The 430,760-nt window shown below is 42.3% G+C and overlaps 5 protein-coding genes and 1 pseudogene across 10 annotated transcripts; 2 read left to right on the forward strand and 4 right to left on the reverse strand.

The window, feature by feature from the left end:
- Positions 1-12,353: 12,353 nt before the first annotated feature.
- On the reverse strand, positions 12,354-254,894 carry UVRAG (UV radiation resistance associated). The gene is made up of 15 exons (XM_087821652.1): positions 254,658-254,894; positions 234,124-234,241; positions 227,095-227,129; positions 217,584-217,745; positions 212,162-212,236; positions 192,611-192,696; positions 156,344-156,449; positions 143,953-144,079; positions 128,871-128,955; positions 127,147-127,234; positions 125,917-125,977; positions 118,400-118,565; positions 82,144-82,222; positions 39,615-39,706; positions 12,354-15,854 (listed from the first exon to the last, which is right to left on the reverse strand). Exons 1-15 carry the CDS (start codon positions 254,772-254,774, stop codon positions 15,158-15,160), a joined length of 2,094 nt encoding a protein of 697 aa, XP_087677778.1. The 5' UTR covers positions 254,775-254,894; the 3' UTR covers positions 12,354-15,157.
- LOC148091971 (protein FAM204A pseudogene) lies at positions 144,377-145,807 on the forward strand (annotated as a pseudogene).
- Positions 254,895-262,135: 7,241 nt separating the features above from the next.
- Positions 262,136-293,176, reverse strand: DGAT2 (diacylglycerol O-acyltransferase 2). Its single transcript, XM_016196374.2, has 8 exons — positions 293,110-293,176; positions 278,950-279,078; positions 273,489-273,596; positions 273,024-273,094; positions 267,599-267,803; positions 266,803-266,977; positions 265,317-265,519; positions 262,136-263,328 (listed from the first exon to the last, which is right to left on the reverse strand). The coding sequence occupies exons 1-8, from the start codon at positions 293,147-293,149 to the stop codon at positions 263,174-263,176; spliced, it is 1,086 nt and encodes a 361-aa protein (XP_016051860.1). The 5' UTR covers positions 293,150-293,176; the 3' UTR covers positions 262,136-263,173.
- Positions 293,177-315,922: 22,746 nt separating this feature from the next.
- Positions 315,923-331,449, reverse strand: MOGAT2 (monoacylglycerol O-acyltransferase 2). 2 transcript variants are annotated; one of them, XM_016196409.2, is made up of 6 exons: positions 331,359-331,449; positions 326,406-326,584; positions 318,869-319,073; positions 318,344-318,518; positions 317,506-317,705; positions 315,923-316,077 (listed from the first exon to the last, which is right to left on the reverse strand). In XM_016196409.2, exons 1-6 carry the CDS (start codon positions 331,447-331,449, stop codon positions 315,923-315,925), a joined length of 1,005 nt encoding a protein of 334 aa, XP_016051895.2. The 2 variants fall into 2 exon arrangements, with proteins under 2 accessions (XP_016051895.2, XP_087678329.1); XM_087822203.1 differs by having other exon boundaries at positions 326,406-326,579; positions 331,354-331,449.
- Positions 331,450-348,295: 16,846 nt separating this feature from the next.
- On the forward strand, positions 348,296-413,889 carry MAP6 (microtubule associated protein 6). Of its 5 annotated transcripts, none has more exons than XM_087822208.1 (5): positions 348,296-349,247; positions 393,913-394,126; positions 396,458-396,654; positions 412,371-412,977; positions 413,398-413,889. In XM_087822208.1, exons 1-5 carry the CDS (start codon positions 348,328-348,330, stop codon positions 413,887-413,889), a joined length of 2,430 nt encoding a protein of 809 aa, XP_087678334.1. In that variant the 5' UTR covers positions 348,296-348,327. The 5 variants fall into 5 exon arrangements, with proteins under 5 accessions (XP_087678334.1, XP_087678331.1, XP_087678332.1 ...); XM_087822205.1 differs by having other exon boundaries at positions 412,371-412,683; positions 412,834-413,889; XM_087822206.1 differs by having other exon boundaries at positions 412,371-412,683; positions 412,900-413,889.
- Positions 413,890-418,574: 4,685 nt separating this feature from the next.
- Positions 418,575-429,505, reverse strand: SERPINH1 (serpin family H member 1). The gene is made up of 5 exons (XM_016196375.2): positions 429,307-429,505; positions 425,162-425,826; positions 423,949-424,047; positions 423,608-423,840; positions 418,575-421,413 (listed from the first exon to the last, which is right to left on the reverse strand). Exons 2-5 carry the CDS (start codon positions 425,781-425,783, stop codon positions 421,111-421,113), a joined length of 1,257 nt encoding a protein of 418 aa, XP_016051861.1. The 5' UTR covers positions 425,784-425,826; positions 429,307-429,505; the 3' UTR covers positions 418,575-421,110.
- Between the last annotated feature and the right edge of the window lie 1,255 nt (positions 429,506-430,760).

A 430,760-nucleotide genomic window follows, 5' to 3' on the forward strand; every position in this document is an offset into this window, starting at 1 on the left:
GCCAAGCTGGCCCAGGGTGAGGTCAGAGGTCAACCTGGGGAGGGGGAGGAAGAGTTGAGGCTGAGGTCTGGAACGGGTCAGGTCATCCCAGGGTTCCCTCCAGCCTCTCTCGGGACCTCAGTTTCCACATTTGGGAAGTAGAGCGGGGAACCCAGGGCATCTTTAAGGGTATGTAAGTACTTGTAGGACCTGTACTGGGTGGGGGCATGAGGCCGGATCTGGATCATGCTGTCCAGGCTTTAGCTGCAGCTCCTGGGGCAGGAGTTGGTGGCTGCTGGATGGAGAGATGGATGGATGAGTGACTGAGCAAGAAACAGCCAGGATCTAGAAAGCCTTCCATCCAAGCATGACTGGAGGCCGTCCAGAGACATGCATTTCTCTTTCCCTGCTCAGTTATGATAGCCCGTGAGTCCCACAGCTCTCAGTTAACAAAGAGCCTCTGTGCTCACTCCCTGGGCTCATGGAGGAAGGACAGAGAGAATCTCTGCCCACTGCGGCAGATGAGGAAACTTGGAAAGGCCCAGCGGAGCTTGGCACCAAGCTGTCTCCCCCAAGGCCATGTCCTCTGTCCCTGAGCTCCCAGGAGCCCAGAATGCTAACAGGGCAGGAAATGTCACCCTATTCAATTGACAAGACACCCAGGTCTAGGAAGGTCAACACTGGGACTAAAGGCTCAGCCAGGGGCAGAACTTGGGTGTCTATCTCCCAGCCTGGCCCTGCCCCAGCCCAGCCTGAGCTTGTTCTGTGCCTGTCACCGGAGACATGGGCACAGCCACTACCCTGAGGTCAGGGCCTCTGCCCAGTCGGTGCTCTCAGGAATGTCTGCTGTGGACACCAGGCCCAGGTCTCTCTCCGGCTTAAAATCCTTCCTGCTCAGGCCCTATGCTCAGCTCCTCCCCCAGCATTTGAAGCCCCTCATGCCCGGACCTCTGCCAATCTCTGCGGTGCGCCCGCCACTGCCCCTGACCGGCTGCCTGGCAGTAGAGGGGGGCCTTTTCCACAATCAAGAACAATCCCACGCCTGTAGCCTGAGCTACTCCAGCCTGCAGCCCCTACCTCCCCTCAACACATATCTGCTCTGGACCTGAAAACGTGTCATTGAAGAATGGCCCTGTCCACTCATTTCCACTCTTATCAACAACCCAAATCCTCAACTCAAATGTTGTTACCTGCCAGGGCCCAGGCCCCTGCCAGGGCCCGTGAGGGTGGGGTGAGGCCAGGCTTTGGTTTTACGTTGAGTGGACTATGCTCCTTGCTACTTGGGTAACCGTGGCCCAACCACCACCTTTCTCTGAGCCTTGGTTCCTTCATCTGTAAAATGGGGTGATGGTTCATACCTGAGAGGATGCAGAATTGCAAGACTCAAAGGAAAGGAGAGATGTGAATGCACAGTGCAAATTGGAAAATGCTGTTCAAAAATACAGGAACCTAGGGGACTGCCCAGAGTCACAGAGGTGGGAGTGGACAGTCCTAGCAAACACCTGGAGGGTGACAACCTCAGGGTGGGTCCTGGGACCAGCCATCCCACACTGGGTGGGCCTGAGCATGGGGGCACCTTATTCTGAAAGGCGTGGGAGCCTCTGTAGGGGCCAAGCACCTCCTCAGGGTGATCTTCCTGGCTTGGTCAGAGGACCCTCCTCTGAGAGCAGGGATAGGCCCTTTCCTGTGAACTTCTCAGCAAACCCACTTAACCTCCTAGGAAACAGGTCAGCAAAGGAAGAGACCTACCTGGAGCCACATAGCCACTTGGAGGGGGCCCAGAGGCCAACCAGGCCAGGTGTCATCAGCTGGGTCAGCATCCCAGCTCTTTGGGGACCTTATGAGCACTCACTCCCACTCAGGCTTATGAACTCAAAACCTCCAGCCTCAGGCCACTTGTCAGACTCCCACCTTGAATAGCTGGCAAGGCCCAGGCAGGTGGCCAGGCAGGGTGCCTAGAGGCGTGCAGGGAGGTGAGGTGGGCAGAGTGCGTCTCCAGAGAAGAACCAGAAGTGGTGCTGAAAGGGATTTGGAAGAGGCTGGTTTGGAAGAACACAAGAGAGAACGGTAATGGGAACCAGAGGCCATGGGAGGGGCTGCTCTGGGCTCACCCCGGCCTGGTCGCCCCTCCCCTCCAGGCTCAGTCAGGGAGACTGAGGCCTGGCCTGCTGCAGAGCTCATCTTGGCTCCTTGGCCACTGCCCAGCGCCCTCCCCATACTAGATGGTCCCCACAGCCAAGGGCGACAGGGTTAGCTAGTGCTGGAAATCGGAGATTTTGTGGGGGTTTGGGATGGGGCCAAGTAACATCAGAAGAGTTTGTGAAGCTAATAAATAAAGTCAACATGATTGTTTAACCTACTGAGGAGGTTGAGGAATCACTCCGGATCAAGACAGACAAATGAGTCCAGTGTCCTCTGCCATCCAGGGCGTGGTGAGGCCCCACTGTGTGTCTCCATGTTTATGATACTTGTTCCTCACAGAGGCCCTGGCATGAAACAAGCATTTTCTGAGTTATAGATGAGGATGCTGTAAGTCAGAGATGTTAAGTCACTTGCCCAAGGTCACACAGCCAACAAAGGATAGAGAAGGCACTTGAACTCAGGTTTATGGACTTCAGGTCCAGGGTCCTTTTCACTGCCCTCCTCCTACTTCACCCACGCTCCCCACCCCAGCCTGCATCTGTGGCTCAGAAAGGAATTTCCACAGGAGAACACAGCTCTGCCTTGGTGTCCCACTGGCTCAGCAGGGAGAGATGCTGGCGTCAGGAGTCTGGATGCTATTTTAACCCATGGGCCCTTGTCTCTCAAATGGGTGCTAGCGGATTTCTTGGAGATCAACAAAGCCCTCTCTCCAAGGTGCCCATGGGGTTACTGCCCCTTAGGCCTGTCATCCCTGCTGTCCTCAAAGTTTACCCATCAGCTCCCTACATTTTCTTTCTCCCCCAAAGCCTACCTCTCACAGCTCTTCAGAGAACAAAGGGGGCTAATGAAGCCCCCAGGGCCCACTGAGGACCTGAATGGCCAGCTTTTCCCTGAGGGTAATGGGGAGCCACAGAAGGGTGTTGAGCAGGGAGAGGCAGAGTAGAGCCAAACTAGAGTGAAACCTGAAGATTTCCTGAGAACCTGATGAAGCTTGAGCTTCAGGTCCTTCATTCATCTGAGTTCCTTTCAAGCCCAGAAGCAAGGTTAAGAGGGTGGGAACTAGCCACGTGTTCACATGATTATATGTTTTTGTGAAGTTTCCAAAAATACAGTGTTTTAACCCCAGTTGGTTAAGACCTCTGTTTCTCTCCACTTTGACTTGCATTATACAGCCTTCTCTGGAGCAGCTCTAGATATCTGTAGAATCTGAGGGGAAACTGAGTGAAGTCTGAGTTTCATTTGGGCTTAGGGGGTTGTGGATATGTGGTCACAGTGTATCCCAACTAACCCATCTCGTCCCCATGCAGTCTGGCTGTCCCGGGTGAAATGACAGGTGAAATTTGTTTCTCAACAGGGACTCCCCAGATTGTACAAGCTTCGGGCCCTCAAAACTTGATCTGCCCCTAGTCTGCCTCTACAATATGCTGTCTCCCCCAGATCCACGCACCCCTCGCCTTCCCAGGCCTCCCACACTGGGCTGTCTGCAGGTAGTGCCTCGGTGGCTGGGCCGGGGCCCGGAGAGCAGGGGCTCTGAGGAGACGTCGGGTCCCAACCCCGCCAGGCTCCTGCAGCTGGGCTGCGCGCGTCTGGTAAAATCCCCAGGAGCGCAGCCTGCATAGGGAATGAATCCTAAGCCTGGGCTTCCAGCGAGCTGTCTCTCAGGCCCGGGGTACCCGAGCCGGCCAGACCCTCCGCAGCCTTCCTCCTCGAGGCGCTCAGCCTCTGCTGGCTCCCCTTGCACACCTCCATGGTGCTCACCCCTCTCCAGGAGGCCCCTGTGAGAAACCCTGTGTGGAGTGAACACCTGCCTCCTTGTGACGTCCGCCACCCACAGGTCTTGGGTGTACCCCTTGGATCAAGCAGAACAAACTCAGCCTCCCTTTCACCATCTGGAAACTCTTTACTCCTGCTCATCCTTCACGCTCCCATCAAACGTTGCTTCTCTTTGAGGTAGGTTTTCCTTGCTCCCCATCTCGCCTCCCAAGTCCAGGAGCTCCCACACGGCGTGCAGTTCTCCACCTACATGGCGCAGGCTGGGAGCCCTTGGAGGGGGGCAGGGCTGCGTCAGGTGCTCTCTGCGCCCCAGGACCAAGCAGCAGAGGGAGGTGTGTGGGGCTGGGCTCAGCAGAGGTTTGCCAGCTGCCTGCCTGCCTCGCCCCAGCCTTCACTGCCCCCAGGTTTGCCCCACCAGCCCCTGGGGCAGACACCTGCTCCCGCCCTCTGCCTCTCCAAAGCACCGGCTCGGACCTGGCTTCTCAGTAGCATTTCTGCAGCTGGCCACACCCTTTTTCTTAAAACACCTTTCCCCTGGACACCCTGGTTCCCTCCCACCTTTCTGGCCATTTCTTCTTAGTCTCCAGTGAGGATTCCTTTCCTCCTCCTTCCCCTCTAAATGAACCCCAGAGCTCAGTTCTGAACCCACTCTTCCCACTCTCAGTCTCTAACTCCAATGACCTCTTGTCTGCACATGAAGCAGCCACCAGCACCTCTCACACTGAGCACTCTAGTCTGGAACCAGTATTTCTCCCAAGAAACCTGCCTTTTCTTTCTTTCATTTTTAAAAAAAATTTTGTTGTTGTTAATCCTCACCAGAGGATATTTTTGCCATTGCTTTTCAGGGAATAGAAAAGAGAGAGAGAAAGAGAGAAACAGATGTGAGAGAGACATATCCACGGGTTGCCTCCCACACTCGCCCCACCCCACACGCGCCCCGACCAGCGCCAGGGGGCCAACCTGCAACCCAGGTATGTGCCCTTGACCAGGAATCAAAGTTGCAACCCTTTGGTGCGTGGACGCTCTAACCACTGAGCAACACCTTCCAGGACAAACCTGCCTTTTCTTTTCTTTGCATTATAGCCCATCCTGCCTCCATTCCAGACTAAGTTAGCCTTCTATCCTTCCACCCCTCAGCATCCACTGGGCTTTTCTTTAAAACACACAGACACACACACAAAACCCCACCTTATTGAGTTATAATTACATACAATAAACTGTCCTCATTTAAAATATTTGTCAATGTATTGAGCGTTTTATTGTCATTATAAAATGCTCTCCTGTATGCCTGGAAATAGCCTCATTCTCCAGTCTCCTGTATCTGATACGAATGTAGCCACTCCCGCCGTCTCAAGCTCACATTTGCATGGTCTCTCTTTTCATCCTTTTTTCACCTGAGTATATATAGGTCATGTTTTCCGGTTTCTTTGCAGTCTAAAACTAGACATCGAAGTGATTCTGGGTTTTGTGGTGCTCTTCTGATGATTGTTGGTGCTCATTCTGGTGGGCAGCTAATTTGCCTAGATTCAAACTACAAACCCCGTCTCCTCCACAGTGTGCAGCCTCAGCTATCTCTGCTCAGTTCCTATAGGCCCTAGCTGTTACTTTTTAAAAGCCTGGCTCCCAGGGCTCTCCCTGCACATCTGTAATTGGGCAATCATCCAAAGATTTGGGCAGGTTATATTCAGATTTTTTGTGCTCACTTTTATGCTGTTCCCTTGTTTCTGTGGATTCTCCCCTAAATTTCCAATAGCTCTGTCAGTCTTGGGCTCTGTCCTCTGGCACCTCAAGCTGTCAATACTTTAGCTTTGTGCTATGTGCACTGCACACAGGGTGGGAAACTCACTCCTATTTATTTATTTATTTATTTATTTATTTATTTATTTTAGAGAGAGAGGAAAAGAGAGAAAGAAACACTGATTTGCTGTTCCACTCATTTATGCATTTATTTGTTGAGTCTTGTATGTACCCTGACCAGGGGTGGAACCCAAAACCTTGGCGTATCAGTATGAAGCTCTAACCAAGTGAGCTACCAGGCCAGGGCTCACTCAGTGTTTTTGAAGCAGCACACTCACATATCTTCCCAGTCTAGTACAGCTCTGTCTTTCAAGGGTAGCTTTTTCTCTGGTCCTTGCCTATTTTTTCACCAGGTCCTCTAGCATTTGGCTAAAGATAAGGACAGTTTATACTCAGATTGCGGGTCTTAGGCTTTCTATAATTCTCTTACTTCCAGAATTCCCCCTTAAATTTCTAGCTATTCTTATAGCTCCAACCCTACTTTCTGCAGCCTACGGTGGTGAGGCTGTGATTTCCCACCTGCCATAGCACTGGGAGTTTGTGAGTACCATCATAAATCTTACCTTTCAGTTGCAGTTTTTCAAGAGTAAAGAAACTCTCTTTCAGCTCCTGCCTGTTCTGAGACACTTCCCAGGGTCTTTAAATAATTGTTTTAAAAATTTTGTCCAGATTTCATAACCGTTATCTGCAGAAAGGTTCATGCAAGCCTCATGAAGTTTCTCCCACTGCATTCTTTTCAAAACAACTAGAGCATGTCACTCTCCATGCTTAAGACCTTCAAAGATTTCCCACTGCACTTAAGATAAAGTACGAAATCCCTAGTAAGACCTGTGACACCACACAGAGTAATGTATAGGCTCTTTTAAGGTTAAAATTTTCTGTAGATCCTCTAAGGTTGAAAACTTATTTTTATTTATAATATTGCCTAAAAAGTTCGTGCCAGCATAGGGCCTTTTCCCTCTCTGTCCCCTTCCTGGGGCCTGGCACACACTGAAGCCAGAAAACGGAGGGGGCATTTGGGAATGTGGCCAAGATAAAGTGAGAGACAGAAATTTTTTTTGGCAAAACAATGCTAAGAGGGGCCCCATCTGGGCACTGCAAATGGTCAGGCTGTCTGGTGGATGCTTTGCCATCAGGATTCAAAGCCCCCTTCCTCTCCCCAGACCCTCCAGAGGCTGAGGGGAAGAAAATGTATAACCCGAAGTGAGAGGGGAACCCAGGACTTAAAGGCATCCAGGAAATAATGGGGAGGGGAGAGGGCCTAGAAGCGAGGGCTGGCCACAGAGGACACGCAGGGATCTGGAGCAAAGGCCAAGGTTGGGGCAGGGGACTGTAGCCCCTCCGGGAAGGGCAGGTATGGTCCAACCCTGAAGTAAGGGGCTGTTTATACTTCCCCCAGATTCCTGTTTTTTTGTTTTGTTTTGTTTTTTATATTTTTGCAATTCTTCTGCAAGGAAAAAATGTTTCGTATTGACTGTTCCACCTTTCTATTTTTACTCTCAAGAACCTTTTGTGAACACAAGACTAAATATAAACTAGATATATTTATATCTCTCCCACAACCATAAAGCCAAAACAAGTTTATAAATTAAAACCACACAAACTACAAAGCCAGTGACATTCACATTAATAATATTAATCTAACGTGATGGATGACGTTTTGCTGAAACCGTATCACCCCTGACTCTGGCACCAGCTGCCACATTGCCAGTCCTTCAGCCTGTAAGATGCCCACACACCGCTGACGACTCACTCTCCCACCATTTCCTTCCCTCTGAACTTCTGGGCTCCCTTTGTTTGGGCCACACGCCCTGGCGTCGCTGGGACTTCACTCGGCAGGAATGCTGCGTTATTTGTCCAGCGGCCCTTTTGTCCCCGCTCGGTGGCAAGGAGAGCAGTGTAGCATTAAGCGAGGTGTTTTCCATTCCTTTGACCCTTTACTTGCCCCACCATTTACTGCCCCGGGGCAGCCTGGATACCGTCCAAAACAATAAAGGGGATTGTGGGGCTAAAAGTCTCAGGAGCTGGGCTTTCATTGCAAAGCAGGCGCTGTAGAGCGAGGAAAGGACCTGTGAGTCCTGACCAGACAGGGCCTGCAGCCCTGGGAACACCGAGCCTGCGGCCCTCAGAAAGAAGGCTGGAGAGGAGAGAAGCATGCAGGCCAGTGACATGTAGGAGCGTTTCCCACCTCTGAAAAATGGAGTGAAAGTTTGAAGAGCTGCAGGGGGTTATTTGGAAGGAGAAAAGCTAGACCTCAAAGCCAAAAGGCTGGTGAGCCTGAGAGGGCCAGTCCTCCCCCGTCCCTCCCCCAATCTGGGGTCTCAATAGGATGTATGTTTGGGCCAGTGGCAGACAAGGGACCCAACTGCCCAGGGTGTGCCAGGAAGATCTAGGCGAGTCTTCATAGGAGCTCCGTGTTCCTCAGGGGGGCCCAGGAGCCGGCTGGCGGGGGGGGGGGGGGCAGGGCGGGGGGGCCTGAGGGCAGCCTCAGAGCCCGGAGAGAAAGTGGGCCGGGGCTTAGGCCCGTCCCCATGGGAGCCAAGCAGATCTGAGAAGGTCTGGGTATGAAGAGTGACAGCGTGTGAGGACCTGGCGACCAGGACCACAGAAGGGCCTCGGCTGGAGGCCGGCGCCAGACACCAAATGAGCCACCCCAGGGGCAGGTCAGAGACACTCTCGGCAGAGCCCCGAACCTGGGGTCAGAGCGGCCGAAGGGTAGGGTCAGGGAAGGTTGGGAATTTGCCCACCAGTGACTGAGTTGTCCTGAAGTGGGAAGATCAAGAGTTTTCTGCAACCAGCTGAAGAGGGCAGCTGTGAGAGCGGTTTGAGGGCTGTTACGGGGAAATAAAGTTACATTTCTGCACATCTGGGCTGTGACTGTCTATCAAAACTCACTAATGATGGGAATATTCCTCATGCCAGTGAGAAGGTCCATATAAATGCAGGGCCAACGCTGAAGCTGAGTCCTAGGGGGCCGCTGGAGGGGTCAGGCTCTGCTTGTATTGAGTGTGTGTGTGTTTAAACAAACAGTACGTTGTAAAATACCATTGGAAGAAAACTGGACGGGGAGAGGGTGATGCCTGTGAACCCCAGCCTGAGAAAACCTGGCTACTGTCCACCTCTCCAGCCCCATCACTCGTCAACCCCCTCCAGCCCTTGGGTTCCCCGTGAGTCCTTCCCATGTGCCATGCTCCTTCCTACTCCAAGGTTTTGAATACCTGTTCCCTAGGGCTGGAATGGGCTTTCTACCTTCAAATGTGTTTAAATTTTACTTCCCAAAAGGAGGCTTGCCTGAGATCCCAGGGCAAAGTGGGCTCCTCACGTCACCCTCTCATGGTCACCCTGTGGACTTTCTTCATAGCACTGCCCCATTTTCAGCTAGTGCCCTGCCAACAGGGGGCGCCCAGTCAATGCTAAATGGATGAACGAATGAAGGGAACCGTGGCCTGCAGCTCAGATGTATTGAGAAGTGACTCTAAGGTTCTGGTTTCAAGTCCTAGCTCCATCACATTTTAGCTCTGTGGCCTTAGTGATGACACCGACTTATCTCAGCCTCAACTACTTCATCTATAAAAAGGGCACTGAGCCCACTGACACCAGTCGAGCAAACTCTCCCAAGCACCAGCTGTGCTTTAACACAGGTGCCTGCCAGCTGGGAGCTCATGGCTACTGGGGGTGACACCCAGGGAAACGTACACTTAGAGAAAGTGTACAAATATATAGTGGGCCACAAATGCAAGTCACATATGTAATTAAAATTTTTCTAGTAGTCACATTTTAAGAACTAAGAAGAAACTGATGAAATTAATGACATATTTTATTAAATTCAGTATATCCAAAATATTAACATTATAACATGTAATCAATATGGAAATTAACATAAAATTATTTACATCCTATTTTGGTAGTAGGTCTCTGAAATTCACTGTGTATTTTATACTTACTGCACATCTTACTTTGGCCACTTTTCAGTTACTAAGTCACCTGTGGCTGGGGTTTATTGCACTGGACATCACAGATAGGGCTGTGATCATATTTAGGGTCAAGGATTTGCCAAGAGTACTTCATTGGTGCTCTGTTCTTCCATCAGGAGGCATAAAGTGTGTGGTTTTTTCTCTTTTTGTGACACTAGCAGCCACTGATGGTCATTGTGGTAGAGGCATGAATTCACAGAAGGTGCCATGTGGTGATAGTCTAACTCTACCAGCCCTTCCAAATCTTTATACTTTAACTATTTCTGTAAGAAAAACTACCTTAAAACATATTATGCATTTCCTATTGAATTAAACTGATACTTTTTCTGATGACTGAGAGCTATCCTTAGGGACAGTAAGTCACATTCAAGCTGACTGTTTAAAGCTAGCTCCTTTATTCATTTTTGATATATTCACAAACCCTTGTGTCAAGGATCCGAGTAGATGGCAGGATGGTAGCTGTTCGGTTCTACATAAAACCCTGAGCGAAGCAGCTGTCGTTCTGTGGTTTAGCCCCGAGTTCTTCACAACTGGCAGCGACGGGAGGGGCCTCTCCGTTCCTGCCAGGCTCTGGGCCCCGAGGCAACCTGAGACAGGTTTTGAAGAAGGAATACAAATTTACCCCTAGAGCAAGAGGAGTCTCTGCCCAGGCCTAAGGAAAAACCTGAGCCAGGGGCCGAGGAGGAGCACACCGGCTCAGAGAAGTCAAGCGCCCTGCCCCGGCCACACAGCCAGTGAGCCACAGGGCTGGGCTCTGAATCCCGGGCTGGCTGTTGTCAGGGCTCCTCAGTCAAGCTGCCCACACGGCCTCCTTCCTCACGGCTCGTGGGTGCTTCTTAAAGGGAGGTTATTCATTGCCTCTGTCCACTCCGGCTCTCCATTCCTGTGACCTGCCGGCGACTACGAGAAACAGAAGGGCCCCGGGCCTGCTGCTCTCCCCTCGCAGCCCCAGGCCCGGGCCTGGCTGGCGGCAGCGATCACACACTGGCTGAATTTTTCATTTGTATCTCGATTCGTGACTGTTCTGTTTCTGGATTGCTGACACTGCCAGCCTCTAGAAAGCGTGGAATTATTTTATAGACATGTATTTTTTATTCATTTAAAATCCACAAGGCTGAGCTGTCTACCTACAAACTGTAATTAGATGCGCTGAGGAAAGAAAAAGCAAGCCTCCACCTGCCTGGAGCTAAATGAAGAGCCCGGCTCCGACTCGGCTTCAGCGAGGCGGCCGGAGCTGAGGGGTCGCTTTTGGATGAGGGGGGCCCAAATGAGTCCGTCTGCTGGGGGCAAGACACATGAAAATTAAGCTCATTAGCTGCTGGGCTGTGTCTCAACACTGTGTCCGTGCCACCCACCCAAACACCCGAAACACCTGACATTTGTTTAGAGCTCAGTTTTTCAAGTTACAGTGAGTCCCGACACATCCTTAATGTCCCCAGAACGAGGCCTTGTCCTGCCACAGCCCGAGATCCACGATGCAAGCGGCCCGTTGCACGAGCGACTCCTCCCCATGTGCGCGGTGCTTTGTAAAGACCAAGGGCTTTCTTAGAAATGGTTCTCTTTCACACTGTCCGACCCTGGGGGGGGGGTATTACCCCCACTTCACGGGTTAGGAGCGGGGTTCAGAGAGATTGAGTGGCTGTGCCCAAGCGCTGGAATAGGGACCCTCGGTCACTCCCCAGTGGCCTCCACAGGACACAGGAGAACCAACACTAATGGCTCAGGCCCCACACAAACAGGATGGCAGGGTAGACTTCTCTCCAAGTTTTTACAGGTTAAAAAATGGGGTCCTTAAAAGTACAATGACAGGAGTTTCAGAGTGGCCGAGCTGGGCAATTGGGAACTAAGCTTCTCAAGAGGAGATGCTGGCTGCACTCTGTACCACACAGCAAAACCCGTTTGCTATTCAGTACTTACCCTGAAACATGAGGGACACCAGGATGCACCCTCTTTTTCAGACACAGGTTTTGTTTGTTTTTTCTAAACAAACAAGAAAGATTAAAGAGATTCAAACAAATATCACGACAGTCCAGCCTCAACTTGGCTGCGTCGTCATTCAGATCTAACCAAGTCACTCTTCTGCCCTAAAGCCTGGAAAGGGCACCTAGGAGCTGCCCACAGCATGCATTCAAATCTCTCGACTTGGCACCGAAGTCCTTCCCACTGGCCTGCGATTCAGGTTCTCTCACCCTCTTCACATCCACTCAGACCCCAAGCACAGGGAACTCCTTGCTGTTCTGCAAACACACAAAACCCCGTCTTGCCTCTGAGCCTCTGCCACGTGGTTCCCTCCTTCTGTGATGTGAAATCTTACACAGCTTTTATCTGCATTACCCTCCATGAACCTCTCCTGATCCCTGAGTCAGAACAGCTTTCTCTGCACTCCACAGGACGGCTATATATCCCTTCATCATGTAATTAATCACACTGAATTATAATTGTTAATATAACAACCCCCCTTCCACTAGAGAATGTGGCAGAGGTCAAAGCTTATTAATCTTTCTATTAACCTTGTTTGGTGAGAGAGAGAGAGAGAGAGAGAGAGAGAACTAGCTCAATAAATGAACTAGCTGGCTGAGCAAGAACGAGGTTTTCCTACTTAACTCAGCTTCAATGTGAAATTCAAAACAATGAAGAAGACAGGACTCAAACATAGCAGGGAAATAACATACACTTTTACTCTCAAAATAAATACTAATCAATTTTATTTTATAAATACAGATGCTGAGTTTTCTTCCAATTACCAACAGATCAGTTTCACATGCCATTTATTATTGGTGGTGGTTTAAAAAATTATTTAAATAACCGGCTAGGTCAGGATAAATGGGCACCATTAGAACTGCTAAAAAAATATAGCTGGATACAATCTTCCAAAACTAATATTCTGAGGGGAGAAAAAATCTCTGGAATTTCTAAAGTGGGTAAGAGGAAGTGGAGAGAGAAAACACAATCAAATATTCATTTGATAACATTTGCTGGCTGTTAAAAGTGTCTCGGCTACATGAAAGCTGTAAGGGCTCTTAAGTCGTTCAGAAATGGATAGTAGTGAGTTTTCATTTCAACTTCTATCTCCAAAGCAAATTTGATTATTTTAGTGATTTACAAGACTGATTAAAAAGATTAGTAGGAGATGATAACTCATCCCATACTTTGGCCACGGCCACTTTAAACAGGCAAAACGAATTCTGCAGCATTGGAAAGCGTTGAACAGTTATTTCTGGAGACATGTAGGTTCTACTCCGGTCATGGCAGAAACTGCAGACATCAAAAATATTCAAATGAAAACAGAAAACGCAAACTAAACAAACCCAAACCTAAGTGGTGTTTTGAGGCATAACATCATTGGACCCTGCAGACCAAGCACATGTGTCAGTAACTACTGATCAGTTCTGGGCAATCTAATCACATTCACGCAGGGCTCCATTTTGAGGGGTGAAAAGCTGTGAACCCCAGAATCAGGTGGTCACGAGTGAGATGGGCAGATGGAGCCCCATAGCTCCATCTGGTTGTGTGGAACCTGAGATAATCGCTGTAACCACAGGTGATCTGAATGGGTCCCTCTGTTTGGCCAGGAGCCAGGCTGGAGGGCCTGCGGTTGATACACCTTGTCTTTGAGTTTGGCATGAAGTTTAAAGTCCACTCCCATATCTTGGGAAATCACAATTACATATGATTCACCTCCCATGGTTTAATACTCACACTCTCTTTCAAAAACCTTTTTTTTTGGGGGGGTATTGTTACTTCATTGGGAGGCCCCACAGACCAGTCTGACGTATATCCTAGACCATGTCTGTCTCCACCCTCTTTGATTCTAAAATGAATGACAGCATACTGAAAAGAGGCTGGGCCTCTACAGATGGCTTCTGCTCCAGCTCTGGAATAGTCCCACCTTTTTATGTGGAATTCATATGGATTTCTTCAGCTAAAGTTAAAGCTTTTAATTGCTTGCAGCTTGGGTCTGTCTGTCATGCAATGATTCTGTGAGTTCTCTTTACATGGGAAATAACAACAGGAACTATTCCATTTCAAATGTGGCTATAAATGAAAATTGAGCCCAGGAGTGCTGGAGCCATATATGAAAATGATTATGGAACCTATGAGTTAAGATGTTATGTAGGACAAATGCAGCTACTAGAGAGTACACTGTGAAGGTGTCTGTGTTGCTATAACAATCTGTAAATGCAAATGAAGTCAACAACATCATCTGAGACACAGCCCCCGGTTTTGTTCAGGCTGGTCTTGTCGTGACATAACACATGGAGATGTAGTTTCAGAATTCAAAGCTGAAAAAAAAATCAGGTCGAGTGAAGTACACTCAATTTTTATTCCTCTATACAATACATGGATACATGGATGAATTTTTCTTAAAGAGCTTGTACCCTGAGGCGAGGTCCTTGGGCATATAAAATATAAAGCAACAGCAAATGAAATATGAGCTCCAGGAATGACAACTGGACTTCAAAAACGTAATTTAATATTTATGCAACTGCACACATACCAGGAGTGTTCTATGCCTCATCTAGTCTCTTTGTCCAACAACCTCAACTGTCTTGCAGTTTGCACATTGGATGGCCTGAGTCCCTACATATATTTCATCACATACAATGTCTTCCTTTCCAACTGAAATTTAATAAATTAACATGGGATTTACACATATGGTTTCTGTCTGGTGAGTATATTGCCAGGAAGCATGCCTAGTTTCACTGCAGCATCTACCCACATAAAAAATCTGGTCCTCAAAGGGGACTGGATGCCACCCGACTACAGCAACCTTGGGGTCCTTGGGGTCCCTGGGATCCACCGAAGGTGAGGTTTTTCATCTAATTTGAGGGCTACCTCAAGGGTATGGCTGATTAGAGGTGGAAGGTCAGAGCTACTGCATTAAAGAACCTGCGAATCTGATGTTCCGTTTTCAGGACACAACCCATCCTCTGTGAAATGGGGCACAGTGAAGTCTCCAGGTTGCCTATGGGCCTGAGGGCAGGGGCGGGGCAGGTGGGCCTGGCTCTAAGGGGACTATTGTGCTTCCTATTCATCAGCCTAATGAATGGCCAAAGATCCTTCAGGAAATGGTAGCAATCTTTTTCTAAATATTCAATTTTCCCAAAGTTTTATAAACTGGTGAGGGCAAATGCTTGAGAAACTAAAGGTGAGTTCATTATATTATTTATATATTACCATCTTCCCTCTGGGGAAACATAGAAGTGTAAATAAAAAAGCAGACAAGTCCCTACGAGGCGACTCGAGCTAGAGAGTGGCTTCCGCCTTAGGGCCGGCAGCCTGGAGAGCCAATCCTGCAGGCAAAACCCGGCTGTGTGGCCCACCATCGCAACGATCCCGAGTCCCTCCTCCATTCAAAAGTCTGTTTTTCTGAGGAATATCCTCCATTAATATTTATTTTATGTCGTAATTGTTACAAAGGGTAACCAGTGCAGCTTTATCCTCACTTTAGGCAGCGGCCCTGCCCTGGTCCTACTGTCCGTCCGCCCCCTTCACTTATCCGAGCTCCTGCGCGGCCGGCGGAAGCTGGACACGTTTTCGTTCAGTGCGTAGATCCTTCGGGAGAACTCTTCAAACTCTCCCAGAACTTGTTCGTCACACTCCACGGCCACGGCGCTGTCCACCGGGATGCAGCTGAACGCCTCGAGCTGCTCGCTGGAGGTGAAGCCCGTGGCTTCCGTCCCGATGATCTCCTCCGCCTGCTCCACGGCGCAGCGGCGCCCCGCTTCCGAGCCGGGGCCGGGCTGGGGCTCGGCGCCCGCGGGCCCCGCCTGCTCGCCCGCCGGGAGGGCGCCGTTGACCTCGGCCGGGGGCCCGGCCAGGGCTTCTCCCTGTTCTCGGCTCGTGCTCCCGCTCACGGGGCCTCCACTGAAGCTGTCAACCAAACCTTCTCCCTTTTTCTGGGTTTCTCTGGAGAAGTCCAAGGAGGCATCCAAGGAGGACGACAGGGGTGTCGTCTTCCTCTCGGCCTCCCCCAGGGAGGGGCCGGGGGTCGCGGGCTGGGCTACTGCAGAGTTGTAGCTGGGGGGAGGGGTTTTGTAGTGCAGTCTCTCATTCTCCGAGCTGGCCCGTCTTCGGTGTCCTTTGTCCGGCAAAGGGATGTCCCCCGAGAAGCCCACATCTGCACCCCCAAATATGGAGCTTTGTCTTTTTGGAACAGGGATTGCACTGGAGGTGTGATGTCTATCGCTAGAAGACAAACAGAAACAAGAATTTAACTTTCAACTTCAGAACTCGGTTTAATCTTTCTAGATCCAGAGACGGGAAAGAGCATGTTCAGGTTTGAGATAATAAAAATTGATACTAATCATTCTTCGTATGAATTGTAGTGTCCCAATGAAAGAAACAACCCAGAGCATTCTGAGTTCAACTTTGGAAGCTCCCTTCAAGAAGGATATACAAGACAATGAAATATGCCCAGAGGAGAGCGCCCAGGGTAGGCTGGGGGTTGGAAACCACGCCATGTGGGGAAGAGTTGAAGTAACTGGAGGGATCGGATCTGGGAAGAAAAATACATAAGGGATGTAATCAACTTTCTATATCTGAAGGGCTACCCATAGTCTTGTTCCTGTTTTTCATATTCAACTTATTTTGTCTTCATAGAGCAGGCACCCTTATTTGGCTGAGAAGTTAAGTGACTTGCCCATGGTACCCCAGTGAAGCAGTGGCAATGCTAGACTCAAACTCATGACTCAGGACGTGCTAATCAATAGCTTTTCCAATACCCAAATGCTAATCTCCTTGGATTGGAGAACTGACAGAGAGAGGCCTGAGGATATACATACATACACATATATATATTAATGAAAACAATCTGGGAAATGACTTCTCTTCTTTACAAGGCCAGTCACACAAGTTTTGTAAGTTTGGTCTTAAGTGCCTTTTTTCAAACTTTAGTTACTTCTCAGGAAGATACTTCGGGCCAGCAATAATAATCATTATTAAGTGATACAAATTTTAGTTTCTAAAGTAATTTCATACACATCATTTCATTTGGTCCTCACAAAAACCCTGTCAAGAAGGTAGAGTATACATTACTACTCCAAAGTCTGAAATAATAAATAACAATTAGTTAATGGAAAGAGAGTATCCAGACCCTGGAAATAATGGTCGTGCTATACACTGCGCTAGTAAAACCACCCCTGGAGTATTGATCACAATTCTAGATATTATACTTGGATGAAGCTAGCCAGCTTCAATATAACTATAGGAACAGACTGGGTCCAGAGACAGAGGGAGGTAGAAACACAAGACCCATGAGACTCGTGTGTTCTTCAGGTGAGGAAACACCCACAGAGAAGTGGTTTGCACCAGGACAACTACTAGGCACGAGCAGAGGCTAGACCTGGGACTATACAAACAGCCACCACAGTGCCAGACCTCGGGGATGGGAAACAAGTGCAAGTCGGGCAGGCCCTGTCTCTGAGGAGCTTCCAGTCTTGCAGGAGAGACACCCACAATTATGGAAATAATACACATTCAACCACAACTGCGATGTGTCCTGAAAAAGGAAGGATCTAGGGCTCCTTCTACACGTGTCCACAGCCACAAGCTCTTGAACCAGCTCCCTGCTCCTTCTCTCGGGTTTTTTCCTGATGCTGGATTATCCCTGTGATCTCAGACGCCTAAGCAAGGCTGATTCTTCTTGAGAAAAGACAACCACAGGTTTCTAATCCAGGGGTCTGTCAGACAACCTTGCTTGGCTATAAGTGTTGGTGCCAGGAGAGATTCCATAATTAGGGGTGGTCAGGGGGGTGCACAGAACCGGCAAATACACCAGAAAATTACTGTTTTTAGTTCTCAAGAAAAACAAAACGAAACAGAGCAAAATCTGCTGGCCTTAATCTAGGTTTTCAGTTAATATGTTGTCAAAACTCGCAGTAACTGAGTAAGCTGCACATTTTTGCGAACCTTGTTGTTTTCACTCTACCACTTTCCGAAGGTGTCGGTCTCTAAATGGTTTTGCAGGGGGCCTAGGAAATCAAACCAAAACAGAGCATCAGCACTGCCCACAGCCTATTCTGGGCAGTTCCCACCCCAGCCAAGGAGGGTGGGAGGCACCAGGTGAACCACCTGGCACAGTGGAGGTGATATTGCTGGCATGGGACTAGGCGCCAGGTGCTCAACCACTCATGGCTACGAAGGGTGAATGCCATGACACCTCCCTTGCTGCCATCGCCTCCCTCGCCCCACCCTACCCTGCTCGGTTTCCCTACTGGGCTGATGAAAGGCAGAGCATGAGAAACAGAGGAAAGGGGTTTACATAGCCCTCTGTGGTTCTGAGACTCCCTGAAAGCTTTCCTCAGCTCTGCACAACAGGAAGGTACTGAAGTATGGCATCCCTCCCTGCAGCTGCGATGGGAAGGGTACTCCCATGCTCCTGAGCATCAATAATATTGACCCCTCACATCTACCACATCTACCCTGTGAAAAAGGCAGGCGGAGGAGTGGGTCCTGTGGTTTGTTTAAGGATGTAGAACCCACATCTGAACTAGACTCAGTCTGACTCTAGAGTCCACACAGTCTGTTGCACCCCACGTGGGAAAAATCATATTCAAATTCAATTAACATTTGCTAAGTGCCAATGATGTGCCAGACTTCAAGCTACATGCCATTCTACGGGCCTTTTCACTGAACTTGCCCGACCTATATCTAAGCTTCGGGGTATTACTCCTATTTTAAAGAGGGAATTCTTAGGCTTTTCAGAGGTAGAGACTGATATTTTCTGACATCCTGATTTTGTGACAGTCTTTTCCAGTTCCTTTAGATTTTTATGAGAATCCCAGTAATGACAGTCTAAAATACAATTTGGAAAACTCCAATAACAGTAAAATGTTTCCTTTTAAGGATGGTAAGAAAATGCATTATTAAGGATGGGCAATAAAGAAGTCTACATATCTAAAGTTTACCCTTTAATCACCATGTTTTGTTTTTCTTCCTCATTTTTAGCTATGTGCAATGAAACCTTTCAAAAATTTTTATTAAAGTCTTTCTTACAATCTTAAAAAGAGTAAGCTAAATAAAAAAGGTCTTTTTTAAAACTGATTTTTAGAGCGAGAGGAAGGGAGAGGAAGACAGAGAAACATCAATTTGAGAGCAATACATGGATAGGCTGCCTCTTGCACAACTGCCCCCTACTGGGGGTTGAGCCCACAGCCCAGGCATGTGCCCGACTGGGAATCAAACTGGCAACCTTTTGGTTCACTGGACGATGCCCAACCGAGCCACACCAGCCAGGGCCAATAAAGGCATTTTCACACCTCTGGTCCATCACTATGGACATGTATTACTAAACCATGACATAGTAAAGAGACTACAGGATTTTCAGTGGTGTGTTTCTTAGGGCATGAGCCTGAGAGTTAAGTCTGTACTAGAGCTTTCCTGTGCCCTCTCCCATGAGGCTGTGTTAACCTCTTGGCTGCAGGGGCTTCAAGCTTTCTAATGTTTTCTTCTAATTTGCTGTGTTCTTGTAAAGTATATGTCCTAAGAATTGTGTGCAAAGTAAGAGTAAATAGGATTTGAGTGATCGGCCAGCATGTCCTGGGCATAATTTGCTTTATTATGAGTTTTGTAACATTAGTTTTGGCTGCTCAGAATTAACTTTTTTCAGAATTAATTTTTTTTATTACTTCCAGGATCTTAGCAACGTTCCAGATTTTTAAGATAGCTGAGCTCCAAACTGCTGAAGTGTTGAATGATTACATTAAAATATATACAAACACACATGCATTTTTAATTATTGTAATAATTTTCCCTGGAAAATTCAAAAAATATGAACCATATGAAAAATAAATATCACTCATAAAACTATTACCCATCAAATAACCACTGTTAATTTTGAAAATTTTCCTTTCAGACTTTGATTTTATGTGTGTGTGTTTAATTTTAAAAGACCAAACAAACTTAAAGTTGTATTTGTGGTACATATATACAATTCTGTATCCTGCTGTTGGATATTATTAAAATCTCCTGGTAAACAATTCTAAATGGTTGCTCCACTGACTAATATCGTAATTTGCTTAATCATTCCCTTAGTTTTGTAGATTCAGAGTGTTTCTAAAATTTTACTATTAAGAAACTGCTGTGAGCATCTCTGTATAAAAACACAATGCATAGATTTTTAATTTTCATATTTAATAGGTTTCCAGAAGAAACCTTCATTTCACACTTCAGTAGATGCTAAATTCTTACAAGAAAAAGAGGAGCATTTTATTGACTAAAAAGGTAGTGATTAAAAAGGCAAATAATAGATCAAAAAAGAAGGCTCAGGAGGTTTCAAAATTCCTTTTGTCTGATTACAGTCTGATTTCATGCTTATTCCATCTAGAGGGAAGAAGTCAAAACGCACAGATTTCCTAATTACATGACCAGTTTTTAAAGGCTGCTGACAATTTATTTATCAGATGAAATTAGTGTGTTATTTAAGTTGTGATGACTAACTTATAGGGAATTTCTACTCTCAGAAACAACTGGAGTAAACGTGGGTGTTGGGGAGGAGTGGATGCAGCAGGAAATGTGGGAGCTTTGCTCTGCCTTCCACTCCTGCCTTAGATTAGAGATTCAGGGGCAGAGAGCCTGGGGTTTAAGCAAATGAACTGAGTGCCCAGTTTACTGCACACATGCTCCTCCTCAGCCATTTGCCTTGAGTGGATGTCTCTTCCAGCTTGGCTTAGGTCCAAACTAAAAACCTGGAAACATGACATCTGGGGTTTAATGCTGCAATTAAAAGGAATTTATTAAAAAACAACAACCCAAAGATATTGTAATTGCAAATTTACTAGGCCATGGTTTAGTGAAACACGGCATAGGCCATTGGATAACTGAACCACATCGGGCCTGTTAAATTACTTAGTAATAAACCTTTTGCTACAAGTAAAAAAGGATATCCTAGGGTCACAAACAATAGCACGATGGGGGAGAAGCCAAATGGTTTGGAGTTTAGAGGTCAAGGAGAACAGTCTGGTTTAAATTTGGCTTCTTTGGACCAAATCTTCTCTGCTTTCTGTAAATTAAGGTGATTAGTTTCTTTCTCGTTCCACCGGTAGGCCCTCGTTTACTGCCGTCAGCCACCTTCTGTTCCCCCTTTGCCGTATCTGGAGGGAGTGGTGGTGACAAGAAAGTGTGTTCCAGGACCTGGGTTCTACACCTAGCTCTGCCACCACCATGAGCCTAGTTGGAGCTGTGACTTAAGGCTGAACTTGCCACCTATTAGTTATATGACTCTAGGCAGTCACTCATCTCCTTTGAGCTCGTTTGCTCCTTTGTGAAACAGATGGTTGGACTACGGAAAGGAGTAAATAACGCAACGCGCTTCAAATCCTTGGCAGGATGCCTGGCATATAGTGATGGCAGTAGCAGCTGTAATTGTGGTTGCTGTCATTATTATTAGCTTCCATGCGCTTCAGATTCCAAAAGTATTATCCTCATTTTACAGAAGGGGTAACTGAGGCTCAAAGGTATGAATGCCTTGGGCAGAACACAGGATACGAGGTAGCAGAGGAAAGACCAGGATCTAGACCTTCCCTCTACTGTTTTCCCCTCAACAGAACACTGTTTAAAGCAGGAACAAACAGAACTCTCCCCACTCGCCCCCATCTCCACGCACAGCAGGGAGCTAGCTGCAAGAAGCAGATAAAGAATTAAGGGGAGTGTAAAAGGGTTTCGGAGAAAAGTACTAAATCAATCGCAAGAGTTATTCTGCCCAATGTGAAACTTCATTCCAATTTTTTTTTTTTCTTGAGGACCTGGGGTGGGAAAGGCGTTGAATAAAGTAGAAATGCTCAAACTGCCTCTATTTACATGATCTACCAAATGCTTAGGGACTATAAGAACTTCCCAGAATCCTTTGTGGTGCATTCCAATTGTTCCCAAACCCCCAATGCATCATTTTTTCTGTATGAATTTAGCTTCAGGGGGAGAGTTTTTGTAAGAGGCAGAATTTCTCTACTTCCCCAGCATAATTGAGGAGAAGCACGTTGAGATTTTTTACAGCCACTATACAAATAACTGCCATGAAGCCAACCTGGAGACAATGGAACCCAGCTCATTCCTCTCTACCATCCTGCCCCCAAACTGTCTCCTCTTTCTCTCTGCTGGTTTTGTAGCCTGAAGCTGTAGCCTCCTTTTCCAGAGAAGGGATTGGGAGAGAGAAAACAAGATAAGGAAGCACTGGTCCAAAATGTGTTCCCATTTCCACATCTCCCATAAATAATATCCCAGAACTCCACATGCAACTCCAGCACTATAAAGCACAGAAATCGGTGAAGCACACCATTACTCTGCACCCATGCTTCCGCTTCTTTAAAATGGGTATATCCTTCTAACAGTTGTTAGAGAAAAAATTAAATGAGATATACAAGTAAAATTCTTAGTACAATGAGAAGGTGCTCCGTAAATTATTAATAATAATAAAACAAAAATAAAAAATTTATGAAGTATTACGGTGTAAGAAAGTACTGTTAACAACTTCATACAGGGTCTCATATAATCCTCACATCTCTGTGAATTATTATGAACACCATCTTCATTTTACAGATGAGGAAACTGAGGCACAGAGGTAATTTAACAAAGGCAGTCTGACTAAAGAAATATTAGTTCCCTTCTCTCCCAACCCCTAGGGTTTGCCATCAAAATACCTACACTTGATCTCTATTTCTGTTTGAGGGAGGAGTGAGAGTCAGAATAATTTTTAGGTCAAGTGGCCTGGTATCTTTCCCTTTTCTTCTTGATTACATTATGTTTGTGGGGCTTTTCTGACTTCCTAAGACTTGTTAGGCTGTTACAGGAATGCTGATGCATTTTAAGCATCAATTATGAACAGAAATACATTCTGGCACAAAATGATATAAATGTGGAGACTTGAGGGGAAAATGAAATAAAGGAAAAAATAAAAACTTACCACATCAAGAAAGTTCCTGAAGCTGGGGTGAGTTTTTAGCTATGTGAAAAGATTTTTCCTGTTCTCTTTCAGAGTCACTTGCGCCTGTGTTATCTGTCTACAAGCAGGTCTCCCTCTGTAAAGTATTAGGAAAGAGCACAATTCGCAGTCCCAAGTATGTGTCTTTCCCTCCTACAAAATGTTTCCTCTGAGGAATGTTACTAGATCACAGCTGGTCAAAATGCTAAATCTTGATTGTCTGGATCCTGGCCAAAATCTACAACTACAACTCCTTGGAATAAGGATACTTAAAAAGAAAAAACACACAACAACCTTTGAAACAACATTTGATCTTCTTCTTTCTCCCCCTCGTAGCAAGCGGTGACCTCATGGCAGCGAGGCCTCTGCATGGAGGTGTTTAAGTTGGTTTAGCGCCATCAGAAATGTTTGAAGCCCTCAGTAGGACTCTGCGCCAATATCATGTCAACTGTGCTAAAAAGCAATAATAGTTTCTCACCTTCTTAAAGATTACTGCTTAAATAATGCAGAGCAACGACAGGGCTGCGCAGGCTGCCAAAAGCAGGTTGCCAAGGCAAAGCTGAGGTGGAATTACGTCTTTTGGCAGCTAAGAAATTATGACATAAAGTTAGTTTTTTCAAAAAACAACCTCCATAAATTAGGCTACTATCCTTTTTCAAAATCCAGCAAGGGCTGGGATTTATCTTTTTCCCTTCTCTCTCTCTCAGATCAAGTAGAAGCACAGAGCCTCCTATTGGGAAAGCCAAATTTAACGGTGAGATCTTATCTCCCAGGAGGTAGCTGGGGTTAACAGTTTTAAGCATGCAGTATCCTGGCCACATGCAAGCAGTCTAAAGACCTCTCACCATGACCAGATAAGTGAAAGTGCTTAATCTTTGCCCTGGATGTTAACAAAAACAAGAAACCAAATAAAAATAGAAACAATCTTGGGCCAAAAGCATTGGCTGAATTCTGTGCCAGTGGTCACTTTCCCCCTGGGCTCAGCTTGAAAGGTTTCCTGCCAAAGACTGACTAAATAAAAACAGAGAGTTTAAAAAGGTATAAGTGAACAAGGAAGCCTTTACATTTTCTTTAAACCAAGCACTGACGGAAAGATGAATTTCTAAAGGACAAAGTCCCAGAGGCAAAGGATAAAAGCAGCAAGCTGAAGAAATCCACTTCCCCGGGCCCACGGGTTCCTTCTGCCCAGCAGGCCTCCATGGCCCTGGGCAGCCGGGCCCAGCTTAGAGAAGAGAGGCCCGCCCAGCCCCAGCCCGGAGGCAGGCGGGGGTGCCCACAGCCAGGAGGCCCCTCAGGAAGGCAGTTCAGGCTCAGGCTGAGCTCCCTGTGATCAGGGAATAGAGACTGACCCTCCAAAGAGAAGTCCCAGGAGGGCGGGAAAGGCAACTACTTCACCAGAGAGCTTTCACTTTAAGAAATCATCATACAAATTAATCTACTGACACAGTCAGGCAACAAACAATATAAGGACTGTAAAATGCGCTAAAAAACAGAAAGAGATGCCAGGGATGATACCTGGGAATCCCTGGGAGTGTCTGGATGGCAACTTAAGACATGGGAGTAATAAAGAGTTTATGCTCTTTATTACTAGGAAAAAAATAATAATAACTTTGCCAGGGAAACCAGAGGACTAGTAATCTGACAGAGCCCAGCCCCAGAAAGAACTCTCCAGGGAAATGAAAACCTCAGTCAGAGAATGCTTTCAGAACTTAAAAAGGCAACTGCAAAGAGAGCTAAAGGAAGCTCTGTAAGAGCTTAGTAAGAGACTGTGGCACTCTCAGGGTAACGTCTTGGGAACCCTATCTTATGCAGTCCTCTGTATTACCAAAAGAGGTGCAATATAAAGCTGTATGCATATAATAGGCCATATTAACAAATAAATGATTTCCTTCCTTATTCAAATACATACTGAGTGTCTACTATGCATAAGGCACTGTGTACTGAACATATTGTATCTGGGAATTGTATCTGGACATTATTATTTCTGGGGACACAACAACAATTGAGGGAAAAAGCCATGGTTCCTGCTTTTATGGAGCTTACACCATAGTGGGAGAAGACAGACATTTGTCAACAAAATTACAAACATAAATGTACAATGACAACTTCTGACACGTCATACAGGAGAGGACATGGGTTAAGAAAACTTGTAACAGAACTGACCCAGAAAGGACAAGACTGGAAGGCTAGTGGAATCCTTCACCAGGTGAAGGATGAGTGGGTGGCTGGGAGCATCTTCCAGGCCAAAGGAACAGCATATGCCAAGGCCCATGTCACAGGACAGAACAATGTGAGAGGACCCAAAAGGCCATCACGGAAAGAAGAACATGGGGGAAAATAAAGCTGGAGAGGAAAACAAGGTCTGGACTATGCAGGAGCCACAGGCCATGTTTAGAGCTTCTTTCCTTCTCTAAGTCATTACATGTGTTAGGCTAGGTGTGGCCCGGGGAGAGGAAAAGAGAGAGAGGTTCATAATTGACTGATTTGTGTTTTGGAAAGTGTACTCTGGCTGCAGTTAGAGAACTGACTGGAGGAGGCCCAGAGTGGGTGCTGGGGCACCACGGCTGTGCAGTAGTTTGGTGAGAGAACCTGGCTGGACCAGAATGGAAATGCACAGATATGGCCAAATAGACATATTAGGGGAAATCAGCAGGGTTGCTAAGGTTCAATACGGGGGTGAGAGGAAAAGGAAGGATTATATCTGGCTTCCAAGCCAGTGTGAAAGAATAGACAGAGATTCCTTTGCTGAAAACAGAGCCCTGGAAGACCACAGGGCTTATGGTGCATGGAAGTCAGGATGAAAAAAAATGGACACAAAGAATGTGCTGTGAAAACATCCCGGAGGCCAATAAATCAACAAGCAACAAGTGCTGGCGAGGCTGTGGAGAAAAAGGAGCCCTGGTGCACTGCTGGTGGGAGTGCAGACTGGGGCAGCCACTATGGAAAACAGGATGAAGGGTCCTCAGAACATTAAAAATGGAGCTGCCATTTGACCCAGTGATCCCACTTCTAGGAATATACCCTAAGAATCCTGAAACACTAATCAGAAAGACCTTATGCACCCCTATGTCCATAGCATTGCAATTTACAATAGCTAAGATCTGGAAACAGCCCAAGTGCCCATCAGTAGGTGAGTGGATTAAAAAGCTGTGGGACATTTACACCATGGAATACTATGCAGGTGTAAAGAAGAAGGACCTTTGAGACAGCATGGAGGGACCGGAGAGTATTATGCTCCACGAAATAAGCCAGGCAGAGGAAGACAAGTATCATATGATCTCAGTTACATGAGGAATCTAATGAACAAAATAGATCCAGAGACATTCAAGCGTACAACAGGCTGACAAATTTCAGAGTGAAGGGGAAGGGCGTGGGAAGAGATTAATCAAAGAACTTACATGCATAACCCATGGACACACGATAGTTTGGTGAAGGCCTGGGGAGGGGGTGCATGTGGGGTGAAGGGGGGTTAATGGGGGAAAAGGGGGACATCTGTATTACTTTCAACAATAAAGATAAATTTTAAAAAAATCAAAAACCATCCAGGAGGCAATTCGAACAGAGCTCTGATATCAGAAAAGACATATAGGCTGAAGATTTACACTTGTGTTTGATTTCAATGTGGGGATAATTTAAATGATGGCTGTCACCTCAGGATGAAGAATAAAATGAGAGCCTAGAACTAAGCCTTGAGAGAGTAGTTTTTTATGATGAAGCAGAAAAAGAGGAGCCTGCAAATGAGATAAGCAGCAGCAGCAAAGAGAAATGAAGAAAACTAGGAGAGGGTTATAATAATAGGATTCCTTTTCTGGAACCAGAAGATGCTAAATGATCCCTTGTGTAAAACATTTTAATCTTAACATAATTATGAAAGGCTGTACAGAGCAAGTACAGAGCAAAAGTTAAAATAGGGGCCCTAAAACTAAAACTGTTCTGCCTGGGCTCAAAGCTTAGCTCCTCCCCTTGATGGCCGTGTCGCCTTTAAGTTACTTTAACCTCTCTGTGCCTCAGTTTCCTCATTTGTAAGATGACAGAGAAGAATGGGTCTTACTTCACAGGGTTGTTGTGAGGATTAAATGAGTTAACTAAATAATCAAATGTATCTGGTTTACAGTAACAGTCATCTAATTTAGCTGTAACGACATAACTTATACATTGTTATCCACAGCAGAAGAATCATGGAACAAGCATCATATAAAATGACCTTTCACAACACAGGGAATATATCTAAATTGAGCTTAAACTCAAAGGTCACACTGAGCAGCCAGTGGTCATTTCTAAAGTTGCAAACCCATGTCTGCTTTCTGTGGGCAAAGACCCTATCACTACAGCCCTCTTGAAACATAGAGTACAGTCCTTCAGACCTAGAAGGATGCTTATCTGCTGATAAAGAACCTCTTCCCAAAACACAGTACAGGATATATGTGGCTTTTCTGCTAATTCCTTCCCTCCATTCATTTAAGTATGCCGAACTTCCAACGCCAAATTCAAGTCCTACCTCCTTCACCAACCCTTCGAACATGCCCGTCTAAAGGGATCTCTCTGAACTCTAGACAGCTACAGTACTTGCAGTTATACCATCTGACCGACGCTTAATATAACCCCTTGGAGTTCACGCACATTCCAGTGGGCATCGCCGAAAGCCGCCCTCGCTGCCAGCAGCCTGAATAAAGCCGGGCAGAAACAGGCCTCTGCTGTTGAGGGCCCGCTCTGCTAGAGGCAGGCAGAGTTCATCAACAGCCGGCGCCAGGTGCTCTGTGTACAATATCCATTTTCAGATTATAACGGAGAAGGGAGCCAAGAATCTTCCGCAGGACTCATCAGAGGCGGCGATATTTAATTGGTGCCCTGAAGAGTAAGGGGGAACTGACCAGGCTGGGGGGCAGTGGAGAGCAAGGAATGAAGGAAGGGTATTTAAGGAGGAATAAACAGTGTGTGTGCAGGCCAACTGTGCAGCCACGTCTGTAAACACTGCTGGGGAGGGGCCCAGCCCTCCTTTATTTCTTACAATCCACGTTTCTACTTTCTAATCTAATGTAGCACAGAGCACACAGCAGATACTAAGTGAATATATCTGTTTTATGAATGAATGGACTTAATTAGTTACACTCAAAAGGAATAATTTATAGGGTTTTTTTTGTTTTGTTTTGTTTTTTGGGGCAATGTGTTGAGAAAGCATTCAGTTAATGTTTAAAGAAGGTAAAAACAACACTACAGGGTTACTTATAACAGGAAAGAAAAACTAAAGATGTAGTTATAGTAAATCTAAGTGAGGAAATATTATGCAGCCATTAAAATGATGTGAAAAAGTTTTTAATGGCATTGATCAATGTATACAACTGCAATACTGTGCTGTCCAATACCGCAGCTACCAGCCACAGGTTACTGAGCCCCTGCACTGTGGCCAGTTGGATTTGAGATGTGCTGTTGAGTGTAAAATATACCCTGGATTTAGAAGGCATAATATGAAAAAGGAATGTGAAGTGTTTTATTAATGGTTTTAAAAATATTCATTACATGTTGGCAATTTATTATTTTATTGGGATTCAATGAAATGTATTATTAAAATTAACTTACCTATTCCTTTTTTGCCTTTTACCAATGTGGCTGTCAGAAACTTAAATGTGCACGAGGCCCAGACTGTATTTCTACTGAACGGCACTGGTAGAGATGAGATCTCAGCTCTCTAAGAAACACACAGAAACTAACCTAACAGCGGCTTTCCCCCTGGATTATGGCTCCCCCTTTCCTATATATTTTTACACCCTCCACATTTTATTCATTGGGCACATACTACTTTATAATCAAAAGGAATGAAAAGAAATAAATACGACACACATAAAAACACAGAGAAAAAGATCTCGATTTGGCGCAAAGACTTGGTTGCTGGTGTTGAGGAAAGAAGCCCGGGGTACCCCAGTGACACTCTGTCACTGCTGAGGGTTAGCACACAAAGGATGCTGGCCAGCTGTTCTTCATCCTGACTGGAGACAGAAAAAAGCGGAAATGGGTGTTAACGGCAGGAGGGGGCCTGTAAGTTAAATACAGGGAAGAATTTCCTGAAGTGAGGGTGTTTAAACTCTGGAATGAGTTATGGAAGAAGCCTGGGCCCCCAAGGTCTTTTAAAAGACTACAGATACCCATATGCCTTGTGTGTTCCTGTCAAGAGGCAATGAGATGACTTGTCAAGGTTTCTTCTAAAATAGCTATCTTGGAGTAAATAACCCCAATAAAACTTTCTTTTTCATTTATTTTTGACCAGGCTTCGCTTTTCCTATTCTGGTGCCAGCCTGTAAGCAGCACTCTGAGAGGCAGGCGTATCTGCTGTAGCTACCTTAAGTAGGACTCTTGAGACTTCAAAGGCAGGGTCATTTGATCTAAATTTAAAAACCAACACCAGCTAGACAACATGTTTTTCAAGTCCCTCAGGGGTTACCTGCCAGAAATTAGCTCTGAATTCAGCATAAACATGGCAGAGAGGAGGAAGGAGGATCGATTTGTTTTTTAAAAGTGAGGCTTTTACAAACTTTTGATGCTGGACACCGCACACTGTCAAAGGTGAGTGGTTAGGCTTAAAAGCACAACTATTATATTGTCACCCTCTGTAGACTGGCTCACTTGCTGTAGGTTTTCATCATTCTCAGTTTACTCAAAAAACCATTTTCTTAAAATGTGCCAAAGTTCTTAGTTACTTGTTTATTTAAACATGCTGCTGAGCTTGATTCTACTTATAAGAAGGAATGGAAAACTAGGTCAGCAGAAGCATTATCTAGAGATTTTACCACTGAAGTGAGGTGACTGTACATAAAGCCGCTAGTTGCTTCTCCCAAAATCGCATCATTCAGCTCTAGAAGGAACCTGGAGATACCGTCCAGCAGGCTGAAGGACAGCCACGGACGCTTCTAACGTGTTCTGTCCTCAGGAAGCTCACTGGAACTGATGCAGTCTCTGTACAAACAGCACACTTGGTCCTAAAACATCAAATAAGTCAGCCCATGGTTAACCTCCCTCATTGTAACAGACTGTCCACGGAGGCTGGGTCTCAGGCTCTAAGTTCCCCGTGACAGCAAGAGTGAAACAATGCATAGGAATATTTTTGCAAGTTACAGCCTTCAAAATATTTAACTTGTCTTATCTACTCATTTAGATTATAAACTAAACAACTGTCAACTAGGCAAAGGCAGGGCAGATCTAACACTTTTGAATCTTCCTTTGTCCCTTGACTAGTGCTATATGCAGAGGAGACACTTAGTGAATTGTTAAATGCATGAATAATACTTAATAATACTTTATGTAGTCCTTTTTAGTTTATGAACCACTTAGACGTTATCTCATTTGCTCCATACAACTAGGCTTGGGAAATAGGGCTGGCGCTATTAACTCTATTTAAAAAATGGATACTCAAAATGATTTATGAAAATTAAATACAGAGCTGAAGTTGGAGCCTACACTTGCAGATTGCCAATCCAGCTCCTCCCACTGTCCCACACGGCCTTGCTGCTACACAGTTGAAACATCATAGTTGGGGAAAATTAAACTTAGAATAAAAAAAGTCCATGTATAAAACAGAACAGATGGCTCTGAAATCCTGCTTTTATCATGTCTTATTCTGAAAAAAGAACATGAAATTCAAGGGAGACAAACACTAAGGACAAACATGTTTTAGGACAACCCATGTGCTTCCTTTAGTTTTCTTGTTTCTTAACCAATGGAGTTAAAACATGTAATTATTTTTGTTTATTTTGGTCATGAAAGTTCTTAAATTCTTCACAAAGTTTAGGCCGCTTAGTTTCCTGCCTCTGAGGTAAATGGGGTAGGATACGCAACCAAAAATGTTTTCACCAGAACTGCTGCCTTGGTTCCGCAGCGTATGCTTCTGGCGCCGGGTTGGGCTCTGGTGGGTTTCCCTGCGGAAGGTAACAGGTGTTGATAGGAGGGCTGGGGAAGCGCCGAGAAAGGAAAGCATGACCACCACCTGATAAGGTGCAGCACGGTATGGGCAAAGGAACGTGGGACTAGGAGTCAGATAGTCTGGGTTTCTGGTCCCAGTTCCATCACTTGTTACCATGTGATCTTGGCAAGTCGCTTCACATTTCAAAGTCTCAGCCTTCTGATCTGTAAATCAGTGAGCATCGTCCTTGCCCTCCCTCACAGGGTTGCTGCATTCTTAAAACATGGAAAATTTTGCAAATAAGAGACTTTTATTATTCATAACTTCTAACTACAGTGAAGTTTACCTAAGAAGGTAGGTACCCAAAAAAGTACGCAGCCAGACTAATTTGTAGGGTACTTATCACTAAGGCTCTAATAGGGTCTTAAAATAACTAGGAGAAAGTGAAAGGGGAATGGTGAATATTTTGCGATCTCCTTACAAACAGATATAGAATATGGCACTTAGTTATTAAAAAATGTGAACCAAGAGCCATATTCTGTATCTATTTATAAGGAGATGACTGTGTATTTTAAAGGAAAAACAAAATACCTATAACAAAGAATGGATTTCATTCTTAAAACAGATTATAGCTATGATTCATTTACCCATTACATATTTATAATAATAGCTACCATGTATTCAGTACTACTATGCTCCAGGCAGTATGCCAGGTATTTACATATTTAATCTCTATGATTAAACTCTATCAGGTAGGCTCTATTTTAAGCTGATAGCTTAAACTTGCCTGAGGTCACAGACCAGTAAGTGATAGAGTTGGTATTTAAATCCATAGTCTTTACATGCTCTTTACACCTGGGTAACTGTAACCTTGGCCTACTCTGTCGGATACCCCAAGCTTCACATGTCCAAATCCAGGTCCACTCAAATGCCACCTCCTTAGTGAAGGCTTATCCACTTCTCACCCACACCCCTCACACCAGGAAGTAAATGACTTTCTCTGAATGGTCTAAATAACTTATCTACCTTTCTTATAGCACTTTCTTTGTTCTACTTTTCTTTTATATATTGTTTGTTCCTATTTCATTGCCTCAATTAGACTATAAGCTCCTTGAGTGTAAGTTCAAGGTGCACGTTCCATGAACAGAACAGGGTTCATTCACATGCCCATCGCTTACCAAGCACCTCCTTTCTCAGTGCCAGGCTGAGACCCCAGGAAGAGTAAGACAGCCCCAGCCACAAGCTGCTCAAAAGCTGAGTGGGTAAGACTTGGTGGCGAAAGTGAACCTAAGCTACTGAGGTTACGTATTTATCCCTGTATTTGCCCCTGTGCTTGTTGAGTGAATAAATGAGGTGGGATATGAGCTGGATCTTGAAGTGAGAGCGACATTTGGATAGGGTGAGGGCAAGGACAGGCTATTCTAGGTAGTGGGAAGTTGTCTGAGAGAAGAACTGAGGTCCCAATAAATAAATTTTAAAAAAGAGGGGGAGGGAGAAAACAACTGAGGTCAGAAATGAGAGTGATATGTCTGGGGGTCAGTTGAGACAGGGTGAGAGAGCCGTGGAGGGACACAATCGAGGGACTATTCCAGGACCTGGATGGTGGCCCCGGCACACAGCCCGTTTGCAGCAACCACAGCACGTAATCTCTTCCACCCGGTTCCAGACTCATCCTCTCACAGTGGCCATCAAGCAGCAGCCTGCACATACCTTCTTCCCTGACCATACTCAGCACCAGCATCAGCTGCACATGTGCATGTCTATTTGAATCTTGGACCACTTAGTATTTAGCAGTAAAAAAAAGAAAAATGGGATGCTTAAGTGCCATGCTGGTGGCTTTTAACCAAACTATTCAAGAGTACAACCCCTGAGCTGAAATTCTGCCTTTAGAAATTGTATTGCTCGAAAGTGACAACGGGGTTAGTCATCCTAGGATGAGAAAATGGGGACTTCTTCTGGAAAGAGTTGGCATAAAGCACCAAGCCCCGTGGAACTATATTCATGAGGAAGAGGGGTTAATTGTAGGATTAATCAGGTAGGTGCTCTTGGTGTTAGATAAGAATTCTGTAATGTGAAAGAAAAAGAGGAATTTTAATCATGTTGTCTTTTCTTTAAAAAACAAACAAAACAAGCTGTCACGTAACTTTGAAGCTTGCCACACAGAGGAATTCAGCCACTGCGCTGATCCTTAGCCAGTCTGAAATCCTTGACACTGAAAGAACATAGAACAACCGCTTCCACAGGGACCAATCTGTGAATGGTAACAACCCACAGAAAATGGCAATGTTTTCTTTTACAAAAGATGTAAGAGGCTCCCTCAGGAACTTCAGTTTTTTTACCCTTTGCCCTAAGGAGCACAGGCTGGGGAGGTAACTCCTCAGTCCATGGTTGCTCTCGGAAATTCTCAGATTTCCTCTGAGGCTAAAAGTGCTTGTTCCAGCTTTGTTTAGATTTGTAACTTCCAGCCTGGCTTCCTGCAGTGGTCTTTTCTTGGGGTCATTATGTAGCATTCATTTTGCAGGGCTTCGAATCTACCCTGGTAGCCCATTTTTCATGGAAGCACCATAAAGTGGTACCATGCCATTCATTCAGTGTTAATGTGCTTGGCACAACTGGCACAGAGGGGACTGCATAAATGTGTGAATTTGTGGCTTAATAGTTTTTTTACATCAGTGCCAGGAGACCTAGATTCTAGTTTTATTATTAGAGGCTCATGGGTCAACCATTCTTGGAAAGTCATTTCTCTGTACCTTAGAAATGCAAGTTGCTGGAAATCACAGTGGTCCAGGAGGGAAAGGGCACTCAGGTTGTTGCAATGAGGAAGCATTTCTGTGTAAGCATTTTGAGTAAATTGTCTAAAAAGATTTCAGAAGAAAGGGATCTAATCTCTAAAGTTCCAGTAATTTGCTGTGATTTAGTTTCTCATTTTAAATATTTACTTTCCCCCCTTAATTTTGCATTTGCAGTTTATATTTTTTCTTGAAAAGGGTTCGTAAACTATATAAGCTCTAAGTACCACAAAACCCAGATTCTCTCTGTTCCTAAAATGAATGTGCACTCCAGCCAAGGTGGTCTGTTCTTTGCCAATAAAGCTACTGAGCCTTTTCCAAAACTATTCCCTCTATGTGAGGGGTGGGGCTGCAGATCACCGTCAGAGAGAGGGAAGAGGGAGAGCACATTCTAGACAGAAGGACAGTGAGTGTCATGACCCTGAGTCAGGAAAGAACTTGCTCATGTAACTCAGGAGGTCAGTGTAGCGACCGTACGTGAGAGTAAGTGGAGCATGGCGTGAGATGCAGTGGAGAGGAAGGGGCCAGGCAGGCCATGAACAAGAGCTTGGATTTATTCTAGCCACCAAAGAGAGGGAGTGATTAAGATACAACGGTCACTTTGGCTGCTGTGGAGAATGAACAAAGGTGGGAAAGAGTAAAATCAGGGAAACAAACTGGATTAGTGCAGTGTCTGGGTAAGAGAAGGTGGTGACTTGGACTGGGGTGACAAAGATGGTGGGAAATGGTCAGATTTGATATATATTTTGTAGTTGAGATGACAGGGTTTGCTGATGATTAGATTGAATCTAGGAAGAGTAAAGAAAAGAAGGGCATCAAAGGATGATTCCCTTGGTCTGAGCAATGGGTAGACAGGGCCACTTGCTGAAAGAAAGAAGACTGTTGGCAGGGTAGCGTTAGATGTTGAGGCTGAGATGCCTTGATATTCCAAGGGGAGGTGTCAAGTAGGTCTTTGACTATACAGAATTTACAGGGAGATTTATACTGAAAACATAACTGTGAGAGCCATAAAGATATAGTTTTCAAAACTAAGGGAATGAATGAGACCACATGAGAAGAAAGTAGAGAGAGAAAAAGAGAGAATGACCTAAGACAGGACCACAGAGAATCCATATACAATGGTAGGAGGAATGTGAAAAACAGAAAAAGCCGAGGGATGGAGGAAATCCACGGGAGGGTAGTATTGTGGAAGCCAAGAAAGGACACTGTTTCTAGAATGTAGGAATGCTCCTGAGATGCAGAACAAGATGAGAAGTGACCTCTGGGCTTGGCAACATAGAGCTCAGTAAGCACCTACCTAGAAAAGAGGAATTTAGGTATCCTGATAGAACTAGAAGTCAGACTGGAATGCGTTAACTAGGAATTGGAAAAATAGAACATAAATAGACCTATAATCATTATAAAAATTAAATCAGTCATTAAAAATCTATACTTTTCCCCTCAACACTAGGCTTTTGCTAACTTCTATCAGACCTTCAACATACAGATAATTCCTATTGTGTACCAACTGTTCCAGAGAATAGAAAAGAAAGAATGAGGCTGTTACAGCTCTGTTACCAAAATCAGACAACAATTATTATATGAGAAAGAAAAATTATAGGCTAGTCTCATCTCAGTTCACGAATATAGATATTCTTTAAATATTAGCAAATTCAATCCAATAATATGGAAAAAAATAATATATCATATCTAGGTAGAGTTTATCCCAGGAGAATTAACATTAGAAAATATATTAGTATTTATTAGCACATTAACATAGTAAAGGAGAGCAAATATAGTACCGTCTCAACAGAATCAGAATAAGCATTTGATAAAATTCAATATACACACATTCAGTGAACTGGGAATCGGAAGACACTTCCTTTTGCTAATAAAGATTATCTATTTAAACCTGCAATAAATACATATAATACTTAATGGTGAAAAGTTAGAAGCATTCTCTTTAAAATCAATAATAAAACGAGGATATCCATGATCACTGTTCCTCTTCCATAATAAAACATAAGACAATAAAAAGTAATAAAAGATGTAAAAATAGAAAGGAAGAAACAAAACCATCACTCACAAAAACACCTTGTGTACAGAGAAAATCCAAGAAAATCTAAGACAACCTATTGTACTTAATGTTAGCAAAGCTGCTGAATTCTATCCAAAATACAAAAAAAAAAAATCTGTGGTATTCCTGTACATTAGCTACCAAAAAAGTTGGATGTTGTAATGAAAAATTTATAACAGCCATCAAAATGGTAAGCTACCTAGGACTAAGTATCTAATAAAAGATTTGTAAGACCTTTATGAAGGAAATGAAAAGACTTCATTGAGATATATCTAAAAAACAAAAAGAAAACAGATAGATGTCATGTTCACAGTTAAGACTCCATATCATAAAGCTGTCAGATCACTCAAATATAATTCATATGTCAAGAAAAGCTAAAAGAATTTTGAAAAAGAACCCTAAGTAGGAGCCTTACTCTACCAGACTATCAAGGAAGCTGGGGTGCCTTCCGGTTCCCTTGCTCTGAAGGAACATGACTTAGGAATACCATCCTGGCCCCTCTGCACCCTCTTACTCACTGGCTCTCAGAGAAGGAGGGCCTTTTCTGATTGGTAAATTTAGAGAGGAAAATAAAACCTGAGTGTTCTTGGCTTAGCCCCATCGGCAGAGTCATCTGACCACTCTCTGCAGTGTAGTCAAGGGCCTGCCTCTGCAGGGAAAGCCTAGGGTTCTCCAGTTCACACTGTGATTACGAGGGCAAGTTTAATTTTGAGTGACATCTTTGCAAGCCCTTCTTATTACAGATCTAAAGCCACATTTTCCTAGTAGCTCTATCGGTAACAAGAGTGACAATTTGATTTCTATTAGTTTGCTCTTGTATCCCCTGCCTCTAACTGTTCCAAATGTCAGGAGGAAGGGGGATGCTATTTATTGGGCATCTACAAACCTCAACAAGACTCACAGAAATTACATCCTGTAATAATTAAAAATGTGGTATTAGCCTATCTATAGATAAAACAACGAAGCAGAATAGGGAGCCTGGAAACACATCCACGCATATAAGTGAAGCTGGTATATGAAACAGATGACATATCAAACAGTGGACAAAGGACAGACTCTTCAATAAATGATACTGGGACTTCTTGCTGTTTGTGCAGAGAAAGATTCATTTAGTGATTAATCAGGTAGCGTTGTGGGTTACCTCTCCTTTTTTTTTATTATTTTACATTATTTACCATTTCTGTTATAAAGCCTTCCATGAATTATATACCCGTTTCCAGCTGGATCACAAGTCCCTTGAAGGCAGGCCTCGAGTCTTGTACTCCTGTCATGCTCCAGACTTTACAGAGTTGATGCTAACTAAAAACGCCTGCTGGCTTCCTCCTCCTCCTTCCTACCATTATTTTATTTTAGAACTCAATTCCTATCCATCATTCCTTAGGGCACTGCAACACCAAGCTTTTATAATTATTTTGATATTCTGACTAGAATTCTTTAAACATTTGTGTATTTGCTTAACAGGAGTCCTATCTAAAATGAGACATCTGGAACTTGCATCTTGAAGATCACGAGACAAAAATAAAAATGTCAAAGTAAAGGTTAATCATATGTATTGTTTTTTTATTATCCTCAAGACCTACCCTCACAGCACAGAAAAAAATGAAACCAATCTTGTACCTTCCTCCCCACAGATAGTTTTTCCGTCTAACACCGCATTTCATTCTCACCACAAACTGGTGAGATGAGCAGGGCAGGGATTACAGACGAGGAAATTACATTTCAGAGAGGCAGGCCTCTAAATTCACACAGCAGGTTAGACAAAAATCGGGGATCAGAAGCCAGTGCTCTTTAGAAGAAATCATACCATTCCCAGTTGTCTAACTTTCTAAAGCCTAATTTCCATTCATACGATTTTCTAAGTTACTGCCTATCATTCAAAGATTCAAACTTCAAGAATTACCACATGGCTAGAGCCAATAGCTTTCCATTTATTTAAGTCAAGTGAATCACTCTAATGTCTTGGCATCAGACTTTCCATTTCCCCTTCTCTTTTTGTTTAAATTTTATTTTTCAATTAAAGTTTACATTCATTATTCCGTATTAGTTTCAGATGTTCAACATGGTGGTTAGACAATCATATACTTACAAAGTGTGTCCCCCAATATTTCCAGTACCCACCTGGCCCATACATACTTATAATATTATTGATTATATTTCCTATGCTGTACCTTAGATTCCATGACTATTCTGTAACTAACAATTTGTACTTCTTAATCCCTTCACTTTTTTCACCCAACTCCCCAAACACCCTCCCCCTCTGGCAACTATCAGTCTGTTTTTTGTGTCTATGAGTCTATTTCAATTTTGTTTGTTTGTTTACTTTGTTCTTTAGATTCCACATGTAAATGAAATCATATGCTATTTGTCTTTCTCTGACTGACTTATTTCACTTAGCATAATACCCTCTAGGCCCATCCATGTGGTCCCAAATGGTAAGATTTCATTCTTTTTTATGGCCGAGTAATATTCCATTGTATATATGTACCACCACTTTTTTATCCAGTTGTCTATTGATGGGCACTTGGGTTGCTTCCATATTTTGACTATTATAAATAACGCTGCAATCAACATAAGGGTGGGTATATTCTTTGAATTAGTGTTTTTGGTTTCTTCAGATATATACCCAGAAGTGGAATCACTGGGCCATAAGGCAGTTGCATTTTTAATTTTTGAAGAATCCTCCATACTGTTTTCCATACTGGCCGCACAACATCAGTGCACAAAGGCTCCCTTTATTCCACATCCTCCCCAATACCGGGACTGAGGCAACTCAGCAAGTCTCAGGGTACACCAAGACAAGCCGCTACCCGCTGAGTGCCCGTGGACCTCTGTGGCGGTGTTGGGGTTCTCAGGAAGTTATCAGGGTAAGGCCAGCAGAGTTTCTCAGGGCCAAACAGACCAAGATTTGGCCATGTGAAGAGAGGGCTCTGCATAGGAAGGGTAGCACCAGTGGCCCTGACCCAGAGCCATACAACTCTGTCTCTGACATCCAGGCCCAGGCAGCTGACTCCTTAGCAGGGCATGAGCTCGGCAGGGCAGGGTGACAGGGATTGGGGGTAGAGGCTAGTGCTTTCCTCCAGGCTGATGCAGTATGGAGGGGAATGCTCTACCCAGGAAAGATGGCACCTGCAGGCCATCTCTGCAGTGTAGGAGAAGGACCCAGCACAGCGACCTCACAGCTGGTCCCTTCAGCTCTCTCCTTAAAGCCACACAACTCAGTCTGTCCTTGCACGACTCCACTTCGCTCTGAACCATGCTCTGTCTGCTGGAGCTTAAGGTGAGTGGCTGTGGAAGAGGTTTTGTGCGCTGGCCCTTTAAGAAGGTGCCTGGGTTACTATCAGACTCCCATATCTCCCTGGGGACTGAATCCCTGCTTTTTTCACAGCAAGATGTTATGTGGGCTCTTCTTCCTGGCTCTGGTGCTCCGGGCTGGGGAGCCTGGCATAAGGTTGAGACCCCACACTCCTCAGGGGGACCTTTGCAGCTGAGATATTCCTCTGGATTCTCTACTGCCTCACATGGGTGTGGGGCAGCCCTTTTCACGCCCCCACCCTTCCTACCAGTCTAGATGTGCTATCTTCTGTAAATCCTTGGTTATACGACTTCTGTTCAGCTAGTCGTCAGTTGGTTATTCAGGTTGACTGTTCTATAATTTAGTTTTGATTCCAGTTGGGACCTGGGAGGAGGTGAGTGTAACTTCTACCTACTCTGCTGCCTCTCGGATCTCCATTTCCCCTTTCTTTTTAAAAAAGTCATGTCTATCCTGACAAAGCACTTTTAAGTAGCAGCTTGCCCTCATGGTACAACAGGCATTGACACCAAACACAAGAAACACTCTAGTATGTGCCTCCTGGCCTCCTGACAAACCTAACCTATTCCTTGTGTGCTTTCTTCCTTTAACTCTCATAGCCACTGATCCTGCTGCTCATTCTATATTTATGACCTTTACTTGCTCTTTAGAAAAGTCTTAGGGGCTCCATGTCTCTCCCTTTTATGAATCACAGGGCTGTACTTCAGTCTCTGCCTCAGCAATGTACTCAACAATTGCTTGCCCAGCCAACCTCCCAATGTTCAAACAACACTCCCTCGAACCCTCTTCCCGAGGGTGCTTCACCCTCTTTTGCCAGATGGGAGCTTAGACCTACAAGAGTACAATGGCTGTCTTTCCTTTTCTTCAGATATCTTATTACAAAAGAAGACCCAGAAGGCAGGTGTGGAGTAGTGTGGAAGTCAGAAAAGTTTCTCAGGATTATTATGTGCATTACAGTTTCTGAGTATCAGAAATAAAGGTACTCACCACCTGACCAGTAGTCCATGTTCCATGAAGTTTTTCAGGTTAGGAAGGGTTTGCCTCAAGTCTGGAGTCCCAAGTCCATGTTGATATCTTAGCTACAAAGGTAGAAAAATAGAATTGAAAGAAATTCTGGCAGATACTAGACAATGCTTTAGAAACACGATGTAGTAAGCATGTCTTTTTTTTTTTTAACTCAAAAACAGGAAATATGAATGTATGATCCCAATATCATCAACTACACTTTTGGGATGGTGTTTCAAAGTAGTCTTTTCATTTCTTGCTCCCTCATCCCCTAAAGTTGGAAAAGATTAAGAATGACTGACTGTGGAATCAGGATATTTCAAAGACCCCTGTAGGATCTGCTAACATCCATTCCAGGGACATATACCATAAAACCAGTATTTCATTTGATATTATATACTCTGAGCACATTCAGCCTTTTTTTCGCTGATCCTTCCCTTTGTATAATTATGCGTAAGAATCATGTTGTGTTGACCTAATGTCCACCAGTGTCTGATACTGTGCTAGTGCTCAGTTAGTGCTTATTAAACAAATAAGCCACGTTTGACAGAGGCTGTGCTCTATATTTCTCTTGTATTTATAATTTCCCTCTGCATCCAGAGCAAGAGCACAGAGCTATAGGGCTAGCATGAGGAAATTATGGCCTATGGGCTCGATCTGCTCTTAGTTTTACTTATTTCTGCTAAAGGCTGATTTTCTAAAATCAAGTATCCTTCTATGTTCTTTGGATAACTTGCGAAATGGTTTTCATCTGTTTGTTCCTTGCCCCCTCTCGCTCTGTCTCTGAATCCCACTCCCTTCCTTAACTGACCATGATAAGATCTGAGATAGGTACATGTCCATATTCATATACATGCTCACACACAATATCAAATACACAGGAAGTGTGCAACACAGCCCTGCAGAAATGTAGTTTCCAAATGTCATGATATATATGAAAAAGGCACTTTGTAAATTGCATATTGTTGTATAAATGTGAAGGGTCATCAGTTCTGAATTTTTACTTTTCTAGCACCTAACTTTAAAAGTGACTAAGTCAAACTTTTAAATATTTTCCTCTTTTAAAAAATAAAACCACGACCAACAAAAAAATATTAAAGTAGGTTTTCTTTTGTTTCTATCTAGTAATCAATTGGTTTTTCACTTGTAGTGAGAAGTTCATTCTCACTACACTGAACTTTTAAAGGAAAACCCCGAAACCTAATTGGGTCTCTTGAACACTCACATAAACAAGGCGGTAGAAACATAGAATGTTAAAGCTAAAAGGAATCTTGAAAAATATTTAAGGCAATCCTTTCCTTTTGGGGAAACTGAAGCTCAGAAAAGGAAAGTAAATTCTCCAGGAACACATATTTCAATGGCAAATATATTATTAGTCAGAGCCTCCTTTTCATGACCATGCTACTCCACCCTTTACCCCAAAGTGAGAGGAAAATTGGTAAAAACACTCGAGAAGACAAAGGGAAAAATATTCTTTTCCTTTTCCAAAACTTAGCTTGGTGACCTGAATCACCTCCTGAGATTTGCTGACCTTGAGTTATAAGATCTACTCCATATTAAATGACATCATTTCTTATGTTAATATAAAAGCATTTTTTCCCATACATTGATAAAAGCAAAATGGCTGATATCCCAATATGACATTCCTGAATTCATTGTTTCAATAAAAAAGTGAAATTGTTTACACATGGCATGGCAATTTCACCTGTGATTCATACTGAAAAATATTAAATATCAAAAAACCATACTGAAATAACACTAAGCTATGCGTCCCTGAGCCAGTATACAGTCAATTGCCTGCCCCAGGTCCACAGTGGAAGGTGGGTGTTGAATTCTTTCAGAGACCACAAGGAAAATTTGTCTGCAAGTCTGATTTCAACCAAAAGAGGAAAATGTGGGCCTTGCAAGCCTCCACCCAGGCCTTAACTCTGCATTTGCTGTGCAGCACTACTATTTTTTATCACAGAATCTTAGGGTATTGTAACATAGAGACTCCGGAGATCATCTTTTCCAACCCCCTCCTTTCATACGTGAAGAAACTAAGACTCAATACAGCAAGTGTCCTGCCCCAGACCAGAGAGCTGATAAAGGACAAAGCCAAGGCCAGACCCTGGTAACAGCTCCAGTTCCTTCTACCATGCCGTCCTTTCAACATCGGAGGTTAGCCAAAGAACATAAATGCGACTATGCGGAGCCGGTGGACACAGACAACAATGTGATGAAGGGGGAGTGTGTGGGGGGGTTTAGGTGGAGGGGGCAAAGGGAGAGGATGGGGGACATCTGTCACACTGCCAACAATAAAAAAAAGAAATGAAATTCACACATAAAACAGACACATTAATATTTAAAATAAAGTACATGTATTGTTTAAAGTCGAAACTACTACAAGGCTTATGATGAGAAGGCAACAGCTCTCCGCTCTTCAGTAGCAACTGCTTTCAGCTGCTGCTTCTTTACCACCGTATCTCTGAATAATATGCTAATATTTCTTACTCCTTCCCTTCCAGTTTCAGCCATCATCTACTGGGTTCCTACTATGAAAAATGAAAGTTAGTGCTCCTGTATGTCTCCTCTTACACTAACATGTTAGCCCTAACCCACAAGCTATCTACTGACTTTATTAAAGAACACGAGGATTTCACTCTCTACCTCCCAACTTTACTTCTCATGTTCAAGATATTCAAAATCACAGTTTTTGTTAAATCAATATTTAGTGTTTACCTTACTATAGCTACAAAAATACTGTTCAGTGCTGAGTCATGTAATATACTATTCCTTTTTTTGCAGTTTTTTGGTCGTTTTTCTTGAAGTGCTAATTGCCATTTTCCCCCCCACTTGTTGAGTACTTATCACTCTTTTTTTTAATCCTCACCTGAGGATATTTTTTCCATTGCTTTTCAGAGAGAGTGGAAGGGGGGGAAGAGAGAGAGAGAAACATCGATGTGAGAGAGACACATCGACTGGTTGCTTCCCGCACACTTCCCGACCGGGAATCAAGCCTGCGACCAAGGTGCGTGCCCTTGGCCGGAATTGAACCTGGGACCCTTCAGTCCTCAGGCCGAGGCTCTAACCACTGAGCCAAACTGGCTAGGGCTTGAGTACTTATCTTGATAGTATCTTGTACTCAGTTAGATCACTAGATCCTCCCCGAATGACGACAAAACCCTAAAATCTTTCTCATTATGATTAGAAGCATCATATAACCTACCGAGTCCACTTCCCCCGCTTGGAGATATTTCGTGAAGCATCCCTCTCTGCGCTCCAATCTGAACTGGCTGCTCTCTAGGCCTGTTCCACTGTTATCTTCCCAGAACTTTCCTTCACCATCACCTTGGACATTTTGTTTACTTCTCTGTGTTAAAGCTGTTGTTCCCTAGGTCTTATGACTTCTTTATTTACTGCCCCTTCTTGGTGGAGCATCTCCTATAATAGCTTTCTGGGGAAGGGGAACACAGGAGGTATCTTTTTTGACACCTTGAATATTTAAAAATACCTTTATTCCATTCTCACACTTGAATGACAGTTTGCCTGGGTATAGAATGCAGGCTGAGAATAATTTCCTTCTGAATTTATAAAGTATTGTTTTACTGTCATTTCACTTTGCATATGGCAACTGAGAAACCTGATAACATTCTGATTCCTGGTCCTTTGTGAGCTGATTGTTCTCTCTAGAATCTTTTAGGATTTTATTCTTTAATCCTAGTTTTCTAAAATTTCACAGTGACTAGCCTTGTTTGGATTCTTTTTCATTCATTGTGCTGGGCACTTAGTGAGTTCTTTCAATATGAAAACTCTTAACCCCTAATTCTGATTATGTTCTTGTATTATTGTTATTATTATTATTTTATCTCCTTCATTTAGTTACTTCTGGATTTCTTTCTTCATTTTAGACTTAAAAATATATATTAGCTTTTCTTTAATGCCTACTAATCTGTGGTTGTCATTCATCTCTACAAATAAGACTTTAAAAAGCTGATCAGATAGTCTACACACTGGGGGATTACACTTCAAAATGAGTGGATGGAAATCTAGCTCTTTCTGTGGAGGACATGTCAGTCCCAGAAGCTCTCATTGTGGGAACTATATTTTTCTAGAGGGAGTCCTCCAATCTTAAGTACACTGTCTGCTTTTTAAAATGTTATTTCTTTAATTTTTAATTTTTTAATTTACTAGGCTTCTGACAACAAGCACTCCAGAGAGGTAGAAATAAATACATATACATGTAATATTTTTAAAATAATTACATAGTGAAACGGGAAGATTGATAACATGATGTGAGTGTCAGGAGACTTGGGTGACAGGCCCAGCTCTGCTGTACGGCCATGAGCAAGTCCCTTCCCTGCTTGGGCTAGCCAAATAATTTTCAAACTTTTTGGTAGCCCTGGAATCCTTTGTTCAGATAAAACATTATGTGGAAGCCCAAAGTATGAAACAAATAGGGAGCTGCTCTCATTGTAGGCTGTGGTGGTGGAGTCCGGTCAGAGACCTTGCAGGCATTCCCATTTGCAGTTCAGACTCCTCTGGACTTGATCATCTCTAAAAGGCTTTCAAAGTTCTATGAGTCCACTCTAAATTCTCTAAAAATTACAGGTTTGAATCATGCATCTAAGGATTTTAATATAAAAATATAGTCAAGGTAGTGCACATTCACAATGTGAGTAAGGAACGGCAGCCCATTCAGCCCCATTCTGGTTTTGCCCACCTCTGATGGCGTCAGAAATCAAACTTGGCTAAAAGGGTCAAATCTTTACCAATTCCCTTGAGAGGTACGTTGATGGAAGAAGATACCTCTCTGGACACCTCCGGGGAAGTTTATAAGGAACAGAAGGGGTAGGATGGGTTCCTTTTTATATAATACTAAGTCAGGTAGAACTAACCCATTATCAAAAATGTTCCTTCATGAGAAGAACACATCTAAATTTGTATTAATTAATTCTTTAACAAGTTAACTCTTTGATAAAATATTAGTGAAAAAGGAAGGAAAGAAGGAACGAGGTCAAGGAGGAAAGGGCAAGGACGAGAAGGAGCGGAAGAATTACATTTCCTAAGTTCCTACACACCCTGGTCATTCAGTTAACAAATATTTAATGTCCATTGTGAATCAGCTCTCTGTCTTTGGAATGACAGCCCTGGACTCACACTTTGTTCTCAAAACAGAATGTATATAACCTTGAGCAAGTTACACAACCTATCTGTGCCTGTCTATAAAACAGGACCAACAACATTTGTCTCATAAGTTTGTTGTAAGAGTTTAATTATTCAATTAGAATTTGTATAGAATATGGAAACTCCTGATGCCTGATTTTTAGAGGGTATTCATTAAAACTGTTGAGGGCCTACAGGGCCTAGAGCGCTAAGCCGAAGAGTTTGAACTTTATCTTCCTTGTCAGCAGTAAGAATCAACTGCAGGGTTTTGAACAGGAGAGTGAATGAGGAAAACAACTCCAGAGGCAACTGTGAAGGACAGGTTAAAAGACTGAAGTACCCCTTTCTTTAAGAAATCCTGCTGTGCTTTCCATCAGAAACCTGCCCTCACCAACTATTATCAGTCCCACACTTCCCTAAACGCAGCTCCTTCTGCTCTCACTTCTGATTGGGGAAAGCAGATGCCAAGAAACAGGCAAATAAAATATTGCTTTGGGTCTGTCTAACTGCCTCAAATTAGTCTCTGAAATAAACACCTTTTGTAACAACTTCCTACTGCACCACCACCCAAAGAGTGTAAGCAGTTTTAAGTAGAATTGGTTTCAATTAGCTGGAATTTCAGCTTTACTCTGATTGGTTTAGAGCTCCATGGGAGCAATTACATTTTTGTGCAACTCTTTAGTAAGCTACTAGGTGAAAACTACACATAGATGATAAATTAGATGGGAAGTGGGGAAAAGCAGTGTTCAGTGGTTTCCCTGGAAAAATGAACAAATGCTATTGTCTACTAGCGAAAGAAAATCCCTGTACTACAGTAACCAGGAAGATCTGGCTTTACAGTTACTGGAACAAGCAAAAAGAAAGAAACAAGAGCAAAGAATACACTTAGACTGCAACAGACAACTGTAGACAAGTAAATAACATTAACCATCTTCGCTTTGTTTTCCTCCCCATACCACCTTTCCGTAAAAAAATATAGTTTTTTTAGTATTTTTCCAAAGCCTCATGCTGGTTTCATCCCAAATCACTATATATTCACTGTGAGTTTCACCAAAAAGACGTATCTATTATGATGTTAAAGCTCTTGTAGTTGAAATTAACTAGTACACACAGCTTGATAAATGGTGCTCCATTGACTAGTAAAACCATTTGCAGCTTTGGAGATCACATTTAAAAATAAAGTGTGATTGCACTTCTGAGAAATAAAGGCTGAATTCTTATACTCAGTGAGCATCTTCCTATTGAGCTAAGAGGCCTAATTTAATATCAAAGTGCTCAATTTTATCTTTATTTTATAAACACACAATTTTTCCAGGCCAGGAAAGATTCTGGGGTTCAGGAATCATTTTGTCATTTAGGTTTTGGCAGAAGAAATTCAGTTTAGATGAAACACACACACACACACACACACACACTTCCAAACTACACAAGGCCACTTATTGCGTGGCTTATTAGTTCCATATGGGGCTTGAGCTAAGCTGCATGAAATGTTTGATACAAACCGTCTGTTACCGTGAGGGAATGTGGATTAATACAACGCTTCAATAAAGGTTACTAAAAGATCAACACTTTCGTGATGGGATTACAATGAATTTGACTACAAAGAGAACTGGACTAGGGGAACTCAGAAACTAAGAAATTAAAAACGCACATATGCATCAAAGACTTAACTTTACAGTTTTGGCTTATGTAGTCAAAGATCTCTATAGGAACAGTTACCAATATTTCAATTCATCTTTAAATGCTAAGGTTTCGCTGACACAAAAAGAACTAGATTAAGAGCTCACAAAATGGACACCACCATGTCAAAAATACAATCAGCCTTCCTAGAAGAAAATACAACTCTTTCAAAGATGTGGAAAAGCTACTTAAAGAATATTTAATATGAGCAATAATACTGTTTCTTACAGTGAGTCGATGCAATATATACCTCTAAGGAAAAGTATAAGAACCTGATTATGAGCCTCTAGTTGCAAGAACCACCTAAACACTTTTCCATTCCTATCTATAAACCATGCCAGTTCTTTCCCAAAATAGATATGTTATAATGTAAACACTGGACACAGCTGAGGCCTGCCATTCTGAGGTCTGAAAAGCCTTGAAAGTGAAGTCTAAAAGCTCTTAAATCTAAAAAATGGAGAACTTTCTTCCATTCCTCCTCCCAGTCATACTATCAACTAGTCTTAGAATTTCGGATTCATATTAGAGCTGAATGGCACCTCTGAGAGCACCAGCCCACCGGCTTCACTTACTTTATAAGGTGAGTGGGAGATTAAGTGGCCTATCTAAGGTTGAACAGGTTGAACCCAGGAACCAGAATCTACATTTACTGAGTTCTAACCACAGGCTCTTTTCTTTATATCACAAGTTGTATTTATGAGGCACAGGTTATATTTGAATCAAACTTATCATTATAAAATCTGTTCTATTAAAAACACTTCAATTAAGATGGTCCTTTGCTTCAGAATCTTACGTTTGCCAGAAAACAATCAGAAGCACTATTAGACATGCATCTCTGGGGTCAGCATGATCTTAAGTGTGGCCTCGATCACTGCCAATTTTTGTGAGTTGCAAAAGAGGGTCAGGTCAGTAAAGCAAATTGCAAATGGATAAGTAAAGTAGAATTGGAAATTTGTTAAAGGTAGGTAGATCATACCCTCAACAGCAACTGGAATCAACTTTAAATAATGAAGGTTATTTTCCTTTTGGCCTAAGGCTATGTGAATGGACAAACTTGTGTAGTAGGGTCCATTAGAGCAGATATTCATCTGTCAGGTCTAGCAAGCTCAACCTTGGCTCCCTGCCCTCATGTTACTAGTTCTGCACACCCTGATTTACCCCCAAACTACCTTGTATAGACCTGTGAGCCAACCTGGATTCCTGATTCCCTTGGTAGCTAAACTTTGCTCTCTAAACTGATCAAACTCAGCATTTCTGCTTCCAATGCACTTTTATGCAATCTTGATGTAAAGAACTATATCAGATAAAGATGATCATAGTCTAATAGGACAGAGACAGTTTTCTAGAATTTCTTATAAATGGAATCACAGAATATTTAGCCTCCTATGTCTGCCTTCTTTCATTTATACTTTTGAGATTCATCCATGTTGTTGCACGTATGAGTAGTTAATTCCTTTTCACTGCTGAGTAGTATTCCACTTTACACATATACCACACATTGCTTATCTATATGCCAGTTAATAAACATTTGGGTGGTTTCAAGTTTTGGCTCTTATGAATTAAGGTGCTATATGTAACATTTGGTTTACACCTGTGTATAGCACAGGGGTTTTTTTGGACTTGTATTTTTATTCTTCTTGGAGCAATACCTAGAAATGGAATTTCTAGATTGAATGGTAGGTATTTGTTTAACTTCATTTTTTTAAATGCCAAACTGTTTCCAAAGTGATTATACAATTTGGCATTCCCCTCAGCAATGTGTGTTTCAGTTGTTCTGCATCATCATCAGGACTTGATACTGTCAGTTTTTCAAATTTTAGTCATTCTAACAAGTATGTAGTAGTACCTCATTATAGTTATAATTTGCATGTCCCTAATGACTAATAATGTTAAGTATCTTTTCATGTGCTTTTTTTGTTGTTGTTAACCATCTGTATTTCTTCTTCGGGCCCTCCTGCGGTTTCTGTGAACTACCTCTGATGAATACCTAATACATCTGATTAATACCCTCTAATTAATCTTAATAATTCCTAATTAGTAACCCTCTAATTAATGCCATTTCTGCTTAATCTAGCTAGCGTAAATTCTGTTTACTGAAAAACACAATCTCATTTGTAATAAGGAGACACAGGTAATTATTTTGTATGTAAAAGACAAAAATGAAAATGCTATTCTAAATGCAGGGATTCTTTCACAGAAATTCAGGCAAATCTAAATATCGGTTTTATTGGAATAAAAAATGCACTTAAAAATCTGTTATCATAAATTTGATTACACAAGGAATACAGAAGCCCATTCTGGTCTTTCCCCAAGAATGTACAGTGACCACAAATACCTGGCACAATCACTGGAAAAAATTACTTTTCAATTCAACAAATGATTACTGAAGAGCTTGTATGTGTATGTATGTGGTGGTAGTGATAACAGTGACAATGTTGGTATGCACACGATATTATTTATAATACAGAAAATTGGGAAATAATTTGAATATATGCTAGGCCTTCGGCCAGGTTCTATGGTGGAATGATAATTGTGTTGATAACAAAAATAATGCTACAGCTGCTATGTTTACTGAGTAGTTTAATTACACCAGGCATTATGCTAAACATTTCACATTGTATTATTTCATTCAGTCCTCTATAGCTCTATTATGGTTGACGAAACTGAGTTAATAAATGGTAGAGCTTGAATCTGCAACCCTAGTTTTCTGACTCTAGCCCTTTAAACTACTACCACTTAAGAATGACGATGATAATGGGAATAGCAGCAGCAGCTACCGTTCTCAACCTGCAATCTGTGCAGGCATGGGACTTGGCTGTTCACTCACGTCATTTCATTTAATCTGCATAATAACCCCAGGAGGTAGGTCTTAAAATTCTCTCTATGCACTTGACTAAGTTTAAAAGTTTAAAGGAGTCCTTGAAATTTCACAGGTAAAGGGTCGAGGAGCTGAGATTTGAACGCAACTCTGATACTCTGCACTCCAGTACAGGCCAAATCCTGCTTACAAGGTGGTTAGAAAAGACTGTTTCCTCATTCCTCGTTTGACTCCAATGCTAAGGAGACCCTCAACTCCTGAAACACATTCCTTGTCTTGATATCAGACATTTGACAACAGTTACATCTCCACTTTGTTGTCCAGCTAAGCTACACATAGTCTTTTTAAGCCTTTGCTTGGAAATTAATCCCCACAGCCTCTTCATCATTCTTTACGTCTCTGAACTCTCTCCAGTTTCCCCTAAAGAATCCGGTAATGAGGTGCCCTAAATGGAACACAGTTTTCCAGAATGCTCTTTTCTCTCATTAATGGTTTTTTCCTTAAAATATTAATTTTACTATAATATCAACTTCATGCCTTTTAAGTTTTTTGGTGAAATTCTTCTGACTTTACTTGAATTACATTAGAGTCCAAGTCCATGTGCCCATTGTTTAGTCTCTCTGGTTGATCATAAATAAATGTAGTTTCAAATAAACAAAACAAAAACCCCAAGACATAGCCCCACCCCAACGACAATGAACTGTTGAGCGCACATTGCTCCTCCCACTGGATAGACACTCATACAATTTGGTCTGGAATAATTTTACTCATCTTTTGATCTCACAATTTATTTAACAAAAAGCAAACAATTCATTAGATATACCTACAACACTGAATACCTACAACAGGCAAGGTATGCAAGGTGTGACTGGCTGTTACAAAATGACCCAGCCATGGATGCCACCCTGCAGGAGGCTACCTTTTAAATGAATGATAACTAAGTGAACCTGGGGGGAAAATGCAACCTTCTGTGAGAGTTTGAAGGCTGGGGTCCAATGGGCAGAAATTTAAGATGGCTCTCATAACCGTCATTCCCTGTTGTCTCTCTGATTATTTTATGTTTATGGTAAAGGGAGATTATTTCCATGAGCCTAATCTAATCACAAGAGCCCTTTAAAAACAGAAAGTTTTCTCTGGTTGGCAGCAGAAGAAAAGTTCAGAGATCTGAACTGTGAGAAGGGTTTGATGGGACATTGCTGGAGATGGAGGGGCCATGTGAGAAGGAATGCAGGAGGCCTCTAGGAGCAAAGGGTGGCCCCTGGCTGCAAGCCAGCAAGTAAATGGGAACCTAAGACCTACAGCTGCAAGGAGTTGGAGTCTGCCACCAATTTACATGAGCTTGGAAGTAAATGATTTCCAAGACCCTCCAGATAAGAGCCCAGCCTGACTGACACCTTGATTTTGGCCTGGTGAGACCTGGAAGCAGAGAAACCAGATGAGTCCACCCAGACTTCTGACCTACAAAACTATGGGATAAAAATGGATGCTGTTTAAGCTGCTAAACTTATAGTAATTTGTTATGACGCAATAGAAAACTAATACAAGTGGAGAAGATTACGTCTACCTTTTACCTGAGATATCTGGAGTGAATTCATGAGGAAAATGTGACCTGAGCAGTTCCTTGATGGAAAGATAACATATATTTTATTTATTTATTTTAGAGAGAGAGAGAAAGATTTGTTGTCCTACTTATTTATGTATTCATTGGTTGATTCTTGTATGTGCTCTGACCGGGGATTGAACCCACAACCTTGGTGTATGGGAAGGACACTCTAAGCAACTGAGCTACCTGGCTAAGGTAGACAGATTACATTTTGTATATCTACTATATGTCAGGTACAATGGGGATAGCTCTATACAAGGCATGGGGGTTTTTAGTTAGCAAATAACATTTTGAACATTAAACACATGCTGGGACATACTCCTCCAACGGCTAATTTAAGTGTTCAGGGGGAAGGGGTTAGGGTCACTGAACAATCATCTCCAACTTTATCTATTTGGGGGAGTCTGAGTTTTTGCTCTCTAGAGATTATGGTTCTCCAAAATATTCTGGAAGATCTTGTCAGGCTAAGAGCCAAATGTGGATGTTCAAGTTTATGGAAGACAGAGTGAAAAACTAAAAAACACATGAATAACTAGTTCAGAATAGGACAAAATCTTTGGTTGTTAAAGCAAAGTACACAGCATTAAGTGACCTGTTTATCAAGCGGGGAAAGCACAGCACAGCTATCTAAACTAGCTATGGGAACACCACCAAGCCTGCCCTTCCTGTTCCGCCTCCAGTCTTACATAGGCACAAAGGAGACACGCAGCTGAAATCAGCTATTCACTCGGTCAACAGACACTGAACACCTTCCATGTGCTAGGCCATGGACTGAAGTTATAAAATGAAGAAGAGGCAGTTCCTGCACTTAAAGTAACCCTAATATAAGGAAAAAGATATTTAAAAAATGAGAACCATAATTAAAGAACAATGAGTACCACACATTAGAGGAAATTAGAGGAACACAGAGGAGGGACACCTAACCAAGCCTAGGGGAGACAGGGGCATCTGGAAAGGAAGTGATAAGCGACCTGAGCCATACAGTGCAAGCTGGGTTTTACTACATGAAAGGGGAGAGAGTTTTCCAAACAGAGGAAACTGCATGTGTAAAAGCCCAGAAGCAAGAGAGAACGTGGGAAACAGCGAGCAGTTCGAAATGGGAAAGACCACGGATGAGGCCAGAGGGATGCAGGGCTACCGCAGGACTGAGCAGCCTGGATAAGAAGACCTCACGCAAAGTTCCAAATCCTGAGCCCCAAAGAAATAACCAGAATGTCAGTTGACAGGTGACTAGGTGTGATGGAGAGTTTAACAGTTAGATGGCCTCGAAGAAGGATGATGGCTTTATACGAGGGAAAAATAATGGACTGGAGAAATGGACAAACTGCCCATCCCTCCCTCCACCTCCGTCACCTTCTTGCTCAGTGGAGAGTCAGAGTACAAGTCTCCAATGGGGAGGTTACAGGTTTCAGGTCAGCTAAAGAGACGGAGAGCGTTCTATGGCTACGAGGGGCTGCAAGGGCCTGGCAAGCCTCACGGCAAGGTGTCTGGATGGCCTTGAGGTCCACGGAGCTGCACCAAAGGCTTCATTTAGAGGAAGACTGCCTTACTGGGGTCAGCAGGGCCGTGGAGAAGTCCCTGGTTAAGGCACCTGCTCCGGTGACAAAGCTCCCGGAGGTCTCTGAGGTAGCTGAAACTGTTCACTCAAGGAAGGGTCTGCCCCAGGGTATTTGCAACAATCTTTAAGGCCCTAGTTTTCAAAACTAGGATGCAAGGTTTACACTTAGATGACAGCAAGAGCCCTGGGCAGACAGTTATCTCCTTTCCTTGGCTATACCCTTTACTTAAGTTTTGGACTTGTCTAGAATAACTGTATATTTAACACCCCCCCCCCCCCCCGTTTTATCAATAACTGTAATGGCACAATTTATCAATTGTCATGGTACTATCTGATCTCTATTGGATCAAGTTGTTCAAAGCCATATCAAGTAAGCTTCACCAGAGAAGGGGCCCTCGATCCCCAGCAGACCCGTTTTGGGGTCTCCGAGCGCTGCAGCACGTGAGGACTCCAGCCTCCCCGCCTCCTCGGTGAGCCGCTCCCTTCCGTGCGCTCCACGACGCAAACAGCTGGAGAGACTTGCCGTTCCTTACACAAGCCTCATACTTTGGTGCTTTGACACAGCTGTGCCTCTGTCATGCTTCTCCTTCGGTCTGGAAGATCTGTCCTAGTCCTTGCCTTTCCTGACTTTCTCTGTTAAAATACTGCACCGAAAAGCTTTCCCTGATTGAACCAGTAAGAAAAATAATAGATAACACTTAATGATCAGCTTCTATGTGCCAAGCTCTTTGCCAGGCTTTTTAATACTGTATCTTATTTAAAGTTTATAAATTCTCGAAGTACTATTATCTTTGCTTCACAGATGAAGACATGTTCAGAGGGTTAAGTAATTTTTAAAGGTTACACAACTAATAAAACAAAACTCTCGTCTATCTGATTTAAAGTCCACGGACACCAAATGGCGCTGCCCCTGTGATACTGCTCCCCTCTTTATAGCACGTAAATTACGGATAAACATTACAGAGACATACCAGCCCTCCAACCTCCCCCCGTCCCTCCCAAACAGTCTAACCGTATGAACTGTAACACATTTCTCGTCAATTCATTTTAAGAAGAAGCACAGTGAATATCTCTTAGGAATACTGTAGAAAGAGTTGGGAATTAGAGGAGATGTCTCTAATCTTTAAATTCTGGGACTCTGTGGACTTTAATTCTTGAGCAACATTAGACAAATACTCAGAAAAGCCTGGCTGTGGCTTTGGGACAGTCACCAGTTGTATTTGGACCTCATTCTTCTACTGTTAGAAATGCAATAAAATCAGGCTGAATTTGGTTAAAAGAAAGAGATTATTTTAATATTCATGGTTTTCTTAGACATTTTAAAAACCTTCTTCATTTTACAAACATATTTTGGGGACTCGTAGGTTTGGATGGCAGACTGAATGCGTACATTTACATTTGCAATCGTGAAACTCCAATACGTGTCAATAATGGGATTTTCTATCTTCACGTTTCCATTGTTTCTAATGAGAAGACGGTAATGTTTTACATTCTTCCCTATACGTATTGTGTTTATAAATAAAACAATGACAGAAAATAGGAAATTATATTATAACAACACAATTTTGGAAGCTGAAAAGCAAATGAACAAGTGCTCACTAACTTAGCAGACTTAAAAAAGTTGAATTCTAAGCCAGAAGAGGGGAGTTGAGATGCAATCTGAGTGACCCTTCAATTATCCCATTAAGGTTCAAGAACTGGTGGCTTCATGTACTTCTTGAAGAGGCAGTAAAGTTCAGTTAAGAACAGGAAGACGAGTTGAAAATCTCTAAGACAGATTTTCTATCTCTGGATCCCCTCCCAACTCCACAGAACCAGGTAACAACCCCTCTCACACCCTGGCAAATAAACTAGAATTTTATTTATTTATTTATTTATTTATTTATTTATTTATTTATTCATTCATTCATTCATTCATTCATTCATTTATTTATTTATTTATTTAAATTTTATTGATTTCAGAGACAGGAAGGGAGAGAGAGAGAAACATCAATGATGAGAGAAGGTCATTGATCAGCTGCCTCCTGCACACCCCCTACTGGGATCAAGCCCACAACCGGGCATGTGCCCTGACCAGGAATCAAACCTTGATCTCCTGGATCCTAGGTCAACGCTCAACCGCTGAGCCACGCCTGGCTGGGCTAGAATTTTATTCTTTGGAGAGATGAATATCAACACAATTAAGGGCAAAGGCAATGTACTGAAAACAGGTGATTTAAGTAAACATATGCATATTAAATGCTGAGCCCTCCAGTCCTCTTCCCCTACTGCTTCTAGAACACAGGCAGATTTTCTACAGGCAGGTAACTGAAAGATCCTCACAAGCCCAAGAGGAAAGACCTGAGCAGAGAGACATCAGGAGTTCCCTAAGGAAACGACCCCGGCCCAAGCCCCCTACAGTGAGCCCCACAGCTCACAGCCTCTATCCACACGCTAAGAGCGTCCAGTGTTTCCTAGTTCTCTCCTCTTAACAATAAACAGGCAATCAGGTGTCACCAAACTTCTAAGAAAAGCCAAAACAGTAAAAATTTTAAAAATCACTAATATGCTCAGATAGATAAAAGATACATCTATACACATAAAACAACAGATGCTATTCAGAGAAAAAGAACTCTTAGAAATTTAAAATGTGAAAGCAGGATGTTAAAAATGAGAAACAAAAGTGCAAGAAGATAAAGTTAAGGGAGGTAGAACAAAAAAAGACAGAGATGGAAAACAGAAGAGAAGAGAAAAGAATATTCGAGGATGAGTGCAGGAAATCAAACATTTACATAACAGGAGTCCAGAAAAAGAGATGAGAAAATAGGAGGAAATAATTAATGAAATACTTCAGAAGAAAAATCCCAAAACTTAATTACCTTAATTTTCAGACTGAAAGGATCCACTGAGTACCTAGCACAGTGGATAAAAATAAACCCATACAAATGTCCATTCGTCTGAAATTTCAAAAACACTGGGGACAAGAGGAGTTCCTACAAATTTCCAGAAAGGAAATAAAGCAAAGCAAACAAAATAAGTAAATACATAAAAGAGGGGCATGAAATGTGTTTAGGTTTCTCAAAAGTCACATTGGACGCTAAAATATAATTGAGCAATGATTTCAAACTTCTTAATTATTTCCAGCCTAAAATTCCATATCCAGCCAAAGAAAACTGTAAATATTTTCAGATTTATAAAGTCACTAAAATTCACCTCCATATACCCTCTCTTAGGAAGCTATAGGAAGATGTGCTCCAACAAGAAAGTAAACTGAGAAAGAGGAAGACCTGGGATCCATTCAGGAAACTGATTTCAACATAAGAGAAGTGATGAGAATCCCTGGGATTATGATAAAAGCATAGAGAGCAATCAGACAGATTGGAGCAGGTCAGAAGGCCCCAGGAGAGATTACTTCCAAAGATGAAATTGACTGAATACTTAATATGTAACTGAATTTTTATCTGACATATCTGAACATCTGGAGAGATTTATATAACTGGTAGAGAGTTTGGGTGGGACTAGTTAGAAAAACACTAAAAACTAACCCAATAAAAAAAAAATAAGAGAATCATAAACTCCAAAGAAAATAAAAACATTAAACAGGAAAAAAGTAATCACAGTGTACCGCACAGTTTATCTGTAAGTGGGATTTACATAGACATAGTAATTTAAATGCTAACCTATATTGTTAGGATATATATAGGTTACCAATAACCTGTATTGGTAGAATGTTTCTCTCTCACATCAATGTTTCTCTCTCTCTCTCTCTCTCTCTGAAAATCAATAAAAACATATCCTCAGGTGAGGATTAAAAAAACCAAACACACCCTATTGGTAGCAATATTATCAGGTTATTTAGTAATCTGGAGGCAAATACTAAGAGAATCTGTTTAAATTGTTGAAATGTTTGCCGCTGGAGAACAGGAGAATATTTTCACAATAAGCCTTAAGGAACTATCTGATTCTTTAAACTAATAGTATATATAATTTTCGTAAAACTAAAAACAAAAAAGGTGTTACTAAGCCAGAGCACTAGGGTTATCTAAAGACACAACCCCTTCCCCTCCAGTTTTAGATCTTCAAATGGCATCACATCATGCATCTTTATTGAATTGTTAACAATCTGTCCTATACAGCCATTATAAATACACTAGTTTAATGACACACAAGAGCAGTAATTTACTACTGCATCTGAAATAATTAAATAAATTTGTCAGTGAAAGACAAACTATCAGAAAATTCCGATAGTACCTTGAAAACGTTTGCCAGCTCTGTTGACTAGAAGAGAAAAAGGCACTCAAGATCTTCTAATAACTTATCAGCAAAGGCATATGTTTTGAGGAAAGGGCTCACTTACTGTGTGAAATCCTGGTCCACTTCTCAAAGCCCTGCATTATCTTGCTAGACACAGGCACAGCCAAGCACATTTATAAGGAAAAGAGCGATTTCGCCTGACACAAATGTTCACTCCCCCTCTCCTTTCAAACGGCAGGCTGTTCCTTCCAGTGCTGAATTCCTGTCCTTAGTCCAAATCGGAAGGTCACCGACGCAGTCTATCTTCCACGCACAAACCTTTTCTGAGACCATTTTATGTGCTGGGCACTGGGCTAGGATGAAGAGATGAGTAAGCTTCTATCTCTGGCCCTTCGAGAGCTTATCTGTCTAGTGGGAGACCGCCCCCCCCCCCAAATAACAACAGAAGGATAAGAACACGTATATATTTGATTGGTTATTTTAAAAAAGTTCAGCGGGGAGAACAGAAGATGAATGACAGCTCTGTTCAGGAGGCTAAAGAAAGACTTCAGAAGAGAAGATGGCCCAGCTGGACAGTGGAGAGCGAAGGACGGTTTAGCAGATGGCGGAGCCTTCAGGCAAAGGGAGGGCCGCACAGAGCGGGCGGAGCGGGTCCGCCCTCCTGCCATAGGGGGCAGTGGCTGGGGGGGGCAGGGGGGGACAACGGCGGCACGAGGCGAGGCTGAAGGGAGGAGAGATGGTGGTGTGAAGCCTCTGCCATGCTGGTTTTCTTCTTCCTTTCCTTGGGGGAAGGGTGGTGGGAAGGTATCCTACGGAAAACTATTAAGAAGGTTTTAAGCGAGGTTTGACATGGGCAGATTTGCAAGGTTCCCCCTTACGCCCTCCCCCCAGTGTTTTCGCTCATTATAAGAGTACTTACTTGAACGCCAAGTATTTGAGCAGGGACTCTACCTTGGAACAATGAAAAATCTCTTAACAAAAATCAGCCAATGGGAAGCCACAAGGACATTACAATGGTGTGACCAATGCCATTACTAGCCTATAAACTGTTACAAATGCCAAGTAATATCAGGGTTCAGAGGATAGCCCTGTACTGAACCAGTCTCACTGTAGTGACCATGGGTAAGGTACTATCTCTCTTTATTCTTTCTACCTAAGGGTATGTATCAAATAAAATAATGTACATAAAAATCTTTTGGTAAAGTATCTTGATCCTTCATTTATAAGCTGGATGACTTTCAGCAAGTTGTTTAATTTTTCTGAGCTTCCAAAGTCCTCATTTGTAAAGTGGGGATAATTCCATCTATCTTTTAGGATACTATGCCTGACAAGCAGTATTTGTGATAGTATCTTAGTTGTTTACATTGGCTTACGGAATATCGATTGGTCACTTATGCAGTCAACAAGTATTCACAGGGGATAAGAAGTGTACAGAGTCCTGATTAGTCAGAATTCATAGGAAAAACAAGCAAAACTAGATCAAAATTTAAGACTACCACCACACTGATCATGACCAGGTCAACGTAAGGAAATAGCAGTCACTATCCACCTCAAGATTTCTCCAGAATCTCGTGTAGGATTAACCAAGAATATGTTTAACTTTCTCACTGGCATTCCTATGTACCCGCACACATCCACAAGCATGTGTGCGTGTGTTGTGTGTGTGTATGCAGAAACATTAGGACTCACTAAGGAAAAATAAATCTCTCACACTTGAAAATTAAGGAACTGCAGAGGCAGCAAATCTCTGAGTGAGGGTGATGCAGTGGATTATACAAGCCAATAATTTATGGTAGGGTTTCACAAAATGTTAGACACTCGGAAAGGAACCAAAATAAGTCAAATTACATCAATAAAAAGGTATGACTAGCTGTGCTGCTTGGACTGGGATGCTATTTCTTGCTATAAACACAAATGGCTAGAATTTGGATGGCTAACTAAACAGTGCGATAATAAAAACAAAGCATGTTATAATAGCTGCTGCTAGATCCACAGCCTTAGGGATCAATGAAATAATGCCTGCTGCCATATATATACAATCTCGTGGGTTTTGTTTTGGGGGGGAAAATAAGTTCAGATCATTTCTAAACTAGCAATTTGTCTGCCTTGGTTCTGCTAAGTCTGGTGTGGTTACAATAAAATATAATCTTTCATATTAAATCACTTATGACCTTGGTAAAGTATTACTTTATATTAACTGACTCTTGGGATGCTTTAATTTTATGAAACATGCACTTTAGTTTTTAAAAGTATGAAAGCAAAACTAGATATTCCTAGTCTACTACATCATGTTAACAAGGCAGCCCAGATGTGGGAATACATAGGAAAATATACAGCAAATCTTCATCTAATTAGTTTCAAATATGAAAGGATACCTGCAATTAAAAACAATATATAACCTTAAGTCCTTAAAACACACAAGACACAGGTCTGACTGGCTTCCTGGATTCATGTCTTCCTGCCCAAGGTTACTCCATGGGAAAAGGTTACCAAACAAAGTAAAAAACTGTGGGAAAATCCAACACCCACCTTAGAGCAGAAGCCAGCAGCTTTATAGAGATGTGTGATGACAAGAATTTCTGGAATGCATGGTGAGAGGAACTAAAGAAAGATTCTAGCTCATGGATTAAACTGGGACATCCATAGTTCAAAAATACGTCAGAGTTCCATTAACTTTTAATTTTAACTTTGTAATTTTAAATTACAAATACAGAACTAGCAGGTAGGCCACCTCTGTATTGCTTATTTCAATCAGATTACTTTCCTCTTAATGACTCACCTATCTGCTTACTGAGGGGAGGGGACTGAGTGCTCTGGCCTGGGAGGGGCAGTGGATTTTGGTGGGGCACCACTACTCGGGGCTCAGGAAGGCTGTAAAAAGCAGCGGGAGAGCACCAGGTACCAGCAGCCATGTGGTATCTGGCAGGAAAGCAGGAGCTCACTAAATATATGCTGATAAATAAGTCGGGAGAAAGACACACAGAAAAGGACCTGGACATATGACAATGACAAACCTGCCTGCTTTGATATTTGATCACAGTTGACAAAAGCTTAAGGTGCCAGTGACTCCCACTGACATAGGTAACATGAATCGCCAACACCCTGTTTGGTTTCTTCTGCAGCAGAGAAACAGAAAGACATTATGAGAGAGCCCCGTATGTAGTGAAAAAGAAAATGGGATTTTTAAAAGAATATTATAGTTTGTTTTTTGTATTCAACTAAATTCTAATGCTACTCAAAGTACCAGCAGGCAACAAATATGGAGCTTGTGCTAGGATACAAATAAACGCACTCCTTCCTTCAGAGTGTCTTAATAAGAAAAAAAATTACATCTGAACTAAGCAGTGTTTTTTGACATAGCTGATTTACATCGGTGTGAGTTCCTTATCTTGCTGCAGACTGACAACAAGCAGCTCTGTGCACTGCAGCCTGCTGATCTGTGGTACAAACAACCTCAGCACAATTATACCTTAATGGTGATTTTCTAAGGAAAATAAGTTAGAAAATAGTCACATGCTAGTAGAACGGGGGCCATAAAGGGAACTAACATTTATTAAGTATTATTATTGTTCCAAGGTTTTTACATACATTATTTTATTTAGACTTTATAATAGCCCTGTGTTGGCAGTATTAGCCTTCTGAATTAAGGTCCAGAGAGGTGCTAAACTCATTTAAAGTCACGTAGCCAGTATAGAAGCCATGTGATGCGCCCCCCAGACCTCTTGGAGCAGGAGGCATAGCTGACTGATGGTTACAGCCCCTGCACCTCTGGGTCCTCACCGCATTGGCGCCCCCCTTCCTGCAGGCTGCTCCCGGCCAATGGCGGTGCACAGCAGCGGTGTGAAGGCAGGGCCACCTGGGTGAGACATGGGGCTCCAGTGGGCAACTCTGGCTTGAGGACGCCCCATCAACCTGGATGAACCTTTCTTGGAACTAGTAAAGTGGGTACTGATATTAACCATAAGATTACTTGGGAGGAATGTTAATACAGAATTACAGTGAGTCTAAGCCATTGCATTTCACTCACAGTAAAGGAAGTCTGATACGAGGAGCAAGTTCAAAAGGCTGCCCCGGCCTGACTTTCTTTCTGCACCTGGGATAACACATAAGAGTGAGCACCAAAGGTGGGAAGTAATGATGTTGACAGTGGGGCTGACAGAAGTGTGTGTGCTAGCAGATCTGCAAAACTACCGCTTCCTGGTATCATTAACTTCATATTAAATCACTATGACCTTGCTAAAGTATTACTTTATATTAACTGACTCTTGGGATGCTTTAATTTTATGAAACATGCACTTTTTATTACTGAAAAAGCAATAATAGCAAAAAGCCAAAGCAAAACAAAAGGGCACCATGCTGCCATGGTGTTGTCATAACCCCTGCGGGCAGTAATTTATGGATTCCTCAAATGGAAAGTCAGTTAGCAACTGTGCCAAATGTCTCAAATGGGTATGATAATGAATGGAATTGAGAGATATTTACTGAATATCTATTCTGGTTAAGGCGATGTGGTGGGGAATTCATCAGAATAATTAGATTTTATACATTTGTGAACTTTTATATTCCCTTACCCCCCAGGGCCTAGTTTAATACATTCAATTAATACTTTTTGGCTGGTATATCCAAAAGGTACACACAACTCTGTATATATTCTGTGTTTCAGATTAAAATTAGAAAACCAAGATAACATAAAGTACAGGGAACTAGGATGATGTATTTTGTTTAGAAAAGATCATATAAAAGATATTAATTAACTTTTAAAATAAATTATATTCTGTATATTTTAATGGCTATATTTTAGGGAGAGAAAGAGAATAAAAATGACAGCATAATAATGAATGTCTCTGCTTTTCACATCTTGCACGTCTTACCAGAATGAAAGATCTTAGACCACTGCTAAGAGCTTTGTATTCTCTTGGACTTTTAAATTCAGATATTAATAACTCCTTTATAGAAATAAATAAAAAAGCCCTGATGGAAGAAGTAAAGTGCATTAGTGTTCATGTTATCTCTCTCAAGTATGAATTTAATGGGTATCTTAATAAGGAGATATAAACTAATGTCACTGATTAGGAACTGTATCTACTCACATCTGTTAGAAGCCTTTCATGGGGCTTGATAGTGATGTCTGAATGGAATTACTATAAAGCAAATGATGAATTAGTGTTGGGGCAAAGGGACACATAAATGTGCCTTAGAGATGAAACAATTATGTTTTATATCACAAGTTAAAGGTCAACTCAAAAGACAGTGCAGTGAGTCCTTAAGCAGGGCTAACCAATTTGGCTAAGCCCACTGCTTGGAACTTGCTGAAGCTAAGCTGTTTTGATAGCTGGGCCACAGGCTGCCTTGGCTATAATAACCTAAAAGTAACATTTACGTGTTTTAAGTCTCTTTTAATCTCCTAAATACCATGAAGTGATGCTTATCAGACTTTAAGACAGGCGCATTCCGCTAGGATGATTTCATCCTCTGGGGACCTCATCACTAGGAAGGCTTATTAAAAGGAGGCGAAGGCTCACAAGCTTAAGAAGAATCCTAAGTGACATTACAAACGAAATCTAACAAACTTCTCTTTTTGGCTTGCCTATACAGAGTAATTTCCTTTTCTAGGTCATAGTTCAGCAAACTTTGGATAAGGTGACCACCACAATTAGTGTATCAAAAATACAGACGTCGTTTCTCTCACTTTCTCTTCTAATTAGGTTCGATTTCAACACTCAGTGCAAGGGCTTGACCTGCAAGTGGGAAATGCCCAAACACCCACAAACTCACTCACTTCTAGGCATTTGAGAAAGCATTTATTCTTTTAGACATATTTTAAGAAAAGATATCTATCCAAAACGCAGTCCATTCATTTATTCAGAGCTTATTTTTACATTACATGTACTTAAAAATGGTCCCAAAAGTTGTTTCCAAAAAATATTAAAAAAACCATACAGATTTGTTTCAGTGATTTATTTAAAATTCCTCCTCCACCACGGAGTTATTTAATCACCCTAAGGCTCATTTTACAAATGAGGACAACAAGGAAAACCTGAGAGGGTTATTGTGAAGCTCAGGGATAAAAAATAAGAATGTGTTTTGCATGTAGATAATAAAAGCAGACATTTGTATTTGTGAAACTAAATAAATGAACTTCCAAGTGCTCTAGTTCAAAATTCTTTTTCTCCTGGTATATGACAATGAGAGATTAAGTTCTTAGTAATGACACAAATTTCTCAGAAACTACAAGAATTCAATGAAATAGCATCACACATACTTTTTTATTGTTGTTACCCTATAGTTTTTAATGTTAAGATACATCATAATATAGGAAAATGTTTAAAACACATATATGCATTGCTACTGGTATAAAGTGAACCCCTGTGTAACCACCACTCAGTAAAAAAACAGAATGCTCCTGGTACCCCAGGAGGTCCCTATGAGCCCCCTTTCTCACTGCCACCCCTTCTCTCTCCCAAGGGAAGTCACTATTCTTGTTTCCTGTATAGGTTTCATACCTAGAACATAGTTTAATCTTCCCTATTTTTGAACCATACATAAACAGAATAACATTGTAGAGATCCTCTTTTGTTTTGCTTCTTTTATTCAACATTATTATGTTTATGAAATTTGTCCTTATTATTGCATACAGCTATGATTTCATGGCTGTATTCCATTACATAATCATGGATTACATAGCATGATTAATGATAAACATATTGCTGACAGATTTTAAGCTGTTTCCAGTCTTTGGCTATTATGAACAGCGTTGCCATAAACATTTTCATATGCATATCTTCCAGTTCACTGGATAATGCTAAACTGTTTTCTAAAATGATTTTTATCCATTTACACTTCTATCACCTCTACTGTAAGAGTAAGCAATTTATTAGATTTAAAATCATATATGTGCTCAAACAAGATGGGAAGGAAACACAGATTACTGCCAGAAAGGATGGGTCTAGGGCTTAGAAAGATTAAGAGACTTGCATCATGTCAAGGTAAGAGGCACACTGAGCTAGAGAACCCAAGAGTCACAGACAGCTCTGCAGCTAGGACACAATCTAGGGCTCAAAGACATTGAGCTGCCTGTGAGGCAGCCTGGAAACAAGATATAACTATTATCTCTAAATGTGAACACAAGGAGGACAAAGATAGAAACGCTTAGAGTAGTTTATTAAAAGCCTACAAAAGCCTGGCCAGCAGGGCTCGGCAGTTGAGCGTCAACCTGGGATCCAGGCGATCGGGGTTCGATTCCGGGTCAGGGCACAAGCCCGGGCTGTGGGCTCGATCCCCAGTACGGGGCGTGCAGGAGGCAGCCGATCAATGACTCTCATCATTGATATTTCTGTCTCTCTCTCTCCCTCTCCCTTGTTCTCTCTGAAATCAATAAAGACATAAAAAAAAAACACAAAACTACAAGAACATTATGTTACACAATAGAGATTTCTTATACGATGCCAGAGTTATCAAGTGGCAACACTGAACCAGGAATTGAGCCCATGTCCATCTGTGCCTGTGCTCCTAACCACACTGTACTGCCCTAAACCTGCTCATGGTAAGAGGCAGAGAGATTTTGATTTTGTTCATTTCATTAAGAACTAATGAGTATCAAAGGGGAACTATACGCTATTAAGGGGGGAAAATGTAGCTAGGCAACCTCTTTAAAGTTGGAACCTTTATATCTGCTGGCATGTTGTATAATTTGAAGGTAGAGGGCAAACACTAAGAAATAGATTAAGAAACCTGGTTTCTAGTGCCAGGTTCACCATGAAGCATTTGTGCCATCTTGAGAATGTCAAGAAACCTCACTAGACCTCATCTTTATCTGAAAAATACTATAATTTTATATACATATGTATTTTATTATAAAAGCAACATGTACTCAATAAAACAATCAGAAATAAAAAGTAGAAAGATTACCCAAAGTCCCACAAAACAAACATATAATCACAATTTTGGCATACATCTGGGTAGTATTTCTCCCCCTAATAAACAGTAAATGTTTGTTTGGTGCCTTTAAAATTTTTATTTTAGTAACTGTAATCATACTTTGTATTCAACTCCAAATCTTTCTTTCTCCACTAATAACAGATATATTTCTATGCTATTACCTAATCTTCATAAAAATTTTAATGGCTGTGGATGTTCCTCAGTTTATTTAACTTCCCCCTGGATAATAGCTATTTTCAGTTATGATAAAGCTCTTTTAACTGTTTTCAGGAAGTTAGAATTAGTTCCTTCTGATAGAGTTCCTAAGAAGAATTACTAAATTGAAGGTGAAAATTCTTATTAAATCTACTTTCGAGAAGAAACTGTGAGGATCAGTTTATGAGCTTTCTGTGTGAAAGCCTCACTATAAAGCAGTACATAGACGCATGCTGTTATCATCATTCCATATTAGTCCACACTGTGGGGGACTCGTTATTTACCAGATATGGTACTCCATAAATCTCTGCTTATTTCTATAAATAAAATCAACTTATAGAATACTGTTTGCAAGCAGTATCTTAGAGAATCTTAAAATCTTTTTGATGATGTTGTGGTAAGCAAAAAACTTGAAGGTCATGATTTTTACAAAAAAGGAACAGACAGATATGAAGCACGGATTTAAAGAATATTCGCACTGATACGGACCTCAGAGTACATAAAGCTCAACCCCTATACTCTTTACATGAAAAAAACTAGGCCCAGTAGAAAGAAACCACTTGTCCACAGTGTAAATCAACAAGTTAGAAGAGATGGAATAGAACACTGAAATTTCTAATTGTTGGTGTTAGTTTCTCTCCAGTAAACGTTTTTGGAGTCCATGGATGACAAAATTTCATTCCTTCCATTGTATCTACCCAAGTTATTTAAATGTAAAATGCTCATCTGAGTTTATAACCTATACATCTTTTAAACTAACAACGTATACAAATATCCAGAAAGCTATTATTGTAAATACAGGACTATAATTTGGGCCTATCAACAGATAACTGTGGTCCGGTTAGAGAGAATAACTGTCTTTTCTCTCTTTTTAACAGACGAATTAGCAAAATAGAGTATCATTAAAAGTTACAAAATCTAGAATTTCAAATCAACTATGCTAACCTCTCCTAAAAGCCAGAGACCCTGAGTCCTGAATCAGAACACCTACATTCAAGTTTTGGCTCTATTACTTAGCAGATCTGTGTAACCTTGAGGTTGTGCAATTAATTTCCTGAAAGCTTAGTTTCCCTAGTAGCAAGAGGACAACAGTAATTCTCTACCTCACAGGATTATGGGAGATAATTAGGAAAAGTGCCCTGGGACCTGTACAGTGCTAGGCTATAAACATTATTACTATCTGTGTAACTATTATGGTATGTAACAGAAAAGAGGGAAAAGTTTCATACTCAAAGCCCAATCTCCCATGCTTAATTCAGGAGTCAAAGCCTGACTGTTTCTGTTTTCATAGGATGAACAGAGTAAGAGGAGATTTGTATTTTTTGTACTAATATCTTGAAAATACAGCACAATTTATATACAGTTCTAAAATGGTCTCACTGTATTCCATAATGAGTTAAAAATATCAGTTTACTAACAGTGAAACAAAGAATACTGCTAAATTTGGGGGGAATGATCTAGGAATGCAATATTCCACCTGATTAAAAATGAAATCTCGCAGAAAAGAGTAACATGTCATAGCCTATAAATGCAGATGAGGTGACAGTGAGGGGAGGATTTTATTGCCCAGGAACATAAGTAAGTCATGTCATCAAGAGGCTTAGGCGAGAGACCCTGACTGATCCTAGTGTTTAAGTCACCTCCGAGCTCTGCTCACACTAGTACCTCCGCCAAGGATCCTACCTTCCCCTCTCCACTCCCCTCTGCAGGGAGCAAAGCAGGAAGCCCTAGAGGCCCAGCCTGCATTTTCCTTCAGGAATACTTCTCACAGAAGTCCCCGCATATCTGATTATTAGCTCACACCACACTGTAATGCCGCTGGCTAGAAGGGGAGCTACCAAGTTTAGGAACCAGGTCCTTTTCATTCTTGTCCCCTCACTGCCCCGCCAAGCACCTGTCATAGAGAATGTGATCAAGCAGGAGGTACAGAAACACCAAGAGAGTCAAGAGAAAGTCACACCAGTCACAGGATTCAGATGAAAGAAAAGAAACATTTTAGAGTAAGCGAATAGTGCCAAGCAGAGGGAAAGAATGAAGAGATGAGCCAGGCAGTGGGAGACGGGCGTTTAGAAACTTCTCCAAAAGCTGTCTTCAGTCCAGCCTTTGCTCTACTGCCATGGGCTGCTTTTACATAGCAAGGGAACTGACCGTGACAATCCTAGAGAGGACTGGGGGAAGAAAGGAGGTAAAAACAGAGAAGTAAAGCCTGGCACCAGTCCATGGCTTAGCAAACTGTTCACACTTAGTTGCAAAGCCTGTGCATTACTTCCTTAGATCATATATCATTTTGTGGATTCTACAGTTATTTTTTTAAAAAGGCATAAAAGTGTATTGGTTATTCACAAAAGAACTTAAAACAGCAAATAAACATATAAAATACATGAACTGACTCACTAGTAATCAAAGAGCTAGAAATGAACACGTGGAGATATTATGTTTCTTCCCTCACATATAAAAGGTTAATAACACAATATTGGCAAGAAGGCAGAGAAACAGATATGCCAAACTTTAAAATGTATATATTCTTTGACCCGGCAATTAGGTACTTATCCTAAGGAAACAACCGAAAACATGTACAAATATCGAAGAAGAAGAATGCCTATCCTGACAATGCTATTCATTAACAGGAAAATCTTGGAAACGACCTACATGTCCATCAACAAGGAAACTATTAAGTACAGTACACCCATAGAACAGAATGTAATGCAGACAACAAAATTTCATTCAACTAAAATCACCGATATGAAATTACCTTTACAATACAGCTAAATTTAAAAAGTAGCACAGTATGAAAACATTTATGTAAAATTTTACCTATTTAACTTCTCTATGTATATTTGCATAGATGTTTAGAAAGATGTGAACCAAAATGTTACAATGGTTATCTCTGAGTAGTGGAAACTCAAGTGGTTTTAATTTTTTTCTTTAACGTAATTCTGTATTTTAAAACAAATTTATACTGCAATTGAATCGTTTATATGATAAAAAAGTTAATCCTATTTTGAAAAAAGAAATAAAAGTTATTACCTTAACTTGAACCTAAAGGCTCACTGATAGTGAATCAGGTGTGTGCACAGTTTCCTTCTTGTACACAGTACTCTCACTGATGCAACTAGAAGGCAGCTTTCTCCCCATGACTTATCCTTAGCTTGCATTTAACTTATAAATCTATTTCCACAGATCTCCACCTCATTCTGTATTTGTGGAACATGGCATTCCCTTTTTAAAAAATCCTCACCCAAGTGTATGTTTTGTTTTTTTAATTGATTTTAGAGAGAGGAAGGGGAGGAGGGAGAGGGAGGGGGAGAGAGAGAAACATCAATCAGTTGCCTCCTGCACACTCCCTGACCGAGGATCAGACTCGCACGTAGGTATGTGCCAGGACTAGAAATCGAACCCACAACCTTTTGGTGTACCGGACAACACTCTACCCAACTGAGCCACCAGGTATTTCTTTATAACAATGATTACACTGTACTTTGCATTTTATTTATTCAGCAAACACTTATTTAGCACTTACTATGCTCCAGGCACTATTTTAAGTGCTTCACAAATATTATTTAATCCTCATAACAATAACTCTCATAAGAGATGGGAATTAATATATATAATAATAAGTATTATTATTATAATTATCCTCATTTTACAGATGAGGACACTGAGGTACAGAGAAATTAAGTAACTTATCCAAAACCATATAGCTAAAGTGACAGAACTGGCATTTGAATGCCTGTAGTCTAGATCCATAGCACTTATTCTTAAACACTCAGTTCTGTTGAATTTATTTCAGCTCATTTTATTCTAGGATTTTGGTTTTCACTTGATAAATTTACATTAATTAGGAAACTAATTTTATTTTCCCTGGAAACCCAAGTCTGCACATTTTTAAGTGTTTTTCTCTAATAGGTACCAAAATTTACATATAACAGTTTTTTGAAGTTCATGTCTTTAAGTAGCTTAAATCTAAGCTATGCTGGTCACTTTGATGCCAACTAAAATGAAACCAAATTCATTTTTCATATATATTGCTTCTCATAATTCATTTCATGAGGCTTAACCATAACAATATAGCTAGAATTTATAGTGGACCTTCTCTAAACTAAGCACTGTGTATTTCGTTTCAGTTGAGCTACATTCTTTAAATAATTTTCTCCAGCAAGATTCACACATGGCAGTGCTTTGGAAAAGGCTAACATCATTAGTGATAAGCAGTTTATTTCTTTAATTTAAGAAAATTATATGCCAGCTTAAAATATTAAAATATGCAAAGTAAAAGGCTAAAGTGAATCTTTTAAAACAACTAGGATAAAAGAAGAGAAAGAAGTTATCAAAGATGCTAAACCAAATAAGGGACCGAATTTATACTTAGCTCTTAGATAGCCACACATAAAAGAGAAAACCGTTATTTAATATGTTTCTTTCTGTCTGATAAAAGGAAACCAGCAAGTATGGTCCACTGAACTTAGAGTGGGAAGATTAGGATCTGAATTTCTTTCACTCTTCAGAGATTCAGTTTATCTAAATGTAAAATAGAGATAATAATATAACGTCTTTTAGGGCTTTTGCAAAGGATAAAAGAGATTTATGTGGGAAAGATCACTATACCCTAAAATGTAAGCTACAATTGTTTTATTTTTCATTTGGGAAGATATTTTTGGCACTGGATTTCTCGTTTCAGTTTAAAGCGGGGGGGAAATGTCCAAATGAGGTAAAAAGAAATTGTTTTATCTTGTCAATTTATCACTCTCAGCATTTGAAGAGTATAGTGATCACAGTTAATATATCATTAAAAATGTCTAATAAACTGGTTAATAGCTGAACATGGTTCTTAAAAAAATTACTAATGAACACTTAACCAATTACTTGTAACTACAAAAAGGTAACTTGTATGTTATCCCTTTAAATACAGAATGGAACTTTTGGAAAACAACTATTAATATTAATTTTCTACCTCAGTTAAAGCCTTAAATAGATATAAGTCAATAGACATAAGTCAATATACATTTAAATATATATTTAAATACACACATATTTAAATAAAAATAAGTTAATTAACCGTCAACCTTAAGGAGGAAAGAAAATCTCCTGGCTAACTCCTTCACCGTGCTTTCATTCAATAAACATGCACGGATACCTGAAACATGCCAGGGAGTGCGCGCACCACACTTAGGTCCAAGTACAAAAAGGGGGGCTGCGTGGCGCTGGGGCCAATGATGCTCAGCCAAAAGCATCTTCCCACCCGCACTATCAAGCCGCCCTCCGCTCGGGCCGCCGGTGCCCACACCCCTAGAGCCGGCCCTTCACCCCTAGAGCCGGCCCGACACCCCTAGAGCCAGCCCTTCACCCCTAGAGCCGGCCCGACACCCCTAGAGCCGGCCCTTCACCCCTAGAGCCGGCCCGACACCCCTAGAGCCGGCCCGACACCCCTAGAGCCGGCCCTTCACCCTAGAGCCGGCCCAACACCCCTAGAGCCGGCCCTTCACCCCTAGAGCCGGCCCGACACCCCTAGAGCCGGCCCCAACACCCCTAGAGCCGGCCCGACACCCCTAGAGCCGGCCCGACACCCCTAGAGCCGGCCCTTCACCCCTAGAGCCGGCCCCAACACCCCTAGAGCCGGCCCTTCACCCCTAGAGCCGGCCCGACACCCCTAGAGCCGGCCCGACACCCCTAGAGCCGGCCCTTCACCCCTAGAGCCGGCCCGACACCCCTAGAGCCGGCCCGACACCCCTAGAGCCGGCCCTTCACCCCTAGAGCCGGCCCTTCACCCCTAGAGCCGGCCCGACACCCCTAGAGCCGGCCCGACACCCCTAGAGCCGGCCCTTCACCCCTAGAGCCGGCCCGACACCCCTAGAGCCGGCCCTTCACCCCTAGAGCCGGCCCGACACCCCTAGAGCCAGCCCGGCTCGGCAGCTGAGCGTCGGCTCAGTTCACACGCCCGGGCTGGGGCTCCATCCCCAGTGGGAGCAGCCGATCAACGCCGACTCCCTCATCACTGACCTTTCAACTCTCTCCCTCTCCCTTCCTCTCTCTGAAATCAATAAAGACATATTAAATAAATAAATAAATAAATAAATAAATAAATAAATAAATAAATAAATAAATAAATAAATAAATAAATCGGTCCTTCCTCTGCACCCTAGCTTCCCCTCCTCCCTCACTAGCCAGAGACTTCCATCCCGAAATTTCCATTCAGGTGTCAGACCAGTTAGTCTCCTGAAGTGTTCCTTCTCCACATCAGCCTGACAGGAATGACAATAACCACCAGTCAAGAGCAAACAATGGCAGCTGCCATTTCCTGAGTACCCTGCCGACGAATCCAGAGCTACAAACTTGACACTCACTGTTTCTAGTTCCCACAACAATCCTATGAAGATTTCCCAGTCTTTGCAGAGATAAGGGAATGGAGGTGCGGGGAGATTCTATTCCATTCCCAAGGTCATCTAGTCATTGGAGCGCACATCCAGGCCTGTGGGACTCTACACCCCCACAGGGTTTCTCTGCTGTGAACCTCTGAATGGAACTTTGGATGGAACTTCGCCTTTGACAGTGACCATCCCCTGCCTCGTACTGCTTGTTATTTACATATTGTGCGTATATTTTACCACCCTCCCCCAAATATAGGCACCTTGTGGGTAAATGCAGCCTTTCACAGGCCTTGCATAGCTCACTCAGATATTTGTGGACTGAGCTATATATTATACACACACAGAGAAATGTCATTTTTCTATTCTTAGAAAAAAAAAAAATCACACAAGGATTAATTATAATTAGCATCATCTTTCACAGTGAGGATCTGAATGAAAATCTGCGTATCCACTGTAGCATGAAGCTTAAGTTTGTACTAATTTAGTAAAAACACTGTAGGACCCATAAAAAAGCTTAAAAGACAGGATTTCTGCTGCTATAAACTGCTTTAATATTTATTTACCTTACTGTATCTCATATCTGAATGTCACTCTACAAAGCAGAAATATATTAATATATATGTAAAACACATATTTGTGCTAATATAGTAACTAAAACCTTATTTTTAAGAAAAAATAGAACAGATGTCCAAGATTATAAGAATAAACAAATTATAATATATGCACACAAATGAAATATATATTTAAAATATTGATTAAGAGTTTTTAATGAGTTGGGAAAATGCTTGTGCTCAAGAAAAAGAAATGTTATCTCAACTATGTGAGAAAAAGAAAAAAAATTTTGGAAGATCCAGAAGGTACATGTGAATGGTGAAATTATCAACTCTTAAAAAAATTATGTTCTTCTGTCTTCTTTCGTACTTAAGAAAATTTTTATAATTGGTATATATTATTATTGTATTTACAAAATATTTTTTAAAGAAAAAACATATAGGGTGGTATTAGCATAAGGATAGGGTTGATAAATAAATCCTCATACTTATAATTAACCTTCAACAAGAGTGCCAAGACCACTCAGTGGGTAAAGAACAGTCTTTCAACCATTTTTTTTCTGGGACAACTGGATATTTTCATGCAAAAGAATGAAGTTGGCCTCCTTTCTTACACTATACCAAAAAAAATTAATTCAAAATGGATCACAGACCTAAACATATGAGCTAAAACACTGAAGAAAACCTAAAAGTACTTGGGCTAAGCTTTCTTAGATATGACACCAAAAGCATAAACAAGAAAAACCTTTGTGTTTCAATGAACACTATCAAGAAAGTGAAAAAGACAACCTGTGGAATAGAAAAAAATATTTGCAAATCATACACCTGAGAAGGGACTATGTCTAGGTTGTATAAAGAACTCTTACAACTCAACAATAAAGACAAAAGACCTAATTTTAAAAATGTGCAAAGGGTCTGAATAGACATTTCTCTAAAGAACATATACAAATGTCCAGTAAGCACATAAAAAGAAGCTCAACACCATTAGCCACTACAGAAGTTCAAATAAAAACCACAATGAGATACCACTTTATATTCAGTAGGATGGCTATAATAAAAAAGAGGGAAAATAACAAGTGTTGGCAAGGACATAGAGAAATTGAAACTCTTATACATTGCTGGTGGAAATGTAAAATGATGCAGCTGTTTTAGAAAACAGTCTGGCAATTCCTCAAAATATTAAACATAGTTACCATATGGCTCAGCAATTCCACTACTAGGTATATACCCAAGAGTAATGAAAACTTATGTCCCCATAAAAACTTGTACATGAATCCTCACAGCAGTATTACTCATAATAGCCAAAAGTGTAAACAACCCAGATGATGCCTATCAACTGATGAACAGATGGATAAAATGTGGTATATCCATATATAACTTCAAATTGCCAAAATGATTTGGCAATAAAAAGAAATGACTGATACATGCTAAAACATCGATGAACCCTGAACCCTGGAGAGTGAAAGAAGCCAGTCACAAAGAACAAATATTTTATGGTTCCACTTATATGAAATGTCCAGAATAAGAAAAATCTACAGAAACAGAAAGCAGAATGGCAGCTACCTAGGGACAGAGGTCTTGGGGGAATGGGGAGTGACTGTTAATGGGTATGGGGTTTCTTTTTGAGTAATGAAAATATTCTAAAATTTACTGTGGTGATAGCTGCACAACTCGATGAATGTACTAAAAACCATTTAAGTGTACATTTTAAATGGGTGAATTGTATGGTATATGAGTTACATCTCAGTAAAGTTGTGTTTTTTAAAAAAATATATAGATATAGGACTTAAAAATAGTTTCTACTACATTACTGGAAAATTTTGTAGGTACGGGGGGGCATTTTGACTATTAAAACATCCTTGGAATTTTTATTCTTGATTCCAAGAAGAATTAAGAAATAAAAATGCATTTTCTCCCCATGTGTCATATACATTGGACTGTATGTTGAAGAAATACACATGCATTTAAGCTGCTAGGTATAAGCTGGCATGGATCCCTTCTAAATAGCTGTGCACTGTGAGCCCCAGGAGTAGTCAAGTTTTAGAGAAAGACCGTGTCCTTGGCAGTAGAGAGGTTTCCAACTGCTTTTGGAAGGAGAAGCTACTTTTACTTTCTATGAAGTCTTAAAATAACTTAATGGGAAAGAGGTAATAGAGGAAAAAGAAGAGAGGTCATGAAGTCCGCAAATTCTAATTCCAGTTCTTAACTCATGGTCTCAGGGTCTCATCTGTGAAATGCAGATAATTATCTGTGCTCTAACTACCTCACAGGATTGTAATAAGACCCAAATGGGAGGGAGGGAGGAAAGAAGGAAAGAAGGAAGGAAAGAAAGAAGGAAAGAAGGGGTAAAGGAGAGAAAAGGAAAAGAAAGAAAAAAGAAAAGAAACAATGTTAATGGGATATATCTGGATTTGACCTCAGAAGATCTGGTCTTGAATTCTGTTAGCCATTAATAGCTTTGTCATCCTAGAGGAAGTAATCATAGTAGCAGATCAATTTTTATCTCTAAAGATAGACCTAGGTAACATACTTCACAGAGTATAAAATGAGACATTGAAGTAAAAATATACCAAAGCCATTACATTCAATACAAATGTAAATCACCATTAGTATTTGTAAACTATATCCTCAAAGCATTGCTCTTAAGTCCCTGAGCTTTCAAGAAAGGAGAGAAGAGGGCTGGCTTAAGAAAAGGCAAAAGCAACAGGGAAGAACCCACTGAGAGCCTTATGACTTGTACTATACAGTATTAGCAGAATCCAAACTGGTCTCTTACACAACGTCTCCACATTTGGGGAACTGGCACATGTGTCTTGGTTTATTGAACTTGAGCAGTTGAAGTGTTTCATAGGAAATCTAGACAGCCTCATTCTCGTGGACAGTGTTTCTCAAACTTTTTGGTCTCAAGATCCCTTTACACTCTTAAAATTACTGAGGACCCAAAAGAGCTTTTGTTTATGTGGATCATATATATATCACACATTAGAAGTTAAAACTGATAAAATTTTAAAATATTTATTGATTCATTTTAATACAACAATAGAAATCTATTATTTGTTAACATAAATATTTTTAATGAAAAAGAAGAAAAGCTATTTTCCAAAAGAGAGATGAGGACATTTGTTTTATATTTTTGCAAGTCTCTTTTCCAATGTCTGCCTTAACAGAAGACAGCTGGATTCTTATGTATTCTTCTGCATTCATTTTGTTACCATATGTTATTTCATAAGAAAATCCTGCCTCATATAACTATGTAGTCAGAAAAGAAAGTAGTATTTTAATAGCCTTTTCAGATAACTGTGGCTATTCTTCTCTGATACCCCCAGACTCACCAAGCAGTAGTTTCTTAAATGTTAGTAACACGGTAAATCTGAAAACGGATCATACTTTTTACATCTGTTACATTAAAATCCATTAGTTTTTTAGCACTTTGAAGAGATCTTTACCTGTACATGATTTCATAGCATCATACATTGGTCACTTGGAAAATATTGGCTCACCGAGTTATAAAGATTTTAAATGTTGACACATTCATTATGAAATATTTAAAAATTACAGTTGTTAAATATCACTGCTAACCTCATCAAAAGCATCTTTAAGGAATGGGAAGCTGTCGATGTCATGGGGGCCAACATGAGTTTTCAGAAATACTCATTTTCATTCAAAATCTTAAATTTCATCATCTACCTAAGTCTGAATAGTTTATCAACTGTCTATTGGTCATTCTTTCAAGTGAAGATGGTACCCCATGAAAAACTAGGTGGTTCAATTAGCAACTCAATTACCCAAGGGCTTTTCCCTGAAACAACCATTTACTTCAGTATACAGCAGAAGTGCTTTGTGAATATTTGCCTTTCCATCACACCGAATACTAAAAAGATATGTGCTAAAGGATCAAGATTTAATATAATTAATATTTTTACTGCTTCATCAAGAAAATTCTTTTTCTTTTTCTTTTTTAAATATATCTTTATTGATTTCAGAGAGAGGAAAGGAGAGAGAGAGAGAGAGAGAGAGAGAGAGAGAGAGAGAGAGAGAGAGAGAGAGAGAGAGAGAGAAACATCAATGATGAGAGAGTCATTGACTGGCTGCTTCCTGCACGCCCCTCATTGGGGATGGAGCCCGCAACCCGGGCATGTGCCCTGACTGGGAATCGAACCCCGATCGCCTGGATCCTAGGCCGATGCTCAACCGCTGAGCCACGCCAGCCGGGCATCAATGAAATTCTTAATGTAAAACAATGAGTTGGTTGAAAGTTTCTCCTCTATCTATTTTATGTCAACATGTTCACTTAAGTTGTGTCCTATTTCCTCTTCCCTTCCCAAAGCCTTGACTCTTTCCAGTATCCCATTTTTTATCTTGTATTGACAATTTCTTTATTTGATCACTCTCGTCAGCATAAAACATGAACTGACACTTTCCATCTTAAAAAAACAAAACAAAAAACAAACCAACTCCACCTTCCCACAAAATAAGCAGATTAAAAAAACCAAGCCTGTCCTTAACCCCCGTTTTTCCGGCTGTGAGCCCATTCTTTCTCTCTCTCTCTCTCTCTCTCTCTCTCATACGCACACGCACAAACCCGAGCCACTCCCGGTCACCCCCCTTTCCTCACCTGCCAACTCAATCCATTAGCTCATCTCCCATAACGTAATTCTACTATTTTCCACTAAAATATAATTGACGTAGAACATTATATTAGTTTCATATGTACGGATGATTCGGTATATGTATATATTACAAAATGATTCTAATAAGTTTAACATCCATCACAACACACAGTCACAATTTATTTTTCTTGTGATGAGAACTTTTAAGATACACTCTCTTAGCAACTTTAAATATACAATAAGGAACTATAACCACAATCACCATGCTGTACATTACAGTCCCAGGACATATTTATTATGTAGCTGGAAGTTTGTACTCTTTGACCACCTTCACCCATTTTGGCCACCCCGTAACCCCCTGCCTCTGGCAACCACCAAACATGTTTTGTTTTCTGTATCTGAGTTCAGTTTTTGTTTTAAAATTCCATATATAAGTGAGATAAAAGTATTTGTATTTCTTTGTCTGACTTATTTCATTTAGCATAGTTCCTTCGAGGTCCATCTACGTTGTTGCAAATGGTAAGATTTCATTCATTTTTATGGCAGTATACACATACATACAATGGCATATTATATATATCACATTATCTTTATTCGTTCATCCATTGATGGGCACCTAGATTGTTTCCATGTCTTGGCTATTGTAAATAATGATGCAATAAACATGGGGGGGGGGGTGTTCAGATAGCTCTTCAAGTTACTATTTTCATTTCCTTTAGATAAATACCCAGAAGTAGAATTTCTGGATCATACGGTAGTCTTATTTTTAATTTTTTCAGTAATTTCCATACTGTTTTCCACAGTGGCTGTACCAGTTGACACTCCCACCAACAGTGTACAAGGGTTCCTTTTCTCCACATCCTCGCCAACACTTGTAATTTCTTGTTTTTTTACAATAGCTATTCTAATAGGTGTAAAGTGATATCTTATTGTCATTTTGATTAGCATTTCCCTGAAAATTAGTAATGCTTACGTAGCACCCACAATATACTTTAAATCTGTTCACTTCCCTCCATCTCTATCCCTACTATCCCAGTCCAAGCAACTATCAGCCCTCTTCAGATCTTCTGAAATAGTCTTCTAAATGGCAACCCTGCTTCCACTCTAGTCCTCTCTAATCCATTAGAGCAGCCAGAGTGATCTTTAAAAAAATAAATCAAATCCTGCCACTTTCCTGCTGAAATTATTCATTGGCTTCCCTTCATATTTAGAATAGATTCAAACTCTCTACTATAATCTCTAAGGCCTTATATGATATACTCCCTGGCTACCTCTCCCTTTAATTACTATGCTCCTACCACATTAGCCAGTTACTTAAATACAACAAGTTCTTTCCTACCTCAGGGCCTTTGCATTGTTTTCATGCCCATAAGGAACCTACTGTTTCCTAGCTCTTTACACAGCTGCTTCCTTGTCATCTCCATGTCTTAGCTCAATATCACTTCTTCAATAAGGTTTATTTGACAACTTTATCTAAAGTAGGTCCCTCACTAGTTATTTACTATTATATCACCTAATCAATTTCTATCACAGCACTTATCACTACCTAAAATTATTTTGTTTATTGTCTATCTCTTTCCATTAGATTACAAGTTTAATGAGGCAGGGACGTGTGCGTTTTTTAAACAGCTTTACTGAGATATAATCATATACCATACAATTCACTCATTCCAAGTGTATAATTCAATGGTTTTTGGTTTACTATTTTTTAATTGTGGTAAAATATATAACACAAAATTTGTCATTTTAACCATTTTTAAGTGTATATTCAGTGGCATTAATTCACCATCACCACTATTTTCAGAATTTTTTAATCATCCCAAATAGAAATTATGAGCATTAATTAATAACTCCCCCATTTCCCCTTTCCCCAGCCTTTAGTAACCTCTAATCCACTTCCCAGCTCTAAGAATGTGCCTAGTCTAGGTAATTGAAAAAAGTGGAATTGTGTAATACTGGTCCTTCTGGGCCCCCTTGTTTATGAGGGACAGATTCCATGTGTCTTATTCGCTGTTCTAGCTGCGAGGACCTAACTCAGCATACACGGGGTGGGGCAAAAGTAGGTTTATCATTGTTCCTATGGAAAATAAGACAATAAGTAATAAATAATAATACAAAAATAAACTCTTTCACATACTCACAACTGTAAACCTACTTTTGCCACACCCTGTATATAGCACACAGTAGGTGCTCAACAAATATTTGTTGAATCAACTAATTCACCAATTTAAAGAAAGTCACAACTTTTCTGAAGCTCAGTTTCTTAGTTGTATGATGGTGCTGTATCAAATACATTCATTTAATACATCTTTGGAGAATTTATAGTGTTTCAGGCATTGCGATTACTCATAGAAATATCATAATTGCAAAATGAACATTCAGTTCCTTTTCTATTTGGGAATGTCACCTACTTTGATTCTGTGCATGCTTAGGATGGAAATGTAAAAGACAGTAAAATATATGGAAGTAAGCCTGTCGGATTATGTGATGCTGCGCTGAAGTGACAGATGTCAAAAGCCATTGTGTCTTTAAATTCATTTAATAGTAGCTGCTCTCTTTTCACTCCATAGGGTGATGATGAGGGTTACACGAATATATACGTTTGTATGTTACAAACTATAAAGCTCTCCATAAATGTCAGGTAAAAGTATTGTAATTTTTTTGTTTTACTACTTTTTATGCTTTGAGAACTAAAAGCAAACTACTGTGCTATACACAAATTCTAATATACTTATAAACTTACTGACAATTATGGCAGGACCTGGTTTTTTAAGTCAATATTAATTACACTGCGCCTGAATTTTGCCAGGCTCATTCTCATAGCGCTGAATGCTAACCGACAAAGAGTGCTATTCCAGACAAAGAGGCTGACACTGGAAAAATATTAGTAAGTGGTGCTAAAAACAAGCCATTTTGCTTTCTTCACCTTCAACACCAAGCCAGCGCGCACACCTTCAGACAGCAGTGACAGGAAGGGGGCGAGCAGGCCTTGCTAATCCTCTCAGCTCTTCAAACAACACTGGAGGGTTTCTGCTTGAAGGCCTGTCTTTCTAAGCCTGTGCTTTCAAACTTGGGCTGGACTGATCCCAAATACTGAAGTAACAAATATTGCTAAATTCTGTCATTTCCTCTACCAAAAAAGTGATTTTACTACTACTTCTGGTTGTGATGAAAGGTCCTATTGACTATTCATTCAGATCCGTAACGGGTTATGGATGCCGTGCTGAATGACTTCACCTCTCCTTCTCCGGCGCCGTAACCGGCCAGGGCTCTCATTCCCCCTCCCGCCCCCCCCCAGCTAGCGCGGCCCACAGGCTGCTGAGGCGGGGCCGCTTTAAGAGTATGATCTGTTCATCTCTAGAGATGGGGCAGAAATGAGACGGGCTCAGAAGACAAACTCCCCTTTGACAATGTGTATTGGTATATATGTATAGAAAAATGAACCTTTGAAAGTTAGAAATATCTTATTGATATACTAACTGGTTAGGAGCCATGATAATTAACGGTTCTTTGATTGTGATAAGTTGAAATGTAATAAAGTGATGGTAGAAAGGCCAAAGACAGAATGAAACATTCCCCAGAAATAGGCAGAGGTGGAAAAGAGTTGAAGCAAAGAAAGGTTGAAGGTCACAGATTTGCTAAAAGTTTCTTTCTAAATGCTAAGAAACGGGCTTCCTGAATGAACTCTGAAACCTAAGGAAGTCTGTTTTTAAGAAGTTTATTGTCCTCTCCTTTTAAAACTGCCACAACAGTTATAAAAACACAGCAGAGAACAAGTTACTCTCTCTCTCGATTTACAGTGGTTAACCTATGGGTCTTAAATGCAAACCCAAGTGCAAGCTCTCATTTTAAAAAAGGGTATGAAGTTACAGATGATACAAAATTACTAGAAGTAATCCATTTTTTAAACAGGTGAATAAAATTAGTTCAATATACTTGTGGCCTTGGTTTAGTTAAGAATAAAGTCGAAGGCTACTTGGGAAGTGTTCCCAAGTGAGGACCAGACAGCCACTAGAGCTAAGTCTGATGTCTAGGGCGGGCTTCATCCGAGTTCCCCTTGTACACAATCAGCCTCCCTCTTTGTCCCGTTTTCAAAGCCAGCTGGGCTGTTCTCAGCGCTTCTTTATACCAACTTGGCATTTCTATTGGGCCCTAAGAAGAAAGAAATAAGTGTGTGTGTGTGCGTGTGTGCGTATGTGAAGCTGGGATTTATGAGGAAATCTGGGCATTTCAGCCTTACCCTTAATCAGGAGTAGGTTTCATCTGGAATCTTCCAACAGACTTCTGACCTAGGGCCTTGTGCTTAGAGCAAGAAAAAGAAACTAGGACAAGAAGAGCAGAGCCTCTGACCACAGATCAGAACTCAGTTCTACTGAACGAGGCCAATGCTATTGCTACGCTGCATCCCAGACTCTGGACGCCAGTATCCGTGTCCTCTAATTTACACAGACCTCTTCCTCAGTGCACTCTCAGTCTAGTCGGTTCTTGACCAGCTCTGTCTCAGCACTGCCTTTTCCATGGCATGACCACTGTGATCAGTAGTGTGAGCTTGGCAGCCTTGAAATTAAAGTCCTGTTTCTTAGACTGAGATACTTTTCTGCCAAAAATGGAGGGAGGAAAAGCATCAGTTGTGGCAAGAACGGCACATGGAAAGATGAGTCATGGCCAGAGGCTGTGAGCAAGGCCTCTTGCCTGGAGGAAAGAACACAGGCTGGAGCGGTAGGAACAATAAGAGCAGTATGACTGAGAGGGCAGTGAGTGTGGGGTTGTAAAACGGTGATTAATTGAGGACTGCAAACTAGAAATCTGATCTAATGGCAGAAAAGGATAAGAACCTTAGTAAAAACCAAAGTAAAAAATAAAACTTTAAACTGAAGTTGGACGAGGCAAAGAAAGGCAAAGATGACACCCATATGAAGGAACAATTTTAGGTCTACCAGAATGAATATGAGAATCATTTTTAGTGAATCTTTAGATGCATATAGATAAAAGGCAATTTGGGCTCATATAAACGAAAGAATCACAAACCTTATTGTTTCTATAAAACAGAGAGGTCTGAGGATACGGTTATAATGTCTTTAAATAACAGCCAAACCCTAGATACTCATCCATTTACTCTTCTAATTGAAAGGATGTCCAAATAAAAACAAAGCACTGAAGCTGACCTTCCTGTACAACTAGGAAATTTATGGAATGTCTACATCTTGAAGTAGAGCCAGGTATGCTAGGGAAATACCACAGTTCTTTCAGGAAAATGCAAGCCCAAGCAAGCATCTGTCAGTCTTTCTACGGCATGTGGAAAGACATTATTTAAATGAGATATTAAGTGGTGTGATGTTAAGAGAACCACAAAAATCCAGGATGGGTTGGAAGGACCATGTGCTTGGTCTTTTCTTTTTGGCCCTGGATAATGAGGTGAGGAGATCATTAAGGACTTGCCAAAGCCACTAAACTTTTACTCCATAAACAAATCTCAGTGCAAAATGAGTTCTTAGATGTGGTCTAGGAGAAGAAAGCTGTGTGAGAAGAAAGCTATTAGTGGTCAAGCTGCAGAGGCGAGAGGCTGTAAAGCCCACATTCAAGTTCAGTCTACTAGCAGTAACAAGCCAGCAATGAGCTTCTGAGTTTAGCAGGCGGGTTCCAATTTGTACCCCCATTGCTTCTCTGTAGTATTTATAACAGCACAGAATAAGACTGTGGCCAAGAAGCAACTTTGCATTAACATTGTAACTGGTTCAATGCAACAGTCAACTCTTATTTTAATAAGAAAGCAGGATGCCCGTGGGAAGTAGGAAAGGAGTGAAGAGTTACTTACCTGTGCTATATTTTTGTTCAGAAGATAGACACCGTAATCAAATTGCAACTTCTCCCCTCCTTTTGGGTATAATGGAAACCTAAAAAAGGTAAAGTAGGATCAGAAGTTTTAAAAAACTTGAGTAAAACCACCTCAAAGTTGTTGACAAAGGTGGAAGTTTCTTGGATACAGCATAAACATCTGAAGACGCATAAACATCTGAAGACTTGGGCTTAATCACTTAGTTACAGTCACTGGAACCTATTATCTCAGTATCTTCATTACATTAGTTAAATCAGAACAATGGCTGCTTTGTTTCAAAGAAAAAAACTACATAGGTTATGCAACAAGGGATTAAGATATTAGAAAGTGGCCCACTAACCCCAAGGAGCTGAGGCGACTATGTTTCATATTTACATATCATAACCTTACCAGCCTAGGATTAAGATCCTAGAAAAATTTTCCTCTAATACCTTGGTCCCGACATCTCAACTTCTACTAAACGGGAAAGGAAGATTAAGAAAAAAAATCAGATGTGAAAGCAATATATACAATTTGTTTCATTTGAGGTGGCCAGTCAAATCAACAGCACCAATATGAGCGAAAATTCATAAACCATTCATTCATATTCACAGGGGTGGCAATTTGGATGTACGTCTCCAAGGCAGTGTACTGATGTCATGGAGCTCTCCTAAGACTTTCCGTTTTAATCTGACTCACGGAAGCAACAAAGGCATGAGATCTGTGGATCCTTATAAAGATAATGAGTTCTTTTAGGGACTAAGTCTCCCTCACTACTTCCATTCTCCCACTCCTGCAAATGAAGAAGAAAAGGTTCCAGCATACCTACTAATCATACTTTCCCGATTCTCAAGACCAAGTCCACGTTTCATCCTTTCAAAGGGACTGCTCTACAAACAGATCAATCACAACTTAGATAGGGTCAAGAAGAAAACTCCACCTTCCTTAGTTTTACAATATACAGTTATTCTCAAGAAAAAAAAAATTATCTTATTGAAAGGAGTGGTAGGTGACAATTACTGGATAGTCTTAATTTCAATTGCCTGAGGAAAAGATACATCCCATAAAGCCCGGAGGATGTTGTTTTATAGGGAAAATAGAAGGAAACAGAATTTAAAAGCTTATATTAAATTTTCGAAAATTGCTGATTACATAGTGTCCAAAATGTAAACCTGTTGTGCTGTAAACTTCCAGGCACTGCGGAGTGAGCAAGGTCATGAACTGTTTTTATTCTGCACTAAAGGAACATCAAATGCTTCCCACACCCGTCGAGAAGATACAGCTTTGTACTTAACCAAAGCAGTAAAACATAAACCATGATATGTGGTTTAGTCCTAAATTGAGATGCATAAAAATGACAGCAAAGGAAATTCAGGAGAAGCAAAGTACACCAGGCTTTCACAGGGTGTCTGAGAATCATTCTGTGGTGGGCAGCTCGCAAAGAAACTACCTAACTGGAAGGACCTAACAACAGGGGGCACTTTGGAAGAAATGTACTGGAGCCCTAAGGCTAAGATGTAGTTGGTCATCTTTCTATAAACCATCACATGCAGACTATCTGCATAGCTCTCCATCCACAAATATCTCCACTTTCAAATTATAAATACAGAAACTTTTAAATGTGGAAAGAGTACACTGAAATAAGCACACATTGAAAACAAAGCCTCTACATAACCACAAGGTGTGCATGTTAACATTAAAATGAACCTAAAGAGTGGTCAGGGCCAAAGGTTCAATTAGGGCAATTTAAAATTTTTATTATGTGTAGTAAGATGACTTCTGCCCACAGTAGTAGAAAAATGTGACAAGACATAGTCAATAGGTTCTGAGGCCATGACTTGAATTCAAACTCAACATACTTTTCCTGCCCCGATTAGTTTCCACCGCAACTTTTATCAGCTGCTCAGGCTGAGGGTGACATTCCATTTTACCCGCCTTCTTCGCCTTTTACATGTGCAGTGATTCACCAAGTCAACAAATTATGTTCCCTGTGAAACAATCTTATCTCTCCATTCCCACTGCCACGCCGGAAAACTCTGTTGTTCTGTGCACTGTGGGATGTTTAGCAGCATTCCTGTCCTCTACTCACCAGAAACCAGTATTATTAAGACTTTTTTAAAAAATCAAGTCACTTCTCAGCCCTGCTTCCTAATCAGTCATTGTCTTAAACTTTAACTTCTCTGCCTAGCTTTCAAGGCCTAAGTGATCTAACCCATTTCCCTGATTTATCTGCAACCTTATGCTCAAGAGGTTTCCTCAGTCTCCTGAACACACCAGGCTCCTCTCTCTGCCTTTGCTCACTTCCTGGAAATGCCCATCTCTCTTTCCTTCCACCTGGCAGAGTAGAAGATGCTATTTCACTGCATCACCTCTAAAAAAAAACCTTTCACATTTTTCTACTGAGTAGCACATCACTAAAGCTTTATCTATAACTCACTGCAAGTTACGATAATGCATGGAACCGTAAGGCAGGCCACAGGCACAGAAGCTGGGAAGTGGCTGGAGCAGAGTGAGAGGGGAAAGGAAAAGGGGGTCCAGTCAGCCAGGCAACACGTCCAGATTGCGCAGGGTCGTGTAGGTCACGGCAAGGACTTGGGCTTTTACTCTGAATGAAAAGGGAAGGTATGGAGGATTCTGAAAAGAGGAGAGACATGGATGCATTGGCTACTCTGTGAGGATAAATTACAGGAGAGCAAGAAAGGAAACAGGGAGAGGCTACTGCAAAAATCCAGGCAAGAGAAGAGGGTGGTTTAAGCCAGGGTGGCAGCTGTGGAGTGGTGACAAGTGGTTGAATGCTCATATTTTGTAAACAGAACCAACATGATTTGTTGACAGATCTCATATGAGGTGTGAAAGGTGGAGAAGTCAAAGATAGCTTCAAAGACTTTGGCCTAAGCAACTGACCGAATGGAGCTGTCATCTTAACTCTGATAAAAGTACAGGTGACAGTAGAACAGACAGCGAGGGGCCGGGGTGAGGAACACAGGATGAGGGCTCAGTGCTAAAAGACTAGGCTGGAGAGGGCAGCAGGGACCAGGCTGTGCAAGGTCCTGTACACCGTAAGACATTTATCTAGAATATACTGTGTCCTTAAGGACAAGGAGAGGATAAGTCGAAATTTTTTAAACATGAGAGTGCCAGGATTGGGCTGTTTCTTAAAGATCGCTCTTGCTACAGTGTAGTAAATAAAGGGGAACAAGACCTGGTTAGGAGACTGTTTCAATGGTCCAGGCCAGAATAGTATGGTTTTGATTAGGATTCTAGCAATGAAGAGGAACATACAGAAGTAGACATAAGCTAAAATTTGTGAGAAGTGAAAGGACTTTCAGATATATTGGTTCTGATAGTGGCAAAGAGAGAGGAGTCAAAGATGACCCTTCAGTTTCTCGACTGTGTATGAGCTGAGGTAGGGAACTCTGGGGGAGCAGCGGGTATATATATTATACATGTATAATATATTTATTACATAAAATTATATTATATGTAAAGTTAGTAGAGAAATTTGGGGTGGAAGTATCAACTAAGGAATTATAAAAATTTAGATGGAAGCTGAAGCCATAGGTATGAATGAGGTAGCCTGAAGAAATCATAGAGAAGAGGGCTGTCTTGGAGTTTTGAGACTATCAACAAGGGGCAGGGAAATGAAAAGGAGCCAGAAAAGGACTGGTCAGAAAGATTCGAGGGAAACCAAGTGTCTCACCAGAAAAGCTCAGAGAAAGCATTAATTTAAGAAGGAAGATATCATCAGTAGTCAAATGTTGCTGACAGGTCAAGCAAAACAGACATGAAAACATGTCTATTGGCTGTAATTACATGAGTTCATTGGTAGGTAGCTTTGGTAATATGTAAACACGGGTTTAAATGAAGTAGTGGGAGGTGAAGGGAGGCTGGAGCGAGTTCGGGAGTGCCCAGGAGGGAGGAAATGGAGATGACGAGAAGTCTGGCACAGCGGGGAGAGGACTCAGTAGCTGGAGGGACACGGTGAAGCACAGCAGAAAGAGCGCCCCGAGAAGGCGAGAGGGGACAGGCTCTCCATCCTATAGGTGAGAGTGCAGGAGAAGTTTTGCCGTAGATGGCAGGTGGAAGGAACAACTCTCCCAAAAGAACAGAAGGATGAAAGAAAGTGAGCACTATGGAGAGTTTATTCATTCAACAAATTTTCACTCTGTGCCAGGTACAGTGCTAGATGGCAGAGATACAATAAGAGTGGGCACATGCAGATAATGGAGCTCAGAGTCCAGTGGAGTAGACAGACACTGCTCATATAATCACACTATCAAATATATAATTTATAAATTAAGTACTCTCTGAAGGAAAGGAACACTATTCCAGAAAAGAGGTAGACAAAAGACTGAGAATCGGGGAGACTTCTGAGAGACAGACACTTTCACTGAGATCTCAGAGATGGGAAGGAGCTAAGGGAAGGAATGTTCCAATGAAAGGAAGGAGCCTGTATAAAGGCCCCATGGCAGGAGCAAGTAGGCTGCTTCCAGGAATTGAAAGAACAGTATAGTTGGACTGAGAGGGCCTCTGACAAGAGATGAAGCTGACAGAAAGGTAGACTGCAGGGCTTTCTGGACCAGGTCAGATCAGACTTTTGCTTTGTTCCTAAGTGGCAAAAACAAAAAAAAAGGACTTTAAACAAAGGTAAGGTATAACTTGCTCACATTTGCATTTGATACCTTCCTTCTTAAATTAACCCTTTCTCTTTCAATTTTCCTGACAATGATAGATTTGCATTTTGAAACAATTACTCTGATTACAGTGGAGAATGGTTTAGAGAAGGTGAGACCAGCGTGTTGCAGTAATCTAGGTGAGCAATCAGGAGGCTAACTTGGAAGTCTTCTAGGAGATGAAATCCTAAGATTTGGTTATGCATTAGAAATGAAAGGTGGGGGAGAGGGAAGGGTCATGGATAACTCAATGTTCTGTTTTGCCCACCTGAATGGAGGGGTGATCAAATGGTAGACCAACTTGAACAAGTACATGTAACAGAGCTGCTGAGCACTATCAAGAGCCCAGAGCGGTTATTAATCATGAGTTTATAATGACACGAATGTGTGGCATTTGCTTGGGTGCAGCAGGTATAGAGAAAATGGACGGCAGGGTGATAAGGATAACAAAGTGTCACAGTGGGTAAGACAAAGGTGTAACGGGAATAATGGGCCGTAAAATCTAAGCTGGAGAAAAGGGCCAGAGTCTAAAGGTCACCACAAGGAACAATGGGCAAGTAGCTGAACAAACAAGCTGTAAGATGTCTGACTCGGACTTTGGATATGGACTGAAATATTCCCAGTGTAACCATGGGAGTAAATAAAAACGATGGAATGCAAGAGGGCACTGGTGACAAAGACCAAGAAAACGAGAGGTCCTGGTGTTGGATGAGTCCTTGTGTGTTAATGTCACCCATAATAACAGGACTTTAAGTAGAGGGAAAAACTGTTTGTCTTTTTTGTAGTCTCTGTTTCTTCTGTTTCTTCGTTGTTTCTCATAAATACATTATGAGTGAAGGGTTATAACTGAGAGACTGGCAGGTGAAAGAGCGGTATCGTTGAAGGGCATATGTCTCAGAGGAATAGGGTTTTTGTATGTCTGCTCTACCAACAGAGCAGAGAAGACTCTAGAAAGAGCAATGAGGAGCAAGAAAACCACCACCTCAACTCCTGAATCTGAACACCCTAATATATAAGAAAATTAATAGCTGCCAATGGCAAGGCTTCAGGAGAAATGAGGTCCTCAAGGAAATTCAGGTTCAGGTAGGGCAAGAGGTAGGCTGAACTCTCTGGGGAGCCTGAAGATATAGGAGAGTTACTGGTTATAGAGATGCCCTTTCAGGGGACCAGCTAAAAGACAGAGGGCTAGGTCAGGGTCGAGGGAGTAGAGGGCATTTTGAAGGTGATGGAGATCATTATAAAAGGTTTTGAGATACTTTTGTGTAAGGCTGAGGTATTCCCATCTGACAGCTCCTATTTTCTCTATAAAATCAGAAATGAGGTGATTTATCAAGAGTATGTTTTCCCTTTCATTTTGGGGTAGGAAAAAGGAGAGGATGTTTGAGGTAGTCACGTGGCAGGAGAACAGCCATCTAGGCTGTACCAGTTCAACTGAAATAGAGGACTGTAAATTTACAGTGCTAACCATCTTTCCAACTGTTCAAATTTTTTTTTTAATCCTCACCTGAGGATACGTTTATTGATTTTTTTTTTTTGAGAGAGGAAAAAAAAAAAATCGATGTGAGAGAGAAACATCAATCAGTTGCCTCCTGTAACCGTTTTGGTGTATGGGATGATGGTCCAACCAGCTGAGCTACCTGGCTGGGATCAACTGCTCAATTTTTTCCAGTAGATAAGTGGGTAGAGGTTAGAATGATGGAATAAGGAGATTGGGGGGGAAAAGAGAGAAAAAGAACTCATGGACACGGACCCCAGTGTGGTGGCGCCAGCAGGGATGGGGGGGCGTGAAGGGTACATACAAGTGGATAAATGGTGTTGGAGGGAGACTTGACTTGGGGTGGTGCACACACAATACAGTGTACAGATGATGTGTTGTAGAATTGTGTATCTGAAAGCTGTGTAATTTTGTTAACCAGTGTCACCCCAATAAATTCAATAAAAAAGGCGAAAAGGGAAAAGGGTGTTTAGAACATTGACAAGAGCGAGCCTGTGTGACGCTATTAAGGTAGAAGAGTAAGGACAGTGGCCTACCAAGGGCAGGATGATGGGAACAGTCTATACATCATCTGCAGAGATTTTTTAAAACATCTTTTGATTAAAAATTGGTCTTCTTTTTTATCATCATTGTGAACCAACAAATCTAAACAATGCCAGTGATAAAATATTACTCCCAGAAAAAATGTTTTGTTGGTGTAAGTTCTAATTAGGATGTTTTCATATGCACACTCTAATAAACATGTTATCTACATGGAAGTTAATTTACGGAACTCTCAGTTATATAGTCCGCCCAACAAAGTGGACTAAACTACACACTCCAGTTCTTCTAAGTTTCGAATGGTTTGGAATCTTCCAAGCTGGCTTTGGGCACAGTTTGTGTCTCCAAACTGTCTGGTACAACATAGTCCCATGTTTAAGCAGTAGATTCAAAACAAACAATAACAGCAATGTGACACTTTACTTTCCTGAGTTAACTTCTTTTCTGGTATAGAGTTTTAGGTAAGGTTATTCAGATGCCAAAATATTTGGAATCAGCCTTGCACAAGGGACAGTGAAAGGCAAACCTTTAAAATCGTTCCTTGAAGATGAGCACATAGAAATTGTGTTCAATAAAAAAGTAAATATATACATATTTACGTATATTTATTTATTTATCTTTTTTCAATAAAAGAAATTTTTCTGCTTTTCTTTTTTTGGTGATTATTACTTGTTTCATTTCATGATCATGACTGAAAATAATTTTATCACATAGAGAAAGAAGTATTAAAAATGATCCACTCTAAGTGCCAAAAATACTAGGTACCTGTCACTGAGAAATGATTTTGAATAGACATTGGGAAACAAAGAGGATATTACCTGCTCTAGACCCAGAGGTATGAGAGGTTAAGACAAGAAGTAGTCTCCCCTTGCCCTGGCCAGGTGGCTCAGTGGGTTGGAGCATCGTCCCATACACCAAAAGGCTGCAGGTTCAATTCCCAGTCAGGGCACATACCTAGGGTGTGGGTTTGATGCTGGGTCGGGGTGCATCCAGGAGAGGCAACTGATCAATGTTTCTCTCTCCTTCTCCCTTCCCCTCTCTCTGAAAAGAAAAATAAAAATCAATAAAAACACATCCTCTGGTAAGGATTTTAAAACAAAAAAGAAACAGTCTCCCCTTGAGAAGGCTCCAGGGTAAGTGATACTTTCAGGTGAGCCAGTTATTTCATTTACATCTAGTCGTATAGTACAGTTGTTTTCCATAGTTTTATATACATAGTAATATAGTAAATAGTTATATAGCTCTATAGTAAAGAGGTTAAGGACGCATGTACTATAATCACTAAAGAGCGGTTTCAGAAGGACAGAGGAAAGATCTAGGAGGGAGAGAGAAGATAATAGACCAGAGGAGAAGCAGCAAACAAAAAATAACAATGTGAAAATAATTCAAGGCAGAGGGTGACAGAAGTTTTTATAGGAGAATCAGAAGAGTGAATCCCTCTCCTTTGTGTGAAGAAAAGAGAGAGTTGAGATGATAGGTAGTAAGATGCCACCACAAGTTTTTAAAGGAGAGCATGTAATGAAAAGATTTACATCAGATCACTCTCTTTGCCAATAGTAAATATAGTTCTTTAGACAGAACTGTACTAAAAACAGAATGGAATTTCAAGGAAATAAAATTCCAAATAATTTCAGTAAGGAAGTTAAAAATAATTCCCATTTTTTTTAACTTGGTAAGTTGCAGGGTTGTGGAAACTGTTAAAGAATTCAATATCAATTTCCTTGTAGAAACCTTCCAGTTTTTCCATACCCTTCTGGTAACTGTTGAAAAATAGTCACCGGCTAATTTCAGTGAACAGAGCAAAATCAAAGGATGGAAACCATGTCTTTTTTAATAGTCCATTTTGTAAAACAAAAATTCTGCCAAGTAAGTCAAAATCACACTCCACAACATTAACAGCCATCCTGTGTTTGCCCAGTTTTAACAGCACCTGTTTCCCACACAAATCTGTAAATGTTAAAACCCCTACAATTAAGCATGCAAGGTGCATAAACCTAACACACTTTGTAATGCCGGAAGACATTTCCATCTGGAACATGAATTTGGAAGAAAAACTACTTACCATTCTAAATTTCTAAAGACGACTTCACGATGTGTGCATGTAATACAGGTTTGCTTAAATATATCAGTGCACCTAATATCCTCTGTAAATCACTTCCTTATCAGTGCTGAGAACATACTAGGTGCTCAGTCCTTTATAACAATTATTTACTTAATTATAATACCAACTTCTGGGGGGAGGAGAAGAGAAAATTAGAAGGGACAGTTATGTGTAATAAGTTAACTATGAGGTCAAAGAGGCATAGGCTCAGACCTCAGCTTGGCTACTTACCTGCAATATAAACTAGTGTGTACCTGGTTTCTGTATCTCTAAAATGGGTTTAATAATACTGATCTTTCAGGACTGCTGTGAAAATTTAAAAAAACAATACCTAAGACCCAGCACAGTTACAAGAATATAGCAGGCATTCAATTGTTATTATTACTATAACTTATTGCCCCCCCCTCCTCCCACACATATCTTTAAGTGCCACAAGGGGAGACACATTTTTTATTCATTTTGCTGCCTCCAGAAATTACAAAGCATTCTGATGCTCCTGGCACTTTCTATTCTATAAGTTAGTTGTCTGTACAAATGTCTCACTTCCTCTATTAGAATGTATGTTCCTTGAGGACATGGGTGTTAAGCTCAGAGTCTTATCTACAGTGGGTACTCAACAAATATCTGCAAATAAATGAATAAATTAAAGAATAAATTGGAAAATTAATTTAATATTGAACAAATATCTAAGTGGCATATAACCCTGTAAATAAAATTTTTTTTTAAGATTCAGAATCATTTTTTGTCTTTCTTTCTTTAATATGCCTAGACATCCAACTTTTATTATTTTTAAAATATGTCTTTATTGATTTCAGAGTGAGGAAAGGAGAGGGAGAGAGAGAGATAGAAACATCAATGATGAGAGAGTCATTAATCGGCTAGCCCGCAACCGGGCATGTGCCCTGACCGGGAAACAAACCCCGATCGCCTGGATCCCAGGTCGATGCTCAACCGCTGAGCCACGCCCAACTCTTATTTTTAGAAAGTACTTTTGAGTTTTGCTCAAAAGATGAATTCTCTGGTGGGGAGAAAATTTCAAGTTTGAGAAACAGTGTTTGCTGTGGATTAACAGGAGGTAGCAGCCTGTAGCACTAGAGTAAAAGTGTCAGTGAGCAGTGCCAAAACAAGAGCAGCGACAACGACACTGATGCCGGGTTGGTTTTACTGAATATCTATTATGTATCTGGCACTGCCTTAGCACACATTATCCATTCGACACAAGCACCTGTCCTGGAGGCACTATTCCTGAGGTGCCATGGTCACACAGTGTCTCCTAGCCCTCAGCTGCGACCACCGACCCCCCTGGGCCCTGCCCCGGGCTGGATTAGTCCCCCGTCCTCACGGTCGCGAGCACGCTGCCTCCCTCCCTGCACGGCCACTGCTCCTTATGCCTTTGCGGCACCTTCTAGAGAACGAAAACTAGGAGCCTAATCCTCAGTAATACTGTATCCCAGTCCCAGGGCACAATGTCTAGAACATACTTATCTGCAGAGGTGAGAAGGCGTGAACGGACAGATGGCGTGGGGAAGCCAGGACTCCAAGCCATGCCTGTTCGACTCCCAAGTCTATGCTTCATTCTACACCATTCTCCCCCCTCCCAATCCCATTTTGTAAATGTACATTATTTCATAAACTCCACTTGCTCAACATTTCTATAAAAATTTGTGGGATTTCTTTATCCTACAAATCAGACACTCACGGACCAAATTATTACCAAATTCAACTGATTTGATAAGCTGGTGCCTTAAAAACCACCAAATGTAGCTTTTATATGACAGCATTTGGGGTTAAGCGCTAAGCAAAAAGGCAGAGACTGTCAACACCAATAACTACAGACCTCATTGAAGCCCGAAGTGTAACTTCTAAAGTCCTAGTAACACTATTATATACATTTATTACTCCTGTAACTTATATAGACAAAAGTGGATAAAAGATTTGGAAATAAATCCTCAAGTTTTTGAAATATGCACTTAGTTTTACTAAATTGATTTCTCAATAACTGTGTGTGTACATCTGTTAACTACAGAAGTGTTATAGGTTAATTTTAGGTCATCATCAGAAAGCCTGACAACGTCTACCTGCTTTCTAGATGTCAGAGCTCAAAATCCCATACATAAGTTACCTAAATCAGCTTTCTGGAATGAATATGCTGTCTAGGAATTCCACATATTCAGAATACATATGAGAAAGACATATTTCAATTATGAAACTGCAAAAGGAATCACCTTGACTCATCATTTCACCCAGTTTCAGAGCACAGACAGACAATATAGAGGTCCCTGAAGTTATTCTGTTTATGCAAGGACTTCACAGGAGGCGGAATCTCCAAGGATCACTGACCTGACAGAAAGCAACGCTAGCATCTAGGTTGTCATAATCAATCTCCTCTAATTATCAACAAGTTTTTCCCATTTCTGACCGGTCATTTGGAGCTGACCTCTGACAAGTACTTACAAGTCATCGAAATCTCATTTTATTTTATAGCCTCATATTTGTTATTGGGCTAATCTTTACCTGTTCTACATCACACAACAGCTTAAATATTTGAATGGCCCAGCAATAAATTTCCATGGTCCCCCTGGGTCAGTCAGATGTTAGCTGTTAAGTAAAGCTAAAAGGATCTATGCTTCATAAATTTCCTTCAGGGTCCACATTTGCTCTTACAGGCCAGGCTTTCAAGCCCAAACATCTTTATAGCTATGTGCAGTGATTTATTAACTCTTCCTTGTTTTTATCCAAAAAGATCAATCACATATGTATCAATAAGCTGGTGTGCTGGTGACTGCTTTTTATTGTACATATAACCACCTGCCTTTAATACAAACTTGAGTCTAAAGCTTTTGTAAGCTCTTGCTGGATTTTAACAACCTTCACCTGTTTCTAATTTGGTATAAAACATATGGTTTAGCTCTGCTATTTAGTTCTAAGCCAGCCTTTCCTCTTATGGACCCAACAATATAAAAGAAAACAAATCCAGAGCACAAAAGCCTAAATTTGGAGGATGTTACACACACATACACACACCCCCCCCACACTTACTTGCCCAATTACTTCTCAAAAGCACTTTTAACAAATAACAGGAATAAATTATTTTACAGTTATGAAATTACTACATTTCTTTGCAAACAATTAGATGTGTCCCACATTACTCTCAAGGGTTTTAAGAATTATGTTCGAACTGCACAAACGAGTGTTTAATCTCAGAACCTCAAAAAAAGGTAACAGACATATCTAGCTGCCTATGAGGTCAGGAAAGAGAGCTTCTATCTTTACATTCAGGAATCTACATCTGGCCAAGAAAAACCAAGGTTTTCTTTCCCCTTCCCGTAGCCTCCTCTAAATTAGACCAAAAGTTTAAGAGGCAGGGCGACGGCAAAGAGAGAACCACCTAACCCGGCATGGTAAAGTCAATACGAAAACGGAGAGTGTCTGAGTGATAGGGCAGGAAGGAGTAAATCCACAGGAAAAAGTGACTAACAGAAATGTCTAGGAAAGGCAGAGAAGTCACACAGCCTCCCACAGCTCTCCCAGACTTCTCTCCTATACACACTTACTTTTCCAGCCATGGTGGGACAACATTGGCCACAGCTGGCATTTACTCTCCCATTCAAATTCCTCTCATCCTTTGAGGCCCTACGCAAATACTCAAGCCACTCTGAAGCCTTCCAAGAATCCAAGTCAGAACGTTGGTGCATCCATGAGATTTCTCAGTACTTACCCATCATTTAGAAGCATGAAATCACATTAGGCTTTGTTTCACAATCACATATTCACTTGCCTCTCGTGTACAATGACCTAACATAACAGGCATTGAATAAATGTTCACTAAATTGAATTAAATTGGTTCACAAATAAAAAGGTTTTGTAACAATGAAGCACACTTAAAAACTAAGATTCACTTTTTATCAAAGTAATAAATGAACAGGTTTAAAAGTCAGCTTACATGTTTATTAGCTAACAAGTTCTATCTCAATTCCTAGACCCCAGAGCCAATTATTCTCAATACTTTAAGCAGGGGTTTTTCTTGGTATTTACCCGACATAAATCAAACTAATATCTTATATTCCTGTTTCTAGATTCTATGGTTTTAAAAATAATCTATTGAAAGCCTGCTGGGGAAAATGAGGCTTTATCTCTCTTACACAGTGCTTCCCCATCTCTTCCCAAAACATCTGTGTTTCCCCTTCCTCCCATTCTCTCAGTAGGGTCAACACAATTTTTGGTTAAATCAATATGCAATGTTACAATAACATAACAATGTAATTATTATTTTGAGCTGAGCCATATAATGTGTAATATTTAGTTTTCCTTTTTAAACTTGTTTTTTCCTGGAATTAATAACTATCTAGTTTCTTCATTTGCTAAATTTATTGATTCTCTAATTCATTCCCTGACTCTGAAAGCAATGAGAATTCCCTCAATATAGTTAAATGCCTAAGATAATCTACTCACTTCACTCTTGCCTGGCGTCCTTCGTCACCCCTCTCTCTAGGCCAGCTGAGGAACTGACCTCCTACGACCTCCCTTCGCTGTTATCTGAGATCCCTTTGCTTCTCTGCTGCGCTGGTCCCTTCATTTCCTTGAATGATGTTTTCCTCCTACTTGGTTTATTCCCTTGTATTAATAGAGTACATCTTCCAGGAGCTTCCTAGGAAAGGTGCATAGATGCGGTTTTTTAGGATTTTCATGTCTGAAAATCTTTTTTCTTCCCCTGTATTTGAGAGTTTGACAGATATAAATCTATAGATTATAGAAGTAAATTTCCACGGTATTTTGAAGGCATTGTTCCATTGATTTCTAGCTTTCAGTGTTACCTTTAGACAGTCAGATATCATGACCTCTGTTCTACTATATGTATTTTTCTCCCTCTGCAAGGTTTCAGAATCTTTTTAAAAAAATCTATTTACCTGGTGTTTTTTTTTAATATATCTTTATTGATTTCAGAGAGAGGCAAGGAGAGGGAGAGAGAGAGAAACATCAATGATGAGAGAGTCTTCATTGATCAGCTGCCTCCCCTGACTGGGGATCGAGCCCGCAACCCGGGCATGTGCCCTGACCAGAAATCAAACCGTGATCTCCTGGATCACAGGTCGATGCTCAACCACTGAGCCATGCAGGAAAAAAAAAAAAATTCATCACTTTCATTTCTAAGCTGTGTTTGTGTGTTTTCTAACGAATGTTTTTTTTGTGTTTGTTTTTTTTTAACGAATGTTCATTTTTAATACCATCTTGATTTGTTCTCGAATGTAGTACTTTCTCTTGGAGGATATTAGAAGTCCTTATTATTTGCTTTTGATTGATCCCTATATTCTTTCTTCCCTCCACATTTCTTTTGTGATTCTTTTGCCTTCTGTATTTTATGAGAGAGTTCTCCCCAAATACCTGATGATCCTTGGCTGACCATTTTTTAAAGTGAGGCATGAAAAAGCTAATTGACAACTGTGCATAGATAGGACTGGCAGTTTCACAGGGGGATGTACAACTGTAAGGAGTTGTACTTTCTCTTGGATCAATCCATTTTCCACACCTTATTGATTTTGTCCTTCAGTATGTAGACATTTACTTAATTCCACTTTTGTCTGGCACCTCTGCCCTCAGTTATGCTGGTCGTCCCTGAATCCAGGGTTAGTCTGGTTCAACCCCTTAAGAGTAAACTTCAAGCCCTGACAGCGTGGCTCAGCAGTTGAGCACCAACCTATGAACCGGGAGGTCACAGTTCGATTCCCGGTCAGGCCACACGCCCAGGCTGCGGGCTCCATCCCCAGTGGGGGCCTAGAGGAGGCAGCCGATCAATGACTCTATTTCATCATTGATGTTTCTATCTCTCTCTCTCCCTTCTTCTCTCTGAAATCAAAGAAAAAAAACAAAACAAAACACATATTAAGAGTACACTTCAAGTGTCCTGCTGGTGCAGCGAGGCAGCTGCGCGAGGGAGTTATCCGGGTACACTGACTTCCAAGACAAACTTCCTGCCGTACCTGCCTCATCCTCAAAGACGCCTAGCCTCCAATTCTGAGCTTTTCTGGATTTTTGCAGCATGAATGAGCTTGCTTCTTAGCTTTCCCCCTTGTAGGCTCTTAGATTTTAGTTTTTTCAGTTGACTAAGTCAGTTGCTACCCCTTCATCTGTTTTCTAGTTTCCACAATTTCGTTGCCATCTCTTTTCACTTGAAGTTGCTTCTCATATTCTTTTTGTCACTATGGCTTTACGCTTTAAAATTTTCAATCCCTGTACTATAGGGGAGAAAAGATAAGTACATCTGTTCAGTTAGAAGCCTGAAGTTCATTAATATGATTAAAATAGCACCTTCTTTTGCTTTTCTGTACGTCTGGCTCTTCTGCTGCGCTTCAGGTGTATTACTTGTTAGCCAACCCTATGGCAGAGACTGCTGACTGCTGCACAACACCATTCTCTTCTCTCTGTGGTTAACAGAATCCCTCAAGTTTAGTAGTCCACTCAGAAGAAACACATTTCTCAGTCTCCTGTGGAGGCTCGAGGGTATAGGAGTTTTATGAGGAAAGAGTACTCGTTTTCCTGCTGGATGAGTAACGAATGACACTCCAGCCGCCACCTTGTAGAGAGGGCCACACCCCAGAGATGGCAGAGTAGAAAGCTTGAAGGAGCCTGGATTTTCTGAAGCATTTATGGAACTGCGATTGAATTACCCATCCCTGGATTTTTATGTGCGATAATAAAATTTTATAAGTTTAAGTCATTGTTAATTTGAGGTTTCCACAGACAAACTCCAAACTGACACTATTTCCCCAAACTGAAGCTTGGAAAGTGACGTGCCCAAGGTTAGGGTGAAAAGGACAACTAACTCAGGTCTTGTACAAAAGTCCATATGTTTAACCATAGGCTTTCTAAAAAGTATCATGTCCTAGGACCACATACACAAATATGTCATAACTTGAGGATGGAGTATGACTGCTATCCCAAGAAAGAATAAAAACTTAGGAATCAAAGTTCTGCTCACTCTTCCACTAGAGGCAAGAATAATTTGCTTTATGAATTTTACTTAGCTAAGTGATGGGAACAAACACGTTTTTGAATAGTGTAAAAATGGTTATAAAAGTTTTTCACCAAATTTGGATATAATGTTGAAGGTGATCTAATTTAAAATGTAGACTTTAACCCAGACATATAGGAAGTCATCCTATAGAACACTGAAGATAGGTACCAATATATTAAAATGCTCTTTACAAATGAAAAACAGTGATTTCAAATATAAGCTCCAATTGAACATCACAACAGCTTACACACAGTGAAATCCCAGTGTTTATTAAATGAACACAAATTGATTCTTGATTCATTTGCTGAGAGATACTTCCCAGTTGCCCCTCAACTTAAAATAATCATTCCCGCCTCTTTGTTCATGATGTTTATACAACTCACCTGGCACTAGTTTTCTTATTTTTATTTTTTAATTCAATTTAATTTTTTATTAAATTTATTGAGGTGACCTGATTTTTATTTTTCAAGATACTTTCAAATTAAAAAAACAATGAGCAAATAACTCTATACCCACTACCAACAATTAATATTATTTTGCATTTTCCTCTAGGTAAAATAAATAAAATATTACAGACAAGTGAGCCTCTTTGTCCCCACCCCTATACTACCTCCCTATCTTTGCCATGCTTTCACTCTCCAGGGACAGAAAACCCCAATCAACTGATTTAAATAAGAGTGGAGACAAGCTAGTTGCAGAATTGGCTAGCTCAGGAGCTTAATGACCTTACCCAGGACCAAGGTTTTCCTATCTTTCCACCCTGCCATCCTTAGAAAATTGTTTTAGGCCCATTCATGGTCATAAAATGGTTGCTACACTAGTAGATGACAGACTTTCTCCTGTGTGTCACATGTATAAACTTTTTATTAAAGTACAACATACAGATAAGTGTAAACCCACCGAATTTTCACAGAATACTCTCATGAAACAGAATCTCAGATCAAGAAACAGATCAAGAAACATGCCCGGCTGGGCATGGCTCAGTGGTTAAGCGTTTACCTAGGATCCAGGCGATCAGGGTTCGATTCCCGGTCAGGGCACATGCCCGGGTTGCGGGCCGCAGCCGATCAACGACTCTCTCATCATTGATGTTTCTCTCTCTCTCTCTCCCCCTCTCCCTTCCTCTCTCTGAAATCAATAAAGGTATATTAAAAAAAAAAAAAAAAAGAAACAGAATCTTACTTACTAGCACCCCAGCCATGTCTGTTTCAGTGAGTAAAACCATTCGCAGAAACACACAGCAGAACCGGCCAGAACGGTGACAGCCTAAACCAATTCCTGATTGGTGAGTGGAATGGGATTACCACGATTGGTAAAGAGCCAGTCGTGGTTTACTCCCGGGGGCTGGGACTGGGGCCCACATTCCATATAGCAAGCGAAGAGAAAGATAATAAAGGGGAGCTCTGCTGATAAAAAGGAAGCCAGCCACAGCCTCTCCCACAGGCCACTAGCTCTATGTATGTGGTGAACATCTGTGCATATCACTTTCTATACTTTTAAAATACAAATGTTCATATAAGTAATAATGGACCATGTACATCATCCTGCAACTCACTTTTCCTTCAATATTGTTTTATGAGCACTATTTTTGCTGATACACGTATCTAATGCATCCCTTTGAACTCCTAATTAGTATTCCATATTTTATTTCTCCACACCCTTACTGACAAAGATTTAGGCTGTTCCTAATTTTTTCACTAATACAAATAATGATACATTTAACATCTTTATATGCTCTCTGAGCAAGTTTCTCTACATACAGTTTCCAAGGATGTCCCCATTTTACTAGATTCTGCCAAAAGGTTGCTGTTGCTAACCCTAGAGAACACTGTGCAGCCTTGGAAGTAAACTTCTTGACCTCTCCATGACTCAGTTTACACATCAATATAAGGAAAACAACAGCATTCATCTCACACTGCTTTTGTGATTAATTTACAACAGCACCTGACACACACAGAAAGAGCAACTATAATTTTCTGAGTGGTTAGGATTGTTTATTAATGTTTATATTCCTAAAACAGGATACAGGGCCTACTCATATTCACCGTGGGTTATTACTCTGTTCACTTGGCTAAGCTGGAACTATTTCCCAGAATACCATTCCCTGGACAGATCTAAGCTAGAGGTGAACGAAAGGCAAATTTGCCTGAGATTTGGAGGACGGAAGTGAAGCAGCAGCCATGACACTCTGAAGTCAATGGTGGTTAACACAGAACGTAGGCTGCCTGTGGATCCCATCTGGTCTTCGTGCTCCTGCTCTGCAGCTAGCTCTTGCTCCCAACTGCTGACCCTGCTGACAAACAGTGACTCCGGGCCCACTACCAGGTGCAATGGCAACAGTCTTCCATGGATGTCTCCACCTGCTCTCCTCTGGGGCTCCCCTGCTTCCCCCTTCCGGGGAGCTGTCCACCGCACTGAGCTTCTGGGGTGCGGGTGAGTGACTTTCTCCGATCCTCTAACTCCCCCTTTTGGACTCTTCTCCAACCTCTCCCACAACTGGGTGGTAACTTGTTCCTGTAATAAATCTCATAACACAACACTCGTAGTGATTCTGCTTTCCTGACTGAAACCTGACCGATGTAACATCCTTTCATAATTTTCCAACTGAGCTGTTTCTTGTAGCTACTGAACCAAAAGGTTCTTTATATGGTCTGGATCCTTTCTTTCCTCCCTTCTCTCTTTCTTTTGCTACTTATATGCTAAAGTTTACACTCACTAACTTATAAAAGGAAACTTTATTGAATCCAGGCAGGAAGGAGTACTCTCATGATTTTCTGGACAACAAACAAAATCTCCCAAAGACATTCAGGTATCCTATTTACTTTTAGCCAAACTAATTTCTCATATAACTGCACATAATTGTTGGTCAATCTTCCTAGGGTTGCAATGACATTTATGATCTAGTTTTTAATGTCAAGTAACTTCTACCAACCCTTGCCTGCCTACTGATCGTTACTCTATGTTTTCTCACCTCACTACTTCAATTTTGATGCTGCATTTTTAAATCCCCGTAATACACTTCTATTTCTTTGCTGCAGATCCAGTATTGTCATTTGCACACTTTTAGTTAGCCACTATGGGACAAAACACTCCTATGTGGTTATTGGCAGAGAGCATCTGATAACAGCACATGGGGAGAACAGATTTATAATATATTACAATTATTTCAAATTCAAATCAAATTTTAAAGAAAAATATTACAACTAGTATTACAACAAATTAGAGTAGCATAAGACATAGTTAAACCACATATGTGTGTGCATTCATTCATTTTGATCTTTTATGTCCATTATCATTTTATAATGTTTTATATTTTTTATTGATAAAGATTTGTTTATGGTTTTTATTAAATATATTATTAGGTACTTATATTGTGCTCATTTTCTATTTGGTTATTGTTGGTGTATGGAATCTACTTGATTTTCATGTTGATCTTATATTCAATAAATGTGCTAGATTTTCTAATTCTAATAGTTTGCAGATTCCCTCACATTTATATCTGCAAAAGATGATTTTGTCCCTTTATTTCAAATATTTATACCTCATCTCTTTTCTCCATATAATTATATAGACAGGATCTCAAGTACAGTGTTTAAAGATAATAACTGGTATCCTTATCTACTTTCTGATTCTGATGGGAATACTTTCACTATTAAGCCTAATTAATGCTTGCTATAGGTTTAACAACCATTCTCTAGCCTTTTAAGGAAATCCCCTTCGGTTCTCAACTTAATTTGTTCACAGTATGTTCTCAGGATTTTTCAATCTCCAAGTGTCTCCTTTTTTTGTTATCATAAATTTTCTCTCTGTATTTTTTTACTTAGTCATTAAAAAAACAAACCATTTCTTCCTTGCCATTCCTTCTCATCTCTATTCCTAGAATTCCTATTAGATATGTGTTGACACCTCTCTGTCATCCTCTTTGCCCTATAACTGCTGTTTCAAATATCTCTTTCTCTCTGTGTGCATTACGGGTGATGTTTTCATTTCTATTTTACTGTTCACAAATTCTCTCCTTAAATGTGTCCACTCTGCTATTTATCTTATGAGTTTTTTAATAAATAGATTTTCCTTTACCATTAAAAAAATTTTAACTATTTTTGAGTCACAACTACTGTTTCTGTTCCGTTTTTGTTTTATAGATATTATTTCCTTAGGTGTGTATTCTCTTATTTTTGTTCCCCCAATCTTGTCCTTGGATTTCCCCTTTGAATTTTCTATCCCATGATGTTTTATAAAAAAGATTAAAATGGAAAAGAGTCAAGTGAAGGAGCCATAAGCAATTTAACCTTCAGTAAGTGTACGACTCCCAGATGCAGATAGATTGGGCAATTCCTAATTGTATCTATGGTCAAAGTGAATTTTAGTATCTTCCAGGAATTCATGTGTTTGGAACACCATAGAGAAAAGAAGGATATTTTACTCAAAAGACATCTGGTGAACATAATGATTGGCTGAGTTCTGAAAATCCTGTGTTTCTAATGTTATCTGATATTGTTCTCTGTGTACGTATGCATGCACTCAAGCATACCCATATGTGAAACTCATGACAATGAATCATGCATCGTATTTCTAATGTAATATTTGTAACCTTTTGTTTCATTGGCTAGTTTTGAGTGATAAACACTATTGTTCCTCCAAATTAGCCCTGCCAAACAAATAGGTCCTGATGTTAGCATATTTTTACAGGAAATGAGCTTTGGTTATTTAAGCATAATAATGTTATTTTCACTTGAAAAGCTAAAATACTAAGATAAATATTCTGAGCAAAGTTACTTTTAAGTTGGTCTCAAAATTTTTTAAAGTACTTTTTAGTCAATTATCAGGCCTTTATTCTTAATGGCAACATGACTGTTAAGACTGGTCTCAACCCACCTATCAACCAATCTTATCTTTCTCTGCTCAAAATCAGATTTTCCATGCTCTCCCAGGAGGACACCTAATGAATTCTGTGATGTGTTCACAAGACAAGGGTATGCCAGGTAAAGAAAGAAGTGTCACAGAATAAAAGGAATGATACAAGGTAATTTTTGTTACCTCTCCAATGAGTCAATAAGCTTAGATAATATGCTCACTTTGTTGGTTTATGTCTGTTCTAAACACATCTAGCATAAAGTCTCTTCTTATTGTAGACAGTACCATTCACATAATTTATTTTAAAGAGAAAAAAATTGTTTTAATTATTCATGTTGCTTATTACTATATTCCAAAGACCTAGAACAATGTCTGTCACATAGTGCACACTTACTAAACATTTGATGAATTAATGAATAGATAAGCAGGGACGTGTGTGCATTTATAATAATACCATAAACCTTGACTTTGAATTAGCATTTAATAATACAAAACTGAATTAAGTGTATATTCCAAATTTTATACTAAAAAAACAGGTAGGTTCTCCCTGAAAATTATATAAATGGGAAGGGAAACTTCTTTCAATTAAATATGACCAACCTATGTCCTCTTAGAATGAAATAGTACCAGTCATTTTCCCTAGAAATCTGAGCAAAAATAATATGCTATTTACTAAATTCCTTTTCAACCAACTTACAAATCTCCCATTCTGTGATTTATGCAAAAATCACAAAAAAATATAGAATCTAGAAAATAATAAAAGAAATTCTTATGTCTCTTACACAGAACACTGCTTAGCAAATTCAATATTAGGAGATGGCTTCTAAAAAGTTTTTCCTCTAATAAGTAATTTTTTAAAGCCGGAAATGACAAATTTATGCTACTGCATACTCAAATATAAATATTCCCTGTATGGAATATCTTACAACAGAAGTTGTCTCAATAAATTCATTCATCATTTACACATTTAGAAGCGTTTTAGTACAGGTGTCAATCAAATTCCAAGAGACCTGTCACTTCTCATTACCTTACCAACCTTCTATTTATACAAATTAAAATAATAAAATGCTCCAGTTGCTTATTGGTGTGTTTAATTAACTTACAGCAGTAAATTCCTATAACGAACTATAGTTAACACTTCTAGTATTTCATCACTAGACTCTCCACATCGTGAACCTGGGAGCCATCATTTATATTAACGGGAGTTACTAACAAGCAGCATGGGAAGAATTAATTCTTCTATAAGTCCTTTAAAAAGGTTTCCAATAATATAAATGAGTAGCACTCAAAATTCAAGGCATTATTAACATCAACATTTGCTCAAAAGGAAATATGGAGAACTACTACTATAAATTTAAAACCAATCAAGAAGCAGTAACTGGTATATAAAAATGATATGAATTATGAGAAAAAGTAACAATCAACTGTGTTTAAAAAAAAAAAAAAAAAAAGCTGTATACCAAGAAACATACATTCCAGTCTTAATGGAAGTAGATTTAAAAAAAAATTTTTTTTCCACAGTAATGGGGACTCAGAAAGAAATACTAGTACAAAAGGATAGAGGTGTGTTTTAAAAATTAATACTAGCCTGGCCGGGCATGGCTCAGTGGTTGAGCGTCGACCTGGGATCCAGGGGATCGGGGTTCGATTCCCAGTCAGGGCACATGCCCAGTTGCAGGCTCGATCAACAACCCTCTCATCATTGATGTTTCTCTCTCTCTCTCTCCCTCTCCTTTCCTCTCTCTGAAATCAATAAAGACATATTTTTTTAAAAATAAATAAATAAATAAAAATTAATACTAGCTATACAATTGGGAATAATTTCAATACTAAATAAAGGCACCCAAGAGATCATTTAATTATCTATATAATACAGACACAACAAATATTTGTAAATGATGTGTGTGTAAAAGCTACTCAAGAGTCTAGCATATAACCAGGAATGAGGTGGTTAGTTTGAGAAAGGTTTGTGAAGATTTTACTGTACTATCAACTTGCTCTGAAACAGATGAACTAATCAAAACACTCACAAAGAACAAGCCTTTCCACTTTATTCTCACCAAGCATGGTACTTAAACAGACATCCTATTTCATCTCCTCTGGTGTCAGTTTGCATCCTGGTTACTAGGGAGGTTGGTAAGGTAATGAGAAGTAGACATTAGTGTTTGTTCTTCTCTAACAGCTCCTTTATATACTGTGTCCATCTTCTACTGAGCTACTGTTCCTTTTCTTACTGATATATGAAGGTTTTCCTTATACATTCTGGATACTGACCCTTGGTTAATCTATGTGCTATAAATATCTTCTGATCTGAGGTTTGCCTTTTCATTTAGTTATACTTTTTTTTGTTATAAAAAAGTTTTTTTAATGAAATCAAATTTATGAAACTTTTCTCATATTATAGTCCGTACATTTCTGTGATTATTCAAAAGGTCCTTTCTTAATTGAAAGCAATGGACTTTCCCAATTCTAAAAATCCATGAGTCTCCTTTCTACTGGAATGTAGTAAGATTAAAAAGTACAGGCAGAAGAGAAATTAATGTTGTGACTAATATATGCATTTATTCTGTGTACAGGTATTTCTGAGTGACTATTACATGCACTAACTGTATGTCAATTCGCTTTTATTCTTTATATTTCTCTAAAGCCCACTACCTTCACTTTCATATAAGTACAGAGAGACTAGTGAGATGAAATTAACTGGCTTAAGCTGTGTTTGATGCTGAAGTTCTTCAGAAGAGTAACACGGGAAAGCCACGGTTCCTCCTCTCCTAAGTCTAGAATATGCCATTTTTGTCACTTAAAGGCCAATATGGTTTATCCCTGTCAGACAGTCATATATGGAAGCAAGAATATGTTTAAGTCAAATTAGTCATGTTTAGCATAACCGATCTGTGATCTAAAACACTTTATAAAGATATATTACTATGCTCTGAATAAATGAATAAATGTGTATTGATATTAACTACTTAAAGCTAATCATCTTTGAGAGTAATTTTTATTTTTATGTAGACTAAAGATTAAATTACAAATGTACCCTTCTTTTATCTATGCCTAAAACAAAATCACTGAGCAACTTAAAGTGAAGTCTCTTACCAGCGAAGTGAGCAACTGGAGGCTTTGGTCAGTGGAAAGGTACAACACCCGTTTTGTGCCCTTGCATCTGTGCAGTTCATCTAGCCTTTGCTCCTAACCCTGCTCCACACTCAGCAGCTCAGCTATTCAGGGGCCACCTCCTTGAGCATGCCTTTGCTAGCTATCCCCAACTCCACTCCATGCTGATCTCTAACACGGCCCTTAAAATGCTGAGTGCGCCCAGCCGGGCGTGGCTCAGTGGTTGAGCGTCGACCTAGGATCCAGGCGATCAGGGTTTGATTCCCGGTCAGGGCACATGCCCGGGTTGCGGGCTGCAGCTGATCAATGACTCTCTCATCATTGATGTTTCTATCTCTCTCTCTCCCTCTCCTTTCCTCTCTCTGAAATCAATAAAGATATATTAAAAAAAAAAAAAAAAGAAATGCTGAGTGTGACCGTCTGCTGACTTGCTGTCTACTCCTGATGCCATTTTGGCAGCTGAGCAATTCCATTTAATGCCAGTATCTTGTGCAGTGACTAATATGTACTAGTCCTCAACACACGGCTTGACTTGGTTGTGATGTAACCCTTTTGTAATTTAAATCTCTTGTGATTTAACTATATATGAGTTAATTCTCATACCAATATTTTATTTCAAGAAATTAGAGAAGAAAAATCCAATGAAAACCAACAGATAATTTAATTCAATTGAGAAGTTAATAAATTTGATGATCTTAATTGTATGGGGAGAGGTATAAAATTATGGCAATGAGTATCTGCCATATTTTAACTATCTGGTTAAAAGAATGATATAATGGTTTTACAATAATCCCAGACATAAATGTTATCCTTAGAAAACTGTCTAGAGAACCGGATTTTTTGTTAATCCTCACCCGGGGATATTTTTCCATTGATTTTTAGAAAGGGTGGAAGGGGGGAGAAGAGGGAGAGAAACATCGATGAGAGAAACACGTCGACTGGCTGTCCCTTGCACACTCCCAAACCAGGGCAGGGGATGAACCTGTGGCCCAGGCACATGCCCCTGACTGGGAATAGAACCCGTGACCTCGGTACGTGGGCCGGCACTCTAACCACTGGGAACACTGGCCAGGGCTGTCTAGATAACTATTATAAGATACCTTGGGAAGTTAAAATAACTTCACATTTATCTAAAATTAATTTTCTTACTCTTTCTATCCATTCATTTCTTTAGAAAACCAAAATATACCACAAATCACCTACTCCAAATTCTCTGACTTGATATAATCCTCCTCATATCTTGTTTGCCCACCAAAAATTCAAACATATAAGAATTAAAGGAAAAAATGTTGTCACTTTCACTGTAACATCCACATAATAAAGTCTTACTTATTAAAATAAATGATTAATTCATATCAGGACCCAATGCTGTGATATGATACATGTGATGCAAAAAGCCAGTCCATGGACTACTTGAGGAGCGTGCTGATGCTCTGGAGACCTCCTATTGAAAAACACTGACCTCACCTATTCCAGTAATGTAACAATCTTTAACCCATGACATAGCCCACTAGTAACTACATATAGGAGTGGGCAAACGTAGGTTTACAGTTGTCGGTATGGAAAATAATACAATGTGTTTTGTGTACTCACAACTGTAAACCTACTTTCACCCACCCCCAACCCTCAAGGATTACACTGAGCCTCTATTCTGAAGTGAGTTTACTGCAAACCAGAAAAGCAGTAAGTTCAAGTTGGGGTCACATGTCAGAGTCATCTGGTTTTCTTTTTTATCCCACTGTCCCATTACATTACTGTATTTTAATTTAGTTGGTTGCAGAAAGCTGAGATGACAATAATACTCGGGGAGACTTCCTCATCCAGATAATAACATCAGCACTATAAAAGCACACTTCATTAAAAACAACACACACAACAATATGCTTCCAAGTGTCAGCGATGAAATAGCTGCACAATTACTTGTGACTCATTTTCCACATTCCCCCTCTCTGTCAAATGCCTAATCTTCACAAGGTGCTCATTTCCTGTCTCACCCAGCAACCCCCATCTGCAGTTTTATTTTGTTGATTTCTCCTGCCTAAATTTCCATGGGGATTACTCATTTTAAAACATGCTCTTTGCTCTCGCTCCTGAACACAACCCCATCAGCACTGTTGCCTGTGCCTTGGATTACAATAGGCACAGAAGTTAACAGCTTGCCATGGTCCCGAGGGACTACATGAAATAATGACTGTCCTGGCCAGAACATCCAGAGTTAAAACTATGAGCTACAGTATGGAGTGTCGGATTACCTAATAGCATTTGCAAAAATAGAACATCTCTTTTGCTCTCCTAATTCAATTCAAGAAATATTTTATTGTGTGTCTACACAATAGAAGGCTCTCTGCAAGGCAGTGGGGTAAATTAATGCCAAGTAAGATGTTTCTACACTGAAAATATTTCGACAAGAGTAAGACAAATAACTCTACTACACCACTGTGTCACTGGGTTGTTGTTCAAACGGAATGAGTGTACATATAATCGAACCTCATTTCTGAGATATGAGGGAGAATTGTCGATAGCATTACAGAAGGCTATAGGAACTATGGAAATCAAGTCTCAGATAATAAAGGAAGGGCTTTATGTTCAACCATAATTTTGATCCTAGGGAAGGCATTCCAGATACGCAGAAATAGCATGGACAAGGAGTATCAAAATGGGAAATAATGTGATGTGTTTGGAAAACAATAGTTGGAGCATAGGTTATAAACTGAGAGAAAACTAGTATAAGACAAAAAAGTAAGTAGAGGGCCAGGCTGGGAACTATTTAGTTGGAACATGCTCTACCTTCCTTTTAAGAATGAAGGCTTCAGCATTCACTGGGTGATAGCCTCTAAGATGCAGACACTTGCTTAATCACTAGTAGGTATTAGGCAGTGAGTGCCCTGAGAGGTGCGTGAAAGAGTCAAGTCTTCAGACCTGCAAAAGCTTTTCCCCCTGAACTTTGGGAAACTTCATTAGTCCTCTGCATTTAGACCACTTACTGAAAGATGATGTGGCTCATGGCATTATGACGAAAGGAAACTTAGTACTATGCCACTGGGTTGCATTTAAAATTTTCCTTAACCTTTTCTTAGGCCCACCTTTCCTTTAAGCACCTAGAAATAGTATTTAAAAAAAATTTTACATGGCTGCTGGGAATTCCTGTTGCAAAACTCAACGTATACATAATATAGCTGCAAAATTTAATTGAGCATCTTCTATATGCCAAGCACTGTGCTTCATTTAATCCTTGTGTTAATCTAGTAGAATAGGTATTATACCAGGTGAACCAAGACTCAGAGAGGAGGACATTGCCAAGGTCACTCAGTGATAAGAGGTGAAAACAACATAATTCCAAAGCCGTAAATAATTAAAAATAAAAAACAAACTTCACCAAGTTTAAATAAGCTGAAGCAAGAAAAGGAAAAAGAGGCATTTTGCATTGTGCTTTTTAGAGGAGAAAACAATGTCAAGTGAACCAACTGATAAATGAGATTTACATAATTAACATTTTCAATGAGAACTCAACATAGGGACTCTGCTTAACACACAGGGATTCACACTATGTCATTTTTCACCAGGGAGCTTTCCCTAAATCAGAAAAAGGGGTACTTTAGACTCATATACAGACCCATTTTGATAAACACATTTCTTCTGTCTCCTAAGTGCTTGCTTAAAAGTAACACACTTAAAATAAGCACACATCTTCAGGGCTTGCTTTCCTCAGGGGGCCACATCAAAGCGATTGCTTATAACCTGTTATATGACCTCACTTCATCTTTCAACCTGCTTCTTCCCATTCATGATATGAAAAATTTATCACATAACCTAACAATATTCCTGTCTGGTTCTAAAACACAGTAAGTCTACAATTCTGCGTAAACATACTTTTTTCATCTTCATTTTTGTCCCATGCTGTCCCTTAAGTAGTTAAGATGGAACTGGACTACAGACTTTTGGGAGTTTTCACATGAACGGAGATTTTTTAATTAGGTCACATTCCTATAATCAAATGGAAAATATGAAAGATCTAATAATTTCATTCATTTCAGTAATATTACTCACCCTGAAAAATATTTGTTTGATTATACTTTTAGGATGCCCAACAAGTAAAAACAGAAAACCTAAGCACTGGTCTACCCAATGCCTCAAGTCATCACATTCATTGCTCAGTTTAAAGGCCTGAGGTTTTGGTTCCTGAGTGCTCTATATGCAAGCATCTGAGCAACAACCTATAATAAAATGAAGATGAAAGGTTATAAGAAATGTTCGAATTTATAGGATAAACAGTAGAAGAGTTGAAAAAACTTAAGCTGAATAACAGGTGAAAGGAAGGAAGCCATTGGATTTCATTGGACGCCATGAAAGCAAACAGATGCTAATTTAGTGAAAACACCAACCATTTCTGAACTCACAGCTTGATTAACAAACAGAAGCTGAAACTTTTTATAGAAAGGAATCTATAATTCTAAATATAAGATGCTGTCAACAGGTGTTTAAGTATGCCTGAAGCAGGTAATAACATAAATGAGGAGTCAGAATTACAGCAGTCTGAAAACATTTATGTTTGCAATATAAGCCTTATGCCAACAAAATCCCAGGTGCCAGTCACTATTTCTACAGAGAATTTGCTTTTCATACAAACGATGTTCAAGGTATTCTAACTGCTTCAAGAACACACCATTAAAAAAAAAAAAAAGAACACACCATTAGAAAAAACTTCTCATTCACTTATGCAAGAAGGCATAAGGCCAGAGGTAGTTAGGCTGAAGGACAGAGACAGGGGATCAGTCTGCTCACTGCCACCCCGCAAATTCCTTTGTCTCTTCATTCCTGGCAAAATACAACCTAATTATGCTGAAGGGGAAGCTCTATAGACATCCAGACATGCCAAGGTGGCTGCAAAAAAAATAAAAGACTCAAGCCATCAGTTTAGGGACCTAGCCGTCTGGCCAGCCCCTTTATATAAAAGTGTGCATGACTGCCCTGTGCACCTAGTCACAAAAAAGGTGGTAGATCATCAGAACCGACCATTCCTTCTCTCATTAGCATCATATCCACATATCATGACTATGATCTGGACCCAATATTATTTTATTTTGGACCCATCACAATTTCTTTGTACTCTACAATTTCTGTCTCTTATTAAAACCAGTCAATCAGGCAAAAAGGGCAACTCCTGGGGTTTTAGTCAAGATCGTCCATAAGAATAAACATAAGTACCAAAAAAAATCAAGAAAATGGGAAAAGCAGCATTAATATTTCTCTAGGTTCCAATAATTCCACTACAGAAAAATAGCTGACCATCTTTTAGGGATTTGTAAAAAGCCTTGTATTGGACAGGCCAGGAACTTTCAAAAGTGCCTGCCAATAATACCACTCCCTATTTCTCCTTCTGAGAATAAATTTCAGACATCTTTTGAGGGCTTGAAAAGCCATATGCGCTGCCCAGCTATGTCCTAGCTCAAGGGCTGTTTCACTAATCCATTCTGAATGTATTATCTAACAGACAGTTAAGCAGCCCAATAGCAATGACTAATACATTTCATTAAAAAAAAAAAAAATCACTTTAAAACCTACTTTTCAGTCCTCAGTGAAAGACGAAATAAGGAGGAAAAGAACAGTGCAGCTGGACTCTGGTTACATTCCTTCGTGTTTTGTGGTCTGAGCCTTAAAATGAAATGCAGCAAAGATTTCAGAGTTTCCCTTTACAGTGTGCAGGTGCACAAGAAATGGTTTAGGCAAGGCAGCAGTCCAGACCTGTGTTTCAAACAGGCCAGACAAAGGAAAGAACAAGCCCCCAACCCCCAGCAAAACTGGCTAAGTAGGGCTTTGAACTCTAATATTTCATGTGCCAATAGCCAGATGAGGCAGGTAATCAGAGAGGGCAGAGGCTGAGGATTCCTAGGTCTATTACATTAAGTATAATTTGTCCAATGAGTCATTCAATTCCTATTTTCCATCTCCCATGAAGACCTGATTCCACCTAATACCCTGGAAAGCTTTACATCAAACTGACAAGAGAAGAGAAAACCATGTCTAATTTGCTCTTTCAGTGATGCAGGCTAAGAATAACTGGGAGGTTGATTCAATCAATAAGCATAATCAATAAGTGTATTTTTATTTATTTTATTTATTTATACATCTGTGTTGTTCCAAAAAGGCTTTGAAGTGCTTTACTAAAGTCATAAAACCAGCCAAAAAATTTGATAGTTCATAAAATCTAAGACAGTATCAACTGAGAAATGCATCATTAGCTTACATACCACTAAGAAAAGATAAATGCTATCAATCATAATGTGACATGCCATTAATTATAAGGTGCATTTCATTTTTAGCAATATTAAAATGTCAAAAATATGTATAGCAGAATCAATAAAATACAATATGTGTTTCAGTAGAAGGGGAAAGACAGAGGTAGAATATAAAATTATTTCACAAAAACACAATTCCTGTGGTTCTACTGGCTGCCAAAGGAAAAAAGAAAAAAAGCAGGTAACATAATCACCTAAACCTAGCTGCTCTCCCAGATTGCTTAGGAAGACCAATCAATCAGTAAACAAATCATCACTACTACTCCGCGGGGCACACTACTTGGAGTTGTGCACACGTTAAGCTGCTTCACAAATTAACGAGCGCAGAAGAAAAGTATTTATCATTTTGAGGACACCCTTCCTTCAAACCCCCAAAGTGATTTTCCTACATAGCTATTTTAAGTCAGATCATCACGCACAAATTTGATAAAAATCTGGAGAGTTAATTTTACTAATATGGAACCTTGGGAAGGCTGGGAGGGATGATCATTCTCCACAAAACCACAAGGTGATCTCTGCAAAGACATATTTGGTCATGGTGTTCGCTTATTTAAAATCATCTAGGGTTTCCTTTATCCCATATAAGTAATGTTTTTCATCATTAAACAAACAAAAAGAATGATGTCAGTGAAAATGATGGAGTAGGTAGATCTGAGGACTTGTCCTTCCAGAGATACAATAAAAATTTTTTTAAATCAAGCAAAAACTGTCAGAATCAACTTTGCCAGAACTCTGGAAAGTAGTCAAAGGTTTATTACAACAATCAGGTGAACTCGTTGAATCAAGGAAAAGGAAACTCAAAATCAAGACGAAAGTTTTACAACATTTTTACTTACCCTGTCCCCAACCCCCTCTTCACAGCAGTAGTCTTGAAGACAGCAGCTTACATTCCCAGTATGGGGTCCTGATCTCTGGTTCTTTTCCATTCTAAAAAAATTTGTGTTTGTCTTTTCTAACTTGTCTAGGGGCTACCTAAAGGACTAATGCAAGGTGCTCGCCTCTGTTTTGCCTAGTCAGAACTCACTCAGAGGTGAAAAGCTGGGGACTGTGTTCAAGATGTATGGCAAACAAACAACCCACAGCCTTGTGCAAAAGATTAAGACCGAGACATACAATAATCTAAAGCCTGGAAGAAAAGCTGGGGAGAGTTTCTTTGAGAAATTAGGGCATCCAAAAGTGCCCATATATACTGGGGAATACAGAAGTTATTCATATGCCCAGAACAGGATGTGTGCTCAGAAAAGACCTGAGAAGACTATAGGCTTTCACCTCTGTTGATCGCTACTTAATTGCAAGCAATAAGTGAAGTCTAAGGCCTTAACGTTGAAATGAAACGAGACAGTTACTCAAAGCTGTACAAAGAAATAAAGAACTTCAATGAAGGAACTACACAGGGAAATAAAAAAGACAGTATTATGGGCACATAATGTATAAAGATGAAATTGGTCTCATTTAAAATGGACCTCATTTAAAATGGAGTCAGAAGGCTAGAAGAGAGAACTCTCATGCATGTGTCATTCAACGCACACTGCTGGCCCCAGCGAGAAGTATCTTGCATCTCCGACAGGAACTGATACTACATCACTACCTCAGCGGGAGGAACAGAAGACTCCTCCCTGTCCAGTAACAGCTCGACGGGGGGGGGGGGGGGGGGAGCCTGCGAACTCAGCCAAGGGTCACTATACTTTGAACTTGCAGCTTCCTCCAATGGGCTCTTCATTTACAACAGCCCTCCAGGTCCACTAAGGGGTGATCCTCTCCCTTGTTTCTCTGGACTTGCATCTGGTTCGACATTAGACCGCGTGTCCTAAATTGCAGCTCTTTGTTGTACCTGAATAAACCCATTTTGCTGGAAAAGTATCTGGCTATTTGTTTAAGGTCAACATTACTGAACAACCAGGGGCGGTGAGAAGCAGGTTTTGTCGTATCAAAAGGGTGTAGAGATGCCTGGCCGGGCATGGTTCAGCGGCTGAACATCGGCTGAGATCGCAGTTCGATTCCCGGTCAGGGCACATGCCCGGGTTGCGGGCTCGATCCCCAGCAAGGGCAGTGCAGGAGGCAGCCGATCAATGACTCTCTCATCATTGATGTTTCTATCTCTCTCTCTCTTCCTTTCTCTGAAATCAATAAAGATATTAAAAAAGATTATAAATATACAGGACCTTTGCAGAAAAATAAAAATTTCTTTAAAAAAAAAAAAAAAGGGTGTCATGCTGACTGGTTCCTGTGGGAGGGAGGGTGTGATTGGCTTGTTTCCATAATTTCCCAGAAACCAAAGAACTGAAGTTCACTACTCAGGAATCAGCAGGAACTACACCTGCTTATTGGTCGATAGAAAGGATGTCTGAATAGGGGAACTTGTCCACAGGAGCGGAGGAGTGGAGCTATTCAAGGACTTACTGGCTTTAGCAGATAATTAAGGCAGCAGATAATATTGACCTTAATTTTAGGCCTTAAACTGTAACAACCCTGAGAATTGGAGAAAATACTTACAAATGATACATGTGATAAAGATCTAGTATCCAGAATACCTAAAGAAGGCTTATAACTCAACAACAAAAAAGATGAACAACCCAATTAAAAAATGGGCAAAGGACTTGGATAGGAAATACAAATCAAAAACACAACGACATATCACTTCACACTGGAATGTAAACTGGTGTAGCTGCTGTGGAAAAGTTTTGTGGCTCCTCAAAAAGTTAAACATAGAGTTACCACATGACCCAGAAATTCCACTCTAAGGTAAAAATAACCCAAATGTCCATCAACAGATGAACTGTTAAATAAAATGTGGTATATACATTCAATGTAGTATTATTCAGCTACAATAGTGAATAAAGTACTAATTATGCTACAATGTGGATACACCTTGAAAACATTAGACTAACTGAAAAAAATCTTAACCGAAAGGTCACATATTGTATGATTCCATTTATATGAAACATCCCTAATTGGTAAATCCATACAGACAGAAAGCAGATGATAGCTGGCAGAGGCTGAGGAAATGGGGTGCGCTGGTTGGGAGAATAGGGAGTGACAATTTAATGGGGCTTCCTTTTGGGGTGATGAAATGTTTTGGAACTAGAGAGAGTTGGTGTTTGTATAACATTGTGAATATATTAAATGCCACTGAACTGTACACTAAAAAAGTTAATCTTATGTTGGTGAATTTCACCTCAATTTTTTAAAACAAGGAAAGAAACCATACCCATGTCCCCTTCCATCAAACATACACATTTCAGGCTCTCTTTAAATGTTTTTAAAATTAAAAAGAACACTTGGGCTATAAACTAATCAACTGGTGTCTTTGAAAAGGCACTGGTTTATACTATATAGGTGTGCCCTGCTCCCCATTTACAAGCTGAGAGTCACTGTCCTACCAGATATAGTACTAAATTACTTCATTAGCGCCTACCTTTCCTGCCCTCACTCTTGTAGTTTCCTAAATATAGTAGAGCGCATTCATTTCTTCATGCCCATGAACATAACAATCTCTCAATCTACAACAGTGGATCTCAAACCTAACTGCACATCAGAATCACTTCCAGGAACTTTTAAAAAAATAAATACTTCATGTCTGGGCCCCATCAACTGAATCAGAATTTCTGGGGGAGAGGCCAAGAATCTGGAGGTTAGAAAGTCATTTTCAAAACTCCCCAGATGACACTAATGTATAGCAGCCAGGGTTGAGATAACTTACCTAGAATATTCTATATCCACTTCCCTTTAGCCAAGTGTAGTGCTTTCTAAATTCCAATAAATTTCTAGAAATTTATCCATTTCATTTGAATTTCAAACTATTAGTATAAAGTTGTTTATAAGATGTTATCTTTTAATTCTGTAAATCTGTAATGACACCTTTTTTTCTTCACTTATATTAGTTATTTTGCCTGTCTCTTGTCTTTCTAAATAGTCCTCCCTAAAGACTTATCAATTTCCAGTTGTTTCAGACTAGAACTTTTGCCTGTATTATTTTTTCCACTGCACAGTTGTCCATTTAATTTCTGCTCTTATCTTACTATTTCTTTCATTCTACTTTCCTAGGGTTTCATTAACTCTTCTTTCTCTAGATGCTTCAGAAGGAGACTTAGATGATAATTTTTAACTCTTTGTTTTTTCTAATATATGCAATTGAGGGTATAAATTTCCCTCTGAGCACAGATTTAGCTGCACCTTACAAAGTTTCATATGCTATATTCTCATTATCAAGTTTAAAATAATTTCAAATTCCTTTTATAATTTCTTCTTTGATCTATAGGTATAGAGAAGTACAGTGTTTAATATCCACACATTTGGAGATTTTATTATTTGTTTCTGGTAAATTCCACCATAGTCAGTAAACATATTGTGAATTATTTTAATCTTTTGAAATTTGTTGAGGCCCAACATAATCAATTTTAGTAAATGTTCCATGCATACCTGAAAAGAATATATATCCTGTAACCTTTGGTGCAATATTCTTTATAACTTAGATCAAGTTGACTAATTGTACTGTTCAGGTCTTTTAGATTTTAACTTATTTTTTGTCTGCTTATTCAAATAGTTAATAAAAGAAAATTTAAAGTCCTCTGCTATAACTGCGGATTTCCTTGTAGTTCTGTTAACTTTTGTCTTAATATTTGAAGTCATGACTTTAGGTACATATATATTTAGAATTGATTGTATTATCATAAAATGTCCCACTTTATTTATACTGCCTTAAACTTCACTTTGTCTGATATAGCATGTTCTACTAGCTCTCATTTGGATAACAGTGGTAGTATATGTCTTTATTCACTCTTTTATTTTCAATATTTCTGTGTCCTTATATTTGAGTTATCTCTTGAAAGCAGAATGAGTTTAGCTTTTTATTCAGCCCAAATATATTTATTTTTTCCTTTATTTTATTTTATTATTGTTGACTGTATTACAGATGTTCCCCCTCTTCCCCCCTTTTGTCCCCCTCCACCCATTCCCCTCCCCTCCCCAAGCCTTCCCCACACTATTGTCTGTGTTCATGGGTTATGTGTTCATGGGTATTTCTCTAACTGGCTTATTTCATTTAGCATAATAATCTCCAAGTCCATCCTTGCTGTCTCAAAGGGTAAGAGATCCTTCTTTTTATAGCTGCACAGTATTCCATTGTGTAAATGTCCCACAGCTTTTTTATCCACTCATCTACTGATGGGCACTTAGGCTGTTTCCAGATCTTAGCTATTGTAAATAATGCTGCTGTGAACATAGGGGTGCATTTATTCTTTCTGATTAGTGTTTTCTCCTTCTCTGTGACCCCAATTATATGTATATTAGCCCATTAGGTTATGTGCTATACATGTCTAGCACTTTTCTATACAATCCATCTCTTGTTTTTTAGTGCTTTAGCCAGGATATTTCCTATTGACCTATCCTTCAGTTCACTAATCCACTTTTCAGATATGTACAATCTATTGTTAAGTCTCTTATCCTTTTTCTGGTTGTTTTTCTGACAAATCTTTCACCTCTTTCATTTGTTGACTAACAAGAAAGAGGTACTACATGAATATTTGCAGAGTTATTTATACTTGTTCTCACAAAAGCAAATTAAACTTAAGTGAGTCAATTCTGCTATCATTAGCAATTTTAACAAGTGCAGAAGTTGATCCATTATAATCTAAATGAATGACTGCATTCTATTTAAAAGAAACAGAGCTTTACAGAGGATGTATAAAAATTGCCACAATCTAGATCACATTTTATATTTTTAATATAATCCATGTTTTATACTGGCTCAAAGTCAAAAGTATATTTTAAAAAGTTACCCTTTGAGACATCATGGAGGGATCTGGAGAGTATTATGCTAAGTGAAATAAGCCAGTCAGAGAAAGACAAGTATCACATGATCTCACTTATATGTGAAATCTAATGAACAAAATAAACTGACGAACAAAATAGGCCCAGAGACATTGAAGCATATGACAAACTGATGTATATCAGAGGGAAGGGGTGGGGAGGTGAGGAACAGATTAACCAAAGAACTTATATGCATATATGCATAACACATGGACACAGACAATAGTGTGGTGAAGGCCTGGAGAAGGGGTGGGAGTGGGGGGAAGGGGATCAATGGGGGAAACAAGGGGACATCTGTAATATTTTCAACAATAAAGATAAATTTAAAAAATAAGATTTAAAAAAAAATAAAAAGATACTTACTCTCTCTCCTTTTCTGTCAGCTTGTCATTGATATTATCTTTGATTATTGATCTAGATCCCTTATGAATTATAGGATATCTGAGGGGCACTTGCAGGAAAAAGGAAATCATGGAGACCAAATGTGCAGTGTAACCAAGGGCAACAGCAATGGTTCCATCATCTTTTGCTGCAAATTAAAAGCAGAAGAAAACAACTATTTACCTTACAAATGTAGCTATGAGATCACAATAAGTCAATTTCAAAAGAGATTTCATTAAGAAATAACTGGTAGATAAAATATTAATCTTACCTAAATTATATAGTTTACATTTATAATTTTAAACTAAATTATACATTTATATTATAAAGCTAATTCAATTATATGAATTTTATACAAATCTAAACACAATAATAAGACTTGAAATTTCACTTACTATATTAAAACTATTTCCCAATAATTAACATGGTGAGATTAACATTTGATATATATCTAAAGAAAGAATTCATGGTACACTCAAATATTCATTACTTTCTTTCCCAGACTTTTTAAAGACAGAAATAATACTTGAGTCTGTTATACAATGTGAAAATTAGTTTTAGAAGTTTAAACACCATATATAAGCACTGTACATTTTATTCATTAACAACTTATAAGCAATATAGTTGTGCTGCTACACTACTGTAAAACATTATTAATTCTAATGTGAAGTGAAATAGCATAATCCTTTATGGGGTATATCCTCAATATTCATAAAGATAGTGTTGTATAAATAAATGTGTGAAGTCTGAAATACTATAAGGGGAAAAGTTTTAAACAGTAAAAGCAAAAAAGTAAAAACTGCAGTTAATATATCCTATTTATGCAATTTATGTGGAAGCAACTGTTGAAAAAAATGCATGTATCCTACAGCCAAACATAAGCAAGTGTTTAAGAAAGTTTCACAAGTCACGGAATTACATTTTTAACTCACCATCCAGACTTCTGCTACCATCTACCAAGTGATAAATAATCATTTAGGTACTCAAGACGGAGAGTCATACAACAAAAAGTTTAAGCTTGACCCAGGAGGAAGGAAAAAGTAACAGCTTGGTATACAGTATTCCCAACACACTTAAAAAAGTTCACACACACACACACACACACACACACGTGCACATACACTAAAAGATTTAATACATCACCTGGAATACCTCTAACTAAAGAAAGAAAGGCTGAAAAAACTGACATGACCTTGGCTTGAGTATTTCCTGATTCTAAGGGTACATTTAACTTCAATTATTAGTAATATTTTTCACATTCTTCTTTTAGATTTATACTTAGTTATCTAAGCATTGCTTTCTTGTTGTAGGAATACCATTACAGCCATCTAATTCTCAGTGAATTCTCCACCTTTGACTACCACAGCAGACCCTTGGTTTCTCTTTGATCATATTATAAAAACAGGCAACTTTCATTATATGCTTTTCTTCTGCTAGGAATTGACGATAATACTTTATTTATGACAGTCCTTCATTCATCAACGATTAACTAAACTGGGCACTTTTTATATGCTATTTCATTCATTTTATAGATTGAGAAACTAAGGCTCAAAGAAGTTAAGAAATCTGTCCAAGTGACACAGCTAGTATACAGGTGACCTGACACTGTCTCTGTCCTTCAGGCATTCTACCGCACTGTGTCAGAACTTAACTGTGGAGTACTTAACAATTTTTTAAAACTTAGAAGCCTAGAACATACAAAGCATATGACACACATGGACCACCTTAGTTTCTTTGCTCTTTTCTAGTAATGGCAAAGAACACATAAAAAGTCTGTGAGTTCTCAGTGACTTGTGTAGTGCCAGACAGAGAATGGGCTTCTCAACCAATGTTTGATGTTCTCTCAAATCAAGCTGATGGAAAAAAATCAAACAGCATTCATTTCAACTGACAATACTGAGTTGTGCCCTGACTAGAATCCTATTTTTTTAATCCTATTTTTAGAGACCTTGTCCTCCCAACCCAGTCCTACCCAAGTACCTTGAATACTACTTCCATTGAAATCTGTACATCACACTACCTTAGAGACTAAATTACACTACATCGTAAGTTAATCACATTATAATTTAATCATCATGATACCAGAGCTAGGAGAAACCTTAAATCACTGAGCCTAATGCTATCCATTTAGAGATGAAAAAAATGAGACCTAGATGATATCCGTGGCTTAGTCTAAGCCATACAGGTAAAAATCATGAGTGATGGGATAAGAGGGAGAACTGTGTGTACACCCTGGCCCCCAAAATATCTATCCATGGAGTGACAGCTGGACCGGTAAGCTGCGTCAGAGGTCACTGGATCGCAGCCCCTGCTTTCTGTCAAGAGGGAGGCCTATCAAATTTAAACTAACCTAAGGACGTGATCTTTGAGAACCTTCTTTGGAAGGGAGAGAAGACGAAGAAGAGGACTTTGAGTAATGCGGGATAATACTACCCTAAGTTTGGACTTTCCTGTATGTGCTTCACACTAAACCTTTCCTTTCCTATATGACCTGACAGAAGTGACAGAGGCCTCTTAATCAGCCTCCTAAATAGGTCAAATGCAAACTAGAAATGTTTAAAAAAATTCTATCCACTGCTAAACACTCAAGCATCCACCTTTTTTCCATATTACTGAAAGGGTGATTCTAAAGAATTACATTTGCATATTTTGCGACTACATTCACATATCTGTTAAAAAACTAAAAACTGGTCTTCTGGTATCACCTCTTTTCAATGATTAAAACAATTCTGCTTAAGTTTAATGATAAGCAAAATTGAGAAGTCTACACATGCAAATCAAAAACCAAGAAGAAATAGCAAAACCTGGAAACTGGATAACATTGGAAATCAGCTTCGGCTCCAGTTATTCACCCTCACCATCGTTTCCACCACCTGACACCCCGCTCCACCCATTAAAAACCCACCCCAGGTTGCTTCCTCTTCCAGGCCGTAGTGCTCAGTCACAGCCTCGCTGTTAAACACCATGGTGTTGGATTTCCAATATTGAAGCTTTATATTAAAAAACATTTTAAAAGGACCACGGGTGAGGCATTACAGGGCCCAAGGGAATTCCAATACCCTCAAAAGGAAAACCACCTCCTGGTAGGGAAGTCACTTTCATCACCCCGAGACCACTGAACCTCCAGTGGGAAAATGTGAGCTCATGTGGTTAATTATGGCTATTGCTGGCCACAAAACCTCAGATGTCACATTCTGTTGCCAATCACTTTAGCTAAAAAACCAAAAGGTTTAAGGTTTCCAGCATTCCAAGATCTAAAAGACTTTTTACCTGCCAAAGCCAAAACCTGGCTCTCTGGGGTGTACTTTTCCAGTAAGCATTAATGACGTCCCTAACACCTAATGCAGAGCAGAGGTTTGTGTTCCTCATGCTGCTGTGGGGTCAGAAAGGTTACAGATGAGAGTTGTGTAGGTGAGAAGAAGTTGGAGAAGGAGTTCAGGGAGAAACAGGAATAAACTGTAGGACTCAGGAAAATAAAAATAAAAACACCTGATTAAAACAATATTTTAAGTGGCTTCAAACAAAACAAAAACCTGCAGTTTCCTCCTCATAATAAATATTTCTGATTTGTTTTTTAAATGTTGGTAGTTACTCAGGGTTGTAGCTTTTGTGTAACTTTTTGGTAATAAATTCCACAAACACACAATCTCCATGATAACATTACAAATTAATTCAAATGTCCCTTTGACTTATATGCTGGACAAACTATTAATATTCAAATGCATCCACGTACAATAAGTGATCTAAAAGCTCTTACCATCCTGCCTTCCCACTCACTGAGGCAGCTGATTTGTTAAGGAACCAAGCACCCACTGATCCAGACAGGACAAAATATTTAAGACTCTAATCACTGCCACAGCATCTATGGAATCATTCCATGTTCCCAATGAGACACTGTTTGACATATGGACTCTCCTTTCCAAGAACTCATGCCTGCATAAAGGGATACAGACACAGAAGGAAATCTGGGTCTCATTACCACAAAAGGCTCTGGTGTTATGGATTACTTAAAAACACACACAAACTTTTTTTTTTTTTTTACAAGAAATGTCTCTGTCAATGGAACTTAAATGAATACCCTTCAACGGACAACTTACTCCCATTGTGTCCAGGTCTCTGATATAGTCTAACAGTAACTGAGCCATTCAGAAAAGCATGGTAAATTCTGGGCCACGATGGAGGAGTTTCCCACAGTTTTAACGCATGCAAGGTAGTCTATCCCAGCAAAGTCTCATTGACACCATAGGATAACCAGTTTGTAATCCTTCACTAGAGTTTTGCTGAGAATGCATCGGTCACAGAACATGAATAAGCTGTGAGAAGCTTGGAAGAGGTTATTATTCTAAACAAAAAGAAAACTGCATCATGACAGGAATCACATGTACCTTAAAATCAGGCTGGCCCGGGATGCCTTTACTTCCGCCACTGGTTAGCATGAGTCTTTGGAAAAATTAATCTCTCTGAGCTTCAATTTTCTTGTCTTTAACAAAATTGAGTGTGATTCTTTCCCTCACAGAAGAATTAATAAACAAGAGAGCATCGTATATGATACTCTATGCTACCATATTTCCACTCATCCAATCTAAACTGTCCTGCTACCCTTCTCCCAACAGGGGAATACGATCTCATTTTACGACACCTCAGCCATCATCTTTGCTAAAAAGGCTTTCCCGATCCCCTTCTGATAGACTGATTATGCCCATTTCTTTGAGTCCCATGTATAAACTTCTGGGTGCCTGACACAGAGTATGAATTCAATAAATATTTCTTGATTGGCCTGATCACAAGTTTGATGGCCTCAAAAGGACCGAAATCTCACTGAGGTAGGATCAATGTCTCAATCATCTTTGTACACTCTCAGCACCTGGCACAGCAGACGACACACAGGGCACTCAGTAAACTGAGTATATGGAAGCGCCTTGCCGAATGCTCACATAAGACTTTAAAGTCCAATACTACCTACCATATGAGCTTCTTAGAATATCTGATTCCTAGGAGTCATGGGGCGTGAATAGGGCATTAGAGTAAAAGTAAACATTTATTTCCTTTTATCTCATTTCATTTTTCAGCAACTTCACTAAAAAGTTGAATTTATTTTTTAAAGAGTATGAAGAACTTATTCAGCTTGTTGGGCATACACAAAGCACAGGTAGCTAATAAAAGCTATGAATCTAGGAACAAACAACTTCAGAGAAAACCAAAACAGAATCAAGAAACACCCCAGAGTGGGTTAAGGTGACCACTCACCAATACTGACAGCCTTGCTTCCCTTACTGCCTCCCTTCAGATCACTCTGTATTTAGCAGCCAGAGTGACTTTTGAAAACATAAATCAGCTCATATAATTCCCCTTCTTGAAATCTTTCAGGGGCTTCCCATTTGAGAATAAAATATAAACTCCTTACAGTGGCCTCAGAGCCTTGGTGGACCTTTCCTGCCTCCTCTGACATAACTCTTTCTCTTACTCACTATGCCCCAGCCACACAGGTCTGGTCTTTTCCTTCCTTCCTCCCTTCCCTTCCCTTCCTTCCCTTCCTTCCCTTCCTTTCCTTCCTTTCCTTCCTTTCCTTCCTCTCTCTTGCAACTAATTTCAATTACATTTATATGAGCGCCTTTTAAATGAAAAACATTTTCAAATGCTATCTCATTCAATCATCATAATGAATTAGAGATGTAGCTATTACCTCATTTTACAGGTGAAGAAAGTAAGCCCCGAGAGATTACATGATTGCCCAAAATATAGGACTTTTCTCCCATACCCCTACCCTGATTTTTTTAGATATATCAAGCCCATGCCTCCATCCTGACCTTTTTACTTGCTGCCCCCTCTTCTAAGTAATGCTTCCCCCAAACTGTAGTATAGTTGGTTCCTTTCAGCCTTCAAATTTTCTGTTAAGTGTTTCTCCTTAGAGTTTTTCTCTGCTTTATCTAATTAGGTATCCCTACTAGCTATGACAGCATATTCCTTTATTAAATACTCGGTACTTATTTTCTTGTTTATTGGCTCAGTGGGCTGTGTATGCTCCATGAAAGAAGAGAACATATTTGTTTTTTTCCATCGTCATATCCTCAAAACTCAGCACAGTGTCTGGCTCAGTTAACATTTCTTCAATGAACCAATGTTCTGTATCCTTGGAACCTGGCATGGGGCTCAAGGTCCTCAGTGGCTTCGTTAAATAGATGATGAGGAGAAAGATGTGTCATGGGCTTTAAGACACCATAACTTTGCCTGAAATCAACACTAAAGCACATTTGTATGACTTACAAAAATTGGAAGGAACACTGTACGGTGAAAAACAGGCAAATCCCAGCTAGATTATTACCTAGCTTTGTGGTCTCTGGCAAGTCACTGATAGCTCATTTACACATTGTAAAATGAGAGTGTACCACCCTCCTTATGGGATTCTTTTGTTTGTTTTTGGGAGAATTAAAGATAAGGCACAATGTCATGCTTTTATAGATACACTCTTTGCAACAGTCATGTAAAACACGTAGGACAGAAATTAATATATTCACACTATCAATTAGGAAATCAACTCAAAGCGTGGATGGCTTCCTCCAAATCAAATGGTGTCTAGAAAGCAAACCAAGAACTGAATACAGGTTTTCCCCTTCCGGTTTTATCACTCTTTCATCACATCCCAACTACTTGTGTTGTAAGGGTTGTTATAAACGCCAATAGAGGCAATAAATTAAAATAGTCTTAAATGTTAAAGGACCATAAATAACATTTCCTTTACAGGGAAATGGAAGAATGCCGGAATCAAAATTGGTAATGCTTTATTCCTGAATAACTTTGTCCCAAATAGATAATATGCTAGCTTTGAAAATAGCCTATAAAGCACATTTAGACTTGGGGGGAAAGCCTACTTTGCTAACAATAGAAAAAAAAATCTTTTATTGCCAAATAAAGTAAGTTCTTTTCTTTGGCATACTGGTAAAGAGATTAGTAAAATTAAAATATTTTAAAACCAGCAATTACTATGAATCATAGTCTATAATATCTTTAATACAAATGTTTTAATTAAAAGAGAACAGAAATGACAGAACAAAAATTTAGCCTGCCATAGTGGGAATATCACAAAATAAAATTTTGATAAACATTTCTCATCAGCAGAAATGTTATTTTCTAAATAACAATAGAACAGATAAATGTTTGTTATTCTTTGATTTTCATTTTTCATGAAAATCAAACCAAAAGGATAGAGAGGTTAGAAGTATTCTTAAGAACGCCACTGTCTAAGTGTCTTAAAGCTCTTTCCAAAACCATTTCCTTTTAAATGTCAAATATAAAGTTCCATTTTTTTCCATGATTAGACCAAATAGTCTTTTAAGTCTCCTGACAGGGAATCTGACTCTATATACTTATAATTGGGAGGGGACAGAAGGTCCAAAAACCCTTCCGGTGAAAGTGATAGATATGTTAATATCTCTGTTTCCCCTGCAACATACCCACATACTACATACAGCAAATCTTTAGAAGTAAAAGAAATGAAATACCTTGGAAGTCCTCAGAATTGGGCAACTTGACACCACATACAAAATAATCCTTATGCTCATTCTGTGAATATAACCAAAGAATGAAATGAACTCTTTTTATGTATAAAGCAAAGAAACTCCAAGTCAAATCTCAAAGAATTCAACAGGTCAGTGTTAACTCAGAGATAATACTGTCTTAGACTCAAAATATTGTTAACTGTTGAAGTTGGATGTACATGATAATTCATTATACTACTATCTCTATATTCATATATACTTGAAATTTTCTATAATATAAACATTAAAAACATCACGTCTAAACAAAAAGCCATGTAAAATTCTTATCATAAAAATATCCTTTGACCAATTCATAGCAATAAATGAAAAATTTTAAATGGAATTAACAAGATTCTATGAGAAACCTAAAACCCTATTAGCTTTCCTCTCAAAATATTAGTCTTTTAAATTAAAACTTTGTCTTTTCATTAAAAAAAAACCCCACACACATAAAATTTAGCAGATTTGGTTCTCTAAAAAGTAATCTGATCAGTATCAGTAAAGTTTTACTTTTTGCATTTACTCTAAGAAACTAGATTTAAAAATTTAACAGTGTGACAGGAATATCTGAAGAAATATTAATAAACATAAATTAATTAGCAGTTATATTTTTAAAGCAGAGCATTAAAAATATGTATCTGCGTGTATGTGTCAGAAATGGTGGTAGTTGATAAGCTGAGTAAAAAGATCCTAAAGAAACCCAAAATAATTTGGTATTCTTTCAGATGAAGATGAGCACATCCCTCCAACAAACTGGTATAAAAAATCAAATGGTGGCCCTGGCCTGTGTGGCTCAGTTGGTTGGGCATCTTCCTGGGCACTGAAAGATTGCCAGTTCGATTCCCAGTCAGGGCACATGCCCAGGTTTTGGGCTCCATCCCCAGTAGGGGGTATGCAGGAGGCAACCAATCCATGTTTTGCTCTAGCATTGATGTTTTCCTCTCTCTCCCCCTCCCTTCCTCTCTCTCTAAAAAAGCAATAAGAACTAAAAAAATTTTTAAAATCAAATGGTGAAACCTAATCTAAAGTCTAACTCTACTTTTAAAATAGATATTAATTAGCACCTGAATGAACTCATGACAGAACATATGACTAAGACTAGAGCAATGAGTTTTTCCATTGAGAGGGAATTTCAAATAGAAATCATCTTTTAAAACAAAAACACACCTTTTTTTCAGAGAATTTGAAACTTACCAAATCAATGGGATAAATGTAGGAAAGCTCAGATAGTAACTGCCTGCAACGAATTGTCAACTGAGCATTAGTCTTCAGAAAGAGTTCTCTAATGAGGAGAGAGAAAAAAGTATATCTGCTAAAAAAAAATGCTTACATGCTTTCAAACATTTATTTCCACTAATTAACACAGAAAAAGATTGCACAGTCTACATACAGTAGGCCACAGAAACTTAGCAGTAGAGGCAAGAATAGTACCTAACATTAGTTCTGACCTATCTCCAAATACTATCAATTAAGCTAACTAGATACATCCTGAGGCCTATTGTGTGTGTGTCCAGCATCACGCTAAGAAATGTAAAGGGTACAAGTCAACATTGACTGAGTACCTACTACTATATGCCAGGAGCGTTACAAATGGCTTTATTTAATTATTATAACAACACTATTAGATTGATATTATTATATCTATTTTACAAACAAGGAAACATGATGTAAAAAGGACAAGTAAGGTAACCGACGCCTCATTTAATCTGATGCTATTTGATTTCAGGAAATATCCATATGGTAGCTCCTGAAGAAAGTATTTTCTTTTCACTTACAACTACATGTTACAACTACCTAAAAAAAACACCTGCTGCCATGTTAGAAAAATAATGTCAGAAAAAGAACAAACAAGCAAAAAGCTGTGGCATGAGATGATGCAGCTCCTCTTTTGATCTACATAAGAAACATAAACAACAGATAAAATACCTACAGAACAAATTACCTGCTCAACTGTGTTAACAATTTAAGAAAAAAGGAATTTAGAAGAAGCCGCAGGTCAAAATGGATTGTAAACGTCGTTATATAACGCAAACCGCCCTGAAGACACACAGAGATCTAGTTCTGCTTTCCCAGTGAGCCGGGCAAAGGGTAACTTCCCAGAGCCTTGCTTTCCTATCTGCAAACTGAGAGGATCAGACTAGATGAAACCCAAGGTTCTTTCTAGGTCTAACATTTTTGAATCCTCAATTGCTAAGGTTTTTTAAAGAAAAATGCAGGATGAAACGACTTTCCAGAAAAAAAATGAGTAAGGATGAGCGAAAGAAAAGCAACAAATTAAGCATGTGTTGGAAAAAATAAAAGAGAAAAAACATTAGCACTTGTTAAGTGAATGTTATGGAATGACTGAAATTAGCTACAGTTATACAGCTAAAGTTATACAATTTACTGAAGGTCATTTGAAAGTTAGTAAAACAATCACCATGGGCTCCTAAAAAGAGAGAAAGATATGGTAAAGATAGTATTTTAAGGGAGTTCTGACAGCAACGTGGGGGGTAAACTGGAAACATGGGGAGCCAATGCCAGAAAGATGATAATCTAGGAGCTGTAGAGGTAATCAAATGAGCTAACACTAAACATGAGTAAATCTAAAGAAATGACAAGAAAAAACTACAAACTACGCTAAATTTTGATGACAGGAAAAGGAGACTCAAACACTACATCATGGTGCTGTGGCCTTGAAAACTAGAACAGTTCTCGTTTCTGACTATGACTATACACTAGGGGCTCTAATAACTGCCTCTAGCACAGTGCACGACACACAGTAAGTGCTTAATAAGCATTTGCTGAATAAATGAATATGGGACTGAGGTGTGTGGGATATAAATTAATAACAGCAACTTTTAATGAATCCTACTTTTCCAAATCCTATCCTCAAAGTAAATTCGACACACGACAATTATTCTCAGAGTTTCATTTACCTTTTTGCAGTACACTCCTTCCTCAGCTCATTTAGGGATTCCTTCTGGAGTTGAAGCTTAAGGTGCTCAGTTGAAAATGTACTTCCTAGAGAGAGATGGAAGAAGACAATTCCAGATGTAATCGTGCAGACAGAGATGCTCAACCACAACCATACAGGCAAAGCCCAGTCACCTGACTGTGAGAGGGAAATAAAGAGTTAAAAGGTAAAGTGGGTCGGGTAGTGGTCTTCCAGGGGGTTGAACTGGAATAAATTTCCCTATTGGTTTAATTTTTACAGAAGTCCAGCCTCTAGCAGGCACCAGAGAGTAAGAGTCTAAGATTCCCAGCGTACAGATTTCTGGATTGCTGACCAATAAACCCTGGTGAGATTTCAAAATTCAAACAACTTCATTTTTGTAAAAAGTGGCTAAGGACTCTGGGCGTTAATGATGATTAACTAAAGGTTCATCAATTGTAACAATGTACCACTCTGATGGGGGATACTGACAATGGGGAGGCTGTGCACATGTGGGGGCCAAGGTATATGAGAATTCTCTGTACCTTTTGCTCAATTTTGCTATCAACCTAAAACTGCTCTAAAAAATAAAGTTCATTTTTTTAAAAAGTGGTTAATTTCATTTCAACCAAAAATGCTATAAAACAATATTACTAAAAGTATAAAAAGCAGAAAAAATTACCTGTATTTGACTACTACAATATAGTTCATAATATAAACAGTTTTTAAGAACTTTCATGTTATTCATAAGTAGTTTTAGTTACAATCACAGTGTGCAGGGAATGTACATTCTGATTTTTCCGCATTACGTCACAAGCATTTTTACATATTGACAGTAGTCTTGAGTTATGATATTTAATGTCTGTGTAAACTTCACTCCATGGATGTGAATTATATGAATATTCCCCATTTTGATACTCCATACCTTAATCCCATTACAGGACACTTCATTTCTTTTGTGTTTGCTTTAGCACTGCAATGATTAATATTTGTGTTTATATGCCTGATTTTTTTTGGTATTTATATAAACTTTTGGAACTTCCATTTCTATTTATGTGATCATAAAATTCTTTGGCATCTTCCTACTCTAAGAAAATGGGAGTCTTACATTTTTGACAATCCAGGCCTGATAATTCCAGCAGTCCTGAAGCACAGAGAAACAGTCTTAGATCCTGATAACACTAAGCTCTAGATCTCACAAAGTTTAGTTTGATGAACTCTGATCCAGTAGGAAAGGGTGCCCTAAATGTTTTTGTATATCTCCTATAGGGAGGAACAAGAAAGAGATTAATTGAGCCAAGTAGTTTACCTGAGCAATAAATTTACCAACCTAGGTAACTTTATCAACTTATTTCTAAGCATCCTACTCTTCTTTCTCAACTGTACTTAAATGACCTTAAGTAAATTGGTAGCTCTGCCCCCAAAATAGAACTTAATCAAGGAATACTATTTATCTTCTTTAGCCCCAATATAATTCCTCCCCAAATCTTCATCAATGATTTCAGAAGACATTTAGATTGACAGCCTACACCCCCCAACCATCTACTTCCTACCAGAATGCACAGGAATTCTTCTGCCACTGCAGAAATTTGCAATAACCTTCTTCACAGGTAAACTAGGCTGCCTCAACTCTAACGCTGCTGGTGACACCACAAATAGGGAAAAGGCAGATCTGGGCTTCAAAATGCAAATGTATACACCCTCCTCAGTTCTGAAGGCTCTTGAGAATGTATTACATGACCAAAAGAGGGGAGAGAAAAAACCTTGCAGAGTGAAGAAAGGAAAATTAAATTTTAATAATATATTAGCCAGCTAACATATAGGGTAAAATATTAACAATAGGTAAATTGGGATGAAGATTATAGGTGATGTCTGTACTCTTCTTATTCTTGTAATTTCTCTGTAAGTCCACGATGATTTCCAAATAAAAAGAATAGATCCAAACCCAGAAAGGGGTCATCTGAGAGGCTATGGTTTTCCACAGGCTTTAGAATGCACACTGGCACCATCTCTCCAAAACCTATCAGGTTCAATTTTCTGTCAAAAGGTATACACTTCATTGGTGACGAGTGGGCTCTGGAACAAAACTGATTGATTTTGGTTTAGGATCATACAGAGAAGAGCTAAGTATTTGAAGATACCTCAAAAAACTTAACCTAAGTTTTCCAAAAGTCCCATCAGAGGAGTAATAACACTGAGGCAATGATGTGCTCAATCTCGTTAAATGTTGTTCAGATTATATATCACCAGCCTGAATACTACACAATTGCTGTTGTGTCCTTCTAAGAATAACGCTGCGGGTGGAAATCGGGTTCTTTCATGGTTCTCAAGGAAAGCATTCCTAGAGACCCACTTAGTGGGAAGTTGTGACATAAGATTTATTTGGGTGGAGACAGAAGGCTGTTCCCAGGTTTCTGATGTCTCATCTCCATCTGTCTCACCTTGGGAAAAGTTCAATCTTGTCTTCATCAAGTCCAGAAATAGGGGCAATGTCTAGAGATTCTGTGCATGTCAAAGTTTAGTCCGGTTCCTGGCTGTGCTCCAGCCAGCTGGAACTGCTATATCCAGTACCCAGGCTCGGCTTGAAGACTGCTTGAAGTCCACCCAGCCACCAGCCAGCCACACTGCTGCTGCTAGGGCCACAAGGCTGCTATGGAGACAGCATGTGAACAAATCAGGTAAGCTGTTACCAAGAGAGAGCTTCTTTGTTAAACTGGGATTATATTATCTCAGGCTTGGAAAGGGTCAGGCTTTTCTTCAAGTTAACCAATCAACTTCCCAAACTTTCATGGAGTTCTGATGGGCCCACCCACTAAACCAATCTATTTCCTAGATCTTCCGTGTTGCTTATCCCATGTGATCCTTTCCCCAGGCTAGACAGACAGGCCTCTATGGTTGCCATCTTGGCTCCACATGCCTCATAGAAGCACCTCCCCCTATTGTCTGGGCCAGTGAACCCGGAGACTGAAAAGGAGGCCTCCCAATATGGGAGAGGGAGGGAAGGGTTAATCTCTTTTGCTGGGCAGTGCTGCAGTCCCCTGGGGTTTGTAAAGCTGAAGCTTCCTGGTTAAGTAGGCTTGGCTCCCTAGTTGATTATGCTTAATAATGTCTGATTTCCTTTGCTCCCTTCCTTTACTATTTAGCTACCTATGCTAACAATATCACATACACAATCATTGATGTCCATCTTTAAGACCATGCATATGTCCTGCTTCTCATCTAAATTTCTACCCAGATTTAACATTGATTGGTGTCTTCTGCTTGAATCAATCTTTACTATGGTTGCAAAAAAATAACATTCTAACTCCAGTACTCCTTCCATATTTATTAGTTAGTACTCAGCACTCTTCTCTAAGAAAGAGACCTCCCTTCTCCATCAGCAATCTTTTATCAATATGGAACCATGAATTCCATTTTTCAATGATTTATAATTCATTACTGTATATAATTATTTTAGTACTCAAGTGGTCCCAGATTTGGCCAGTGAAACTCTCTTCAGCCTTGCTCCAGTGTCCTTCTGAAACACTACCATTGTGTTATTCAAAATACTACCTATCATTTTAATTTCTATAGGATCTGTAGTGATGTTTCCTCTCTCATTCCTGACCTTTTCACTACACTGTAATACCTTTTTTTTAATCCTCACCCGAGGACATGTTTTTATTGATTATATATATAAAGGGGAGATGGGGAGCTCTACTGTTATATTCATACATATTTAGAATTGTTATGCCTTTTCGTGAAGTGACTTTTTCACCACATTGTGATATCTTTTTTTTTTTAATCCTTACCCGAGGACATATTTTTATTTGAGAGAGAGAGAGAAAGAAAGAAACAATGATCAGGTGCCTCCCTCACCTGCCCCAACCAGGGATCAAACTGAAACCTAGGTATATGTCCCGACCAGAAACCGAACCCACAACCTTTTTGATGTACGGGATGACGCTCCAACCAGTTGTGTGGAGCTGTCTTTATTGTAAGTAGTACTTTTTTTTTTTTTTAATCTTTACTCAAGAATATGTTTTAGAGAGAGGAAGGCGGAGGGAGAGACACACAGAGAGAAACATCAATGTGAGAGAAGCATCAATTGGTTGCCTCCCATATGCACCCTGACAGAGGAATCAATCCCGAAACCTGGGTATGTGCTCTGATTGGGAACTGAACCCACAACCTTTTGGTGTTACAGGACGATGCTCCAACCAACTAAGCCACCCAGCCAGGGCAATAATACTCTTTATTTAGCAGTCTACTATGCCTGATAGTTATAGGGTGAAGCAAAAGTAGGTTTATAGCTGTTCTTACAGAAAATACAATAATTAGTAAATAATAATACAAAAATAAACTGTTTCACATACTCACAACTATAATACTACTTTTGCCCCACTCTGTATATAGCCACTTCAGCCTTTTGATTAGTATTTGCATGGTGTACTTTTTCCATTCTTTTGCCTTTAATCTAATTTATGTCTTTATATTGAAAGTGGTTTTCTTTTAGATAGCATTGTTAGGCCTCTTTTTATATAAAATCTGAACCTCTATTTTTTAATTGAGGTATTTACACCATTTACACTTAACATAATCACTGATATGTTTAAAGCCTACCATTTTGCTAGTTGTTTTCTATATGTTTCATCTATTCTTTGTTGCTTTATCCCAATTTTTTATGCTTTTGGATTGAGTCTGTTTCTTTGTGTGTTTTTTTAATGATTCCCTCTTCCTTCCTAGTGGCTTATTCTTACAGTTTATACTATAAACTCTGGGGCAACCACTAAAAAGGTAAGAGGACATATTTTTATTTATTTGAGAGAGAAAGAGAGAGAGGAAGAGAGAGAGAGAGAGAGACAAACTTTAATAAAGTCTACCTTCAAATATTATACCATTCATATAGTGTAAAAACCCAAAAATAATACACCCCTAATTCTTAACTTCCCCACTCTTCAAATTCTTCATACATCTTACTTCATGCATGTTATAACCCCAAAACATTGCTATGTGTACATTTAAAAATCAATTGTCTTTTAGAGCAATGAAAAATAAAAAAATGCCTTTATAATATCTTCATTTCAACCATTTCCAGAAATCTTCATTTTTTTGTATGTGTAGAGCCATGTCTCTGTCTGGTATTACATTTCTTCCCCTGCAGAGTTTCCTTTAACATTTATTGAGGTGTAGGAGTGCTAATAATGAATTATCTTAGTTTTATCTTAAAGAGTCTCTTTGATTTCAGTTTGGATAATTTCTATGACCTATCTTCATGTTCAATGATTCTTTCCTCAGTTATGTCAAATCTACTAATGAGTCTGTTAAAAGCATTGTTATCTCTGGCACTGTATTTTTTTATTTATAGCCTGTCCATTAGACTCTTTCTTATAGTTTCCATCTCTCAGCTGAAACTTACCATACATGTGTATATACTATCCACATTTCCACAAAAGCCTGAAGCACATTAATCAGTCATTTTAAATTCCTTCTTTGATAGTCCCAACATCTGAGTCATTTCTGAGTCTTTTTCTATTTAATTTCTTCTCTTGACATTTTGTTGGGAGGGGGGGGTTGCTGGTTTTTTTGTTTTGCTTTTCTTGTCTCAAAACTTCTGACTCAATCCTGAACATCAACTGCAGTACAACAAAAAAGAGGGCATGCTTCTTCTATGTTTAATTTGGGGTTTGAGTCAATAGTCAGGTATTGAGCTATATCTGGGCCTTTTATTACTGCCACTGTTACCTTCAGTGTATCACAACCTTCAAATTTCCTCTAACTTTTCCTTTTGAGGGTGGTAGTGGTGGAGGGGGTGGTTTGCTGGAGGCTTTTTCTCAATGATGCTGTTCTACCCTCAGATTTAGGTGTTCCCTGTACCTATGTAAGGGTGTCTCACCATGCTCTTGCCTCTCCTAAAGTGGTTAACTACTATGACTTGTTATTTTGTGCTTTCTAGCCTGGAAGGGGAGATGAGTAGGGAGTTTGTCTGCTGCCCTTATCAAGCCAGGCTTACCCTATGTCCCTGCATTATCTAGGTAGGGCTTTCTCAGTAATATTCTCCTTCTTCTATGGATAGGAGATTTCTAATAGTTTAGATCCAACACAGTTTCCTACCCCATCCCCAAGGACAGTGGCTTTTTCCTTTTTCTTCCTCCAATCAATAGGTTTTCACCTATGCCCTGGAGACAGCAGGGTTTGCAGGCACTTCCCCAGAGGCTTAATGCTTTTGTTCTTAATGAAGAAGGGTATGACTTTCTTGTAACAGCATCTACTTCCCTCCTCTAGACCTATACCACCAAGGGAGACTTTCTACAATTTTCTGCCATACCTCCAATCTTTCTTGTGAACATATGAGTTAGGTCCATGCAGAATAAACTGCAAGCAAGTGTGAATTGCCTTATATCTGCTACAGTATCATAGCAGCCCACAATAGTGATTAGCAATTTGTTAAAAACTGCAGCTAAATTATTTTACCTTTTATACAGTGGCCCCAACTTTCTCTCATGCTCTACGAGTGGTGAATCAGCCCTCACATCCTGCCTCTCCTTATATATGACGGTCTTTATTTACATATCGGGTAACTTGGTTGCCCAGCAATATTGGTTCTCTGATAGATTCAAGAAGAGTTATAATTTTGTACATCATTTAGCTTTCTCGTTGTTAGGATGGAAGCAAAGCTCCTCCCACCTTTCTACATCCTAGGCAGAAGCTGGAAATCAAATCTGAGGATGTTAATTTGAGGGTTTTAAAGCCCTTCTCTGTTCTTTGTATTTTCTTTTGGGTCAGCTCTTCTGTTTATTCAATTTGGTCTCATTCATACTCAAATATATGATGACCTTTGTTTTTCCTCAAATATATGATGACCCTTGTTTTTTCCTTCAAACTCATTAATACATGATTAGGTTGATTAGTATAAGTGGTTAGTGTAGGTTTCCTTTGACACTATAAAGATTTATTTATAGTGCCAGCTCAAGTATAAGTGGGCAGGTCCTACTGACAATTAGGCTTTCCTTAAGGGTATATATGTTGCGAGAAGGTAGTACCTTTACTTTAAATCATCACAACTGTCAAACGAGAAAACTTGACTTTGGGATTGTATAACTTTAGGGTATTTCACTCCTAAGTAGAGCTGCCTTTCATGTTTTCCCTCTGGGTGGGTTGTAAAAGTCTACAGAAAGGCTCTGCTCTACCTTTCTATGCCAAACACTCATACCATGGGACCTAACCAGGTCAAGAATCCATTATGTTTAGAAAGCAAATGGAGCAAATGTTATAGGAAGTTAATCTGAATTCCTAGAGGAAAGACAATGGGGCAGTAGGCCTAGCTTCCCTAATTATTGCTCCACCATTCCTCCTCAATTCCAAGTTGAGGCCTCTGAGAGCTCTACCAGAAACCACCCCCCTGCAGCATTTTCCATTTGTGTTCTAGGCTGTAGTTTCTCTCTACTCTAGTTTATTCGTCATACAATCCTATCTTCTTTGTGTCTTTGAGAACTGTGTCAAAATCTTTGCTGTTCTGATGGCACCTTCTTTTATTTTCACCATCACCACAGATTTACTCTTTATGCACATTTCTTTACTATCCTATCAATGGGTCATTGAGGGGGAGGGAAAGCAAATGCATGTGCTTTGTTTACAATACTCCAAAATTGCTTTCTCAAATGTTTGGCCCTGCATACACCAATGTTCCACTCTCAGATGGCCCCTCTGTTCAGCAAGAATTCAAATTAGGCACTTGAATTTTAATAACCAACGTCAATTCTGTCTCCTGTAAATCTAGCAAATATGAATTTTGCTTCCATCAATAAAACAAAACACAGACTCTTTAGCCTCTCTCTCACCAGAGAGTCTGGTCTCAGACTGGCCAATGGCCAGCCCCTGTCAAAAATTACAGTTAAAACCAATAAACTGTCATTCTTCTGGGTTTTCTACATCAAGTCAGATGACCAAAAAGCAATATACTTCAACTATTTTAGTTTCCCTCCCTGCAGAAATGCCTTTTCTCTACTATGATTTATGATGTTGCCTTTCTCAAGGGTTAATAGATATTTCTTGCTGTAACTTTTGCAAAATTGCAATTGACTGTATTTCATTATGATATTTAATATCTAGCACACAAGAAACTGTAGTAAATTCCTCTCAGAATTTAGTGCCAAGAGAAGATTTTTTTCTCCCTAAAGAACTGATATACTTCCTTATAACAGGCAACGAGAAGCAAATGATACTTTTCATAACTCTGCACAATTGGCTCAACAGCTATGAAGGTCAGAGCTAATTTTAGTGCTAACATACAACAGACAGATCCTATGGGAGGCAGTGTACTGTACTGAAAAGCCCATCAATTTAGGAAATCGGAAAGATCTGGGTTAAAATTCTACCTATGCTACTTTCAGGACTCTAGGCAAGTCTCAGCTTCTCTGAACTTCATCTTCCTCACCTGTAAAATGGGGTAATTTCCTTTTATTCAATATTTGCATCTCAACCTACCCCCCATGAAGCTCCAAGGGGGCAGAGAAAACTACGTAACTGGCTCACTCACTTTACTTTAAAAATAACCACAAAACACAAATAGGCATACTGTCCAGCAATTCTACAATTTCCTCATTAGTTAGCTTTCCCAGTCTTAGAGGTGACTACTCCATTCATTACCCAAATCCTAAACCTCCCCTAAGTCCAGTACCTAACTGCCTGACCTCACACTATCCCAAAACAAGAGGGCTCTCAGTCCTGCCTACTGCCCAGTACGGAACCCGCCTGACCTGTGCGTTTTCTGAGCCGCCTCCTCCTGGTCAGTAGATAAGCAAGTACGTTCATTTAAGCTTCGGATTCCTTCTCATCACAACCCCATCTCATACTACTTTCTTCCTAACAGGTTATGTTCCAGGGACAGCGGTCTTGTTCCTATTCTACAGTCCAGACCATTCCTATGCCCCAGCCTTTTTACTTCTGCTCCCTCTGTTTGTACTCCAGAAACTCTCATCACTTAACACCAAGCTCCTCAAACAAACCTTTTCTGAGCAATCTCTGTAAAAACGGTCTCCCCCAGTTAGCTCCTCTCACTGCAGCTTGTTTCTAGTACTTGCCACAATCTGACATTTATTTGTTCGATTCATATTGACTATCTCACCCACTAAGTAAGTATCCAAAACTGGAAGTCTTAATTCTCCCCTCTTCCATCTTTACCCCAATATCTGCTTCTCCTCTAGTATTTGTCTTGACTAATGGAAACTATCCTAAACCCTGCTCTCCCTCTCTCCCTCTCCTCAAATCCACTAACCCATTAACAGTAGAGTCTACCATCCAAATATCTTTTGAACCTAAACATTCCCTTCTCCCTTTACATTCCCAACCTATTTAGATTTTAATTGTGTATTGCTTAGATTACTGTAATAACTTCCTAAATGGCAATTTTCTATCTTCAACTTCTTAAAGAGAACTTTCTAAAATATACATCTAATCTCCATTGTAGTCATCAAGACAATCTATATTGCAGTCATCAAGACAGTCCTATCTACTTTTTGTCTTTGAAAAATTTGCTTAAGTTATTTCAACAGATCTTCAAACCTTTCTACATAAACTTCCTTTATTACCTCTCTAGGCTCTCCTATGGACCTAGACTCAAATGTATCCTCAGTTGAAGCTTTACTGGAATTACCTGCAATGCTCTAATCTACTTCTATGTCCTTGTATAAAGGCCTCCCTCTACCTGGGAAGTCTTACCTTCTCCCTTACCTAGCTATCTACTAGATATTCTTTTAGGTTCAGCCCCCATCACCCCGTTTTTACCGGGTGTTCTGATTTTCAGATGCTAATCTTCTGTATTCTATAGCACCCTCTACACAGCTCTGTCATAGAGTAAATCACACTTGTCATTCTGTTTCTAACATCTTACACAGTGCCTGGTTGTGTGCATGTGTTCCACAAGAGATGAATGGAAGAAGTGAAGGTGTGCACCAGCGCACACGCACATGCCCGGCGCTCTCCCTATTTCCTTTACGTGCCCAATGACCTCTTTTTCCTCCTATGCTGAACCATTTAACTGCAAATGTTTTTTGTAAATGCCACTTCTAATGTTTTTGGGGAGTAAGAAGAGAAAAAAATGATGATAAACCAAAGTAAAATTCCGTTAGGTGGTTTATTTCTACACATTTGTACCTTCTACTGCAAAAGGAGGGGTTAAAATATGATAAATCTGACTTTCCCACAATTCAGTCAAGTCATTACTGGAATAGATCATTACAAATATATGAAAAATGAATCATTCTGAGAAGAAAGTCTGAGGTTTACTGAGGACCCACAGTTACCCTCACAACCACCAAGCTGTCTGGCTTTTACTGCCTTTCATAAGCTGCATGCAGTACCAATAGCTGAAAGCAAAGAAACTTTAATAGCATAAATTCCAGGGGAAAACTGTCCGCAGGTCCCAAAACTTCTGAAAGACAGATATTAAAATTTTTGAAGGCAGTCTGTTTAGGAATTTCTGTCAGATAGCTACAAAAAAATCGGAACACACACAGATTAATAAAATTTAAATTTTACCACCATTTCAAATAAATATATCTTGACTTATAAAATCTGTGAGGTGTAATTTTTCAATCTGTGACCTTATGACCTAAAAGAAGAAAATTATTACATAGTAACTTCATAAAATATCTTTATAACTTCAAATAAAAACCTAGGACCTTTGACAGAAACTTTAAATACCCATTTAAATATACTATGTGATTCTTCTTTTATTTGAGATGCAGGCTAAAAGAGCAGAATAATTTATTGACCAAGTCAGAAGCTAATTAAATAGAACAAATCCGATATATAGTTCACCTTAATTATTAGACTTTACTATAAAATGACGAAATCATAACTGCTGGGGACGTCATATAAAACATTTCTTATTTTGGCAATAAAAAAAAATTCAAAACTTTTAATTCACTGGAATTACCAAGAGGAATTCTTTCCCCAAATCTGAGCAATGAAATCTTACCTCTTTTATACACAATGTCACTAAAACAATGTATTTGTTTTTGTGCTTGCTTACCAAAACGAATTAAAGAATATAGCTAGTTACAGAATTCCAAGAGGTGGGTCCCATCAAATGGCTTTCCAGTTAACAAATGACATCTATTGACACACTTGGGTCAGAGAATTTTTTTTTTTAATCTTTCATTGCTGGGAAATATATCATTGGTATCAAACTTTGAAAACTAAAGAGATTCATAAAAAAGGTGAACAGATCCCCATCTTTTCTGCCCCTATCCTTCTGAGACAACTAGAATCTCAAAGCTATAAGAAATCTTGACTATTTAATTCAAAATTTTGTTTGGTTTGTTTGTAAAGAGGAAATACGTCCAAAAAAGTTGTGACTTGTCTAAAGACAGACCGAGAGAATGGCAGATCTTTAATTCCAATCACTTAATTAAGATGTGACGGAATAAAAGAAATCACTGGGGAAACTCATTTCACCTATCCTGTTATAAAAAGGAATACCAGAGAACAAAGTTCTCCAGGCCAAATGGAAAACCAGCAAACCATCAGTTTATCTGCCAGAATAATGATACTGTGTTCAGCAGAAATAAGACTGGCTTTGGAATCAAAGAAACCTAAATCTGAATTTGGATCCGTTACTTATTTGTGTGACCTTGGGAAATGTCTCTGAGTCTCAGTTCTTTTACCCCAGGAAAAGGGGTAAAAATTATTATCTCTAGGACTGTCTTAAGAATTAAATGATATACCTGCCATAAGTGAAATATCTGACATATTACATAATCTTGATAAAATTTATCTGCTTCAAAGGACTTATGCAGGATTCAAATAAATGTATTTTGCAAGATTTTTGATAGTATGGAACAGTGAGAAAGCAGAGAATTTGGAGTCAAAAAGTCTGGATCTGCATCTCAACTTTGTTTCTGTCTGTCGTAGCTGGCCAAGTCACTTACTTTCTCAGTATCTCATGTAAAATGAAGGTAACACTATTTGCCATACTTTGCTTTCAGGAATGCTTAAAGGATCAAATATGGTAATCTCTGTGTAAGCGCTTTTAACTGTAAAGTACTACATATGTTATTGTTACTATCAAGAAACTAATTGCATTAAAAAGTAGCTTCTTCCTACAAAGATTAGGGGATTCTGCCTTTAAAGAGTTAGTGTCACTCCCCAGGCATCACTGAGGAGTTCTTGAATTTTATCAACATTTATAAAATGTATTTAGGCTCTACTGAACACATTTCCTCAAGATCAGTTTCATACCATTTTCTAAATCAAATTTCAAGCAAACTAATTTAAATAGAGTGGTGCTGCTTCTCAAAGACTTGGGGGTTAAGTTAGGGCAAAAGGCCCTGTAAACCAACATATAATTATTTAATGGAAAGGTTATCTGACTTGAGACACTAATGAGGGGAAATCTGTTTTTTATTAAACAGCATAAGTTAAACTACTAATATCTGCCAGAAATGAAAATATATACATTAATAAACATTAATACTGAAAAGATCAGCTCATGACCCAGCTGGAAGTTGCTGTAGACCACAAGTTGAGAATCAGTGCCTTTGAGATATGGGAATGGGAAACGTATGGGTATGGAGTAACGAGGCCCCTCAGAGTAATGTGGCCACTCAGCAGCATGGATAAAAATTATCTTTTTTGCTCTTTCCAATAAATCATCCTGCTGCAATGAATTTTTATAAACAAAAATATAAAATATATAACAAGCACCTGGTTTCTTCCAAATGTTTACACAAATTAATCCCTATGGCACTATTACAAACTGCTATCCTTACCGCACAGATGTGTAAAAAGATGCAGAAGTAATTCCTTTATGGTCATTCAGAAAAATCAGTAGCAAAGACTGAGTATCATATATTACTGACTTTGTATCCTAAGCGAGCAGTTGGGCTAAGAACCAAGTGCCTAGATTTGCACCAAGAGCCAAGGAGAAGTCTTAATATGTAAGAAGTCACTGATAATATTCACATTAGCAAATCATTTCACTACTGCCTAGCAAACACACATCAAAGCAAGTGAAAAATATATTTGTCTCCTGCATGTTACCAATACCAGGGACTCAAGTGCTTTTAAAATATTTTAACTTGGCTAAAGATTCATTAAATACTAGATTTAATTATAAATATAACTGACTTACAATGTAAATAAATAACCAGAGGAAGAGCTGCAGCTGCAGGACCATTACCCTAACATTAACAACTACTAGTTTGTCCCTAAAACTTTTGGGGAATTTTTCTTTGCACATATAATAAAATAAATACTACTGAAAAAAATCAATTGTATTTCTAAATATCAGTGAAGAGTAGAAAAATAAAATTTAAACATGTTTACAATAGTATCATAAAACATCAAAAAATAGAAATAAATTCAATAAAGCATGGGAAACACCCATGTACTAAAGTTAGTATGGTTTACAAAGAAGATCTAATAAAGGCATATACCACTCTCTGGTTTTAGAAGACTCGCTGTGAAGATATCTATATCCTCCGATTGTATTGATAAATATATTAAAGGTAGACCCACTGAAAAGCCTTCCAAGATTTTCTCTTCTGTGCAGAAATTCATAGGAAAGCAGAAAAGGACAATAATAACGAAAGTGACCTTGAAGGACGGCAAAGCGGGAGAACTTTGATGCCAAGATCAATTATAATGAGAGAAATTAAAACACTGAGGAAATGGCCAAAGAAAAGAAAAATGGGTCAAATGCACCAGGACAGAGGGTCCTGTAACAGACATGCAAGTGTATGGTCAGGTGACATTTATGACAAAAGTGAAACTGCTGTGCCACAGAGAAAGGAAGGTCTTCAATAAATGGTGCTGAGTAAACCAACTATATGAAAAAAATGAATCTTGACTCTTACCTTACATCATACACAAAATATCAATCCCTGATGAATTATAGATATAAATGTGAAAAGTACAATAGTGAAACATTTCAGAGAAAACACAGGGGAACAACTTTTTGTCATTAAAGTGGGCAAATATTTCCTAAACTGGTCACAAAAAGCCTTAAATATATAAAAAAATAGACTAATAAAATGGAACTTCAGTTTATATAAAGGTATCATTAAAGAATGAATTAGCAAGCCACAGAATGGGAGAATATACATTTACTGCATATTTCAAACAAAGAGCCCTTCTCCATTATATATGCAGAGCTCCTACCAAAGAAATTGTCAAGCCAATAAAAAAATGGGCAAAAGATTTCAACAGGTACTTCACAAAGGAGTGGATCCCAATCAGGAAGAAACATACGAAATAGTGTTCAACTTCATTAGTCTGCAGGGAAATTAAAATTAAAACTGCAAGGAGATACTACAGCATACCCACCAGACAGGCGAAAGTACGAAAGACTGACAAGGATATAGGACAAGAGACCTGATACATTGCTGGACTGAAAGGAGGTAAACGGTCACAACCACTTTGGAAAGCTTTTGGACACAATCTGCTAAAGCCGAAGATATGCATAGCCCATGACTACGTAATTCTTTCCCTAGGTTCATATATAATAGAAATGAGAAAAAAAAGAAAATTTCATTAAGAAACATGTACTATAACATTCATGGAAGCAGTATCTGTAATAGTCCTAAACTAGAAATTACTGAAATGCCAAAAGCAAGAGTAAATTCATATTCATATGATGCAATATTACTGGCAGTAAGAATAAACTAAAACTACATTACATGCAGGTAGGGATGAATTGTATAAACAAATGTTGAAGTAAAGCCAGCGCATAAAATGTATGTATTATATTTGTATAAAGTTCAAAATTAGGCAAAACCAATGTTTGGTATAGTAGCCAAGGCAGCAGTTAGTCTGGCTGAAGATGTACGGAATGGAAGGGAGAGTGTGGAAGCTTCTGAGATTCTGGGGTCCTCATATGCTGTTTCTTGATGAAGAGGCTGCTTTCGTAGGTGTGCTCACTTTGAAATTTGAAATGTAGTGTGTGTGTGTGTATATTTGTATATTTGTCTGTATGAATCAACTTCAAAATACTTCAAAAAAATTTTTAAGTTATATTAGCATATGTATAGAGATGACCGAGCATATGAGGAAGGGAGGAAGCCGTAATGCAGAGGCCAGCCAGTTGGCAAGGTGTTTTTACTTACCTTTGTCCTGCAGTGCAAACTGCTGCTTATGCAGTAACGCCACCTCCCGTCCCAGAGCTTTCTTTTGTCTTTCCAGTTCATTTCGAAGCACCAAAATTTTTAATTGCAGGCACTCACTTTCTTTTTTCTAAATGATTAAAAGCACAGGTAAATTTATTAATATGAAAGTCCTGGCTGTGAAAATTATACATTCATAATGTTTCCAAATGAATAATGGTTTAAATCACTTTAATACTCCTTGAACTTATCTGTCAAGTAACTTAATTATCAGCACCCGTAATTTTAACGGAAAGAGTACAGATGTAAGCAAAGAAAAAGAGAATAAATAAATCTAAAGTCTAGGGACAGTTCTGTCTAAGAACTCGAAAGACACTACAAAAGATCTCAAGCCTCTTTCCTAACATCACAATACAATACGACAAAAATGAGTAACAGAAAAGAAATGATCCATACGTTCATTGAAATCCCAACAAATTATTTTGTGGATATCAACAAGCTGATGCTAAATTTATACAGAAAGGCAAGAAACCCCAGAAGAGCCAACTCAATGCTGACAGAGAAGAGTAAGCTGGAGGACTAGCATTACCCAACACCAAGACTCACTATAAAGCTCCAGTAATCAAGACAGTGTGGTAAGGACAACATGAATCAGTGACACAGAACAGAGAGTCCAGAAATAGGCACCCACAAAATAGAGTCAACTCATCTTTGACAAAGCCACAAAAGCAATTCAATGGAGTAAAGATTGCCTTTTTACCAAATGGTGCTGGAACCACTGAACAGCCACATGTGAAACAAAACAAAACAAAAAATTTAGATACAGACCTTTCACAAAAATTAACTCAAAATGGATTACAGATCTAAATGTGAAATAAAAATTATTGTACAACTTCTAGAAGATAACACTGGAGGAAATCTAGGTGACCTTGGGGTTGGAGATGATTTTTTACATACACCACCAAATGTATGATCCATAAAGGAAGAAACTGATAAGTTGGATTTCATTAAAATTAAAACTTATGCTCTACACTTAAGATGGCTGCAGGGTGGCCGGGTCCTGATTGAAGAAAATATGTGGAGTGGGCTGCTACCTCCTGGCCTAAATGGAAGAGATATTGAGTGTAATTCTGAAGATTAAGACACATTAGAGAGCCCTGAACTTAATTTCCAGGAAGATAAAAAAGATGGGGCCGTTTTGAAAACAGATTTCCCTACAGATGGACCAAAAAAACTGAAGCAAAGGCAAAGTAAATGCATCTGAACTGCCTTCTGGAATTCCCTTACATATGTTGAATAAATGTCAAGAATTGCACACAAAAAACACTCTGAACAGAAAACCTCAACTTCAGGATTCAGAAGGAAAAAAAGAAAAAGCTCCAGGAAAGGTAAATTGAAGAATGAAGAAGAATCTCATAGCGAACAGTCCTGAAATGAAACCCAGTGGAAGGAACTTACTCTGTATTTTAGAGTCAATGACAGGTTGAACCCCTGTTTAAAAGCAAAAAACTAAGAAGTACAGACCAGGCTGTGGAATAGCGGACACTGAGGCTGAAGAACTCAGCAACCAGCTAACTACCTGAAAGCTTGGCATAAAAACTGCCAAAGCGATTGCCTGCCTTATCTTTGTAAAGTCAAAAAGGAAGGTGAAAATTCACAGGTTGCTTGAACAAAGAAGAAACTTGCATGGGGATTTGAAGCAAAGAAGAAATGGGAAACCAAAAGCAACATGGGATATATGCAATTTGCAAGGGTTCTTCAAGACATTGTATTTTTTCTTGAGTTTTTATTTGAGTCTTCAATTGCTCAATTGACTAAAAAGATATTCCTGCTTATGTTAAATATGTCAGGAAATTGATAGAAGTAGAAAAAATAAGCATAAAATTTGGGAGTTGACTATCAAATCTTTTCAGTCTTTTTCTAGAGTCCATCTTATTGAAGTGAATGGAATAGACCATTCTGTTACTTGTACAAGGAATCTATGCATACAGGCAGGAAAGAAGATAAGATTATATTTATTTGTTTATTTATAGAGGCCTACAGTACAAAATCAATTTTACTTTTCATCCATTTGATATAGCATAGGCAAAGAGTTCCCTGTACTTACTTTCTTGTCTGTACTCAGCGTAACTGCACTTATTCTGGAATTGTGTTTTTTTAAGACTGGCATTTGTATACAATGGATTAGTCATAAGTGTAAGAAGTCTCAATTGATACTGTCTTTACAAATGACTTTATCTTAATGTTATAAAAGTAATTATTGATTCGTTATTGGATGCAGTAGAGTTGATACTTCAAAGTCACATAATAAAAGCAATTGGTTCATTTCAGTGTACCTGCAGATAAAATATTGTAATTAAAAAAGGACAGAATTGAAAAAAAAACTGATGCTCTACAAAAATCACTATCAAGAGAATGCAAAGATAAGCTACAAGCTGGGAGAAAATATTTGAAAACCACTTATCTGATAAAGAAATGTTATCCAAAATACTCTAAAAACTCAACAATAAAACAACTCAATTTCAAAATGGGCAAAAGCTCTCAATTGTCACCTCACCAACAAATATATACAAATGGCAAGTGAGCATATTGAAAGATGTCCAACATAATGTCATCAGGGAATTACAAACTAAAACAGTAATTAAATACTACTGCATACCTATTAAAACAGTAAAAATCCAAACCACGGACAATACCAAATGCCGGCAAGGATGTGAAGCAACAGAAACTTTCATTCATCATTGGTGGCAATTCAAAATATGTACAGTCACTTTAGAAGGTGGTCTGGCAGTTTCTTATAAAACTAAGCATAGGCTTACTATATGATCCAACAATTGCCCTCCTAGATATTTACCCAGATGAATTGAAAACTTATGTCCAAACAAAAGAAACTGCACATGAATGTCTACAGCAGTTTTATTCATAATTACCAAAACTTAGAAGAAACCAAGATGTACTTCAATAGGTCAACAGATAAATAAACTGGTATATCCGAACAATGGAATATTATTCAGTGATAAAAAGAATGAGCTATGAAAAGACACGGAACCTTAAATGCACATTACTAAATAAAAGAAGCCAATATGAAAAAGCTACATACTGTATAATTCCAACAATATGACATTCTGGAAAAGGCAAAACTATGTTGACAGTATAAAGGTCAGCAGTTGTCAAGGGTTCTAAGAGAGGGGGGTGGGGAGATGAATAGGTGGAACACAGGATTTTTAGGCCAGGGAAAATATTTTGTATGATATTGTAAGGTGGATACATGACATTGTGCATTTGTCAAAACCCAGAGAATGTACAACTCAAAGAGTGAACCCTAGTGTGAACTATGGACTTTAATTAATAATATTTTATTAATACTGATTAAACTATTGTAACAAATGTACTACTCTAATGTAAGATGGTAACAAACAAATTGTGGGGGAGAAGAGGAGAAATGGAAAGTTTCTGTACTTTCTGCACAATTTTTCTGTAAACTTAAAACTACTCTAAATAATAAAGTTTATTTTTTAAAGTGATGGAACTATACTTCCAAAAAAGTCAACTTTACTGAATTTAATAAAGCAAATCTCAGACACATTCTACCAGAGACACAATCAATTTTACTAAATAAGTTTGTTAACTTATCTTTCCATAAAAATATTTTCCACTTAAACCTATAAAACCATGCTTTGAACTTTATTCAGACTCCCTTTTAATCCAAATACCTTGCCAGAACTTGCCTCCAGATAAAATCTAAAATCCTACCCCCACAATGAATATATATGTGCTTACATATGTTTGCATTCATACACAATTACTGCATTTTAAATGGACGTGCCCCTTTCTCCTGGTGTTTATCAACAGTGTCAATAATACACTTTCCTTGATTTTCCATGACATAAATCTTAACAGCAGTTTGGCTGTACCTAGTAAACTCTTGTCTCTGTTCTAAAATATATACTAATTAAAACTGTAATAGAAAAAAAATCCATTTATTAAATAAACTGAACAGGTTACTAAGCTATGGGATAAGCTGGTAGACAACATTAAAAGAGTCAGCATCTCCATTTGATTCACATACAATGAGGAATCATGGACATTCAGCGAGGTGAGTAATGGTATGGCCTTACTGAAGGAATGGGCAAGGAAAATGACTTTTGGCAGTTGTGTGTAAAGTACTTTATGGCTATCATTTCTCACCCAAATGCTTTCCTTCCTCGGCTCTGAAATACTGATTCTAAACAGATGACATGATCTGTTAAAGACATTCAAGCCAAGAAAACAAGCAGAGAAGCTTATTTCCAATCATCATTATTCTATTTTACAGAAAAACTCTATGAAATATGACACGTTCCTAATCAATTTCTCCTGAATAAAGCAAACTTTAATGAAGGGCCTACTATGTGCTTCCAGATGAATAAGAAATGGTTTCTGCTCTTTAAGAGCTTGGATCTCATGGAGACAAAGGCCATTTTACCCTGCCAATCCACTGTAAAAACAAAGACAAAAGTCAAATAGATTGCTTATCATTAAAGAAAAAAGAACCAAGGAGCAATTTGCATTTCTTGTCAATAATGTGATCAGGAAGCCCTAGGGTGTTTTTACATCACTGAGGAAAGAAATATGTAAATTCTTAGGAAGCAATCTCTTTTCCATAAAGAGATAAGTGTTCAATTTCCTTAACTTGAATTTTTCTACAAAATATATAAACTGAATTCTACCAGGGTAGGGGGGGGGGAATAGAAAGGAAATAAAAGAACCTCTTCAGAGAACACAGGGATATGCCAATCTGCTCTATTCCAAGGTACACACACAAATTAGGAAATGTTTTCTAAATCAAAGAACTAAGGGTACAAGTTAATCTAAATACTATACTAATACAGGAAGGCGTGTGTATAGTGTGTTTGTGTTATGGTCCATGTGCAGAAACTGGACCATTTACAGAAATATATCAAGTCATTCAAAGCCAGGATTGTTGGCTTTAATTTCTGATGAGTAAACAAACCCTGCCCAAGTGGGATCTGGTTCTGATCCTTTCTAATGCCTCTAAGGCAACTGCTCAAATATCTTAATGTTCCATAAGTATCTTCTAATGGGTTTCTGTGTTCTATTTATCTGTTTACTCTAAGTATAGTTTATGTCACACGTGTATCTCCAATGAATCATTTTTAATTGGATTTTAGTGTTTTTATACAACACTCTCTGATCTGAAAATCACTGATACATTCACCTATTTGCAAGCACACACATTCCTAATATGGGTCTTTACAAAGACAATGATGGGCAATGTTAAAGATTCGTTTCAGAATGACAGATTATTAAAGGAAACAATTTTGTTCTCATAGATCACATTGGAACTGAAAAGCCTTAGGCAAAAGTTCTCAAAGCGTGGTCCAGAAAACAATAAGGGTTTCTGAGACTGTTTTATAGTCTGTGACATCAAAAATATTTTCATAATAATACTAAGCCATTATCTCCCTTTTTTCACTCTCATTTTTCTCTTGACTGTATAGTGGAGTTTTCCAGAATCTGTAAGGTTTGTGATATCACAATAGATTGACTGCAGAAGTAAATGTGAAATTTTATTAGCTTTTATTAACCTAGACATTATCAATAGATATATCCTAAGTTCGAGTCTTCACACATTTTAAGAGTGTAAAGAGGTCCTGAAAACGAAAGGTTTGAGAATTGGGACATACTGATCTATATTAGTTTTCCCACCAAAAGTGAAAATAATTAATCTGAAAAAAAGTTGGCAGTTGTCCCATAAGTCAACAAATTTGCTTTTAAATATCATTTATAAGTTGTTTCTATTTCACCTATACCTACTCAATCACTAAGAAAGGGGAAAATTTCCTTAGAAGATATTTAATCCAATCCATTAATTTCATAGATTCAGGCCTAGAACTCAGGTCCAGCTAGGGAGATAAAGCAAAAAATATATCATAATAAAATGTATAGAAGTTCTGCTTCTGATATAAGAAAATGAGTACAAACTGGTCTTCCCATAAATAATAGCTATAAACTCTAGTTAAAATACAAAAAGATACTACTTGAGAATTCTGGAGACTGATCAATGGCTGGCAGATTTTGGAGGAGACTCAGAACCTGGTGTAGTCAATCAACACAGAGAGTGAATTCCCCCTCTTCTGTGGCTTTGCCCTGAAGGTGTCTGCGGTCAAACTCCCAACAGAAAGACAACTATCTTTCTGGCCAGAGGAACCAGGGGGAAAAAATAAGGCAATCAAGACAACCAGAATGGAGGAAGCCAAGAATAAGCACCCCAAATTCGGTTTAAATTCAATCTGAGTCTCTGACTGAATGCTATACCGCACATGCATGAGGCAAACATGCATGTTTGCTGTGCGTACGGGTAAAAGTACTAAACTAAAATCTGAGCCAATGTTTATTGCAGTTTGAACCTAACCAAGTTAACTACCTGCTAAAATAAAAACATCGATATTCTTCAGAGCAAAGTAACAAAATCCAGAGATTCCACAAGATTATATACACACTGTCCGAGATACTACGTGATATTAACCAATATATGAATGGCCAGGAAAATGTGGCTTACTCTCTAGGGAAAAGACAACCAATATATATCAACCTTGAGATGATCCAGATGTTTGAAATATCTGACAAAAACTTTAAAGCTACCATTTAAAGATGCTGAGTAAGAATAACTAAAATATTCTCATAATGCATAAAAAGTTAGGAAATCTCAGCAGGGTACTAGGAAATATTAAAAATCCAGGAGACTTGTGCTTCTGGTCAAGATGGACTAGGAAAAAGGAACACCACCCAAATAATTTACCAGGCTACTACAATCCTAATACCAATCTGATAAAGTAATTTAAAACACTGCATTCCAATATCCTTAATAAAAACTCTAATAAATATAGACACAAAAACCCTTAAATTATTACTAAATTAAATCCAGCAAGATACAAAAAAGATTATATATCATAATCAATTCAGCTTTATTCCAGAAATGCAATGTTAGTGAAACATTTCAAATTAAATCAATGTATTTCAGTGTGATAACAGAATCATGGAGAAAATCACATGATCATGTCAATAAATGTAGAAAAAGCACTTGACAAAATTCAACATCCATTCATGGCAAAAACTCTCAGAAACTAGGAATAAGAGGGAACTTCCTAAAACCAATAAAGGGCATTACTAATATTATAGGTATTTAATGGAGAAAGAATGAAATGTTTTCCCATATAATCAGGAACAAGGAAAAGGATTTCCACTTATCACTTTTATTCGACATTGTAAATGTATGTCTTAGCTACTGAAATAAGGCAGAAAAATTAAATAAAGCACATAAAGCAGTCCAAGTTTGCAGGTACAATGGTTTACATAGAAAATCCCCCAAAATCTACAAAATAACTATCAGAATTAAAAAGTTAATATAACAAGATTGCAAGATGAGTTTAATAAATTGTATTCTTATATAGTAGCAGCAAACAAATGAGAAACAAAAATTTAAAAACAATCCCATTCGCAATCATGTCCCAAAAAACCCTCCCATAAAATACTTAGAAATAACTCTAACAAAAAATGTCCAAAATCTCTACAGTGAAAGATACAAGATATTATTGAGAGAATTAAAGAAAAATCTAAATAAAAGAAAAATCTAAATAAAAGGATTGCAGAATTGGATAGTTAAGATATCATTCTCTACAAATTGATCTACAAATCCTTATCAAAATTCCAGCAGGCTTTTTTTTTTTTTTTTTAAGAAACTGAGAAGTTGATTCTCAAATTCACTTTGAAATAAAAGAACCTAGAAAACCAACAGGAATTTTTTAAACAGAAATACAAAGTTAAAGAACTTACCCTCTCTCATTTTAAGACAATGAATCTATAATAAGAGAGTACACAGTATTTGCGAAAGATAGACATACCGATCAATGGAACAAAACAGACACCCCAGAAATAGACACACACATATATGATCAGTTGATTTTAGATAAACATTACAAAACAGTTAAATGGGGAAAGACTGTTCAACAAATGATGCTAAATCAACTGTATATTCATACAGAAAAAAATTACCATACTTTACTCATACAAAAGACTAATGTGACATGGGTCAGAGATCTAAATGGAAAGCCCTGAACTATAAAACTTCTAGAATAAAACACAGGAGGAAATTTATGTAACTTTGGGTTAGGCAAAGATCTCTTATAAAAAACACAAAGAGCCCGGCCGGGTGTGGCTCAGCGGTTGAGCGTCGACCTAGGATCCAGGCGATCGGGGTTCGATTCCCGGTCAGGGCACATGCCCAGGTTGTGGGCTCGATCAATGACTCATCATTGATGTTTCTGCCTCTCTCTCTCCCTCTCCTGTCCTCTCTCTGAAATCAATAAAGATATATTTTTAAAAAAACAAACAAACAAAAAAACACAAAGAGCCCTAACCATAAAATAATTCTTTTATCCTCCCCTGAGGATATGTTAGCTGATTTGAGAGAGGAAGGAGAGAAAGAAGCGTCCATCGGCTGCCTCCCATTCACACCCCAACCGGGGATCGAACCCACAGCCTTTTTGTGAAGGGAACTTTATAGTAGATAAACCTGAAAGACACTACATTAACATAGTGACCACGTTAATATAAGTGGTGATTTGGCATGGTGATTTCATAATAGGAAAGAATGAGAAACTGTCACAGATCCGAGAAGCCTAGGACGACATGATGACCAAATGCAATGTGGTATCCTGGACTGGATGGTGGAACAAAACAAGGACATTAAACTTAAAGCTTTGTCTAATCAGGAAACAACATCAGGTAAGTCCCAATCACGGGATATTCTACAAAATGCCTGACTAGTAATCCTCAAAACTGTCAAAGTCATCAAAAACAATGAAAAGCCTGAGAAAATTTTTACTACCATGAAGAGTCTAAGGAAGGGTGACTACTAAATGTAGTGTGGTTTCCTGAATGGGGTCCTGGAGAGAAAAGGGATATTAGGTAAAAATTAAGAAAGTCTGAATAAAGGATGAACTTAGTTAATAACAATTTCTCAATACAGCTTCATTAACTATGAAAACTGCTCCACGGAAGATGTTAATAACAGAGAAACTGGGTGGGTGTGAGGTACACGGGCTAATTCTCTGTACTATCTTTGTAATAATTCTATAAATCTAAAACCATTGCAAAATAAAAAATTATTTATATTTTTAAAAAGACATTAGTGTAAACACTGGGAAAACCTGAAAAAAGTCCACAGTTAAGCAATGTATCGATGTTAGTTTCTTGGTATGATAATGTACCACGTCAAATATACCGTATCAAATGTAACGTGGTTATATGAGGTTAACATCAGGGGAAACCGAATGAAAGGTATATGGAAACTAAACTTTCTTGGCAAGTTTTCTGTAAATCTAAATAAAGAGGTGTTTTTTTTAATGGGCAAAAGTATTTTTTAATATTAAATAAAAATATTGAGACATGAATGACCAAAAAAGATATGAAAAATGTTCATCATAGCAATGTAATTATAAACAAAACTGAGAAAACACTACACACCCATTTAAAATTAAAATGACTGACCTTGTAAATGAAATGCACAGATCCTTGAAAGACATAAACTACCAAAGATCATTTAAAGTAGTAGACAACTTCAATAACCCTACAAGTATTAAAGAAATGAATTCCTAGTTCAAAACCCATAAAGTAAATTCCAGACCCACATGGCTTCACTGGAAAATTTTATACCAAACATTTAATAATAACTCCAATTCTACACATATTCTTTCAGAAAACAGAGGAGGGAATCCTTCCCAACTACTAGATATGGCCAACATTATCCTGAAAACAAAAGCAAACTAAGAGATTACAAGAAAACAAAACTATAGACCAATATTCCTCATGAATATACTAGATGCAAAAGTCCTTTTGAATTTTTTAGCAAATTAAATCTAGTAATAGCCATAAAAAGAATAATTCATCATTAACAAGAGGGGTCTTCCCCAGGAATGTGAACTTGGATTAACATTCAAAGATCAAAGATTTTTTTAAAAAACATATATCTCAACAGATACAGGAAAGGCATATGACAAAATCCAAAACATATAAGCAAAAATTCAAGATGACAACAGCAGAAATTTCATAAGAAACATAATTAAATGCAAAAAAAATTATGTTGGATATTGATGTAATGTGAGAAGATGTCAAATCTTTGAAAGTCATCAAGTATGAACCCAATTTCTTATAATAGAGTTAATTACATTTGATCTTGTAAATAATCTGCTTTCTTTCAGCATCATATAAGCCAACTGACTGTATTTTTAATTATGCTAAAATTAAAATTAATTCTTAAACACTGAAAATGTTTGGAGTGAAGTATGATTACACAGGGCCAATTTGGAAAGGGAATGAAAAAAAAAAAAGATAATACTAAAGGTTTCTAATTTGCTACAGGTAAATCTTAAAAGCAGATCATCAACAACTACATGAAATGATTCCCTGAAAGGAGGAGACAAGTACACCAAAATTTCTGTCATCACTTGTCAAATGATATGGGAAAGTTGCTTCCTTTCTTCGGGACTCATTTTTCCTGTCCTTTTATAAGAGGAGGTTACACTAGTTCATTCTTAAAGTTGACAAATATTTATTGAGCACCTACTATGTATCAAACACCTTTCTAGACACTGGAGAATACAGCAGTGGGGGAGGGAACAGAAAAACTCCTTCCCCGACAGTTTACAGACAAACAAAATACACATGTAAGATATATAGCATGTTTAAGGATAATATATGCAGACAAAGCAGGGAAGGGGGCAGAAAGTACTGAGAGAGGTGTGGTTTAAGTGGGGTTATAAGGGGACTAGATGGTTTCTAGGTTCAACTTCAGTTCAAAAATCCAATGGCTTCCTTCTAGGTTGATTAGGCCGTGTAAAAACACACAGTGAACCTCTGAACCTGACCTCTTTACACTCATATATTCTATCACCGTGCTCTGTATGTCACCACTTATATTTAGAGAAATAGGATTAAACATACATTTCTCCTTACTGAGACAAAGCATATGCGGTTATTTAATGAAATAAGTAAGTTCCCAGTCTTGCCTTGGGAGAGGAAAATAAGAAAAATAAAACCTAGCAATTTCTCCCCAGACAAAGGTTCTAAAAATGTAGCATTTCTGCACAGTATGGGCAGGATTAAAAGTGGTTGCTTCTCCTCCTCCAATATATTTGTGGTCTGGAAGCTGGTCCTTTATTGGGCCTAAGTTACAACATAAGTTATAACAAGAGGTGATTTAACAGCCTCTCTAAAATAAAAGATTTTCCATAGGCAAGAAAAGTCATATAAATAATAAGTATTACTACTATAGTTACTGCAACTACCATATTTTGTATGTCTGCTATGTGCCAGGTACAGCCCTAGACATTTTCTATATTAGGCTGAACTATATGAAACTGTCATTTATAGATCAAAATCAGCAAATTTATATAGTTTAAAGAAGTTTTCATCCATTAATTTCAAATTCCATGAGAGAGAAGTCTGTGCAGGTTAATTGTGTTGCTGCATTTCTATAGCTCATCTATTATATTATTATCTTAGGCAAAACTTCAAGGTAACATGAAATTTCTGTTTGGGTGATATAAGGCCTTCTGCCAAGTGTGATAGTGTGCAAACAAATAACTTAAAAATTTTAATTAGGACTTCATTTAGGATTTAAATGTTATTTTAAGTATCATAATTCAGAGCACTAATTTCATCAAAAGCTACCCATAGCCATGTGGCTTCATTTTGAGAAAAGCTCAATTTATTAGTTATAACCACTATTCCACTTACAAAGACAGAATCTTCATTCCAAAAGTATTTTTTTTTCCACTACAAAGAACAACCAAAAATTATACTAATATCTTAAATCTGTCTATTTGGAATGGAATTTCTATTTCTTTGGAAATGCCTCATTAAAAGGATCTTTCGCAAAAGAGAGCACTGTCTATAAACCAGCTTATTAAATTCAATCCAAATAATTTTAAATTCATCTTTTAATAGTAGGTAAGTCCCTAAAGTTTTTTGGTTTTCTTCTGGCAGCTATTTTTCATTCACTATACAGTTCATGTCTAGAGTTCACATTTATAAGACATTAATAAAATAGCTTTTAATTATCTTCTAAGTAATTCTATGTAATCTAAAGTTTCATCTAGCAAAAAAAAAAAGGCAGGCACTTTGTATGTTACATTATTAGCAGATGTGGAAGTTTATTTCCAACATTTAAATGCCAATAGAAGTCTCAGTGAAACATTAAGACAAAAAAGAAAGAAACAAAAACTACATGAAGTTTTTTGGGGAGGGAGGGGGAAGAAATTAATATAAGAAGAATATGATGATTATATGTAGAAATCAAGGAGTTTAAACAGATAAATATATAAAAACCTACCAGCTCATTGCTTGTAGATGTGAGTCTTAGTTTTTCTTCAATTTCTTTTCCAATTTTCTGAACAGTTACCTGAGTCTGTTTAATTGCACACTGGGCTCTATGAAGCCTAGAAATAAAAGTTGTAGAAAAATTTAAGTGAGTTAACTATAAACTCTCAATACTGAGCCACAGATATAAGTGGAACCAAATGAGGACAAATCTTCCAGGATAAACAGAATTAATAATGAGCCCAAACTGATTGTTTCACAATTTTCTAGTGTATTTACAATGAAACACAATATGCTCTAAAAGCACCCTTTCTATACCCACCTGACTGCCTCTGACACACTGAAAGCTAAAATGAAGAAGTCACAGGAATCTGGAAGACATTGGAAAATTATCTGGTTGAATCCTATCATTTTACAGATGTAGAAACCGAGGCCCAAGAGAAATTAAGTGGATTGCTCAAGGAGAATATCACTGCTATCAAGGGCGAATATTACTTATGGGTATCCAAAATAAATTAATAATCTCAGTTAAGAAGACAGATTTAAAGTACAGCCACATTGAAACAAGCAACATTAAAAAATACTGAGCTATTTTCTTTTTTGGTTTAATTATAGGTTTGGGTTTTTCTTGGTCTCTCTATCTTCCAATAGTCTGTGTGTGTATGTATTTCCTATACTTTTACATATTAAAAATGGTCAAACTGTTTTCAATTGTAGATGACATGATTTTTATGTAGAAAATAATTAGAAATCTATAAAACAATTACTAAAACTAAAAGTCAGTGGATAAAGGGTTAATATACAAAACTTCAGTTATATTTCTATGTATGGGTCAGTAGTTTTGCAATCACAACTACAATCCCAAAAGGCTCTGAGTTTTTTTAGATGGAAATAAAGAAATTGATACAATAATTTATACAGAAAAACAAAGAATCTAGAAGAGATAAGCCAATCTTGAAATCTGCCAGACTTCAAGGCTTTCTTTTTAATAAAGCTCCATAGTCAAAACAATATACTGGCATAAAGATTTTAAAAATACATCAATGGAACAGAATAAAGAATATACAAATAGACCTACACAAATATGGTCAATAGATTTTGGGCAAAGGAACCCAGACAAATTAATGAAGAAAGTATTTAAAATAAATGGTGCTGGAACATTGGATAAACATAGGAAAAAATTAACTTCACTCCCTACCTCACGGCACACACAAATAATTAATTCAAGAGGATCACAGTATACATAAAAGCTAAAAATCATAAAACTTCTAGAAGAATACATAGGAAAATCTCTTACAACCTTAGGATAGACAGAGATTTCTTAGAGAAGACATGAAACGCACTAACCATAAACTTTTAAATGGATAAACTGGACTTTACCAAAATAAAATAAAAAAATATCTGTTCATCTAAAGATGCCATTAAGAAAATGTAAAAGCAGTCCACAGAGTGGGGAAAAATATTTGCAAAACATCAATCTGACAAAGAGCTGTGTCTGGAGTATTTAAAGAACTCTTATAAACCAGTAACAAAAAAACAACCCAATAAAAAATGGGCAAAAGAATGAAATACTTTACAAAAGAAAATATAAGAATGGCCAATAAGCATAGGAAAAGGTGCTCCACATCTCAGTCATCATAGAAATGCAAATTAAAATCATAATGAAATACCATTTCACACCTGTTAGAATAGCTAAAATTAAAATGACAACATCTAATGGGAGGAAGGATATGGAGCAACTGGAACTTGTATGCTGTACTATCATTTTGGAAAACTGTTCCTTATAAAATTAAACATACCTCTAACCTATGACCCAGCATTTCTACTCTTAAGTATTTACTCAAGAAATATAAAAACATATGTCCACAAGAAGGATCGTAAAAGAATGTTCATAGGAAACAACCCAAATGTCTATGAAACAGGAAAATTAATAAACAAATTATGATATACAATGAAATTCTACTCAGCAATAAAAGAACACACCACTGATATAACAATATAAATGAATCTCAGAAACATTATGTTGAGTGAAAAGAACCAGAAACAAAAAAGTACATACTGCATGATTCCATTTATACACAGTTCAAGAACAGGTAAAAGCAATCTATGGTGACAGAAATCAAGAGTCTCTAGTTGCCCGTGTGGGGTGGGACTGACTGGTAGAGAGCAGGGAGAGCAAAGGAACCATCTGAGGTGAGGGGAACGTTCTGTATCTTGATTGAGGCAAGGGGTATATGGCTATACATGGAATCGAAACTTAAGATCTACTCATTTCACTGTATGTAAATTTTACTTCAGTTTTTAAAAATTGGTCAACAATCCTAACCTAAAAGTTATCCTATATATGAGGAGGTTAATTTTATTAGGGATTTGATGGCATCTATCTGCCAATATCATCATCATCATCATCATCATTATTATTACAACACTACGCACTAAAAATATTCATGACATATTTTGCCCTTTTGGAAGTTGTCTGACAGTTATTAGGATTTCTTAGGTCACCAGAAAGGGAGCAACTCTTACTATATCTAGTTTGCTCATGAGATGAGTTATTCAGCAACTTCCTTAGAGCTCTAAGAAATCCAATAGAATCCTCTGGCCTCTTGCTCTGGGTGTGTATATGAAGGCTCTTGATGCAATCCTCTCTTACAAAGGTGGCTCTAAAGAAACGGAAAAGCAAGGAAAGGCCCTTTGTGATGTGCTCCTGGCATACTCCAGCCTCTTTTCCTTATAGTCTCACCTTGCACACTACACTCCAGCAATACTGAAGTACTGACAGTTCTCCAAACATACCATGCCATTTCTTGCTTCTGTACCTTTGAGTGAGCTGTTCTATCTCCCTACATGTTTTCCCTCTGTCTTTTAACAGATAAGTACACTCCTAAATCCATTAGGAGGTAGCTCAAGCATAGCCTCTTCTTCAAAGGCCTTCACAGACTATCCCAGACAGGTAGAGGCACTCCTTCCTCTGGAATTTTGCGGCATCAGGTATACAATACACTAACAGAGATTACAGAACCACATTTAACAGCAATTACTTATTTCCTTGTCTATTTCCTTACTAGATTTTTCTGAAGGAGAAAAAAATCTCTTTTCATGTACATTCCCAGTGCTTAGCACAGAATATGGCACAAAGGAGGCACTCAAATGGATTTCCTGACTGAATTTTGTCTAATGCCTGAATATAAAAGCAGTCCCAAGATTTCATTATTTTTTAGTGATCAGTGGGAGACTGAAAGATTAATGCGTTAGTTTTCTATATTTACAGTCCAAAATAATATATTCAAATCAAAGACCACACAAATTAAAGACCATTCATTCAGGTAGGGAAACAAACTATTTTTACGAAAAACATTATTATAATTCTAATAACGATAGGCACTATCAACCTAGAACAGAAATCAACAAAATAGCCTGTTATTTTAAAAGAGGGAAAATGCTGCCTAAAACTCACTGGTACTATGCAAACAACCTTGTCAAATGGTAAAGACTTTAAAAATAAAAATGATTCATGACCATAATTAATGTATGACTTCAACTATTTGGCTCTCACTGCCCCAGACGCTTTCTGATCTTACCTTAGGGGCTTAAAACACACAGACAGAGTCACATTTCCTCCAATCTTCAGTGTTATCCAAATAGACTTTCAGAGCCCCTGCTACATCAAGACAGAGTTAATAACGCCCCCCTTTCAAACCCAACAGGAGAATAAAAGTTTGAAGTGCTTAGGCTTGTAAGCATAACATGGGACATCCCGAATCCCCTGGGGCTGAGGAGGTGAAAACTGACAAGAAAAGAAACAACTGCTTTACCTCCAAACCAGCTAGCTAGTTTCAGAGGAATGTTTCTTAATTATGCAAACTATGAAATGATACTGTAAAGAAAGAAATATATGTCATCTAGTCATCTGGGTGACTGGTCAATATCAACACTAACACTCCCAAGCTGAAATAAAATTCATGATCACTGGTGTGGGGAGGAGGGTTAGGCAACTATTTGATAGGTATTCTGATTACAGCAAATAGATGCACCCCTATTATTTAATATGACTTGAGATAACAGTAAAATTAAAACTAGACTAAAAATAATTTAGCTTTGTGGTTAAATATTGCTATGAATGTAAAGATACATTGAATAAAAGGTATTATATCAAATAAACATTAATAAACATTGAGACAATACCAATGAGATATTAACAATGATCTCAGTAAAAGAGAAGTTACAAGACAGTTTTTTGTCTACTTGGTGTTGATCATAGCACATCTGAAATGCTGCATTCAGTTTTAAGATGAAGAGTAACAAATAGCCCCTACAAAGGCAGTGAAGTATAGTTTTGTGTGGATTACAAGGAGAGATAAAAAGGAAGAGGAAAATATAGGAGCCTATTAAGAAAAATAGAGACCTTATCATTAATGACTGTATTCCATATGAAGAAGCCTAGATTTTTATTCTGAAGGTATTCAATAACCATTAAAAAGATTTAAGCTGGGATCAGAGAAAGACAAATACCATATGATCTCACTTATATGTAGAATCTAATGAACAAAATAAACCTGATGAGCAAAACAGAAACAGAGTCATGAATACATGGTGCAAACTGACAGATGTCGGGGTGTGTGGGGGATGGGGGGGTAGCGTGTGAAGAGAATAGCCAAAGAGCATATATGCATACCCCATGGATACAGACAACAATGCAGTTAAGGCCAGAGGGAGGAGAGGGCAGGGTCTGGGTGGAGGGGGGAAACGGAGGACATCTGTAATAATGTCAACAATAAAAATAAATAAATAAAAAGTTTTAAGCTGGGAAAGTTTTAATTACATTTGCACTTTAGGAAGATCTTTCTTCCTGTAACAAGGTGAATGGGACACTGGGAAACAAGACTAAACAGAAAGGCCACTGTGAGGTTATTGCAACATCTTAACAAAAATTAGGTATTGTCCTAAATTAAATTAGTAACAGGAGGGATGGTGTAGATGTGAAAAGTGAAAGAGACCAAGAGATAAAGACTGATGCCTAAAAATAAACTACCAACATCAAAAATGCAAGAGGAAACATCACTGCAGATCCTATAGACATTTAAAGGGATTAAGGGGAAATTATGAACAATAGGCCAATAAATTCGACAACTTAGATGAAACAGTCAAATTGCTAAAAGCCATAAGTTTCTAAAGTAAACAAAACAGAAAACCTGATTAGCTGTTATCAATTAAAGAAACTACATTTGTAATTAAAAATCTTCTTACATAGAAAACTCTAGGTTCTGATGGCTTCACTGATGAAAACTAGTCTTAACAAAATTCTTTCAAAGAGGGAACACTTTTCAATTATTTTCTGAGGCCAGCATAGCCCTGATACTAAAATATGACAAAAACATAACAAGAAAAGAAAATTACAGATAAGTATCACACATGAACATAAATTCATGAGAGAATGAGAAAAAATCATATGATTATTTCAAAAGATGCTCCAAAAACAGCATTAATAAAATGATTAAAAACAAAAAAGCCTCAACAAACTAAGGAAAAAGGAGAGCTTTGTCAATCTGATAAAGGGTTTATATAAAGAAATCTACAGCTAATGTTATACTTAGGATCAAAAAATAAGAGAAAATGTCTACTCTCACCACTTTATTCAACACTGTATTCAAGGTCCAAACCACTGTAACAAGGCAATAAAAAGAACTCACGAACACTGGAAAGGAAGAAACAAAAATGTCTATTCACAGATCCTATGACAGTGTATACAGAAAACTTTTTAAAAAATCTATAATCAGCCCAGCCAGGCGTGGCTCAGCGGTTGAGCATGGACCTAGGATCCAGGACATCGGGGTTCAATTCCCGGTCAGGGCACATGCCCGGGTTGCGGGCTCGATCCTCTGTCGGGAGAGCAGAAGGCAACCGATCAATGACTCTCTCATCATTGATGTTTCTATCTCTCTCTCTCCCTCTCTCTGAAATCAATAAAGATATATCTTTTTTTTTAATTAAAAAATAAAATAAAATAAATAAAAACCTACAAACTAAAAATAAATTTAGCAAGATTCCAAATTAAAATAGAATAATTGACTGGTATTTTTACATAGTATCAAGAAATAACTAGAAGTAATTCCAATGAAAGATGTAAAAGACCTATACACTAAAAACTATAAAACACTGCTAAAGAAATTTAAAAACATCTAAACATGGAGACCTAACATTTCACAGATTGGGAGACTCAGTATTGTTAAGAAGACAAGTCTCTATCAGGGTGATCATTTTGTAAGTTATATAAATGTCTAATCACTATGTTGTACACCTAAAACTAATATAATATTGTATGTCAACTGTAATTGAAAAAAATTTTTTTTAATTTTAAAAAGAAAAAAAGCCAAAGTCTCCCTTAAATTTATCTATACTGTCAGTGAAATCCAAATCAAAACCCTAGCAGTCTTTTCTTTCTAACTGACAAACTGATTCTAAAACTGATATAAAAATATAAAAGTCCTACAATAGCCAAGAAAATGTTGAAGAAGAACAAAATCAGAGGGCATACAACAGATTTTATGACTTATCATAATGCTAGTTAGTAAAGTAGCAACAGTTGCATAAGGCAAAACAAATAGATCAATGAAATATAATTCAGATTACAGAAACAGACCTATTCATATACAGGGTGGGCAAAAGTAGGTTTACAGCTGTTCATATGGAATACAATAATTAATAAATATTAATACAAGGATAAGCAATGTATTCCACGTACTCACAACTGTAAACCTATTTTTGCCCCACCCTGTATAATCAATTTATTTCTGATTAGGGAAAGAAAAGCTATATCAACAAATGACACTCAAATAACTGGGTAGGTTGATAATAAGTTATTAAGTAATTACAAGTCTTCATATCTTTACTATCATCTAGCTTGTTTTGCTCCCAAAGCTTTCATTATATAGCTTGTCAAATGCTTTACTACTATTATTATCTAGATGTACAAATCTAATTATCCTTTCAAAATGAAGACTTTAGTCTAAGATAACTTGTTCTTGGGAATGGCTCACTAAAGGAGAAAGGATTTAAGTTTCAATTGAAGAAACGATAGGTAGGTCTCTGACAATTATACGTTAAGAGAATAGCCATTTAGGGCATTGGGAATAGCTTTTCAAAGTCATTGAAGGAACAGAGTGCATTGCATGTTCAGAACAAGAAGTGAGTGGTATGCTAAATAAAGCAGAGTGCGTGAGAGCAATGTCCTGAGAGGCAGTCTGGGACGGTTGATCAGAGTCAAATTGCTGTGTTTTTTTAAATGCCTGAGAAAGCTTTTTCATCTCCACAGCACCTACAGCAGTCTTGGACGCATGGAAATCACTCAAATACTTGTTGATGGGTTTATTAAATATGATAGTTTCCCAAAAGACCAGAAGTCTACCCTAAAGCCTGCTTCTACATTCCTCTGTCTAGACCATGAACATAGTTGAGAAGAACACACAGTCTCATGGTAATAGAATCAAATAAAACAGAACACTCCTTATAAAATTAACACTACTTATGAAATTAACATACTCTCATGGAAAAGTAAATGGTAACTTTGTGGGTGGGAAAGTTCTATTGAGGAGATGGTAGGTGGTATAAAAGCATGTGATAATGAGGGTGTCAGGTCTAACCAAGATGTGCCCTCAAAACTAACAAACAACACTGATGAAGCAATAGTTACAGAATAATCAACTCTTCAGATTTCCAATTTACATCTCATATAACTCATTTCAGGCAAGAAGAACCACATTTGGCATAAAAGCAGGCCAAATCCTTTCCAGACTTTTTCATAATACCATCCATGTGCTACAATGAAAGTTTAATTTAAAATATATTCATTGTACAATAAACATACTTGAAGAAGTACATTACATACAAAAGTACTTCAGAATTAGAAACAAGAAAGGGTACAAACTATTATACGGGCAAGATTTTAAAAATTAAAAGAAATACTATATACAACTTTACGCCAGTAAACTAAAAAATCTAGGAAAGAAAATGGTTGTCTAAAAACTATAAATTACCAAGTTGTCTCAACAAGAGATTAAAAACCTGAATAGATCAATACCCATACAGTAAACCACCATACAAATACAGTAAAGTTGCAGGATACAAAGTCAATGTACAAAAATCCATTGCATTCATATATACTAATAATGAAATTTCAGAAAAAGAAATTTAAAAGAAAATAATTCCTTTTGCAACTGCAATAAAAGTAATAAAATAACGTAGGGAGAAAACTTAACAAAGGAAGTGAAGGACCTATACACTGAAAACTACAAGACATTATTAAAAGAAACTGAAGAAGACACAAAGAAATGGAAAGGTATTCTGTGTTCATGGAGTGGAAGAGTCAACACAGTTAAAATGGCCATATTACCCAAAACAATACAAAGACTTAACACAATCCCCATCAAAATCCCAATGGCATTTTTTCAAAAAGAAAACAAAGCTGGAGGTATCACATTCCCTGACTCAAATTATACTACAAAGCAGCAAAATCAAAACAGCATGTTATTGGTAGAAAAACAGACACATAGACCATGGAACAGAATTAAGAGCCCAGAAATAAACCCACATTTACATGAACATACAATTTTTGACAAAAGAGCGAAAAATATACGAAGAAAAAGACTTCAATAAATGGTGCTGGGAAAATTGGAAAACCACATGCAAAAGAATGAAATTAGATTGCTATTTGTCACCATACACAAAAATTAACTCAAAATGAATCAAAGCCTAACTATAAGACCTGAAACAATAAAATACATAGAAGAAAATATAGGTACCAAACTATGGACCTTAGTCTTAGAGAAGATTTTATAAATCTGATCTCAAAAGCAAGGGAAGTAAAAGCAAAAATAAATGAATGGGACTATATCAAACTAAAAGGCTTCTGCACAGCAAAAGAAACCATCAGTAAAACAAAAAGACAACCAACTGAATGGAAGAAAATATCTGCAAACAACACTTCCCATAAGGGGTCAATATCCAAAATATATAAAGAACTCATACAACTCAACAACAAAACAATCCAATTTAAAAAATGGGCAAAAGACCTGAACAGAAACTTATCCAAGAAGACATACAAATGGCCAACACATATATGAAAAGATGCTCAACTCCACTGGCTTTAGGGAAATGCAAATAAAAACCACAATGAGGTACCACCTCACACCTGTTATAATGGCTAGTATCAACAAGACAAGTAATAACAAGTGATGGAGAGGCTGCGGACAAAAAGGAACCCTCATACACTGCTGGTGAGAATGTAAATTCGTAAACCACTATGGAAAACAGTATGACGGTCCTCAAAAAATTAAGAATAGTTACCCTCTTTGGATAGCTATCCAAAAAATTTGAAAACATTTATTTGTAAAGATATATGTACTGCTATGTGCATATTACTCACAGTGATCAAGACATAGAAACAGCTAGCATCGTTCTTTAGATGACTACATAAAGATATGGTACACATATACAATGAAATACTACTCAGCCATAGGAAAATATGAAATACTGCCATTGCACCCTGGCCAAGTGGCTCAGTTGGTTGGAGCATTGTCCTGTACACCAAAAGGTTGCGGGTTCAATGCCTGGTGGGAGCATGTTCAGGAGGCAACAGATCGATGTTTCTCATGCTGATATGTCTTTCTCTCTCTCCCCCCTCCTTCCTCTCTGTCTAAAATCAATAAAAACATATCCTTGGGTACAATTATTTTAAAAAAAGAAAGGAGGAGGGAGGGAGGGAGGGAGGGAGGGAGGGAGGGAGGGAGGGAGGGAGGGAGGGAGGGAGGGAGGGAGGGAGGGAGGGAGACTGCCAATGTAACAACATGGGTGGATCTTGAGAATACGCCAAGTGAAATAACTCAGACAGAAAACATCAAGAACCACACGATTTTACTCATATGTGGGATATAAAACTGAAAGCAACAAATGAACAAAGAGAAAAACAAACAAAAATGCCGACACAGACAATAGTACAGTGATTATCAGACGGAAAGGGGGTGGGGGGGATAGAAAAGGGTAAAGGGGGTCAAATTTATGGTGGAAGAAGACGACTTAACTTTGGGTGGTGAGCACAGTGCAATATACAGATGATGTATTATAGAACTGTACATGTGAAATTCATATAATTTTATTAAACAATGTCACTACAATAAATTTAATAAAAAATTTTAAAAGAAGGCAATTTCATAAATATAAAGTCAATTTGTGAAGAGGACAGAACAATTCTAAATGTTTATAAACCTACTAATAGTTTGAAAATATATGAAGTAAAATGTGATAGAACTGTAAGGTGAAACAGACACAGCCACAATTATAAGAGAAGATTTTAACACCCCTCTGAATAAGTAACAACAACAAAAAACAAAAAGAAAATAAGTAAGGATAAAGAACATCTGAACAACAAATTTGACCTGATTAACATTTATAGAACACTCTTACTCAACAGCAGAATATATATTCTTTTCAAGTGCACATGAAATGTGTAACATTAAAAAACATTCTGAACCACAACACGTCTCAATAAATGTAAAAGGATTCAAGCCATGCAATGTTAACTTTTCTTATCACAATGAAATTTAATTAAAATCAAATTTTAAAATCTGGAAAATATATAAATATGTGAAAACCAAATAACAAAGTTCTAAATAACCCATGAGTAAAAAATATATATCAAAATGAAAACTAGTATTTTTAAATGAACGAAAATGAAAACACAACAAAATGTATGAAATGCAACTAACATAGAAAGAAATTATAGTACTAAAACCATATATTAGAAAACTAGAAAAGCATCAAATCAATGATCTCAGCTTTCACTGTAAAACAAACTAGACTAAGAAGTGCAAATTAAACTCAAAGTTGGCAGGAGAAAGGAAATAATAAATATCAGAGCTGAGATCAATGAAATAGAAAACAAAAGCAATAGAGAATAATCAATAATACCAAAAGTTATTTCTTTGAGATCAATAATATTGGGAAACTTGAGCTATACTAACCAGGAAAAAAAGACCCAAATTGCCCATAGCAGGAATAGAAGTAACAATTCTACAGACTCTACAAACATTAATTTTACCACATAGACAAAATGGACAAATTCCTGGAAGAGACAAACTACCAAAGCCTACTGAGTAAGAAATAGATAACCTAAATAGTCCTATATCTAAAAAATTTAATTTCAGCGAAAAATTTCCTACAAAGAACATTTCAGGCCCAGATGGCTTCACTGTGAATTCTACCAAACATGTAAAGAAACAAGAACGCCAATTCAACACAATCTCTCCCATAAAACTGAAGCGGGGATATTTTTTAGTACACTCGATGGGCCCTTACGGAGGAATCAACTGTTGATGGACATCTGGATTTCTTCTAGTTTTTGACTAACAGAAATAAAGTTCTTACAAACATTTGTATACAAATCTTTATTTGGACATACGCTTTCATTTCTCTTGGATAAACACCTAGGAGTAGAATGGCTGGGTCATACAACAGGTATAAGTATCTTGGAACATCCATACAATGGAATACAACTTAATAACAAAAAGAAATAAACTACAGTTGATCCTTGAACAACACAGGTTTGAATGGCATGGTTCCACTTAAACACAGAATTTTGATTTACTCAACAACATGGATGAATCTCAAAATAATCATCTAGAGATCTAGAAGGCAGACCAAAAGAAAAAACACGTACTATATGATGCTACTTAAAAAATTCAAACTAACTTATGATGAAAAAAGCGTATTAGTGGTTGCCTAGAAATGGAGAAAGAATGAGTGGGAAGGAAGAATTACCAACAGGCACATGGAAACTTTTAGAGCTGTTGGATATGTTCATTGTCTTAATTATGGTGATAGTTTCATGGATGATTGTATATCAAAACTTATCAAACTATACACCTTAACTATGTGAAGTTTATAATGTCAATTACATGTTAATAAAGCTGTTGTTTTTTAATCCTTAGCAGCAGAACTCAAGACTTTTCATTTCCATTAATTCTTACAGAAGTACACTGCTAGCCCTACAGACACAGACATCATGGTATTTTCCTAAAAACTACAGTAGAAAATTCGCCAAATACTTATTAGACACCCTCAAACACTCCATTCATTCTTTCAATCAATATATACTCAGAACCTAAGTACAGAACAGTGCTGAGCTAGATGCTAAGGGTGGTACAAAGATGAAGTACATCTGATGTTTTTCAATAATCTCTTTTAAAAGGTTTAATTAAATGTTTACTGACAATAGGAAACAATGGCCTTTCTCATTTTCTGCCCCTCCCCCATTTATAGACATGCACACACACAAGCACATGCATGTCTCCACAAACTGATACAATATTTTGCTCCGTATTTTAAATATACTTGATCACCAGGCTGGTAGGAAACTTCAGCATTGCTATGTACATTATGAACACATGAGGTGAGAGTTTTACCATTTACTCATATATTCTGAGATATGCAGCTTATAGCTGCATGTCTTTAAACATTATAATTGTTATCATCCATGAATCTGCTGGTATCTGTGCCCAGTTCCTTAAAATCACATTAATATTCCTAATGAAAATAACATTTGGAATAGTTAAGATGAAAAAACTAGATAACAATAAAGCAGGATTTATTATAGTTATAACCCCACGTTAGCCACCATCTCTATTCAAGTAAGCTGTTTTACCATCACACCTACCTCCTGTATAGACTATACAATGAAAATAATCTGCTTTAAAGAGAAAAGCCACAAAAAAGTGAGACTTCCATGTAGTATGGGAGATAGCAGGGAATGGGGGGGTAAGAGTGTATGAGCCTGAGCAAGGTCACAGAGGAGTCCCAGTGGAAGTAGGGGGTGGAGGAATCATTGCAGGGTGTAGAACTGCAGTGGGGTAAGGATGGCGCTCCATAGTAGTGGTGGGATGGCAGCAGCAACAGGAGATTAATTACTTACGCAGGGAATTGATCTAAAAAGTAAATATACTGAAGATTATGGGAAGCCAGGTTTCTCATTTTTGGAGAAGGGAGTCACAAATACAAAAAGAAAACTAAAATGATCCTGTGGCATTGAACTGAAATTGGAGCTATCTCTGTGAACTCATGGTTTTGACATAGGTAGGTATGTAGGTAGGTAGGCAGGTAGGTAGATAGATGGGTAGACAGACAGATGGACAATATAAATATATAGATGAGTTATGTGTGTGTGTGTGTGTGCCGGCACATATTTCCTAGCTCTCTTCTCTGAGGGCCAGGGAGCAGTGACACCCAGTTGCAAAGAGCACACACAGATCCAGGTCTCAGTTTCTAAAACCTGTTCTTCACTACAAGCACCAAGGCTCCTTAGAGAAGTGTCTAACGCTAATGTAAGGACAAAGGAAATGTATGGAACATGTTTCAGAAAGTAAGGGAGTACTCAAAGGGTGAAGGAAATAGGTTGTAAGAAAACAGAAAAGGTTCCCATGGCCAAACCTGGAATAATTTGAATATCAAAATAAATAATTATAGTAACAGATTATATAACCTGTTGGATAAAATAATCCATGAATCCATACCGATATAAACAAATAAATGAAGAAAACCTTTCCTTACAGAATGTCAACTGATGAGAATAGAAGAGATAACAGAACTAGAAAGTAACCATTTGACAACCATCATTTGAATAATTAATTCAGCCAAGAAACATCATTAGAAGTTAAAAATAATGGGTGAAAATTTGATGAGAAGTAAAATATTTACATAATCTAAAAATACCTCCTCACAAAATACAGATGGCAAAGTCAAAAAGGGTAACTTAATGAAGGAAAAACTTGGCAGACACCACTCAAATCAAGTATTCAGTTAACATCACTAGTAACAGGGCAATCAAAATGGTGTAGCACTTGGTAAGATGCAAGAAGAACACAATATTACTTGTATAATTTCCCTTCCAAAAATATATAACCTGAATCTCTTCATGAGGAAATATCAGACAAACCAAAATTGAGGAACGGCACCCAAATAAATGGCCTAAAATCATGCGAAATGCCATGGTCATAAAAGTCAAGGAGAGCCTGAGGAATTTTTCAGACTGATAGAGAATTAAAAAAAAAAAAAAGACCACTGAATGCAATGTGTGGTCCTGGATGGAATTCTTTTGTTACAGAAGACATTGAGACAGTTGTAGAAACTGAAACATGGTGTGTAAATTAGGTGGCAATAATGTGTCAACGTTAACTTTCTGAGTTTGATGGTAGAGGAGAATGCTCTTATTTGTAGAAAATCTGCACTAATTTATTAAGGAGTGTTAAGGAATCATCTTTCTAATTTACTCTCAAATGGTAAAAGGGGGAGAAGTTCCTGTACTAGTTTTGCAATATTTCTAAAAGTCTGAAAATATTACAAAGGAAAAAGACATAAAATGCTCAAGTAAAAGCAAGGAGTGCTGGAAAAAGGTAGCAATATCACAAATCAAGACTCTTTAACCAGGCAACCAGTCTAGTCTCTTTTCTGTGGAAATAAAGGTCAATGTGGTGATATTAATGTAGTGCTTAAACCATGTGTTCATGACAAAAACAGCGGGGGGGAAATGCCCTTTTTTCCAACTGACATATTTCACAATGAGGTCAACAGCTGTCTCACAGTAAAAACCACAACGTAGTTAATTTGTTGGGAATGAGTTTTAAATAACTTAACAAAGCATTTCCATCAATATTACAAATACACTATACAGAATAACTGTACAATTTGGCTCACTTCAGAAAAGACTTCTCATGCAAAATAACTTTCCAGATAACTTCATCATATGCTTATTATTTTTAATTGTCAAAAATATTTTTAAATTTAATTATTTTGGATAGGAATATAACCTCAATGTATTACTACTCACTTCTCCGGTTTCTGACTATGTGTACAATGAAAATAATGATATTTTCTTAAAGATTGAGGAGCATTACAAACATCAGCAAGATACTGAGGTTTATAGAACTACCCTATATCATATAATTCTACCTCATAATATTTTTTCTGCCTTTCCTCTTTCTATAAGGCTTTCACATAACATTTCTCGGGGCTTTCAATGTTCCTGCCAGTAGCATCACTAAATTATAGCACTTCATCTACCATGGACTTGGAAAGTCCATCATCATCATTTATACAATGGCACACAAAATAATAGTAAACAGTTTCTGAATGAGACCTACGCATTTTTCCTATGTGTAAAATGTAGAACGTTGTAGGCAAGAGATATTTTTGAAGCTTAGTAGACTTATGTTAACATTTAGATTATTGTTTGACTGTTATAAATTGATGCCAAATAAATAAGGCACTTCTTTATTTCAATTTTCAAGCAAGACATTAATTTTTTCCAGAAAGACGTTTGGAATTCACATATGCAATCACAGGAAATGATACTTTGTGTTTTAAAAGAAAAGAAAAAGAAGAAACCAAAAGTCCATCCATCGGATCTTGATTCTTGGGAAATTATTCTAGTGTTAGGTCAGCAACATAAAACTGTCCTACTTTGCCATGTGACCAATCACACTTAGATCTATAGTAATGTTACATATTTTACTATATGCTGTAATATACTATGTATATTAACGTTACTTGGCTCTATAGTAATATTATGCAGGGTGTTTCTTTGTGGCACAATGTTTTAAGTTATCCTATAAACAAAGCACAGGAGAGTTAATTATAATAACATAGCAAATGTTAATTAAAAAAAAAACACTTGATAACGTAAGAATAAGATAAATAACAAAAATACAGAGGTGGACGGAGAGAGAAGTGGCAGGTACCATAAATCTACTAAATTCCTCTTCTGTCACTGTCCAAAGCCAAGAATTACTATCTAAAGTTTATTTATCAAATAACAGAAACAAAGTATATTATTTCAAGATTGGGGCAGGGTTGGGGAGGGTAGAACAGGAACTTTTACTTTTTATTTTAGGGTTTGGTTTTAAAAAAAATAGTATGCAGGTTTCATTTAAATTTTTTTAAAAGCACAGAGGAAGGGGTTAAGAAAAGAAAAAGAATGAAGTTATCATTTCCTCCATGAAGTTTCCCATGACCATCAGGGCCTCTTTTCTCTGTGCTCCCAGAGCAGGAATCATGGGACACTATCAGAGCATTTATTACAAAGTGCTGTATTTCTGTACTTAGTTGTCTAACTAGCCCATAGATTAAAATCTACCTGAAGTTCTGGCTGAGACACTCAGTTGGTTGGAGAGTCGTCCCATACACCGAAAGGCTGTGGGTTTGAGTCCCAGGCAGGGCACATACTTAGGTTGTGGGTTCAATCCCTGTTCAGGGTGCATTCGGGAGGCAACCAATCAATGTTTTTCTCTCACATTGATGCTTCTTTCTCTCTCCTTCCCCCTTCTCTGTAAAATCAAAAAAAAACATATCCTGGGGTGAGGATTTATAAAGAAATAAAATAAAATCTCCTTGAAGGTTGGGGTGATATCTTACTTATCTGTATCCCCAGCATAGTACAATAACTAGAAGAAGAAGAAATAACTGCTGAACAGATGAACAATAGATGAATGACGGTCACAGTGAATAAAACTTGATTAACACCAAATTTCATTTGGAAAACAGCAACAATACAAGGAAAACAAACCACCCCTCAAAAATCATAAAACAAGTATCGACATTTATGGTTGTGGCCTCGTAACCACATCTCACAAAAAGATTCATTTTGAAAAGAAACTTTTGATGAATTATCAGGAAAAATAAGAAGAAATTTAATAAGCAAACAAAGGCAGGGAAAAGCCAACAACTTGACTTTTCCATTTGCTTTCTATCAGAGGCTCTTTTCGCCACCTCCTAGGAGTAGTCTAAACTCAGTATCTCCAACATGGGCTGACTTGCAGATGCCAGCACATACTAAGCCTGTTCAGAATATTTTTCAGAGTAGTGAATGTATTTATATATAAACAATGTTTCAAGTCTATTCAAGTGGCTCCACAGAGTAATTCCACATGACAACTTTTTTCTACCATCAGAATCTACTTATATTAAAAAGAAAACCATAGTTTAAAAACAAGCTCAGAAGTTACGGTTTCCAGGGCTACAGGGGACAGCTTCATGTTGACACATCAAAACTGGAATGACTAACACACTATGAATAAGTGTATTTTTTTTCTCTAAGCAATTATAAAACTTTCTTTTCTCTGTCTGTTCTATATAAAAACAGTTCTATAATAATAGTTTATCTATAATAATAGTATAAGGAATCACTAAGTTAGACATTCATTTTTAGCCTTGAAAATGCAACATTTGAAGTTAGTTATTTCACCAGTTTTGCTGCTCAGCATCAAAGTTTGAAGAAGTGTTAGTATTACATGGTCCTTTGATCAAAAAAAAACACACACACACAAAAACAGAGTATATCAAAGACCTTCATTAAGCATATAAATCCCAGTGAAGCAATATATCCTGTTAAAAACAGCATAGAGCAGAAGAGGCCTCAAGCTTCCAACCGTGCCAAGAAAGTATTGTACAACCTGGGGCAAGTTATTAAACCTTCCTAAGCCTCAATTTCCTCATTTGCTTATTGCGCCACGTTGTTGACAGGATAAAATAGGATAATAAAATATGTACAACATCTAGTACAATATCTGCACACAAGAGGCACTAAAAAAAAACAAAAACCTAGCACTGAGAATATAAGAAGGCATCTCTATCAAAAGAAATAATGCAAAGTTAGGAAGGCTAAGTGCTCAGCGTACAGGAAATGAAGCAAGATCCAAGAAGGCTTCCTAGAGCAGGAGACTGTGATCTCCATCTGGAAGAATTTATTTAACATGTCAAGCAAGCAAGCATTCCCTACTTTTCTACATGCTGATACCTGGTGTAATCTTCTGGTCATTGTACTGCCTGACAAACTCCCATTTATTCTTGATTAACTTAACACCTACCATGTGCTAGGGAATAGGCTCAGCACCAGAGGCTATAAGACAGCAAGGTAAACCAGACTATCGGTCCCCACAAAGGTTACAGTCTATTGGGAGAAACAGAGTAATTACCAGGCAATTACATCACCATGTACAGTTTTATAAGAGAAGATGGCAAGGTACTTCTTTTCTCTCCACCAACACCCACACCACACTGAAGATATGACTGCGCATACTAAGGCCCACAGTTAAGTTTAGGATCAGGTAGGAGGCTCCCTTAGGCCTAAACTTTCTGCTCCAACTCAGTCTTTTTCCAGAGAGCTGCTCTAATTGCACTCTGATTTTCATTCTGCCATTGCTTATTTTGTGCAGAGCTCCGGCTGGAACTGATGGGGAGGGAGGGTAACTATCAGAGTAGCGCAAGGCCCTACTAACAGCAGGTTCTCAATAAAGATTAATTGCTAGTGACATTTTATTTTAAATGATTGACCAGTATTATTTTCTTCAATTAGTGGATTACTAAACCCTGTACCTAATTCCTTTTAAAATTCTTAACTGCAAAGTTTATCTATCACACAGCATGCTCCATGATTCATATGGACAATATGGAGTAATGATTGTAAGATTCTATAAAAACTCTTGTAATCATATAATCCTAATTGATTGATCATCAGAAATGTTAGAAAGCCCACAAACATGAAAAACATCAGACATCTCAACAGAGGGACATTCTACAAAACAGCTGACCAGTAAACCTCAAAACTATCAAAGTCATCATCAAGAAAAGTCTAAGAAACTGAGAGCAAAGAGGAACCCCAAGAGGTATGATGATTAAATGTAATATGCTACCCAGACTGGGATCCTAGAAGAAGACATCTGAATAAAGTATGGACTTTAATTAATAATAATATATCAATATTGGTTCACTAATTTTAACAAATGTACCATTGTAAGATAATAGAAAACATATATACTGGTGGTCTCTGCCCCTGGTTCCTGGCACACAGCTCCTAAGACCTTTGTAATTTCCTAAATCATAAAAGCACTAGGAGCACTTTTTGTTCTAATATCTGGTCTCTGACCCTGGTTCCTAAGAGAGAGTTCCTAAATCCCTTGGAATTTCCTGGGTGATAGCAGAGTCTTTTGTTCTAATGAGGTGACTCTTGGCGTGTTCCTGGATGACAGCTGGTCACCAGAAAAAGCAAGCCACGATCAGAAGCTTGGAATTTTCAGCCCTATCCCCCATTCTCCAGACAGAGGAGAGGGCTGGAAATAAAGTTAATAATTAATCACGCCTACGTGATGAAGTCTCCATAAAAATCCCAATAATATGGGGTTTGGAGAGCTTCTGGGTTGTTGAACATGTGGAGGTGCTGGGAGAGTGGCAGGCCAGGAAGGGACAAGTAAGCTTCACACCCCTTCCCATATAACTTGCTTTACATATCCATTCCATCTGAATATTCACCTGGATCCTTTATCATATCATTTTATAATAAACCAGTAAACAGTAAGTAAACTGCTTTCCTGATTTTGGTGAGCGACTCTAGCAAATTGGTCGAACCCAAGGAGGGGGCTGTAGAAACCTCTGATTTATAGCCAGTTGGTCAGAAACACAGGTGACGATCGAGACTTGAGATTGGTGTCTCAAGTGGGAAACAGTCTCATAGGACTGAGCCCTTAACCTGTGGGCTCTAACACTATGTCCAGGGAGAGAGTGTCAGTTAAATTGTAGGGCATCTGCTGGTGTCAAAGAAGTTCTTGGTGTGGGGAAAAAACCCACATATCTGGTGTCAGAAGTACTGAGTGTGGGAGTGGTGTGAGAGTAAAGGAGAGACACAGGAAGAGGACTGTTTCCTGTTCAACCACAGTAATGAAGGACAATAAGAACAAGGGACATGGGAACTCTCTGTACTATCTCACAATGTTTCTGTAAAATAAGAACGGGTATTTTCAAAAATGGAAACAAAATAAGCTGATTTGTCATAACATCAGTCTCAGGATGTTTATAACACCATTGTGAAAAATCAATACTAAAATACTCAATAGAAATTAGCCAACAAAACCTGAACAAACAGTTCTTTTTATTTAAACAAGGAATATATTTTCAAAAAAATTCTGCCAGATTGCAATCAAGCCTAACAAAAACACAACAGTGCCCTGCAAGATCAACGATTCTGTATTTCTGCCACTGAGTCCTTTACCCAAGGATTTAGTTGGCACAATGTTCTTTTAAAATATCAACTTAATCTTCCACAAATGTTTGAAATGATGTCACCATTCAAGCTTAAAGATCTTGAAAACTGGGTAAAGTGGGTTACCTCAAATTCTAACATTGAGAAAAGGTAGATTTGTGCTGAGTACACTGAGGTAAGAGTAGGTAGTGGAACCCAAGTGAGCTCTTCTTCCTCAGAAGTGCAACAGCAATTCACCTACACTATTACTCTGGCACTTCGGAGTTACCGCTTTGTGTAATCAGTCATCTCTTCATAAGCACACATATGTCCACACTTACCCAAACTCTAAGCTCCATGTAACTACCTTTCTACTTTTTTGTACCCAAGGTGCCTCAAGTGAAATTCTGTAGAATAAGGAATTGCCAGCAGAATGAAACGGAAATAACCAGTTTCAGCAAAGACGTTTTAAATTGAGGTGAAATTCACATAACACACAACTATTATAAGTGTGCAATTCAGTGGTACTTAGTGCGTTCACAATGTTGTACAACTTCCACGTAATCATGGACTCTTATCTTGAGATAATTAAGTTCAACTATCTCCCTCTCTGCCCCTTCCTCCAAATAGCTAATAAATATCAATTCTCTTCCTCCTTTACTATATACAATAGGTTCTCAAATAATGTCCTTTTGTTTAACATCATTTCATTGTAACATTGGTGAGATGCTGTAGGAAGTTACCTCCTGTTTAGATGAATTAGCCTACGGTAAAATTGGTTTCATTATATGTCATATGCTGTTTTGCTTAAAGCTGCAGAATCTATTGATGACACTGAGGACTTACTATACTGGTTTTCTCCTTATATCATTCTGTGATTAAATTAGTTTGCAATGGTGACAGCTACAGGTAGGCATACTCCAGTGATAGGGAGTTCACCCTCTCCTCCAAAGAAACATTTCCATTGGTGCACAGCTCTAATTGCTAAAATGTACCTTCTTACACTGAGTCAACATCTGCCTTCCCTTGGCCTCCACTGGACTCAAAAGATGCCACCTCCAGTATTCACAAGCTATGACTGTCAAGCCAGTTATTTTAAGCCTCAGTTTCCCATCTGTAAAAATTGAGACAATAATACCTACTGTTACAGTGCTGCTGTGAAAAATAAATAAGATTATGCATGACTCAAGTAGGGTTCAAGTGTTTTCTCCTATGCCCTGCATAACACTGACTGTGGAGATGAAGTTGGTGTTTTCCTTGCAGCTCACTGCTGCTTTCCAGGCCACTGTTCTCCATTCCCCAAAAACCTGTTCCTTTAATGCACATGCTGATTATGCCACTTTCCTTCTTGCTGCTATGATCTATAGGTTTCCATTCCAGTTCAGTAACTGAAGATCTTAGCACCTACCTCATCAGCTGCTGCTCTTGTTCTTGACTTCTCCACCCGTGTAAAAGATCCATCCACCACTCAACCTCTCGGTTCATGACCAGTTCAGCCACTTAATCTCTTACTTTTAATCATAATTAATAATTACAGCAGCTTTAAAAATTCAACTTCAAGGACCCAACCTCTAACCAGAACTCTCCATGTTTTCTCCATAGATCACTCTACCCCAACAATTTACCCTCACCATCAGAACCAATCCATTGATCCTATCGCTTTCACTGACCATCACGTCCTTCATGTCCTCACTTCTCACAGCTTAGATTCTGTGGGCCATCATTATACATCACTCCTATAGCCCTCTCTTCCTCATGAACTCACCTGGCAAAGCCCTAATCTGGTTAACTCAACTCATTGCCTTGTCTACCTTTGCATCCAAGTAGCTGGATACAGCTGAAAAAATACACTTAGTGTGCTGAATGGTCTTCTCTTAAACGTAATACCAAAGTATGGTCTAGGGACCAGAAGCATCAGGTTCACCTGGGAGAGTTATAAATGCAAATTCCCAGGCCTCACCCCAGACCTAATGAATCAGGAACCGTGGGGGTAGAACACGGCAATCAGTGTTATGCCAAGCCTTCTAGCTGATTCCTATGCAGACTCAAGTTTGAGAACTACTGGACCTAATTATCTGGGTTAATTCACTCTCCTATTCTCCAAGACAGCTACTCTAAACCTTCCCTTCTCTTCAAACCTCATGCATTTCTTATGCCTTTCTGACACTTCTCTGATGACTCCGGAAAAATAGAAGCAGCCAGAGGACAACTTAGTCATTCTCCTGTCACCAAATTTACCAAGGGATTCTGTACCTGTCACCATAGACTCCACCCTCCCCAGACGCCCAGCCCTCCTTCCCAAAGCCAAAGCACCCACTGCACACCAAATTCCACTGTCTTTCCCTTATCAAAGGTTTTTGTGCCTTCTATCCCTTTTCTCACGCATCCACAAATTTTCCTTCAGCACATAAATATGCTACCTACCTCCCATCTCAAAACAAAAAGCACTTCCCTTGACTCCTCATTCTGCTCCAGCTTTAGCACCACTTCCCTGCTCTCTGTCACAAGAGTAGTCTATGCTGCTTGTCATTTCCTCACTCCCAGTGTCCCCTTAACCTATTCCTACACCACCACCAAAACTCTCTTATAAATGTCATCAGTCATTCCAAGGTGAATTCAGCAACCAATTCTCAGCCCTCGTCTTACCAACCAATCAACAAGCATTTGATTCAGCTGACCGCTCCCTTGAACATGCTTAAGTGCTTTGGTTCTGGAACACCACAATGTCCTAGATTTCTCCCAACAGCAATAGCTCGCCCTTTTCTCTGCTGTGTCCAGTTCTTCTCAAATGATGGACCAAAATCTGGAAGATGGAAGGGGTGGAAGCCATTCTACCAGTAGGACTGACAGGCTCTCTGTGAGTCTGTGCAGTAAACAATTTCCTCATTCACGTGTCTGGTTGATATGGGATGGCTCTTTCACCAGCAGTTTTGTGATCACTGGATCACAGCTGTGGTGGCTTGATTCTGAAGCCGAATGGCAGTGTGACCCTGAAGCCTAAAAGCAGCCTTCCAACTTCTACTCCTCAGCCCTCTAATAATTATATAAATACGCAATTCTCTGTATTAAATCTCTTTCTGATGAAAATATCTAGAGTGGTTTATGTCTTCTACACTGAAACTTGACTGATACAACTACCAAATTCATATCTCTGGCACCAATTTACCCCTGAGATCAAAATTGCATATCCAACTGCCTTCTCAGTACCTTAATCTTCATAACTAGCACATTATCTCAAACCTAACATGCCCCGAATATATTCTTGAGTCTATTATGTGCTCCTCCCTGCCCCACCCCCACCCACCCCGGAATCTCACATCATTTATTTTCATAAATACCACCACAATTCCCCTAGTTGCTCAGATTAAATATCTAGGAGTTATCCTTATATACAATTTCTCTCACACATCACATCTAATCCATTAGGAAGTCTGGTTAGCTCTATCTTCAAAATATATCAGGAATCTAACTACTTTTCTTCATTTATCTCAACTGCTGTCAGACCAGCCTAAGTCACTCTCATCTTTACCTGCAAACTACAAGGGTCTCTTAACTAATCTCTCTGTTGCCTCTCTCCCTCTCCCCAGTCTAGTCTTCATGCCAGAGTTGTTTTCTTTAAATAAAAATCAGATCACATCACCCCCTTGCTCAAAACCCTCCAACATCTTCCCATCATACTTAGAAAAAATCTACAACTCTACACAATCTGGCCTCTGTCAACTTCATTCACTATGCTCAAATTAGACTAACTTCGTAGCTGTTCTTGCAACAAACCAAGTTTACTCCCACCTCAGGGCTTTTACACTGGCTATTTTTACTCTCTGGGATGTTCTTCCTAGAGATACCCACACAACTTGCTCTCTTATCTTTTTCAAGTCTTTGCTCAAATGCTTTCTTTTCAGTGAGGTCTTCCCGGACCACCCCATCTAAAATAACTCATCGTACTTTTCTCAGTATTCTCTATCCCCCTTAGCACTACCATTCTACCCACAGGAACAATATACAATATACCTACATACTTTTTCTCTTCCAAACTACATCCCTTCAGTAAGAGCCCAAATTCCACAGAATGTGGGTAGCAGCATGGGAGAAAGGAAAGAAAATGGAATCAGAAAGTCTGTTCCGCCGGCTCTGTCACAGTGCAACCTTAGGCAAGTCAACTCCCCTTTCTGGATCTGTTTCCACATTAGCAAAAGAGGAATAACAAAGAATAGCATCAATCTCACAGATCTGCTTTGAGGTCTAAATAAGATAAAGCATGTAAAAGATTTACGGGACAGACAGTACATTTTACTATCACCCAAATAACTGCTTGCCAGATTAATTAAATAACTGTTTCATTTAAAGACAGCAATTATATTCCCATAGTCCTTTCTTCTCTGAGCTAAATATCCTCTATTCCCCACTAGATTTTTCTGTTTTAAAACCCGTCATCATCCTGGATCTCCTCTAGCTCTTTCTCATCAAAGGAAACTGGGACTCAAATTAAACTAAATATTACAAATATGACCTAATGAACATGAAGTCTAGGAAGACTATTACTTCCCTTGATCTGAATTCTGTATTTTAATTAATGAAACATAAGATATCTTTGCTCTTCTTTTAAAGCTGCAGAGTTTACTTCTTGGCTGACATTGAATTTTTCATGAATTTGAATCTCCAGATATTCTCCCCATAAATTACTCTAAGGTTCAGAAAAGACTCTGTCACTAGAATCAAAGAATCTCTGAGGCAGGAAAATCAGTGCTACTGTGGAAAAGTCAGTTTACCTCTATGGCACTAGTGTGCTTCTTGCAGAGTCAGGACTTACAAGACGGGACCTTGAAAACAGAGAGAGATGTCAGCTAAGAAGTCATTGTGTCCAATCACTTCACACTTGCCAGATTGACGAAATAAAACTAAAAGGAACCCGTGGTCACAGTTACAGAACCACTCCTCAACAGCAAGCCTCCAGCACAGGGGGTCAGAGGTCAGGGGTATGTTAGGCATACTTTGGATGGCTCTAGGAAAGCCTATTAGGGACATCTCCATTGTGCAAATGCCACAAGACTCTTAGAAATGCCTGTCCCATTTTATACTCAGGTGCACAATCAAAGAAATTTTTTTAAAAATATATGTCTTTATTGATTTCAGAGGGGGGGAGAGAGAAAGAGAGAGAGAGAAACATCAACCATGTCATTGATCTGCTGCCTCCTGTACACCCCCTACTGGGGATCGAGCCTGCAACCCGGGCATGTGCCCTGACCGGGAATTGAACCTCCATCTCCTGGATCCTAGGTCGATTCTCACTGCTGAGCCACACCGGGTGGAAAGAATTTTACTGGAAGGGGTATGGATGCTGTTAGGAAGTCTGAAGGAGAGAAAGGAATGTCAAAGGGAATTCTTCCACATGGGATGGAGAAATATTTTGGAAAGGCCTTTGTCATCGGACAGATTTGGACTATGAATAACATACCGGCTCAACTTTTCCAGCTGCAGCTTTCTTACCAGTAACACACAATTATAACAGTAGCACAGCTATTGTGAGTATTACAAAACTATGTGCTAAGTGTTTAGCATTTAGTGCCTTTCAAATGTGAGCTACTCAAGCACTGTTTTCCTTCCCTACCACCTGTGCCTGCATAGGCAGAGAAAAGGATGGCATTCTGACTTATTTCTACAATAGCAGAAAATACTTAGAAATTATTACTAACTTCTCAATGAGCATAAGACCTCTTACTTGCTATATCTGTTAATTTGTCCCCAAAGTAAGAATATGGCTTCTCATGTTACAAGAGTACTTCCAGTCATAAAGAATCAACTGTAGGAATGAGGTTATTACAGTGTCCACTTTCCTCAAAAGATAAACATGCTGAATTTCAGATAATAAAGGTAAAATATCCCACTTTTAGAATAAAGATCATTTCAAGGGCTAGGTAGTATCCTGATGAGTGCAACGTATTAATTCTCCTAAAAATCTCTCTGATAAATTCTCTTAATAAAACAGCATGTAAAAATCAAGTTATAGGTGGGGTAGGTATTTAATGGTAACTGGTTATTTTTATTGGCACAGACATCAGGGTGAAATCACTAAACCTTGGAAAGCTGCCTTGGAACATGCCTGGCACCAGTGGGAATGCAGAAGTTACAAGGCAGCTATGAGGGGTGTGATGGTAAAGTCTTAATTTGCAGTGACATCTTCATCAAAGCAGCCTTAGCAAAGCAACCCTGTAAACTCAAGCCAGAACTGAAGGGCAGGGGCAGGGACAGAGAATATCTCTTAGGCAGAAGACTACTCATACACTACCCCTTTACACTGATTTTATAAACTTCTTTCAGTATTCCAACAACATTTGAGAATTAACTATTGCTCCAAGCCAGGAGTTTTGAACACTGTTTTGGGGAGGGCTCATTTAATTTACCCATCATGCCCACTCCCTGCTAACATTCAGTGCTCTAGAGAAACAGACTTAGTAGCATGAATAGCCTACAAAGGGTCCTAATCAAAGACTATGAGATCTATCGGTAAGTCAAGACTGCTGGTTAATCCATTTAATAAACTGGGGTTAATTTACCACACCATGCCTTTACATTACTTTCATTAGCAAGTGCTCTGTCTAAAATTAACTACTCAGATATTTTATATTAAAAATATACTATAACTGTGGGAGAAGATATCCAAGGTTAATATTATCTCTAGAAAGATGATTCAAGATCTACCATTTTAAAAATTTCTCCCCAAATCTATCTATTATTTAGTTATTAATCAGACTGTATTTCACCCATTCATTTATTAATTTAATCATTCATTAATTTAACAAATATTTACTCGGTATCTATGCTGAACAAGATTGGTGCTATATGCTGGAGACAAACTATGAACTAGAGATATAAATCCCCTAAATTTATGTCGTTTATGTTCTCCATTCTCACTCTGAGAAATGCAAACACTTTGTCTTAGCTCACACAAAGTACTAGAATTTCAACATCAGAAAGCACCCTGTTCAAGAAGAGCTCATGGTATATCAATATTTCTATAACAGAAATACTAGAACAGTTTTCTGGAGCAATTAGAAAACATGCTGTAAATTACTGAAATGGTTAAGAGAATTATAAAATAAAACTGCGTGTACTATTTCAGCAATAAATTTTAAAACCTAGAGGAAAATAGATGGTTTCTTAGCAAGAAATAAACTGCCAAGAATAAACCATGGAAAGGCAGGAAAAAAATAGACAGAGCAAACAGCACTAAAGGTATTAGAGGAAGATTTAGCATTATCAAGGCACCCTGAACTAGAGGAGTTAATAGCTAAATTCTAACAAACCTTTAGATAACTGAAAATTTCCAAAATTATTTATGGTGTTTCAGCTGCTACTGATGCTAACAGCCAACACATATAGTGCTAACTATATTCAGGCACTGTACTAAGCACTTCATATTAATTCATTTAATCCTCCAAACAACCCAATGAGGTAGATATTATTATTATTAATTTACAGATCAGGGTCATAGGAAAAGATGAAAAGCTTCACAATTCAATTTTAAGATCTTAGAGAAAATGCTTACCTACCCTGTCCCCCACAATGAAAAACAACTTCTGCAAATACTACATGCCAATCTCACAGTGATGAGCAAAAGAATAACCTATAGCTAACTAGTAATGCAGTCTCAGGAAATCTACATACCTTATTGCAACTATAAATTAAAAGAAGAAAACATATAATGTCAATAAATGTGAAATGGCATTTCCAAAAATTCTACATCCATTCCTAATAAAAACGTTAAATACCTAGAAAAACACTACTTTAAAGATTTTTCAAAATTAACAGAAAATACTCTGAACAGCAAAATACTGAACATTTTCAATTAAAATAAGAACTGGACTAGAATGCTCACTATTTTCAAAAGTAATGCCCATTACTTTTCAACATTACTTGAAAATTCTAGGATTCATAAAGGTAGTAAGAGGAGAAAAATCAGTGTAAACACTGAAGAACAAATCAGCCTATTCTTTTACGATGATGCTGAAACCAGAGAGTGCTTTCCTCAAAAACAACAAGAAAAATAATTTTATACAGTCTCTTAATAGAAGATTTTCTTAAAACTATAGCTTTTCCCCTATAATAGTAATAACGACACAGGAATAGCAGTGAAATATTTATACAAAATAGTGTAAAAATGATCATGTACTTTAAGACCAAATTTAATGGGGAGGCACATGACCACATGAAGAAAAGTATAAAATCTTACTGAAGGAGTAAAACAAAATTTGAACAAATACAAGAGATACTATGTGTTAGATAGGAAATACTAATATCACGAAAATGACAGCTCTCCCAAAATATAAAAAACCAATGAATTAAAGTAACACTCAAGTGCTATACTCATCAGATTAACAAACATCATTTAAAAAAATGCTGATACCCACTGTCAGCAGGGATTCCCGGTAAGGAGTAATGCCACACACTGCCTTACTCTTTGGGAAAACAATCTGATAGCCCTTAAAATTAAAATATTACATATCCTTTGACTCAGAAATCCCACTTCTAGGAATTTAATTCAAAGAAATAAAAACATCATAAACATAGGATATATACATATATAGATATATACTGCAGTACTGTGCATAACGGCAAAACAGACAAACAAATGAAAACCCAGAGCCAGAGTAAATATAAATGCCTACACACAGGAGAAAGGTTAAAAAGTAACACCCCACTATGGACTATTATAAAACCATTAAAAGAGATTTGTACATGGAATGTTGAACAAGATGTACAGTAATATATACAGTATCCCCTATAATTTTGTAAAGCAGCAATTAAAACTCCTAACATATATGCATATAACATATATGTTTCTATAATGATATCTATGGCATATCCATAGAGACCATGGGAAAAAATACAGACAGATACACATGGGTGATTTGGAGATCAGGAGTCGTGTGGAAACATGTTCTATAATTGGGAGGAACCTCTGTTAATTCTGGCTGCTGTAATAAAATATCATAGACTGGGTGGCTTATAAACAGAAATTTATTTCTTACAGTTCTGGAGGCTGGGAAGCCCAAGATCAAGGCAGCAGCACGGCTGGTGTTTGATGAGACCCTGCTCCCTCTTTTCACTCTAACCTCACATGGTGGAAGGAGCAGGGATCTCCCTGGGGCCTCTTTTATAACGAAGGCTCTATGCTCATGACCTAAGCATCTCCAAACACCATCACACTGGGGATTAGGTTTCAGCACATGGATTTGGGGGACACACAAACATTCACTCTATAATAGCTGGTGGCTTTTTGGCAGGGAAGTGGTGGAGAATGGTTAAAGGAAGAAGACAAAATGTAGAAGTAAGGGGAGGGGGGATGCACCTAAAATTACTCCAGTATTTTGTTAAAATTCTATTTTTGTAAACATATATGTATATGTGTGTGTCTTTAAAGAGATGTGTGCATGTAAAGAGAGAGTAAGAATAAAATTGTGCTATTACACATAAATATCAAGTTTTGTTTCACCAAAACTTAAATACCAAAATTTTTCATTTTAAATTTTGATTGAAAACCTTTCTAGAACTTATCACACATCCCTGCTTTCTTACATAAGCTCTAGTAATCACAAACTTTATATTTTACTGATAATTTGCCATCAATATGGTATAATGGGAAAAAGCACAGGCACCGCCTGGCAGATCTTTATTCATATCTGCTTTAACACTTACTTGTCTTACGGTGCTAGGCAATTCTTTTACCTTTCAAGGCCTCAGTTTCCTCATCTGTTCTATGGAGATAGCATTAATGAAAACTAACATGGTATGCTCAATAATAATAATTCTCATTACTAATTTCAGTGAACTGCACCATGGAGATGTGCTTGGGTAAAGCACCGGCTGCTCACACATAGAGGAGGTAAGCTGGCGATGCTTTCTTACTTAGTCTGTCCCTCTTTATAGTTGGAATATTTCTCCCCGCCCTCCTTTTATGTGAATTAGTGACAGAGGGCTGCTTGCAAACCCAAACGTAGCAACTACAAAGGTAGGACAGTAGCTAATATGATTTGCCACTCAATTATATTCCAGAATCAAAAAATAAATCACAAACAAAGCAAACTATCAGCTTTCACTTCTCCTTGCTGTCAGTGTGTCTACCTTAACAGTAATCCTCTTAATTCCCCTTCTAATTAATTAAAAATGAGCACCCAGGCATTGGCTTAAAAGCCTAGTCTCTACTATGAGTAGAAATATGCATGGGTTTTAGTACATAAATTTTGTGACATATTTTGCTTTCAGCTGGGTACTTAGCTATAGTCTATATACTTGCAACTACGCTTAGGAAGAGATCATTAGACAGGGAGAGAACTGCACTCAAAAGTTGGTTATCACATCCAAAATTTAAACATTATGGACAGTTATGCCCTCATACATCTCACCACATTTGTTTTCTAAATATCACGCTAAGAATAATTTATCTGATGTAATCATTTCCTATTTAAAATTAAAATTTTACAGCAGAAAATATTTTCTATCAAAGTGGGTTGGGGGAGAGCAACTTGCCTCCAGCCAGCCAGATAAAGATGTTCGAGAAAAATCTATATAAGGAAGAAAATTAAGTCACAAAATATTTCCCTGGCCAGTGTGGCTAAGTTGGTTGAACACTGTCCCATGCAGCAAAAGGTCACCAGTTTGATTCCCGGTAAAGGTACATGCCCAAGTTTCAAGCTGGATCCTCGGTCAGGCCGTGTTCGGGAGGCAGCCAATAGATGTTTCTTTCTCACATCAATGTTTCTCTCTCTCCTTCTCCCCTTCTCTCTCTAAAAAAAAAAAAATCAATAAAAACTTCTGCTTTTTTTTTAAATCACAAAATACTGAAATCTCACCAGATGTTACGTGGAGGTCAGTGGCAGAAAGAAAAGAGGCAGCTGAAGGTTCACATATCTGATTACGTTTTCAACACTTTTTAGACATGGCCTAAAAATTTTTTACAGCTCTCATTTTGCCATATGCAAACCAATAACAAGGGCATCAAAACCCTAGTCCTCTGAAACCTGAAGAATAGCTCGATTTGCAGATAATAAATGCATAATATATATGATATACACTGTAATAGGGCTAATAAAAAGATCGATAAAACAAGAATTCTAGCCTAAAGGAGCTCTCAGTTTGAGGGTGCTGAAGAGAGAATCAGACAACGAAGAACGAATTATAACACAGTAAGTGTTCAATAAATGCCAGCTATTAATTGCACAGGCAGTGTAGGAAGACTTGAAATAAGGGCACTAGTTCCTATGGAGTGTTGAGAACAATGTCTTTTGAATACCACATTTGCTCAAAGATTTATAAACATAATGACAAAACTGATTTATATTTAAAAGGTCACTCAGGCAGAAATGTGGCAGATGCATTATACTAGAGCAGTGTAAAAGATTACGAAGCAGTAAATGTTCTGGTTAAGAACATGGGCTCGGGAGCTAGACTGTCTGGGTTTGAATACAGGCTAACACTAGCTGTGTGACCTTGAATAAGCACCATAATTGCTCTGTGCCTCGATTTCATCATCTGTAAATAGGAATAGGAATAGTTCTTACCACAGAGGGTTGTAGTGAAAATTAAGAGAGTTAATTAATGTAAAGTGCTTAGAATAATTCCTGGCACAAAGTAAGTAATAAATAACTACTATTAATTGCATGAAAGAAAAAACTGGTCCTAGGGAGATTAGTTAGGAGGTCAGGAAAGAGTCCAGGAAAGCAGAGGTGAGGACAAAGTGTGGTGTTCACCGGGGTGCCTGAAATGCTGGTGATACCTCTAGGAAAACCAGGGGAAAGAAAAGGGAGAGGAGAAGTAAGCCAGTGAGTGGGCCTTGCCCCATGCGGGCTGAGGTTCCCGCTCAACATGGAATTATATGTCTAAGGGTCCCTGGAAAAAAACAGATCAGAAATCCAAAAACGAGGTAGGAACTAGAGATACAGCTCTGAGAGTTATCAACAGGTGGGAGCTGGCTGAAGCCGTGGTAATGGAAGAGGGAACTCGGCGAAGTAATGCAAGGGAATCCTCGGACCCTCAGGAACTAGCTTCCAGGGCCACAACAGAACCCTCGGGAACGCCAACAAAACAGAACGGGTGGTAACCCAGAGAGGAGAAATATAACCATATGAAATAATAGTGGCCTTTAAGAAGTTTCCAATGTCATTACGGAGAAGACATATACATGTTCAGCAATTTTTATCATGACTGTTTAGGATTAATAAAAGTAATTATTTATGCACAACCCAAGGGCACGGACAATGGTGGGGAGAGGCTCTGACTGGGGAGGGGGAAGGAATGGGGTGGAATGGGTCAGTGGAGAGAAAAAGGGACATCTGTAATATTTTAAACAAAAATAACATTTAAAAAAAAAAGTAATTATTAACCAATAAACTTATATGCATACATGCATAGCCCATGGACAGGCAATAGTGCGGGGAAGGCCTGGGGAGGTGGCAGGAGTGGGGTGGAGGGAGTCAATGGGCGGGATGGGGGGGGAACATATGTAATACTTTCAACAATAAAGATAAATTTAAAAATAAAAGCCCCAGAAAAGAAAAAAATAAGTAATTATAAAAGCAGAGGTGGTAGGCATTAGAAGGGCAAGAAAGGAAACTTGTGCCGAATGCTGGAAAAACTTGTGACATAAAAAGAACACTGGCATAAAGGAGAAAGGTAATTCCAAGATGGGGGAAGTAAAGGGGAAACAGAAAACTAGTATTTATTAAATGTCTACTATATGTCAGCAACTGCAGTATGATCTTTCTAGTGTTTTACCTTATTTAATTCTTATAATATTCCTCCTGAGACAAATATTATCCCCATTTTACAAGACTAGTTTGTGGCATACCAAAGGAACTTGCCCAAAGTCTTGCATTCAGTTATGGGCATATGGCAGTTTTACAACTGGAATCTCATCGGGGGGGCCATGATTTCCATACGATACTTCCACTTATTAAACTGGCTAACGCAGGACAAGTCAAAAGGGGAATGGAAAAAAATAAAAGCTATACTAGAAGAAAACCAGAATTATTCTTACTTATCTCACTACAATAGAGCTACCTTTTTGAGGATGTGTGAAAGAAAAAAAAAATGAGTATTTTAAACATCAAAAATAATTTCTCAATCTCAGAGAACAGGTAGGATTACAGATACCTCCTTGCTATCAGTCTCATCTCTCAGGTCTATTCCCCACTGTTACCATGTTAGAATTTTAAATTGTACACCTGACCATAGCATTCCTTCTCTCCTTATAATCATTCAATAACTCCCTACCTACACCAACAGGAGAAAAAAAAAAAATCAACAGACCCAAAAGAAAAAAGCTACCTAATAAACCTGGAAACCCCTTACCCTAGAAGGAATAGAAAAAAGTTAACTCCTAAAAATAAATGCTCACTTGTAATTTATAATCCTATTTTTCTCACCTCAAAACTGTAAAATAAATTTCAAATGCCAGTTAAAGAGCAACATCGACACCCTGTGGTGAAGATCAAGTGGCTCGTAATTAAATGTCAGTTTATATGAAAACTAACCCTTAATCCAGGAATTTCCAAGGGTTAAAGCAGCAAAAATTTAATTACCATCATATACACTGAAGGTGCATTTAGAAAGAGCTTCTATTACTTTGACAACTAAACTTAGCCTAAATTCTTAACTATTGGTGGAAAAAAACTAAATAAAACCCCAGGTCATTGTTTTCCTTAAAAATGGTACAATATAACCACCTGAAGGAGCTTTAATGCCCTGGTCTTAGGTGCTTCAAAATCCCTACCTTAGTGAACATTTCCTATTTTCCTAAGACATTCACACATAATAACACAGTGAAAGTTGTTAACTAGAATATACTCTCATAAAACAGAATCCGGAGACCTGGATTCTAATCCTAACTCCAAAAGGCACTGAGAATTTTGTGGAATCAAAAGTGATATTAAAAAATTCTGACTGTGTGTTTTCACATAAAATTACAGATCAAGAAGTAACAATTTCACAAGCCAAGAAGCATCAGGAAAAGAAAAGATATGCTTTTTAAATTATTCTCATACAGGAACAATGTTGCCTGAGTTAAAGAGGGGAAACTATGAACAAAACTGATGGGCACAAAGTTATTTTCCAGAAAGCACTTTATATGTGTCAGTAAAAACTGTGGTAAAAGAAGTGCTTTTGATTAAACAGAGAATTGATGGTTACTCTTTAATAATGTCTGAGAGAATTTGCAGAGAAAGTTGCATCTCACTCATTAACTTGGACAAGTACAATTTGAACTTTCTAGTTTCAGAGTAACTCTCTGGGTTCTGGTAATTTGGTTGACAAATACACACTTGATCTGGTTCAGAAAAGTCTATCTGTGTTACCAGCTGTAAATGATTTACACAATGGTGAAGAGAAGGCCACTTAGTTAATAAGGCAATTCAAATTGTTGACACACCTGAGGAATCTGGAAGACACCCTGGAAATGAAACCCCCGAGAGACATATCACTGCAAGATCAATGTTGAATAACTGAGCAACTACCAACGTTCACCTCATACCCACCAACCTAGAAAGGTAAGTGGGACTGCGAGAAGGGCCTAAAAGCATGCTTGTCAGAACACCTTCAGACCAGCCTCCAGCCCGGCTTTCTTGCGGTGTGCCCTCGGATACACACATCATTTAACACCTCTTCACTTCAGCTTCTGCGCTGGTGTGTGAACACAAAAAGTTTCTAAGAGAATGAGGTCATAAATGGGAAAATGCCTGTAAATTACACAAATTTTTAACTTCACTGCTTCCACCTTTTAGAAGAACCGTAGAGGTTGAATGAGTTGGGGCAACCTGGACACCTAAGTCAGGGTCGGGTGCCGCTCGGCCTCCCGAGACCCGCCGCCTTCCCGCGCTCGCCCTCCGCGTCGTGGCAGCTGCCGATGCTGCGCGAGCCGCCGCGCTTGGCTCCTCCGATGCCGCCTTTCCCGGCGCCTCTTCTGCCCCGACTGATCCCTTTCCCTTATATCTACTGATTTCTCTAATAAGGCCAAAACTCTCAAACCTGGAAAATGTCTTTAAAATAATATCTATACTTTCATTTTACTGAGGAAAAGAGGACAAGAAATATTAGAGGCTTACTCACATTTCAAACTATTCCTGTACATTCTTTCCAATTCTTAAAACTTAACGTAGTCCCGAAATGAATAGGCTCGAAAATATTAGTTCTGTATTTTGCCACCTCCTGCTTTCCTTACCATCTGATTACTAAATCCTCTTACATAGCCTAAGAAGTCAAAGTGAAAGCACCTCTCTGATAAGAATCAAAAGTCATCAAATATGTGTGGTTACTTTAGTTGAAATCATTCTCTTAAGAGCAATTTATACGGTCCATGTGATCAAACTCTCTATCATCACGTATAATAAAATTCAAGATTTGCAAAGGAAAGGCCTATTTCATAATGTTTATAAAACAAATAATCATCCAATGGGACAAGAGTCCAATAATCCTTCTGGACTCTTCCTCTAGCAGATATATAAAGGATGTCTAATGGTCTGAAATTTATGATGTGTTATGTAAACATTAGAAAACTACTTCCAAAATCAAATTTCAATGAACCATCTGTCTGCGAAGGGTGCACATAGGTTGAGTGTCACTGTTAACTTTATTTTGAATTGCATTTATTTTGGTAACCTGCCTCCTAGGAAAATGTCCTAGATGATCTACCACACTGAAAATTAAAACCAAATTTTAAAATCTTTCAAAATTAAGCCCAGACATTATAAAAATACAGAGCTCGGCAGTTAAGCCTCTGAGCATGAGATTCGTGCAAAGCTCCTTTGCACTGCCAAACGTGATTCTTTTAAAAAATGAACAGCAGGTCAGAACTCTAAGCCATGTCTGGGGCTATTGGAGGGCCCTTCCAGTAATGCTGGAGTTGTTAAAATTCTGATAAGTCTAAATTTTGTGCCTCTGCTTGCTGCTCTTTATAGTGCAGAAGACTAGAAACAGCTCATGTCCCTGTTTTAAGATCACTGGTTTCTAATCATTCTCTCCCACTGTCCAAAGAAAGGAAATGACTTTCCAAAGACTTTGTGAAAGAGATAAACTTAAATCACTGTAGCTACAAAATTTATGAAGCTCTCACTAAAAAATGCCAAGCCTGAAAAATAGCTTGTTAAGCTCCCATACATTTCCTCACACTGAAATGTCACAGACTCAAATGAGGAAGATTCTTTAGAAAACGCAGGAGGATGCTAAGAAGTTTCTTACCGCAGCAAAGAGAAGACATCGTAAGAATTGCGAACACAGTTCTGATCCACGTGAAGAAGAATATTCTTCTGAGCACTTGAATAACCCTAAAAGATATTAATTAACAAATTAATCAAAGTGAAACAATAAAATATGTGCACAATTAATGTTTTGTCTTTTTAAAATTATAATTTATAATTTATGTCACAAATTCAGTAAATTCAAATTGTTAAGAGGTTCAAAAAAATACAACTTCCACATAACTAAAGTTTAACATTTTAGGCAAGCGAACTCAAAATAAATTTTCTCTACTATTTCCCCACAGAAACAATGTTTCAAATTTTGTAGTGAACTTCCCAGAGAAGCCCCAGAAGTCTTTTTAACATAACTGCCTGAAGGAGAGTATTAACAGTAATATTTCAAGTACGCCTAGCCATCCATCACATGTAATGTTTTTATGGGGGGGAAGGCATTCCAAGTTCCAATTAGGAATATCAGAAACAAACATTCCCACTTAGTGGTACAAAGATGGTGGGAGCCAGGATGGTTTCTAGAAAGAACACAGCACAATCCATAAGAATAATAGAACAGGTATCTGTCATTTAAGATAGACAAAGTAAATAGCAGTTAAGAAAAAAGGACTCTGGACCCAAACCGCCTGATTACGGTGTAAGCCCTAATACACCCGCTCTGTAGTCTTGAGCAAGGTATCTACGCATGCTTAGTTTAACCTTGGTTTCATCTGTACTGTGGAGTGATAGTGTTATCTGCCTCACAAGTGGTTGTGGGAATTAAGAGTTAATATTTGAAAAGTAAAAGGTACATAGTAAGCACTATATAAATGTTTGTTATAATGCTATTATAAGCGTTTTTTAAAATTATGTTGCTACAGACATTAAAATGTTATTAACCCATGTTACCTCAAAAAAAGGTGATTAGGAGACTATTATGTATAACTTTATGCTATCAAATTTGACAACTTAGATGAATTAGACAAACTACTTCAAAAAATACAACATGCCAAAACTGATAATGAAACAATATCTGAATAACCCTGTATCTTTTTTAAGGGAATAATTTTAAAAGCTGCCCACACAAAAAAGTTTAGATCCAGATGGTTTCACTGATGAATTCTACTAAGCATTAAGAAATAACATCAATTAACACAAACTCATTCATAAAATAGAGAAGGGAATAATTTTCAACTCGTAAGACTAGCATTATACACTCTCTTTCTCACATACACCACACGTACACACACAATTACAGACAAATATCCCTTATGAACACAGACACAAAAATCCTTGACAAAATATTAACAAATTAAACCAGCAATATATTATAAGAATAAAACAATAACACATCACTATTGACTTAATTTATTCTAAAAATGTAAGGGTGGTTTAGCATTTAAAAAGCAATCAATTATGCCCCGCCGGGCGTGGCTCAGCGGTTGAGCGTCGACCTAGGATCCAGGCGATAGAGGTTCGATTCCTGGTCAGGGAACATGCCCGGCTTGCGGGCTCGATCCCCAGTTGGGGGCGAGCAGGAGGCAGCCGATCAATGACTCTCATCACTGATGTTTCTATCTCTCCCTCTCCTTTCCTCTCTCTGAAATCAATAAAGATATATTTTAAATAAATAAATAAATAAAATATAAAATAAAATAAATAAAATAAAATAAAAATCAATTAGATAAACATATGAAACAATCATTACAAATCTATCTTGATGGTCACACAATTATAAAGATGTAACTTGTGACAATAGTAACACAAAAGGGAACAGAGTTTTACAGAAGAAAAATTTTACATAATATTAAAACTAAATTGTTATTAATTTGAACTAGATTGTTATAAATTAATGTTAATTGTAATCTCCAGAGCAACCACTAAAAAAATAACTAAAAGATGCATTGTAAAATAAATGAGAAAAGAACCAAAATGTTACATGAGAAAATAGATAACACCAAAAAAGGCAGTAATGGAGGAAATAAGGAACAAAAATGATGTAAGAAAACAAATAGAAAAATGGCAGAACTTCCCTATCTGTAATCACATTAAGGTAAGTGGATTAAACACTCCAATGAAAAGGCAGAGGGTGGCAGAATAGATTTTTTTAAGCAATCCACTATAAGCTGTCTACAAGGGATGCACTTTAGAACCAAAAATACAAATAAGTTGAAAATGAAAGAATGGAAAGATATTCAGTGTAAGTAGTAACCAAAAGAAAGCTGGAGTAGCTATACTAATATCAGACAAATAGGCTTTAAGATAAAAAAAAAGTTACAAGACACAAAGAAGGACATTATATAATGAAAAAAGGGTCAAGAACATATAACTGATTATAAACATATATGCACCTAACAACATATAACAAAGTATAGGGGTGGGCAAAAGTAGGTTTACAGTTGTTCACATGGGAAAAATAGAATAATTAATAAATAGTAACACAAAAATAAACTCTGTTTTATGTTCTCACAACTATAAACCTACTTTTGCCCATCCCTGTATATAAAGCAAAAACTGTCAAAACCAAAGTGGGAAATATTTGAAAACATAAAAATCCACTTTCAACAGTGGGTAGTTCAACCATACAAAAGGTAAACAAGAAAATAGAAGGCATGAGCAATACTATAAATCAACTAGATCCAAGAGACATATATGGAATGTTCTACCCAACAACAGCCATATACACATTCTTCTCAAGTGCAAATAGAACATTATTCAGGATAAACTATCTTTTCAGCCACAACACAAGTTTCAATAAATCTTTAAAAATTGAAATTGTAGAACGTATCTTCTCTGACCACAGTGGAATGAAAGCTGTTATTTTCTTCAATAACAGAAGAAAATTTGGAAAATCTGCAAACTGCAAAGTAAACAACACAGTATTAAACAACCAGTGGGTCAAAAAACAAATCACAAGGTAAACTATTAAGTACTTTCAGATGAATAAAAATGAAAGCACAACATATCAAAACATATGAGATGCTGTATAAAAGTGCTCTGAGTAAAATTTATAGCTGCAAACATCTACATTTTTCAAAAGGTTTAGGGGGGCTCAAATCAATAACCAAACCTTCCACCTTAAGGAACTAGAAAAATAAAATAAACCCTAAACAAGAAAAAAGGTAATAATAAAAATTAGAGCAGAGATCCATGAAATAGAGAATATAAAAACCACAGAGAAAATCAACAAAACCGGAAGTTCTTCGAAAAGATCAACAGAACTGACAAACCTTAAGCTAGACTGACCAAGAAAAGAGAAGTCTCAAATCACTAAAATCAGGAGTGAAAATGGGAACATTATCACCAACCTTACAGAAATAAAAAGTATTACACAAGAACACTATGAACAACTATGTGCCAACAAATCAGATAACCTAGATAATGGAAACGCCTCAAAATGCAAAAATGACTCAAGAAGAAACAGAAAATCTGGAAAGACCTATAAATTGTCTAGAGTTTAGCTAAGCTACTCCATGGTATTGCTGCCTTGGCATCCATTTCACTTGGACAAACCACCTACAAGGACCTTAAACTGACACTATCCCCCTCAGGGAAGTGAAGGCCCTAGATGGCAGCTCACTGAGTCAGAAGCAAATGTAAGCTCCTGATCTGACTGTTGTGATTAAACAGTCGCCACTGCTACTAGCACCTGTATGCCTTATGCGCCCCCTGGATAAAAATCCCCATGGAGACTACCAAAACCCTACTCTTTTCGTTTGAACTGACCAACCCAGCCCTAGCCCAGGAAGCCCAAAGCACTCCACCCACAGATCCTAATAAAGGCATGTGCCACGGTGCTGCCTCTGTCTCCTGCCTTGACTTTCCCATGTGGCTCTTTGAGACATGTCCTGTAATTAGGACCTATGAGTAATAAACTTCTCTATTGCAGTTTCTCTTGTGGTCTACTGTTGAACCATGGATCTCCATCTGTCACTCTATCCTCCACCTAACAAATGTTAATTTAACAAAGTCATAACACAAGTAAAAAGGTTGAATCAGTAATCATAAAATTCCCTGCAAAGAAAAGCCCAGAACCACATGATTTGACTGGTGAATTCTACCAATCACTTTTAAAAAATAGTAACACCAATCTTTCTCAAAGTCTGCCCAAAAATGGAAGAGGGAGAAACACTTCATTCATTTTATAAGGCCAGTTCTCCCTGATACCAAAGCCAAACAATAATACCACAAGAAAATTACAGACCAATATCCCTTATGTATACAGATACAAAACTCTTCAACAAAATACAAGCAAAGTTAACCCAGCAGAATATTAAAAAGGCTTATGCCATTGGTCCAGCAATTCTATTTCTGGGTATAAATCCAAAAGAATTATAAGACCCAAAGAAATATTTTTTACACCCATGTTCATAGAGCATTATTTACAACAGTCAAGCTGTAGAAGCAACCCAAGTGCCCATCAACAGATGAACTGATAAACAAAATATGTATATTCATACAATGGAATATTATTTAGCCTTACAAAGGAAGGAAATTCTGACATGTGCTAAAATATGAATGACTCTTAAGGACATTATGTTAAGTAAAAGAAGCCAGTGACAAAAGAACAGATACTATATGATTTCACTTATATAAGGTACTTAGTGTAGTCAAATTCATAGAAACAGTAGAAGACTGAGAGCCAGGGGCTTGGGGAAAGGGAAGATGGGGACTTAGTGCTTAATGGGTAGAGAGTTTCAGTTTTACAAGGTGAAAAGAGCTCTGGAGATGGATGGTGGTGATGGTTGCCCAACAATGTGAACATACTTAATGTCTCTAAACTGTACACTTAAAATGGTTAAGATGATAAGTATTATATTCTGTATATTTTACCACAATTAAAAATAATTTTTTCAAAAGGATTATATGCCAGGAACAAGTGGGATTTATCCAAGGTATGTAAGAGTGGTTCAATAAATGAATATCAATCAATGTAATACACCAATTGGAGAACTCATGCTGACCAATTTCAAAACTTACTACAAAGTAACAGTAATTAAAAGTGTGGTACTAGCATAAGGATAGACATATGGATAAGTGGAATAGAGCTGAAAATCCATAAATTAACTCATACGCTTATATTCAATTGATTTTTGACAAAGGTGCCAAGACTAATCCATGGGGAAAGAATAGTGTTTTCAGCAAATGATGCTAAAACAACCATATAGCCACATGCAAAAGAATGAAGTTGGGTCCATCCCTAACACTATGTACAAAAATTACCCCAAAAATGGATCAAAGGCTAATTGTAAGAGCTAAAAACATAAAAGTATTAGAAGAAAGCACAGGGGTACATCCATATAACCTGGGATTTACCAGTAGATTCTTAGATATAACACCAAAAGTATGAACAACCAAAGAAATAATAAACATCAAAATTTAAAACTTTTTGTGTAAAGAACACTATTAAAAAGTACCCACAAAATGGGAGAAAATATTTGCAAATCATATATCTGATAAAGGTCTAATATAGAGAATACATAAAGAACTCTGACAACTCAACAATAACAAGACAAACAACCCAATTAAAAAATGGGCAAAGGACTTAGAGACATTTTTCCACAAAAGTTACACAAATAGCCAACAAGCACATGCAAAGATGTTCAACATCATTAGGGAAACGCAAAGCAAAACCACAATGAGAGCCTTGGCCTGTATAGCTCAGGGGGTTGAGCATCGTCCATGCACCAAGAGGTGTGTTCAATCCCCAGTCAAGGCCACACAGCAGGGTTGCAGGGTTGATCCCCAGCAGGGGGTGTGCAGGAGGCAGCCAATTGATGTTTCGACCTCATCTATGGTTCTCTCTTTCCCTCTTCCTTCCTCTCTCTAAAAAATCAATAAAAAACATTTTTTTTAAAAAACTACAATGAGATACTACTTAACACCCACTAGGATGGGTGGGTGGGTGGGTGGATGGATGGATGGATGGATGGATGGATGGATGGAAAGATAAATGATGATAGACAAACAGATGATGATAGACAAACAGATGACAGATGATAGATAGATGATAGATGATGATAGATAGATAGATAGATAGATAGATAGATAGATAGATAGATAGATAGATAGATAGATAGATATAAATAGATGACAGAATTTTTAAAATTAGAAGAAAACAGAAAATAACTATTGGCAAGGATGTAGAGAAATTAGAATCCTCATACATTGCTGCTGGGAATGTAAAATGCCCAGCCTCTGCGGAAAAGAAGTTTGGCAATTCCTCAAAAAGTTAAACAGAATTACCATATGACCCAGCAACTCCAGTCCTAGGTATATGCCCAAAAGAATTGAAAACAGGTACTTAAAACAAATATTTGTATACAAATGCTCATAGCTGCACTATTCACGACAGCCAAAAGAGAGAAACAACCAAATGTTCATCAATGGATATGGGTAAACAAAATACGGCATATTCCTACAATGGGGTATTACTCAGTCATAAAAAGGAAAGAAGTACTGACACGTTACACATGGATGCACCTCAAAAACATTCTGCTAAGTGAAAGCACCCAAACACAGAAGGTTACATAGTGCATCACTCCAATTATATGAAATACTCAAAATAAGTAAATCCACAGAGACAGGAGCAGGCGGATGTTTGCCAGGAGGGTGGAGAGGGCAAATGGAAAATGAATGCTTAGTGGATATGGGATTTTCTTTTAGGGTGATGAAAACATTATGCAACTTGATAGAGGCCGTGGCCATACAACATTATGAACATACCAATGTACAACTAAAAATGTACACTTTAAAATGGTTAATTTTATGTTATGTGAATTTCATCTCAATAAAAAAAAAGAGAGAGAGATGTTTATGAAATAACCCACATACCACGAGGGCAGGTGAGGAGAAAGAGAACAGAAACAAGAGACAGTCCTGTAAACTAATTACAAAATCCAAAATAATAAAGACACTAGAAGTAGATTTAAGATTCTCAGGAGAAAGGATTAATGACATTCCACTTAACTTTTCTTATTTTATGCAAAAGCTGTCAAATATTTTTTCGTATTAAAAACTCATTCACACCCACTAACACACAACTAAAAGCAACACATTATAGCAGGGAAAGAGCATTGAAATGAAAGGTTTTCACCCACTCTGCCTGTTGTGGAAATGAGGAAAATCATTTAACTCATAAGGCCTCAGTTTCTTTAATTATAAAATAAGATGAGACTACTACTAACAAAAACAATAATTAAAAAATAACAGCAACAGGCACACGAAAAACATTTATGAGCACTTACAGTATGCCAGGTAATGTTGTTTTCCATGTTCATTTTAATACTTAAACATTAAAATGTTAAAAGTTAACATATTTAATAGTCACTCAACCTGTGAAACAGATACTATTATTAGCCCCACTTTAAAGGTGAGGAAACTGAGCCACAGCGAGGATTAAGGAAAGAGCCACGCAGTCTGGCTCCATAGCGCATGTTCTTAATGACCATGCCACACTTGATCTCTAAGCCCTTTCCCAGTTCTAAAATTCTGGGTCCATGTACATTTAAGGCAACTTAAGGACATTATTAAACCCTTCTGCTTCAACCACCACTTAGCAATTATCATTCTTGAAATACATTAAGAGCCTTGTTCTCAATGACATCTAACTTCACCAGATGTGCAATCCCGACAGACCTCTGATGAAGGAGTATAATGGAAAGAAACGGCTCATTTGTATCTGGTTATCTGTGTGAGATACTGCCAAGTGCCAAAGAGCCCAGAGGAGATTTACATGTCACTCAAAATTCTTCTGAAGCCAGGCCTACCCATTCTTTTTCAAAGGAGGCCTGGGTGAGTACCTATTAAACTGTTCAAGGAAACAGATATTTTCAAATATCCAATGAGCAGGAGCAATTCTAGGCAGATGATCAGATGTTTTTCTAGATCAGCAGTCAACAAACCTTCCCAGTCAATGGCCAGATAGTAAATATTTCAGGTTTTGCAAGACACAAGTCATCTCTGTCACATATTCTTCATTTTTTCCTTCAAGTGTAAAGACCATCCTTAGCCTGCTGGCCGTACAAAAACATGTGGACTGTAGTTTGCTTACCCCTGTAGATCACTGGATGAGTCGCCTTTTAAAATGTTTTACTGTACATTTTAGCTGCCATAAGAGTCCTAAGGCTGCCCTTAACTTTATGAAAACTATAAAAGTTGTGCTGAAGTAATCCAGTTGACAGGAGAGCCGAATATAAAGTAAGCAGTATTATACACATACTTATTCAGTTCGGTGTTTACTAAACACCTAGTAAATAGATGGTGTCACAGGCAATTGCTACCTTCTAAAAGTATTCAACCCGGTTAAGTTTCCAAGTGAAGTAAAAAAGGCAAAGTTACCAAAAGAAAGGTTAAAAACAAAAGCTACAAGAGTTCTGATGTGGTAAAGATTCCACCTAGTAGAAGCAGGAACACCAAAGATCGCAACCAGTGGCAGTACTTGGAATAGATTAAGAAATACCAAAAAACCAAGGGGCAGTGACAAAAAGTCCCACACAGACTGAACACCTTTGGCCGAAGCATGGCAATGGGAAAACACAACCTGCATTAGGAGAAAATTAAACAGTGGTCCAATTTGTTCAACTCCAGTGAAATGGAAATTACTTGGAATCCTGAAGAGGGAAACGGTGGGACACACAGCTGAATAATTCAGTTGAGAGGACAAGGGCACAGAAAGCCTTGGGTGTCATGCTGAAAAGCCAAGACAACCTTTGATCAATAAGGACTCAGAAAAGGTTTCTGACAGTGTCGAGTAATAATCAGACCTCCATTTAAGGAAAGTTACTCTGGTGATAACAAATATGATAGGCTGGAGGAGGCAGAATGTCCAAATACCAGTTAGGAGGCTTTCTAAAAATCCACTTACTACAGGTAATGAGAGCTCAAACTATAAAAAAAAAGAGGGGGGTAAAAATAAAAGCAGAGAGAGAACCAAAACGCCACAGACTGAATGATGGCGAGGAGGAAATCGGGAGATTTGTACATATCAGAGATTTGTACATATCTAGCAGACACGAGAAGTTACTCTACTCCCTCCGAACTCGCATGGGCCTTGGGAAGACGGACCAGGCAGCGCTGAATATGCTGTGGGTACAAAGAGACTGGAGCCCACAGGCCCGCCGCCGGGCTCAGCTTGGGCTATGGCAATGGAGGTGGAAAAGCAGCCATGGATATAAGTTATTTCAAAGGACTCAAAAGATTCTGGTGACTGAATCAAGTGAATAAAAGAAATCAATCAAACCTAACGACAAGATTTGAGGCCTGGATGAATGGGAAAATAGTTAATAAAGATGTGGAAAATTGGAAGGGAAAGCAAACCTGGAAAGAAAAATAAAGGGCTCCATTTAAAGCATAATAATTTACAACTGACAGGTGTCTATGCAGAAACAGTTGAGACTACTTAAAAAAAGAGAACTAGAATTTTGAGTAACAAGCTGCACAACTGATGACAACCAAGTAGTATATCCCAGCAGAATTTTTAATGATCTGCTGGTACAGAAGCTTCATTCACTCATTCGTCAAACAGTTATTAAGTTATTACTCTGTGCCAGGCACAGCACTAAGCACTAGGGATAAACTGGTGATGAAGAGAGACCCTGTCCCTCCCCTTACACAGTTACATTCTAATAAGAAAGAGAGATAAGCAAATGGGCAGTCAGAATATAACAGAATAAGGACCGGTCAGGAGGAAAATGAAATGCAAGGTGCTATGGAGGACAAAAGGTGTATCCTAACTGGATTTAGGGGGTAGTCACAGAAAACCATTCTATGGAAACGCGGTCTAAGCTAAAACTGAGATGGGTAAATCTTAGCATAAGAAAGTGTTATGGGTGGGGAACTTAGAAATCAGGAACCAGATCACAGCAAGACCTTATAAGCCATTCATTAATTACTCTGAAGTAATCTGAATAAAGAAGGGAGATGACCAGCATTTTAGCACGATAAATCTGGCTATAAAGTCAAGAACCAGGAAAGAAGTAGATATTTAACAGGCACCATCAGTAGTGATTCAAAAATGTGATTTAGAAAAAGGGGCAGGGGTCCAGGATGACTCCCTGTTCTCACTTGAGAAAGTAGATGGATAGCAGGACCATTCACTGAACTAAGGAACACAACAGAAGGAGGGGGTGTCTTTTTTATGAAACGTGGAAGGGAACTGAGTTCAGTTTGGGACCTATAGAGTGTTGGGACTCTGAAACATCCAAGCGATCTGACACAATTCTGTATATACAGAAATACACACTGGAGATGTAGACTTAGGGGGAATCTGAATCATCCAGAAACAACATGTTAGCGAGAAGACAAAAAGGCCCAAGCGAAGCCTAAGGACAGGAATTTAAGGGTTCCACCGAAAGCTTTCCTTAGCAGGCTTATCAGTGTTCCATACATTATTCCTAAGCTAGAAGTAAGCTTTGCAGATAGGCCTTCTTCTACGTAAGTAGAAAAAGAAATTGTGATGGGCAAGAAAGAAAAAAAGGAACGGCTTGTACTACTACTTAAACACATTTTCAGATGCAATGCAGATACTTTTTTAAAATATAGTATTTATTTGTACAACTACTCCTAAAATAGCTACCTGATGAATCAACAGTCTGTGTTCCTATGTGTATATGTTTATTTGGACACTGATATACTTTTAAGTGTTAGCCAAGTTAAAACTGAGAAAAATTGTGCAAGTATCTCTGTCAAGCGCCTTCAAGCCTTGCACACCCTTTGCCTCTGAACTCTGACGAAGCCCAGATGCTGAGCTGTTAAGGAGGGGAGGCAAGACCTCTTCTCAGACACTGAACTGGAGCTAAAAATGTATATTCCCCTAGATGTGGTCTAAGGTTTGAGACAACAGAGAATGTTTTCCTCTCCCTCAAAACAGTGAGAAGCAAGGAGAAATAAGAAGAGTGTTATTAAGCAAAGGTTTACAGACCCTGAAACTAACATCAACTATTTTCATTTTTTAACTCATATTAACAGAGATAAATAGATTCTTGTTCGTACTTCAGTGTTTCAAACGACCCTCAAAAAATAATCACGCCCGGCCGGGTGTGGCTCAGCGGTTGAGTGTCGACCTGGGATCCAGGCGATCCGGGTTCGGTTCCTGGTCGGGGCACATGCCCGGGTTGTGGGCTCGATCAATGACTCTCTCATCATTGATGTTTCTATCTTTCTCTCCCTCTCCTTTCCTCTCTCTGAAATCAATAAAGATATATATATTTTTTTAAAAATAATAATAATCACAATCATAGTCACACACTACAAGTATGAAGTAGACTGATGGTCTTCAATGCTCCTCCCTGGGATGAGGACTAAAAGTGCCCTGCTAAAGTAGCCATACCTTAAGTGAAAAGCATATTTTAGAATAGAGATGGTAACCATGGGATCCTAGTAGACCTCAGTCACTCATGGAAAAATTATTTACTAAGTAAAGTCTACTTATTAACTAAATCCTGGGACTGCACAAGTGAGTAAGACCACCTTAGTCCTACAAAAGCTTACACCCTGACAGGAAGAAAGATGAACACGTGAATGACCACAACTATGAGAGAGGACAGAAGTGATTGAGAAGAGAGGGCAATAGTGACATCATGTTAACTAGCATTAGTGGAGAGACTTTTAAATGAAAGAAAAGGATTCCCAGCTTTGTAGAACAGTTTAAACTAAAACTATGAGGGGGTAGTCAAGAATTCCCTCACCACAAATCTAAGAAAGAATGGTAAAAACGAGTTTTTGAAATTTTAAACAAAAAAATGTAAACTCTCTGAAACCCCTAGTGAGGACAAGTCAAGCTGTTCCTGTTTCCTTTTCAAGAATCGCATGCATCTGTATGAAGAACATGCTCGCCTTTGAACTCTCCAGTGTCAACTTCTGAAAAGCTCTAACACTGTGCTGAGAAGACAAGAGCCTCCAAACTCGTAACAGGAAACGTGGCATCTTCCCAGATTGTTCTCTGGCTTCAATGAAGAGAGAGAATGGGGACCACACTGCAGCAGTGGGATTTATAAATATGAATTACAGGATAAGATGATTTTCCAAACATCTGTCAGATGTTAATTTGGTCCAAGAGAAAAAAGGAAAAAAAAGACTGAGAGAGAAGCCAAATACAGTGACTAATGCATGGAACTTATGTGGACTTCAGTGGGTTGATGGCCTCATGGGCAATGCATGCCCACTCTACAATAATAAATACCCAAAGTCAGTGCAATTTATACCATTCAAAGCACTTTCCCATGTACTCTCTCATTTTATTCTCACAATGCACAGAGTGGGTATTTCTGATTAAATGTAAAGATAGAGACTTGGTCCTGTGACGTACCATATGAATTAGGAAGAAATGTAGAGATGCCACGCAGCATAGTGGTTAAGAGAAAAGGTCTTTGAATAAGTCAGACTTAGGTTTGAATCATGGATCTGCTACCTCACTAGCAATATAATCTTGGGTCAGTAGTTTAATATTCTCTTTAAGTTACTTAACCTATAAAATGACAATATAACTACCTTGTGGAGTTGTCACACAGATTAAATAAAAGCACGTGAAGTAGCTGGTATGGCATCTGATATACAGGAGGCACTCAGCAAATGAAAACTAGCAATAGCAGTTTCCAAAAGCCCTATACCTACCTGGTGTAATACTGTAATTAGGATATCACGCAAGCTCAAATAATTCAGAAACAAAGTTTTACCCTGGACTTAAACTGAGCTCATAATTACCTAGATGTTTTATAACAAAGCAGGCAGCTATTAGAAACTGCCCCTGAGGATTTGTCTAGTCTTTGTTTCTGGAATTTGGTAATAGGAGAGAGGGGGCTATGAGGAAAACTGAATAGGATATGTGTAGGAAAGAGCTATTTTTATGATTTTCCAACTTTTGCTTATGACCTGTACAGAAATTATACCATAGCTCTTTCTCTGTTGTTAAAACATAGGCTGCTTGGGACACTTAATCCCTACTTCTGAATGTTCTGCTTGTGTACTTTGTGGAACGTGATTTGGAAACAAGTTAGCATCCATTAATTTGACTAGCAAGAGGAAATAGCCACTTTTTTTAATTTCACAGTTCCATAAAGTTAACTAAATGGAAATGTCTTAACTTTTCTAGGTCTCAGCATCTTATCCTGAAAATAAAATAGTAATACCTGAATCGCTATAAGTTAAAGAAGATATCTCATGTAATCACAATCAAGTTAAATGACAGAAGAAACCTCAAAAAGAAATTAAATGATGAAAATCACATATCCCCCACTTTTACATAGGCAACATGGTATAATGAAGACAGTGCATATCTAGAAATAGATGTGCTCTGACCTGGGTTCTGCACTAACTCATCCTGGGATCTTGGCCATTCATGTATTCCCCAAATACTTGGGGTATACCTATTAGAAGCCTGCTACTAATACTACTAAAACCGCTAACAACAGACGCTCTCCCTTCCTCACAGGGTGCTGGAAGGATGGAATGAAATAATTTGTAGGCAAATTCTTAATGGTAAAATAGTTATGAAAGTATGTAATGACTTTATTGTTATATATTTTATATATATATGATATTATTAGAGCTATGTCTAAGTTGTCCTCTACAGCATAAAACTAACTTGCCATGTCAGGTTCAAGAGGTCATGAGGCTCCCTGAGCCTCAGTTTCTTCATCCATAAAAGAAGGGTGCTGAGCTGGATAACTCTAGTATTCCCTCCAGCATTTATCAGCTAAGTAGGATATTCTTACTTTTGAGACGAGGAACCTAAAACTAAGAGAGGTTAAGTGATCTGCTCAAGGAACACAATCAGTACCAGAACAAAACTGGGACTCAGGTTTCCGACTTTTGTTCAAAAGTATCATGCCTTGAAAAATAAAAAATAAGAAATGTTCATTTGTTACAGGCTCTCAGACCATGAAACTTGCTGTTGTCCCTAAACCTTCTATCTCAGCTTGACTATGTACTTGAGATAATCAAGTTACACGGCTGCCGGCTGTGAGGCTGTTCTTTCAATCTCCTAACTTTCACTCCCCAAAGATTTGATCCTTTGTACTTGGATTCGCCCCCATTAACATGAGAAAGCACTGCCATCTACTGGACTCTGAAGACACTGCTGCTATGGTTTTTAGTCAGAAAAGAACTCTTATCAACCTAATGCTTTTTGTACTTTGTAAATAACCCAATAGTTAAGAGTTACGATGACAGTATGCGTCACATGAAAATAAAACTCCAAAAGTTTGGGCTGTAGGTAAAGTAGGGTAGGAGAGAAGAACAGCATCTCCTCAATATTTTTAATCTCAAAATTATTTCTATGATAGTCTTAAATACAGCAAGCATTCACCTGCATTCATTAACAAATTCTTATTGAGCACCCACTCCAGGCCAGGCACTGTGGAAGGGACACAATGTTGACAGAATGATAGCATTAGAAATGTAATCCCTCCCTCTTATCAAAAGGTTTAGAGCCTAGTGAGCAGTTCCCATTTATTATTGAACTCATTCATGTGCCAGGCTTAAAATATACATTACCATCTTTAATCCTCAAAAACAACTTATGATGAGGTAGAAATTATCTCCAATCGCAGATAAGGACACAGACACAGACACGACTCAATTTGTCCAAGGTCTCTCTCACAGGTAGGCAGCAGTAGTGCCTGAAATTAAACTCACATCAATCTGACTCCAAAACCCATATTCTTAACCACTAGGTGTGCATTTGCCCAGGCAGCTGTCAGCATCCTCCTAAAAAGAGTAGCTGCCAAAAGGAAATTCAGGCAAAGATACTCTTACATCTCTATATAAAAGGCAAAACTCCTGAACTCAGATCTGAAAGTGTTCAAGCTTAGTGGATAAAAAGCTGGTCCAACAGCCTCTCATTCCGCCCTGTCCCCCCAGTCACCATCCTAGCAGTTAAATACACATAGAAAACATCTCAACTGGCCACCTAGCCTACTCCCCAACCACCATCCACCCCAACTTCAAGTGACAACAGTGTTCTTCTTACAGCTCTCAAATATTTAAAAGAACACTAATTCCTACATGCTCTTCAAATTATTTAAGGTCTGCTATAATTACCTGCATTATCTGCAAGACCCAAATAACTGATATCAAAACATTTTTCAAACTAAACCTATTTGCAAACTAGTGCTCTATGGAATACATGCACTTTTATCTCCTCAACTAAAAGAATAAATGTCTGTGAATGTGTCTAATACACAGTACCTGTCAGGTTATATATTTCTTTACTTACTTATATTTATATATTGGTCTCTGCTCCCAGTTCCTGGCACAGAACTCCTAGAACCCTTGTAATTCCCCTAAGTGATAGCCTAAAAAGCATCTTTTGTCCTAATATTTGGCCTCCCGACATAGGGCTCCTGAAATCCTTGTAAATTTCCTGGGTGAAAGGAGTGTCTTTTGTTCCAATGAGGCAACAATGAGTAGGCCCCTAGATGAGGGCTGGTCACCTGAAAGACTAAGCCATGATCAGAAGCTTGGAATTTTCAGCCCCGACCCCCATCGTCTTGAGAAGGAAGGATTGAAAGTGGAGTTAACGATTGATCATGCCTACGTAATGAAGCCTCCATAATAGCCCAGAAATACAGAGTTCAAGTTGGCCAACACATACACACTGGGATGGTGACATACCCCAGCTCCACAGGAACAGAAGTTTCTACAGTAGGGGCCGTCCCAGACCTCGCCCTATGCATCTATTCTACCTGGCTGTTCATCTGTATCCTATATATCAAATCCTTTAATAAACTGATAAATGTAAGTAAGTGTTTCCATGTGTTCTGTGAGCCACTCTAGCAAATTAATCAAACCCAAGGAGGAGTCACTGGAACAGAAGCATAGGTGATAACCTGAGATTGCAACTGGCATCCGAAGTGAGAGCAGATAGGGGCAGTCTTGTGGAACAGAGCTCTTAACCTGTGGCATCTGACACTACCTCCAGGTAGATGGTGTTAGAATTGAGTTAAATTGTCAGACACCTGGCTGGTGTCACAGAGAATGACTTGCTGGTGCAGGGAAAAGCCTCCACACATTTGGTGACCAGAAAAGTCAGAAATGCAGTGGGAGTAGTAATGGAGACACAGAGGGAAGAAACACAGTAGGGAAGAACTGGGCTTTTCCCCACAACAGGAGGGAAAGACTGTGTTGCTTTTCCCTTTCAGTACCTAGTTTAATAATGGGCACATAGTAGGTACTTAACATTTATTGACAGAAAAAAATCAGGAATCATTTTTACAACTAAAAATAGATTTTCATCATCATATATTTAATTATCTCTTTGCACCTGTTAAATGTTTAAGAGTTCCACATTTGTATACCAAATAAATAAAATTTTACTACATAAAATTAACAAGAAGATATTACTCCCTAATAATGCTGGCAGAGGTTACTGAACAAACGATTCTAACCCACACTGTATGTTTTAGCCAAAGATTTTCAAATGTGTTAATTTCCAAACACACTCCTAGTAGTGAGACTGAACTTCTTGTCCACTGAAGTTGAGACATTTACTAGATTCCTAAAAACTCAACAGTTTTTTTTTATCAAATGAATAAAGCCTTTCTGGAAAACAGATTTTAAAAGAGGCAAAAGTTCTGAGCAAATAAATAATTTCAGCTTTTAGACCCATAGTGACTGACAGCACTTTAAGTAATATGAATAGAGGGAGGATTAACAGCCACATAATCATCAGAAGGGATGATAAAAGTTTCTGGTTACAGGTAATGTAAAAAAACAAGAGTGCTGAAGAACTAGTCAACAAAAGCTGCATCGCTACTTTAAAAGTTGCTTTAAAACACGCTTCCTTATTGCTTCACAAGTGTAACTCTTCCTCTTCTGTTTAGAACACGCATCCTTAAAACGCAGCCCTGTTCTCAGAGCCTTGTTGCTTCAGTATTTTTAAATCCTTCATGAAATATTTCAAACACAGACATATCCATTTGCGACAACTGTGACTATAAATGTATCTGGACTTATTTCTACCACTGTACTCCATGTTCCCGTTTATCGTTTTGCTTTCTTTTGATTTCCTTTTCTGTCTACTACCAACTTGACAAAGTTTTCTACTCTGTATTTTTCTTCCTCTGCTAATTAAAAATCTGTATTCTGTTTCCAGCCATTCGTAGGTATCTTTACATCTTTAACACGCACACTTGACCACAAATGTGTCTAAGCAATTCTAAAGTTGTTTAGTACCTCTACCTTCCTCCCAAATAAATCAGTGGCCCCAGTAAGTCTTAACTCTTCAAACACCCTCCCCACCTTGTGACTGTTGTCTAGAGCAGTGCTTCTCAAACTCTGAGGGCAAGTACCAGCTTCTTTGCCTTCAGTCCCCTGTGAGCTGATGATACTTTTGTAAAATACAATAAAAAGGCACAATAATGTCAAATTGCCATAAAAGTTTTGAAACATTTACTCCCACATTTTATACTTGGCTCATCACAGACTGGTGACAGAAAGTTCTTGGACTAGCTGTGGTCCACAGACTATATTTTGAATAACAGTGGTCTAGTTTGTCTTACCTTAAAATGCATGAACTTACTACGTATTAGTTTTCGTGTGCTTTTAGTTTACAGACAACAGTCCACTGAATTCACCAACATTTCAGATGCTTTTGTGCACTTTGCTGTAACTTGCTGCTACTATCAACATCTTTCCTTTGGAACCGCTTCCCTATCTGCTTATTCAGTATAGTACAGAAAGGGTCTGTGGGTAGTAAACTCTCAATCTTTGTGCACTTAACACTGTTTCTCTGTCACCTTCACTCTTGACTGAAAGTTTACTAGAAGTAGAATTATATATTAATAGCTAACAACTTTGAAGATGTATTTCTTCTGGCATCTATTATTGCTGATAAGAAGTTGGCTGTCACCCTAATTTGTGTAATACTTCCTTTCTCTCCGCTAACTTTTAAGATTTTTCCCTTTTAAAATTATCCTTAAAGGTCTGCAGTTTCTCTGAGATGTCTTGGATGTCTAAGGCTTCTTAGGGAGAGCCCTATCTCAGCTTTTAGTGCTCATTTAGCGTTCGCTTTGCCCAGAGGAGCTCATCCTTCAGCCAACTGTTCCCAAGGCTTCTGCTTCTGCCCATGTCTTTGTGTTTCTACTCCACTTCTGTTTCAAAGATGTTTATTATCTTGCTTTTTGTTTCTTTGTTTTAGCAAGGTAGGTCTTCTTTAAATTTCTCTGATTTCAACAATCATTGCTTTTTGTTTGGTGTAGCAGAGGGTCTCAAAAGTGTGTACTTATAATGCTATCTTGACTAGAAACCCTGCTTTCTTAAAAGAGAAAAAATAAATGCTTTTTAAGGTTCTGCATCTATGTCAGGTATTCATTCAAAAGCTGGTGCAAGCGCAAGATAAGCAGGACTTATAAATTTACAGAACTCATTAACTGAAGGACTACAGAATAAAATGTACCACTATGACAATCATATATTCAACAGACATTTATTGACCATTTGGTCTTGAATCCCAGCTCTGCTACTTAGTAGCTGTGTAATCTTGGGAAAGTGACTTAACTTCTCTGTACCAGCTTCCTCTTCTATACAAGGACAACTGTGAGGTGCAGTGGGGTTTTTTAATCCTCACTCGAGGACATGCTTAGAGAGAGGAAGTGGGGGGGGGAGCAATTAGTTGCCTTCCGTACGCTCCTTGACTGGGGATCAAAACCCGAAATCCAGGTACATGCCCTGACTGGGAATCGAACCGGCAACCCTTCAGTGCACGGGATGAAGCTCAACCACCTGAGCCGCTCTGGCTGGGCAACTGTGAGGTTTAAATGAGGTAGAATATGTAAAGCACTTAGCATAGTACCTGGCACATAGGTGCTCACTAAACATTAGCCATTGTTGTTACTGTTAGGGGGAAACACTCTGCACTCCCATGTTTCCACACGAGAGAAAAACTTCCCACTCTACTTCCCAGGAAGGAAGGTCATAAAAAGGACATTTCCAGTTTCTCTGTGTCCTCCACTCGCTCCTCCCCAGTACAGGCAGATAACTTACCTGGCTGTTGAGCTGGGAGCTGACACAGCACAACTGCCTCAGTTCTGCCTGCCCTGCTCCACCCAGCGCAGCCTGTCTAAAGCAGACAGAAATTCTGCTTTGGGCAGGGAGGACCAGTTTGTCCGTGTAAGGGGAAGACAGTAGGTACTCAGTAAATATGGATTCCCTTCCCTTTCCTTTCTCTACTCGTTTTTAGAAAGAGAGATATCACTGACTATAACTTGACTCATAGTTTCTTAGATATATTGAAAGTTGTAAAAGATATCTGAAACATTTAATAAAATTGTACTGATTTTATCAAAATTCACCATTCTTTCTTAATCCCAAAGAATTATATAGAATAAGAAAAGACAGTTCAGATTTTCTTTGAGCAAAATGAAGATAATCTAGATTTAGAAAAGATGAATTGCAGTGGTTACAAAAATAAGGTTTCACTTTAAAGGCTTCATGCTAAGCCACACTAAACAACAAATTTACAATAATACTTAAAACATGATTCTGTTTACACAAGGAGTTCTTCCTTATAAGTCAAGGCATACCTACACTAAACAAAACTCCTACCACTAGGAAAATCTCTTACCTTATGTTCAAATGGAGCACCATAGTAGCCATCATTCAATCCAAAAATTATTTCATTTTGGTTGCGGGCATGAATCTAAGAGAGGAGGGAAACATACTGTTAGTTCCATCCCAGTCAAGTCTGAATATGATCAGGGAATGGCAGTTACACCAGGATGCTTCCGTGCTGAAAGCAGGCTGCCTCCATCTAACAGGCCAGCAGAAAAAGAATCACTATCATGTCCCAGGTAATCGACTGAGGTTTCCTGCTTTAGTCAAAGGCCTTACAAAATCGTCACATGAGATCACATGCACCATCGCTCACACGTATTTTCCACAAACACTTCTTGAGGTTGCTATGGAAAGGCTATTCCAGGGATTCAGAAGCTGATCCATACATTCTCTTATCTCAAAGAAAACACAATACACCTAGTCTAAAAAATATGAAACCATAGGAATAAAACATTAATATTTTCTATTGTCAAAAAGACAGTTTGAAGATAATATCTAATCCCTAAAGTCTTTAAACAAATGTCTGCTTAAGTCATTTTTCAAATGGAATTGATTTGAGTTTTAGGTCAGTATCACCTCAAATTAAACTTCACCTGAACGGTAGAAGATTAAAACTTTAAAATTTAAGAATTAAGATAAAAACTAACTCAAAATAGTATAAAGTATCCAACTGTGAAATATGAAAATAGATTTAGTTACTTGATCAGAAAGAGTTGTGGCAAAAAATTTTTAATTGCTTCTGCAGTAAAGGATTAAGTGAGGGTGCAAGTGGGGAAAGACAAAAAGGATTACCAGAATAAAATATTCAATCTCTTCTTTAGCTAGAGAGAGAGTAGCCAAAGCCAGCAGCAGAAAATTCCTGTGAATGTTTATCTGACTTCAGTATCTCCTACCTCTATTACTAAAGCAAAATTAATCACATGTTCCCTGTGATTACTTAGCTGAATAGAACACCACCAAAAGATGAGCCTGCAATAATAAATTTATAGTAACTATAAATCTATCTCAATAAGTATTTCGTTTTATGAGAAAAGAGAAAATATAAAATCAATTTCAAGATTAAAAGTGGCCTGAAACTTTACAAACATAAAATTTTTATATAAATATATCACTAGGGGAATAAAAGATTACAACTATATGTATCTAAATGTTAACAATGAGCCCTGGCCAGTGAGGCTCAGTTGGATAGAGCATCATGCCATACACCGAAAGGTCACAGGTTCGATTCCTGATCAGGGCACATACCTAGGTTGTGGGTTCGATCCCTAGTCAGGGCACATACAAGAATCAACAAATGAATGTATAAATAAGTGGAACAACAAATTAATCAATCTTTCCCTCTCTTCCCTTTCTCTCTTTCTCTAAAATCAATAAAAAAATTTTTTAAAAAGAAATCTTAGCACCCAGATGACTTCACTAAAGAATTCTATCAAACATTTGTGAAATAAATAACAACTCTACACAAATCCCTCCTAAAAATAGAAGAGTAAACACTTCCCAATCCATTTTATGAGGCGAGCATTACTCTGATACTAAACCTGACAACGAAGACATTCCAAGAAAAGTACAGACCAACATCCCGCATGAACTTAGATTAAAAAAAAGCCTTAATGAAATATTAGCAAATCAAACCCACTCCAAATGAAAGGAAACTCCCTCAACCTGATAAAGTGTCTACAAAATTTATAGCTAATATACTTAATAGTGAAAGACTGAATACTTTTCCCCAAGATCAGCAACAAAACAAGGATGTCCACTCTACACTTATATTAACATTGTACTGAGATATATATATATATATCTTTATTGATTTCAGAGAGAGAAACCCAGGCATGTGCCCTGACCGGGAATCGAACCGCATTCTCCTGGATCCTAGGTTGATGCTCAACCACTGAGCCACGCCTGGCGGGGCTGTACTGAGATCTTAACCAGTAAAATAAGACAAGAAAAAGATATAAACATTAGAAAGGAAGAAAGTAAACCATCTGTGTTCACAGACAACATGACTGACTACATAGAAATATACAAAAGGAATCCATGAAGAAAAAAGAACTTCCAGATCTAATAAATAAATAAAGGTCATAGAATAAAAGATCAATACAGAAATGTTTCTATATAACATCAACAAAAATTGGAAATAGAAATACTTTTTAAAGGAATACCATTTAAAATAGCATCAGTTGGTCCAAAGGTTGTGGGTTATTGTTAAGCTGATTAGCGTAGTCTCCCTCCACACAACCACATTTGACTGACTTTGTGTTTGCCCGGCCGGGCATGGCTTAGCAGTTAAGCCTCGACCTAGGATCCAGGCGATCAGGGTTGCGGGCTCCATCCCCAGTAGGGGGCGTGCAGGAGGCAGCCGATCAATGACTCTCTTCTTTGATGTTTCTCTCTCTCTCTCCCCCTCTCCTTCCCTCTCTCTGAAACCAATAAAGATATATTTAAAATAAAAATTAAAAATAAAATAAAATAGCATCAGTAAACATGGAATCCATAAGCACAAATCCAAAAAAATATGCGCAAGATATGTATGCTGTATGCTACAAGAAAACTGATGAGCGAAATCAAAGATTAAAAATTCAGTATTTTAAGATGTCAATTCTCCCCATTCTTTCTTAGATTCAACAACTATCAAAATCCCAACTAATTTTAAAGGGTCTATGTAAAGGCAGAAGATCTAGAAGAGCCAGAACAACTCTGAACAGAGAACAAAGTTGAAGGATTCAAACTGCCTGGATTCAAGACTATTGACACTTTAATAATCGAGATAATGTGGTGTTGGCATAGGGACAGACATACAGACCAGAGAAGAGTCCAGAAATAGACCCACACAAATGATCTTCAACAACTGACTTTCAACAAAGATGACAAGGCAATTCAATGGAGAAATAATAGCCTTTACAACAAAGAATACAAGAACAAATGTTCATCCACCTGCAAAACACTGAACCTTGATTTTATATAAAAGTTAATTCAAAATGTATCAGAGACATAAATGTAAAACTGAGATACCACTTCAAACCCATTAGAATGGCTAAAAGTAAAAAGACTAACAATAACAAGTGCTTACAAAGACATGGAACTATCACACTTCGCTGATGGGAAAGCAGAATGGTAGTCACTTTGAAACACAGTATGGCAGTTTCTTATAAATTTCAACATACACTTACCATTAGGACAATAAATTTCATTCTTGGGTATTTACTCAAAAAAAATGACAACATATGTCAACACAAAGACCTATATTTAAATACGCATAGCAGCATTACTCAACTTCATACATTTTTCAAATTCATTGAAGTGTACATTTTTTAAAAATGAATTTTATTGTACGTAAATTACACCTCAACAAACCTAACTTGTAAAAAACATTTCATTCCAGTGCCAGCCCTCCCTGACTCTATACAGGCTTGTCTAAATACCTCTTGCATATACTCCCATAGCTTTCTATGTAGCAATTCATATATTATTCTGTTTACGGGTCCAAGAATCTTCTCTTAATCATCTCTGGATCCTTAGCCCTAAGAACAATGTCTGGTAGAAAGCAGATCAATGAATCTAAGTAATTCTCGCTATTATCCTGATACATTTTAGTCTTACTTTCTTCTAAAAATTTATAATTCTATTTTATCTGATTTCTTAGTAGCATCTAACTTTTTATACCTATTTCATAGGTGAGTTTTAAATTTCTACAATGATATTGTTTCTAATTGGCTTAGACATGTTTTGTCTTTCTTTTGTTCTCTGTTATACCAGCATAACAAATTTTGTAATGAAGACACCTGAATGCTGATTCTCTGAAATTAGGGCAGGTTAGACATAAGCACAGTTGGGTATTTTAAAATGACCACTTAAGGAAGGTGTGAGTTGAAAAGTATGATTAAGGCTACCTTCTCTGGCCAAAAACCCCCCTACAACTCTACAGCCTATTGCCCTGCAACTCTACTGTTACGAAGCACCATCCTCCACAAAACGTAGATACTTTCAGGAGAAAAATAAACAAGTGCTTAACATCGTAGTCTATCCACAGAGAGCCAACAGCATGTGGGAAGACAGAAAGGGTCTGGGCTTCAGTTCACAGCCCTGGCTGGCCAGCCTAAATGCAACAAGTTTCTGGTACTGAAAGAAAGGAGAAAGGCCCTAACCAAAAGTCATTAACTTATAATTTTTAATTAAAACTAGCCATAAAACAGAGAGGAAAAAATACAAAAATAAAAAGATTAATAATTTGTAGCAGGTTAGAATTAAGTTAAGGAAAATATCTATTATACGCACTGTTTTGGTCACCATAGTAGGACACAAAATAAATAAAGTATGGTAAGTCAATAAGAGCAGAAATTTTTTTAATCTGAAAAAATATGTAGAATTAAATTGCTTCTTTAAAAGAAACACACACCACAGAGTAGATAGTAAGTAAAATATTAAGAAACATAAGGGATGTTTGTAGATATGACTAACATTTTAGGGTTACCTTTAACAGTAATCCTACTGGTATCACAAAATAGAAATGGAATTCATTCCAAGGTAAAGTGTTTACCCAGGACTACATGTATATACCAGTGTGCTACAACTCAGAGAGATGAGTTTTTAAGTCAGCCAGGTCTAGATTTAAATCTTAGCTCCAGCTAGCCATGTGATCTTGAGCGGTTTCTTAAATTCCCTGAGGATCAATTTTCCCATCTGGAAAATAAGGGCAATTAATATCAACATTCACAAGGTTTCTATTAACATTAATTGTAATAACCTATGTCTGAGGATGGCAAATAGGTTTCATTTCACATGCAGTTCTAATGGGTTGCTAGTTGCACCCGGGAACACTGTGTTAGAAAGAATTATGCAACTACTTCTGAGCTCAGCTAGAAGAATGCTGTGATCACCTAGCTCCAACACTCATGGGAAATGGGGAACAGAATATAAGCCAGGCATCCTTGTGACCAATAAACAGTTAAGTAGCTATTCTTATTCCTAGAGTAATCCAGCTCCACTGGTCATAAAAGAAGGTGTTTGATAGTATGTTCCTTATTTTCAGCTTAATTTTCAGACTCTAGGGGGGAAACATCCAATAAGAAAAACGAAGCCTTGTGCTATGAGAAAGCATACTCTTTGCTACAAAAAAAAAAAAAAATCCCTGGCCCTGGCCCGTGTGGCTCAGTTGGTTGGAGCATAATCCCATACACCCAAGGGTTGCAGGTTCAATCCCCGGTCAGGGTGTGTACAGGAGACAGCCATTAATGATTTTTTAAAATCCTTCTTCAATTAGCAGATTAGGGTCCTTCATAAGTTTCTTCAATTAAAGGTTATTTTTCATACTCAGTAAGATTCAAATTTCTATAATTAAGTAAACAATCCTAAAAATGTAGAATCAGAGAATCAACAGATAGGTTAAAGAGGTTAGAGTAGACAACTACTTGAGACTGCAGCATCAAAATTACCTGCTGACCCAAGTATTTCAGCCCATCCAAGCAGACTTTCCACTCAATCAACAGCTGGTAGACGTCCTCCTTTCCACCCCATATCTTCACCACAAAACAGGACACAGATGTATCAAGACGGTCCGGCATTAATCCAAAATCGAGACTCCGCCACGTTGGATTCTGTTGATGGAAATGAAACATGCTTTAGAAAGACTAACTTGTATACAGTTATTTCAATTAGGTTGTACATCATTTTGTTTTTAAAAACCAAAGACCTCATAAATATATTAAATTGCAAACCTAAGTGAACCAAGAAGACATTCCAATTAACAGGACAGGGGCAATAATGGTATTTTAAAATTTCTCTGCTTATTTATTAAAGTCATTAAAAGGAGCATATATTCTTAATCTCTCATTAATATAGCTTCATATGATAATTCATTTATTTATTCAACAGTTAAGACATAATTATTAAGAACTGACACATACACAATGCCCTCTAAGTACCTCAAACCTGTTGGATTCAAACCTCTATTTAAATAATTATGCTGCTTCATGAAAAGTTCAGTAAGAGAATGATGCCAAAGGTTACACATTAGCACAGGAGGGAATGATAAACTTCGGAGGAACAGGGGAAAGACATCACAGAGACTATGAAATTTGGCTTTTAAAGGACAAATAGGATTTTACCTGGTTAAAATAAGGAAATCCCGGCAAAGAGAACAAGATAAGCAAGGGCTGAGAGGTGTGAAATAACAAAGTGTGGTTAGAGAACTGAGACAACGGCTGGAGTATACAACACAAGAGTGACCGGCCACAAAGCTGGAGAGATAAACGGGAATAAACTGAAAGATAGTTCATACCTTGCCAAAGAAGCAGTCTTTTACTGTGTATAAGACTTGGGGCCACTGAAAGGCTTTAAGGTTAATGAACATGCAACAATATGGATGAATCTCACAAATACTATATATACTAAGCAAAAGAATATATGTCATATTTTCAAAAACTAGAACTAATCTATGGTGCTAAAAGTCAGGATAACAGTTCTCTTTAGGAGGAAGTAGCAACTAGAGGGAGAACACAAGAGGTGCTGATAGTGTTTTATTTCTTGATCTGGTTACACTGATCGCTTTGAAAACTCATCAGGCTATTATTTGTGCCCTTCAATGTGCTGTATCTCAACAAAAAGTAATAAAACTAATTTATAAAACTAACCCAATAATGGGGAAAATACCACATCTACAAATCAATCTACAGCATCTCTTCATGGTGTAATTTTAGGCCCTAAAGCCTAAAGAGCAGGAGCTGGAGGACCTTCCTGGCCTTCAAATCGTACCACATGAAAAGGCTGCCATTTACTCGCCTATGTGTAAGATCACCTCTCAACAAAAGCACATGTGCTCTGGAATATAAAATAATATAATTTCAAAATCTCTCTGTCAATGATAAGCCCCAGAAAAAGTATAAAATAACCACTGCTTTCCAAAGTGAAAAAGTAAAGATTTGGTGAATGTACATGTTGTATTAAATATTCTTCAATACTTCTTTCTAAAATAAATTAAGTCTTTCGAGGAGAGAGTAGTCTTCTGAAGTTGTTTCATGCAGCTGAAAAGATGAGCTGGGTTTCCTTTCTAAACTTTAATATAGTAAAGCTATTGTCAATCTTATTACAGTGACCTTCCTTTATACTTTTATAAATTAGGTGCCAGACGATAAGCAGTAATTCCTGAGTTGATGCATTCAGATATAGGCAGACACAGTCTGCCGCACATTCAAAGACTTTATTACTAAATAATGTTACTTAAAGACCCATAAAACACTTATATTTACCTAAACACACCAGCCCATTTTCTAGGTGGAACAAATTATTCAAGTACTAACATCATTTAGAGACCTTTACCATATTCACTAATTCACAGTGGCAGAATATCAGGATATTTACGGCTTTGAAAAGCTCACTGCTTATTAACTACCCACAAGAGAACCTAAAATTATTATTTATTACCAGGACAATTTCTCTATAACACTGACCAACAACTGCTCATTTCATACCTATTTATTAAAGAAACACACAAATACAGAAAATTTTTAAAACACATGCAAATCAGTTATCACTGCTCTTATCACTCAATAATAAATGTATGGTCACAAGAAACACAACTGAAAATTCCTAAAAGTTGCTCCAACTTTCCCAAAATGTACAGGATAACTCAGGAATTGCATGCTGAACTTGTAAGCAGTATTTATTCCTCAGCCCAATAACCTCTCTTTCCCCGTCTCATTCCCCTCTATTCATCCTTCATCATTCATCCTTACTACCCATCCTCTCCCAAACTGAGATAAGTGATACTTCTACATGTTTTCATAGGATCCTCTTGTTCCCTGGTACTATAACTGCATGTGCCAATTATCTGAGTCTCCCTCCAAACCATGTAGTTGACCAGAAAGAAGCTGGAAAACCCTAGAGACCATATAGTATAACACGGAGTAACAGCATTTGGCATAAGCAAGAGGAGCCAACTCCCTACTCACAAACACACACCCACAAAGATGAAAGGTTAATTCATCAATCACAATTCAACTGAAACAGAATCTTGGTTTGAGACTACTCTGGCCAATATCTCATAAATGACTATTTGTACGGTTCAATTCAGATTTTCCCAAAGATTTAAAAAGAGCTCAGACAGTCACAATTCCAACAGAAGTTTATGGTTCCGATAATCATGTCACATGCTTTCCCTAAAAAATACATGCTCTAGAACTGTGTTTACTCAATTATAAGGCCCATCACTGATGTCTACTAGAACTGTAGCAGACATTTAATCAGTTGAAGGAATGTGATATGGGGAAGCAGCAAGATGCTGCAAAAGAGCAGGGCTTTCGAACATCAGCTTTACACCACTAGCTTTACAGCCTCAAGCAAGTTCCTCGGCCTAAACCTCAGTTTCCTTAATAAAACAGGCATATCTCTTACCCTATAGTATTGGTATCAGGATAAGAAACAATATATATATAATGCATCCAACACCCTACTTGAATTACAGGTGGGTACTTAATAATTAATACCTTTTATGTATTTAAAAGACACACCATGGGATTTTTAATTTTCTAATAAAAGTTTTAAAATTCCCTTTAAAAAAAACTTATAATTAACTTTATAATTGTTAAAGATGGTTACAGATAGGTTCATTATAATTCATCTCTACTTTCCGTGTGTACAAAATCCATTTTAGAGAATTGTTATTTCCATTCTTACTGCTTCAGTCATTTTAGTTATTACCAGTGGTCCATCAACTATATTAAGGCTCCAATCTCATCCTGAACCAAAACAGAAAAGTTCCCAAAAGTTAACAAATGGTTTGGAGGGTATAGCTAGTTGAAGTCAGAGACATTAAAATTTAATGTTACAGCCCAGCCGGGCATGGCCCAGCGGTTGAGCGTCGACCTGGGATCCAGGCGATTGGGGTTCGATTCCCAGTCAGGGCACATGCCCGGGTTGCAGGCTAGATCAACGACTCTCTCATCATTGATGTTTCTATCTCTCTCTCTCCCTCTCTTTTCCTCTCCCTGAAATCAATAAGGATATATATTTTTTTTTAAAAAAGTTTAATGATACATTCACCAGTAATTGTTCTATGCTGAATATATTTGAGAAGAAACGATCACTCTGACATAACTTGCAGACACATCTCTACCATCTAACCTATTTTACTCAATGCAACAGACATTTATAGGCCTCTGGGTAAAGCATTGTGCTGGGGACATTAGAAAATAGAAAAATGAGTAAGCTGGGGAGTCCCTGTCTATCAGATGCTCCTAATTTTGTGTGACCTATAACTGTATCCCTTCCAAAATCTTACTCTTACGCTATCCATCCTTTCACGGCCGTCTCCTGTCTTCCAGGTCATTTACTCTGCTGCCCTGGTCCTCAAGTCCTTTGCCCCTTTGTCATGCTTGCCTAGGAAAATCTCAAACTACCCTGCTCACTCCACTTCAACCATACTAACTTCTTAGCCATTTCTTGAAAACCTCAAGTACACTCCCCCTTTCCTGTTTCTTGGCCTGGAACATGTGTATCTATTTATCTTTCCCCACATAAATACACAGTTTGTTCCCTTCTTTCAGGTGTCTGCTCAAATGATATCGTCTATGTGGTTACCATAGAAAAACAAGCAACCACCGCCCCTGCCAAATACTCCCTTTTGCTGCTTTATTTTACTCCATTATATTTATTACCATTTAACGCATTCCAACTTTTCAATTCTAACGTATACTTTTCTTCACACTGTAAGATGAATTCTGATTTTAGAAATGTTAAAACCAATACGGTCCTACAATATTTGACCACCAGGTGGCAGTCATCAGATGTCTGTACATACACAACTTTAAAAATAGCTGTTGTTAATATCAATTCTTTCAAGTTAGGCACAGCGTTGGCACTCTGTGTGCTGAGTTTAAGTTCCATTTAAAATACCTTTATTGATTTAGATTTAAACAAAAAAAAAGTCCTGTATACATTATCAAAAATTTAAATTCAAAAGATTAAAGAAATAATGTGTTCACAAGAATATGGAGAATTCTCACAGCCTGCTGGTAAGAGTATAAATAAAACAATAATTTTGGAAAACTGGAAATATACACTGAAACTAATCCCATGCATATTCCCAGCAAGTCCACTCCTAGATATATACCCAACAGAAATGCATACATACTTTCGACCAAAAGATATACACAAGAAAGTTCATAGCAGCGCTACTCATCTTAGTTCAAAACTAGAAACTAATCAAATGTCCATCAACAGAAAAATGGACACATTCCGATATATTCACAGGATGGAGTACTACAGGGCAAACAAACTACAAATACACCCCCGCAATATGAATGAGCCACGACATAAAGTTAAGGCATGAAAGTCAGACACAAAAGAGTACATGGTTTCGTTTCCATAATGCTCAAAGACAGGTAAAATTAATTTATGGCATTAAAAGTCAAGAGAGTAGCAGTAACTGAAAAGGGCATGAGGGGGCTTCTGGGGCACTGAAAATCTATTGCTTGATCTAGATGCTTGTTACATGGGTGTATTCAATTTGAAAAAATTCATCAAGATGTATACTTAAGGTCTGTAAATTCTTATGCTTGTTAAAATTCAATAAAAGGTATTAAGTTTTTATGTAGGCAGAAAGGCACAGAAATAGAGCAATAAGGCATGAATTTGGTGTTAGAAAAGCAAATATTTGTCAATGAAGAAATAACCTCATCCATCTTCTTTATGGGACTTAAGGAAATTCCCAGAAATTTAGGAAGCTGGTTTATGCTTTATCACTGAAAAACATACAAAAGACTCCCTATCACAGGTCAAGCAAGGCACCTGAAGGAAGGAAAAATTGCTAAGTAAACACTCCCTTGGAATGGATGAAATAAATTTCAAAGTAACAAGAGCTGGTAAGACTGAATCACAATTCACAGAAGACTTCTGCCGCCCAGCCGGGCGTGGCTCAGCGGTTGAGCGTCGACCTAGGATCCAGGTGATAGGGGTTTGATTCCCGGTCGGGGCACATGCCCGGCTTGCGGGCTCGATCAATGACTCTCTCATCATTGATGTTTCTGTCTCTCTGTCCCTCTCCTTTCCTCTCTCTGAAATCAATAAGGATATATTAAAAAAAAAAAAAAAAAAAAGACTACTGCCAAGGCTCTGGGTTTCAGTTTAAACATAAGAGTTCATTTTTTCTTGGTGAACATAAAATAATAATGAGTCTTACAACTGAAAACTTAGATTAGGATATACATATACTATAAATTGCTTTTTCCTTGCTTGTTTGCCAAGTACAAGCCAAGCACAATATAATGCCTAAGGAGGATACCACAATGAACCAAAGTCCCTGCCTTCATGAGGTTTATCCTGTATGTTAAAGGACTTAAGGCAACCATATGAACAGCTATTATACTGATTTAGAATGGTACTAGTACCATAAGTACAAAGTATACATATTTTTTAAAGCACACACAAAAAAAGATTTCTTCCTTCTAATGTTACAGATTATAAGAAAGCTTTTTAGAAGCATCTAGAATTGTGCTGCCCAATACTACACCCACTAGTCACTTGTGGCTATTTAAATTAAAATTAAATAAAACTAAAAATGTGGTTCCTTAGTTAGACTTAACCACATTTCAAGTGCTCACAGCCACATGTGGCTGGGGCACCTGTACTGGACAGTGCACAGACACTGCTGTCATCACAGAGAGTTTATTGGACAGCACTAATTTCAAGTGTTCAGGAGTTAGAAAGAGGCATAGGATAGGCACACTAGGGCAGTTTATCTAACCTTTAAGGAAAAACACTCTTTCTAATCTTGTGTCTATTTTTCCATGTTGCATTTGACACTAGAGTGGCAAAACCAGGCCACTCTAGTCTAAAGACCGAGCTCAGAATATATACCTAGGGAAAAGCCAAAGCTTTAAAGTTACATGAGTAAAAAAGATTACTCACAAGCTTATCAGGGTCCAACTTAGTTCACAACAGTGAAAATTTACCGAAAACTTAGCTAGAAATAAAGTATTATTCTGCCGAATCCTTTAGTAGCTAATTAGAAGTCAGTTAATAAATATATTTACGAAAGAACCCATTCATTAAGAAACATTTGCTGAGCACCTTCTATGTGCCAAGCACAATGGTAACCAGGAGGATTAAAAGCATTTTAGTCACTACCTCTATTCAGCAAATGTGACAATATTTAAGAATTACAAACTCCTAAGCAGGAGCACTGACCCATGTGGCTCAGGTGACTGGGGCATTGTCCCATACACCAAAAGGTGGCAGGTTCAATCCCCAGTTGGGGCATGTGCGGGTGTTTCTCTCTCATATAAGGTGATGAGAAGATAAAATTAAAAAACAACTCCTAAACAGGGAAGAAATCAACAAATTCTGCTCAGCTACAGTTCTTCAGAGACAGCAAGAAGGGAGGAAACACTTCCATCCTCAGCATATGCCCTGAGGGTTGTTGACTCCTGTGTGGTGCTCAGTGTCCATTAATCTGCGCCAGTCACGATGATTTAGCAAAAAGCTAAGAAGAACCCTTTCAAAAAGAAAAGAAATGAATAGACGTTTATCAAACCTATATTAAGGTTATAAAAGAAACAAATGACAATCCTTGCCAAAAATATAATCTCAGAGAATATTCTTAAAAGGAAATATCAGTGAATCAACATTTAACAAACAACTACCCAGCAGAAGAAATACAGTGGGAGCTAGGGAGACATAAAGATATTCAGGCAGTTTCCAACCTCCAGGAGCTTTCATCCACTTTGGGAGATGAAATGCTCATGAACAAGTACAAGGCAAGCAAATGTTGTTAAGTGGTATACTCAGGAAGCAATTACAATAGAAACTCTAAGTGGAAAGAACCTTGGATGTCTTTTTGTCCAACCCTCTCCCTTGTTTGGAATCCATTTTAGAAAACATTATTCAGCCTAAGTCCACCAGGGATGGAGACGTCACAATTCATATAGACAGTTCAGAAGCAACCGAAGACAGGAGTCAACAGGAGCTGAAGATAAGAGATGATGCTTAGAAATATGGATCTGGAAGTCAAGTGAACATCAAGTAAATGCAAAACTAGTAATGCCGAATAATACACTAAAGTACCGCCATAGCTTAGGGTCCATTATGATACAAACCCAGGGAAAATGCAATGGGAGGTTGTAAAACCATCTCCAACTAGAGTTTTGACTACGGAAAAGGGAGTAGGATAAATCAAAGTGACATTCTCCTCTTTCTGCTCCATAAACCCCTTCCCCAGCTCTCACTTGTCTGTAGGCTGTTTCTATTTCCACCTAAGCCAGAAGGAAAGGGAAAACTACTTACTCAGTAGCTACTATGTGTCAGGCGTGGTGCCAGTCATTTATCATGAATTATGTAATGTATGAAGAGCTTTACTGATGACTCAAGCCCCTCTGAGATGGGCTTCAGGAACCTGTTTGGTTTGGGGTCCAAATCTATTATGATAGTTGAGACATTTGGAAGACAGCTCAATGAAGAAGAGTAGAAACTTTAAGACAGAAGGTCTAGGACTGAAGTTCTGGTCTTGCAGCTGTATAGCTGGGAAAGTTGTTGGGCCTCTCCGTATGTCAGTTTTTTAAGATCTACCCCATCCCATCTACCTTACATGCTTTTCTAAGGATCAAAATGGGACTACATATTTGAAAGGATTCTGCAAATATAATACACCACTGATATTCATTTATTCATCCAACAAATACTCACTGAGCATCTATACTATTCTACACTGTAGGGTTTCGGAGGTGAACGAGACTGGCAAGACCCCTGCTCTAATGGGACTTATGCTATGGTAGATGGGGGACCAATAATAAATAAACACAAAAAAGTGATTAAGTTTCGGATAGTGATGAATGTGCTACAGAAAGTAGATTCGGTGAAAAACAGTGAATAGGGGAAAGGGAACAACTTTATTTATTTATTTATTTATTTATTTATTTATTTATTTATTTATTTATTTTTAAGAGCAGGATTTTTTTTTCTAATCCTCACACGAGGATATGTTTTTATTGATTTTTAGAGAGGGGAGGGGAGGGAGAAAGAGAAACATCAATGTGAGAGAAACATCTATCAGTTGCTTCCCATATGCGCTCCAACAGAAGATCAAACCCACAACCCAGATATGTGCCCTTACCAGGAATCGAACCCGCAACCTTTCAGTGCACAGAACAACACTCCAACCAACTCAACCACACCAGCCAGGGCAAAAGGAAACTACTTTAGATGGAATAGTTATAGAAAGTCCAGCTGAAGTGACATAGCTAAGACCTCAAAGAATTCTTCAACCAGATGAAGAGATGGGGAAACAAGTATTCTAAGCATAAGGAACAAGACAAGCTTGGCATGTTGAAAGCACTGAAAAACTGAGATATACCTAGAACACTATGAATGAGAAAAAATATTAAGAGATGAGGTTTTAAAATGTGGACAGTAGCCAAATCCAGTATGGTCTTAGACCATTAAAAGAAAGCTCTTCTTTTTATCAATAGGGCCCAATAAATTGAGCCATTTATGCAAATATCAAGTGCACAGATTATCAAAAGTAGGGCACATCCGAGTTTCTAACTGAGCAATGCCACTGCCAAAAACAAGTGGAAGAAACCTACAATGGCACATTAAAGGACTATGTCTAAACAAATATAGATCATTTATTAAAATGTTTGATAAGTCAAAAATCTCTATAGTAAACAGAAGTGATAGAATTATAAAATTTGATTTGAAAAAAACACCAAACTTTTTAATGGAAAAAATATCAGTTCATTCAGCAAATATTTATCAAGCACCTATTATGTGCCAGGCACGTTCTAAGCACAAGAGATACAGAAATGAACAAATCAATAAAGATTTAAGCAGTAATTAAGCATAAGATTTAACTGTAGAAGTCAGAACTAAACTTGACCTTATTTTATGTCTCAGCATTTTCTGAAACAGGAGTTACAGGCTTAGTCATGTGTACCTGTCAGAAGGCAAACTTACCAAGGAATTCTTAATCACTTCACTTCTATAAAATTCTGGAAAAAAAGAAAAAGAACAATAAGTGATCTGGAAAAAAAATAAGCTCATTAACTCTTAATCTGGTAAATTTTTTAACATGTTTCAGTAAAACATTTAAAACATTTTCAAGATCTATTCTCTATTTTTATCTGTAAAAAAATAAATTAAAATAGAAATAAAGATTAAATAAAAGTGCTTTCAAGGGAAAACATTAGTAAAGAAAGGTCGAAACCTATTAAGATTTAAGTTAGTGATTTTTACTTTACTGGCTACTTTTACCCTAATTCAAATTTGAGTCCTTAAAACTCACTTTCTTCTGCCTTACCTACTGCCATTCTCTACAACTGATTCCATATTCTCTGTTTTTCTCAAACATCTCTTATGATTATGCATTGTAGTATTATGAAATGAATACTGATCTAGCAGCTAGGTAACTTGGGTTCTAGTTCCATCTGTCATTAATATTCTGTCTCTTTAATTTCTTTGGGTTCACTTTTCATTAGACAACTTAGAGAATTAGACTAATAACTAAAGGTCCTCTGTAAGCATTAAAATTTCATGATTCAGCCCTGGCTAGCTGGCTCAGTTGGTTGAAACACTGTCCCGTACACCAAAAGTTGGAGGGTTCAATTCCTGGTCAGGACACATACCCAGATTGCAGATTCGATCCCCAGAGCGCATAAGGGAGACTACCAATCAATGTTTCTCTGTCACATCGATGTTTCTCTCTCACTCCCTTGTTCTCTAAAAGTCAATAAAAAAACATATCCTCACCCAGCTGGCGTGGCTCAGTGGTTGAGCATTGACCTATGATCCAGGAAATCATGGTTCAATTCCTGATCAGGGTACAAGCCCAGGTTGTGGGCTCGATCCCCCACTGGGGGGTGCAGGAGGCAGCTGATCAATGACTCTCTCTTCATTGATGTTTCTCTCTCTCCCTTCCTCTCTCTGAAATCAATAAAGACATGTTTTTAAAAAATAAATAATATCCTTGGGTGCAATTAAAAATTAATTAATTAATTAATTTCATGATTCTCCAAACCCTCAAGTATGTTGTAAATATTACAAAATCTCAAGACACAATCAAAAGAGAGAAATGTGACAGAGGTTCAGGCAGACATTTCCAACCACCCTCCAACATTCCCTGTTGACTCTACCAAAGTCACCTCCATGATGCTCTATCTCTGCAGAGCCTACAAGGACCCTTTTATCCTTAGGTTGCTATAGGGCACTATTTTCCAAGTGAGATGCACATACCACTGGTACTTGAGATGATTTTAGATGATACATGGACAAACTATTTTTTTCTAATATACTGAAACTTATGTCTCATATATTATGCCTGTCATCCTAAGCTCTATAAAGAGTAGTAGTGTTTGTTTTGTACAACTGCTGTCTCCTCAGTACGTAAAACCATTTCTGGCACAGGGTAGACAAAAGTGTTTTGAATCAACAATTTCACACATTATTCTTAGAAATAAGTTTAAAAATAATAAACTTTAAAAATATATTAAGGATACAATGGTATAGGTAGAACTCAAATATAGTGAAACTTATCGAGGTGGTACACTAATAGCTGAAGCTTGGGAATTGTCAGGCAGTAAATAAAAGCAGATATGGACATAGCACTGTTGTGGGCAAGCTCTTTTGGTTAAAGCACTTTTGACAAACACATCATCCATGTTACTTTAAGCTTATCTTCCTAAAAAAATAAAGATAGGGTATTCAATTTTGTGGAGAAATAGTCACGATATATTAAGTGGAAAAAAACAGATTCTAAGAATTTATAACAGGATCCAAGTTGTTATAATTATATTAACAATGTTTACCTTAGGTGATAAGATTAAGTTGCTAACTTTCAGCTTTTGCTTGAAAGTTTTCTAATTTTTCTAACTTCAAACAATTATTTGAAATAAGAAAAGGGATAATTCTAATTGTCTTTAAAAAGAATCTCCTACTGATGGACATTTAGATTACTGCTAATTTTTAGATATTTCAAGTAAGGCTATAAATAAAGAATCTTTTAAAGCTATATATAAGACATTTGAATCTACAGGATAAACTTTTAGAAGTAAAATTGCAAGACAAAAAGAAAAATATGAATTTCATAGATATTGCCAAATTATTCTCTAAAAATATTGTACCAATTTACAATCCCACTTACAAAAATAACTGTTTCCCCAACACTAAGCAACACTAAGTATTATTCTTTTCATTTTATTTCCCAAATGGCTAACCAATTATTCCAACCATAAATTAATTATAGATATATATGTATGTAATTAATTTATATTAATATATGTATTAATATTAATATATTACATGTTAATTTAATATATTTATTATATATTAATACACACATATTTTTTAATTTATATATACTAGATATATTTTTAGAAAGAAAGACTAAAGGGGCTAAAAAGGTGTTGTTTTTCATAACAGGATACTTCCACTTTATACTTTTACATTTTTCCATTATTTGAATTTATTACAATATGTATTACTTTTTAAATGGGGAGGAAGATACTCCTTTTTTCTTCTGAGAGAATTCCTCCGCTAATCTGCCAAGTTAAACCATTAAATAGTTCCCAAAATAAATATCTCCAGCTCTTAGAGGATGAATAGTATCATTATTTCTTTCGAACTTTGCTAACTAGCTGCATGTATAAATGAAACTAAACAATTTTCCTTCTCCATGAGACCCTCAAAATGCACTTGCTCATTTAAATGCAGAGAGGTCAACAAAGGAGCCACACAATTTGGAAAGAAATCAACCAAGTCAGAGGTAATCTCTAACATGCTAAACATGGGCCTACAGTGCCTATCATTTTGTTACATCTAAAATATTGTCAATAAAATCAGCAGCATGGTAAAAAAAAGAGAATAGTGAATTTAGAAAAATTTCGAGTCAAAAAATAGTTCCAGTCCTCAATCTACCATGTATAAGCTTGACCCCGGACAAGTCAACCTTTTTGGGCCATAGTTTCTCTACCTTTCAAAGGCCAATGACAACTGAAAAATAGGGTGGTTGTGAGGTTCAAAAGAAATAGTGAATTATAAAATTATATTTTTATTAATTCAATCTGAGCAAAAAGATGATCATCCAAGATTGATTTCTAAGTGAAAGGGACCATTAGATACAAACATTCCTCTATCCATGCCAGGGCCTAAAAAAACAAAGCAACCAGAGGTTGCAGAGCATGCTTCCAATGGATGTTCTGGCTGTTATGCAGCATTCCATTCACTCAACAAATGCTCACGCACAAGACAAGATATACAACTTAAACTATACTATAAAACTATTTTATCAGATTGGCAAAAATTCAAAAGTTTGTACAGTCTGTTGGTGAGGCTCTGGGGGAAAGGACATAGAGAGTGAGAATGTAAACAAGGACACTTTTCTAATATCCACCAAAACTGCAAGTACACACTCTCTTTGTACTTCTACTTCTTGGAATATACAAAATAATATGCTTCTAAAGTCATTCAATACAGTGCTGCGTGTACAGCAAATGACTGGAACCACCTATAAATGCCTACCAACAGGAGCCAGTTAAATAATTTCTTCAATGCAAAACTATGCAGAAAATTAGGAAAGCTCTCTATGAACCAATATGGAAAAATATTTTAAATATGGGAAAACATTTAAGACATATTAAGTAAAAATTTCAAGGCACAGAAATATATATAGTTTGGTACTAACTTTACTTGTATTTGTATAAAGAATCGCCGGAAAGATAAAGAAGAAATGAATAATTGGTTATCGAGGTGGAGTGGAAAACTAGGGAGACAGGAAAGGCAAAAGGAAGACTAATACAAATATACATATATAACAATGAACGGCACTTTATATATATTCTGAACCATAAACTGCATTACCTATTCAAAAATTTAATGGAAAAATAATATATAAAAGCTTAGTATGTGTAAAACATTGTTCCGAGTATTAGAGACAATGCAGTGAACAAAAGTCACCTAAAAATTACTGTCCAACAATTTTCTGCCCCCATGGAGCTTACATTCTAGTAGAGAGAGACATACATTAACCAAACCATTAAACATATATAGTATGTCAAATGATCTTAAGTATTGTGGAGGAAAATAAAGCACAAAAGACAAGAGAAGAACAGTGACAATTTTTAAAAGGGTTTAGTCAATGATCAGGAGAGTTTCTCTGACAAAACATTCGGCATCAAGATCTGAAAGAAGGTGTAGGAGCTTGTCATGTAGACACGAGGAAAGTGTGCCTAGGCCAAAGACACAGCAAGTGCAGAGGCCTTTAAATTGGAGTAAACTTGATACATTCAAGGAACAGCAAGAAGGTCAGTGTGGCTGGAACAGAGAACTAGAAGAGTAGAAGGAGATGAGTTCCAAGAGGTAACAGAATCAGATCATGAAAGGCCTTCTAGAAAACTTCATTAGGATTTTAGCTTTTACTGAGTAAGATGGGAAGGCACTGGAGGGTTTTAAAGAGAGTAATGATCTCACTTTCATTTTAATGAGATCTCAGTTGGGAACACATTGAAGAAGATACATGAGCAGGCAAACCTCCTAGAAGTCTACTTCAACAATTTAGGGAAGAGATGATAGTAGTTTGGAGGTAGCAAGGAGTGATTGGGTTATGGATATATTCTGATAGTAAGAACCAAAAGTATTTGCTGAAAGATTGGATGTGGGATATAAAAAAGGGCAATCCAGGATGATTCCAAGGTTTCTGGCCAGGAAATGAAAGGATGGAGTTGTCATTTTCTGAAAGAAGGAAGAATACAGGAGGTGGTTCAGAGTTGAAATATCAGAAACTCAGTTTTGAATACACCAAGTTTAAGTTACCTACTGGACTCAAATAGAGAAGTAGAGTAGGCAACTGTGTGTCGTGAGCTATTCCCTAATTGTGTTAATGATCATTGTACTGAGGTAACTTCAAGAAACAGTCTATGATACTCTTTTTAGAAACTACTATTATGACTGTTAACATTACAATTCTAATAACAACTGCTATCATTTACCAAATACCTAAAATGCACTAAGTACTGTGTTAACTACTATTACCAGAGATGACAATGGAGCAAGGACACAAAAGTTCTATGAAGATAACCAAGAACTGATCATATAGAAATCTATCAAAAATTTAAAATACTCTGGCATTGTCATATACTGCCAATGATAAAACCATTAGTGAGTAGTTGATCAAATGTATTAAGATGTACAAAAATGCTTATACCTTTAGAACAAATAGCGACCAAACTGTTTATTTTCCTTCTGGACACAAAGGAAGACATTTCCCAGACCCCTTTTCATCTAAAAAGAACAACGCAGATTTATGGCCAATAGAATGTGATAGAATTAAGCTGGGCCAGTTCCAGTAAAAAAATTTCCCTCAAATAATCCCTCTCCTGCCATACCAGAGGTCATGTGCTGATGGCAGCAGAGTTCCAGAATAGAAGAAGCCTAGATACCTGAGTCACCACTTAGCGGACAGCTGCCAGGACAGTACCTGATAAAGAACACCTGCACTGGACTTAGTGAAAGAAATGTATGATGGTAAGCCACTGAGATTTGTGGCATTTGTTATAGTAGCTAGCCTTAATCATTCAGATGGCAACAACTGTTTTTAAAATATGCAATGGTGTCCTGGTCAGTGTGGCTCAACTGGTTGGAGCACTGGCCTGTACATGGAAAGGTGGCGGGTTTGATTTGCAGTCAGGGCACACACCCAGGTTGCAGGTTTGATCCCCTGTCAGGCACATACGGGAGACAACCGATCAATGATTTTCTCTCTCTCTCAAATCAATAAAGAACATATCCTCAAATGAGGATAAAAAATGTGTGCATGCGCGCGTTCACACAGGTAATGGTCAGAATAAAAAAAAGAATGAAGCAGAATTATGTGAAAATGGCAGATTTTAAGAGTCCTTTTTCATCCTTAAAAATTATTTTAATGCTATGTACATTGGGAGGTGGGGTTCTATTCTATATAATTCCTGATTGAATTTTTTAATGAGCATATACTGGTATTAAAATTTTTTTTTAAAGTTGTTAAAACAACTACTGCTTTAATAATGGTTACTAAAAGTAATTAAAACCAAAAGATAAATGTCATTTGAATAATTCATCTTTGCCACAGGACAAAATTCGAATCAGTCCTTAGAATCAGTCCTTAGTAACTTTTATTAAAATAATGTCACCTTTTGTTAATGTAAGAAGAACTTTAATAATATTGTACCAAGTGTTATCCCCTTATCTCAGCTGATCCTCATAAAAATCTGTCTCCCCGGCTTCAGAGGAACTCATTATCTCCACCATACAAATGGGAAAAATGAGGTTCAAAAAGCCAGGATCTTTGTCCAAAGTCACACAGCTAGGAAATAGCTGGGCTAGAACTAGCATCGAAATTTTCAATCCTGATCCAATACCCCTGTCCTTATACCATGCTTCCTCTTATACCATCTGACATAAGGTCAACCATTATATCAAAGTACCTTTCAGCCAATTATGTATTCAAAAGATGCTTGTGATTTTAAATCAAATATCTGGTCTACTTTTAGAACAGTCACTTACAGAAGAATCAACATTTCAATACATAAAACCGAATTCACAGAAACCATGACAATTCTAAAAAATGGCTCCATATACACAAGGAACTACAGACATGAGAAGGTATGAACTGGGACCCAATTATAATATTAAAGAAATCAATTACATTTTAAAGAAAAGCAAATTAGTAATGGGTATTGGATTCATACAATCTATTTGAAATGATAGCTACTGGGATAAAGATACTAATAGCTAACATTCATAAAGGAATGGTAAACTTGTCAATATAAGGCTCAGTTATCTGCAAGCACTACCTAAACATCATGTTTCTTTAATATATATAACAACTGCTCATGAAATATTTTCACAACGTGACAATTTAGCTTTCCAGTAAGCAATCATAGCAAGAGGCACTGTACAAAAGCAGAAAAGTGAGATGTAACGACCTGCGGGTAGCAAGTCCACGGATTCTTTTACCTTTATATATCTTTTCAGTATTACACAAGTGAAGTGTGAAGTAGGTATCAAGGAGTTGATGGCCATTTCTATTAACAATGTTCCGGGCAGCGATGTTCCGAAGATGTCTAAGACGACGCTAAAAAGTAACCATAAGAAAAGAGGGGAGTTCAGTTTTTTCCTCCTATAAGATTTTCTGAAAGTAACAACTCAAAAATGAAAGACAGTAAGTAGCCCCAGTCATTTATTTGTTGAGCCAACAACCTTAACCCAGTTTCTTATTTATGTCTCAGCATCCCTTCCCTATCTCATTTACAAGGTTAAAACATGTCACTTTCATGTTATGAACATGAAATGACAATATGAGTATTTTTGAAAAGCATAAATGGTATGTAAGTGCTATATACCTGCAGAATAGCATTAGTATGTCCTGGAACAGAAACTAAGTAGTGATTTGCTTTTATTCCCCTCAGAAGGATGCTGGTAGACATGCAAAGTCCATCTCATACCAACAGAAAATCAGCAGCTATTACAAGCATACAATCCTATTGCTAGTTCAGTCTAGATGCCAGACCATCTATCTGTGAACCAAGAAAAGAAGCCAAAACCAAAAAATAAAGGCAATAACTCACTGGTCACTCCATCCAGCCAATAACCCAACTGTTTTGAGCTTAAATTCTCACTTGACCAGCAGTCAACCAATCTCTATTTCCTAGTCAGGCTTCCTTCCCAATAATTTCTCAAACTAAGATGCATGAATTATTTGGAGTTACAAGTATGTTAGGAAGGCAAAGATTCCTCAAGCAACAGTATAAACTAACAAAAATACAAGATAATTTAAGGGATAGCCAAATCATCTCATATCACAGTGAAAAAATGCTGGCAATGCTGAAATCTGAGATTCATTCCCAAAAGCTGATTCCCTGTGTCAAATAATTTATTTTTGGAGACTTAAAAATAGAAACAAAGTGCTCAGTTTTAAAATATGCTTAAAGCTCTCCCTTCAGGCTAAAAGATAGCCTTTTCTACTGAAGTAAGTCCATCTTTAATTACATGTGCAGTCAACCAGAAAAGTACAGTTCTTTCTTTCCGTGCCATCCTTTCTCCCAATCCAGAAATTAAGATTCTTTGAGAGAGAAGGTTATTGTCTAATAAATTTGTTTAATCCTCTAAGTATGAAAAGCCCCAAATGTATTTATAGAAAGTCCTAGGGCTTACTCTAAAAGACTCATTTTTCCACAATCTGCCAACGGTTTCCATTTCACTCCTTGGATTACAGCAATGATTTCCTCCTACTATATTTTTCATTAGCCCCCCTCTCAGTCAAGATTTTAAATTGACGGGAACCACTAACTGCCTATATATAATAATCACATTTATTGTGCTGTAAGATTGCAATCTTTTCTAGTCTGTTCAAAGACTAGAAAATACTACCCAAAGCCTCTAGCACAAAACACAAACTTCCCATCACTGTTTTCAAAGCCCTGTGCTATCCAAACTCTCCATATCCTATTCTTACGTCCCGCCAGAACTTCCACATGCTTAACCCCCAGTCACACACAACAGTTTAAGGTTCCATGCACATTCCTAGCTCCATGCTTTTGCTGGAAATGATCTAGAATACCATTTTCTTTAAAGAAATCCTATTTCTTTAAAGTTAAGGAAACAAGATTCCTTCTTTCTGATCTCTAACTGAAACTAATTGCTCCTTTCTTAGAATAAAACGAACTTTGCTTCTCTCTCTTCTATACCACTTATTTTCATTCAGCCTTGTATACAGGTGGTTGTTTACAGTTCTTTTCCCTATTAATCTAGGAAGAAAAGACTTAATGGCAGAGACCATTACCATCAGTATGTTGTTAGCATTTATTAAATCTGTACCGTGTAACATGTACTGTGCTAAACACTTCACACATGTCATCTTCTTTAATCATCAAGACAACCCTATGAGGTTAGGATTACTCATCATTATTCATCTTTTTATCTCAACATTTCTGAGTAACCAAATATAAACAAAGAAACAAAAAGTAAGTGATAAATGAGAGGGATATCTCAAAAGAAGGAAGGAGAGCAGGAAGAAAGCAAAAGGGCTGTATTATCTCCTATATCTATGTATACATACACGTACACATATATACATGTATACATACATATATATGTCTCCTATATCTATATACCCCTAATAGATATAATTTGGTCTTTATCTTTACTGCTACAGAGGACAGAGCACTGACCTACCCTTCAACTCAAGAGAATGATTTTCTGACAAATACAAGGACAGCGGAACTGACTGCCTTACAAAGCAGTACGCAGGGCTTGGACAGAAACTGAACCTCTAATGAATGCACAGATATTCTGAAGGAATCTTTGTATTATGTTAGAAGTTAGCACAACTACCTCCAAGCCACCTTCAACTCCAAGCTCTAGGATTCTAAAACCAGCAATAGAGTGTACAAACACTCATCAGGGTGGATGACCAATGTATCATTATTACTTTTATGCTTCTCTCCACTCATGTGATTAAAACAGAACTGACCATACCAGGGCATTTTATAAAAAGGTTTACAAAAAAAAACACAAAAAAAACTCCTTCACAAATTAGCCAGCTATATACTTATACCCTGGGCTGCATTACTTTTTGCCTTCTCCCTTATTTTATTTATTTCAAAAGCACTAGGATAAGTATTCTCATTACACCATGGGAATTAAAATACAAGGTGCCCCCAGCAGCTGGAACAGACAAGGGGAATCAACTCTTCATGGGTAAATAACTCTTTATGGGTAACTTGGTGAGAGGCAGTAAATGTCCAAAAGAGCCCTCTTGTGCCCTTTGTCTTGGCTTCTTCTTTAATAACATTCGGTACAATTTTATCACAAAGCTGCTAAAAATGTTAAACTGATAAACTAACTCACAGAGAACAGGCTAACCGCTGTCAGAGGGGAGAGGGTCTCCGGTCTGGGCGAAAATGTGAAGGGATTAAGCAAAAAAATAAATAAATAAACCCTCACAGACACAGGTAACAGTATGGTGATTACAGAGGGAGATGGGGGTGGGGGAGGTAGGAAAGGGTATGGGGGGATAGATGGTGATGGAAGGAGACCTGACTTTGTGTGGTGAACACACAACACAATATACAGATGAACTATTATAGAATTGTACACCTGAACCCTATATAATTTTATCAACCAATGTCACCCCAATAAATCAATTAAAAATGCTAAACTGTAATAAAATAGAGTTTAAATAATAATGTGCCAGTGCTATTTTTTTAGCTTTACAAATGTAAAATGGTAATGTATGATGTGAACATTAAGGAAAACTGAATGAAGGAAATTCTCCGTTATCTTTGCAACTTTTCTGTAAATCTAAAATTATGCCAGTCAAGAAGGTCCTTGTCTCACCTAGGCCTTGTGATGGTCCTGAGTGGCCTGGAACCCTCAGTGAATTCTGACACACACACACCAGATGATGGGAGAAAACAGAGCACATCAAACCTAGAAACGGACCTAAAAACTAAAAACGGGATGAAATCTTAGCACTGCTTCTGAACTATCTCAATATTGTTTTATATGATACAAAACACTACAGATGTTAAACATATTACTAACATTAAACATCAAAAATGAAGAGGTAATACGGAAAAGAAATTCATATTTATTTACAAGTATAATGGCTCATGCACTGGTAATGAAGAAGCTGCAATATGACTGCTTTATGGTAGCCTAGTATAAGCAATATGATTGCTTCACAGGAGTAAAGAAATCTCCAAAAAGTTTCCAATATACTTAATGAAAAAAAATCCACATATAAGTGGGCCTGCAGAGTTCAAACCCATGTTGTTCAAGGGTCAACTGCATAATCACACTCATAATTAAGGATATGCATGCCAAAACAAACACTCTACCTTGTGGTAGACTGCAGCTTCCAAAGGATAGCTGCACCAATACTTCCCACCCCACACACGTGCTCTTACAATGTGACGTTGCCACTTCTCCATTTCGAAATGGGGCCTATGGTCCTTCCCCCTTAAACTTGGGCAGGCCTGTGACTATGGTAGAAATGATGCCATGTGGCTTCTGAGGCTAAATCATAAAATCACCTAGTCCTCTTAAGGGATGCTCTTCCTTGGAATTCAGTCACCCTACTGTGAGGGTGCCAAGAAGCCAGATGAAAAGGATTTCCGTAGGTGTTCTCCACAGCCCCAGCTGACATCCTAGCTGAAGCCAGCATAGAACCATTTCAGTCCCCAGCCAGTGAGCCTCCACAAATGAATGACATCAAGTAAAGCACAGGAAAGTTGTTCCCACCAAGCCCAGACCAAACTGAGTATTTGTGAGCAAAATAAATAATGACGTTGTTTTAAACCACTAAATTTTCTGTTTGTTATTCAGCAATAGAAAATGAAGAGATCTATCTGATTAAAGAGTCAAACTATTTTATCTCGGTAAAGGTTGGTATGAGTAAGGAAAACAACATTGGGGAAAATATAAAATGGTCCAATTTGAAGGGAGGGCAATTTAGCAATAATTATCAAATTTTAAATTGCATATAATATTTGACCAAGCAATTCCCCAAGTCACAAAAATGTGTGTAAATATGCTTATTCCTACATTGGCTATAAAAGCAAACTAAATAACCACTATTAAATTGTGGTATACACATACAATAGAAAACTAACTATATAACGATTAAAAAAAATAAAGTGCCAATACCGAACACAAACAAAAGAGCAAGAAATTTTAAATGTCCATGTAAAGAAATATACTATATCCTGAATGATGTATATCAAGGGCTAGCCAACTTGTTCCATAAAGGGTCAAAGAGTAAATACTTGAAACTTTTCAGGGCACATCCTGTCTCTGCACATTCTTTGTTTTTATGTGTTTGCTTACAATCCTTTAACAATGTAAAAATCTTTCTTAGCTCATCAGTTGTTACAAAAACCAGTGACTGTTGGCCAGTTTCCTCACTCCTAATGTAGATAATCACAGATATTATGATATAATTTTTTACAGTAGCATTTGGTTTAGAAATGTAGTCAAACTTCTGGACACCTCCTGCCTTTCCTATTTTCAACTTATTTCAGATCAGGCGTTTATTCTCAGCCTGGGAGGAGGCTAAACGGCACAGAAGAATTAAGGTTGTTTCCAGTGAACTCAGATTACTGCTACTTTAATATTCTTTTCTAAAGAGGCAACAAAAGCAAACCTGGGAGAAAATCAGTTTTCCACATTTCCACAAAAGGTAAAAGTGTTGAATTACTGAATCAAGAATTTAAGCTTGATAAATTAAGTCAGTCTTAAAAAAAAAAAATACAAAAGCCCCTTCTACATTATAGCACTATCAATCACCATTTTTCTAATCTTTTGATACCACCTGAAGGACTCACTGTGAAAAGTATTGAAAGAACACAAAAATGCTTTAAGACTAGTGCTGGTGCTATCGGCTATAAGCAAATGGTGCCAACAGCCAATGTTACAAATTTAAACAAACAACCCATCAACTCTAATCTCTCATAAAGTACTTTGTAACTCTTATCCCTAATTAAGAGCTTTCTCTGGTGTAAATTACACAACTGTGGAACTAAAAGCTTTTATTTTGACATCAACTCTGCTCTTAACCAAAGTTCAAATAAGTCCTAGAATTTGTCATTTACTAAGCACTATTAAATTATAAAACAGGCTTTTCCAAAATTTACCTCTGAACTTTCTACTTTTCTTATATATTTTGGCTCTGTTTATTTGTTTGTTTGTTTGTTTGTTCATCTCCACACTGTTACCACAATCTTGCTAGAAGATCCAAACCTGCCTTCTTTCCTCCAAGTTTCCTCTGGGGAGTGCTGCTCTAAGAAGCAGATCTTTGCAGAGACAGATCTGGTATCTTCCTCCACGTGTCTCTCACCCTTCCTCTCTTGTTCCCTTTTCTATTTTATCTTACTGGTATTTCCTTCACAGGCTAAGCTAGGAACTGTGGGGCTACAAACATGGCATTCCCGAATTTCAGAATATGTAATTATACGAAAAGTACTAGAGTTTGTGCACACGAAAAGGCCAATTTGAGGTAAAAATATCCAATATACTCTTCAATGAACATTTATTAGAGCTCTGTTGCTTTAGAAACATAAGGCCAAAGAAGAAAGGCACAGAATTACATGTGATGACCCAGATAATAAAAACTGTAGACAGAAGACAGCTGCCAGTGGTCCAAGTGTTAGGAGTGATATCGTATCTGTAATTTGCTTCAAAATAACTGGGGTGAGGGAGGGAGGACAAGTAGGTAGACATACAGATAAAACAAGACCCGCCATGAGGTGACTGCTATTGAAGCTGAGTAACAGGTACCAGGGAGTTCATTATATCCCTTCTCTATACATAACATAATTGCAGACTGCAAATATTCTAAAAAAGAAAACCCCAGAAATTCCAAAAAGCAAAACTTGAGTTTGCCATGCACCACACAAGTGAAGTAATGTTTAGGCAATCCCTGCTGTGGCCTGTATAGCTTATATGGAAATACTAGACCATTTTATATAAGGGACTTAAGCATCTGAGGACTTCAGGGGGCCTGCAGGGTCCTGGAACCAATCCCCCATGACTGTATACACTTCAATATGCATATTTCATTATTCACTGGAATTTCCATGAAAAAGTTTAAAATACAGTGGTATCTTGGTTTTCGAACGTCTCCGCTGACGAACATTTCGGTTTAGGAAGGCCGTAAACCCGGGAGGAAATGCTTCGGTTTCTGAACCCGCCTCGGAAGTGGAACACTCCAAGCGACTTCCACTGAGGGCAAGACCCTGAGGCCCAGCTGCCGGCTGCGGACCCCTCGGTTTTCGAATATTTCAGAACTCGGTCTCAGGAGCAGATTACATTCGAAAACCGAGGGGCCACTGTAATACCAATAGGAACTGAGAGGATAAGACCATATAGGGGCCTAGAGAGAAAGTGGACTTAATGGGGGCTAATCAGACAATGGATATGGTTGAGGGTGAAGGGAAGATTGATAAGAGATAAAGGCATCAAAGGACTCCTAGGGAAATAAGAACTAATAAATAAAGATGTCAGGACAATAGAGTAGCCATCAGAAAAGAGAAAGACATGAAACCTTTTGGTGCACAGGACAATGCTTAACCAACTGAGCCCCTCCTGCCCAGGATAAATTTATATTTTTATTTTTTCTAATATGTTTCTATTTATTTTTTAGAGAGAGAGAGAGGAAGGGAGAAGGAGAAGGAGGGAGAGAGGGGGAGAGGGGGAGAGAGAGAGAGAGAGATCAATGTGAGAGAGAAATATTGATCAGATGCCTCCTGCATGCCTCCTACTGAAGATCGAACCCACAACCTTTCAGTGCACGAGAGTACACTCAACCATTTGAGCCATACCAGCCAGGGCCTAAATTTACATTTTTAAAATACAGATGGCAGCCAACCATTAAGTACAGGTATCTGTGATAGCCATTATTAGAAGCAGTGTGACATAGTTGTAAAATCTCAACGCAGAGTTAATAATCCTGAACTCTAGGGTGAGTCTATCACTCACTAGTGAACAACTCACTTAATTCTCTCTGAGCCTGTTTCTCCTTCCATTAAATGGAGATATTTCCTGCATGCCTATCTCTGTGGGTTATTTTAAGGATCAAATGAAATAATGGATATAAAAGCTGTGTGAAAAATTGTAGAGGACTTTATAAATATGAAGTATTAACAGAAATAGAGATGTCAATAAAGGGATGTGGTTATCAGGGTACAATGATAAATTGGTTTAGGCATTTGTAATCTGAAGTGAAGAGACAGATTTAGAATTCATTTATCTAAATAGAGGTGATAAAATCACAAAAGTATAACAGATCCCTGAAGGACAAACATTCGATAAATAGAATTATAGAAGTGGACAACTGCAAAAGATCCTGAAGGTCATCTAAGCCTTTGCTACTCAGTATCACCTCAGAGTTTGTTGGAAATGCAGAATCTCAGGTCCCACCACAGATGTACTCAATCAGAATCTATATTTTAATAATATCCTTAGGTAAGTTGTATGTACATTTTAAGTTTAATAAACACTAATCTAAGCCATTTTACTCATTTTTCAGATACTAAAATTGAGGCCCTAAGTAAAGGGACTTACCCATGTTCACACTATCAATATATAGCAAAATCAAGATTTGGATGCAAGCTTAATCTCCTGGGCTGAGTATGTACACCTCCTATTTGCTTCCCAGATAAACTGTTTCAAAACCTTTGAGACATCTTTGCCTGGCAGATGTCCACATCCCCACCTCCATTTCTAATCAACCACCCAGCTCCTCAATTCTTTCTTCACAGTATCTCTGGCATATGTTTCTTCTTTTCCACATCCGTTATTCATTGCCCTAAAGCTACTGCAAACCAGCTTCCTTCTCTTATGGATCCATCAACTTCTGCAAACAACAGCTCAAAGCATTAAGTGTTAACATACTGATTTCAAGCAAAATCTACATCTGAAACCTACCAAGACTAGCAAACTTAGTAAATCTAACCCAGAATCTTCATGTCTTCACTTTCATTATTTCTTTCCCATTACCTCCTTCTCTTTGCCTTAGAACTAACCCAGGTTGCCTTTAACTCATAAGGTCCTCCCTCTATAATCAAGCTTTACTAAAGAGATCCAAAGGCCCTAAACTATTTTCCAGTATAATCTTTTGTCCCAACCTGACCCAATAAGCTCTCACCATTCACAAACCTTCTCCTGCTTCATAATTCTCTCCTCTACACTGTACCCTAACAAACCAAAGTAATTCAACAATTCTTGAGTACCCATGGTGTGCCCAGAACTACACAATAAAACAGAGTCTAAATGCCTTTGAATATCTTTCCTACATAAATTCAATAAAAATAAAAAGGCCTGGCCTCTGCCCCATTTCCACTTCTGCACCAAGAAGTTTTTACTTTTTTAAGAGCAAATAATATTGGGAGACTTCTATAGATGCTCAGCCACAAGAGGAATAGATGAGCAGACAGAATGAGCCACATGCGGCATGAACATTAACCCCTGTGCAATAGTGTGTACACTACAGCACAAGGTAAACAGTTCTAGGGACTCCCTTATGTACAAATTGAGTGAACCTGAAAAAACAAAGGGCACTACAGTTCAAAATCAGATATGTATTCCAATTACCCAAACACTGAGTTCTAGCTCTGCTGTTTTACTTGGAAATGTATTTAACCTAAGCTCCAGGTACCTCACCTGTAAAATGGCACTAATAACAGTTTCTACCTCACAGAGTTGTAAAGAAGAGTAAACGAAGTAACCACAGAGTGCGTAGACAGGTGCTGGCACACAGCTCAGTGATGGTACTATTATCATCAATCCGCTTAACGTTGCCTCAGCCTTTGTGGTCAGTGTACCTGTAGCTTCAAAATCTATCCACCTAACTTGAGCTATAAAGGTTTTTGAAGTAAGAGGCAAAGATGAAATTGGGAAATTGTACTTTACATCCAACAAGCAAACAGAGTAAGATGATAGGAAGAGCTCTGAATTTAGAACCAGAATAGCTGGGTATGAACTCAACCTCCTCCACATTCTTTTCTGAGCCTTGATTTTTCTCACCTGTTACATAGGGGAGACGGCTGTAACTACTGTGGCTAAAATACTATGAGAATGGTTTTAAAGGGATTGGCTACTAAAAACAAGGCAGCGTGGCAAAAAGCAAAAAGGTAAGAGTGGGAAATTTGTTCATGAATAATTTTTAAAGGATATTTCTGTAATGGTGTGTGACATTGAACCATGAGTCTTGTCTGGAGGGAAACCTGGCAGCAAATGGTAATCGAAAAATTGGAGTAAAACGAATGCCTACAATTAAGTTGACAAACACCTAATCCTTCTTCATGACTCAGCTTCAGAATCTCCACTTTGGAGACATCCCTCCTGACCTTCCTGCCCCATCCATTACGCCAAATGAAGACAATCTTCAGGTAATATTAAAATAGCCCAGTTTGTATAGTATCAAAAATGTAGCTAATGTGCAATCAAGAAATTCTGCAATTTTAGTGTCCTAATAATCAGCCAGATGGCTTTTGATAGAAATATTATGAATATCCAAGTAAAGCAGTCACTCCAGAGAACCTGGACATCTGTTCTGTGTTTTTATGTATATTTTAAATATCTTCCACATAGAATAAACCCCATTAAGTCAATTCATGAAAACAAGCCTGAAATACCTACTATATACACAATTCTATAATTGGACCAATTCTCCCCTGTAATGAGTATAGTCCTGTAAAATATCTTACACCTGTAATGAGCAACCCCACAGCCCACCTTGGTTTGCAACTTATTTTCAGGATGAAAAATTAAAACATCTTCTTCATATTGCTGCTTCTCACATATACCTAAACATTAACATTTTAGTGGATGAAAGCAGGGTAACAGTAAAATGCTAGGTATGACTCCATCTTGTTCAGGCCTGCTTTGTTCCTATGGCTCAGGCTACTAGCTTCTGCTTAGTCTTGTATACAGACATGCTAATCATTAGAGAAATTCTGCTTATGGCTTGAGAAGACAAGGAAAGTATGTATTTCGTATCAAAGATTTGCAGGAACCTTGTAACCAGACTCAAAGCAACTAGCATAATCTTCCTCCATCCCCTGCTGGCCCCAGATATGTGCAGTGGTCAATAACCTCTTGCCCTCTCATTTCCCCTTCCCTTGACATAAAAGAAGCCTGAACTCTGTACATTCCAAAGACAGATTTGAGGACCAGGACTACCATCTTTTCTGTTGGCAACTTCTCAATCAACCAACCGTTCCTTACTCCAAACTCTGAAGTTTGAGTTTTAGCCTTTCAAGGCACTGGGCACATGAACTTTGGACCTGTAACAGCAGTACCAATTTTCTCAATGACATTATTCATCAAGGTAGGCGAAATTTAAAAAAGAAAAGTTATTTCATAATCCTTGCCTTTTAAAAAGTTTAGTTTTCAGTTTTACTGTATTATACCAAAAAAAGACTGCAATATGACAGGAAATAATTCATATCCTCTGAAAGACATAAATAGAATGGAAGAAACAAGACATATAGTTTCTAATCCTGTGCCTAATATACTTCAAAGATGGTACTTTATAAATATCTGTTGAGTAAACGCTGACTCCATCAGTTTCTTCTACTTCTGGACTTAGAATTAGCTTTAACGTAGGCTAAAATAAACACATGTATTACTTATCGGTCAAAAAAAGGAAAGTCATGTTAACACTAAGTTTTTCCTGGAAATAATAGATGATGAAAGTCTGATTTCTACTTTTACTTATTTGTATCTTTTCTTTTTTCTTACTCAGTAGTCTACTGACAAAAGCCAAAGGTAGCTGCCAGTTTCAGCTTCCTGATTTTCCTTATTATTTTTTTTTAAAGTCTGACTGCATTTTTTAGGACATTCTAAAAACCACGTTGGGGAAAAATTGCCAGTTATTGCAAGGGCCCTACAAACAGACAGAGACTCCTAAGGGTTGGGATCTAATGCTTAGCTTTAGCATTATCTGTCTCAGCCTCTTAACCAATAAATGCACTTAACTAGAGTTTTCAATGCCTAGACAATGAGGTCAATGGCAATATCACACAGAATCAAATTCCTGACATCAAAAAACTCACAATCACCAAGTAGTGTTAAAGAGGTAAAGAATTAGGACTTCTTAAGCGGGATATTGAAAAAAGGATAGGCATGGTAGTACCCAGGGACAAAACAGGAAGACTGATCACTTAAACTACAGAGGGACATTCCAAGTTTCACTCTAATTTACACCATAAGAGGGGGATGGGATGGAGTCTGAGTGTCCCACTTACAAAGAAAAGTTTAAAATACAGCGTTCCTTGGGACCTGGAGAATATTATGCTAAGCGAAATAAGCCAGGCAGAGAAAGACAAACATCACATGATCTCACTTATATGTGAAATCTGAAGAACTTAATAAACTGGTGAACAGAAATGATTCAATGACATGGAAGCACAGATCTGACTGACGAATCTTAGAGGGATGGAGGGGGGCAGGTGGGTGGAGGGGGAGAGATCAACCAAAGAACTTACATGCATACATGCACAACCCAAGGACACAGACAATGGTGTGAAGAGGGACTGGGGAGGGGAGTGGGACAGGGTGGAACGGGTCAATAGGGAGAAAAAAGGGCATCTGTAATATTTTGAACAAAAATGAAAAATAAAATAAAAAAATAAAAGTAAAATACAGCCTTCCTCCCATTTTAATTCTAGCTTAAAATCCCCAACACTGTAGGTATAACATGTTAAAGCAGAGATAAGTTTGAGAAACAAGTTCTCAAAATACCCAGCTAAGCACAGTGGAACCGCACATGAGAGACCCAAGGGTCTGGTCAGGTCTCTGCTGCTAGCAGGAACAGCATGACACTCAATTCAGATTTGTTAAACGAATACTCTTTATTAACCCCTTGAGGGTCAGAATAAACAGATGGACCAAGGCTATGGCCAGGAAAATAGATTCACCTGAGGGCTTCAGATTTTGCATCTATAAAATTCAATGATTCAAAATTCATGTTTCCATCTTAAAGGAAGATAGAAAGCACAGTTATATAATTCTGAATCAAGAAGGTATACTATAGCCCTGACCAGTACGGCTCAGTGGTTGGAGCTTCAGCCCGTGCACTGAAAGGTCTCGGGTTCAGTACCCCATCAAGGGCATGTACCTGGGTTGCAGGTTCAATCCCTGGCACTCACACACTGACGTTTCTTTCTCTCTCTTTTTCTTTCTTTCTCTCCCCACCCCCTCGTCCTCCCTCTCTTCCACTCACTCTAAAAATCAATGGGAAAAAATATCCTCTGGTGAGGATTAACAAAAAAAAGAAGGTATGCTATAAATCATGTTTTTTACAAATTCCAATGTCAAGTTTCCTATTCTCCATGTGCTCTTCTACCTGGATAATCTAAGAATGCAGCTGCTAAAATACAAGGCATTAAAAAATTTGAACTCTGCCTAAGACATAACTGATGTCATTAAATCTAAAATAAAGTATTAAAGCTAAAATGGCTTCTCTTAACATAATGCCTTTAATTTTCCTAAAACAGCCCTAGTTAATAGCTGCACATATTTGAGTACATTAAAAATGACAAATATTTCTTTCCACTACCTCCCCACTAATTTTTTTCATTTTACCACACATTTCAGGCCCAACTTATTCGTTTCAGTTCTGCTCTTGCTCTATTTCCAGTCAGTTTCACTTCTGAATTTTCTACCACCAAGTTAAAACTGTGACCCAGCTTTTCCTTTCAAAGGAAAACCAAACATTTTCACAGGAAAAACAAAAAAAATCCTAACTTCTTAATGGCTTTTTGTCACATAAAAAATAATGACTTTAGGATGCTCATGTTTTCTTTGAGTTTCTGAAGCTTCCTCATATAATTCTGTTTATAAGATCCAAAGAAGCTCAAAAACTGACATCATTTTATTTTATAGATATACAACTATATATTATTTTTTATTTGAGTCACAAGAAGGGACTCAATAAATACTTGTGGAAGGAATAAATGTGCACAACATGGTACTACGCTGCATGGGGATATGTTCCCAGTAAGATACAGCTTCCTCTCTACCTTCAGTGCCTTACCAACAAAATACATCTTTTGAAAACATTAAATAAAAAGAAAAAAAGATGATTACATTAGATTGACCAAAGTAAGATATCTGATCCACATAAACATATAAGGGGAAAATATATATCATGTACGGTTAAATCAAGCTTTATAAAGCTTTTGTGCTTCTATCCTTTTTTTCCTGTATGTTTCAATTCCATTTCCCTCCTCTCTGTAAGCTGTCAAGTTCTTCAAAGGAAAGACCCATACAAATAAAATCAAAAAATAAAAATATACTGAATTCATACTATGTAATCAGCACAGTGCTGTGAGAAATAGAATATAAAGCATGATGCTCCCAAACCCTGATGTAACTTAAAACTTGTTGTTCACCAGACCCCTGCATAGAGTGGGTGCCTATAGCAACTGGGAATCAAAGACCTGGACTGTATCCCTGTGTTGACACTGTGTGACTCTGAGAAAGTTACCTAAACCTTAGGTTCCTCATCTGTAAAAGGAAGTGGCTACTGATTACATCGATGTTTCTCTCCCTTCCTCTCTCTAAAAATCAATTTTTAAAAAATTTTTTAAAAAAAGAAAAGGACTCCTGTTAGCTAACTGGGTTCAAATTTCAAGAATAAAAAAGAAATACAGAGCCTAGCCTTTTCTACACAGGAGTCTCTCACTTCAGGGAGAAGCCTGCACTGAACTGTCTGCCTGCACTGTTTCTGCCATCTGAGCCAGCCCTTAAAAAGGAGTTCCTGGGATCTATTTAAACCACTAAGGTTGAGGTTTTCTCCACTGAATCTGAGTTCCACAGCTATATCCCCAACAGCTTCTTCACCAACCAATCAGGACAGTTCCTTTTGGACCAATCAAACTGCAAGGATTTGGAGTCCTCACTTGCATGAGAACAGACCAATTAGGGACCAGGGGTGGAGACTTCTGTCTATATACGTCAGCTCCCCGCTGGTTCTAGCAGCACACTTTCCCTGTCCACCAAAGGCTGCTGTTTCCCAGGCTAGTCTACAGCTGAAACACTGAGGATGTCTCCCCGGAGCGGAGCAGAGAGGAAAGCACATCGCTGTCTAGGCAGAGAGGAGCCTAGACCCAGGGCTACCTGGTCCCAGCGCCACTTTGCCCTAAGGCTGCCTCACAGCTGTGCTGTTTTCACAGCCATGCTGTATCGAGATTGAACTGTTTTGCACTAAATAAAGTTTCCTTCTTCACTGTGCCCCAAATTGAGGATTCCTGTTGACTTTGAATTGGCACCAACAACCTTCAGTTGACACTTCCAAAGAGGACAGTATGGAGGGGTGATCAGGAGAAAGTAACCTTACAGCAGAGAACCCTGACAAACACTACCTCAGCCAGGGATGATGAATGTTAATATCAACAATGATAAGTCATGTTAATAGTATGTACACTTGATAGGCAGGATATGCTAAAAATGGCACTTTATCTCTCTGACCTTCCTCCCAAAAGCCCATAACCCCAGTCTGATTGGGGGGGGGGGCACGGGACGGGAATCAAACTAATTCCAATAAAAGGGTTATCCTGCAAAATACTTGACTAGTACTCAGAACTGTCAAAGTCATCAAAAACAAAGTCTGAGGAACTGTCACAACCAAGAGGAAGCTAAGGAGATAAAATAATTATATATAATGTAGTATTCAGGATGAAATCCTGGCGCAAAAAAGGTTATTAGGTAAATACTAAAGATCCATTAACAGATGAACAGTTAAACAAAACGTGGCATATACATATAATAAAATATTACTATAAAAGGAATGAAATTCTGATACGTGCTACAACATGGATGAATGGTGAAAACATGCTGACTGAAATAAGCCAGACACAAAAGGAGAAATATTGTATGATTCTACTCATGTGAAGTATCTAGAATCAGCAAAGTAGAAACAGAAAACAGAATTTACCAGGGACAGAAGGGGGAAAATGGGGAGTTATTGTTTAATGGGTACAGTTTCTATTTGGGATTGTGAAAAACTCTAGAAGTGGATAGTGATGGATGCTCAACAGTGAGAATGTACTTAATGCCACTGAATTGCATGCTTAAAATAATTAAAATGGCAAATTTTATGTTACATATATTTTATCACAATTTTTTTAAACTAAGGAAATCTGAATAAACTATGAACCTTAGTTAATAATAATGTATCAATGTTGGTTCATTAATTGTAAAAAATGTACCATACTAATGAAAGATGTTAAAAATCAAGGAAATTGGATATAGGATATATGGGATCTTTCTGCACTTTTCTAGAAATCTAAAACTGTTCTAAAAAATAAAGTCTATTTAAAAATTCCACAATATATAAAAATATAAAGTCATTACACTATACACTTGAAACTAATATGTCAATTATATATTTAAAAAAAAAAAAAAAAAACAGCACATGGAGAAGAGGAAGCAATTTCCCAAAGAAAGGGTGGGATAGTAAGTTACAGTTATCAGAGTAAGTGCAGGAGAGACGAAGGACAAACAAAATAATAACAATAAAGGATTTACTTCCAAAATAAAAATTCAAGGAAAATAAAGGTTCATAGCACTAATATGCCTCACCTCCTTCCAAAAAAAATGCTCTTCTTCAATCAATGAAAAACAAGTAAACAATCAGAAAAATGAATGCCAAAGATATAAACAAAGAATTCATAAAAGAAATGCTACATAAATATGTGTAAAGACATGAAATTCATAGGGTTGTATAAGGATAAATGAGATCATGTACTTAATGTAGTGTTTGGATTACAAAAACAAAGCTATTAAAATATAACTAATAATTAATGTTTATTTAAATACCAAAAATACAGAGGTGGGCAAAAGTAGGTTTACAATTGTTCATATACAAAAGAATACACACATAAAATCAGGTTGGAAAACATTGAGAAAACTGAAGATACCCAAAGTTGACAAAAAGTGGAGATGCATATCCTGGCATAATTTGGTAGCAGTGTAATAGGCATGTCCTTTTTGGGAAACACTTTGCTAATATTGTCTAAAGCTAAAAATATTATATATAAAATATATATCAATAATATATATACCTCCTTTGACTGAGTTATTTCACTGCTCAAAATTTATCCTACAGAAATGACATATGAATACTCTCATTGCAACAATGTAATAGAAAAAACTGGAAAGAGTCCAGAAGTCTACCAATTGGGGTGTTAGTTAAACATAACAAAACATTATTATGCAAAATGTGGTAGATATATATCTAATGACATGAACAACTAAGGAAAATAACATGAAACTGCAAAAATTTTTAATTTTTTAAAATGAAAGGGATTAAACTGGGTTTGGACTATTTGAGAGTTTTTGTTTATACTTCAAGGGAACCAAACCTGCAGGCAAAATTGTGTGTTTATGTATGTCTGTAACTGCATTTTCTAAGGAAAGAGTCTATAGCTTTTACCAAATCTTAAAGAAATATGTGACTCCCAAAAAGGATCACTAACAATCACTAAAAAACCCCCACTTTGAGTATCTGAGAAACATAGTTAAGTTACACTCACGTGAGGAAGTCTTTGGGAAAGAAAGAAATGCTCTCAATTAAACTTTTAAGGAAATATTAAATATATCACAAATCATGTATTTTTATTTCAAGACTCCTAAGTCTAGTGGTGTGAAGGAAGTTATTCTTCAAACCTCGACCAAACATTACAGAGCAAAAGCAGTCTTCAAAATGTGTGACTAATTCATACTGAAATTACAGTTAAAGTAAGATCATACAGAAGCAAAAGGAGGCAAAGACTAAGTAGTAGTTTCATTTGACACAGTCAAGTATCTATCATAGACTGTAGCTAGTACTCATACATGTAAAGGTTCATGAGTTATGCATTCTTAACTAAAGTGTGTGTGTTTTTAAAGACAAGTAGATTAAAATAAGAAAGAAATAAGTTAGGCCTTATGCACAGTTTTGTGAACTTTCTTTAAACAAAAACAAAATAAGTCTTTTTCTGGAGGCAGATGTGGGGTGGTCCAATACTTCTGGAACTAATCTATTATAAATTAGTATTTTAAACATTACAGCCATTAGAATCAATGGGATTTAATGAAGACTGGAATAAATGAATAGTAATAGTAGGGATACTCTCTTCCCTAAAATGAAAGTATGCTTGGGAACAGTGGTTCTCAACCAGGAGTAATTTAGCCCCTTAAAGAACATTTGACAACATCTGGATACATTTTTTATTGCTAGTACTGGGCAGATGCTGCTGGTATATTGTGGGTAAAGGCCATGAATAGAGCTAAAAATCTTACAGCCCCATCCATCTACCCACCCAAAGTGTCAACAGTGCCAAAGTTGAAAAACTCTTGCCTTAGAAGTAGGCTGGGGAACCACTGAATCTGTGCTCTGAGATAATCACCTTTAGTAGAAATCCTAAATCAATAGGGTTTGCTTATTTGTTTAGAAATATTGACATTTAATAAAACAGCATGGGATCTATTTAAATGACACAATTTCCCAAAGGTGTTATTTAAAAGAATATTAATTGGATTTCCAATTTATATAAACCTTTGAAATTTTGCAAAAGCCGTTAGCAAAAAAAAAAAAAAGACAATGAATGAATGCTAACAGGAAGTTTTATACGCACACATATCCTATGACTCTCACAAACAATGCTGAGCAAAAGAAGCCAGTCACAATCATATTGCATGATTTCATTATATACAGTTCGAGAGCAGGCAAAACTCATCTCTTATGTTAGAAATCAGAATAGTGATTCCTTCAGAGAAAAAGGAGAGGAAGAAATGGGAGAGAACATAAGGGGACTTCTGGGATGCTATTAATTTTGTATTTCTTAATCTAGGTAGCACTTTGTGACCATCAAGTTGTATACTACAATTCATCGAGCTATATGCTAGTCATCAGTGCAGTTTACTGTATACAGATATCATTTTAACAAAAATGTTTATTTTTTTAATGCTATATATTTATGCCCCCAAAACTTGGGCATTTGGACCCAGAAAGCTAAATTAATATTAACTGCAAAAGTGAAAGTGTTGTTATACTATAGGCTGCCTTCCAAGAATTCAAGGATGACACCCCCAGAAAGCTGTAAATACCATACTCAGCACTCATATAGCATTCACTGTGCATGTAAGTCACTATATATCCCTCATCACAAATCCAAAAATTTGACACACATTTGCAAATGTTGTCGAAGTTATTCCATGGACAGTATGTTTGGGTTATTTCCTCAAATGTTTTTAAACTGTGAACTGTTACCAGAGAACAAGCTCTATGAAACAAATGATGCTTTCTCTTTCCTAATCCCACATTTTCCCAAAGCTCTCCCAAACTAAACCCCTCTAGATCCTCAGCTCCTTAGGATTTCTCCAGGCTGCTTCTAACAGTGCCCACCACTGCCTCTCCCAGTATCCACTCTCACAACCCACCTCCCCACACACACACACAAAAATTAGTCTCCCCTCCCCTCAAGACTTTTACTCTTTCCCAGGACCTCATAAATACAATCCAAACCTCACTCCTCTCAAGCTCCTAATATTCTCCACAAATTATCTTCCCAACACACACACACATACACCCCACCTTGCTTCTACAAACAATTCAGTTCATTGGCCACCACTTTAACTATTAGCTCAACTCCCCTCTGCCCTTTAGCAGCCCCCACACACACACACACACACACTTTCCTGATTTCAAATCCATTCCATTTCCCATCCACCCTCTGCCCCCAACCTCTGCTTCCCTCCTTAAGAATCTTTCCCAGTAACTGTGACAGAAATCAAAAGTTGGAGAAAGGGTATGAAGGAACATGCTCTGTCCTGTGTGAAAGTAGTTAGCTGCTCAAATCTCAAGTCTCAAGCACACAGCCACGTGCATGGGCTACAGAGTCAGATGATGGATTCTGAAACCCAGCCCCACCACTTACTAACTGCAAGGTTTTGAATGAGTGATTTTGCATCAAGCTTCAGTTTCCCAAACTACAAAGTGGGGCTAATAAAACAGCTATCTCATAGAGTTGTGAGAATTAAGAGAACTACCAGCCGTTTAGCACAGAGCACAAATCCAACGAGGTAAACTCTCAATAACTGACAGTTTTTCTGAGGTCCTCTTTTTGGAAGGAGACTTTCTTTAAAGTCTCTTTAATGCTAATATTCCTGCAAAGTCTCCTCTTGGAGGACAGAAGCAGGGCGAGGGAGAGAAGGGAAGAAGTACTCCACAGATATGTGGGTGATACAAAAAATTTTGTCAGATCCCCAAACTCAGTGCTCTCTTTATCACCCCCCTAAAATGTGGGTCCAAGAAGCCATTAGGCTCTTGCCAACGGATGGGGACATGGTTATACTTATACATCAAGTCCTTCCACAGATACTCATTTGAAGGCATGAGATAGGAAAGAGCCCCTTAAATTGCTAAAATGCCTTCCTTGGAGGGGGTGGGAGGTGTCTAAGGTCAGGAAGAAAACCCCAAAATTCCAAAGGATTTCTCTTGAGAAGCTGAGGGGAGCAGGTCATAATCAGGAGAGATTAAAAGTAAATGCCAGACACCTTCAAGGCTCCTCGCTTCTGCCGTAGGAAAGAGGAGCAACTGGAGTCTCCGCAAGTGGGTTGAGAAAAGAAAAGCACTGTCCCCGTCTCTCGTGGGAGACCAGGGTTTCCCCGGGTCCGTTCCGAGGCGGGATAAGGGAGAGGGTCTCCGCAAGGGGATGCGCGGCTGCCCACCGGCGGGGACGGGCGGACTCGGGCCCCCAGGGAGTCTCGCTGGCTCTCTTCCTGTCTCTACACAGCCCAACGCCAGTAACGGGATCTCCCCTCGGACTGCGGGATCTCCCAGAGGTTCGGCCATCACTGGAGCTCCCCCCTGACAAAACCTGCGGACCGCCCCCGTCAGTCCTCCGAGTTCTCCCGGCCACTTCTCGGGGTCTCCCGCTGGCACCGGGACAGCGCGCCGCCCACGGGACCCCGTTCGGAGCGCCGCGAGCCCGCGGGGTTACCTGCTGAGACGGCAGCTCCACATGCAGGGCCCGCGCGGCAGAACCGGCAGGCAGCGCGGCGGCCGCGCCGGGGGGCGGCGGGGGCACCGGGCCCCCAATCGACGCTGAGACGCTCATCTTGACACTGGGGCCGCCAAGCGGCGGGGCCGGCGCTCCTCCGGCATCCGCAACCACCGCTCAGCCACGACCCGCAGAGCGCCTACAGCCCAAACACCCGCCGCCGGAGCGGCAGCACTGCTCTACCCCACCTCCGGCCGTCGCCGTCGCCGCCGCCGCTGGCTAAGGAAGAGCCATATTACCGCAGTGCAACCCCCACCGCCCCGCCGAGACCTGGCCTGCTCATTGGTTCAGCTCCCACAGGGGCGGGACGCAACCCAGGCAGGAGACGCGCTATTGGGCAGAAGTCTGTCCGTCGCCTCCGGAATGGAATGGGGCGGAGGGACCCAAGGATGGCCTAAATTGCGTCTGTCAAACTGGGGTGAGACCTGGGGCGTTCGCTTCTTTTTTCCCTAAGTCTAATTGGTTTTTTCACTACCACAGGGCGGGGCCTCATGATGGAGCCGCAAAGGCCATTGCTCTAGGTCCCTGTCATTTGTCAGTAAAAGGAAAGAGAGGCGGGGCCTGATTAGGTAGAGAGTGCGCCCGGCTCCGGTGTCACGTGCAGGAGGCAAGAGAGTCACCTGATTAGTGAGACTCAGTCTTTGGAGCCACTTCCGCCCAAACCTAGTTGCCATGGTAACCGGCCTCCCGAAGAGGGCTGGGACGCGGCGCTGGCTGGGTTGCGTTGGCTGCTCTGCAGTTATTTGCAGGCTCCCTAAACACTCTTTTCCTGAGGTGCTGCCGACAACGTGCGGGGATTGAAAAGAAAGACCTTCTGGTTTGGCAGAAAAGCTCCACGCAGGATGCAGTAAGACCAGAAACCTGTCGGGCAGTCCCACCAGCTCTTTAATGACCATCTCGAACCCACAGGTCCATGCCCTCCTTGCACGCCACTAACTAGCGTGCTGAGCTACAAGGTGTGCCAGACTCTCAGGAGTCTGTTTATCTCCACCAAGGGGTTGCTTATGCTGTCCCTAGAAAGGCTTTGCTACTTTTCTCCTAATGCTTACCCATCAAATCTCATTTGGAGCTGGAATCCCTTCTTCCAAAAGGCTTCTCTGATTCCTTCTGGGACCCTGATTAGGAATCGCCTCCACCGTATTCCTGATAATTCTATTGCATTGTTTTTTAATGTGTGTAATAGACACACACACGTACTGAATTCCTCCAGAAAAAGGATCTTGTCAGATTCCTAGTGTCTGACAGATAATCTAGATGTTTTTTGTTTTTGAAGTGAAGGCCACCTCTTCCATGAAGACTTCCTTGATCACAATAATAGCATCTATAGGAATTGCGTCTATAATAAATAACATTGAGTCATTCTACAGAATATTGATCTGCCTTTACACTTCTCCATGCCCCACGCCCCCCCCCCCGTGAATTTCTCCACCACCTGGACTTATGTAGCTCAAAGAACAGAGTGTTTTAGAGTCAAAAACAACAGGAATCAAGCACTTCTGGAATCTTGGCTCTGCTACCTTCTAACTATGTGCTCCTAGGTAAGCCAGCTCCCCTCTCAGCTTTAGTTTTCCCATCTATAAATAGTAATAGGATGGCTGTAGGGATTAAGTAAGACGACATATGTAAAGTGGCTAGTTCAAGACCTTGCATATAATTGCACTAAAATTATTGTAATGAAAGGTAAGCATACTATCTTTCCAGGGTGTTCAGAAGTATAAAGATACTTTGGATCTGGCCCCAGAGTTGGCTAACATGAATGGCACACTGTCTCCTATTCTGAAACAGGGTGGTTCCTCATGGCTAGAGCCTAGGGTGTGTGGTCAGGTGTTTGTTGAGAAGGGAATAGCTGGGAAATCCCAAATCCCATCAGGTTCAACTCATGTAGTGCCATAATCTGGTAAAATTTCACGGAAAACACTTTTCTGCTTTCAAGCTGTATTAGTTTCCTGAGGCTTTTGTATCAAACTATCACAAACTGGATAGCCTAAAACAACAGAAATTTATTCTTTCACACCTCTAGAAGCCAGAAGCCCAAAACAAAGGTGTCGTTAGGCAGGGCTGCATTCTCTCAGAAGGCTCTAAGGGAGAATCCTTCCTTGGTTGGCTCCATGTAGTCCTTGGCCTGTGGCTGCATAACTCTAATCTCTCTCTACCTTCATCTTCACATGCTTTCTCTCCTACTTCCTGTGTCTTTTTTTCTTTCTTTCTTATAAGGACACTTGTCTTTGAATTTCAGGTCCACCCAGATAATGCTGATCTCATTCTGAGATCCTTAATTGCAAAGACCCTTTTATCCAAGTAAGGTGATGTTCACAATTTCCAGGGGCTAGAGTATGGCCTCATTTGGCAGAGTGAGAGCCCCGGGGGCATCATTCAACCCACTACCCAAGTTAAGAAAATGGGCCTGTAGAGATAGAACTCAGAATCACTTATTCTTCTTTTGAGGGTCAATTCTGAATATTAGCTAACTTCATTACTTCATTCATTCAACAAATACTCATTGAAGGCTTCCCTGTGTCAAGCCCTTTGCTAGGTGCTGGGAAATCAGACTCAGACACATTCCCAGAAGAGCTGTCCTCCTTATAAAGGAGTCCCATGGTAAACAATGAGTGATAATCCAGTTGCTGGGTACTGGGTCTAAGGGAAGTCCAGGGACAGTGGGAGCCAAAGAAAACAGATTTCACAGTAGAGGGGACACTTAAACTGGATGTTGAAAGACCAATAAGAATTTACCAGGCAGGTAGGCAGAAAAGGATATCCCAGCAGAGAGAACAGGATCCATTTTTCCACAGCCTTTACCAAGGTTGAATTCTGCAACAGTCTGATTATTGGGAACTGGAAACAGAGGCCTCAAGTAAACAACAGAGGCCTCAAGTAAACAACCCTTTTCCACTCACATGCCACAAACACTAGGAGAGCTGGAATTCTCACCGCTAGGGACATGGCAGGGAACTGAAGTAGCCAGCTGTTGGCAAAACATCCAAGGCAATGCCTATAAAGTGTTTAGCACAGTGCCTTGGGTCTAGTGTTCGATAAAGGCTACCTATCATCTCTATATGTCCTATTTCATTCTGAAAATTCTGGTATTATTTTAGATACTATTCCATGATAAGGCTGTATTTGTTTCAACTTAAAAATATTTTAGTCACTTAGAATCAATTTATACAGTGCTATATATCCCCTACAGAAAAATTTACCCAAGTTTAAGGATCACGGATTCTAAGGTAGCCAAATGCAATATACATGCAATAATAGAAGGATCACAGTCGAGGGGTAACAAAGTGACCCCCTCCACCAGGGCTGGTGGGCATTGTCAGAGCAGGCTTCACAAATGTCTTAAAGGATGACTAGGAGTTTGATAGATGAACAGTGGGGGCTAGGTCTGTTTAGTTCAGGGATGGCTGGTGTTTTAACAGCTAACTATTACCATGTTGGGTATGGAAATCAAATATTTGGTTGGCAGGGCCAAAAAAGCCAAACCTACCCCAATCCATTTTGTCTCCTCTTCTTCCCCCCTCTTTACTCCAGATCTCATGGGCATGATACATTGGGTAAATAAGAGCAAGATTAATAATAATAATAATAATAGCAAGATAAGGCTGATTGGTCTTTTTATGTCTCAAACTTAATTAAATTAAAATATATCTCTTTCTTCCATTCACTCATTTAGTCAAACATCCATCAGACCTTTACCAGGTGCCCAGCCCAGGCACTATGTTTACAGAAATAATACAGATAGAACCTCTGCCTTTAAGGAGTTGGCAGATAATTTCAATACAAAGTCGTAAGTGCAGTCATTGAGATGATATACAAAGTATAATGGAAGCACAGAAAAGGCAGTTGCTAACTGCAGTGTCTTGTGCAGGAAGGTTTTCTAGAGGAGAAAGACTGTTGTAGGCAGAAGGAACAGCATGAGCAAAGGCACTGGGGCAGAGGCCATGGCATTTGCATACTTTAACATGGTTGAAACAAAGGTTGCGTGGGGGAGCAACAAGCAAAGAGGCTGGAAGAGGAAACCGGCGCCTGGCAAGAGGAACCTTGCTACCAAGCTAAAGAACTTGAGCTTAATCTTAGGCAACAGGGAGTCATTTAGAAAGATCCTCAGGCAGCCCCGGAGAGCAGCTTTGAAGGGGCAGGACCAGAAAAGCAAGACTCTTGCAGAAAGCCAAGTGAAAATTGTAAAACAAAGAGGCCAGCCCCAAAGAGCCTGCACGCACCCAACAAACCTGAAAGGCAGGTCCCTGGACAGCATTTCCTCTTCTCCTTTCTCAACTCTTGAAGGTCACTTTTTCAAAAAAGCAGCCCTAGCTCTGAACTAATTGCTACCTCCTCTGGGCTCCTACAGCGACTACCTGACCTCTCGTTAGTACATGTATCCATGTACCTAATTATATGCTAAGTGGTGTATGTTTGTCTTGCCCACCCTACCTTGAACTCCTGCTTTTGATTTTTTTCTGATTCCCTAGCATCCTGACCCAGAGACAGGCTTCGTTAGCTTCAATGAGAAATAACCGACTGAATGAATGAATACAATCAGTGAATGAATGGATGAATGCTTGAGGAAGTGAATGTCTGGGCTAGAGAGAACTTAATTATACTAAGCATTTTACATATATTACTGTGGTCAATCCCCACAGGATCCTTTGAAGTAGGTATCCTTGCCCCAGTTTTTCAGCAGCCTAAAAAGAGGCTCTGAACATGGAAATGAGCTGCCCAGAGTCACATGGTTCTTAGTGGCAGATTGACTTGTGAACCCAGGTTTCTTTTCTCCTGGACCCTGCCCTCCAGACTATACTTCTTGCATTAACTAATTAGGATACACTATTTAGAAACCTGAATTTTACCAAAAGAATGACCATCTGACTCCCATCAACAGCAAAGTGTAGGTACAAAGATCCAAAGGGTAAAACTCTCTACCCAGTTCCCCTTCTTTCTCTTCCTAAATAATTTAGTCCAAAAGCCCTTAGGGTAGAGCTGAGAACTAGGTCAAGGTTGGCATGGGGTGGGGGAGGGGGTGGCCCAGAGCAGGGAGTCGGAACTAGAGCGAGGTGAGGCGGCTGTCCACACAAGGCCAGATGTGAGTGCAGGCGGAGATCGTGGCACAAGGCTGAGAACCCACTGGGGTGGGTAAGTAGTACGACCACGTGGGAGGCAGCCTGGAGCAAGGCGTCAGAGTCCAAGCAGGATGAGAAGAGGACTGGTGCCATAATTTGTGAGACCAAGTGCAGAATGAAAATGCAAGTTGCTTGTTCAAAAAAGAATTCCAAGACGGCAACAACATTAAATGAAGCATGGATTCTTCTAAGCACTGGGCCCAGTGCAACTGCATAGGTCAAATCCCGTGAAGCCAGCCCTGGTGAGGAGAGTATCAATACCGCAGCTGGGGATGGAGGACAGTGGCAACATTGGGAGATAGACTACTAATAATGGGGGTTGGTCAAATAAAAATAAGGTTTACTAAAACAAATGCCAAGTTCCTGTCTATCTCTCAGCTCTTGTGAGTCTGTCATTTTACTATCTCTCCTACTCCAGGGTACAAGCTGGATACTGTCAAAATGTGAAAAGAAAACAGGAAGCTGTACAGAATTTGCCTCAGAGCCACCTTCAGTGCCACCTAGTGGCCGTATATGGGAACCACAAGCAGAATCATGGAACTCACCTTCAGGCTGAGACTACAGCCCCACTCCCAAGGTCCAAAGGCAGAGGATCTTCTGAAAAAGAAAGTTCCAATTTCCTCTCCCAAGGTAACAACTCCCAACCCAAGGCAATGTTCACAGCATATAACTAGGTCTCTCTACACAACTTAGAGGGGAGCTGGCCTCTGCTCTGCACAGGCTGCTGATAGACCTACGTTGCGCTAGGTGAGGTGACCCCTAGGACATTTGGGGCCTGGTTATTGTTGCTTCCTTAGGCAGAGATGATGGAGCGTCCTAGTGCACAGGTGTTCAATCTTCACAGAATTAATGCTGAGAATGGCCTACGTTTGTGGGGGTGGCCTAGGGTTAGGATCAGGATTTAGCTTGGAGCCAGAAGCTGAGGGACATAGCTAGCCTCAAGCTGGGGCTGGAGTGAGAGGCTCAGACTCACCACAAACAGACCTTTCCTCCATCCTAATGGAAGTGTCTGTCCTCGACCTGAGCTGTGGCCTGGGGCCCACATGGTGCTACAGAATTCAGCCTCCATGGGCCCCTCCAAGGCGCCTCATTTTTCTGCCCTGCTCTCCTACCCACCTGGAGACTCTGGAGAAGCCAACTTCCCACCCGTCCAAGTGAAGCCCCACACTCTCTACTGCCACATCTCAGTTGTTCAAATCAGCAACGCTAGCTCTTCTGTCAGCACTTACTTCTCTGCCCTTCAACTCCTTTCTAGAAATTTCTAGTCCCCCTTTCTGTCCCACTTCAGGTATCAGGGTTCCAGTTCAATGAGGCACCTCAGGTTGGGTTAGGGGCACCTCTGTCACAGGTCTGACCACCCTGCATATCCTCAGCTGTTTCCAATGTTTGTTTCTGCTCCCGACGAGCCCACTCATAGCTTCTGAATCAGAGGAGCAGTCCCTGAGGTGGATGAATGGCGAGGACAGGCATTTAGGCAGTGGGACAGTGGAATGAGGTCCTTTAGTCTCAGCTGAGAAGAGTTCCCAGGTGCTTAGCACTCATTGATCTGAATGGAATCAGAACAGAGAGTGACAGAGGGCCAGAGGTCTTCCCTTTGCGGTATAATTTAAGGCAAGGGCAAGGAACACAGTTTGAGCGATCTGTAAGGATCTATTCGGGACCTTACAGATGGACAGCAGCCCTTGAGCACATGTGGTAGGCAGCCGTGAGAGGGCTGCAAGGATCCCTGCCTCCTGGTATTCACTTGTCTGTAATCCTCGAGTGACCTGGGCCTCGTGATTTGCATCTAATGATGAGAATGTGGCAAAAGTGGCAAGTGATCACTCCCGAGATTAGGTTATAAAGGACCGTGATTTCTGTCTGTACTCTTCACTGGCTCATCTCGTTTCCTCTCTGGAGCCAGCTGCCATGCTGTGAAATACTCCATGGAAAGGCCCTTATGGCAAGGAACTGAGAGTGGCCTCTGGTCAGGAGCCAGTGAGGAAGTGAAGCCTGCCACCAACCACGCCAATGACCTTCTAAATGGATCCTCCTCGAGTCGCGCCTTGAGATGCTACAGTCTGGCTGACACCTTGGCTGGCCTTGTGAGAGACCCTGATGCAAAGACCCTCAGACACTGTGGATAGTGCTGTCTGAAGCCACTGAGTGTTGGAGTAATTTGTTACGCAGCAATAGATAATTAACACACCATACCAGGCTATGTGGGCCAACGAGCAAGGGGGCAGGAGCTTGGCAGGCAGCCCGACTGGAGCTACAGTCTCCCCAAGTGTCAGGGCAAGATGAAGATGTAGCCCCAGCAAGAACTCAGAAGATGCTTGTTTTTATTTATTTGTTTAGGAATATACAAAAGTCTGACATGGTACAATGATCTCATCAAGAGAAAACAGAACACACAGAGGAAGGGCTGGGTTTCCTCCCTGATGCCATCCTCCCAAAAAGGCACACATATGTGAGGCGTAGGTTTGGGGACCTCCTATCCTAGAACCAGTCTGATACTCAGAAGGCCAGGCTCCTCTGTGAACAGGAAGAGGGGCCCCTTCCTCACACCCACACTTAGGGGTGCGGGTTAAGCAAACCGAGGCCACTGGAAAGTATGGGATTCCGGCCAAGGCCAGGTGGGTGCTGGGTCCACGTCATTGACCCCGAGGAAAACCAGTCACTCCAACCAGAATGTGGCAGCTGGATAATCCAGGAGAGTGTGAATGGGACAGCCCTGTTCCCCAGCATGGGACCACCACCCCCATGGCCTCTCCGGAGGCCAATCCAGGCTCAGGAGGGACAGCCTGGGGGTGAGGGAAGTGGCAGAGAGGAGAATCAAGCTGGAACCATCCAGGTGCTCATCACTGCACTCTTCAGAATAGGGGCGGCTGTGCCCTTCGGGGCTTCCCCTTGGCAGGAGGGACTAGTCCTGCAGCCAAGTCCAGGGAGCTGGAATAGAGGCGTTTGTCAGAAGCGGCTTGTGCTCCTCATCCTCCAGGGAAAAGAGCAGATCATCTAACCGGCCTGGGTCGCTAACGGCTCCTTCCCCAGTTAACCAGGACCAAGTTGTCTCTGTAGTTTCAGGAAGGGAAGGAGAGGGGTTGGTTGGAAACTATAAAGGCCCAGATATTTAGCCACCACCTAGAACAGGACAAACTGGAAGGGAAAAAGCCTGAAGTATTTGCTCTTTCCTTCCTAAAAAAGACCTACCATTGTAATGGTTTAACAAAATTATTATAATTTCTTTTAAATAACCCACAGACACCCATGACACTTCCAAATTTACAGAACAAAAAGCACTCGAGAACTTGGTAAAAAATGACTTGCAGCGGGTTGCTCCCGGCGGCGGGCCTGAGGGCTGGCTCAGTTCACCTCCAGGACCTCAGTCTCTGGGAGGCCGAACTTGGTCTTGTGCTTGTCGAAGAGCTTCACCAGGGCCTCCATGTACATGGTGTGGTACAGGTCGATGTCCTGCTGGGTCGGGTGCTCCAGCTTGGGAATGGTGATGGGCTCACCCACTGCAGGGACGGGGCAGAGGCCTCTGGTTAGTCAATGCCATTCGGCCCACCCTCCCTGGGTGTTTCCCATGATGTTGCCGGCAGTGACCCTGTGCTACATGCCAGCCATGTGCCAGAAACTGTGCTGAATGTGTTCTGTCTCAGGTTGTCCTTTTTACAGATGAGAAGACTGAGGCCCAGTGGTCAATGCCACAGAGCCACTAAGCAGTGAGTGGAATGAAGACTGGCTGCACCCACCGCGCTCAGCTGGAGGCTCCTATGAGAGCTGTGGAATCAGGGAATGGCTTTGCTTTTGCCCTGCCCTGGGCAAGTCACTTCACTTCTCTGAGCCTCTGTTTCCTCACCTTCCTCAGGGGCCTTTGCTGAGGACTCTGTGAACCCATGACATGGTTTGAGAAGTGTGGTAAGAGCAGGAGACAGAGGAGGAGACCAACATTCATACTTCTGTGCATTGTTTTATTTCCTAATCCTGTTTCATCTCCATACCCAACTCATCATCGGGTCCTGTCAAAGACATTTCTGAAATTTCTCCCAGGTTTCATTCTATCCCCACTGCCATTCCCTTGATCCAAGCCACTGGCTACCACAAAAGCCTCTGGACTGGTCCTGTGACTTCCAATTTTGCCTTTCTAATCCACTTTCTATCCAGCAGCCCCAAGGATCACTTTAAAATGCAATCTGAACCTTCCCTCCCCAAACCCTCATATAGCTTTCTGCTATTAAAGTGAAGAGCAAATTCCTTTACCATGCCCACAGGACCCTGTCCCTGCCCAGCCCCTGAGCATGAAAATGTCTCTGTAGCCTCCAGAAGAGCAGAGCTGGTATGGGATTTGCATATTACGAGAGTCAAGGGTGAGTCTGGGTCATGTGACCTAAAATGCAGGAAGTCAGTCTCTGTCTAAAGTACAACACCTGCTCTGATCATTCAAAGTATCTATGTGAGCTTTGGCCCCTAAGTCCATAGCTTGTGGCCCACATGCTCCTGTGTGATCTCCAGCTTGTGAACCATTAACACACCCCTACAAGAGAGAATTCTTGGGAATCCTCTAAATCAGGGGTGGAGAACCTTTTTTCTGCCAAGTACCATTTGGATATTAATAACATTATTCAAGGGCCACACAAAATTATCAACTTAAAAATTAGCCTGCTATATTTGGTCACTTAAAACCTTGCTGACTAGCTATTTCAAGCCAGAACCTGCCTGTGTGGCTGGCTACTTTGGTCAGCAAGTTGTTTAAAGTTACTTAAATTAATGTAAGTGCACACATGAGTTATCTCATGACCAGTCAGCAATTAACTCACCCCTAATGTGATGGCTGGAACTGCTTCTCTTTGGTAAGGCCTTGGCAGGGCCAGACCAAATGATTTCATAGGCCATATATGGCCCGCAGACTGGACGATCCTTACCCTTGCTCTGAATGGTCCCAAATTAACCCAAAATAACGTAGCTGAGGGCCAAATGCAGCCAGTTTTTTCCTACACTTTTCACAGGACTATCCTCCAGGCATGTTGACGTTTTTCTTTTCATTCCTCAAAAATCTACAGTCTTGCTGCGGAAACTTCACTTAGGCTATTGTTTCTGACAAAAACTCTCTCTCCACACCTCTTTTGCTAGATAATGCCTATTCAGCTAACAGTGTAAGAGTCACCTCCTCCCTGGGGTCTACTATGACCCCCAGAGTATCCTGCACATCCTACTCACACCCTCTATTGATCTTTGTTGTAAACAGGGTCTCCCCTGATAGACTGCTGTGCTCTGCACACACAGAATTGTTGGGTCTTGTTTTGTTACCTAGCACAGCTTGGCTCACAGTAATAAAACTACCCCATCAGGCCACCTCCACCTCCCCCAGTAATTCTCATATGGCAGCACCCAACATGTTCTCATGATTTAGAGCATGGACATCAGAGCCAGGTGACCTGGATTTGAATCCTAACTCCACCACTAACTAGCTGTGGCACCCCAAATTCAAGGTAGGGAGGCTCACCGACAGTGGTGATGGGCTTGGAATAGGGCACCAGCCCCCAGGAGTCAGAGGAGAAGAGGCCTCGGCCATGGAAGATGCACGGGGCGAAGCCAATGTACTTCTGGAACTTCTTCTGCACCCATCGGCCCCAGGAGCCCTCCTCAAAGATCACCTGCTTGTAGACCTCATTCTCTCCAAAGGAGTAGGTGGGAACCAGGTCGGCTCTGTAAGGAAGAAGCCAGGATCTGTCATACCCCAATCACTGGCTTCAGTTCCTCCTGGCAGCCCTAAGGACCCTGGACACCAGCCAAGCTCCCTTCCCCCAGGACTGTACCAGAATCACCCGGGGGATCCCCAATCATGTGCGCCCTCACTGCCTCGTTGAGATGGGCCCTTTGCCCCCCACCCTCCATTAGTGACTGGGGAGCATATTGAGGCTTTGGGACCACTAGGCAAAAGGAAGGTTCAGGGCCCTGCTCTAGGAAGCCTCTCTCTCATCCTCAGGGCCTGCCTCTGCTGAAAAGTTCTCCCTGTCCCACACCCAACCTAGGCCTCTCTCAGTTCTGCATCACAGCCCTCAGCACACTGTGCTGTCCTTGTGTGTCCCTCCCTACTTCCCCCTCCCCAGAGCACAGGGACTGGGTCTGATTGGCTGTGTTCCCAGTGCCTGGCACAGGGCTGGGCCTGAGGAGCAGCCCCTCTGGAGCCTGAGGTAAGGTCCTGAGGGGACAGAGTGGAGGGCTGGGTGGGACCTAAATGGTTAGTGCCATCCCTGACTTGTGTGACTGCAGGCTGCATCCTCTCCCACTCCAGGTATATCACTGCTGGAGGTCTGTCACCCCAAAGCCTTCCTCCTGGGGTTGCCCAGAGACCAGATATGGGAAGAAAACAGTGGACCTAGAGTCCAGAGAGCTTGGCTCTGCATTTTATGGTGTGACCCCTACTGGGTCACTTAGCCTCACTCAGTTTTCTCACATGGAAAATGGGGATGTCATCACCTGCAGGACTGCTGTGGAATCCAAGGGAACTTAGAAGTGAATGTGTTTTGTCCAGTGACATGTGCTGAACAGGTGGCTACACAGAATGTGCCGCTGGCTTTCTAGAAAAGGTCACAGACATCCAAGCTGCCCAGCTCCTCTCCATGTGTCCTTAGCTTCACCCTACCAGGAAGCTTTCCCCACTGTCTCCCCTGCCATGCCATCCTCATTACTGGCCTGCTCTGCTAGCAGCATGACACATTTTTGACCCAGGGCATTGTCCTACACATGAGCCTGGCCTCTCAGCCCATCTGCAAAGGCTCAAGGGATACAGGCTGCCCCACCTTTGCCTCACTCAGACAAACAACCTGAACCTCTGGGCTCCACCCTCCCCTCCCTCCCACAGGATAGTGAACTCTCTTCTGTGCCTTCCTGGCATATGGGCCCTGCCTCCAGGAGCCAAGGAGCTGCTGCCCTGGGCCAAACAAAGCTTTGGAGGAGTGCGCGTGCGTGTGCATGGAGACACTTACCCGTGTCGCAGGGCCAGTTTCACAAAGCCCTTGCGGTTGCGCAGGGTGACGGCATTCTTGCCAGGCATGGAGCTCAGGGACTCAGCGGCACCCCCAACTACGATGATGATGGCATTGCCACTCCCATTCTTTGATAGCAAGTAGTCTATGGTGTCTCGGTTCACGGGGCAGATACCTGGGAGGAAGGAGGGGACACACAGTCAGGGCTGCCCATGGATGCAGTGCCTACCCCCCAACCCTCACAGTCATGTATAAACAGAAAGAGCCCTGCACTTGGGCCCCAGACCTAACCCAGCCACACAGAAGTTTCATGGCCCTATGTAAGCTATTCTTTTTCTGAGCCTTGGCTTACTTATCTGTAAAATGGGGATAACGATACAAGGTTGTTTAGGCAACTTATTCATTTGGCAAATACTGCCTGAGGTCTTAACTCTGCCAGGCTGGTGCCAGGAGCTGGGGAGTCCAGTGAATCAGGCTGCTGTGGGTCACAGGGGGGAAAATGACAGAGCCATGGACAACAATCAGGTTGTGCAGAGGGTAGCACAGGGACTGGGGTACCCAGAAAAGAGGCCAGAGAAGGCTTCCTGGGGTAGATGTTATCAGAGTTGAATCTTGAAGACCTTATGCACAGCTCTCCTGCTCAACCCTGACCTGCCGTGCCTGCAGCAGGCTGCATCTCTCAGCCAAGGACCAGTGTGGTGTATTGGCTTCCTAGCCAATCTGTCCCCTGGCTCAGTGGAGAGGCTCAGGCCTTGACAGTGGGGCCCAGTAAGGGTGCGCAGCGATGGAGTCTCACCTCCAGACATCAGGTACTCCCTCAGCACCGGCATCCGGAAGTTGCCCGCCAGCGTGGCCAGGTAGGGCCTTATGCCGGGAAACTTCTTGCTCACTTCCGTGGCCTCTGTGCTGAAGTTGCAGAAGGCACCCAGGCCCATGATGCCATGGGGGTGGTAGCCAAAGATGTAGTTCCTGGTGGTCAGCAGGTTGTGAGTCTTCACCAGCTGCAGGGAAAACCTCAGGTGAGAGGGAATTGGCCAGGGGAGGGGTCCTGGGCACACCCAGAAGGCAGAGAGACTGGGTTTGCCATACCCCCTGAGACTCTGGGCCTCAAGGACTGGAATGACTCTCCACACCTGATCTCAGACTTCCATCTGGGGCCACAGTGCCAGGTGCTCGTCAATTGCCATTTGGACCACAAGTCCCTGGGAGGGGTGGGAAACTTTCTCCCTCTATCTCCATCTTCTCCAGCCAAAAATACCAGGTCCCTTATTCGCACTCTGCTAGCCTCCTTCCTCCCCTCCCTCTGCACCCATCCTCCTCACCACAGCCAGAGTGACTATTCTAAAACCCAGTATCATCCCTGAAACTCTCCAGTTCCCATTGGGGTCAAGTCCAAGTCCCTTAGTTTGGCCAGAGAAGAGACAGTGCGGCCAGCCGGAATGGAAACTTCCTTCCAGGCAGCCAGGGTCTGCTTGGGCTCTGATGCTGGCGGCACAAGGGCAAGCAGCCGCTCTTGTGCCAGCCACAGGGCGGGGGGGTGGGCAGCTGGGCAGCTGACCTGGGGACTATCAACAAAGTTGTCCTGGGATGCTCTAAAGAATGATTGGCTTCCTCAGGGCCTGCCTCCTGCCCTGGGCTGGGGTTAGAGGGTGGGGTGGCTTGTGCAAGGTGTCCCTAAATGCTGAGCAACAAGAGGCACCTATCCAGCAATGCAACGAACATGATGGAGGGAGTGTGCTGAGACGGGTGGAGAGTACTGGTATTTTGCTCAAAAAACATCACTTTTTTTCTGATTAGAAAAATAATGAATAATCAGAGAATTTTCAAAATACAAAAAATTTTTTAAAAGGAAAGAAAATCATACCTCCATCCAGCAAAACCACTCTGATGTGCTGAGTCCTTTTTCTACTTAAATATACACATGCTTTTTTGTAATGAAACCACAAAATTGAGGTCATATGGTTGATATCATTTTAGTATAGTTTCCTACCAAGCATTATCATATCCCATCTATTTTTCCTTATCAAAATTCCTCAGTAACACATCTTCTCACAGCTCTGCTGTACGTAACGGAACTATAATCAAACCCCAGCTGATGGACCTTTCAAGCGTTTCCAAAGCTTCCCTCAGAAATAATGCTTCCATAAAGACCTTATTTTTATCTACATGTCTGATTATTTTTTTAAAATATATGTTTATTGATTGCAGAGAGAGGGAGGGAGATAGAAACACCTACCCAGTGACTTCCTGGTGCATGGGTCGATGCTCAACCACTGAACCACACCAGCTGGGCTGATTATTTTCTTGAGACAAACTCTAATGAAGCCGCCCACCTGTGCTTTTCCTGGGGCCTGGGTTGTGAATGTGTCACCTGATGGCTCTTTAAATCATCCCTCCCCTCTCCCAAGCCTCTGCCTGGTGGGCTGTTTGGTTAAATGAGGTGCCTTGGAGCACAGTGCAGGTCAATGGCCCTGGGTGCGGTACCCAGGATAATGCAGGCATCTGACACAGCTTTGACCTCTTTGGGCCCACACTCTCCACCCCTCAGGGCTGGACAGTGTCCATCCTGGAGAGAGGAGAGAGAACACTGCTGATAAAGGCTCTGTTGACATGCCTGTTCTTGTGTCCCATGACTGTTTCCCAGGACAAAGTCTCAGTCCAAGAAGGTGGCCAGGCCAGGCCTACAGGCTTATGTGAGCCTGGGACACATTCCTAGCAAGTCATTCCTCACGCCCTGCCTGTCAGGGCAGGAAAGGTGCTCAGATAGGCTTGTGCCACCCTGCCACCATATAGAGGGAACCTTAAAACCAGAGAAGAGCAGAGACTTGCCTGAGCTCACACAGCAGGGCAGTGGCAGAGGAATGCAGGAGTGAGAACCTGGGTCCTAAAGCAGACAGCCTTGCTTCCTGTACTAGCCCCAATACTGACTCGCTTTGTGAACTTGGGGCAGTCCCTCCTCTCTGGGCGTCAGTAGGCCCATCCATTAAATGAGGCAGCTGGACAAACAGAAGATTCTAAGCTGAGAGTCTTTCGTAGTCTCCTCTCCAAAAAATCCTGCTACACCTCAGGGAGCCGTGAGCCAGGCACTGCCCACTCCTCTCCCAGGTGGCCAGCAGTCCTTGTGGCTGCTGTTATCACATGAGCCCCACCTGTGTTGAGGGAAGGGACTCTCTCTGGGCTAGCCAAGCTGCTCTGGCGGAGCAAAAAGCTCGACCAAGAAGAGAGAGGTGAGATGCGGGTACTGAGTACAGCTAAAGATCATTACACAGCCATTGGCAAGAGGCTGAGAAAAGGGCATGAGACGGAAGAGTCACTCGACTCCACAGAGCATTAACCCTGATGCCAGGTCATCAAGACCAAAACTTCTCACAGAGGCGGAGCCTGAGATCCCAAAGGGCAGGAGCTTGGCCAAGGTTACCCACAGGCAAGAGCAAAGCCTGGGTTGAGACTTAATGAGCTGGCCTGCCTAAGGCCCTGTGTAGCTTTGGTCCTCATGCCCCGGGGCCTCCCATGGGCCAGCTCCTACATGCCCTGTGGTTCCAACTCCCAGCTGATTTCTTGAAACAAAAATGTGATAAGGAACACTAGACTTTGTTTTGGCTCTTTAAGAAGGGCAAAGATGAGTGGGGAAGGGCATCTGCCTGTCCCGGTTCTAATAGTCATCAGGTTACCCTCTTCTGGGCTGACGGGGCTATGGGCCTCAAGGAGGCTTCCCAAGGGGCAGCCTACTCTGAACACTGGGGCCTGGCCCCTTAGGTGAGGGCCCCAGTAGAGAGAACAGAGTCCACAGTTCCTCACAATTAACCATAATTTACCACTTTTTATCATATGTGCAGATCCATTTTGCATATGAGACTAATGAGGCTCAGTGAGCTTGATCTAGAGTGCCTATTGTCCCATGGGCAGAAAGTGACAAAGTCTAGCAGGATCCACAAGACAGTGAGCTCAGCTGAGGGCAGGGACCAGGGCTGACTTCTCTGTCCCCATGCCCAGTACCCACGGGGAGCAACAGATGATGCTCAGTGAATGGAATGACAGAGCAAGAACTCAACCAAGTCTCCAACAGCAAAGCAGAGAGAGGGAGACCCAGGAAGTGGGGCTCAATCCAATAGGAAATCTGGGATTGAATCTCTCCCAGAGAAATAAGCAGCAGGAATTTAGTGGGAAAGAACCTGAAGCCCAGATTCTAGTACTAACACTGGCATGGACTTGCTGTGCAACCTGGACCAATCCTTGCCCCTCTTTGGGACTGTTTCCTCACCTCCAAAATGAGAGGGTTGGGACCTATGATGCAACATTCTCCTAACAACAACAGCCTTGAATTCCTCACAGCCAGAGAGAGATGGGGTCAGGAAAAGGGAAGAGTGAGAACCCTGACCCTGAAGGTTCTAGAAAAAGTGGCTTCGGGCTGGGGTGGGCAGAGGGAGCTGGCCCCAGGGCTGCCCCACAATACTGGGTGCAGTGGAGGAACGTGGGGGTCAACCAGCCACCTCTGGCAGCATACCAGGATGTCTCAGTTGCTGACTCACATTAGCAAATATACACTACCCTGTGTCATACACTTTCATACTAATGCTGCCACCACTCTTCAAATCCCACTGCTTCATGCTGGGTTACCTCAGCAACTAGGGTGTGCCAGGGCTCGGGTGCTGAGGGAGCTGGCCAGACAGGTCTTTCCTCTGCAGGAAAAGCCTTCAGGATTCTGCCAGACTAATCCATAATCCACCAGTGTCACCTGAATGCACTAGGGCCAAGATGCCTCTGCCTTGCCAAACTAGCTTGCAGACCACAGGCAGGGGAACAGAGATGAAGCTCAAAGCCAGGCCATGCCACCATTTATTTTGTCAGGATCCAGAGGTTGGCCCCAGAGAAGAGAATACAGGTGTTCAGAGACCAGTGTGGAGGTCCCAGAGCAGCCAATGGTGCAGCAGGAAGGAAACTCAGAGACTAACTTTGTCTAAACTTGCTTCATATGGGGAAACTGAACCCTGCAAGGGACGGTACCTCACCCAGGGTCAGCCTGGGCTCTTTCTGCCTCTGTGCTCCAAGGCTGCAGGAAGCCTGAGTGGCTGCCCAAGCTTATTCCCCAGGGCTCTGCTGCATAGGGAGGCAGTGTGCTCCGGTGGCAAGAGCCCAGCTTTGAGGCCAGGTGGCAACTGGATTCTTTGCTCCACCCCTCACTGGCCTCAGTCAGCTCTGCTACTTGGACCTTCGGTTTCCTCTTTTGTAAAAAAGGGATAAAGTTAGTACCTCTCACAGGGTGCTGTGAGGGTTAAAGGAGACTCCTTGGGGAGAGGTGCTGGCTCCTAGAAGTCTCCCAAAAAATGGAGATCCTCCCTCTCCACTCTACAGGCTTCTTCTCAATCTCAGGTGCCTATGCGCTCGTTGTCCCTGCCTCCTCAGTGCTGCTTCTCTTTAGGATGGAGTTCTAGGGGCAGCTCCCCCAGAAGCCTTCCCCAAGCACTTCAGCAACTAGATCTTACTCTTCTTTCACTGCACATCAAATTTCCTGGGCCTTAATTCCCATGGCTGTGACTGCCAGTGACCCACCTGTGACTGGCTGAGAGAAACAATATTTCCATAAGAGCTTCAGAGGGAAAGAAAGACCCTCACACCTATTGTTATACTTGGTTTGGTGCTATCCTTGCTTCAGGCCAGATAAACTTGGACTACTTAAGTATGCTCTTGATAAATCCCCTCACATTTTAATTTATGCCTTTAATATTCACTGAAAGTCAGACAAACAATGGCCATAACACCTGCAATTATACCTGCTCCTATATCACTCAGAATCCTGGTGTCTGAAACATATTTTAGATCCAAATGCTAAAACAATGTTTCCCCAAGGGACTAGTAAGCTTCTTCCTTTTCCAAAACAAGAACCAGCAACTATCATGTTTCCCCGTTTGCCTTGGTTGCCAGGAAGCTCAGACCTAATGCTGAAGCTCAAACAACATAACTTCGTTGAACATTATGGTTGAAATACTAGCACTTCCCTTCCAAAGTCTTGCTTTTTCTGTTTACCTGGTATGGCATTATATGAATCTTAAACTGGTCAAATCCTGCATAAATTGGGGAAGAGTATAAATAGATGCTCATAGTGGGAAACGTCATGTGGTTCAACTCAGCTTGCGTGCTCACTCTGAATGGGAAGGTTAAGGCTTGAATTCAGATTCCCCACCCATGCTCACCCTCCCAAGATAATACCCACAAGTCTTTACCTGGATGGGAAAGTAGTCTCGAAAGTAGCGCCACACAGCCCAATTTCGGACCCACTGTGACCTTCTGCCACCTTCCAGAGAACAAAACACAGTGTTGGGAAGGAGTGGGAATGGGGGAGAGTGATGTTTGGGCAAGAAGACAAGACAGAGTCAGTGTGAAACCCTGAGATGGGTGACTATCCCCCTATGCAGCACCTTCTCCCCCTTCCCACTGGGCCCCTTGCCATGTTCATTCCCTCATGTTGTGCAAACCCTTGATTGAGTGGGAGCTCCTACGAAGACCAGGATGGTGCCCTTTGAGGCGCTTTTAACTAACCCCCCAAACCACTCCTGGCCTAGCCCAATGTGTTTTACATAGTAGGTGCTAAGTAAAAAGAGGCAACGCCCACAATGAGGAACCTCAGCTTGTGTAAGAGGGAGGGTCCCTGGGGTGAGGGGGTGGGGCAAGAAGACCCATGCCCTTACCTTTCTTGGGCGTGTTCCAGTCGAACACCAGCCAGGTGAAGTAGAGCACCGCGATGAGCCAGCAATCGGTGCAGAACGTGTACATGAGGATGACACTGCAGGCCACTCCTGGGGGGCAGGCAGATGGCCACAGGTCAGGCCCTGTCCTCCCCTGGGTGGGCCTCAGTCTCCCCTGGGCCAAGGCTCGCTGAGCGACTGAGTAATCATTTACTATGGGACTAAGCTAGGCGCAACCGAGGCCATGGGTATAACCTGGGGAGGAGCAGGCTCACAGGCCTCGCCTCCTAGACTCTGACGGGCCGCCCTGGCGTTGAGGGACCCGGGGGCTCCATGTGGCCTAGGCAATAGTGTGGGAGATAAACTTCAGCGTCTCGTGAAGTTGTGCCTTGGGCTGTTATTTTTGTCCCCTTCTTCCACGTTCTCCCCACCCCAGTGCCCAGTACAGTTACTGTGGACAAGGGGAGGGACCTACCAAGTGCCTCCATATCCCAGGACATGGGCTGAGCCACTGTCTCAAGCGTGAGGCAGGGTGACTTTGCCACCATTTAGAGATAACACTGAGGCTCTAGGAGGGGTAACTTGCCCAAGGTCACCCAGCAAGATAGTGGCAGAGCCAGGATTCAAACCATAATCTGCATCAGGCTTTAGGAATTTACCCCAAATCAGAAGCCCCAGAATGCCACTAGAGAGACCTGAGAGAGGAGGATTCCTGCCCCAGGAGGAGGGCTGGCCTCTTCCAACATGAGGAAATGCCAGGAGGCCCCAGGCCAAAGTCCAAAGCCCATCAGTCTCACCTCTCAGAAACCCCAGCAGGATATTGAGAAGACTGCCTGGGGCCAGCTTTCCTGTGTTCACTTTGTTCTGGGCCTGCTGGCCATCAGGCTGAATAGCCTGGCACAGAGAGGAAGGAAGGTCCATGCCAAGCCTGGTTTACCTCATGGCTCAACCCCAGATGCCCTCAGCAGGTTTCTATCTGTCCAATTTCCCAGCCTTCAGAAGCTCAGACCTCATCTCTTCAAGACTGTTCTCCAGTATGTTGCTACCTGCCACACACCACCCCCCCAACGTGGATCTCTCACCTCTGAATTCTCTATCCGAGGGGGCCCCCCTAGCACTCAGCACAGGACCAGGCACAGAAGGTACTCATGCTTGGTAGAAGCGGGCCTCCGTCCAGTACCCTCTCCGCTGCCCTTGCTGCATGCCCACCCTCTGCTAGGTGCTGTGCTGGTCAGGGGTGTGCTAGGGATACCTGGCTCTGGATGCCATACTCTCTTCTTCCCACCATGCTAAGCCTCCTCTGGTTTCCCAAGGGAGAGGAAAGGGCCAGACTCAGACTCTCCACAAGTATAAGGACAGGAAAATGGCAGTCCCTTGTCATCCACAGTCCAGTCCTGTTCTAGACTCTTGAGCTAGCCTCTCCCCAGGTAGCTAAAAACAGTATAGCAATCTGAGGAGGGGCAGTGAACACAGAGTGGCCAGGTGTCCAGTTTTTCAGGACCCACTTAGGAGTATGACACCACAGGCAGGGAAGATGTGTCTCTAGGAAGCATCTGCAGCCCACGAAACCCTGTTAAAGGCAAACCGTGAAGCACTTGAGGCAGTTTGGTGAATGGCTATGTCCAAGTTAAAGCCTCTTACAGAGTAGAGTCACTCACATTGTTGAGCAGTTTGCCACTGGTCCCCTTTCTTAGGCCTAGGAAAGAGCCAGCAGGTATTCAAGCCCCTAAAGAAGCCAGGTGGATACTCTAGTGGGCCTGGGTAGGGCTGTGAGGGTCAGGCAAGGGGCTGAGCAGCCTGGAAACCTGTCATCAAAGCCCTAATTCTCCTGAGGGGTAGAGGGACTAGAGAGGCTGAGCCCCAGGCCCGCCCTAGGCCCACCCCAGGTGTCTGGGCTCTCTGTGAAAGTGGGAATCCCTACCTAATTTCCTCACCCTGGTGCTAAGGCAATCCAGATGGAGGAAAATAGAACAGATGGAGAGTCTAGAGTCTGCACCCTAGTTGAGGACTTTCTCAGCTGGAGGAGTCCCCCCCAATCCCTGTGTGTCCATGGCGCCTCTCTTGCAGCTCATCATTGGCCTCTCCCAGCAGACAGCCCTTTAGCCTCTCAGCTCCTCGGGAGCTGGAACTGGGTCAGATTAACCTCTCCAGCCCCAGCAACCAAGACAGGATAGGTTTACTGAGCAAAAAGATGAACTAAACCCACCGAATGACCTTGCTTTCTCAGAGCCTAATTCTAGTTTCCGAATAAAGGGCTCCCTGCTCCACCCTTATAGGTTGTGGGGCTGCACAGGAAACAGTGCTGCGGGGTCCAAGAGAAGTAAACAACCACTTCAAGGCCCTGCTGGCGTCACATGTGGAAGGCTCAGGGCCACCTGCACAGTCCTCCCTTCCCTCACTTCATGGTGAAGCTTGAAACTCCCCCTGGAGGCCAGGCAGAGAGGCAGCGGAGGGCTCATGAAGAACACGAACATGCTCTTCCATGAGGCCCTGGCCCTGCCGCTCACTGGCCACAGCCCACCCCTGACCCTCAACCTCCCTACAGGGTGCTGGGAAGATTACATGAGATGATGTGTGAAGAAGACTTAACACACAGCTAAGTGTCCAATCAAAAGATCCATGGACTTGGATGGGAAAAAAAGGACATCTTAGTGTTTACCCATCTCTTATGGAAATTTAGTATTTCCTTCATTTACAAATGTAACAGACCACAGTGGTGTTAGCTGTACTGTAGACAATGACACCAATAGAAAACAAGGGTATTTTCATTACATTTATAGCAGGTGCAGGTATCTTGAAAAATCATTTATTCTCATCACTACTTAAGAATTAGAGCTTGGCCGGGTGTGGCTCAGCGGTTGAGCGTCGACCTAGGATCCAGGCGATCGGGGTTCGATTCCCGGTCAGGGCACATGCCCGGGTTCCGGGCTCGATCCCCAGTTGGGGGCGTGCAGGAGGCAGCCGATCAATGACTCATCATTGATGTTCTATCTCTCTCTCCCTCTCCTTTCCTCTCTCTGAAATCAATAAAGATATAAAAAAATAAAGAATTAGAGTAATGATTACTCCTGCTCATTTTATTTACTGTAATAATAAAAAGCACATGGGTTACTATATGTCTAATTTGAATTCTTAATGCGTTATTATTATATTTTACATGAAAGGTTTTCTATATCAGTGCCTTCCTTTGAAATCCAATGTAATTTGTATTATACATTTAAAAGCATTGAGAGGCCTGGCCAGCATGGCTCAGTAGTTGAGGGTGGATCTAAGAATCAGGTCACGGTTTGATTCCTGGTCGGGGCACATGCCCAGGTTGCGGGCTCAATCCTCAGTAGGGGGCGTGCAGGAGGCAGCAGATCAATGACTCTCTCATCATTGATGTTTCTATCTCTCTCTCCCTCTCCCTTCCTCTGAAATCAATAAAAACATATTTTAAAAATTAAAAAATAAAAATAAAAGCCTCAAAAGAAGTTTATAACCTTTATCAGAATGCCAGAGGCGTCTACAGCAGAAAAATGATGAAGTGTCTCTCTGCTCCAGAGGGGGGCCGATGGGGCCACAGCAGCCTTTGTAGCACCAGAAGAGCCTCTGCCAGCAGATTTGGGTAGCAGCCGGAGGGAGAGGCTGGGCTGCTCAGGGTAATAATTAGCAGCAGCTTGGCCAACCTGCCCATCCATCCAGGCTTGGCTCCCACCTACACGAGGGCATTGGAAGAAGCTGGGCTGGTTTCTGGGCTGTGGTTGGGTTTGATGGATTGTTAACCTACAGCACAGGACCAGTGCCTATCCTATGCTGCATGGGCTAGATTTCTACCAGAGGCTCAGCTCCCCATCAGCCAAGCTGTGACCCACTACAACAGGAAAAGTGACAGTTTCTTAGTGCAAACGGGGACTCAGTGCATCAGAGGAGGCAGGGGTCTGGAAGACTGGAGTCCATGGGGTCTTTCCTTGGTCTTTCCTTCTCATGTGATTCTGGGCAAGGCCTTGCCTCCACTGGGCCCCTACTTCCAATCTGAAAATAAAGGTGTAACACTGTGCTCTCTACTCTAAGATTCTAAATAAGTAGTCGCGTGCAGGCCAAGATGGGGCTTGAGCCCTGAGGGAGCCACTTTAATTTGCTCTATTCTGCAGACAAGTGTTTCTTTCCCTTTTTGAGGCACATGTCCCTGTAAGAATCTGAGGACGGCAATTGTCTTCCACCCCAGAAATGTGCACAAACTCTCACATACAATTTTGCACTTAATGCTAGGGGTTCATGGACCCCCTAAAGTCCACTCTTGGTCCTAAAGGTGAAGATCAGCTGTTTCAGAGTCTCACTTCACAGTCTCACTGAACCTCTGTGAGTTTCTAGTTCCTCACCTGTGAAGTGAGAAGTCAAGGAAAGACACAGCAGGTGCCTAGTACACTGCAGGGGCTCAATAAATAGCACCCGTCCCATCACTCTGCCCTGCAAAGGGAGGGAGGGGCTGCACAGAGCTGCCTGGAGATGTGGTCTCAGAGGCCCCAGAACCCTCTGCTTGGCACTGACAGGGTAACTCCTGGTAATCCCATCAGACTGGACAGTCCTGAAGAGTGGGCCACCCAGAGGAACTCGCCCACAGGCGCTGGAATGTACTCTATGCTGCTCTGCAGCAGGTTCGTCTGCTTGTGTGCTGGGAAAGCCACTTATTATGCTGCGACATGGGGGCCTGGGGAAGAGAAGAGGCCACTGGGAGAGCAGGGGCCAGCCCAGGCATGGGCCCTTTCCTCCTCCCACACAATCCATGATGTCCTGACTCTGGTCTGGATGGCAACCCAGGGAGCGAGGGCACCAACCTGGACCTGCAGAAGCAGCAACCAAAGCACTGATATGGGAGGTACTGAGAGAGTGGAGGGAGCATTAGATGGGCTGCAGGAAGCAGCCGGGGACTGTGTTCAGCAGAGGCTGAGTGAGGGCCCACTGTGACCGGGCCCTGTGCTACCTGTTTTCATTCCTTATCTTGAATCTCCACAAAACCATGTGAACTAGGCAGCACTTTCCTCACATTCAAAATGAGGAAACTGACTTTCATACAGTTCAAGGAACCTATATAAGGGCACGGAGCGTGTTTGTGCTGGAGTCAGAACTCAAACTCAGCACCACTGTACCCTAAGGCAAACCAACACATCTACTGGAAAATGTCTGTTGGTGGGCAGGGTAGCTAGTGTGAAAAATACCAGCTTTGGGGTCCTAGAGACTTGAATTCAAATCTGTGTGACTTTGGACAAGTTATTTACCTTCTCTGTGACTTTGATTTCCCATCTGTGAAATGGGAACCATATCACCACCTCCCACTGAATCTCACGGTAGAGTGCTGGGTCAGGGACACAAAAAGTGGTAAGTGGGAGCTCTTACCCCTCAACCCTGAAAACCAGAGTTCCTGTTCTAACTTATGCTGGGAAGGTAGCCCCTGCCTGCCCTCGACCTCAGAGCCCCAGCTTACCTAGCACGAGGAAGGACAGGACCCATTGTAGCACCGAGATGACCTGCAACTGCTTTTCCACTTTTGACCTATTGAGCCAAGTGATGGAGAAGAGGTCCTGGAGGGCAGAGAGGATGCTGGAGCCAGTACCTGCAATAGGAAGGAGATATCAGCCTGCTGTCCCCCTTCCCTCCAGCCTCAGAGTCCCCAGCACCAACCCACCTCCCACAGGCACCTTCCAAGATTTGAGAGGAACATGGGCCACAAAATCACAGACATGAGTTAAAATCCTAGCCCTACCACCCAGTAGCTACAAATTCTGGGCTGTTCACATGCCTTTCTGTGCCCCAGTTTTTCTACATACCCAATGTGAATGGTGTCCCCTCAATGGGTCATTTTGGAGACCAAATGAGATAGCCAAAGAGGATGGGGAGAAGCTCTCCATAATATCAGTTCCTTCCCTCCGCCCCATCAAATTCCTGTCATCCTTTATCTGGATCTAGTACAAATATTTAACCTTTGCTATCTGTGTCTATGAGGCCAAGGACAAAGGTTCAACATCCAATTTGCAATGTTTTTTCTCCAGCTGTACTTTGAGCACCCCAAAACCCTCCCTTCATCCCCAGGACTGATACCCTTTGCAAGGAGCTTAGGCTTCTTGCCCATACCCAACACCACCAAGACCACCACCACTAGCACTTCAAAGGGGTTTAAACTTTCAGCTCTGTCTCAGTACCCAAAGCTTGGGGCCCAGAGGGGAGTCAGGCCAGAGCCCTTGCTTCTGCAAAGGACCTGCTGGCCGCCAAGCTTCAGGCAGCCTGGGACACTGAGGGCTGCAATTAAGTTCACTACCAAGCGCGTGCCAAGCCTGGAAGTTAGGGCAAGATGTGTTCATTTAATTGTCTCTGTGGCTGTGCCCCCAGGATAACGCCTGGATTTCAATGATTAAGAAGCAGTGGGACCAGAAAGCCAGGTGACTGCGAGAGTGGCAGCACTGGGGGAGAGCATGGGCGAGGTTCCTAACCTAAATACTCCATTCCTTCTGGCAGCTGGACCAAATCCTATGTCTGCTGAGCTCCAACTGCATACCCTTTGCTCAACACATCTTCTCTGAGTACCTACTGTGTGCTAGTCAAACATTCCTTCATACCTTCCGGCCAGTGTGGCTCAACTGGTGGAGTGTCGGACCACGCACCAGGAGGTCGCCAGTTCGATTCTGGTCAGGGCACATGCCTGGGTTGCATGCTCGGTCCCCAGTAGGGGGCATGCAGGAAGCAGCCAATCAATGTTTCTCTCTCATCAATGCTTCTCTCTCTCCTTCTCCCTTTCCTTCCTTTCTCTGAAATCAATAAAAACATTAAAAAGAATTCCTCACAGCACCCATTCTGCAAGGCCTCGGGCACTAAGTCACAATCTTGTCCTTCAGGCTCTCATGACCTTTCACCCTGGCCTACTGCTGAAAGTGGGAGGGAGAGGCATTTAGGGGCTTACACACAAGACTTTGCATTTCTTCAAAATCTGTAGAGCAACAAGGTCACAGCAGAGTTTAGAAAGGAACATAACTCTCATCAGCTGAAAGTCGATAATTGCTTTGACTTTTAGGAGGAACACAGATAACTCAAGGCAGACATACCAGTCCTGTCCTCTCGACCTGGTCTAATGGACCATGGGGCTTCGTCCAGTAGGAGTCAGACGCCAGTTCAAATCTTGGTTCCACTTACTCTTGTGACCCCAGGCAAGACCATGAGGGCTCCCTGACATATCCTCAGGGTATGGTACATATTGGGTGTTCAGGAGCATCTAATACTCCAAAGGCACATGTGGGGTAGAGGTGACAGTGTGTGAACGCACAAAAGCAATTAAAGAGGCTTGGCCACAAAGGCATTCCAGAATTTTGGCTCATAACTGCTCCTCACCCTCTCTATGTAAAAATCCTACTGTCACAGGTCCTCTCTACCTCCACACTTTCCTGACAACCTATCCTGGAGACTGAGGGCCCTCTAGAGCATCTAGAATAGCCCCACTGGATCATTGGAGAGACTGAGAAGAGGAGCACTGACATACTGGGACCTGTGCTCAGGACCTGCTAAACCTGTTCAGAAGTGGGAAGTGACCTGGGGAGGTAAATGAGGGAGGGAAGTAAGGCCTCAGCACAGGCCTGAACCCTTGATCCAAGGGCTGGCCTTCCAAGTGGCTCTGCCTCCTGAGCTGAGACAAATGATGTGAAGCAGGGCACCTGGCAGCCAGGAGTGGGCTAAGGAATACGAAAAGTCCCTGCTCTGAGTCTGGGGCAGGCTGGGTGCTCTGGCGGGATAGAAGACAGAATGGACTCTAGCACCTTCCTACTCAAAGCGTGGTGTGCAAGCTGTTTAAAAATGCAGGATCTGGGGCCCCAGCCTGGATTTGCTGAATCAAAATGTGCATTTTAACAAGATCCTCAGTCCAAAGTCTCAGGTAGGGCAAGTTTGGGATGGGGGCAGGGGCAGAGGGAGGAGGTGGGGGCCTCCACCTTTTCTGGGCAGGGGGGGAAAAATGCAACAGAGGAAGGACATCAGACTTCCTACTGCAAACAGGGCCCCAAGGCCAACAGCTTAAGGAGTGCTTAAGGAAAGGGCTGGGGTCAAGCCCCTGCCTTTGGGTCAGGGCCAACCAACTGGCTGCCCTCATTACCACTATATGGAGCTCTCCTGCTTGGGGGGGGGGGAGGTATATAATAATTCCCCATTGATGACATATCCCCCACTGAAACAACTGAAAACACCTGAGCCTGCTAAGCTTATTAGAGGTCTCATAATTAGATAAGTGCAGAGTGCAGGAGTTGCAGAACATCTTGTCCAGGAAGAAGAGAGCTTAAGGAACCCCCAGAAGCCCCATAGCACGTCGGCCAAAGCTAGGCTTTTCCCACACTACCCAGGCTGTTCTCACAAAGCTTTGTCCCAACTATGGCCCACAGCGAGTCCTGCAGCAAGGTGGGAAACCTGAAGTCCACTGAGGAATGACAAGGGTCCCTGTGGGAGTCCAGGAGGGAGCTACCACTGTGCTCCTCAGGCCTGGGCCTACTTGGCTGCCTCCTGGCCACAACAGTCCAACGTGGCTGGCCACAGAACCCAGCCCCAGGAGCTAGCCTATGCACAATGCTGCACCCCAGCCCCATTGGAAGCCTCCTGTGGGTCTAAGAAATATCGAGTCATTGCTTCTCTGCCTAAAAAGCCCCGCTTTGCCTTGCCCACCTGATGACCCCCTAAAATGAGATAAGGCAGCTCCTCTTTCAAAACCCAGATAGGGTGAGCCTTTGGGGAGTCTTTCCTTCGCTGAGATTATAAACTCTAAGGCCCATACAAGCCTGGAATTGTCAGGGGTTATTTTACCAACCCCTTCCCCAGCCCCCATGTAGAGAACCTGTCTGAAGGTAAAGTCAGGCGAAGCCAGGTGGACGGAAAAATAAGGGAGAGAAATGGGATTCCCCCTTGAGGCTCCACTGCCCCTCACCTTGTACTAACTGCTGATTACGCGTCCATTCTCCCATCACACTGGGAGCTGCGCAAGGGTCAGGTCTGGGTCTGATAAGCATCTGGATTCCCAGGGCCTCCAGAGCAACACTTCGGAAGGTTTGCTGAGCAAGAGAAGGGGCAGACCTCTGCTCTGGCTGCTGCTCAGGCCCCCAGGCTTCCTCCCTACAGGGCTGGGTGACAGGTATGCTGCCCATGTGGCCCATAAAGCTTAGGGGCCTCCAAGCACTTCCATAGGCACTTGGACTCCTCACCAGGCCTGGGAGTTTGGCATCATCATTCCTATTTTGGTAATGATAAAACGGCTCAGGGAAGTGACATGGCCAAGGTCGTTAAGTCAGAGGGTGGCAGAGTTTGGTTCAATTCAGCCTCAACTTCCAGGACTGCATCCTGTCTCTATGCTACAGGTCCCCCAAGTTCCTTCTCTCTTCTCCCCACAACAAAATGGGGGAAGGCTGGGAGGAGAAGGGGGGAAATGACCTGTTTTCCTTCAGAGGGTGGCCAGGGACGGGCATCTTGTGCAGTAGATTAGGTGGCAGCAGGCTTTGGGGTTCCAGTCCCAGCTCTGCCAATGACAAGTTAACCTTGGCGAAGTCGCTTCACTTCTCTGGGCTTCGGTCCCCCCCAAACCATGGGGCAGGAAGGATGAACTCTGTGACCACCTAGAGGCTTGCCCCCTTGCAGCAGTCTTGGTATAGTTGCCTGGCAGACGGGAAGTGAGGGTTCAGCTGGGCACCCCCAGGCCCCTTCCAGCCCTCACCACTCGGCTGTCAGCACCTCCTCTGCCCCAGCTGTGGCTGGGAGGGGTCCAGCAGGAGCTAATTGGATGCCAATGCTGCAATCAGATGCCACCACTGCCACCTTCACACCCAGTCCTGGGTGGGGACAGCAGGGAGCCTCAGCATCTAGCCAAGTCCAGTTCTAATCTGCTCCCTTGGCACCCCCTGCCCCAGCCTCCCTCGGCACACCATGCTCTCTGCACACCCTCTCAGCACCAGTCCCACGGCAGGCAGTGTCTCTTTATCTGGCCATCCTCCTCTGCCAGTGTCTCCCAAGTGCCAAGCTGGGACCTAATTCATCTGTGTGCCCAGAACCCTATACAGGGCCTGCGACATTAGGAGCTCATAGAGGTCTGTTACATGAATGAACAAACCCATAGGCGCCCGAGGGAGCTGACAGCCTGGATGCCCAAGTTAGACTGGGCTGCCTGACAGGAAGGCCCTCAACCCCATCACTGAGGCCTGGAGATGGGGTAAAGGGTAGAGGAAGTGAGCTTCTCTCACCGCCCTGAACATGAGTTTTCCCACCTGTGATGGGAACAGAACCCATACCTACAGAGATGTCCTTTTTTCATGGAGGGAGACAAGGCTGGCCATAGAGTAAGCTGACTAGTTCTATAAAGAGAAGTTCCCAATAGGCAATTCAAATAGCTGCTCCCAGGTACCACTTATTTTACACAGCTCATTTGCTCCTAGATTGGGGGAGGGCAGAGGGAGTGGAGCTGACAGAGAGGCCCAAAGGAGCTCTCTTGCACCCAGAAAGGAATCCCGTCCCCTCATGTCTGCATGGGGCTCCCCAGGAAGGTAGACAAGGCGGAAATTGGCAACCCCATTTCATAGAGAAGGAAACTGAAGGTGAAGCCAGAAAAGATTAAACCATTTGCTTGAGGTCAGGAGGTTGGGGAAACACTCAAGGCAGGTATTTGGGCTCTGAGTCCCTCATTTCCAAGATGCCACGCTGTTGAGGGCTAGTCCCCAAACCAAGCCAGTCACACCCAGACTTCAGGGACACACCCCAGCTAAGGGAGGGCTGCCTGCTCTGCCCACGCCATGCCCCAGTCTACTGGGGGACATTCTCTTGCTGACTGTGCAAGGAATGTGAACCCCCACCCCCACCCACGTGTTCCTACAAACCGAGCTTCTTCTGCAAGGGCTAAGCCAGAGCTGCTCACAGCAGTGGGGCCAAACACCCCTCAGTGTCAGGCTCAGTTTGGGGGTGGGGGTAGGTGTGTCTGAACATCTCCTTGCTCAACATCTGATAGCAGAGTGACCAGGGAGGCTCACCCAGGGCTGATGAAAACAGTTTCCTCTCAAACGAGCGTGGGGGGCAGGGTCAATCTCTAATCCCCATAATCTGAAAAAGGGCCCTGGGCCAGCTCTGCCCTTGCATGGCTCTGGGACCCTGGGCAAGTCACTTAGCCTCTCAGCTTCAGTTTTCTCAGCTGCTAAATGAGGACAACAATCCCAACCCACAGGGCTGCTGGGAAGACTAAATGGAGAAAATGCATGTGAGGGAAATTTGGCATTTGTTAGGTGATTAAATGAGAGAACTCCTGTCATTGCTTCTGTCATTGATCAAAGTTGTGTGTTATGAAAAGAGGGACCAGAGTGAGAGTGGTGACAGGGGAGGCCCCAAGGAAACAATGAGGACCCAGCAGGGCTCCTAAGACAAGGTCTGGGAGGCAAAGAGGAGGAAAGTGGGCACTTGGTTGGGTCAACTGCTGGCACCGACTCAGAGGGAGCTGTAGAGGCCGGCCCAAAGAGAATGTTCTATGACTCAGGAATGGGGGTTCATGTTTACCCCAAATAAAGCAGAGAAGAGAGAAGTCGGAAAGGGCTAGAGTGTCAAAAATGGTTTCCTAAGGAGGTGGATGGAGCCAAAGACAAGACTGAAGCGGGGAGCACTGAGGAGGTGCCGAGCACTGCACCAGTCACTGGAAACAACAGCGAACACGGCAGACGAAGTCTCACCTGCTAGGGGCCTAAATTCTGCTGAGGGAGAGATGAAGCACCCACGCATAACGGCGTGATGTAGTGTCAGGCAGTGATGCGAGCTATGAAGAAAAATAATTTGAGGTAATGGGCTAGAGAGAGGGGCAAGAGGATCCTCCGACCTGTGGAGAGGAGGCAGGAGCACAAGGCCACGTCTCTGGACAGCCCACGCTGCTTCCTCCACCCACCTTCAATACCGATATTTGGGGAGAGGGTGCGCCAACCTGGGGAAAATGCAAGGACAGGAAGCTGGGCATCAGGAGGATCTGGCCCCTAACTTGCAGGAAGCATAGCCCTGGTGAGTCATTTCCTGTGCCTCAGTTTCCTCATCTGTACAGTGGAGCTAATACCTACCTCTGCTGCGAGAATTAAATGACATAATATATAGGCAAAAGCTTCATAAAAAGGAAAGAACTGCATGAATGCAAGTAATTATCAAGTGTGCCTCGGTGTCCTCTCCCATCTAATGGGTACAGCAACCCCTGTCCTGCCTTTGAGCAGAGGTGCTGGCATCAGCAGACAGGATTCAAACCCTGGCTCTGACCTCTTATCTGACCCTGAAAATCCCTGCCCCTGTCAGAGATTCAGCGCCCTCCTTAGTTATGATCCAGGATTGTTGTGAAGAATCTAAACAACTTAGGGAAAGGCCCAAGCAGTGTCTGGCACATCTGCTACAGACCTAGAAAGATGCCAGTGAGGTCACAGAGAGGTGAACAGCCTCTAGGGGCTCTGTGAGTGGAAGTCATCCTGCTCAGGTCCCCAGGGGGACAAACCCTTGGGCCTACCCAGACCTAAGCTCTGCCCTGGGCTACCAGCTGCCAAGTAGACAGTGAGAAAGTCACCCAAAGCGACTCTGAAGAACTGGGTACAAGTCTGCATGGAGGCAGAGGGTGGACATACAAACACCCTTGACTGACCCTTCCAGCCTCAGGGAGGTCCTGGAAGCTAGGCCAAGTGCCAAAGAGAAAGCTCATCTTCGAGGTCAGAGGTAAGTTCTCTTCCAGGCCTCAGGTAGCTCTCAGCGGGACCCCACACCGGTGATGATAAGAGGGTAAGTCATGGCTCTGGGGGGCCATGCCTGTTATTTTAGAGTCTGAAATAACACCATTCAGCACCTCACATGTTCAGCCAGACATTCCTTCCCTCCAGGAAGTCTTCCCATACTCTTGGCCCTGCCCGCATCCCCACGGGTAGAGTTCTGTCACCTGCAAGTCCAGTATGACCACTGCTTCAGCACCAGCCAGGCTCTGAGTGTTGCCCCCTTGGAGATCTTCCTTGCCATTCAGCGCTGACCCACCTCATGTGTCCCCACCTCATCCCCCTACTCAGCCTCTCATTATGAGAGTGTGCATCTGTTTGCAGGGACCATGTCTTGTTTATCTGGGTTCCTGTGCCCAGCATAGGGTCAGGCACAGAGCAGGTGCTCAATCAATGTTGGCTGAATGACTGGATGCTCGAGGGCACCGAGATAAACAAACAGAGATAAGCCCAGTCCACAGCTGACTGACGTGGGCTATGACAGAGGGTCACATGGAACTTTCTGGGGAATCAGGAGAGAAAGGTCTCCTCCAGCTGGAGGGCTATGTTAAAGGCAGGGTAACAGTGGAAGCCTCCAGAGGGAGGGAGAGAGGGGTGGAGCCCAAACATTAACATTCATTCAACAAGTGCTTCCTAAGTACCCTTTACACTCCAGGTGCTGCACCAGGGTGCTGCCAGACTCTGCCTCTGCTTCTCAGCTGCTGCAGGCTGAGCTCTGCCCCAAGGCCACCTACCCCAGCTATGACAGTCCCAGGAGACAGGGCTGTGAACAATTAGGCATTAAGGGTAAGTTAGGGCAAGGGAATCCAGAGGTATTTGCAAAGGCCTAGAAGGGAGAGAGCATACATTTGAGGAATTAACTGTAAGTAGCTCAGCCAGGCTGGTGCAAGGAGACTGGGAAAGTGTGTTGAGTCTAAGAGAGAAAGTGAAGAGGGAGCCAGGAAGGACCAGGAAAGTCAGGCCAAGGGGTAATGGATGCTACCCTGAAGGCCAGTAAGATTTTTGCCCACTCCTCCCATTCCTTCTACCAACTGCAGTAGGTGCCTAAAGACCCCAAGGCCATGAGCCAGCTGTTTACCTGATCCCGACATACTGGTGAGTTCTCTTCTGGAAAGACTAATAATTCCCACTTTAAGGATCCTGTTTTGCATATTAGGGGTCCTTAAAGCAGAGCCATCGGGACATCCAGCACAAGGGGAAAGCCAGCACAGCTACGGTGGTGTGCTGGCTGGGAAGCTCCTGGCCTGGCGCTCAGCATCCTGCCTGGGCTCAGTGGGTTCCTGCTTGTTGGTCCTCAGAGCCTCCTGTGTAAGATACAGGCAGGGAGCCAGGCATCCTGAGTATCCATGGATAATGCGGGGATCCTGGGCCTCCTCCAACATTCTCTAGGTCCTAGTTTCCCCACTGGCACTAAATTAGGAGTCTGAGTGAGATCAGCTGAAATCTGAGGTCCTTCTGTGCTCTGCTACATCAACTAATGAATTTTTATCCACAAGAGATCCCCCTGAGGAGACTATAAGCCCCTCCTTACGCTACTCCAGAGACCTGAATTTTCAAGTATTTGGTTTTCATGAAGTAGGGAAAGTTCTAGGAGGAGGTAAAAAAAAGTGGGCTCTTAGGATTCCATGTTCTGGGATGATAACCAGGACCATCAAGGTGATTGCTGAGGACCCCAATGGCCAGCTTTCCCCACCCCCACCTTCTGACACATTAAAAAATAGCTACTGAAGTGGGAGGGGTTGCCATGGCAACGCCACCAGCCTGCAGGTACGTCACCACGAAGTCCTCAAAATAGGCCCCCTATCACAACACATGAACAAGTGTGGGAGCTAAGTTCTTCTGGGGCACTTACCTAGGCCCCACACAGGACATGAGCCCAATTTTTACAAGGACAAATTGAGAACAATGAGAAGGAGACTGACACCCCACACCACCCCCGAGCCCCACAGTGCTCAGGGGCAGGACAAGAATGACATTCTGCAGCAGATCTGGAATGACCATGCAGGGCCCATCTCAGCCAGCCCTCCTCCCTGTACAGGCGAAGAGGCCTGGGTTCCAAGAGGGCAGGGTCTTGCCCAAGTTCACACAGATACAGAGTGAGGCTCCCGGCCCTCTGCTGTTCCCTGTACCTGGATGTTTTTTCCTGCCTTGCTAATGCCTACTCATCTTTCAATATTCAGGCTAAAGGCCACCTCTTCTAGAAAGCCTTCCCTGACCCCAAGATGATTTAACTGCTCCACCCTCATGTCCAGGCCTCCCAGCTCCCCTTGCTCCCTTCCTTGTCAGTGTGTGGATCACTGTGCAGTCATCTTGTGTATATCCCCCAGCCTCACTTCCTCAAAGGCAGAGACCAGGGCTGACGGACCTGTGAGCAGTACAGAGTCTAACACACAGGAGCTGCTCCACCAATAAACTGAAGGGTCCCCACTGTGGTGAAGCTTCCTGGATTCCCCAGAGCAGAGCCTGCCACTCTCCATAGTGCTGGAAATGACAAGAACTAACTTGAGTGTCCATTCACTTCCTTGAGATTCTGAAATCTCTGATCCTATATTTTAAGAGGAGTGAGATCCCCAGAGAAGAAGTGAGCTGCTAGTCATATCCCAGAGGGGAGCCAGGGCTGGAATTCTAGCTCTCTGGCTTCTAAGCCCAGCAGGCAATGAGGGGGACCATGGTGAGACCGGCTCTACCAACTTTACACTCAGCCCTAGAGCCAGCTTCTCATGAGATTGTGGGTGACTCCAGGGCAGGGAACAGCTGCAGCCCCAGGACAGGTGGACAAAGAGGAAGCCTGAGGAAGGATCCAGGAATCACACTGATGCTAAAAGCAAAGCATCCTGCCAAGAGGAATAGGGCAGCTCTCATGAGGGCTGAGGGTCCATTAATGATTCATTCATTCAACAAATATTTACTGAGCACCTACTACACGCCAGGCACTGTGCTGGATGCTGAGGACACAACACTGAGAAAGACAGACAAGGTCCCTGTTCTCAAGGGGCTGACATTCTTATGGGGAGACAATGACCTAAATAGGTAAGTCCACATGATAATTTAAGTAATGATAGGGACTATAAAGAAATAAAACATGAAGTAGTGACAGGCTGGCTCTCTAGATGGCATGGTCAGAAAAGGCCTGTGAGAAGAGGCTGAATGATCAGAGCCAGCCATGAAAAGATTTGGGCAGAAGAGCAGCACACACAGAGACTCTGAGTTAGATAGGACCTCACTGGGGGGAATGCTGCAGAAAAGGGAAGACCACTGGCAGTTCTGGCATACAGCGTGGTAGGAAATGAGGTCATGAAGCAGTGAAGCTGTTCATGTGGGGCTCATGGCCACAGGGAGGAGTTTGGAAAGTTTAAAGTATGATGTAGGGCAACTGTCAATTCACTTGGCATCAAAGCTCTGGGGGCTCATGGTGTCTCTATCCATCAGGGCAAGCTGGGGCGGGAGGACTTCTTCAAAAAGCCTGGGGGGGCCTGGCCAAAACGTGGCTCAGCCGATGAGCATGGACCTATGATCCAGGAGATTGTGGTTCAATTTCTGGTCAGGGCAGAAGCCCAGGTTGCAGGCTTGATCCCTGCTACGGGGCGTGCAGGAGGGAGCCAATCAATGACTCTCATCATTGATGTTTCTATCTCTCTCTTCCTCTGCCTTCCTCTCTCTGAAATCAATAAAGATATATTTAAAAAAAAAAAAAGTCTGGGGAAGGGGCGTGGTCTGCCACCCACATCATGAAAACTGGAAGCTGCTTAGCACCTACAATGGCCAGAGCCCTATGCTCAGCCCTTTGCTGCCTCACCACACTTCTCTCTTGGTTTAAGGAGTCAAGTCACAGCCTGGGAGACGGGTCTGGGTTCTAACCCTGGTTTTGATAACTCTGGACCAGTGGCTTCTCTCTGGGGCCCTCAGTGTCCCATCTGTAACAAGGGCTGAGCCAAATCCAGTTTTAACAGATAGCTATGATTTTATGGCTCAAGTATTGCTGCTGAATTTGGAGGTGGGAGGATGGGGGTGGGGCAGGATTTCCACACTGGTTACTGACTCACCCAGCCCAATAAATATTACTTTTGGTCCTTCTTTCCCAGCCCAGGTGAGCCCTTGGTAGCACAGATAACCCCAAAGTGGCCTATGTGCAGTTGGGGAAGTGGGATAGGGGAGGGGGAGAGCTACAAAAATTGGAGGAGAGGGGAACATGAGAGTGATGTTCTCAACCTAAAATCTAGGACTGGGTTAGGTAACTGTCCACCCTCAGTTCCAAAGTTATCCCCTAACAATCTAGCCTCTTAGTTTCACCCCCCACCAAGTGCCTGCTTACATACAGCCAGCGATTGAGCTCCGCCCTCACCCACACTGAGACTGTTGCAGTCCTCAACAGCTGTTAGAAAGAATTCTCCATTATATTGTTGTAAAAGTAAAACATGATAATAAATCCATAATCCCACCCATTCCTGGCCTTGCTCTTTGGAGCCACACAAAATAAATCAGTTCAGAATTTTACTGGGGCTGCCACCCTAGGGATATAGGCAGGCATCAGAGGGCTCTGACCAGGGGCAGGCAAAAGCAGGGATGCAAATGTGACCAACTCTGCAGCCTCCACCCCAGCACAGGATAGTCCTTCAGAGATTAGAAAATATCAACAGGCTCCCACCTCCCCCCTAACAGACACCCACCTACCCACGCTCCCATATGTGGCCTTTTATTTTGGTCAAGAAACCAGACACCAAGGAATCCATTTCAATCTCTCACCCATTGCAGGACTTCCCTTCACAGAGTCCATGGTCTGTCCTTGAATTCCGCCACTAACAGGACGTTCACTACCTCACAATAGTAGAACCTTATTTACAGAGGCAAACCAGGCCACTGGGGAGTGTTGTCAAAGACCAAGGATGTAGCAAGCAGGTCTAATGGAGATGCCTAGATAACACAAAATGTGCTTCAGCACCCTCCCCTACCCCACCCAGTCTTTCACCAAAGCAGATCCGGAGCTAAATTGATTGGTTTGCATTTCATACCAGCCCTCGCTATATCCCATGATGGAATTCTTTGCAGCCAATTAAAAAATGTTTTCAAGATCTGATAACAACATGGGGAAATGCTCCTGATAATATATTAAGTCACCTGGTCAAAATCATTCCCTAGTTCTCCTAAATAACAAATTCTAGGTCAAAAACATAAGTCGGAATCATGGGCTCCTGGAAGATACAGCTCCCGACCTGTAGACAGCAGAGGTGAGAGAAGGGGATCACCAGGAAGGACTAGCAGAGAGCATCCCTGGCCCATTCCTTGGAGACAAAAGCATTTTTATCAGGATGAATATGGGCAAATCCCTTTCTTCTCTTCTTATGGGTTTCCAAAGGGCACAGTGAAGCTGCTTGCCCCCCAACACGGCTACAGCAGCTCAGTACCTCCCCAAGGGCAAGCAGCACCCAAACCAAGAGAAGCAGACATAGCAAGTCACACAGGGAACAACAATGCCCAGAACATGGTTACAGCTCCAGGGTGATACAGTCACTAGAATATTATAAGTGATTTTGAGTAACAGAAGGAAATACTCATGATGTAGCATCAAGAGGGAGAAAACAGGATTCAGAACTATATTTATAGCATGCCCTGAACTTTATATAATATGTGTAAATAAAATTATAAAGAATATACTAAAATGGCAACAGAAAGCTATCTTCGGATAGTCAATACCAGCAATTTTGATTTTTATCCTGTTTTTCTATATTTTTCAAAATTCCAATAATTACCATGTTTTACTTTTATAATGAAGCAAGGTGGAGTAGGCGATTGTTAGGTACTGAAGAAAAATCCTAAGTAGGACAGGTTCTGCAAGCAGAATAAAGACTTAGGGGGAGGAAGGGAGGATTCAAGCAAGACAGACACTCAGACCAGGACAGCTGTGATGACTTCCCAGGGTCTCCCGGATTTGTGCTTAATCCCATGGCCAAGGCATTGCTAAGGAAACCTTGGACAAGTCATGCACTTCTTCAACCTCAGCTTCTCCAAGTACCCAGAGGGGCGTGATGTGGAAGGTGGAAGGGATGCTCTTCCTTGAGGGGGAAAAGCTCTGGAGTTTAATCTCAACTCTACCCCTGATTCAGTTCCAGGGGCATGGGCCACACAGGAGAGCACCCACTTTCTAAGTGTGCCAGGCTCACAGGATGGGCGTTGTATAGAGGACAGTGTGGGCACACCTGTCCCAGTCAGGCATGTTCTCTGTCTGGTGGCTGTTTCAGGATTGCAAAACCCTTGCCACTCTGCCCCATCCAGTCTCTCCCCATTGCTCAGCCTGGTGAGGACTGAGGGGAGGGAACTGCCAGGGGCCACCAACAATGCCGGGGGCTGGAGAGGAGTTGTCAAATATCACCCCTATTTCACAGATGTGGAAAAACAAGCTGGGGGGGAGGGCGGGGGAAGTAATGTAACAGAGGTTGCAAATATTGAAATGTTGATGAGTGCTAGCGTGGAGAATGGACCCAAAATGACTGACTACCATGTCAGAATTCATGGATCAGACTAGGGAACCATTCTTCCCTCATCCCAGACCCAGATGATCCGAGGGGCGGGGTGGAAGGTTTCCCAAAAGAAAAGGGGTTGGGACCTCAACCGCACAGTGGCCAGCCCTCCAGCAACATACCTTCATTAGAGGACCACACTCCTGCTAGCCTTAGGGCCCTTCGTCACAGCTTTTCCTGAAAACCCTGCAGCTTCATAACCCCAGGAGGAAAGCCCTAAAGGCCCTGCAGACCCCCTGGTGGTGAAAGCTAATCTCCCAGACTCTCACCCCGTCGCCGAGACCCCTCACGGGACAGCACAGACCCTCCGCTAGAGCTCTCGCGACGGGCCGCCCGGGCCGTGCTCACCTCGCAGGACCCCGGAGTAGGCGGCTATGAGGGTCTTCATGCTGAAGCCGGCACAGGTAACGGCCCCGCGGGAAGGCGCCTCACCCCGCGCCCCTGGCCATGCCCCGGCCGCCGGGGCCAGGGCTTCGTGCCGAGCTCGGGAGGCGGGGACCGCGCCGACGCCGGCGCGGCTGCTGCTCGGGGAGCTGGGGGCGCGCGGGCCTCGGCGGGGCGGTCGGAGGGAGCGCGGAACGCGAGGCCCTGGCGCGGCCGCTGCGCTCTCGGCGCGAGCGCTCCATTTTATCACCTCACAACGGGGCGGGGCCCGAGGCGGGCGCGGGCGGGGGCGGGGGCGCGGGCGGGGGCGCGGGCGGGGGCGCGGGCGCGGGCGGGGGCGCGGGCGGGGGCGGGGCCGGCGTTCTGACCCGGCGCCCGCCGCGTTTCCTCCGGGGCCCGGGTCGGGGTCGGGGTCGGGGGTGGGGTGGGAAGAGGGGCTACGGCTGCGCTCCGCGGGGACGCGCTGCTTTGCGTGGACATCGGCTCCGTGCCGGCGGTGCGCCTGCCTGATCCCGCGGCGCCTCCATCCCCCTCGCCGCTCCCCGGAGATTGGTATGGCCGGGCTGCGGGACCGCGAGCGCGGGGGCGGGGGCCCGGCACGTGCAGGGGGCAGGCCAAGGGCGTGAGCGCCGGGTGTTTTTTAATTCTTTTGGCAAGGTCTGACCTAGGCTACCGACGCCACGGCCCCGCCTCTGGTCGGTATCAGGGATTAGTTAGGTTAGGGATGGGCCCCTGAGCCGCCCCAGTTGCCTCCACCGTCCCACCTGTGTTTTAAAAAACCTCACAGACCACCACCCCCCACCCCCGACCCCCCACCCCCGACCCGGCCTGTGTGGTTCAGTTGGCCGAAGGTGGCCCCATGCGCCAGGAGACCGCCGCTGGATTTCCGGTGGAGGCACCTGCCCGGCTTGCGGGCTTGATCCCCAGTAGGGAGCGTACAGGAGGCAGCGGATGGATGTCCCTCTCCCATTGATGTTTCTCTCTCTCTCTCCCCCGCTCCCTTCCTCTATCTGAAATCAATAAAAATATATTTTTTAAGAGATAAGAAACCTCACAGACTATCTGTGCCATGGATACAGCCCAATCAGCCCGGGCCCTGCCCTTGGGATGCTCATGGGGGGAGGGGGGGCGTTGGCCACACAAACACTGGCGGCAGTGCTGGGAAGAGAGAAGCCCCTGCCTCGGGCTGGGGACTGGGTGCGTTTCCCAGAGAGGTTAGTGCACAGCAGCTTTGGAATCAGATAGACCCCGAGTCCAGTTCTGGCCCTGCCTTTCTTGAACCTTAGTTTCCATATCTGTAAAATGGGAATAATAATTATTTTGTGACATAAAAGTATTCCAAAATTATTTCCATTGTACACTAATGAGTAGTTTTGTAGATGGAAGGCAGAAGGAGAGGAATAATAAAGTCTTAGAAAAGCCAGTGTGTTTGGGGCAGGGCTAGGGCACCTGGAGTGGCTGTGGGAAAGGAGGCTGGGCTTGATCCTAATGAAGGCCGTTGAGTGCCACTCTCAGGAGTTTGGGGTGGTAGTGGGGTTTTTTGAATGGCTTTGAGTAGGGAAATGACAGCGGTCAGGTTAGTTTTTAGAGCTCTCCAACCATAGTGGGAATGGATGGGAGAGGCTGGAGGCTGAGAGGGCAGTGAGGAGCTGCCGGAGGGACCCAGGTAAAAGTCAATGAGCCCTGAGCTAGGGCAGTGGTGAAGGGAATGGATGGAAAGGCCTGGTCTAGACAAAAGCATAGGAGGTGGTGAGATCTAGTGGACTGTGGTGAAATGTCTTATTGGATGTTGAGGGTGAAGGAAGGGGTGGGGGCAACAAGCATGTCAGTGAAAAGACAGATTTCTTGGGCACAGTTTGAGCAAGCTGGTTGTGGGGTCACAGCATAAGAGGAGAAGGAATCTCAGCTGTTGAGGTCTTTACCACCTCAGGGGGAGGGGTATGATAGAAGCCACAGTGCCAGGGCAGCATGTGACAAATGCCCCTGATGGGACCTAGAAACACTTCTATTTGTTCAACCTTCTCAAGGCCATAGGAGTAAACCTCTTTGAGAAAATGTCATTACTCTCTCAGGCTTGAGTTGACCAAGAGTATAAGAAAAAACATTCTAGATAGAGCATGTGCTGAGGCTGAAAAGCACCTGGTGCCTTTAAGGAAACTGAGGGAAGGCTAGTGGCATACCAGGTTTGTGGGGGACATTGGGGGATGGTATGTGCAAAAGCTGGGAGGTAGGAACAGGTGTGGTGTATTTCTGGGTGAAGAGTACAGCCAGGTGGATGCTGAAGATGCCACTGAGTTCTTGCATCCTCTCCCTAAAGGTGTTTTTGGGTCTTCTGGGGAAAAAGACTCCTGCTGGCCTGGAAGGACCCCAGGTCAGAGTGTGGATGTGCCTACTCCAGAAGGGTCTCCTGTGGAGGAGCCTTGAGGTGGAACCCATGACCCACCCACTCACCTCATAGTATGATCTAAGGGGCAAAGCTTGGGCTGGGAGGCAGGAGGCCTGGAGTATGGCCTTTCCTCTACCACTGACTTGTCAAATGTCCTTGGGCAAGTCTCTGTCCCAGTGTAGATTTCAGTTTCTGCATCATGAAATGGAGGTGACAGTTTCTATATTGCTGACTTCATTCCAATATCTGATGATCAAATGAAATTACACATGTAAAAGGGTGTTACCGCTATGCTATGAAAAGTAAGATATTATCTCAAACGGCAGGATCTTGGGTCTCCAAGGCCTCTTTGACACATTCAAATCCTAAGTTCATCTACTTCAGCACATTTTTCCTGTGCCCCTTCCTGGGCCTGGATTTCGTTGGAACATAGAGGGTAATCAGACATAGCCCTTGCTTTCAAGGAGACCCAACCAAGAGATAGTGTCCCAAAGCCAATGCTTGCAGCCAGACAGCCAGGCTGTGGTGCAGAGGAACGTGGGAGGCTGTGCTGGGTTCAGCTCTTCCGCCTGCGCTGTCACTGTTTGTCTGCTGTGTTTGCCTCTTTGCTGGGCCAGGAGCTTCCCAGAGGCAGGAACTTCATCACCCTGTGCCCCAATGTAGGCCTGCTTGGCATAGTGACTCAGTCAATGGTGAACTTACTAATGAATGAGCACAATAGAGTCATGGACAAAGTGCTATGGGAGCATCGAGGAGGGATGGTAAATTGGGAATGTTAAGAGGAGATGATATTGCTGCTGGACCTGAGATGATGAGTGTGATTCTGCCCGGTAGAGAGGAAGGATAAGGCTGTTCGGGCAGAGGCCTGGAGTTGGGAACCATGAGCACCCTGGTGGGGCTGGAAGAGGGATACTGGCAGGGGAAGGATAAGAGATGAGGCTGGAGAAGTCGACAGGGATCAGATCTGAAGGATCTTATAATCCAGTTGAGAAGCTTGGGCTTTATTCTGTGGGGGTCAAACCAAAGGAGGGGTGTGAGCAGAAGAGCATCTTGATTTGATTGGAAGGGAAGAAAGAGCAGGTGGGGGTTGGTGGTGTAGAGCTGGGGCAGGGCCTGGGGAACGGGGCACTAAAACCTGTTCCGATTTGGGCTCTTCACACATATGTGGGAATATCCACCAAAGGGTACAGAGGCAAGTCCAAGGGCTGAGAGGGGCCATCATTTGCTTCTGGGACAGCTCACTGAATGACGACAATTCCCTCCTGTTGACCCCCAGCTGCCAAGCTCAGGGCTGCTGCTTAAGCAGTTTGGTACAGATTGGCTTTGGATGGAAAACCAGACCTAGAATTAGGGTATCCCAGAGAGGACGTTTCTTGGCAGTTTTCTGTGTCCTGAAACTGTTCTCCCCTGCATGAGATGAGCATGGGGGCTCACACAAGGCACTGACTTCCCCTGGTCCCCTCCCCACACATCCGGCCATCCCTACATTCCTGTCTATCTATAATGGCCTGCTCTGCTGTTCCTGCCTGTGTGAGAGCAGGATGGCTCTCATCATCTCCCAACCCAGCTCACAGGTGCTTTGGCCAAACCACAGAGAAGTCAAGCTACCAAGCAGGGCTTGACTGGGGGGGCGCTTCACCAAGGGTGGCACCTCCCACCATCCCACCTCAGTCACCAGTGTTGTGCTGCCGTTAGGAATTATGCGTACAGCTTTGTAGCTTATGAGGAGTTGGACAGTTGACCCTCTGAGACTCCTTATGGTAACGACAGCCTTCAGCCCTCCATTGCACAGATGAGGAGGATAAGTGGCCAGCCTGCAAGGCAGAGAGGACACTTGCCCTAAGAGAGGAACAGGGTGAAAGGCAGAAACACATTTACCAAGCCCCGGTCTGTGTGAGCTTACCCAATCCTCACAGGAGGAGAAAACAGACCCAATCCTTGCCCTCCTGGAGCTTTTGAAGTTCAAGGTCAAATTGAGAAGAGGGAATATAGTCTTCACTGGTGTTTTCAGGGAAGGAGTCCTTTAGGGAAGAGACCAGAGACTGATAAGAATTTAGCCCTGACCTTGTGCATAATATTGTACACACATTCTGTTATTTAACCTTGACAACCCTAGAGATATGAGTTCACAACTACATTAAAATAGAGGTTTTTAAAAAAACTGAGGCTTAGAGAAGTAATAGCTAGTTGGAGGAAGAGCTGAGGCTAGAATCTTGGCTGGTCTGATGCCAAGGCCCTTGCTTGTTCTAATTTACCTGGGCCTGGATGGAAGAAGGGGTGGAGCAGTGAGGGAGAGAGGGAACCTGAATCCAGGTTTTTTGTTTGTTTGTTTGTTTTGGGGGGGTGTTTTTTTAAAATAATAACTTTTGGATTATTTATTAACAAGCAAAACATTAATACCCCAATAGAAATATGCATATCCTGCTGAAAGAGGCAATTCACAAAAGAAAATAAATTGATACCAATTATACAGAAATCTCAGTTTCACAATTACAAATTCAATGTTTAAATAATGGCATACCAACATTGTCTATTAATTTAAAAATTGTGCTTTTAAATTAAAAGAATCATCTTCCAAAGGACGAAAGGGTAATTCATTTTTACATATATTCTCAAGGACTCTACTAGTGAGAGTTAGCATTAAAACCTTTAAAATATTCCTCTAGCTTGATCCAGAAATTTTACTTTTAGGAATTTCTCCAATAAAAATAATGGCATTCATATGAAGAAACATATCAAATGTAGTTATAAAATAGTCACAGGTATGTAAGGTACAGCTTAAGAAATATAGTCAATAATATTGTAATAGCTATGTATGGTGCCATGTCGTTATTGGAAATATTGAGGGGTACACTTTGTAAAGTATATGATTGTCTAATCACTATGCTGTTCAGCTGAATCCAGGTTTTTAACCACCTTCTCAATCCTGTATTGTGATGGTGCTGTGGAGGTGACTTGGGCAGGAAGAATAGCCTAAATCTGGGGATTTTCCAACACTGTTATTGGGCAATCCCCAGAATTAAGTCATGCTTGTCTCTTTTTGTGCACTAAGTGTTGAGAAAGAGGCTTAGGCCTGAGGTAAACTTGGTGGAATATGAACCTGACAGCTAGTCCAGTGTGGGCTCTGCCAGGCCAACCCCCTTTGACCTAGAGTTTGGATACTCTGTGGCTCTCAATTCCACTCTTGTCTGTCCCAAACCTCATCATTATACCAGACACAGATGGAGAAGAAATGGCTTGGCTGTTCTGAGAGCCCTCTGTTAGGACATTTAAACCAAAATATCAAATCTACTGGCATAAAGTTGTTTATAATATTCACTCATTATCCTTTTAACTTCTGTAGGAGCTGTAGCGATGTTTGTTTTAAATCCTGATACTGGTAAGTTGTGTCTCCATTCTTTTTCTCTTGACCAGCCTGACTAAAGGTTTATCAATTTATTTTTCAATAATCTTTGGTTTCAGTGATTTTTTCTGTCTTCAATTTCATTTAGTCCTGCTCTTTTTTAATTTATTTAATGTTTTTATTGATTTCAGAGAGAGAAAGGGAGAGAGAGAGAGATAGAAACATCAGTGATGAGAGAGAATCATCGATCCGCTGCCTCCTGCACACCTCACACTGGGGATCAAGCCAGAAACCCGGGCATGTGCCCTGACCAGGAATCAAACTGGTGATCTCCTTGGTGCATGGGAAGATGCCCAACCAACTGAGCCACACTGGCTGGGTATTTAGTTCTGCTCTTATCTTATTATTTTCTTCCTTTGGCTTGATTCAAATATAATTTACTCTTCTTTTTTTAAGTTTAGATGATTGATTCTAAGCTTCTCTTATTTTCTAAAATAAGCATTTAATGCTATAAATTTCCCTCTACAAACTTCTCTAGCTGCATCCCATAAATTTTTATATATTGTGTTTTCATTTTTATTCTGTTCAAACTATTTTAATTTCTTTTGTAATTTCTTCTTTGACCCCTTATTTATTTAAAAGTGTGTTGTTTCCAAATATTTGGGTATCTTTTTTGTTATTAATTTTTTTCTACTTTGATTCCATTTGAATTAGAAAACATATTTTATGTAATTTTATTTCCTTTAAATTTGTTGAGATTTGTTTCATAGTCAGAATATGATAATATGGTCTGTCTTGGCAAATCTTTTTTTCCCCCCCTCAAGTCTTTAATGTGCATTGAAAAGAGTGTTTATTCTGCTGATGTTGTGTATAGCATTTTATAAATGTCAGTTAGGTCAAGTTGTCTGATATTGTTACTTTGGTCTTCTGTATCCTTGTGATTTTCTGTGTACTTTTGTTCCATCAGTTACTGAGTGGAGAGAGAAAAATTGAAGTCATCAACCATATTGTGGATTTACCTATTTTTTTCCTTTCAATTCTATTGAGTTTTGCTTCATATATTTTAAAGATCTGTTTTTTGGCTCTATATATTTAGGATTATTATGTCTTCTTCATAAATTGACCCATTTATCATTATATAATATCCAGCTCTATTCCAGCTCTATTTCATTTGTTCTGAAATCTTCTTTGCCCCGTATTAATACAGCCACCCTAACTTTCTCTTGATTAGTGTTTGATTAGTGTTTTCATGGTATAACTTTTTCATCCCTTTCTAACCTGATTTTATATTTAAAGTGATGCTCTTATAGACAGCATATAGTTGTCTTTTTAAAAGATCCAGTTTGACACTCTCTGCCTTTTAATTGGATGTTTAGATCTTTTCACCATTAATATAATTATTAATATTGCTTAATTAATTTTTATTTATTTTAGTTTTAAATTTTTATTTATTTATTTATTTATTTATTTATTTATTTATTTATTTATTTATTTTAGAGACAGAGGAAGGGAGAAGGAGAGAGAGAGAAACATCAATGGAAGAGAGAAACATCGATCTGTTGTCTGTGAAATGAATCTGCAACCTGGGGCAAGTGCCTCGACTGAGAATCAAACCCGATGACACTTCAGTGTATGAGATGACACTTGACCAACTAAGCCACACCAGCCAGGGTTGAATTAATTTTTTAAATAGGTTTATTTATTTATTTATTATAATTATTTTTTAGTGAGTTCAGAGTAGAGCTAGCTTGGAACCCAGGATCCAATGTTCTTCCCCAGAGCTCCAGGCAGGGTCTGCTCCCCTACATTTTGCAGTGTCTCGTGACTCCCTCTGTGGGAGGATGGGCAGGATCTGGCAAAGTAGTCAGGCCTGGAGAGGGGAAGGCTGGATGGCTGGTGGTTGGATCCGTGCACCAAATGTGAGCACTTCCAGGCGGGGAGAGGGTGTCCTCCATTGTTGCTTCCTGGCCCCATGGGATTGACAGGGCCAGGAGAGTTTTGTTGAATAAAGAAATTTTAAAAAATTCTTTTCCATTTTTTTCAGGCTTATGAATCCTAAACCTTCAGAGCTGATGGTGAGCCTTGAGTTCCTCCTGTGTTTCTGGCCTAGCACAGAGCCAGGCACATAGGAAACCACTAGTAAATATTCATTAAAGGGATTATACCACCAAACTCAATTCGTGCACAGATTTTTTTAAAAAACAAAAAACTAGGGGGTTGGAGGAATGGGCAGTTATTGTTTAATGGGTACAGAGTTTCAGTTTTATAAGATGCAAGAGTTCTGGAGATGGTGGGGTGATGGTTACAACAGTGTGAATGTCCTTAATGCCACTGAGGTGTATTTACACTTTAAGATGGTAAAGATGATAAATTTTATGGTACTTACATTTTACCAGAATTTTTTAAATTTGAAAAGAAATATGACAAAGAAATATGAAAAGAAATAAATACATTTTCTAACCAGGAGAAACAAAACAAGGTTAAGCTTGCATTATTTCTATTCACTTCACCAGAGGTAAAGGACACCACTGGGCTGTGCCTGTCAGTCACACAAGCACACGCCCATCCCCACGGGGATTAGCCCTCCTGCCCCCAGGGCACCCAGCCCTGCCTTGGAGCTCCTGGGGAATCCTTTTCTTTTTTCTGAAGTCAGGAGAGGTATTAGAGGCTGGGCTGGTGGGACAGGGAGAACAGAAGCCCTTTAACCCCCCCTCCACCAGCCAGTATCTCCTTTGTGCTTGTCCTTTGACTTTTACGAAGCTTGGGAGTAGTGTCACGTCAGCAAGTCCACAGGACCCAGCCAGTTACACAACCCTGGATGGTACATAACATGAGCAAAAATAGTTACCTGCTCCCAGAGTTCACCATGTGCCAGGGACCTGCCAAGTGCTCTACGTGTGTTATCCCATTTAATTCGCCCAAGAAGCCATGAGGTCAGTCCTGCAGTCATCAACACTGACAGACGAAGGAAGGAAGCCGCAGAAGGTAAGCAGCTGGCTCATTCATTCAGTGAGTGCTACGCCACAAGAAGTGGGTTTGAGGCTGGAATCTTGTGCTCTAAATGCCATGCTTCACTGTGCCCCTTGCAGGCCTTCCACAGATGGGGCAATGGAACCCCTCAGTCACTGGACTCCCTTAAAGTTCCTCAGTCAGGCAATGGTGGCATTGCCGTGGGGATCCAGGTCTCCCACTTCCCAGAATGGCGCCTTTTCTACCATAGGAGGCCTCATTTGAGAAAGAGAAGGTCTAGACTCTGTCAACCAGAGCGCCATCGGCCCCCTAGTTGTGTACCATTGAAGGCAGTGTGGTGAGGGGTAGTGGCAGAGCAGTTCTTGTCTCCCTGACCTCTCCTTGAAAGATTTCTCTTCTCCTGCCTTCTGAACCTGACTGCTTCATTTTCCAAGGAGAGATGATGGTTTAAGGAGACACCCTCAGAAGAGAGGACCCAAGCAGGCTTAAGAAAGTTCCCTAACCCAGGGCTGTTGGGGGTGTTGCAGAGAGGCCCTCGGGCCTGCAGGGGAGGCTGGAGTATGGTGGCAGGTGGGGCTACAGTTTGTGAAAGGGGGGAGCCTCTGGAGACATGTGCCCCCTCTCTGTTCCTCTATAGCCTTTTGTTCAGTGGGGCTCTGGAGAGCTAGTTTCTAAGCCCATCTCCCTGTTGTAGGTCAGATTTCCCAGAAGCAGACCCTGTGATGAGGGATCCTGTGAGGCTGGTTGATTGAGGAAATGCCTGCAGGAGAAACTGGAGAGGGAGTTTGGGCAGCAGGAAAAGGAAGGGGAAGAAACTAAACAGGGTGTGATTCCAAACCAGGAGCAGCCTCAGCCAGATCCCACAGGGAAGCCCTGCAGCAAAAATACCCGGAGTCTGTTCCAGCTTAGAGAAAGGCAGCTGGCTTTCACCAGTTAGTCTTGGCTAAGGGTCACCTGGGGTGAGGTAGGGTGGGAGGAAGAGGTATAAACTCCCAAGTGTTGACCATACTTTGCACATGGGGAAAAGTGGTCTTCAGCAGCCCCAGGCAGGCCCAGGAGAGTTGCAGAGCAGGTGGTTTGGAAGAAAAATCAACAGGAGTATAGAATGGGGTCCACAGCAATGATCAAAGGGAATCTGGTGGAGCACTGATAGTGTCCCCTGAACCACCCTCAGGATTCATCCTAATATTTCAGGATTCTGGGTCTTTCACAGCAGCCCTGGGTCACCCACAGAAGGGATGAGGTCGCTGATAGATTGGGAGCCTGAAGCCTGTGGGAGCTTTGGAGTAAGAATGGAGGGTACAGCATCAGGGGAGCCCCAAAGAACCAGTTGTCACAGTTTGGCAAAGCTGAGGGCCTTGACTCTCCTCCAACCTCCGAACTCCTGCCTGTATATATACACACAGAGTCATGCACACAGCCATTCACGCTTGGACACATGGGGCATAGGAACACCCTTTGTGAATTTGCCTGCACACAGACATGCACACACAGGCCCATATCCATACACGAATACTCTTGAAGAAACGTATCTGTAGACATGCACACTCCCTTGAGCTCATCCCAGGAGCATGGCCAGCCAAGGTTCTTTTTATTCCTGCTCAGGGGCGGGAAAAGTAGGGGGATGGGCAGGCAGGGTCCAGGGCCCAGCCAGTTGCAGCTGGCTGCTGAGGACTGACCTTTGGCTGGAATAGCCCAGAGCCCAAGGTTGTGTCTGTCTGGGGTTGCTTGTGGAAGACTGATAAAGGTGTCTACCTTCTCCAACCCCTCCATGTTCTCCAAGCTTCCACTCCCACCTTTGACCCAGGCCTTAAACCATCAGCAAGCGGGGGGGGGGGGGGGGGGGCTGTCTCCATTGTATGCATGAGGATCTCCAATCCAGGGAAAGAAATGAACTGGGGCTCCTGATGGGTAGCCCCAGGCCCTGACTGGTAGCCTGCTTCCTTCCCAAATGGCAGGAGCCCAGGACATGGGAAGCAAGGGACATCAGTGCAGAGTCAAACTGACTCCAGCTCTCTCTAAGGGACTCCCAGTCTGATAGCCATCACAAGCATTTAAAAGGTGTGACCACCGTTGGGCTAGAAGAAAGCAGAGGACTATGGAAGCTACCCATCAGGAGCCCCAGTTCATTTCTTTCTCAGGGGAGGCACCTAACAGCCTGGAGGGAGGGAGGATCAGGGAAAGCTTGCTGGAGAAGGTGATTTCTGAAATGACTCTTAAAAGACCAAAAGGAAATGGACTTGGGTGGAGGGGAGTAGGGCAAAAGGCATTTTAGCCAGAGGGAACAGCTTGTATAAAATACTGGCTCTAAGGGAAGGAAGGTGTCATAGGGAATTGGAAGGGGTTCAGAAGGCTGGAGGGGGTAGGGAGTAGCTCAGAAGGAAGGCAGGAGTCATACTGTGAAGGGCTGTAAGCCAGCCAAGGAGCCAGAGGCAGCCGAGGGCACCAAGAAACCACTGGATTTTCATCAGAGCAATGATTTTGTCAGACCTACACTGGGGAGATCCTTCTGGCTCCAAAGTACAGGGTGGATCTGGGGATGGCTTAAGACAGATTTGAGATGGAACATAGGGCAACTGCTTAAGTGGCACTGGTAGAGGCTCTGCAGGCCAAGAGGCAAATTGAGGCTATTAGGTAGGTTCTTATATAACAAGAGAGGAAACAAATTTCCATAAAATTTTAATGGACAAAATTCAAAGTAAATAATTGAATACAAAATTGTAATACAGTCAACTAACGAGAACATGGAATTTTTTGGAGGATAACATTTCACTTAACTGGGACTCAAAGTTAGTGTTCCCTCCCATCACCGATTGCAAATGTTCGTCTGTAAAAAATCATTCTTAGTCCACAGGTTATTCAAGCACAGGCTGAACCCTGGCCTAGACCAGTGAGGCCCGGGTGGAAGCAAAGAAACAAAGGAGGTTTCCTCTCTCTTCCTCACCTCCACAAACCACAGTGCCTCGACCTCCACCATTACTGCCACTCTTCTGAGAGAGGTCACTGCTCCCAGAGGGCTCCAGTTACAATGTACCCTTGCTACTAGGAGAAACCGAGATCCTTTAGCCAATGGGAAGACATCAAAGTAAAAATATCTGTAATCATAACATATCAGGCTAAGAGGCCCCTCCCCAGTCCTCTCCCAGGGCAAGACTAACATACAAATGTTTCTTGGAATTGTACTGTCTCCCAGATGGAAAGTGACTTGCTTGAGGTCACACCGTAAGTTGCTGACAGAGCTGGGATTTGAACCCAAGTCTCAGGGCTCCCAGCTAGAGTTCCTTTCCCTATCACCATGTCCATGCCGTGGGCTCCTGCTAATTTGGTGGGGATTAGCATTTGGGGAAGGAGTAGTGTCAGGACTCATCTGCCCAGGATAAAATGCTCGTTAGGCTCCCGCCTTCCCCACCTAGTGATACAGCATCGGATCAGGCCTCTCATTTACATACATTTGTATATATCACTTCTGGATAAGGAAATTGAGGCTCAGAGAGGTATGAATGACTTGCCTGGCATGTGTAATAGGCTAAAAATATGGCCCCTCCAAAAGATATTCACATCCTAGTTCCTAGAACCTATGCATGTTACCTTATAAGGAGAAAAAAGGGTCTTTGCAGGTGTGATTAAATTAAAGATTTTAAAATGGGAATATTATCCTGAATTATCTGGAGAGGCTCTAAATGTAAGACAAAGCCAAGAAAAGTATGTATGTATACTAACTCTCGCATACATACATATTTATAATTATTTCTGTATCTATCTATCTGTATCTATATTAACTAAACATGAATTCATGCTGATGTCTCCCACTCTAATCTAACCTCCTTCTCCAAACTGAGAAAACTGGCCCCTACCATCCGCTTATTTGTGCAATCTCAGTGTACAAATACAGCAGTTTTCAAGCTGTCAACCCAGACCCCCATGAGAAATTCAACTTTATCAAACAGTGTGGTGTTTATGTACATCTTATTTTAACATTAGTCTTACAGTTTCAAGGTCAAAGCACTATTTTCCAAAATCATTTAGGTCAGTCCTTCCCCCCACCCCCCACCCCAAACCCCGTTTAGTGAGGTTTTTCTCCTACATTTGTAATATGGTTGAGATTCTTTCAACACAGTCTGAGTTCCATCCTGGGAATCCCCCCAAATTTTTGATCGATTTTTAAAATTTAATTTCTGTACATTAAGTTTTATTCTTTGTGGGTTTTGACACATGCATAGTGTCATGTATACACAAGGACAATGCCATACGGATTCATCCTACCACCCAAAGGAATTCCCTGTGCTTCCCCCAGTCAGCGCCCTTCCCCCGGAGCCCCGGCAGCTGCGGACCTGTTTTCCGTTTCTGTGTTTCATCCTTTCCACGATGTCCCCCGAATAGAGTGAGATAGGGTGTAATCTTTACCTCTGGCCAGAACCAAGATTTATCTGCGCTGCCCTGTGAATTAATGGCTCATTTCCCTTATTTCTGAGTAGCACTTCATTGTCTGGATGTACCATAGTTTGTTTATCCATCCACCTACTGAAGGGCATCTTAGTTGCTGCCAGTCCTTGGTGACTATAAATAAAGGAGCTATAAATATTGATGTGCGGGTGTTTGTGTGGACTAGTTTTCCAATCAGTTGGCTAAATACCGAGGGCCATGATTGCTGTGTTGTATAGTAAGCCTACCTTTAACTTTATAAGAAAGTGCCAAAATGTCTTCCAAAATGGTGTGCCATTTGAATAAATTAGAGTCACTTTAAATTTCACAATTTAAATCCAACTTTTCTGCTCTTTTCCTTTGTTTCCCAAGCTGGTCGTCGGGAGGTCACCCTCAGGGCAAAGAGCACAGGCTTTGCCATCAGATCTGAGTTCAAATCCTGGCTCCAAAAACTTAAAAACCATTTAAAAACTGTGTGACTTTCAACAAGTTAGTTAACCTCTCTGAGCCTCATATTGGGAATCAAATCTTCATATATTCATGATGTCGCAAGTTGGGTTGTCCAGGAAGCAGATTCTGAGACGGCGTTTTGCCCGCAGGATGTTTATTAGAAAGAGCCTTTGGGGTTAACATTTTTGCAAGAAAGGGAAGGCAGCAGAATTGGGCAAAGGAAGACGCTAAACAGAATGGCCCATCACAGTTGTCCTGACTGGGCTGACGTGGCCAAGCCTTTATATCCCATCTAGATCAGTCATTGGATCAGTGCCCGCACAGAGGCAGCTCTTTGCAACTGGAGCAAAGTGTCCTTCCTTGAAAGTGCATCTGAGTGGCACATCCCAGTATCCACCACACAAGGCAGAATGGAAAGAACACTGGGTGAGAGCCCAAGACCAGTCCTTCCTCGGCCACCTTCCAGCTGGGCTACCTTAGGCAAGTCCTTCCCTCCCAGAGCCCCCTCAGCTTCCCCCGACATAAGTGGCTAAGACAAAGGCCCCAACCAATCTGTGTCCAGCACTTTGCAGTTCACCAAGTAGTTTTGTGCACTTTAACTCACAACCACCTTATGATGCCAAGAGTTAGTCAACCCAGTGAGCTCTAGGGCAATGCGGCCCCAGTGTGGTCTGAGGACCAGAGTTCATGAGATGCTTGTTACTGGTTTCTGACAAAGTGTGGAATTTGAGAGTAACTGTTGAGAAACCTTAGAGCAGAGATCTTCAACCTTTTTCATCTCACCGCACACATAAGCTAATTACTAAAATTCTGTGGCACACCAAAAAATGTATTTTTTGTTGATCTGACCAAAAAATTAGGTATAATTTTGATTCACTCACACTGGATGGCTATTGTAATTTTGTGTTGGCTGTTGAATTTTTTTTTATTTGACAATCTAAGGGAAAAGAGGTCAGTGCCCCTGACTAAATAGTCAAGTTTGCATGTTTTAAAAATTCTTGCAGCACACCTGTTGAAAGTCGCTGCCTTAGAACAATGTGGCAGAGTAATTTCATGTCTGTTAAAAGTAATAATAAAAGAATTGGGCTTGTACTATGTTAGTCTTTTTCTTATTTCACTTTTCTAGCCCTTTATATTGTATTGTACAAATGGATAGGTCCATGATGGATTAGGAAAAAACCTTGCAAGAATCTGGTCCTTTGCCACAGACATTTTGTGAAGCATTGATCCAGGGCATCCCCAAATGCAGGCTTCTGACAACTTTTACATGTTTTTAAGGAGGGAGGCCCCTTTTGACCCCTAATCATTGACATTTTATTGTTAGGGCCAGGGTTTGTTGCTGTTTTTTTTCTTTCAAGGGCCCCCTTAAAAGGGGTTGCTAGAAAGGGTCTGTCTGCTCATCTGTTTCTACCCGCTCTCTCCCTGAGCATGTAACTGGTGCGGATGGCCCCAGTTCAACTGGTGAAAAAAGGGAAACAGTTTTCTGGCAAGGAGGGAGGGGAAGATACAGAATCTAAGAAAAGCCCAGACCTAGCTGGTGATAGACACAAGCTCCCATGGATCTTTCAAAAAACATTTCCGGCATTTCCAAAGGGGAGAGGTGAGGAAGAACTAGCATTTATTACTCACTTAAGGATGAACCATTTACAAGGGAGCAAACTGAGACTCAGCAAGGGGATGTGACTCCCATGGGGTCACACAGCCAAGCAGGTGGGAGAGGGGGTAGCTGTGTGTCTTGCTAGCTGTCACTTCCAGCACAGCATTCTGCCCTGTTTGAGGCTGGAACTAGGCAGGGTGCGAGCAGCATGTGGCTGCTGTCTGGGCGGGCAGTCTTCATGTTGGGAGCAGGATTTCAGAAAGTCCTTTAATCTCTCTGACAAATGAGCCTTATTTATTATAAAGAGGTCACCTGCCTGGCCAGCATGGTTCAACGGTTGAGCATCGACCGATATGCTCCAGGAGATCACGGTTCGATTCCTGGCCAGGCACATGCTCCTGGTAGTGGGCTCGATCCCCAGTAGGGGGCGTGCAGGAGGCAGCCGATCAATGACTCTCATCATTGATGTTTCTACCTCTCTCTCTTCCTCTCCCTTCCTCTCTCTGAAATCGATAAAGGCATATTTTAAAAAATAAAATAAAGAGGTCACTGCGGGAGTCATTGAGATAACGCATAAAAAACATTCCACCTGGAGCTTAGCACATAGTAGGTTTTCAGTAAGTAGCTCAGGGTGCTGACTCTACCTTTCTGTGCGGTATTAAGGCAGATGCTCAGTTCTGCCCAAGGCATCCTCTGGCCCTCTGGCCATGACCCACTCCAGCTCAAGAGCCTCCCAGGGCTCCTCCCTACCTTGGAGATAACTTTCTAACTCTTTGATTAGACAGTTGAGTTTCACCAGCTAATAGGCAAGGCAAAGGGAGCTTGTCAGCCTTGCTCACCACTCTATCTCAAGAAAAACTTGCTGAACAAAGGTCTAAACCTCTAGCCCCCTGATCCCTAAACCTCACCCCTGCACCCTGAACCACACCAGAACAATCACCAGTGTGCGCCCTGCACTTTTCTGCTATCTGCCTTTGATTGCTCAGCAGCTTTCCTCCTCCCACCTGTGCCTCCTTCTGAACCCTAGCAAAGCATAGTACCCCCGCAAGGTTGAGCATTGGTACATGCCACATGGCTGCTAGCAGTTCTGCTGGCTGACCCCTGCCCCACCTGTCACCATAAAGCAGTGTCAGACAAGCTGGGCCCCAGTAGGCCCTTTGTCCCCTGTGGGTAATGATGTCTGAGAACTTCTACCCAGGTCAATGGGCAGGCTGATTTTTAGAGGAAACTCTAGCTCTCCCCATCACTTGAGGCCTCAGGAAAGCTCTGGGGCCTCTGCCTCTCTACCACACCTGAAAAATCTTATTGTCCTCTAGCTGTCTGAATCTGTGCATGTGTTGGGGTGAGGGAACTCATCTTCTCACGCAATGGTGAGGTCCTCAGGCAGGCTCTCGGGGCTCTGAGGAGGTGTCAGTTAGGAGGTGCTAATTTAATAACTGAACCCAGGCCAGCTGGGCTTCAGCGGTTGAGCATCGACCTAGGATCCAGGAGATGGAGGTTCGATTCCCGGTCAGCGCACATGCCCAGGCTGCAGGCTCGATCCCCAATGACTCTCTCATCATTGATGTTTCTCTCTCTCTCCCTCTCCTTCCCTCTCTCTGAAATCAATAAAGATATATTAAAAAAAAACAAAAAAAAAAACCTTAAAAAAAGTAAAAAAATAACTAAACCCATTTCCCCCCAGAATTTCCCTTCCCTTTTTAAAAATTGATTTTAGAGAGGGGGAGAGAGAGAGAGAAACATCAATCGGTTGCCTTTCGTACGCACCACGTCCAGGGACTGAACTTGCAATCTGGGAATGTGCCCTGATGGGGAATTGAACGAGTGACCCTTTGGTGCATGGGACTGATGCTCAATCAACTGAGCCACATTGGCCAGGGCTGAACCCTTATATATGTAACTCCTGGCCGGCTGTATTAGTTGGGGAGGCGAACTGTTATAACAAATACTCCTAATCTCAGTGGCTTAATGCAGTAAAAGGACATTTTTTTGCTCACACAAAGCCATAGGTGGATTTTCCTATTTGGGTAACTCTCTTGGGCAGCCCTCCTCTGAGATCAGTGCTGTATGCTCCTGTCTTGTGCTGTTGATGTCTTCATCCCCACAATGGAGGAGGGAGAGAGAACCTTCTCCCTCCTGCCGTGAAGGAGGGAGAACACTCTTCCCTCTGGTCCCTCGAGCCTCTCCCTATCACCCTTTTTCATCCTGGCACCCCCAAGTCTAATGGCCACCTCAGACTCCATCCCAGCCAGATCAAGGGGTTCACAGCCATCATTCTCACCTCAGACCTTTGCTCAAATGGTTGCCCCACCTATTTGGGGACCCTCTGCATGACCAGCTCAGCTCTGTCCTCCAAGCTGGACCCCAATGGTCTCCCCTCCTGGTATTCCCACCCTTGTACCAAGTGTGGGCTGGACTTGGTGACTCACATCTAACCAACAGAATAAGGCAGAATTGATAGTGTGTGATGCAGGGGCTAAATCATAAGTGTCAGTGTGGCCCCTCTTGACTTACTTGCTCTGGGAAAAGCTGTACCATTGGCAGCTCAGTGAAGAGGCCCACTTATCAAGGGACAGAACCTCCTGCTAATAGCCACATGGGAGAGCTTGGAAGTGGACCTTCCAGCCACACTCAAGTCTTTAAAGGCCGTGGCCGCAGCCAACAGCTTGGCTGCAACCCCATCAGAGACCTGTGCCAGGACCCTTCAGACTCCTGACCTTCAGAAGTTGTGGAACAATAAATGTTTGTTGTTTAAAGCAGATATGGTTTGGAGTATTTGTTATGCAACAATAGAGAACTAATTAAATCATATCTAGAGGCAAGGCGGTCTTCTCTTATTCCTGCCCCAGGCCCAGTGTCCCCACCAGAGGAAGCACCCTGTGAGAGTTCATTTATACAACCCATTCACATTCCCTGTGGTGCCGAGTTGCACCAGGTCTTGTGCTGAGGACTGGGATGGGGCTGAGGGCAGCAAGGATATGGTCTTGGTCCTCAGGGGGTTCCCAGTCCACTGGGAGACAGAGGAGACCACTCACCCATTAATGACCCTGTCCTTTTCATCCCATAGATAGCCTAAAAGAGGGGTGACTAACTCTCATTCAGGGCAGTGGGGTGGGAGAGCAGGGTTTGAGGGTGGATGAGATGTGCCCAGGTTTGACAAAGGTGGTGATCTTTGGGGGTGAGGGATTTTGTTTTTTAAACTGAAGCTGAATGTTTTATTATTAAACTTTATTTCCCTGCAAGGCTGCTGCTTCACTGTATAAAAATTGCACCAGCAAACTCAGTATATTGCAAAATTAAGATAATATTGTTCGTCATCTGACACTGTAACAACTAACAACAACTTTTCTCCACTGCCAGTTATTTCCAATGAAAAGGTCATTAAATATTTTGAACCAAATCCAGACAGGGATGTAACAAGTTCCAATATCATATAAGACTTTAGATAACAATGTTATCCTTCAATTACATAATTTTATAACTAGATTTTACCACCCGTCATTTCAGGAATTCTGAATGTTATACCGGTAGCCTAGCCTAAAAGTCACAGGGTGTTGTGAAAAGATACATATTGTGTTTATCTGCAATCACTAGAAAGTTAAGGGGTCTTTTCTCCCAACAACATTGTTATAGTTTCTTTTTCCACTGTTATTACTAAATGTTGCTATTCCAAATCTTCTCTCCACCACTAATTTCAGACCATTATGCTAGATCAAGTTGTTTCATCCTACTTTATTTAGGGGGTTCCGTTTCACTCCTCCATGGATTTTATGTATTTCTCACCTGCTTCTCTCATTAGTCCATCTAGTTTTTCAGGGTTACTCGGTGTCATCTTGATCAGTCAACCGCCTTCATAACAAGATATGTTAACAAGTCCTGGATTTTCTGCAAAAGCTTCATTCATTTCAGTTACTTCTGATCGAGGAGAACAGAGTTCACTAGCAGCTTTCACACTTTCCAAAGCACCAAATTCATCTCGTCTGTTCAATTTTGTCCCAATTTCAGGCAGACTACAGTAAACATCTCCCAAAGCTTCCTGTGCAAAATTGCTGATTCCCACTGTTTCATTAGCACTTTCTGTTGTTACCCACTCATGTTTCTCTATGAATTTACGCAGCCCAGAGAGCGGACCTGGAGGACGAGCAGCGTCAGGACTGTGGCCACTCCTGGGCCCCGGGGGCCGGAACCGAGGCCGGCGAGCAGGCCCGCAGCCGGCACTCAGCGCCACTCCCAAGGCCGTGTTCGCCGGGGGGGGGGGGGGGGGGGGGGGGGGGGGGGGGGGGGGGCGGTCGTGGCCCAACTCCTCGGCCACCCAGCCGGCCTGGGATGATGTTGTCCTGGCCTGTGCCGCAGGACACAGCAGGTCCGAGGACCGAGTGTGTCCAGAGAGCGGTGAAGGGCGCAGGCCGTGATGCGATGTGGGGAGAAGGTGCAGGTAAGGTGGCGGGGGAGGCTGAGAAGGGCCTCCAGTGCCAGGCTGAGAAGGACTTTAGCCCTCTCCCGAGGCACTGGAGACCAATTTTTGTTCGAGAGAGGACATGGGCGCTGCATGTGGGTGGGCCCGAGAGCCCTGGAGGCAGGCCCATCAGTGGGCAGTGTTTGCCCAGGGACCACCCAGGGTGCTGAGTGGTGTGCAGAGGAAAGGGCAGTCTGGGAAACCCCGAACTCAGCCAGAGGCACTGGGGAGGGCTTCCTTGAGTAGGTGACAGGGATAGGGAAGGATGAGTAGGAATGATCCAGACACTGGGGGAGGTGGAATGTGGGAGATGGCATTCCAGGCAGAGGGAACATCCAGGGCAAAGCCCAGAGGCGACAGAGAGCAAGGCTGGCACATGGAAGTGCAAATAGTTCAATCTGAGGAGAGGGAGCCTAAGGCTGAGGGAGGAGAGATGAGGACAAGAGGACTGAGCCAGATGGTGGAGAGTGGCTAAGGGCCAGCTAAGGAGCTTGGGCTTCGATGGGGACACCTTCTGTCTTCTGTTGACCCCTTCGGACCTCCACTGGTGTCCACCCTGCTCCTTCCTGGGAGACCTACCTGCGTGGACGGCAGCCACAGGCCCTCAGGCCCTCTAGCTTCCAACTGGGTTCAGGCAATAGGGAGCCTTGGCAGGAGATGGAGCGGGGAGAGGGGTGGGAACGCTTACCTGCCTCCTTCCCTGCAGTAGTGGCCCCTGACCATGATTCTCCTGATTCAAGTACCTACCGCCTCCACTGTCCTTCCGGGCCTCGGGGTGCTAGCAGCGCCCTGCCACGCTGCCGGGCCCAGCCCTGGCTTGGCGCGCAATCCTGCGTGCGTTCCCACACCTCAGCAATCGTTCTTTAATCAACTCTCCTCAAACTGTCCTCACTCCAGTATATTGTCTGTCCCTGCTGGGATCCAGGATGATGCAGATTCTAGGAGCAATGGAGAGCCACAGAAGGATTCTGAGTAGGGACGACGTGGTCGGATTTGCGTTTTAGACAGCTCACGGTGGCTGTGCATGGAGGATGGATGCGGGACAGCGGGACAGGGATGGGCAGCGATGTGGAGGCTGAGCTGTCACACAGGGAATTCCTGTGTGACGTGGGGAGGCGCGGTTCTGACACAGGCTTTCATTGATAACTTTTTTTAGATTGTTTGCAAATGTGGCCACAAGAATCCCCCCATGTGTCCCCAGCCTTTTCTATTGTGACATTGCTGCTCCTCCCATGAAGAGGTGGAGTCTGTTCCTCTCCCCTTGAATCTGGGAGTCTCGTGACTTGTTTTGACCGGCACAATGCAGTAGAAGTGATGCTGTGCATGTGTGTGTGGCCCGGGACTTAAGAGACTGCACTCTTGCTCTCATTCGTTTGAAATCCAGCCACCATTGAATGCTAAAAATGGGTCAGTATAGAGAAGCCCAGCAGGTCTACCCCCAGCTGTCCCAGCCCAGCCGACCCAGCGCCGAGCGGCTGCATGAGCCCAGGCAAGACGAAGCAGAGCCACAGCCAAGCCACAGAACTGTGGGAAGCAGTGAGTCCTCTGTATTCAGCCATTACATTTTGGAGGGGTTCATCACCCAGCAACAGATCAGTGCAGTGGGCAGGCACTGCTCTCCTTGGCAAGTCTTGTCCTTCCTTCAGGGCCCTGCCCCCTGCCTCTTCCTCCAAGTCTCCCCCTGGCTGGAGATCATAGCTCCCTGCTCTGCACCTCACTGCTCCTCACACCCGCTTCTCTTGTGACCTGTACACACACTGCCTCCCAGGATAACAGGCACACCGTGAGACACAGGGACACTCATCTCTTGACAGGACATAGAGTGGCTTATGATCTTAAAATAGTATCTTCTTATGCTCACAACACTGCAGGTGGATATTGTAATCCTTATGTTTCAGACGACAAAACTAAGGTTTAGAAGGGGATGTGATTGGCCCAGAGTTACTCTACTCCTAAGGGATGGGCCAGGATTTGAACCCAAATTTACGCTTCTCAAAATGTCCCATGTTGAAGTTGTTGGTATGACCCGCTCCTGGAGGGAAAGGCCCTGTTTCCCTGCTGGAGAATGAAGGAGAGTCACAGGACCTGGTCTTACCCAGCCATCCTGTCCTTTCGGGTCTGTGCCAAACTCAGGGACACAGAATCCTTTCCACCAGGGAATCTAGGGAATCTGTCCCCATCTCACCCACCCTGCAGGCACATATTAACACCCACTCATTCATTCTCTGTCCTGGTCTGCCCTGTGTCTTAACATACCGTTCCCCTTTTCCCAACAGAACAGGGCCAGAGGTGGTAAGTGTGGGGTTGACAGGTCTGGAAGGAAGCGTCAAAATGACATTCTCTGGCCCAACCTGAGTATAGAGACTCCCCTGGGAAGATGAGACGGGGCCACAGGGTCAGGCTAGGGGTCAAAATCCTCTTCGTTGGGGGGCATGAAGGAAGAGAAGGCTGGAAGAAAACCCTTTAATTTATTGAATGGACGTTTATGGAGCCCCCTTTTTTGTGCTAAGGTAAGGGGTGAAGTTTCAAAGGACAAGTAAGAGGTACCTCATGGAGCTCTCAGCCTATGTGATGTCATAGCTGAGACTCGGAGGTCATTTCAGTCAGGGAAACTGAGGCTCAGAGGGAGGGTGGAAAGGCCTGCCTACAGTCATACGGCCAGTGACAGAGTGCAGTTGTCTTTACCCAGCTCGGGGAGGAAGGAGCTGGGGAGTCAGGGTGCGGGAGGAGGGAGCTAGTAGAAGGGGCTGGAGCTGGTGGCTTCTTTTTTGCTGTCATTCCAGATAGAGGAAGGAAAATCTGGTCATGGGTTACAGTCCTCTTTTCTCTGCCCATTGAGTGACATTACAACAGAGGGCAGAGACCTCAGAAATCATTCTCTTCCAACCTCTCTCCCATTTCACAGGTGAGCAGACCAAGGAGATGGGGACTTGCAGAGGTTTCTCAGCAGGAGTGCAAATCACCAGTGTGAGTCCGGTCACCCCTCCCGCATTGCCAGCTGTGACTGGGGGTTGGGTTTGCAGTAATCTTGGAAGACTCTGGAGATATGTTCAGCAGATGCTTCCAGGAAGGCCTCTCAGATCATGATGCCTCCCACTGGGCTCCCTAATTCCAGCCCTGCCCTTTGGGGCAGCCCCTCTTCTGGGGAGGTGCTCAGCAGAACTCCAAGTGTTGGTCCTCGGGGACGTTGTACTTGAGCTTGTGGGCTTCAAAGAGGTTGCACAGCTCATCGATGTAGTGCTGGTGGAGCTTATCCACCTCCTCTTGCGAGGGTTGCGATTTCTGCTGCACCTCGATGGGCTTCCCCACTGCAAGACACAGAGGTGGGCAGTGGGCCAGAGCAGGGGCCCTCGGGGCAGGTGCCCACTCCAGTGGTTATCTCTACAGGAAAGTGCTCTTACTGCCATCCCTTTCAACCCTATTTTGAGTGATGAATTCTAATTCTAAGATGTCAGAGCAACTCCAAGATTCAGATATAATAACACCATCACCAGCTAGCATTGCAAAGTGCCTAGAAACATGCTAGGTGCTTCCCATGCATCACCCCCTTTAATCCTCATAACAACCACCTAGGATAGAAACTGTTATTATTCCCACTGATAGGTGAGGCAATAAAGTTTAGAGAGGTTAAGTAAATTCATTAAGGTCACGTAGGCAGGAAGCGTCAGTGCCAGGATTTCACCCTGGGGATGTGTTCTCAGCCTCCAGGCCATATGGTTCTGGGAGTCTGAGATGCCATGCTCAGAAGTGCCTGCGTTTCCAGGATGAAGTGGGCCTGCAGCCCAGGCAGCCCTTCCTTCCTCTTCCGCTTCCACGCTGGCCTGCAGCGCTCCATTCGTTCCAGGCAGGAGTCGGGAAGGCCCCGACTAACCCCCTTCCTCTGGCTCTGGCTGGCTGAGAAGGCAGCTCCCCTGTCTTTCCCTCTTTGCAATAGTTTTGGAGGCAGCAGCAGTATTAACATTCATGAAGATACTGCCACACAACACAGGGAAAATCATGGTATAGGGGGTTAACCAAGTCTGTGCTCAACTAAGGTAAGTAGACCTCTCTCTACAGGCTTTGTCAGAGGAACCTAGTTGGAATCCAAGAAGAAAGCAAAAGAGGTGTCCAAATAGCTGAAAAATGTGTTAAGTCCATGCACTACAGCTCGTGCCCATTACTTAGAGGAACACCCCCCAGCTCTAATCCAGGCCTGTTGATTGTTACTTTACACACAATTCTAACAGACTTGGGGTGCCCTTCCCTTGTACCCACCTTTCCCAATAAGCCTTATTTATCCTCTGAGTCAGAATTAAATGCTCTTTCTCTGGCATAATAAAAACCCAAACAGCTCCTGATTCAAACCTCAACTTTGTTACTCAAAGGCAGTGTGATTTTTTTGAAAGTTACTTTTTTAAGCCTCAGTTTCCCATCAGTGAAATAGGGATCATAGTCTCTACCTTGAAGGTTGTCAGGAGAAACTGAGCTGCTGCATGTGAGGGAGCCTGTGCAGTGCCTGGCACACAGTAGGCGCTCAGTAATCAGTAGTGACCGTTGTTCTTTGTGCCTCTGTTACAGTTCTCATCCCAGATTGCCTCACATTCGGGGTGTATGCTTGTGTGTCTATTTCCCAGTCTAGAATGCGAGCTCCGTGAGGGTAAGGATGTGTCTGGCCCATCCCCATGTCCCCTTGCAGCTCACAGCCCAGGCCTCTTTCCCTGTAGCTTACCCCCCTCCTAGCCTGGGTCTTCGCTTACCCACAGTGGTGATGGGACGGCGGTAGGGTAAAAGACCAAAGCTGTACTGGAAAATGCCACGACCGTGGAAGAGCGGGAGGGACACACCCATGATCTTCTGCAGCCGGTTCTGGATCCAGCGCAACCAGGAACCAGGAGAGTTCTCAACTTGGTCAAATAGGTCATTCTCCCCAAAGGAGAAGACTGGCACCAGAGGCACCCTAGAGAGAGACAGAGGAGAGAGAGCATGTTGGAGGCCCCAAAGGCCCCAGCTGGTCACAGCTTCCCGCAGGGACACAGAGACCAGAACTGGAGCTGAGGACAGAGCCCTGGGCCAGAAGTAGGAAGCCTGGGTTGTCTCCCAGACCTACCAGAGCCTCCTTTTCTGATCTTGGGCAGGTCCTGGCCCCTCTCAGAGCCACGACCTCCCAGTGGCACCATGATAGATGGACTAGCGTGCTTCAGAGTCCTCCCAGATAGAAATCATCTGCCAACTTTGTAGAAAAATCTCTCCTGCCCCAGCTGGGATTCTTCACAGATGCTCCGAGGTAAGAGAACAGCCCTGCGATACGCCCCAAACTCCATTCTCCCAGATCCTATAGGTCTCGGACCTGGTGCCAGCTTTGGGCAATATGTCCCTTTCCACCCAGGCCCCTTCATCACGAAGTCTCCATTCTGGAAGCTCTTCTGGGTGTTTGGCCATGAGACAGTGCATATCTCACCAAAATAGCATCTGCATTGTGAATGAACTGAGAAATCTCCCTGCCAAAATAGAAACTTCCTTAGTCTCTGCTGTCTTCCCACCAAAACATAGCCCTTGCCAGTCTCCAACTGAACCGACAGCCCTCTTCCCAGATACCCGTGCATCAGCGCAAGCCTGATGAAGCCCTTGCGGTTCCGCAGCAACATCTTGTAGGCCCCCGGCCTGGCGTTCAGTGCCTCCTGGGCACCCCCGACAATGATGCCCAACAGGTTGCCGCCATCCTTCCTGTTCAGAATGTGAGCAGCGCTCTCCTTGTCTGATGTGACCAGCCCTGGGGAGAGAGGAAGGTGGTGGGTTATGGGGTAAGGGGGCAGGGACTGTGCACGTGGATGTGGCCCAATGAGATCACCAAAAATGCCCACAGAAACCTTGGTCCCCCTACCCCACCCACTCCAGCTGGGAGTTCCCTGAGCCTTGGGACTGAGTCCTTTCCCTCATTCCTAACTCCCTCACCAAGTTCATGGCCCCGCTCGGTGCTGTGGGAAGTGCTTCCTTGTGTCTGGCCTCCTTCCACTGCACATGCTCTTGGGAGAAGTATAAAACCCTTGGTAGCCCTCCCTAAGACTCCCTCCCGCCATGCTCGCAGCCTCATCTACCTGGGCTGCCCAGGTGGAGACTCACCCCCAGACATGATGTAATCCCTGAAGAAGGGGAACCGGAACCACAGGGTCAGCATCATCAGGTGGGGGCGGATGCCAGGGAAAAGCTCAGAGAAGCCTGTGCCCTCAGTGCACATGTTGACAAAGATTCCAGCGGCCAGGACCCCGTGGGGATGGATGGCAGCAAGGTAGTTCCGGGAGGGGTCCAGCTCAGCAGTCTTGACCAGCTGCAGGGACAGGAACCCAGTGAGCCAGAGCTGGACCTGCATCCTCACTTTGATGCTGACATTCTCCAGTGTGACCTTGGGCAAGTCACTACCCATCTCTGAGCCTTAGGTTCTCTGGAAGATTGAGATATGGTGTGTGGCTGCACCTGGTGTGTCACCAGGTGCCGGCTGTGTCTCAGACTCACTGCTGGCTTTGGACAAATTGCTTTCCTCTCAGGCTATCTATTTGTAAAATGGGGACATTTGGCCCAGTCCCACCTAACTCCCCGGGCTGCTGGGAAGCTCAGGTCTGAGAGTGCCCTGCAATGATCAGGACTGCTACGTAACAGGATATAATTTGAAGGTATCAAATGGCCACATGGGGGCGCCACCATGCTGGAAGAGACCCATTTTACAAAACTCAATAAAGGAAAAATTGGCACTTGCAAGAAATATCAGGAGAGGATTCCTGTTAGGTTGCAGACCAGGAGGCCAGCTCTGGTCCCATTTAACACCCTCCCACCACCGTGTTTCTCTGCTCCCCTCACACCAGACCTTCAGTGGCCTTTATCCACTCTTTCCCCAGACATGGGCAGCTCTGCTGGCACAGAAACTTGCCTGGGTCTAGTCAGGACTGCAGCATGGAGGGTGTAGCAGGGACCACCAGGCATTATAGATTGAGTGGAAGAGGAGAGCCATTTGTCATTAGCAGTTTCCAGGTGAAGTGGGGTGAGTGGAGGGGACAGGAACTGAGTTAACAAATGCTGCTCCTGGGCGGTTACTGAACAGGCTGGGTGCAATGTGACCGAGTCTGCAAAGCTTTCGCTGTGGGCAGCGACTGCGGGTGTGTGTGTGTGTGTGTGTGTGTGCGCGCGTGTGCGTGCGTGCGTGCGTGTGTGTGTGTGTGTGTGTGTGTGGCGGAAGACTAATTCTTTCCTCATTCTGCCCAGAACCACAGGGCCCACCCTTTACAGTGACAGTGCCAGGGCCTCTGGGAGCCACAGCCCTCAGAGTTAGAAGGCCTGAGGCCCCCTGGCAGGACTGCCAGGGCCTTGTAATTTGCATTTCCTGATTGGGAGTGGAGACTAGCCCTTTCCACTCTGGCCCAGCTTTGCTGAGGTGAAAGTCCATTCTGTCATCAAGCTGAAACTTTCAGCTGGTGACTCCCTGAGGATTCTTGTTGCTGCCTTTGGGGCCTCAGAGGCCATACTGTCCACCCTCAGAGAAGCCTGGAGGGATCTGGGGGACAGCAATGGGGATTTGAGCTTCTCTGCTTCATCCGGCTTCTTCTGTCCTTGACCTGGACTTGGTCTCCGTGCATGTACGCACAAACACACACACACACACCACCACCACCACCACCACAGTATGCCCTTCTGTTAACCACCGACACTTTGCAAAAAGGCCAGAGGGTCCACTGTCTCCCAGACAAGGGCAAAATTCTTCCACTCATGCAGTGAGGATTTATTGGATGTCAAAATAAAGACATATAACCAGAGATTTCTCACCACCCTACTGGGAAAGGTGCTTCCTCAGGAACCCATCTGGTGGTGTTTCTTTAAAGACATACCTGGCTTCCTGAACTTAAGCATTTGCGTATAAATTTTCTTTCTCAGCTAGAGGAAAGGTAATTTTGTACGACCTCCATAAAGGCGATTTGGTAATATCTAGCACAACTATAACTCTAACTGACCTTTCAACCCAGCAAAGCCAGAGCTGAGGAACTTAGCTACAGAGTTTCTCATGCTTGTGCAAAATGACATCTGTACAAGATTATTAACTGAAGCATCGTCGTTTTCAGTAATAGCAAAAACTTGGCACCCACCCAAATGTCCATCAACAGGACTTATTTAGACAAATCATGAAACGTCTATGGACCACTTTGCAGCCATAGAGAAGTATGATGCAGCTCTTCCTGTCCTAAGAGGGGAAGATAGCCACAGTCACCTGTCAGATGAGACAGCAAGGGGCTTGCAGACAGTTACCAACACGTGTCTGTATGTGGATGCACCAAACACTGGTTGTCATAGTTGCCTCTGGGTAAAGAACTGGGGAGAAGGGGTGTGAGGTGGGACAGGTCTTTTTACTCCATAGGCTTTCAAATTTTGAACAAGAATGTATTACCTATTTTATTTCTATTTTTTATTTTTTAATATTTTTATTGACTTCTAGAGAGGGAGAGTGAAACACTGATCATCTGCCTCCTGCATGTCCCCTAGGAAGGCTGGCTGCAGCGTGAGAGCCCCCAATGGACAGTGGAGCAAACTGAGATGTTGAGGGCAAATGACCTGCCCACAGCCACATAGAGGAGTCTGAGTTCCACCGTCTCCTGCAGAGAGCGCTGGAGAGAGCCAGGAAGCCTCTGCTCCAGACCCAGGGAGACAGTCTGAGACCCAGCACTCTCTCAGGGGTCTTCTCTTTTTCCGTTAAACTTGGAAGGTCCAGGGCACTCAGGGATCCTCTCCAGGAGGCAGTTCCTACATCAGCAGCCTGGCCCTGGAGAACCTGTTCCTGGCCTATCAATGTGCCTCGATAATTCAGCAGGTGAAAAACACAGGGCAAATGGGGTCTGATTCAGAAGTTCTGGTTCTAGCCTTGGGCATCTGATTTGTGACAAATTTCCCAGGGGTTTCATATATATGAATCACCACTCTAAACCCAAGGAGTCTCCTTCTGGGTTCAGGAAGTTGGCTCTGTGTGTGTGTGTGTGTGTGTGTGTGTGTGTGTGTGTGTGTGTGTGTGTGTGTAGAGAGAATGGCTTTCCTTCCCTATCTCCTCCTATCCTGATGAAAGGAAAGGCTCAGGTATTCTCCCTGGCCCGGGCAGTGGCTCAGTGGGGCTCAGGTCAGGCTTCGGCCTCCCCAGGCTTCTCCGTTGATAGCTTCTCACCCCTGCACAGCCATGCACTCGGTTAACTCACTGGCAGCTGCAAACCCATTTCCTCAATTCTAAGATGCCCCTTTTTTCACATCTTAACATTTTATTATCAAGACGCATCTGCCAGCTGTAATTGGAAGACCTTTTTTTAGTGGTACCTGAAACACTAGTATGTTTTACCACTGAGGATGTCTTATAGTTGAAGTACAGTATGTGCCAGGCATTGAGAGTTGGGAGGAGTGCCCAAGGTGGGGAATTCTCAGCACCTACTGGGTGCCAGGCACCTACTACACCACCACACTTTATCCTGTTAGCACTGTGAGGGAAGTATTGGCACCAATGTCCTCATTTTACAGATGAGGAAAACAATACAAAAGGTTAACTAATTTGCTCTAGGTCACATAGTAAAGTGGCAGAGGCAGGATTTCAACACAGGCAGACTGGCTCTGTGTGTGACCAGCGGGCTTGCCACCTTGTAGGAGTTCTCAAGTAAAAGGTGACAGAGGTTAATGAGGCAAAGGAGTGCATTTCAAGTAAGGGCATCAGCACAAGTGACACAGCTCATGCCTGATGGGGGAAGGAAAGGCAGGCAAGGAGTGAGCAGAGGCCCAGAGTGCAGGGGTCTGCAGGCTGCGGTAAGAATTAGATTTTATTCTAGGTGCAGTGGGACTCACTGCTGGTTTTTTGTTTTTGTTTTTTGGGGGTTTTTTGGTTTGTTTGTTTGTTTTAACATTTTAAGAGTCCAGATAAAAAGATAACTGTGGTCAGGACTTAGATAGTTGGGAAAAGAGAAGGTTCAGATCTGGAGGAGTCTGGGAGACAGACCTCAGGCTCTAGAGCAGCAGTTCTCAACTAGGGTCAGTTTGTCTGGCCCTCTTCCCCCTAGAGAGGACATTTGATAATATTTGCAGACAGTTTTTGTTGTCACAACTGGTAGAGGAAAGTGTTACTGGCATTTAGTGGGTAGAGGTCCAGGATGAACTCAGAAATCAGAACATGCCTCCCCATATACACACACAGCAAAGACTCATTCAGCCCTAATGTCAATGGTGCAGAGAAAGCCTCTTGAGAGTTACTTGGCTAGAAGAGGGCATGGCAGCAAAGGCAGTGGAAGTCAACAGGAATGGAGGCCCCCAATCCCTACAGGATAGCAGCTGAGGAAACAGCTGCTCTCTGTGCCAGGTCCCTGTGCCCATGGCAGAGGTAGGACTCCTGGGAGGGTCACAGGAGACAGGCCCTATTGCCTCGTGAAGCAAGACCTACCTTCTCACAGGCAGAACCCTTTCACAGTAAAGGAGCCATTGCAGAAGGAAGTGGGCACCCTGTCCAAGGGCTGTGTAAGCTGGAGTTCTGTCTTGGGGGGGTGGTCAGCCACCTGAGTCTCTCTCTGGGAGGTGGGGCAGGAAATCCCTAGTGATGTCTGCAAGGCTGTGGAGGGACTGAGGGATCATCCCAGGTGGGAGGTGTCCTGCACTACAACATTTCCTGACACCAGGTCACAGCCCTGGCCATAGCGGTCTGTCTCCCAGACTCTTCCAGATCTGATCCTCCTCAGACCTTGGCCTTGTAGACAGTGTTTGCTCCCTGTGGGGTGATGAAATCTTCACAGGGGAAACCCAGCTTCCAGGCACTGGTCTTCATCCTGAAGTGGAGACAGCTCCTCCCACACCAAACAGTGCCTGGTTTGCCATAATTAGCTCTTTAGGAAGCCCATAGGTTGAGTTTAGAAAACTCTAGGGCCCAGAAGCAGTTTCCTAATTTTGCTTGAAATTCCACCACTAGATACTAGTTCACAAAATCACAGTAAGAACTGATAGGACCTCAGAAATCCACATGTATTTGACAGGAGTGCTGAGGCTTGTGAATGCAGGGGAGTTCTAGCTGAGCTGGGACTCCCTCCAGCCTGCCCACCCCAAGGTCTTTGCAGGGCCTTTTGGGAGAGTTGGAGGGTCGGCTGGAAGCCTATGGGGAAGGGAATCTGCAGGCCACAGCCCCACCCCTGCAGGTTCCCAGCCTAGGACAGGCAAAGTCACAGTGGGTGCCATCTTGCCCTCTGCTGCCCACTTGGTGGTACTGCCTGCCCTCTGCAGGTGGTAATGCAACAGGCCTGCAGGGGCACCAATCCTGAAACACTGCAAACAGAATTTCTGCAAAGCAAGTTCACTGTTCCACCAGTGTCAACAGTGCTGAGACTGAGAAACCCTCCTTGATAGCTACAGGGCTGGGAGAAGAGCAGGAAAGGCAGTGTATAGGATAGGCACAGAGCTACCTCAGCATCATTTTTCTGCCAGACCTGCAACTGGCAGCAGCTCCAGGTACAAAGAGCAGATGCTGTCCTTTGCAGGCACTTGGATGACAGCCCCCTGGAGAATTTTCAGTTGAAGAGTCCCAGTTCTGTGAAATGGCCTTCAGTGGCCCCTATTACCTTGTCCCTGAAAAACTCTTTAGCTTAGTCCCCAGGTGTACCTTCTACTTTATTCACACTGAACATTAACATTATGGCTCAACAGCCATACTGTGGTTGGCTTCTGGGCCTGCACTTGTGCTGTTCCTCTTCTTTCCCTGATGAATCAGGATTCAGCTCACAGTGGGAGGTGAGACCACAGAGCGAGAATCCACAAAGCTCTACTAGAGGCCAGAACCTGCCTAAGGTTTCTTTGGCTTAGAAGTTGACATTCACACACACTCCCAGGTTCCAGGCCACACTTTCCCATGGAAACTCTGACCTTCCTGGAACAGGAGAGCAAGCCCTGGCCTGGGAGGAGGAGAAGAGAGAGGAAAGGGAATTTAGAATCTCAAGCTCAGAAGTCCTGGCTGGGGGTAAAGGACTCTGCTCATGACATGCCCATGTCTCCTTTGAGGACTCAGCAAGCCCTGCTTGCCTTTGATGACAATATCCTGGAAGAGCACACCGCAGAGGAAGCCAATATAGCGGGTAAGGAAGACCAGCCCCCACCTGGACCCCTCAGGTTAGCTCAGCACTGCCCACTCACTCTGTGTTTCAGCATGAGATGGAAGTCCCTGTTGGCCAACTTCTTGCCCTCTGCCCAGCTCCTGCCCTGTTGCCTTGTCCTGCCCTGTCCCACCATTGCCCTTTGCCCTGGAGGACCTGCTCACTGGGGCATTAGGGGCTCTTGCATCTCAGTAGTTGCCCAGACTTTGCTAGTTCTTTTTGGACCTCAAGACTCTTAGAAGGAGGCGATGAGTTGTTTAACCTCTGTGAGCCTGTTTCCTCCACTCCTCCTCGCTTTACGAGCTGGGGACCTAACTCCTAGAGGGATGGGAAGAGGTGAGGATCTGAATGGAGTAGAAGAAGCCATGCAGGTGTGAAGATCAGCCGCAGGGCTCTGGGCTATCAGACACGCAGCCACAGGCTCCCAGCCTCCCCACTGACTTGGTAAAATAATCCTAGCTATTAGTTTACTGAGAACCTACGAGCTGCCTAATCCCCTGTCTCATTAAATCCACACACCCAATGATGTATGTGGCATCATCTCCTCTTTACATGTGAGGGAACTGAGGCTCATAGAGACTGTGTAACTCACCCAAGGTCACCCAGCTGGTGTATGGTGGAACTGGTATTAGAACCAGTTCCAGAGACCACATTCTATACCTTTCTTTTCCTTTCCTGTTTCCAGAAAGAGCCAACTGCCCCTGCCTGGCACCTTTCTGTCACTTTGTCTTCCCCATCCTATCTCATCTGGCCAATACACTATCCCTGCCCAGCTGCTTACATCCAGGGTTTAGTTTGTCTCAGGTTCAGTAGAGAAGCTGAAGGGTCTGTTCATTCAAATCCAGGGATCTGCTTCACTTAGGACTGATCTTTGGGTCCAGGGTCAATTGTCCACGATGGCCATGAGGTACCCTGAGTCAGACAGTCAGAGAGTCAAAGGCACTCAAAGTAGGAGAGATCAGTCTGCTTACTGGATACATGAGGAAACTGAGGTTCAGAATGGGGCAAGGCCTTACCCAAGGACATATAGCATGCCAAAGTTAGGAGTAGGAGATAACCTGAGAACCAGTTTGGGGTTCTCTCCCCTTCTCCTTTACCCACAGTAAATATACAAACTTAAAAACCAGTAAAAAACTTGTTGTGTGACCTTGGTCATACCTCTGGGTGTCAGTGTCCTCATCTGATGAAGTGTGGAGCTAGATGGTCTCTTACAACCTTGACTTTATTATCTCCCTCCACCCCAAACCTGGGCTGCAGAGGGGTTTACACCTATAAGATACATATATGTGCCACACTATATGCCTCACAGAGCTCCTTCAAATCCTGTGCATTCATCAACCCTCATATTGGCCCCACATTCCCGGAGATGGGAAACCATGGCCAGAGAGGAGGTGGACTCTTCCCCATGCCACAGAGTGGTGGTAGCCCTCGCTCTTGCCTCCCAGTCCATCTCTTCTCACTTTCCCCATGGAGATGTGGGACACTATGGCCCTGGCCATGCCCAAGCCAGTCGTAATACTCACCGAGACAGGGAAATAGTCCTTCATGTACTTCCATACGACAGAGCGTCTTACGGCCCGGACCCGCCTGCCACCCTTCCATGGCTTCTCTCGGTCCAGGTACCACCAGGTTGCATACAGGACACTGAATAACCAGAATCTGGTGAACAGGAGGCCTATGAAGACCACAGTGCAGATCTGAGCTGGGGAAGGAAGCAGGTGAGAGGTATGAGAAGCAGCAAACAAGACTGCCCAGAGCGAACCTCCCCATGCACCCAGCACCTGCCCAGAGGGAACCTCCCCATGTGCCCAGCACCGGCAGCACAGTCTTGTCCAGCCCGCAGCCCCAGGAAGAGATCAGCTTCCCACGCCTTCAAGGAGGAGAGAATGCAGCCGGCCCTGAGTCATACTCGGAGAGCGGATTTTAACTGAGGGAGGCCTAACTCCAAAACTCATTTTTTCCTCATTGCACCAGCTGTCTTATTCACTTTGGTCTCCCCCCTCCACCACCCTCCCTCCAGTATAGTTGACCCTTGAACAGCACGGCTTTGAACTTCATAGGTCCATTTACATGCGGATTTTTTTTTCCCCAGTAAAGACAGTACAGTACTGTAGATGTGTTTTCTCTTCCTTATGATTTTCTTAATTACATTTTCTTTTCTCTAGCTTACTTTATTGTAAGAATACAGTATACAATACATATAAGATACAAAATATGTATTAACTGTTTATGTTATTTGTAAGGCTCTGGTCAACAGTAGGTTATTAGTAGTTAAGTTTTGAGGGGAGTGAAAAGTTATACGTGGAGTTTCGGCCACACAGGGGGTTGGCACTCCTAACCCCCATGTTGTACAAGGGCCAGCTGCAGTCTGCATTCACCAGGCACTCAATGAATGCCTGGTGGACAACTGTATTAACTGTTTTTAGTTTCCATACTTTGGGACCTCAGAGGAAAAGGAGACACTCTTTCTTTCCAGACATCTGTCTGTTTACCCTCTGCCTCATCTTTCTAAAGACACATCCAGCCAGGTACCCCCTCTAATGAAAGCCTTCCATGGTTTCTACATAACTTCAAGGCACAGCCCAAGCAGCTCGGCCTGGCATTCAAGCTCCGAGTGGCTTCCTGTCCCAGCCTCACCTCACTGACGCAACACACCTAGCACTACAGCCACGCTAAACTGCTCAGTGTTTCTACAGCTCAGCGAGATCTTGCAATCTCTTAGCTTTTGCTCGTGCTACTTTCTCTGCCTGCAATGCTCTTTCCTAGTGGAGGAGAAAAGTCCCCACTTTCCTTTGGCATTGTACCAGAGGTCCTGGCCGGTGCCACATGGCAAGAAAAATGAATGGACAGCATTAAGACTGGAAAGGGAGAAGCAAACTGTCTCTTCACAGACACACAATTCAATATACAGACTATCCTAAGAATTTACAGAAGCTACCAGGACTTATATGGGTTCCACAAGGTCGCAGGACCTTGGGAAAGAACATTTGCACAGAGGATGGAAGGAGTACTGCAGAACAGGAGGAAGGAGACAGGATACAGGGGTGGGGGGGCGGGGGAATGGCAAGGAGAGTGATTTGCATTTTATTTACCTATTTTTCACATTTAAAAGTTTAATGTGAAAAAAAATAAAGAACCCCAGTTAGGGTTCTCTCCCCTTGGGCAAAATGAAAAGTCTGTATGGGTGACTCCCACTTTAAGGAAATCAGCTCTAGAGAATAAAAACAAATTCTTTATTGTGGCTACCTGGATGGTAGGGTTTGGGGAGGTCTTACTTTTACGATGCGCATTTTGTTTGAAGGTTTTACAATGGAATGTCTTAGTTTTGCAGTCAGAAAAAAAAGGTTCAGGAAAAAACACACAGGGCACTTGCACTTAACCAGAAAGTCTTTCTCCTACCGGCCAGCCCCCTCACCCTGGGTTTACACTTTCATTCCTGTTAGCAGGCAAAACCCAGGCTGTAGGTCACTTAGGAAGGGAGATACTTTCTTTCACTTAATCCTCACAACTCTGAGAGGGAAAAATTTAAAACGCCACTTTACAAAGGACCAGAGAAAGTATGCAAATTGGCTAAGGTCACACAGCAAGCTGATAGGATGGGACCTGGGATTCAGTTCTATTATTTTGGCTACATCATGCTTCCATTTATTCATTCCACAAATATCTATGAACTCCAACTCTCCTAGGAGCTGGAGATGCAGCAGAAAACAAGGCAAACTTTTTGGATGGAGCTTACCCTCCTGTGTGAGTGTGTGAGTTATAGATGAGAGGAAAGGAAACAGACAATAAACAAGCAACCCACTGAGAAAGTATCTGACTCTGGGCCCTGAATCCTAGATGCCAGGTCCTAGTAGGCTTCTCCAGCAATTTTTTTGCCACTCCCCAAAATGCCTCCTCTAACTCCAGAGTGAACCAGCTGTTCAATAAATGTGCACTTTTTTTTTTTAATCCTCGCCCAAGGATATTTTTTCCATTGTTTTTCAGAGACGGGGGGCGGGGGGGGGGGCATTGATGTGAGAGACACACATTGGTGGCCTCCCACACTCACCCCAACCGGGGCTGGGGCTGGGGCTGGGGCTCGAACCTGCAACAGAGGTAGGTGCCCTTTACTGCAATTGAACCCAAAACCCTTCAGCCTGTGGGCTGATGCTCTAACCACTGAGTCAAACTGGGGAGGGCAAATATGCAGTCTGTCTTCTCCACCAGAAGCCCTTACTCTCCTGCCAGCCTTTAAATCCTGCCCTCTGGACCCCATCTCCTAAATATCTCTTGAAGGAGACCACTTCTTTCCACTCGCTGCCGGCCTCCCTGGAACCAAGGTTGGCGATCTTTTTCTTAAAGGGCCAGACTGTAAATATTTTAGGCTTTTCAGCTCAAGAGGCAACCTGGAGGGTATTACATAGGCACATAACCATTTAAAATGCAATCATTTAAAAATGTAAAAACCATTCTTACTTCATGGACTGTGCAAATACAAAAACAATCCGGGGAGGGTGGGGAGGAAGGGGGTCAATGGGGGGATGGATAGATAAATAAATAAATAAATAAATAAATAAATAAATAAATAAATAAATAAATAAATAAATACTGGAATAAAAGATTGTGGAAAAAAAACAAACAAAACAATCAGTGGACTGGATTTGGCCCATGGGCCATAATTTGGTAACCCCTGATCTAGACTGTGATGGCTTCCTGCCATTGATCTATTGCTCAACACCCCAAACACAGTAGATGCCTTCACAGCTGCCATGGGGCCCTTTAACACACAGATTGGACCTTGTCACCGCCCTACCTAAAGCCTTCTTGGGACTCCCTTTTGCCCCCAGGATAAGGGATAAGGTAAAACCTCCCACTCCTGCACCAGTGAGCTCATATCTCTTTTCTCAGCTGTTTTTCCTCTAGTCCTCCAGGCCCAGCGTGACTTTGACCTCTGTGCTGCTCCTGACATTCCCAGGCTCCTGGGCTACAGGTCTGCAAGGCTGCTGGTGGGCATAGCCAGTCAGACACGCTGCTGCTCACAAAGCTCACACAAGGCAAGCCAAGTATGAGGTCCCTTATTTCCTGTGATCGATAGGCAGCAGACTGCCTGGCTCTGGGACCCCAGTGCCCTTTGTCCAGGAGCCAGCACCAACAGTCTGCCCTGGGCATAGGCCTTCCTGCCCATGCTTTTCCCACAGCCTCCTTATCCACACCCCCTCCCATACCCTCTGCCCTCTGCCCTCTCTGGGCCTCCTCCTCTCTCTTGCTGCATCAGTAGGAGGAGCCCAGTACTCTAGGACCTTTGGCATTTATATCACTTAGGACTCTACAACCTTGGGCATTTAAAGCACTTAGTTTCTTGGCTCATCTGTGTAATGGGGATAACCAAGGATATTTAAAATGTTTAACAACCTTTAGGACCCAAGACAAAGACCAACATAAAGGATGTCAGGGGCAAGGTACTGAAGTGCCTAGGGAGTGAATCCTTCAGCTGCACAGTTGGGAGGAGGTTCTGAGAAAGTACCTGGTCACAGTGGTGGTGGCGTGTGTATGTGTGTGATGCCTGTTGACCAACCTGTACAGAATATGTCCATATTTTAACACCAGGATAGTGGTGTCTGCATACAGGCTGAACACTAGCCTTGGGGGTAGCAGTTTCCACCAGGTCTGGTGCCAGGAGAACTGAAGACTCCACATACTCCCAGTTGCTCTCTCTTTCCAATCCTCAGTCCTGGGCCCTCCTCAAAAATGTCCCCTTCAGCAGGGCTGAAGTTTGGGCAAGTGTGGCCTCCTGGCCACAATAGATGTGTTCGGTGCGGGGCATGGGGGAGGTAAGGGACCCTCCTGTGTAATTCCAGCCGAGGGGCCAGGGAGGGCTGTGCTGTGCAGATTAAGCACATCTCTTCATTTCATCCCACAATAGCCCTGTCAGGTCAGTATTGTTATACTCATTCTGCAGATGATGAATGAAATAGAAGCCTGGAGAGGTCAGGCATGGGTCCACAAAGGTCACACAGCTAGTCAGTTGCACAATTAGAGTTCGACCCAGGTTTGCCTGGTACCCCGTTCTCTCCCCAGTCCACATTCAGCCTCCACTTTCTCTCTCCATTCTGTTCTTTCCCTGTTCCCCTTTTTCCCTACCCCTTCAGTCTCCCCCTCTCTGAAGGAAGGAAGAAAATCCATCCCCTCTGAGCAGCCTGAGGAGCCCTTTCAGGAAACTGCCTAGATTTTCCCCCACACCACAGGCAGCCTGAGACAGGTGTTCTGTCCTAGTACAAAGGTGGAACCCACAGCCCAGCAAAGCTAAGTAACCTGCCCAAAGGCACAAGTGATGGCTTCTACCCCACCCTACCCCCACACCCTCCAAAAGTCTCTGGGCAGGGACTCTGAGCACAGCAAAGCCCTGGTTAAGACCGAAGTCTTTCCACCATCAATGTACTGTGTGCACCTAAAGTAGCAGATGCCCATCCCCCGTCCCCAAGCCCAGCCTGCCTTACCCAAGGCCAAGAAGCAGAAGACCCACTGCAGGACAGAGAGGGTCTGCAGCCTGCGCTCCCATGACACGTGCAAGGGCGCAAACTCCACCATGCTGGCTCCTCTGTGGGCTCTGGAGGCTTCTCAGTACCACCGTGCGCAGAAGCACCCAAAGGTTTTTGTGGCTGGCCAGGTTGTATAAGCATTTGTGGGGGAGGAGGCCGCCCCGCCCAGCCCGGCCCAGAGGCCTCCTTGCCCCACCCCACCGGAAGCTGTTTCCTAGGAGAAACCTTTGAATCCTTCCTTGTGCCCTGGGCTCAGCTACCAGGAAAGGAAAGTGAAGGAAGTGTGCAGCCTTTATCCAGGGCAGCTGTCTCCTCAGGTAGTAGCTTATAGGGCAGGATCAACTTTTTCCAATTGCTTCAATCTTGCTTTTCACTTATCAGGTGGAGCTCCAAGAATAATTCGGTCTCCAGCTCTTCCCACCTGCCCAAGGATCTGGCTCCAGTAATGGTCTCCTCTCTCTTCTGTCATGTCCATTGTTCCCCCTCTACAAAAATGCCCCCATTTAAAAATCCCCTGGTCCTGTTTGCTGCAACTGGAATGGCAACAGGTGTTAGACTAGTGGGGTCAGACTGGACCTTGGTTCAACAATCTCAGTACTTGAGTTCTGGCCAAGAAAGAATTCAGAGCCAAGACTCAAACTATAAGAGGAAATTTTCTTAGAAAGCCACAGAGGTAGAAGAAGTGGGTGGTAGAAGAAATGGACTCCAGAAACAAGTTACAGAGGCAAAAGAAGGGGCCCTTGGAGCCTAGAAGAAAGGAAGGCAAAGATAACACACGGGAAGAAGAAGAGAGAGAGGGAGAGGAGAAAGGCATGGGTGTACTCCCAGGAGGGGGAGAGAGCAGGAGAGGGACAGCTGTGCTGGGTTCTCAGTCCTAAGGGCTTTTAAGGGTGGGGATTCTAGGGGGAGTCCCAGGGGTGGATCTCAGTAGAATATTCATTAGCTTTCCAGGTATGTTTTTTCAGGGTTAGGAGTTCCACTGATTGATTGGTTGGCGCCAGAGCAGGAGGTCATTAGTCAATGCAACTGGTCCTGAGGTCAGCTATAGATAGCATCGATTCTCTGGTTTTGCTGTTTTTCTGGGCCTGGGCCTGGGCCTGATACACAACTGAGGCCTAGCTGTGGTGTCTAAGGAGGAAAGGTCAGGGGGTCTAAACCACATGACCAACAATATGAAAGTTCAGGGGGTCCAAACCATATGATCAGTGATATACTGGGGGAGGAAAGGTTACCCTGGGGATGGGGTCCTTGTTTTCCCAATTTTGCCCATTGCTAGGCACCAGGGGCTTTCCACCTTGGTGATCATCTGTATCTGGCCCACCATCCTTGCTCTGCTCATATCTAACTGCCTACCACAGCCCCACCAGCTCCTTCACCTCCTGCCCCTTTTCACAGCAAAACTCTTGGAAGTGTTATAGGATAGTGTAAGAAGCTAGGAAATTTTCAGGGCAGGAGGAATAGGGAAACTGAGACAGGAAAATTAAACAAAGCAAAAAAGCTTTACAGGCCGCTGGTAGCAGGACCTTATCTTGAGAACAAAGGGTTAAAACCACCTAACCTCACAAAAGAATGCAAGAGAGGAGGGGGAAGGGAAGGGGTAAAGGAGGAATCTTATTTCAAACTAATCAGAGACTACTTAGTACAAATCATCCTGAAGCTGTTAAAACAGCAGGGAGGAGGGGAAAAGAAGAGCACAGTCTGTCTTATCCCATTATTTAAACATTGTCATCCCAGCAGTCTAGGGATTGTCAAGATAAAGTTGCCTGCTACTTCTCATAAATTGTGGGAAAACCATTACATAGAAAAGTAGAGACCTTTAGACTTAACCTGTACCAGGATATTTAGCAGAGGGATTTTTTTTTTTTTAATATATCTTTATTGATTTCAGAGAGAGGAAAGGAGAGGGAGAGAGAGAGATAGAAACATCAATGATGAGAGAGTCATTGATCGAGCCCGCAACCCGGGCATGTGCCCTGACCGGAATCGAATCCTGGATCCTAGGTCGATGCTCAACCGCTGAGCCACGCCCAGCCGGGCTAGCAGAGGGATTTTTTTAAAAAGCTTATAGACAAGATGGTGTATAAGACAGAGACTCCCCCACCCTACTGGCTCTTCAGATTAGCTGAGAGCCCATCTGCACTTCATAGGCAGATGAATAGATTTGCTTGCCTTGCTTCATTAATAAATGTGCATGCTTTAATTTTTATACAAATTCACTTGCTTTAATGTTTTAATAAATTTACTTTCTCACAACGCAATCAAGATCTCTCATATAAAATCATTTATATGAGAAGACAAGAATTGAAGTTGGGAACAGCCCTCTCCCACTGACTGAGGGGACTGTCCAATAACAACCTGTCTGTGAGAGGTGCCTATCACGTAAGTGCTGTCTGCATCCCACCTCTTCACCTCTCATTCTGTCCTCTGCTACTCCATACCTCAGATGCCACTATTCCACGGAACTGCCCTTGACAAGTTCACCAGTGGCCTCCATGTTGCTAAGTCCAGCGGTCAAGTCTCAGGTCTCATTTTGATCTGTCAGTAGCCTTAGACACAGTTGATCACTCCCTCCTCCTTGAAACCACTTGGCCTATGGACACCACTCTCTCCTGGTTTCCTTCCTACCGCTCTGGCTGCTCCTTGGTGTTCTTTGTGGCTCTTACCCTTTACCAGACTAAATGTTTGAGTGCCTTCATGCCCTCCTAGTCCTTGGACATTCTCTTTTCTTTTCACTACTCTGGAGATCTCATCCAGTCTCACGGGCTTGTACTCTATTCACACAAGGAAGACTTCCAAATCTGTATCTCCAGCTCTAACTTCCCCCTGGGCCTCCCGATTGGATGTGTAATTCACTACTTGACATCTTCACTTGAAAGCCTATTTTGCACCTCCATCAGAGCATGTTTAAAACTGGACTTGATTTCTACTCACCTGCCCACATCCGCCTTTTCTCTGCTCTCTGCCGTATCAGTAAAGAGTAACTCCATTGACCTGGTTCTTCAGGGCAAACCTTAAAGTCACACGAAACTCGTTCAGTCCCTCTTCATTCACATCTAACAGTCGGTTCTCTTAAATCTCTCCTTTTAAATGTACACTTTGAATTGAAGTATATCAAACATACAATGAAGTGCACAGATCCTCTCCTCCCTGGAGGCCACCACCATCCTCATCTCTGTTTTTGCACTTTATAAAAAGTGAATCTTACACTATATACTCTTTTGGGACTGGTTTCTTTGGTTCAGGATTATATTTCTGAGAGTCGTCCAAATAGTATTTGTAGTAACTTTGTTCTAGTTACCATATGGATTTCGATGCCACGATTTATCCATTTTACTGCTCAGAGGCATTTGGGTTGTTGCCTGTTTCTGGCTACTGTGAATTGTGCTGCTATGGGAATTCCTCCCCCCACCCCCCACCCCCCAGTGTTATTGAGAAATAACTGGCATGCATCTCTGCATGTGTTTAAGGTATACAAGACAATGATTTGATTTACATATATTGTGAAATGATTAACATAACAAGTTTAGTGACCATTCATTATCTCATGTAAATACCATAAAAAGGAAAGAAATAACAATTTCTTCGTGATAAGAACGTTTAGGATCTACTCTCTTAACAACGTTCCTATATATCACACAGCGGTAAGCACAGTCTGTACATGTCTTTTGATGCACAGGTATGTACATTTCCGCTGAGTGTGTGTCAGGGAATAGAATTGCTGGGTCTCCTGGTAAGAAGCCACACAGTTTTCCAAAGTGGTCGTAGAAATTGACACTCACACAGGCCCTATGTGAGCATTCTCCACACCCTCCTCTACGTTTTAACCATTTTAGTGACTGTGCAGAAGTCCTTCATTGTGGTTATAATATTTTCCTAATGCCTAATGAGGTTGAGCACATTTTAATATGTTTACTGGCCATTAGATATCATTTTCTGTGAAGCTCTTGTTTTGGTCTTTTGTGGATGTCAATATCTCTTGCATCAAGCTTTCCATCCCTACTACCAGCCTCTCTGTTTGACTCTGCCACCAGCTGTCTAACTGGTCTCTCTGTCACCATGCCCATTCTATCGCCCACAGTCAGAGTATGTGAATTCTCAAACTTGGGAGTAGTGTCAAACTGTTTTCTGACAGAGTAGCACCAATTTGCACTCCCACCAGGAATGTATGAGAGATCTCACAGATGCATATCCTCTCTGACCCTTGGTATGGTCAGACTTATTTTTTGCTAAGGTGTAGAGTGATATCTTATTGTGGTCTTGATTTGCATTTCCTGATTACTAATGTTGAATGTGTCTTTATTCATAGGCATTTTCTCTTCTGTGAAAAGCTCGTTCTTAATTTTTGCCCAATTCTCTACAGTGTTGTTTACACTTTTTGTTTGAATTTGGAGAAGTTTTTTATGCACTCTTGATGCTAATCTTTTGTTGGTTGAATATATTGTGAATCTTTTCTCCCAATTTTTAGCTTGTCTTTTAAGGTGTCATTGGATGAAAAATATCTTTAATTTTAATATATTTATATTTATCAGTCTTTTTTAAATAGACATTGCTTGGTCTGATTTAGGAAAACTTTCCTACCTGTATTTTCCATTAAGAATTTAAAGTTTTAAACAAAAAAACAAACTCATAGATACAGACAACAGAATGGTGGTTTCTAGAGGGAAAGGGGCATGGGGAGGACAAAGAGAGTAAAGGGGGTCAAATAAATGGTAACGAAAGGAAACTAGACTTTGGGTGGTGAGCACACAATTAAGTATACAGATGTCATACTATAATGTCGTACACCAGAAATTTGTATAATGTTATTAACCAGTGTTATCCCAATAAATTTATTTTTAAAAAATAACAAATAGACAAAAAAAGAATTTAAAGTTTTGTTTTTCACATGTGATTCTGGGGTCCTTACATAGTGTGAGTTAGGTTCCAATTTTATCTTTTGACATATAGATAACCGTTGTTTTGCTCATTTGTTGACCACTTGTCCCTTCCCCAACGATATAGTATGTCACCTCTGTCAACAGCAGAGTTCTACATATACATGGTCTGTGTTGGGGCTTTTGCTCTTTCCCATTGGTCAATTTGCCTATCTCTGCTAGTGCAATAGCATTTAAATTATTTAGTTCTACTATCTGGGAGGGCAAGCCTGCTTGTCTATCTTAGGAGTGTCCAGGCTGTAACTAATCCTTTACTCTTCCATACACATTTTAGAATCATGTTAACAAATTCCAAAAAACATCTCTCTTGGAATGTTAGAATTCATAAAATGTTGTATCTACAGTTCATTTTGAGGAAACACATGTGCAAATAAAAATGAAAGTAAGAATAAATGAATTAAATCCCTGGGTCATAATATCTAACAAAAGAGCAACAAAGAAACACAAAAGAAAGCACAAGGATGAAAACAATAGAGATAAAAGCAGGAATTAATGAGATAGAGAATAGAGCTAACTAATAAATTATAATTTTGGTTTTCTAAAAAAATTAATGAAATAAACTATTAGCTAGTGCAATCAAGAATAAAAGGGACAAATAATACATAAACAAAATTAGAAGGGACAGTGGAGAAATTATTAAAACAGAAGAAAAATTTAAAATTAAAAGAAACTACAGATGGTTTCCAACTTATGTTGGTTCAGTTTATGACTTTTTAACTTTAAAATGGTGCAAAAGTGATACACATCATAAACTACATGAGATATTCAACACTTTATTATAAAATAGGCTTTGTATTAGATGATTTTGCCCAACTGTAGGCTAATATAAGTGTTCTGAGAACATTTAAGATATGAGAGGTTAAGCTATGATATATGGTAGGTTTAGGTGTATTAAATGCATTTTTGACTTACAGTTTTGCCAACATCCTGACTTTAGCCCAGTGAAATTAATTTCAGACTTCTGACCTCCAGAGCTGTAAGAGAATAAATGTGTTTTTTAGAATATTTTTAATTGATTTTTAGAGAGAGAAAGGAAGAGGGAGAGACAAACATTGATGTGAGAGAGAAACATTGATGGGCTGCCTCCTGCATGTCCCCTATGCGGGATCCAGTCTGCAACCCAGGCATGTGCCCTGACCGAGAATCAAACTGGCAACCTTTTGGTGCAAGAGGCGATGCACAACCAACTGAGCAACACTGGCCAGGGCAAATGTGTTTCGTTTTAAGCCACTAAATTTGTGGTAATTTGTTGCAGCATCAGTAGTAACCTAATACAGCACCTTGTATGGGTTTAGTAAGTCTTGGTTCTGAATTTTTTCTTTTTTCCTACTCTTCCAGAAAAGCCGTGGCAGAACACTAGCCAATAATCTGTGTTCCATGAGCTAGCCTGCTCCTCTCTCTCTACCTAGAACAATTCTCTCCCATATGTACCCCTCCTAACCTTCCAGACCCGATTCGAACACCACCTCCTCCATGAAGCATGCTATGACTCCACCCCATCCCACCAGGTACAAGTGGAGACCCACAGCACTCAAAATAAGGAATCCTTTCTACTTCACAGCACAGTTGCCCTCATTCATGTCTCATTCCCCATCAGACTGAACATCAGTAGAGGTTTCGTGGGTGGGATTAATGAATGGTGTATAAGGTGAGAGCCCACTGTGGAAGAGGGCTCTGCCCCCTGGTCCTCCAGTGAAATAAATATGTGTTCTGTCTGACCTGGATGGGTGCCCTCATCTGTGCCTTCACCTTGGGCCCACCTTATGAAGCCAGTGTGTCACTTTACATCCTGGACAGTTTCCTTTGGACATCCCACAAGCACTTCAAGGTTACTGTGTCCCAAACTGACATCAGCATATTACACACACTTGCTCCTCCTGCACTCCCTGGCTGCCATTGGCACCACCACTCAGCCCTCTTCCAATCCAGCACTCTGTGGTCATTCCAGACTCTTCCCTCTCTGTCACTCTACACATTCAGTTATTTAAAAAGTCCTGTCATTTCTTAGGCACCTCTCTCAAATCCCATCTTTTCCCTGTCTCCACTGCCTTTACTGCAGGCCAGACCACTCCCACCTCTTTACCGGACCCTGTTACGGCCTACTCCATGGTCTTTCCATCTCTAGGCTGGCCCCAGCCAGCCCCTTCTCCACACAGAAGCAGCCAGAAGGAGTTACTAAAACCCACATCTGCCCATGTTGCTCTCCTTGCTCGGGCAGAGCAGATGAAAGATGGGTGTGGTTTCCAATAGCCAATGGGATGCCTTGCTCCTTGCCTTTCTCCAGTATTTCCTACAAGACCACATCCCATGTCCCTGCCCACTGAACTGTGATACCCAGTTCCACCCAAAAACCAGCTGCAGCTTCCTTCCTCTGTGACCACCACTGTGACCAGAAGAGACCCTGCACTGCAAGGCCAGCAGAATCCTTCAAAGGCCTTTATAGACAAGATCCACCTTCATCACGACAAGCATAAGAAGCTGCTCCCACATCAAATACAATTTACTGCAGTAAAAGTTTTGAAAAAGATTTCTATAATTTCAAGTTTTGTAAACAGTAAATTATTCATTTTGTTTTATAACTTGAACAATATTTGTTATAACTAAATAAAAATTGTTCTTGGTTGCCCATGACTAATTGGCATAATATTGCATTTGTAGACATTTAATTAAACATATTAATTTTGATGTTGCTTTTTTTCTGATCGCATTTTAGAGCCAATATGTTTTTCTTTTCAGGGCTTAAATATTTGCATAAGTTCTTGAAAAGCTTATGGGCCCCAAGTAATGAGGCCATGAGACTGTGAAAAGGTAGCTGGCTTTCTATGAAGTGGCCCCAGAGAGTTTAGAACTGAGCTCACACCAGAGCTAGGTGGCTGGGCAGGAGGTGGGAGAGGGAGGTTCCCAGCTCCTCACACAGGGGCATCAAGGTCACCCCTGATGTGCCACAGAGGGCCCAGAAGTGAGAACAAGGGGAAAGAGGCTTTGGGTGGGGAGGAAACTCAGGAAATTCCGAGCACCTCCTCACCTTACCTGGTGCCCTCCTACTGTTCTCTTGCCTGCCCTGCCCCTGCCCCTGCCCCATGTGCTGCTGGCTCAGATGTAGCTTTCTCGAAGTGTGGCTCCTCAAAGAACTGAAGGCCCTGAACTGAGTAAGTGAAGAGAGATCAGAGCTGTGAGCCCTCCCACACATCAGTCTCCCATTTCCCCAGCACCCAACCTCAGGGCTGTATAATGGAAAGTGCAAAGACTTTAGGTTCAAAGAGACCTGACTCATGCTGGCTCAGTGCTGAATTAGTTCCATGATTGGGGGCAAGTCACTTTCCTTTCTGAGCCCTATTTCCTCATCTGCATAATGAGGAGAATAATACCAACTTATAGGCTATTGTCGGGATCAATATGAAGCCACTAGCAGATGTCTGGCTGTGTGTAGGCACTTGGTAAAGGACAGTTACCTTTCCTCAAGCCATTTTTGAACCCTCACTCTCACCAGGTTTGGTCCACCAGGTCCTGGTTTCCTTCCCTCTTTAGTTAGTCCTTGCTGCCAGGTCATGAGGATGACAATCCTACGTGGGAAAGGAAAGGAGAGGTCTATTTGCCTCCTAGCTGATATGTGCCAGTTACAGTGCTGGGGGTGTTAAGCAGGTGACATTATCACTATTTAAAGACTGCCTGAGAGAAATGTTTCTCTTTTTTTCACCAGGCCCTGCTCCCTTTACCCCATCCTCAGGATCCCCCGTGCTCTGCCACTCTGCAGAGGTGTAGAAGGCAAAATGTGGATCCTCTTGGCTAAATTTCAAGCCACAGTCCCCCATATTCATCAAGAGAAAATTGATTCTAACTAAAAACTATTTCCCCTGATCATTTCACTTGACCCTCCTATTTAAGCCCAAAAGGAAGGCATATCTTTTAAAACAGAAAAAAATGTAATCACTTAATTTCAATGCTCAACATAGAAGATTTTGAGTCAGCAAACCAGTATGATGGATTGTGGTTAATGCATTTTCCTTTCAGAAGTGGGTGGCTGATGTCCAGTTTTCATCAAAACTGCAGTCATCTTGCAAAAGAAGGCAGCGCAACTTGACCCACTCTTCTGTTCTCCATTAACTTCGTATGGTATTCTCATGTCGGGGGCAATGCCTCAAAAAATCTGAGTCAAATGCTGTTCAACAAGCCAGGAGTAAAGTCTCTAAACTGTCTTCCAGTTACCATCACCACCATCTTTATCACTACCACCACCATCATCACCACCACCGTCATCATCTCCAACACCATTACCACTATCATCACCACCATTAGCAGAAGCATCATCACCATCACCATTACCACTGTCATCAGTAACTCTGTTTCTCCAAAGTACCTGGCTGGTAAGAAGTAGGGCTGGAATTCAAAGTATTGACTCTAAAGCCCAAGTTTTTTCTACTGTGATGTAATTTCTCTCCTGTTTCTCCTTTTATCTCTATGACCCATCTCTTCCTTTGCTTGTCAGCTCTAGTCAGATTCTCCTCTTCAATGCTCCCTAGTTTCCGGCATGCCCTCAAGATTAAATTCTTTTTTTTTTCCACCCACATGTTTTCAACTATGCTTTGTATAATACACTTTTGGCTACCTCATAGCAGTGCTTACTACAGTCTAGTCTAACTTCATATCCACTACTCCCCCACCCCCTCCAGACTTGTACTCTTTGAGAGCAGAGACTGTCTGTCCATCAATCTATCTCCAGTGCCCAAGGTTTGGCTCATTATTTACTCAAAGGTTTATGGTCTGAATCCACGAATGACTACAGATGTATAAACAGATGAATGAAGAGATAGATGGATCAATGAATGAGTGGGTGGGTGGTTAAGTGCATTAATAGATGATTAAGGATAACTTTCAAATCTACATTTATAAACTTCAATTTACTCTATTCTTGTATCACTAAATGCCTATCAAACTTTCCACTTAGCTGTCATCTAAAACAAAACCAGTACAGCCCAGCCGGGCGTGGATCTAGGATCCATCGACCTAGATCTAGGATCGATCTAGGTTGAGCATCGACCTAGGATCCAGGAGATCGAGGTTCGATTCCTGGTCAGGGCACATGCCCTGGTTGTGGGCTTGATCCCTAGCTGGGGGAGTGCAGGAGGCAGCCAATCAATGACGCTCTCATCATTGATGTTTCTATCTCTCTCTCCCTCTCCATTCCTCTCTCTGAAATCAATAAAGATATATTAAAAATAAATAAATAAATAAATAAATAAATAAATAAATAAATAAATAAATAAATATAAATAAATAAAACTGAACCAGTATAAACGTGAACTCCACCCTAGCTGATCCTTTCTCTCTTTTTCTGGCAATGATACAATGCTGCTATTTTTCCCAGTGTCCCTTCCACTGGCCCTCTGATTTCATTCAGTCAACAATATTTTTTTGCTTGCTTGTTTGTTTTCTTTTTTTGGCTAACTGCTTTGTGCCAAACACAGTTGTAGGGAATGGAAACAGTAGATAGGACAGGCAAGGTCCTAGAGAACACAAAGGAGTTCACAGTCAATAGTAGGGCAGAGGATGGTGTATTAAACAAAAAGAGAGTCACAAGTTAACAGATAAGATAATTACAGAGCATAACATGATACATTAAGGAAACAAACAGAATGATGAGAGAGAACTAAGGGAGCTCATACTAAATAAGATGGTGAGAGCGCCCTGGCAGGGTAGCTCAGTTGGTCAGAGCATTTGTCCTGGTGCACCAAGGTTACGGGTTTGATTCCTGTTCAGGGCACATACAAGAATCAACCAATGATGCACAAGTAGGTGGAATAGCAAGTTGATGTTTCTCTCTTCCTCTCTCTCTCTCCCCCTCTCTCTCTCTTTCTCCTCTCTCTCCCTCTCTCTCTCTCATTCTCAAAAACCAATAAATAAAAGCTTAAAAATAACAAAAACAAAGAGTAAGAAAAAAATCTCCACTTAAAAAAAAAAAAGATGGTGAGGGAGGGCTTGCTTGAAGACATGATATTAGGCAAGACTGGAAGGATGAGAATAAACCATTTAACATATGAGCCGAAAGAAGAACATTTTAGGCAGAGGAAACAGCAAGTGCAAAGGTTCCGGGGCTGGAAAGAGCCTGGTATGTTTCAGGAACAAAAGGGAACCAATGCAGCAGAAGCGCAGTGAACAGTGGGATGCTGTATGAGGGCAGGCTGTTAATAACCTGAGCCACATCATGTAGGGCCTTGAAGGCCTTGGTGAGGAGTCAGATGTTATTCTAAGAGCAGGGGGAAGCCACTGAAGAGTCATAAACAGGATAATGCCATGACCCTTCTGGCGGCTAGGCAAGGAGTTGCCCCCAACAGCCCAGGTGCAGATGGTTGCTAGGTGAGTTATCTCCAGGCATCAGGAAGGGAATCACTCCAATTCCATTTACACTGTTAGAGTGCACAGAGAGCAAAGCCTCCAACTGCTTTTTGTAAAGTCATCATAACACCGTTGGCCATCCTGATAAAAAGGCTCAGTAAAAAGAAAATGGATCAAGCTTATTTATAAGTATTAATACAAAAAGTCCTTAACATTTTAGCAAATAGAATTTGGAAGCACATTAAAAGAACAACACATCACAACCAAATTGGCATTATACTAAAAAGGCAAGAATGGTTTCTAAATCTCCTATATTAGGATTAAATATGTTGGAAGCACAAAGTGGAAAAGACATGATCATGTCTGAAGATACTGAGAAGACATTCAATAGATTCACCATATGTTCTTTTTTAAAATTGATTTTTAGAGAGAGAGGAAGGGAGAGGGAGAGAGAGAAACATCAATGTGAGAGCGGAACATGGATCAGCTGCCTCCTGCACGCCCCCTACCAGGGATGAAGCCCGCAACCCGGGCATGTGCCCTGACCAGGAATCGAACTTGCAACATTTTGGTGCACAGGACTATGCCCAACCACCTGGGGTCACCATATATTCTTGATTAAAAGAATTCTTAGTGAGCCATGCTGGACGTGGCTCAGCGGTTGAGCATCGACCTAGGATCCAGGCGATCGGGGTTCGATTCCCAGTCAAGCCACATGCCCAGGTTGCGGGCTGCAGCCAATCAATGACTCTCTCATCATTGATGTTTGTCTCTCCTTCTCCATATCCTTTCCTCTCTCTGAAATCAATAAAGATATATTAAAAAAAAAATTCTTAGTGAAATTGGAGTAGATGAATAGTTTCAAAATATTTTATGTCAAAAATAACATCATACTTAATGGTGAGATCCTGGAAACATTCCCATTAAAGTTGCAAACGATAATCCTAGAGGTACATTAGGAGCAACTGGATAAGAGACAGAAACGACAGGCATAAATAAGAATGAAAAGACAAAACTGTCATTTTTGTGAACAAATTCAAGGTCATCTAAACTATTAAACCTAATTAGAGAGTTTAGTACGGTTGCTGAATAGAGATCAATACACACAAAAATTCAACAATCCTGTTGTTTATAATTACAATAAAAGATGTAATTTAAGCCTTCACCAGGTGGCTCAATTGGTGAGAGAATCGTCCTGTACACCAAAAGGTTGCAGGTTTGATCCCCAGTCCAGGCGCGTACAGGGGACAGTTGATCGATGTTTCTCCCTCACATCTCTCCCTCTCCCTCTCCCTCTCCCTCTCCCTCTCCCTCTCCCTCCTCCCTCTCCCTCTCCGTCTCCCTCCTCCCTCCTCCCTCCTCTCTCCTCTCTCCATTTCTATCTCTATCTTTATCTCTCTCTCTATCTATCTCTATCTCTATCTCCCTTCCTCTCTCTAAAATCAATAAAAACATATCCTCAGGTGAGGATTAAAAAAATAAAAATGAAAATAAAAAGAAAATGCCATTTCCAGTTACAACAAAAACCATCACACAAAAACACAAAGAACTGAATAAACGGAAAGCTTTGCTATTTTTATGAGTAGAAAGTCTCAGAACCATAAAGTGGAAATTCTCCTTAAATATTTAACAAATTCAATGCAATTCTATAAAACATTTTGTAAAACTTTTTGTTTTCAAATAATTTGATGAGCCAATTCTAAGATTAATATGGAAGGATTAAGGGCACCATGAGAGCAGAGATGTTTGTCTATTTTGTTCAATTCCATATCCCAGAGTCTGGAACAGTGCCTGGCACCTACTAGGTGCTCAAAAAATATTTGTGAACAAATGAATGACCACTTAGAAGAAAAAGGAGAAGAGAAGGAGGAGTGTTTTACCCTATCAAATATTAAGGCCTACAATAATTTTAGACTATAAGATAAGCTCAGAGGTAAATAAACAGACCAATTAAAACAGAATATAGAATTTAGGAACAGATTCACATACATATGAAAACTTGTTATATACTAGAGGAGGCATTATCAATCAGTGAGGAAGGGATAGGTTATTTAAATAACCATGCTTAAAGAATTGGCTATTTAGCCCTAGCCGGTTTGGCTCAGTGGTTAGAGCATTGGCCCGCAGACTGAAGGGTCCTGGGTTTGATTCTGGCCACAGGCACTCACTTCGGTTGCAGGTTTGATCCCAGGACTGGTTAGGGCACCTGCAGGAGGCAACCAATTGATGTGTTTCTCTCACATTGATGTCTCTGTCTCTCTCTCCCTTCCACTCCTTCTGAAAAGCAATGGGAAAAATGTCCTTAGGTGAGGATAAAAAAGAAAAAGAAAAAAAGAATTGGCTACTTATATGAAAACAAACTAGATCCTTATCAATATTAATTAGGATTTGCATTCTACTACAAGTGTTATGAAAGTGACCTAATCAGAATTGGATTTATTTTCTCTCTTAAAAAGAATTCTAGAAATAAATAAAAGAAAAAAATTTAAATTACAAATAAACAAAAGGGTCCAGAGGTAGGCTGGTGCAGCAGCCCCACAATGTCATTAATGCTCCAGATTCTTTGTCTGCCTGTCCCTCCAAATCCTTAGCTCACAGCTTCGCTCCTCAAGCTGTCAAAGGGTGATTCACCTCTAACCCACGTCCATTTTTCAGAAAAGAAAAAGAGACACAGATAGTGTCAGAGCCAAATCATGTTTGTCTGACTCCAGAATCTACTGAAACACTCTTACTTATATTTCTGATAGAAGAGCTCCTACTCATCTCTCATTAGTCATTCATTCAGCACCTTGTAAATGAATCTCTCTTATGCTGACCATACTGTTTCCTAATTATTTATGTGCCTGCCTCCCAGTCCTCCCATAACACATTTCTCTAATTGAGGTCCCCCCACCCCCAGAGATAGGCTCCATCTATGTTCCACAGTGCCCAGGGCACAGAGCAGGCACCAGGAGTGTTCTGTAGAATTGGGGGTGGGAAGGGTCAGACCAGATTATGTTTTTTATAGAAATGTATTTCCTAATGACTGGAAAACAGTGCCAGGCATCATTTTATTTGTGGAACTCAAATCAGATCACCAAGAGGCAAAGACCCAAGTAGGCGGAAGTTCATCAGGTAATTAACTAATTGGAATTGTCTTCTCATCCTGTTTGATTCTAAGGTTTAACAAAATAACAAAACAGCTGAGTTTTGCAATCAGTTTCCAATCTAAACACCAAGAAAGTCATAAATAAATGACTTTCTTTCCCAGAAACACCAATGCCCCTGGCTTAAATGATGCTGAAAACTCTGCCTGTATTGGAGAGAAACAGAACTAGAGGCTAGTGAATATATCTAGGGGTATGGAGTAGAAGACAATGTAGGAGACATACATGGAGGGACATCAAGGAGAGACCTAAAGGTACTTGGAAAAACAAGGGGTCTTCCTGGAGAAGGCATCCAAGTGGCTGGCCTGCTTGGGAAGCTCTGTCTATGGGCTTCCTGGGTGGGTTCTTTGAATACTAATAGCTACCATTTATTGAACCATTGCTATATGCCAGATGTTGTGGTAAGCACTTTTACTGCATTATCTCACTTTTAAAAATATGTTTTTATTGATTTTAGAGAGAGAGGAAGGGAGAGGGAGAGAGAGAATTGACATGAAAGAGAAACATTGATTGGCTGCCTCCTGCATGCCCCACCAAGGATAGGGGCCCCAATCCAGGCATATGCCCTGACCAGGAATCCAACAGGCAACCTCCTGGTGCATGGGATGACACTCAAACTACCTGAGCTGCACCAGCCAGGGCCCTCATTTTCATTCTTAGAACAACCTTGCAAGTTCATAATTGGTACCCCCATTCATAGATGAAACTAAAGGTCAGAAAGTTGGCCATGCAGCTAAGAAATGCAAAAGCTAGGATTTGAATCTCTACGGATTCAATTTGACTTGGAGCTTCTGCTCTCAGTCCTTAATTATCTTCACAAAACCACTTTGAGGTAACTAGTATTTCCTCTACTTCACAAGTGAGGTGACTGAGGCCCAGGGATGACCCTACTCACCCAAAGACATAGATAGTTAAGTGTCAGAGCCAGATCAGGTCTGTCTGACTCCCAAGTCTACTCTACCACACAGGTAGAGGAAGACCAAACGCTAGGGGTCAGGAACATGCCAGAAAGCCCCTACATGTCAGGCCCTACCCTTTCCTAGGACACTGCCCCCTTGTATCCCATTCACCCCAACTTTACCACTTCGGTCACTAAGAATCTTAGTTTCACTGCCTCTCTCCCCCAGTGTGGCCCCTGGGCTGAATGAACAGGGACTGGGTGGTTCTTGGGAGGCCCCTGCTCCCAAAAAAAGGAATAGCCAGGGTACCACCAGCCTGGGGGTCCCCATCTCCACACATCTGAGCAAGGCCTGTGCTTAGGCCTGGTAAGTGCTTGGATCAGGAGCCGGCCAAACTGGGTTCAAATTCAGCCTGGTGACTTTGGCCAATAACAGTAGCTCCCTTTTTAAAAAGTATCTATCCAGGCCCTGGCAGGGTAGCTCCATTGGTTAGAGTGTCCTCCCCACATGCGAAGGGTGCAGAGCACATACAAGAATGAACCAATGAATGCACAAGTAAGTGGAACAACAAATCGATGTTTCTCTTTGTCTCCAGTCAATTTAAAAAGATAGTGTCTATCCTGAGACAGACATTTCACTAAGGTTGCCTCCAAGTTGTTCAAGTTTGCCGCCCCTCCCCCCCATGATTGGTCCTATTTTACAAAAGAGGAGCCTGAGGCCTGGGGGAAGGGAAGCGACCGGCGTGAGGACAGCGAGTAGTCAGGCGCCCAGGACTTGAACCCACCTAGGCCTTAGATTCTGCTGCCGCGAGGAGCGGAGGAGGGAGGAGCTGCCAACGGGAGGAAGGCGGGGACGGCGCGCGGGCGAACTCCCGGCGGCGCGCGCTGACGACAGCAGGTGATTTTTTTTTCCTCCTGCGGCGCGCTTTCCCTCAGCATCTTTCCTAGATTTTTTTTTTTCCCCTTCTGAGTGGCAGAAAAGGGTGGGGTCGCTTCTCTGCAGCACAGACGGCGGCGGCGGCAGCAGCAGCAGCAGCAGCAGCAGCCGCAGCACCGTTGGGAGCGGCGGCAGAGGCAGCCACGCTCCGTCTCCGCTGGAGGTGACTGCCTCGGAGCCGCGTTAGGAGGCGGCTGCCACGGCACAGCGGCGCCTAGGAGAGGGGACGCTCACCCGCGGGCCCGCGGCCGCACCGCCCGGCCCTTCCTCTGCGCCATGGCTTAAGCCCCGGGCGCCCTCGCCTGCGTCGCCTGGCCCGGCGGGGTCCGCGCGCCGCCGCAGCGCTCAGGGCGGGGCGCGTCCCAGACGCCTTCGCCGGGGGCTCGGAGACGCCGTCTCTCCCCCTCCGGTGTTTGCGGCAGCCCGCGTTCCCAAGCCCTGTGCGGGCGGCTCCCGCAGGCTTTTGCAGCCAGTAATCGAAGGACTTGATCTCAGTGATCGCTTGGACCGCCCGACCTTCCCGGGTGCTTTCTGAAGGAGGAGGGCGAGGGAGGCAGGCCACCGAGGAAACAACGGTGGGAATCGGAGTGGCTGGGCGAGGGCCGCGGGACCCGAGGAAGGTGAGAGACTTGCTCTAGTACCACAGAAAGGAGGGAGGGCCAGCTTCGCAGCGAGCATCATGGCGTGGCCGTGCATCACGCGGGCTTGCTGCATCGCCCGCTTCTGGAACCAGCTGGACAAGGCGGACATCGCCGTGCCTCTGGTTTTCACCAAGTACTCGGAGGCCACCGAGCACCCCGGGGCCCCTCCGCAGCCGCCGCCGCCGCAGCAGCAGCCCGCGCAGCCGGCTCACGCGCCCCCCTCGGCGCCGGCGGTCGCCATAGAGACTCAGCCGGCCCAGGGCGAGTTGGATGCAGTTGCCCGGGCAACAGGGCCGGCGCCGGGGCCTAGCGGCGAACGCGAGCCGGCGGCCGCCTCGGGTCGAAGCAGACTGGGCCCCGGCCTGGGCTCGGGCTCCGGCTCCGGCTCCGCCGCCGGCTCGGGCCCCGCGGACTCGGTGATGCGTCAGGACTATCGCGCCTGGAAGGTGCAGCGGCCCGAGCCGAGCTGCCGGCCGCGCAGCGAGTACCAGCCTTCGGACGTGCCCTTCGAGCGCGAGACGCAGTACCAGAAGGACTTCCGCGCCTGGCCGCTGCCGCGCCGCGGGGACCACCCGTGGATCCCCAAACCCGTGCAGATCCCCACGTCCTCCCAGGCTTCACCGCCTGTTCTCGGGGCGCCCAAGCGCCGGCCTCAGAGCCAGGAGCGCTGGCCGGTGCAGGTCGCGGCCGAAGCCCCGGAACGGGCGGCGGCCCCCGGAGGAGCGAGTGTCGTCGGGGCGGGAGAGGCGATGCGCTCGGACGAGCGCTACACACGCAAGAAGGCGGGGCCGGCCTGGATGCTGCGCCGCGCCGAGGGGCTGGGGCCGGAGCAGACCCCGCCGCCCGCCGCCCAGGCCCAGGCCGCGGGCCCGGAGGGCGGCAAGGGGCGCGCGGCAGCCGACGCCCTCAACAGGCAAATCCGCGAGGAGGTGGCGAGCGCGGCGAGCAGCTCCTACAGGTGAGGTGCGGGACGCGGCTCACGCGGCGGGCTGGTCGCCCTTTCCCTCTACCCGAGGCTGCCCGGACTCGCTCTGCACGTCGCAGGCCGCACACGCAGCCCCCCCTCGCGCCCCAGACCGCACTCTCTCCCCGGCGCCGTCCCCCGCACCCTCCCGTGGCGGATTTCTTTCTGCTCGCTCTTACGTGCTCCTTCCCAAGGCTTTCACTTACCTTTTCAGCCACCTTTCCCCCTGCCCGCCCAACAAAGACCCTTTGCAATTTTTTCTCAGGCTGTGCCTCCACCCCGTCCCGCCCCACCCAACCTACCAGCTGCCTTAGTCTAGAAGCTGCCCCTTGCGGGCTCAGTCGCCACCCACCAGCCTCCTGCCTCCCCCAGAGCCCCATCCTTCCAGAAGAATTCTTTCCCAGTGACCAGTAACCCTCTTGGTTACTTGGCCTTCCATCCTCCCTTCCCCTCTCTCAGTCCCTGGGAGATACCTGAACACCACACCCTTTTCTAGATTCTCTGGGGGATCCTTATAGATCACCCTCCTCCTTCCACCCCTGAGCTTTGAAGTCAGACTCCTTAGGTTTCTTACTGGCTGTGATACATTGGGCAAGTTTCATAACCTTTCTGGGCCTCAGGCTCCTACTGACGTGATTGATTATAACAGATTGTTCTCTTAGAAGTGCCCGCTCGTTTATTAACTTAATATTCAATATATTTTTTTGAACCCCTACTATATGCCAGGCACTATGCTAGACATTGTGAAACTTAAAAGAGCTGATTCAAGGGGAGAATTGTGCCTGGCACATACTAGATGATTCCTACCTACCAAAGTCCCCTTCGGCCTCCTACGTGATGCCTTATTATTCTGATATTCGCTTCCTGGATGTGCCCTGTCTGGCCTTCTCTCCTTTTCTCCTGTCCCTTCACGTTCTCCAGATGTGTTTCCCATTTTCTTATCACCAAGAACGTCCTTTTTAGCACACTTCAATTCCCTGTAAATTAATGCTTTCAAGCAAGGGCATAACCTCTCTCTCTTTCCATTCTTCTAGAATTCTCTTTCTGCTGTAGTCGCAGCCCTTCCAGCCTGCTTTCTCATCCTTCATGCAGCCAATATGTATTTTTGAATGCTTAGCTTTTAGTCCCAACCTTATGCTTCAACCCGAATCAACCAGCTAACTGATCACAGTTGACTCTGAACATGGAACGTCGGGCGTGGAGGTTTCTGGGGAAGCAGATGTGCACGATAAATGATTGAGTGAAAGGTATCCAAAGGTGACTTATGGGGTCCTTCATCAAGGCCACTGCCAGTTGTGTCCTGCCCGCTGGAGGGTGTGGCCAGGAGGACTGCAGAATTAGTGTCTTTTGCTGAGACCCTACGTGCAGCTTCGTGTCAGACAGATGTCCCTCTCCAGTGAACGTATCAACCACTTCTTTACATGCTGAGGAAAGAATAGCATAGTTAGACACCCTCTCTCTGCTAAGACAAAATCCACCCCTCTCCCAGGTTTTAACTGGAAAGCGTTTCCCAATGAGGAGGGGCAGCTAATCTGTTGGCCACTGCTCCATCTTCCTGAATTCCACTTCCCACTTGGCATTTTTCCCTTGGTTTATTGTTACCATGACCACACTGGTCCCCCAGGAGTGTACCACTTCCCTGTAAAGCTCTGGGTCCTGCAAGGACTCACATCCTTTCCTTTGACTCATGGCTATCAGGAGGTAAAATTTTCACAATCTCTTTATGCTGCTACCAAGGGAACATCAAAAAGAAAAGAAAGGACGCAAATAAGCAAGGGGCATAAAAAACACACACACACAAAGCCAGGATATAGTTTTGTGATTCTGCCATGGCTTTCTTATTTACAGGGCCCCACTTCATTTCCCGAGAACCCTGAGGCTGGCCCAAGATTACGGAGTCCTGGTCTGGTCTCTTTATCTTCCTACTCCCATTCTATGACCCTGTGGCATGTGGGACCTGAACACCCACCAGACAGGAACTACCTCTCCTCACTTCCATAGAGTCAATGCCAACCAAGAGAGATTGCAGATTCTCAAATCTCCTTGGGTGATCCCACTCAGTTTATCCTGTTTCCAAGTAGGTGGGACTTGCTTTGTCCATGGACGATTGGCCAAACCGTCAGGGAATGACCCACCCTTCAGATACAACTCACTCCAAATATTTTTGCTTGTACCCATGTCCTGTATAGCCTCTTCCCCACAAACAACACCTAACTGTACAGTTAGCATGTCATGCTTTACTGTTAGAACTACACACAAACTGCAAGTGATTGGGTTGAGTAGGGGAAGGCTATACTCTTGTAGCTGGTGAGAATGATTATTTTTGATGGCTCTCAGAGTTCCATCACCTGTTAAAAAAATCTCTGAGCACCTCAAAAATAATTTTTCTAATTTGGATCTTCTGTAAAACTTAATTATGCATATGATTCTGGGCAGCAGTTCCATTGTGCTGGATAACCAGAAGGGTTTTGAAATATTAAGGGAATGAGTGTTGATAAGAGACATCAATTTCTTTAATGAACAATTTAAGTGCATGACAAATCTGATGTGAAATTTAATATTAATTTTTGTTCCCGAAGAAAAATAAACCAGTAATGGGGAAATGCACTTTGGGTGAAAGTAGATATGAAAAAATAAGATAATCAATTAATTAAGTATACTACAATGAAAAAATGCCTGGAAATTGTAGGCTTATCTGGAACATTGATTTTCCTTCCCTATTGTCTCACATTCTTTTCCTTGGTATGATTCTGAATGTCTGCTGAATTTAAATATGCCCTGTGTCTGCTGTAAATGAGCCTTACCTTGCCTTAGAAGCCAAGTTGTGCTCCATTTCAATGATAATTTGATTTAGAAACCCTTTTCTTCTGCCACTCTACATCAATCATAGGGTTTACACCATGGTGACTGGCTTATCTCACGGGCTTTACAAAGGACATCTGCCACATGATATCAATGGGAGCAGTTTGCTTAAATAAAGGACACATAATCCATCAACTTAATATATTGGTATATAATGTAAAATATACATTCGGTATCCAGGGTCATATACATACTAATTAAGTTTACCCTACCATATACATTTGGTAGATAATATCAAATGTCCTCTGACTCTATGGTTTTGAGAAACCTTTCCAATTTAACAGTTCATCTAATTCATAACCTACCTACACTAGCCTAGGATTTTTTGCATTCAAATGGTATCTAAAGTATCTTTAGAATTATTCACAATCATGAAGTTGATTAATTTTTAATACTTTCATATTACATAGATGATATTAGAAAATTGAGAAGCATTTGCTATTTTTAATGTTAAAGATGTAAAATTGAGAAGCGCGTCTTTGTTATCATTTGTAATGTTAAGGATGGATTTCACTGGTCAGCCATTTGTGACTTTAGACCTAGCTTTCTCAATTAGAAAATAGATGAGTCACAAGGAGGGGATTAAAATTCCCCTCTCAGTCAAGCCATTGCCCTAGCCTTCAGTTAATAGGGATAGATGGGGCAGCAGGTGCTCCCCATAGAAATGCTAATGAAAACTTTTCCTGGAAGAAATCAGCTGAGGCACCAGGAGGTAGAATTAATAAAGCAGAGGCAAAATACTTGAAAAATGAGAGCAGTCACAAGGAAATGAGAAAGAAAAGAGGCCTTTAATACCTGCCCTACAGTCTTCCATGAAGGTTAGAGAAAGGCCCATCTGACTTGACTCAGGCTGTGCAGAACTGCCCTGTGCCTACAGCGCAACTGCCCATTTCCCTAATTTCTCCTTGGGTATACTTCACGGCCACTCTTCAAGGATGCCTTCCAGGTTCTGCCATTCAGAACCAAATTTTCTTTTATTCCCTGTTTCCATTCTGTACGCTTCTCATTGTCTGCTGGATTGTAAAATCCTTGTCTGTTTCTGCCTCCCTTACCAGATCATGAACACTTGAAGGAAAGAGCTATATTTTGTCCATCTCTATACCTCTCATAGCATGATATTATGCCGAGGTGTCACAGAGGTTTGTTGAAGCCAGTGGAATTTTTTAGAGTTTGGTGAAAATTTTATTCACCTGCACATTGATTCATTTCATTCAGTTTCATTTAGTTGAATTTATTTCAGAAAGTGACCACCAAGCCTTTGCTGTGTATCAACTAGGATGCTGGGGATATCGAATGAATAAGTCATCACCCTTGTGTAAGGAAATTGTGTCTTCCTTATTAAAAAAAAAAAAGTCCAGTTCCTATTAAGTTAGCACTAGAAGTAAATGTTCAAATGAGGAAGGGCAGCAAACCTTACAGACCTGACTCAAGATGCACTGTCATCCAGGGCAGTGGTCCTCGACCAGGGCTGCGCATTGGAATCACTGCAGAACTTTTAGAGTGCTGATGCATAGGTATCTTGCCCAGAAATTCTGACTTAATTGGTCTGGGGTGTGGCGTGGGCATCTGAATTTTTAAAAACTGTCCCAGATGAGTCTCCTGTGCAATTCAGGTTATGACCTTCTTCCCAAAGGCAAAGGTTCTCAAACTTTAGTACACAAAAGAATCACCTGGAGAGCTTTCCAAATGCAGATTTCTGGGCCTTGTCCTCAGACAGGACGATTCAGTAGTTAAAAATGGAGCCTAAAAATCTACATTTTAAAAAGCACTCTAGGTAATTTTGATGCAGGTGAACTTGAGACTTTACTTGGAAAAACACTGCTTGGAAAGATTTCCTATTTTTAAGGTATTGAGTTCTCCCACATTCAAACATGGTGTTGCTTGCTATTTACTTAAGTCTTTTATGTCCTTCACTTACATTTTGTAATTTTTTCAAAATAGACACACACAATAGTTTTTAAGTTTTATTTTACTACAGTTAAGTCTTTAATAATCTAATTGGCTTTTAATTTTATGTAGGAAATGAGGTAGGGAAGCTATTTTTTTTTCCAGTATGGAAAGTCATTTATCCTAACACCCTGTTAAAAAATTCAGATTTTCCCCACTGATATCTCCTCTTTCACAATAGAGTCACATATGTTTGAATATATTTCTGAGATCTCTGTTCTATCCCATTAGTCTGAGCTAATGCCAAACTATCATGTATTTTTGTCTGATCTATTTTAAATTATTCTTCCTACTGTAAAGAGTATGTTTTCTTACATTTTCTAATTTGTTATTGCTCACATGCATTAATTTTTGCATGTTACTCTTGTATTCAGCAACCTAACCACACACTCTCTAATTAGTTTTGTCTGTAGATTCTCTTGGGTTGTCTGTGAAGATAATATATGTTTTTAGCAACTACCAATTTATTGTCTTCCTTTCCAATATTTATATAGCTTTGTGGTGTGTGTGTGTGTTGCTGCTGCATTGGGGAGGAAATTGGTATAGTTTTGACAGTAGGTGATAACAAACACCTTTGTCTTGGGACATGGGAATGCTTCTAAAGTTTTATCAGTAAGTATGAGGTTTGCTCTGTATTTTTATCAGATAGCTTTATATCAGGTTAAGACATTTCCTTTTATCCTCAGTTACTAAGGGTTTCTAAAAACGTGGATGAGTATTGAATTTTATTGAATACTTTTTCTGCATCACTGAGATGATCATGTGGTTTTTCTTTTTTAATCTGTTAACAGATTTTTCTAATATTGAGTCATCTTTGCATTCCTAGGATAAACCTCGCTTGGATAAAAATCTGTTTTGTGATGCTGAATTTGGTTTGCTATTTTTTATTTGGAATGTTTGCATACAGGGAGGGGGCTTGGGGACAGGGTGAAAAAAGTGAAGGGATTGAGAAGTGCAGATTGGTAGTTACAGAATAGTCATGCGATGTAAAGCACAGCATAGGGAATACAGTCAGTAATATTGTAATAACTATGTATGGGGCCAGGTGGGTACTAGAAATACGGGGTGGGGGAACACTCTGCAAGTGATTGTCTTACCACTATGCTGTATACCTGAAACTAATACAAAATAATAGTAAATGTAAACTGTAATTGAAAAAAAGTTTAAAAAAATATTTGCATGCATATTTATAAATCAAACTAGTTTACAATTTTTTTCTTTTTTATATTGGTATTGTGCAATATTAAAATCAAGGTTATGTCTATAAAATTAGATAAGACGATTTCTCTTTTTTCAGTTGTTTAGAACAATTCACATAACAAGAGCTGCTTAAACACCTGATAAGGTTTTTATCAGATTTCTGTACCTGGTGTCTTTTTCATGGGCAGATTATTATTATTACTTTTTTTTTTTTTACCACCAATGTGTTGTCTTTAATAGTGATTCATTTATTCAGCTTTTGTATTTCTTCTCAAACCAATTTTTAGTAATTGATATTTTCTGGAAAATTTTACATATTTTCTAATTTTTAAATTTATTGATGTAAAACTGATCATAGCATTTTCTTATGGGTTTAAAAATAATCTCTAGTTATCTGTAGTTATGTACCCTTTTCATATCTAATACTAATTTGTGCCTTCTCTCTCTTTTTCATAATTAGTCTTAATTGAGATTTGTTTTAGTTTTTTAGTGTTTTCAATGGATCAAATTTGGTTTTGTTGATCATCTTTTTTCTGGTAAATTTTGCTCATATATATATATTTTTAATATATCTTTATTAATTTCAGAGAGAGGAAAGGAGAGGGAGAGAGATAGAAACATCAATGATGAGAGAGTCATTGATCAAGCCCACAACCTGGGCATGTGCCCCGACCGGGAATCGAACCCCGATCGCCTGGATCCTAGGTCGACGCTCAATCGCTGAGCCACGCTCGGCTGGGCGCTCATATTTTTATTATTCCTTTTCTATTTTGCTCTGAGAGGTAGGCATAGGCCAGGTTAGGAGGTACAGTCTTATATCCCTGGCTAGGCAGTTTGGATTTTCCTCTAAAGAAATGAGTCACTGAAGGACTCTAAGACAGCTCCCACTGGCTGGCCACCTGGGGAAGTTAGAGAAAGGGAGGCCAATAGGAAGCTATTGAAATAGTGCACAAAGAATGACAAAGCTGGAGCTATGGCCGTGGGGTTGAAGATTTATAACATACTATAGTTAACAACAATAACAAAAAACAGGTCTTAATGACCAATTGAAATGCAAGGAAGAGAATATAATCCAGGATGACTTTTGTTTCTGGTTTGGGTAACTGGCAGCGGTGCTAGTCATTGGAACACCCTTTTATTTAGACTTCTATAATGACTATAGGGGAGAAAAAAGTCAGGAATAGAAGTTGAGCTTGTTTTTTAGTATCTAGAATTTGAGTTTTCTATGTGATATCTGACAAGAAGTGTTCATGAGCCATTGGTAAGTGGATCTAAAGCAAAAGAGAGAGATCTGGGCAAATTATATAGATTTCAAACACCCTGTTGATATTATTAAAGCCATGAGAGGAGGTGAATCACCTCTAGAGAGGGAGTAAGGAAAAGTAGCCATCAGATAATGGAGCCCTGAAGGATACGAGTATTTGGGGCTACTGACAGCAGAAGAATACCAGGAAAAAGACAAAGAGTGAGCGGAGCAGCCAGTGGGAGAAAGAAAACCAGGCGAGAGACTTGTCATGGAAACCACATTGAATACCTCAGTAATGCCTTATGCCCATTTGGAAATTTTTACTGAGGAATTACTGTGTGCAAAGCATCTAGCTAGATCATTGATTGACCTTGTGCGGTTAACTCAGAGATATAATGCTGCCTGAGACTAACCACAAAGAAGAGAGGAGATAAGATACACACAGTCAATTCTTGGTTGCTCTCCTAGGAAAAACTGGCATCTAATGCATATATGAACTTTAAAAAAAAAGTCAAGCCAGTGATAGTTCTACATCAACAGTCACTAAGAATCACTCAGTGTTCCAGACACAAAATTAGAATAATCTAACAAATGTTCACAGGATTAAAGAGCCATCTCCATAATCAACGCAGCTTTGGCTTTACAAATTATTCCAGGTGTATAGATGCAGACGGGTGAGCTTATAATTATTTACTAAATGAAGAAAATTGCATGATGGGCCTTGACCAACAAGCTAAAAATCCTCTTGGTGTTCACTAAATATGCTAGTTTTCACCACTAGAAATAATAGTAGTTAGTCGAGGGCCTACTATGTGCCTGGCAGGCTGCTAGAAACCTCAGATGCATTTTCTCCCGCAATCTCTATAGTAGCCCTTTAGAAATGACGCTATTATTTCCCTGTATAGCACTTTTCTCCATGTCATATTAACATATATTGTCTCAACTCAGTTTCATTCCAATAAACATTGAGTAGTGTCTATTATATATTAGGCTAATTCCTAGGATGACAAATTAGTCCTTGCTCTTGAAAGGCTTATGTTTATTAGACAGAGACAAGTGAAAAGTTACCTGTACTCCAATAAAAAGTTTGTGCAGGGTATGGTGAGGCACAGAGGAGAGAGAGGTTAAGTCTACTTAACTTGAGGGTTATCAGGAGGAGGGTTCAGTAGAGAAGGTCTAGGAGGCTGAATCTTCAAAGATGAGTGGGCATTAAATGGGGAAAGGATCGATTTGAATAAATTGTAAGCAGTTCTGTGCAGATAGAACTTAGAGGTGTCATTGAATGAGAACAGAATGGTTAGAGGTAGATGCGGTAAGTAGGCTGGGGCCAGCTCCTGTATCCTATAAGCAAAGGAAGAAGCAGGATTAGGTTTTAGGTTTTAGAAAAGGTGACCATGACAGCAGTGGGAAGGTTGGATTGGAGGGGATTAAACTGGAAGCAAGGAATCCAGGAAGGGCTAAGTGAGATGATAAAGACCTCCAGCAAGAAAGAATGGAAACAAGCGCTGGTGGTACGGAATAAAATAATTGAAAGTGGGCAGAGAGAGAAGAGTCTAGGATGCTTCCCACATTGCATGCTTTGGATATCTGGGGAAACAATCATTCACTGAGCTAGATAGCACAGTTTTGGAGAAGATGAATTTGTGGCGTCTCTGAAAGATCAACATGGAGATGTTCAGTGGAAAGTCAAAATAGAAACCCACCCTGCTGGTAAGGGTGTAAATTGGTACAATCACTTTGCAAAACTCTTTAGCATTATCTGCTTAAGTTAAACGTATGTTTTACTCTATGACCCAGCAATTGCACCCTTGAGTATATATATACATATATATATATATATATATATATATGTATATATATACCTAACAGAAATACGTGCAGACTTGTACAAGAATGCATACAGCAGCTTTATTAATAATAGCTAAAAAGTAAAAACAGATGAAATGCCCATCAATAATAGGATAGATAAATTGTGATATTTTCATACAGTGAAATATCATATGGCAGGGTGTGGTAGGTAGAAAAATGTTCCCCTCCCCCATCCACATCCTGCTTCCTGGAACCAGTGAATATATTACAAAGCAAAAGAGACTGCATATATTAAGGATCTTGAGGTGGGGTGAGTATCCTGGATTATCCAGATGGGTCCACTGTAATCACAGAGATCCTAGTAGATAAAAGGGTTAAAGTCACAGTGATACAGTATGATAAAGGCTTGGCCAGCCATTGTTAGCTTTGAAGACCAAAAGGGCACATGAGCCAAGGACTGGAAGAAAATGGATTCTTCCCTAGAGCCTTCAAAAGGAACATCTTGATTTTAGCCAGTGAAACCCATTTCAGACTTCTTAACACAGAAGTGTAATACATTTAAGATAATACATGTATGTTGTTTTAAGCCATTTAGTTTGCGGTAATTTGTTACAGCACCTATAGGAAGCTAACATACAGGGTTTCTCAATCTTGGCATTATTGACATTTTGGACCATTGTTGTGAGGAGTGGTCCTGTGTGTGGTGAGGTGTTTGGCAGCATCCCTGACCTCTGTCCACTCCATGCCAGTAGCATTCCCCACTGCACACATCCTGAGATGTGACAGTCAAAAATATTTCCAGATATTGCCAAAAGCCACACCCCCTACCCCCACCCTGGGGGTATGTGTAGCAAAACTGCCTCAGGTTGAGAACCAGTTACATAGCAATAAAAAAGGAAATTACTGCAATATCAGTAATATGGATAGATCTCTGTGATGATGAGTGAAAGAAACCAGATACAAGCTCACTTAATGATTCCATTTATGTGAATTTCAAAAAGTAGGCAAAAGTAGTTGATGGTGCCCGGCCAGGCATGGCTCAGCGGTTGAGCATCGACCTAGGATCCAGGCAATCTGGGTTCGATTCCTGGTCAAGGCACATGCCCGAGTTGTGGGCTCGATCAATGACTCTCTCATCATTGATGTTTCTATCTCTCTCTCTCTCCCTCTTCTTTCCTCTCTCTGAAATCAATAAAGAGAGATTTAAAAAAAAAAAAAAAAAAAGTAGTTGATGGTGATGAAAGTTAAAATTATGGTGATCTCCAGGGGTGAGTGGATAATTGCTGAGGAGCATGAACGAACCTTCTGAGATGTTGGAAATGTTCTATATCTTGATCTGGGTGATGGTTATGTGGGTCTATACATACTAACAATTAAGATTTATGGACTTTTTTCTATGCATGTTACACTTTAACAAAAAATAAAAAACAACTTACAAACTAAGTGAATGGAGATAGAGATTTGATGCTCAGGAGAAAGGGTAGAGCAGAAAGAAAGGTCTAGACATTGAGCTGTCAGTGAGGATTAAAGCCATAGGCGTCAAGGTGGGTGGAGAATAGAGTGTGAGGAGAAGAGAAGACCAAAACCCAGCAAGTGCCAGCATATCAGGGACGGCTAGAAGAAGGATCAGTCAAGGATGGACCTTTGGCGTCTGTGTGTCATCCCTGTCAGAGTGAGAGCATAGGCCTCAACACTTCCCACTCCCCTGCCTCTGGTCTTGTGCCTGCCTGCACGAACTACGCCACATGTACTCCTCTCTACTCTCCCTATCCTAGCATAGTTCATTGTCATTGTGTATTTGCTTTCCAAATGAATGAAGAGGGTTTTGCAGGAACAAGCCTGGTGTAACCTTTTATGGTGGGAAAATTGGGCCCAGGCCCTAAGCCACAAAACCCACCATAAGTGCCTCCGTGAAACACTGCCTCCTCCACTGTGCTGTTACCTGTGGTCACTGTCTATTTGTGCAGTGACTTCAAAAAGTTGGCTCATGTTGTGGCATATCCTAGAGTGCATTTTTACAATCTCCTTAGCTCCTCTGATAGGCAAAAGATAGACAGTGGCAGAATGCAAAAGAGCAGAATATTAGAGAACAGAGACGTAATTGAGTTTCAACCTCATTTGCTGAGTGCTTACTCTTTGCCAATTGCTTTAACATATTTTTTTCATTTAGACTTTATAATGACCTTTTAAGGTAAACATCTTTCTCTTTAAAGTTGAGTCAGGGAGACCTGGGGACTGAGGTCACACAACCAGTCAGTGGCTGAGCTGGCTCAGGAACCTGGTTCTCCTCATTCCAGCCTACAGCTGTGTCTTACCCGTGTAGCTCACGTGGACCCCTGCCATGCCCCTCAGTACTACATGTCATTGCTGGGAGGGCTGCTGTGTGTCCCCCACCCCACCCTTCATGCTGGCTTTGTGGTTCCAGCTCTCCTAAGCCCAGGCCATTCTCCTTCACCAGCCTGTTTCTGCAGTGGAGAGGGGTAGGTGGTCTCACGATTCCTTGTCATGAATTCTCCATGGATCCCCTTCCTCTCCAGGACAAGGCCTGGGCACAAAGGCCTCAAGGCCTTCCAGGATCTAACCTCTCTGGCTGCTGCCAGCATTTTTGCCCACTGCTCCTCACTCATACCTTATGATCTTTCCTGGGGTTTCTCAGTTCTGGTTTCACATTAAAATTATAGGGCCTCAGCAGGCGATCTCGCCAAATGACAACCAGCCTGTGCTGGGCCTTGACAAGTCCCACATGTAACTATTGCTGCATTTTGCTCACAGTTTTCTGTCCTTCCCTCCTCCCATCTTCTTTCTAAATCCTTCCTATCCTTCAGGGCTTTTAGTCCATTGTGAAAAAGGCTTATACTCTAAAAGCAGGGAATTAAGCTGGATTTGATTATAATATCATAATAGTAGTGCAGTGGGCTTAATATTATTTTTATTCCAAGTTCAATGTAGCATCTTAAGAGAATGCAGCGGCTGGAGCTATGAGCTCTAAGGAGTCAAGGTGCAGAGCACCTGATCCCTGTTCACAGGAGCTTGCATCCTGTGAGGGAGGTGGCACATTCCATCTGGAAGGAACATAGCGCATAGAGAGCTGGGCAACCACAGATACTTAGATATAACACGTGTGCCAAGTGTGAGGAGTGACATGGCAGGGCACAAGTGTGGAAAGGTCTAGATCAGTGATCAGCAAACCTTCTGTAAAGGCATAGATAGTAAATACTTTAGGCTTTGCTGGCCCTTAAAATATTATATAAGAGAGATCAAATTTCCCAAAAGTTTTATTGATGAAATTAAAAATATAATAATAATTGAATCAAATCTTTTGTAATGGTCTACTAATGAGAATAATAGATTTTTTTAGTGGAATAGTATTTGCTGAAATGGGATTAAAAATCAGCATTTCCTTTCATCATATCGAATGCAAATATTTACCTGCAAAACCCTTTCTCAGCTCAAAAACAGGTAGAGGGGCCAAATTTGACTCATGGGCCATAGTTTGCCAATCTCTGATCTGTATTACTGAGGACAGAATACTGCACTACCAAGTTGCAGACTCTGTATTTAAGTAGCAAATAACCTCTTGAACAGAGTGCCTGAGAATACTTGGTTTGACGGTGCCTCATTAAGCACATCATTTATTCTTCCCAAGTGACACAGTCACTCTCTTTTTTCCTTACAACTGAAAGCAACATGGCACTGATGCATGTGTGACAGTTTCTTTGTCTTCATATAGAATGGATAACCAACCCATCTCTCATAGCAACCAGGGATAGAAGGTACAGGAGTCGTCATTGTGAAATAATTAGTCTCTGGCTGCTATGCCCATTTTATGTGGGGTTTCCCCAGGAGCTGGAACAAGACTTCAAAATAACAGACAAGGAATAAGTGGTATTAAAAGGTACGTGGGGCCGTAATTCACAGCACCTAAGGAAGGCGCGGAAGAGAGCTCTACCATGAGGGCGTTGCTATGACTCCTTAAAGAAGCCCTGACCCAGCATTTCTCCAGAGCCTGCCAAAGGCTGGCTGTGAATTGGAGGGAGACTTGGTGTTTCTGGCTGCTGAGAATCTAATCTAACACCGTTCTCTGGGGAGCCCTTTAGCACATCACAGTAGTCCTGATCCAAACCACATTTGTGAGAAGGTGATACTTTGTAAGTGCTGCTTTAATCTCGGTCTAAATGGAGGGATTTGGGTACAGAGTATTTGTGAATGGTCAGTTTCATTCATTCATTCATTCATTCATTCAACTCAATTCAATTTATATTCTTTGAATACTTCGTATGAATAAGACACTGAACTAGGCTCTGGGGATATGACTGAGGTCCACAGTTTAGGATATCGGGCTTTACTCTGTGTACATTCCTACTTCGATAATAGGGAGAGGTGGGATGATGGAGACAATGGTGATGATGGTGATGATGATGGTGATGGTGATGATGATGATCATCATCATCATCATTGATGGAGGAAAAAGAGAAGGAGGTGGGAGGAGATGATGCAGCAGCAGAAGCATGAGCACTATTAATCAAGAAAGGTCTTTAGCGTTGGGAGTGATAGAAGAGGGCAGAATCCTGAAGGAAAAATGAGGAACATAAGGGAAATTAGTAATCGCAGGTACTGACCTGGTAGCCATGGTTCAGTGGGTCAACTAAGCATCTTGGCATTAGATAAACCTCAGTTCAAATCCCAGCCTTTCCATTTACACAATCTCGGTGAAGTTATTCCAAGTGTCTGAGCCTTAATTTCCTCCTTCAGAAAATGGGGCAGTATTATGCATGCCATAGGTTGTTTGGATGTGAAAATGTTTTGTAGACATTAAGGTCTTTGCAGTTGTAATTATAAATATTGATACTAATAAATGAGTGTGGAATCTAGATGCATACTGGTGTAGATGCCAGGAGAGCAGTCACTCAGAACAGGCTCTGAACTAAGTTGTTGGATTCCAGCTGTGAACAAGACAGACAAAGTTCATCATGGAGCGAGCAGCGTAATGATCGATATGGTGTTACATGCATTCCAGCGGCTCCTTACTAAATACGGCTGGGATGAATTTTAGGCAGGGAAAGTACAAGGTGCTGACAGAGCATTTCATGGGAGCTGACAAATATGACCTAGACCAGGAGTTGGAGCTGTCCTTCGTATTTATTTTGGACTGAGTTTTCAACTGCCACAAAAATTATTATTGAGATTCTGATTGGACTTGGATTAAGGTTATGGCTTAATCAGAAAATTGATATCTGTATAATATTGAGTCTTTCAGTGTACAAACAAGATATGTCATTCCATTTACTCAGGTCTTCTTTCATAGCTTTCAAAATGTCTTTTTTTCCTTGTTTTTTTATTCCCCAGAAGTTTTCTAGATTTTGTTGCTATTATGAACGAGAATTTTTTGTTGTCTTCTGATTGGTTGCTGGTGATGTATAGACAGTGTGTAGACAAGGTGCACCCTGATGCTGTGGTGCAGTCAACAAGGTTCCAGGTAATGGAGGTCAAGAGGTAAAAGTTGTACATTCAAGATGCCCCAAATAGCATGTGCAAAGAAAGGCTTGAGGTATGAGAAACCAAGCACAGTAGAGAGGGATAATATAAGAGGCCTGCGTATAGACTTTCTGCTGGGAAATGGCAGGGATATGACTAGAAATGTGAGCACTGTTGACACAGTGTCAAGGACTCTTGTGCCAGTGGATGTGTTGGATACAGTTCTGCTCATGGAGTGCACCGGCAGGAAGTGGGGTCACTGTTCTGTGCTCTTTCTGAACCAAACTATTGAATAATTGCTAAGTCCTGTGGCTTACCTAGTTGGGCTTTTGGCAGGTAAGTGCTACATGATCCAGCCTCTGGGAGGCTAACCATCAAGGTTCTTGTTACTCAAAGTGTGGTCCATGGACCTATAGCATCAGTCTTACCTGGGAGTTAATCAGAAATACGGAATCTCAGGCACCAGCCTGGATATAATAAATCAGGCTGCATTTTAACAAGACCCATGGCCACTGTAAAGTCTGAGAACACCTGAGCTAGAGAAGGTTTTCTCAAGTGGTCCAGACCACCTGCATTGGAATCACATGGAGCCCTTATTTACAGTTCAGATTCCTAGGTCCCATCCAGACTCCCGGGTCCTACCCCAGACTTTCTGAATCTGAATTTCTACGGTTGAGCACAGGAACCTGAAATTTTGGTATGTTTCTGAGATTATTCATATGCACACCAACTGTCCACATGAATCCAAAAAAAACTTGGCCCAAATAGTCATGTTTGACTTTGGTCAGAAAAACTGAGCTCCTTAAATTGTTCTGGTAAATTATTTCCTTCCCTTTGTATGCAAAGCACTTTACAGGTTGTTGTCTACAGGATAGTAGGTGTTCAGTAAAGGTAAGCAATTGTTGTTGTGATATTTGTGATATTTGAAATGTCATGAGTCCCTTGTCAAGGCCAGAACCGAGCAGGATCTAGGAAAAGGTGTGTATGTGCACGTGTGTGCGCTGTGTTGGGGAAGGGGTGAACAGAAGGAAGCAGGTGATGGATAACTCAGAGGTCCCTCAGCCAGTTCCCCGCCCAGTGCTGGCCACCATCTGCTCAGAGCAGCCGCCTGTCTGGGAGTCGAGGGTATCCATGGGAACCAGTATGGAGGTTGCCAAGAGGACTCCATGGCTACCAGCCAGAAGGGAGAGTGGAAATCAAGTGGAACCAAAAGTGACAGACTGGTGTGTGTTTAATGGAGTGGGAGGCAGTCAGCTGTGAGAGCAAGGATGAGCATGAACATAGCCAACCTAGTGTCCAGGCACTCAGAGGAAACCTCCAGAAAACACCGTGACTGGCACAACTGTGCCCTGAAGGATCACTTGAGGCCATTTGAACAGTACTATAGTATTTCTCTCTTCCTCCCTGCCTCTCTTTCTTCCTCTTTTCCTCTCTCCCTCCCTCCTTTAAAGGAAATTTAGTTTGTTTTTTTTAAAAAGTTCAACTTAGTAGAAAATTAAAACCTTAGTCCCTTCAGATCCCACCACTCATTAAGCAGATGTTTTAATTTTGGTGTTAGTTCGTCTTTTTCTCTATACATATTTTTATAAGGTTGAAATTATGCATTTCCAGTTCTTTCTACAAAGTTCTTTTGAGTAAGGCATTTAGCTTTGAGAAAAAAAGCATGGGATGTGTGAAATGCCCCCTACATTCGCATCCCAAATCTGCCTGGTTAAAAAGGAATAACTGAGGCCAACATGACAGATTGATCCAAAATGGATATTTCGGAATAAACACTATTGTGCCATTTTAGCCAGCCGTGCCCATTTAATTCATTTCACCAGTTTTTCCCCCCATACCTCATTATTTAATTATTGCTTCTTAGATATCTGTTGTGCTTGTCATAGATCATACAAGATACAATAAAAATTCTGTAATTGTAATGCTTTGATTCATAAAACAATATTTTTAAAAAATAGCTCAGTGATATCAGCTTCTACCTATATGCATTTCACCAGTTTTTGAATTGGGTATTTATTGTGTATTTAAGCAACCTTGATAATCCCTGTGCATAAAGAAAAAATGCTTCCAACAGGGAGAAAAGAATGGGGGTGGTTTTGCTTAGATATTTCTGAAAAAAGCATTAGGGTTTGAAATGCTATGTTGACCCTAGAATGTGACATAATGGGGTAAGAATATATATCTGGATCATTTCTCCTTTTTACTGGTGCAGCCAGAGAACTTACTGTTCCTGTTGCCCCCAGAGCACTTACGCTGCAATGGAGGTGCTGCATCCTTAAATGACCAGTCGTGTTTGAGGGAAACTGGTTATCACCAGATGAAATGTGTAGACCTGCTGGGGGGACCAAGATGCTATTTCAGGCAGTGTTTCTCAGATTGAGTCACCAGTTTTTTTCCTGACTAGTTCATCCAGCTCTGCACAGTCTTCAGCAGGACATGTCATGGGGGTGATAACAGCCACCACGAGAGCGGTAACAAGGACTAGTGGTGATGTGTGAGGGGAGCTGCAGCAAGCAAGGGCTCAATAAGAGCCACCTTAGTATTCTTAAATCTTTCCCAAGGCATTACAGACCCCTTATTTACATCAGTTAAATAATTGCATACTATTCTATCATGTGGATGCAGTACATTTTATGTAACCAATTTCCTAATATTGGACATTTTACTTGCTTTCAATTTTTCACCACTGTTAACTCAAAGCATCATAATGACTGCTATTTCTTTCCTCCTTCCATCCCCTCCTTGGCTTGGGAGCAGCTTAAAATTTGACTCAAAATTCTAACACCCCCCACCACACACACCAAAGTGAACAAAATCATCTCTAGAAGATTTTAAGTTTCTTGTTTAATTTTTAAAATTAATTCAACAAATATTTTTTGAACACCCGCAATGAACAAGACACTGAGTTAATCTAGTAACTGTTCAGAGAGAGGAAGGGTTTGTCTTCAGTTTGCTTCTAGGTTAGAATGGGAGGCTGCTTTAAAATGTAGGCTTTGTTATTATCCAGTATGGTAAGCCAACAGATCAGGTGACCACTGCCACTGAAAAGGTATTTATTCTCAATAGGAAGGGGCAGGCCACACCATGCCCTGCAGGGCCACATGGCCACTTGGGGAAGCACCAGGATTGGTCGGAAGGCAGAAGGAGTGACAAAAAAACATGGGCAAAGCCTTTATTGTGGTTTTTCCAGGAAGAAATGGGTGATGCAGGCTAAGCAGGCTAAGGATTGGCTAGTTTGAACAAATTCAGTGGGCTTTGGGGCATAGGAGCTATTTATAGGTGTCTGGTGCCTGGCCCTGGGATAATTAGGGCAGGAGGATAGTGGCCCTTGTGTGAGAGCCCAATAAAGGAGGTACAAGGTAAAGTCATTGGATTGGTTGGTCTGCATATAAAAGGAACGTTTACTATCTCTAAGAATGCCCAGCCCTGGGGTAACGGTGGGGTGAGTTTCCCCAGAGTCAGTAAGGCCACAGATGCCAAAACACTGGAATAAAAAGATATGCTTGCTCAGTGGTTAGGGCATCGTCCTGTGGACTGAAGGGTCAGGGATTCGATATGGGTCAAGGGCATGTACCTTGGTTGCAGGCTCGATCCCCGCCAGGGTTGGGGCACATGAGGGAGGCAACCAATCTATGTCTCTCTCACATTGATGTTTCTGTCTCTCCCCCTCCCTCCCACTCTCTCTAAAAATCAATGGGGAAATATATCCTTCAGCAAGGATTAACAATAATAATAATAAATACCTGCTTAATACAAAGGCAAGGCAGGCACTTAATTCTAGCATTGTAGAGGGTGGAAAGCTGTAAGTAACAACAAAAAAAGCACACTTTGGGTGTTAAGAGGAAGAGATTATTTCAAGAATACTTGTTCTGACAAAGGTTTAATGGAACAAATCGCTTTTCAGCAGGGGGTGGTAAAGAGAGGAAGTCCCATCTTCCTTCCACCACTCGCAGGCAAGTTGCCCACCTTGGGCAAATTACTTAAACCCTCTGAATAACCTTTATTCTGTTTACATACCGAAGTTGTTGTGCAGATCAAGTAAATACCTCAGTGTTTCTCTCATTGTGCGCAGTTCATGCAAGAGTGTTTGTTTAAAATGCAGCTTCTTGGGTGGGGCCCAGGAGCCTACATTTTAACAAGCCCTTCCCTCTCACCCTAGATTCTGATGAACACTAAAGTTGGAGACCAGCCTAGGGAAAACAATGCTGGGCACATTCTAGACTCTAAAGGGTAAAATGCTCTGCATGTGTGAAGAGATCTTTATGTACTTAACTACAACCGTAGCCTTCACCATGCTTTGGGATCTTACACATGTCCGTTCGCTCCTTCAGTGAGAATTTGTTTGGGTTGCCTGCCTCGTGTAGCATCAGCTGAGCTAAGTATTAAGCACATGGACAGCAGAGAAACACCGCCCAAAACCCTGCTTCCGCTGCTCTGCCGTCCAGGCCAGCTGCTGGGAGGCTAAGGTTACAGATCCTCTGATGGGGAAGCTCTAGGAACCACGGCCTCCTCCTGCCAACAGGCTCCTCTCAGCTTCAGTTTGGCCTCTGATGCAGCTGTGTGATTTCAGATTCCATGTTTATCCCCATGGGTTTCTATTTTTACCTCACACTTTTAAAAATGGAAACTGACAGACTAACTGGAAGTCATTCTGGCACTTTCAAGGGAAAACATATGGGTAAGAATTATTGAATAATTGCTAAGCCCTCTGGCCTCGCCTAATTGGGCTTTTGGCATGTAGATGCTTTACGGACTGGTGGTGATTGAAAGGGGTCACGGGGAGTAATGCATAGCAAGCACCACTCTCTGACCTTGGTGTCGATGTTTTTAGTCCTCACAGAAGACCTATGAGGTGCATTTTTCCAATTTTACTTAAGTAAAGCGACGCTCAGGTGTATTCAGTCTCTTGTCCACTGTTTCATGGGAAGGAAGGTGTGGGTGAGGCTTCAGGCAGGCTTTGTTTCATTGCAGAAGCCCCTTGCTTTCCCTCCAAACTGCCTCAAAGGAGATGCTGGACTCCCGGAGGGAGGTGGGGGCCAGGGTTGAAAGCCATGGTTCCAACTAGTTACTTGTATAAAACCCTGGTGATGTATCTCTCATTTTATGAACTGAAAAACATTCCATTTACTGCCTTTCATACAGATCATTCTTATCAGATCTCTGACATAATCCCAATCCTGGCTGCTGATTTTGTTCCACATTTTCTTTCCTACCCCCCTAGTAATTATGCAGTAATTATTATGTTGGTAATTACCTCATTAGCAATTTGGTGTGAGAAAGCTCAGTGAAAATAATAAAAGGGAGTCTCTTTATAGCTACAAGATTACAAATGACAAATAGAGCTTTAGTAGCCCTTAAACCCTCTTAAAAGGGAGCATTTTTCCTGCACAATATTTTGAAGTGTCAGCATATCTCTTGATTAATACATGTTTCTCTAAAGAGCCCAGTCTTCTCTGTGGTCTGAAGAGCCCATTTCTAAGTGAGTGAAGGCATTCATTCTGAGCGCTACAGACAGCAGCAGCCACAACCATGAATGGCTTCACGTGCCCACCACTCCCTGAACAGGGTGGAGAGGAGAGACGTGGAGGAGGGCTTCCTAAAAACTGGAAAAGACACGGCCTGACAAGGGAACTAGTGTCCCAGTCTTTGGTCCCCAGCACCTCCAAGTACCTTCTAGTGAAACCAGGTCAGAAGCTCCTGGGGCAGAAACTGTCCTGCTCAGCCTACCTGGCCTGGCTCTTGGCAGGCGTGGGGAAAGGTACTAAGGGCTCCTCAGCATGCAGTCCTGGCTCTCCCTCACCAGGCTTCACTGACTGTCAAGCCCCCATGTTCCCTACCTTCCAGGACCCTGACCACAGTCACACATTGGGGGTCTTTGTGGAATTTGCCTTCTCCACTTTGGCCATGAAAAGCCCTATGTCTCCCATCTTTGGTGACTTCCTAATCATCGAAAGTAAACTCATGTCCTTTTCTACACTTCTGTCCCCTTTCTCATAAAGTAGAGTAAATCCTCTCATTTATTTGCCCTTAGGACTTTTTACAGACTTCCTGTGTAATATTATTCATTCATTCAGCAAATATCTTTTTTTAAAAATATGCTTTTATTGATTTTTAGAGAGGAAAGGAGGAAGGGAGAGGGAAAGAGAGAGAGAAGCGTCAATGTAAGAGAGAAACATCAATCAGCTGCCTCCTGAGTACACGCGGACCTCCCTGGGGATCAGACCCACAACCTGGTCATGTGCCCTGATTGAGAATCAAACCGGCAACCTTTCAGTGCATGGAACAGTGCTCAGCCAACTGAGCCATACAGGCCAGGGTTCAGCAAATATCTTTACTCAGAGTCTCTTCTACCTGGTCTGGTGATAGGACGCAGCTGCTGTGGCCCACTCCACTGTCACCTCTCATCTGGATTACTGAAGTAGCCTCCTATCAGGTCTCCCTGCTGCCTCTTTACACAGCAGTTTCTGTTCTTAACCTCCTAAAACAAAAGGCAAAATAGGCGGCTCAGCACTAGATGGGGATGCTCAAGTCCTCCAGTGGCTCCCCGTCTCACACAGAATAAAATAAAATTCCTCACTCAGATGTGCAAGGCCCTACCCCATCTGCCCTTCCTTCTCTGATCTTTTCTCCCACTCCTCCCTCTCTTCCCCTCATTAGCTCCAATCCTCTGACATTGGCCTTCGTTCCTTACACAAACCTCTTGCCTCAGGGTTTTATCATTCTGCCTGGAGCACTCTTTCCCCAAATGTCCACAAGGCTCACTTCCTTCAGGCCTCAGCTCAAATGTCACTTCACCAGAGAGGCTGCCCTTGACCCTAGGTACACAGCACATATGTATATACACAGGCACAGCCCCGGGACTCTCTGTCAGCCTATTAGTCTAGTTAGAACTTACCCCACCTGCCAATATAGAACTGCTCATTGGGTTATTGTCCGGCTCCCCTCACTGGAATGTAAGTTACTGCTCTTCAGGACAGCAGGGACTTTTTCTGTTCTGTCCTCTGTTGTATCCTAATCTATCCACAGTACCTAGGGTAATATATGTTAAATAAACGAATGAGAGAATTATTGAGCATCAATCACCCAGAAATCCCTCAACAAACACTTACTGATGGAAAATCGTAAGTTTGTTCAGAGTATCTGCCAAAGGAGGGAGGTTTAATTTCAAGTTATATGAAAATTAACATAAAAGTATGACAGGCAGGTGGACCTGTTAGAAGGATCAGTTGCCTTCACAAGTCCCATGGAATTGGGACTTATGAGCAAACACCAAGAAACTTGTAGAACACGATGGAATAATTTCAAATGTCCTATAAATGGTAACTTAAATGAAAAACTTATGTAATGGTACTTTGCAAACTGTTAGGTTTTGTGCAGATATTACATATTGTTTTTAATAATAATATATATTAGCAACTTTAAAATAATCAGCCTATTCTGGTGGGGGGAAAAACTAGACTAGGAAATGAGAGGTTTGAGTGTGGTTCCAGCTCAGCCATGAGTTTGCTGTGTGATTTATTGCAGTTACTGTCCATCTCTCCACTTCATTCCCTCAGTCTGTAAAATTGACATACTGCATTAAATGACCTCGGGAATGTCTACCAGCTCTAAAGTTCGAGGCTCTAGGAATTGCTGACTGGCCTTCTGGCTGGAGGGATAGATGGAGGACTAATCTCCACGATGTTTCCCCAGTCTTAACTCTCCAGGGTGGTTTCAGTTTCTTCTTCCCCATCTCTTTCTACTCTTTCCTAGTTTAGAAGAGCCCTGCTCTTTATCTGAAATTCATTATGGTACACCCCTGAAGTCATTATATCTTCTCTGAGTGGTAGACAGATAGAAAACAGTACATTTTAAAATCATAAAAAGCAGAAATGTTGGTAACTGAAGATATGTATTCTGTGAGGAAGGAAGAAGAGAGATAAACATAGTCACTTACATCTAAGAATTGGGGGAGCATATAAAGGTCACGGAGCCTGCTTCACTTATGACTATCTGGTTTTGAGAGGCATTGCTTTACGCACTTTTGCACAAGAATTACACATTGACTCTTCCCTCTGGCAGATTATAATCTCAAATGGTTGAACATGAAATAACCCAGAAGGACATCTGAAAGAGAGATCTTACACACCTAACTTGGTGTCCTTGGGCAAGTCCCCAGAGTTGGGATAGATAAGAACACAGAGAGAGCGTGCTGGGGTTTAGGTCCACCACTCACTATTTATTCATTTTTCTGGAAATAGAATAGAGTTAATAAGGTTGAAGTGAGAATTAAATAATAAAGCTCTGTAAGGTAAACTAACTTGCCCCCAAGGTCACAGAACTAATTATTTGAGCCCCAAAGCCCTTGTAGGAAATGGGTATAAAAGGAATCAAAAGAGACTCTCTTATCATTTCAAACTGTTGACTAAATTAATGAATTTAAAGTAAGAAATGTCTAGATGCTGTCCAAAGAGGTAAATTTGCCATTGGTAGAGATTTATTCATTCATATATTTGGTGCCCCTAGTAGCAGAATATACCAGAAATGCCTTTGCAGGTGGCATTTGCTGGGTGGGATCGTATTCCATCCAAGTAACACAATTGGATACCCAATGCCTATATCCTGGGACAACAGAAATGATCACTTTTCATTGATCTCCTTTTAGACCTGACCTTGATATTTCTTCCTGTCTCCCCCTAAATATATCACAGCACCCGAGGATATAATATATTCTCTTTCAGTTGAGTTTCACCTGGCTTATGTTGAGGTTTGTGTTCAGAAGCACACAATGAAAAAGCTCAATCTAGATGTGATCTTCAGGTCACCAGCCTCTTCCCTCCTCCCCCGTTCATGTTTGAGTTTTGTTAGCTAACACAGCCACCTACAGCTATCCAGCATCATAGTTGGGAAAGTGAATTTGTGCTCTGTCCTTCTGACCCTCTGTTAAATGATCTCATCTGAAGGAGGAAGTGAGGGAAGGGGCTTAGGCAAAGGGCAAAGGTCCGTTAAGAAACATACTTCTACTGTATTTCATTAAATCCTCACATTGCCACACAAGATGGGTGACATTATCCTTGTTTTACAGATAAGGAGACAGGTTTAGAAAGGTCAGGGGACTTTTTTAAAGTTATACAGCTGATAAATGGCATATTTGATTCCAAACCCAAGCTCTTTCTGATCTGCCATGCTTTTTTACTGAGGAGAATGAGGGATTGTGGAAGAGATGTGGCCTGCAATCCTACCAATGATTAAATTTTCCCCAGGTGTAACCCTCTCCACGGTAATTCAAACTGTACTTAAACTAGTCACACTGGCACCCACCGCATGCTGCCTGGAGCCAGGCACTGTGCCAGGCCCCTTACAGACACTGTTTCTTTTGTTCATCGCCTTTCATCCACATGGTCATGATAACTTCAAAGCGGTCTTTCTCAAAGTGTGTTCCTCTGACCAACTGTGTTAGAATCACCCGAGGAACCAGCTGAAATACAGATTCCAGGGCTTCACCCCAGGGGTGGGAGCAGTGGGATTCTCTGGTAATGTTTGGCACTCAAAATTTGAGAACAGTTCTTAAAAGGTAATAGATTCTTGTTATTAATGAAACACTTAAAATCACTCACTACCTTTTTTGAAGCCTTTCTAAGTTAAGCATTTTGTATTTAAAATGTGATTATGAATTCCTTTAATGAATAATGAGTTTGAGATGAACACGGGCAGGAAGCTGGAACTCCGTGCAGGACTTGGTTGAGTGGATTTTACGGGGCTCCCGGAAGGATTTGAGGGACTTTATTTTTAGGACTGATTAGTAGGTCACAACTATAAAATTCAAGTCCTGGTATAAATAGTCTGCAATTTGGCCTCCAGTCCAGATTTTTGTAATATTATTTCATATATCAAGTAGGCTCTTTTAAGTAGTTAAGTAAAATATTCATAATAAATTGTATCACATAAGATACATAATTATAGAAACAGATTTATTTCAACTCAATAAGCCAGCGAATTCTACCAAACACTCAAAGAAGAATTCATACTAATTTTTTCACAAACTCTTCCAAAAAATGAAGAAAAGAGAATATCTCACAGCTCATTCTGTAAGGCCAGTATCGCTCTGATACCAAAGCCGGACAAAGGCACGAGATTTCCCCGTGAAGGTGGAAGGTGTTTAAGCCCAAGTCACCTGCTGGTTCTCTGACTCTGGCAGGCGGATTTCAGGGAGAGGCTGAGACGGAAGTGTCAGCTACGAGTACGATGTGGACAGCGATGGTGGTGGTGGTGATGACAGTGGTAGCGATTGTAATGACAACAGCACGTGCACACACACGCGCAGAGACACGATTTGAAGTCCAACAGTGTGTCTGTCAAGCATTCTTCTCTAAGGTAGGCCCTGGTCTTTTCCTTGCTCTAGGTATCTTGTTGCTGTGGGTATTTAAAATGTATTAATAGAAGAGATTAAAATCAACATATATCTTATGAACAAGGATTGGGACTTTTGCTCCTGTGTCAACAAGATTTACACTCACTGACTTATTTTCTTTTCTCCGGCTCTCCCCCGTCAGTTGGCATTCACCGCCTGTTATTCTGACTATCCTGTGGGAGCTCCCTCCATGCAACCCACCGTCACACACCCAGTGTATCTCCAGCCTTCTTTTACAGACTTGAATTCAGATCTACATCTAGCCTCTTTGATATTTTATTTGGTTCTGACTACAGCAGTTTATATTAATCCTTTGACAAACAGTCAAATGATGGCAGCTATGAAATAAACTGTTTTCTTTCTAATTCCTTTGGTTTCAAAATTTTTAAAAATACTTTTTTGTTTCACTTAGTATTTAGAGCAAAACCTTTTATCCTTTGTCGTGAAATCTTTATTGAATACATGAAATTTCAGAATAAATGCACTTGTGATTTCAGGATGCCAAAAAAGCTCCCATCCTGGGAACCCCCTTTTTTGGCACAGGTTGACCTGCTAGAGTCCCAAGCAAAGACAATAGAAAGAGTCAGGCTTGGCGTCTTTGTGAGTTTGGGTCCTGGCACGCAACTTGCCAGCTCTGTAGCTTTAGACAGGTCTCTTGACCTCTCTGAGCCTCCATGTTCTAATCTGTAAAACAGGTATAATAACTTCTATCTTGAAGGGTTGGTTTGAGATTAAAACAGATGACGTATGTAAATCAATTATTAAAGCTTCTGGTATGCAGCACCTTTTCATTAATTGTAAATGCAACTTTTACATTGAACAAATGCAACTCAGGACATGATTGTAAGGTGATTTTATTTTTGCTCTCCACTATCCTTTTCAGTTTATCCTGTGGGGTAAGTTCTTCCCTGACCTTTGCATGAAATTTGGGGCAAGTTCTATAACTTGTTCAGCAAATTTCAATTTTAAAAAAAGTCCTCCAATCATTAAAATGTCCAGTCCCATGGTATAGTGAAGATGGCAGTCTATTTACTTATTTATTTGTTTGTATTGAAGTTTAGAGAGAGAGGAAGGGAGCAGGGGAGAGAGAAACACCAGTGTAACAGAGAAACATCAATCTGTTGCCTCTTGCATGCACCCTGGCCAAGGATCTAACCCACAACCTGAGCATGTGCCCTGACTGGGAATCAAACCCACAACCTTTTGGTGTATGGGATGATGTTCCAACCAACTGAGCCACACTGGCCAGGGCAAGATGTCAGTCTATTTAAGTGCATACTTTTTCCCTCCTGCAGCTCTAGCCTGCTCCAAAGGAGAAGCCTACAGTGGGGCTTCTACCCCTCCTGTCCTTCTCCCTTCCCCCAGCATCTAACCTGCCCAGGGTTGGGGTTCAGGGAGCAAGAGCAGGAGGTGAGGTGAGCAGGAGGGTTCTTGCTTGGACTGGTGTGGTCACAGTGATCCATGTTCCCTGGGCCAGGAGATGTTTAGGGTGGACCCTGTCTTGTGGGTACTTTGCTGGTTTCTCTAGAGGCCCCTACTCACTGCAGTATCTCCCTCCAGGTACCTTGTTAAAGGTGAATCCCTGTGGCTGGACTCATACTCTTTCCTCCGCCCTGTGCATCCTATAGCCCTTCCAGCTTCTTTCTGCTGAGATCTGTTTGCCCCTTGAGGTGGCCCTCTTGTTCCATCTGGCCATGGAAAGTTCACCATGTATTCTTTAACTTAACCAACAGACAGCACAAGTCACCCCCAACACAGCCATTTCTCCTTTTCTCTGCTCCTAGAGAGACTACCCAGCTGACTCTGACCCTTTACATTTCTCAGAAAAGTCGCTTCTGGTCCACCTCATCCCCCAAGATCTACCACCCCTAAGATCCAGGTGCCCTCGAGCCTCTCTCTTTATCTCAGCTGAAGGGAAAGCAGCCCTTCACAGCACACAGGGTTCTCAGCTTTATCCTCTCCCTCCGTTACTCCCAGCCTTGCTTTGAAAATCCTGCATTGCGATCTTGTGCCTTACTTTGGAATATGGTGTTGTCTCAGTGCCTCAGCTGAGTTTTCCATTCCATCCTGGGACATGGCTATTATTGTGTTATTCTTGTTTAATCTCAGCATCTCTACTCACTGCTGTCCAAGGTCACAACACTTAACCACCCTCGCTCCAGTTTCCTCGTCTGTAAAATGAGAATGATACTAACAGTGCCTGCCTCGTAAAGTTTCTGCAAGGATTAAGTGAAATAACGTATAAAATGTACTTCAGGCAGTTCCTGGCACAGAGACAGTTCTCTGTAATGTAAGCTGCTTTCACTATCATCACCGTTATTGTGATTAATCTTAAAGCAAATCAGTTTCTAACGGGGAAGGACCCCTTATTTACATCACCACCCTTACACGTGCACACACACACAGGGAGGACATACCTATGAGTACAGCTACATGTGCAGAGTAGTGGCTGTTTGGGGGTGTCAATCCCTGACCCCCTTTGATGCTGGCTCTCCTGCAACTAGCACCCTTGGTGCTCTGCCCCCATCCCCCCAATTCGTTTATCTCTCTGTACTGCCCCTCACAGCAACCTAATTAAGCGGTGGGCCTGTGTGGGGCCATCTGCGGCTGGATTGCCTGCCATCTCTCTCCTGGGATCCCTGGGAGTCTCCTAATGGCCCCAGAGTTTCCTGAGGCAGGAAAATGGGGCTAATTCCATTGTTGGGAAATCGCAATCAGGTGCTATGGTGTTAAATGATTATAAGCGGGAAGATGATTTTTGAATCTCATGCAGTGACGCTCTGCATGGTTTTTCTTTTGCTTTCAGTCGTTTCTTCTTTGGTTTTGCATAGTCTCATTTGGATCCAAAAAGAGAAAAGATAAGTAATAGGTAGGTAGGCCTGTTTCCAACTTGCGATGCTTTTTTCTGTCACCTGTCATCCATCATCCCTAAGAGTGACTAATTTTCAGCCGAGTTCCTCTCTGTTATAGCGCCTCTCATACCACATGACTCAAGTCTGTTTCTTCCCCCCTCTGCTCCTCACTAGATGATGAGCATCTTATCCTTTAGCCCAGGTGCTAACACTGCCTGGCTCATGGTCTTTACGGACTTCGACAGTAACTTCACCTCTCTGAGCTTAGTTTCTCATCCATAAAATGGAAAGTAATTGTGTCCATCTCAAAGGGTGGTTCTGAAGTTAAATAATGAGTGTAAAGCGCCTGGCACATTGTAGGCCCTCAGTAAAGGATGACCATCTTACAATTGCTATAGGCACTCGGTAAATTAATTAAATCATTTGGTAGCAGAGTTGACACTAAGATTAAATTCAAGTCATTATTAAATACACGTGACTCTTCAGCCTCCAGTCTTTCCCTATCCCCAGCCTCTCATTGTACCCAAGTGGCCTGAGTCACCCAACCACAGTCCCTCCCTCCCAGATCTTATCATCATATCACTCCCTTGGCTGCCAGCCCAAGCAAGTGACTGACAAGACTGTGTCTTATGCTGCATGAAGAAATTCTAGATCCCATTTTTCAGAAAACCCCTCGGTATTCATGGCCTGAAAAACATTCTCACATTTTCTCAGACTCCGACACCTCTGAGCATGCCTATCACTCACTTCCTTAGAGCTAGCAGATTGCTGAGACTTGTTGGAAGTAAAATGACATTGTAAAAAGAAAGGTACTGAAGCCCTGAGAGGTTAGCTGTGCGTGGGTAAATGAAGTTTACAGTTCCACTCACCAGACTGCCCTTCCTTTACTGCCTGGCTGACTTCCCCTGCTGTGCCCCAAGCTCCCACGACCTCCGATGAGACAGAGTGTGGACAGCCAAAGGCAGAATTGAATGGGTATCACTTTCAGTGACTCATTAGCAACAAGAAACAAACATGACATAAAATGCACCCAAAACGGCATCATGGGGATCACCTCTTTAATATTTTATGTTCAATATTATTTCATAATTTCTGAGATTTCGCTGTCAGACTTGGAATGCGTTCATACTTCCAAATAAGGAAATGTTTTCACACATGACAATCACCAAGTATTTATTATACATGAAAAAAATGCCTTTTGTCCAGTTTTTTCTTTACAACAAGTTTCTAGATATAGAATAGCTAGATCAAATAGCAATTTTAAAGGCTTCATTCACTAAGTCACATAGTCAACAAATATGCATTGAGCACTGTAATGTACCAGACACTCTGCTGGGCCCTGAAGTTACGGCAGAGTCCTGCTGCGGTGACTAAGGCTGCACTTCCCTCACATCTTTGCTAACAGTGGATACTTTTTCCCACTCTGGCAGCCTACATGAAAATCGTAATGTATTCCCAATGGCTTAAAGATTTAAATGTAATAAATAAATACATAATGTGCAAAGAAGAAATTACAGGTAGATATTTATAGGATTGTGGCACAGGAAAAGACTTTTAAAGCATAACCTCAAGAGTAAACAGGCTAAAGGAAAAGATTAACAGGTTAGGCCATGTGTAAATTTAAAGCTTATATGTGGATATATAGATATAGATATGGATATACAGATATCCATATCTCTCTAAATATGTATGTGGCTATATATGGCCATATATATATGTATATAATTCATGTATAAGGAAAAAGACAATTGGTAAACATAGTTGCAAAGAATTACTACCTTTTATTTTTATCTTAAATATGCATAGAGACTTCTTATAAATTAATAGGAAAAAGAAAAATATAAAATTGACTGTAATTGCGATGTATTACATCTATAATTAAGAAAAGTATAGATGAGAGTGTTGATTTGTTCAACAATACTGAGGTCATGCTGAACTGTTCCAGCTTCCAAACCAGGCAGCAGGAACACAAAGATGGCTCGGAAGCCCCCTCTGCTTCCCAAGCCTCACAGATGGGTTTGGAAACAAATAAGCAAGAACACGGTGTGAGAAGTCAAACAGAAAAGCTGGTACAAGGAAGTCCCCTGGCACCAAGGGAGGCAGGGATCCCCTCCCTGCAAGGAGAGGGTTGTCAGGGAAGAGGACATTCCAGCTGGATTTTTAAACAGCTTCATTGAGTTATAATTTGCATAAAATTCACCCCTTTTAAATGTACGGTTTGATGAGGTACAATACTGCCATTTACATGCTCAGTTGCAACCAGTCCTCCCTCCCACCCCAGACCCAGGCAACCGCTGATCTTCTTTCTGTTTCTACAGTTTGTCTTTTCTAGAAATTTCATGTAAATGCAATCAAATAACATGCAGTGTTTTCTGTCTGGCTTCTCTCATTTAGACGATATTTTTGAGATTCATCCATATTGGTTCATTCTGTTTTACTTCTGGACACTATTTCATTGCCTGGATCAACCCATTTTGTTCATTCATTCATTAGTTAATGAGCATTTAGGTTATTTCCAGCTTTTTGGCTACCACAAATAATGCTATTATTAACATGTGTGTACAAGTTGTAGGTATGTTTTCATTTCTCTTTGGTATTTCAGAGTAGAATTGCTGGGTCATATTGTAAGTGTATAAGGTTAACTTTAAAATGTTTTTTGTTGCCTGGCCGGGCGTGGCTCAGCAATTGAGCGTCGACCTGGGTTCCCGGCGATTGCGGTTCGATTCCCGGTCAGGGCACATGCCTGGGTTGTGGGCTCAATCAAAGACTCTCTGGTCATTGATGTTTCTATCTCTCTCTCTCCCCCCCTGTCCTCAATCTGAAATCAATAAAGATATACTTAAAAAAAAATAAAAAATGGTTTTTGTTTGTTTTCCAAAGTAACTGTGCCATCTCACAGCCCCATCAGCAATGTCTGAGAGATTCAGCTGATCCACATTCTTGCCAGCATTTAGTGTTATCAGTGTTCTTTATTTTGGCCACTTTAGTGAGTATGTGGTAATATCTCACTGTGGTTTTAATTTGTACTTTCCTAATGGTTAGTGGTACTGACCATCTTTTCATGTACTTATTTACCATTTGTATGTATTTTTTAATGAAGTGTCTATTAATATTTTTCCAGTTTTTAAATTAGGCTGTTTATCTTCTTATTGAGTTTTAAGAGAGCTTTATATATTCTGGATACAAATCCTTTATAAGATATATGCTTTGCAAATATTTTCTCTCACACTACAGGTTGTCTTTTCCTTGTTTTAATGATATATTTTGAAGAGTAAAAATGTTTAATTTTGATGAACTTGAATTTATGATTTTTTTTCTTTTACTGTTTTTGGTTTTTGTGTCATATCTGAGAAATCTTTGCCTACTCCAAGGTCACAAAGATTTTCTTCTGTGTCTTCTTTTGGAAGTTGTCTGGTTTTAGGGTATACACTTAGATCTATAGTCTATTTCTAATTACTGTCATGCACTGCATTATGACGTTTCATCAACAGTGGACTGCATAGATGATGGTGGTCCCATAAGATTATAGGGAAGCTGAAAAATTCCTATTGCCTAATAACATCGCAGCTGTAATAATGTTGTAGCTGTGGTAATGTTGTCGCACAATGCATTACTCATGAGTTTGTGGTGATGCTGGTGTAAACAAACTTACTAGCTGCCAGTCTTATAAAAGTATAGCACATATAATTACAGTAGTATCTATACCATCTAGGTTTGAGGAAGTACACTCTATGATGTTTGGAGAATGACAAAATTGCCTAATGATGCATTTCTCAGAACATATCCCTGTTGTTAAGTAGAGTGTGATTGTAATTTTTGTGTATGTTGTAAGCTAATGGTTGAGGCTTGTTTTCTTTTCATATGGCTATCCTGTTTTCTCAGCACCATTTGTTGAAAAGACTATCCTTTCCCTCATTGAATTAATTAACTTAGCACCTTTGTCAAAAATAAGTCGATCATATATGTGAGCAGTGGTATGATGGTAAATGTTTAACAACTGGCTTTCTGGGGAAAAGGAGCACCCTGATCTGTAGTCCAATTTCCTGATATGAATACTTTCACATGACTGATTTCAAGCTACTGAAAATTTAACAATCAGCTCTGTGAACCAGTATAAGCCAGCTCCAACACACTACTGTATGCAAAGATCTATTTCTGAACTCTATTTCATTCATAGAACTGTGTGTCTATCTTTATGCCAGTAACATACTTGATTACTCTAGCTGTATAATAAGTTTTGAAATCAGGTAGTGTAAATCCTCAGAATTTTTTTCTCTTTCTCAAAATTGTTTTGGTAATTCTTTAAGATCAGCTTGTCACTTTCTACAAAAAGTCCTGAGATTTTGGTAAAGATTGCTTTGAATTTATAGACCAACTTCTAGAATTGCCATCTTAATAATATTGAATCTTCTAATTTATGAACATGGTATATGTCTTTATTTATTTAGATCTTAGTTTTCAGTGTACAGACTTGCACTTCCTTTGTTAAATGTTTTCCTAAGTATTTTATTCTTTCTGATGCTATTATGATTGGATTTTTTATTTTCCCAAAATTTGTTACTAATCTGTAGAAATACAGTTAATTTTCGTATATTGATTGGGTATCCAGCAACCTTGCTAAACTCGCTCATTTGTTCTAGTACTTTTTGTAGATTCCTGAGGATTTTCTGAAAGTGAAGGTCATGTTATATGCAAATAATGATAGTTTTACTACTTCTTTTCTAATCTGTATACCTTTAATTTCTTTTCGTTGCCTTATTATACTAGCTATGACCTACAGTACAATGTTGAATGGAAGTGATGAGAGTAGGCATCCCTGCCTTGTTCCTGATCTTGAGGGGAAAGCATTTAGTTTTTTTACCATTAAGTATGATGTTAGTTGCAGGGTTTTTGTAGGTGTTATCTATTAGGTTGAGGAAGTTCCCTTCTAGTCCTAGTTTGCTGAGTTTTTTTAATCATGTTCAGTTTTGTCAAATGATTTTCTATGTCTGTTAAGGTGATCACATGGTTTTTGCTCTTTGTTCTCTGAAAATGGTAGACTACATTAATTAATTTTGGATTTTAAACAAACACACTCCTGGGATAAACCTCACTTGTTCATAGTGCTTAAATCTTTTTATATGTTGCTGGATTTGATTTACTGATCAAGGGTGACTAACGGCTTTAATATCTATATTCATGAGGAATATTGGACTGTAGTTTTCTTATAATGTCTTTGACAGGCTTGGTACCTGTGTAATACCTGATATTGCCCATCATAAAATGACTTGGGAAGTGTTCTCTCTTCCTCTATTTTGAAAAAGAGATTGTTAGGCTTGATATTTATTTTTTCCTTAATGTTTGATAGAATTCACCAGTGAAGCCATCTGGGACTGGATTTTCTTTGTGAAAAGATTTTAAATGACTAATTCAGTTTATTTTCTTGATATATATTCATTCAGATATCTGTTTCTTCTGAGTCAGTTTTTGTAATTTCCATCTTTCTAAAAATTTGTCTATTTCATCTATATTGTCATATATATATATATATATATATTTTTTGGTTAATCCTCACCCAACGATATTTTTTCCATTGATTTTTAGAGTGGAAGGGAGAGAGGGAGGTGGAGAGAAAGAGAGAAACATTGATGTGAGAGAGACACATCGATTGGTTGCCTTCTTCACGTGCCCCAACCAGGGCCAGAGACTGAACCTGCAACCCAGGTACGTGCCCTTGAGCAGGAATCGAACCCAAACCCTTTGGTGCGCGGGCCAACGCTCTAACCACTGAACATGCTAGCCAGGGCTATAATGCCAAATTTATTGACATAAGTTGTTCCTAGTATTTCCTTATAATTGAGCTACATTTAAAAGAGTAAATTAGCATGGGTCTCAAGATGTTTTTTGCAGCACCAGCTTTATTTGTTAAGATATTTATAATGCATAGTACTTCCTGTGCACAGAACACAGAGTGAGGAAACAGATTGATGGAGCACTTCACTAGATGCATCATGCAGTGTCCTTGGCACTTTGTACAGATCATCTTATAGGAGTGTACTCCCAGAATTCCAGGTTTAGCCCCAGAAGCAGGCAGCACTTCCTCCCACCTTTCAGGGCACACTCTCACTGTTCCTGTTTCCTGTCTTAGGAACCATCTTTCTGCGAGTAATGGACACAGATCCTTGGGGACCCAACTAACCAGAAAAGTGCAGCCTCCCCTCAACTGGATAACTCTTTGGTCTTGAGGCACACCACCCCGGCACAGGAAAAGACATTCCTATGACTAACGAGCCCAGATAATAATGGGGAGCTGGGGGATGAGGCGGAATGAACAGACAGTAATGTAATTTTCTCATAACCTCTCATCTAGCTCTTATTTTTTCTACTTGAGGTATAGTTATATGTGTTCTTATTTAACCACCACACTCCCCCACTCTTATCTCCCACCTTTGCCAACTGTAGGTTTCTTATTTTCTTGCCTACAGTTCCAAGCATAGTACCCAGTACTAAACAACCTAAATTAATTGGCGTAGAATCAAATTGACTCCTAGTTTGAACAGATTTCATTTTTAACTAACCATCCTCATAATTCTATTCAGATTGTGCACATGGGCTTTCTCTGTGTGAGATGCTGTTTCTCAGGTGCACAGGGGCCTGTGAGCTGCATGCAGCCTATGACGGGACTTAGCAGTTATCTGCAGAACGAGCTGTTTTCCTAATAAAGGGACCCGAGTCCTGACAGCTGTCACTGCCATGTAAGGAGGCTTCTTTCATATTCATTATCTATTCACATTAGATTAGCTTCAAACTTTTCTTTACATGCAGATATTTATTTTTACGCAAATGTGTGCTTCTCTTATTTTAGAAAATCATCAAACGTGTTTTTATTGGTGTGCAAGTGTTTATGGAATACTAATGGATAAGAAGAGCTACCCTACATGGTTAGAATGTCGGCCTTCTCTGTAGGATTCCCTTTTCTTCCTTTCACACAAAAGAAGCTGAAAGGTGCATTTAAGCATGAATAGATCTTAAATAAAGCTCCTCTCTGGATCCAGTCATTTCTGCCAGGAGGAAGCAATCTTAACTCCTTTCTAACCCCTGGCAATCCTGTAGGCTCAAGGATGTTCTTGCCTTTCTTAATCTACAGATCCCACTTCCTTTAACTGACTCCTGACAACAGCCTGGCAACTGCGTGCATTCAGCTACTGCCTCCCCGAGTGTTCAGGAAGGACCTGCTTCTCTTCTTAGAGGGCACTTGAATATGTGAAATGTAGACAAGATTTTTGAACATAGACTTACTATGTTTCCATGACAACATAAATTACCTATAAAAATCTGTAGGAAGATTTTAGACCATTAAAATCGTAATGTTTTTCTTCCTTCATAAAGCAGTTAAGAAATGTTGAACATTTTGTTGTAAAGAGGATGGGGCAATACCTTTATTTCCCAAGGACTTAGATACATAAGAAATAAATATGGGGCTTATAGGCAGAGAAATGGAATTTGCATATGATTGTAGCTGGCAGTAATCCCTTATTTTAAGTCTCCATTTTTGTCAAGAAGTAATTTGCACCAATTAACACATATGTATTCTTCATAGCAGTAAAATTGTTTCTTGTATAATTCTATTTCATTGTTTCTTGTAAATGTCAGGATTTTTCAAATTAGAAATGAAAGGCCAGCCTCCATTCTCTTCTTTTACACACTATCTTTCCAAGGCCAAAGCTTCTTGCCGTTCTCCTGATGTCTCTCCCCTCCCTCTTCTGGGACCTGGCTTCATCAATCACCGGCCCTCGCCTGTCTCAGCCTCTCCCTTTATAATTGCTCTTCCAATATCTCCCCTTGAGTCACTGTAAGAAAATGTGCTTTAATGGGACTAGGCCTTAAGAAGCGAACATCTGTTTATAGTGGACTCTCAGAGGTTCAATTAATCAAGGATTCATTGAATGCTATTTTGTTCAAGTCTAATGTGAATTACATTCAGAAATAATCCTGGCATTGAAAGCTGCTGCCCAAATTTTTCCACTCTGGACACCAGACTGTTGACTGCAGTGGTCATAAATGTACCAGTAGCTGGACAGATAATTTGATGTTTGTGTGATTATTTAGATCAGCCCCTAACTACGAGGTCAGTGGAGGCAAGAGCTGCACTTGCCTGTTCACACTACATTTCTAACCCCTGGAACGTAGAAGATATTCAGTAATTTTTCTTGAACAGACAACTCTGTATTGAAAACGAAATACATTATTATACAGTTTTCCACTGTGGGCTTTGTAATTCTGATACAAATGTCCAGTCCTCTTTGGAGGCCTTGTGTCCATCTTTTCCAAATGAGCTCACTGAAGTTCAGAACAGTTGAGGGAGTGGCCAAGGGTTAGAGCTGGGGTCAAGCCCAGGTTTATCTCATTCCAGAGCCTCTACTCTTGCCAGTGAACTACCTTCTCTGTTCTGGCTCAGGTTCTGTGCTGCTTCTCACCTTGTTGGCTTCTGCCTGCACTTGCCTGAGTCCCGTATGTGCTGTGTACACCGAGACATCATTTTCTCCTATGAGGGCCAGTCTTTCTTTGTTTCTGCTTATGACCTGGCCTCAAGGCAGTTGCATTTTTACCACCTTTGCTGCATAGGAGGCTTTTCCACGTGCTAGTGAAGGCTGCAAAGTGTTCACCCCCTGTTTCTGATGACCAGAGCATGACCCGCTCTGTTAACTTGATGCTGCAGCTCTGCTGGGAACTAGAACTTCCTGCACTCTGCTCACACCAGGGCTTCTGCCTTGCTGACATGAAGCCTGGGTGTTTTAAACCATTTTTGATGGGAAAAATAATTTCTTATTGGGGTCCATATTAGAATCTATTGCTGTGTAACTAATTATCCCAAAACTTAGCAGGTTATGCCAACAAACATTTATTATTTCATATGGTTTCTGAGGGTCGGAAATCCAGGAATGGTTTTCCTGGGTGGTTCTAGCTCAGGGTCTCTTATGGGGTCACTTGAATGCTTGTCTGGGGCTTAGGATCCACTTTGAAGATGGCTCAGTCACATGGCTTTTAGGCAGGAAGCCTCAGTTCCTTGCCATAGGAACCGCTACATAGGGGCTGCCTCAGTGAGCGGTGAGCATGGCAGCTTACTGTCCCCACAGTGAGTGACCTGAGAGAGAGAGCAAGGAGGAACATGCAAGGCCTTTACTGGTCCAGTCTCAGAAGTTGCATACCATTACCTCCACCATATTCTCTTTGTTCAAATTGAGTCCAGTCACATTCAAGGGGAGAGAAAGTAAGGTCCATCTAAGGGAAGAGTGTCAAAAGAATGTGAAGACATACTGTGTGATAAGTGACATAGATGCCAGATGCCATGAGATGCTGTGTAGCAACCTTTATGCCCCTCCTTGGCTGGGGCAGCCCAGGGTCTTCCTGCTTAGCTATTCACATGGGTGCGGTGGAGGCTCCATTCTGAATTCCTGTCCTAGGCATGATGAGGGTTACATAGACGCAGAAGGACAGTCATGACCCTCCATGGTTGCAGTCCAGAATGGAAGGATGATATCTACACAGGTAGCCTAAGATCAAGCACAGTGAGTGCCATGGAAATGAAAACAGAAGAAAAGCTTGATTCATCAGTGGTCTGGGGAAGGTTCCCTAGAGGGGAGAGCACTTGAGCCTGGCACAGATGGTCATGTAGTATTTTAGCTGTAGGTGTGGAGGGGAAGACATGCCGAGAATGGAAACAGTGTGGGCAAAAACTCAGTGGCAGGAAAGTGCAGTCTGTGTTTGGGGAAGGGCAGCATGGTGTTAGCATTGGCAAAGCCAGTGATAGCACCTGTGGTTCAGGGTTGTTGTGAGGACAATGTAAGATAATGCATCTAAAGATCTTGGGGCAGTGCCTGGCACACAGAAAATGCTCACTGACTAACAATGCAAATGAATGACTAAGGAGTATAAAGAAATAGCCTGGAAAGAAAATTTGGGGCCAGGTCATACATAGCTTATGGGAACTAAGAGACCTTGGTTTGGACTTCGTCCTATAGGAAATTGGGAGTTGTTGAGGTGTTTTAGTTGGGAGCAGTGTGCTCACCGCGGAGCTGGAGGAAGGTTTCTCTGCAGCCTGTGCCAGAAGAACCAGAGAGAGGAACTTGGGACCAGGATTTTGATTCCGTGGTCCGGGGGAAAGATATTGAAGGCCCAGGTGAGATGGGGCAGAGGTATTGGACACGAGAAGATGAAGGTGTAGAGTATTTGTTGACTTCTTTAAAAACTTCGCCTGGTCAGCAAGAGCCTAAAGTCCTGCTTTAACATCTGCTCTGAACATTACTATGCAGCTGTTTAAAGGTCTCAAGGGAACAGTCCAGGAGCATCTTGTCCACCAGGTCTCCAGGAGATGGCTCACACTGGACCCAGCTCTGCCACTCCTTGGGAAGGACGCAGGATACTGGCCTGGGCTTCTCCTTATAGATTTTCTCAGCACAAATGAGCCATCAGAGGAGTCATTGAACCCCAGACCTGAAGATATTGATTAAGTGGACTTCTGTGTGCAGTTTACGTACCCACAGAGGGACATCATAGTCCAGAACCCTCCTCTGCCCCTGCAGGGAATGTTCAGGAGATACATCAAGGGTCAAGCCTCATGACAGGGCTCCACCCATGGATTCTCTGTGGAAGGGACAGTGGGCCCTTGGCAGTGAGGTTGGAGATCATCCTGTCCCTAGGACTCCCCCACATCATGACACAGGAGAAGCTGTGGCATGTGGAGCAGCCCCGGGATGCCAGGAGCAGCAACCTGCAGATGGGGTTTTCCCAGTGTGCCCAGAGCCTCACTATGTGTGCACCCAAACTGACTGAAGGCAAGTGCTCTCTTGTGATTGCTACCAGGAGCCAAAGCTGCCATGAGCTGCCATGAGCTTGAAGTAGGTGTTGGGCAAGTGTCAGTTAAGTTTTTCTCTCCTTACCAGCCCCTGATTCTCAGGTGCTCCTTCCTGCCCCCAGCCCTTTACCAGGGCAGCTTCACTTAGCAGGGGCACTGGGATGCCTCCTGTCAGGCTAGGGAGTATGGGTTTTATGAAGCCTTGGGAGACTCTAAATGTTTGCTTTAGTAAGGGAAGCTCTTCCCTGCAAGGACTTAAAAGGCTCAGGGCCCAGGGGTGTTTCACAGTGAGAAGAGCCCCAAGTGTGAGCAGCCTTTAGAAGTATTGCAAGTAGACCAGAACGCGTGATTTTCTCTAATTCTCCAAATGTTTCCTGAGTGTCTTGATCTGCTCTGTGCAGCACATAAGGAAACGTAGAACACAGAGCTCAGTCCTTGCTGAGGAGTGACTGTCTAGAGCAGGGGATAAGCTTGTGAGCACATCATCATTTTGTCATGATTGGCACTGGAACAGAAGTGCATGCAGCATGTTTTCAAGCCCCCAAGGAGCAAGCACCTGCCCCATGTGGGGAAGGGCAGGAAGGGCTCAGGAGGAGGGCTGTGAGCTGACCAGAAATAAAATAATAGCTACTTCAATTATATGCTCACTCAATGCCAAGCCCTTACATCCTATGAAGAATGCAACAAAGATATGGAGCGTGGCGTGGGTGAGGGAAGGGCCCCTGGCGGGGCAGGCAGGGACTGAGGTCCAGTTCAGCTCTGCCCCTAATCTGCAGTCTGAGACAGGATAAGTGAAAGCACATCCCTTTGCAGCCATGCAGATGGGATTGGACTTGAAGGTAGGGTTCTGCCATGAATTTTCTATTAAGTAGCCTCTCTCTCAAGAGAGACAAAAGGAACTGAGAAAAGTATTAAAGAACAAAATGAAACTGCACAAGTAACCACAAAGTTGGAAAATACAATAAAGGGTCCAGGAGCTGAGAGACAGGAAACTGGGCTGAGAAATCTAGGAGCTGGGCCTTGAACAATAATTAGAATTGGGGCAGTCTGGGAGGAGGAGGACACCGTAATGGAGAAATAGTACTGCCTTGCTCAAACGTTCAGTGGCTCCCCAGGCTATCATACATGGCATTGAAGACACTACACTGCACAGCCTGGCCCCAGCTCCTACCTGGCCCAGCCATCTTGACATCCCTTCCTGCACCCTGAGCAGCCCACCTGCTCCCTGAACCTGAACCTGCACACAGACAGACTGCTGCCTGAAATCCTTTCACTTACTGCTCTATCTACATTTTTCAATGCCCCCTTCCCCACTTTCCCCCTTCAGAGTTAAAGATCCTCTTCTTTTTCCCTCTGAACTCTATCCCATTTGCTTAGGGTCACACATGGACAGATCCTGACCCACTAAACTATAGACACCTCAACCATGGCTTACTCCTTCTGTGAGCCACATGCCACACTGATGGCTGGTGTTTGTCAAATGCTGAATTAACTTATTAATGAGTTAATGAGTGAATGAATGATCAAGCTGAAATCTGGTCATGGAAAGGGAAGTTCGTGGCTACAGGGGACCATGAACTTGTGGCAAGAGGCACCGGCTATGAATGACCTCAAGAGTGTGGCCCACACTGCTATGTGTGGAGCTTATCAAAGCTGGAGGAGCTCAGATGTCACCTAGTCCAGTCTGTGTCATATGAACCCTCTAAGGCATTGTAGACAGCAGGCCAGACCCCACACAAGCACCTTGAATGAGGGCAGACTGAGCGCGCTGCAGCTCCAGCACATTGCCCAAGTGCAGTGTGAAGGACGTAGGCTGTGAGTCCGAATGGCCTGGCTTAGATTTCAACTCTGCTGTTTGCCAGCTCTGTGGCCTTACACAGTCACTTAACCTCTCTGAGCCGTGGTTACTCTCTTTTGTAAAAGGGATATAGTACTACCTTTTTTCAAAGTTGTTGCCAGTACTGTAGAGAATATAGAAAAACAAAAACAAAATCCCACCCACCAGCTTATAAAAGGTGATTAATGAACAGTAGCTAATTCTGTTTTTATTGCATATGATTAGTTGTTACATATGGCTGGGAAAGGTATTGTGGAGAGTTCAGAGACAGTTCTAAGTAACAGAATTTGGGTTTAAATCTAACAGCCTGTCATAGTTAAGTGAATTTATCATGGGACTTACTAACACTGTCTCATGTGAAGATGTTTGGGATCAGGGGTTACCAAACTTTTCACACAAGGACATGCCCCATGGAAAATGCTCACAATGAGCCCTGGCCATTTTAGCTCAGTGGTTAGAGCGTCAGCCCTTGGACTGAAGGGTCCCAGGTTTGATTCCAGCCAAGGGCTTGTACCTTGGTTACAGGCTCTGATCCCCAGCCCCAGTCGGGTGCAGGAGGCAACCAATTGATGTCTCTCTCCCTCTCTCTCTCTCTCTCTCTCTCTCTCTCTCTCTCTGTCTCTCAAAAGCAATGGGAAAAATATCCTTGGGTGAGGATTTTTAAAAAGAAGAAGAAAATGCTCATAATGAGACACTTGCCAGCTCACAGAGGCCACTGCAGAGACCCAGAAAGCTGCAGAGGCTTGCCTGGGAGAGATGGCCCAGAAACAGTGCTCGAGGCCAGCGTACGCCTGTGTCAGTCCTAATTGAGAGCCAGGTTGTTACTGGTTTGGCTACTGGGAGTTTCAGGCCAAGTATTAAGGCTCATCTAACAGGAGTGGGAGGAAGGAGGCGTGGAGCCTCAGGCAGGTAATGGTGACGGAGCTCCAGGTGTCACCTTGGCCAGGCCTAAGCCTGTGTGCAGAGCCAAAATGGTTCAGAAGTCAGGTCTCAGTAACTGGTTGAACCTATGGAAGGTGGAGAAGGGAGGAGAAGAGAGGAAAGGATCAAAACGCAGCTTTGATGCTGGGGTGAATGGGTGCCATTAACGGGATCAGGAGGGTGTCAGTTCTCATCCCAAGTTCCCCTCTTCTCCCAGTTTCCCCATCGCAGTGGGTAGCACTTCCACCCGCAGGACCAAAATCCTGGAGCCTCCTCAGATTCTACTCCTCACCCCATCGGAGCCTGCTCCCTGCTCCTCTGGCCAACTCCCTGCTGGCCATTTGCAAGTTCTGTCCTTGACCCTCTTGAAACAGTGCCCTGTTCTCCATTCCCACTGCACCTATCCTGGTTCAGGCTTCCACTTTCTTCCTGGCTCACTGCACAGTCTCAGGCCTGGCCTCCTGCCTCACCGCTCCCCTTCTGCCAACTAGTCACAGTGCTGCAAAGTTGTCTTCGTCAGAATGAATCTGGCCACACTCACCCTTCTCTTGAAATCATTTGGCATCTCCTCCTTGTTACAGACAGAGCATTCCCCTAGCATGGCTGGTATAGGACTTTCATGATCTGTCCAGCTTCATGTGCTTTTCCCCACAAGCTTCAACCCAGCACCCGAACTGCCTGCCGGTCCCCACATGGCCTGTGCCTCTGTGAGCCTCTCAGTGTTCTCACTCTGCCTGGAACCTGCTGCTTCCCCCTCCTCTGGTTAACGCCCTGTCAGCCTCTCTGACTCCACTCCAGAACCCCCACTCCTACCTCCGACTCTGGGGTTGGCATAGGAGCTCTTCCTCTGTGCTTCTCCTTCCTCCTTCATGGCTCTTACCCGTATTGTCCTGGAGTGACCTCAGATCCCTCTGCCTCTCATACCTTGAGCCCAGGGCCTGATCTTACTCAGTTTTAGCTCCAAAGAGTTCAGCATCCTGCCAGGCAGACCTGAAGCACTTAGTAAATTATTTTGTGAATGAATGGGTGAAATTGAGCATTGGGGAGTCCAAGAGAGGACAGTTGGGCAGGGGAAACAACACAGTTTGGTTCTAGGGACGTTGAGTTTGAGCTCTTGGTGGGGCATCTAGGTGGAGATCCAAACTGCACTGGGAAGGCAAGTATAAAGCTTGGAGGAATGTCTCGAAAGAAACTGTGGTGTCTCTGCTCAGATATGAGCCAATTTCCCTAAGGAGGTCAAATGACTGACAAGTGGCTCACACTTACCAAACCAGCTTCATTGACTCAGAGAGCCTCAGAGCTAGAAGGGCATTATTAGGACATTGTCTGGTGTGATTCTTTTGTTTAACAAATGAGGCAACTAAGGCTCAGCAAGAGGAAAGGCCTAGTTAGAGGCAGTGCTAGGACTAGAACTGGTGTGTCTCCACCACAGTCTAAGCTCTGTTTACCATCCCACATGGCCTCCTGTTTGTGGCACTCATCTCTGGGCCCTGAAGGATGGTGTTGCCAGTGAGGATGAAAGAGGGCACTGGAAGAACCTAACTCCACAGATGTTCATACACTAGCTCTTCCTTTCCCACAACACAGCTTCTCATGGCCCCACATGAGAACAGACCCGATAAAGACCTTGGGAGCCACAGAGCTTATGCATTGAATCTCATGCGCTCAACAAACAGGATGGGCCCTGTGACCTTCGTTTCAGCCACAGCTACACTTATTTATATTTACCCACCCAAAGACATGCTCATGTATTTTTAGAAAGAGGGGAAGGGAGGGGGAGAGAGAGAGATGTGGGAGAAAAACATCAATCGGTTGCCTCCCGTATGCGCCCTGACCGGGGATCGAACCCATGACCTTCTGGTGTATGGGAGAACACTCCAACCAACTGAGCCACACCAGCCAGGGCTATTTAACCATGTTTTAAAGAGTGTTGACCATCTCCTCTCCAGTCCTATAACAGATCAGAATCAGCTCATCAGAAACCACAGGAGAGACTGCTGTGAACAAGAAAACTGACACACTGACTCAGAAAAATTAGCAGAAGGGGTCATTTAGGGTAAGGACCAATAGCCATTCACATGGAGCAAAGCACATGAAGACTCTCCACACATACATATCCCGGCACATGTCCTAGTTGTGATATCCACATCACGTGCTATTTAAGATCTGTAAGCATTTACACATTTCATAAAGATTTTCATCTAAAGTGATTAAGATGTTCAAATTCTAGCACTATAAGGAGCAAGCCCTCTGTTATCAAAGGGAGGAATTAGCCTTAAAATTTCTGGATAGCAAAGAGCCTTCATCATGACAAAATGAAGAAGGAAACTGGCATTTGTTAATTGACCACAATATACCAGACACATTGTCTAACACAATGCTAATATGTTGTCTCATTTAACTTTCGAAATTCTTAAACCTCACACGTAGCAGGCATTTGGTTATATAGGGTGGGGCAAAAGTAGGTTTACAGTTGTGAGCATACAAAACAGAGCTTATTCTTGTATTGTTTATTAATTATTGTATTCTTTTCCATATGAACAACTATAAACTTACTTTTGCCCCACCCTGTGTATGTTGAACCCATGAATGACTGAATGGATTGAGTTTTTTCAGCCTTATTTTGAAAATTGGGAAAATAAAGCCCAGAGATTAGAATTGCCTGTGCCTGATCACAGTGGGAGCTGGGAGCTGGAAGCCTGAGCCCAAGCCCTTCTCCAGGGTGCTATTGCTGTTGCCAAAACCTGCATTAACTTAGCAGGAGGAAAACTTGCACTTATCTGTGAGGACAGAGTGAGGACACAGTCCAGTCAGTGCCACAAGGAGTCGTTATCTTACCCGTTATCCTACTTGTCAACCAGTCCTGAGAAAAAGAGAGAGAGAAAGAAACATTATTGTGAGAGAGACACATCGATTGGTTGCCTCCTGCATGAGCCATGACCAGGGCTGGGATCAAACCTGCAACCAAGGTACATACCCTTGACCTGGGACCCTTCAGTCCATGGTCCAATGCTCTAACCACTGAGTCTAATCCGCTAAGGCTGAGTGCAAGACTTTAGGGCAAAAGCAGAGAGAAGGCTATTGAGGTTCTCGGACTTTTTCTGCTATTGCAGATAGGAGAGCTGATATTTGCACAATTGCATGTGACCTGACCTCAGAGAACCAGCTCTGGCATATATAACTCCTATGTCAGCAGCTGAATCTTCAGTAGAGCCTGCAGCCCTATGTGAGGAGCACTGCTTCCAGGCAGACGTTTCACAGCACTTGTGTTTTCTTTGATTCACAGGAATGAATTCAGAGCATGGACGGACATCAAGCCTGTGAAACCGATAAAAGCAAAGCTCCAGTACAAGCCCCCAGATGATAAGATGGCTCATGAGACCAGCTACAGTGCCCAGTTCAAAGGGGAGGCCAATAAGCCAACACCAGCTGACAATAAGTTCATTGAGCGCAGAAGAATACGCAGCCTCTATAGCGAACCTTTCAAGGAATGCCCAAAGGTGAGACAGATCTTGTGGGGAACCCACAGCACAGCCTGGCGTGGATGGGTTCATTGCAGCAGAGCATGGGGGGGAGGGGGGGCACAGCCCACTCTGGCCCAGCCCCCAGGGCAAGATTAAAATCCCTCCTCTGTGCAGCTCACTGAGACAGAGGGGCCTTCTTAACAGGAACCTTTGCTAAATTCAAAAGGAATGTATAAAAGGAACATTCCCTAAAATAAAAGCAGCGTAAAGACTGGCAGATGTAGAGAAAACTTGCTTCTGATTTTGAGAAATCCAGAAAAAAAAAGTGGCAGAAAATCTGGCCTGGGTTCTAAATATCCTTGTCATAAAATAACTGTGCTTTTGCCCCTGAAATGTTGGCCCGGTGTTGGAGGCATCCTTGCCTGGCTTCGTTTCCCTCAGGCCCCTGCTTCATCCTTAGCTCTAGTCACTGGTCACTTCCGCACCTCCAGGGTCCCTGAAAAATCACCTGCCCTTTCTTCCCCTTTCCCTCAATAAACACCATCCACCCAGTAGTCCTTAGACCGTCACAACACACCTGTCATGTCAGCTGCAAGATGTGTTTTGAGCAATTTGTTACTATAATGAACAGTTTTGAATGAGTTGCGTTTCTAAGTACAGTGGTACCTTGGTTTTCTAATGTAATCCGTTCCGGAGACCGTTCGAGTTCTGAAACATTCGAAAACCGAGGGATCAACAGCCGACTGCTTGTCCTCAGGATCTTGCCCTCAGTGTAAGCCATGTGGCATGTTCAACTTCCGAGGCGTGTTCGAAAACCGAAGCATTTCCTTCCGGGTTTACGGCGTTCCTAAACGGAAATGTTCGTCAGCAGAGACATTTGAAACCCGAGGTACCACTGTAACTTACAGTGAATTCAGGGATTTTCCTCTAATGACACTACTTTGCCTTATTTGCATCCCAGAAAGTGCTCATAAAAGGGAGAAGCATGTCAGAGATTCAGCTGCTGACACAGGAGTCATATATGTCAGAGGGATTCTCTGAGGTCAGGTCATGTGGAATTGTGCAAATATCAGCTCTCCTATCTGCAATAGCAGAAAACGTCTGAGAACCTCAGTAGTCTTTTCTCTGCTTTTGCCCTAAAGTCTTGCACTCAGTGGTTTCTTGTTTGGCCCAGGACTGGCTGACAGGTAAGATAACTAACCGACCCAGTTTACCTAGACTCCTCCAGTGGTAGCACTGAAAGTTTCATGTTTCATGAAAGCTCTCAGTCCCAGGTAAGCCAGGTCGATTGGTTACCTTACGAACAGATCAGAGGTGATGGAAAACCTCTGGACCTCAGTGAGCGAATGACCTAGCCTGTGAGCCAGCGTCATCTCTATCCACCTTTCACAGATGAGGTGGGACCCAGGGCATGGTGTTGGCTTTGGACAAAAGAAGATTCAAAGAGAAGAAGGAAGGAAGATTGGGCCAAATAAATCTAGAGATGGAAGGGAGGTGGCATACTGAGGGGTCATACCCAGTGGCCCCAGAGTTCTTCAAAAAGAGAGGGCAGGGCCATCTTCTAGGAATAAAGGAGGCAGAGGTAGGGAGCTGGGGGAGAGTGGAGTGGGCTTGAACAGCTTCTCTGGGAAGTATGGCCCAGGGAGCCAGCCTGAGAAGAGGAGTGGATGGCTGGGCGGTTGTGAGGGCCTCATTGAGAGGAGGTGCCTGGCCCCAAACATCTCAGTGAGGGCATTTCTCCATGTGCGCTCACCGTCTTAGCAACAGAAACAGAGGAAAGGTGGGCTTATGTTGCAATAATAAACCACCCCAGAATCTCTGTGTCTTACATCAACAGAGGTCTGTTTCTCATAATATACACCCAACATGGGTTGCTGCAGCTCTCCTCCTTGCTACCTCTGCAGTCTGGGACTCGGGGTGCAGGAGTAGCTTCTCTGTGGCAGGGGCAAGAGCACAGCCTGGAGGTGACCCACATCACTTCTGCTCGCATTTCACTGACTAAAGCAAATCATATGCTTGCCTGGTTTGGACAGGGCAAGGAGGGAGGTATAATCTTCCCACAGGGAGGGGAAGCAGATAGTGCAAAGAGTAACACAGCCCACTGCCTGGATGGTCCAGGGTGAGAGTCCAGGGATCCCGTGTGACCAGTGAGAGTGTTGTCAGATGACTGACCAAGGGGTGCAGACCAGCTCTAGAAGCCAAGTGACCTCATGTCCCTGAGAATGCTTTATACACTGTGCTCCCTCAATGTCAAATGACATCATTACCGTTACCCTTTAATTAATCATGTTTTCTCTCTAAATTCTCTCTCCCACTCCCTCCCCTTTTGTGTTTCTGTATTTGCGGTCTGTCTGTCTCTCCATGCAGGTGGAGAAAACTAGTGTTCTGAGTTCCAAACCAAAAAAGACCTCAGCGAGCCATAAGCCCCTGAGGAAGTCCAAAGACAAGCAGGTCGTGTCTGGCCGGGCCTTCAAGAAAAAGAGCACAGAGGGCCCCAGTGCCACCCAACCCGACGACAAGGAGCAAAGTAAAGAGATGAACAATAAACTGGCTGAGGCGAAAGAGTAAATTTCACTGCACTTTCCTTTTATTCCTCTCTCTCTCTCTCTCTCTTTTTTTAACTAACCAACAAAAAAAGGCCACAAAATTGATTAGAGGCTCCTCATCTGTCTTGGTCCTGAGTGTCCCGGGAGCTCTTTGGTTTGGTTTCTTTTCATGGAGGAATCCTGTCTTTCAGAGGCCGCATGGCGCCTCGCCTTGCCCAGCGGTCCTGCGGGCCCTGGACCCCAGGGAGCGTGGCTCCCAGCCGGGCTGCGCCGAGGGGCAGCTGAGCGCCCCAGTGAGGAGGGCGGGGCGGAGCTTAGCGCCAGAGGCGAGGCCTGCGGCTGCAGGGAAATCTCCTGGAAGTGCTAGAAATGTCTGTGGGGTGCTGCCTCCTCTTCCTCCCAAGGTCAGGCAGTGACCAATTTGGAACTTTAGGTAAATGTGTTCTTTTCCAAATTTAGAGAGTTGTGCTATAGAAACCTAACTTGGGCTTCGGCAATTGACAATATTGGTGGAAATCTTTTTTAAAAAAAAGAAAACCTTGGCCTTAATATCAATAAAATTAGTTGTGTCTCTTAAGTTTAAGTCATCTTTTCATAGAATCTTCTGTTAGAAATGTGTGGCTTCATTTAGTTTCCTATCAGTGGGCTTTAAATTGTCTACCAAGTAAAAGCTAGGCCACTGGTGACTAAAACTAGGGCAGGGCAAAGGTTAGGTGTTTTAGACATCATAGGAAGGTAACAAAAATGAAGGGACTGTTTCCTGTTTCCTCTCAGCGAACCGCCTACCCAGTGCTGCTGATTTTGCAGAGCATCTGGTGTCAGTGACTGAGGAAGAAAGTTCGAGGTGTAGGGATAGTGTTTAGAATGTAACTCTCCTGCTTCTGAGAAACATGAGGCAGGAAGTAGACATAGTGACAAGCGTGGCAGTGTTTGCTCTCCCTTCCTGACCTGTTCTTGCTCTGCTCCTCAGAGAGGATGGAAGACACTGAGCTTCAGGTTAGGGGCAGTATCCGTGACTTGGCTAAGACTAGGAGAGTCCCTGCTAAGTGATTAGCAAGCATTTTTGACCTCGTTAATGAATAAAAGCAGCTCTCAATGAATTATGTGTTGTGTGTCTGTGTGGCCAAAGCCTCAGTGGTGGCCAGGGCCACCTTAGCTGTGCTAGAGTTGTGTTGTAGGCATTAGTGAGAGAGTTGTTGTGAAAAGACCCCAAAATACCTGCCAGAAAAATTACATTTGCAAACCTGTGATGTGTGTATTGCTCAGTATGCTTTATTTCTCGTGTCCTTAAAGTGCTTGTGTCACCAGCATTTGGAAACCACTGGGCTGTTGTATGATGCCAAGCCTCCGCCCAGGCTCACTTTCCTTTTGTAATGACAGTAGCGAAGGTCTCTTAGTTCCTTACCTCAGACGTTCCTGTAGGTCCCTACAGTTTGGAGGAAGCAGAGCCTCCACGTGCTCTCTTGTATTCTGACCATTTAAGCTGCCAAGTCTCTGTTGACACTATTTTGTTTGTCACCTTGGAGCTGATTGAGAAATGCTTTGTGGATTAATTGGGCATGTGCCATGCGGGCCATACTTCCTAAGAGAACAGAACTCCTGAAAATGAAGCACTCGGCTAGGCCCGCTGCCATCTTCCTTTCTATCTCAGGGTATGGAACTGTGGAGAAGGAGAAGTATTGTGAGTGAGTCTCAGGTTTATGAATCACAGATTTTGATGCCTATCTGGAAATGACCAGAGTCAGTCTCAGTACTGATCCTAGCTATTTCCTAGCTAATCTTAACATTAACCAGAGAGCTCTATCAACATGATCTTACTTTGTCCAGAGAATTTGCCAATATATGTTCATTCTGTCAAGATTTGGCATTAGTCAGACATGTTGATATTAGCCACAATTTGGATTTCTCCAGAGCATAGTCACATATTTTTTGCAGATCAAATAAATCAAACTTTACAATGCACAGGGAACCATTCATTCAACATTCACTTATTGAATGCCTGTGTGCCAGACACTGTCCTAGACATGGTGGATCATATAAACAAATCTGTCTCCACAGCAGCACAACCAGAAGGATACATGTGACTTGATCCCTGTGTCTGATTCAAGTTTGTGTTGCCTAAGTTGTGGGGTTCACCACCCACTTGGCAGCCCCAGGGACTAAGTTCCCTACCTTGCTGCCAACTTGAGTTGAGGCTTGTGATGACCTATATAATGTCTTTTTCAACTCTTCAGTATCCCCAGCTTTTTAACACTTGTTTGTAGTTCACTTTGACTCTTGAATGTGTCACTTTACTGGCAAGAAATTTCCTTTGATTTCTACTGTTTACAAATAAAACTCGGCCAGTCTTATTCTGTACCCCAGATACACTGATGGAAACTGATTTTGGTTTCACAAGCAGTGTTTTGTTTTTGCCTTTCTGAAGGTGACCAAGCTTCCAACACCTGTTCCGGCCACTTTTGTACGTTCCCCTATGGTTTCCTCAACTCTCCTGGCAAGAGAGCGAGGACTGAAGCTTTGCCACTGCCTGCTTCGCTTGCCTGCAAAAATAATCCCTAAAGCCGGGCATTGGCTCCCGCAGCTTTGTGGTTCCCGCTGGCGTGCCCATTCGGTCCTTTATGCTTTTGCCTCTCTGAGGCAGACAGGAGTGTCTAATTACAATTTTGTGGCCTGGGTTTTGTTGCATACCACAGATTGTCTATGTAATGTGTAGCGCACACCTCTCTCGGTGCTATTTCATTCCTCCTGTTAGTAAGAAAATGACAAAAATATTCATGTATAGCCAATTGATTGTGACGTGCTTGTGGTCTGTGCCTGCTCAGAAAAACAAACAAACAAACAAACAGTTTTTCCAATTATAAATAAATGCTAAAGACGAACACCACTTTCTTGATCTTATTTCCTTGGTAAGGCCCAGCTCAGTAGGTGAAGGACCAGCCTTTGCCATTTGAGCCACTCTGCACGAGAGGAGCTGTGCCCTGCAGTTTTTCCGGGGTTCTCCGTACTGCAGCTTGACTCTTTTAGATTGCCTCTCAGATACTAATGCAAGCAGTCAGAGCTAAGTGTTGGGAAAGGCGAAGATGGACCGGGAGACCCACTGGCCAACAAGGTAGTGTAACGTTTTGATCCCGTGTTGCTGGGGATGAGTGACCGCCTGCGTTCAGCACCGCCTTGCCCCGCTGGGAGACTGGGCCCTGACTCTCCACCCCCTTCCTGTAGACCGAAGGACTGTCAGTTCTGGCCTTTTCTTCTCCCAAGGGATGACAGAGATGCCTTCAGTTACTTATTTAATCTGGTCATTGTGGAGGTCCCACCCTCTGGGAGCTGGCTCACTGTGTGGGTTACAGAGTGACAGTCTTGTGCGTGCCTAATATGAGTGTGCGGAAACAGCCATAAGAGAGGTCCAAATAAGGCAACAACGGAGCAGATAGCTGGGGGCTCAGATGAAGGACAGGTTTCTTCCTGCCAGGGGTAGGGAATCAGAAGGCCTCATGAGGGAGGGAGCCTTGGAGAGTGGGTGGGATGCAGGGATGCAGGGGCAGGCCTGCAGGCAAGAGTGCAGATCTGGGTGGGAACTTCAGAGCTAGGGCCAAATTTGCTCACTTTGATTTCCTTCTGCTAAAGTGAGAGACAAAAGATTCTATGTGGAATCTCTCTTCCCTCTTCCAGCACATGTTAATTGCATACCTATTCTGTGCTAGGCACTGTGCTGGGCACTGGGCAACCAGGATGGCTGAGCCCTCACCTCTCGTGACAGTGGGGCAACAGGAAGAATTTGTTTTAGCTGGTTCTGTGGATCAGGGAAGACCTCAGTGGATGGGCAGGTGATGACCAGGTGGCCAAAGCATACCAGACAGAGAGTGCACAGCAAAGGTGTGGAGGGGTCCCCAACACCAGGTGAGCTCAGGGCCTGGGGGGAGCAGTTCACTCAGGGAGGGTCAAGGCAAAGGCTGGACAGTGACTGAGCCTGTCATGTAAAGACGTGGTGCCATGTGAGTGGCAGTGGCCAACTGGGATCTCCATGTCATACACCCAGATTGCACCCCACACCTCTGCATGCTCCCTGCCTTCATGCTTCTCACCGTCACCCACATATCCGGCAACAGGCACAGGTACTCTCTTGCATTAGGCTGGGACTTTTATTCTACTCCTGGTCCCCAGTTTCTGGGCTTGGGGGTGGAGGGAGGCTTGGTAAGAATCAAGGGTCATACATATGAAAACCACTATATACTTGTTTTCAGGATTAACAGAAAAAATTACACCTACTTGCCTGCTTTTGTATGAAGCAGAAACCAGAAAATACTGTTAAGTATATAAACCATACATAAAAGCATATTAAACTATATTATTCAGCTCTCTGTTGATCAGTTAAGTATTGTTTTGATCAAAACCAGGGATTGAGAGAGGTGGAAAGAAAGACGAGAGAGAGAGAGGTAGAAATAGAAACAGAGAGAAAGGAAAAACACATAGATGAAGACACAGAGAATAGCCTGAGAGAAGGTGAGACATACTCAGAATCAGAAAGAGGACAAGAATCTGGCAACAAAGAAAGCAGGAAGGCGGGAGCCAAGCGCCTCTCTGTGCTGCCCAGCAGTCAGGGCTCGCCCAGGGCCTTAGCCTGCGCTTCTCACTCTGCTCGCTGATGCTGCCCAGAGCCCAGGAGGTGAATCCATAACTCATTACTAATACTACCTCCCTAAACCAGCAAGAAAAATTTAAATCAGCCCTCTAGTTTTAAAATAGTTCATTATTACTAAACTAGTTATGTGTTTTTTAATTCTTCCTTAATTTTGGTGTGTTCTTAGTGAAATTCTTCCCTAGGTTTTTTTCACTTGGATTTACAAATTTGTAACTTGCTTCTCAGAAATTTGGAGAATGTAAAGTCCCATTTCACAAAGGCTAGGAACCCCCTTAGTATTTCTTCCTGGTTTCAAGTTCCTTTTTCTGCTGAAATGTCTTAAAGCAGTTTACAGTTTCAGGACCACAGGTATACAAGCATTTCTTTAAGGATGTAGCCTATGTATGGGTCATCTACAGTTGAGGCAAGGCCCCACCCCAGCCCAGCCTGAGGCCAGCAGGGCTTGTACAGACCCTCCACCAGCAAAAAGATTATCACTCACTCTATTACAATACTAACTTTATTGGGGTGGTCTGGAGCCAAACCTGCACTATCTCTGAGATACGCCTGCCTGAATTTTAATCTTTATCGTGTGACTACTGGTTAACATTGGCAGTGCTCTTAGTTACAAGTTTCATGGTTGGTAATAAGCAACCCTGCGTCACTAGCCTGTTTGAGCCTTGGTGTCCTCAATACAGGTACCCTAATACCAACCTCAGAGCAGAGGAGTAAGGATGAAATGACACATGGCTATAGAGAACCCAGAGGGGACACTAAATGCAGGTCCTTTCAGGCCCCTCCCCTTCCCTTTACAATACTCGAAAGGTCTGTCTTCTCTCTCTTTCTGATAGTTAACTATGAGTAATCTCTGACAATACATGCAGTTGATTGAGGCAAACAATCTGATTAGGAATTCCAGCTATTGAATTATCTTGTGTCCACAGACCTAATCAATAATATTCTAACAATTTATTCATTGATTGCTTACAAAGTATTTCTTTCTGTGCCATTCCATTGATCGCCTCCAAACGTTGCTGAGCAGGCGTTTGCCCAGGTAGCAGACCCAAAAGGGAAGCTCAGAGAGGAGAGTCACCTGCCAGCTCTGTGTGCTCAGCGAGGCAAGGAAGCATGGAGCCCAGGTCCTCTGCCCCATGTCTGCACTGCTGTTCCCTTCCCTGAGGGAGGCTGAGGCCGGTCTGCAGTGAATCAGGTTGCAGACAAGTAGGACTCAACTCAACTACCACGCCGACAGTGCCATGGTCTAGCCAGGTCCTCCCGGCCCTGAAGAAGTCTTACCTAGATCCTCTTTCCATCTTGGGACCCCCATGCAAGCCGGCAGAAACAGAATTTGATCAGGGAATTACACACAGCTGGCTCAGACATCCTGCCTGAAATGGCCATTTGTCTCAGCCAAATACACAGGTTTTCTCCTTTAGGTACTAAATTGACTGGGTGACTAAAATACATGGTATTGAGTAGAGAATGATCCAACAAAGTTTCATTCATAAGAAATATCCTTGGTACTGGAGATACCAAGATGAAACTGGTATCCATTACCTGAGGCAATGGATCAGACAGCACCACTTTTGTGCGTTTTATTTCAAACGGTGGAACAGAGCTTAACTCTGTCCCTTGTCCTCATATAAGTCACCCTCCATCACTTGTGAACTTGGCATTGTATTTTAACTATCTCAACCCAGGCATCTTTTCTGGGGCCAAGGGAACTTCAGATACTGAGAGTAATAAATTACTGCCACTGGTTTAAGTTGCCAGAGGGATCTTTAGAACATGCAAATCCGACCATATCACACCCTGCTTTCAACCATCCGTGGGCTCCTGGTGGCCTGCGGAAGCTTCTTGTCCCCTCAGTGCACCACGCTGCTTCTCACCTCCATGCCTCACCCACGCCGCCCCACCTGCTCAGATTGCCCTGTGCTTCTCCACCCGGCTAACTCACCCTTCAAGACTCCGCTCAGGGGACAGCTCCAGGAAGCCCTTCCCGCACCTCCCAGGCTGGGTAAGATGCTTCCCTGTGTGTCTTCATCATGGAACTTACCACATGAACCGTGTCATCTGCTCGTGTGTGTGTGTGTGTGTGTGTGTGTGTGTGTGTGTTCCCCACTGGACTGTGCTCCCCTGCTCGTGTGTGTGTGTGTGTGTGTGTGTGTGTGTGTGTGTGTGTGTGTGTGTGTGTTTTCCCCACTGGACTGTGCTCCCCCCAGGCAAGGACCAGACCCTTCTGTTCACCTTTGTAGCCCTAGGTTCTGGCCCAATGCTTACCACAGAGAACGCCTTCTAACGTGTTTGTTGAATGAATAATGAGTGAGTGAATGAATGACATTTACCACCTGCCTCCATATTCACTACGGTTCCTCCACAAGGCTTTATTTTGCCTAATCCCTGGCTCTGCTCGCGTGAAAGAGGTGGTTTCAAGAGAGGTGACAATAATAGCAAAGCACAGAGCAGTCAACAGCTGGTTTTATAATGGCCAGCCTACTTCTGTACTTTATGTAGCCACTTGTTCTAAACAGTCCTGATTTCAAAAAACCATAGGCTTTTGGTTAGATGGTAATCTGAAGAGGTTGGCTAATCCCACCCCCTGCTCAGTGCAGAGCTCCTAACTCCACATGGCAGAGAGACGTCCCTCTAAGAGCATGTCTTAGGGAGAAGGGCTGGGAGTTAGATCCAATAGGCCTGGTTCTAAATCTGAGCTCTACCGTTTACTAGCTGTGTGACCTTGGCTGAATCTCTTCATTTCTTTGAGCCTCAAGGAGATGATAATAATAATACAAGTATCCATCACTATCTAAATCTATTTCGTTCTCAAATTTGAAAAGTATGAGTTTGGTCAGCAAGGGATGCAGTGTTACCTGAAGCTGTTTGGTCTCAGAGTTTGGGAGAGCATGTGGATACCTGTTTCTAATTCACAGGACTGTTAAGATGGCTCGGCGAGGATGCATGCGAAAGTCTTCTGTAGACTATAAAGTGGAATGCCCTTGGCAATAGTTCACTTAAGGGTAGTTTTGCTGACCACCACTCCCCAGTTACTTACCTCCCCTTGGGCCCAATGATGTGGTGGCTGGAGCTTCATCTGATAAATCCACTCCTTCTGCCACACAACAGCCTGAGAGAAAACCCATCTAGTGTGGCTCTTGCTGCCCTGACTCCTCCCCCAGCCCTTCCCCTGGCCCCTCAGTCTCTGAGCACAGCCTATAAATCACCCAATACAGATTCCATTTCTGCAATTACACGTTCATTTTCATTGATCCCCTCTGGATGCATGAATCCAATTTTGATTAATTGCTCACAATCCCAACCTTTGCTTTAGGTGGGGTGGGAGGAAAGGACAGAAATTGATACGCAAGCTCCCAGGAGCACAGAGCTAGACAGGAACTGAGCCGTTACCGTCTGGTTGCCTTAGTCCAACACTTTACATTTTAAAAAGGGTCATTAACAGGATTATCAGATTTTAGCAGCCCATTGAGACAGTCAACTATGCCCTTGACTTTGCCTTCTTGGTGTTAAAACAACCACGGATACTTCCTAAAATATTTATTATACAAGTGGGAATTTATTCAGTTCTTCTTAGCAGGTTATATCCAGAAAAGGTATTGAACAGCAAAAAAGACTAAAGGACTACAACAATGACAACACAGGGCAGAAAACATGGCCATCTAGCCCCCTAGTGCAGCCATTTCTCTGTGCTTCAGGAGATCATCTGCCTGCAGGCAACCTGAACTGGTGGAGAAAAATCTGAACTAAGATTCTGACTGGGTCTCCCATTCCACTTTGTAAAATGCAGGTTGGCACAGCCAAGAGGGAGAGAACAAACATTTATTTGGCCTTTACACATTTGTTCTCATTTAATCCTCACAATGGGGCTAGAGAGCCTGTAGGTCATCCCCATTTACAGATAAAGAAATCAAGACTGTGATTAAACAACAAAGGCACACAGCTTGTAAGTGGTGAGCCAGGATTTGAGGCCAAGTTTGTGTGACTAAAACCCATTCTTGGTCCAGTACTTGGAACCATCCGTGGGATCCCCATTGTAAAGAAGATGGGCATCCTCCTGAAATGGCAGTTTCTTTATCCTGTCCCTTCCTTGCTCCAAAACCTTTGATGACTCTAAGTTCTCTTGTTGTCTCTGAAAAATGAGTCAGATGAAGGTCACAGATGCTGAGTTGGATCAGCACAGTTACCACACCCAACCCCCAACCCCCTGCCCAGAATTAAGCCTTGTGGTGGCTGCATTTTCCCTAGCTGCTCTTCCTGTGCTGATGAGCCACATCTGGTGAGGTCCCGGGCTGGTAGACTGATTCGCAGCCATACAGGTAGGGCTTACAGGTGTTGGTGTAGATGGGCACTCTCAAGCCAGGGTGCTGCTACTTCCTGGGACTAGCTTCTTTGCCAGGGTCTACTAAACCTTGGGGAGGTTTGTGTGTGTACTTGTGTAGTGGATACAGGAAGGGCAGAGGTAAAGGGGGACTGGTTGTTGGGGGCCTGGCTCCCAGAGGCCAACTGTTTTAGGCAATGAAGCTGGGAGCTCAGAGCTGGGGACCCGCGGAGGTCAATGGCTCCAGCCTCCTGCACCAGGCAAAGCCAACTAGGGTGATCTCAGGCTAGACCCAGTTCAGACAAATTTGGAACCTCTGTAGCTGAAGTCACAACCATAAGGGATATTGTCACAGAAACGAAAGAGCTTGACTGAAAGTCTGTCATCCTCAGTTAGGGTCTTGACATGGCCACAAACTCACTATGTGACCTTAGGCAACTGCCTCGTTTCCACCCATAAATGGGGGTGCAAGTGACCCCTGTCTGCCTGGCTGGCAGGGCCGCTGTGAGAATACAATGTGCACATTGTGTGTAAAGTCCTCTTAGAAGTTACAGTTTGGGAGAACAGAAAAGGTGCAAAGGCAGTTACAACTAGGAAATCTTTTGTGCATCTTGTAGATGTGGTTGATAGAATTTGATCCTGTGCAAGTTCTTTCCTCAACTTCTCCTTCAGGATGGAGGTCTCAGCGTGTAGCAGCCCCGTGCCAGGGCTCTCTACCTCTCCACTCTATTCAAAGGCCTGGCACACAGTAGGCACTTATGAAATGTTTGTGGAAAGGAAGGGGGAGGGGAGAAAGGGGAGAAAAGTGAGGGAAGGAGGGAAATACTGAGGGGCGATAAGGCAGACATGGTTTCTGTCCTGGAAGAGCCCATCTGGAGAGGCAGCTGCTGAACAGTTGGCCACTCACCTGATGAGGCTGCTCTGAGGGGGTGAGGGGATGGGGGATGCGCGGAGGGAACACAGGAGAAGGACTGACCCCTGGAGGTGGTGGGCCTGGTGATTGAGGAAGTGACACTGGAACCAAATCTTCCGTGGCTGAGGAGGCGGTTCTTAGGCAGAGGGGGACAGCTGCATCGATGTGCCTGAGAGAGCTAAAGCAGCCAAGAGCTATATTGGCAGAGGTCTAGACTCCAGGGCAGCAGCTGTGTGTCCTTAGAGACCACCCCTGCAATATCATCTTGAGTTCTAGGGTCACACTTTCCAAGGGATGGGGAGCCAACTGAAATGTGTCATAAGGAGAGCAGTCAGGACAGCAAGGGCTCTAGAAACCAAATGTCTGAGTTGACACGGAGTGTGTGTTGCCCAGAGAATCCAGAAATAAGGACACAGTTCCTGCCCCCTTCAGATATCTTCAAATATCTGAAAGGATGCCCTGGGGCAGGCAGCGTGGCATTCTCTGAAAGGGTGGCCCTGGAGCACAAACTCGGACCAGGGCAGATACAGGAGGCAGTAGAGCTGAGAGAAATGCAGGTTTCTGCTCAGGATCTAACCACTGGGAAACCAAGCAGTGGGCTGCCTCACCGGGTGTGTGCCCTACCCGAGGCTGTGTGGGTAGTGTCTGGGGCCAGATGGCAGGGAGATAGCAGAAGTTCAGGAGACCTGGTGATCCTCAGGTCAGGCCTTCCAGCCCTGGACTCCTTTGACTTGGCTCTGTGGAGTGTGTGTGCTTCCATAGAACAGAGAGAGGACTTCTCCAGCAGAGAGACATCTTTGCCCCTGAAATGACCTTGGGCATCTCTAGTTGAAGAGACACAGGCTGGTGAAGGCTTAGGGCCAGAGCTGACAGTGGTGCTGGGCTCTGGTGACTTTATAGTGTCCATGGCGTGGGCTTACAGGTCCGTCTCCCTGCTCTACTCAGAGTGCCCTCAGGTCAGAGCCCCAGTCTCATTCACTCCGGGCCTCACACAGACTCTGTCCAGTGAATGGATAAAAGAGAAAAAATAAAATAGAATAAAGATAAAAAGCTACACACCAGCCATCCATTACTCCCACAAATGTCTGCCAGCTACTACTGTGAGACAGACACTAGGTACTGGTGACACAAAGGTGAGCCAAACCTAGCCCACGGAGAGCAGGAAAGCCAGGTAATTACCAAACACCATGATAACTGATGGAATAGAGGCTACCATGGAGTCCTGTGGCAGAGCAAGGCGGCAGCAAGGGCTCTTGCTTTCAGAACGTCTTGTCTCCTGCAGATTTCTTATAGGATTAATGAGCCTTTCAAAGATGGTTTCCTTGGCACTGCCCCTTGGGTAGCTGTAGTTCCCATATTGGGAGCTTTGGTTGTGAATGGGAAATCTGGGTGCCTGTGCAGGACCCAGGGCAGTAGACAGAAGGAGAGCAAAACCATGAAATCACCCTGTCTACTGTCCCCCTCCCCCATCCTTCTGCCAGAGCCTCTGAGATGCAGTGAGCCTGGGCCCTGGCTCAGGCCCTTGGGAGAGTCACTTGCCCTCTGGGCCTGGGTCCCATCTGTAGAGTATCACAGTTGGACCAGATCACTATGTCTATCTTAGGAATTCACATTTACTAAATATCGTCCGTGTTCCAGGGGTCATGCCATGAGTGTTTACATAAATGAATCCTGCCCGGAGAGTGGGCACTGTAACCTCCAGTTTGTAGATTAAGGAAACTGAGGCCTGGAGCCTGGCATGCCCATGACGACATCCCATGGCTATGAAGGAACTGGGCCAGAATTCAAACCCAGCTCTTCTGGCTTCAGTCCAGCCAGTGCACTTTATGCTCCAGCAGGCTGCCCTTTACATGATAAGAAATGATCTACGTTAAAACACCCAGCATGAAGCCTGACATGCGGTTATTGCTCAGGAAGTATGAGTTTCTTTCTCAGGGATTTTCTAAGCTGTCGAGGCAGGGATTCAAGGACAGGGTCCACATGCCCCTGATTTCTGAGCATGGCCCTCTGGCAGGAGCACGGCCCCAGCTCTGGGCTGCTTTGATGTTCTGTTAGGAGGCAGTCTGGGGAGAGAAAAACCCCACATAGTGAATTTTGGGATTAGAACTGTGTGCAGGGGCAGGAATCTGTGGGAGGAAGGGAAGCCCTTTCTGCAGATAGTCTGGAGTAGGGCTTGGTAATCCTGCTTCCAGACTCTGTTAAAGCAGGATCCAAGGTCAGTGTGTATAGGTAGCCAGGAGGCATTGTTGGTCTCCTGGAAGCTAGAGGAAGGGCAGAAAATCATGTTCCTAAGACTCAGGGTTTCTCATGCAACCTTGAAATACTGCATTTTGCAAATAGAACAGAGCCTGGCACAGAAAAGGCTCTCATTCATTCATTCATTCATTTATTCAACAAGTATTTAGTCAGGGCCTTCCTCAGGCCAGGCACTGTTTTAGGTACAGAGAATACAATGACATGCAAATGTGACATGGTCCTGTCCTCTGAATGCTTCATTCTAGTAGGGGAAACATTAATCCGAAAGAAGGAAGTAATTTGCTGTGATCAAGGGTATGAAAGAAAGGGCCAGCCAGGGACTCAGAGAGCCTGTAACAGGGATGTAGTCACATCTGCAGGTCAGGGAAGGCTTCCCCAGGACAGGGCTCCAGCGAGCTGAGAGATGGGGGTGAGCAGGCACTAACCAATGGAAGACGAGCCAGCGTGTGTTCCAGGAGACAGGAGCCCGCGCTAAGCCGTGAGCGGAAAGGAGCAGGGCAGACTGAGCAGCAGAACAAAGTCCCGCCAGGCTGCCGCACGGGAGCAGGGAAGGAGGTGGGAGTCGCCGGTCGCCAGGTGGGGCTGTGTAACAGGTTTTCCTCTCTATTCTGAGTACAAGGAGAAGCCGCTGGAGAGTTGCAAGCAGGGAAGGGATAAGCTCTTTTGAAAGATCATTCTGATTTCTGTATAAAAAATGAATTGGATCATAAGCAGAGGATACCAGTTAGGAGGCTGTGACAATGGTCCACAGAGATGATGGCACAACTGGTGAGGGGACGCAAGGGAGGGAAAGAAATAGGAACATTTAAGAGATACATGTTGGGAGCTGGAACAGATGGTCCTTGATGAGTTGGGTGAAGGTTTTGAGGGAGAGGAAGGTCTCCAGGAGGACTCTGGGTTTCTGGCTGGGGCCATGGGATAGACGATGAACCAGGTTTCAGCAACAATGATTTGTGAATCTTTCCATTTGACCTTCTTTGTTCCAGGTACTGTGCTGGGCATTGGGGCTGCAGGCCAGGAGGATGGCCCTTGCCTTCAGGGAGCTCATGACCTAACGGGGGAGACCTGACAAGTAACAGGGGACCCTATGAATGTGGGGAGAGACCATAAAATGGTGCCGCTGCAAGGGAGATACAGACGAAACTAATGTGGAGAGACACATCTATGAGGGCCTGGTGAGGAGGTGGGATCTGAGCTGAGCCATCAAGGACAGACAGGGAAAAGTGGACAAAAGAGAGCAATCCAGGTAGCAGGCACAAGGAAATGAAAATACTGGGAGTGTATAAAACAGAATGGGGTGGCCAGAGGACAGTGCATGGAGGGTGAGGCTACAGGACTGGCCACCACCTGCCCTGCCTTCCTCCAGGGCTGCCTCGAAGGTCCAGTGCATGAACATTTAGTAAACTGTCCCTAGTTATTACAGTACTGGACTTATTCATGCAATGCACTGAAGCACTCTACAAATATCAAGAATTATGATTTCAGATTCCTGCCTAAAAGGATCATATGCTCCTCTGTCTTAACAGTCCCTGACATTTGTATTGTTATCCGCATTCTACAGGTGAGGAAACTGAGGTCTACTGTGGTTGAGTAATTGCCCAAGACCTTCCAGGCCATAAGCAGCACAGAAGCTGAAACAAACCCAGCAGGATGTTTTAGTTTCCGAGAGGGTACACGGGCTGGGAGGAGAAGTGGTCTGTGTCCTATGCTGCCTTGAGAAGATTTACATCATGCTCAGGGCACCAGATTTGGTTGTGCAGGTTGGGCTGTGCCCAAGGACAACTGGCCTATGGGCTGCATGGGGCTGAATCCAGCCCATCTCCACTCACCAACCACGCTCCCCCTGGAGACACAGCTTTGTCTCCTTCACACGGAGGGTGCTGTGAGTGCTGCCTCTGCCAGCCTTATTGGGAGTGGTGGGGCATTTTACAGCTGGGAGACCGACAGGGCAGAGTGGAACCAAGTGATAGCCAGTCAGTGTCAATGAGAGTTTTATGTTGTCCTTGAGGGCAGTTTTGTTCATAGGAAAACCAACTGAGGCTGCTGTGGTTTTAAAAATGAATGCTTAATTGATCAAAGTAACATTTAAAAATCTAGTAAATTTTAACAATCTCTTTTAAGGGGGATTTTATAACTTAATTTCCCTGAATAATTTAAATTAAATGATAAATAATTTAAAATAAACTAAGCTTAAAAATATGAAATCTATTGGATTGTCATAAAAGTTCCATCACTGTTTACAAAATTTATAGAATTATATCTTTCAATTTAAAATCACAAGTCTAAATTAATTTTTCCATTGCACATTTTATATTGGAATCACAAAGCTAATCTGATCCATATTCTAATATGCCAAATTATTTTAAATATTACAAATACTTTCAAACTAAGTCTACACTGATTTTTCCTAAGCATAGTACCAAAAAAAAGGTAATATTGTAGATTTAATTCATCATTTATAATATTCTAAACCTACCCATGACTAAAAACACTCACTAAAGAAACAAGTTTACCAACCAAAGCAATGTAAGGTTATATATCCAAGCAAATTTGGGGTTAGTTTACAGCTGGCTAAGAGTACTCACTACACACAAATTTGGAGTGTGACATTCCAAACCAGACTGGCACGGTCTGTGTGTGGCAATGTTTGCCCTTGGCGTCAGTGATGTCACCTGCTCCCTACCATATCAGTGGGCCAAGGGATGGGGCGGTTGTCTGCAGTGGGGCAGATGAACCAACCTATGAGAATTCTGGTGAGAGGCTTGGATTCTTAGATATAGGGAAATCAATCACCCTTAGAGCCTTGGAGTAAGTGTGGGCAAGGGCCCAGGTAGAGTAGAGGGAGCCAGAGTGGGGCTGTAGCAAGGGGAGCGAGTCCTCTCACTGCCTGAATTGGGAGTCCTAGCCCTTCATCTAGCAAAGGTGGAGCAATGGCAGTGGCATGGGCTACAATGGGGTGCACTGTCTATAGAGAATTTAAAAGCAGTAATAACACCAATTAAAAAGTGGTCTGCTTATTATCACCATATGCTGGCTGTTCTAAGTAAAGTCAGCGATAAAAATAATTTTCTGCTTGCAAGGGATGGGGAAAGAGGGACATTCCCACTGCCTTCTTTCTTGGCATGCCATGGACCCCTTGACCTTCCTCACAGTCAGCCCTTAACAAGGGGGTCAGGAGGAGGAAGGCCATGAGGTCAAGGAAAGAACATTCCTGCCTATAAGGTCGTCTGAGTAGACAGCTAAGAGGAGCTCCCAGGATGAGCCCAGCTATCCTGGAGGAAGGAAGAGTGGCCTGGGTGGAGTGTGGGGTGGACGAGCTGCTGGGCTGCCCACTGGAGGACTCTGAGTCCCGTGAGAGCACCGCCGTTTTCCCTGGGTGCCGCCCTCTGTGCCACGCGCAGGTTATAATCAATTGGCAAGCACACTGAATGGCTGATTCCTGAGCCTGCCCCTCACCCAACCCCACATTCTGTACTAAGAATGTGGAAATCAGATTCTCCTCCTGGCTCTCCAGCAAGAGTTGCCCTGCCCAGGCTCCACAGGCAATCTGTGCTCTGCCCCATCCCTGGCCTGAGCTCTGGCCCTCACAGTGACCACCTCTCTCTCCTCTGCAGGAGCCAGGTTGATCCCACCATTGATTCACGTAAGAATCGAGGTCCTATAGCCACAGAGCCAGACAAGGAACAAGGTCTCATGGGCCTAGGGCCTCTGAAAGATCAAGGTCCTGTGATCCAAGAGCCTCCAAAGGATCAAGGCCCTACTGTTCCAGAGCCTCTGAAGGATCAAGCTCCTGTGGTCCCAAGGCCTCTGAAGGATCAAGCTCCTCCAGTCCCACGGCCTCTGAAGGATCAAGCTCCTGTGGTCCCAGGGCCTCTGAAAGATCAAGCTCCTCTGGTCCCACGACCTCTGAAAGATCAAGCTCCTCCGGTCCCACGGCCTCTAAAAGATCAAGCTCCTCCGGTCCCACAGCCTGTGAAGGATCAAGCTCCAGTGGTCCCAGGGCCTCTGAAAGATCAAGCTCCTCTGGTCCCACGGCCTCTAAAAGATCAAGCTCCTCCGGTCCCACAGCCTGTGAAGGATCAAGCTCCGGTGGTCCCAGGGCCTCTGAAAGATCAAGCTCCTCCGATCCCACGGCCTGTGAAGGATCAAGCTCCGGTGGTCCCTGGGCCTCTAAAGGATCAAGCTCCGGTGGTCCCCGGGCCTCTGAAAGATCAAGCTCCTGTGGTCCCAGGGCCTCTGAAAGATCAAGCTCCTGTGGTCCCAGCACCTCTGAAGGATCAAGCTCCTGTGGTCCCAGGGCCTCTGAAAGATCAAGCTCCTGTGGTCCCAGGACCTCTAAAGGATCGAGCTCCTGTGGTCCCAGGGTCTCTGAAGGATCGAGCTCCTGTGGTTCCAGGGCCTCTGACGGATGTAGGTCCCATGGTGTCCATGCCAGTTAAGGATCAAGATCACATGGTCCCTGGGCCTTTAAAGAATGAAGGTTCTCTGATCTCAGCACCAGTCAAGGACCAAGGCTCCTTGATCCAGGTGCCTCTAAAGAATCAAAGTCCTATGGTTCCAGCAAGAGTTAAGGATCAAGGTTCCATGGTACCAGAGACTCCGAAGGATCAAGGTCTGATTCCAGCACCTGTCAAGAATCAGAGTCTTATGGTCCCAGGGCATCTGAAGGATCCTAGTGCCATTGTCATAGCACCTGTAAAGAATGAAGGTCCTATGCTTTCTGAGCCTATAAAAAAACAAGGTTTAGTGGTCCCAGAGCCAGTCAAGGGTCAAGGTGGAGCAGTCCCAGAGCTTCTGAAGGATCACGATTCTGTAGTTGCAGCACCTGTAAAGAGTCAAGGTTCTATGTTCCCAGAACGAGTCAAGGATCAAGGCCCTGTAGTCCCTGAGCCTCCAAAGAATCAAGGTCCTGTGGTCCCTGAGCCTGTGAAGAATCCAGTTCCTATCATCTCGGTGCCTCTGAAAGATCAAGATCCTCTAGTGCCACCACCAGCCAAGGACCAAGGTCCTGTGGCCCCCGAACCTCTGAAGACTCAAGGTCCCAGGGGCCTGCAGCTGTCCACTGTTTCACCTCCACCCCCAGTCACGATCCCAACTGTCCCCCATGCAGAATATATTGAGAGTTCTCCTTGATACCCACCCCTTGACACCAAGGAAAGAGCTGGCAATGAAAGTGCTCCCTCTCCAGGGCAGCAAAGTCTCACATTTAATCTGCATGAAACACTGTTGTATAGTCTTGCTGGAATCTAATAAAACAGGTCCCTCTGGCTCAGCAGTGTCTGTCTCTGGCTCCACTTGAGAGTGTGTGTGTGTGTGTGCGCGCGCGCGCACGCACACCTGCGCACGCGTGTCATGCACATTTGAAAAGTGGGCTTGCAGAACTCTGCATCACCTATCCAGGCAAGAGGAGTCTGAGCAATTCCCAGCTCCTTTGAGTTGTCAACATGAGTTGGGAGTGGGTGGGAGATGCTAGGAGATGGGAGGATAGGACACAACTGTGTTTTTCCTTTACTCTAGCACTCCTACACTTCACTTCTGACACCAGATGTGTGAGAGTTTCCCACACATCTAGCAGTTATTTGACGTGAGCTGGATGTCTCACAATTTATCTCAACTATCTACCTGGAGATAGTGTCACCTCCCACAGAGTAAGGGAGTCTCATAAAACGGCCCCCACCCCCCACTTCAAATGCAAACTTTGAGTCCCAGGTTGTCTGTCACTTGTACTTCTGACTAGCTATAAATTGGGGTTCTCACACCCCCTACTTAGTCTCAATAATTTGCTAGAATGGCTCACAGAAATCTGAAACTCTTACATTACTGGTTTATCATAAAAGGATACAGGATACAGATGAACATCTAGATGGAAGAGATGAATAGGGTAAGATACGGGGGAAGAGGTGTAGAGCTTCCATGCCCTCTCCAGGTGTGACACCTTCCCAGGAGCTCCAGCAACCCAGGAACTCTTTGACCCCCATACTTTTGGGATTTTTATGAAGGCTTCATCATGTGGGCATGATCACTCATTAACTCCCCTTCTTCCCAGAGAATGGGGAGTGGGGCTAAAAGCTCCAGGCTTCTGCTCATGGCTTCATCTTTCTGCTGACCAGCACCCATCCTGAAGCTATCCAGGAGCCCACCAAGAGTCACTCCATTAAAACAAAAGGCACTCACCCAAAAAATTATGAGTGTTTTAGGAGCTCTATACCAGGAACCAGGAGCAAAGACCAACACCTATGTGTATTTTCTATTTTCTAGGTCAGGTCCCATGAAAGCCTAGAAGTCAGTACCAAATCACAGCAGGCTGGGCCCTTGGGTGGGCCAGAGCTGAAGCCTGCAGAGAAAATAGAAGCAGGGACCCAGCTGACCCAGTGTCATTCTGGGTGACAGTTGTTTGCCAAGGGCTCAGTCCTAAAGCTCATCCAAATATCATGCTTCTTGAGAAAGCCAAGCCTCTGATCAGAAGAGTCCCAGGACATCTGCTGATTCTCAGTATCCAGGACAGCTCAGCCAGGGCTTCTAAAACAATGCCCCAATCCCCCCATTCAGTCATGCACACAGCAGACTTCCTTAGCACACACTTTGTGTCTTCATCAGTGCTGGTCATTGAGGTCGCTGTGGTAAAGAAGTCCCAGTATTATGACAAGAAAAGGTAGTGTGGGATGAGGGCCTGGGACAACTAAAGGCCTGGTTTGAGAGGACAGTAAAGAGATGATGCCTGGAGGGGGCAGCCAGGAAGGTTTCTCAGAGAAAGCATCCATGGAGATCAGACAGCCTAAGCAGTGGATGGAAAGGGGCATCACATGTGTGGCTGGAGAATCAGAGTAAGCCCCTCTAGAAGTCCTCGAAGGAAAGGAAACTGATTTGCATGAGGGTTTGACGAAGAGATGTAGCAGGTCTCTGGGGCAGAAAACTGAGACTAGGCAGGGGTGATGTTCTCTGAGTCCCAGAACCTCAGGAAGGGACTCAGGAGGTCAGTCTTGTGAGCTGTGAGTGTGTTGCTGGCAGGCCAGGGAAGAAGACTGGGAGCTGCCCGAGAGGCTGAAGTTCTACCTTGATTAGAGATGGGTCCTATGAGGATCCCACTGTCTCAGCCACAATAGCCTCCACTTTAAAAACCCAAAACCCTCAGGGGCCTGGGACTATAAGGGGAGCTTCACCTATTGCCCTCACCAAAGCTGGCTCTCAAGGAACACTCATACCCCTTTAAAATTTTTATGACCCATTATGGACACTAACCCCTTTTAAAGGTCTTTTAAAAGGGCTCCTTTTAAAGGAGCTCAGCTTGATTCTTACAAAGAATCACCACAGGAAGTACTGATGACTTCCAAATTTTTCTGAGCAACTGACCCCAGGCCTGTCTCCTCATCCCTCTCCCAATAGCACCAGGGTTTTCTGCTCCAGAAGCCACCTCTATAACACACACACACACACACACACATTATGAGGATTCTTCTTGGCCCAACACAGAGCTTGCTGCCCTGTGAGTTGTAATAGGGCCCTGCAGACAAGAAAAAGCCACACTGACGCTAAAGAAGTGGTATGTAAGGACATCTCCCTCCTTTCAGTTCTCCCTCTGACCCATACCTGGTCTCATGACACACACAGACAGATGATGGTGCCACCTCTGAGATGTGTAACACCCTGGGGCAGATGTCCAGGAGGCCATTGCCTACGAGGTTTCCACCTCTGAAGAGAGAGAGCTGCCTTTGTGTGTGTGTGGGGGGGGAGTGGGGGACTGGTCACTGAAGCCCCAAGTTTGAGAGGGCACACACTGAGCACCCCCAGACAGTGTCAGAATGGAAAGACAAATGGGCCCAACTCAAAGCTCTGGAGACTTTTTTTTTTTTAAATATATTTTTATTGATTTCAGAGAGAGGAAGGGAGAGGAAGAGGGAGATATAAAAATCAATGATGAGAGAGTCATTGATCGGCTGCCTCCTGCACACTCCTGCAACCTGGGCATGTGCCCTGACCAGGGATTGCATCGCGAGCTTCTGGATTGTAGGTCGATGCTCAGCCACTGAGCCACACCAGCAGGGAAAGCTCTGGAGACTTTTAAGAAGTAGGAAAAGAAGTGCACAAAGGAATCTGAGGCTGGCCCTAAACTGTGAGGAGAGACCAGGGGCCTGTGGCGCCAGCAGTGATTGAATGAGAGTGATGGTCAATGACAAAAGCTGAGAGTGCAGACGAGGACCAGGTGGCCGTCCAACATGGAAGCTTACACTTGGGAGAGGCGGACACGGGCCCAGCCCAGCGCCTGTCAGCTGGATTTCCTCATTTCTCAAGGGGTCCTGTGGTCCTGACGGTTAGACCAGATGCTGCAGGCATCCCGCCCAGCTCCCCACTGCACAGAGAGCAGGCCCGGGGCGGCGGGCGAGGGCCCAGGCCTCCAGCCCTGGCTGGGTGGGCGGGCGAGGCGGGGAATGAACTAGATTCTCCCCACTCTTCCCAGATGCAGGCTCCTTTAGGCCCCGGTTCTTGCCTGCTGCAGCCATTTCCCAGCCCCTCCCAGCATCCAGCGTCTCCATCCCTCCTCCTCCCCCCTCCCCCGGGAGGCCCGGGACCCAGCTGGAGGCCGCCCGCGGCTCCGCCCGCACCTGCGCGGCCCGCCTGGGGGAGGGGAGCGGAGGCCGAGAGCGGGGGGGCGGGGGGGGCGGGAATGGGGGGGGTCTCTGCGAGGGGAGGTCCCGCTCCAGGCCCGGGGCCTAATCCGGGCGGTTCTGCCTCCGAGCCCCCATCTGAGACCTGAAGATCCCCAGATTCCGCCCAAGGGCCCCGAGGCGGATTCTCGGCTCGGACGCCGGCGCGCGGGCTCCTACCCCGCGGCCCCACACCGCCCGGCCCCCGGCCTCGCCCCCGGCCCCGCCCGCGGCTCACCCCCCGCCCCGCCCCGCGCACCGGGCACCGGCGGTCTCCCGGGTCCTGGCCTCCGGCTCCTCTGGCGCAGGCTGGCCCCGCGAGGCCCCGGGACACGGGGCTGGGCCGCGGGTGGGTGCGCTCGGGTGGGCGACCGAAGCCTCGCGGCCCCGCCCTCCGCCCGCCCGCGCCGGCCGGGGCAGCGCCACCTGGAGGCCGGCCTTGGAGACCCCCGAGGAGCTGGGCCGAGGCCTCGGGGGGGCCCTGATGGCGGAGCCCGGGAAAGGCCGCGACTTCACTCCTTTCCTCAGAGATCCTGTCCCTGAGCAGCTACCCACAGCTGGCACGGCTGATCCGACCAATAGCCGGGACCCTGACCTACCCACCTCCACGCCTGTCCTGCCACCCTCCACACCAGCACCTGCGCCCATACCTGCGCGGGGGGACCACAGACCTCGCGTCACCCTCTCGTGCTCCAGGAAGGCCTGTAGCCGCAGGCCCCGCATTGTCACTGGGCGGCCTCCATGTCCAGGCTGGCTTCTCACTGCCCAGCCCTCCTGGTGCGGGGCTGTTGCGGGCTGAACTGGGGCGCAGGGCCCTTGGTTCTAGCTCAGTCTCCGCCCATCTCTGAGCTGCACCTGTGTGATTAGGGTGACTCCCCACTTAACTCGGCTATTGTGGTGAGAAAGCGGGAGGACAAATACAGACTGTAAGCAGGTTATGCACCTCTGTTATTATCTGGCCAGTTTTCTCCTGCCCTTCCTGTGTGGCTTGGAGAAAGAAAAATTATCCAACTGACTAGGAGCAATTCCCAGGGCCTCAGGCAGATCACTTAACCTCTCAGCCTCGGTTATCTCACCTGTAAAATGGGGATAATCTCTATGTAACCAAGCTGTTAGAAGGCTGGGATAATATATAATATACAGGGTGCCTCAAAAAAAATGTATATGCACTTTGAATGATTATAAAGTCAGTGTTTATTAACATACAGTTCAAGATTCAAAACAATCTACAGAAATGAATAATTTTTTTGTCAATGGCTGTTTTCAAACGGATGACCAGTCTGATCCAGGCACTGCTAATAACTCGAAGTAATGAAATCGCAAACATCAAGAATCATTTTGTTTGGTTTTTGTGTGCCCTCAATTAGTCTGTTGCTGGTTTTGTTCTGTAAACTTTATTTTTTATGTATTCCCCATAAAAAAAACTCTAGCGGCACTTTAGGATAAATTTTCTTTGTTCAAAGCTTAGTCCAGCTTCACCCATTATTTCAACTCATTTAAACCTGAAAGTGAAAATTAAGCAAGTTTATCAGTTCTTAAAGTGTGTATACTTTTTTTTGGGGGACACTCTATATATATCAAGTAACTGACAGGCACATAGCAGCAAAACACAAAGGTAGTACCAGCTGCTATTATTAAAATCATTATTCTGATCAAGAAACACCTACTCATCCTTCAAGGCAGCCCATGTCACCTTCTGGGAACCTTCCTTGTTCTCCCCATGGCAGTCACAGCTTCTACCTCGGGGCTCCCATGGCCCTAGCGACCTTGTATGTAGGACAGCCTTTTCACCGACTCAGCATGTAAGTGTTTAGTGCCTTATGCGTATGCTGAATCTGGGTGTAGGGCATATGTGATAAACAAGACATGGATCCTATTCTCATAGTAGTGGGGACAGTGAACGTGTAAATAGGTGGATAATTTCATAGCACTAAGAAGTCAGTAAAATGAGAAAACAGTAGAGAAACTAAGGTGAGGAATTGTTTATATTAGATGGTCAGAGAAGGCCTCATTGAGCAGATGACATTCAAGCTGAGTTCTGGATGACAAAAAAAACAGCCCTGATCTAGAGGAGCCACTTGCCAGGCAGAACAGCTAGTGCAAAGGCCCTGAGGCAGGGGAATATATGCATTATGTCTGGAAACAGACCCATCCAGGAGACCGGAACAGTTACTGAGCACACTTGTTATTGTCTCTAAGTCTGTACCTCTAGATGAAGCCCCTCGAGGGCAGAGATCTAATTTATTGGGTCCACAGCACAGATCTGGAGCTCTGATGAGTAGTGTTAAAATCCCATTGTAGTAGTAATGGGAGGAAGTCAGCTGGCCTTTCTGCTGCCCCATTCACATCTTAGAGGACTACAACTGGGTTGCCCAGTAGGTAGGAGCACCCTCCCTGGACCAATAACACCCAGGGCAGAGTTGTTGAGAGAAAGAAGCGAGAGGTGGCCAGAGGGAGTGACCTGTCCAAGATCACAAAGCCAGCATGCAGCAGTGGTGGGACTCAAGTCCAATTTCCTCTGCTCCTTTGCCTCGGGTCTTCTATCCTGTATGTCCCACTCACCCTCTCCTCCCTCCCTATGTCTTCTGCTACAAATGCAAACACAGAGCAAGGATCCCACAAGCTCCTTCCTTCCAAAGTCCTGCCCAGTCAGGCAGCCTGAGATTGTACCCACTGGCCCTGGATATGGAGGAGGTCAGCTTGTAGTGAAAGGTTAGGGAGTCAAAGCCTGGGGCCCTGTACAATAGGGCTGGGATGCCCTGGGTTCCAGATGCAGCACTATTGCTCCAACTCTGCAGACACAACCTTCCCGGGGCAGCCAGAGCTGAGAGACAACCTCCTGAGTCAGCACATAGCAGGCCTGCCAAAAATATCATCTGCAGTTAGCTGCCAGCATTTCACAGCCTGATATGGGCAGTTAGTAGCAAACCTGGCTTAACAGAAGGAGCTCTTGTCCCGGAGGAAGAATGACATGGGCATCTTTGATCCAATCATCTTCATGCTCCAACAAAATTTCATTGGAAAAGTTTTATTGAAAAAAAATTGTACAAATAAGTTCTTGGTTTAACGGCAACAAAGGCTCATATTCTTCCTTCCCTCCCCATCTTTGAAAATCTATTAAAGGAAAAAAAAAAAAAGGTTTATCCCCTTAATACCTGACCAGAGTCTGCCCAGGAGCCCCCCATGAGTTATTTCCTGATCCCCCTCACTGGGGCCAGGGCTACTATGGGGGTGCCTATCCAGGGGCTGCAGCACCTAGTTTTTATCACTGAGGGGAGTTGAGAGGAGATTGGGGATAGACCCAGGGAGGGAGCTGAAGTGCTGGTAGTGTCAGGAAAGGAGGGTCTCCATTCCATGAGAGCTCAGCTGAACCTCTAGCTCGATGGTCTCACAGATTAGAAAGCACGTGGCTATAAATATGAACACTGATACAGGACTCTGAGGGTGGGGCATGACAACTACTGCTCAGGTCCCACAGGATGTGGGGCTGGGCTCAGCATCATGATTATCTGGGAGCCAATGTCCAAGCAGAATGAATTTTGGCTGGGAAGGTCTGCTCAGACACAAAGGAAGCCAGCTGTTCCCCTCCCACCCACCCACCCACCCCACGGACTATCCAAGGTCAGTACCTCAGCTCTCCCCACCCCCAAAGCACCCATGTGTCTCAGGAGCCTTCGGTTGCCTCCTGCCATATCATGCCCACCCCAGGGCCCTACAACTCGTCTCGCATCTTGTCGCCCTTGGGCCGGACCAGGCGCCCGATGAACAGTAGGGAGCCGGTCTGGGAGTCTCGAACCAGGAAGATGAATGGGTGGTCAGCATAGAAGAGCTTGGGGCTGCGCAGCTCCTCACGCCCATAGATGTCCTGGTCGAAGGGGTTGCCTTCTGTGTCCCACTCGAAGGCGGTGGCATGGAATACACTGGCCAGGTACAAGTCCTTCTTGCCAGACATGCGAGATAGATCTGCCTTGTTCTTGTCAATGGCCTCAGTCAGACCCAGGCCAGCCAGGTGTTTCTGTGGAACCAGGTGGGTGGGTACCAGGTGAGGCCACTGTGGGCAAGGCTTCCAGACCTTCACCCTCCAGCCACTGTGCCCACCACCTCCTACCCTGTCTGTTCCTCAGAGCAGAGGTTACCACTCCCTGGCCACCTTCTGGTGCCAGACATGGCATGGGCACTTTGGTTCGCATACAACCCTGTAGGAGCTTGTAATCTCCACTTCACAGATGAGGAAGCTGAGACCGGGGGAAAGGCAGAATATACCCCTGGCCCTGCCAAGCAATCTTGACCTATGCTTCTGCAAGTGTGAGTCATGAACAGCCAGCATTAGCACCACCCGGCAACTTGCATGAAATGCACATCCCCTGACCCCAGCCCAGAGCCACAGAACCAGAATCTCTGCAGGTGAACCCAGAACTTTTTTCAACTCTTCAGGTAATTCTCAGCACACTCAAGTTTGAGAAAGCTAATCTAAGGACAGCTATAACCAAGACCCTTCCAGAGTGAAATGATGTCTGGGAGTTGCTTCAAAATAATGTGATGGGGAGGAATGGGTATGTATAGATGAATCCTTATTGGTCATGAGTGGGTGATGGTTGAAGCTAGGTGATGGATATATGAGGGTCCATTACACTCACCTATTTTAAAAATATTTTTATACGTTTCCACAGTAAAAAGTTCAAACACATACATACACACATACATCCTGTCCATGGCTCTGCACAGCCCTTGGAAGTCAAGTATAAGCTCTTACACCATAGCCTCACCCCTTAAGCACACCCCACCCTGTTCTCCATTCAACAGCCTCACTGAACAACTAGCATCCTCAAAGCATCTCCATGGCCAACCTCTTCCCCTGTAGGGCTGTTTAGATAGCACATCATCTGGAAAACCCTCCCTATCCCACAATGAGCGATGTCTTCCTGGGCCTCAGTCCCCCACCCTCCCTCTATCTGTCTCCTTTCTGGTTAAGACCTGCCCCAGGCTGTCCCTGGTTTTCAGTGCGGAACAGGCAGAAAGGACTGTCTGTGGGCTGGGTAAACAGCAGCCTCCAGGGCCCAGGCTTCTGAAAGGCCCAGCATGGACAAATTGGCCAAGACAGGCGTTCTAGGCCCAGCTATTCCAGTCCCGATGACCTTGCGCAAGTCACCCACTTCGAATTTCCTGACTCAATCTACCCCATAGACTGGTGGGTAGTGTGCACACCCAGGGTTCCAGAAAGACATGGGAGAAAGAAGGGGGGAAGGGAGTCAGATAACAGCTACTGCAGAAGACGGGGCTCGGGAAGAGCAGGAATGAGACAGGAGGGAGACGGTGATAGCTCCTCACCAGAAACCTCAGTGCTATCTATGGGTACAGACCACCTAAGCTCCGCCAGTCTCTGGTTTGAAGCCTAAGCCCCATTTCAACTCAAGCTTTCTCTCTCCATGCTCTCTCAGCAGCAAGCCTGAATCAATTCTGTGGGTAAGGGGCCTGCCAAGCAACCATGCCTGGCACCCAAGGCAGGAATAAGATGAGTTTTCCCTTTGGAGTAGGTAAAAAATCTCTCTCCTTATTGACAAAAAGGCCACCCTGAATTTTTACCTTCAGGGCTAGTAAGCTGCACCACTTACTAGCCAGGGTGACCTTATTGAATCACTGCTTCTCTCAAGTCACTGGTGATGAGGGGGAATCATTTTGAGAGGGTAGGTTGTTTCCAGCCATCCCAAGGGACCCATAGCTGAAAGCCATGATTTGTCTTATTATTGCACAGGGGACAATGCTCTAGCCTGAACAGTCTACAGCTGGGGGACTTCAGACTCTCAGATGTGGCACAGGATTAAGGGCATGGCTTAGTGCCAGATATCCCAGTTACTGGTTGTACGACTTGGATGAGTTATTTAATCTGAGCTTCAGTTTCCTCATCTGTAAAATAAGGTTGACAGTCCTACCTAATAAAGTCGTTTTGAGGATTAAGAGTTTAATACATATAAAGTGCTTAGAAGAGTGCCTGGCATACAGCAAGTGCTCAATTATATTTAGGTACTGATGTTGTCATCATCTTCCCAAGGGCGGGGCCTATGCCTCCTCCACCAGCTACCCCACAACAGGGCCCAATACTGCCTGGGCTCCCAGAGGGGCTCCGGACTGACCTGCCGAGCTGGCAAATGGGCACTCCAAGTATCCCCCTCCTACAAGCCCAGGGGCCCCCGAGTTGGGCCACCCCTTACCTGCAGGTCATGGGTCACCTCCACCACACCCTTGGGTAGGGAGATGGCAACAGCCTTCTTCTGCATCTTCCCCATCCAGATCTTCAGCTGGTCTTTGGTCAGCATCTTTTCCAGGCGCTCAAGGGGCTCCACATGGTGGGGCATGATGATGATGAGGCTGGAGAGCTTGTGGGCCAGGGGCATCTCCACGATTTGCAGCTTCTCCTTCTCGTCGTCATAGTAGTTGTAGAGGCCTGGAAAAGAGCCGAGAGGGCACTGAGCGCACTTGTAAAGCAGTGGGGGGCCAGGTCCCAAGTGCCTTCGGACCCCCACCTTGGGCCCCTGCTCTGCAAGGCACCTACCTGTCCGGTGCATCATTGTGACACCCACAGTATAGGATCGGGTCACCATGAAGCCGCGGTTGTCCACCATCTTGTGGTGGAATCTCTCATCCCAGTGTGCTGTAGTAGGAGGTAGGAGACAAGGTCAGAAATAGATGCCCCCTCCCTCTAGACACAGATCTCCCCAACCACATACCCTGGATTTATCCCTACCGCAGGCCTTTGTTCCAGTCTTCGAGCCCCAGCTGCAGCCCCCTCCCCCTGCCCCACCCTCAGGACATGTTTCCTGCTTTGGGTCTCTACAGTCAGGGCCTGGCTGTTTCCACATGGCAAGGAATTGCTTCAGAAAGACACTCAGCTCAGCCACTGCCATGTCCGCCTTCTGTCTTGGTGCCTGTCAGGCAATGAGTGTTGAGCTGGACTTCTCACCCCACCTGGTAACTGAAGGGCCTGTGCCCTGGGTAGGGGGTGCTCAAAGACTACCCTTAAATCTTGTCTGCAAGTCCCATCTCTATGACCAGAAACATGACCAAAAAACACCATGCATGTGTGACAGTGGCCTGAGCCCTGCTCTACCTCACAACCTGACTTACGTTCAAATCCAGACTCAGCTGCTGACTAGATTAGACCTTTCACTCCTCCTACCTTGGTCCCCTTATTTGTAAAAAGGGGGTTACCTCACCCTCACAGCACATGGTGAGAGGAAGAGTGGCAACCACACAGATGCTCAAAATATGCATTAATCCCAAATCAAATCTTCAGTTCAACACAGATACACCTGGGCCTAAGTGCTAGCTGAGCCTGTTTCCTCACTGAGCCTACCTCCTAGCTGAGCCTCTGTTTCCTCACCTGTGAAATGGAGGTAACACCGCCTGCCCCCAGGGTTGTTTTGAGGATTAGGCATGATCACAGGTGTGAAGCCTTTCTCCAGCTCACTACTGAGACACAAGTGATTACTGAACTTTATTGAAACCAAGACAAGCAATAGCACTTTGTTGTGATGAAACAGTGGGAGCATATCCTCCCTCTGCTGGGCTTGAATCTCTGTCCCAGTCCTTCCGACACAGTGCTACGCTTCTCTAACGTCTAGTATATGAAAGGGTTTAATAGCAGTGCCTGCCTCCACGGTGGTTATGAAGATTCAGTGACAAGCAGGGAGGTACTGGGCACAGGACTAGGGACCAACTTGCCAGGGGCTCTGGGGACAGGAGGCCCTCCCCCCCCCCCAACTCACGCTTGAAGAACATGGCGTTGACCAGCAGCGCGCCGTCGGTGCGCTCCACCTCCTTGGTGACCTCGGGCAGCTTGCCGTCGGTGGTCTGCGCGGCCCACTCGTTGATGGACTGCAGGGCGCTGCGCTTGTCGCGGAAGTTGATCTTGGAGTGCTCGCAGTTGTAGTGCTGCTTGCTGCTGCGCACGAAGTCCTCGGCGAAGCTCACCGAGCTGGGCCCGTACAGGCGGCTGCCCAGCTTCCAGGTCACGTTGCGCGCGGTGCTGTTGCTGAGCGAGCGCAGCAGCTCCCCCAGGCCTGCGTGCACCTCCTCGTCACGCAGCTGCTCCGCACTCAGCACCGCCTTGGCCTGCGACGCAGTGGTTGCCTTGCCGCCCAGGGACACGAGCCCCAGCGAGGAGGCCACCACCACGGGTGACAACAGGATGTTCTCCACCGCCTGGTCCTTGGCCATGGCCTGGTAGAGGCTGAAGGCCAGGCCAGCGCTGCGCTCAGCCAGGGTGGTGGCCTTGGGGCTCAGCTTCTCAGCAGTGCCAGGGGCTGCTGGGGCGGCAGGTTTCTTCACCTCGGCCGCCAGGGCCATGGCCAGGAGGCAGAAGGTGCTGGTGAGCAGGAGGCAGCGCATGGCTGGGAGGTGGGTTGTAGGCACCAAGGAGGACCTGTGAGGGCTGCAGAGAGAGTGCAGCCCTGAAGCCCCAGGCAGCCCTCCCCAACAACCATCCCCTGCCTTCTGGCTGCCACCAACTTCCCTTGAGATGAGACCAAGAAAGCAGAGTTCTGAGGAGTCCACACCTAACTCAGGGTTGCCCAGTTTGCGGGGCCTCAGTCTGCACGTCTCACAGAAGCCTGTTTTTACTTCATCCAAAGGGTTCCTGGGAAGTCACCACATCCACCCTAGTAATAATATCTTGCACTGAACTTACAATTAGACTGACATGTTTATTAGGTATTATTTCTGTCCCTATCTAGTCTGTGACCTCCAGGATAGGAAACCTAGCCAGTCTGGCTTCCCTCTAAATCCCCAGTGCCTAACACATAAAAGGCCTCAGCCGTTGCTGAAGGAACAGAAACAAGGGCCACTTGGCCAGCCCTGCGGTCCTCAATTTGTATCAAGGTTAGCTCTCATCTCATACAAACCTGGGGCCCTCTTCCAGTGGATGGGCTGAGTGTCTGCATGAAGCCTAGGTTCCTGAGCAAAGGAAGCCATATGGGACAGAGCTGAGGCCTGTTCCTCCCCCCATGCCTTTCACTCTGTCCTAGATGCTAATGAGTCATTGGTTGGTTCACTCATTAAATGGGAAAGCCCAGGTGCTTCCTCTGCTGCCCCAAGGGTGACTTTCAAAGTGTGTGTGTGTGTACAGATGTGTGTGTCCACCCCACTCTGAGCCTCAGTCTCCATTTTCCAAGTTGTAAAGGTCTCCACCTCCATACCCAAGACCTCTGTCTTGGTAGGGACTTGCCTGCCCATCTGTCCACAGTCCCTAGAGTGATGGGAACTCCCCAGGACAAAAGCTGGATTAGGTGGGGGAATAGGTTTCCTGAGAGGAAGGATACTGGGGGAGGGAGTAAGTTACAGCTCAATGGAGCAACGACACCCCCTCCCCTTCACCACAGGCTGGCCAGATGTGCGTTCAGCATCCCAGGAAGCTGGGGACAGCTGCTGACACACACAGGCCATCTGCTTTGTGGTCTCAGGGACGCCCTCAGGTCCCCTCTGGATAAGCCTCACTCCTCTCTCTGAGGCCTCTAATCAGAACAGTCTCTCCACATAGGACATTTTCACATTCTCCCTCCTTCAGGTCATTTCTGCCTCTACTTCATGCAGTAGGACAAATGAGGCGATGACAGGGCAAAGGGAAGGGTTGGAAGGACCGCTGGTGAAAGCTGGGATCCCACTGCTCTGGCAGATGCCATTTCATGGTCCTCCTCAAGGAAGGCCCTCAGGACTCGGGCTTGCCTACAGCAGCACTGGGTTTGTGAGAACTCTAATGCTACAGCCACCCTGTGAACCCAGGCTGCCCACCCCCAACCCTAGGCTGCCCCCTCCTTAAAGGTGCAGGGCAAAGGAGAAGCAAAGGGGACATGGGGAGAGAGGGGAAGGCCACTGAGATCCACAACTGCCTGGGGGAAGGTAAAAGAGAGATCTATACCCTAGAGTGCAGATTTCAGAGGTGACAGAGGGACTGACCCTAAAATACAGCTTGGGAAGGAGATATCTCAGGGCCTAGCCACCTTCCTCCCAAGTCCTAGCTCCTTCCCCACCAGGCCTGGATCCTCAAAGGCAATGACCTTATAATTATTGTACAAACCAGGGCACTCAAGAGAGAAGAATGAGGCACTATCAATTATTACGCCAGGACAACAGGCACATGGTCACCCTCTTCAAAGGCCACCTCTAGTCCGGATAGCTGATGCCAGAACTCAGACCCCTACAGAGGCCACCAGCTTTTTCTTGGGAGATAGTCAAGAAGCCCAGCACACAGCCCTGCCACGTGGCAGACACCATCTTGATAGCCCCCACTCCCAGCCAACCGAGCCTCAAAGGGCTGGGAGGGGCTTTTCAAGAAAGCTCCAAATGACTAGTTTGGGATTCCTCAGGCAGCCACACAGCTGCATTCCTGCTCCTGCTCCTGCTGCTCCAGTGACGTGGCAGGCTGGAAACTGAATTATCTCCAGCCACCAGAGGGGGCTTCCAATCTGGGAAGCAGGAGGTCCTATGGGGTGCCATGGAGCCTCCTTGCCTTAGCTTCCAGGGGACATATGGGCCTCTGCAGGTAGATACGTGGCAGTGGAGAAGGGCCGCCCTATTAACCCAGGCGCAGGAATGGTGGAAGGCAAGTTACTGCAAGCAAGCCAACTTCCCATAGCCCAACCCATGTTGCCACAAAGAAATCCCAGCCCTTAGGCCCAAAGTTGGATGATTCACAGGTCCATAAAGAAAAATACACCATCCGATGCCCACAGCAAGCCGAACTGAGTTGAGACTATATTCAGGGTTTTTGTAAGAAAGAGGGAAGGGAAGCAGCTGCCGGGGGGGCCACCAGAGTGGGTCTCAGACACTTGAGGGTGGGGTCTAAAGTACCTTGAAACTGCCTCTGGGGGAGGTCAATGCCTGTCTTTTTCATTCTGAAAGAAAACAAAGTGAGAAGGATGGGATAGGGCAGAGCTGGGGTGGTAGTGAGGAAGGGCCTGGAAGTCCTCCTGCAGTCTACACTGTCCTGCCCTGCCTGTAGCAGGGCCTAACCAGTCCCAGATCTACGGGGACCTTGGAAATCATCCACCTCACTGTACCACGGGAGAAACTGAGGGATCAGGCCTCCCAGCAAAGGGCTCCTTCCTCCCCTAAGCACCCACAGAGCCCCTTCTGATGACTGGATGTGGTGTCCTGTTACACAGCGAGTAAAAAAGTCTCTGCTGGGAATCCTTGTGATCAGAGACAAAAGGAGGAGACCAGGAAGGGGGGATGGGCAGATGGAGGGTGTGGTCCCATCCGGAGACTTCCAGGGAACCAAAGCCCCCTCATTTTCCCTGGCCTCCATCCGGGCCCAGCAGCCCAGAAGGACCAGCGGAAACCAGGGAAGAGGAGGGGCCAGGCCCTCCCGCCCGGCTGTAAACTGTTTCCTTCTTCTAACCCCATTCAGCTGCCTCAGGAATGTCCTAAGTTGGGGGCAGACAACCACCGCCTCTGGAAGTAGCCTTAACCCTGCAGTTACTCCAGGAACCAGGCGGCAGCGGACAGACCTACAGTGGGTGGCTCGGAGCCTTCTGGTCGGCTTCCCCTCAGCACCCGCCTGCAGAGCTGCCCCGACTCCCTGCCCCTGGAAGGAGCCCCAGGACCCATCTTCTCATTCCTTGTCCCGGCAGAGGGTCTGGTCTCAGTATCCTGGCCCCAGCCCCACTGTTTCCTCTCTGTCATCACACCCCTGCCCCAAACTTTTGGGGAAGCCTGCACTTTGGGTCCCCAGCCGGCTCTGGTCTCTGCACCGCCACCTAGCCCCGGGTTCTCAATCCAAACCCTGCAGCTGCCCCCACAGCGCTAGAGACTCCAGGTCGCGGGCTCTGGGTTGGCCTCCAACCCCTCCCGGGGGCCGGTCGCCCCTCTCGCTCCCTTGAGCACCCCCAAAGCACGGGCAGCCCCCGCCCCTCACCTGGGCCGGCCGGGCTGGCGCCGGGACAGACGGTCGCACCGGAGCCGCGCACAGACAGATTCCACTCTCCGCAGCTCCACCCCTCCCCAGCTCTATATAAAGCGTCCCCTCCTCCCGCCCGGCCCGAGAAACTTCTGGAAAGTTATAAAAGCCTCGGGAGGGAGCCCCGGTTCCGCAAAAAAAAAAAAAAAAAAAAAAAAAAAAAAAAAAAAAAGCCAGAGACCTCCCCCAAATCGCCTCGGCCCCCGCCCCCTCCCTCCGCGGGCGCTCTCCCGGCGCCTGGGTCCTACTGCCCCCGTCTTCTGAAGGGCGGGGGAGCCCCCGCCGTGGGCTCGGCGCACGGACCCGCGCGCTCTGCAGCGAGCAGACGCCCTCGGACCCCGCGGAGACTCCGGACCCTGCGGTCCTGGAATTGGGGGTGGGTGGGGTTCGAACTGCTGAGCTGGAGGGGACACGGGGCTCCAGGTCCAGCTCCCGGGGAGGAGCCCTTCCCGTCCGCAGTCTCTCCGTGCCAGCCCGCCTACCCCGGACGATCGCACATTCCTTCCAACAACCCTTTCCCTGCGGGGGCCCTGCCCGGAGCGGATCCACTCCCCCCACCCCACCCCCACCCCCACCCCTGTTTTCGAGCTGGAACTTTACTGGTTCCCGCTCTACATGCCCTCTCCTCAGTCAAGGCCTCTCTCGTTTGTCTCGAGGGAGGTGGTCAGGGGTTGGGAGGCAGCCTCCTTCTCCATCTGCAGTTTATCCGCAACACCTTGGTGACCTCAGTTACTGCCCCGAAGGGGAAGGGACCCAACCAGACCCAGGACCTGGCCCTCACCCCAGAAAGTCTTGCAGTGATAGAGACAAGATACAGGGGAACATCAGGTGGTCTGGCGGTGCCTGGAGGGGTGCACAGGAAGGAAAACCCTGGCTGTCCACTAAGTAATGTTCTGTGTGACCCTAAGCAAGTTACTTTACTTTGCTGGGCCTCAGTTCCTTTGGCTGTGAAATGTGGTGCTAAGTCATTCCTTGCTTTCTTCCCTGTCTGTCTCTTTCTCTCTCCTTGGTTATCCCTGCACCCTCTCTGTCTGGGTCCCCTGCCACAGGCTCTAGGTCTCACTATCAACTACTCCCACCTCACCCTCCCACATCTGATAGCCCTTGATAACTGAGCTAAGCCGAGATATTCAGTTTTGTTTTAGGTGCTGAAGACACAGCTGAGAACTGGACAAAGCCCTTGCCCTTGAGGAAGTACATCCTGAGTTGGGTGCGTGAACGTTGGTAGGGACTGAGGGAGGCAGAAGATTATTTAGAACACCCTTCCCCCTCCTCAGTCTTCTTTAATAGTGAAATGATAGGTAACAGTTGGGCACAGTATAGAGCAGAAGGGACACTTCATTCACTCATTCATTCATTCATTCATTCATTCATTCATTCAGTCAACAAACTGTGCTGAACGTCTTTCTTCC

The sequence above is a fragment of the Miniopterus natalensis genome, chromosome 11, assembly GCF_054644295.1.
Source record: "Miniopterus natalensis isolate mMinNat1 chromosome 11, mMinNat1.hap1, whole genome shotgun sequence".
In the NCBI taxonomy this organism is placed as follows: domain Eukaryota; kingdom Metazoa; phylum Chordata; class Mammalia; order Chiroptera; family Miniopteridae; genus Miniopterus; species Miniopterus natalensis.

Excerpts from the sequence above, each read along its gene's own strand:
- SERPINH1 (XM_016196375.2), bottom strand. The coding sequence starts at position 425,783 with ATGCGCTGCCTCCTGCTCACCAGCACCTTCTGCCTCCTGGCCATGGCC. Across the intron at positions 424,048-425,161 it reads CAACGCCATGTTCTTCAAGC|CACACTGGGATGAGAGATTC; the intron begins GTGAGTTGGGGG and ends CTCCTACTACAG. Across the intron at positions 423,841-423,948 it reads CACAATGATGCACCGGACAG|GCCTCTACAACTACTATGAC; the intron begins GTAGGTGCCTTG and ends GCTCTTTTCCAG.
- DGAT2 (XM_016196374.2), bottom strand. The coding sequence starts at position 293,149 with ATGAAGACCCTCATAGCCGCCTACTCCGGGGTCCTGCGAG. Across the intron at positions 267,804-273,023 it reads GAGACTACTTTCCCATCCAG|CTGGTGAAGACTCACAACCT; the intron begins GTAAAGACTTGT and ends TTTTCCCTGCAG. Across the intron at positions 263,329-265,316 it reads CAAGCCCATCACCACTGTCG|TGGGTGAGCCCATCACCATT; the intron begins GTGAGCCTCCCT and ends CCGTCCCTGCAG.
- MAP6 (XM_087822205.1), top strand. The coding sequence starts at position 348,328 with ATGGCGTGGCCGTGCATCACGCGGGCTTGCTGCATCGCCCGCTTCTGG. Across the intron at positions 349,248-393,912 it reads GCGGCGAGCAGCTCCTACAG|GAATGAATTCAGAGCATGGA; the intron begins GTGAGGTGCGGG and ends TTTGATTCACAG. Across the intron at positions 394,127-396,457 it reads CTTTCAAGGAATGCCCAAAG|GTGGAGAAAACTAGTGTTCT; the intron begins GTGAGACAGATC and ends CTCTCCATGCAG.
- UVRAG (XM_087821652.1), bottom strand. The coding sequence starts at position 254,774 with ATGAGCGTCTCAGCGTCGATTGGGGGCCCGGTGCCCCCGCCGCCCCCC. Across the intron at positions 82,223-118,399 it reads CTGACAGAAAAGGAGAGAGA|GTTTCCATTATACCCAAAAG; the intron begins GTAAGTATCTTT and ends TACCTTTTTTAG. Across the intron at positions 39,707-82,143 it reads TGAACAAAAATATAGCACAG|CTAAGATATCAACATGGACT; the intron begins GTAAGTAACTCT and ends CTACCTTTGTAG.
- MOGAT2 (XM_016196409.2), bottom strand. The coding sequence starts at position 331,449 with ATGGTGGAGTTTGCGCCCTTGCACGTGTCATGGGAGCGCAGGCTGCAG. Across the intron at positions 318,519-318,868 it reads GGATTACATCATGTCTGGGG|GGCTGGTCACATCAGACAAG; the intron begins GTGAGTCTCCAC and ends CTCTCTCCCCAG. Across the intron at positions 317,706-318,343 it reads AGGCTTGCGCTGATGCACGG|GGTGCCTCTGGTGCCAGTCT; the intron begins GTATCTGGGAAG and ends GTCTCTCTCTAG.